Source organism: Eubalaena glacialis, chromosome 4 (genome assembly GCF_028564815.1).
Source record: "Eubalaena glacialis isolate mEubGla1 chromosome 4, mEubGla1.1.hap2.+ XY, whole genome shotgun sequence".
NCBI lineage: Eukaryota > Metazoa > Chordata > Mammalia > Artiodactyla > Balaenidae > Eubalaena > Eubalaena glacialis.
In genome coordinates this window covers 106,194,213-106,770,928 of record NC_083719.1, presented here as the reverse complement: position 1 = coordinate 106,770,928, position 576,716 = coordinate 106,194,213, and the positions used below count along the sequence as shown (strand labels likewise).

Sequence of the window (576,716 nt, the reverse complement as noted above, 5' to 3'; positions counted from 1 at the left end):
GGAATTGAGAGTTGGAAGTGTAGTGACTTTTCATTGGCTGAGTCGTGACAGTCTCTCACTGGCTGAGCTCTTGCCAAGCAGGAAGGAGTCTTGTTGGTCTCTGCTATCCTCTTAGAGCATGAGAGCTCCCCCTTCTGGCCTCCTGACTCTATTTTAATTAAGGTTTCTGTTTATTAATTTTCACAGTCTATAGCAGTGCTTTTCAACTCAGGCTGCAGGTAAGAATCACTTGCTGAGCTTTTTAAAAATAGAGATGCAGAGACTCTACCCTAGACCAATTAAATCAGAATTTCTTGGGTGAGAGGTGGTGGTGGAGAGGGGTGAAGCAGTGATTTATTTTTTAAACTCTTCAGGTGATTTTAATGTGCCTTTTCAGTGTAGAACCACTAGATTATTGTGTAAATCACTGAGATAATATTCAAGACAGAAAAATAGCAAAAATATTTATAGATAATTAATCTGTTGTCTCGTGAGTACTATAGTTACTTGTTATGAAAATTACTTTTAAAAAAAGTTCATAGGCCATCATATCCTGTGATCCCAATTAAAGATTTAAAGAAAGAGAAGAATTCAGTGTTGGTTTGCACTCCTTAAGCCAGAGGTAAATATAACACATTTATAAGCTCTTAATCAACTTGATGAAGTTAGGTTAGCTACATTAGCACATGAAAAACAGTCAACTTGTTCACATTGTTCTTTAAACCTATAGGAAATGGATTCATTAGCATCTCCTAGAGGAGAAATTGACACATGCCATTTCCTCAGCAGTATAGGTGATAAATTGTGCTCTGCAAGGAATTCTTGAAAGATACAAAAAGGTTCTATACTATCCTGTTTTCTCACGAGTTATAACTGCATTTTAGATGCTATCTCTTTCAAAAGCCAAAGCTACCCTTCCAGAAATACGAAGGATCAGACTTGTAATAATTCATTCAGGACTGTTATATGATAGCTTTATAAATTCAATTTGAAAAGGGCAGCAATCATTTCTGAGTTCTAATATCATATTGGTGGATAGAGTCTAATGTACTAATAGATGCTAATATTGTGCTAATCCAAAATGTCTTATGCTTACCCTTTGTAAATGGTATAACTGACCATTCTCTCTTTTAATGATGGAATAACTATACTTGCTGCTATAAGCAGCAGCATGGCATAATGAAAAGTAGTTTTTAGGATCAGATATACCTGGAATTAAATTCTGTCTGCTATTTATCAACTGTGTGATCTTGGGCAGGTAACTTCCTAGTGCCTTAGTATTCTCAAGAGTAAATAACAATAGGACCCATCTTGCAGTGTTGTAAAAATTAGAAATGGCAACTACTGTCCTTCTGCCATTTTGCTTCAGAATTTTAAAAAATTGCACAGTTAAAAAATGAGTAAATGTATTCTCCTTATAAGAAAGTAAAACATTACAGGTAAGGAATTTAGTCTTTGATGACCATACCCCTTCCCACCTTGCTAATGGTAACTAGTAATATCAGTTTAGTGCATAACGAGGGACTGAATATACAAATGAACAAGAGCCAGACCATGTATATCAATACAACTCTGGCACACACTCTCTCTAGCACCCAGACTGGTAAGTCAAACCACAAGTTCAGCAGCAATTGGTCCAGAAGCGTCTGAGCTTGGTCGATGACTGTCAGCTTCCAACTCAAGACCAACTAGAGAGAGCAAAGTATGTTCCCTAAACCAGTCACTTAAGATACCCCTGCTTCTAGTTAGCCAGCCTCTAGCTTTCCATGCCAACAATTTCCGATCACAGAATACCTGAAGCCTTCCCTTTTCCCACTATAATGCTTCTTTTTACCACTCCCCTGCCTGTCTTTCAGCCTCTGCCAAATATCAGTGATCGTGGCTGACTCCCTTGCTATAGCAAGCCCTGTATAAATATCCTTCTATCATTCTCATTTGTTTATTTCCACAATAGCTTTCCAGTCTTTTTATTATGCATTTACAGATGGATATTCATATGTACCCTTGGGAAATATACACTGCTTTATAGATTTTTTTTTATTGAAGTATAGCTGATTTACAATGCTGTGCCAATCTCTGCTGTACAGCAAAGTGACTCAGTTATATATATATATATATGTATATACATTGTTTTTTTAATATTCTTTTCCATTATGGTTTATCCCAGGAGACTGGATATAGTTCCCTGTGCTATACAGTAGGACCCTGTTGTTTATCCATCCTAAGTGTAATAGTTTGCATCTACCAACCCAAACTCCCAGTCAGTCCATCCCTCTCCCTTTCCCCCTCCCCATTAGGAACCACAAGTCTGATCTCTATGTCTGTGAGCCTGTTTCTGTCTTGTAGATAGGTTCATTTGTGCCATATTTTAGATTCCACATGTCAGTATATCATGTGACACTTGTCTTTCTCTTTCTGACTTACTTCACCTAGTATGATAATCTCTAGTTGCATCCATGTTGCTGCAAATGACATTATTTCATTCTTTTTTATGGCTGAGTAGTATTCCATTGTATATCTGTACCACATCTTCTTTATCCATTCATCTGTCAATGGACGTTTAGGTTATGTCCATGTTTTGGCTTTTGTGAATAGTGCTGCTGTGAACATAGGGGTGCATGTATCATTTCAAGTTAGAGTTTTCTCTGCATATATGCCCAGGAGTGGGATTGCTGGAGCATATGATTATTCTATTTTTAGTTTTCTGAGGAACCTCCATACTGTTTTCCATAGTGGCTGCACCAACTTACATTCCCACCAACAGTGTAGGAGGGTTTCCTTTTCTCCACATCCTCTCCAGCATTTGTTATTTGTAGACTCTTTAATGATGGCCATTCTGACTGGTGTGAGGTGGTACCTCATTGTAGTTTTAATTTGCATTTATCTAATAATTAGCGATTTTGAGCATCTTTTCATGTGCCAGTGGCCATCTGTATGTCTTCTTTGGATGCTTTATGGATTTTTGAAAACAAAAATAGTGTCATATTGTACATATTGTTTTGTTACTTGATTTTTTTCTTAAAAATATCCTGGAAATCTCTCCATGTTCATCCCAATTGTTTTCACTTGAGGAAGGTAGTAATATTTATTCTAGCTTCTTGTAACACAGTTAGCTCTGTGGTGCTACCTAGTCCAGTGCTTTGCAGGCTACTTGTTTTTCTGTGTCCATCACAGGAAGTTTCTTTCTGCCTTTGCACCTCTATCCTACTTCCCTTTGACCCCCATCTCCAGATTACTACTCCTTTAATCTTCATCCTCTGAGCTGCAGTTGATTCTCCGTGGCCTGGCTAGCTGCCTTCCTTTATGGCTGTTAGTAATGGATGTTCTAGGGCAGTTTCTTCACCTTTGCAAAGTTGGGGCATGTCTAGGGCTTCAGAAACATTGGTCTCTGACTGCTCTAGGTCCTGTGTATTGTCTGCTCAATTTCCTCATTGTAACATATGACCAGTGCAGTCTTACTCATGCTGGATTCTTTCACCTTGAGTCAGTTTTCCAATTGTATGTAAAGAATTTCTTCCAATGAATTAAACATACCAACCTTAGAAACCAGTTTGTGAAGGAAGTAAAATAAAGTTAAATGCTTTATTTACTTTGTTTTTACCCAAAAATTTGGGTAAACCTTGCAGTCATCCAAATAATGTCCCTCCTGGTAAATACCAATACATTCAGAATTAAGACATCAATGGTAGGGTCTTGGAAGAATTGTTTTTAAGCACTTGGGCTGGTAGAACCTTTAGACCCAATATGAATAATTAAATGAATTGATAACTAGCATATATATTCTGGAGCAATATAGCCTTGTATTTAAATCTTGATTCCTCTGGTTCAGTGAACTTGGGCAAGTTTCCTAATTTCTATGAGTCTTAAGTTTTCTCATGTTTACAATGAAGATGAAATTACTTACATTGCAGGATTTGTCAGAGGAAAACCTTTCCTCTACCCTCTTGGGTTCAATAATTGAGGATGTGTGAATTAAGCTGACAAAAAGAAAAGACAAGGGAAAAGACAGCTTTTAATCAACTATTTACATGGGAGCACAAGGAAAAATGAGACTCTCCGAACAGTTAATAGGAATGGGCAAGGGGAGAAAAGGCTTCTATGGGAGGAACAAATGGGTTTTTAGGGGAACAAATGGGAAGTAAGAAAGATTGTGATAATGTTTGTTGATGCAGGTGCTGGTGGTCTTCTCCATCTTCTTTCTGGCCAGTAAAGCTCCCCTGGAGAGGGAATTTATGACATCCTCACTCCCAGAAATTTCTGCCTTTATTTCGATAAGAGAAGCTCTGAAAAGGCTTCTTTCTGCATCTGTTAAATATCAACTGTCTTATACACTAATATGTATAAAATGGATAACTAATAAGAACCTGCTGTATACAAAAATATATAAAATAAAATTCAAAAATTAAAAAAAAGAATCTCAACTGTCTTTAGTTTAAAATTATCTTCTTGCCAACTCTGGGGGTCTGAGTAGGTCTCAACAGGACGCTGTGAGAATAACTGATGTTAATCTGGTGAAGCTCTTAGCACAGCACTCCAAACATATTTGCTGTTACTATCGATATTTGAAAATTAGTCTTTCTGCCTTGACACCAGTAGCAGATGAGAAATTATGGGAAGAGTGAACCGTTTAATAGATCTCAGCCAGTTTGCTTAATTCCTGGATCAGCATTTCTTATATAGTTATTCAATTACTGATTCATCCCTTTTTGCTCATATTCAATTAAACTCTCAACCTAACTTTTCCAAATCAATTTCTTCTTGATTGTTAAACTTGCCTTAGAATTAATTGCAGTTGTCCTAAATAATTTGGGTGACTCAAGAAAATTAACATCTGCTAAGATCTGTTCCTACCTTTTCTACCTTCTACCTGGCTTCCCATGGATGTTCTGGGATGTCACTCAAGGTGGCGTTTTTTGAGGGTTTTTTTTTTGTTTTTTACCTATATCTTCTTCATTTTATTTGCCTTTTTGGCCCTCAGAGGAGAAACAGAAAAATGTTATCTTTGTTTTTGTAATCCTCTCATGTCATCGGTTGTTTTATAAATGCTTAGCATTTATAGCACCCTATGAGTTACTGGGAAAAATACATCTTATTAATAGACGTCATCTTTTTTGCCATTTGATAATGTTATAGACTTTCATAGAAGATCTCAGGAGCTGGAGTGAGCAAAATCCTAGTAAGTTTAGGATAAGTCAGAAGATTTGGATATTAGGTTATATTACTTGCAAGAGGTATGTAACTTCTCTTCAATTTGGCTTGAACACATATATTGGCAATGTTCTCCTCTGCTGCCTAAACTCACCAGATAAATATTTGGTTTACTTTGCCTGGGAAAGCATTATCAATATAAAAATGTGTCAGGTGTTCTCTACACAAATGCAATGGAGTATAAACAAGCTTATTAACTGACTAAATTGGTAATTGCTATTTTATTTGTCAATAAAACTTTTATTTATTATTATGATATTAAACAATTGGTATAAATATATTAATAGAATTATTTACTAGTTTCTAAAAATATATACTGTATTTTGTTTATGAAAATACATTTAAAAAAACTATAGTTGGTCATTTGACATGAAAGCATTATATCATTTATATCATTTTGTATTCAGAGTTGCCAAGAGGAAAATATTTAATGCCATTCCCTGAAGGCTAGTAAGTTTACAATTTGTTGGACCACCAGGGGGAGTGAATTCTAGAGCTAAGAACCCCTCAGTGATTCTACAGTAGACTTGAATAAAATAAAGTCAAGATCCATTTACAACAGCCTGACAAAATGCATAAGAGAGAGCTAGTTTGGCAGCCTTGGGAAATTTGATTAGAAACAAACAATTTTAATATTTTCAATTAAATAAATCATTAACTTCTTTTAAAACCAGTTATGTTTGCATTTGATTATGTCTTTTTACACTAGAAAATTAGAATTTTGTTTATGAAATGTCAGCATAGACTCAACTTCAGACTCAGTCTCTGTGGTTGTGGAATTTATTCCTGGTTTACTAGCAACTATTACAAAGCAATGTCTTCTAAAAGGCCTCTTTATTAAGTTTTCTGTCTCCTAAGAAAGAAGCTGACCCCTAAAACTTCACTTAAAAGATTTCCAACTCAAATCAGAACATTATTTACAATAAAAAGGCAATAGTTCAGGTCTATAACCATAATTACTTGGGTAAATCAGGATAGGACACACTGATTTTTCTAAATTGCCAAGATAATTGAGGGCTTTTTCAGTCAATTAGCCTGAATTTTCCCCATGATTTACTATACAATTCAGATGACTTGATAACTCAAACTCCATACTTCATAATTTTAAGCCTTATTTTGAAAAAGTGGCATTTGTCACATTTTGAGATACATAACTTAAAACAGAGGTGCCTTATTGAAAACTGCTACAAATTAGTGATTGAAGCTATTTTGCATATATTTTTCCTTCTTGATGAGATCTTAAAGACATTTATTCTTAGTTTCTCATATTATGCTATTGACCATTCATCCCATAGCATATTATTTTCTCTAGCTAACAGATGGATAGTCTGAAAACCTGTCCTCTTACCTGAACAACTTGACCCTCTCAGGACTGACTGGGATAAAGCTGATTGTTCACAAGGCAGAGAGGTGAGGAAGAGGCCTGACTTCTCAATGACTGATGATCTGCCATCTTGGTACAGACGGTTTGATGAAAAAACTGTTCAACATGGATTCTAGGTAAAGCAGTTAGCTGGCCTTGGAAGACAAACCAGAAGTAACACCTGCATGGCCTGTCCCTAAATAATGGTCCTCCTTACTGACCTGCCATTCAAGGGGAGAAGTGATACCAAGCCCCAGTAAAGGAGCCTCGCACAAGCTGGACAGGATTCTTATTACTCTTGTGGTATTGGAGCAGAATGAGAACCAGGACCAAGGAAGAAATTCAGCTAAACAAACCAGTGCTAGGGACTTAGGACCAAGGTTGAATTCTGTTATCACAGGCATCAACTAGTCATACATAACTGATTCTAATGGTACCATCATCCATCCCCCCCAGGCCTCCTGTGTCAGACCTATTACATTTTTTTAAATCTCTCAACTCAAAGGATCTACGCTCTCCTTTCATAAAAAGCTTGACTGCATAGTAAAACTATAGCAAAAGTTATTGTCAAAAAAAAGCTGGTTTCATTTCCTTAAGGGAAAAAAAGAACTTGGTTTTACAAACATGGGACTCATCCCCACTCTTTGAAGAACACTGGAAATATTTGTTTTATGTCCTGAGGGTACAAAGATGGGTTCCCTTCTCCAAAGATGTATCAGAATCTTCCTTTGAATACTAGTGTAGAAGGGAAAATATTCCATATTAAAAAAGGGTAATTGTTCATATCCCTAATACGAATAACTGCTGGAAAACAAACTTTTCTGAAGGAAAGTACTATGTAATTCCCAAACAAGAGGAAAATAATGGGCTTTGTTTTCAGTCTTCTGGCACAAATATTAAAATGATAATTTTACTAATATAATCACCTTTTTTTTTAACATCTTTATTGGAGTATAATTGCTTTACCATGGTGTGTTAGTTCCTGCTGTATAACAAAGTGAATCAGCTATATGGATACATATATCCCCATGTCCATTCCCTCTTGCATCTCGCTCCCACCCTCCCTATCCCACCCCTCTAGGTGGTCACAAAGCACCGAGCTGATCTCCCTGTGCTATGCAGCTGCTTCTCACTAGCTATCTGTTTTACATTTGGTAGTGTATATATGTCAATGCTATTCTGTCACTTTGTCCCAGCTTACCCTTCCCCCTCCCTGTGTCCATAAGTCCATTCTCTATGTCTGAGTCTTTATACCTATCCTGCTCCCAGGTTCATCAGAACCACTTCTTATTTTTTCTTTCTTACATTCCATATATGTGTTAGCATATGGTATTTGTTTTTCTCTTTCTCACATACTTCACTCTGTATGACAGACTCTAGGTCCATCACCCTCACTACAAATAACTCAATTTCATTTCTTTTTCTGGCTGAGTAATATTCCATTGTATATATGTGCCACATCTTCTTTATCCTTTCATCTGTCGATGGACACTTAGGTTGCTTCCGTGTCCTGGCTATTGTAAATAATACTGCAATGAACATTGTGGTACATGACTCTTTTTGAATTATGGTTTTCTCAGGGTATATGCCCAGTAGTGGGATTGCTGGGTTGTATGGTAGTTCTAGTTTCAGTTTTTTAAGGAACCTCCATACTGTTCTCCATAGTGGCTGTATCAATTTACATTCCCACAAACAGTGCAAGAGGGTTCCCTTTTCTCCACACCCTCTCCAGAATTTACTGTTTGTAGATTTTTTGATGATGGCCATTCTGACCGGTGTGAGGTGATACCTCATTGTAGTTTTGATTTGTATTTCTCTAGTGATTAGTGATGTTGAGCATCCTTTCATGTGTTTGTTGGCAATCTGTATATCTTCTTTGGAGAAATGTCTATTTAGGTCTTCTGCCCATTTTTGGATTGGGTTGTTTGGTTTTTTTTGAAATTGAGCTGCATGAGCTGTTTGTATATTTTGGAGATTAATCCATTGTCAGTTGCTTTGTTTGCAAATATTTTCTCCCATTCTGAGGGTTGTCTTTTCGTCTTGTTTATGGTTTCCTTTGCTGTGCAAAAGCTTTTACGTTTCATTAGGTTTCATTCATTAAGTTTCATTGTTTCATCTCATTTGTTTATTTTTGTTTTTATTTCCATTTCTCTAGGAGGTGGGTCAAAAAGGATCTTGCTGTGATTTATGTCAAAGAGTGTTCTGCCTATGTTTTCCTCTAAGAGTTTTATAGTGTCTGGCCATATATTTAGGTCTTTAATCCATTTTGAGTTATTTTTGTGTATGGTGTTAGGAAGTGTTCTAATTTCATACTTTTACATGTACCTGTCCAGTTTTCCCAGCACCACTTATTGAAGAGGCTGTCTTTTCTCCATTGTATACCCTTGCCTCCTTTATCAAAGATAAGGTGACTATATTTGCGTGGGTTTATCTCTGGGCTTTCTATCCTCTTCCATTGATCTATATTTCTGTTTTTGTGCCAGTACCATACTGTCTTGATTACTGTAGCTTTGTAGTATAGTCTGAAGTCAGGGAGCTTGATTCCTCCAGCTCTGTTTTTCTTTCTCAAGAGTGCTTTGGCTATTCGTGGTCTTTTGTGCTTCCATACAAATTGTGAAATTTTTAGTTCTAGTTCTGTGAAAAATGCCATTGGTAGTTTGATAGGGATTGCATTGAATCTGTAGATTGCTTTGGGTAGTATAGTCTTTTTCACAATGTTGATTCTTCCAATCCAAGAACATGGTATATCTCTCCATCTGTTTGTATCATCTTTAATTTCTTTCATCAGTGTCTTATAGTTTTCTGCATACAGGTCTTTTGTCTCCTTAGGCAGGTTTATTCCTAGGTATTTTATTCTTTTTGTTGCAGTGGTAAGTGGGAGTGTTTCCTTAATTTCTCTTTCAGATTTTTCATCATTAGTGTATATAGAAAAGCAAGAGATTTCTGTGCATTAATTTTGTATCCTGCTACTTTACCAAATTCATTGATTAGCTCTAGTAGTTTTCTGGTTGCATCTTTAGGATTCTCTATGTATAGTATCATGTTATCTGCAAACAGTGACAGTTTTACTTCTTCTTTTCCAATTTGGATTCCTATTATTCCTTTTTCTTCTCTGATTGCTGTGGCTAAAACTTCCAAAACTGTGTTGAATAACAGTGGTGAGAGTCGGCAACCTTGCCTTGATCTTAGAGGAAATAGTTTCAGTTTTTCACCATTGAGAACTGTGTTGGCTGTGGGTTTGTCATATATGGCCTTTATTATGTTGAGGTAGTTTCCCTCTATGCCTACTTTCTGGAGAGTTTTTATCATAAATAGGTGTTGAATTTTGTCAAAAGCTTTTTCTGCAACTATTGAGATGATCATATGGTTTTTCTCCTTCAATTTGTTAATATGGTGTATCACACTGACTGATTTGCATATATTGAAGAATCCTTGCATTCCTGGGAGAAACCCCACTTGATCATGTTGTATGATTCTTTCAATGTGCTGTTGGATTCTGTTTGCTAGTATTTTGTTGAGGATTTTTGCATCTATGCTCATCAGTGGTACTGGCCTGTAGTTTTCTTTTTTTGTGACATCTTTGTCTGGTTTTGGTATCAGGGTGATGGTGGCCTTGTAGAATGAGTTTGGGAGTTTTCCTCCCTCTGCTATATTTTGGAAGAGTTTGAGAAGGATAGGCATTAACTCTTCTCTAAATATTTGACAGAATTCGACTGTGAAGCCATCTGGTCCTGGGCTTTTGTTTATTGGAAAAATTTTAATCACAGTTTCAATTTCAGTGCTTGTGAGTGGTCTGTTCATATTTTCTATTTCTTCCTGGTTCAGTCTCAGAAAGTTGTTCTTTTCTAAGAATTTGTCCGTTTCTTCCAAGTTATCCATTTTATTGGCATACAGTTGCTTGTAGTAATCGCTCATGATCCTTTGTATTTCTGCAGTGTCAGTTGTTACTTCTTTTTCATTTCTAATTTTATTGATTTGAGTCTTCTCCCTTTTTTTCCTGATGAGCCTGGCTAATGGTTTATCAATTTTGTTTATCTTCTCAAAGAACTAGCTTTTAGTTTTATTCATCTTTGCTATTGTTTCCTTAATTTCTTTTTCATTTAATTCTGACCTGATCTTTATGATTTCTTTCCTTCTGCTAACTTTGGGGTTTTTTTATTCTTCTTTCTCTAATTGCTTTAGGTGCAAGGTTAGGTTGTTTATTTGAGGTGTTTCTTGTTTCTTGAGGTAGGATTGTATTGATATAAACTTCCCTCTTAGAACTGCTTTTGCTGCATCCCATAGGTTTTGCGTCGTGTTTTCATTGTCATTTGTTTCTAGGAATTTTAAATTTTTCTCTCTGATTTCTTCAGTGATCTCTTGGTTTATTTAGTAGCATATTGTTTACCCTCCATGTGTTCCGTATTTTTTACATTTTTTTCTTGTAACTGATATCTAGTTACATAGCGTTGTGCTCAGAAAAGACACTTGATACGATTTCAATTTTCTTAAATTTACTGAGGCTTGATTTGTGCCCCAAGATATGATCTATCCTTGAGAATGTTCCATGAGCACTTGAGAAGAAAGTGTATACTGTTGTTTTGGGATGGAATGACCTATAAATATCAATTAAGCCCATCTGGTCTAAGTTGTCATTTAAAGCCTTTGTTTCCTTATTTATTTTCATTTTAGATGATTTGTCCATTGGTGAAAGTGAGTTGTTAAAGTCCCCTACTATTATTGTGTTACTGTCAATTTCCCCTTTTATGGCTGTTAGTATTTGCCTTATGTATTGAGGTGCTCCTATGTTGGGTGCATAAATATTTACAACTGTTATATCTCCTTCTTGGATTGATCCCTTGATCATTATGTAGTGTCCTTCTTTGTCTCTTGTAATAGTCTTTATTTTAAAGTCTGTTTTGTCTGTCTTATCTGTTCTTCTGCCTCAGTTATTCTGCTATTAATTCCTTCTAGAGAATTTTTAATTTCATTTATTGTGTTGTTCATCATTGTTTGTTTGCTCTTTAGGTCTTCTAGGTCCTTGTTAAACGTTTCTTGTATTTTCTCCATTCTATTTCCAAGATTTTGGATCATCTTTACTATCATTACTCTGAATTCTTTTTCAGGTAGATTGCCTATTTCCTCTTCATTTGTTTGGTGTGGTGGGTTTTTACCTTGCTCCTTTATCTGCTGTGTATTTTTCTGTCTTCTCATTTTGTTTAACCTACTGTGTTTGGGGTCTCCTTTTCACAGGCTGCAGGTTTGTAGTTCCCATTGTTTTTGGGGTCTGCCCCCAGTGGGTGAAGTAAGTTCAGTGGGTTGTGTAGGCTTCCTGGTGGAGGGGACTGGTGCCTGTGTTCTGGTGTGTGGAGCTGGATCTTGTCTTTGTGGTGGGCAGGGCCACGTCCGTTGGTGTGTTTTGGGGTATCTGTGAACTTAGTATGATTTTAGGCAGCCTCTGTGCTAATGGGTGGGGTTGTGTTCCTGTCTTGCTAGTTGTTTGGCATGGGGCATCCAGCACTGGAGCTTGTTGGCCGTTGGGTGGAGCTGGGTCATAGCATTGAGATGGAGATCTCTGGGAGAGCTCTCGCCAATTGATATTACGTGGGGCTGGGAGGACTTTGGTGGTCCAATGTCCTGAACTTGGCTCTACCACCTCAGAGGCTCAGGCCTGACACTAGGCTGGAGCATCAAGACCCTGTCAGCCACAAGGCTCAGAAAAAAGGGAGAAAAAAAGAAAGAAAAAAATAATTTATAAATAATTATTATTAAAAAAAAGAAGAGAGCAACCCAACCAATAAACAAATCCACCAATGATAACAAGCGTTAAAAACAAAACTAAGATAAACATAAAAATCAGAAAGAAATCAGTCGCAGTCAGCAAACCCCAAGTCTACAGTTGCTGCCAAAGTCCACTGCCTCAATTTGGGGATGATTCATTGTCTATTCAGGTATTCCACAGATGCAGGATACATCAGTTTGATTGTGGGGATTTAATCCGCTTCCCCTAGGCTGCACGGAGAAATTTCCCTTTCTTTGTTCGCACAGCTCCTGGGCTTCAGCTTTGGTTTTGGCCCCGCCTCTGCATTTAGGTCACCCTCAGGCATCTTTTAGGAAGTCTGAGGTCTGCCAACGTTCAGTAGGTGTTCTGTAGGAGTTATTCTACATGTAGATGTATTTTTGATGTATTTGTAGGGAGGAAGGTGATCTCCATGTCTTACTCCTCTGCCATCTTGGAGATCCCCCCAATATAGTCACCTTTTATCATATGTGAAAATGAGTCACTGATACAATAAATCAATCTTTGTCTTACTCCTCTGGTTGAAGTGATATGAAGGAGTGTTGAGAATTTGACACCATCACCATATGTGCTTCAAATGATACCACACTCCTGATTTTCAACAACCAGGTAAGTATAGATTTTTCTTGCCTGTGCCACCAAATTCCATTCCTAATAAACACCAAAACTTATCATCTTGTGGTGAACATATGGAAACTCTATTTACAGTTGGTGAATGTCGCTTTATGATCAGAAGGAGTTAATGTGACTAAACCTTCTAAATGTCTCACTTAACGGTGGACACTCTGGGGAATTGAGCTTATTAATGTATTTTGTTTTGTTTTAGTTTTTAATGAGACTCAGGAACTGCCCCCCCAAACATTTTTATTAGCCCGTAATATGTGTCAGCCCTTGGGGTAGATACCATGGAGAGTAAAACATAATCCTGATGACTGGAAAACATGGAGTCTACTGGAATAGAGATTCTTGAATTTTTTTAACTTCGATTTGTTCCCATGAAAGCATTTTCAAGAGGACTCTACCACAGAAGCACTAGACATCCATAAGAGATTAATAGTGTTTCTCTTTGAGTGGTGTGATTACAGGTGCTTTTATGTTGCTAAGTTTTTTGTTTGTTTATTTATTTTGCAGAGAGTATAGTTAATTTTTTATAAGTAGAACAATAAACACTAGGTTTTGTAGTGATTAAAACTAGGTTTTGAAGTGAGGTTGTCCCCCTTATCCATGGCAGGTATGGCCCATACGTCCCCAGTGGATGCCTGAAACCACAGGTAGTGCTGCACCCCACCTATACTACTAGGTTTTTTCCTATACATCCATACCTATGATAAAGTTTAATTTCTAAATTAGGCACAGTAAGAGAATATCTGAATTGTCAGCATTGTCTTGCTCTTTGGGGTCATTATTAAGTAAAATAAGGGTTACTAGGACACAATACTGCTACCCAGAGGGCTACTAAATGACTAATGGGTGGGATGTACAGAAAAAGGGTGGTTTCCATCCCAGGCACAACGGAGAAGGATGGCACGAGATTTCATCATGCTACTCTGAACGGCGCACAATTTAAAATGTATACATTATTTATTTCTGGAATTTTCCATTTAATATTTTTGGACCGTGGTCGCCTGCAGGTAACTGAAACTGTGAGAAGCAAAAGTGGATAAGGGGGGACTACTGTAGTGCTTTTTCACAATAACATCCTCGATGAATATTTGTTAAGTGAATGAATACATTTTTCAAATTCTTGAATTTTTCTCCCTTAAAAACGTTAAGGACATTTATTTCAGGTCAAAAGAACTCCCCAGACTTCCTCTAGGAGAGGTATTCTGCTAACTTGTCTTCAACATTTGAAAACCACTGACAAGTAAGTAAAGGGCTTGATAAATTCTATGGATGTTATATTGTACCCAGAGGATAAAAAGGTAAATTTGTTTTCTAACTTTTCATTTTTAGAACAGTTTAGAAATAAACTCTATTTGTGTAGGACATAAACATAGTTTGAGATCATTATAACAGCTAAAGTCTTCCAACCCATCTTGATGGACTAGATTAGAGAATACAAAAAATATCTGTCTAAGCTGTAGGATGTAAAAATAAGAAAATGTAATGAAAACTAACGTTAAGTTACTAGGTTAGTTACTTAAGTTACTAGGTTAGTTGGCTGGACTGTGAGGGATAATGAGTCCAGCATTACAACTTTAGACAAACCACTCCCTTTGTTTATTTCTTTAGCCAGTGGCTATGTTGCTAAATTAGCCAGACTTTCTACATAGATGTTCTATGGTCTTAAGGAAACCAGATAATAGGAGCACAGTAATATCATGAAAAAACCAATTCGAAATACAAACTTTAAAAACTGTGTGTGTGTGTGTGTGTGTGTGTGTGGCAGGGGGTGCTTTGGCATCAATACTGGTGGCAGAGCCTGGAAGTAGCAGTAGCATTTGTTGGTAAAATTCTCTACTGATCGGGTATATGCCACTGAGACATTTAGAGTCCTGTTGAAGAGACAAGAGACACACACGGCAAATTAAATAATAAGATATATCATAATGCCTTTTATAAGCCACTCATTTCCCTTTGTGCCACATCTTATAGGTGCAACTGGACAAAACTCATGTAAGCTCCTGCCACTTACCTACTACTTCCTGCCCAGAGCTTCTTGAAGGCCAGTAGAAATGCATAGTCTCATGCATGTACAATCAGGAAGTACAGGGGAGTTATTGCCAGCAGAGTCATCTTTAATCAATGGGGGACAGGATCTTATAAATAAGTATTTCCTCCTTTCATCTCCCAGGTGGATTTCCAGAGATGCATTTCATAAGACTCACTAGAAGATCCTATTGAGACCTGGCATCAGTTACTCACAGTGGTGGCCAATTAATTCAATAAGGCATCTTTGGACTGGCTCTCCCTCTTTCTCTGTCCCACTCCCTCAGCCTCTTAATCATGCTTCTTGGGATCACTGCCCACATAAACTGCCAATATGCAAGCCTATCTTAGCTTTTCTTTTGAGAGACCCAATGTCAGACAACAGGCAGGGAGAAATCAATGTGATGATAAGGCCATGGCCTAAGAAAGGTAATTGTAAACTGAAATCGAGAGATGGATTTCAGAGCTCTATGAAAGTATTGTTAGAACTCAGTAATAAAATAATGAAGAATGAGAATAGTGACCTTAGAGAGCGAGATGATGAGTTCTATTCTAGATGAGGTCATAATTTAATGGTAATACCCAGCTGGCAGTTGGGACTAGGATTTAGGAACCAAATTGAGAGTTGAAAACTTGAGAGTGAATAAGTTCTCTAAAAGAAGACTTTTGAAGAGATAACCAATGGCTATAGACTGAATTTCAGATAATGATCAGATTTCAGGAGTCAAGAGGAAAAAGAAAAAACTAATAAAAAATAGAAACATAGGAAAATAGGAGTTTAGGGCTATGTATAATGGTGGGAGGGGACATATAGTTCAATTCTACCATCAGATCAGGGATCAGACTGAAGGGGCTCAAGATGAAAATAGGTAATACACAGTGAAGAGATGGAGACAGTGATGGAGAGGGCTTACTGCACACATGATGTAGGTGGAGATAGTTCACTCCTGACACACAACAAGCTTGCTATTGTGAACTGAAGGAGAGAGGTTAGAAGCTTGTAAATCTGAGCAATATTTTTCAGAATTTAATAAATGGATAAAAGGTAGTGGAGAGAACTTACATATAAAATATATACTGAGCTTATTTTATTTCTAAATAAACTTTATTGAAATTAGTCATTAGTTACCTAAAAATTGAGATTTATCTTGCTCTCACACTTTCTTGCCTTTTTATTCTTAAGAACCCTCATTTAAAAAAAAAAAAGCATACTCATAAGCACTTTCTCTAAGATGTTGGGCTACAGAATGGCATTATTGAAAAGTACCTCTCTTCCAGAAAATATTGGAAGAATTCCACTTGCATAAATATTGCATAACTCAGTGCCTACTTTAACATACCCATATTTGTGGTAAGCTAATCCTAGTTTCCAAAAAAAGGATTTTGCACTGTTGAACAGCATTTCTGAAATACTGCCAACCGCATCTTGTGATTAAAGTTCTCTGGTATAAAACAGGTTAGAAAGGGTGAGATGCCATGCAGGTATTTAGAGAGAAAGTTTGACTTTGATGTTTTATATTTGAATGAATCATGGTTTAGTTAATCTGTTTCCGCAAAAATATTTTCAATATGCAATCTGATCATTTTCTACTTTTCCATTGAATGTTTTCTTTTCGGTGATTTTCAACCATCTGCTTTAAATATAAATGACAGTATATCACTGTGTGCTTAGATTTTAGCATACTTCATCCCTCCAGGGTATGTTTATTATCTGTTGGATTTATACTTTGAATTAAATAGTTATTGGATGAGTGAGATTACAGACAGTGGCTAGTTGCCCACAGAGAATAAGTGAGCCTTACAAACCACATATTGTTTATGCAATTAGTTGTTATAAACCTCTTGCTTATCTGTACAATATAACTATGACAATCAAACTGTAATGCACTTGCAGGAGGTTTTTTGTTTTTGTTTTTCTTGTTTCAATTGATATTAGACTACTGCTGAGCTCTCACTCTTTTTAAACTTTTACAGCTTTTAGTTTTGCTTAATTTGTGGACTGACAAACATTCCACATGTTATTTTAATTCTTCTTTTGGTGTAAAACTTTCTTTGTTCTCAATGCATAAGAAATGCAAGTTCCTTATTGATAATGAGATTTTTAAAAAGGAGGGGAAATAAAAATTTTGCAATTCTACCAGAGATAACCACTACTGACATTTTAGTTTATACAATGTCATAATTTCTTGTATGTCTATATATACAAAAATGGGATTAAATATGACATAACCTTCCCAAACTTACTTTTTTCATTAGCATGTATCATAAACACATAATCTTATCCTAATATTACCCTACAACATGATTTATATTGGGTACATTATAGAGGTACTAATCTGTTTCTGTTAAATGTTTAGTGTTTTTTTAAAAAATTTTCTTCCAGTTTTATTGGGACATAATTGACATGTAGCACTGTATAAGTTTAAGGTGCACAGCATAATGATCTGACTTACATACACCATGAAATGATTATCACAGAAAGTTCAGTGAACATCCATCATCTCATATAGATACAACATTAATGAAATAGGAAAAATTTTTTTTCCTTGTGATGAGAAGTCTTCAGATTTACTCTTTTAACAACTTTCATATGTAACATACAGCAGCATTAATTATATTTACCACGTTGTACATTACATCCCTAGTACTTATTTATTTTATAACTGGAATTTGACTACCTTCATCCAATTATCCCCCCACACCCTGCCTCTGGTAACCACAAATCTGGTCTCTTTTTCTTTTTTTTTAATTTTTATTGGAGTATAGTTGATTACAATGTTGTATTAGTTTCTGCTGTGTTTAGTGTTTTCAATGCTGTGATCAACAGCTGTGTAGTTAAATCTTTCCTGATTTCCTTAATTAATCCTTAGAATATATCACATTATTTCTGTATTAGAACTTTTATTTTCAAGTAACAGAAACCCACCTGAGTTTAACAAAAAGGAGGAATATATTAGACGAACACCAGGGATATTTTGAGGAACCTAAGGACAAGGATGGAGCTGGAAATATTCTCTCGACTCCTGTGTATACTCATCTCTGTACTTCTAATTCATTACCTCTCTCTCAGCCAACAGTCTTCCGCTGCTTCATGTTACATGGATAAAAACATGGCCACAGACAGCAGCCAAGTTTATACATCACAGATTCAGCCATCCTGAGAAAAACTAAATCGATCCCAATCCTTTCTCATCTCCCCACCCCATTCACAATTCCAGATATCCAGGATTAGCAGATGTTCACGTTGGCACAATCAACTTGGGCCAAAGGGTGTTGTTTGGTGAACTTGGTTGCCAAGAGTCACCCAATAGCCATATAAATGGTGGGGAGGAAAAGAGGGACTGGGGAGATAATCTATAAATACCGTCACTCATCACACACATTTTTATTTTGAGATATTCATTGTAATAAATTGGCATTGTTAAACCAGCAAAAGAAAGTAAATTCTTTTTTTCTTTCTTTAATAAGAATAGCTTTTTCCAAGACTGAGTTCATTTTATCTGACAGTGGACAGCAACACCTTTACATATTTTTCAGCTTATACGTCTACAAAGGAGATACCATCCTCTACACTCTAGTTTGACTCAAATGAAAAATTATCTATTGTCAAAATCATAATAAGAATAAGAAAATTCTAGTTTGGGATTAACAGATACACACTACTATATATAAAATAGATAAACATCAAGGACCTACTATATAGCACAGGGAACTATATTCAGTATCTTCTAATAACCTACATATATATATATGTGTAACTACATATATGTACATGTATAACTGAATCACTTTGCCGTATACCTGAAATTAACACAACATTGTAAATCAACTATACTTCAATTAAAAAAAAATTAGAAAAAAAAAAGAAAATTCTGTGATGGAAAAAAAATCTTAAAATTTGTCAACTCTTCTCTTTTAGACGTAAATGTAAATTAATGTTTCTTATGTAATGAATTTTATGGTTATTATAAGAAAAGTACATCTAGTATTTAAGAATAGAACATTAATATTTATAAAGAAAAACCATGACCAACTTAAAGTAAATCTAAATTTTCTACAGACTTTCATTATGCAATTAGAAAAACATTTCCACAGGAGAGTGAAATCTTCCAGTCAATCATGTTGAAATCTTTTGGAGAAGAAGGAAATAATAGGATAGAAGGCACGAGGTGAACAGAATTTCATCAGTTCTATGTTATCTAGAAAAGGCTATAATGTTATGTAAGTGTGGGATTTCTACATGTTTCTCAGTTCTCTTATTCTCTACTTTATTTACCTATTGCTGAGTAATAAATTACCCCCAAATTTAGTTTATTTAAAACAACAAGCACTTATTATCCAACACAGTTTCTGACACTCGGGAATCCAGAAGGAGCTTAGCCAGGCAGTTCTGGCTCAGGGTCCCTCGTGAAGCTGCAGTTAAGCTGTCAGCTGGCTGCAGTCATCTGAAGGCTTGCCTTAACTGGGGGATCTGCTTGTAAGCTCACTCATGTGGCCATTAGCAGGAGGCCTCATTTCCTCACTACAAGGTCCTCTCCGTAGGGCTCATGACACAGCAGCTCATTTCCTCCAGAGCAAATTACCTGAGAGGGTTGGTAGGGAGGGAGACATAGAAGCTACACTGTCTTTTATGACTTAGCCTTGGAAGTGACAAACCATCACTTCTGACATATGCTACTGGTCATGTAGAACAACTCTAACATTAAGGGGGTGGGGGGCGAGGGATTATGTGAATACCAGGAAGTGGGAATCACTGGGGATCATCTTGTAGGCTGGCTACCACATACACCATTCTCAGATCTTAAAAATTGCCCTCACAACTTGATTTATATTTACATCTCTAGATCTGATTCCCGTCTACTTTTTTCTTGGTACTCACTATAATGCTACAAATTAATTGTAATTTTACGGTTTGTATGTGGAGACTTTCTTCCAATAGTCCAAAGTTTAGGGCTTGGGTTTCTTACATTTTTACCAATGATCTAAATTCTGAATTATACATATTATACTTATTTTAAAAAATAGGTTGATTAAATGTTTCTCTCTATTTAGGCTATTATTCATTTACTAATTTATTCAGCAAATAATTATTGAGTTCAAGGCATTGTGTTTTTTTAAAGTTTTCCGATATGTCACCCTGTGTTCTAGCCTCCTCTTTTATTTATTTATTTTTATAAATTTATTTATTTTATTTATTCATTTTTGGCTTCATTGGGTCTTCGTTGCTGCGCTCGGGCCCTCTCTAGCTGTGGCGAGCGAGGGCTACTCTTCGTTGTGGGCTTCTCTGGTTGCGGCGCACAGGCTCTAGGTGTGTGGGCTTCAGTAGTTGTGGCACATGGGCCCAGTAGTTGTGGCGCACAGGCTCTAGAGCACAGGCTCAGTAGTTGTGGTGCACAGGCTTAGTTGCTCCGCAGCATGTGGGATCTTCCTGGACCAGGGATCGAACCAGTGTCCCCTGCATTGGCAGGCGGATTCTTAACCACTGTGCCACCAGGGAAGCCCTAGCCTCCTCTTGTAAAACAGCTTATTGAGATATATTTCACATATCATCCAATTCACTCATTTAAAGTATAAAGTCCCCTATTTGTTTTTGGCCGCACGGCTTGCAGGATCTTACTTCCCCAACCAGGGATTGAACCCGTGTCCCCTGCAGTGGAAGCTCAGAGTCCTAACCACTGGACCGCCAGGGAATTCCCCAAAGACCCCTACTTTTAAACTGTATTTTTCAAGACAAATGGCCTGACAATATCTAAAATTGAGCAATCAAAGATATTTGGCCACTCTATATGTACTTAAATAAGAAGGTCCATCTTTAAGACTCCATGATCTTCTACCAGAGCAAACTGGAAGAACAGATGTCTTATTTATTCTTCCTGTGACTGCTCTGCAGAATTCTGGAGACTTAGAGGGGTGTTAAATGTATAGCAAACAGGACCAAACAAGTAACCTCAGTGAGCTGAAGACCTGTTTACCAGGATAAGTCCTCCAATCACAGCTCTATTATTTCCCCTGATGAACACATAAACAGACCAAGTCCCAAGTGACTGTAAAAGACTATGTTTACCAAATTATCAGCACACACCCAAATGCTGCTGCTCCAGATAATCTGGTCTTAATGAATGGAAATTATGTCTTAACTAATGATATTTCAAAAAGTAAAAGATGTTTTCACATGCTCTTCAAAAGCTGTCACACAAGCATAAAACAAAGTAGGTGTTGATCTTAACTGAAATGTAGCATATAGTCTTTTGTTTCCCTCCTCTGGAATAATTTTTAGTTATTTAGAAAAAATTATGCAACTCGTACATGTACTCTGCTGAAAATAGAAAATACTCAAAAGCAAAAGTACAAAAAAGAATTCGTAAGCACCCTTAATCCTATTATCCAGAGATAGTCTGTGCTGTTTTGCTATATATTCTTTCAAAAAACAAATTTGGGGGAGCATATATTTACATAAATTTTAACTGGTATATTGCAAGCTTTGACAGTCTGCAATTGAAAACTGGGCTTGCATTAATATCTACTACTCACATTATTTCTAATTGTTGTGCAGTCAGTCTGCTGTGATCTCCAGGAGGTATCCACCACCATCTTTCCTCCCTGCTCTGGCTCCCCTGAGTCCATGTCCACGGACTATAACGACCCTGAAGGAGCCTCACCATCACCCTGCCTGTTTGAAGGGACCTTCCATCTCACAGTGCTTAGAAGGCTGCCAACTAGCTCATGGACCTCAAAGCAGCATTGACATGTCCATGACTCTGGAGAAAACAGCTCTTTCAGCTTCTCAGAGCTCAGCTCTAAATTTCCTGTCAGCAAGACTACAAACAGATACACATATTTATCCTTACCTGTAAGAACAAGTGACTTTTTTTAGGACAGTGAGATCTCAAACCAAATATATAAAACAAAACAGTTCTCTCAAACAGAATAATACCTGTCATACAGTTAACACTGTTTGCATGTAAGCTAAGAACACTTAGCTTCCCCATGTAGGCAGCCTCCTATGTGAACCTATACGTACTAAAACATTCAAGGTTGGGGGGCTCACCAACTCACACACCTTCTATTCGAATGAGGGATCAGCTTAATACTTACATAACTAAATGGCCTATTCAGGATTATCAGATCAAAGAAGCAATCTGCCCTAAACGTAGATTCAATACTGCAAAACAAACAAACCATAAAAAGCAGCTCACTGTGTTGACAGTTTTGTAGGGTTTTCATCTCCATCCAGGTTTCAGTTGGCCAGGTTTCAGTAAAGATATGAGTTCAAGGTCCTTGTTCCTTGATTAGTAATCTCAGCTCCTATGCCAGTTCCTCTGAGGAGGGTCTTAACTGTGGGTGTGAGTGGCAAAGGGGGTTTCATATTCACACTTTAGGCATATGTATACTTTCAAATGGTTGCAATGAGAATATATTCATATATTAGTTATATAATTTAGAAAAAATACTGCCAATATCACAACCAACAAAACAAAAGTAGAAACCTGGCCACAGATACATTGAAGCATTCACATTGGATCTCATGGTACATCTATTTCTAGCTCACTGTTGTGTAATGGTGGCAGCAGCCTGATCCAGTGGAAAGATTAGTTCAGGAGTCAGTGCGCCTTGCCCTGTAACAACTGTGCGATCCTTGAGCGTGTCATTCAGTCCCGCAGTTTCCTTATCCATCCTGTGTTAGGGAATGCTGATGTCTCTTGGAACTCCACCATTCTAGAGTGTGTATGACTCTGGCTTGAATGCTCTGGTTGTAAGAAATGTCACATTCTTTTCTTTCCCAAATAAACTTTAATCTTGATTTCTCTTTTACTGTGTTGAGGGAAAATTCAATGTCAATCTTTTTTTCAGACTTCTTTTCCCCTGCTATAGGATTCTGCCAGAGTCCCAGGGACATTGTGCAGTCCACCCATCTAGGAGCAAACCCCTGGTCTTCGACACTAAGCAGTGTGAACATGTTGCTTGTCCAGTTCTGCAAGGCCTTGAGTGGCGGTAGCTCAGCTTCTTTTACCCTTAGTTTGACCATGAGGATCCTTTAACAACCCTCCATGATAATTCTCTTAAAATGTATTGCTACCTCTCCTATACGAGTCCTTTGCCTGTTTGCTTTCCGCTCTGTTCCTGCTGTTATTCTTTGTTTTTTTAATATTCTAGAGAGCTGAAAGTCTGCAAGTTACATTTCCCAGGGTCCCTTGCCAGCAGGCTTCTGATTGGGGTTGCTAATGGGAGGCACTAACAGGGTACTGGAAGTCAGGAAGTGAGGAAAAGGGAATCATTCTGTGGCTTCCAGTTTCTGACAGTGTCTCAGGCAGCAATGATGGTAATTACTACAGTGACAGGGTTGCCAAAGTTCCAACCCCAGTTGGGGTGGCACCTCACCAACACATCCAGAACTAGCTATCAGCAGAGTGGCAGGTACAGGCTTGTGAACCACAGCCTAGGAGCACTGGCAGTTTCTAGTCTTTGGGTATCATCCTTCTTGCTTGTCATCCTCCACCTCCCTCCTTCCCTATTTTCTCTCTTTTATTACTTTTATAAGCAACTGGATTAAATTTCCTCTAACTGGAATATCTAACTTGGGTTTTGTTTTCTTGACTAGATGCTGATTAACAAACCCTGTGTCTCCCCTACCTAGTATCCTTGAGGCATCCTATCACAAGATCTGGTTACCTCTTGTGGGACCCTGGGTAAGAGTAAGATGTTGTCCCTGCTAGTCTCAGAACCCATCAAACCCTAGTTAGTTAAAATTCTTCGGGTTGTAAATGAGAGAAACTCAACTGAGGAAACAAGATAAATTGGAAAATTTATTATAAGTGTGAGCCATGGAACCTCAGTGCTGGGAAGTGTCTAGGCCTCCAAAACCACGGGTGGAAGCACTGTAGGTAACTATCAGTTAGCTAATGCTGTACAGCAAACAAAGGCTTAGTGGTGTATAATAACAATCAAAAACTTAGTGGTTTATAATAATCATCATTGATTATTTTTCATGAGTCTATGGGTTGGTTGGGTAGACTGGGCTTGCATGATCTCAGCTGGGTTTCTTCATGTCTCTTTGGTCAGCTTGTGTATCCTTCAGGGACTGGCTTCTGAAAATGACCTTGGTTAGGGCACTAAAGTTGTGCTCCATATCCTTCCAGCAAGTGAGCCAAGCATGTTCTCAGGGAGTGGATGGATCAAAGAGAAAAAGGGTAAACATGCAAGGCTTTTTGTAATCTAGGCTTGAAACTGGCACTCTCTTACTTTCACCAAGTCACAAGGCCAGCCCAGATTCAAGAGATGAGATACTAAGCTCTGCCTCTTGATGGGAAGAGCTGTAAAGTCATATTGTGAAGGGAGGGACATACAGGAAGGGGAGTGAAGAATTGGAATCGGGTTTGCAATCTACCCACTACAGTAAACCCAGGAAGTCAGCTCTGCTTTTCTGTGAAGGCTTTGCTTTATTTTTCATTCGCACACCAGTTTTTTTTCCCTTACCTGGTCCATGTGGTAGAAAATGACCGTTGCTACCAGCTTCCTCATTTATGTGTTCACTATTCAAGAAGACAACCAGGCTACAACTGGAACCTCAACCAACGCTATATATCCTGGAAAAGATCTCAGGGGCTCATCTTGAGTCAGGTGTTCACCCATGGATCAGTAAATTTTGGTCTAGAAGATAGAGTCAACTGGTGTTCCCATTATAGCCATATGGATGGAAGGAGAATAGACAGTAGTTATCAGATCAGGAAGCAACAACCCAAATGTTATCTAAATGAGCCACAAAACATAAACGGTTCCAAGACATCTTCAATTTTGTTTTTAAGAGAAATGTCTTTTTGCAAGTATGACTTATGTCATGAACAAAGGAGGAAGACGGGTTAGTGTGGAGATCAAGAGGATGGGTTCTAGAGTTAGACTGCCTGGGTAGGTATCTCCCATCTGCCACATCATAACTGTGTGACCTTGGGAAAATTCTTGACCTCTTTGTGGTCCAGTTACCTTAAAAGTTAGACTCGAAAGAAAATGATTCCTACCTTATAAATTATTAGAAGAATTTAATTAGAGAATGCATACTGTATATACAACACTGTCCATACCTAGTATATGCTTGATAAACACTAGCTATTGATACTGTTATTACCACTAAAGAAAAAGTGTTGAATGCTGAGGATAAAAATTCATTAGTATAGCACTTGTGATTTCTATAACCCTCATTGTCAGGTATATCTGCTAGGTGCTGCTAGAGTTCCCTAGTTTGAAATTAAATTAAACTCATCACAGGGCATCCTCACTGGAAATTCCAGATTTGTGTTTACCATTCTGACGATCAGTCATCTTTTCAAGGCCTTCCTTCAGGTTTCTGTGTATGTTTATTAAAGACACAAAGAGTTAAGCCAAAAGTATACAAAGTCCAGGAAGGTCAAAATGGCAGTGATGAAACTGTGAACCCATCAGAAGGATGGGGATCAGAGAGTGACTCTGCTTGAGGCTATAGTAAGTCAGAAAAGCATATAGTTTTGAAGAAAAAAAAAATTCTTTCTTATCCAGTTTTCCCCCAACTCCTACATAAAGCCCAGAAACCTAGAAGTGTTAGTGATTGTATATCCAATAGTCCTGGCCAAAAAGGAAAAAGAAAAACATTTAAATATTGAAAGATTTAATACAGATAATGTTAATAATACTATGTAGAATGCAGGTAGATAGGAATTTGGAGGACACCAAATCCAAGCCTTATTTTAGCAAAGATAGGAAGAGCTGTCTGCTTTTTTCTTTTAATTTTTATTTATTTTTCTTTTAATTTTTAATGTAATATAATCTTTTGAAGATTAGATAGCATTCAATGAACTCAGTTTAAAAGTATGTGCAAGATGTTATGAAAATGTATGAAAATAGCTTCTTCTGTTTTATATGCCACACCTACATTCTTCGTGCATATTCACATAGGAAGCAGCTAAGACTGAAAGCAGGCAATTCTTTTATAATCTTATCAAAAATAGAAGCCAATAGTTGTAATGACTCACTTGTTTCCTTCTGTTTTCAATCCTTATCTTGGGACCACAGATTGCATTACGGTTCATAAGTAATTGTACATCTTTTGTGAAGCACCTTGAAATGTTCTGGCATGACAATAACCTGGCCGTGTTTTAGAATTCCCAAACAAAGCTAAGTTTTGTGGCTGAATCCTGTCCCTTTAATGTAACGCTTAATATTATTTTGAGAACTGCAGCAAGTCACTAGAAAAAAAGATCAGAGCCAAGCCCTTAATAAATAAAATAAATCAATTTATATAAGAGATTTCCCTAGAGCGAAATCTATGTAATTATTTTCTTCACTTCTAAAATATACAATAAGCTTATCTCATTGTAAATTCTAGGTAACATGATGATTAGAGATTTTTTTCTTCTGTATTGTCCTTGATTCCAGTTTATATTTTCTCTGCAGAAGTACATTTGAGTATCTTGAAAACTATGAATAATGTTAGTTTGGTTGAAGGTCCAACCGATATTAAAGAAATTCCTATGGCAGAAACTAGGCACAACTCATTTGATTATTAATACAAAGTTAAAATGTGTGGTGCGCAGTGTGGAAGAGACCGTTAGTTGTTCCCTCAAATCTATTTTCCACTTATTCTCTATTAATAAAGCCCCTGGTATTTATCTGGGCACATGGCTGCCCCAAATCAAGGCTGCATTTCTTACCCTCCCTTGCAGCTGGTTATGGCCAGGTAATTCAGTTCTGGACAATGGGATCTAAGAGGCAGTTATGTATGACTGCCTATAGACTTTCATGTGAGAGAGAAATACACCACTATTACCCCCATCCCACCACCTACCTGCTCTCATTGGATAAAGGGATAGTGGGAGGTGACAATAAAGAGAGTTCTTTGTCATTAGGTACAAATGGCCCTGAGAAGGAACTATACCTCAGGCTGTAATCAGAATAACAGACCAGAGCCTTCGCCAGCATACAGTTTCAATAGCAACAACATATTTATAAGCCATCCTTAACAGTACAAAACATTTTTTTGTAAGCTGGTGATTACTTTTCTATTGGAGGTTATCACATATTATAGTCCCCACCAATAGTTCTACCTCTGTTGAAGGTGGAAAATGAGAATTGGGCTCAAATCATGGGAAGAGAGATTTGCACCATAAAAAAAAAATTAGGGAAGAATTTAAAGATACTAAAGATAATGAAAAGTGAAAAAACCTAAGTAGAAGATCTTAATTCTGTTTATATTTGAAATAGGATAAACAGCTGCATTTTGTTTTCTAGTTTTTCCGAATCTCTTTTTGCTATAGACTTATATGATTCCCCTAAATATTGCATCTATTTTTTTTTTTTTTTTTTTTGCCACGCAGTGTGGCATGTGGATTCTTAGTTCCCTGACCAGGGATCGAACCCATGCGCCCTACAGTGGCAGCGTGGAATCTTAACCACTGGACTGCCAGGTAAGTCCTATTGCATCTATTTAAAATTATAGAAGCCCTTTTCAGAAAAAGGTATAGTTTATCCTTTATTCTTTTTTTCTGTCTAATAGGCATTACTTGGAAAAAAACTACATTTGACTGCAGATGTGAATAATTCTTAGGGAAACTAAAACAAACAAACAAAACCCCACTAGCTTACATTTTTATTTTTGTCATGGATACCTTAGGTAGTCAGGTAAATATATATTTAATCATATCAAAGCATCCAGTTAAACTATAATTTCTAAGCCATTTTACAGGTCATAAATAGGACAAAGATATCCTCATTGCATATTGTAAGTATTTTGTTTAGAGCATCAGGTAAGATTGGCTGTAATTGTAGTTTTCTTTATCAAATTTAGAAGGCTATCAACCATAACACACATTTATTCTACCAGTCATTTTAATCAAGTCTGAAAACCACAGGGCAAACATCACTATATTAGCGGTCATATATGCCCCGGGGACAAAAATGCCTAAACAATTCTTCATTCTCTGGGACATAAGAAAAGAAACAAATGTGAGAAAATCTGTGCTTCCTTTTGGTGGTCTATGCAAATTCTTGGCCCTTGGTCACCTCTTTTCCCTAAAAGAAAAAAAGAGCAATTGATGAATTTATGCTACTTCTACTACTCCTACAATACCAGCAAAACTGATCCTAATTTTTCTCTTGTTTCCTGAAAAATCTCCCAGAACAGCCATATTTCTTTAAATACAACTTATATCTAGGCAGCTAAATCTAGAGTTTTTCCCTAAGTTTTACAAATACATTGTCAAGATATGGTATATAGTCCACATACTATACCAGTATATATTTCCTCTTTTCTATCTTCTCTTTAATTTTGATTATAGTCTGCTTATACTGAACATTGACCAGGATGAAACATAACATTATCAATTTACCATACCAAATACCATAGCATTATGGTATTTATTTATTTTTTAAAATTATTTTTTCTGGTAAAGTGTGATACAATGGAAAGGAAGGTAGACCAGGAATTAAGAGAACTAGATTCACTTTTTGCGTTGGATCTTGATGTGCAGTGTGAACTTGGGTACCCAGGGTGTTAGTGGGCATCATTACTTCACCTCTTCCATGAAGGGAATTAGACTAAAAGGTCCCTAAATTTTTTCTCTAAATTACAATATGCTGAAGTCATGATTTGAACAAAAGTTTTAAAATACCTATTTATTTACTTGGTATACTCAACTTAAGTAAATTTTCCTGGTTTTTGCTTTAACAACTATAAACCTTAGCCATAATAGCACTTATGGGGCAATTTTAGTGGGAATTTGAAGTAGATCCTTTATTGATGTTTTAAAAAATACTAACTATCCATGTTTTCTCTCTGAAATGAGTGGATTATATATGATTATTTTATACTTCATGAGCATTTAAATATAGAACCTCCAACTGCAAGTTATACTTGGAGTAAATTAAATAATGAGCAAGTCTGCAAATTTATTATTAAAATCATAGTTTATGTTTTGTTTTTCGTTTTTTCAAACTCTAAGTGTATATTTTCTAAATTAACTGATGCTTAAACTTTTGGAGAAGAAATTTGGAATTGTAGGAATCTTTATTCAGACTATCAGAAACTATAGAAATAAAAGCATTCCAAGGATGAACCAGATTTCATCATAATTCAGTTTGTGCATTAGCCATTCCCATAGCCCAGAGTGTTACTTTTCTCATCCCAAACCCATTAATTTATATTCTTAGAACCCCCTCCTCTTCTTATTCCCACTATTAAATCTCTTCTTCCCCCTCCCCTCCTCAGCCACCTACTCTGCCTCAATACTATTGATTACTGGTGCAGCTAACTTTGACCTTTCCTCCACCAGCTGTGGACCAGGCACTGAGACATCTCAAGGGAATGCAAAATCCCGGGGCTCATGGGATCAGTGCAGTCTGTCTATCTTCCACACGTTTTCTTTCTTGGTTGCTTTTAGCCACAGAGCATTCATCCTTTGTCTTTGGAAGGTGTTGATGTTTGTTTATGTTGTATAATAAATTTAGTTAGCATCTGCAGTTTTCAAATGATTACAGATTTCACCTGAATGAAAGCATCGGTTCACATGGATTCCCCCTTGACCTTCAAATAAGAGCTAACCTAAATCAGAATTATGCGTGGGAAAGCTTATAATTCACTGAATTTACCTCAGGACTTTTATTGCCACTTTAAAAAATTCTCAGCTGGTTTATATTGACTTTACAATGCTGCGGAGAAATGCCAAATAATTTGGAAGATATAGTAGTTTCATCAGCTGCTGAATGAATACAGATAAGGAAAAAAAGAACTGAAATTTAAGAAGCACCTGGTTTATATTCAAAATACAAGTGCTTCAGACTGACTACCTAACAGTTGTCTTCACTTTTCTGAGGAAAATCATTAAAATGTAGGATCAGTTTCCTGACATTACCTGACTGATAAGGACATCGGAAAGAGGTAACCTTTAGATAACCAAAGGCTGGGGAAGGTTAAAAATCAAGGGCATTCTGAGTCATGCTTAGCTTGAAATTATAAGTTGGGCAGTGATGAGTACTCTAGAATAAACTAAAAATCTTTGTAATGGTGAGAAAAGAAGACAAGAAAGGAAAGTTAGGTAAGCAGAAAAGCCAAGAAAAGCCAAAAGTGCAGACAAAACATTATTCAAAAGCATGCCCTCTGAACCAACACTGACTAGCTGTTTTTTGTTTATATAATTCCCAGATGTATTTGAAAAGTATATACTTTCCATTGGTAAATATCATATTTTGTGTGTGGCATTCATTCATAGTTAGAAACATTGTCATGTTATATTCATCTGTTTTTGGCGAGGAAGCTGGAGAGAAGTCACATATTGAGGGCTTTTCTTAAAAACGGTGCTGAATCCATCCATAAAGAAGAGAATGTAAATGTTGAAAAGATATGGTGTTAACCTGCTAATTTCTAGACTTGCTTGTAAATTACATTCTCTTTGTTAGCAAATACATCAATTTTAAGTCAGATAGATTTTTGCCATAGTGCAGCTGTGTTCTGCTAGTGAATGAAAATTATTTAATAACCTGCCACCAAATTCTTTAACCAATTCATCATCTGGGATTAAAGTGCTCGATGTTCATTCTATTGCTGAGTGGGTTTTCTCCAATTTAACTGAGAAATTTTACAGACAACAGACAAGGTTTTCCTAGCTTTAGAAGTGCATCAATGCATCCGTACTAAAATTCCTTGCTTCTATTGAATTATTCATACTACTGTCATCCAATTAAGAATTCTGTCTTCATTTTGTTAAGGCAGTTCATTTTTATGTCACATGAAAATGGGTAAAAAGGCATTTGCTTAATAAATGAATGATGTTGGATTATTTTATCTTTAAGGTCCTTTGTAACATAAATTCTATGATAAAACATTAATATTTTCTAAAAAATTAGAAATTTAAGACTTTTATTATTCACATATTAAATGACATTATTCACACCCACATAGAAATCTTTTCTTTAAAACATCCTTTAAAGTTGTGAGTTTCTGGTATATGTTTAACAGAATGCAAGTCATCCTAGGAAATAAAATTTTGAACTATTTTCTGCTTTCAGAGCTTAAATATTAGTTGGAATACCCCTCTTTTTTAAATTTTATTTTGTGACTTAAAAATAATATGTGTCACCATAGCCGCATGGGTAGATTCCAAAGCAAAAAAGTGGGGTATTTTGACAACCCCTGGGAACTCTGTAAATTAATGGAGAAGGTGTGATCATCAGTGGGAGACAGCATGCAAATCCACATCCAGATATCAAGAGAAAATTTTTTAATTTTTTCACAGAGTTCCATACACTGAGACCATCCCTGTGAAACTGCCTAATCTCGAATTCTATAAGTGTTTTAAGTGGAAAGAGTCAAGCCTTATGTGTTAGCTTTGTATTATAGCTGCCTTAACAAATTACCACAAATGTAGTAGTTTAAAACAACATAAATTTATGTTTATTTATTAAACCAGACACTGGTCTCTGGCTTACTGGTCACTGAGCTAAAATAAAGGTGTTGGCAGTGCTGAGTTTCTCTCTGGCAACTCTAAGGAAGAATCCATTTCCTTGCTATTTCTAGCTTCTCGGGACTACATGCATTCCTTGGCTCATGGCCCCTTCCACCATCTTCAAAGCCAGCAACTCTGTTGAGTCCTTCTCATGCTGCCATCTCTCTGGTTCTGTGCAGCAAGGAAAGGTTCTCTAGTTTGAAAGACTCATGTGATTAGTTTGTGTCAACCTAATAATCCAGGAAAATTTCCCCATTTCAAGATCCTTAAATTTAATCCCATCTGCAAAGTCCCTTTTGCCAAGTAAGGAAATATATTCACAGATTCTGGGGACTAGGGCATGGACATATTTGGGGGAGGGAGTTCATTATTCTGCCTACCATACCTTGGTAGACATTCATTTGCTAATGCTTTTTTTCTTCTCCTCTCCCTGTCTGTACTGATAATCATGAACATTCTGTCTTTTCTTCATGCCCTTCTTTCAGGAATTCCATTTACTCTCAAGCATTTGACACCTTACATTTAATGGGGATGACTTTTTATTACTGACACATAATGAATTCAGTATTTTGTGTTTTAATTTCAATTAATCTGAAGTCAATAATCTACTGTTACTTATTTTCATTTATATGACATGTAAATCAGTTATTAAACAGGAAAAATTTGGGAATTCCCTGGTGGTGCAGTGGTTAGGACTCCGTGCTTTCACTGCTGAGGGCCAGGGTTCAATCCCTGGTCTGGGAAACTCAGATCCCATAAGCTGCACGGCGTGGCCAAACCAAACAAAACTAAACAAAAAAAAAAAAAGAAAGGAAAGAAAAACAGGCAAAGTTTTAGCTGATTTAGTAGGTTGTAACAACTATGTATAAACTATTGCTATTTTATTAGCTAAAATATTGACGTAAATAAATGAGGAATTTTCATCTAGAATGCCTCCTCTGACTGATTAAAGGATTGATTTTCTGTTAGAGACAAGCTGCTTTTCAGAGTTACTTCTCACTTGAGTCTCTGATTGGCTGTATAAAAATATGGATTAAATTTAAACTGTATTACAGGGATGGGACTTCCCTGGTGGTCCAGTGGTTAAGAATCTGCCTTCCAATGCAGGGGACGTGGGTTCCATCCCTGGTTGGGGAACTAAGATCCCGCATGCCACAACTACTGAGCCTGCATGCCATAACTAGAGAGAAGCCTGCGGGCCAAAACAAAAATCCTGAGTGCCACAACTAAGACTGGACACAGCCAAATAAATAAATAATAAATAAATAAATAAATATTTTAAAAACCCTGTATTACAGGGATAGGAGTGAAGGGTAGAGAAGGGAAGGAGATTAGTAGTTTGGATTAGGTTATTAACTTTATTAGTGGTATTTATCAAATACTCCTGTTTCATGGCCCATTGATTTCAAGTCACTAAACCACTCACTTTAGAACTAGTGTTGCCAGGTAAAATTCAGCACACACAATTAAATTTGAATTTTAAATAAACAATGGATGACTTTTTAGTATAACTATGTCCCATGGAATGTTTGTGACATGAGACCAAAAGAACAGTTGTTTATCTGTATTTCAAATTTAACTAAGTATTTCATAGTTGTATTTGCTAAATCTGGCAACTCTATTTGGAACTAAAATTTGCACCAAAAATGTAGTTGATTTTTCTGACAAAGATCAGGTTAAATTTGTCTTTGCTTGTTCCTGATAAATTTCTAACAAATACACTCGAATTAAGGATGGGGTGATAATGCCATATAGCGATTAGAGAAACAAGTTGAGTGTCAATAGTTTTTCCTCTTCTTTTCTGCTAGGAATTCTATGGGAAATGAGAAGTTTCCTAACCTCTGCATTTTAGTTTTTCACTTTGAAACGCAGGCCACCTAATTCAGAAACATTTGCGAGTTTATAAAAGACAGGGCAGACCAATTTTGGAATATAAATTTCAATATGGATGAGATTAGTAAATGCAGCAAAAGAACAGGGATATCATTTTATCACTTTTCCATAACTTTATTTTCAACAAAACCAGTTTTAAAGTTGCCATAGATCAAATACCTACATCACCACCAGCTCTAAAGTAGCTGTACTTTCTCAGTTTTTGTTATAGTTGGGATTTTTGATGTTTCAGATATCACTTGAAATGAAGGGGTACTGACTGGTTGCTTAGATCCTTGGATTGTACAGAACGTTAGTTGACTTGGGACTTTTTGCCATGGGGTTCTCACTGCTACATTGCTGGACCTCTGGGATCAAGTTTCTTTGTTCACTTTACCTTTGCCATCAACCCTAATGCTTTTTACATCTTCATTAGTAAACCTTAGGCTCATTCTAAATCTCTCAGTCTCTGTAACCTTGTACATCTTCATCTTCACTGCATAGTTTCCACAAGTGGGCATGGCGTTACCCTAGATTTTCTGTCATGAATTTTCCAGAGACTTTGAATAGAGCCATTTCTCCTTTAGGACCACATTCTCGTAGCTCTGCATCCTCTGTAGGCAGCTATTATCATTTCTCTCAGTGAAGTCTTCCTTGGCCCCCTTGACCTTGCTCTCTGCCTGACTTCTATTCTGACTGTTCCAACACTGTAGGTTACCTTCCACCTTGAGCTTTCCATGACCTGGACCTCAATTTCATGACCTTACAGACCTTCTTCTTCTTTTTTTTTTTTTAATTGAAGTATAGTTGATTTACAATGTTTCAGGTGTACAGCAAAGTGATTCAGTTATATATATATATATATATATATATATATATATATATATTCTTTTTCAGATTCTTTTATATTATAGGTTATTACAAGATATTGAATATAGTTCCCTGTGCTATACAGTAAGCCCTTGTTATTTATCTCTTTTATACATAGTAGTGTGTATCTGTTAACTCCAAATTCCTAATTTATCCCTCCCCCACTTTCCCCTTTGGTAACTATATGTTTGTTTTCTGTGTCTATTTCTGTTTTGCAAATAAGTTCATTTGTATCATATTTAATTTTATTAATTAATTTATTTATTTTTAATATTTTTGGCCGCACCCATGAGGGATCTTAGTTCCCTGATCAGGGATTGAACCCGTGCACCCTGCAGTGGAAGCGTGGAGTCTTAACCATGGGACCTCCAGGGAAGTCCCTGTATCATATTTTAGATTCTACATATAAGTGATATCATATGATATTTGTCTTTCTCTGTCTGACTTACTTCACTTAGTATGATAATCTCTAGGTCCATCCATGTTGTTGCAAATGGCATTATTTCATTCATTTTTATGGCTGAGTAATATTCCATTGTATATGTGTGTATATATATATATATATATATATATATATATATACACACACCACATCTTCTTTATCCATTCATCCATTCTTTATCCATTCATTGTATATATATATGTGTATATATATGTACCACATCTTTATCCATTCACCTGTCAGTGGACACTTAGGTTGTTTCCATGTCTTGGCTATTGTAAATACTGCTGCTATAAACATTGGAGTGCATGTATCTTTTTGAATTAGAGTTTTCATCTTTTCAGGATATATACCCAGGAGTGGGATTGCTGGATCATACAGTAGCTCTGTTTTTAGCTTTCTAAGGAACTTCCATATTGTTTTCCATAGTGGCTACACCAATTTACATTCCCACCAACGGTGTAGGAGGGTTCCCTTTTCCCTACAACCTCTCCAGCATTTATTATTTGTAAACTTTGATGATGGCCATTCTGACCTGTGTGAGGTAATACGTCATTGTAGTTTTGACTTGCATTTCTCTAATAATTAGCAATGTTGAGCATCTTTTCATGTGCCTGTTAGCCATCTATATCAGAACTTCTTTAGCACCTCTTCCTTGGTAAGAGATCTCTGGTAAAAGACATAGGACACTGTGGGCCAGATCCTCTGCAAAGCCAGTTGTGTCATTAAAAAGATTATAGGTCATGTCTAGAGCCAGAACAAAGTATGAGAGACAGGCAAGATCCAATCAGGACTAGATGAATAGAAAAGTTTGCAGCGTCTCATGATGCAGTAAAGAGATTAATAGAATCAAATCAAAGCATGAAGGAACTTAATTGCAACCAGGATGAGGGTACAGAATTCTAGCTATCCCAGTTCGGGGATTAAAATTGACTTCATGAGTGGCATGGGCTCGTTAACACAGTTTATATAAAAAAGGTAAGTCCATTTGTGGTTTCAGCAAAATCATGGATATGTAGATCTCAAGTCTCACTTTCTAGGCTTAAATTTCTGAGCTATAAGTAACTGTATCAAAGTCCTAGAACTTTGACTTAATCACTTCATTATACCTGAGGTGATAAATCGCCATTAATTAAATGTCTTGATATTCAGGAAGGTTTTAAAGTTAAATATGAATACAATGAAATAAATCAAGCCCATGGTACTTTACCTTTATATAAGAACATTTTACACAATCATTAGGAAAATGTGTGTATTTGTTACCTAATCTGAGAGATTACACATGTGACTTCCATTTGAAATATGTATTTGGTTTAGACATGTGACTTAAGTGGAAAAATATAATAAAATTGGAATAATTTAAAACACCAGTTTTGCACTATTTAAGGACACTAGGACAATTGTGATTCATATTTTTTGTAGATATAATTTATTAGATTTATAAGAGTTACGTAGGAGCTGAGGGAGATCTTTCTTGTTAGGGCTGTAAATGTGTCCGGTCAAGCATTTGAAATGCTTACCAAAACTCAAATTTATTAAATGTATGATTTAAAATGTGAGACAAAATGTAATTAACTAAGTATTTAAACAGAACTTCTTATGTGATTTTAATCTGTTCAACATAAGTTAGTTGAACATTAAGAAAAGAATATATGAAAATGGTTTTTCTTGTTTTATATAACAATTATTAGATTTTTAAATGGAAGATTTGGATGTTGATCTCAAAGGCTTAAGAAAACATTGTTAAAAATTTTTTGAATATTACTTTGAAACCTAAATAACTGTAAATAGCCCGTTTTGAACACAAACTAAAACACCCAATGTAACATTTAACATTGTATGTTTTCCCTTCCCTAATTTGTTTTTCCGCTGCCAGAGTATGGTAAACAGCTTCCTGTTCTGCCCCAGATACTTCTTTTTCTTCCAAGCCCAGTTGAAGTTCTGCATCTTCAGAATATCTTCCTTAAAATCCAGCTATCGATGTTTATTTCTTGCTTTGAACTTTTAGTACTCTATTATCTGCTTCATTCACTTTGGGCTGAACTGTTATAATTTTTCAGCCACAACAATGTCTCTTAACCCACTGGAAGGCAACATCTTTGCACCTTTATGCCTTCTGCACTACTAGGTACTTTATGCACTACTAGGTAAACAGTTGTCTGCATCAAATCCTTGATTGAGTGATTTTATGTATTTCAATAACAATAAAATTTTTGATTTATTTCAATAATGCAACACATTTTTATTTTTAACAGCTTTGTTGGGGTATAATTTACACACCATAAATTTTTCCCATTGAAAGTATACAATTCAATGATTTTTAGTAAATTTATAGAGTTGTGTGACCCTTGCCACAATCCAGTTCTAAAACATTTCAATCACCTACCCCTCCAAAAAAAATTCCTTTGTGCTTATTTGCAGTCAACCCCTATTCCTACTTCCAGCCCCAGGTAATCACTGATCAATTTTGACTTTATAAATTTGCCTATTCTGGACATTTTATGCAAATGGAATCACACAATATAGAGTCCTTTGTGTCTGATTTCTTTCACTAAGAAAATGTTTTTGAGGTTCATCTATACTGTAACATTTATCAGTATTTTGTTCCTTTTTATTGCTGAACACTCTTCCATATATGGATATACCGTTTTGTTTTATCATTCGCCAGCTGAAGAACATTTGTGTTGTTTCCAGTTTGGGGCTATTGTGAATAACACTGCTATGACCATTTGTGTACAAATCTTTGTGTGAATATATGTTTTCGCTTTCTTGGGTAGATTCTTAGGAGTGAAAATCCTGGGTCACATGGTAAGCTTATGCTTAACTTTATAAGAAACTACCAGAACTATTTTCCAAAGTGGCTGTGCCATTTGTAATCCCATGACAACAAACATTCTGAGACCTATTTTTTTTTCTAGACTCTGCTGGTTTCTGTGGTTTCAAAGACAAGCCACAGTCCCTGCTTTCTAGGGGTTCACAGTCAAGTACAAATAAATCAATTACCTAGACTTGTTTTTTTTTTGGCCCTGTAGAAGACAGGACTGCATTTGATTGTAAGTCGCACAATACTTGTTTATCAGATTATCAATATTTCAATATTAAAGACATTTAATGATGTCAGATAATAAAAAGTCTAAAGATAAGTACCCCTACTTGGGTGCAGCAGTTCAACAATGCTATTGGTAGCCACCATTCTTTGCATCTTTCCTTTCAACCTCAATGGGTTGACTTTTCATTCTAATGCTTGTCATAGAAGGTTTCAGTATGGCTATTGTAGCTCCAGGAATTGCATCTTGAAACTATTGCATTCACAGCCAGAAGAAGATGTAGTCCTCATCATTGTTTTTCTTCTTATTACAGATAAATCTCTTCCAGAAACCATCCCCCATAGAAAATTTCCCTTATATTTGTTTGACTGATGCTGGGTTACATACCTACTTGTAACCCAGTCTCCATCAAATGAGGATGGGTTACCATGCTCACTTACCCTGGGGCTGGGTGAGAAATGCAAGTCACATTATGGTTTTTTTATATTGAAGTATAGTTAATTTACAATGTTGTGTTAGATTCGAGTGTACAGCACAGTAATTTGGTTCTATATATATATATATATATATATATATATATATATATATTCTTTTTCAGATTCTTTTCCATTATAGATTATTACGTGATATTGAGTATATTTCCCTGTTTTATAGAGTAGGTCCTTGCTGTTTACCTATTTTATATATAGTATTACAAGTCATGTTGAATCTCATTTTTACCATGATTCTTTGGACAGTCTTTAGAATCCACGTTGGGACCGTCACATTAACATTCTGAGCCCCAGTTTCCTGTTCTGTAAAACAAGGGTATTGAAGTTAGACTAGATCTCTGAAGATTCTTTTCAGCCTAAAAGACACCTTGGCATATTAGAGTTATTAAAAATTTCCCTTCTCCATTCTAATGTGAATTGTATGGGGCCCAAGTTCATTCTTACTTGATTCTAGGTACTACAACCAAGGTATAGAAGTGGAGAGGTGGGAAAGAAATTTTTATTTTCATTTGATTTCAGGCAAATCCACCTTTTTCTCCATCTGACTTTGCTTGGATCATATCTTAGAGCTTAAAATACTTTTATTAAGATAGCATTGAAAGAATTCAAATCATGATCTTCACTACTAAAACTCCCTTGTTTAAAATATGTCTTTGTGGTTGGCTTGTCTGCTATTTTAAAAGCACTATGATGCTTAACGATTCCAGCTGCTAAATAGGACAGGTGTCTAATGATCCTCAGAGCAGTTGTCTAAAAATAGAACTTGAGCCTGGACTATATTATCCGGCACAGCCGTAAGCCATCACCACTATAATTAATGTAAATGAACACCATTTTATTGATGATTTTAATGCAGTACAAAAAGATTTTCATTGTTTACAAAAATTGGGTTAACTCTTCCAGATTAGAACCTAGAGTTTTATGATTTAGGGGAAATTTTTTAGCCTACTGCAAAAAGGGTATGGCACAAAATACTGTATGCCAGAGGATGTCCATTTGGTATTTTTCCTATGAACTTCTTAATGTAAGTGGCATGATGAGATTAATTTTCTTGGACTTCATGAGGATATTCTACACATTGCTTTTTTCACTTAATACTGTACTCTGGAGATCATTTTATAACAGTATATGTAAACATACTTCACTATTATAACAGTTGGAAAGTATCAATTTATTTAACCAGTCCCTTCTTGATGGACACTTAGGTTGCATCCAGTCCTTAGTTTATTATCAACCACTGTGCGTTTTAACAAACATTGCAATTTAACAAACGCTAAATACTTACTCTGTATAAAGCCCTATTTTAAACATTATTAGATAAATTAGAAGTGTTCTTTTGCCATCAAGGAACTCACAACCTAGTAAGTGTAGTTGGCTGACAATTCATGGCCTGTACGTAAGAATCCAACCAGCATCACCCAGAAATACTTTTTCCTGTCTTGATATCGCCACTTTGTTTAAAAATTCCCAGTCTGTCTTTCTCTTTACATAGATACAGGAACCATCCCCCACCTTTTTTTTCCCTTTCTGTCTCTTGACTCTTCATCTTTGGTACTTTAGGAGAGGCAAAACTTTACCTCTACCCGTCTTAGATTTTCAGCTGGGATTCTTTAACAAAAAGATGGATTATCAAGAGAAAAACAGTTTATTGATGTGTACAGCCCACATCGTGGGAGAGAAACCTAAACCAAAAGTAACTCAAAATGGTGGCCTAGAATTCCAGCTTATATAGCATCTTCAACCAGGAACAAGAGATTTGTAGAGTAACCACAGGATAGAGGAAAGTAGTTGCAGGCTGCCAAGGACACAGACTGTGGGAAGGTAAGTATGTGGATACAGTAAGGTTTGTTTGCAGATTCCTCTGGTGCCATCTCTGGGCTGATAAAAATGTCTTCTTTCCTCCTGGTACAGGGAGGGCACCTTTATCTCCTGTTTTTAGGAAGGAAAAGGAGAGCCAGAGTATCTTTCTTACACCTGCTATTTCGTAAGTGCCTTTAATTCACAATAGTCAATATGCCAAAGTGGCATACTTTGGGGTGACATATTCTGGTTTCCTTCAGGACCAAAGAGTTTGCACACTAGTGAAAGGATTGTGGAGCATCTGTGAGCTTCACCATCCTTGGCATTATAGATCAATTAGAGAAAAAAATTGGAGGTACAAATACAATTGCAATATTCAATTAGCATATGAATTGCAGATATAGCTATGATTAAAAACACTGTGGATATAGAGCAAATGCAGGTAAATATTATAAAATATTTAATAAAATAAATACTATTTAATAATAAAATAAATAATATTTAATAAGAATAAAATACTTAACTCTTTTTTTTTTTAAATAAATTTATTTATTTATTTATTTATTTATTTTTGGCTGTGTTGGGTCTTCGTTTCTGTGCGAGGGCTTTCTCTAGTTGCGGCGAGTGGGGGCCACTCTTCATCGCGGTGCGCGGGCCTCTCACTGTCGCGGCCTCTCGTTGCGGAGCACAGGCTCCAGATGCGCAGGCTCAGTAGCTGTGGCTCACGGGCCTAGTTGCTTCATGGCATGTGGGATCTTCCCAGACCAGGGCTCGAACCCGTGTCCCCTGCATTGGCAGGCAGATTCTCAACCACTGCGCCACCAGGGACGCCCCAAAATACTTAATTCTTGATAGGCTATTAATAATATTTCAAATTTGCACAATAATTTATTTTTTAAAGTATTTTAATACATATAATCCCATTCACCCAGATTATTGGACAGATAGACTCTTGGAAATGCTTTGGAGGCAAAACTTTATCACTGTAATTTTGTTTGTTTTTGCTGCACTGCGGGTTATGCCGGGTCTTAGTTCCCCCAACCAGGGATCAAACCCGCAACCCCTGCAGTGGAACTGCAGAGTCCTAACCACTGGACCGCCAGGGAATTCCCTATCGCTGTAAGTTTGATGAACTAAAGTTAAAATGAACTTTAAGGTTTTAGAATTACAGAATTTTAGCGCTAGAAGGAGATTGACAGTTTGATCAACTGGTTCAAATAGTTCTGTGAGTCTAGGATCTCTTAATAGTCTGATAAAAGCTACATTTCTTCTCCTTAGAAAGATAAAATTCATAATATAATTTTGGTGTCCTGAAGCAAATCCATGTACCTCTAGAGCAGTGTTCTGTTTTATTTTTGAATAACTTTATTGAGATATAATTTAAATACCATAACATTCACCCATTTTCAGCATGTAATTTAATTTAATGTATTTACAGAGTTGTACAACCACCACCACAACTTAACTTTAGAACATTTCCATCACCTTAAAAAGAAGTCTTCAGTCCCTTTACAGTCACCCCCCATTCCTACCCCCAGCCCTAGGCAACCACTAATCTAATTTCTGTCTGTATCTGTAGGGCAGAGATTAAAAAAATTTTTTCACCCTTATCCACAAGAAGAAATATGTTCGACATCCAACTCATAGATGCACATGAAGACACAACAAAAGTTGCATAAACAATACGCTTATTCTGTTCATTGTACTCTGATATATTCCATTCTATCAGAAAAATGAATTTTATGACCCACTAGTAAATTCTGACCCCCAGCTTGAAAGACTCTGTCCTAGAGGGTCTACCCCAAGTAAAAATAAAACCAAACTGAACCTTGAAGCATATGGCCTCCTGATTTAACAGCTGAAGAAACAGGTCCAGAACTGTGACTTGCTCAAGGCAAAATTAGGATTAGAATTCAGTTCTCTTTTGTCCAAGGGCATTTCATTACTTGTTCTAATTCCAATTTCCGTGACCTAAGAACAAAAAGTTGCTAAATGGTCAGGAGAAAAAGTGTTATAATGTGTTATAGTTTGGTGCAGGAGAAAAGAAACTAGATTCTTCCTGGAGGATGGAGGAGCATGGAGGGTGGAACGAGTGTGAGGTTGTTCTGGACCACTAGAGGAAAGCACGCCTGTTGCAAAGTGACCAAAAGCTTGCCCTGGAGGCCACAGCCTGGGACTAACGGCCCTGCATCTTGTTCAGGTTATTAGAGTTGAAGCCAAGCAGCCTTTCCCACTGAGATGTCTCCTGTGGCTCTGTTGCCCAGGAAGTTCTAGTATGAGCAAGGGAGTTTATAATCTTTAGCAGTGACTCTGTAGCCCAAGCAGAAGGTCCTTCATTTGCTTTTTGCAGCGCCTGTGGCCTGTCACCCATCTGCGTTCAGAGCACATGCCTACAAGTGCATCGTCCTTCTTGTTTGCTTTGCTGCAAGTTGAAATGTTAGCTCTCCATAAACTTTTGAATACTCAGTGTGATGATTGTGAAACCTATTGCCTGTGATTCATATTTTGGGTAACAAGTAGCAAATTGGACGGTAATAGTAGGTGTCAATGTTAAGAATTCAGATGTTAAGCAATTAGTCACTGAACTAACTGATGATAACTGTGAAGAAAGGTACAGAGCCCCCTGAGATCTTATAACAGGGGTTACCTCGCTAGGCCTGCTGAGTGATGGACCCCAAGCTTTTATCGTTCTATTTTCAAGATGGGAGTGCTTTACATTTCCAAAGGTGCCCAAGACACCCTCTCCTGAGCTTTAAATGTGGCTGAGTAGTTGAATGAAGTACATGGGTAATTTCCAGAGCAATTATCAGCTTCTTTGGTAGGGAGATACATGATTAAACATTTTGTCAACCAAATCAGTTATGGAGAGGAGTCACAAAGAATGAGGATTCCATTTCAGATTCCAACCCTGGAACTTCTTAGAGCTCTTTAGCTCCTAGGAATGGAGCTCAGGGTAAACTAGAGAATATGTTTATATTCTTGTCAGAGGGAAGAACTAGATATACAGGAACTAAATGCAATCTAGCTTGAGCAGAGTGTGAAGGAACTTTGGGAATGAAAAAAATATTGGATGCAAAGTTTTTGGAGAGAATTGAGAAAACCAGACAACATATGATTCTAGTAAGATGGAAGAGAATTGAAACCTGAGTAAGGAGAATAAAAAGTAGAGAAATATAAGAAGAGGAAGAGGATATAAAAATCTACCTGAAGGAGAAGTAAGGATGATACATGTGAGCCTCTTCATATCAAAAAGTGTATAACAATCTGGACCATCTAGAAAAGAAGGAGTATGCATACTCCTGAGAATAATGGTGAACCAATACCTGGCTCTTGAGAAAGGAGAGCAGAAGAATGTGACTTGGATGAGAGGAAAAAAAAGAAAAGAATATGGGACAAAGAATGGCATACTAACCTGGGAAGAGTTGTGATTCATCCAGGAGAGCCTTAACTATTAGGTGAAAATCAACCTTTTGAGTGAAAAATGGACGTTGTGATTTCTTGTATGTATCAAATTTTGTATTGTATCAAATCTGCAGATTTGATGTGGCTTGTCTTTCCCCAGTACACCAGTTGGTATGGAAAGTCTAAAAAGAGTTATTGAGCCCATTTATTGGAAAAGGAATGGGTTTGGAAGCATATTTGGTCAAGAAGTTTCTAGAAAAAAAATTGATGGACTTTAGACATAGGAAAATTGTCATTCACTTTTTCCAATTAAGTTCTGTGACTTTAGATGACTGATGAGAATTTAAAAGGTAAGGACTAGTTACCAAGATGGGATCTGAGGATGGGATTTAAGTCTGTAAATCATAGCTGCAAATAATAGGAAGATAGACTTTTGGCTATGGCTGGGGCACATCTTATTAGAATAGAGAAGCAGGCATTTGCCTGGTCTAGAGTTCTTAGAACTAAATATGAAGGAGTTGGAGAGAAGATGAAGAGAAACACCCAGCCCTCTAGGGAAACGCTGGTTGACATGGAAAGAAGATTGTGGGAGCTTCTCAGGTTTTGACAAGTGACAATTGGCAGGGCACCAAAAATAACCCTTGGAGCCTTAGACATCCATCCCTTGTGTGATATGGGTATAGATAGCAAACAAGGTGAACAAAGTGAGCCTAAGACCATAATCAACAAGTTTGAATTTAGATGCCTCACTCAGTGTACTATGCCATAGCCCCCAGTGGAAAAGGGCAGTGGCAGCAGGGAAGAGGGTAGAGATGATGTGTTAAGAAGCTACATATCTGGGAGGGAATCCTTTTACCTGCTCCTGCAAGCAAACTGCAGAATAGGAGAGAGGATGGAGGAAGAGAAAAGCGTTTCCTTGCTCTACAAGTAGAGTTGAGTCCATCTGGTGAGATAGGTATAATGAACAATGCACTCCTGCTGCAGATCCTAAAATTGTCACAGAGAAAACATATGGTGGTGATGGAGGGTTTCAGCTAGCCAGTCATCTGCCTGGATGTTTCACTAGGCTAAAGGTTAACCAAGTTTTGTCTGGCCTTATTGACTATTACATTCACCAGAAAGTCATTTCTGTAAGCCATCTGTACTATTTCTCATCCAACGTGGACAAAAATCTAATGGCTTCAGCCCATTCAAACAGTATTTTCAATCCCAGAGAACCAGAAGATTAACACCAGGCTGCAGCTTTTCCAGAATCTAAATAAAATTTATGTCTGATAGTCAATTGACTAAAACAATAAAAATAATCTAAAATGTTATTTTCTCAATTTAGTACATTTTCTCCTGTTTGTCATTCAGATACCTTTTGGAGTCTGTGTCCACCTCCCCGCTACTTTTCCCTTTCAATGGAGGAGGAATTTTGATTTTCCATTCAACATTACATGAAATGCAGAGAAGAGAGTAAGGGCACTGCAAGAAGGGAAAATGTGTGTACCAGGCAGGTTGTTTCAAAATAGTGTGTTAATAAGAAGATGAAGTAAAGAGGCCAGTTTGGCTGGAGTTGGCTGGAGTATTGATTCAATGAGGGAAGTAGTGGGAAATAACCTTGGGTAGATAGTTGGCAGTCAGATTGTGAAAGCCTTGAGTGCCAACTTAAGTTGTTTGAATTTTTTTTTGGCTGCATTGGGTCTTCGTTGCTGGGCACGGGCTTTTTCTCTAGTTGCGGCGAGCAGGGGCTACTCTTTGTTGCGGTGCGCAGCCTTCTCATTGCGGTGGCTTCTCTTGTTGCAGAGCATGGGCTCTAGGCACACGGGCTTCAGTAGTTGTGGCGCACAGGCTTAGTTGCTCCGTGGCATGTGGGATCTTCCTGGACCAGGGCTCGAACCCGTGTCCCCTGCATTGGCAGGCAGATTCTTAACCACTGTGCCACCAGGGAAGTCCCTGAATTTTATATTAAAAGTATTGGAAGTCTGGAAATGTTTGAACAGGAAGTATCAAGATGAGAATGATTTTTAGTAGTATTAATTGGGTTGCCATGGCTAGGGTAAATTTGAGGGCTAAGGGGGTTGGGGAGATACTGACAGTAGGGAAACCAGATAGAATAATATAATAGGGCAAACATGAGCTGAAGAAGGCCTGAACTAGACTGATGATAGTGAAAGAGGTGGAAAAGAGAGATTATGCGGAAGAATTTTCAGGGTTTGGTAAGGGAGAAAGGGGGAAGTCAGATTATGCTGGAATTTGGAGTTCAGGTGGACGGGATAATGAAAGAGAAGATGAAAAATGAAATTATTGACATAGGACTTCCTGGTGCTGACAGGAAATCCAAGTGTGGAAGTCCAGGAAGCAATCTGAGATAAGAGAATGCAGACAGGGTCAGAAGCTGGAGTTAGAAATACAGATTTTGAATTCATTTTCACAGAGCTATTAGCTGATGCTATAGAAATATGAGCTTTAACTAAAACATTCATGCTGTTAGAATTATTTTTGCTAAATATATTTCCTCCAGAAAATATGGTTTAAGGTAGGTTTTTTCGTGCCTTTATCAGTCAGAGTTCGGTTGTAGGCAACAGAATCTAGCCTGTTTAAGCAGAAAGATATTTGGCTATTAAGAAGTCTGTGAAATCATTGTGGAGGAGGGAGCTGAAGAAACAGCTTCTAGGTTGAACTTCAGTAATGACTCCTCAAATCTCATTCCAGACCTGGGCATTGGTGTGAGACGCTTCAGTCTCCCTCCACCAGGGAGGGAGAAGTCTCTGGGTCAGGAGGCCCATCACCGCTACTAACCACAGGACAATGCTGCATCTGTCACAGACCTGCCTTTCTCTTTATGAGTGTTTCTGAATCAAAATCGGAAACCCTAAATTTAAAGGGACCAGATGTCATTTCTTAGCTTTGCAGCTTCTAGATGCTAGAAGGGAGTTGGCCTTAATGCTGAGTAAGTCAATCCACAATTATCCAACACAGTGTTTCAGCCCCATTTACAGTAAATATCTAGAGCTGAACTTTGGGTTTGCATGACTCTCTTAATCAGATGAATGAGACTGCAACCCTGATCTTTCTGTAGGCACTATGTCATGTTTTTCACGGTCTTTTGTTTTTAGCATGTTCTCCACAGAGCTACTAGTTCAGGCATGACAATAAGAGCCAAGATTCTGAGGTTGTGTCTAGGCTCAATGAGAAAGCATGCCAAGATTGATTAATAATGTCTGCCCAGGGCTGGGGAGGGGACAATGGTACCTTCTATTTGCCGTCTCCATACTAGGTCATTGCTTCATTAGTGATAAATTCCTAGTTTGTGACTGTACATTACTGTTCTTACGTGTTAGAAGAAATAGCCACTCCAGTATTTTGGGACTGGAAATGTTTTCTACTAATAGAACGCTTACTAAGTCCTACATACCCTGAGTGTACTATGTACTTGAATTATTTTTTTTTAACTCTAGGTTTATCCAGTAGTTCCTCCCTGCTTCCTCTATGATCCATCTACTGATTGGATCCATCTACCCTATCCTTTTCCCAAACTGCTGCCTTGGGAGAGTCAGGCCCTTCAGTTTGTGCTTGTGGGAGTGAGAAGAAATGGCATCAGGGCCATGCAGTGTGGTGTGAAGTTGGAAAAGGCCAACACCTTAGCAACTTCCAGCTTTTAAGAACAGGAGCATTGCAAGCCTCAGGGGTAAACTCTTCTGCTGCTACCTGGAGGGGTTTCTCACTTTCCAGGGATCTGGTGAATTCAATCTTAACTTTTCTGAATGTCTCTCCCTCCCGTGCTATACTCATACTTCAAGGTCACCTGCTCTTTGACACTTCATTGATGACATCCCCCGTCCCCACTCTAGACAGAATTAGCCACTCCTTTCTCTGTTTTCTCAAATTACTTGGTACGTACACCTTCTGTTGTAGCAAATATCAAATTACATTTTAGTTGTTTATGTACATGTCATACTTTCAGACCGAGCTACTCAAAGGCAGAGGCTGTATTTTTAAAACCACTATTTATTAAGCTTTACATATATTATCTCTTTCAGTTCTTACAATAAACCTATGAGGAAACAGAGGCTCAGAGGCGTTAAATATCGTGACCCACTATAAATACCTGGCAGAAACAGGGCTTGAAACTAGGTCATGTTTTATATGTACACCTAGCACAGTGCTTGGCATATGTGTGTGGGATGTCAATGAATGCCCATCAAATGAGTAAGTAGTTAAATAAATAAACTGTATGCCACAAACCACAAGGAAGCCTTTTTGGGCCACCAGTTAAAATTAAGTCCTTTCAGTTACTCTTACAGCTCTGAGCAGTTCTGGGGTTGCTGAGTGTATAGTTAATTAAAACCAGACCTTAATACCTAGGAGAAGGATATATCACGAAACCAGATTACCGGAAACAAAGCAGCTGATCATCTTACTTAAGGTCATCTACTGAGCCTGGCCTTCCCAATAAGGGAAGCTTCTCGTCATAATGCTTATTTATAGATTCAATCTAAAATGTTAATACCACAGTGTCAGAAACATACAAACACGAAGAAAAGATGGAAAAATAGAAGCCTTCCTTCCATTCTACAAATTGAGCTTTGTCATGCCCTGTGTTCAGCTGAGAGGTTTTCTAAATAAGACCTACCTAAGGAACATGGACAGAACAACTTACTCCACTATGTTTGTAGAGCCTTCATTGATTACTAGTTTTTGGTACCACTATCTTCCAATGTCCCAAAGGAGATCCTTGCTCTGATTTTAATAAACAGAGATATTGTCCAACTAGATTAGTTTTAGATCTAACGATTTTGTCTGCTGGCATAATTAGTAAACAGCGACCAGGTGTCTGAATTATCTTTTGGCTTTCCTCTTCTGCTGTGAAGTGAGTTTTTCCATCGCCAGGTCTTCCACTACCATCTATAGGGGTGGAGGTTGGGAGTGGCCATGTGCTTCCAGGGTGCTGCTCTGGGAATGCTGGACTCTCTGTTCCCCTGGGTTCATGAGCTCACCCTGTTTCCATGTGTCACTGCACATGTGTTGGATCCTGATGGGAAAATAGTTGGGATTGAGTGGAAATAGCAGGGAGTGGGACAGCTGCATTTCAAAGCTTTTCATTTCCTTTTCCTCTGTATCCAGCATATGGCTTTAATGGGGTTGCTGAGTGTATAGTTCTGTATAGTTTCCCCCTTCACATAGTTTTCTCTTTCACCTTTGTGCTAACACCAGCCCTAGTCTTAAAAGCAAAATAGCATTCTCACCTGTCTCTTGGGAAGATGAGTTTTACTTTGATTAAAAACAATTTAAGAAATTAAGCTCTCTTAGAAATTCTGCTCATGTAACCTAGGACTATTATTTTTTTAATGTGATCATCCACTGTAAAATTTTTTTTTTTTCTATATCTTTTTTTGGAGGGGAGTAGGGTAGAGGTTTGGGATATATCATGGTCCTGTGGTAGTAGGAATGGAGACTTGTTTTCTGGTCCTAACTTTGCCTCTAACTAAATGACTATTTCAGACATGTCATTTAAACTTTTGGGTCTGTAGAACATGAACATTGAAGGCTAACTGGATGATCTATAAAATCCCTTCCTGATTAAAAAAAAAAAAATTCTAGGATTACATCCATCTAGTTTTCAATTTTTTTTGTTTGCTTCTCTTTTGGTTTCCCAGAATTTGAGTGAAATAGAATTTGGAAGAAGTACAAAGTGTGAACAGGACTATTTTCATCCAATAAGGATTTTCTACCATAAACACATTCTTCATTGATTTGTTGTTCTGTGGATTTTCTGTGAATCAAATTTTTCAAAATTACCTGTGGTTCACATGTTTAGAAAGATTGGAATATAATTAGATCCTTTGAATGACTCTCAGAGTGACCCTTAAATCCTCTCTGGAACTTTATTAGTTTATTGAAAACAGGGCCTTAGTGTCTTCTTAAGAAGAACAGAATATGTATTTTAGGAAGAAACTTCCTGGAATGGATTAGTCCAGGAATTTGTGCTCAGGATTTTAGCTCCTAGTCCCCTCCTCCCCATCTTTATTTTTGCACTTGATTTACTACTTAACCTTCAACAATCGCTTCATCTCTCTAGGTCACAGATTGCCCAGCTAATGAACAGCTAATGTATTATTTCAGAATTATCTAGAACTTAAGGGTTACCAAGTTAATTTCTGTAATGTGTTTTGAGATATTCCGATAAAGAGTGATAAGGACAATGTCTTATTTTAGTCTCATTTTCCCCTTCATGCTATTAAAAACATTCAATATGAGAAATCCTATTTTTGCTTTCCAAGCAGAACTTTTGAAAATGTTGATGGTAATAACAATGCTGTAAAAAAAAAAAGTCAGACATTTATTAACCTTAAGCATTCACATTATTTATTAAGCTTCAAATCATCAGCATTAAGTTCTCCCTTTTTTTTTTTTCTGGGTGCTATCCAATTTCTTTGCGTATCTTGGTGATAAAAAGTATCCTATATCCACTAACAAGAGGGTGGCTTCACTTTGTGCCAGATAGAAACTCTAATTCTCCCTAGAGAGTTTAAATTGTGTAGAGTGGATTAGAAGGACGTCTTTCTGAGTTCTGTGAAGGCCACTTTTATCCAAGGACCTTTATTTCCTGGCCTAATTTAGCCACAGGCGTCCTTTAAAGTTGAATAGTACCGATGATTGATAAATATAATCTGCATGGAGATATAGCAAGTAACAATTTAGAGACTGTTCTTTATCTTTGGCAGTGGAATTTCAAATCCACATGTCTTTACAGATTAAATACTTATCTCCTGGGTTGAATAATTTAAAACATCAAAAACTTACTTGCTTTGAAATGGCTGGCATGTAGACTAACCACATTATTGTCATCTAGATCCTTTATTATTTTATTTTTTTCATGTTTTTCAAATGTTACAACAGCTGATGGTCTGCTGGGTCAGTAATATGGGCATTTTACCTGCTAATGTATGCCAGTGTGAGGGTGGATCCAGGTTTTTGGGGGGCTTATCTGAGTTTGTTTGGGCTGCTACAACAGAATACCATAGACTAGGTGGCTTATAAACAACAGAAATTTATTTCGCACAGTTCTGGAGGCTGGGAAATCCAAGGTCAAGGTGTCAGCAGAGGACTGGCTTCCTGGTTCATAGATGACTGTCTTGTCCTTGTGTCCTCACATGGTGGGAGGGGCAAGGGAGCTCTCTGAGGTCTCTTTATGAGGGGCTAATTCCATTCATGAGGGCTCCACCCTCATGACCTAATCTCCTCCCAAAGACCCAACTGCCTAATACCATCAAATTGGGGATTAGGTTTCAACATACGAATTGGGTGGGGGAGGGGTAAAACACATTCAGTCTATAGAAGGGCCTAAAGCTTACATAATTGGAGAAGTCTCTAAGAAAAAGAACACAAAGTAGGTATGATGGTGAATTTATACATAGAAAAAGAAATTACACACAAAAATAAATTTAAAAGAGCTGATAAATATCACAAATTACATATCTGAAACTAAACTGCCCTTTCCCCAATATTTTTGGGTATATGCACTTTGATTACCTCTTCATATACCAACAATTTGAAATTGTATATCATTTTCTGTAGATGAAATAGAATAAAAATCTTTTCACTAGCATGGTTGGTTGAAAAATTTTTTATTATTATTGATAGTTTATAAATGTTTCTTTTATTTCCACAACCCATTATTGGTCATGAAAATTATTGATTGTTGTCAAATTTGGGAAACCTCGGGGCTTCCCTGGTGGCGCAGTGGTTGAGAATCTGCCTGCCAATGCAGGGGACACGGGTTCGAGCCCTGGTCTGGGAGGATCCCACATGCCGCGGAGCGGCTGGGCCCGTGAGCCACAACTACTGAGCCTGCGCGTCTGGAGCCTGTGCTCCACAACGAGAGGCCGCGACAGTGAGAGGCCCGTGCACCGCGATGAAGAGTGGCCCCCGCTCGCCGCAACTAGAGAAAGCCCTCGCACAGACACGAAAACCCAACACAGCCAAAAATAAAAATAAATAAATTTATTAAAAAAAAAAAAAAAAATTTGGGAAACCTCTAAAAGTTTCACTCACATATGCACTCTATCTAGTATTCCTCCAAACACAGAAATGTAATAAATATATTTTATTTCACGCAATTGCCATCAAAAGAAAAAATATGGTGTGTTTATAATTGTATATGCTGCATTATTGAGTATATTCATGACAGAAAGAGAACTTTTACTTTGACTAGATATTTATGGGAACTGCATCCTCTATTCACAATATTACAAGTCTGATGATTGGAGGAATTTTCCAAAGAGTCACGTTTCCTTTTTCACCCATATACTTCTGTTCCTGGGGGCCATAGAGGACGTTCAAGTCACAATACTACCTCTAGCTCTGCACATTTGTGTTGTGATGTCTGGTGAGTCAGCATAGTAGGCATTAGGGATATTCCTGGAAGCCATTCCTTACACCAGGATGGTTGGCAATAACTTATTTATAATGGAGTGATTGTGAATCATAGGAATATATCTCATTCAAGCCAGAGTAAATGTATACCCTATTCAATTTCTATTTAACTGGATCTTAAACATGCCTACAGGCAGGTTACCACTAACATGAGAAGTTAAGTGACAATCAGGACATAGGAGTAGAAAGAGACCGTGGTCTTAACTGTTGTTACAAGACCTTTTCCATATTTTATAAAAATGTAATATTCTCTGAGTACATTGCTGGGGTCCCTCCCAGGGCCTTGGAAGGTGCCTATGAAAGTGAGGATTCTGAACCATAAATGCTATTAACTTCACAGAAAACCTGACTCTGACCAAGTGCTGGGATTTTTGCCTTTGGAAGTAATGTTCTTTATATCTCTGGTCCAGGGGTGAACACTCCATTGCGGCGCCAGGCATGGTGCTGATGGCAGTTCTGCTGTCAGGGAATAGCAGTGGACCTCTTTCTTTCCCTTCCCCACCTTTCCTTTTGTTTCTGGTATTCCCAGAGCCTAGCATTATTCTTGGCACATACCATGTGGAGAAGCAAGAAGATGAACCTATTCTAAAGTTCAAATCCCACTTCTGCCATTTGGCTTTTGAAAGATTTGTTTATGTTTATGAGTCTCAATTGTAAAATGGAGTTAATAATACATATCTTCAAATGTCTTTGCTAGCATCTGAGATAATACATGAAAATTAATTTTTGTGAGCCTTGGTTTACTCATCTATAAAGTGAAATTAATAGCACATATCCTAAAAGGTTGTTTTGAGCATCTGAGATAATGCATGTAAGTTAACCAGCACAGTACTTGGAATACAGATGGCATTGATCAATAAATTATCACTACTTGTAGGAAAGACTCACCAAATATTCTTGTGCTCTTCTTCCCAGCCTCCCTTGCAGTTAGGTTGGAGTCATGTGACTAGCTCTGGCCAATAACATGTGAGAGGAAAGTGGCATTTATGGGCCAAGACAGTTAAAGGCCAGTGTATTTCCTGCATCTCCTTCTACCTCTGCAGCAGCAACCTTGGTGATGGTGTAGCTACACTATGCATGGATCCTGGATCCCTGAGTCACTATCAAAGGAGAATTCACAGGAGAGCCTCTGGACTGTATTTGGACTTTGTGTGAACATGAAATAAGAGTTGATTGGGTTAATCCACTGTGATTTGGGTTTTTTTGTTACTATGGTTTAGCCTAGCATTATATTGTCATTATTATTATTGTTATTATTATTATTATTACTGAACTGAACTACTCACGAACTTTGGCATTTTAGTGATACATAAAGCTACCTAGAGCATTGGCTCCTGTGCTCAGTAATGGGGACTTAAAAATATTGCTGTTGCACATAAAACCACTAGTTCTTCCACAAACACTGGATCTAAGGAGGTCAAACTAAAATAAAATAGGAAAGAGAAAGAAATGCATTAAAATTTCCATTTGGCTCACCATCTAATCCTTTCTATTTAGGCTACCTTATTTTCATGAAACGCCGACTCTAAGAGTCATGCATATTTTTATGACATTAAAAAATAATGTCCTTTTCTATCAAAGTTTTAGAAATTATGTTTGCTTCCTTTTAAGTTTCATTGGCTCAGCAATCCTTCATTCCTTAATAAAAGTTCTAATTAGAGTGCTGTGCACTGCCTTCAGCATTAGGAATAAATTCCATAACCACAGATTCACAGATGGGCAGCTGGTAGGTTACATTCAGAGTTTAGCCAGCAACAGGCACCAGCATAGAATGAATATCTGTGTTTTTATTTTTGGAGGAATTATCACTTAAACTACATGGAAGGGACTTCCCTGGTGGTCCAGTGGTTAAGACTCTGTGCTCCCAGTGCAGGGGGCCCAGGTTCGATCCCTGGTCAGCGCACTAGATCCCGCATGCTGCAACTAAAAGATCCCACGTGCTGCAACTAAGACCTGGGACAGCCAAAAAAAAAAAAAAAAAAAACTACGTGGAAAACTTCCGTTTACCACCTTTTTTTTTTTTTTAAATAGTGAAACTCTAAAAATGGTTCCAGGTGTCCAGCTCTCTTTGGGAAGACTGGTAGAAATGGGCTGTTTCCTAGATCCTGTGCGATTGTTATCAAAAACCTCCAGAAGTAGACCAGGGCCAGTGCAAATCATGGCAAGAGGTTAGTACCTGAAGGGCTTCAGGACATGCCACCCCAAAATATGCTGTTTTGGCATATTGACTATTTTGAGCTGAAGGCACTTGAGAAGTAGCAGTTGGAGGAGGGGCTCGCCGACCTACCTTTTTCTACCTAAAAACAGGCCATAAAATGAGAAAGATGCTTTCCTGTACAAGCAAGAGAAGTCTCTGGTCCTTAATACCAGAGACTGGAAATCAGTGCTGTAATGGGTCTGTACAAACTTACTAAAATAACCTTATCTTCCTAGTTTTGCCCCTCCAGGTATCTCCTCCTCACTTCCCACCATTTGCTGCCTCTATTTCAAACCTCTTTGTCTTATTTCTTATAATTTATCATTTCTTTGTCTAAAAGGTATAAAAGCTTTCTGCTCTGGTCACTTCTTCAGGTCTTCATTCTCTTGTGAAGGTCCCCATTTACCTGTAAAATTCTAATAAAACCTGCATGTTTTTCTCCTGTTAATTTATCTTTTTTTATTATTATTATTATTTATTTATGGCTGTGTTGGGTCTTCGTTTCTGTGCGAGGGCTTTCTCTAGTTGCGGCAAGTGGGGGCCACTCTTCATCGCGGTGCGCGGGCCTCTCACTATCGCGGCCTCTCTTGTTGCGGAGCACAGGCTCCAGATGCACAAGCTCAGCAATTGTGGCTCACGGACCTAGTCGCTCCGTGGCATGTGGGATCTTCCCAGACCAGGGCTCGAACCCGTGTCCTCTGCATTGGCAGGCAGATTCTCAACCACTGCGCCACCAGGGATGCCCCCTGTTAATTTATCTTTTGTCAGTTTAATTCTTAGGCCTAGCCAGAGACCCTAAGAGACTTTTTCCTCCCCTACATACCAAAGAAGTAATACCAATATTGGTAATACCAATACCATCACACTAATCATTATTGTGATGCTCTAGAGAAGTGACCAGACCACAGGTCAGAAGGTTGGAAAGTCAGGTGGGACACAGATGGTTTGGGAAGCTGGCCTTGAACACCTAGACACCTGGGATGGGGGCAGGCAGGCAGCAAGGGTGAATAACAGGTCACAGCCTTAAGGATGTGGAATTAAGTTGGACCCTCAGGACAGTTAGAGAAAAATGAGAATGCTTTTGACACAAAGGAAACATGCTAATATTTATTAAACTTGAAGATGATATAAAAGAAATATACATAGGTTAAGGGGGTTTCATAACCTTAGTCTAATATGGACAGAGGGGTTTACTACCAGCTTTATATGGTCCTTGTGTCCAGATATTCCATGACAGAAAAAAGAGCAAAGATTAAAAAAAAAAACCCACATCTAATGAGCCTCCTTAAATCACCAACTGAACTACTATGTTGAAGAAATACTTGGATAGGGACTTCCCTGGTGATCCAGTGGGTAAGACTCTGTGCTCCCAATGCAGCGGGCCCAGCCAGGTTCGATCCCTGGTTGGGGAACTAGATCCCGCATGCATGCCGTAACTAAAAGATCCCTGCATGCTGCAATGAAGATCCCGTGTGCCATATTAAGACCAGGCGCAGCATAGCACAGGGAGATCATCTCGGTGCTTCGTGACCTAGAGGGGTGGGGTAGGGAGGGTGGGAGGGAGACGCAAGAGGGAGAAGATATGGGAATATATGCATATGTATAGCTGATTCAGTTTGTTATACAGCAGAAACTAACACACCATTGTAAAGCAGTTATACTCCAATAAAGATGTTAAAAAAAAATAAAACCACTGTACACTTTAAGATTTATTGATTGATTGCTATGTTGGGTCTTCGTTTCTGTGCGAGGGCTTTCTCTAGTTGCGGCAAGCAGGGGCCACTCTTCATCGCGGTGCGCGGGCCTCTCACTATCGCGGCCTCTCTTGTTGCGGAACACAGGCTCCAGACGCGCAGGCTCAGCAGTTGTGGCGCACGGGCTTTGTTGCTCCGCGGCATGTGGGATCTTCCCAGACCAGGGCTCGAACCCGTGTCCCCTGCATTAGCAGGCAGACTCCCAACCACTGCGCCACCAGGGAAGCCCCAAACCATTCTACACTTTAAATGGGTGAATTGTATGGTACGCGAATTAAGTCTCAATAAAGCTGTTTTGTTAAAGTGAAAAAAAAAAAAAAAGCCCAGGCACAGCCTAAATAAATAAATAAATCTTAAAAAAAAAAAAAAGAAAAGGAAATACTTGGATAGTCATAACAGATGGGCCTAACTTAAAAAGCTTCTTGGCAATGTTGGGATATGACTACACATTCTGAAATATTTGAAGAAATCTACTTAATAAATTGCAGCTACATCCCCAATAAGGAGACATGCAGAGGAAAAGGAGAGGGATCCTACAGGTATTCTGAAAGCAGGAAGAGTCCTTGTGCTGTCTCACTAGCAGACGCAGAATCATTGCTCAGATTTCTCTACAGCTTTGATTTACTACCACTAGCAACAGACAAGCTGTTCTGAGTTCACTCCGAAAATCCTCCCATGGGGGCTTCAGTGCTTTTCCTATTTTCCAGAGCAGCGGCCTCCAGCAAGAGGCTTGCCGGTGGCTCTCCCTCGGGCCAATTCAGCCTCATTAACCACCTGCAGGTGGTTAATTCCCGTTCCTCCCTGAGGTGCTGGTTCTCACACTTGGGCATCAGCATCACCTGGAGGGCGTGTTAAAACACAGATTGCTGGCCAAGCTCCCCCTGTTTCTGATGCAGTCGGTCTGCTCGGGAGCCCAGAAACTGGCCTTCCCAACAACTCCCCTGGAGATGCTGTTGCTGCTGGTCTGGCGGCCACCCTTGAAGAACTGCTGTTCAATATACACCCCAGAGGTACTTTTATAGTAAATGATTTATTAACAAAAGTGAATCCTTTTCTGTAATCCTGGAGCATGCTTACCAATCATTTTTTACTACTCGATGCTGAATGTTTATAATGTTTCTAAAGATCTTCTCTGAATCACCAAATCACTGGATCTCGGGTGTTCGACAAATCTTACGGGGCCGGATTTTCTAATTTCTTATTTTCCCCCCTTTCTTTATTGGGCTTAAGTATAATTTTACCCTTTGTGCTCCAACCCAGTATCCCTGGATTTTCTGATAAAGCCTCTGTCTTCCTCTCTAGCCAGTTGTTTATCAGTGGCAGGCTCTTTCTTCCTCCTCTTCCTTGTCACAAGTAAGGATGGTAGTCTAAGGAACGCATTGACTTTAATAAAAGTGCTGTAAATAGACAAGATATCTGTATAATCAGTACTACTTTGGGTCACCTCCCCTCTCAGAAATGGTGCTACTCAGTCTTACCCGATTTTCTGTCCTATTATTTGATTGCCTATTGCTTTTTCCTCTCTGAAAAACATGATATAATTCTTGCAGATGAGAATCCAGTTTAATTCCTTCTTTTTTTCTAGTTCTGAAAGTTCTTTTTTCTTTTCTCCAGGCTCATGATATTTTCGTATAAGTTACTTTCTGTCATCGTGTCTCCCTGCTTGCTTTTTTTGGTTGCTTGTTTGTTTTCATCATATATATATTTTTTACTGTGCTAAAATGGACACAACAAAGTCAACCCTTTTAACGAATTTAAGGTGTACAATTAAGTGGCCTTAAGTACATTTATAATATTGTGCTACCATGACCACTGTCCATTCTCAGAACTTTTTCATCATCCCAAACAAACTCTGTGCCCATTAAACAATAACTTTTCATTCTCCTCTCCTCCCAGGCCCTGGTAACATGTATCTACTTTCTGTCTTTATGAATATGCCAGTTATAGGTCCCTCGTACTGAAATCCTACAATATTTGTGTCTGGCTTATTTCACTTACTATAATGTTTTCAAGATCCATCCCTGCTGGCTCTTATAATCTGTATTTCTTCTTAGTTCTCTGCAACAAAGCTTGCACTTTTCTAGTACTCTTTTCCAAAATAAAGCTCTTCTTTTTATTTTTATGACCACCCCTGCTCCTCCCCCCTCCACTTTTCTTTTGAAAACTGACTCTCCCTATCATGAAAGTAAGGATTCTAGAATCATTTCTTTTGTTTGGCTTTTACTAGCAGGTGAATAGAGTTTTGTGTGCTGATTATTCATCCTGTGACTCATGTGTAGTGTGTCAGTGAAATCTCTGCTATCATCTTGTTCCATAACCAGCCACAGCAAGTAGAATTTTCCCAAAACCTTTTAGGTGTCTCTCAGAATTTTGCCAAGATCTCTTTCTAGATCCTTCTAGAAGTAATCTTTAAATTGAGGGAAACAGGGAAGAATGAAAGTACCTGTTGGAAGTTGTATTGCTTGGACTTTATCTGCCAGGCAACTTTAGCATCCTGTCATTCACATACTATTGTTTTTTTCTCAAATAATGAGTGAAGAAAGTAGACAGTAGGGGTTGTGAAAAAGTTTAAAGGACAGGAGAGTCTTTTAATCACATTTACCTGTATTTTGTTGCATAGGCTGGTGCTTTACATCTGACAGAGCGGCAGCACGTGAGTCACTGCCAAAGGGGGGAAAACCCCAATTATCTGATAGATATGGTTGGCACAGGGCGATATCTTGGCTTTTGATTACATATGAGTTCAGGTTGTGTATCACTTTGTTAAAGTTGTGGAGAAGGTAAGGGTGCCTTCAAGGAAAGTAAATAGTACAGCCAAAGTACTAGATCAAAAGAAATTGTTTCCACCAATAACAGTGGATTCCTTTTCCATCGTTTGAAAGTCACATTAACTTATAAACTGCTTGAACATTAGGCTTGTGCTCAACTACTGCCCAGCTATCAGTTGGCTATCAAGCATTCAATCAATCCAAAAATGATTTTGTTCATTTTTGTTCATAGTGATCTCATTAATATATATACATTATATATATACACATATACATATACATACATTTATGTATATTATATACAACTATACACATGATTTGGAAAAGCTTGGGTAACTACTAGTTCCTCCTTTTAAAAAACTGCTTATTGGTACTAATTAGTGAATGATGTTTTAATAAATAGTACTCTTTCTTTACTTTTGTATATGACAAACTCCATGTGCTCAGAAAGAATAGAGATTATGTGTTTTTACTGGACTTGCAATTCAATAAGCTAAGCTTGGTTTCATGTCCAAGTTCAAAGTTACTTAAGGAAAATGGGAAACATAAATAACATTGCATGTACCTTTTGTAGGCAGATAAAATAGAAAGTACATGTACAGAAACATTAGCCTTGCACATTCATTTTGCCTCAACCCTGATATTATATTCCCCCACCCATCATCATGCATTTAGAAAATTATGTTTTAAAAAATGGCTCACTACAGAAGCAAGGAAAGAAGAGATGATTGTAAGGATGGAACTTTAACCCCTCTATCCTGAAACTCTGTTTCTAATTAAGAACTTGAAACATTCAGTCCATGTTGTGGCTATATTTTCCAGCATGGAACTTCTTAATAGATATTGAAAAGAAAGTTTTCCCTGTATTTCTAGTTCTTTATTCAATCTCTTAGACTTTGAGTACTAAGATAATTTGATTTAATGTAGTCAAACCAATATTTGAAAGAAAATTTTTTAAGCCCTGCTTCCTATTTGATGATTAGTAAGCAAAGTTCCTTCTTGCAAAAAGTTCATCATTTGGCAAGGGTAAATGCGGCACAGGGGTGTGAAATAAGGTGAATAGACATGTATGGTTTAAGACAATGCAAAGAAAATGAAGGCTAAGGAATGGTACCAAGGCCTCTGGCTCTGAGGGTTTGAATCGGGAAAGAGATCCGTTACCCTAGAAGAGATAAGGAAAAAAACAGGTGGTAGCATTTGAGATGGATCTTGATTCTCAGAGTTGAATGTGCATCAGGATTACCTGGAAGACTTGTTAAAACACAAATTGCTGGGCCCACACTCAACATTTTTGATTCAGTAGGTCTGGGGTGGGGCGTGAAAATTTGTATTTCTAAGTTCTCCGGTGATTCCCATACTGCTTATTCAGATATAGCACTTGAAGAACCATTGCTCTAGAGAGACTGAAAAAGAACAGAGGGTGTTTAACCCGGAGAAAGAGAATGGGCAAACTTGAGAGGCAAGAAACTGAAGGGCACTTTGAATAATAATAATGATTGATACCTAGCTTTTTAAAGTTATCTCATTTTTGCCAATGAGGACGTGAAGTTTCACAGAGGTTAAAGAGCTTGCTTAAAGTCACAGACCTAATAAGCAGCAGAGTCAGGATTTGAACCCATGGAGTCAGCAACCCAGAACTTTATGTCTAACTGCTGTGATTAATAGTTAAAAGCAGTACATCTTGACTGACAAAGGCTTTTTTTTTTTTTTTTAAGGCAGTAATGAGAGTTAAGGCTTAGCATGCAGGTTGCAGTTATATTTCAGAGGGGTTAAGTACAAAATTCCTTACCCTGGCACTTAGGATGTTAATAGAGATGTATTAAAAATTTTTGATCAGGATTAATTGAGTAGTAATGTATATAATCAAGAGAGGCAAAAGGATGGAAGCCTAGTTAGAAGCTTTTATAATAGCCCAAGGAGGGAATTCCCTGGTGGTCCAGTGGTTAGGACTCCGCGCTTTCACTGCCAAGGGCATGGGTTCAATCCCTAGTCCGGGAACTAAGATCCCGCAAGCGGCGTGGTATGGCAAAAAAAAAAAAAAAAAAAAAAAAAGCCCAAGTAAACTAGGGCAATTGCAGTTGGAATGGGGTGGGGGGATGGAGATGAGAGCTCCTTTGCAGATTGGCTATACTGGTGATCCCTAGTCCTTCTACCAACTGTGATTCCATGATTTGAAAGATTTGGTTTATGACGCAAACTTAACAAAGAGAAATGTGTTCTATCTGAGATCATTATTTTTCCCACCGTGACACATCCAGATTGTAACTGAAAGTCCATAATCATCAAGGGCTCAAAATCCCAGCACTGTCCCAGTTGTGAATAAGCACCAAGCTTGAACAAGTGAGCAGACATTTAAAAATATTTTACTGCTTTCAGTTGCGGGTCTTTGTCACGGTACCCATATCCAAGGTCAATCACATAACGAACATTTAAAATTTAAGTCTGATCTACATTCATGTTTCAGAAATTCTTCTGATGCCATCAAAAGCCAGTGGAATGTTTTCATAATCCTGAGATAATAACTAACCATACTGATGTAAAATAATTCCAGCCAAAACAAAGAAATCCATGTGGTTTTATGACTAACTATGTAATGTACACTAGCTATTTGAAAAATTGAATATATCTTTCCTCTCTTTATGCTTCTAATAATACAGGATTTTGCTGCCTGATAATGTATGTGGGTGCCTATGAGTAAGAGTCAAGAAATATTCTCTAGTTTGAGGTCTGGCGTTTTGGAGGCAGCTGGAGAGTACCGACCAAGACAGAAAGTTTGGAGAAGGGCCCCATTTGGAGGAGCCGGTGCTAAGTTGATGTGGATTAGGACAGGCATGTTGGGATGTCTTTTTAACTCAGGACCCTAAGGCAGGATATCATTACCAATCAATGCTTATAAAAACAAATACTGAAACTTTGGGGAGTCCAGAAAAACCGAATTTGTCTCTCTCCAAGGTGAAATATTTTAACCTGATAAACTTTTCGAATGCCATTTTCAGATAAAATAAAACTTTTCTAATGTTGATCTAAAAGTTCCGCTTAAAGTTTGTCACTGCTCATACCCCCAAACCCCATGGAAAAAAATTTTTAAAGTTTCTTTTAGGCGTAATAGTGATAGCCCACATGTATGTGGTCAGGAAATAGTTATGCACCAGGCCTCCAGTAGCTGTAGCTGGAGAAAGCACTCAATAAGGGGATCCATTTCTGCACAGTAGAATCTAGTTTCTCCCTCACAGTAGCATCCAGCTGAAAGTCAGTCCTTCTCACACTGTCAAAAGCCAGAGCACCTGAGAGGGGAGTCATTCACGGAAGCAGGTACTCTTTTAGAGGGCCTGGGAAAGGAGTTCTAGTATCTATTCCATAGAAATTAGGAAGAGCAATAGCTAGAGCTATAAATACAATTCATTACATGTATTTGGAAATTGAATTTTGAGCAATTACCATCAAAGATACTGAATATACACCGCAAATTAGCAAGTCAAACTTGCTAAAGGAAACAGCAACTCTGACACTAAGGTAGGAAGTGAAACAGCACAAAAGCAGGGAAATATCAGCAGATAACGTCACCAAGACGATGAAACAAAAGGGGACACAAGTAAGACCATAACTGCTGTATTATCCTTAGCTACACATAGCTAAATGCAGCAGGTATATTATTTTTAGCCACACATAAATAAATGAGTCACCATTCTCTGATGAGGAAAAATTAGAAAAAATGCTAAAAGGGAGTAATTCCAAGCTATGTATCACTTACAGTGAATATATGTATGTATGCATCTATTTGCTTAAGTTAGCTGTTAAGGAAGTTCTATGTAGTTTATTCCTCAGTGGGGGGTCAGTCATCAACAATTATATTTTTCCTTTCCTTATAGAGATTCATGGGATTTGCGGGTGTCGCTAACCAAAACCCGGTGGATCCAAGGAGCAGCCAAGCCCTTGGTACTAGCGCAGAGAGATGAGGGGGCATCCCTGTGCACCCTAAGCTGCAGGACCACCCAACCAGGGTCAGTGCAGCCCTGGCAGCTGGCGGAGCACAATCGGGGACAAAAGGTAGATTTAGGAATGAACCTTTAGTTCAGGATTAACCAGAGAGACTGCAGCTGGGCAGTGCAAGCTGTTGTATCTTGTAATTAAAAGGGTTTCCTGTGTGGTTACCTGACATAGTTACTAAATGGCTTGCATGAAACAACATGCAGCATTCCGCAGATACTTCACAATTACCTTATATCATCACCATGCAGTCAAAAGACAAAGAGAAAATGCAGGGAGAAGCTTTTAACAGCAATTCGTAGCAAAGATGTTTAGAATAAGAACCCATTGCTTGTTACCACTGGTTCTTATGTTAATCACCTAATTGCAAATTGGCTTTCATTAATGCCTGGATACAACTGAAATAACCTAATGCTTTCTCTGCTCTGATATCCTGCTACTTATGTACATACAGCATGCCTGTACATAAAGATTTTTTTTCTTTCCACAAGCATTTAATGGCTCCATTTTTTCCTTTCTGTTTGGTGGCAGAGAAACAAGACTAGTGAACCATGTGGCTGTATTCTGAACCCATATCTCACAGATGGACTATAATATAAAAATGGAAGTGTTCTGAAAAGTAATATATGGATCTGTATTTACAAAACAGCCCACCATCAAGTCCAAAGTTCTGGAGAAGATATTTGCTGCCTTTGAATATTGCTCTCCTCTTACCATGGCCCGTCCTGGCATGGTGGCCCTCTCTCCTTAAAGAGAGGCAGGCTTAAAGCCACACTAACTCACTGCATTCTAAAGGTGACCATCACCTTCCGTTAATGAAAAAGGACACTAACCAACCATTGCTTGTGGCACTTGTTAGTTTACAAAACCAAGAGAACCGCCTGCATGGTCATTCCCGGCCTCTAGGTGTGTACCATTCCAGATGCTCCCATGGCACATACAGTATCAACACCTGAATACGTAGTGTTTAAGTGAACCAGTTTGGAGTAAGCCAGTTACTGCAGCATTCTACCAAAGGAAAGGTAGAATTGCCAAGTGGCAAACATAGCATTTTCCTCCTCCTCCTTTTTAAACATCCCTCTAATGCAAAACCTGTTCATTAGAAAAGATCATGTAGTGATAAAAATGTACGGAAGAAAACAAAAATTACCCTTTCCCCATGCAGAAATAATCAATGTAAGTACTTCGCAATTTTTTAATCCATTCTTTTTCAAGATTTATTATTTCTATTTTTTGATACTTCTGGATATATTTATTTCATTATCTATAATGAATGTATATGTTCATCACTCAGAAAATGTTCCAAGTCTATAAGGACTAGTTTGTTTGTTTGTTTGTTTGTTTTCCCCCGAAAGGAGGACTAGTTTTCAAGAAGCCAAATTTTAAGTCAGTATAGCATTCAGGTTACAGATGGTCCTTTGATGAGCTACTGGAAAGGAAAATGCAGAACTGTCTATTCCATTTGTGGTATATCATAGTACCATTCTATATCTCTGATTTTTCTGTTTGTTTGTTTTTTATTAGGCTAGTTGAAATACATGTTCATCTTCATTTTGAATTTATTCCCAGAATTTTCTTTTTCATAGCTCTGGGTTATACACTTTAACTAATTGTCTTAATGAACTCGTCTTATCTTCAAGAATATCTAATTCAAAAGTTACTGTTTATGAATAAGAAATTTTTCTTATAAAATATAACCTTAAGGAAATAAATAGAACACACCAAAGTAATGAATAAGCGGGATAAAAGAAAAAACTATGAATGCAGCTTAAGGTCTAAATCTTAACTCCTTGGGTAAAAAGCCTCTTTACTCTCTGAATCATAGAAAAGGACCTGTTTTTTGTTGTTTTAAAATCAAGCTAAACATAACACAAACTAGTTTCATGCCTAGAAACTAAAAAAGTCTACTTTCTCTAAACCAAAGTTTTCCTCTTTCCTCTTTATAATGGGCTGAACTTGTCATCATGTATATCAAAAGCTTAATAAAACTTAAACTACTGAAAAAAGCGATAAACCTCTTTGGTTCTGATTGGAAATTTACTGACTGAAATGAAAGCACTGAAGGCAGGAAATAATTTTTTGTGGATAAATTCAAATGGGATGAATGAATGAATTCAATTTTTGGTCTGTATAATTTTTCCAACTTGGCTTCCCAGGCTTTCTGGTGACTTTCACAAATAACTGCTGTTTTGGAAGTACACAGATTAATTTGGCTCCCAAACGAGTTTTCCTAGGATACTCTTAAATCAGGGCCCTTAAGCCAAGTTCACCCAGCATTCAGGCACGTGTGAACGTGTCTGAAAAATTTGCAAAGAGGAGGTAGAGATGTGCTTTGTTCACTAGTCGACTGAGCAAAGTTTCATTGCCAGAAAGAAAGGGTGACCTATTTAGTAGAGAAAAGGGGTGACACTGTGGCGGCCCTCTCAAATTAATCCCTAATACCCAGATTAATCCCTGGTTCCTATGTAACAGTTTTAGCAGCTTTGCCAGAAGGGGCCCTAGCGGCTTCAGGACACGGTGGCCTTGTCTCAGAGTTTGCACTCTCAGTAGGGAGCATTGTACCCTTAGTGGGCATTGGTGATGGCCGCTGCTTTTGGGGGTGAATGTCACCCTATATCTAGGACAGGAGAAGAGGAGCACCAGCCAGAGGCCACCATGAAGACTGGCTTGTGGAACCCAGAGGAAGCATTTCTTGAGAATTTTCATACTTTGTGGGAGGAACTGAGGCTGACGGGGGCAGAGTCAGAAAACACTGTTTTGTGATAATTGTTTTGACAACATATTTATTTTTCTGGCTGCAGTGACCTAGGAGATATGAATTTTCCTCTGACTCTGAGTCTGTGCTAGAATAAAGATGAGCCAAAGTGGGTGGAAAAAGCATCTGAGGCTTGGAAATATGATTAAGTATGCATTTTAGATACTATTTACTATCCAATTGTTATTTACGTGAACTGGTTGTATCCTACTAATGTGCATGGTCCAGTCCCAGTTGGATGTTAAGCAGGAAATGTCATATCAGAATGTGTAGCAGTTGATAAAATATGATTTATTAAAACTCTGTGGTATGAGGAACACTGTTTAACGCCATGGAACATACACATTAGATGGAAGCAGGGTATGTGTGGCAAATTCCTATCTCCACTGAGTGTGTCCATAACTGTGCTTTATGCTGTTGTCTTAATTATGGGCTAAATGACTACCAGTAATTGTTAAGAGCTGTTAAAGGTGTTGCCTCTTATAGAAGAAGTATGTCTTTTAGGCTTCCATTATAAAAGCTGTCTAGTGCTGGGTCCTTAAAAGCAAGAGCTTAGTGTGGAGATTCACAACCCAGGAAGCTAGCAGAAGAGGTCAAGACAGTTCTGTGGTTTGGCAAATAGAGCTTGTCAGGAGCACATGCTGATGTAAACTTCTAAGGCCAGGACCTTATTTGTTTTGTTCACTGCTGTAGGTCCAGCACCTGGAACAGTGATGCTCATTAGTATATGTTGAATGAATGAATAAATGGGCATGCAGTGAGGACATCTCATGCAACTTGGGCAGGAGGAGAACCAGTTTAAAGCAAACTAGATGAGCACGGCTCAGCTTCAACTGAAATTAGAAGTTGTCAGCCTAGAAAAGAGCCATGTAGTCTTCCCCAGGAGGCAAGGAAGATGATTTTGATCCATGGGTAGCAGAAGAGAAATGTTTAAATCAGGGCCACTGAGAAAAATTTGTAACTTAATTGGACTCTTCATCAGCTATTTATGTCCTCTGTTGTCTCCCCCATGCATGTAGTGAGAGAGTTTTGTAGAACATCTACTATGAGAAGGGGTGCAGGCTCTGTGGTTGTAGTAGTTATCTGTTGCTGAGTTACAAAGTTACCATGAAATGTAGCAACATATTTTGGAATCCAGACACAGCTTAAGAGGGTGGTTCTGACTCAGAGGCTTTCATAAGGATGCTGCCAAGCAGCTGGCTGATGCTGCAGTCATGTCAAGGCCCGACTGGGGTTAGTGAGTCTGCTTCTAAGCTCACTCACGTGGTGGCTGGTGGACCCAGTTCCTCACTGGCTGTTGGTAGATCGACAACAAGGTCATGCGAACCTCTCTTTAAGGCTGCTCAAACACAGGATACCGCTTTCCCCCAGGGTGAGTGATGAGACACACAGAGAGAGGGGAAAAGCAATAAGACAATCTTTTATAACCTAATCTCAGAAGTGACATCCTATTACTCCTGCCATATTCTGTTGTTCACACAAACCAACTTGAGAAGTGTGCGAGAGAACAGTTCCAGTATGTGAATACCAGCAGGCGGGGATCCCTGGGGGCCACCTGAGAGGCTGGCTACAGTACCAGCTATGGGCACGGTTCCATAAAGTGTGTCGCTCCATAGGGGAAAGAGTGGCCTAACCCCCAAGGAATTTATAGTCTATTCTGGGCTATAGAAATATTTGAATAATTTTTTAAAAAAACGAAAGCTATCTACAAGTTCAAAGTAAAATCCAAAGATCCTCCATAGGTTTCTGCTATAGTATTTGAAATGGAATGCTTCTAAAGCCAACTAGTTTGGGGCCCAAGAGCAGAAATTGATTCCAGTCTAGCATCTCTGGATCAGTCCTATCTGTGCAAACTGTCAGAAGGGGCGGAAAGGAGTCACCTTTCCAATTCAGCTTCTATTAGTTGGTTCTCCGGGCAGGAGTGAGGGGAAATCCTCTTAATCACTCCACACCCCCATTTTCTGGCTTGCACAACCTCCTTTTGACATGAGGATTATCTTCACAGTAAGGGGCTTTCTCAAACCTCCAGTCCAGCCTCTAAAAAAAGCTGTACTTCCGTCTAGAGAGTGTTACATCCATAACAGTCTCACAACTTACGCAATAATTAAAAAGTTGTCTGACAAGTGAGGACATGCACCTGTGTCCTGGTGCGATGGGAGAGAGAAACATCTGGGCTCACGGAGACAGGGCTTTTCTGTGGGCTGAGCTCTGCAAACTGTCCTCTGTGTGGAGTGTTCCTGTCTTCTCAGCGCTTGGTGAGGTTACTCCTGTGGCTACGTTTCCACACGGGGGAAAGGTCAGCAAAATAAGAGTCCCAGAATGTCCTGTTTGAGATCCACAGCTGACCTGGCTACACCACAAGGAGTTAAAGCTGTCCCTCTGCACCAGCAAAGCAACACAGAGCAGGGGAGGCTCTAATTGCTATTTTAGAACCGGCAGGGGGATCGGTAGATGCAGTGATCTAATAGTTTTTTCCATAGCTATTGTTCTGAGACATGAGAGCTATCGGTAGTCCTTATAATCCAAATTTTCCAAACCTGAGCAGTTGTCATGATTTGACTTTGAATTAACCTTTAAGCCATTTTATTCCTTAGATCCCTGAAGCCATTAGACAATAAAAGCGCAAGCTGCTAAACTCTGGCTGTTTTGTAAAACCACATAGTAGATAATAATTACAATGGTCTTTTCCATTTCTTAGATAAGCTCTGCTGGCAGGATTAATAAACTTGATTTCAACATTTCAATGAGGGAGTGGTTATATTAAACTACTGAGGTTGATTTTAGCAACATAATCTTTACAGTAAATATTAATAGAGGAAAATCTGATTCTTGGCGAAAGGGATAGTGAGGTTATTCATCAAAATTTTACTTTGATCTAAATTCCAATTTACTTAATACACATTCTTTAATCTTATTATAAGCACATTGTTCAAATTATAGACTCTAGTTACAGAAGTCATTCCTGCCAACTCTCTGGGTGCTAAGACAGCCATGATTTAAAGGTCTGTTTTTAGGTAGGTATCTGATGAGAGAGGAAATAGTGCCTTCGTTTAACAAATGGGAAAGAAAACAAATGAAAATTTTGGGTGACCATCTTCTTCTCTGCTCTTCTTTGTCTGCAGCAGTTTATTTCCTATGACTTTTACCCATTGGCATGAGGAATAGGACTACTTGTCAAAAGCCGGTCTGCTGAGTAGAATTCATAGTGCTGCAATAGTTTCTAAGGCAATTACGCAAAGATTGTCCTACTTTTAACAAAACTTACTTGGCCCTTGCACATAATGCTCCAGGAATTCTACGCAAAGCATGATGGAAAGGAGTGTGCTTTTAGGAGTATGGCTGCAAAATATCCCCAAGAAAGGTTGTCTTGTCCCCTGGATAGGTACCTCCAAGACCGCCTCCATGACTTTGAAAAAATGTATCACTTGGTTGTTATGAAGGCCTTCACAAAGGTCGCTTTATTCATCTGCTAACATTTAATAAGCACTTACTGAATTCTACTTTGTGCCAGGTAGAGAAGTAGGTGCACTTAACAACAGATGTGTAGCATAGTTGTTAAGAGCTTGGATTTTGAACACTAATTGCATGAGTTAGGTTCCTATTTCAGACATGCTAATTGTGTAGCTTTGGCCAAGTTACTTGACTTCTTTGTGCCTTGGTTTTTTCAGCTATAAAATGCGGATAAGAAGAGCATCTATCTCATAGAGTTGATGTGAGGATTAAATGAGTTAACGTGCGTAATGCCTTTAGAACAGTGCTTGTCATATAGTAATGCTGCATGTTTTAGTTATCGTTATCATAAATATTATTACTGAAAACAAACATAGTCTCAATCAATTATTTGCATCTAAATCTCTCACCATCCACTCTTCACATGTCATTTCTCATAGTTACTTTTTTTTTTGTTAAGTGTAAAGTAATGGACCTTCAATAATTACAGCACTTTGCAATGTGAGACCCTTATTTTGTAAATGAAAACCAGCCCTGGAAAGGCTGTTTGAATGGCCCGAAGTAAAAAACTTAGTTGGTTGCAGTGCCAGGATTAATATCCTGTTTATGCCTCTAATACCTTAACTGTGGCTTAAAGGTCAGGGTGGCATAGCTTTGGGGGCCTGAGCTCAGACCTAGGGCAGAGGACCCCTGGCTTGTTCCCCTCTTGCCACCACTACCCAGTGAACAAATAAGCATTCATCTCTTCTCCACCAAAGCCAGAGACTGTGGCTTTGAATCTCCTTTAGGAAAGTGTTCTGGCCACTTTCCCAGCCCCAAGCATTTGTATAGCTAGCATTGATACAGGAGTGAAGAAAATGTGAGTGAGTGTCTCTGCCATTGCATTGTGGACAGAAACCAATCCAAATTAGCTTACACAAAAATGGAATGTATTCATACTGAAGGAAGACATGAGAAGCCTTGAGAAGTCTTCAGAACTAGTTCACATTCCATCAGAATTCTCTGTCTCTCATCTCTGCTAGAGAAGCAGAGTGTTGGCTTCATTCTCCCAGATCAGCTTTCCCCACATATAGGGACCTGGCTACCACAGCTCCAGACTCAGAATCTTATGTGATACAACAGGCCTGGCTTGCACTGTGAGCCCATCACTGTCAGGGACAGGGGAGGTATTACGAGTGTCCCTGTTGTGGGCAGCAGAGGAGAGGGGAGGATGGATTTACCAACCATCTCTTTCTATAACAAAACTTTCTCTGACATCTGTTATTCTGGGATTTAAGAGCCCCAAACTCCTCTCTGGATGAAGGAAACAGCAACTTGCCTAATATTGAGCATTTTATAATTTTGTAAGCGCTTATATTTGGCCACACATGGAACAGTCGTTTAAAAGCCATCTTTTACAAATCAAGAAAATCAAGAATCTAGTTTGTTGTAGTCATGTATTTAGTAAGTAATCAAACATAAGTGAGAACTGGGTCATTTTGTCTCATTAAGCATTCTTTCTACCCATTTTGCTAAATCAAGGTATTTATTGTTCTTCAGTTTATAGGCAAAAAAGGCACTGAATACAGTGTGCTAGGGACCTGGTACAATGTGTGCATCAATACGTATATGGTGAATGAATGTCTTGCCCATGTCACAGAGCGAAGACTTAAAAAGGTGAGAGATAGAAATGAAGATTTGTGCACCAGTGAGGCCCCCCCAGCTTTCCTTGGCATGCATCCATCAGGGCTGGAGCTCTTCTTGAGTACTGGCTGATGGAAGTTTTTCTTGTTTTCTTTCCTGATTCAGATTGCCAGATCCTTGTGTTTGATTTTAAATATATTATGTCAGTACGTCCTGTTTACTTGGATTAGTTCACAATTACTCTTTTTGTCTTCTGTTCTATGAAACAAGGGTTACTTTTTCATACCTGACTGGATGCTTAGCATGTCTTATGGGCTTAATTTTGTTTAGTTCTGGCAAATACATTTCGCAACTGTATTTAACAACCCAATCAGTTCATAGGATTGGGGGGTGGTGATGAGTAGTGAAATTCTACAAGCTCTTTTGCCTGGCTATTAATGAAATGATTCATTTTATATTAAATGTTACTCAAAACAATTCTTAAAGGGATCCATTTCACTCACTAGATCAATCATGATGTCCTCACTGAGTTTTTGATTTCCAAAATCAGAACTGGATACAGTGAATAAGGACTTGAGAATATGGGTTTGCAAAGAACCTACTTCTGTTTCAAACCTGGGAAACTGCTGACCAAATCTCAGAGAAGTTAGAACATAAACCTTAGGCTCCATAATTATCAGTGAAACCAGTTTTTAAAAATGACACCTAACCACCAAATAGCCAACAGTAGAAGTATTTCATAATTGGCAGCAACTAACCCTTTTCAACTTTCATTGAGATGAGAGATGAGATTCAGTCTGTAGTTTTCCCTTTGAAGCCCCAAGCTCTTTGCAAAGAAATGAATTTACTTCTCATGGAAATGAAGGGCTGGCCCCATCTATAAGCAGTGGAAAATTCCCACGTGCCATCTTGTGGAGCTGTTGAATTAGTGATCAGAGAATTCAATATATATACTGACCAGATCTATGACTGCTTATATGGGTGATCAGATGTGCCACCTCACACTTCATACATCTATAAATGTAAACATTGGGCTATATAAACACTGGCTTTGTACTTGAAAGGAAAAAGGAAAATTAGCTCTACATTTAGGGTCTTACTCTTAGAGTCTCACTCGTTATTTTCTTCTAGTGTAAACACATTTCCGTTTCTTGGCCATCCTTTTGAGTAGTATTCCCCTTAAATCATAGTTTAATATCAGTAGTCTTTTCAAAGCATGTGCCATGTTTGGGGTACCTTTTAGGTTCTTCACATGTTCCTTGTCCTTCTATGTAATTTTATCTTGCATTTCTTTCTCGGTTCTTATCAATCTTCTTTACAGGTATCTTTTCCATAGATTCTCCAGTGCTCTTGGTTTTTATCCATTCTCAATACTCTGCTTCATTGACTTTAATGGTGTCTCTAAAGAGGTCTCTTTGGAATGAAAAGTGGTGAAAAAGAGAGGTACTTTTTCTCAATGGCACTGTTGGTTTTGGCTTTCAGCTTCCAGAGTCTTAGTTTTTCTGGCAGCCATTCTGATAATACCTCTGTGTAGAAAACGCTTCTCAGTTTCAGACAGTGCTGAAAACAATTCTAAGCTCTATTAACCATGTCCTGAAAATTCAAAGCTTCAATATTTTTTCATCAGCTTAGGTTTCTTTCTGGACAAAGAGAAGACTACGCTGTGGTCTTGTTATCAAGCCCAGAGTTGACATATAGTGAGCTGTTTAGAACTGGAAGATCCTAGTCTTCGCCCGACTTTGGGACCCAAGTAGATCATGAGCCCATTTGACTGCAAGCCACTCTGGGTCTTGAACAACTCCAGGTATAAACATTCTGTGTGCCTTCAAGGCATTCTTCTCAATGTTAGCTAAAATTGCTTGCTGTCCTTTTGGCCTTATTCCTTTTGTCTGTCTTGGGTGAGTTCCCCTGCAAACTTGGTGTTAAATTAAAGCCACCTTTCTTTCTTTCTTTTTGAACAATCTCTTGTCCTCCCATCTGCTTTATTTGCCTCTTTTGGGTCTCCAGGAACACTGGGGATCAGGGAGAGGTAAGAGCCTGGCTTTCCTATCCAAGCAAGGAGAGAAAATGAGTCTGATGGGCTCCCATTTCCTCTGGCTCTCACATGATGTCACTATTGGAGTTGGCTCCCAAGAGAGGTGGTGTTTGTCACACCTGTGATGACTCTGTGGTTCTAGGTCACAGGTGTCCTTAGAGGGAGTCCAGTACCACCCCTTTAACACTAAACTTGGCTCACACACAGGCACCTCTCAGGACATCAGTAGGCCTCAGGTTTGCCGAGTTGGTTTGGTCTGGTCCATTTACAGACCGAAAACTATCTCTCCCCTTTCTCAGTTGGGCTCAAAGAATTTGATTTCCCTCATTCTAAGAAAATTTGCTCAACCTCTGTTCTGACAGAGGATACCTTGGAAACTCAAAGGTGTTTTATCCTAAAGGTTTCAGAGTGATCTCAAGGCATTCACAGCTACTCCTCTTTTAGCTGGGGAGAGGATCATTGTCTGCAAGGCACAATCTCCAGTGATATAAAGGCGATTTTATGGCACTTTTCTAGATTACTATATAGTTTAACTCGTTTCCTAAACTGGGACATTTTTGAAAGGTCACTATTAATTACACCAGGACTCTGGTCATAAACAAGGGAAACTAGGATGTTTGACCACTATAAACTTCTTTCACTAGAGAAGAAAAGGAAACATAAATTTAGTCTATGGTGGGCATTCTAACACAATGGACAACAGTGTTCGAACTTTTAAACCTTGAGAGAAAAATCAAAATTTGTCTTGAAACAAAAGTGGATATTATACTAATTTCACAAAGTCCCATAGCTAAGTCTTTTATATTTATATAATCAACCTTTATTGAAGATCAACTATATGCCAGGTCATACTAGCCATGGGGATACGCATATGAATAGATGTAGTTCCTGTCTGCTTTTTTGAAGAAAAAAGCCAGCTTTCTAAATCTGCTGTTCCTTCTGTGAAATTACACTTGGTCCTTATATTAGATGATAACATTAAAATTGAAACTGTGTTTGATGCCGTGGTGAATTGCTTTTCATTATTATTTAAAATCTCCTTTTATACAAATAGCAGTTGGAAGAATGGTTTGGATTGGGGATACGCCAATATTTCATTCTCTTTAAAATTGGATAATGTGATAACTCAGAAAAATGTGCATCCTGGCTTAGCCTAAGCACCGGTCATTTGTTATCGTGGCTGAATTCTGAGTAAATCTTGCCTAACCTTGTAGCTCAGAAGACAAAGTGCTCCCTGTTATATTTGATAGGCCCTGGAAGATAGTGCTGTACCGCAGGTTACTTCTGAGTAACTTGTGGGCAGATACCCTGTTCAAGTGGCATAAGTAGATTCAACAGAGTATAAAAATGTCTGGATTTATAATAATAACTCTTGTGAACATTAATAAATGGTGGAGGCCATTTTGTTTGCATTCCACAAAGGATGATCTTTTTGTAAGCTTGCTGTGTGGGGGAGATTTGGGGGCTCTTTTCCAAGATAACTTGGCTCTCGTTTGGCTGTTCTGTGAATTGATTACCTGGAAAATACTGTAAATTACAATTACAGTGGTAAGTCACAAGTAGGGACAACTAGGAGGCAGGTTGTCTAGTATGCAAAAAAGCCCTACCTATTAAGGTAGACATTTAGGTCGATTGGTGGATTTATGGGATCATTTTAGGGTATTGTGCTCATTGGTGCTGGATACACATCATGATGCCTTGATTTTATGATGCAACCCTAGCTCAGCCAGCTCTGGAGAGGGTGAAATGAGAGGGGTATAAATTTATCATCATTCCTGGAAAAATAACTCAAAGCTCCCCAAATTCTAGAATATACCATGAGGTTGAATAGCTAATACCGTGCTGCCTTGTGTTTTCCTGAAATTGTTTCACATATGAGGGGTAGTCTTAGCTCTCCAAATAGATTGTTAGAAGGCACAACCCTGGGCAAAACTTGGAAGTATGAGGGGCTGTTGTTGGAAGAAGTCCTCCCACCTCCTCTCTCCTGGTATCCTCTCTGCCGCCGAGGTCCCCAGCATCACTATCATTCGTTGGGTCCTCTTTCCCCTAGTAGGACACTATGCTCTCAGCCTACCCAGTGTGACCTTTCCATGTAGGCACATCTGGTTAGAATTCCAGCTCAGTACTTACTCTGTGACCTGTGGTAAGTTCCTTTTCTCCTGCTTTTCCCATCTGTATAAGGCTAAGATGCAGGGTGCGAGGAGTAAACAAAATGAGGTACTGAAACACCTTACGCAATGCCTAGCACGTGTTAACAGCGCAATAAACATTACTCCCTTTGGCTTCTCCTTCCTCATATCCCTCAGTCAAATTCTACCTACACATCACACTACGCTCACTGGGGCTTTCATTTGGTTGGCTCACATCAATTATGTTTAGTAAATAAAAGTGATGTACTTGTAGAGATTAAAAAGGCTTTAAAAGTGATCTAGACTAGAGGTTTTCAAGGAATGTTCTGTAGGGCCTCAGGTGCCCCTTGGGAAGTTGGCCGTCCTGACCAAGGAGTGGAGGGGGCAGGGCTCTGGCCTTTGATGAGAGAAATGCTGCTTTTATCAATTTTAAATAGTGAGATTTTCATAAGATTTCATTTTAAGGATACAAAAGTGTTCTGTTCAAGAAAAAAGTTTTCAAAGCTGCTTCATTTTATAGGGATTACGGATCACTACCTTGCTCCTTCCATTCCACCAAGTTATTGGGCTCCTCTTGGAGCACTTCTTTTGGACTTCTTTAATGCCATTTGACCAGGCTCCATGTTGGACTGTACTGATGTGAGCCTTGTTCAGTAAAGATTTATTAAATTTAAATTCCTCCCAAAGTGTCACAACTGTTTAGCATTAAAGCCCCTTCTATGAGTGTTGACGTACTCCTTTCCAAGACATTGATGATCGCCAAGATTGTTTCACTACCCAATATATTTAGATTTCAAAAAGTGAACAAATCTTTAAAAATATTTGAAGAGAATTACTCAAGTAACACATAAACATAGGCTACTAAACATTCAAAGAATGTAAAAATGTAGGGAGTAAAAAGCAAAAGTGCTCCTTCACCCATCAGCTTTCCCCTAATCAAGACTAATTAATTCCCTACCCCGCTGTTGAACCACTGTTAAACATTAACTTGTAGCTTACCAGAGAGTATTCTATGTATTTACATACATTCACATGTAGTTTTAGTTTTCTTCATATAAATAAAACCAGACTCATATTGTTCCATGACTTCATTTTTTTCCTCCTAACACAGCATAGAGATGTTTCCAAGTAAGTACACATGTGTTGATGTCACTCTTGTAAATACCTTCAGAGTACTTCCATTACATTTCATGATGTGAGTGTCACTAAAAATGAGCAAAGAGATGGTTTCCTTTTTTTTCTGTTACAAGTATTCTCCCAATGAATTTTTTTTTTATGTGCCTTCATGTACACACTTGAAAGTGTACCTCTAGAAGAAATACCTGGAAAATTCCATAGTCAGTTGAAAAACTTGATCAATGGAGAACATACGACCCTCTAAATTTCTATATTCATTCGTATTCCCACTAATAGAGTATGAGAGTATTTATTTCCTCATCATCTCAACCAAAACATAACATTTGAACTGGTATATTTTTCTCTTTTATTATATTTCCCATTTTATATATTAATTTTTCCAATCAGACTAAAGCGATATTTTATGTGTCTTTGTTTTTTGGTGGGGTTGAATATTTTTGCATATGTTATTTCCCTTTGTAATTTTTCTATAAGTTATCTTTTATAACATTGCACATGTTTCCACTGGGTTGCTTGTCTTTTTCTTACTGATTTTTAGCTTTCTTTGTATATTTTGACTATTAATCCTTTTTTATATATGCCTTTTTTATTTTAAGATAAATATATTTTATCTTAATCCTTTGTTATGTATGTTACACATACTTTCTCTTTTAAAAACGATTTTTATTTTATACTGGAGTATAGTTGATTTATTTACAATGTTGTGTTAGTTTCAGGTGTACAGCAAGGTGATTCACTTATACATATATCCATTCTTTTTCAGATTCTTTTCCGTATGGGTTATTACAAAATATTGAATAGAGTTCCTTGTGCTATACAGTAGGTCCTTGTTGATCTATTTTACATATAGTAGTGTGTATACATTAATTCCAAGCTCCTAATTTAACCCTCCCCACTACTTTCCCCCTTTGGTAACCATAAGTTTGTTTTTGATATCTGTAAGTCTGTTTCTGTTTTGTAAATAAGTTCATTTCTACCATTATTTTTTAGATTCCACAGGTAAGTGATGCCATATGATATTTGTCTTTCTCTGTCTTACTTCACTTAGTATGGCAATCTCTAGGTCCATTCATGTTGCTGCAAATGGCATTATTTCATTCGTTTTTAGGCTGAGTAATATCCCATTGTATACATGTACCACATCTTCTTTATCCATTCCTCTGTCGATGGACATTTATGTTGCTTCCATGTCCTGGCTATTGTAAATAGTGTTGCAAGGAACATTGGGATGCATGCAACTTTTTGAATTATGGTTTTCTCCAGATATATGCCCAGGAGTGGGATTGCTGGGTCATATGGTAATTCTATATTTAGTTTTTTAAGGAACCTCTATACTGTTCTCCATAGCGCCTGTACCAATTTACATTCCCACCAACAGTATAGGAGGGTTCCCTTTTCTCCACACCCTCTCCAGCATTTACTGTTTGTAGATCTTTTGATGATGGCCATTCTGACCAGTGTGAGGTGATACCTCATTGTAGTTTTGATTTGCATTTCTCTAACAATTAGCAATGTTGAGCATCTTTTCATGTGCTTTTTGGCCCTCTGTATGTCTTCTTTAGAGAAATGTCTATTTAGATCTTCTGCCCATTTTTCGATTGGTTTTTAAAAAATTTTTATTGGAGTTGATTTACAATGCTGTGTTAGTTTCAGGTGTACAGTGAAGTGAATCAGTTATACATATACATATATCCACTCTTTTTAAGATTCTTTTCCCATATAGGCCATTACAGAGTATTCAGTAGAGTTCCTTGACTATACAATAGGTCCTTATTAGTTATCTATTTTATATATAGTAGTGTGTATATGTCAATCCCTGTCTCCCAATTTATCCCTCCCCCCCCTTACCACCTGGTAACCATGAGCTTGTTTTCTACATCTGTAACTCTATTTCTGTTTTGTAGATAAGTTCATTTGTACCCTTTTTTTTTTTAGATTCCACATATAAGCAATATCATATGATATTTATCTTTCTCTGTCTGACTTACTTCACTCAGTATGACAATCTCTAGGTCCATCCATGTTGCTGCAAATGGCATTATTTTGTTCTTTTCCATGGCTGAGTAATATTCCATTGTATATATGTACCACATCTTCTTTATCCATTCTTCTGATGATGGAAATTTAGGTTGCTTCCATGTCCTGGCTATTGTAAATAATGTGGCAATAAACATTGTGATGTATGTATCTTTTCGAATTATGGTTTTCACTGGCTATATGGCCAGGAGTGGGATTGCTGGATCATATGATAGCTCTATTTTTAGTTTTAAAAGAACCTCCATACTGTTCTCCATAGTGGCTGTACCAATTTACATTCCCACCAACAGTATAGGAGGGTTCCTTTTTCTCCACACCCTCTCCAGCATTTATTGTTTGTAGACTTTTTGATGATGGCCATTCTGACTGGTGTGAGGTGATACCTCATTGTAGTTTTAATTTGCATTTCTCTAATAATTAGCAATGTTGAGCATCTTTCCATGTGCTTTTAAGCCATCTGTATGTCTTCTTTGGAGAAATGTCTGTTTAGATTTTCTGCCCATTTTTTGATTGGGTTGTTTTTTTTTTTTTCGATATTGAGCCACATGAGCTGTTTGTATATTTTGGAGACTAATCCCTTATCAGTTGCTTCATTTGCAAATATTTTCTCCCATTCTGTGGGTTGTCTTTTTGTTTGTGGTTTCCTTTGCTGTGCAAAAGCTTTTAAGTTTAATTAGGTCCCTTTTGTTCATTTTTGTTTTTATTTTCACTACTCTAGAAGGTGGATTCAAAAAGACATTGATGTGGTTTATGTCAAAGGGTGTTCTGCCTATGTTTTCCTCTAAGAGTTTTATAGTGTCCAGTCTTATATTTAGGTCTTTAATCCATTTTAAGTTTATTTTTGTGTATGGTGTCAGCGAATGTGCTAATTTAATTCTTTTACATGTAGCTGTCCAGCTTTCCCAGCACCACTTATCGAAGAGACTGTCTTTTCTCCATTGTATATTCTTGCCTCCTTTGTCATAGATTAATTGATCATAGGTGTGCAGGTTTATTTCTGGGCTTTCTATCCTCTTCCATTGATCTATATGTCTGTTTATATGCCAGTACCATACTGTCTTGATTACTGTAGCTTTGTAGTATAGTCTGAAGTCAGGGAGCCTGATTCCTCCAGCTCTGTTTTTCTTTCTCAGGATTGCTTTGTCTACTAGGGGTCTTTTATATTTTTATACAAATTAAAAAAAATTTTTGTTCTAGTTCTGTGAAAAATGCCATTGGTAGTTTGATAGGGATTGCATTGAATCTGTAGATTGCCTTTGGTAGTATAGTCATTTTGACGATATTGATTCTTCCAGTCAAAGAACATGGACTATCTTTCCATCTGTTTGTGTCATCTTCGATTTCTTTCATCTGCATCTTATAGTTTTCAGAGTAACAAATTGAATTTTCTCTTAATTTGTTGTTTAATTTTTAATTATGTTTATGGCCCTTTTGATAAACAGGATTTATATTTCCATACAGCCATCTCCATTGATCTTTTGCAAGTTCTGTCAACTCTTCCTCCCTAATCCAAACAATTCTTTCCACCTTTCCTTCTAACATTCTTGTCTAAGACACTGCCTCCTCTTGCCAGGACCACTGCAATAGTCTTCTACCTCCTGGTTCTCCACAATTCATTCTCCACACCTCCTCCACTTGAAAATGTCTATCAGATATTACTTGTCTTTTTACAATTCTTTAATTGCCTCAAATTACATTTAGGATAAAATCCAAATCTCTTACTCTGGCTTACAAAGTTCTAAATGGTCTGGCCTACCTCTCGGATTTCATCTCTTATGGTTACAATGCTTCAGTTACCTAAACATTTAAGTCTCTCAAAAAAGCTAAGTTTAGTCTTCGTTTATGGCATTTGCACTGGTTATTGTCCCTGAATAGAAAGCACCCCTTCCAGCTCTTTGAACGACTTGCTCCTTGACATTCAAATCACAATTTACACTTAATATCTGCAGAGGATATTTCCCTCCAAAAATAGTCACTGTAATTTTGATCATCACACCCAGCTTTAATTCTCACCATAACACACATATCACTATTTGATCCTCTTTTTATTCGTTCATTGTTGGTTGAATGATCAGTCTACTTATTACCTACATAACCACTCAACTACCTATCCATCCATCCACTTACCTATCTGTTCACCTATAAATGTACCTATCCAGTCATTCATCCATCAGTCTCTCCATCTATTCATCCATCTCTTCTCTTTGACCTTGTGACCAGTACTTTAAAAATGTATTTACTGCCATTTCTGAAGTGTTTGGGGAGGAAGTAGAGATAAATACATATGATTAATTTATAGGGTGGCCATATAATTCATAATCCAAACCAGGACACTTTTGAGAGTAAAAGGAATTATAATTACACTGAGACAAGAGGTATAAACTGGGACTGTCTCAGGCATATGATTATCCAATTAACTATCAGAAGTCTTTTATTTAAATTATTGAAACTTGATACGATTTTAATATTTGGTATGCTTTTTATTCCTTTATTCTTTACTTAATAAGGTCATTGACTATTCTAATATTTAATATTATCAAATTCACATAACTCTATGTTAGACTTTTTCTTGGGATTAAGTTACATTTGTAGCAGAAATAATATTGTTGAGGAATTGATATATTGCATTTCGTCAGAAATGACATTATTAAGAAATATAATGTATCTCTCCATTTATTTCAGCTTTTAAATATATTTCAGAATATTTAATGTTTTCTTCATATGAATCCTGTATAATTTTTGGTTACCTGCTTTCTAAATTCTTTTATATTTTGTTGAGCTGATGTAAATGAGATATGGTTTTTTTCACTTTATTTCCTTACCTATTATTGTTAGTATGTAGGATAACTCAATATTTGTTTATTTCATAACCATTTAGAGCCCTATTTCAGATTTTTTTCTTCCATCTCATGTTATTTGTGTAGGAAATATATTTATGCTTACTGTGGAAGATTGTATTTTTTAAAGCTGGCTACAATAGCATCTCCCATCCCATGTGCTCTTCTGAATATGACATTGTCACTCCTCCACCAAGAGTCCCCATCCACTGAATGTAGGCTTAGTGACTTACTTAGAGCCAATAGAATGCAGCAGAAGGGTTGCTGTGTGACATCTGAGCCATTCAGTTTCTGCCTATTCTCTTGAAACACTTCCCTCTGGATGCTCCCTGTTGGGAAGCTCCTGAGTACACAGATGCCATGGTTTGAGGAGTCCAAGCCACATGGAGAAGCCATGGTGTGCCAGTATTCTGGTTTACAGCCTCAGATGAGCATTTTAATTATACTTGCCCAGGCACCAGCCATGTGAACACTTCCACATGATTCCAACCCCAGTCATCTTAGTCACCCCCAGCCATTCTTCCTAGCTAAGGTCCCAGACATTGAGGAGCAGAGACAGGCCATACCCACTGTGCCCTATCCAAATGCCTCATGCTCTGAATCTATGAGCACTAAGTTCACGGTGTTACATAGCAATAGGTAATGGAAGATTCATGAATCAGTGAATAGAATACGAAGTCATAATAACTTTGCCATTTGTTAGTCTTGAGACTTTCATCATATCAATTCAGCTTTCTTAGACTCAAGTTTCCTTATCTATAAAATGGGGACAGTGTTATCTGCCTTTCCAAAACCACAGAGAATTGGTGAGAATCAAGTGAGAAAATTATGTGAAAGCACTTTGTGAAAACTGATGCGGAAGTGTAAACAACTCTCCATAAATATGAAGAGATGCATAAACATAAATATGATGATTAAGTTTTGAGTCAATATACAGATATTTCTTTCTAACGTCAAATAGGCTTAATGATTTCCCTGGGCAAAGCTGGCTGGACCATCTCCTGGGAAAGGAGATCCTGGTCCCATGGAACCGCATGCTAGATCTGTGAAACATGAAAAGAACTCTCTGCTCTTTAACGATAAATGAATGAAATTTCTTCTGGGAGACACAAGATTTGTGTGGTTCTATTCAGGATTGAAGAAATCCAGATATCTCAAACGTGACCTGAGGTAAAAGTGAAACTGCTAGAGAGTGTCTCATCTTTGTTGAGGTTTTTCTTTACAAACTAAGGTCACCACATTAGAAACAATCGAAACCACTAGTTGGGAGAACTGCTTACTCTGTTACTCCAAGGCAAACTGAGGCATCAGCCACAATGGCTAACATCTCCAGCATGAAGTGCCAGACCATCCATGATGAAGCCAAGCTCGCCAATTTCCATGCAACCCAAGAAAATCAGAGTTCGATAAAAAAGTGTTTGTCCTTTAGAAGAGCAGTGAGAGAGGGATCTCACTCTCAGTGTTTCCACTCTGTTTTCTTGTGAATCTAAAAAAGGAAGGTGTTTATACAGAAAGTATAAAGATGTGAACTTCCTATTTTTATGCATGGGTTGTTCTCAAACCCAGTTGCTGCTCACCCTCTTTTTGACTCTTTTAATTCTGCTGTATCTAAAACAATGGAGCATCACTTTAAATTGTCTGTTTTAAGAATTTTACGGCTGTGAATAGGCAAATGAATAGGATTTAAGGCTTAAGGGTAGTGTGATCTATTGGAAGGGACATTTACTTTTTAGTAAGACCTTGATTCGAATCTTATTACACACGTATTAACAGCATTGACTTCAGCTATCTGCCTACATGCTTTGAAACTCAGAAACGGGGTTAACAGGGATAGTACTATTTACCTCCTTATGCTATTATGAGGATTAAATGTCCTCTTATGTTTGGGGAAACAAAGTCATGTTGACATTTTTACCCCAACTTCCCTGGATCAGATCTTCTGCAAACGTTACTGCTGAACATACCAACAATTTCCTTCCTCTTTGTCAATTTTCTCCAGGTATTTCTGGAACTTCCCAGGTGTTTCTACAAATGCTCATGCATGGGTCTCGGGCCTCATAAAGTTTAGAATAAAACAGTTCCTCAGCCTCTAACTCCTCACCCTGTAGACTTCAGGGTGGAGATTAGACATAAATTCCTCTCTATAATCTTATTTTCCTTCTCCCTCCTGACTTACCTTCCTGTTCAAGTTTATAACCGAACTACCTCTTACTTGAATGCAAATCAATTCATGAAATAGACTTGGGAATCACCAGACCTCCCAGTTTCTAGGCACAGCAGACGCTGAGTTCTAATTTGGGCTTACTGGGACATCTGGCACACACAGTCTCACAGACACGATCAAATTTAGCCCAGGAATGGCTAAGTGACAATCCAAGATCACACAGTCAGGACTCAAACTCAGGTCTTGGGCCACCACAGAGCCTCTTCTACATGCCACAGGATCAGCCCCTTTCCCCTGGGTGGCTTTGGAAGAGTCCACTCTGCAACAGTAGACTCAAAGCCTATTTTGTGGCTTAGCCTGGTAGCTGCCTTCCATGATATTGACCTACAAAGGTCACCCTGAAAAGCCTGTGACGCCTTCTTACTCAGTAGGAAAAAAAAAATCACATCTTCATTTTTCACCCTTGGCAAATATGTGAGTGTACTTTTCTTGAGTAAATACTCATTCTTTGTGTTTAATTTCTATTGTGTATTCACAGTTTCCGTTTATGGGCAGAGTCATGGCTTAAATTAAGCCGACCTCATAACATTTCATGTTTAATTCCTTCCCTTTCCTTTTACATGTTGTTAAAGTTCTGGGATATTTCTTGGGAGTATTAGCAGAAAAGCGAAGTAATGCAGTCACACACATACATAGAGAACAATCCAGTGATTTTTGATCCCCTGTCAAAGAAGCAGACCAGCCAGCAGCTAGATTCAGGTGCAAGTGACATGCAGTTAGTATTCATGGGAATCAGCTTAGATAGCCCATCCAGCTCCCTACCGTGAACACCCCCTGAAACTCAGAAAACTCAGAGGTGGAAAATCAATATAGCATTGGTTTCCAGTAAAAAAAACTAATACCTGAACTGATGTAGTAAAAAGAGATGCATAGTCAGTTAAAATAAGCCTTCAGAGTCCCTTTTAAGAGGGAGGTGTGCAGGCATCTCCAAGTCTCAGCCAAATATTTTCTACTTTTTTGGAGGGTCTGGACTACAGACCTCAGAAAAATATACGAAGCTCTTGGCTCTACCTTGAGACTCCTGAGGAGATAGGAAAGTCATAGTTGCATTATTTTGTATAAGGAGAAAGGGGCTTCCTGTAAATGGAAATGTCATATAACTATTATGTTGTAACCAGGACTTTTATCATTAGGAATGTTTGGAAAGAAATGTCTCCTGAATAATTCCTTTATGTCCTTCCACATTGTCCTTATTCAGATTTCACTTCATTTCAGTGTCTTTTTAGACGTTTTGGGCTGGAATTTAAACCAAATTGAAACTGGTATCAAAAACCATAACCACCAGACTGACTTTCTAACCCTGAATCAAAGACAGATCAATCAGTCAATATTTATTTAAGACAAAGGGTAAATAAAATGATTTACTTTAATTTTTTTCTTTCATTTAAAAATTCCAGTGAATAGGTTTAATATAAAACAGACATTTTTTCCTTCTTTTGATCAAGAACATCAAAATATTCTCAAAAATGAACTGAACAAAATGTCTGGATTTTTAATTCTAGGGTCTGCAATCAAAGGGAGAGGTTGAGATCACTGTTTGCGTCATTAGGAAGGTACATCTTATTACTGAGATGCTGGGAAGATTAATAAGCTCTTTGTAACCATTGGTCATTTCTTGTTGGTGTCCCCCTTGACTTTAGGAAGTTGATTATCTGAGACTTGGCTTGATTCCTATACTCTCTTGGTGCTGTGTTGGCTAGTAAGTCCTTGGAATGGCTGGGAAACTGTTAACCAATCAAATCATTGTTCTGTGCACTCCCATTAGCTCCTGAAGCTTATAGAAGATTAGGTACAGTTCCAGCTTTCTGGAAAAAAAAAAAAGGGCAAAAACCTAATTTTCAAAAGGTATTGTAGGAAAGCTCTCCCTCTTATGACTGCATTATTTAAAATAATTACCGTAACACCTGCACTTTGCTTTCTCTGAGGAAACCTCAAGTTTTTGTATTAGGTAAAAATAAACCCCAGGACCACTTTGTACACTGAAATTTGCAGAGGAACAAGACTCTCAATGCAGTCTGACATTTCCATTAGTGTTCAAATGAATGATGGCCAAGCACCTCCCACTGGAGCCCTCCAGTCTTCAACTAAATGTAACAGGAAATTACTCCTGACACTTCAGGGGACAATTGTTCTCCACCCCCCACCCCATCTCTGTATACCCAAAGTCTCACTATTGTCACTTATCTTGATTTTAGATCAATTTGTGCCAAAGATAAGAATTTCCATTTAAAAATAACAATAACTGACACTTACTGATTGCTTACTACGTACCTGTAGAAAGCACTGTATATATTGACTTAATCTTTAACACAACTGCATGAGGGACGTATTATGATTCCCATTTCACACAGGAAGAAAGTAGAGGCATAATGTACATTCCCTAACTGTGTAGGCTCTTTAAGAACCTGACTTGTTTTGCTCACTGCTGTATTCTCAGCATCTAGAAGAATGCCTGGCACATAGCAGGTGTTCAGTAAATACTTGCAGAATGAATGAATGAATACACAAACAACCCCCAAGGTCACATAGCCAACTGGGACCCAGACTCAGCTGTCTGACCAATGCCTGTGCCCTTTGCAGCCTCAGTGCATGTTTTCAGGCAGTGTGGCTGCCCTGTGATCTCGCTCAGCTCAGAAGAGGAAAATATGGCCACCTTCTCATTGTCATAGCCTTTGTGAAATCACCAGCCGAAGCAGGATCAGATTTAAGTCCTTAGGGCTGCTGTTGTTTGGGTTTGATACAAATAGTCTGATGAACTGAAGAAGTAACATGGTGTAGTGGAATCTGAAAGAACCCTTAACCTCTCAATGTTCCAGTCCCATCCTCTGTAAAATAGGAATAAGTATACTTATCTCATATAGGTATTGTGAGGGTTAAATGGAAGCAATGTAGATGAAACACCTAGCACCAATGTCTCACACAGAGCAAGCATTCATTATTAGTTTACTTTGTCTTTCTCCTGTTGAATCTGAGGCTGTGTCACGGATTTTTGGACAGGGAACAAAATTCTCTGCTCTTTTCCTTTCGAGCAAAATATGGAGGGGGAGGGCTTCCCTGGTGGCACAGTGGTTAAGAATCCACCTGCCAATGCAGGTGACACGGGTTCGAGCCCTGGTCTGGAAAGATCCCACATGCCGCGGAGCAACTAAGCCCGTGCGCCACAACTACTGAGCCTGCGCTCTGGAGCCCGTGCGCCATAACTACTGAAGCCCACGCACCGCAATGAAGAGTAGCCCCTGTCGCGCAAGTAGAGAAAGCCCGCGCACAGCAACGAGGACAACGCAGCCAAAAATCAATAAATTAATTAACTTTAAAAAACTAATAAAAAAAATATGGAGAGGGAAAGCCTGAACAAGGACATTCGCCCCTAGGGTATGAAAGACACAAATGTACTCAATTCGTGCTGACTGTTCACCTGCAGGTAAAAATGTTTCCTTGCAGATATTTCAGCGCGTGTGTAAAATACTCTGAGATAATCCTGGCATTAGCGGACATGGAAAAAATGCCAAACAGACTGAGGGGTTGTGGATGCTGCAATAGAGCCTAACTAAATAGGTTATGAAACGCTGTAGGAAATGTCTAAGGCCCTAGCTTTTTGGAGGTTAAGGAGGGAAGCCTTTTCAAGATTGTTATTGAGAGAAGGAGCGATGGTAACTAAACATTACAAAGGATTAAAATTTTGAGAAAACCCGTATTTTAAAAAATGTACATATGGAGCTAAAAAATCTGAAAATATCCCTTATAGAAAAAAAAGGAGTGGCTTCCTAAATTTAATTGAAATGCCTTTGAACTTTTTCCTTGAATATAGCGTGGGATCCTGTGTGGGACTGAGGAGGGAGGGAGAGCCTTGGGGGAAAAGAAGAGAGGTGGGGAGCTGAACTGTAGAGTGGGGTCACCTGTGTTGCTGGCCCTAGGTCTGCTGCTCATCTCAGCTGAGCCCTGCAGCAGGAGCTAGCTTTGGAAATGAGCTTTAATTTCGAAGAGGGAAAGGAAAAGGAAGGGTGGTAAGCCCTCGTGGTAGAGGCCTCCTATAGACAGGAGTCCTGGGAGCCCCTGCTCAAGAGCTGCTGGCATGTTCCCCGTGTGCTGTTCTGAGCCTGCGGGGTGTTGCAGTTTAAATTCAGAAGAAAATGCTTCATCCCAAACAGGACACTCAGCCAGAACCCACGCAAAGTCCCCCAGATGGGGAAATGAGCTCTCCCCTATTTTCTTGTTTCCTGATTTACATTTACCCAGAGGCTTAGCACTGTTGCTTGATCTCTATAAACTGTCTTGGATATTTGAACAACTGAAAGAAGGTCTTTAGTGGAATGTTTTCCCCTTGAGATGATAGGTAGTAAAGCCAGATTTAGGAACGGGAAAGATAGAGCAAATGTGAAGTCCCATTTGTCTTTTCTCTTTCTGCCTCCTGCACGGCTACTTTAAGTAGCAGTGTGATGAGGGATGTCGCTGTTTATATCTCATCTCCATGACTATTTCATGTGTCTTCCTTTTGCCTGCCATCTTCTTTTATTCTTGTCCTTATTTATCACTGCAATCCTCCCTTCCAGCTATTTAAATTTCCAGTCTCTCTCTTCTTCCTTTCTAGTACACTCACACAAGACTTTCCGAGCTTGATAGGTTTAGAGATGCCCCTTTTCACCTCTCCTAAAGAGTTAAATGCAAGAGATTTTTATTTTAGAGTTAATTTAAAGGAATATTTCTCTGAAAACTTTTTTAATAACTTGGAATGCCTTTTGAGATAATTTGATACAGGTTAGGGTGTACCCGAAGGAGGGCCGTGCATTCCAGCACTGGAGATCGTGGTAGATCCCAAGCAAAGTAAAATAAATTTGTCTTTGGTAACATGATAGCCCCAGAGGAGACTGAAATATAATTTAGAGGCGAGCTAACATGTTTTCTGTGAGGACGATAACTGACTAAATTATCAACACTGTACCTTGATAATATGATTATCAAGTTTGATAAGAACTCCAAAGATCTTATTATCTGTGTCTCACTCCTAAATGCCTAAAATCAACTTTACTTTATTCATGCATAGCTAAACCAAAGCATTTGGCATTCTCCTATTATCTAGCACTCTTCTCCTTCTGTAACATGTTTAGGAAAGTGATGATGATTCAAAATCCATAATATATTCTATGTAACTATATGTCTAATACTAGTTATTTTGTTGGCTGTATAACTCCTTTGGGGATTACACCCTTATTTCTTTCCCAGTAATGCTCTTTACTTATTTTTTCTATCCATCCTGGCTTGTTCATTTATTCCACAGCTGGTGAATTCCTACAAGCACATAATGCTGCATGCTGGGCATTAGAAACGCTGTGGTGAATGGACAGACATGGCTAGATCATCCTGGAACTTAACATCTACTGGTTTCTTTAAGTGCTTTGTTTAAAAAAATAAGAAAAAAAGCTTATTCCTTCCTTTGGATATCAGTACTTTCAAACAGCAAATACAATGTATCCTACTTAAAGGCTGAAATAATTTGACTCATAAAACTATGCCTTGACGGGGGGTGGGTGGCAGTGGTGGTGTGATGAATTGGAAGATTGGGATTGACATATATACACTAATATGTATAAACTAGATAACTAATAAGAACATGCTGTATTAAAAAAGAATTAAAAAAAAAAAAAGACTATACCTTGAAATCAATCATTTATCTGTAAAGTATCTGCAGGGTGTGAGTCATTGGATATGATAAGATATACCACAAATAAAACCCAGATGCAATCTTTGAGGAATATATAGCATATACACACATACATTTTTACCATTTTCTACTTTTGAGCTAGCTTTATTTTTTTATTTTATTTTTTAAATTATTTCTCTTTATTTTAATTTATTTATTTATTTTATTTTTGGCTGTGTTGGGTCTTCGTTTCTGTGCGAGGGCTTTCTCTAGTTGTGGCAAGCGGGGGCCACTCTTCATTGCGGTGCGCGGGCCTCTCACTATCGCGGCCTCTCTTGTTGCGGAGCACAGGCTCCAGACGCGCAGGCTCAGTAGTTGTGGCTCACGGGCCTAGTTGCTCCGCGGCATGTGGGATCTTCCCAGACCAGGGCTCGAACCCGTGTCCCCTGCATTGGCAGGCAGATTCTCAACCACTGCCCCACCAGGGAAGCCCCCTAGCTTTATTTTTTAAGTTTATTTTATAGAGGTATAATTTACATGAAATAAAATTGATAGATCTTAAGTTTTCAGTTTAATTTTGATAAATGCATATGGTTATACAATACACATCTCTAATAAGATAAAGAACATTTCCATTACCCCAGAAAGTTTCTTTCCCCCATCCAGTCAATTCCCACCTTTCCCCAGTCCCAGAGTCCACTACTGTTCCAAATTCTCTCACCATAGATTAGGTTTGTCTGTTCTTGGACTTCATATAAATGGAATCAGATAGTATGTACTTTTTGGTTTCTGGGTTGTTTTTTTTTTTCCTTCATATTATGTTTTTCAGATTCATCATATTCATGATGAATATTCATATTCATATTAATATTACTGAGTATAACAATAATTGGTTCCATTTTAATTCTCAGTAGCATTCCATTGCATAGATATATCAGAATTTGTTTATCCATTCAGTTATTGATGGACATTTGGGCTGTTTTTAGTTATTATAGTTATGCTTCTTATACAAGTCTCTACGTGAACTTTTTTTTTCCATTTCTCTTGGGTAAAGACATAGAATGGGATTTCTGAGTCATAAAATAAGTTTATGTTTAACTTTATAAGAAACTGCCAAACAATTCTTCAAAATAGTTGTACTATTTTACACGTCCATCAATGATATATGAGAAGTTTAATGCTCCACATTTTCACCAATGATTTGTATGCCAGTCTTTTATTGTTGATTTTATGATTACTTTACATATTATAGATATAGTCCTAAGTTAGAAATATTTATATGAATATTTTTTCCCAGTATGTGGATTTTTCTCATTAGTGTTCTCCCAAATGTATTGCTACATCCTATTTATTTCTGTGTTTCATCCCCAATTAAATTAGACTTTTGAAATAGAAAAGCTAAGAATTCAAATTTGAAAAAAATTATTGTAGCATCTCTTCCCTGAAGAAATAAACACAGAATGCCTTTGCTAATTAAATGCAAGAAAGGCCAGAGGGTATAAAGAAGTCAGAAGATAAAGCTAAAAATATTTTCCTATCACACAGGGTTGAAAAAAATTTTAAGGCCACACCATGCGGCACGCGGGATCTTGGTTCCCTGACCAAAGTTCGAACCCGGGCCCCCTGCATTGGGAGCACAGAGTCTTAACCACTGGACCGCCAGAGAAGTCCCTATTTTTTAAAAAATGAGAATAGAAATACGTACACACAATTGTAGGCAGAGAACAAGGAGAGAATGATGAGAAAGACCTCAAGAGACAGGTGCAAGAGAGGGGAATGTTAGGGAATTCCCTGGAGGTCCAGTGGTTAGGACTCCATGCTTTCATGCTGAGGGCCAGGGGTTCAACAACTGGTCGGGGAACTAAGATCCCACAAGCCGAGCTGCATGGCCAAAGAAAAAGAAAGAAAAGACAGGTGCAAGAAAGGGGAATGATTAATGGAGCCAGGCTGGTGAAGAGATGGGAGGAGATAAATTAAGGAGACAAGAGACGGGGTTCAGCTCAGAAAAATAGCTAGCACTTTGCCTGAGACAGAAATGGGGAAGGGAGGGATGAAAATGCAGAAATATGTTGGCAGAGAGAAGGGAATTTGTAGAATGTCCTGTCAAATGGCTTTGATCTAAATAAAGTACAGGATAAGTCACTCCAGAGACTGAGAAAGGCATAAGTTGGGCTGGGGGCTTGAAGATCATGTGTTGCAGTGAGAAGTCTGGAGGAGATGAAGGAAAGGACTGTCAGTCAGAAATTACAGGCCATGATTTATAAGGTGACCCCTTGGTTCGCTGGCCAGGCCATCTGCAACACCTTCTTTCAGAGCAGGAAGTAAAAGGGGTTAGTGTAGAGTTGGGCATTTAAAAGGTAGACAAAGTAATAGGACAAGGTGGTGTAGAATATCAGATGTTGAAAAGTCCATTACTGAACCAGTAGACAAAAGTCTGCCTCTATCATGAGGAGGGAGAAGTTCAAGGTCAGAGGAAGGCTGGTGGCGTAGAGGAATATGAAGCTCCTGAGAGCAAATGTGTTAAATGATGTTAGAGTTAGTCTGATTGCTTCCAAGTTTTGGCAATTATGACTAAAGCTGCTATAAACATCCATGTTCAGGTTATGTGTGGGCATATGTTTTCAGCTCTTTTGGATAAATACCAAGGAGTGTGATTGCTGAATTGTATGATAAGAGTAGGTTTCGTTTTTTAAGAAACCATCAAACCGCCTTCTAAAGTGGCTGTACTTTTTGCATTCCCACCAGCAATGTCTGAGAGTTCCTGTTGCTCCCCATCCTCACCAGCATTTGGAGTTGTCAGTGTTCTGGATTTTGGCCATTCTAATAGGTACGTAGTTGCACCTTGTTGTTTTGATTTGCATTTTCCTGATGGCATGTGATGTGGAGAATCTTTTCATATGTTTATTTTCCATCTGTATATCTTTTTTGCTGAGGAATCTGTTAAGGTCTCTGGCTCATTTTTAAATCAGGTTGTTTGTTTTCTTCTTGTTGAGCTTTAAGTGTTCTTTGTATATTCTGGAGAATAGTCATTTACCAGATGTATCTTTTACAAATATTTTATCCCAGTCTGTGGCTTATCTTCTAATTCTCTGATATTGTCTTTTACAAAGCAGAACTTTTTAATTTTAATGAAGTCCAGCTTATCAATTATTTCTTTCATGGATAGTGTCATTGGCACTATATCTAAAAATGTATCACCATACCCAAGGTCATCTAAGTTTTTTCCTATGTTATCTTCCAGGAGTTTTATAGTTTTGTGTTTTACACTTAGGTCTATGATCCACTTTGAGTTAATTTTGGGGAAAGGTGTAAGGTCTGTGTCTAGATTCATTTCTTTGCATGTGGATGTCCACTTATTCCAGCATCATTTGTTGAAAAGACTGTCGCCTTTGTTCCTTTGTCAAAGATCAGTTGATTATATTTATAGCAGTCTATTTCTGGGCTCTTCATTTTATTCCACAGATCTATTTGTCTAATCTTTCACCAATACCACATTGTCTTGATTACTGTAGCTTTGTAGTAAGTTTTTTTTTTTTTTTTTTAATTAATTAATTTATTTATTTTTGGCTGTGTTGGGTCTTCGTTTCTGTGCGAGGGCTTTCTCTAGTTGTGGCAAGCGGGGGCCACTCTTCATTGCGGTGCGCGGGCCTCTCACCATCGCGGCCTCTCTTGTTGCGGAGCACAGGCTCCAGACGCGCAGGCTCAGTAATTGTGGCTCACGGGCCTAGTTGCTCCACGGCATGTGGGATCTTCCCAGACCAGGGCTCGAACCCGTGTCCCCTGCATTGGCAGGCAGATTCTCAACCACTGCGCCACCAGGGAAGCCCCTGTAGTAAGTCTTGAAGTCAGGTAAGCATCAGTCCTCCAGTTTCAATATTGTGTTGGCTATTCTGGTCTTTTGCCTCTCCATATAAGCTTTAGAATCAGTTTGTTGATATATTTATCCATAGGTGAAGGGCTAAATAAACTGTGATACATCCAGACAATGGCATATTATTCAGCACTAAAAGGAAACGATCTAGCAAGCCATGAAAAGATGTGGAGGAACCTTAAGTGCTTATTACTAAGTAGAAGAAGCCAATCTGAAAGGGCTACGTACTGTGTGATTCCAACTATATGACATTTGGGAAAGAGCAAAACTATGGCGACAGTAAAAGATCATTGGTTGCTGGTGGGAGGATGGTGCAGGGAGAGATGAACAGGTGGAACACAGAAGATTTTTAGGGCAGTAAAAAAACACTCTATATGATATTATAATGGTGGATACATGTCATTATACATATGTCCGAACCCATAGAATATGCAACACCGAGAGGGAACCCTAAAGTAAACTCTGGGCTCTGGGTGATTATCATATGTCAATGTAGGTTAATCCTACATTGAAAAAGAGAATGTACCAATTTGATGAATGATGTTGATAATGGGAGAGGCTATGCATGTGTCGGGGCAGGGGTTGTATGGGACATCTCTGTACCTCCCTATTATTTTGTTGTAAATCTAAAACTGCTCTATAAATATCAAATCTTTAAAAAAATTTTGACCAAGTGCGCCTTCTTGAAAGTGATTCTTTTTTGCTGGTCACCTAGTTCCTTTCTGTTGGAAAAATTCTCTCTCACCGGTAATTCTGTTTTACATTTGGAGCTGCTGAGCTTGCATATTAAATTTACTTTTGCTTTGCCACACAGCTCTATATGTTTTGTAGAAAATGAAATACTAAAAATAGAGGGAGAAAAAGAGAGAAAAAAAGCAAGACACATGGAATCTTTATGGGGCTGTACATAAAACAACATATCTCATAATGAGCCCCTACCAGAATGTTGAGAAGCCTCATTTATAAACTTTTTGGTCTCTTTTACATTCCTCATGTCTTCCTGTCTTAACTAAAATTTGCTAATAGTCATTGAGCACATTTCATCATCTGCTTGCAGATTCTAATTTTCCCTCAATCTTGCAATAAATACACTCAAGTATTCTGCCAAAAACACAGTCTCCTGTGAAGATCCATTTAATAAGAAAAGTGAAAGGAGGCAACTGAACTTACTCTAGCTTTGGCTTGGGTTGCAGTAGAGCCTTCAATCTGATTTGCCTTTAATAATAGTCAACTATGCCAATTCATTAAAAAATTAACAATAGCTCTGAATCGGTGTTTGACATAATAACTACAACCCGATATATTCCTTGGCTAAATATTTCCAGCCCTCAGTCAATGGTTATTGTCATATAAACCCAGATTTTCCATCCTATTTTCTGTTTGGCCTAGGATAAATGGCTCGTCAGTTGTATCTAAGTTTAGAATTTTAGAATCCTTCTGAGATCTAGTCTTATTATCTATCTGTTATCTATTATTGTCTTTCTGGAGTCTATTATTGTCCCTCCAGCTTCAATTTTTCTTCCTTTAAATTGTTTCAGACCAATGGGCAAGTCTCCTAATCTCCAGGGAAGGATGTGTTCTTGTGACTTAATCCAGAACTCAGTAAATTGTGCTGTTTTAATTTAATAATAGCGAGGGGAAATGCAAGGTATAAAAGTCAGTGCCCTCAAGGATATAAGCATCTAGGTGGGGAGGCAAGACACATGCATGTGAAAAGAAAGCTGCAAGCTAGGTTATTAACTGCCTAGTTTAGGGTGTTGAACGTGCGCTGTAGGAATTCAGAAGCAGGAGAAATCACTGTGGGCTGGAGAACTCAGGAAAGATTTTGTGAAGGGATGGAGACTGAAGGATAAATAGGATGCCAAGAGGAAGACGGAAGTGGGTAGGGTTGTCCAGGTGGAAGCCATTGCAGGTGAGGCACAGAGATGGAAAGGCAAATGAGAACTATGGAAATGATGATTAGAACACAACAGAGAGCAAAGATTGAGCTCAGAAAGGGGAGATGTGATTGGAAATCCAGGCTGGAATAAACCGTGGTGGATCTTGAATGTTACCAGTTCAGGGAATTTGGAGTTTGTTGTGTGGGATGTAGGAAGCTATGTTGAAGCTGGAGAGAAACAAGATAAATTTAGACCCACTCTCTTTATGGTTCTCAGTAGACAAAAGATTGCTGTTAGCTTTTGTCTTCCATGCACTAACATTTTAATTTATCAGATGCTAATTATTAAATTATGTCCAGCTCTTCCTGGAACTAGATGCATCTCTGAATCCATCTCCCATTCTTTTAAGGGTACATCTACCACAATTCAGAGCCTTGAAAAGACACTGTAGTCTTTGTTTTGCTGCTGGAGATGTTCAGGTAAAAATATCTGACTCAACTGTCAGCAATTAAGCTGACTCAACCAGTCACTGGCTAGGAGGCATAAACCGTAGAATTCTAATGCTCAGTATTTAGCTTTCCTTTTCCTTTCTTCCCTCCTATTGAAAACTTTTTTAGATGCTGAACCCTTTGTTGGAAAGGAACAGGTCAGTTTTCTTTTGGGCTTTAAAATGCCTCCCAGAGAGGTGACACTAGTAAAACTCAGATGTCCCCACTGAGAACCTGTGTCTCAGAAGAATGAAATTGTCTGAAGGTAGTTTTTCATGGGAAGGGGCAGGGGAGAGGGGGGCAAGAAAACAACAGCATACACTTTTGGACCTGCTATCCTTCTGAGTGACTCAGTACTGAGAGTCATGGAGATAAGCAAACTCTTGGTCTCAGCTAGAGAAAACGTCCCTTCTATTTTGACCAGCCCTCTACTAATCAGGTCACCGTATCCTGTATTCACGTCTTCACAAAGCCTTGCTTTCATTCTCATTGGAGGCTGATCTCTATTCAGGACCTTTGTTGTTGATGACCACCAAATAAAAGAAAAGGGATCTGATGTTAGCCGGGCCAGGATGGACAGAGCTGTGAAGTGGAAGCTTCTTAGTCTCAAAACGGGGCACTCTCCTGGGCCAAGCACTTCCCCTTGCTTCTGCATCTCCTCATTTCTCCTAGTTTCAGATCTTTGAAAATGTTAACCCTGCTCTGTTTGTTAGGTTGTGACCCATCTATATAATCTTGTTGAATTGAATTTGGGGGATTTAAAATACTGTTTTATATGGCATAAGCAGTGTATTTGAATACGTTGGCCTCTTGGTGCAGGGAAAATTTTATCATGCAAGTTGCTACCTTTTTTGCATATAGAATTTATCTGTCTTTAGAATTTTAAAGCTAACTGAGATATAACAGGTCATGCATTCTAGTCATCCCATTTTACAAATGAGAAAATTAAGATTCAGAGATAGCAATCAGTATGGTGACCAACAAACTGCCCTGATTTGCCCTGGGCTGCAGGTTTCCTGGGCTACCTTGCTTTCAGTGCTAAAACTGGGAAAGTCCAAGTTGATCATCCCAACAACCAATTAACTAACTCAAAGTTTCATAGTAGTTATTGATACATTATAAACTAAAACCCATGCTTTCTGACTTCCAGCATAATGCAATAAAAATATTTCCTCGTTCATGAACAACATATTAAGGTTCTACAATACTGTAATGATCAGTTTGACTTTATGTTCTAGAATGTTTACAAAAGTTTTCTCCCACTTCTGATTTAGGCCATCTTATTCCTGAGAACTCAGCATTAGTACACGAATTTTAACCTAATTCAAATTTAATGAGGATAGTGGGCTATTTCTGTCTTTATAAGATTGAGGAAAAAAATCAATGAATTGTATTGAGGACAGCCAAAGAAAGCATTTGTTTTGGAAATTCATTTAGGACCAGAGTACAGGATCTAAAATACATGAAGCTTAGATAAAAGGCATAAGGCAATGGATAGGAGTTCTGTATTAATAAAAATTGGGACAATTAACCCAAGCACTATTGGTAACAATTCTTCCACTTCAAATCCTTGTGGATGTAGCTATATATAAAGCAGTGAAGTCAATTGATACATGTAGCTTTCAAACTGTCTCACTAATTTATAGGTACAACTCCTGCAACTCTTTGTGGCTCCTTGTGACAAGGGTGAAATGCTTAAAAACCCAGGCTGATAAAACATGCTGAACCTGTGTGAAGGCAGACCTTCTTTTTTATCCACTTCTTAAATATTGGTGATCCACTGGATTCATCTTAATCACTATTTTCTTTTCATGCTACGTGCTATTGGGAGGCAAACTCATCCTCACCCATGACTTCAGTTACTATTTATAACAGGGTGAGCGAATGTACTGCATGCCTGCACGTATGCCATGGCACACATCGCTGACTTGTTCTTGTACTCATTACTGCTCAACATTGATTTGGCCTCGTAGTCTTTCCAAACACATGTCTTCAATCTAACTATGGACTGATCAGATTTGGCACCAAATCTATTCATGGATGCACAATTAATTAATCAGTCTTGGATCCAGATTAAACCCAAATTTATATATCAAAGCCAGACTTCTTCCAGCCTGTATATCTGAAGGTCTGACAGTCCATCTCTACCTGAGTAACTTAAGGGTACTTCAATTTCAACATGTCCAAACATGAAATACTCATTTTTACCCCCAAACCTGTTTCTCCTCTGTCTTCTTTACACCTACCATTCAGTTAGTACCAAAGCCTGTACTTTATTCACTCTTGAATCATTCTTCACTGAAAGATAAGAAAAAGGTAAATATTTGGGGAGCATGCACTTACATCTTTACTCAAAAAAATTACCATTGAAAAAACTCTAAAAGAATTCTGAATATCACAGTGAATATGTATCTCTTAATAAATGTGGAGAAAGCAGTGTAGTTAACAGTAAGAGAATGTACATTCTTTTCAAGCTCCATGGAATACTTATAAAAATTGGCCATGTATTAGTCGACACACAAACACATATACACAAATGCTCAATAAATTTCAAAATGGAGAATTTATTTCAGCCACATTTTTCTAACTTGAGTACATAATAAATTATCAACAAAAGAAGAGCAAAAATAACCCATTCACTTGAAAATTGTTAAGCTTCTTTCTATAATAAAACCTGAGTAAAATCAAAAGAAAAAGCCAAAAGTATAAGCAAGTTAGAGCTGAATCACAAGGAGAAAATGACCTATAGAATGTGGCCAAAGCAATATGCAGGAGAAAATTCAGAGCCTTAAAAACATTTATAAGAGAATATTAAAATTGAAAAATGATCCAAACCCAGAATTCTAGGTTCAGAATGTTGATCTGATTCTGTTTCCTTACTGATAAACTCTTTGTCTCTGGGACGTGTTTTAGGATAGTTTCTTTAGTGTTTGGGTTCTGAAATTTCACCAGGGTGAGCCTAGTGTTTTGTTTTGTTTTAATTTGGAGTTTTGCATTTGAAGATCTGATAAGAACATTCTATTATTATTATCTATATTATAATGTCTACTAATTATATATATTATATCTACTAATATTATCTATTATTATTTCTTCCTCTTTCTCTTTCTTTTGCAATTTTGAATTCCTACTAAATGGATAATTATTCTCTCAGATCTCTTCCTCATGTTCCTTATGTTTTCTCTCACATTTTTCACCTCTTTCTTTATGCATTACATAGTAGGAGAAACACTTGTCTCCATCTTCCAGCTGATTATATGACTGTTTTGCTAGGTGCATTTTGCTATTTGGACCATCATATTTTGATCATATTTTTAACTTCTGAGATCTCCCTTGTTACTTTTTCATTGTAATCTATTCTTTTGTTTGAACACAATATCCCTTCCAACCAATTTGAGGAATTTAATTATGTTTATTTTGCAGTTTTATTTAATTTCCTATGTTCATATTATTTTGTAGTTTTCTTTGCTGTGATTCCATCATTTCCCCAGAGGTTCATTCTTCTACTTGTTGAGTTTAGAACTTGTTATTATTATTATTTTAAGTTATATTTGATGTCTTTTCTCTTAGTTTTCCTCAAACATTTAGACATTCTGATTCTTCCCAGCTGTAGATATGTGTCTTACCCGAAATGAAAATCACTGAAAAATCCCAGTGTTCATATAACACTGAAACAGGTTCTGATTACAGGAGCCCGGCTCCAGTAGTTTGTGTGGGGAGGTGGGGAAGTGTGTGTGGGACCAGAGCACCAGGAGTCCAGTCCCTCCAGCTGTCCATAGGACTGCTTCTCCAGCCTCAACCCTTCTGGAATTTCCTGTGCCTCAAACCCCACTTTAGAGAGCCACGTTCGTGACTTGAATCTGCAGACCAATCAAGAGTCTGTAGCTGTAAGTAACCACTCCCTTCACGACGAGAGGGATGTGGGTGGATGCTGATGTAAATGTTTTGTCATCCTTAATTAATCACCTCACCAACTGTCTTTGTCCTGCTCTTTCCCCTAGTTCCCACTGTTCCTGCTCGTTGGATTATTTTGGGGCACAGTTGGGAAAACACACACTGTCTGACCTTCTGTTTCTTCTGTATGAGATTGTGACTTCCTTAGTTCTTTTAGGTTTTACTTGGAATCTGGTCTGAACTGCTATATCTCCTCCAGAAATCCAGTTGGTGTATCTCTTTCAAATTTACTGCTCTGCTAAGATTTATTTTTTAGTATGTATATTAATGACTTTTCTGTCACTTTAATGGGATTTTTTTTTTTAGAGTAAATCTTGTGTGCAGTTAGCCAACTTGAACTGGAAGCCAACTTGTTGTTTAGGCCTTCTATATGTAACCAGGACTTTTCCATTTTATTGTTCCCTCTATTGAAGAATTTAGAACAAATGCCTCAAGGCCAGGTCAGAAGTATTCTGTTATGCCCCAAAGACTCTGCCCTGCTCACGGTCAATCAGAATTCCTTGCTGAGACATATTTCAGATGTCGTCTTCCTCAGAGTGAGAATTTAAAGACCACCTTTTCTCACCTTGTAGGGAATATAATCACAAAGGCTCAAACTTTGTACATGTGTCTCGAAATCTACTTCACATTTATCTCAGGAAGTTTCAAGAACTTTATACCGTAAGGACTCCTGGTTGTTTATCTTTTCACCCCGGAGTTTTCAAGGAGGTTATACAGATTAGGCCACTTTGAATTCAGTTATGTTTGTAGAACACTTTTAACTTTACCTAGCCTTTCATGTTGATATTTCATTTGAACCTCCTGACAAATTTTCTCAGTGGATATGTAGTATTACCCTCATTTACCACATGAGGAAGTTGATTCAGACAGGAGCTCCATCCTCAAACCCTGAAATTCCTTCTCTTGAGTACACCTCATGTGGATTTCTTTAATGACTGAGGTAAGATCAGTATCCTTAGACAAAAGCTGATTTTTAAGTCTAGGTATGTATCCTTGAGGCTAGACAGGAATTAAACTAGACTGTAGGGGTTGGACCCAATATTTACTGAGAAAAACGTGCCTGATTATGACAGGTTAGGTTTTTATATTATTTTTAAAAGTCATAGAGCCAATTACTCCTTTAAAAATCTCCCCTGAGAAAAACAATTTCAAGCATAATTATGGAAATTATTGCTTTAAGTTGCTTCATCACCTGCATTAACTCCATATTTCTGCTCAGTTTCCCTTTATCGGCCGTATCAGTTATCTACTATTGTTTTAAAAAGACCCTCCCACCAAGCTCATTGACTTAAAACAACCACCATTTATTACTGCTCCCAAGTCTACTAGTCGGCTGGGTAGTTCTGCTGATCTGTCCAGGCTCAGCTGATCTCAGCTGGGCTCAGTCAAGTGTCTGTGTTCAGCCTGAGTGTTGATTGGGAGCTGGCTACTCTACTCACATGTCTCGTGGTTGGCTGGCTGGCTGTTGTCTGGAGCAATGTCTTTCATCATCCAACAGGTGGACCCAGGCTCGTTTATGTGGTGGCATCAGAGTTCCAAGAAAGCAAGTGAAAGCTCACCAGGTCTCTTGAGCCCTATAATTAGAATTGGCATAATGTCACTTTGACTATACTTTGTTAGTCATAATAAGTCATAAAGAGAAAAATGAACCCTGGTACACTGTTAGTAGGAATGTAAATTGGTGCAGCCACTATGGAAAACAGTTTGGAGTTTCCTCAAAAAACTAAAAGTAGAACTACCCAGCAATTCCACTCCTGGGTATACAACCAAAGAAAATGAAAACAAGAATTCAAAAAGATACATGCACCCCAATGTTCACAGCAGCATTATTTACAATAGCCAAGATATAGAAGCAACCTAAGTGTCCATCAACAGATGAATGGATAAAGAAGATGTGGTACATATGTAATGGAATACTACTCAGCCATAAAAAAGAATGAAATTTTGCCATTTGCAACAACATGGATAGACCTAGAGGCTCTTAATAAAATAAATCAGAGAAAGACAAATACTGTATGTTACCGCTTATGTATGAAATCTAAAAAATAAAACAAATGGATAAATATAACAAAACTGAAACAGACTCACAGAAATAGAGAACAAACTAGTGGTTACCTATGGGGAGAGGGGAGGGAGGAGGGGGAAGATAGAGGTAGGGGATTAAGAGGTACAAACTATTATGTATAAAATAAATAAACTACAAGGATAGATTGTACCGCACAGGGAATATAGCCCATATTTTATAATAACTTTAAATGGAATATAATCTATAAAAATTTTGCATCACTATATTGTACATCTGAAACTAATATAATATTGTAAATCAACTGTATAAAAAGATATTTATTTTAAAATAAATCATAAAGCCAATCCAGATACAAAAGGTATGGGGCTACAAAGTCACATTGGAAGGGACATGGATACAGAGAGGAGAATAATTGGCCTAATTTTTGCAAACAATCGACCACACATGTTTGTACCCATGCCTCAGCTACTGTAGCTGGTAGCTGCTACAGGCTTTCCTTTCTGGAGAATTGCCCTCAGCTAAAGGGGACCTCGTTGTCCTATTGATTATGCCCTATCTTTCATGTGAGAGGGAAGGAGGTGCAGCCCACAGCAAATTACTGATGAATGTGTAAATTCCAGACCAGCCTCCTTGCCTTGAAGGGCGACAACTCTGCGTTGTGGTTTAAGTTCCAGAGCCTCCCTGCAGTTCAACGCAAGCCTAGACTTCATCTGAGACCACATCCTTGCTCTGCTTTTTCTCCTCCCCTCTCTTACTTTCCTCACCCCTTTTACGGGTTTTTCCTGAAGAGAACTTCCTCAATAATTCACAGGCATCCTTTTCCCTCCCTTAGGCCCTACATCTAGGAATCCCTACGAAGATGGATGTTTTATGATGACATGATATTAAAAGACAGCAGACACTTGTCATTAGTACATATTTATAAACACAGTTTCATATTTTTAGCTTAGTTGCAGTCTCTGTGAGATTTCAAAATGCTATTTTATACTTTGGTAAAAATAACAATGGCTTATGTTTGCTGAGTGCTTACCATGTACTAAGCTCTGTGCTCAGTAACCTATGTGACTTATGTGATCTCATCTAATCCTCGCTATAACCATTTGAAATAGCTATTATTATAAGTTTTTATACTTTTAGTGTTTTCTAACTAATTTCACATCTGGAATTTTGTTCTACTATTCTTTACTGTAACAACAAAAGATGTCTGCATCTGCATAAAAATAGCCTTTGACACAAGGTATGAGGAAACACATGATGAGTGTCACAGACAAGGTAACTTGACCTTCCTTCAACCAGGAAAATCAGGCCTGTCTGGGTTCATCATTGAACAGTGTTGATAGGGAAACCTAATGGACATGGGAACATTCCTGTTCAAAACACGGAATCTTTTCAGTGAAGTCAGTTGGTCACCGTGAGCAATTTTGGTATTGGGTGTTGCAAAGTGTTTTGTTAAATAATACATCTGTGGGTTCAGACCATGTCTGTCTTAGTTATTAAAAAGTTGTATCCTCTCAGGTTTTCATTAAGGAGCGTTAATTCATTCATACAAGAAACATTTATTAAGTTTTCATCACCACATATAAGGTACTTCTCCCTCTCTCTCTCTCCATACATATATAGTAAGTATTGTGGACGTCATAGGAAGATGAGATATCAGTCAATAGCAACTGTTCAAGTCAGCGAATCCCTAATTTCAGCAGCCGCAGAAGGAAATAGGAAATCTTATAAAGGGAGGGTCAAGGAACAGGCTTCAATTCTTTGTTAGTTGCGTGGCAGTGCTTTGTCTTTTTCAGTTTAGGGGGAAATGGCCTCTGACTCCAAGGGAAAATCCAGAAAGGAAGACCAGATAAGACTGTTTGGCATGGTGCTAAGCCAGAAACCAAGGCTTGGAGATGTAAAGAGAGCGATCCCCAAGGTTACACAGCTAGGAACTGGTGCAATCCAAATTTGAACGTGAGTGCTGTGCTGCTTGCTGAACTAGCAGGAAATGAATGAGTGAGCAACATGGTGATGGGTAGAGGCTGCTTCCTGGAGAGGAGTTCATGCAGTACAGATTTCTCCTACAGTAAAAACAAGGAAAACTCCAACAAGTAGCATTCCATGAAGCCGCCATGATTCCACTCACCTGAGCTAAACCCCTGCAAATTTATTTTTAGGGATTTTAGCTGAATTTATAAAATTAAATACATTTAGTGACACAGAAGCAGGACAGACATTTGAAGAAAAGGGGAACTTGAGAGACAAACGGAGTAATGAATGTGTTTTGAGTTTAGCTGGTTTGGGTTTGAAACCTCTGCTAAAACTGCCAAGAAACTGCCAAGAGGCTTAAACTTGGGAGCTTTTATAAAAAAAGTTTCTCCGGAAAGTGAATAATTAAGACATAAATCTTTCCCAGAAAGAAAGGGAGCCCATTTTACCAGGCGGTCCGGTCCCTTATTCTGTAAGAGATTGAAAGCTGCCAATGGGCACTCTTTGAATTCCCCTGGCTGGGGGGACGTTTACTGGCATCGAGCCCACAAGTGACCCACCTATTTGCACACCCCACAGGAAGGATCCACAGGAATAATTCAACTTCCCAAAAACCATTTATTTCATCTAGAGAAACACAATCACCCCAGAGCTCCATGAATGCCCAGCCTCGCCTCAACTTTTAGTGGATTTTTTTTGTTTGTTTTTAACATCTTTATTGGAATATAATTGCTTTACAATGGTGTGTTAGTTTCTGCTTTAAAGCCAAGTGAATCAGCTATACATATACATATATCCCCATATCTCCTCCCTCTTGCGTCTCCCTCCCACCCTCCCTATCCCACCCCTCTAGGTGGTCAGAGAGCACCGAGCTGATCTCCCTGTGCTATGCTGCTGCTTCCCACTAGCTATCTATTTTACATTTGGTAGTGTATATAAGTCCATGCCACTCTCTCATTTCGTCGCAGCTTACCCTTCCCCCTCCCTGTGTCCTCAAGTCCATTCTCTACTTCTGCGTCTTTACTCCTGTCTTGCCCCTAGGTTCTTCAGAACCATTTTTTTAAAGATTCCATATATATGTGTTAGCATGTGGTATTTGTTTTTCTCTTTCTGCCTTACTTCACTCTGTATGACAGACTCTAGGTTCATCACCCTCACTACAAATAACTCAATTTCGTTTCTTTTTATGGCTGAGCAATATTCCATTGTATATATATGCCACATCTTCTTTATCCATTCATCTGTCGATGGACACTTAGGTTGCTTCCATGTCCTGGTTATTGTAAATAATGCTGCAATGAGCATTGTGGTACATGACCCTTTTTGAATTATGGTTTTCTCAGGGTATATGCCCAGTAGTGGGATTGCTGGGTCATATGGTAGTTCTATTTTTTGTTTTTTAAGGAACCTCCATAGTGTACTCCATAGTGGCTGTATCAATTTACATTCCCACCAACAGGGCAGGAGAGTTCCCTTTTATCCACACCCTCTCCAGCGTTTATCGTTTGTAGATTTTTTGATGATGGCTATTCTGACTGGTGTGAGGTGATACCTCATGGCAGTTTTGATTTGCATTTCTCTAATGATTAGTGATGTTGAACATTCTTTCATGTGTTTGTTGGCAATCTGTATATCTCCTTTGGAGAAATGTCTATTTAGGTCTTCTGCCCATTTTTGGACTGGGTTGTTTGTGTTTTTGATATTGAGCTGCATGAGCTGCTTGTAAATTTTGGAGATTAATCCTTTGTCAGTTGCTTCATTTGCAAATATTTTCTCCCATTCTGAGGGTTGTCTTTTCGTCTTGTTTATGGTTTCCTTTGCTGTGCAAAAGCTTTTCAGTTTCATTAGGTCCCATTTGTTTATTTTTGTTTTTATTTCTATTTCTCTAGGAGGTGGGTCAAAAAAGATCTTGCTGTGATTTATGTCATAGAGTGTTCTGCCTATGTTTTTCTCTAAGAGTTTTACAGTGTCTGGCCTTACATTTAGGTCTTTAGTCCATTTTGAGTTTATTTTTGTGTATGGTGTTAGGGAGTGTTCTAATTTCATTCTTTTACATGTGGCTGTCCAGTTTTCCCAACACCACTTATTGAAGAGGCTGTCTTTTCTCCATTGTATATTCTTGCCTCCTTTATCAAAAATAAGGTGACCATGTGTGCGTGGGTTTATCTCTGGGCTTTCCATCCTGTTCCATTGATCTATATTTCTGTTTTTGTGCCAGTACCATACTGCCTTGATTACTGTAGCTTTGTAGTATATTCTGAAGTCCGGCATGCTGATTCCTCCAGCTCCGTTTTTCTTTCTCAAGATTGCATGGCTATTTGGTGTCTTTTGTGTTTCCATACAATTGTGAATTTTTTTGTTCTAGTTCTGTGAAAAATGCCATTGGTAGTTTGGTAGGGATTGCGTTGAATCTGTAGATTGCTTTGGGTGGTACAGTCACTTTCACAATGTTGATTCTTCCAATCCAAGAACATGGTATATCTCTCCATCTGTTTGTATCATCTTTAATTTCTTTCATCAGTGTCTTACAGTTTCTGCATACAGGTCTTTTGTCTCCTTAGGTAGGTTTATTCCTAGGTATTTTATTCCTTTTGTTGCGATGGTAAATGGGAGTGTTTCCTTAATTTCTCTTTCAGATTTTTCATCATTAGTGTATAGGAATACAAAAGATTTCTGTGCATTAATTTTGTGTCCTGCTACTTTACCAAATTCATTGATTAGCTCTAGTAGTTTTCTGGTAGTGTCTTTAGGATTCTCTATGTATAGTATCATGTCATCTGCAAACAATGAGAGCTTTAGTTCTTCTCTTCTGGTTTGGATTCCTTTTATTTCTTTTTCTTCTCTGATTGCTGTGGCTAAAACTTCCAAAACTCTGTTGAATTATAGTGGTGAGAGTGGGCAACCGTGTGTTGTTCCTGATCTTAGTGGAAATGGTTTCAGTTTTTCACCATTGAGAACGATGTTGACTGTGGCTTTGTCATATATGGCCTTTATCATGTTGAGGTAAGATCCCTCTGTGCCTACTTTCTGGAGGGTTTTTATCATAAATGGGTGTTGAATTTTGTCAAAAGCTTTTTCTGCTTCTATTGAGATGATCATATGGTTTTTCTCCTTCAATTTTTTAATATGATATATCACATTGATTGATTTTCGTATATTGAAGAATCCTTGCATTCCTGGGATAAATCCCACTTGATCATGTTGTATGATCCTTTTAATGTGCTGTTGGATTCTGTTTGCTAGTATTTTGTTGAGGATTTTTGCATCTATGTTCATCAGTGATATTGGCCTGTAGTTTTCTTTCTTTGTGACATCTTTGTCTGGTTTTGATATCAGAGAGATGGTGGCCTCATAGAATGAGTTTGGGAGTTTTCCTCCCTCTGCTATATCTTGAAAGAGTTTGAGAAGGATAGGTCTTAGCTCTTCTCTAAATATTTGGTAGAATTTGCCTGTGAAGCCATCTGGTCCTGGGCTTTTGTCTGCTGGAAGATTTTTAATCACAGTCTCAATTTCAGTGCTTCTGATTCGTCTGATTATATTTTCTATTTCTTCCTGGTTCAGTCTCGGAACGTTGTGCTTCTCTAAGAATTTGTCCATTTCTTCCAGGTTTTTCATTTTATTGGCATATAGTTGCTTATAGTAATCTCTCATGATCTTTTGTATTACTGCAGTGTAAGTTGTTACTTTTTCATTTCTAATTGTATTGATTTGAGTCTTCTCCCTTTTTATCTTGATGAGTCTTGCTAATGGTTTATCAATTTTGTTTATCTTCTCAAAGAACCAGCTTTTAGTTTTATTGATCTTTGCTATTGCTTCCTTCATTTCTTTTTCATTTACTTCTGATCTGATCTTTATGATTTCTTTCCTTCTGCTAACTTTGGGGTATTTTTTTTCTTCTTTCTCTAATTGCTTTAGGTGTAAGGTTAGGTTGTTCATTTGAGATGTTTCTTGTTTCTTGAGGTAGGAATGTATTGCTATAAACTTTCCTCTTACAACTGCTTTTGCTGCATCCCATAGGTTTGGGGTCATGGTGTTTTCATTGTCATTTGTTTCTAGGTATTTTTTGATTTCCTCTTTGATTTCTTCAGTGATCTCTTGGTTATTAAGTAGTGTATTGTTTAACCTCCATTTGTTTGTAGTTTTTAGATTTTATTCTGTAACTGATATGTAGTCTCATAACGTTGTGGTCAGAAAAGATACTTGATATGATTTCAATTTTCTTAAATTTACCAAAGCTTGATTTGTGATCCAAGATATGATCTATCCTGGAGAATGTTCCATGAGCACTTGAGAAGAAAGTGTATTCTGTTGTTTTTGGATGGAATGTCCTATAAATATCAATTAAGTCCATCTTGTCCAGCTTGTGTTTCCTTATTTATTTTCATTTTGGATGATCTGTCCATTGGTGAAAGTGGGGTGTTAAAGTCCCCTAGTATGATTGTGTTACTGTCGATTTCCTCTTTTATGGCTGTTAGCATCTGCCTTATGTATTGAGGTGCTCCTATGTTCGGTGCATAAATATTTACAATGGTTATATCTTCTTCTTGGATTGATCCCTTGATCATTATGTAGTGTCCTTCTTTGTCTCTTGTAATAGTCTTTATTTTAAAGTCTATTTTGTCTGATATGAGAATTGCTACTCCAGCTTTCTTGTGATTTCCATTTGCATGGAATATCTTTTTCCATCCCCTCACTTTCAGTCCGTATGTGTCCCTACGTCTGAAGTGGGTCTCATGTAGACAGCATATATATGGGTCTTGTTTTTGTATCCATTCAGCCAGTCTATGTCTTTTGGTTGGAGCATTTAATCCATTTACATTAAGGTAATTATCAATATGTATGTTCCTATTACCATTTTCTTAATTGTTTTGGGTTTGTTATTGTCGGTCTTTTCCTTCGCTTGTGTTTCCTGCCTAAAGAAGTTCCTTTATCATTTGTTGTAAAGCTTGTTTGGTGGTGCTGAATTCTCTTAGCTTTTGCTTCTCTGTAAAGGTTTTAATTTCTCCGTCAAATCTGAATGAGATCCTTGCTGGGTAGAGTAATCTTGGTTGTAGGTTTTTCCCTTTCATCACTTTAACTGTGTCCTGCCATTCCCCTTTGGCTTGCAGAGTTTCTGCTGAAAGCTCAGCTGTTAACCTTATGGGGATTCCCTTGTGTGTTATTTGTTGCTTTTCCCTTGCTGCTTTTAATATTTTTTCTTTGTATTTAATTTTTGATAGTTTGATTAATATGTGTCTTGGCGTGTTTCTCCTTGGATTTATCCTGTATGGGACTCTCTGCACTTTCTGGACTTGATTGACTATTTCCTTTCCCATGTTAGGGAAGTTTTCAACTATAATGTCTTCAAATATTTTCTCAGTCCCTTTCTTTTTGTCTTCTTCTTCTGAGACACCTGTAATTTGAATGTTGTTTCCTTTAATGTTGTCCCAGAGGTCTCTGAGACTGTCCTCAATTCTTTTCATTCTTTTTTCTTTATTCTGCTCTACAGTAGTTATGTCCACTATTTTATCTTCCAGATCACTTATCCGTTTTTCTGCCTCAGTTATTCTGCTATTGATTCCTTCTAGAGAACTTTTAATTTCATTTATTGTGTTGTTCATCATTGTTTGTTTGCTCTTTAGTTCTTCTAGGTCCTTGTTAAACGTTTTGTGTATTTTCTGTATTCTTTTTCCAATATTTTGGATCATCTTTACTATCATTACTCTGAATTCTTTTTCAGGTAGACTGCCTTTTTCCTCTTCCTTTGTTTGGTCTGGTGGGTTTTTACCTTGCTCCTTCATCTGCTGTGTGTTTCCCTGTCTTCTTATTTTGCCTAACTTACTGTGTTTGGGGTCTCCTCTTCGCAGGCTGCAGGTTCGTAGTTCCTGTTGTTTTTGGTGTCTGCCCCCAGTGGGTAAGGTTGGTTCAGTGGGTTGTGTAGGCTTCCTGGTGGAGGGGACTAGTGCCTGTGTTCTGGTGGATGAGGCTGGATCTTGTCTTTCTGGTGGGCAGGTCTGCATCAGGTGGTGTGTTTTTGGATGTCTGTGACTTTATTATGATTTTAGGTAGCCTCTGTGCTAATGGGTGGGTTTGTGTTCCTGTCTTGCTAGTTGTTTGGCATAGGGTGTGCAGAACTGTAGCTCGCTGGTCATTGAGTGGAGCTGGGTCTTACCATTGAGATGGAGATCTCTGGGAGAGCTTTCGCCATTTTATATCATGTGAAGCTGAGAGGTCTCTGGTGGACCAATGTCCTGAACTTGGCTCTCCCACCTCAGAGGCACAGGCAGGACACCCGGTCAGAGCCCCAAGACCCTGTCAGCCACATGGGTCAGAAGAAAAGGGAAAAGAAATAAAGAAAGGAAGAACAAAAGAAAATAAAATAAAGTTATTAAAATAAAAAATAATTATTAAAAATAAAAAAATTTTTAAAGTCATTAAAAAAAGAAAAGAAAAAGAAAGAGAGAAGAGAGCAACCAAAAAACAAAACAAAAAACACATCCACCAATGATAACAAGCGCTAAAAACTATACTAAAAAAAAAAAAACAGAACCCAGGACAAATGGCAAAAGCAAAGCTATACAGACAAAATCACACAAAGAAGCATTCACATACACACTCACAAAAAGAGAAAAAGGAAAAAAAAATATGTATCATTGCTCCCGAAGTCCACCGCCTCAATTTTGGGATGATTCATTGTCTATTCAGGTATTCCAGAGATGCAGGATACATCAAGTTGATTGTGGAGATTTAATCCGCTGCTCCTGAGGCTGCTGGGAGAGATTTCCCTTTCTCTTCTTTGTTCGCACAGCTCCTGGGGTTCAGCTTTGGATTTGGCCCCGCCTCTGCGTGTAGGTCACCTGAGGGCGTCTGTTCTTCGCTCAGACAGGACAGGGTTAAAGTAGCAGCTGATTAGGGGGCTCTGGCTCATGCAGGCCTGGGGGAGGGAGGGGTACGGAATGCGAGGCGAGCCTGCAGCGGCAGAGGCCGGCATGACGTTGCACCAGCCTGAGGCGCGCCATGTGTTCTCCCAGGGAAGTGTCCATGGATCACGGGATCCTGGCAGTGGCGGGCTGCACAGGCTGCCAGGAGGGGAGGTGTGGATAGTGACCTGGGCTTGCACACAGGCTTCTTGGTGGCTACAGCAGCAGCCTTAGCATCTCCTGCCCGTCTGTGCTGTCCACGCTGATAGCCGCGGCTCGCGCTTGTCTGTGGAGGTCATTTAGGCGGTGCTCTGAATCCCCTCTCCTAGTGCACCCTGAAACAATGGTCTCTTGCCTCTTAGGCAGTTCCAGACTTTTCCCCCGACTCCCTCCCTGGTAGCTGTGGTGTACTAACCCCCTTCAGGCTGTGTTCACGCAGCCAACCCCAGTCCTGTCCCTGGGATCTGACCTCCGAAGCCTAAGCCTCAGCTCTCAGTCCCCACCTGTCCCGGCGGGGGAGCAGACAAGCCTCTCGGGCTGGTGAGTGCTGGTCGGCACCACTCCTCTGTGCAGGAATCTCTCCACTTTGCCCTTTGCACCCCTGTTGCTGTGCTCTCCTCTGTGACTCTGAAGCTTCCCCCCCGCCACCCCCTGTCTCAGCCAGTGAAGGGGCTTCTAGTGGGTGGAAACTTTTCCTCCTTCACAGCTCCCTCCCCGAGGTGGAGGTCCCATCCCTATTCTTTTGTCTCTGTTTTTTCTTTTGCCCTACCCAGGTACGTGGGGAGTTTCTTGCCTTTTGCGAAGTCTGAGGTCTTCTGCCAGCGTTCAGTAGGTGTTCTGTAGGAGGTGTTCCACATGTAGATATATTTCTGATGTATTTGTGGGGAGGAAGGTGATCGCCACATCTTACTCTTCCACCATCTTGAAGGTCTCCTTTTACTGGATTTTTATGTGTCTCTGTGTCTTGAAGACAAAGCCAACAACTGATTTTTCACATTGGCCCAAGGCGATCTTCCCTGCTCTAAGCAGGCAGGCAGGGAGTGCAGGGCACTTCTATCACCTAACATTAAAGAGAAAAGAAGTGAGAGCATAAGGCAGAAGGATTGGATGAGATCAAAAACACGACAGGGGCCTGGCGAGCAATCCTTGGCAGGGGCCCCAGAGCAGCTTCAGGACAGGGACAGAGCCCAGGAGGAGCATTTCCTTCTTTAGGTTAAAAAAGAAAAGCCAGCTATCCTCTAAGAGGTGGTCTGTTCATCCTGTGCATCATTAGGTCATTTATTTGAAAATTGTAGGTAGTAATAAAAACAGTAGTCATTTTCTTAACACCTAGATGAATGGGCCTCTCCCTGCATCACCCTCTGCACCCCTGGGTCATATTAATATTAGCTTGTGTGTGGGTAGTCTCCCAGAAAGTTTCAGGCTTGGTGGAAGCTTGAACAACCCATAGCCTTTCTAAAATTTCTTATATGTTTCCCATCTACTTTTGTTCTCTCGGCCCACACTTATCTTTGATGGAAAATAAAGGGTAATCACCATATTGGCCAGGAAGCAGCATTCTTCCTCATAACCATAATTATTCTGGAATTAGCAAAACCTTTCTGTCATAGAATCCAAAAGTGGCTTCATGTTTTCCCTGCCCTTTAGAACTCAGCAGTTCTTCGCATCAACGATACTGTGCAAGTTTCCAAAGCACTCCAGGCTATCAGTCTAGCTGGCTTTCCTTGAGGAAGCTGATACGTCTAGCCTTCTCTTTTCAATCTGCCAGCCCAGGAAACCTTGGACTTGGGCAGGATTTGCCTAAGATGTCCAGGTTTGTTACTATGAACCGTTTTCTGTGTAAAATTTTCTAGACGCTTATACAACATGTAATAAGACCATGGTTCTTTGAACTCTGAGCAGGTGTATGATTTTATAGCTCAATATTTTAAGATAGAATTTGTTTTAATCTTCCAGTTAAGCCTCTTTATGCAAACAGAGCTGCCAAGAGAACAAATGCAATTCACTTGCAAGTTTTTTGTCTAGTTAACAGTAAGTACGCAAATCAGTTTCCTGTTCACACAAAGGATTCTCTTGTGTTTAAAATCTTTGACCAAGGGGACGTTGGCTTGGGTATTTATAAGGAATTCACAGTGTTTATTATCTATAGTGCTCTGTGCACCAGGATGTGAAGAGACTTAGCAAGCAGCTGGTAAGTACCAAACAAGTATACTGCCAGCACGGAGCTTTTAAAAAGGACCTTTGTATTGTGCAGCAAGAAGACATCACAAGGGTCTGCGTGGAAACAGGGCTTCAGTGCACTGAAAGGTATCAGGAAGTTGGAGGCAGCACAGAGGAAAGGAAAAGGGAAGCTTCATTGTCAAGATAAAATTAAGACAAAGGTTTGCACAAGGTCCATTTCCTTCAGGTTTTCTGTTCAAGGTTTTCCTGTACTTTTCTTTTTTTTCTGTCATGTATTTCTTCCTTTTTCTTTAAGAAACATGAAAACATTCACATTAATAAGTATTTCCAAAGAGGCTCCTGAATCTTAAGGTCATGGCAGGTTTGAATTATCTTTGGAAACAAATTGTCTGCAGTGTTCACAGCGGCAACCCAGTAGCTGAGGCCCTGCGTGCTGTGGGAGGGATGGTAACTTGGGAGCATTGCTGATGTACCCTTTGCACAACACAGTGATACTTTACTGTAGTGATGTAACCCCTCCCCCCAACGTATTTTTTGGGAGGGTGGACTCCCCTATGTATTAATTGATGTGCTTTGTCCTTTTTGTCAGGCTGTTTAAATCTCTTCTCTTCACTTAGTTACCCAAAGATTTTTCCCTTCAGCCCAAATAAGTTAGACATAAGTTGCACATTGCTTTAGGGAAGGGAAGATGTTATGAAACCTGAATAACAAAGGTGGCATATTCTTGGTTCTTAGGTTCAAAATCGCTGGTTTAGATAGAAGACAGAAAAATTTACAAGCATCCTTGAAGAACCAGTTTCTCTTGTGGTCAAGTCTGTGAGAATGTGGACATGAGGAAACCCCCTGTTAAGTGTGCAGTTTGGAAAATAGAAACGTATGACCAGGATTTGGACCATGGGTCAGCAATTCTCAGGGAAATGACCCCTCCCTCCCATGCCATTCTGATGTGGCAGGTGGCAGGTATTGATGAAAGCTGGTGGCACAATGTACCTAGGGAGGAGGGGCCACAGACAGTTTCTCAGTTTTATGCGCACTTGAAGCTACGAGCAAAGGCATTCAAAAGTCTCCCAAGAGCAGGTCACTGGCGTAAGCTGAGGAGAGCCACTGGGTAGGTCCTGTGGCAGGACTGAGGGATTACATCACGACCAGGGGACTGAGGCCACATGTTAGCAGATGGACAACAAGATGCTATGTGGGAGCCAGGTCAAGGCAGCAGCCCCTCCAAACATCATGGGAATAAGATAGGATGAGTCACACCTGGAGCAGGAAGCCAGCATGGGCCTGACACATAAATAGACACCTGCTGCCCGCTGCTGCAGGGATGCCATTTGCTTACATCCTCTCAGAGCTTATTAGCATCAACCCCAGGATAAGGATAAAGAAGAAACAATCCTAAACAGACTGAGTTTTTTTTCCTATTAAATTTTTTATTTGAGATCATTATAGATTCACATGTTGTTGTAAGAAATAATACAGAGATTCTGTATATTCTTTACCCAATCTCCCCAATGGTGATGCCTTGCAAAATTGCAGTATAATATCACAACCAGGATATTGACACTGATTCAGTCAAGGTACAGAACATTTCCATCACCACAAGGATCTTCGTGTTGCCCTATTATAACCACATGCACTTTCCTCCCTGACCCTTAACATCTGGCAATCACTAATCTGTTCTCCATCTCTATAATTTTGCTGTTCTGAGAAAGTCTTTATTTCTCCTTTAATCTTTGAAGAATTATGTCACTGATATAAAATTCTAGGTTGATGGCTTTTTTCTTTCAACACTTTAAATATTTAACTTTCTTTGTACTTGCATGGTTTCTGACAAGAAGTCCACTATAATTCTTATCCTTATTTCTTTATAGGTAAGGTGTTTTTTTCCCTCTGGCTTTATTAAAGATTTTCTCTGTATCTGCTTTTTGAAGTTCGAATATGATATGCATAAGTGTGTGTGTTTTGCATTTAAGCTGCTTGGTATATTCTGAGCTTCCTGGATCTGTGATTTGTTGTCTATCATTAACTTTGAAAGTTCTCAGTCATTATTACCTCAAATATTTCCAAATTGTTTAGCTATTCTTGTTCCTTTGCTTTTACATACAAATTTTAGAATAATCTTTTCTATATATACAAGAATATTTCTCAGATTTTATAGGAATTGTGTTAAAACTTTATATTATTTTGGGGAGAGTTGATGTCTTTACTATGTTGAGACTTCCAATCTGTGAACACAATATACCTCTCCATTTATTTAGAGCTTCGATTTCTTTTATTATCATTTTACAATATTCGGTATACAAGCCCTGTACATGTTTTATTAGATTTACACTAGCATTTTTTTTAAAATAAAGAAATAAGGTGATTGTAAATGGTAATGCATTTTTTATTGCAGTGTTTTAATTACATATTCATTGTTACTACATAGAAATACAATTAATTTTTGTATTTTTATCTTGTATCCTGAGACCTTGCTGAACTCACTTATTATTCCTATAAGTATTTTTCTAGATCCTTGGGATTTTCTACAAATCTGTAATTTGGGACAGTTTTATTTTTTTCCTTTCCAATCTGTATGCCTTTTATTTCCTTTTCTTGCCTTATTGCACTGGCTATGACTTCCAGCACTGTGTTGAGTAAGAGTGGTGAGACTGGACATCCCTGCTTTGTTCTCAATATTAAGGGGAAAATATTCAGTCTTTTGTCACTAATTGTAATGTTACCTGTAAGTTTTTTGTGCTCTTCATCAAGACAATAAGTTCATGAGGGAATAAGTTGAACAAATTTTTCTCTATCACTATTTCTCTGAGAATTTTAAAATTATGAAAGGGTATTGAATTTTGTCAAATGCTTTTTGTGTATCCATTGATGTGTTATGTGATTTTTCTTCTTTAGCTTGTTAATATGGTAGATTACATTGATTTAGTTTTGAGTATTGCACTAGTCTTGCATCTCTGGAATAAACCTCTCTAAGTCATGATGTATAATTATTTCTCATTATTGCTGAATACTATATTGCTAAGATCTTGTTAAAATTTTTTGAGTCTATATTTATGAGGGATATTGGTCTTAGTTTTCTTTATCTGGTTTTGACATCAAGGTAATACTAACTTTATAAAATGAGTTGGAAAGTATTCTCTCCTTGTGATAATTAATTTTGTGTGTCAACTTGGCTAGGCCATGGTACCCAGATGTTTGGTTAAACATTATTCTAGATATTTCTGTGAAAATATTTTTTAAATGAAATTAACATTTAAATCAGCTGACTTTGAAAGCAGATTACCCTCTATGTTATGGGTGGGTCCCACCTAAGCAGTTGAAGGCCTTAATAGAAAAAGACTGACTTCCCTTGAAGGAAGGGGAATTCTGTCAACACACTGCCTTTGAACTTAAACTACAACATTGATTCTTCTCTGGGTCTCCACCCTACTGTGCAGATTTTGGACTTACCAGTCCCTATACTCACATGTGCCAATTCCTTAAAATAAACCTCTCTCTCTCACTTGCTCTCTCTGTCTCCATGAATGCATGCACACACACACATCTATCTATCTATCTACCTATCTATCTATCTACCTACCTATCTATCTATACACACACACACACACACACACACACACACACACACACTACTGGTTCTGTTTCTCTGGAGAACCCTAATACATTTCTCTTCTATATTCTGGAAGAGATTACATAAAATTAGTATTAATACTTCTTTTAAATATTTAGAATTCACTGGTAAAATTGTTGGGCCTGGGGATTTACTTTTTGTTTTAAAATTATTAATTCAGTTTCCTTAATATTTGTAACACTATTCAAATTATCTATTTTATATAGACTGAGTTGTAGTGGTCTGAGCTTTTTTAAGGAATTGGTTCATTTCTTCTAAATCGTCAAATTTCGGTGTGCAGATTCTCTTATTATCCTTCCCAGGAACTGTTTTGTTCCTGATATAACATGCTGTGTCTCCTTTCTTTTTTCCTTGTCAGACTTGTGGAAGTTGTCAATTATATTGATCTATTCAAAAAAGCATCTCTTTGTTTTATTGATTTTTCTCTTTTGTTTTCTTGTTTTCAATTTCAATGATTTCTGCTCTTATCTTTATTATTTTATTCCTTCTGCTTGCTTCAGGTTTATTTTGCTCATTTTTTTTCTAGTTTCTTTATATGGGTGCTTAATTTTTGATTTTGGACTTTTCCTCTTTTTAAATATATGTACTTGATGTTATAGACTTCTTCCTCAGCACTGCTTTAGCAATGTCCCACAAATTTTGATATGTTTATTTTTGTTTTCATTGAGTTCAAAGTATTTTAAAATTTCTCTTTGGACTTCTTTATCCCTTGGATTATTTGGAAGTTTACTGTTTAGTTTCCAAGTTGGAGATTTTTCTCTTATCATTTTCTTATTGATTTCTAGTTTGATTTCCTAGTGGCCAGGGAACACTCTGTTTGATTTCAATCCTTTTAAATCTGTTGAGATTTGTTTTATGGCCTAGGATAGGGTCTATCTTGGTATATGTTCCATGGGCACTCAAGAAGAATGTTTATTCTTCTCTTGTTAAATGGAGTGTTCTGTGAGTGTTGATTAGATACTGTTGGTTAATGGTGTTGTTGAGTTCTTCTATATCATTGCTGATTTTCTTTCTTGTTCTATCAATTGTGGAGACAGGGGTTTTAAAATCTTCAACTACAGTTGTGAACTTGTCTGTTTCCCTTTCAGTTCTATCACATTTTGTTTCACATATTTTGCAGCTCTGTTGTATATGCCAATATATATAACATTGCTATATCTTCTTGCTGGACTCTTTTATTACAATATAATGTCCCTCTCTATCTCCGGTAATTTTCCTTGCTCCGAAGTCTACTTTATCTGATATTAATATAGCCACTACTTCTTTCCTTTGAGCAGTGTTTGTATAATATATCTTTTTACATTTTAAAGTTTTCAACCTGCCTATATTATTATATTTGAAATGGTTTTCTCAGAGGCAGCATATAGTTCAGTCATGTTCTAAATCCACTCTTCCATTCCCTGTGTTTTAATGGTATATTTATATCATTTATATTTATATGGAACTGTTACTATGTTAGGGTTTAACACTGCTATTTTATTTTTAAATTTTCTGTTTGTTTACTTATTTCTCGATTTTCTGTTTTTCTGTTTTCTTTTGGGTTATTTGGGCATGTTTTAAAAATCTATTTTGATTCATCTGTCTCTCTTTGTATAGCATTTTTAGTGGTTACTCTAGATATTACATTATACACACATTACTTATTAAAGTCTCTTATTGGCTATGGGAAAGAATTACACATTTTCAAATGCATTTGAAATGATAATTCTCTCAATCATGTGTGGATTGCTTTCAAGGTGAAAGGTATGTCAGTGCCATTTCATTATCCAACTGACTATAATTCTGTAAAATTCTTTAAAAAAATGTAACAGAATGAAGAGTCTCATAATGAGCTCTCAAACTGGGAGCAAAATTAAATTGTTTATTTTATAAAGCTGCCATAATACTCCCTTTGTTCCAACACTACTTAGATCATCAGGAAGAATGAGGAATCATCTATGAGCATCTAATATATATAAGGCATGTGCTTTACCAAGTTATCTAACTTTAGGGCAAATTCTAATCAACTTCATTTTGGGGAAAATTCCACCAAACTCATCTTAAAACAAACCTTTTAGTATCACTAGTACTAGCTGGCAATACGCAAAACATTTAACTCTCTCATTTCCTTGATCTGGGAAAGTGATGAGCAGTTCAGATTGGAAGTTCCTTGTTTAGTGTTTAATGATTATAATTAATTGTACCTACAATTAGGGGTGAGAACAGCAGATTGAGGTGCTGAGTCACCAGCAAGGTGGGATTTCCATAAGTTTCTTGGGGAGCAGAACCCAATGGAAGGTTGGCCCCAGCAAGAATTTTTGGGTGGAGGTGTGGAGTCTTTGTGATTTGCATTTTTAATGGAGACTTTAAACAGTAGGGCTCATGTGAATCTCAATCTGCAAACTCAAGTCTGCACAAATTCCTTTCTTTATTTTCTATAAATTATTTGAATATTGACTCTGGGTCCCTATCCCACGAGGGAGGCAGGAAGTTTGACTCATTTTGAGTCTTCCCTTCCCCTGGTTTCATGCCAGGATTCTTGGTTCTGAGACTCTTCTCTGTCATTTGCTGATTCTGAGTCCCCTGTCTTCCCAGTCAGCTTGGTCCCCTCAAGTCTGCTGCTTGTTCACATTGAAGACACACATGGGTATGAAACTCGTGGCAGGGCTTGAAATCCTGGTCCTCAGAATCCAGCCTGCCTGGTGTTCCATGTGGCTGATCCCTTTGAGATTCTGCTGCATCCCTAAAGCAAGGGCAGGGAGAAGGGACAGGTTCTTGCTGCTGATGGGGCACACATGCCTCTCTTGATCTCCCTCAGGGGTGGAGGGAGAATCCCTCCCTGTCTCCTCACACTCCCCTCAGAGACACTTCCTCAACCCTTCTTTCTGCAATGGACTTAAGCTTTGGAAACAAAAGCATAGAAAGAAAGTCTCTCATGGTTAGCTTCTCCGTTTGCTTTTACACAAAACTCCTGGGTTCTAGACAAGAGAGCAGAGAGCAAGCTACATTTTTAGTGTGGGAATAGAATGAGATAAATACAGGGAGAAAAATGCATTAATAATCTGAAAAAGCATTCTGTTACAGGATAATAAAAGACGTATGAGCTTATTTTTTAGCCATAACCTGGTGAGATTTGGCGATCCCTGGGTAACATATTTTCCTTGTGATGCCAATTTGAGAATGAATCTGTGTAAAAGTGTCTGTATCATAAGGAGTCAAACTGGAGTAAGAACATCACACTCAAGCCTAGTTCTGAAACTTACTAGCTGTATGACTTCAAGCAATTCATTTAATTTGCTCTAGACAAGGGGTCAGCAATTTTTTTCCATGAAGGCCTAGATATTTCGGCTTGCTGGCTATAGGTCTCTGTTACAACTATTCAACCTTGCCACCATAGCAGGAAGACAGCCCAGAGACAATACCTACACAATGAGCATGGCTGTGTTCGGATAAAACTTACCTTATAGACAGTGAAATTTGAATTTCATATAATTTTTGTGTCATGAATATGACTTTTTTTTGTTCAACCTTTTAAAAATGTAAAAACCACCCTAAGCTCACCAGCCACACAAAAACAGGTGGCAAGCCTAATTTGGCCTGTAGCTGTAGTTTGCTGACCCCTGTTCTGGACTCTACAAGTCTAGCTCTAACGTTTGGAGCTCAGTTTTCCCATCTGTAAATAGGAAACACAGGGCTGTCGGTCAAGCAGAGGCATAATTTTTTACTCTGCTTTATAAATTTAAGGCATTACTACTAAATATGCTAAATGTGCTAAGGAGACCTAATGCCTAAGTTTTCATCTAAATAGGAGAAAAAAGTAACTAGAAATAGAACGAATAATCTTTGCAAATGTCCCTTAATTGTCTTTGCTTCTCCATCTGCTTGAAATAGAACTGATGCCACTGGATGCAAAGGGGAGTTTTGTAGATGAAATAAGTAGAATGTCTGTGTGTTAGATTTCTTCCTTTAGAAAATACCAGTTCTCTTAGTCATCATTTACCTACTTACTTGAGCTTTGTGGTGTGGGTCAAATGACTTTTTTCTGTCAGAATTCCCTTCTGACACACATTAAAAAAGGAATAGAGAACAAATGTATGGATACCAAGGGGGGAAGAGGGGGGTGGGATGAATTGGGAGGTTGGGGTTGACATATATACACTGCTATGTATAAAATAGATAACTAATGAGAACCTACTGCATAGCACAGGGAACTGTACTCAATGCTCTGTGGTGACCGAAATAGGAAGGAAATCCAAAAAAGAGGGATATAGTATTCGTATAGCTGATTCACTTTGCTGTACAGCAGAAACTAACACGACATTGTAAAGCAGCTATACGCCAATAAAAATTGATTAAAAAACCCCAGAGATTTAGAAACTCTCTTGAACTGATGAGGAAGCTGCAGTGGACTCTTGGTTACTTTCTTTAGGTCTTTATTGTGCTATCTCTGTCATGCATATGGGAATATGCATTACCACTGAATGTAAAATGGAACTGAAATAAAATAATCTATTTGAAAATGTTTTAATTAACAATTGAATGTAGGATGTAATGTACCCATTTTGTCTAAAATTTAAAAAATTTTTTATCTAAAAATTTGTTATTTTGAATATATATATATATATATGACTATAAATCAAAAAGTCAAGGCATTGAAATTTATGGTAACAACATACCAAACTGGACCTGGTGTACGCACTGTATTCCAGGCAGGGATTCCAAACCATTTATCTACAGGGCAAGGCAGTTAAGATAAATGTCTTAAGCAGCCTGGTATAAGACAATAGGAAATGGTGGGACTCAGGGCAAACTGTAGAGTGCAGCCCCACTCTTCTTAAAAGCAATTACTTTAAAATAAAACACAATGAACAAACCAAAGCCAAAACACAGTTTTGACCAAACCAATTAATTTGATCAGTTGAATCTGGATAGCTTTTTGACTCCTCTTGTGGAATACACTTGAGAAAGAAGGTACCCATGGAAAATTGTTTTTCCTTTAAATAGAAATGAGGGCTGACCTGAGAAAGATGTGTAGACAATGAATGTCTTTGTTATATAACTGCATAGAAGTGGTGAGTGTTGTGAAAGTTATACTGGCCTGGGGGCCGCGGGCCCTGGTTCTGGCATTTCCTAGTTATAAGCTTGGGATTAGTTACCTAGCTAAAACCTATCTCATGAAAATTAAATAAAATAATCTATTTGAAAATGTTTATATAACTATAAATTGCTATGTAAATATTAGTTATACTCCTGTATACATAACTGTTGGCTAGCAAATGCAGGTCCCTAGCAAGATAATAGGGCATCCACTATAGCTGTTTATTGTTTCTTTCACTGTCACCATACCAACTTCATTCAAATAGGAGCTACGCAATAAGGCACACCTTGGCTTCCCTGGTAGCGCAGCGGTTGGGAGTCTGCCTGCCAATGCAGGGGACGCAGGTTTGGGCCTTGGTCTGGGAGGATCCCACATGCCGCGGAGCAACTAAGCCTGTGCACCACAACTACTGAGCCTGCACTCTAGAGCCCATAAGCCACAACTACTGAGCCCGTGTGCCACAACTACTGAAGCCCGCACGCCTAGAGCCCGTGCTCCGCAACAAGAGAAGCCACCGCCATGAGAAAGAAGCCTATGCACCGCAATGAAGAGTAGTCCCTGCTCGCCACAGCCAGTGAAAGCCCATGTGCAGCAACGAAGACTCAATGCAGCCAAAAATAAAATAAAATAAATTTATAAAAAAAAATAAGGCACACCTTTTTAGTACAGGGCCAAAGATTATATTATCAGCTTTTTTCTTTTAACTAGAACTCACTGTTTTTATTGTTCGGACCCCATATGACAAAGAGCTGGTGCTAGGCTAGCTCTTTCTCTCCCCTTCAGCTGTCATCTTTTGCCTGTGATAACATCATTCTTTGAAAAATGTGACATCAGACAATAAACTTTTGTTTAAGCTTATTTGTGACTTTTAAGAAAATGGATTCAAGAGTTATTAGACAATACATCATGTGAGTTTTTTCACCCAAGAACAAGAGATTGGGTATTATTGGATTTGAGCACTAAGGGTCATTCTTGTTAAATAAAAAGCAAACTTAAACCTTTGGGATGGAAATGGTCAGAGAATTCATTAAATGTCATCTTGCCACAGGTTCATGTTTTTGGGAATGTACTGAGTATCTAACTCAGATGCTCAATTTCTCTGGGAACCTGATAAGAACTGTTCTTAGTGTTTTTTTCATTTGTTTGTTTTACCATAAAAGACCTAATTTCATTAGGTATGGGAAATCTCACGGCCAGCCCTATCTTTTGCTGTGAACTTTGTCCCAGTGTACTAGTACTTTATTTTAAAAAGGTTATTTCCTACTTGAACTTGATTTTCCTCTATGAGCAAAAAATGTTCTCTTGTGTATGGGAAATCCTAACAAAAGATTTTGTTGTAATAGCAGGGGAGAAATTATAGTAATAATTTATCCTTTAGAAATTACTTTTTTCTTTTTTTTGTCTAATTTTTTCAAATTATGAGAGTCGAATTTTTGAATCTCAAACATTTGATTTTCCAAGTCCTTTAAATATGTTTGTTTTCTTATGTCTTTTGGAATAGTTTTGTCTCTGCAGTCCCCATACTTGATAATTGCCAAATAAATATTATTTTGACTTAGGCCTGCAACGTTCATCAGCACTTCTCTATTTATTGCATTAAAGCAAATAAATACTTCAGTGTAATACTTCTTTACTTCAGTGTAATGTAGAAGCAAATGATTGGGTTTGGGGATAAGCAGAGAGTGTAAGAGATAACTAAAACTTGACTGAATTCATTCTTTCCCAGAAATGCATTTAGGCAAAAATATTATAGTTTCTTTGCTTTTGCTGAACTTCATTGAAACCTAAGGCACCCCCTTCACATTTCCGGGTCAGTTTCTCCAGTGACTTGCTTTTCTGCTAGTCTTTAACAAGTCTATTACTATGATTTCAGCTTGTCATGCACATAATAATGAAATTGTTAAAAAATCCAACATTTATTTAAATTGATTAGCCATACCACACGTTCAACTTAACTTCCTCCCTGAAAAAAGTTAACGACTGGTGAAAAAGGAGAATTAAAACTCTGCATATATTTCTGTAAATGTTTTTAGACTATTAGAGAATGGCTTTTGTTGCTTGTTAAATAGTTTAAATTTTTAATTTCCAATTATTTTGAACCAGATATATTACCTGATGATTGCCTAAATTTTCTTTAAGAATAGGGGCATCAGCATGCTGTCTTGTGATATTTACAACAGATATTTTAAAGATCAGTAAACTGTTTCAGCAATCCAACTGGCTCTTAAGAAAATGAGACTTTGGCTTTACAGTGTGGGCTATAATCTGATTTGTAGTTCGTCTGAACCAGGTATTTGGCACAATCTGAAATTTACTACCCAGTTCTCTGGAGGAATGGCAGAAAATGGAAATGAAATTTGGGGGGCACACAATGGCATAAATGTTCAGCAGGGAATGTGAAATTTTGTACTTATAAGTGTCTCAGAGGCCAGAGGCCAGTAACAACTCTTCTCACCTCCCACCTCCTCATAAAACCTGGATATCTAAAGAATTCTTGTTGCTTAGGTGTCAGTAACAGAGATTAGTCTGTTCACCTATGGACCAAATCTCCTCCCCGATTCTGATTTGAGGATAACCTAGACCTGAGTCAAGATCAGTTTCTTGTAAAGATGGGTTTGCAGGGTAACATGACTCTCGATGCTTTAAGCACTTCTTCAGTGGCTGGTCCTTAGATATGTAGAGGTGACAGGCTCTATTAATTATTTACAGCAGCTCCAGCTCTGCCTGTTATTTTATCTCCACTGTAAGGCTAGTTTCATGCTGAGGGCTGGCCAAGGCATTAGCCAGGGAAAATTGATCTAGAAGTGAACACCCTCCTATTTGGGGTATGATGAGGTGTTTTTTTTTTTCTCCCCTCTCCCTCCCTGCTTTTCATCTTTCTCAGCCTCAGTATCCCATGGGATTAAGATAATCTTCAGTAAAATAAAGAAATGGAGACTTGATGATCAAAATAACACAACAAAATTGCAGAGAATAGTTTGTCTTGGAGATAGTCCACTCTTAACAAACTGAAAGATTTAAAGCTTTCTCACAGTAATATACAGTAAAAACATGGCAACTTTCATTCTTACCATGGTGTCAGATGCAATGGGCAGAACTTCAAGACTGGAACAGGGTACCCTCATCAGTACCAGAGAAACAGGAAAGACAAAGGGGATCATAAGGTTTGAAGAGGTGAGAAGGAGGGACCAGAGAGAAGGGATTTCTGAAGTGAGGGACTGATGTAGACTCCATGGAAAAGCTTCTTTTAGAACCGTGGAAAAGTGCTTCAAGTCACTTTCTGGGGTAGGTGTGTATTCATGATCATAGAGTTGTAAGTGGGTTTCATTTCTGATAATGGACTGCACCTGTACATACTTGCAGACATTTCAGGTGAAATTCCGAGGTTATATACAAATAAGGGAAGATTCTAGCTTTATATGAACATAGAACCTACTGGTAGAACCGTGGTTTTACTTTGTAGTGAACCTCTAGAGTCAATATTGCAAAGCTATTATGAGTCCAAATCCCAATACTTCCTTAAAAAAAAAAAAAAAAGTCAGGTTTAGAAACTTTGTTTTAAGGAGACTCTTAACTGTGTCTGTGAATTCCTGAATGATAAAAGTTGTGATTTTCATGTTTGCTATGATATTGCTAACATCTATGATTGTGCCTGGTAGATAGAACCGTTCTGATGAGTAGTTGTTGAACTGATTGAATTAAATCGAGAAGTAGCAATACAGTCAGACTCATGGGATAACTATAGCTGTTTGCCTGAGTCCTGCAGTACCGAGAGAGTAAGAATTAAGCACCAAGGTCTTAAAGTTAGTACCTAGCTGGTCTTTTTGGATGAGAAATAGTTCATTTGAAGGGGATGAGTGGGAGAAGAATATGATATGAGGTCTTCTACTCCATTAATTACAGGGCAGCTTTCCTTTGCCCATCCTCTATTTTTCCTGATGTTACTTTGTGCCATCCACAGCTCCTCAGTACAATCGTAATCGTGTATTTTGCTTTGGTCTTAATGTTGCTCGTAAGGGAAAAATCAGTGTTATGTGTTTTCCCAAGGAGATGTTGTCCCAGGACACTTCTCCCAAAGGACTGCGGCTCTGATTCATCCATTCTTTATTTCTTTTGATTGGTTTGGTTTTACTTCATTTCTACCCTTGCTAAATGTTAATAAAATATATGCCATTGAGAAATATATTCTAGAGGATACGAAAAGACAGACCTCATGGCTATTTACTCTGCTGGCAATGATTCTGCTCTCAGTACCCCAACATTCCCCAGTTTGAAGCTCGCCCTCCATGACTGCTTTCTGTTCACAGTTGAGCTGCATAATAAAATGGGATTCGTGCCAACCCTCCCTTGTAGTGTGACAAACCTCTGGTAAGAGGATGATGCTAAGTTCTTTGACCATCTCTCTAGCTTTGTGTTTTTTCCTCTCCCTCTGTTATCAGGAATGTCTGAAAACAAAGTATTCTACAGCTGTGTGGATTATGTGACAAATGTCTAAAGAGGAAACATTCAGTGTTTGCGTCTGAGGACTTCCCTTTGTTTTGTTTCCTTCCAATATGAACCTTATAGAATAGGTCAAGCCCATGAACTTGAACTTGAGTTTGCCAGTGAGTCTGCTTGGGCTCTGGACTTTACCTTGATGACACTTAATAAACTTTTATTGTTTTTTTTACTAAGAATCTTTAAATATCCTCATCATAGACCACAGGAGTGATGCTATTATTAAAGAAACTTGGGGCTTCTTGTAAACATTCTGGAGAGTCTTTGACCTCTGGGAAAGGATGGGCCTCCCGCTCGGCTTCCAGCTGCTGAATCTTCCTTTCCTTTTCTTCTAAAATTTCTTCCAGCTGAGTGATCTTCTCAGTCTGATGGGAAGCCTGGGTCAACAACTCCATAATCAGGTTGATTTTTCGGTCACCTTCTTCCACAGGCAGGAGACCACCACAGCACTCTTGCAGTGAGCTGTCTTCTAAAGCAAACAAGAAAAGGAAAGTCTGAACAGTTTTAATTGGATTTCCCAGAACTCAAAGAGAGGGAAGATGAAAAAGCTTCATTTCTCACGTTCTTAAAAGAGAACACAGATGTTGCGTCATCTGGCCAGATATACTGAGAACGGAATCTGGACCCAGTGTGGGGAAAGACTCTGGGTGCTCGTGAAAAGAAATCTTAGAAGCCTCTGGAGAGGGAGGAGAATCAGTCTTTGCCAACTCTTGTTTATACACATTTAACTTTCAATTAACCATGGGAATGAGCTGTCCTTGAAAATCCAATCCACAAACAATAGCCATCCCAGATTTCATGTTATCTTTTCTTAAGAATTCTTCACAAGAGCTACAATCAAGTAGAAATACACTTCAATGTGAATTTTAATTTGACTGGAAAAAAAAAAAGTTGCCATTGTCCCTTTTGGGAAAAGTGATAATGAGAAAAGGCTAGTTTCTTAACCCAAGTCAGCTTTAGAGTTGACAGGGGTGTAATTTGAGGTGATCAGGAAAACTCTGTAGCATGGTATAGAGATTAATTTCTTTTAGGTCTGAATACTTTTCAGCATGTCAATAAAATCACAAATGCCTCCTGAATGTAAAAACTTATCTTTATCAATTTCTATCCGCTAACCCCTCAGATAAGGATAAAGGTCTGAGTAAGGAAGGAGAGAGAGGCTCCGTCAAAGAGATTAAAGATTAGTGACTGGCAGCAGGAAATCCTTGAAAACAAATATCACGAGATGGTCAAAAAAATTTAACTACTGAAAGGAAACCTCATTCTACTAGATTTTAGCAGTACCACCCTCCGCATCACTCTCATCCTGAAATTCCGACCATTCAAATAATTTCTCTACGTTGTATAAAAGGCAGACTTCAGCTATAAAAAGTAAGGGACATCAAGGGCTTGGGTACCATGGTAGGATTAATTGAGCTAATAGCATATGAATGAACTTGACACATGGTGTAGACAGCTAATTGCTGTAATTGAAGGTCCAGCCTCTACTCAAACCGCAGTGAAAACAAACCCACAGCTGCACCTGAAAGAAACATAACGTTAAGTCCAGGGTACAAAGGCCTGCTACTGTTGTGTACCTATACACCTGTTAAAGCTGGGGCAGCTTTGTTGTGATAGCCCGCGCAGGCAGGGAATCACCCATTTCTCAGCAAATAAAAGTAATTTGTGGCCATCATTTTCTCGAGAAGTCAGGGGGTGAAAGCTTGAACACTGCATTGTACACTGGACACAATGCTTTGGCGTCACAAAAGTGATGAGAGGAGAGATCAGGCTGGTCTCTGCTTTTAGAAATTACTGTCAGCAATGTACTACGTTTCAAGAATCTATGGAGAAATCTTTGTTCTGAACATATGAGATTCTAATGACAATATTTAAGGAGATGGTAGTTTGGGTATCTTTCTTAAAAAGCAATGAAAAAAAAATCTCAAATTGCGAAGAAGCATTTAATTTGTGCCCTCTTCAAGAGGCCTGTACTTTCAAGCCCAGGAGAGGGAGTCCGTAGGATGGGGGGGGGGGCTTCCTCATTTGCTGATGTGCTGGGCCTCACCTTTCCTTTTCTCTGACTACAGCTGTGCTGCCCAATACAGTAGCCACTCACCACATGCTGCCATTAACCAACTGGTTTGAATGTGGCTGGTTTGAATTGAGATGTGCTGCAGGTATAAAATACATATTTGATTTGGAAGGCAGTTTGAAAATAACGTGAAATATCTCATTATGCTTAAAAAATTGATTATGTATTAAAATGATATATTTTAGATATACGTTGCACTAAAATATATTTTTTAACTCAATTTTACTCATTTGTTTGTTTTTACTTCTTAAAAATGTGGCTACTAGAAAATTTAAAGTATCATTTGTGGCTCTCATTATAGTTCTATTGGATAGTGCTGAGCTGGAGTTTCCTTTTGGATGAGCACTTTTTTTTTTTTTTTTTTAACATCTTTATTGGAGTATAATTGCTTTACAATGGTGTGTTAGTTTCTGCGGTATAACAAAGTGAATCAGCTATATGTATACATATATCCCCGTATCTCCTCCCTCTTGCGTCTCCCTCCCACCCTCCCTATCCCACCCCTCTAGGTGGTCACAAAGCACTGAACTGATCTCCCTGTGCTATGCGGCTGCTTCCCACTAGCTATCTATTTTACATTTGGTAGTGTATATATGTCAATGCTATTCTGTCACTTCGTCCCAGCTTACCCTTCCCCCTCCTCGTGTCCTCAAGTCCATTCTCTACGTCTGTGTCTTTATTCCTGTCCTGCCCCTAGGTTCGTCAGAACAAGTTTTGTTTTTTTTTTAGATTCCATATATATGTGTTAGCATACGGTATTTGTTTTTCTCTTTCTGACTGACTTCACTCTGTATGACAGTCTCTAGGTCCATCCACCTCACTACAAATAACTCAATTTTGTTACTTTTTATGAGTAATATTCTATTTGTATATATGTGCCAGTCTTCTTTATCCATTCATCTGTCGATGGACACTTAGGTTTGGATGAGCAGCTTTGAAACACAGGTGGATGTGTTCCCTGCAGATGGCTCTAGTTAACATGTACAGTTGTTATTCGGGAGGGAGGATTGCTGGTCCTCAACTATTAGCACAGAGATCATGTCTTCTGTTACTCTAGAAGGTAGAGGCATGGAAATCTGGGCTTGGGAGAATGGGTTCTTAGGGGTTGAAGTGAGTTTCAACAGGAGAGGAAAGAATAGAAGGGAAGTGGCAGCAAGCGGCAGTGGGAAGATGTTAAGGAAAGGAATGGCAGGCAGGATAAAGAGGGCTGGGCACCGTGAGGCTCAGGGACAGAGGGGGCATCAGAAGCATCTCTCCTTGTCTATGTCTGTCAGATTCTCCTTTCTCGTTGACCTCTCCTTCAATATTTTCTTTCCCCAGTTTTCCCTCTCTTTTTAGGAGAAGTTATTTTCTACCAATTGCACAGGAAAGAAAGGAGTTTAGCATCACTCCCAAAGGCAAACTGGTCAGAAATATATTTTTTAAATTTGTTTTAAAAAAAAATAATGCAATATAGGTAAGATACTTTGTTCACTGAATTCTAATGATAAAGGGGTAAAAATGCAGCAGAGTGGCCTTACATAGGCAATCACAGTCACCAGGTCTATATCCTCTGTCTCTGCCCTCTCAGAAGAGTGTAGTAGAGGGAGAAAGTAGAATGACAATGAGAGAGAGTCAGGGTGTCTTGGTTAGCTCAGGCTACCACAACAAAATACCATAGACTGGGTATCTTAAAGAACAGAAATTTATTGTCATAGATCTAGAGCTTGGAAGTCCTAGATCAGGATGCCAGTGTGGTTGGGTTCTGGTGAGGACTCTCAGCCTGATTTGCAGACAGCTGCCTTCTTGCTGTGTCTGCACATGGTAGAGAAAGAGATCACAGGTTCTCTGGTATATCTTCTTATGAGGGCACTAACCTCATTCAGAGGGCCCTGCCCTCATGACCTCATCTAACCTAATTACCTCCCAAAGGCACCATCTCTAAATACTAGTACATTGGGGGGTTAGGGCTTCAACATACGGATTTTTGTGGGGGACACAATTCTGCCCATAGCACAGGGAGAAGATAACTGGAAAAAGTGTAGAGAAGAAACATGAGGCTGCAAAAAGGAGAGATGGCATGAGACCTTTGATTCCTACTGTAATGTTTTCATGTATTACATGAAAATGCCGATAAGGAGACAAGCTAAACAATGGGTACACCAAAAAGGAGATTTCTCATACAAGTATATTTTACCATTAAATGACCTCTTTACACATATAAGAAAAATATTTTTGTTCCGTTTCTAAACACGTATGCATAATAAAAGTGTTTTAAACTTTTCAATAAAGTGAGGGACTCCAGGATTCACATCCTATTTGTATTGGAAATAGCCCAAGGCCACTCCAGTAAGTTTTTCAGACTCTACCACTAACCTTCGCATAATCTGGTCTGCACTGCTCTTCCCTACTCCAAACTCCCTCATCTGTAATGGGAAGGGATGTGTGTCCCTAAGGTCCTGACAGCTCTACATGCCCCCAGATCTCAAACACCTGTTGTCTTCCGTGGCCTTTTGCTACAAGCTCAGATAGTCTTGCCAAGGCCATGGCTGCCTGAGATGTGGAGGATTCTGTCTGCTGACCTGATAATCTCAGGTTTAACCTCATACCCAGAGGCAGTAGGAGACCCAGAGAAAAGAGAGAATCTTCTCTCTGTCAGACAGAGGGGGCAAACCTGATTAGCGACAGTCAGGGTATGATGTCATCACAATTGCTACTATTGTAGAGGCTTTTACAAGCATACATTATTTTTCAGGATTTCCCCTCTTTCTGCCTTACAAAGTGGGAAGCAGGAGTGAGACTGCGGGTTTAGGGTCATGGCAAAGAGGAGGCAGGAGAAGGGGTGGTGATAGTTGTGCAGGTTTAGAAAGAGGACAGACAATAGGAGCCTTCTTCCAGCTGGGCCAGGCTATGTTCAAGTTTCTACGTCACCCTTGAAGGACAAAATGCCTTTGGCCATTTCCAGCTTCCCATTCTTTATACCCTCAAAACCCTCATGCTCTTAGCAAAGTGTCACATGAGAGTCATGTCAAAAATGACTAAATTGACAACAGCAGAGGTAATTGTAGTTTGAGAAGCTTAGGGACTTAGAGTTGGAATGTGCACTTTGGGGGTGCTCTGATCTCACCTGTTCAGGAATTATTTCTGCAGCATCCCTAAATGATGATTTTCTAAGTGGCTCGCAGACATTGGTGTCCCTCAAGCTCTGCCTGGGTCAGCTGCCAATTGTAATCAAAGAATGAAATTTGCATTTTGCCACAAGTGTAACTGCCTGTTGTTATAGAGCTATCTGACAGGTGGAAGGCTGTCATGGACAGACTGGAGGAGAGCAGGGTACAACTTACAGCTAATCAGAGAAAAGAGATGTAGTGTGGAAAGGTGGACAATAAATGGCTGGAAAGCTTTTTTAAATTTTTATAAATATTTCTTTCTAAAAAGGGGTGTTCCCCTTTCGATCCCTTTACTGATGTCACCACCTAAAAATGTTCATTGAACAGAGAAATGCTGAGAACCACTGATCGAGCATCTGATTCCAATACCTCTAACAGTGGGAAACACACTTCTTCCCAGTTAGATCTCAAGCATCCTTCATGGTCATCTTTTTCATTCATTCATTCATTCATTCATTCATTCAATAATTAGTTCGATAACTGGGACCCTGCACATCAAGAATAAATCAGATGCCTGCTGGCTCCAGTCACACTTCCACGGTTGGGTAGGAGAGGCAACGCTGAATAGGCCCTAGAGGACACACAGGATTTAGCTTAAACAAGCACCTCCACTGGGTACTCACCTGTGGACATTTACTTTTCTCTCTGCCTTTCAAGCTGATGGCTGAGGCTGCCAAGTATTTACTCAATAAGAAAGACTCCCACCGGTGAGGTGATTAAATACCTCGTTCCCTCAGAGGCACCCAGGATTACTGTTTGGCCTAAAAGACTGTGTCAGCTTCCTCCTCTGCACAAATGCCCATCACTCTGACTCACCTTCATGCTGGTTTTGAAAGCTGTGTATATTTCACAGTAACCCCGAGGGAGTCCAGTTTCATCTGTTGCCATACTTGGACTTGAAAATTGGCACATCCTTGTAAATATATCCCTCTCGTTACTTGGATAAAATCCAAAATGACAAAAACCTTCCTAATTTTCTATCCTTCTCTAGACTGTTGCAGTGGACATTTGAGAATGGTAATTCTCTGCAATAAAATGATTCACTTACATTTTGCATTCTTGTAGCACAAATGTTTTACCTCTTGAAAATCAGGTTTGTCTTACATCCTGCAGACTTGTGTATCCTCCTCCATCAGTGTTTTTATTTGCACACTTAGAATACATTTGAAGTTGGCAAATTTGTTGACTTGGAAAAAAACCAAGTAGCATTATAAGAACAGATTTACCTGGCAAATAAGTTTAGTCAGTTAAAATAATTAAAAAACAGTCTGATATTTGCTAGGAAGTTTTGATATGTATCACAAAACTCCCCATATCGTAATGATGACCTGTCTTATAACAGGATTGTGTTTTAGAGGAAAAATTTGAGGTACAGTTGTAGACTGGAACATATAGACATTTTCACCCAGCAACAGCCCAACAGTCCCATACCTAAGAGCTTAAAAATATCTGTCTGTTTTAATAAGTGCTTTGGAAGGACGACATACTTAGTTGAAACCTTGATGGAAAGGCTATAGCCCTGACGACATGGGGAAGTGCTCCGGAGAGCAAGGGGACCAGAGAGCCTATAGAACACTTGATGAAAAAAAAAACCACTTAGGAAAAGCAAGGAGTGAGAGAGACTGTGTAGGAAGCACTTGTTGCTTCAAGTTCCTTGGCCTCAAGCAGATGCTGTTCCTGCACCAGTCCCCAGAGCCAGCATGTGGGGTCTGCTGATATGGATGCTTTGAGGACCTGTTTAGTGTTTGGGTACCAGGTAGAATGAAAAGCACTACTCACTAACCACTAGTGTCACTCCTGTGCTGGCAGGATGCTCTCACCGTGAGACGTGTGTGGGAGCCAAGCGGGCCGAGGGAACTGCAGATTCCCAGCCTCCTTCCTTTGTCACTCTGAAGCATAAACACACTGTGAGATCCATGCTTAGCATTTATGGAAATGGTTAATGCTCTCTCACCCAGCACATGTAGTTGAAGTTTTGCAATAGCTTCATATCTGGCCGCCCTGCTTCTGCTACTGCCAAGTATTTACTCAATAAGAAAGACTCCCACCGGTGAGGTGATTAAATACCTCGCTCCCTCAGAGGCACCCAGGATTACTGAAGTCTGCCTTCAACTCTGCCCAGAGAGGTTCCATTAAAACATAGGTTGGGTATAAACACTCTCTTGTCCAAAATTCTTCAGTAGTTTTTCATTTCATGTAGACTAAAAACCCAAGTGCTTACACCGACCCGTGTGATCTGGCCCCCCTGTGCCTCGCTGACACACCTCCTATGCCCCCTCCTCTCCTCATTCACCCTGCTACATTCCCACCAACATCTTCGCTATTCCTACCAGACCCAGCATATTCCCACCCCAGGGCCTTTCCATTTGCTCTTTCCTCTGCCTGATAATGGTACCCCTGATCTACACATGGCCAGTTCCCTCAATTCCTTCAGGTCTTTCCTCTCCAAAGTCAGCTTCATATGATGAAGCCTTCCCTGGCCATCGTGTCTGAAATTTCAACCCAACCCCCATTGCTGAACACTTCAAATCCCTGTTCCCGCTTTGTTTTTACTGACATACTACATCTGAGTACTCTATATTTTATTCTTATCTTGTCACTAGTCTCTCTTCTCCACTAGAATAAAAGCTCGGTGAGGGCAGAGTAGCTTCACTACTGTATCCTCTGTTCCTAAAACAGCCTTGGCCCATAGTAGATACTCATTTGTTAAGTGAATAAATGAATGAAAGTTAAGTGCATAAATGATACAAAATCACCATGGCAATGATCAGTCCAGAGGTTTCAATTGGTATATCACTAGGCTGGCCCCTTGGTTTTTTCACCAGGCACATTTTTTCTTCAAACAAAAAATTTCACTACTGCCATCTTTAAAGATAATAAGCTGTTATGATTGTACAACATTGCAATTAACTTTTCCGAGTTTAATTTTTTTTTAATAGAAAAGTGGAAAAGTTAGAGTAGATCTCTTCCAGATCTATGGCTTAGATTCTGTAAGCTATAAAAATGGTTTTCCGAGTTGTCCACTCATCGTTACAGAATCTGGATACCTCTTCCCAAGATGGCTTTGACCAGCACTGCAAGTGACATACTATTACAAAAAGAAACCTGGTAAGGCAAGATTATTTACAACTAGAGTCAAAAGACTATCCTCCAAGCATGGCTTGAACATGACCCTTACCCTGAAAAAGCAAACAGGAAACAAATGGCCAAGGAAATTGGCATTCCAGAATCTAAAATTCAGATTTGGTTTAAAAACCACAGAGCAAGACAGGGACGATTGGGGTTCAGCTCCTCCTTAGAAGACCAAATGCATGGACAGAACCAGCCTCAGCCTTATACTCAAGAATACTTACCAAAAGGAACCACATGAGACCAGACATCCATCCCAAGATCTCAATCAAACATTCTAGTTCAAGCCTTCAAGAGGAACCAATTCCTTGATACTGCAAACAGGAAAACACTAGCCAAACAGGCATTCCAGAATCGGGAATTCAAATGTGGTTTCAGGACCCAAGATCTCTGTATCCTGGGCAGAGCAGAAGTGAGCCTGTGAATTCCTTGGTAGATGGCCCAAATGGGAGACCTGGTCTGACAGCTCTGCAACACGAAATTGACCTGTGCACTCTCCCAGGCAGATCTCATCATTTCCCTTCCTCCAGTTCTTTCAGCAGGAACCAACCATTTCTACCTTTCTCCCATCCCACGTATCCTCTGTCCCTTGTGTGATCCAAGGACAAAGTGTCATGATGCAGCCCATGCAGGCTGTGCAGGGAGGAGAGAACTCTCCTCTACTCTAACACTTGGGAATTATGTGCCAGTACTGCTGACTATGGGAGGAGACCCAGATACTCAGTATCCTTTCTGACCCCAATACCAAAAAGAACACCAGGGTTCCCAAGAACAGACTGACATGGGACTACTGCAGTTGGAAGACTATTCTCAGCCTCAAGCTGAGCACAGAAAACGACCACCACAGGATCTGGGCCAGGTGGACATATCTTACTTTCTGCAGTGGTGGGATGAGTGCTGCCAGGCTCTGATTGCAAAGTGGGATCCACAAAAAGGGACCCACTGAGACAGACTGGTGGCCACAGCACACAGAGTCATGCCCTCAGCCAACAGCACCAGCAATATATAGAAACCTCAAGAAGCCTTTAGGTCAATTCCTGCCATCCACAGATTGTCAGTAAAAGGTACAAACTTTTTTGAATCTTGATCCCCAGGAAGAGGACCCTCCAGGATTTTCAGGCTCTTCCGAACACTCTGCAAAGCTCAGCAGGGCTTGGGCCTCAGGAGGAAGAAAATAGCATTCTGAACCTGATCCAGGCCTCCTTTTTTTTTTGATGCAGATCAGAGCAATTTAAAGAACAATGAATAAGGAAATCATCCTGTCAGGGCAAAACTAAAGCAGGGGAAAGGAGAAAACACTTGGAAACCAACATAGAGGTTGTTTTTCTTGTGGGCAGTGGTTATCTTCTGTACTCCACTAAGTGAAGGATTGTTTCCAAGCTCCACACTGCCTCTGGAAGCACCATGGGCACTAGGTGGTGGACATGTCTGCTGAATTCTTGCAGAAAAAAAGTATTTTACTGACGAATATGACCTTCTCTCTGTAATCACCATGTCCTCCACAGTCTGGAAAATCCACAAACTGTAACCTAACTCAGGCGAGAACAGATCTCTGAGGGACATATTAGAACTTCTTTCCCTCCTGGCATCGTGAGAGGGCAAACTTGAAATTAGTTCACTGTGTAGAAAAGGAAGGGATGCTGTACTTCCTGATGATGTGAGCTCTTAAAAGTGAGCTTTTCCCCAAAGCTCTGAGGGTTTAAATTGCGAACTAGATACTACCTCAGCATCCATCATTAAGGGAATGATTAAATGGATTAGGACAAATCCATAATACTGAGTAATCTTCACTTAGAAGTGTATTTTTACTTTGACTATTTAAAACATACAAAAAATTAGAAGGAAATTATAATAGCAAAACCATATCATCACTGAACATAGTCTAATGATGCTAATATTTCCACATTTTTGGTTTTTTGTATATATTTGCATATATGTATATATATATATGTCCATAAGATTTCTCCTCTTATTATAAATACATTATATATTAATCTAAAACCTGGGATAACCGTTCTCATTCTCAGTCTTCTCCCTTCTTTTGAAAAGGTAAATTCTGAAAACAGATTTTGGTATATGTGGGTTTACCTTGGCAATAAAAATGTCTTTTAAAAAAAAAATGGTTTTCCAAGTTGGCACCTGGCAAGCCCTGTCAATATGGAGAATCCAGGGCCTCACTGCTGAAATTCTGCTCAGGTGAATCTAGGAGGATGTCTGGGAATCTATATTTTTACGAAGCTCCCTGGGTAATTCTGATGATCAGCTGGTTTTCGCACTTGAATTTCTGCTGACCTTCAGTAGACATGGCGAACAAAGCTTTTGGCGAAATCCTAAGAGGCAGGCCAGGAGTCCCCTAGGCAAGCCCCTTCTTGACAAGGCTGCTGTGCACACAGCTAGAGGAGAGAGGTCACATCTGATGCGCTCTTTGTGTCGCTCCCTGTTTACCGGAAAGGGCTCTGCCTGCAAGTGTAACTAGCTGACCCAATGCATCCGTGGTCCTCACAGCCCTGCTCCTCCTCTAATTGTCTTAAATCTCATCTTGCCAGTTCTAACGTGGCTAAATTATCTCCAAAATACCCAGAGAAAATGATGAGTGTTTGGGAGTTTTTGTTTTTGCTTCTGTTTCCCAGGGCGTGGATGGATCCATTTCCTCAAAAGCTGATCTGGAGAGGAGTCTCTCTTTTCCTTCCCATGAGGAGTGAGTGGGAGGGGGAGTGAGTCAGAGGAAGGGAAGGGAGAGATCAAACCTTGGGGTGGAAGCATGGTGACCCCCAGCTTCCACAAGTGTTTAACAGCCACCATGGCCATATAGGGAGCAAGTGAATCCCCTCTGCAGATCTGAATCCAGGGTTTTCTTCTTGGAGCTTGCTGGAGTCGTGATATGTCCAAGAAAACCGATAAGAACATTGTCGCAGAGAGACATGTGAATACCTTGGCACTAGCTTGGGAGGTGGGGGAGAGCTGTTTGTATGGGAAAGCAAGTGAGGACGTCTCAAAGACGGTGCCACAAAATGAATATAGGCTGGGACATGATGGAGGGGGGAACACCCAGTGGCCAGAAATTGCTGGGTGGGCAGAATGTAGTGCTGTGTTCCACCTCCTACCTACACCAGTAGGGCAAAGCTTTTGCTAGGGTGAGGGTAGGACAGCATAAGTTAACTTACTCCATCACTCCCTTTCGGGGCATGGTTCTTTCCCACCCACTGCAGCGTCTCAGATCACAGCAGACTGTTCTACAGAGGGGTTCTTTGATAAGACACATGAACACTGGCAGTATAGCAGTGTACCTGAGTTACGCCAAGAGGAAATCAATCTCAGCAGAAGAAAGGTGTTTTGGAATCTCTCTCACCTCTTCCTATGAGCAGCCCTGAAGTCCCCTCCCATAGGTCTGGCTCCTCAGAAGAGAATAATGGGTGAACACAATGACTGACAGCCTGGCCAGAGGCTGAAAGGTAAATATGGCTCCTGGTAGGGAAACAGAAAATTCAAGGGAACGGGAGACCCAGGAGTTTGGGAGAAAGGAAGAAAAGGAAGAGACCATAGATGAAGGACAATTTTTATGCTTATCTGAAGTGGAATCCATATGGATTCTATGGAAGTGAATCCGTATGGACTCAAAGTCACTTGGAGGAATAAAATAAAGATGATTTCCGTCATTTGAACCACGTGTTGCACTAGAGCGACTAGCAGTGAGACTTTCCTGCTTTTCTTCCTGGGTGCACAGGGGTTATATGAGCCTAAGTCCTTATCAAATGAGGAATGCCAATTTACTTTGTGTTAATTTTCAAAAGATAATATAGTTTCTGGTGTTGTATGGCATTGAGAAATAAAATGATGCTGTAGTAATAATAGTATTGGCAGGGTTATTTTTTGCTAATGAAAATTAGCTGTGGAGAAAGATGGGATAAAGGAGTCATCATTTTTGTTGACCAGGACTTTGCTTGTGTAAACTATGTAGGGGAACGGGGTTTGTGGAGAGGAGGTAGAAGTCATTTTAGTGTCACTGACTTGACACTGCCATTACATGTCTGTGACAACAGGACCCTTGGGTGCAATCATGTTCCTATGCAAAATTTTGAGTGACTTGTACAGCTCTGCTTCACAACACACAGCTCTCTTTCTTCCCTCTCACCTTGCCCCTCATTTTCTTCCTTTTGATTGATTAGCCCTGGGATGACTGTGATGGCACCATTGAATTTTTCCAGTCCCCAAGATACAGTGCTAGGTCTGGACTCAGTACTTCTTGGCTGGAGTTAAGGAATCTCTGCATAAGGTGTAATAAATTGCAAAAAAAATACTACAGTGGCAAAGACTCTCTCCTTGACCAAACTTGAGTCAGGCTCCTCTGGGCCGTTTTCTTGACTAGACCTCATCCTTGAGCCTTGTCCTCAAGAGTCCAGTTGTAGCAAGACTCCTGCTAAGTTACTTTAGCAAGAATCTCCCATCGTTGGTATCTGATCACCCTCAATTTCTGATTAAATTCCTCATCCTCCTCCACCCCAGGTGATATCTGGTGAGTAATGAGAAAAATCTATCCATTATTGGAGGCCCAGAAGCTGCTTAGCCAGGGGACTTGGATTTAAACTAAGGGAAACTCAGGGTTCCCAAATGGATAGAGGTCTGGATTCCAGGCCCTCCTGTATCCTATGGACTCTTATGCCATTGTTAGTCCCTCTTCCTTGTAAATGTTAACTTTTTACTGGCTCCAAGCGATTAGCATTTAAATGTAACTCAGTTGCTACCGTCTTAGAAAGGAAATAAAATCTTTTTACTACTTGAAGCCTCTTCAGCTGTTGCTCTACCACTGTATTACCCTTCACAGATACATCTCTTGGAAACGTTGTCTATACTGTGACTCCCTTTCCGAATACCTGCCTCACGTTAACCCATTAAAAGCACTCTAGCTTTTGCTTTTAATGACATTACTAAGCTAGGATTTGCTGAAGTTACTAATGTCACTGAATCTAATGGACTTGCTTCAGTGTTCATCTTGAATGACCTCTGAGCACTTGCCACTGTTGACAGCCCCCTTTAAAACACTCTTCACTTGACTTCTATAATATGATGCTCTGTTTTCCTCCAAACTTTCTGAATACTCCTTTGGTCTCATTTTGTGGGCTCCTCCTCAGAGCAATTACTGCAGGGAGATCCTTACATTCCTGGTCTTAAACTTTCTTCTTTCTCTCTATAGATAATTTCATTTACTCCTGTGGCCATGGTTGTAATCTATTTGTGTGAATGATGCCCAAATTTACAACGCTAGGTCACACATGAGCTCTGGACCTTGGACTCCTCTCTTGAGATATCTCATAAACTTCTCAGATAAAATATGTCCCCAGCTGAACTCATTATCTAACGTACAAAACTGATCTTCTAGTATTTCCTAGCTGAGTAAAATGGCATTCCCATGCATCTACTTGCTAAGGACAGAAACCTGAGAGTTACTTTAGATTTCTTCTTTACTCCCATCCTCTTCCATCTATCTTGTCACAAAGTCCTGTAGATTCAAACCTCTAAATAATTCTTAACTCTAATTGTCTCCATACCCATAAGGTCAGGCAAGACGCTCCTGCAACATCTTTCACCTCCGTGGCCTTGTAATTCTTATTCAAAAATTATTTTTTAAATCTCTGTGAGGTACTATTTTATCAAGGACTTTTCCAAACTCCACTATTTGCCCCTCAGTTTTAGTCCTTTATGGCCAAAAGGAACTAACAAGCTGCTGGGGACAGCTTATCAGGTGATACATATGGGCTTTAGAGTGGTACACCTGAGCACTTGGACATTTATTGCTGGAATCTACAGGGTCCAATTAAGAAGAGACCAAGTGAAAAGTGCATTTTAGGGAACGAACCATAAAAGTGGTTTAAGTGCATGAGAAGCAATAGTAGAAATGAAATGAGTAAGAAAATATCAAAGGAGGGGGGCCCTTGTACACTTGAGAGGAATAACTCACAGAAACAAATACTGCTTATCAGTCTTACCTCCTATACAAGTAATTGTACCTACCTTTATTTTTATTAACTTTTTCTTTCACTTTTTTTTTGTGCAATTGGTGTTAGTTTAAATTTCACAGAAATTAGACAATAGTAAGTTATTAACAGTTAACGGTACCTGACTCAGGGATGGGTGGGGACCAGGTGTGCCTCTGTTAAATTAAACTGGTGACATAAAAATGCTCTGTTCCTGAGGACAGCCTGTGGAGCATGATTCTTTCAATTCCTCCTCCCAGTGGAATGCCATTCCAATTTTATCAGCTTGATTTTATTTTTTTGAAATTTCCAGATGTAATTTCATCTTGAAATTACAAAAGATAATTCAAAAGCGATGGAGAAATTCCCCAAGAGGGAACTCAAACAAGCTGTTCTTTATTTAGGAAATCTTCTGATATTTCGTGCAAATTCATAGATGTTTTCTCATTAGTCACCTACACTGTCGTGTAAATTATATGCCTTGAGAACATGATCAAAGCTAATGCTAAAGGAGTTATTTTCAGGTTGGGCTTAAGTCCAAGGCACTTTAGAGAAGCACAAAAAATTGTCTAGGAGACTAGTGAAACACTTAGCAAAATGCTTCCATCCTGATACTAGGAAATTTTATATATATTTTGGCTGTATTGTACATAAACTTTGGAAAAATAATATTTATAATTTTTAGAGATGTCAAAGAACTTCCATAACTATGATTTCACTTTTTTCTTTTTTCCATAGCCCCCTCCTCCATACTTGTAAGAGAAAGAAAAGAGGGGAGGGGGGGAAAAGGAAGTGGGGAAAGAATGAACATTTATAGAGCACTTACTTTATGTCATTTTACTAAGCACTTGTTTAGCAATCATAACAAAGCAGAATAAATCTTTATGTTTTGTTTCTGTTATTATGACTGATGCCACTAGAATCCTTATATAGGACCAGATCTGAAATATGCAGGCCACTTTACAATTTCATCACTCCACTCCACCTCTGCTGTCAGGTATTCATGTAAATCCATGCAAGCCTTGGCCCATTAGCATATCCTCCTGATCTGGGGTCACAGCATATCCATAGGGGTCATTTTCTGAGCACTTCTCAATTGATTATGGAATATTCCTGGCTTTACAAGAATAAAATAACAAGCCAGGTGTCTCATTCTTTTTTGTTTTCATCTATTATTAATTTCTGATCAGAAAAATGCTAAGATAACAGGAATCCTAGGAATTGGCAGCAGGATTACCATTAAGACTTGTGGGCATTTGTTCTGGCCACTTTCCAAGATGACCCTCCCAGTGTCTCTAGGTTCTAACCACCTGGATAAACAAATGCTTAGCGACACGTTCGTTTTCAGCAGGCCAAGTTCTCATTTTGTCTCTGGTTTAAGATATAGAAATTATTTAAATTTAATCTGTATTATGTATTATTTGGTAACTTCTATTCTTTAAACCACTTAAATTGAACCTTCAAATGAGAAAGTGTGCCTAAAATTGTAAAAGTTTCTGTTTTTTTAAAGATTCAGAATGGATTTAGTCAATCATGTAAGGTGATTTTTACTTGAGATTAGCTTCAAAGAATCAATATCGTCTGTGAATATATCAGTCAGGGTGATTTCAGCTTGGAATAACAGGACATGTGACTTGCAGCAACTTAGACAATGGGGAGTTTATTATTGCACGTAAGGTGAAGTCTGGGGAATTCCAAGTTAGCTCATTCTGTGGCTCACGGAAGCCAGGTTGGCTTCTCCTAGATTTTCTTGTTTCTCCCTCCTATTTGCAAGGTGGCTGTTCTTTACAGGGCATTGTCTAAAAGTTGGAAGACAAAGGGAAGTCTTGTCTTTTTAAGAGTTAGGAAATCTTCCATGATGCCCACAGCAGATTTACCTTACGTGTCTTTGTCTATGATCCTATCACATTTCTAAAGTAGCCCTTGACGCAGAAATAGAATCCCCATTATTGGTTAAGACTAATAAACATTAACATTTTAGGGTGGGTGGGGAGGACCTTTGAAACCCATTATCTGCCTAAATTACTAATAAAACTGGGATTCCGTTAAGAAGGAGGAAGAATAGTGTTTTTGTGGGGTTTTTTTGATGTGGTAGGTGACTAATAGTGTCTGCCATAGTGAATAAAATTGTTATACAAAATGCCAATAGTAGTGTGGCATTCAGTACTATTTTTGTTGCAAAAAACCTGAAAGCCCAACTCTAACTGGCTTACATAATAGAAGGAATGTATTGAGATAGGACTAGTTTCAGGCAAGACTTAAACTAGTAGTCCCAGGAATGTAACTGGAGATCTTTTGGCCTCTCTGCTTTTTCTTTATAATGTCAGCTTCTTCCTAAGCCCGGTAGTATTCTGGTAGCCAGATGATTGCCACTGTCTTCCAGGGATAAACCTCCTTCTATCTAATGTCAAAGAGAGCGTCTACCTGTATCAACACAGAAAAGTAGGAGGATTTTCTTTCCCATAAGCCTCAGCAAATATCCCTCACTGGCTCATATTTGATTACAAAAAGCTCATCTCTGAACCAGTGGGTGGGCTATACGATTGACTTTTAAGCTTATAACATTGTAATGCATTTAAAGCAACACAATTTATGACAGTGATTTTCTGACAGAAGTGAAAGGAAGTGAGGCAGACCAGCAAATGGATGAATGAATAATGAGGAAATAAAGACCTTTCCCAATTATTATGAGTTTCATATTGCAGCTATTTCCCTAGCAAGAGTTCCAATAAATTAAATAATCATTGTCTGGAAGACAGCTTAAAATAAAGCAAATCATAAAAGTCAGATTTATAGGAAACATCTAGTAATAGCCACACCAGTATTAAAATTCTAGCAGAATAAGAAACTGGTTGTTTTGGATGGAATTTATTGGTTTTGAAAAAGATGAAGAAGTTATTCACGGTGACATTTTGATATTGGGGAAATTGAGTTAATTATTTTTTGGCTGAAGAACTCATGCAGAATTAGTTTAGGTTCAAATTTGGCTTGGACAGAAATAGTCACAGATGTAGAGAACACACTTATGGTTACCAAGGTTGGGGGGGCAGTGGGATGAACTGGGAGACTGGGGTTGACATGTATACTCTACTATGTATAAACTAGAGAACTAATGAGAGGCTGCTGTACAGCACAGGGAACTCTACTCAGTGCTCTGTGGTGACCTAAATGGGAAGGCAATCTAAAAAAGAGGGGATATGTGTATACGTATAACTGATTCACTTTGCTGTACAGCAGAAGCTAACACGACATTGTAAAGCAACTGTACTCCAATAATATAAATAAATAAACAAGTAATAAATAAAAATACCCCTCCCCCCAAAAAAACCAAATTTGGCTTTGATATTTCTTTATCATTTGAAGAGACTTTAAAAATCTAAATAAATAAGAAGAAATCTTTTTAGTGGCATGTACTTTTTTAGCACACAATGATGTTTAATGCCAGGAATGTCAACATTGCTAAAATGTCTACTATATACATCACAGACTAGAAAAAATATATATTCATACATTCTAAAATATACCCTTGGATAAATTAATAGTGTGTAAGAGCCAAAAAGTGAATTTTATGATTCAGCATGGAAAGAGAGGGCAACTCCCAAAAGATGCACAGGGAGGGAGGGAGGGCTCAGGACCTACACTACTTGGGTGGCCACTGCAATAATTTCCTAAAATCTTGGACAAATCAGCCTCTCTGTGTGTCAGCCTCTTCATTTATAAAACAAAAATGTCAGTCTATATAATCAATGAAAAACTTTCCTGACTCTAGGATTCTATGATTGTATTAGGGACTTTGGACTTCTGGGCATATATTCTAAACTGTTTTGGGACTTAATGTGTTGTTAGTTTACAAGTTGGTGTTTAAGTTTCTTAAACCTGGTATAACAGCCCATTCTACATCTGTATTCCTCAGTAGTGGGTACATGGTAAGTGCCAGATCTTGTTGCATGAAATTGGAGGCGACGATGGTGATTATGACTCAATCTTCTTTGGCAGATGAATGGTAGGAGTGAATGGCTTATTTAGTATCTCCCTCCTTAATTAGTAGCCTCCCAAACTACTTGTCAATCTTTTCTTATAGAAAAACAGCCAAAGGGTGAGCAGAAATAACTTGGGTAATACTTCTTTAGTATTTTTCAGCTTCCTGGAATTTATGAACCCTATTGACGATAAACCACAAAGTTACATATTTGCATATGAATATGAGTCTCCCATATGGGGGAAATAAGAAAGTTGCCAAGGAAGAATTTCAATTAAAATTGAAAAATAAATTCTTAAAAATGATTCTATGTTAATGGCTGGTTTAATAAATGTTTGTAAAGCCAATAGGACAGCTTAAATCTTCAAATTATCATCTCTCGGCAGGGATGGTATAGGAGTGCAGGCGTGTGTATCTCTGCATGTGTACGCATATGTCTGTGTGGTCCAAGAATATCCAGAGAAGAAGTAGATAACGTGACACAGGAAGAAATAGGGTAAATGACTACTATTCAATGGGGAGTCCTTTGTCTGGACTTACCCCACCTGAAAGCTGCACTCTCTGTCAAGGTAGCCCATGTGGCCCCTGCAGTACAGAATAGATAGAAGTACAGAGGGACAAAGAGAGAGAAGGAAGGAGAGAGGGAGAGGGAGATCTAGCATGGCACCATAGCAGAGGGAAAAGCTATAAGAATGAGCAGTTATGGGTAATTTTGCAGAGGATGCTTTGGAAAAAAGTAACTCTCTAAAGTCCCAGCACTGTCCTATACAGTAGCAAAGTAGAATCTGCTACAGAACCTCAATGAAACAAACGTTGTGCTTTGAGAGAGAACTTTGAACAACTGCAGATAGACAGACTGAGAATTCTCTGTGTGAGTACAGAAGCCCTGAAAAAAGTGATTCTACCATTTAAGTCTGAAACTAGAACAGCGCAAGACATAGGAGAATCCTGTGGAGCCATGGCAATGGTGCAAAATATGTCCAGGGCCAGGAAGGAGTTGTTTTTTCATCCACAAATTCCTTAATGAATAGGATTGAAAATTAATAGGAGAAACTGAACAGTTTGCTCAAGGTAAATTTAGAAAACTGTATATAGTATGGCTTATAGGATGGTTTCTGGCACTCCCAATCCTTTCATCATGGAGACCAGGTGGAAGCACCTGACTGTAGCAATCCAGTATTTGGAGTGGTAAAACTGGATAGGCAGCACCATTTCCCAAGTGCTGCTTGTGTGAGGCCTGATGCTATCTGGATGCGTCACACATTCCATGTGCATATGTACGCTGTAAATACACATACGTATCAGCGTGGCCAGGAGTCAGTGGAGCTCAGCTAAAATAATATTTACATTCGACCAAATGCAAAGCGGTTTACCTCCCATCCATTAATGCTATACTTTTATATAAAAACCAATCAACATAAAGTTTTGATCACATTAAAAATTCTAATGAATTAACATCAATGAAGAGAAAAATGTAAATAAATGGAATAATACAAGTTATCATTTTTGAGTGGGATTCATTTGGTTTGGGGGGGTTTGGAGATTTGAACTCATTGATTCATCTAACCAAGTGCCTATTATACACAAACCTCTAAGATAGGCCTTAGGGATAAAACAGTGACTAGAAATCAGTCTCTACCTTCAAGGAAAAATGTAAATGCTCAATTCCTCTTACATTACTCACAGTAAACTTGTTTATGTCAATAATCTGTTAATTGACTCAGTTTCAAGATAAAGAATTACAAATGCCCTAATACAAAAGACATTTCATGATGAAAGCAAGCATCTTGAGAAATATTATAGTAACTTTAAATGTAAAATACACCCCTTAGTTTCCTACAGGTGAGAGGAATGTGAATAGAATGATATATAAGAACTGTCTTCTTTGTGTAGAATATAAAACTGTAGTATAAATATTCAGAGAAGGGAGCAATCTGTGTTCAAATTAGGGCCCCTCTGCTCATTTGCTCTGTGTGCTGTGCAGGGTTACTTAACTTTCTGTGCTTCAGTTTCTTCATTTGTAGCCAGGCCTATCAATACATCAACACAGTATCTCATAGAATTATAAGAGACTTATGTGGGTTAATTCATGTTGAAATCTTAGAATAATGCCTGGCACACGTGCAAGAAATGTTAACTATGTCATTATTAATGTCTACCTACTGTTTCTAATCACATTCCCCAAATCAAAGTTCACCATCTTCCTGTAAATCACTTGATGTTTCTATTTAGCAGAATGGTCAAGTAGAAGTTTTCATTTGTACAGTTTCACAATCCCATAGCTCTATTTCCAAAATCCTAAAAGCTCTGGAAAATGAAAGTTTTTCATAGCTCACCTGGTAGCAAAATCTCACCTGACCTGATCTGAATTCACCTGGCAGCAAAATCTGATCTGAACTGATAGGAAGCTATTTATAGTATTTATACATCCCATTCAGTGTAAATATTAATATATTTGAGTATGAATATTATCCCCACCCCTGTTGGAATTACCTTTCAAATTTGAAAAATTCTGCATTCTGAAATATATTTGGCCCCCAAATTTCAGATAAGAAATTATAGAGCTGTACTAGTGAGGACAGAGAGGGTAGAAGAAATTTCCATCTCTGGCTCTGTAAGGCAAGATTTATTAAGTGAGGATGTGAGTTTCTCCAATTATAAACATCTTGAACCAATCAGCTCTCCAGATCTGAAAAAATGTGAAACTCGTTTCCTCCATGATATTCATTATCACCAGATCAATCTTCCCTCCTACTTATTATATCTGCTATAATTTCCAAGGAGCAGCTATTTTGGTTTGGGAACATTTATCACGATACATAATTCTATCCCTCCTCCAATTATTTTAATTTCTTACCCCTCTTTCCCATTCTCTATCCATATTCATACAAAAACACCATCAGATAGAGGTCAAAACAAACTCAAATTTTTGGGTGTGGGTATATGTCCCCTCAGCACCTTTCCTGGTTGCCTTTTCCATTTTCCTCCACCTGAGATTAAGTCAAGCAGTCAAGAAGGATGTGTCTTGCCAAGCCTCTTAACTCCATTTTGCCCTCCAGCACATGTACTATTATGAGTGAGCCACTGGTTGGAAGAACTGTCTAGTCTTTAGGCAATTTTGTCTGGTTTTGTCCCAGAAAGTTGACAGTAGATCCCAATCTAAAAGGCCTATCCTTGTTAACAGCTCTTAAGATCTCCAGAGTTGTCCAGGAGAAAATTCTTCTAAGGCTCCTTCCTCTCTTTCTCCAGGGAGTCTGAAGTCATGTGTTTTAAAATTCTCCAAAATAGACAATCTCCACATCAGATTTAACCACAAAAACTACAGCTGGGTTTAAACATCTGCCCTCCCTCACATTACTAACAGAAAGCAGCAGTCTAGCTAGAAGTAAACCTGAAAATCTCTTTTCCAGTGCCCTCACGATGTTTTCTTTCCCTTTTGTGGTCAAGGAGGCCTCAAGATGTAGAACGACTTCGTTACTAAGGAGGCCAACAGTAAAGAGGTAAATGCAGGTTTATAACAGATATTAATCCAAACAAGTGGAACATTCATGCCCCAATGAGGCAGAGACCCAGTTTTGAAGGAAATATGGTAAAGAGGCATCTGCATTTGAATTCTCCCTGGGCCATTTACTCATTGTGTGTCCTACTTTAACTTCTTTGGGCTTCATTTTCTTGATCAGTACCATAGGCACCATAATATCTGCTTTTGCAGAACTACCCCAGGTCACAGAAGAAAATTGCTGAATGGGATTCAAGTTTTTATCTGTTTGACTCTGAAAACACTGATCTTGTCCTTGCATCATGCGGTCCTTAGAAAGTTCATGTGTAAAACAGAACATTCCCTCTGCTGCTAAACAACCATGGCTAGCTGTCAATACAGCGTGAGAGAGCGTTTGGACTGTTTAACTTTTGATGATGGAACCTGGTATCGATCAGGGCTACAAGCAGAGCACAGTGTTAGATCAGTGTTAAATCTAAAAGACAACCTTGACCTAAGTAACAGGGTGTCAACAGGTGGGGCAATCTGCAGCTGGCTGTTGTTCTTCTGTGGTAGAAGGTAAACCTGGTTACAGGGTAGCACATAGCAAACCTTAGGAAGTCCCACTGAAAGCATCTGGAGCTCACTGAGAGCTGAACAGAAAAGGAAAAACTATAGCAGAAATTTCAGTTGCTTACAAAAATCTAAACAGAGTGGAGAGTCCCTCCTCCGGAGCAATCCTGGGTGTCTCAGATATGATGGCTCCAAGGAATACTTCCTTATCACCAAAAGGAATCCATTTAAGACAAGAGACTGACTGCCCGCATCCCTTTCAAGAAGATTTTCATTACCTAGGAGCTAGTTTTCTCCCGTGGTTTCTGTAAAGGCAGAAGCCCTTGGCTTCCTGGGATACTTAAGTTTCAAAAGCTCTTTGGTATAACCTTTAACCACCACACTTAAAAAAGTTAACAACAGGGTCCTACCGTATAGCACAGGGAACTATATTCAATATCCTGTGATAAACCGTAATGGAAAAGAATTTTAAGAAGAATGTATATATATGTATAACTGAATCACTTTGCTGTACAGCAGAAATTAACACATTGTAAATCAACTATACTTCAATTAAAAAAAAGAAAACAGTAAAATATCACTTCTCTTTTTCCTAAACCCAGGAACGTGTTCACACTGGAGATAACAGGAAAACAGCTTTATAAGCCATTGTTGTATGCTGGTAATGAGGGTGTGCAATTTATGCTTTAAAAGGGGGCTCCCAGAAGAACAGCCTGAAGACACCATCTCAGGTCAGTGACATTTCACGCTGGATATTGTTTGCTGACAAAAACTTTTTTTGGTGAGAGGTTGAGGTGGTGGGTGGGTAACTAAGTGGGAATAGGTCTTTTTTTTTTTTTGGCTGCGTTGGGTCTTCGTTGTTGCGTGCGGGCTTTCTCTAGTTGTGGCGAGCGGGGGCTACTCTTCATTGCAGTGCGTGGGCTTCTCATTGCAGTTGCGGAGCACGGGCTCTAGGAGCACAAGCTTCAGTATTTGCAGCATGCAGGCTCAGTAGTTGTGGCGCACGGGCTTAGTTGCTCCGCAGCATGTGGGATCTTCCCAGACCAGGGCTTGAACCCGTGTCGCCTGCTTTGTCAGGCGGATTCTTAACCACTGTGCCACCAGGGAAGTCCCGGGGTATAGGTCTTAAAATAATGGGTGAAGGGCTTGAAATAATGTAAAAATAGGGAACTGTGGTATTCATTCCCTCCCTCTTTCTCAGTTTTACTGTATGTTGTCATCCCTTCTGTGGACCGTGAAGAAAAAAATTCTCCCTCTATATCTCTATTTCTATCAGTAAATACATATAAATTATGGGGCACACCAACTGACGGTGCTGAGAGGAATACATTATGTTCTGTTTTAGTTCCCCGTGATCAAGTTTTAGTTTTAGATCAAGAGGGTATAGTTTTAGGGTCCATTTAGATTATAAGTAAGTGGTAACACGTCCAGAATCACGAGGACCTCCCAAATTTCCACAGTAGCAGCAGGTTTTCGACAGCCATCAGCGCACTGTGGATTATTGTGAGCATTTGCCCGTCTAAATCTCTGACCCCTCCTCTGGCCTGTGAACTCCTTGGGGACCGAGACAGGGCGTCACCTGGTTTCTGATCTCCAGGGTGTGCACCATTACGTGGCCCACAGTGGTGCACCACAATGTTGGGACTCTTAGCAGTGCTGTCGGACTCAGGGTATGCCTTGTGAAATTTAAGAAAGTGATCTCTGCTCCTGGATCTGATGATTGGACTGACTGTGGAGGGGCATTGTTGGGAGCTATTTTGGGTTCTTATTGGATGATGCGCCATATACAGCTTAAAGGTCACATTTTACATAAAAATAAATATTTCAGTTGACTAATATAAGTCACTGAGAGCAAGTTTGTTTGTGTCTAATGAAATTACATAATGCAGGAAGCTACAGGAAGCTCACATTCTGCCTGTCTCCATTTTCCAGCTAAATTAGACTCCGAGAAAAGAAATAGGCTTCTCTCTCACAGCCTGCCACTTTTAAACAACCTCAAAGGTCTATTCCCTATGGGTCAAACTTTGGCAGAATACTGCTATTAGCCTGTGCATGGGGTCATGTGAAATACTGTGATCTGGACAGTCAATGGTCCACTGTTTACTACTGGATACCACCTTTCTTATGGCTCCTGCATGGGAAAAGAACCCCCCAGGTTTAATGCAAATGGGAAAACAATGGGAATGGTTGGAGGTACTGTGCTGCATACAACTATTTAAACGGCATATTTATTCAGTTCTGAACAATGACTAGCACAGCCCTGGGAGTTTATTATTGTCTGGATTTCCCTATCACACACCCAACCATTCAGAAGCACAGCTGGAAGTTTCCTTTTATATTACCTCATTCTGCATCGATCACTCTCTAATAAAGATGGATACACTAACCATCAAACCTGAGAAGTGTAGAGCACTGGTTTCATTTGAACATGAGTTCTTTGTGATTATTTAGGAAGCCTGTATAAAGTGCTGCCACCCATTCTTGCCTGTTGAACTTTTGCATTTTCTATTTAGTGAGCATGCCAAGGGCTTCTAAGGATCCACTACACAGTGACCCAGTTTAAAGGCAGTTAGAGGATTTTGTAATACATCACCTGGAAAGCCATAAAGGCACATATCATTTTGCAGATGTACAAACAAGACAGGAAGGGTCTATCTAGCCCGTCACCTCAGGCAGAAGATGCAGATCTGAGATCACTTTGAAGCTTTGGAGACTCAGGAAGATCAACTTTTCTTTGTAACACATTCTGATTATTTTCATCTTCTTATAGGCACTCCCTCTGGTTTGTCTAAGTTTGACATGTCTCTTTCACCCAGGCACTTGACTTGGCAGGCACAGAGGAAATGAGGAAACTGTGCCAAATTAAAATGAACGCATTTTGAAAATACTGAAATTGGATCCTAATATTGATGCTTTTTCATAGGAGAGACAATAAAAGACATCTTAAGAGCTGAATTGCGATTCTGGTCTTCTCTGAGAAGTAAAAAAGTATATATAAACCATTCTATCAGGTTTTGAACTTTTCTATTTCTCTATCTTGACCAGAAAACTTAAAAAAATAAAAGATGTCATTTGCCAGTTAGTTCAGTAAATTTCAGTGCATCATTGTCTTAGGTACTTTACAGCTAAAACTTAAAGCAAACAAAAACCATCTCTTTATTAGAAAGAGACCAGGTGTCAGAAAGTACGAGTGCTGCTTCTAGTTCTTTCGTTAACTAGCCAGCAACAATGGACAAATTGTTTAACATTACAGTTTTATAGCTGTTGAGATTGGGACCATCATATACTAAGGGCACAAAAGACTGCAAATTAGGTAGCAAATTTAAAAGTTGCAAATGTTAAAAATAGAAAAAAGTGTTTCCTAAATACAATCCATTTCAAAGAACATGTTTATCCAAATCTAGTGTGGCATACCTCAAAATTTAACTGATTTCTTCTTTTTATTGGTCTCCTTTTTTCTCTTGGTAGCAGGTGGGAAAGGTGAACTTGAACTTGCCCACATAGGGTGACTACGTCCTTGCAGTTTAAAACAGTAACTTCTCAATCCCAACCGGATTTAGGTTAGTCAGCTCTGGGGTCTTTTCACCCACCTTCTCCTATAATTTTCCATGATAAATTCATTAAGAAGTTCATACCATACTGCTAGGGTTTGGCAGAAAGATGCCTGGTACTTGTGTGGTCCCCTGTGGTCAGTACTGTCCCAAGGTTTGCCTGTGTTCTTTGCTGATTGGTGTCTGTTGAGTTCTGGCTGTTTTCACCTGCTTTTTAGATGTTGCTCTGGAACTGGACACGGAAGGCCCTGGTTTCTGACATAGCCCATCTTCTCTAGGTCTTCATGGCATCTCCTTGTCCCAACCCTAGACCTCTTCAGGTCTCAGCTTTTGCCCCTACCCCCTACCCTGGTCAGGACACACACTGACTTGCGTATCTCCTTGATGGTATGTATGTGTGACACCTGGGAACCAGAAGCGCTCCTACTTCTGGCCAGTCAGCATGGGCTATCTTGAAGGGCAAACTCCTCAGGCTCTATGCGGTAAAGCGGTGAATTAGCCCACAATTTAACTGGGTGTTTATACCACTACCCACTGCTTCCTCCCAGAGGTTTGACCTTGTCTCTGTCTTGACAGACCTTTTCTCTCTTTTTCTTCTTTGTCTCCTCCTCCCAGCAATATTAAGGAATTAGGTTTTGTTTTTGTTTTTGTTTTGCATCAAATTGCATGATCTCCCTTCCTTCTCTATAACGTAATCTAGGGCCACTTCTCCAAGCTTGGGTTTTTGATATATATTATAGGTTGAATAATAATAAATTTCCACTTTTGTAGGTAAAAAATGGTTAAATATTAGAAATTTCATGTGACTCAACCTATAAAACATATGATTTTGAGAGTCTGACAAAATTATTCTTCCTTATCAAAGCCTGATTTTCTTTTTTCTTTCTTTTTTTTTTTTAAAGACAACATTTTTAATCTTACAGTACAGTATACCTTGAAAAGTACAGTAGTACCAGCTACATCATCACTGCTTTTACGCTTGCCTCCAGACATCCTGGGCTTGAGATAAAGATATTGTACTCTATACAATACTGTACAGTAAAGTACACAAAAGCACAACCACTTGTAGAGGATGCATGCACGTGACCTCCCTTTAGAACTTAAAAATCTCAGTTTGAATGCCAAAGTTAAACAATTATTCTTTGTACTATATAATTGCTACTCTGCCCTATCCTGAGGAGTAACCCTCAGTCTCAGAGCCTATGCTTAATGGCAAAAGGAAATTCAAGGGAGAAATAAAAATAAAACTAAATTGCTGAGATTAGAAATTATATCGGAGGGTGTTTCAAAACATTATTTTTCTACCACTACAAAAATTCAGGTCAGAAACTGATGTGATAGTTCTAAGTTTTCATTGAGAAAGTGATATGATAGCACTAATGCACCTATATTTTATCAGGAAGAAGTGATGCTAAAATTTATTTCTGAGCTAATTTAGTTGAAGTTTGTATTGTGTTTTGGGAAAGTGAAAGATGAGACAAGAATGGTAATGTAGTTTTAAGAATACTATTCCATTATACTTCTGTAAATATTAAGATTAAGAAAACTTTTCATTATAAACTTTATTTCATTTAGTTCATGGTAAAAACCTGTAGATCTCTTCAGTTTTTAATGGAGAAACTGGTTTGGCCCAAGTTAAAGCGCTGTTAAGTTACATGGCCAGGGGAAATGACTAGGCTTAGACTGTTAGTATGTTCTGAGTATTTCCCTCCTCAAAATAATCATCCGTCCTGGGAAAGAACCATAAAGTCGTGTGTCCCAGAGCTGAATAAGCTGTGAGATATGTATAGTCAGCGTGTATATAAGATGAGGCATCCTGTGGTGTGACTCTTCTAAAGGAGAGCAAAATTATGGCATTAAACCACTCTGAGTTGTGATTCTCTTCTGAGAAAGTGCCAACCTTGAGTAGACAATAATCTCCTGCACTCCTTCACAACTATACTTCCTATTTATTACAACCCGATTACCCTGTCTGCAGAGTTTTACACCGTTCCTATTGTGTCTAGAAAGGCAGAATGCTGAGGGTTACTGAATCAAATATCAGGCTTGTCACTTTATATTAATTCAACTGATTATGAAAGGGCTAAGAATTCTTAAAAATTTTCTTGGTTGTGCAATTTAGAGAAGTGTCACCACCATACCAAAGATTCTTGGTGATTTCATTGTTCATGTTGTGTCTACTAGTTTTAGCTGCTGGCGGTATACTTAATGGAAACCTAAAACCTCTTGAAATAAAATTGAGGTAAAATTTTTAATTACTTGAAATAGTTGATTAAGATAAAGTCAGTTTAAGGTAAAAAAGTGAAATAGTTGTCAGACTTTAACATCTATCTGTATCAGTCTCTTAAGAAAGAAAATAGTTAAAATGTTTTGTCATATACCTAAAAATACTGTGATACACTGAATTATAATGGCTAAAAAATTATAATATGCAAAATATTTTTTCAATGTAAATTTCTTGGGATAAATTAATAATCTAAATCTGAGGTCTCAAGTTAGGTAAAATACTTCAATTTGTTCTAAAAGAGAAAATTTGAAAAAAAATTTGCCCTTAAATGAATTATTTTTATTTATTTTTTTGTGTTGCTTTAAAAGGATTAAAATGACTGCAAACTTGTGGGCTAGTTGGACTTTGTTCTTGGTATGATTCCTCTTGTAAGTCGTAGCTCAGACATTTCCAAATTCAAAAGGGATGGCACATTAAAATAAAAAGGCAGTGGTAGGGCTTCTCAGTAGTAAAACGATGTGATTTTTTCCAAAACTACTACATCCCTTAGGATGGCTATTATGAAATCAAAGAAGAAACACCCCTAAAATCTGAGAAACTATTACACCAAATGTTGGCAAGGGTATGGAGGGAGAAATTGGAACCTTTGCACATTGCCTAGTGAGAATGGAAGATGGTGCAGTTTCTGTGCAAAACACTAGGGCAATTCCTCAAAAAGTGAAACATTAAATTACCAAATAGCCAAAATGAGGAAACAACCCTAATGTCTATGGACAGATGAATGGCTAAACAAAATGTGGTGTATACATACAATGGAATATTACTCAGTTTTAAAAAGGAAGGAAATTGACAGCATGTTATGATATGGATGAATCTTGAAGATACAGTATTATGCTTAGTGAAATAAGCCAGGCACAAAAGAACAAATATTGTATCATTGCATTGTAGGAGGTACCTAAATTAGTCAAATTTGTAGAGACAGAAAATAGAATAGTTGTTACTGAGGGCTAGGGGAGAGGAGTTATTGTTTAGTGGGTACAGAGTTTCAGTTTGGGATGAGGGGAAAGTTCTGGAGATAGACAGTGGTGATGATGGTTGTATAACAATGTGAAAGTATGTAATGCCACCAAATTGTACATATGAAAATGGTTAAAATGGTGAATTTTGTGTTTTGTATATTTTACCACAATAAAAAAAGATGGTATTTTTGGTCATGTAAATCTAGCTCGCCCCTAGCAAAATAGCTGCTTTCTACCTACACTTATATTTGCTCTCACATATTCTCTCTCTCCCATTGGCTAGTGAAATAAATTACTTAATTTTTGTGGTCCTCAGTTTTCTCTTCCATCAAATGGAGAAGAGAAATTGGGCAATCTGTAGCTCTAGCTGTTATTATTAACAGCTCGAGCTGTTATTATCACCTTGGATGATTAGATGGAAAATATTAAGTCATTACTCTATTTAAAATAGACTATGCTTTTGGTTTACTTTTTTGCATTCCAATTCTCTTAGGAAAGCTTTACAGACTGTGAGTTTACTTTTCCTTGTCTCTTGTACCTTTTGATGGCCATAAGCAGACTGTTTTACTAAGGTTCATTAATATCTTGGCAAATGTCTTAAATGTAAAATATTGATAGAAAAGTACAATTTTCATCATAGAACTACATTTCTATCATTATAAGCTTGACATGAAAGCATAATATCTGCATTATCATTACCTGTTCATGGCAGAAAACTGAAAAATTATTTATTAATAAAATGCAAAACTTGTTTTTATTTTCTAAATTAAAATTCATCATTGTATGATATAAACAGCAGAAATGAAAGGAATAGTCATTTATATAATATTGAATCTTTCCTCAAGTGCTATATAAAATTACATATCTCTCAGTTGCATGTACAGGGAAATTGAGGCATAGAAGATATAATTTAATAGGTTAATAAGAGACGGTTAGAAAGTAGTTTCTTTGTTAAACTTGATAACTTGGATTTTTTGCCTCTTGGGATAGTCTTATTCTAAGCAAGTGCACTAGTCAGGATAGACTTGGTTAGGCTACAGAAACAATTAAACCTGGAAATTTCAGTAGTTTAAAACATAAAAATTTATCTTTCACTCATACAAAATCTGTTGTAAGTCCAGTGGTTCTGCAGGCAGCTCCTCCCCAGCAGAGTCTCAGGGATCCAGGACGTTTGCATCTTGTGACACCACCATCGCAACACGAGTCTTGCAGTTCTCCCAGGCAGAGAACAAAAGAGCTGGGGGGAAGGTGTGCAGGGGCATTTTGATGTATCTGTCTGGGACTTGACATATGTTACTTAAGCTCATAATCCATTGACAAGAGAAAATGATATTGACCCTACGTAACTGCACAGAGGCTAGGAGTGATACATCTGTATTCAGTGAGCATTAAATGTCTCTGCCAAAATGAGGTTCTTGGGTCTGACCTGTTCCAAGTGGTCTGAACTGATCATGTCCTGAGAATTGAGACCACACGATATAAGATAGTGCCAAAATAGCTGCTACATTAGTTTTCTATTGCTGCTCTAATGAATTACCACAAATGCAGCTTAAACAACATGCATTTACTCTCTTACAATTCTGTAGGTCAGAAGTCCAACATAAATCTCACCAGGCTAAAATCAAGATGATGGCAGGGCTACATTCCTTCTGGATGCTTTAGATTCATTTCTTGCCTTTTCCATTTTCCAGAGTCTGCCCACATTCCTTGGCTCCTGGTTTCCTTCCTCTGTCTCTACCTTCAAAGCAATAATGTTGCATTTCTCCCTTCACTCCTCATGATCACAGCTTCTGACCACAGCCAGGCAAGGTTCTCCACTTTTAAGGACTCCTGCGATCACATTAGGTCCACTTGGATAATCCGGGATGCTCTCCCCATCTCAGGGTCCTTAACATTAAATTCATCTGCAAAGTCTCTTTTTCTACGTAAGGTAACATATTCATAGGTTCCAGGGTTTAGGATGAGGGCATTTAGGTGGGGGTCATTATTCTACCTATAATAGCTACTGTTTATCATGATGAAATTCACTCATTTACATTTGATATTAATAACTAGCTGTCTCCTTAGAAAAAAACAGGTTTCTTTTTTGTTGACATTGTTTATTTATATTTTTTGCTCCCTTTTTTGTGAGGGTTCTGATACTCTATTTCTTAATTGAAATATAGTTGATGTACAATATTGTGTTAGTTTCAGATGTACTACATAGTGATTTGACACTTGCATGTATTATGAAATGATCTCCAGGATAAGTCTAGTAACTATGTGTCCCTATACAAAGTTATTACAATATTATTGACCATATTCCTATGCTGTATATTACATCCTCATACAAAACAGTTTTCAATAGAAGTTTCCGTTTCTTTGGATTTTATTTCTTTTAGAAACTATTGGTTTATAATTTGGTCACGTAAGACCAAACTTGAGATCAAATTTTTAGCATTTCTGTTTGTAGTGGACAGCTATTTTTTTGTCTGTTTCTGTCAGGTAGTCCTATTCTTAGCAATACTATTCCAATTTTGTTTGGGTAATCTCCCGTTTTTGCTCTCAGGCTATATGACTTGGGTGCAGCTGACCTTACTCAAGGCTCCACTGGTGCCCGTATGAACCAAGCATGCCCATCCACAACTTGACATCACCCAATCACAATGATTCATTCAAATAATTCCAAGACCGTGAACTGCAGAACTTAGGTGAGATTGCTCTAAGAGTTCTTATCCCACTGGGGTTGCAAAGAGTGTACAGTGTAAGTGTGGAACCGCTGGTGTCCTTCTCAATCTAGCAAGGGAAAGAACATGCCAAAGAATGAACTCACTGTGGAGGAAAGCAGGGCTGGAAGACAAGAGACAGAGTCCTGGCTCCCACTGACATTATTCAAGCATCTAGAACTAGTCATGCCTCAGATGTTTATTACAGAAGTCTATACATCCTCTTTTTTGTTTAAGCAAGTTTAATTTGTGTTCCTGACATTTGCAATCACATAAGTCTCAACTGATAGGGGCGATAAAGTTAAATAGAGGTAATAAGTTCACATGCTCTAGAACAACCTCAGGTAAGTAAGATTTTTGACCCACACACTGAAATCAATCACTGAAGCACTAGGCTACTTAATTGGCTTGACCTGCCCAGAATAACTGGTGTCATCATTTATAAAAATACCGCTGCTGATTGCCCAGTAGATTATTCCCTCTGTGATGTCACATAAACTCAGAGAATTGTCTATAGCTATGGCAGGCAGCAATCTGTGCTCTGCTGAAGACCGGTCCAACAATGGATACATCACTTGACTTTCACTGCCAATTATGATATATGTTTCATGAATGCGTACAGATAGGAGGTATGTGAAAACTGGGAGTAATGATATAGTAAGGAACATTTGTGAAAGTTAATTGAAGAGCATTTAATAAACTGTTTGAATGAGGACACGAAGTTTTTTTTTTAACAAGCATGCTGTGACTGTCAGGACCGAGATCCAAGAATGGAAAAAACTGTTTTATAGCTTCTGCTGTTATGTTCTCTTTAGATTATTTAGTTATTATTGTTAAAGATTTATATTCCTCAACAATTATTCTCTTATATATACAATTTATTCATCATTTTGGGATCCCCTAGTAATAAAATTTGAAAGATCTTATTAAAATAGCAGAACACAAAATATAATATTTTGATCATAAAAATATGTATGTGTATAAATATATTTATGTAGAAAGAGAGCTGATATGAAAAAACATTTTGTTGGGGCAATAAGATGGGTAATTTTTAATCTTGCTTAAAATTTTGGTTAATATTATTAATAAAATATTTGTTAGGTACTATATTTTTGGTAGAGATAACCAGCTTATGTGTAAGAATGTTTGTCAAACTATGATCTGATTATGTGGATGTATGTAGCAGTTTCATTGTGGGTCATTGACTTAAAGTAGACTATTGTTAATTTTCAAGCATTTTTCCCCTGACTTCTGTTTGCCAAGGGTCAGAATTAACATAGTCTTGGGAAACTGTCCTAGTTTTGCCTCTTAAATTCCCTAATGACTTCTAGCAGCTGCAGAAGAGGTGACATAAAGATATATTGTATTGATTCCTTTGTTCAGCCATCAAACAAGGACAAAGCTTTGGGAATCAGTTCTTGGACTGCTTGCTTACAGCTCTTTGGTGCACTTAGAGAGACAGGCCATAAACTTCCCCCAAGTTTTGAGAGACTGAAAGTAGCCACCTGCCATATTAGAATTGCTGCATTTCTAACTTGAATTTTTTTCTGAAGAAAATTAAGCAGAAGAGTTTTCCAGAAATATTTTTTAGCAAGTCTGATTTTTCAGAGGCTGCTGGTCCTCCCTCATCACAAAACCCAGAAGGCTCTCAATCAGGGGTTGAAAATACAAGTTCCTACATGGGCCAGTCAGGTAAATGTGAGTGAGTGAAGGGGGCTAGCAAAGATTGTAGTGAACTCTGGCACTCACACCCCATGGAAAGGAGGCAGCCACACAGCTGGAGCCATTTCTCACTGTGCATGAAACCAGCCCTATGCACAAAAAACCCAAAAATCTGAAAATTGCTTGGAAGCTTGTTAAACCTGTGAATTCCGGGGCCACCCCAGATATTCCAACTCATCTGATCTGGGGTAGGCTCAGGATTCTGAATTTGTGTCTCTATTCCAAAGTAATTTTGATACAGAAGATCCCAGCATCATTCTTTAAAAAAACACTCTTAAAAGATAGTGAATGAATGATCGGACAGAACTTTTCAGGCTTTAACTGGTAGCTGGTGAAAGGGATCAGAAAATGTCACCGCAAAATATGCTGCTTTGGCTTATTGATTATTTTGAGCTGAAGGGAACTGAGAAACAGCAGATGCAGGAAGGGCTCTCTACCCTTCCCCTTTCTGCCTAAAAGCAAAGCATAAATTTTCCATGAGAAAGGTGCCCTCCCTGTACCATTCTTATCACTGGAGACAGGGAGTTGATGCTGAGATGAATCTGTACCAACAACCCTTACTAAATGACGCTTATCTTCCATTAATTTCCCCCATATATTTACCTTCCATCAATTTATCAACTCTAAAAAGCCCAACCCCTTTGTTCAAATGGTATATAAGCTCTCAGGCCTAGCCAGTTCTTTGAGGTTTTCACTTCTTTCCTATAAAGCTCCTGTGTCATGTAAAAATATTAACATCAAATACATGTGTATGCTTTTTTTCCTGTTAATTTGTCCTTTGAAGGTTTAATTTGCAGGCTCCAGGAGCTAAACGAAAGAGTATAGAACAAAAGCTTTTCCTTCCCTATACTAGTATTCACCTATCTGAGGAGTAAATTATCTGCCAGCTCCCTGACCACCTTATCTAAACCATTTAAGACCATTATCTATATGTGGTGCAACACTGAGTCTCCAAATCCCTGGGCAAGATGTGTGTGAGGAGAGAGGTCGGGGAAAACGGAAGGTTTTTTGGTTTTGCTGGACTAAGGCTAGAGATGGAGCCTGGTTAGTGCTGCTTACTTGAGACTTTGGCCTTAGAGCAGGAATGTGCTCCAAGGACCTTTATAAAAAGAATACCTCGAGGGAATTTCACAGATTTTATCCTGCCCACCCTGATACTCTCATTTGCACCTCATTTCACTTGACATGCTTTCATGTTGAGAAAACAAGGATACTCATTTCTCCTTTGACTCTCTGTTGTTGACCAACTGGTCCTGAATGTAGACTAGTTAGTTGGTTTGACAAAGCTTACAAATATGACAATAAGGAAATGATAAAAAAATAGAACAAAATCAAGGGCCAAAATAGGAAGGAAGCGCATGATCTGGGCTACGGTAGGTAGGTCAGTAAGGGACTAAGTTAAAATAGGGTTGGGATGTTGCAATAGCTGCAGGGTGGTGGGGTTTGAGGTGAGCCAGTAACAATGCATGGAATGGGGACAGATAAAGGAAAAGAAGGCCTGACCGATTTGGAGCATAGAGGAAGATTCTTGGAGGTCATGTTCTTCCCCTAAGCTTTCCCTGCAGCAGAAAAACAACCTTCTTCTCTTCTCTCAGTCCTTCAGTAATTATTTAACTATTTTTGGTTTAATTTTAATTGTGTTTGCTTTTCATATCTAAATAATAACTCTTCAATTTTCTTTATTAATTTTCAGGCTGTTTATATTTGTTCACTTTTCTAATCAGTCAAGTTCATAGGGAATATAAGTTACGAGATGCCCGTTACCTCACATACATATGTTTGTCATTAGCAACAACTCTTACTAATCAGTAGTAGAAATACAAATGGGAGATATTCTTGGTAATAACCTCCTAAGCATTCCTTCTTTGGCCTAGGTTTATCCAAAATAACTGCAGAACACTGATGATTATTCATGCCATCATGATTTTTGGATTGATTGATTTTTGCCATTTGAATCAGAATTCTTTTTCATGTCATTACCTAGCAATATTATGATTTAACAAAGCAGTTTAATTTCTTGAGGAATATTTCAATGAAATAACATGGAATGAGTTTCCTTACCTAAGCTTCATGGAAGAAAGGAACACAGTTTTTTTTGTTTACTGCAAGTAGATGCTCAATTTTATTGTGGGGAATAAATACACTGATTATAATTTAAGCCATGTCTCATTGTTTAGACTATTTTACATTTCTGCTTAAAAAGTAATTTCTAAATACTTAAACATTTTTAAAACCAAATTGTGTTTTCTCTGGGGAAAACAAGATTTATTCTGAACCCAGAATTTAAAGTCTTTTTCCTCAAATCAGTCCTTTTCCAGAAGAGACTATTATTTAGTAAGACGTGAGCCACAAAGTAATATCAACTTTATATGCTTTAATTAAAAACATGATCTTAAAGAAAACCTAATTGAATATAAGAGTTTGGGCCACCCCTCTTACTTGTTAGTTAATCCTGTAGGAAGCCAGGCAATTCTGTCCATGAGGTCATGGCTCAGGAACCTTGTCAATTTATCTGAGTCATAGATGCATTTGTGAGAATGTTTTATAATATTTAATGTGTTTTTTTTCTTTTGTTTTCCTGAGTCCAAAAATCCTTTGATCTAGTCTACTGTAAGCATTTGTCTGACTCAGGAGAAACTGGAATTTGTTACAAAAAATTCGCAACAGGCTATAATCAGTGTTTGACCTTCAAGATTGGGTCATGCAAGCAAGCCACTTGTGGCTGACAGTATTTTCCTGAGATGGCCACAGCAGTAGGTCCTGTCCCACATGCTCTCTGAAATGTGAACCGGCCACACCCCATCAAGAGATGGAATCTAATTCCTCTCTCCTTGAATCTGAACTGGCCTCAGTGACTCTTACAACTAATAGAAAACACATAATTCCGTTGTGCTTATACATCTGAGTTTAGGATGTCGCATTTCTAAAAGGAAGAGACACCTTCAAGAAAAAGAAGGAAAGGAGCACTCGTGATGCAGGAGTTTTCAGATGATTTTTTTCAACAAAATCTTACAACACTATTCCAGTTTTAGAGCAATGAAGAAACCAAGGCACAGCCAAATACTAGATTAGCAGAGCTGGGAGATTTGGATCCCTGTTTTTCTGTTTCTTTCCACTCTCCACTCTTTCTCCTGAGACCTAGATCTTCAAGGCAAATGTTAAAATGTCTCTGACACATAATGGATATACCTGCATGTTATCCTAAACATCTGTGGATGCAGGTGCTTTTTGGAACTGCTGGGGAGTTTTCGCTGGCGATCCGAAGCCATTACTTAAATGTCAGTGGAAACATGAACTTGAGGGTAACCATCAAGGAGATCTGCCATCCCACACGGAGTTCAGAGCCCCTGCCCCTTTTATGCCTGTTGCCGTTCTATGGGACATCCATACATCCAGGGTGTTTGGGTAAATATTCAAAGATAAACATGCAGGTTGTTTTGAGAATTTTGTATATTTAAAAAGATACTACAAATAGGGCGTCTGGCCCTGCAAGATCAAGATCAGGCCTGAGTCTTTAACCTGAGCTCCTGCAAGCTCACAAATGAGCAGAGAGCAGATGCTCTGCTGAGTGATCGGGTTTGAAGGGACAGCAGTTGAAGGCTCCTTTTCCTCATTGATCCTTTTTCTCATTCTGTGTGTGTGTGCGTGCGTGTGCACGTGTGTTTTGTGTGAACAACTTTTACGTTTATGTCTGCCAGCTGAGAGGCTGTGTTTATGTCCTTTAAGTTCAGGAACAGGCCCTCGTCTTGTTGGCACTGCAGCTTTATGACTAAGCCAGCATCCCTGTCATCCCAGAAACTCTCTCTCCGAACATTTCCTCTCCTGCAAACATGTGTGTCCTGACGGGGCCCAGTCAGCAGCCTCAGCGCAGGGCCTGTTTTTCTGCTTCTGAAGGTGCCTTAACCTTTCCACCACTCTCCTTGCACACCTTCCTCCCCTCAGGCAAAGGTCTGTTTAGAGTGGTTCTTTGTGGTTCTCTCTTCACCTATGTATTAAACATTTCTTTTGTTTTATTGGAAAGAAGTCCCTCTATGCCCCCAAAATGCAGAACAGAGAAATAAAGACATAATTCCTAACTTTTACTCTGGAGCTTAAAATGATCATCATTCTATAACTTTTGGAAGCAAATTTCAAAACATTTCTGTGACTCATTCCTCATTTATAAACTTTGTATTTTCTTCCTAAAAAGCTAGTTGACTCTAAGGAACCTACTCTCTTTTATCACTGCCCTGGAATCCAGAACAGGCGCCACAAAGAAAGCAAAACTGAGGTCAGGGATCCCTGCTCACAGTGAAAATCTCTCCTCAGTAGATATGACCCATGTGCCCTAGAGCCACAAGGATTATTAGAAAACCATAATTCTGTCCTAAGTACTGAACTGCTACAGATTTACCCTGGAACCATTTCAGTCAGAGTGACCTCCATCTTTCTACCTTCCCTCCCCGACCCTGTCAGCAGGATGGAGAGTGCTGTGCAGAGTTGGGAATAGACTCCCCTAGAAGACCGGTCCTTCCATATCCTGGGTACTTCATAGGGTCAAACAAGCTTCTTGCTTGCTGGGCTGTGTTCAAGCCCATCTCCCGTCTCTCTATCCTACTTGCCCCTTGTTCCTCTACCTCCTCATTCCTGCAAAACAGGCTACTTATTGCTGCCTAAAGTAGGGCATGATTTCAGGGGTTTTTTTTTTTCCTTAAATTACTGCATGTATAAACAAACTGTTACATAGGGAACTCAGAATCAAGTAACTTAAGTCAGCTCTCCTCTACTAACTGATACTTGGACCATATTAGGAACTCTTTCAGGCCATTAAAATATTCTCTAACATGTTTTTAAGCTATCCAGTTCCAAAATTCCTGTGTTAATGATAAAGTTGGAAGTTAACTCTTATAACTCATTACTGTTATACTACCCAGTATGTTAAGCTTCTCCTTTGATATCAGGGAGGGTCTTTTTTTATTTTATTTTATTTTATTGGAGCATAGTTGATTTACAGTGTTGTGTTAGTTTCAGGTGTACAGCAAAGTGATTCAGTTATACATATACATATATTCATTCTTTTTCAGCTTCTTTTCTCATATAGGTTATCACAGAATATTGAGTAGAGTTCCCTATGCTATATGGTAGGTCCTTGTTGGTTATCTATCTTATATATAGTAGTGTGTGTATGTTCATCCCAAGCTCCTGATTTATCCCCCCTCCCACGTTTCCCCTTTGGTAATCATACGTTTGTTTTCAAAGTCTGTGGGTCTGTTTCTCTTTTGTGAATAGGGAGGGTCTTAATTACTAGATAGAATCCTATCAATTAATTACTTCTGCAGCACATTAACTTGTGCTGTATCGTAATAAAATTTACTTTTGAAGTAAAATACATTAAATATTTTCACATTCTCAAATGATTTTTTAAAAAAGTACTTTCATAAAGTAGAACACCCATTCTATGGTAAAATTTTGAAAGGTAAAAAGGGAATGAGAAAATTCTCCAAAGGCTAAGTCCTAGGAGAAAAACTGAAAAAAAGAAAACACTATATATGCCTTTTTTCTAAAACTGTATCATTCCATATATACAGAAGTTTTGTTTCCATAGATAATACTAAAAATCCTAAAGACCTTACCTCTTGCTATAAGAGTGGCCTAATGATATACGCCTGCTTTTACATCAAGAATTGCTCTATTGTAAGCACTCATAACCTGAGAGCCTTAACTTTCACATTCAGAACTATTCTACTGGGAATTCAGCTCAATGCTTTGATGAAGTTTTTCTTCTTCCTCTTCTTTATCTTCTGTAATATGGTGTTATTTCTGCAGTTTCCATATGGATTGATTGTGGACAGACATATTCCTTTTCTGCAATCTCTTCCCTCTAAGAAATGAATTTTTTGTTTGTGTTTTTTTTTTACTTTTTTTTGGACTTAATATAGAATTTTTCTCTTTAAAATTTGTTTAAATAAGGTAAGCTTAAATGGCTTCTGATATAATATAGCACATGAGATCCAGTTCAATTAGGTGGAAACAAATAATGGTCATATGTGAGGGAACTACTGTGTAAAAGTGTTTGTTTGATTATATTAAACATCTGCTTAAAAGGTGTAGAAGATAAAGTATAAAACCTTGAAAGAACACAAGTTTTAGGGAAGAAACACAAAAGAAGTTGACTTGAAGTTTCAAACTAAAGTTATAAAATCTTCTGGTAGACTTTGTTCATAAAGGAAAACTTTTTTCAATTTGAATTGAATCATTTTTTTCAATTCAGAGAAACCGTTCTTTGGAAAGAGGAGCAGTAGAGTGGGTAGGCGATATTGTATATTAGTAACCTAGTCACTGTGGTAAAAGCATTCAAATTGAGCAATTACATTTAGGTAGTTACATTTAGAGCCTTCATACTGCACCAGTCATGATGTCTCTTTGTTTTTTTTATTTCCCCCCATAAACCACAAAGCAGAGAACATAGAAAAAGAACGAAAAGAATCAGGGACCACAGGAAACTTCTGTTCTGTGAATGAAAGGGAACAGAGTACCATGCTTAAGATCTAGAGGTTAAGATCAGAACAGAAGAAGTGAAAGTCTAATGAGTAAATGTAATAAATCACCTGTGATATCATCAGAAATGCAAATTCCTGCATCTCAACACAGACATACTAAATCAGAACGTCTTTAGAAAGGGCCTAGGAATTTAAATTCCACTAATTCTCCAGGTGACTTTTTAGTATATTAACATTTGAAATCCAAATAAAGCCAATTTAGAGATTTTTATTAAAAAAAAAAATCATACAGAGCCAATTGCCTGATAATAATTAGGCCTTATGCTAAGAATACATTTGTAACCTAAGATCAAGCTAAGTAGCCACTGATAATCAGTAATATTTTGTCTGAGGTGGCACGGCTTTTTACCTAAATGTTTCATTTCTTATAAGTCTTGCTCTAGATTGTATTTTTGTGTTTATTCATCTTTTAAGAAGTAGTTAACAAACTAATACTCATTAAAGACTTTCTCAAATGGGAGAGCCATAGTTGACTAGGACATCTGGGTTCTGGAGCTAGCTTCAGTCTTTTGGATCTCTCTGGGCTTTGGTTTTTCTCTTCTGTCAGATATCGTTTAGACTAAATCAGGAGCTGTGAAGTTAAGGACCGTGGGTAGAGTTGGCCTGGCTAACCTGTTGGGAGAGACGGGAGATGGGGCTACTGGAAAGGGGGCTGGCACTGTTCAGCTCTAACCAAAAGTTGCCAGGAAAGATTTCAGACTCAGGATTGCCTGAGTGTCCAACTTTTCAAGAGAAGCTGGAAATCCTGCTTGTAATAGGAAATCTGATTGTTAAATGGTTGCAACTAATGCAAAATATCTAAAATATAGCATGGGCCAATACTTTAAAGAACAATTAAAACACTTTGGTTGGCTAGATTTAGCCTGTAGGCTAATTTGTGGCCTTGTTAAGATCCTTTCTAGTTCCCAAATCCTGTATATCTTCTACGTTTCACAGCTCTCCAGTTCTATATTACCATATTGTCAACTCTAGGCACCTGGAGACAACGTAAGTAGTAACTAAGAGAAGCTAGTTACAGGGTATTTCCTTATAGACTTAATTCTGCTTCAGTGTAGGACATTCATATTAGTTTCAAAGGGACAATACTAAGAAGATATTTAGCAGAGCAGATGCCTGGCTGTAGAAACTTAAATTGTCCATCCTCATTTAACATGTCATGGCTAATGACTGTGTCCATATAAGTGAGTTAAGATTAGACAGGACTAAAGGATCTGAGCAATCAGATTGCCAGTAGTTTTTAAGTCTGTCCTGTAAGTTGTAGGGCCTATGTCTCCATGTCATGTACATATACAGTAAAGATAGCTAATTAGGACAAATAAACGTTTCTGCTGTCTCACTCTTTTACAAATCATAAAGCCTGCAGGAATCTTTCTTTACCTCTCTGTATAATTCATTCGATCTTTGAAGGTTTGGATTTTTTCCAACTTAAATGTTAGATAAATCTAATGCAATTTTGTTGAATTAAAAAAAAATAGACCATTAAATCAAAACTACAATGAGGTATCACCTTATACTGGTCAGAATGGCCATCATCAAAAAGTCTACAAATAATAAATGCTGGAGAGGGCATGGAGAAAAGGGAAGCCTCCTACATTGTTGGTGGGAATGTAAACTGGTGCAGCCACTATGCAGAACAGTATGGAGATTCCTTAAAAAAATAAAAATAGAGTTACCATGTGATCCTGAAATCCCACTCCTGAGCATATAACTGGAAAAGATGAAAACTCTAGTTCAAAAAGATACATTCACCCCAATGTTCACAGCAGCGCTATTCACAATAGCCAAGACAGGGAAGCAACCTAAATAAATGTACATTATCATATGAGTGGATAAAGAAGAAGCTGTATATATATACAATGGAATATAATTTAGCCATAAAAAAATGAAATAATGCCATTTGCAGCAACATGGACAATCTAGATATTATCATACTAAGTGAAGTAAGTCAGGCAAAGAAAGACAAATATCATGTGATATCACTTATATGTGGAAACTAAAAACATAATACAAATCAACTTACTTACAAAACAGAAACAGACTCACAGACATAGAAAACAAACTTATGATTACCAAAGGGAAAAGGGAAGGGGGAGGGATAAATTAGGAGTATGGAATTAACAGATGCATACCACCATATATAAAATAGATAAACAAAAAGGGTTTACTGTATAGCACAGGGAACTATATTCAGTATCTTGTAATAATCTATAATGGAAAAGGATATGAAGCTGTACACCTGACACTAACACAATATTGTAAATCAACTATAGTTAAATTTAAAAAAATAGACCATTGTATAATTGCCAAAACCTACTTTCGCATACATATCTGCAACATTGACACCCCATTCCCACACATATTTAAGTATAAAAGCTTAAGTTCAGGGAGATTCCTTCAGTTGTATTTAGAGGTGTTATCCCAAAGTTATTAGATTTCTACCCCTTGTGTTGAACTATCCTTTGCTATGTTGAAGTCCTGGAAAATTTTAGAAGTTCCATTTAGCATTTTATACAGTACCGACTGACTCACTTGATATTTCCATATTACTAAAGGCCTGAGTATTTATAGAAGGGTTACCACGCCCTCTGTTCACTCTTTTTTTGAGAAGAGATTTACTGACTGGGGAATGTCTAAAGGTATATTGAAGACACACTTGGATTGAGATGGGCATCCTTGTTCTGCCCTGAACCCAGGATTTTGGGTAATAAGACCTGGCATTTGTTGATTCTCTCTGTGCCAGATTCTTTATGTACATTATTCATGATCTTACAACCACCCTACAAAGTAGCTATTCCCATATTACAGCTGAGGAAATTGAGGCTCAGAGATAGTAAGGGACTTGTCTGAATGACCAAACTGGGATTCGAACCTAATTCTGCATGGTTCCAATGTCCATATTTTGTCCGTTACTTCCTGTTGCCTCCCAGTATTGCAGAGTGGAGAGAGGGTTTTCTGGGCCCCAGTTTTCTCATCTGTAAAACATGGGAGTTGGATAGTATGATCACTGAAGTGTGTTTTACTTTTAACATCCTATACTGATATTTTAGGGCTTTCTGTTACAGAGAATATGACTCATTCCTAGGCAAAACCCACTTTGAATGTTTTCAGATACCTCAGATCCTGGCTGAGATTTTCAAACAGGATGTTGACAGATAACTTAATATTAATCTTGTCTCTTGTGGTATTGGGATTCCTGCCAATTCTTTGTCACTCAAAACAATGGAGAGCATTATTTTCTGTTCTATTTTCACATAAACCTACTCTAGACTCTTTCTCTTCCTTACCCTGAGCTGTGGGTTTATATTTAACCAGACTCTTGACTTTTTAAATCTTTATTTGCACATTTGTACAACTATAATACAGATTTCTAAGTCTTTTTTAAAAATCCACAGTACTCTAGGTTCTCTTTAGAACATCATGTAAAACAATACCACATAAAACTGGATAATAATAAGATGATGTCAGAGGATCACATTGCTAGTTGCCAAGTGAACTATTAGAGTTAGTGAAGATAAAATTTAAATTATCTCCATATTACCTATGTATTTGAAATCTATATACACACTTACAAGTACTTCTGTTTATTATGGAAGTACATTTTGAATTCACGTAGATTAAGGTATTTGGAAATCTAAGCTGCATCTCAGCTAATATCAGCATCTTAGATACTAAACCAATTTTTATACAAGTTGGAAATGGCTACATCTGTACTTTTCTCTACTGCTAGTTCTATCCGGGAATTAATCTTTCTAATGATTAGATTTACATAGTAACAAAACAGAACAATGACAACAACAAAAAAACAGCTCCTTAATTAACTCAGGATTGTCTAGCTTTTCTTTTGAGATAGTGAGGTTCTATGATATTTATTCTTTAACTTAGGGGCTTCCTCCATTGCTCCAAAAATGTAACGGCATCAGATAATTGTACAACTTAATTCTGAAAAAAAGAACACAAATTAAAAATCTTCAAATAATAATTATTGTAACCAACATTCTTTATAGCCTCTTGGCTATAAATCATCATCATTCCTGATGATGATTCTCTGCTGAAAACCAACATTTATTGACAGTTTTCTTTATGCAAGGCAACAATACTGGATACTGTTGGAAGACACAAATATGCTAAAGATGTAATGCATGCCCTTAAAGAGTTATGGTATAATAGGGAAGAGATGGACAAAAATTGTTAGATAAGCTAAAAGATGATAAACACCATTAAAAGAGCACAAATAAGTGCTTAAGGGGTTCTGAAGAGCTGGGCATTTCACCTTGGACTTGAAGATCAGGAAACATTTAGACATTTAGGGGAGGATGTTCCAGAAACAGAAACAAAACAAAGATCTTCATGACTTTTATCATTTGGTCCATTCTTTTTGAATTTTCTTTTGCGTCCACCCCGTCTCATGCATATCTCTCAACATGGTTAACACTCGTATTTATCATTTAAGACCCAATGGGGGTCTCATCCATCAAGAATCCTCCTCCATCCAGGAGGTTATGAATTCTAATTCAGTTTGATTGGGATAAATGAATATCCTTCTCAAGTTTTCTCCATTTTATTAAATTAATCTCCTGCCACTTCTTTTCACGAGTTAGAATCCCAGGACTCATCTTTGTTACCTTCATCTCCTTTCTTCACCCCCACATCCAGTTTATCACCATGTCTCACTAATTCTTTTACCAAAATAAAGATTAAATCAATTTTAGATTAAGAAAAGGCATATGCATATACATATGGCACACAATACAATGGAATAGTGTTCAGCTATAGAAAGAAATGAAATTTTAATATATGCTGCAGCATGGGTGGACTTCAAAAACATTGTGTTTAGTGAAATAAGCCAGAAACAGAGGGATAAATATGATTCCACTTATATGAAGTACCTATAATGGACAAATTCATAAAGACAGAAAGTAGAATAGAGATTACCAGGGGCTGGAAGGAAGGGGGAGTTATTGTTCAATGGGTACAGAGTTTTTGTTGGAGATGATGAAAAAATTTTGGATATCAGTAGTGGTGATGGTTATACAACATTGTGAATATGTTAAATACCACTGAACTGTATACCTACAAATGGTTAAAATGATAAATATTCTGTTATATGTATTGTACTACAGTAACACTTTTAAATTAAATCCATTTTCTCCAATTCTACTTCTGTGGTCCATACCACCACTTCCTCTCACCTGGACTATTGAAATACTACATTTGATCTAGTCCCTGCCCCTCTTTACACACTCATCCCCTGCACTTTCCCCTTCATTTACTTACTCCACTTCAGGGATATTAGATTTGTTACTATTGTGAACATACATCATACTGTTTCCCTGAAATAGCTTTATACTTGCTATTTCCTTTTGGAGTGTGCTTGTCCTCTTCCTCTCTATATGCTTGACTACTACTCATAATTCATGTTTCAGTTGAAATGTCATCTCCTTAAAGAGGTTTTTGCTGATCTACCTCATCAAAATGTTCTCTACCCTACTACAACTTTTATATCATAAAATTCCGTGTAGTTTCTTCACTGCACTTATCCCAATTTGTAACTTTTCTTTTTACTGATTTATTTATCTTGAGTAACAGGGTAAATGGTGGTGCCACAGCCTAAGATGGGAGAAGATAGTGTAAGACCATCTTTGAAGCATGGTTAGGTTGGAAGAGAAAATGTAAAGTTGACCTGCAAACAGATGAATCTGGAGTTAAAGGGAGACAGTTGGACTGGAGACACAAATTTAGGAATTATTAGACGATAGGTGATATTTAAGACCATGAGAATGAATGAGACAATCCAGGGAAAAACTGAAAATTGAGAGAAAGAGGGGGCTCTGGACTAGGTCTAGAAAGTCTTCAGAGGTTCTATAAAGTAGAATTCAACACATTAGAGAAGTAACCAATAAGGAAGAAGAAAAACTAGGACTCTGTGGTTTGACATAGCCAAGAGTGGAAATGTGTCAGGAACAAAGCAGTGATCATCTGTGTTGTGTGATGCTATGAATTGAAGTAAGATGAACACAGGAAAGTTTACATTGGGTCTGACATCATGAAGATAGTTGGGGACCTTGGTTAGAGTACTTTCAGTGGACTATCATCATCTAAATGGGGTGGGAAAAACAAGATTGAGGTGGATTAAACAGCAAAGGGGAGGGAAGTGAGGAAGTCAAGACAGTCTGGAGCTGTTTGCTTTAGAATAAGAGTGGGAAAATGGGACTGAGTGGTGAGGAATCAAAGAAGTTTTTGCAGGGATGTGAGATACCAACATGTTCCCATGCAGATAGGAATGAGCTAGTAAAGAGTATATGATGCAAGTGTGAGGTAGGATAAATAAGTGACGTACCTAAGAAGCTGAGAACCGTGGGGTCTGGAGCACTAGTAGGAGGATAGAACCTTGAATGAGAGGAGGGACACTTTCTCCACTGGTAACAGAAGGCAATCAGAAGAACACAGGTGACCACATGAAGCAAGAATTAAATTCCGTCAGTAGTGGAAAGGTGAGAGTCTCCATTTGATGACCCGCATATTCTCAGTAAGTTACAGGTGAGGTCATCAGCTGGGTGTAAGTGTGGAGGAGGAGCGGGAAATTTGAGAAGAGACAGGAGGGTACAGAATAGTTGTCTAGGAGAGTGAGAAAGCAACTTACTGGAAAAAAAATCACAGCTGTTCTGCTGGGAAAATTTCATGCTCATCTGAGGTCTGTAGTCATACAAACAAAGTAAAACCAATCAGGCAGGTTTTGTTATTTTGTCAGCAGATATGAAGAACAGAGATAGAGGGTTTCTATCAGATGTTTTGTCAGGCAAGTGATGGAGAGAGGGAATATGAGTAGGTAAAAGGAGGTTTTAAGAAATAAATCTACAAAGATATGTTGAGGCCAGTTCATGGAGAACTCTGAATGTCAGGCTAAAATATATGACCTTTATTTCACAGACAATGAGAAGCCATAAAAGTATTTCTCACTATGAAAGTGACATTACCAAAACTATATTCTTGCATAATTAACCTGCCTTTAATGTAAGGCACTGAGATGGTTACAGAATAAAACCAACAAGAATATTTGTGAAGGACCAGGGGTTAGATAATCAAGATCTAAATGAAAGTAAGCAACAGTTGACTTGAACCAGACCACTGAAGGTTAAATTCTTAAGAGATCTTGGTATCTTTTGGAACTAAACCAACTTGATGGGAATATCAGGTTACAGGGGAGAGAATCCTACACGCTGGACAGGGATTAGGTAGGATATTACTTAAAGCAGCTGGCAACAGCTGTACATCAGGAGACATATTGATTAATCACAGAATGAGTGAGAACTTAAGAGTCACCTTGAGTATTGGAACCAAATAAATAATCATTAAACTGTTGGTCATTGATAGGGCCAGTGGAGGTCAGGAAGAGTTCAGTAAGTGGTATGCATGATGAGCGGGGTCAGAAGGCATAGACTACAGCCAACACAAGGATGCCGGGTGCTGGCCCAAAGTGCTAAATAGGGCAGGGAGGCCAGCCAGTTTAGAGAGTAGAATAGAAAGGACTTTGGATCTAACGTTCAGTTTAGTTTTTCAGGATTGGCCAGTTTAATGATAACGCTCGGATCTGAACCCTGAGTCCTAGATTTTATGCCATCTAAATATATGTATTTACCATAGTATGAGTTGAAATGGTGAAGTGAAAAGTCATAAAATAACATAGTTGGAGATAAATCAATATCAGCTTGTTACAGTACAGTGTAGAAGAATCAGTAATACTTTAAATCAATCCTAGGATTTGATAATCTCCTTCTACCAGGGACCCAGCATCTGTGCTAGTGGTCCTACAGATATTACTGGCAATCTGAAAGTACAATCTGTTCCCTGGTAAATCTGCCACACAGGTTGGCTTTAAATTTTTAATTTTATAAGCAAACTTTCTCCAATGCCTAGGAGTTCATAACCATATTAGGCAACAGAACACTAGGACAGAATTCCATTAAATTTTATTCAATGTCCATCCATCCAACATTTCATGACCATTAAGTATCAGGCACTGTGCTAGACTGTGGATACAAAGAAAAAGTAAGATGCCATCTCTGTTTCTCTTCAAGGAAACTCTAGGTCTGTTAGTAAAGAAAGATAAAGAGATATTTATATAATAGATGTTATGACTGTGGTATGCACAAGGCTTATGGATGCATAATTCATGGAAAGGCTAGTGAGTGGGTGGGGAGATGGTAGTGGTCATGGAAGTGGTTGCAAAAGACTTTCTGAAGAAGGATCAGAAGACACGAAGGGGACAGGGTTGGGAGAGGGGTAAAGGGTTAAGGCATCTTACAAAGAGGAAATAGCTGGTGCAAAGCCTTCACGAACCGAGCAGAGTGGCACTTTGGGGGAAATTTCTAATAGTTGCACATGGCTGTAACATTTCAATTAGCCCTGGGTGGACGGTGGCGATCAGAGTCAGACCCCCAGCCGCGCTGCCCAGCTAAGCCAAGAGTTTCATGGAAGCGGCATTGAAAATCTAACTTAAAACAGCCGTGGCAAGAAGAAGTTGCTGCTCCAGGTGGCCTGGCTTTAGGAAGACCAGTTCTGGAGGCTGGGGAGTCTAAGATGAAAAGTGCTGGCTAATACAGTTCCTGTATAAACTCCATGAAGCAAGACATTTTGGACTGCTTTTTACTACTGAAATCCACGGATCTAGATTAGTTTCTGGTTCATAATTTTCAGAAGGACTGGAGAAGAGCAGAGATGAGAATGACTTTCAGAATTGCAACAGCTTGGAAATCTTGAACAGAAGCCAGTCTGACAGGTAGAAAGTTTTGCTTTTACGATTTGGTTTGGATTCCATCTGTTTATTTTTTATTTTTCCTTTTTTTTCTTCCTGTCAGCCATGACACTGACAGGGTCTTGGTGCCCACCCTGAGCCTCTGAGGTGGGAGAGCTGAGTCCAGGAATTGGACTACCAGAGACCTACCAGCTCCATGTAATATCAATCGGCGAGAGCTCTCCCAGAGATCTCTGTGTCAACACTAAGACCCAGCTCCACCCAAAGGCCAGCAAGCTCCAGTGCTGGATGCCCCATGACAAACAACTAGCAAGACAGGAACACAACCCCACACATTAGCAGAGAGGCTGCCTAAAGTTATATAAGTTCACAGACACCAAAAACACACCACCATATGTGGCCCTGCCCACCAGAAGGATAAGATCCAGCCCCACCCACCAGAACACAGGCACCAGTCCCCTCCACCAGGAAGCCTACACAAGCCACTGAACCAACCTCACTCACTAGGAGCAGGCACCAAAAACAATGGGAACTATGAACCTGCAGCCTGTGAAAAGGAGACCCCAAACACAGTAAGTTAAACAAAATGAGAAGACAGAGAAATACACAGCAGATGAAGGAGCAAGGTAAAAACCCACCAGACCAAACAAATGAAGAGGAAACAGGCAGTCTACCTGAGAAAGAATTCAGAGTAATGATAGTAAAGATGATCCAAAATCTTGAAAATAGAATGGAGAAAATACAAGAAACATTTAACAAGGACCTAGAAGAACTAAAGAGCAAACAAACAATGATGAACAACACAATAAATGAAATTAAAAATTCTCTAGAAGGAATCAATAGCAGAATAACTGAGGCAGAAGAACAGATAAGGGACCTGGAAGATAAAATAGTGGAAATAACTACCTCAGAGAAGAATAAAGAAAAAAGAATGAAAAGAATTGAGAGTCTCAGAGACCTCTGGGACAACATTAAATGCACCAATATTCGAATTATAGGGGTCCCAGAAGAAGTGAAAAAGAAACGGTCTGAGAAAATATTTGAGGAGATTATAGTTGAAAATTTCCCTAACATGGGAAAGGAAATAGTCAATCAAGTCCAGGAAATGCAGAGAGTCCCATGCAGGATAAATCCAAGGAGAAACACGCCAAGACACATATTAATCAAACTATCAAAACTTAAATACAAGGAAAATATATTAAAAGCAGCAAGGGAAAAACAACAAATAACAAACAAGGGAATCCCCATAAGGTTAACAGCTGACCTTTCAGCAGAAACTCTGCAAGCCAGAAGGGAGTGGCAGGACATATTTAAAGAGATGAAAGGGAAAAAACTACAACCAAGATTACTCTACCCAGCAAGGATCTCATTCATATTCGATGGAGAAATTAAAACCTTTCCAGAGAAGCAAAAGTTAAAGAATTCAACACCACCAAACCATCTTTACAACAAATGCTAAAGGAACTTCTCTAGGCAGGAGACACAACAAGGAAAAGACCTACAAAAACAAACCCAAAACAATTAAGAAAATGGGAATAGGAACATACATATCGATAATTACCTTAAATGTAAATGGATTAAATGCTCCCACCAAAAGACACAGACTGGCTGAATGGATACAAAAACAAGACCCATATATATGCTGTCTACAAGAGACCCACTTCAGACCTAGAGACACATACAGACTGAAAGTGAGGGGATGGAAAAAGATATTCCATGCAAATGGAAATGAAAAGAAAGCTGGAGTAGCAATTCTCATATCAGACAAAATAGACTTTAAAATAAAAACTACTATGAGAGACAAAGAAGGACACTACATAATGATCAAGGGATCAATCCAAGAAGAAGATACAACAATTGTAAATATTTATGCACGCAACATAGGAGCACCTCACTACATAATGCAAATGTTAACAGCCATAAAAGGGGAAATCAACAGTAGCACAATAATAGTGGAGGACTTTAACACCCCACTTTCACCAATGGACAGATCATCCACAATGAAAATGAATAGGGAAACACAAGCTTTAAATGACACATTAAACCAGAAGGAATTAATTGATATTTGTAGGACATTCCATAAAAAACAAGGGAATACACTTTCTTCTCAAGTGCTCATGGAACATTCTCCAGGATAGATCATATCTTCGGTCACAAATCAAGCCTTGGTAAATTTAGGAAAATTGAAATGGTATCAAGTATCTTTTCCAACCACAATGATATGACACTAGATATCAATTACAGGAAAAAAATTGTAAATAATACAAACACATGGAGGCTAAACAATATGCTACTAAGTAACCAAGAGATCACTGAAGAAATCAAAGAGGAAATCAAAAAATACCTAGAAACAAATGACAATGAAAATATGATGACCCAAAACCTATGGGATGCAGCAAAACAGCTCTAAGATGGAAGTTTATAGCAATAAAATCCTACCTCAAGAAACAAGAAAAATCTCAAATAAACAACCTAACCTTACATCTAAAGCAATTAGAGAAAGAAGAATGACCAAAAAAACCAAAGTTAGCAGAAGGAAAGAAATCATAAAGATCAGATCAGAAATAAATGAAAAAAAATGAAGGAAACAATAGCAAAGATCAATAAAATTAAAAGCTGGTTCTTTGAGAAGATAAGCAAAATCATAAACCATTAGCCAAACTCATCAAAAAAAAAAAAAGGGAGAAGACTCAGATCAACAGACTTAGAAATGAAAAAGGAGAGGTAACAACAGACACTGCAGAAATACAAAGGATCATGAGAGATTACTACAAGCAACTATATGCCAATAAAATGGACAACCTGGAAGAAAAGGACAAATTCTTAGAAAAGCACAACCTTCTGAGACTGAACCAAGATGAAACAGAAAATATAAACAGACCAATCACAAACACTGAAATTGAAACTGTGATTAAAAATCTTCCAACAAACAAAAGCCCAGGGCCAGATGGCTTCACAGGCGAATTCTATCAAACATTTAGAGAAGAGCTAACACCTATCCTTCTCAAACTCTTCCAAAATATTGCAGAGGGAGGAACACTCCCCAACTCATGCTACGAGGCCACCATCACCCTGATACCAAAACCAGGCAAAGATGTCACAAAGAAAGAAAACTACAGGCCAGTATCAATGAGGAACATAGATGCGAAAATCCTCAACAAAATACTAGCAAACAGAATCCAACAGCACATTGAAAGGATTATACACCATGATCAAGTGGGGTTTATCCCAGGAATGCAAGGATTCTTCAATATACGCAAATCAATCAATTTGATAAACCATATTAACAAACTGAAGGAGAAAAACCATATAATCATCTCAACAGATGCAGAAAAAGCTTTCGACAAAATTCAACACCCATTTATGATAAAAACCCTCCAGAAAGTAGGCATAGAGGGAATTTACCTCAACATAATAAAGGCCATATATGTCAGACACACAGCCAACATCATTCTCAGTGGTGAAAAACTGAAACCATTTCCACTAAGATCAGGAACAAGACAAGGTTGCCCACTCACACCACTATTATTCAACATAGTTTTGGAAGTTTTAGCCATGGCAATCAGAGAAGAATAAGAAATAAAAGGAATCCAAATCGGAAAAGAAGATGTAAAGTTGTCACTGTTTGCAGATGACATGATACTGTCACTGTTTGCAGATGACATGATACATATACATAGAGAATCCTAAAGATGCTACCAGAACACTACTAGAGCTAATCAATGAATTTGGTAAAGTAGCAGGATACAAAATTAATGCACAGAAGTCTCTTGTATTCCTATATACTAATGATGAAAAATCCGAAAGAGAAATTAAGGAAACTCTCCTATTTACCATCGCAACAAAAAGAAGAAAATACCTATGAATAAACCTACCTAAGGAGACAAAAGACCTGTATGCAGAAAACTATAAGACACTGATGAAAGAAATTAAAGACAAGACAAACAGATGGAGAGATATACCATGTTCTTGGATTGGAAGAATCAACATTGTGAAATAACTATACTATCCAAAGCAATCTACAGATTCAATGCAATGCCTATCAAACTACCAATGGCATCTTTCACTGAACTAGAAGAAAAAATTTTACAATTTGTATGGAAACACAAAAGACCCCGAATAGCCAAAGCAATCTTGAGAAAGAAAAACGGAGCTGGAGAAATCAGGCTCCCTGACTTCAGACTATACTACAAAGCTACAGTAATCAAGACAGTATGGTACTGGCACAAAAACAGAAATATAGATCAATGGGACAGGATAGAAAGCCCAGAGATAAAACCACGCATATATGGTCGCCTTATCTTTGATAAAGGAAGCAAAAATATACAATGGAGAAAAGACAGCCTCTTCATTAAGTGGTGCTGGGAAAACTGGAGAGCTACATGTAAAAAAATGAAATTAGAACACTCCATAACACCATACACAAAAATAAACTCAAAATGGATTAAAACCCTAAATGTTAGACTGGATATTATAAAACTCTTAGAGGAAACCATAGGCAGAACACACTTTGACATAAATCACAGCAAGATCCTTTTTGACCCACCTCCTAGAGAAATGGAAATTTAAAAAAAAATTAACAAATGGGACCTAATGAAACTTAAAAGCTTTTGCACAGCAAAGGAAACCATAAACAAGACGAAAAGGCAACCCTCAGAATGGGAGAAAATATTTGCAAACAAAGCAACTGACAAAGGATTAATCTCCAAAATTTACAAGCAGCTCATGCAGCTCAATATCAAAAAAACAAACAACCCAATCCAAAAATGGGCAGAAGACCTAAATAGACATTTCTGCAAAGAAGATATACAGATTGCCAACAAACACATGAAAGGATGCTCAACATCACTAATCATTAGAGAAATTCAAATCAAAACTACAATGAGATATCACCTCATACTGGTCAGAATGACCATCATCAAAAAATCTACAAACAATAAATGCTGGAGAGGGTGTGGAGAAAAGGGAACCCTCTTGCACTGTTGGTAGGAATGTAAATTGTTACAGCCACTATGGAGAACAGTATGGAGGTTCCTTAAAAATCTAAAATTAGAACTACCATATGACCCAGCAATCCCACTACTGTGCATATGTCCTGAGAAAACCATAATTCAGAAAGAGTCATGTACCACAATGTTCATTGCAGCACTATTTACAATAGCCCAGACATGGAAGCAACCTAAATGTCCATCAACGGATGAATGTGTAAAGCAGATGTGACACATATGGACAATGGAATATTACTCAGCCATAAAAAGAAATGAAATTGACTTATTTGTAGTGAGGTAGATGGACCTAGAGTCTGTCATAGAGTGGAGTAAGTCAGAAAGAGAAAAACAAATACCGTATGCTAACACATATATATGGATTCTAAAGAAAAAAAATAGTTCTGATGAACCTAGGGGCAGGAGAGGAATAAAGACACAGACGTAGAGAATGGTCTTGAGGAGATGGGGAGGGGGAAGGGTAAGCTGGCACGAAGTGAGAGAGTGGCATGGACTTATATACACTACCAAATGTAAAATAGATAGCTAGTGGGAAGCAACTGCATAACACAGGGAGATCAGCTCGGTGCTTTGTGACCACCTAGAGGGGTGGGATAGGGAGGGTGGGAGGGAGACGCAAGAGGGAAGGGATGTGCAGATATATGTATACATATAGCTGATTCACTTTGTTACACAGCAGATACTAAGACAAAATTGTAAAGCAATTATACTCCAATAAAGATGCTAAAAAAATTTTTCAGTTAGGTTTGGACTTCATCCGTTTCATGTGGATTTTATTTTCTAGTGTAATCTTTATGTATTATGTTTTTTACCCTCCCTCGATTTGAAATTCAATCGAGTTTTCTTTTATTCTTGCTTAACTTTCATAAGCAATGTGTTTAATACAGTAGATGCATGTAATAAATCAAGGAATAATATACATAAAATTTCACTAATGTAGAAAGACGTGTGTGAAATCAGTCATTTAGAAAGGATAAGAATATTAATTTATTGCCTTAAATTAAGCAAAAGGAAACGATGTAATTGAGGCAATAAAAGACTAGTTAGTCTTTCATTTTTCTTTGGGAATGTTTTTAAAGAAGGACCAGAGCCTTTTTATGTAATATAAATTAGAGTGTTCAGTAGCATGTGCTGATGGGGAAGGAAAAAATAAAACCGTAAACCAGTTTCTATTTTCTTAAGAATTTATTCTGAAGTGAATTTTTAGCATCTTGATACTGCTTTATTGACAAAGAAATTAAGGTACTTTATTTTGTTTGCCAATATTCCCACATATATATCTTTGTTTAGAACCCACAGTTTCTGCTAAATAAATTACTTCCCTTCGGCTTTAGATCAAAAGCAACCTCAAAAGGACATCTTTTCTCAAATTCAATTACTGACTCTTGGGACTTACATGGAAAAGTTATGGTTATAAAAAAGAAAAGATCAGCCACTTGCATCTGAAGATGTTTATAGCATTAAGATAGATGGATTATACAAGGTCTGCTTCTAATATTTTCTCTTCTGATGATACAATTTAAAAAGATAAGCACTGATTCTTACTTTCATAGTAGTCAGCTCTGTATTTCCCTCATTGTCCCCCAACGTTCTCTTGGATTTGGGGTGTTAATTATATTCCACTAACCTTCACTTCTAAGATCGCAAGGCTCTTATCTGCTCAGATCCACAAATAACATCAATTAGGTAAATGTGGCATTTCCACTCTCTCGTGCAATCCTGTTTAACTATCAGTATCATGATAATACATCTAGGATTCTGTAGCATGGTCCTGGTTTCAAATATTTTTGAGTATGGATGTAAATTTATATGTTAGAACTCAGGCAGTGGTTTGATTTTTAGTTCTAATAATATAATCACTATAAATATATGAGACATTAAAACTTTGAAATGAAAAGTGTATTTTAAAAGAGTTCTCATTTTAAAACTGCAGGTAATCTTTTAAAAACAGTTATATATGAATTAATTAACATTATATATTACTATAAATAAAAGTGAATAGTATCTGGTGGTGGCATACATTACAAAAAGTAAAAGCATATTGAAACTACCTTTTGTCAGAAATTTACTTAGCAACATGGCGTAAGATGAGAGGTCTTGGCACTCATCTTGAATTAGAAAAACCTATTCACCCTAAAAAGCTATCAAAATTGTTACTCTGGTCAGCTGGGGTAAGGGCCTGGAAGGGACGATTTGTTAAACAGTTGAGGTCAGAATCCTGTCATAGTTCAGTGTGATAAAAATTTTGCCATTCAGTTATTTTTTAAATTTAGGAGCTTTTAAGATTTAAGGTAATATTATGATTCTATAGAACTAAGTAAGTTTTATCCTACTGACCTGAGTCTTGTAATGCTTGTTCTGCCTTTGAGGACTCATAAGAATTCTTGTTTTCATCTATGCATGAAGCGTATGTGTATCTCTCCACCATCTCTCTTGCATCCTTCTATTTCCTTGACCTCAGAGATTCACCTTTTGCAGTTATAAATGATCACTTTATGAGAATACAATTTCTGTTTGTGGCTGAGGGCTCCTCTCTTCTTTGTTTGACAAGTTCTATACAAAGTTCCCTGGAATAGGAACAGGGTTCCTTCTTTATTCACTAGAAATGAGCCAGGAAAAAAGGGGCCTTCGGATGATGTCTAGACTGTCTATGTTTGCGGAGCAGATGTTCTAACAGTGTGCCCAGGTTGAAATGACAGCTTGTCATGGCAGGACTTCAGGTCTTACTGGAAAATCATAGCAACATTCTCAATGATAATTTCTGGGATTAAGGAAAGCATCTGCAGAAGAGCAATAATGTTTTCAGATCTTGCAGGCACTGATTATTATGCCAGCATGATTAACACACTTCTCCTGGATCCAATGCATATTAAGCAAATCAGGAATAATGCTGTGCCTCTTACATTAGCTCTTTATTTCTTCTTAGTTCTATGTTCTTTGTCCAGTATCAAATTGTGGCTTTATTTAATTGAAAAAATTTAAAGGCATAGTAGGGTAATCTGGTCCAAGGCAGTATATCTTTAAAAACAAATATTCTTCCAGACTACTACACTGCACATATGTATCTAATATATACATAAGAGTATAAATTGAACCCAATCCCACTGGCCAGAAAGAAATCCTGTGTCTTCAAAGAGAAGTTTTCCACCTCTCCAGGACAATCTGGTCCTAGGCATCCTTTCTAAATTTGATTTGATGAGCTCAAGCCCCCCACAAGTATCCACTCATTCCTCCAAATTTATGCATATGACCAATGTATCTAGCCTCTAACTTCAACCTCCTATCAGGAAACACTGAGTCATTAAATAAAATAACATTGTGGTTTCTGGGGAATACAGGAGAGAACATTGTTCCCTTTTTGTACTTTGGCACCAAAAGGTTGGTATCAGGAATGGCTGCACCAGTATCTACAGCTGACTGACAGTTGTTTGCAACCTCAAACTCTCCAGTTTATCTTCTGTTGACAAAGAAATCTCCATCTGCTGTGTGTGACAAAGGAGTGCTCACTATTTCTCTACACATTTCTTGGAAGGAAACATCTTCCTTCCCGCCTCTGGTCTGGGTTTTTTAGCAGTATTTCCAAATAGCACATGCTCTTCTGGTGATCACAGCAGTTTCCACGGTTAAGTAAGAAACCTTTGAAATTGATCAAGCTCCAATTCCCATGTGCCTTGTCTGACATTTAGCTGGTGCTTGCCCTTTCATCCAAACTCTCTGGATACAGAAGCCAGGAGACTTTAAAAAAACAAAACAAAACAAAACTATTCCTAAGGGATGGACAGAAGGAAGGGAGCACCATTTCCTGATAATAGTATAATTCCAAAATTAGTCTTACAAACAAAGGAGGGAGGGGACCCTGACATCATTGAATTCCCACAGCTGATATAGCTAGCAAATACTGGACCTCAACCAAAAATTTCAGAATGGATCTTCTTACCCTTTGCTAATTATAAAATAAATAGATTTCCAGACTTTTTGCAAAGAAAGGGCTTAAATGTGCACTTGAAAATGATAGGGAGAGAAAGAAGAGAAATTTTGTACTTTCCTCACAAGATAAAACTGATCTTCATCTCATGGCCGTATTCTCCAAGTTTATGAGCTTTAACTAAAATAGATTAAAGCGGACAGTGAAAAGTATTTGGGGTTTTTTTTGGCTTCTGTCCAGAAAATTTTCCCATCTTCTTTTATCTGATAGTGTCCCCTAGCCCTTGACCTCTGGCACATGACCCAGGTGTGATAAAATCCCATTGCCTTGGCCATAGCAGTTGATCCAAGGGTGATGCAAGTAGAGTCAGTCAAACGGCTTCCTTGAGATTTCTGTATAGATTCTGTGAGAAAGAAGTTCTGTTCCCTTTAGTTGGGTACAAATTAAGGTTCTTTGGTTGCAAGTATTATAAGCCAATGCAGACTACTTTAAGCAAAAAAAGAGTTTATTGTAAGGATATGAGAAAGCTCTCAGTGCTGAAGGAAAGCTTAACAACTTGACCTCGTGAAGTCAGTCTCAAGAATACGGGTATCAAAATAGACAATTTCTTCAGGGGGCACGGCCCAACCTTCGGAATGAATTAGCTCTAGCTTTTTTCTGCCCTTCCTCATTCAACTCAACTCAAGATTCAAGTTCCAGAAAAAAAAGCAAGTGTGATTGGCTCAGCTAGTCACAAGACTTTTCCTAGGTTAAGTAGGAAAGGGACACTGATTGACAGTCCCCCTGGACTGCAGAGAACAGGAGAGGCATAGTTCCCCAAAGGAAAACCATGTTTCTGTTACTAAAAGAAGGGGGAAGTAGTTCTGAGCAGGCAGAAACTGATGTTCACCAAAGATTGATAAGCCAGGGCAGCCAGGGGATCTTTCCTGATCTGTGCCTGCAATAGCTCAAATGGGGCCAACAGGCAAAGAAGAGCCAAATGAGCAGTCCAGAAACCCTGCTCAGCCTCACTGCCATTCTTACTTAGCAGCTCATACATTTCTGTTTATACCAGTTTCATTTTGGTTTCTGTCACTTGCAGCCAACAAAGTCCTGAGTGACGACTAGTTTTTATGTGAGTTATTTTTAGCCCTAGAGACCTCTAGAATGGCCTTTTGATAATTAGAACCACCCTCAATTTGTACATATTGAATAAGTAACATTTCTTGGGATCTTCTTGTAATAAGTCCCTAAGCTTTTCAGGGACTCCTGGAGGAGTTGTTTATCCTTGAGGGAAGTGCTGAAATCAGTGAGAAGACTTTGGCTTTGGGGTTCTATTCCAGGAAACAGCTCTATTTCAGGAAGACTTCAGTGGACAAAGGAAGAGGCAACCTGACAGGTAATCTCTGAATGAGACTAGGGGATTATAAAGATAAATATAAACTATTTCTATGAGGTAAATACTAAAACTCCTTAGGAACTTGTTATACTTAAAAAGCACACCTTGCAGTTATTATTCCTACATTCTCTCATTTTTCCTAAGGTTAATTTCTGGTGTTTATTGGCCTAAATGTGAAATATCCCACCGTGGAATAGTTTCTGTATCTAAGGATTCAGTAGGAGTACCTAAAAGAAAACTCTTTTCTGCAAATATAAGGATAATTATGTGGGTGGGAAAATCTCCACCTTTTGTTTCCCTGAGTTCTTGTCACTTTCCATCAAGGCAGTAACACAGTTGGCAGCAATAGGAAAGTGCAGGCTGCCTGTTTGTGCTTTGATCAAATGTCACACTGAGCTTCACGCAATCTGATGCCATGGGTGGTGAGCAGCGCTTTTGACAAAGTCCCAGCAGTTGAAACAGTGAGATCCCAGGGTCCTCCTTGTTACTTTCTTAGAAAACTCTAGGTAGACAGGTAAAAAAAAAATCTGTGTTCAATGGCAAAAGAAGGTTGTATGCAGAACTATTAGTCAAGAAATTGGTTCCTACTTTGAGGAATAGCAGCCTTTCCAAGAGCTGTGCTGAGAGACAGTAGAAGAAGAGAGGATGGCATTGTTTAAAAGACTAGATACAAATGGACGACTATTCAAGACTAGCCTTACTCCAATAAATATTAATATGACCACTCTCTAAAAGCTTGGAATTCTACCAAGGCAAGATTTTATTTAGGCCCAAAGCATTCTCATTAAAATACACTTGACAGGGTGTTACATCTTTGTGAGGATTATTTTAATCACTGTTTTGTTTGTTTTTTTCTAACTGAGATAAAATTCACATAACATAAAATTCACCATGTTAACCATTTTAAAGTGTGCAATTCAGTGGTCTTACTGTATTGACAATGTCTGTGCAAGTGTTGCCACTATCTTATTCCAGAACATTTTTATCACCCTCAAATCCCTGTTTTCTTAACATCTAGTTGCAGTAGGAGTTTTGATCCCAGGGAGGTTTGCAGGAGGAGAAATAAAAAGAGGGAGAGAAGGTTTGGGCTGAGTGCCTGGGGATGGACATCATGATAAAAAGATACTCTTTAGAATGCTAGTTAGAGTTGGCTCTGCGGTTTTGGCAAAGAGATATATCTCCTGACTTTCATAATTGTGTAGGACAGCAAGTTTGATTCTTAAAATTAATGGGATAGTGTTTAAAAATAATTTTGTGTCACTGAAAAGTCAATCCTATTACAAGCCTCCCTCAAAAGTGTGTTTGGCTCTATTCAGACCATGAGCCCTGGGTAATGCCCTGGGATATACCTGTACTACCTGGGAGAGTCTTCTTAATGAGAGTAAAACCAAGAGATGATTTAAAGTTGATACGGCTTTCAGTGGGACAATGGGAACTTGCCTGTGGGAACTAGATATATGTTATTTGGTATAGCAGCTGTGCATATTAAGAGAAAAGAATTAAAAGGAAAAAAAAAATCCAGAAGAGTGCATGCCCTTTAGTATGCTAGCTTGAAGTCTATAAACCAGGTCCCAGATGTTCTGGTCAAAGATACAAGCTTTCATCTTAGCAGGTGACTTGATGCTCATGTGCCAACAACAGGACTTAGTCACCAAGGTCCTTTACAAAGTAACTTTGTGCTCCAAAACCAAAGGGAGCAAAGATGGTTTTGAAATCTAACCTTAGGTTCCTGCCTACTAATGTTTACCAAAAGGTGGACTCAAGCTTTGAACGGGTATAATAGGCATTTCACTGAATTCTGTGAGTGAACTAAACTGTGAGCACTTCAGGTGCAGGTTGTGGAGATGAGGCAAGGAATCTGCCCTGGGCCGTGATTATCTGTACAAAGTAAAACCAACAAACAAGGATCAGGCTGTAAGTAAGTTTCCTGCTGTGCCAATTTTATAATAAAGGTGTTTTTCTTTTTGGTTGAACTTTCCATTGACTAAAATCATTTATTTCCTTGGAGGTAATTTAAGTACATAGCCAATGAAATAGTTCTTCTGTGTTTACGTGTTAAAAAAAAGTTTGGTAGCTCACTGTTTCATCAGTTTGAACATACTTAAAAGTATTCCTAGTATTCCAGGACATTCCTCTTATCAGAGGTTGAATGGCAACCTTATAAATAGTCTTACTTAGAAAATGAACCAAACAGGGAAAAATTGTGCACATTTGCATAAAAAGAAATTCTAATTTATTTGGATGCATCTCTTTAATCTGCTTGTTATAACTATAGGCACTGGTTTGTAACTATAGCAGAGAAGTAGCTTCATGTTAATCCAGATAGCATGTCACTTAGAGTCAACACTTTTTCCCCTCTTGCAATTTCAATTGTTACAGTAAGATTGGCTTTCAGAGTAGGCGACCACGATGTCCCTTGATGGAGGCTGGAAGGGGTCTCCTTTCCCAAAGTGGTTCACTCTCCATTTACTATGGGGGTCCGAAGTTATACTGCTAGACATATATTTCTTGGATCATGAAGGTCTTTTGTTCATCAAGAAGAATCTACTTAAAAAGTGCAAATACACATGGATGGGTGACTCATTAAGCATTTTATTATATTTTAACTTGATTACCAGCTGAAAGTGGATCGGACATGTTGATTTTGTGCCTCACTCTTTCTTTCCTGCAATGGGCTATCCCTTCCTTTAAGGAAGTATTCTTCTCCCAGTCCACCTCTGTGCTTCTGGGAGCCACTAGTCACAACATCCTCCTTTCCCCCCCTTATTTCCCTGTGCCCCTCCGCCCGGCGGCTGGTGCATGACCAAGCTTGTCCAACCATACTTCCCCACACCTGGCTACAAAGATTGATTCATGGCCCCGGATGAGTACCCAACCCAAGCCAGGACAGAGTATTTCCTTGCACTTTTTCTAACTGGAGCTGGTGGAAAAATGCTTTATTTCCTCTCTGGAAGAGAGACAAGGAGGGCAGCCCTTAGTTAATTGTGGCCATGTGTCCAGACCCTCCTGACATCCCACTTGAGGGAATGAAAGTCTCAATGCAGAGAGAAGCAGAGTGGAGAGACACAGGTGCCCTGATGGGATCTGAGACCCTGAATCTATGGGACTCTAAGGCTAATGGCATGCACTTTCTTAGTTTGTTTACACTTGTGCCAATAAATCACCCTTTCCCCTTAAGCTATTATAACTGGGGGCATCTGCCATTTGCAAACAGATGTCTGAAAACCAAAAACAAGCATTTTATAAAAGGACACAGGACTAACTAGGGAAGGAGTGGTGTTCTGGTCAAGGGCTGTGTGTGGGAGCTGGGTCAACCCTAATTGTCCAGTGGTTAAATGGGATTCATTGTGTGTTAAAGTTACCTACATCTTTTCAGACTTTACTTTCAAATCAATTGAGAGGTAGGGCAAGGTGACCAAAGTCTCTGAGAATGAGAGCTCATATTACTCTGGGGCCACAACGGCCTTGACAATCTCCTGGGTTATTGAATGCAGGGTGAGGCTGCATGAGACCCATGGGAGAGTAAGATTGTGCAAATATTTGGTTTAAGACCTTCCTGCTGTATGTCAGTCCACTGACTCAGGTTCTCCACCAAATAAAAGAAGCAACACATGGGTTGAAAAGGGAGTCCCTGCTTTCATCCATAATTGACCTTGGAGTACTTGACTTTATTTAAATTTATATCTGTTCATAATACATTAGGGTTTTTGTTTTGTTTTGTTTTTTCCTGTACAGGTAGTTTTTTTCCCTTCTAGAAATATAGAGAAAAAGATGGACAAAGAAGCAAAGGTGGGATTTAATGTTCTCTAACCTCTCTCCACAACCATTAGAGTCCTCGTGCCTCAGTACTATTTTAATTTTGACCCATCAAACTCTCAAAGGGACAAAATCATCATTAGATAGCAAATGATATTATTTTTGTCAAAAATGAGAGTAATGAGAAGTAGATACCTTGCAATAAAATCTTTTTTTCCACTAGATTCAAAATACAGTTGAGAAGTTGAAAGCTTCTCTCAGGCGAGCTGGAGAACTTTCTCCAATGTGCTGTACAATCATCATCAGCTTCTTCTTATGCAACCAATTTGACATATGGCCATGATGCCTTAGAATAAAGACCTCTAAATGCATAATATTCTCTATTGGATTTTATTCTTTTAGGTTTCAACGTGGTAAAAGCAAATTAAACTGTCTTTATGTTGTTCTGTTTAAAGAGCAAAGGCTGCGTTTCAAAGTGATGGTGTTACATGCCATTTCAATCTCGGGAAAGTGCTATTCAAAATTGAAAATGAAAACCAAACGCATATTAAACAGTTTCCCATGTGGTCAGGATGCTGGGAGTGTCTCACTTTCTGCAGCCACCACGTCACCTACTTTGTCCTCCTCTACTATTTCCACATTCCTCCTCTTTTTTCATAATTACTTATGAGTAATAAAGGAAGCAGGAGTAAGAACAATTGCATGTTCCTGGCTTTACAAGAGTGCTGCACATCAAAGGAAGACATTCATCCTAAGGAATCATGGTTTTACAAGAGATCCACCAGGCAGAACGAGGTTTGCTATCGCTGCCGCAGAGCAGAGAAATAGCCTCACTGCCCCAGAGCTGCGCAGGCGCCCTGGGGTGATTGCCCAGGTTGCCATACATGTCTGTCCTGGGGCAAGGTAATAATCCACATCTCTAAGCCTGGGCTTATTCTTGTGGAATCCGTAAATGTACTTGCTTCAGAGGTTATTCTGAGAATTAAATGCACATGAAACACTTAGCAAAATGCCTGCCATGTAGTGTTAAATGTGAACTCATATTATTGCTGATGATGACAGTCTGAGGGGTTTTCTCCCCCAGGTTTGTTATCATCTCTGAGAGAAAACTTTTAAAAATCCAAACCAGAGTGGCTATTAAATTTTTCTGAACCAGCCAGATTTCATTCCCAACCAGGCTTCCCTGTTTGTTTCTAGCTCGTTAGCCTATTGTTAAAACACGAATTCCTTTCCTTCCCCTTGCCCGTCTTAGTCAGTCTATCGGCCCGTCTACACTTTTAGGCAAGCCCCTCTCCTTGCCCCACTTCAGAGCCCCATCCCTGGGGGCCTCAGGTCTCCTCCTTGGGCCCTGCTCTTCCCTCACTGCCACCCAACAAGACACTTCTCAGACGTGTTTCAGTCCCCTCTTCAGTCTCAGGGACTCTTCTTTAAGGAACTGCTTATTCATCCCCTGCCTCTCACACGGTGAAATCACACCCAGCCTGGAGTTAGGCGTTTGCGTGCTGTCTCTAATCATGCAGAAGGGAGGTCGGGCCAGGCCAGCACACTGTTGGCTCAGTATGCTGCCTGGCACTGTGGCCTTGCTTTCTGCTTTGTTGCCAGAAAAGCTATATGCATCACCTAGGACCAAGGGCCAGTGTGTGACTGTCACATGGTAATACTGACCTCTAGGGGCTGGCTTTCCTTCACATAGAGTCTTCATCTTCTCATTGAGTTCCAGGATTGTGATGGCAGCCTCTTGCTTAGCTGTTGCCAAATCAGTTTGTAGCTTTTCCAGTTTCCTTTTGTGCTTTAGTTTCTTAAAAAAATAAGAGTTTCCATCACTAGAGACAGATGCATCAAAGGAATAAAAAGAACTAATGATGTCTGAACAAACAGGGCCTTTGAAGGCCGGCTTAGATGAAATGCTCCCTGTTCATCTAGACTGAGTCCTGTCTGAGGTACATGTGCTCCTGTCAGAGCACTGGAATCGCCAACAATAAAAGCCTACTCTCTGCATCATAGTATCTTTCACCCTATTAAATGGTTTTTATCTGGATCTGAGCCTTGTGTTTTGGCTGCTTATATATAGAGGCAATTAGAAAAGAACTCTAGTTGGCAGTCTGCATTTTACCATTGAAGTGCCAAAACCTAAAAACATCTGATTTTTTTTCCAATCTGTAAGTAGACTCACATGAAATAATCACAGCCTTGATTCTGTCATTTTTGCCCTAACACCATAATGGTTTGCATTCAAATAAACTCTAAAACATGTGACGCTACCATGGAATGCTGATGTTTATAAATATTTACTATGGTATCTATTTAGAGAAAGTGGTCAGTGGTAAGGGGGTTTTCAAGCAATTGAAATAGCAAGGACAGGAATTCCTTGCTATAAAATAATCTGATTTATGACATCGAGACCTTTGAAGGAACTACATCAAGAAGTTGTTACATAACCAAAGGATTCCCATTGACACTGTATGACTAGAAAGCTCCGTTTATGGTTCTCACGATGGATTTGATTTATCAAACTTGGATTTCTCTGCAACTACAGAGAAGCTGTCTGTTGTGAAAAGTGCTGCGTTTGCATTTTTGTGTTGCTGCCTTTCCACTGAAGAGCTCACCTTGCCAAGTCTTTGTGGGCTGGTAATTAGGAAGCCCAGAAAATAAATGACTAACATTTCTTATCAGACATAAATCTCGAGATAAGGAAAGGAATAGTTTTTGCTCGCCAGGGAACATGGTGTTCCCCGATCTTTAAAAAGAGTAGACTCAGGTAGCAGGGAATCACTCCCTGTTTTGAGAGTAAAGCCAATAAAATCAGTTTATCAAAGATGGGATTAGATAGTCACAGACCTCTCATTTTACAGACAGCAGGACAGGACTTCATGAAAGCTTAATTAATGGCATATGCCTGGATAAAAGAAAACACATTATTCAAAGGAGAATGGTGGTCAGGGAACTTCATTAAAGAACGTTAGAGGGGTGGAAGTGGGCAGAATTTACTCAGCCCGTCCAGGTGAGAGGCGCCCTGAGCCACAGACGTTCTGCTAGAGGGGCAGTTAGTATTCATGTGCTCATTTTATCATTGTACTAATTATGAAGCACCCCTTTGGTGTTAGACACCGTGCTGGCCAGCTGTTAAAACAGTGCTGGTAAGATCTCTGCTCCATGCCACTAAGACCTTCTTACTGTCTTTCTCTGTGTCTCTGTTCACCTAAACCCTTCACAATTTGGCCTGTCATGCAGCTTAGTTCAGGGAGAGACTGAACTGATGAAGAGATGCAGGTACCTAAGTATTTGGTAGCTGTGTTTCTCCCAGTAAATTAAATTGTCTTGCTAATCTGTACTTCTCTCTCGTAAATTGGTTTGCATTAGCTTGTTCATGCAGACCTCATCTATCCCAGGTCTATGGTGATCACACCTGTGAGGGGCCTTTCCTGATGCTGCTTCAAGACGGCTCCATGCTCAGAGTTTTCACACTTTGCTTTTACTGCTTAGAACATTGGGGATGGAAAGTGGGAGGAAGGATGTAGAAACGAAAATTGGGAAAGTGGAGGGAGTGAGGGAAAGGATGGCAAGAGGGATTCAGAACAGAGTGCTAATGAAAAGTATCAAAAAAGAACTGATAATGATATACAGCCTGAAGTGTCAGGGATTTGGTGTACTGATGAGCACGATTTACACTGAAATGTGTAGGAAGGTAAGACGGGTTGATGGATGGATAGAGAAACTGATAGATACGTGATAAACTGAAGATAGCAAAGTGTCAATTGTAGTGTCTAGCTATGAAGGATATAGGTGTTTACTATAAAATCATGTCAACTTTTCTGTATGTGGAATTTTAATGATAAAATTTTGGGAGGAGAAGGAACTAAGGATTTAGTTTCCTTACATTGTCCCTCCCTTAAATCTTAATGGGTGGTATTCATATTCTGAAATTGTGTCACATCTATTCATATGCAGGTAAATATTCTTCCAGAAACTTTTCTCAAAGTAGGCATTGATACTAAATAAAGCAAAAATAAATGCAAGTTGGTGAGAATTGATGGCTGATCCCTAGGAGCTGGCATGGTGTCACTAAGTAAAACTCTTAACGAGCTACATTTCCATCCTGACGGGATAACTTAAGGGATAGCGTACAGGAACTCAGTGGAAAGATATAGCACTCCTCAGTATCACTTAAAATTTTCAGCTTTTCAGTTAAAAAGACAACTCTTTTAAACAATTCCTGTTTCCAGACCACCTTTTTGTCTTTCTCTTATTGTTATTGTTTTTTGTCTCATTATGGTTATAATATTTGTCTATTTGCCTTATGATCTGAGAAAGAAGCTGAGGATATTTAGTTTGGAGAAGACAGTATATAGGGGAGTTATGACAGTTGACTTCAGTTATCTAAGGGGTACTCAAGAGGAGAGGAAGTTGAGTCAAACAGTATTGTTCCAGAGATAGCATGAGAAACAATGTGGAGGAAACACAAGGAGACGGATTGTGGCACAGCATGAGAAAGCACCCTCCAGCAGTTAGAGCTTGAATCCATAACAAGATAGGATGAGTCCCGGCAAAGACCTCCTGCTCTGGGCAGACTCAGGCAGAGCCTGCCTGGGTGGACATCTTCAGGCAGGCCCAGAGTAACCTCTGGGACCTGGGTCAAGAAGTAATTGGAGGTCTGGCTTACCCCCAACTCCTTCCACCCCTAGCCCTCCAGGGACACAGCACTTGCATGAATGGACACCTCAGCCCTCATAGTCTCTAAGGTGGATACAGCTGTCAGAGATACTTTAGAGAGAATTCTGGTATTTGTGAGATGTTGGATAAGAAGCCCAAGAAGGCCTGTGGGTCCTTCAGAATTCAAGAATAATGTGACTCAAAATGTATAAACTTTCTTATTCAGCTGTAAGAGAAAGGGGAGGGGAAATTTAAATTTAAATTTAAATTTAAAGTTGAATAAAGGACCTAGATTGGTTGCTTAAGATTTCTGTTTGGACTTTTTGGTTATTCAGATAAAGTTTAAAACAGTTTAACGTCATTGTCTTTTTTTTCTTTTTTAAATTTTCTCCAGACAGAACTACTGTATGCTATTAATTCATAGCTTTAACCAAGTCCTTTGGGGATTTCTAAAAATTCAATTTGCCAACATGTTTTTTATTAGTCATAGACATCAAATGATTTCAGTAACAATAATATTTTCCTTTGCTTTTCTGGCATCCTCTAGCCAGGCAACCCAAGTGCTGTACTTGAATCTAATGGAGTCTGTTATGGTCTCCCTAGTAAGCAGGAGCCCCCCTCAGGGATTACTGAAAGGATAGGAAGGCTTTATAGCTTAGAGGTAAATTCCTATTACCTTGCTCTTTTCCTACTTCTCCTACAGGGTGGACAGAGGGAGGAAATCATGTATTTGTGCAGTGTTTTGAAAAGGAAATATTTATCTGTATCACATTGCTGAATAGCTTGCATTATACCAAGTCAGTGGGAATTAGGAATAATCAGGCAACTATTTATAGAAGAGTTTCAACACAGAGTTGCCAGCACTGTTTAAAATTTCTTGGTCTTTCTACACACTTTGAATCATGGCCTCGGATTCTAAAGCTGGGCTTTGTCAATTATTGGCCATGAGAAATTAGGCCGGACCCATGACATCTTCAGGCTCTAGATCCCATTTCATAGAGTTGGTGGGGATTAAATGACATAACACATAAATGACAGTACCCAATGCTATGTTTGCAATGTAGTGGATATGTCTTTCTGGTTTTTGTCATTATTCCTTGAAACACATCAGGGAAACTCTAAACTGGCCACTAAAACACTAAAGTATCTTCTCTACAGGTGACTCTGTCACACTTTACAAAAAATAAAATTTATACTTCATTGAAAGCAAAACTTTTGTCTTTTCTTTCTTCTTTTCCTCCTCCTTTTTCTTCTTCTAAATTACGTTTTCTGCCTGATTGCATTGATCTCCTCCTTACTTTGTATGGGTAGACAAAACTTAATGTCCTGAAACAGACGTACAAATAGCCTTGATCCAATCTCCTGCCAGAGCTGGCCCAACGCCTAGGCAAAGTAGGTGGCTGCCTTCCTGGAATGATATGAGGAGTGCTCTAAAGCCCTGCCTCTTGCTTCCTGTGGAATCTCTGTCTTGGGCCTGCCAGAGCACAGCTTCTTCCCATTTTGTCTGAAATCTACCCCATCCAGCCCACCCTCATTCACTTAGAGAGCATACATAACAGGTAGGTTTTGTCTCCAGAGGACCGCTGATAAAATGCTCAGTACCAAGGACGTATAAGAGAATGGTTTGAATACAGAAGGTATAGCTAGTTTTCTCCTTTCATTTCTCTTCTAACAACCCATCATTAATAATGAAACTATTAAAAGTGAGAGTAGCATTTGGATAAAACTTGGCTTAAAACATCAGTTTCACATCTGTTGTTTTGTTTTATGTTTATACTGCCTCAGGTGAATATTTTAAAAGTCCAGGGATAATGAGTATGTGCCATGGGTGTTTCTTAGGGCTCTGTGGCAAGCCTTTGATGTGGAGATCCCTGCACACCGGGTTGCACATGTGGCTTCATCATCCTTAACCTGCACTCCCAACAGCCGCTGCTCATTGAGGAAACCTAATTGTCATCTATGTTAGCGTCTCTATTTTGCAGAGGAGAGAGCTGAGGTCCCAGGGAGCTTGAGTAGATCTAATCATGGTGTCTAGTAAGGAAGTAGCTAAATTGACTTGAATCAAGGTCTTTTGATTCCAGATGCTGATTTTTATTTTCAATGGTAACATGAGGCTTCATTAATCAATAGCACCATTACTTTGTCAGGTTCGTAAAGGTAACCTTGGATAGTTACAGAGTGAGTACAAGAATAAAGTCAGTATAACAGAGTTGGTTATAAAAGAGTAGTATTGAAGTGTGATGGCAAGGCCTTTATAGCATGGGTGGTCGTGATAGGCAGGCAGCCTTCCCTTAAAGCCCTCTTTTAACAGGAAGTACTGGACTCAGGTCATTCTATATGATACATATGAGGGTTACATTTGATAGAAATAATTTTTAGGTAATTGAGATCCTGCTAACTTCAAAAAAATAAGCTGCACCAATATCTACCGGCCAACTTGCTTTCATATAGCATCAGAATATCTGTACTCAAACAAATCCATTTCTGAGATTAACGGGTACTGCTTGTACGTTCTTTCTTTATGTGAGTGTAACCCTGCCTCGACATTCTTACCCAGTAAACATTAATCAGGCTGACAACCGAGATTTTTTTTTTTAACTTCTTTATTGGGGTATAATTGCTTTACAATGGTTGCAGCCGAGATTTTTGAGAAAGAACCTACAGTGCAATAAATAGGTTTTTATACTATTAGCTGAGCACAGCACAGAACAAAATAGAGTGTTCAATAGGTCTTGTGAAAAGAAAACGTAGCCAGTGCTTGCTAAAGCCAAATCTACTTTTTGGGCTTACCATCTCAAATCACACCCTGAGAATGCAGGGAGAAGTGCACCTAAGTCACACACCTAACAGAGCCTGCTAGGAAGCCTGTTTTTCAGTCCAACACTCTCTGGCGACAGAGAAAGCACAAAGGGCCAAAGATGTATGTGAAGCAATTTCAGCTTCTCAGCCCCACCTCTACAGGTGTTGGTGACATAGGCAAACATCCATAATGGAAGAGCACAGAAATCAGAGCACAGAATATACAGGTGGTGAAAATGAATTCCTATATCTGCCTTATGACAGTGCTGCTAATCTCCTCCTTCAAATAATGAAGAGCTTTTTCTCTGCAATGACTTTATTACTGGGCAGATACTTGTTTTGTTTTTCTGTGCTCAGCACTCCTTTTGAACTTGACTAAGGCTGCCTTCTGGGAAAAAATTTGTAGCTATTGGCCATCTGTGACTTATCTTGAATCATAAAGCACAAGCATGTGTTTGAGGACTGAAAAATTAAGATCCTGAAGCACCAAGTTGCTTAAATCACCTTGAAGGGTTTTTCTGTGTGATAAAGAACCTAATTAAGTTAACCTTCCCAAGAAATATCCCTCTCCTTCAGAAACACCACTCTTCCCTAAGAGCAGTGAAATTATAGGGGATATAGGCTTAGTGAGGACAAGAGCTGGTCTCAAAACAACTTAACAAATCATAAGGAAATCTAAGTAGAGGAGATGAAAATTATCATAAGAGGAGAAATGATTCTCATATAGCATGAAATAGCTTTGTACAGTGTTTAAGAGAAATTAGAGAAAGCAGCAAAGTAGGAAGTTCTCTGTGATGTGTATTACTTTCCCATGAAATACAGTGTTCTAAAAAACTGCTGCTTTCTTAATGCAAAATTGAAACAATTTTACAGCAGAAATTTTCAAGTTTAAGGTGAAATGGATTTGATCTCATAAAAAAATATTTACGATGTTAAAAGTAAGAGACTGAGTGTATGGGTGAATGTTTTGTAAATTGCTGAGTGGCATTGTGTTAGTTAATATTGATAGTGATATTATTATTTTAGGATCTTTATAAGTAGAACTTCTGAGATGGTGGTTCTTCGCAATTAATTATTGAGCAAAGGGCTTTACGGTGATACCTATTAGTCAAATATTCTATAGGTGCAATTAAATGAGCAGTTTGTCCATTCTTTAATTTTTCAATTCCTTTAATCTGGTATATGTCTGGAAATAAAAATAATTTCATAAGAGGCAAGAATCTCAAGTCAAGTTTCTCCCTAAGAAAATTTAAAGTTTCCAGTCAGGTTCATTGCAAGCCATGTTTGACAGTTAATTTGACTAAAGACATTTAAATGCATAGGGAGAAATCACCAGGAATTAAAGCATCCAGCTTGACTCCTAGCTCAAGATGTGGTTTGTCTCTTTAACTCTTTTACTTGAAAGGGAGGATTCACTTGAATATTAAACTAATCTGACAATATAAGTTCAAGTGAGGAGAATAAATTGCTGAAGCAGATGTTGGGAAGTGACAACAGAATCAATGATACATAGTTCACGTACGCTGAGACCAACTACTTTTATCTAAAACCTCGGACAGTGTTTAACAGTTCAGTTATTATTGCTTCCTAAACATTCTCTTTTCTTGATTTTCCTGTTCTCAGTTTCTTCTCAGCTATCCACTGCAATAAATAGGAAGTCATATTGTAAAAAAAGACTCAGAGGGGATATCAAGTGCCACTAAAACTGTGTCCTGGGCTTCAGTTAGAAAAATCGAATTCTTCAAAGATGCTATAGGAACAAAGCAAACAATTGATACTCAAATAAATTACAAATATACAGTCTTGATGACTGTAGATATAACCCAATGATCAAAACTGAACTGCTTTAGGGTTCATTTGTCCAAGTGCTGCAAGGCAAGGTCACTTTGGGGGTCTCATTGCAAAGACATTTCGTAGTCCCCTCCCCAATTCTGTTCACATTCCTGATACCTTATGAATGTGTACTGATGATGCATGTGTGATAGATGACATTTTATCTAGTATTGGTGACACTGTAGTCTGTGTCCATTTGATGACAAGAAAACCACGTTTCCAATACTGCAACAAAATTTTTCTTTGCTTTTCTAAAACCTTTCAATCTGGTGATCATTAGCTTAGTCTCTCCCATAGGGCTTTCTTGCAGTTTCTGTTCTTGACCACTGGGGCAACCTGTACCATAAACCTTTAAAGATGACCCAAGATATAGCAATGGTTTGCCACACCTGAAAACTTCCATTCTAAAAGGTGTCAGTCCTGCTCTGTGAAGGTGGCTGAACATTTGGGGAAACATTAAGCAATATTTACAACCTAAATTCAGTTTCACTCCTCATAATCCAGCTATGATTTTAGTTAAAATTTTTGGGTCTTTTGTGTGTGTGTGTGTGTTTGTGTGTGTGCGATTTAACCCAGCAGGCTTTTTTTTTTTTAACATCTTTATTGGAGTATAATTGCTTTACAATGGTGTGTTAGTTTCTGCTGTAAAACAAAGTGAATCAGCTATACGTATACATATATCCCCATATCTCCTCCCTCTTGTGTCTCCCTTCCACCCTCCCTATCCCAAGAGGGATAGTTGGCCACAAAGCACTGTTGGCCACAAAGCACTGAGCTGATCTCCCTGTGCTATGCAGCTGCTTCCCACTAGCTATCTATTTTACATTTGGTAGTGTATATATGTCCATGCCACTCTCTCACTGCATCCCAGCTTACACATTCCCCTCCCTGTGTCCTCAAGTCCATTCTCTACATCTGTGTCTTTATTCCTGTCCTGCCCCTAGGTTCCTCAGAACTATTTTTTTTTCTTTTATAGATTCCATATATATGTGTTAGCATACGGTATTTGTTTTTCTCTTTCTGCCTTACTTCACTCTGTAAGACAGTCTCTAGGTCCATCCACCTCACTACAAATAACTCAATTTCGTTTCTTTTTATGGCTGAGCAATATTCCATTGTATATATGTACCACATCTTCTTTATCCATTCATCTGTCGATGGACACTTAGGTTGCTGCCATGTCGTGGCTATTGTAAATAGAGCTGCAATGAACATTGTGCTACATGCCTCTTTTTGAATTATGGTTTTCTCAGGGTATATGCCCAGTAGTGGGATTGCTGGGTCATATGGCAGTTATATTTTTAGTTTTGTAAGGAACCTTAATACTGTACTCCATAGTGGCTGTATCAATTTACATACCCACCAGCAGTGCAAGAGGGTTCCCTTTTCTCCACACCCTCTCCAGCATTAACTGTTTGTAGATTTTTTGATGATGGCCATTCTGACTGGTGTGAGGTGATACCTCATTGCAGTTCTGATTTGTATTTCTCTACTGATTAGTGATGTTGAGCATCCTTTCATGTGTTTGTTGGCAATCCATATATCTTCTTTGGAGAAATGTCTATTTAGGTCTTATGCCCATTTTTGAATTGGGTTTTTTTTTTTTAATATTGAGCTGCATGAGCTGCTTGTAAATTTTGGAGATTAATCCTTTGTCGGTTGCTTCGTTTGCAAATATTTTCTCCCATTCTGAGGGTTGTCTTTTCATCTTGCTTATGGTTTCCTTTGCTGTGCAAAAGATTTCAAGTTTCATTAGGTGCCATTTGTTAATTTTTGGTTTTATTTCCATTTCTCTAGGAGGTGGGTCAAAAAGGATCTTGTGATTTATGTCAAAGAGTGTTCTGCTTATGTTTTCCTCTAAGGGTTTTATAGTGTCTGGCCTTACATTTAGGTCTTTAATCCATTCTGAGTTTATTTTTGTGTATGGTGTTAGGGAGTGTTCTAATTTCATTCTTTTACATGTAGCTGTCCAGTTTTCCCAGCACCACTTATTGAAGAGGCTGTCTTTTCTCCATTGAATATTCTTGCCTCCTTTTTCAAAGCTAAGGTGACCATAGTTGCATGGGTTTATCTCTGGGCTTTCTATCCTGTTCCATTGATCTATATTTCTGTTTTTGTCCAGTACCATACTGTCTTGATTACTGTAACTTTGTAGTATAGTCTGAAGTCAGGGAGCCTGATTCCTCCAGCTCCGTTTTTCTTTCTCAAGACTGCATGGCTATACGGGGTCTTTGTGTTTCCATACAAATTGTGGAATTTTTTGTTTTAGTTCTGTGAAGAATGCCATTGGTAGTTTGATAGGGATTGCATTGAATCTGTAGATTGCTTTGGTACTCTAGTCATTTTCACAATGTTGATTCTTCCAATCCAATAACATGGTATATCTCTCCATCTGTTAGTCTTGTCTTTAATTTCTTTCATCAGTATTTTATAGTTTTCTGCATACAGGTCTTCTGTCTCCTTAGGTAGGTTTATTCCTAGATATTTTATTCTTTTTGTTGCAAGGGTAAATGGGAGTGTTTCCTTAATTTCCCTTTCAGATTTTTCATTGTTAGTGTATAGGAATGTAAGAGATTTCTGTGCATTAATTTTGTGTCCTGCTACTTTACCAAATGCACTGATTAGCTCTAGTAGTTTTCTGGTAGCATCTTTAGGATTCTCTATGTATAGTATCATGTCATCTGCAAGCAGTCACACTTTTCCTTCTTCTTTTCTGATTTGGATTCTTTTATTCCTTTTTCTTCTCTGATTGCTGTGGCTAACACTTCCAAAACTATGTTGAATAATAGTGGTGACAGTGGGCAACCTTGTCTTGTTCCTCATCTCAGTGGAAGTAGTTTCTGTTTTTCACCATTGAGAACGATGTTGGCTGTGGGTTTGTCATGTATGGCCTTTATTATGTTGAGATAAGTTCCCTCCATGCCCACTTTCTGGAGGGTTTTTATCATAAATGGGTGTTGAATGTTGTCAAAAGCTTTTTCTGCATCTATTGAGATGATCATATGGTTTTTCTCCTTCAATTTGTTAATATGGTTTATCACATTGATTGATTTGTGTATATTGAAGAATCCTTGCATTCCTGGGATAAAACCCACTTGATCATGGTGTATGATCCTTTTAATGTGCTGTTGGATTCTGTTTGCTAGTATTTTGTTGAGGATTTTTGCATCTATGTTCATCAGTGATAATGGCCTGTAGTTTTCTTTCTTTGTGACATCTTTGTCTGGTTTTGGTATCAGGGTGATGGTGGCCTCGTAGAATGAGTTTGGGAGTGTTCCTCCCTCTGCTATATTTTGGAAGAGTTTGAGAAGGATAGGTGTTAGCTCTTCTCTAAATGTTTGATAGAATTCACCTGTGAAGCCATCTGGTCCTGCACTTTTGTTTGTTGGAAGATTTTTAATCACAGTTTCAATTTCAGTGTTTGTGATTGGTCTGTTTATATTTTCTCTTTCTTCTTAGTTCAGTCTCAGAAGGTTGTGTTTTTCTAAGAATTTGTCCTTTTCTTCCAGGTTGTTCATTTTATTGGCATATAGTTGCTTGTAGTAATCTCTCATGATCCTTTGTATTTCTGCAGTGTCAGTTGTTACTTCTTTTTCATTTCTAATTCTATTGATTTGAGTCTTCTCCCTTTTTTTCTTGATGAGTCTGGCTAATGGTTTAACAATTTTGTTTATCTTCTCAATGAACCAGCTTGTAGTTTTATCGATCTTTACTATTGTTTCCTTCCTTTCTTTTTCATTTATTTCTGATCTGATCTTTATGATTTCTTTCCTTCTGCTAACTTTGGGGGTTTTTTTGTTCTCTTTTCTCTAATTGCTTTCAGTGTAAAGTTAGGTTATTTATTTGAGATTTTTCTTGTTTCTTGGGGTAGGGTTGTATTGCTATAAACTTCCCTCTTAGAGCTGCTTTTGCTGCATCCCATAGGTTTTGGGTCATCATGTTTTCATTGTCATTTGTTTCTAGGTATTTTTTTATTTCCTCTTTGATTTCTTCAGTGATCACTTGGTTATTTAGTAGTGTATTGTTTAGCCTCCGTGTATTTGTATACTTTACATTTTTTTCCCTGTAATTGATATCTAGTCTCAAAGCGTTGTGTTTGGAAAAGATACTTGAGACGATTTCAGTTTTCTTAAATTTACCAAGGCTTGATTTGTGACCCAAGATATGATCTATCCTGGAGAATGTTCCATGAGCACTTGCGAAGAAAGTGTATTCTGTTGTTTTTGGATGGAATATCCTATAAACATCAATTAAATCCATCTTATTTAATGTGTCATTTAAAGCTTACGTTTCCTTATTTATTTTCATGTTGGATGATCTGTCCATTAGTGAAAGTGGGGTGTTAAAGTCCCCTATTATGATTGTGTTACTGTTGATTCCCCCTTTGATGGCTGTTAGCATTTGCCTAATGTAGTGAGGTGCTTCTATGTTCGGTGCATGAATATTTACAATTGTTATATCTTCTTCTTGGAGTGATCCCTTGATCATTATGCAGTGTACTTCTTTGTCACTTGTAATAGTCTTTAAAGTCTATTTTGTCTGATATGAGAATTGCTACTCCAGCTTTCTTTTGATTTCCATTTGCATGGAATAGCTTTTTCCATCCCATCACTTTCAGTCTGTTTGTGTCCCTAGGTCTGAAGTGGGTCTCTTGTAGACAGCATATATATGGGTCTTATTTTTGTATCCATTCAGCCAGTCTCTGTCTTTCAGTTGGAGCATTTAATCCATTTACATTTAAGGTAATTATCGATATGTATGTTCCTATTACCATTTTCTTAATTGTTTTGGGTTTGTTTTTTTATATCTTTTCCTTCTCTTGTGTTTCCTGGCTAAAGAATTTCCTTTAGCATTTGTTATAAAGCTGGTTTGGTGGTGCTGACTTTTCTTAGCTTTTGCTTGTCTGTAAAGGTTTTAATTTCTCCATCGCATCTGAATGAGATCCTTGCTGGGTAGAGTAATCTTGGTTGTAGGCTTTTCCCTTTTATCACTTTAAATAGTCCCGCCACTACCTTCTGACTTGCAGAGTTTCTGCTGAGAAATCAGCTGTTAACCTTATGGGGATTCCCTTGTTTGTTATTTGTTGTTTTCCCTTGCTGCTTTTCATATTTTTTCTTTGTATTTAATTTTTGATAGCTTGATTAATATGTGTCTTGGTGTGTTTCTCCTTGGATTTATCCTGTATGGGACTCTCTGCACTTTCTGGACTTGATTGACTATTTCCTTTCCCATATTAGGGAAGTTTTCAACTATAACCTGTTCAAATATTTTCTCAGTCCCTTTCTTTTTCTCTTCTTCTTCTGGGACCCCTATAATTCGAGTGTTGGTGCATTTAATGTTGTCCCAGAAGTCTCTGAGACTGTCCTCAATTCTTTTCATTCTTTTTTCTGTATTCTGCTATGTGGTAGTTGTTTCCACTATTTTATCTTCCAGATCACTTATCCATTCTTCTGCCTCAGTTTTTCTGCTATTGATTCCTTCTAGAGAATTTTTAATTTCATTTATTGTGTTGTTCATCATTGTTTGTTTGCTCTTTAGTTCTCTAGGTCCTTGTGAAATGTTTCTTGTAATTTCTCCATTCTATTTCCAAGATTTTGGGTCATCTTTACTGTCATTACTCTGAATTCTTTTTCAGGTAGACTGCCTGTTTCCTCTTCACTTGTTTGGTCTGTTGGGTTTTTACTTTGCTCCTTCATCTGCTACATATTTCTCTGTCTTCTCATTTTGCTTAACTTACTGTGTTTGGGTTCTCCTTTTCGCAGGCTGCAGGTTCATAGTTCCCGTTGTTTTTGGTGTCTGCCCCCAGTGGCTAAGGTTGGTTCAGTGGGTTGTGTAGGCCTCTTGGTGGAGGGGACTGGTTCCTGTGTTTTGGTGGATGAGGCTGGATCTTGTCTTTCTGGTGGGCAGGACCTCGTCCGATGGTGTGTTTTGGGGTGTCTGTGAACTTATTATGATTTTAGCCTCTTTGCTAATGGTGGGGCTGTGTTCCTGTCTTGCTAGTTGTTTGGCATGGGGTGTCCAGCACTGGAGCTTGCTGGTCGTTGAGTTGAGCTGGGTCTTAGCATTGAGATGGAGATATCTGGGAGAGCTTTCACTGTTTGATATTATGTGGGGCCATGAGGTCTCTGGTGGACAAATGTCCTGAACTCAGCTCTACCACCTAAGAGGCTCTGGCCGGAGCACCAAGACCCTGTCAGCCACATGGCTTAGAAGAAAAGGAAGAAAAAAAAAGAAAGAAGGAAAAGAATAAAATAAAATAAATAAAGTTATTAAAATTAAAAAAAATATTATTAAAAATAAAAAAGTAATTGAAAGAAAGAAAGAAAGAAGAGTGCAACCGAACCAATAAACAAATCCACCCATGGTAACAAGCACTAAAAATTATAAAAAACAAAAACAAAAACAAAACCCGACAGACAGAACCCTAGGACAAATGGTAAAAGCACATCTATACAGACAAAAGCACACAAAGAAGCATACACATACACACTCACAAAAAGAGAAAAAGGAAATATATATATATATATATATATAAAACAAAGGAAGAGAGCAACCAAATCACTAATCAAATCTACCAATGATAATAAGCTCTAAATACTAAACTATGATAAACATAAAACCAGAAAGAAATTAGATGCAGGAAGCAAACCCCAAGTCTACAGTTGCTCCCAAAGTCCACTGCCTCAATTTTGGGATGATTCATTGTCTATTCAGGTATTCCACAGATGCAGGGTACATCAAGTTGATTGTGGAGATTTAATCCGCTGCTCTTAACACTGCTGGGAGAGATTTCGCTTTCTCCTCTTTGTTTGCACAGCTCCTGGGGTCCAGCTTTGGATTTGGCCCCGCCTCTGCATGTAGGTCGCCTGAGGGCGTCTGTTCCTGCCCGGACAGGACGGAGTTAAAGTAGCAGCTGATTTGGGGGCTCTGGCTCACTCAGGCTGGGGGGAGGGAGGGGTACGGAATGTGGGGCGAGCCTGCGGCAGCAGAGGCCAATGTGACGTTGCAACAGCCTGAGGCATGCCGTGTGTTCTCCTGGGGAAGTTGTCCCTGGATCACGGGACCCTGGCAGTCACAGGCTGCACAGGCTCCTGGGAGGAGAGGTGTGGATAGTGACCTGGGCTTGCACACAGGCTTCTTGGTGGCTGCAGCAGCAGCCTTAGCATTTCATGCCCGTCTCTGGTGTCTGCACTGGTAGCCGCAGCTCGCGACTGTCTCTGGAGCTCGTTTAGGTGGTGCTCTGAATCCCCTCTCCTCACGCACCCCAAAACAATGGTCTCTTGCCTCTTAGGCAGTTCCAGGCTTTTTCCCGGACCCCCTCCCAGCTAGCTGTGGCGCACTAGCCCCCTTCAGGCTGTGTTCATGCAGCCGACCCCAGTCCTTTCCCTGGGATCTGACCTCCAAAGCCCAAGCCTCAGCTCCCACCCACCACCCGCCCCGGTGGGTGAGCAGACAAGCCTCTCAGACTGGTGAGTGCTGGTCAGCACTGATCCTCTGTGCGGGAATGTCTCCACTTTGCCCTCTGCACCCCTGTTGCTGCGCTCTCCTCCGTGGCTCTGAAGCTTCCCCGTCCCACCCAGCCCCCATCTGTGCCAGTGAAGGGGCTTCTTAGTGTGTAGAAACTTTTCCTCCATCACAGCTCACTCCTAGAGGTGCAGGTCCCATCCGTACTCTTTTGTCTCTGCTTTTTCTTTTTTCTTTTGCCCTACCCAGGAACGTGGGGAGTTTCTTGCCTTTTGGCAAGTCTGAAGTCTTCTGCCAGTGTTCAGTAGGTGTTCTGTAGGAGTTGTTCCACATGTAGATGTATTTTGGATGTATTTGTGGGGAGGAAGGTGATCTCCATGTTTCACTCCACCACCATCTTGAAGGTACCCCCCAGTTTTTATGGTCTTGTCCTCCACTATTTAGAGAAGCTGTCTTGTTTATGTCATGAAGCCACATTTCACAGGTGGTGAGATAAGGATATTTGGATTTATGTATAGTTACTTCAATAGTCCTTAAAACAAAAGTTTAATTTCAGAATCTGATGCTGCATGTGAATCGACTTTTGTGCATTCAAGATGATGTTGCAAAGGCATAACCCCACTGAAAGAGGCATTGTGAATAGTATGCAAAGAGTCAAGGGTTGTGGGGGAGGGAAGGTGTGACAATCATTGGAACTTTTGCTCTGTAGATATTTGGAAGTTTCAGATTGCATATTTCAACAAGTCTAGACAAATGTCTTTGTTTTAAGACAAGTCACCAGATATGGATTGTTCTTTGGTTTTTTGGACTCAAGAGTCTGTCTCTCTTATTTCACTCTCTTGCAAGGTGTTTTCTCTAATTCCATTAAGAAAGCTAGCAGTGAAAAGATAGCATATGAATCTAAACTTCCAAACAGGAGTCTTTAAGTAGATCTCAAAGTCCTATCTGGTAGACCTCTAAGCCTGTTCCCATCAACACACCCTTGTTTCTGAGATAGGCGAGGATAAAGCATAGGGAGGGGAACATGTGTACTGGGCTTAAAGCTACTTGCCTCATCTCTCCCTATTGACTTCTGGTGTCACACTTTCCAGAGTCTGAGACTGATTGTAAGATTTAGGGATAATCAGATGTGTTGTTCATCAGGAACAAGTTGAAGATTTCTCAAGTTAGACAGATGGTGAGTTGTCTGTTCTGGTCCTGACCCAGAAAACCCACAGGAGCAATATTTGGTCAATGCTTCTTTAGATTTGAACTTCCAGGTCATCCTTAGTAATAGTGGGAACAACACTGACTTGACAGGAGACCACCCAGATCTGGAAATGTCATGTCCCCAGAAATACATCCTTGGGACACCCTGGACTGAATCTAATCCCCTCTAGATAAGAATGAGGCTGACTCAGTGCCAGTCAAGCCTTTATGAAACTAAAGTTTAGGAGATGCACAGCAAGTAAATACTTTTTAACTATCTAAAAGAATGGATAGATGAATAATATGCTCCCTAATTTTGCTCAAATATCATGTGTTGAAGTTAAAACTGACAGCTACTTTCTCTAATTTCAGTTCTATAGTGCCTTATCTGAAGTGACAATATCAATTACTGAGTCACAAATGCGCTTGGCTTTTCAACTGAAGACAATTTTTTTTTCTTTTTAATTGTCATAAAAAGCACGTGACATAAAATTTATTATCACAATCATTTCTAAGTATACAGTCCAGTAGTGCTAAATATATGCACATTGTTGTGCAACTAATCTCCAGAACTGTTTTATTTTGCAGAACTGAGACTCTTATACCCATTATATAACAACTCATCATTTCCCCCTCCTACTTTCTGTTTCTATGAATTTGACTACTCTCATACCTCACATAAGTGGAATTATACAGTATTTGTCTTTTTCTTATTGGCTTGCTTCACTTAGCATAGTGTCCTCAAGTTTCATCCATGTTGTAGCATGTGTCAGAATTTCCTTCCTGTTAAAGGCTGAATAATATTCCATTGAACATATGTATCAGATTTTGTTTGTCCATTCAACCACTGAAGGACACATGTTGCTTGTACCTCTTGTCTTTGTGTTGAAGACATTTCTTGAAATAGCGATCATAGTAGTACGGTAATCACTTGTCTTTCCTAGATGAACTGAAACTTTTAATTACAAATTGCATTTTCATTTACTAAAAATGTTTACTTTTTGTTTTTGTTGTCAACCAGGAACATTTGTCCCAAAGTGGGAAGTCATTTAGAAGCCATCTCAGGTATTATTAAATGATTTTGGTAAGATTTCTATCACAGATTTCTAAATTAGGCATTTATTTTATATCTGACATAGGGCCTTCCTCCTTTTTAATAAAGGAAAGGCCAATGATACTGTCAATATGACTTACAACTCTTTTGTTAGGAAATGTAAAACCCCACTGACAAACAGCCCTGGGATCATCAGGCAGATATAACTCAAGAATGCAGTAGCCTAAGAAATAGGTAAATTTTAATTTTATTTATTTTTATATTTATTTTTTTATTTTTGGCTGTGTTGGGTCTTCGTTTCTGTGCAAGGGCTTTCTCTAGTTGCGGCAAGTGGGGGCCACTCTTCATCGCGGTGCGCGGGCCTCTCACTATCGCGGCCTCTCTTGTTGCGGAGCACAGGCTCCAGATGCGCAGGCTCAGTAGTTGTGGCTCATGGGCCTAGTTGCTCCGCGGCATGTGGGATCCTCCCAGACCAGGGCTCGAACCCGTGTTCCCTGCATTGGCAGTCAGATTCTCAACCACTGCGCCACCAGGGAAGCCCAGAAATAGGTAAATTTTGATAGATACTTAGTGGTTGTTAGAAAAGCAGCACGGAGGAGCAGATGATTATCAGACAAGCTAATTCAGTGATGAGCCTCTCTCTTTCAACTACCCTTTCAAAAAGGGGCTGTTAAGGCTTCCCCTCCTGCTCTATACGTTGACATCTGCGTATCAGAGCCATCTGAGGAGTTTTGAAAAAAAATACATCGGCTCAAGCTTCTCTCTACTTCTACTCAATCAGAATTGGAAAGAGTTTGGGTATGGGGTTAATAATCTGGTTTTTAAGCTTTCTGGTTGGTTCTGATATGCATATCTGTATAGGTTGACTGGAGGAGTACCTATAGATAAGAGCCAAGTGCTGGCCACAAAGGCAGTATGAGTTTCCTGTGGACATTTGTGTGCTCAGACATCCGAGGGCAGGCAGGAATGTGCGTTGGGGAATTGGGAGAGCAGCAACCACAGTAAGCTGCAGATGGGGAGGTTTGCATGGGGGCTTGGTCCACAAAACGTCTATTTTTTCTTTAGTTTACCGGTTTCAGCTGTAGAAAGAAAGGAACTAGTTGGAGCAAAAGAATCTCTGGTTTTGGAAATCATACTATCCTATGGCAGTGCACTTAAGGAATTTGTGAAGTACATCAGCTTCCATTCTTAGGGTAAATATGAAGAGATAGTAATCAAAGTACCAAAGGGCACCAAGCCATTCAGAGCTCCAGCACTCCCTCCCTCCCAGACTTGGTGAAAAACACCTCAGTCCCTCTGATTTCTGAACTCCCTTGAAACTCTTTGCAGGTCATAGCAGCTGAGGAAAATTCCCACACCTGCTTTCACACTCGTTGCATTGTTCAAAGTTATTTCATCAACTTTCATAAGCGTCAAAGAAATGTAGCAGGAAAATTTTAAGTTCTGTTCCCAAGTCTGTCAACAACACAGAAATCTGAGGCGAGTGCCTTGATATTCACTCTCTAATGACAAATGGAATTTTTGAAACCACCTGAGGGTTTACATATGGATGAATTAACTCATTCTGATTAAATGATTTGAGCCTCGAATGTTCAGGGTGAGGTGGGGAACAGACACAATGAAAAGGACACTTCAGGAAAATCTCCTTTTTTTTAGCTTTAAAATTATATATTCTTTTTCTTTTTTAAAAGTAATTCAAGATTTTTTAAAAAAGGAACCTGTGCTTCTTAAATGTTCTAAATCCCTTGATAATCCCCATGTGCACTTAACACACATTCACACACACACACACACAGTAGAAAAGAAAAAGAAACATCATTTTTGTGGCACAAAACACCTCAAAGATCTTTGCTGGCTAGCTTAATTTTTGTGCATTATAGGGGGAAAAAAACTTTATGGGACCTCAAAGTACTCCAAGGTAACGCCAAGCTATTCCAATATATGAAAAGGGGGAATCTTAAGTTGACTGAGAGGCTTAATGTGGAGTATAGTTCCTAGACAGGCTTTGATCATTTATTTCTGTTTATTTTTTTTTTCTATCTGAAACTGGAGTCACACTGTGCATAATTTTAAAGAGAGAAAAGATGGTATCTAATTGCTTCTCTCTTATTTTCCAATGGGATTGTTATTACTATCTTCTATGATAAAGTAAATGAGGGAAAATCTGTGAATTAGATAAGAAATTATACTAGAGGTGACATTTCTATCAAGCTGGGGGAGCCAAGTGAGCATATCAACAAGGGTTGAATGTTTCTACTGGACTAATCCCAATTTTCCAAGTGCATAAACTACTAGAAAACTTTTTAGTCTAAGACTTTTGAGGATATGTTTTTCTGACCAGGTTAAAATTTTCCAAAGTAGATAAAATTTTAAGAAAGAATCAAGCTCATTAGAAAGAGCTGGCTTTGTGAGATCCTCAATAATAATTTAGTTCAACAAACATTATCTACTATGTGCCAGCCTCTAAACTAGATGCTAGAAATACAAAGGTAAAGCATAATCCCTTCTCTTTGGAAGCTGTTGTCTTGTGAAATAAACAAATATATAACAAAGTTTCAATATAATGTTTTATGGCAGAGTATGTATAGGGTCCTTTGGGAGCACAGAGGAGGGACACTTAACCCTGCCTGGAGGGTCAGATAAGGTTTCCTAGAGGAGATATTGACTTAGCTGAATCTTGAAACACAAATAGGAGTGAGATAAGTGAAGTAAGGGGTATGTAGACAAGGTTATTTGAGTATGCTCAAGACTGAGGTTCATAAACATTGTCTATGTAGGAATCCTCATGAGGTCAAGCTCAAGATATCAAGATAAAAAGCAAGAGTGATAAAGGCTAGATTATGCATGATCTGTTATACAGTTCTGGGAAGTTTGGGCTTTATTTTCCAGAGAATGGAAGTATTTTAGACTTGGACAAATGCATGCTATAGATAGATCACCCTCATGGCCTGAGGTGAGTAGAATTTTAAGGGAGAAAGTCTAGATACAGGGATTTCAGTTATAAAAGCATTTCAATGGTCCAAATGAACTGAGGAGTAATAGGAAGACAAAAATATTTAGGAAGTAATATTTGATTGAATGATTGGCTCTGTGTTGGTGGGGTGGTTTGGGGAGGGGGTAGTGGTGAAATGGAAAGTATTGAATTCCATCATGCAGTGACTTTCAAACTTGATGTATGATTTCCAAACTTTAGTGTCTATAAGAAGTACCTAGTGAGTTTGTTAAAATGGCAATCCAGACTATGGATCAATATGACAGACTGGATTGATTTGAGGACTCATCCTTTCCACTCAAGTCATATGGTAACACAGAAAAATACATTACAGATCTAAAAACATATATATATATATATATATATATATATATATATATATATATATATATATATATATGGCTCCAAATCTGGAAGGTAAAATATATATCTGGGTCTTAAAAATGCAATGGAAACTCAAAGCAAGTAATCTTGAACAGGAGTGGAAATGAAGCAGCCTGCAGGGATATTGTGAGCAGACATAAACCTTTAGGGGTGGGAGTTGTCATGGTCAGTTAGGAATGGGAGTCAAGCTTTGTAGGCCTTGTGCACACAGGTAGGAACTGGAACAGGGCTGTCCTTCCCCCTGCATATTCCCTTGAGCTAGGAAGAGGCTTTTCAGTTGGGAAAAATGGCTAAAAAGATACCACCTACCAGTTCAGGGACAATGCAAGAATGGAGGAAATGTGTGGCAAAGAATCATCCTGGAGAAATATGAATCTCAAATCCATGTCATGTATGGTGTGTGATTCTGATTCATACTTGTCAGACAGAAACTGTTAGCCAAAAATACTTTTTAAAACGGTTCAGAAATAATGAAACATGAAGGGTTCTAAGAGAGGCAAACTTGGAACTGAATGTTTGGAGCCCCCATGGAAGCTATTCCCACTGAAGATAAGCTCACAGACCAAAATCACAAGGCACAAAAGTTGACTTACTGCAATGAGTGAGAGGATGTCAGTATACGCAACAAATAGAAGAACTCACACCCAGGAACTATTGACAATAGAGGAATTAAAGGGGTTTTAATGTTCAAAAATAATTTTGAGACTCTTATGACAAAAATAAGGGATTATAGAGAAAAAGAAAAAGTATGCAAAAGAGCCAAGCAAAAATTTGAAAATAAAAACTATGATCATTGCAAAATGTATGTGTTAAAAGACAAGAGACTTAGGACATTGGTAGACAATCTGGGGATTCATGAGAACCTTCAGAAATGAAGAGATGGGAAATATGGAAGAGCGTTTAAGAAACATAGGGTAGGGAGGAGAATCTCCAAGGTAAGTCTAACATGTTTTCCAGAAAGAAAGAAGAGAGAATGAAGGAGAGGCAGTATCTGAGGTAAAAATGGTGGAACATTTTCCAGAAATTAAGATAGAATTCCTTAGGCTTAAAAATTACATTGAGTTCTAGCAGGAAAAGTTTAAAATAGGCATCATGGGTCCTACTTCTAGAGATTCTAATTCACCAAATACTTATTACTATAAATATTTACAACCTTCAGAATCTCATGGCAGACCTAGAATCTGTTATTATTACACAGAGTTCTCTGGCACCCCTGTTGGTAAATTGCGTGAGATACACCAATAGCTAGACAGGCATGTGGGCTCAGGGCAAATCATTTTACATAACTGGGAGCTATGTGGTCATATCCAAATGTTAACAGGAAGGATCTAGTGAAAGGGTGAGTTTAAATATACAAGAAAGAAGTGAATAGTTGATATTCTAAGATTCCTGAGATGGTGCGAGAATGGGATCTAAAACCAGATGGGTGTTAACCCAGAAGAAGTAGGTACGCCTATATGTGTGGTGGTAGGATGGAGAAGAGTCCTGTCTGATAACCTTTCTAGGATAACTTTTAGCTCTAAAAGATAGAGAGGTACGAGAATCAAAGCACTCCCTGTGCTGACCCCTGCTGCATATGGTTCTTATTTGTAAACCACTGAGACCAATTTAAATACAAAACAAATTTACTGCCGAGAAACTTGGAGAATCAAACTGGGAAACGTGCTGGTCACAAGGGAGACTTTGCAGCAGCCAGAACAGCAAACACTCGACAGAACTAGTTCAGAGTTGCAGGCAGCGCAGCCTGCAAGTCCTTCATTACGGCCCTGAATGAGGGATGCTCCCTACAGCTCCTGCTACCCCTGCCTCTGCTGCTTTGGAAACTGAAATTTGCTCCGGCCCCTAGGAATCCTCCCTGACTTTTTCTGTGCGTCTTCAACTCCCAATTCACAGTGCAGGGAATGTGCATCTGGTTGGTCGTATTCCTTCACTCTGGCTGCAAGGGAACCTGGAAGGTAATCTGGCCTGCTTGGCCCGGTGGCTCTGCTTTTGTTGAAGACCTACATAATGGAGAATTCCCCCTCTTAGGTAAGGGGATTAGAATTCTAGGCAGCTCAAAATGTCCTCTGAGATTGCTGCTGCATCCCATGGAGCACCTTGGTAGGAATTAGTAAAAGTTGCCCCATGGAGATAGGTGCATCTTTGTGTTAGCCATGAGAGTATCTTTTGAGAGAATTTTTAAAATACCCATTCCTCTAGGGGATCCTTTACCGAGTCAAGGTGCTCAGCTAGGCGAGTAGGACGTAGCTGGATACTAGTCAACACTTGCCAGTCAGCTGGGTGGCCTTGTTCACAGAATAACCTACCCAGCTATACTCAATATTCCTGATGGCTCTACACCTGCCAAAGGTAAGGGGATTAAATGTGATCATGAAACCACATCACAGAATTGGCAGACTTAGGCGGCAGCACTGATCCCACGCTGTATAATCCTTAAAGGCATAAACTATTGCTTCACAGTCAATCGGCAAATGTTATCAGAAAAGGCAGATAAATTCCCTTTTTTACTCTTGTTGCTATTTTCTGAGTGCAGATGTCTGGCCAAGTATGATAAATTCAAGTGACCTTATTTTGACTCAAGATTCGAAGGGTCTTACTTGGCTTTTCTGAGTCCTGTCTTGAGAGATTCTTCTTCACAAGAAATTTTTCTTAGCTTAGAACATCCTGAGCTGTCGGTCTTGATTCAGGCTAGGAAACAGGACTGGCTTTAGGAAAATGTATTACTGAGAAGTTGAAGATTTGTTTCCTCTCCCTCCACCTTGTATCTCTCCCACCTCTCATGGGTCTTGCGTGTCTCTAACCCAAGTCAGGTATAAATTAATCATTTGGTGACATTTTGATTTTTACAAGCTGAAGAAACTTAAGGCCAAGAGAATGAATCTCTAATGATGGAAATTAGGTATACTAGGCAGTAGAGAAAGGTTCTCTCGGGGGTACTGAAATCACAACATCCCAGGAAAACCAGCTCTTTCTGTATTCTTGTATTCATGAGGCTGACTATCTTCCAGAAATTCTCCAAAACAGAGGTGAGCCAGGGCTATGACTACCCTAGATCAGAGTGGGCCCCTAGCAATAAGACAGATGCAGCCAGCGTCCAGCCCCTGTGGCTGTGCCGTGGGCTGTGGCTTGGCTGGGAGTGCCATGAAGGTGAAATAGTAGGTAGAAATTCCAGCTCAAGTATTAAGGCACAATAAGGCAATCTGTACTTACTAATTTCAAATAAATTCGAGGTAGGAAATAAGTATTTCTAATGTTTACACAGAAGCTTTTATCTCAGGGTAGGTGGTGAATTGCTCTATTGAATGTCCTAGCTTCCATGTGAAATTTACGTAACTAAAGTTTTTCCAGTTTCTACAATGGACCCCACCTTTCTTCCCAAAATGAACTAAGTGTCTCTGCAGTAATAATGAGAGTTGACACTTATTCAGTGTTTTCTCTATGTCAGGCACTATTCTAAGCACTTTACTTATATTAACTCACGAGAATGTCATAAGAATTCTACACGGTAGAGACTCTTATTAGCATCCTTATTTTTCAGTTGAGGAAACTGAGGCACAGAAGATTGGCCAAGGCAAGTGGCAGAGATTAGGTAAGAGGACATACATACCTACTAAGTGGCAGAGGTGGATTTTGAACCCCAAAAGTTGGCTCCAGGTCTGGGTTCTTATGCCACAATGACTCTGGAAAGGAAAGCAACCCAGGCTTTCCAGGAAGAAAGGATGAACGCTAGAGGAAGTAGGGTCAGGTATGAATAGCCAAAGGATGGGAGGAAAATGTGGATTGAGAAAGGGAAAGTACGGATATGGAAACAGACTCAGGGGACTAGGGAATTCAGATTTCACTCTCAAGTTGGACAAATGCTGAACTCCTCTGTAGTCCATCTGTTGTGAAGTTGTTTCATGACCCTCAGAATAAAAGAACTTGGGAGTCTACGACTATGTTGAGGGTTTACTACAGGACAATTTAAGGAGGATGCAGAAATGCTTCCTAGACTGCAACCATGAGAAAGAACCAGGTCCATGCTTAGGAGTAGCAAAGACAAGAAAACAGCTGTCACTCAACAGTTTGGCCACCTAATATATAGAAAAGGAAAATCAACTTAAAATGAAAAAGAATAAAAGAAATTTGTTATTTAGTGGGGTTATTAAAGGAAGACCAATTACAGGTATATGTTGTCCTCCTGAGTGAAAATACCTTTGTCCTCTTCAAGTCAGCTTAAAAATAAAACACAACCAAAAAGGCCAGACCTCCCTCACTCACTTCTTATTACTTCCTATGGTTTGATCCTCCCATGATGTTGGTAGAGATGTAAAACTCAGGTCTTAATGAGCCTCAGTAGTGGCTCCAGAATTTCTAGACAAGAGGCTTTGGGGCCAGTAATCCAGATGGCTGGGTGTGACCAGGGCACCGGTCTAAGCCTGTGCTTGCATAGAAAGTACACTGTGTTAAGTTAGCTCATAGTTTTATCTGGGGTGGCTTGGGGGATGAGGGCACTTTGCTCTCCAAGCTGCCCTGTGCTGCTGTCCCTGATAGGCATACTGCAGAAGAAATGTCTCTAGCCTTACAACCACTTCCTTCAAATCTTCTCCAATAAGGTCAGCACATATGTATGAATGCATGTTGCCTGAAGACAAATACTGCTTCACATTTCTAACCAGACATTCCAAATCCTCTGGCTGTAGACAGCTTGTTCACTTGAACCCTTCATAGGTTTTCTTTTCCAGAAACACAAGCCACATTGTCCAGAAGAAACAAATTCATGGCATACAACCAGAGGGAACAAGATTTATTCACTAAAAAAATCTCCCCATTCCTGTTCGGATCCCACTCCTGTTTGAATCTGAATTTCTAATGAGAAAATGAAAATGGGGGCAACTGAGGCGTTAGAAACAAACAGGCCCACAAAAGAAACAATCTTATCAATGCCAATTGATACCTGCATTTACAAATTTGAAAGATGTTATCACAAAAGGCGTACCAACTCACATTCTTACAAGGTATTTAAGAGTGCATATCTCCTAGCCTATCCTGTTTTTTTTTTTTCTCTCTTTTTTTTTTTATTGAAGTATAATTGCTTTACAATGGTGTGTTAGTTTCTGCTTTATAACAAAGTGAATCAGTTATACATATACATATGTTCCCATATCTCTTCCCTCTTGCATCTCCCTCCTTCCCACCCGCCCCATCCCACCCCTCTAGGTGGTCACAAAGCACGGAGCTGATCTCCCTGTGCTATGCGGCTGCTTCCCACTAGCTATCTATTGTACATTTGGTAGTGTATATATGTCCATGACACTCTCTCACCCTGTCACATCTCACCCTTCCCCCTCCCCATATCCTCAAGTCCATTCTCTAGTAGGTCTGTGTCTTTATTCCCGTCTTGCCACTAGGTTCTTCATGGCCTTTTTTTTTTTTTTCCTTAGAGTCCATATATATGTGTTAGCATACTGTATTTGTTTTTCTCTTTCTGACTTACTTCACTCTGTATGACAGACTCTAACTCCATCCACCTCATTACAAATACCTCCATTTCATTTCTTTTTATGGCTGAGTAATATTCCATTGTATATATGTGCCACATCTTCTTTATCCATTCATCCGATGATGGACACTTGGGTTGCTTCCATGTCCTGGCTATTGTAAATAGAGCTGCAATGAACATTTTGGTACATGACTCTTTTTGAACTATGGTTTTCTCAGGGTATATGCCCAGTAGTGGGATTGCTGGGTCGTATGGTAGTTCTATTTTTAGTTTTTTAAGGAACCTCCATACTGTTCTCCATAGTGGCTGTATCAATTTACATTCCCACCAACAGTGCAAGAGGGTTCCCTTTCCTAAACACCATCTCCAGCATTTATTGTTTCTAGATTTTTTGATGATGGCCAATCTGACCGGTGTGAGATGATATCTCATTGTAGTTTTGATTTGCATTTCTCTAATGATTAATGATGTTGAGCATTCTTTCATGTGTCTGTTGGCAATCTGTATATCTTCTTTGGAGAAATGTCTATTTAGGTCTTCTGCCCATTTTTGTACTGGGTTGTTCGTTTTTTTTGTTATTGAGCTGCATGAGCTGCTTGTAAATCTTGGAGATTAATCCTTTGTCAGTTGCTTCATTTGCAAATATTTTCTCCCATTCTGAGGGTTGTCTTTTGGTCTTGTTTATGGTTTCCTTTGCTGTGCAAAAGCTTTTCAGTTTCATTAGGTCCCATTTGTTTATTTGTGTTTTTATTTGCATTTCTCTAGGAGCCGGTTCAAAAAGGATCTTGCTGTGATTTATATCATAGAGTGTTCTACCTATGTTTTCCTCTAAGAGTTTGATAGTGTCTGGCCTTACACTTAGGTCTTTAATCCATTTTGAGTTTATTTTTGTGTATGGTGTCAGGGAGTGTTCTAATTTCATTCTTTTACATGTATCTGTCCAATTTTCCCAGCACCACTTATTGAAGAGGCTGTCTTTTCTCCACTATATATGCTTGCCTCCTTTATCAAAGATAAGGTGACCATATGTGCGTGGGTTTATCTCTGGGCTTTCTATCCTGTTCCATTGATCTATATTTCTGTTTTTGTGCCAGTACCAAATTGTCTTGATTACTGTAGCTTTGTAATATAGTCTGAAGTCAGGGAGTCTGATTCCTCCAGCTCCATTTTTCGTTCTCAAGATTGCTTTGGCTATTCGGGGTCTTTTGTGTTTCCATACAAATTGTGCAATTTTTTGTTCTAGTTCTGTGAAAAATGCCAGTGGTAGTTTGATAGGGATTGCATTGAATCTGTAGATTGCTTTGGGTAGTAGAGTCATTTTCACAATGTTGATTCTTCCAATCCAAGAACATGGTATATCTCTCCATCTATTCGTATCATCTTTAATTTCTTTCATCAGTGTCTTATAATTTTCTGCATACAGGTCTTTTGTCTCCTTAGGTAGGTTTATTCCTAGATATTTTATTCTTTTTGTTGCAATGGTAAACGGGAGTGTTTTCTTAATTTCACTTTCAGATTTTTCGTCATTAGTGTATAGAAATGCAAGAGATTTCTGTGCATTAATTTTGTATCCTGCTACTTTACCAAATTCATTGATTAGCTCTAGTAGTTTTCTGGTAACATCTTTAGGATTCTCTATGTATAGTATCATGTCATCTGCAAACAGTGACAGCTTTACTTCTTCTTTTCTGATTTGGATTCCTTTTATTTCTTTTTCTTCTCTGATTGCTGTGGCTAACACTTCCAAAACTATGTTGAATAATAGTGGTGAGAGTGGGCAACCTTGTCTTGTTCCTGATCTTAGTGGAAATGGTTTCAGTTTTTCAACATTGAGGACAATATTGGCTGTGGGTTTGTCATATATGGCCTTTATTATGTTGAGGAAAGTTCCCTCTATGCCTACTTTCTGCAGGGCTTTTATCATAAATGGGTGTTGAATTTTGTCGAAAGCTTTCTCTGCATCTATTGAGATGATCATATGGTTTTTCTCCTTCAATTTGTTAATATGGTGTATCACGTTGATTGATTTGTGTATATTGAAGAATCCTTGCATTTCGGATAAACCCCACTTGATCATGGTGTATGATCCTTTTAATGTGCTGTTGGATTCTGTTTGCTAGTATTTTGTTGAGGATTTTTGCATCTATATTCATCAGTGATATTGGCCTGTAGTTTTCTTTCTTTGTGACATCTTTGTCTGGTTTTGGTATCAGGGTGATGGTGGCCTCGTAGAATGAGTTGGGGAGTGTTCCTCCCTCTGCAATATTTTGGAAGAGTTTGAGAAGGATAGGTGTTAGCTCTTCTCTAAATGTTTGATAGAATTCGCCTGTGAAGCCATCTGGTCCTGGGCTTTTGTGTGTTGGAAGATTTTTTATCACAGTTTCAATTTCAGTGCTTGTGATTGGTCTGTTCATATTTTCTATTTCTTCCTGGTTCAGTCTCAGCAGGTTGTGCATTTCTAAGAATCTGTCCATTTCTTCCAGGTTGTCCATTTTATTGGCATAGAGTTGCTTGTAGTAATCTCTCATGATCGTTTGTATTTCTGCAGTGTCAGTGGTTACTTCTCCTTTTTCATTTCTAATTCTATTGATTTGAGTCTTCTCCCTTTTTCTCTTGATGAGTCTGGCTAATGGTTTATCAATTTTGTTTATCTTCTCAAAGAACCAGCTTTTAGTTTCATTGATTTTTGCTATTGTTTCCTTCATTTATTTTTCATTTATTTCGGATCTGATCTTTATGATTTCTTTCCTTCTGCTAGCTTTGGGGTTTTTTTGTTCTTCTTTCTCTAATTGCTTCAGGTGCAAGGTTAGGTTGTTTATTCGAGATGTTTCCTGTTTCTTGAGGTAGGCTTGTATTGCTATAAACCTCCCTCTTAGCACTGCTTTTGCTGCATCCCATAGGTTTTGGGTCGTCGTGTCTCCATTGTCATTTGTTTCTAGGTATTTTTTGATTTCCCCTTTGATTTCTTCAGTGATCACTTCGTTATTAAGTAGTGTATTGTGTAGCCTCCATGTGTTTGTATTTTTTACAGATCTTTTCCTGTAATTGATATCTAGTCTCATAGCGTTGTGGTCGGAAAAGATACTTGATACGATTTCAATTTTCTTAAATTTACCAAGGCTTGATTTGTGACCCAAGATATGATCTATCCTGGAGAATGTTCCATGAGCACTTGAGAAAAATGTGTATTCTGTTGTTTTTGGGTGGAATGTCCTATAAATATCAATTAAGTCCATCTTGTTTAATGTATCATTTAAAGCTTGTGTTTCCTTATTTATTTTCATTTTGGATGATCTGTCCATTGGTGAAAGTGGGGTGTTAAAGTCCCCTACTATGATTGTGTTGCTGTCGATTTCCCCTTTTATGGCTGTTAGTATTTGCCTTATGTATTGAGGTGCTCCTATGTTGGGTGCATAAATATTTACAATTGTTATACCTTCCTCTTGGATCGATCCCTTGATCATTATATAGTGTCCTTCTTTGTCTCTTGTAATTGTCTTTATTTTAAAGTCTATTTTGTCTGATATGAGAATTGCTACTCCAGCTTTCTTTTGATTTCCATTTGCATGGAATATCTTTTTCCATCCCCTCACTTTCAGTCTGTATGTGTCTCTAGGTCTGAAGTGGGTCTCTTGTAGACAGCATATATATGGGTCTTGTTTTTGTATCCATTCAGCCAGTCTATGTCTTTTGGTGGGAGCATTTAATCCATTTACATTTAAGGTAATTATCGATATGTATGTTCCTATTCCCTTTTTCTTAAATGTTTTAGGTTTGTTATTGTAGGTGTTTTCCTTCTCTTGTGTTTCTTGCCTAGAGAAGTTCCTTTAGCATTTGTTGTAAAGGTGGTTTGGTGGTGCTGAACTCTCTCAGCTTTTCCTTGTCTGTAAAGGTTTTAATTTCTCCATCAAATCTGAATGAGATCCTTGCTGGGTAGAGTAATCTTGGTTGTAGGTTTTTCTCCTTCATCACTTTAAGTATATCCTGCCACTCCCTTCTGGCTTGCAGAGTTTCTGCTGAAAGATCAGCTGTTAACCTTATGGGGATTCCCTTGTGTGTTATTTGTTGTTGTTCCCTTGCTGCTTTTAATATGTTTTCTTTATATTTAATTTTTGACAGTTTGATTAATATGTGTCTTGGCGTGTTTCTCCTTGGATTTATGCTGTATGGGACTCTCTGTGCTGCCAGGACTTGATTAACTATTTCCTTTCCCATATTAGGGAAGTTTTCAACTATAATCTCTTCAAATATTTTCTCAGTCCCTTTCTTTTTCTCTTCTTCTTCTGGGACCCCTATAATTCGAATGTTGGTGAGTTTAATGTTGTCCCAGAGGTCTCTGAGACTGTCCTCAGTTCTTTTCATTCTTTTTTCTTTATCCTGCCTGCAGTAGTTATTTCCACCATTTTATCTTCCAGGTCACTTATCCGTTCTTCTGCCTCAGTTATTCTGCTATTGATCCCATCTAGAGTATTTTTAATTTCATTTATTGTGTTTTTCATCGTTGCTTGGTTCCTCTTTAGTTCTTCTACGTCCTTGTTAAATGTTTCTTGCATTTTGTCTATTCTATTTCCAAGATTTTGGATCATCCTTACTATCATTATTCTGAATTCTTTTTCAGGTAGACTACCTATTTCCTCTTCATTTGTTAGGTCTGGTGTGTTTTGACCTTGCTCCTTCATCTGCTGTGTGTTTTTCTGTCTTCTCATTTTGCTTATCTTACTGTGTTTGGGGTCTCCTTTTCACAGGCTGCAGGTTCGTAGTTCCCGTTGTTTTTGGTATCTGCCCCCAGTGGCTAAGGTTGGTTCAGTGGGTTGTGTAGGCTTCCTGGTGGAGGGAACTAGTGCCTGTGTTCTGGTGGATGAGGCTGGATCTTGTCTTTCTGGTGGGCACGTCCGCGTCTGGTGGTGTATTTTGGGGTGTCTGTGTCCTTATTATGATTTTAGGCAGCCTCTTTGCTAATGGATGGGGCTGTGTTCCTGTTTTGCTAGTTGTTTGGCATAGGGTGTCCAGCACTGTAGCTTGCTGGTCGTTGAGTGAAGATGTTGATGTTGAGATGGAGATCTCTGAGAGATTTTCGCCATTTGGTATTACGTGGAGCTGGGAGGTCTCTTGTGGACCAGTGTCCTGAAGTTGGCTCTCCCACCTCAGAGGCACAGCCCTGATGCCTGGCTGGAGCACCAAAAGCCTTTCATCCACACGGCTCAGAGTAAAAGGGAGAAAAAATAGAAAGAAAGAAAGAAAGAGGATAAAATATAGTGAAGTAAAATAAAGCTATTATAAAGCAAAGCTATACAGACAAAATCTCACCCAGAAGCATATACATATACACTCACAAAAAAAGGAAAAGGGGAAAAATTAATATATCCTGCTCCCAAAGTCCACCTCCTGAATTTGGGATGATTCGTTGTCTATTCAGGTATTCAACAGATGCAGGCATATCAAGTTGTTTGTGGAGTTTTAATCCGCTGCTTCTGAGGCTGCTGGGAGAGATTTCCCTTTCTCTTCTTTGTTCGTACAGCTCCCGGGGTTCAACTTTGGATTTGGACCCGCCTCTGCATGTAGGTCGCCTGAGGGCGTCTATTCCCCACCCAGACAGAACGGGGTTAAAGGAGCAGCTGCTTCCGGGGCTCTGGCTCACTCAGGCCGCGGGGAGGGAGGGATACGGATGCGGGGCGAGCCTGCGGCGGCAGAGGCCGGCGTGACGTTGCACCAGCCCGAGGCGCGCCGTGCTTTTATCCTGTTTTTTAAATCAAACTTTTATATTTTGCCAACCAGAAAGGTGCAAAATGACATCTTACAGTTTTTTATAGTTATTTTGACTTAATCTAATTACAAGGGAAGTAAAAGATTTTATCTGCTTACATTTTATGTCCATTATTATATAATGTTTAAATATTAATTTAATTTTGCTATTTTCTATTAAACTCCTACACTAATATTGTTCCATATTTTTTTAAAATTGGAGGGTTTTTTTGAGAAATACTATTAGCAGCAAAGGTGTACCTAAGAAGTCACCATTTTAAATTCAAGTGAAGAAGCTTATTGGAAGATGAATTAATAATAGAGGAAAAGTGTGAAGGATAATTATAATTTTATGAGATGGGCTAGGAGGCAAGAGTTTCTAAGCAGAGGAAGCCTGAGAAAAGGCATAGAACTAAAAAGTATGGGTTGGAGAGTTGAGCCCAAGCTTTAGTCCAAGGAGAGGCAATGGGGTCTGCTCTAGCTGAGTTTGAAAGGGAAAAGTTAGTGCAGCCCATATGCTCTGTGGTAGTGGAATTTTTGGACATCTATAAGAGGAAAGAATATGTTAAAAAGAAAAAAAAGTATGGGTCCATCCTGAATGGCAGATGTGCAAAGTGGAAAGAGACAAAACCCCAAGCATAGCAAGGGACTAGACTGTGAAACTCTTAAAGACCATGCTAAGGAAATTTATTCTGAAGAAAATAATGGGTTGTATTTTTAGCCAGTGGATGGGCATTTAGAAATAACACTGGACCAATGGGGGAAAGATTTGGGTCAGCGAACCTAAATAGAGAACCAACACAATAATCTAGTTGAGAAATGACAAAGACCTGCACAGAGCAGGACTGCGGGAATGCTGAGAGGGGAAAGTATTGATCAAACTTTTCCAAGACAAAATTGACAGGATATGGGAACCAACTAGTCCGAGAAATGGGAATGAGGGAGGAATCATGGATGGTTCCCTGTTTTTTCATTTTATTGACTAGGTGGATGGAAACACCTTTAACTGAATTAGGTAATTTGAAGAAAGATCAGATTCTTTCGTGGGGGTGGGAGTGTGTGGGGTGAGAATGGGCACAAAATGAATCCAGTTTTGACTTTAAGGTGCTGTGAAGAGGTCAAGGGGAAGAGTCAGCCCTGTTTCATGTATTCATTTCTTCAACAAATGTTATTGAATACCTACTCATCCAGGTCCTATTCTAGGTTCTGGGGATACCATTGTAGGAAAGACAAAATCCTGGCTTCTACAGAGGTTATATTCTAGGGAAAGTAGCTAGAACATTAATTTTAGGACAAATTTATGATGCATAAGAATTAAATTTTATTCCCTGGGTATATTGAGCTCTATGGAAGCCTTTCGTACATATGTTAATATGCATAACGCATATATGTTCCTGTTGAGTCAGCTTAATTTTTGTATATTAAAATATTATCAAGATTTATTTTCTTTTATTACATACTGTTGTTTCTGTTTATCCATTTGAAGCCAAGGTTTTGCCCCACAATGAAGTCCTCATTTATTACAAATATCATATGGGAAACTGGGAAATACATTATAATGATTTGTTTGATGACATAGTCTTCAGAAAAATCAGTGATTAAGCATAACCTCCGTGAGCCTCAATTTCCGTATTTGTTCACTAAGGGGGACTGTAGAAATGATCTCAGATGCGACATCCCTGAGCTCAGTCAAGTCTAACCGCTGTGACTTTTTTGTCCTGTCACTTCATCTCTCTTCTCAGTATCTTGCACAGTTTTCCTCTATCATCCTTCTGTTGCCACCTTCCGCATAGGCTGCCCTTGATTCTTGTCCCTCTGGAACCAACATCGGTGCTGCTGAGTTCTGTGGGAGAAAATCTTCACAATCTTGCTCTTAATGACACTTTATCATCTTGGTTTCTAGTCTCAACTGAGTTCTCAAAAGGGCCCAGCAATTCTTCTGAGTCTCTCTTGCAGCTTCCTCTCATTCCCAACAGTGGCCTGGTCAGGTCTCCATTAATGCTCACAAATCTCCTAAACTACTTAACCTCCTCTCACTCTCAACAGTTGACCTTGCTCACCTACTGCACAGCGAAAAATAACAAAACTCACTCAGGTAAACAACTGAGACAGGAGCTCTTCAAATTCAGGCCCCGAAGGCCATAGAGTTATTGCTCTGGACTCCACCCTATCCTCCTTCCCTTGCAGTCACAGTGAAAGAGGTGCCCTCCTTCTGCATGTGGCTCATTCCTCCCCCTTTGCCCATATGTGATCTGGGTTTCATTGCCTCCTACTTTCTCAGAGACTTTTCTCTCTGATCATATCATCCCTTCTCCCACATCTTCATACTGCCCCCCTCAGGCTTATTCTTAACAGCTATAAATATGCATAAGACTTTCTTAAAAACAAATTGACAAATGAGCCACCTTATTCATCTCACATCCCCCTCCAGCTATCACCCTCTCTTTACTTTCACAATCAGACCTTTTTTTTTTCTTTTTTTTTAATTGAAGTATAGTTGATCCACAATGTTGTGCCATTTCCAGGTGTACAGCAAAGTGACTCAGATATAGATAGATAGATAGATAGATAGATAGGCTCTTTTTCAGATTCTTTTCCATTATAGGTTATTACAAGACACTGAATACAGTTCCCTGTGCTATACACTATACAGCAGGTCCCTATTGTCCATCCATTTTATATATAGTAGTGTGTATCTGTCAATCACAAGCTCCCAATCTATCCCTCCCCCGCGTCCCTACCCCCTGGCAACTGCAAGTCAGCTCTCCATGTCTGGGTCTATCTCTGTTTTGTAAATAAGTTCATTTGTGTCATTTGTTTAGATTGCACATATAAGTGATATCATGTGATATTTGTCTTTCTCTTTCTCACTTACTTCACTTGGTATGATAATCTCTAGGTTCATCCATGTTGCTGCAAATGGCATTATTTCATCCTTTTTTATGGCTGAATAATATTCCATTGTATATATGTACCACATCTTCTTTATCCATTCATGTATTGCCAAGCATTTAGGTTGCTTCTATGTCTTGCCTATTGTAAATAGTGCCGCTCCAAACATTACGGTGATGTATCTTTTTGAATTAGAGTTTTTGGCTTTTCTGGATATATGCCCAGGAGTGGGATCACTGGATGATATGGTGGCTCTATTTTTAGCTTTTTTAAGGAACCTCCAGACTGTTCTCTAAAGTGGCTGCACCTATTTACATTCCCACCAACAGTGTAGGAGGGTTCCTTTTTCTCCACACCCTCTCCAGCATTTATTGTTTGTAGACTTTTTGGTGATGGCCATTCTGACCGGTGTGAGGTGGTACCTCACTGCAGTTTTGATTTGCATTTCTCTAATAATTAGTGATGCTAAGCATCTTTTCATGTGCCTATTGGCCATCTGTATGTCTTCCTTAGAGAAATGTCTATTTAGGACTTCTGCCTATTTTTTGATTGGTTTATTATTTTTTTTTGGTATTGAGCCATCTGAGCTCTTTGTATCACAACCAGACTTCTTGCAAGAGTTGCCCACCCTCTCACTATTTTCCACTGTCATCTCCCACTCACTCCTCAGCTCTCTCCAGAATGGCCCGTCTCCACGTCTGATCCAAAGGTGTGGAGTAAATGAAAATATGTTAGACTGATTGAATGAAATTAAATATCCCAGACCACTTTCAGATTTTAAATAATTTATAAGAATGTACATTAAGAAGGTTTTCCATGTGAAGTATATAACAACATCACTCTTTCTTGGGGATAGTTTACATTGGGTAAGTCATTCTAAATACTTGATTATATTCTTTTGATCTAAAGCATTTCCTCTCTCAGAACTGATCATTTTCCTGAAATCTAGAGGCAAAAAGAAATACCCTCCTTTGATAGACCAGGTTTTGACTGAAAAATGACTCTGTTCCATAGATACAATATTTTGAAGTAAATATGGAGATGGAGTTGAACTGTGGGTGATTGAAACTGCTCTCAACCTCAAGCTATTACCTCCCCAGAAGAAGAAGTCAATGCCTGTCACAGATGTGCCTGCAGGGTACTCTTATTTTGGGCTATAGTGTTTTTCACTAATAGAACAAGGCTGAAACATGTACATAAATAGGAAGAGTTTGCTGGGCATGTATACAATGACTTAAGTCTGCTTATGGGGGCCAGATCCCAAAGGCAGTCTTTCTCACATTCTGCCTGTGAACATCATGCATCCTTGAGGAACACCACACTGGATACACCAAGACATCCTATACCTGTCACATAGTGTTTTGGATGATAGCAGCTATTTCTTAAAATGAAAACTCCACCTTTCCTGCTTTGCTTGGACGGTGGTATTCACGTGTTTTATTACAAGTGTGTCTGTTTCAAGTCAATCCAGCTCCCTCTTATTATCTTGGGGTTATTTATCTTTCACACGTGACCCTTCTTAAGAACAGAGAAAAGCAATGGAATCTTGCTGTCTTCAACGTACCACAGAGAGAAGGGTGGCACCCTTTGGTTTAAAAATAATAAACAAGTAACAAAAGCCAAATGCCCTGTGAAATGGTGGCACGAGGCCCTACGTGACCACAAACATTATTTCCTCCTGTCTTCCCAGGGCTACTGGGTATTTTAGGGGCACCTGCTGACGGTATCAGCTGCCAGAGCACTGCTGGCACCACATGGTACAAAACAACAAAGGAGCAAACACAGGGCAGTGTTGGCCCGGTGGCCCGGCTGGTTGCCACCATGAATCCACAAAGAGCAGGCACGCCATCCACATCCTGCTGCGTCCCCAAAGCATCACACTTGTCTGCCACAGATCTTTCCAATCCAGCCTTTGTCTCTGCAAGAGGGAAATCCAGTCCAGTCTAGCACTGGGTGTAAAAGGTCAGCTAACCACTTGGAGTGACCAGACAGAAGAAGAACAGACACCCTCACAGGGCAGGGTGAGCATTCCAAAGAAAAACTGCTTAAATTAAATCAAACCCTTAATCTGGCTGAGACTAGGGCTCCATTATATCCAAGACACAGGTTGTTTGTTTTTGACATTTTCCTTTATAGTCTGTCAAATCCACTCCTGTTAACACCTGTCTTATCCATCACAGTATTTTTCAATTAAGTTGTGTCTAAATCCTACTACTCCATTAAAAAGTTTAATCGACTTTAATAATGAAACTTTGAGGCACACAGGAATGAAATGATTATGCTAGCGGCTTCAGGTATAAAATTTCACTATGAGAAATGTAATCATTGCCTGCTCCAGGATCTGTCAAAGCGCATATTCAATTGCTAATAGCCCACCAGAGTTCTCTGAGGCCACAGGATGCCAAAGAACAGGGCAGAGAGAAAGACGCAGAAATGGGGGCAGAAAGAAAAAGACATTTAAACTGGGGGACTCTTGAAGAGAGATTGTGTTTTTTATTTCACATTCTTAAAAAATAGGGCTGGGTTCAACACAAAATTAAAATTCATAAAAATAGCCAGTCCTTACAATGTCCAGTAGCCCAAGAATGCATACCTTTCTAATGTACTAATGATTAAGGAGATTAAAACTCATATTAGAATATGATTATACATTTGTACATGCTATTTTTCCCCCCTCTTACATCCCATAACGTGTTACCACAGGCAGTGACTTGAAAAAAGGAGAAAAGAAAGAAATTGTCCACGTAAAAGACTGCAGCCCTTGGATGGGATCTGATAGTATAGTTCCTGCAGCTGACTAGGCCCTAGAAATGAATAGACCCCTGCCTAGGTCAAGAGCTAGTACTTGGATAATCACTGGGTAAATCATAATAAAATCAACAGTGGCTCCCAATCACTGGAGAAAATACATAAAGTTGAAAGAAACTTTCTTAGCAGATCCACCATCCACAAAATTAAAATGATGAAGCAGAAAGCACACACTGTCACAGATGCCATAAAACTCAGATGCCCTGTGCTCGGGAAGCATGTCCAGGAACAGCTGCTCCTAACAGGCCCAGGATAGCGGGTGTTATATATGACAGCCAGTGCTCCTGTTTTTATTTCTTGTGACTCTTGCCTCATCCGGAGGGTAAGGGGGTTGGCCAGGTTGCATCAGAAAGCTCACAGCTCCAAGTTCTAAGATTCCAGGATAATCACTGAGACGATCCACACGGTTAAAATCTGTTGCCTGCTGCTAGGCAAGTTAGCTTGCAAATGTGTACCATTCACTACATTTTAAAATTTGAATTCATTGACAATATTTAAAAATTGGAATATACCACAGAAAAGTATGGATGCACAGTTTCTTTTGAAAACAGGACTGGCTCCATCATTTGGGGAGTCTAGGACAAAATGAAAATGCAGCCACCCTTGTTCAAAAATAATTAAGCATTTTATGACAGTGACAGCAGAGCATGAGAGCAAGTGTGGGCCCATCTAAGTGCTGGGCTGGCGTGCCTCCACAGGTGGCATGCCCAAGAAGCCAGCATCACGTGAAAATTCAGAGGAGCTGGCACTCAGGCCCTTATTCCTCAGACAGCAATCACTGGGAGCCAAATGGCAGCTGCCCCTTTAAAATGGAGCCTGCCTGCTCACAGTCATCACAGCCTCCTTCACTCCCTTTATCTCCTACACTGAGGCCAAGTGTCAGTCAACATTCGTCATTGCACTTGCTCAATTGATTTTTTTCACCCTGACTTCACTGCACCATTTATACAACCTGCCTGGCCCCTGCGGAAATACAAGTTTGTGCCCTCTGGTGCCAAGGTTATAACTGCCCATACAAAGACATGCTTACTGTTCCCCACTGGGGGCAGTGACCCACTACGAGGCTTTTATTGCTAATTGAAAGTAGGAGTCACCCACACACAGGTTGGGCAACACTTTTTGTTCTAAGACAGTGCAGCTAAGGGAGGACGGTGAGCATATGTCAAGAAGTAGCTTGGCATGACCTCAACACGCCTCTCCTCCTCCAGAAGGATTACCTGGACCAATGCAAGACTGGAAGATGGATGAAACCCCTTCTACTCTAGGTTTCAGAAAAGTCTTTCATTTTATGAAAACCGAAAAGATTTTGTTCTAAAAACTAAAACAAAAAAATGGCAAGCACCAATGCTTCTTTAAAAAATCACCCTTTTAAAATTAACACCCATACAGAGTGTTAACTATCGATCATTCCCTTCGACCCCACCTGATGTACTTTGATGAATCGTTCTTCTGAAAAGAATAAATCATGCTCTTTGGGAACTTGGAGGATAAATCCAAAGGGCTTAGCTCTTCCTAAATGATAGTATGTTCCATAATGATGGGCTTTGTTCTCTTGAGCTTCAAAATTCATAAGCTTGAAGTTTATCACAGACCTCACAGCAGCACTGTTCTGCACTCTAAAACAGATTTGCCTGCTAAGAACACATAAAAACTAAAAGAAAAATCTTTCTGTCAACAGTTCCTTTTTCCCTTTGACCTCCATGTGATTCCTGGCATCATAGAGTATTTCATTTTTCTAGGCCCTTTCCAGGCCAGGTCCGTTTCTATACGAGATTTGTTCTATACCAAACCTGAAAAGGTTCATTGGTCAGGGTTCTGGTTGACTCATTCCACCAGATTTCCCCCACTTGGTCAACGTTCTTTACCTCATTTCCTAGCTGTAGCTTTTGCCAGCACTTTTGCATTCATCTAACTTAAGCACCCAGGTAAGTAAATATTTGGTGAGTACTTTATATATGAATAAATAAAGACATAATAGATTTATTCTTTAAGTGACCAATATGATAAAACATATTGCTTTTTAATGCTTTTAATAACTCTTTCATTATTGCTGCTCTTAAGCAAAGATAAGTATGCATACTTTATGTTCAGTCACAATAGGTCTTTTTAAAAAAAAAACGAAGAAGAGCATTAATTTCCTCGAGGCTTGCTGCAGTTCAGGAAATGTGAAATGATAAAATTTTGTTTTAGCATGTCCCATTTTTGCATTCATCTTTATTCAGTTCTACTATAATGTATACTGTTATAGGCATGTGAATTGCAAATAATGCTGCATGTATGTCTTTCTTTTGTTCACTTGTTTAGAAAGTCCTTACGAAAAGAGATTGCAAATGTGGTTTTTCCTTGTGGTTCCATCTCCACTACACCCATGTAACCGTAGGGCTCTTTGTGTCCTGTGGTTACTCAAGAGACAGAGATAAATGAGATAATTTGATGACTGTAATACTTAAGCCACTCAACCTCAAACTTTCTTCCTCTTCCTCTTTTTCTCTCCTCAACCCTCAACATTTAACTTCTTACCCAGTTACTTGAGAATTTCAAGTTTTAAGACCTAAAGTAATATTGCTTTCTAAAACAATGGCTCCGTTTTCTTATTTATTGATTCATTTATTTTTTGAAGTATAGTTGATTTATAATATTGTGTTAGTTTAGGTGTATAGCACAGTGATTCAGTATTTTGTCAGATTCTACTCCATTATAGGTTATTACAAGATAAAGGGTATAATTCCCTGTGCTATTACAGTATATATCCTTGTTGCTTGTCTATTTTATATGTAGTAGTTTGACTCTGTTAATTCCATACCCCTTATTTGTCCCCACCTTCCTTCCATCTTTCCTTTGGTAACTACAAGTTTGTTTTCTATATCTGTGAGTCTGTTTTGCATATACATTAATTTGTATTATTTTTTAGATTCCACACATAAGTGATACCATATAGTATTTGTCTTTGTCTGACTTATTTCATTAAACATAATATTATCTAGGTCCATCCACATTGCTGCAAATGGCAGTATTTCATTCTTTTATATGGCTGAGTAATAGTCCATATTGTGTATGTTTGTGTGTGTGTGTGTGTGTGTATCTCACGTTTCCTTAATCTAATTGTCTATTGATAGAAATAGTGCTACTATGAACATTAGAGTGCATATATCTTTCCAAATTAGTGTTTTCATTTTTTTCTCGATTTTTTCCCAGGAGTGATATTGCTGGATCACATGGTAATTCTATTTTTAATTTTTGAAGGAAACCCTATACCCTTTGTCATAGTGGCTGCACCAGTTTACAACCTACCAACAGTGTATGAGGGTTCCTTTGCTATACATCCTCACTAACATTTGTTTTTTGTAGGCTTTTTCTACCTGTGGCTCTCAAACTTAGTTGAGCAAGGGCAAGATGCTCTGGCCTCAGGTCTCCATGACGAGAGTCACTCTTCCTTACTGCTCAGCCACATTTGCTCTTGTTTTAAATGTCCATCTACATGCCCTTCTCAGGCCTCTCAAGCTGAGATCTCCACCTTCACCCTCAGGGTTTGTCTTAGTCATCTCAAGCGAGTCTGCCATATGACTAACATTTGTTAAGCATTTATTAAGTGTAATGGACTTTCCCAAGAACTTTACATGGATTATATTATTCAATCCTCACAAAAGCTTGTGAAAGTAGGTACAATTATTACTACAATTCATCAATTCTCTGACATGTTTATCTCACATTCCAAAATAGGAATGTGTCTTAAAATGGAGTATTAGTAGCATTTGAAGAATCTTATTGGCACATAAAATGCTGGTGTATGTATTTTACAATCCATGGAATCTTCGATTTGATGAAATATAGTATCCCCATCCAACTGACAAGGAACACAAGCTCAGAGAAGTTAACTTAAGGCCATGAGGCCGTACAGTCTTATTCCAAAGCCCAATCTCTTAACCACTACTCTGCAACTCAGGGCAGTGATCCTTGATACTTTTCTTTTCTCCATAATTTCCTTTTCATAATCAGATTTAAGTGTATCATTTTAAAAACCAATGATTATTTTCCTTTTGTGATTTAAAAGTTAACACATATTAATTGTAAAATTTAAAGGGCAAAAAATTTAAGGATGAAATAGAAATCATTTTGAATACTATAAGATAGTAGTATTGTCAAAATGTTGGTATATTTCTTCCTGGCTTTTTTTCCCCTTATGCACATTCACATACAGTTGACCTTTGAACAATCCAGGGGTTAGTGGTGCTGACCCTCCATGCAGTCAAAAATCTGCATAAAATTTATAAATGGCCCTCCGTATCCACAGTTCTCTGTATCTGCAGTTCCTCATCTGGGTTCAACCAACCATGGATCATGCAGCACTGTAGTATTTACTGTTGAAAAATATCTGTGTAGAAGTGGTCTGGCACAGTTCAAACCCATGTTGTTCAAGTGTCTGTGTATGTATAGCATTGGTAACATATCAGTGATGCAGTTTTGTATCGCTCTGTTTTAACACTGTATGGCGAGCATTTCCCCATGTTTTTACATGTTGTATAAGTGCAACACTTTGAATAGCCTTCTAACTTACCATTGTAGGGTTGTACTATAATTGAACACTTAGGTTTTGCCAAGTGTTCACTGTAAGTACATGTGATGGGCAGCCTTATTACTGTCTTAGGATTCCAAGAACTGTTTATACTTCTTTTTTAAGTTATCATGGTCTCCTCAGCTTATCAGTAGAATTAAAAGAGTATGTGCCTCCCACACAGAAGAAGACCTGTGAACGTGAAGTATCTGAAAAATCCAGAGCTCAGGTGGGAAACATTTCCCAAAGAGCACACCAGTGGCTTCCTGTGGAGCTGCTACTTGGCATTATTCAACCTCTCTGGAAGAGGATTTTATCCCCACTAGAAAAGGCCCAGGCGTCAGTGTGTTCGAGGTTGAGTTACCATAGCAACAGGACCTTTGTGCCATACAAGTTCTGGTCACGACATTGAGGTGGAGTTACAGAGTGAACACTGCTTTCACAGTGTTGGGTTCTAGAGTTTGGGGCACGAAGAAACAGTGGATACAGGAATTGGAAACTAGGAAGTTTGATCTAAACACTTCTAGGGCTCATTTTCTTAGTCTCATTTTCTTTTTACCTCTTCTCACTACTGACAAGAGAGAGGGAAAATCGGCAAGTAATCATTATAGCAGAGCTAAGCCTTAAAAATGTCACAGTGGACCATAGAAAGGGAGTTTTAAGAGAGCCCTTGGGAAGACTTCACATTCCTCACAGCTCATCCATTAATCCCCAGAAAGAAATTTTGTACATATTCCCACCTTCAGAAAATAACTACTGTCAACTCTGGATTTTATTTCCTGGGTACATTCATGTTTACTATGGTGATTAGAATGCGTCTTGAAAATTAATGTCTTTTGATGACTGAGGGATACTTTCTCAGTATCCCCAATTAAAAGTCTTCAGTAACATCTTTTAATTTTCAATTAAGCAACCTGGAACTCTCTAAGTAATCATAACTTTTTCTGAGTGAAACTAAAGTCCCCTACTATCTGTAACTGTTCTGCGCTCATCAGTATCTGCAACCTGTTGCCTATATGTGTGACGCTGTGCTAGGTGCTCTAGGGACAACCAAGTGCAAATACTGGTTTCCCTGCGGCTATAACTGCGGCAAAGTTTGAAAGTCTATTGGGTATCAGGGAAATGAAACAGAAGAGTGAATGGGGTTTCTTACCTACATGGGGGTGAGTCAGGTAGATAAAATATATTTGTATAACTAATGCTTCTAGAATTCACATTTCAGAAATTCAGTATGGATTCTGGCCTAATTCTTATTATTCAGTATTAAACAATGAGTATTTGTTTTGATAGTAATGGTGCCATTTTTCAGGGTGGCTCTTAAAACATAGCTAAAGCATAATCCCTGTGCACAAAGCATTTACCTTCTAAGAAGGGGAGAGAGATTTCTCTAGAATCACTATAACTCAGGGCGTTATCTGAGGAGGGTCATAAGAGAGAACCATCATTCAAAGGAAGGGAAAACTGTTTGGTGAAGGGCTCGTCGGGGACTTGACTAAAAGCTGGTTAGGAATTTAGCCATAGAAATTGGGCAAAAGGAACTTTATAGAAGAGATTCCAAAGGGGAAAATATCAGCGTGAATTTGGGAAAATTTGCAGATTCTAGGTTGACTGCTGAAAAATATGAAATATTTCCTGGTATGTGAGACCAATTTTCTCTTTACTATTTCAGTTTAAGCAAATGTACCACCTAATTGAGAATCCCTCTGAATTTCTTATTAAATGAGATGGGATATATGCAAACCTAATACATACCATACGACCAAATAGAAACAACTAAACATATTTTTTAAATCATGCCTGTTAGCATGATCATTATTTTTATCTCTCCTCTCAAGTTGCATATGCTTTTGAGGCAGTTGGCAGACTTTGGCTGACAAGATAGAAAAAATTTTGGAACTATGTCGTTTTTAATTTTTTATATCAAGTTTTCCAATAATTTAAACTCTGCTTTTCTCTACTTTGTGAAAGAAAAATACACACTGGCCCCTGTAGGCTACTGGAGCACTGAACAACACATTTACCCTCATTTCATTATTGTGCTGTCATATTTTCTTCACTCATTAAAAGATAATGTTTTTATCGGTTCAAGACACTCACAGCTGCATTACCTTAACTGGAGGCTTAAGCAATTAGCAGGCAATCCCTCAGAGAAGGGATTGCTTGACTCTACCCAGGAGAGCTAGTTGTTTGCACAAAACAGTTGCTCCCCTTAAAAAATTCTCCTCGTGATGATTTTGGATTGGATTGTTTTTCAATTTGAAATCTTTGCCTGCAAAGATGCTATGATTACAACATGTTATAGTATAAAACAAAATTGTATGGTTTATAAAGTTCATTTAAGCACTATAATAAAGTGATATTAAAGTTTCACTTTTTGGTATTGTGATTTTCATTTTCTTCACTCGATCTCAAATTACTTCTTTTGGATGGATGGTAAAATATGGTAATTCTATGTCCTGAGAGACAAAGAATTCAACTTAATTGTTTTTATACAGTTCATTCTAACACTATTCTGCCCAACGGCAGTGATTTGATCTTACATAGCTTGAAAATTAGCTTTTTTATTAATAGGTTTATTCTAGGAGCACAAATAATAAGTCATCTGCAAAAAAGTACTAGTTTCAAGCATTGGAAGTCTCTGGAGGTCCATAAATAGAGAGCTTTGCTTTGGTAAGGAGAAATAAATTTAAAGTATTCTTCTACCTAAACAATCATTCAAGCAATATGAACCAATTGCTATGGGTATATAAATAAGGAATAGTAAAACGTATAAGCAGAGTACACAGAAGATAATGTTCCTGCTCTCAAGAAGTTTATTATTTTGTCTTTATAATGTAGTATAAACAGAGACCAGAAGAAACAAATCAAAGTTCAAATCATTATGTATTTATTGAGCACTGAGTGTGCCCAAAATTGGATACTAGGACAGTGAATTAGAAGCTTAAATAATTTTGAAAGAGATGACCGCTTAAAATAATTTTAACAAAATACAATTTTGGTATAATAATTCAAATAATTAAACTGCTAGAATAGAGATATAAATTGTGTGCCACGAGAGGAGTAATTAGCTGATTATCTGCTATCAACTATCAGTGAAAGTGAACAAGGTGGGACTGTGAAATGAGAGAGAAAGAAGGGGCATATGAGGATGTTAACACTTGAATTGTACTCCAAGCTGTATTTTGAGTGAGAACTACATGGGGGCAACCAAAGAATAAGATTATCTCTTAAAAAGAGGGCCAACCCTTTTTAATGTGGCCATAATTAAGTTTTTCCTTCAATTTCTATCAGCCTGAAGAATCATCCCTTTCTTTGGCTAAGTTGGGAATAATTGCTTAAAAGGATGGGCTATTTTGGCTACCATTTCAACTATCAGGAGGTTCAAGCCTCTCGAGAGCCCACAGTAGCTTAGGGCTTGGACAGGACCTGCTGGCACAATTAAGATGACACATGTGCTCCCCAAGATAATTCAAGGATTCCCAGACTCTGAGGTACTCTCGTTTTGTCTGGTTGGTTTTATCTAGAAAAGAACAGAACATAAATATGTACTTTGGTTTTTGGTGATTTAGTTCAGAGGCAGTATGAGTTACCATCTTGTTGAATGTATCATTTATATACATTACTAATAAATTTGAAATTCACTTTGTTCCAATCCCCAGTTCTATTTCCCAAATTTCTTTTCCCCCTACAAGCAACTACTACTTTGATTTCTTTGGTGATTCTTTCAGATTAAATTTTTTTATTATTCTACTTTGTTCCATCGATTCTCTTAAAAGTATTTTTACTATAGACATGTTTTTATGCCTTTATTGTTTCATATATTTTTTAAAATTTCACATTAATGCTATTCTACTATCTATCATAGCATATCTATGTCTATATCTGTAATAGTTTTCAGTGATTATCCTGGTGCCATAATTTCTTCAGGGAATATACCCAGAAGTGGAATTATAGGGATACAGGACATGTGCATTTTCAACTATATTAGGTATTGCCTGGCTATACCTAATGGCTCCAGAGTGAATGCACTACTGAAAACTCCTGCCAGCATTCTGTGAGACTTTCTATTTCACACGTCCTCTCCAATATTTGATGCTTCTTTGATTTTATCCAATCAGTTGAGTGTGAAATTGTATCCTTGTATTAATTTCTCTTTTCCTGATTACTAGTGAGATTAAAGATATTTTCACATATTTATTGGCCGTTCAGTTTCACTTGTAAGTTCTACGTTTTCATACTTTTATTTTTCATACCTTGCTGATTTGGTCTTTTTCTTTTTTAGAAAGTGACATGTAGGAGTTCATATTTTTTTCTATTTATTTCACTCCTTCAATTTATTTGAATTTACTCTTTTATTCCTTATTTAGCATTTTAAAATTAGCAGTTAAATAAACTTATTTTCAGTTTTTGAGAAATAAATACAGTTAAGGTTATGATTTTCCTTCTAAGTATCACTCTAAGTTTTATTCACAAGATTTTTTAAAGTATTGATAACATTCTCATTGTAATATTTTTCTAAGTATTTCATGATGTCTGCTGTGATTTTTCTAAACTCATAGGTTAATCAGGAGTGAGTGAGCGTGTGTGCGCATGTCTATGTGTGTATGTTCAGTTTTCAAATGTATTTTTAACTATCTCTTTATTAATGAATTCAAATTTAATTCTGTTTCAATGAGAGATCATGGTGTATGTGATAACTGAATCTTTTGAGGAATAACTAGTTTTGGAAAATGTTTTATGTATCCCTGAAAATAATATATTTTTGCTAATTAATGGATGCAGGATTCTACATGTTAGAAAAAATTTGTCAGGTGCATTTTTAAAAAAAAATGTTCTATACTCTTTCTACTAATTTTTCTGATTTATCCATTGTTGCTGAAAGAAGTGTATTGAAATATCCAGCTGTAATAGTGCATTTCTCTCTTTCTTCTTGTAATTCTGTCAGCACACACAAATACTTCTTGATCACATCGAAAGAGTATTCATGTTCATTGAGTGTTAATGTCTTCTTGGTAGAAATTTGTTATCATTATGCAGAGTCTCTTTATAGCACTATTAAAACTCTTGCCTTTAGTTCTATTTTGTTTCATATTATTATGCTAGTTGTGGTTTGTGGTTTTATCTTTGTTTAGTATAAAGAAGTAAATAAATAAATAAATCTTTATTTTATTTCATTCCATGCTATTTTGCTTTAAGTGTACATCAGGTGAATTCCACAGAGCTGGATTTTTATATTTTTAATCCAGTCTGTTCATCTCTGATTTTCAGTGCTGAAGTTAATATGTATACCTTTATTGTGATTCATATTTGGACTTATTTCTGTCACCTTATTTTACATTTTTTAATATTTTGTTTATTTTCTCTTTTTTCTTGTTCCCTTTCAGGTCTTATGCTGGATTGATCAAGCTTATTTATTCCTTTTTTCTTTCTCATTTTTGTCTCTCAGAATTCTCTCATTTATTCTCATTAGTAGTTTGGCAGTTATATACTCTAGTTCCTACATTTTCATGTTAACCCTTATTATTTTTTAAAACACATTTACCTGAACTAACAAAGTCTAAAATTAATCAGTACCTTTACATCCTATTCCAAATGTTACAAGAACATTAAAAGTTTCTTTTATCAATTTTTTAATTGAAGAATAGTTGATTTACAATGTTGTGTTAATTTCTGCTGCACAGCAAAGTGATTCAGTTATACATATACATAATCTTTTTTAAAATATTATTTTCTGGTTTATTCTTTATGGTTTATCATAGGATTTTTTTAACATCTTTATTGGAGTATAATTGCTTTACAATGGTGTGTTAGTTTCTGCTGTATAACAAAGTGAGTCAGCTATACATATACATATATCCCCATATCCCCTCCCTCTTGCGTCTCCCTCCCACCCTTCCTATCCCACCCTTCTAGGTGGTCACAAAGCACCGAGCTGATCTCCCTGTGCTATGCGGCTGCTTCCCACTAGCTATCTATTTTACATTTGGTGTGTATATATGTCCATGCCACTCTCTCACTTCTTCCCAGCTTATGGATATTGAATATAGTTCCCTGTGTTAAACAGTAGGACCTTGCTGTTTATCCATTCTCTATATAAAAACTTACATCTGATAATCCCAACCTCCAACTCCATCCCTCCCCCAACCTCCTCCCCCTTGGCAACCACCAGTCTGTTCTCTATGTCTGTGAATCTGTTTCTGTTTCATAGATAGGTTCATTTGTGTCATATTTTAGATTCCATTTATAAGTGATATCATATGGTATTTGTCTTTCTCTTTCTGACTTACTTCACTTAGTATGATAATCTCTAGTTGCATCCATGTTGCTGCAAATGGCATTATTTTGTTCATTTTTATGACTGAGTAGTATTCCACCGTATATATGTAACACATCTTCTTTATCCATTCATCTATTGATGGATGTTTAGGTTGTTTCCATGTCTTGGCTGTTGTGAATAGTGCTGCTATGAACATAGGGGTGCATGTATCTTTTTGAATTATAGTTTTATCTGGATATATGCCCAGGAGTGGGATTGCTGGATCGTATGGTAATTCTATTTTTAGTTTTCTGAGGAACCTCCATACTGTTTTCCATAGTGGCTGCACCAATTTACATTCCCACCAGCAGTGTAGGAGGGTTCCCTTTTCTCCACACCATCTCCAGCATTTGTTATTTGTAGACTTTTTAATGATGGCCATTCTGACTGGTGTGAGGTGGTACCTCATTGTAGTTTTGATTTGCATTTCTTTAATCATTAGTGATGTTGAGCATCTTTTCATGTGCCTATTGGCCATCTGTATTTCTTCTTTGGAGAAATGTCTATTTAGGTCTTCTGTTCATTTTTCGATTGGGTTGTTTGTTTTTTTGTTGTTGAGTTGTATGAGCTGTTTGTATATTTTGGAGATTAAGCCCTTGTTGGTCGCATCATTTGCAAATATCTTCTCCCATTCTGTAGGTTGTCTTTTCATTTTGTTTGTGGTTTCCTTTGCTGTGCAAAAAGCTTGTAAGTTTGATTAGGTCCCATTTGTTTATTTTTCTTTTTGTTTCTATTGCCTTGGTAGACTGACCTAAGAAAACATTGGTATGATTATGTCAGAGAATGTTTTGCCTATGATCTCTTCTAGGAGTTTTATGGTGTCATGTCTTACGTTTAAGTCTTTAAGCCATTTTGAGTTTATTTTTGTGTATGGTGAGTGGGTGTGTTCTAACTTCGTTGATTTACATGAGGCTGTCCAGCTTTCCCAACACCACTTGCTGAAGAGACTGTCTTTTTCCTATTGTATATTCTTGCCTCCTTTGTCAAAGATTGGACATTAAAATTTTTAAACTCAGATCTCCCTCCAATGCCTACAACATTTCATGTTCAAGTTGTGTAAAATGGTAATTGCATCTAAGTTTACTCCATCACCAACTTTTTATTTTGACAAATGTCAAACCTACAGAAAAGTTGAAAGACCAACACAATACAATAAGCACCATATACCCTTCACTTAGATTCAGAAATTGTTAACATTTTGCAACTTTTGCTTTATCTCTCTCTCTCTCTCAAGTATGTTGCCGACATCATGGCATATTACTCCTACATACAGGCCTCATTTTATTGTGCTTTGCTTTACTGCACTTCACAGATACTGCATTTTTTATAAAATGAAGGATTTTGGCAACCCTGTGTCAAGCAAGTCTATTGGTGCCATTTTTCCAACAGCATTTGCTCATTTAGTATCTCTGTGTCACATTTTGATAATTCTCACAGTATTTCAAAGTCTTTCATTACTATTATATTTGCTATGGTGATCTATGATCAGTGATCTTTGATGTTATCCTTATAATTGTTTTGGGGTGCCACTAACCGTGCCCATGTAAGACAGCAAACTTGATAAATGTTGTGTGTGTTCTGACTGCTCCATTTACTGGCCATTCCCCCATCTCTCTCCCTGTCCTTGGGTGTCCCTATTCCATGAGACACAACAATATTGAAATTAGGCCAATGAATAACTCTACAATGACCTCTAAGTGCTCAAGTGAAAGGAAGAGTCACATATCTCTCACTTTAAATCAAAAGCTAGAAATGATTAAGCTTAGTAAGGAAGCCACGTGGAAAGCTAGTGTAGGCAGAAAGGTAGGGCTCTTGTGCCAAATATTAGCCAAGTTGTGAATGCAAAGGAAAAGTTCTTGGTGGAAATTAAGTGTGACTCCAGTGAACACACTAATGATAAGAAAGTGAAACAGCTTTGTTACTGATAGGGTGAAAGTTTTAGCGATCTGCATAGAAGATCAAACCAGCCGTAACATTCCTTTAAGCTAAAGCCTAATCCAGAGCAAGACTGTAACTCTCTTCAGTTCTATAAAGGCTCAGAGAGGTGAGGAAGATGCAGAAGAAAACTTTGAGGCTAGCAGAGCTTGGTTCATGAGGTTTAAGGAAAAGGAAAGAAGCTGTCTCCATAACATCAGAATGCATGGTGAAGCAGCCAGTGCCGATGCAGAAGCTGCAGTAAGTTATCCAGAAGATCTAGCTAAGATAATGAATGAAGGTGGTCACATTACACAACAGATTTTCAGTGTAAACAAAACAGCTTTCTATTGGAAGTAGACTTTCACAGCTAGAGAGGAGAAGTTAATTCCTGACTTCAAAGCTTCAAAGGACAAGCTGGTGACTTGAAATTGAAGCCAGTGCTCATTTACCATTCTGAAAATCCTAGACCCTTAAGAATTATGCTAAATCTACGCTACCTGTACTCTAGAAATGGAACAACAAAGCCTGGATGACTGCACATCTGTTTACATCATTGTTTACTGAATATTTTAAGCGCACTGTTGAGACCTACTGCTCAGAAAAAAAGATTTCTATCAAAATATTACTGCTCCTTGACCATGTACCTGGTCACCTAAGAGCTCTGATGGAGATGAACATGAGATTCATGTTGTTTTCATGCCTGGTAACACAACATCCATTCTGCAGCCCATGGATCAAGGAGTCATTCTGACTTTCAAGTCTTATTATTTAAGAAATAGATTTCATAAATCTATAGGTGCCATATATAGCAATTCCTCTGATGGATCTGAGCAAAGTCAATTGAAAACCTTCTGGAAAGGATTCACCACTCTAGATGCCATTAAGCACATTCATGATGCGTGGAAAGAGGTACAAGTATCAACATTAACAGGAGTTTGGAAGAAGTTAATTCCAACCCTCATCAATAACTTCGAGGGGTTCAAGACTTCAGTGGAGGAAGTCACTGCAGAGGTAGTGAAAATAGCAAGAGAACTAGCATTAGAAGTAGAGCCTGAAGATGTGACTGAATTGCTGCAATCTCAAGATAAAATTTTAACAGATGAGGAGTTGCTTCTTATGGATGAGCAAAGAAAGTGGTTTCTTGAGATGGAAACTACTGCTGGTGAAGATGCTGTGAACACTGTTGAAATGACAACAAAGGATTTAGAATATTATCTAAACTTAGTTGATAAAGCAGCAGCAAGTTTTGAGAAGACTGACTCCAATTTTGAGAGAAGTTCTACAGTGGGTAAAATGCTACCAAACAACACTGGATTCTATGGAGAAATCGTTTGTAAAAGGCAGAGTCACTTGATGTGGCAAGCTTCACTGCTGTCTTATTTTAAGAAATTGTCACATCCACTCCAACCTTCAATAGCAACCACCGTGATCAGGCAGCAGCCATCGACTTGGAGGCAAGACCCTCTACCAGTAAAAAGATTATGACTCACTGATTATACTCAGATGATGGTTAGCATTTTTAGCGCGACCTGTGGGGTCTTAGTTCCCGACCAGGGACCGAATGGCACCACCTGCATTGGAAGCATGGAGTCGTAACCCCTGGACCACCAGGGAAGTCCCTATACATTGTTTTTTAATAGACTACAGTATATAACTTTTGTCTGCACTGAGAAATGAAAAAGTACATGTGACTTGCTTTATTCTGATATTTGCTTTATTGCTGTGGTCTGGAACCAAACCCACAGTATCTCTGAGGTATGCCTGTACTTCAGCAAGCACCTCCTAAGAAAACAACATTCTTCTATATGACCACAATGCCATCATTACACCCTCAAAATTCATATTGATACAATATCCAGTCCACTTTCCAATTTCTCCAATGGCTCTGAAAAATAGCCCTTGTACATTTTTCTTTTTAAATTCAACATCATTCCAAGGATCATATGCTCATATGCTCAATGCCTTTTGTTGTCATGTTTCTTTAGTTTACTTTAATCTGGAGCATTCCTTTTATTTCTGCCTTTTATTTCTTTCATAACCTTCACATTTTTGAAGAGTTTAGCATAGTTGTCTTGTAGAATGTCTGACAGTCTGGATTCACTTGACTATTTTTTTCTTATGGTTAGGTTAAAGTTTTGGACCAGAAGACTATATAGATTATATTTTATAGCTCTTATCAGGAGGTACATAATAACATGTTGTCATATTACTCATGATGCTAGGCTGGATCACTTGGCCAGGGTGGTGTTTTCCAGATAGCACCATTGTAAATGTCACTTTTCCCCATTTCTAATTAAGAAGTAATCTGTAGCGGCGCCTGTCCTTTTGTTTTTTTGTTTGTTTTCATTTTTTGTTTTTTTGCAGCATACTACATGCAGAAACGTATACATATCATTAGTGTGTTGCTCAGTGAAGTTTCACAAATTGAATGCATCCATGTAACTAATCAGCCTCCAGCTTGAGATACAGAATATCACCAGCACTCTAGAAACTCCCCTTACACCCTTTGTCAGGCACTTCCTAGGTAACTACTATTTGAACTTCTAACATCATGAATTGATTTTGTCTGATTTTATACTATGACTAAACATAATCACACAGGATGTACCTTATTGTGCCTGGCTTATTTCCCTCAGGATTATGTTTGTGAGGCTCATGTGTATTGTTGTATGGTGGCTTAATTTTGTTTATTCTTCTTGCTGTTTAATATTCTACTATGTGAACATATAAATGATTTATCCATTCTCCTACTATGGGTTTTGGGTAGTTTACAGTGGAGATCTTATAAATAGAGATTCTGTGAACATTCTAGTACATTTCTTCTGGTTAAATTTTCATTTATGTTGGGAATGTTCCAACAGAACAGAGTAGCTGGGTCACAAAGTAGGCCCAAGTTCAGTTTTCAGAGTCATTGTGTTAATTTACCTGCCCACATAAGTGTTTAAGTGTTCCAGTTGCTCCTTATTCTTGCCAACACTTAATATTATTAATTTCTTCCATTTTAGGCATTCTAGGGAGTCTATAGTGGGTCCTACCTCACTTTTTAGGCTCTCTAAATTAATCTATTCAAAAACATTTAAAGTGGTCAACAGTAAATTATACTTGCCAAAATCTGTTACCTATTTTTTTGTTCACCATTTATTTTTGCATCCAGCTACTGTGCTTCTTGGTTCAATTTCCTGCTTGATGAAGAATATTAGAAGTTCTTTCCATGGGAAAATAGTATAATCTTTCTGACTCCGTTTATCTAATTATTTTAGTTCACTTTTATTTGAGTGATAATTTAGTTGTGTATGGAATTTGGGGGTAAATATTATTTTCTCTCAGCTCTATGAAGATTTTTTTCCTTTGTTTTCCGCCAGTCATCATTGTTGATGAGAAGTCTGCTATCAGTTTGTTTCTTTACAGGCATATATCTTTTCTCTCTGGTGGCTTTTAAGATTTTCTATTTTTTGACATTGATTTGCCAAAAGGTCACATTATTACTTTTTGATATTTTACTACAATGTATCTATATGTGAACTTACTTTCATTTATCTACTGGAAACTTTAAATTCTTCAACTTGGAGATGTGTATGTTTCTTATATGCTAAATATTCACATTCATTACTACTTTGAATATTTCTTCTCTATTCTCTCTAGGAATTCTTAGCTTTTTTCGTTCTTTTTTCCATATGTCTTAAATTCTCTTTCATGTTTTTCATTTATTTGCCCTTCTGTGCAGGATTCTGTGTGATCCAAGAGAATCTTCTCTCTTCTAATTCATTTAGTCTATGTTAGTTTAATGTTAAATTTGTTCTTTTGAGCTTTTAAAAATTATAATTACTACATTTTTCATTTCTAGAATTTCTGTTAGGTAATTTTTCTAATCTTTCTGTTCTTTTTCATACCACCTCAGCTTTGTTTTATGGTTTTCTTCCTTTCTTTTCTGAACGTTGTAAATGATTTAAAATCCTTTTAAAATTGCTTCATTATCTCCATTCCCAGTGTGCTATACAAATCCTCTGTTTGTTTGCCAACTCACTCTTACGATGGTTACTTTATTCAGAGAGGTCATCATTTTTTTTATTATAATCTCTTCTTTCTTGGGGTTCATCTCTGTGGCAGTCTTATTTGCCCTAGTCTTTGGTAGATTTTTAATGTTAATTTCTCAGCTTGGGGACGTAGGGCCTTGTGTATCACATGAAGTCAGACCTCTGTTCTTCAACAGAGCAGGCTTAGGTTTTCAGTTTCTTGTGGTTGATTATATTTCAACATACAGCTGTGAGTAGATAACAAACTTCCTCCTAGTTATTCCAGAAATTTCTTGTTTCCATTTCATTTGTGGAACAGTCTTTCCTAGCCCCTAGCTTTATGCATGAAGGTCAGTTCTAGCTCTCTGCTCCCAGGGTCCCATGGTCTAGTTTCCCTTCTGAAAGTAATCCAAGTCTCCAGCCATTAATCAATAACTTGTTCCTAGTTTCTGTTGAGCCTCTTGGCATCAGCTTCAACTCAGCATTTTCACTTTGAGTTACACTGGATGTCTGGCATCTGAGAATTTCCTCTTTTTTTTTTTTTTTTTTTTTTAGTTTCAATCTGGACTACGTATTCAAGGTTTTTTTTTAATGGGGTGGGGGGATTGTTATAACCCAACATTTCAACATCTTCACAGCAGCTTGGGAGATTTCCTGCATCTGATATGTCTTCTTTAAAGGCTCAAAGTCCTGGGTCATTGTCATTGGCAGGTTACTTCTTTGCCCAAAAGTCTGCTAAGGGATTTAATTCTAATTGGGAGGAGTAAGTTTCTAGTTATTTGATAATGCCTATTTTTACTAATTCAATATCCTTTTTTAATGAAGATAAATCTTCAGAAATATTAAAAAAGACTTGAAGTTTGACAGTGTCACTGACTAAGGAAGAATATCAAGGATATATTTTTCACCACTATGTCATAATATTTGAAATTCTACCATTAGGAATCACTTTTATGTGGTTATTATTTTCTTTCCAAGACTCTTAAAAATCAATATGTTATATTCAGTGATTAAGACCTCAAAAAATCATTTCCTTTTTGGCATTATCTTATTATCTTATTATATAGTTATTATAACTTATTATAACTTAAAACTTATATAGTTATATTATAAGATAATATCTTATTATCTTATTATATAGTTCTAATAACAACTATCTAAAAAAAACCCATGCACACAACATGCATGTTGATTTTGATGGGAATAAAGTTATGTGAGAAAGTTCAGACTACAAAACTATCTCACATGCAATGTTGTTTGCTAATTCTATAATTGGAGATGTATATGTATACATATACATATATGTGTGAATATACACACACACAGTATTTTAAATATTCTACAGCATAACTTATTTTTATATAACTACATATTTGATTTTAAATTCATTTCTTTTTTTTTTTTACTACAGTTAGTGCTAAATGCTTATGAACTTTAAAAAATATAGTATTTCTTAATTCTTGACAGCATAAGTAATTCAAAAATGTTGAGACAGAAGAAATAATTGAAATTTTAGGGGAGAAAATTTATTTTGCTCTTCAGATTTATCTTCCAAACTGTCAATTATATTTAGAAAGACTCTAGCCCTTAAAAATAAAAAACAAACAAAAAAACCATGAGCTACAGCTTGTACAGATTTAGAAGTGGCATCCCTCATAATTAACTATAAACAACTCACCAGGCCTCAGGTTTTGCCTCTGTGCCAAGCTTGCTAGGTGAGTTTACTGAAAACAGTGGATTAGCAGATACTCAGTTATGATTTCCATGGGTTGCCAAACTATGTCCTTAAACTATCATTTAACATTCTGTATTTGGATAACTTTAAATTTTTACTTTTCCATAAAGAAGAATTTTTTTAGTTCATTTGTGGACTACAAAGTCATAGGAGTAGGAGGAAACAGTGCCCATTTCCTTTTGCCTCCCAAGCCCTCTGACTGTGAATTTGAGGCAAGCATGGTGTTATGGGCTGAATTGTGTGCCCCCCGCTGCCCCCCGGAAGATCATATGTTGAAGTCTTAACCCTCAGTATGTAACTGTGTTACATTTGGAGGTAAGGTCTTTAAAGAAGTGCTTAAGCTAAAATGAGACCTTCATAGTGGCCCCTAACCCACTCTGAGTGGTGTCCTTAGAAGAAGAACAACAGGCACACATAACAAAGAAGGGCCATGTGAGGACACAGCAAGAAGGTAGCCGTCTTCAAGTCAGGAAGAAAGATCTCAGGAGAAACTAACCCTGCCAACACCTTGATCTTGGACTTTTAGCCTCCAGAACTATGAGAAAATACATTTCTGTGTTCTAAGTCACCCAATCAGTAGTATTTTGTTATGGCAGCCTTAACAAAGTAATATATAGAGTAATCACTCCTTTTTTTCAGTCTTCCACAGTAATTAATGGAAATTCCTACCAGAGTTTACTTTCTTTACTAGTCTTAGAGGCCTGGTAAGGACAAGAACATATCCATTGACAAAAAATTAACAGGACAAAACACATAAGCACACTAGAGGAAATCTCTGTTTTCTAGAGACTGCAAAGGCAGCTGTATATCTCTTGCATGTGAGCACTTGGCTATTTTTGTTTCTTTGCTATACAGAATGTATCATGATCTAACCATGTATACTGCTTTAAAAACTGAGTCTGAGAGATGAATTTGAAATGAATAAAAGGTAGGTAAGAAATAGGTATTCACATTTTATTTTTCATTCCACTTCAATTTTTTCCAGGAAAATGGATAATTTGTTGCAAAAACAGTACATGTTTTTCTTCATGACTCTGGTTAAACCACCACTATGTTATTCTCACTTGTCACCGATCCTTGTCTGTGTCTATATTGCCATCAGTATACAGTTATGGGGGTTACAGCTGGGAAAACGATACTGCAACTACATTTCAGTCTATTTAATGCCTCTGCAGAAATCAACAAAGACATGAAGCCCTGATTCTGGAAATTATTTATCTGAGAAGTAAAGTAACCTTTAAAAAAAAAAAAAGATAAAAACTCAGTAAAATATTCTATTTCTTCATGAATCTAATTTTTATTGCAAATATTTTATGAAATCGGAAAATTTTCACTGTGGGGATTTTAAAAATACATTTCATGGTGTTAGCTATTCTTCACCCAGCTCCTCCTAGAGCAATTTCTTTTGTTCCTTGCTATCTTTTCTCTTTGGTTACCAGCAATGATGTTAAAAATAAACAAATTCATTAGAAATTATAGTGCTGTCACAGATATTTGAAGAACAAAGATGGGAGGTAGTTTGTGTTTCCTTCTTTGCAGATTCCAGAAAGTGTTTATAAAGTTAATTACCATAAAACAGTTCTGAGAAAATCATGTAAAGGAGGATCTAAATTGCCCATTTGGTTTACTTGACTTGTACTTGAAACTGTTTCCAACCCTGCTCTCACTTTTCACTTCAGATCTGCAGTTTCAACTTACTTCTCACCAAGTGTACTTTTCATGTCCCATAGGCAAATCAAAGGCAGTGTGTTCAAAATCAAATTAATTCTCTTTCCCCCGCCTGCTCTTCAACAGCTTTCCCCCTTCGTGAGTGGCACTGCCTTCCACTCCCTCCCCAAGCTTTTGTGCCTGACAGCGTCCTCCCCTGTTCCCTCTGCACATCTCCAGTTCTCACTGTCTACTTTCCTTTTTCCTTCCCTGTTGTCTCTGTCCACGGGAGGCCAACACCTCCCACCCAGGTTCCTGCAGTAGGTCTCCTGGGCTCATCCTCTCCAGTTCACTTTCTACATTGTCCTCATTCTGACATTTCTAAAATACCAATCTGATTATATCTACAACTGTTCAGTGGCTACCATCTGCTCTTAGCAATACCTACCTCTTTAAACTTATTTCTGGACACATTTCTGTTCCAAAATATGCCCATGCTCATTTTTTAATAAATTTATTTATTCATTTATTTAGTTTTGGCTGCCATGGGTCTTCGTTGCTGTGCACGGGCTTTCTGCAGTTGTGGCGAGCGGGGGCTACTCTCCGTTGTGGTGCGCGGGCTTCTCATTGCGGTGGCTTGTCTTGTTGCAGAGCACGGGCTCTAGGCGCACAGGCTTCAGTAGTTGTGGCACATGGGCTCAGTAGTTGTGGCTCCTGGGCTCTAGAGCGCAGGCTCAGTAGTTGTGGCCCACGGACTTAGATGCTCCAAGGCATGTGGGATCTTCCTGGACCAGGGCTTGAACCCCAGTCCCCTGCGTTGGCAGGTGGACCCTTAACCACTGCACCACAAAGGAAATCCCCTGCCCATGCTCATTTTTGAAGAAATGAACATTATACGCCTTTGCTTGATAGTCTTTCTCACCTGTACTCTTATGCACACTTTGTGTCTCAATTTATATGTCATTTCTTCTGGGAAACCCCCTCACCTGCTCTCAGCCTCAGTTAAGGACCCTTCTCAGGTGTTGTCACAAAGATGTGTATTTACCCTGTCTTAGCACTTTTCGTACTGCATTGCAAATGCCCTTTAACTTGATTATGTCATCCACCAGTCTGAAAGTGCCAGAAGGCAGAGGCAATCTTTATGTTGTTCACTGTTCTGGGTGCACAGAGCCTGGCACATAATAGACGATGAATAAGTATTTATTAAATGAACAGATAAAAAGTAATTAGAAAACAAAAATCACACTATTTCTGACAGACCCCTTGTTTTGTCTTTTTGTTTGAATGTTTTAGAACTGTAACAGTTTACTCAAATGTGCTTGAAAAATCCAGAGGTTACCTTAAGTGAACCTTTATCTTATTCCTCATACAACTCTCAAGGACAGTGTGATGACAGGGTAGGAAAGTTAGATGGCTCTGATTCCAAATGGATCAAAACATCAACTCTTTCGTCCATTCCTGTTACTTAATAATAGAGCAAATAAATAAGTGCCATGACTCACTGCTCTTCTCAAGTGTAATGTATTCTTCCCAATGGTTTCTAATTATTCAAGAGAAGTCTAGCGTTTTTTCCAGAGTATGTGCATAGAAAGTGAAGGATAAATTTCTTTAAAAGATTGGATGGAGATTTTAAAAATGAATTGATGAATCAGAGCTGCAAATTGTTAGTAAATAAATGTGTGGGAAGTTTCTGACTTTGATCAAAGATTTTACACAGGGAGAGTCCAGGTATATGTATGCCTCTTATTTTTCTGTCCGGGAACTATTAGGACTACTCCAAAGGAGTAGGAAGTTACTATCTGACAGAAAGATCAAGTTGGAGGCAAGAGTTCCTTTATTGTTTTGACATTTATATGTTGATCTAGTGTTTCAATACAGTCCTTGTACATTGCACAGCTGTGTCTGGTGCAGGGGAGACTTGCCAGCATTAATGACAGTCAACAGCACAAAGAGTTCTTCTGCTGACCGTGCCTAGTGCTTTTACACTGATTAAATATTTAAGAACAGAAAGGTTCCTTATTTAAAGACAATAAAACATGCCAGTCTAAATCAAAAAGTTTTAAAATGTCAGACATCTCTAAGACTTTGGGCTAATCATTCACCATTAGAATGATAAAAATAAACTAATTTTCTAAACTGAAACTGAGTTTTTTCTGTGCTGCTCTCAAGAATATATGAAGTGGGAAAGACTCCAGGGCAGCATTCTCTTCTTTCAGGCTTTATTCCCAAAGGACACAGTGAATGTTATATGGGGCCCCCCAAAAGCAGATGCTAGAATAAAGCATTAGAAACTGCCTTTGAAGTTTACTACCAAGATCCAAGTTCTTGACAGACCAAATGTGTATTTGGTGCCTGCAAAAAAACCTGTATTCCTTTTACTGTTCCTAGAAGAAATGAAGGCACAACTCAACTCTTCTGAAAAAGGCTCTGCACTTTGGGAATTTTCATGGCTGACTTTGTGAAGCCTGCCCAGCCCTCCACATATCTTGCTTCTTCCACTGCCAACATCTTGGAACACAGGCCTTGGAGGGAACATAAGTGGCTTATTTCCTCCACTTCACTAATGTTTTATTCAGCATTCTGTTTCATCTTGATTTATCTTATTTTAAAAACAAATATAAATGTTTTAATAGTTGATTTCAAATTATTCATAGAAAGGTATACTGATCAAAACATGGTTCTTTTAAAAAATTACTTTATTAAAATTATCACCATGTCATCAGGACATTGGAGATAGAAAAACTTGAGAGGTGGTTTTTATTGTTGTTCTCTAGTAAAAGGGACTTATTTCTAAGTTCATTACAGAATTCAGTTCAAGATCACTATGGGTCAAAACTCAGCAAGGAGAAGAATGACCAGGTTGAAACCATAGAAGAATTGGAGACAGTTGTTTCTCGAAGACATAAATTCCAGATTTTCTTGAAGCCAAATTTTCACTAAAGTCTTGAAGTACTCTTAAAAGATAAATGGACAGCCCATTTTATCTGCGGTTCAGAAAACACACAGATTGGGCATAGGACAGCCAAAAGGAGATAAGAATTTTGTCACACGTTTATTTTCATCTATGCTAAAATGGTTTCTTTGGCAATCCAACTGTGTCCCCAGTAAAAAGTAAAAGGCTTATGTTTGTACCTCTCTGACTTTAATACATTTCAGAGTATATTGTGATTTAAAGCAGTATTTTCATCTATGTTAAAATGGTTTCTTTGGCAATCCAACTGTGTCCCCAGTAAAAAATAAAAGGCTTATGTTTGTACCTCTCTGACTTTAATACATTTCAGAGTATATTGTGATTTAAAGCAGTGGTTCTTTCACTTTTAAAAAAAAAAATCAGGGCCTGCTTCAGTGAAGGGGGATGGAGGGAAGCCAAAAGTTCTAGTCTGTCTACGTGGTTCATTCCTCCTTTTCAATTGATAAGAACTCAGTGATGACGAAGAAGAAAAATGTCAACAATTTGTAGTTTGAGCTTACACACATGTGCTATAAAACAGTGCCCTCTACACCAAAAGTGATACATTTATTTTATCACACTTACCTTGATAGTGTGTTGCAACTCACTTAATCTGCACAAATTCAATTACTACACCTACCAACAAGGGGCATGTACTTAGCCATTTGATGGAGGTGGGCTGAGGTGGTGGTATGTGGGTTGTATGCATCTTCTCTAGCATTAGTGACGTGGATGATTCCTATTTAAACCTCAATATGCACATATTCTAATAAGTAGTTATTTGAAAGATATAAGCTAAAAACATCATTAATGCAAATATTCATTCACAGATCATAACCAAATAAGCTTTAACCAAATGATCCTCAGTAACCAAAAAATCCTCAGTAAATTAAATTGAAAATTATAAAGCAAACTTGACATTACTTTACAATTACAAAGCAAAAATCAACCACAAGGTTGATGAAGTCCTGAGAACAAAGCATACTGGTTGTTTACATGCATACCAGTAGCTTTCCAGTATTGCAAGAGTTGCCTCAGACTGACTACTTATAAAATACCTTCTTCCTGAAATTCTAACAATGTGCTAAGTTTAGTTTATGAACATCAAATATTAGTAATGCATACTAACTCATCTTCTGTTTAACTAGTAAAAAAAAAAATCTTCAATTCTTTATTAAAGTGAATGTGTATGGAATTGTACATCTTTGGCAATAAATGGAAGAAAGGATTCGTATTTTTGGATTAGTTGAAGGCCCTGCCAAAAGAACCTGGGGCTGTGGGTCATTCTGTCAGAAACCTAGGTGTAACAAACCGAGGACAGCTGTAGCCTCCTGGGCTGTGAGTTGAAGGGCTGGTGAACTTCTGAGAGCCAGAAGCATGCCTAATGGGGCATATCTGGTCATCCCTCAAGGATTGGGCTGCTGCTGGGACATTTCAGCTGCTTATGGGCTTTCAACCAGATGGCCTCCAAGGCTCCTGCTGACCCTAAGAGTCACCATTTATGACTGACGAGGAGATGACTGCACATGTTTCTGCTCAGAGTTTTATAAGCTATACAGTTTATTTCAAACTGTTTTGGAGACAGATACCACAAATATGACCTGCTGGCTTCTGGGCTGTGTCTCTGAACTGTTACTCTGATGCCATTGTGGGTAACTTGTTTTTATATTCATTGTAAATTGGGAATGAGTTTTAATAGATAAAACAGAAGTAGTTCTATTAGCAATCCCTTTCCAAGTGACTGTCCATTCTTAGTCCTTCACGTGGCTCTTCAGGCCAATACTTAATGAAGATACTTTAATTTTTAGTTTTATTAGAGTACCGAAAACTGGTCAAAGAGCTGGACAGTTCTATCGTGGTATTCCTGTCAAAATATCCATATTATCTTAAAGGTCAGCTCATGCGCTTGAAAACTACCAAATTTGTCCTCTCCCATATTAAAGCCATTTAAAAACTTTCATTGTTTCTCTTAAAACAAATATGTTTGAATTCAAAGATATGGCACCAATACAACCTCGTTTATTTTAATGTAGGTGGTGAAAAAATAAGCTACTTTGTAAGGAACTGTGTGACTTCCTGAACATTTTCTTTTCCAAGAGGGAGTGACGCTGACTGGAGGACAACATCTCCCATGGGGCAGGAGGAGAGAAGGTGGGTGAGTTATGCGGTGACCCCGCATCCTATAGGACACACAAGGCTCCCATCTCCATGAATCACAACTGGTTTTTTAACACAGACTCTGATTTCATCTTGATCTATCTAAGACAATGTTGAAATTAATGCTCTCTAAAATCTGGGCAACTGTATCTTTGTCCTTGCGTCTGTGGAATTCCATGAGAAAAGTGCTCAGAAAGAACTTCATTCAGTGAAAGATTTGGGGAGTTTTGGAAACGCTCAAACAACACCTATTTAATTTATATGAGCCCCCAATGAGGAAAACGTTAAGAACAGGAGTTTTGAAAGAAAATCTTCCCACATTATTTCACAGGTCCTGCTTCCTTTTTGAATGTTGCTTGTTTGCTTTTATAAATAATATTTTCTCCGGCTGGCACATTTAAACAGGATCCATTCAAATAAATTTCATGGGACATTGAGCAATTCCAGTCCCTTTCTCAGTCAAAACTAAAGGTTATGTTATTTGCTCTATCCCTCCCTTTGAGTGGCTAGGAAAGAACTTGTTGATATTATTGTTAGTGTTTCAAAGAAAGCTAAAGCTGCTAAGTGTTTTCTTAAGTGAAGCCCAGCTTTCAGCTTTGGTCATGTCCCTGAAGATAGGCTCTTTTAGGTGTTACTACCATTTCTCAAAGAGCCAGGGGTGGTAATAGAAGTCTTAAGGCTTCCATTTGTTGGCTCTCATTTCTTTCCTGAGTATGTTCATGGTTAGGAATCTTGCTGTTGGGCTGAAGGTACATGCTGATACGAAAACCTCATTGGCCTGCTATGCTGGGTGGCATGAGGACTGAGCATTTTGGAAATGCCCATGATTTCCATCAGCAAAGAAAAAATTGGCTAGTTGGCAATTAAATGTCAAATCAATAATGATTCTTTTGTGTGGGCACAGTTGGAACAGAAAGCCTTTCACCAATTTTAATAAAAACTCTGAAACGTGATTGTAAAGGAGCGCTGGGGAAAATCCTATGACCTCCTTGGAACATATAAGAAGGACTCTCAGGGTGACCCTAGAGGTCAGAAGTGAATGGAGATTTGGGGATGGCTCCTTCCAAAGACACCATCGTGTTCTTACTGGCTGTTTTAGAAGTAAGGCAGAGACCTCAACAAGGCTTGAGAATAGAAGTTATTGGCTAGCATGGGGGAAAGTTGGCTCAGTACAGCTTTGTAGACTTTAACGCATATGTGGAGAGAGGCTAGTTCACTAGTAAAATAATCTTTAGTGTGGGGAATTGAACTGAGAAAATAAGTAGAGAGAGGAGCAGAATATATTTAATATTTAAGGACATATTAAAATGTGAATTCTAACAAGGTGGCATATGGAGACTTCTGGACTATACCAAGGGCGTATGGCTCAACCTCGCACTCAGTAATAAAAAGCAGAGGGCCCACTTTTAGGATATTGTGATTTTTAATTATACAAGAAACAACCATTCAATCAGAGACTTATAGTCAGAGATTTCTTTTCTTTTTAACATCTTTATTGGAGTATACTTGCTTTACAGTGGTGTGTTAGTTTCTGCTTTATAACAAAGTGAATCAGCTATACATATACATATATCCCCATATCTCCTCCCTCTGGCGTCTCCCTCCCACCCTCCCTATCCCACCCCTCTAGGTGGTCACAAAGCACCGAGCTGATCTCCCTGTGCTATGTGGCAACTTCCCACTAGCTATCTGTTTTACACTTGGTAGTGTATATATATCCATGCCACTCTCTCACTTCGTCCCAGCTTACCATTCCCCCTCCCCGTGTCCTCAAGTCCATTCTCTACGTCTGCTTCTTTATTTCTGTCCTACCCCTAGGTTCTTCAGAATCTTTTTTTTTTATTTTTTAGACTCCATACATACGTGTTAGCATACGGTATTTGTTTTTCTCTTTCTCACTTACTTCACTCTGTATGACAGACTCTAGGTCCATCCACCTCACTACAAATAACTCAATTTCATTTCTTTTTATGGCTGAGTAATATCCCATTGTATATATGTGCCACATCTTCTTTATCCATTCATCTGCCAATGGACACTTAGGTTGCTTCCATGTCCTGGCTAATGTAAATAGTGCTGCTGTGGTACATGACTCTTTCTGAAGTACGGTTTTCTCAGGGTATATGCCCAGTAGTGGGATTGCTGTGTCGTATGGTAGTTCTATTTTTAGTTTTTTAAGGAACCTCCATACTGTTCTCCATAGTGGCTGTATCAATTTACATTCCCACCAACAGTGCAAGAGTGTTCCCTTTTCTCCACACCCTCTCCAGCATTTATCGTTTGTAGATTTTTTGATGATGGCCATTCTGACCGGTGTGAGGTGATACCTCATCGTAGTTTTGATTTTCATTTCTCTACTGATTAGTGATGTTGAGCATCCTTTCATGTGTTTGTTGGCAATCTGTATATCTTCTTTGGAGAAATGTCTATTTAGGTCTTCTGCCCATTTTTGGGTTGGGTTGTTTGTTTTTTTGATATTGAGCTGCATGAGCTGCTTATAAATTTTGGAGATTAATCCTTTGTTAGTTGCTTCATTTGAAAATATTTTCTCCCATCTGAGGGTTGTCTTTTCATCTTGTTTATGGTTTCCTTTGCTGTGCAAAAGCTTTTAAGTTTCATAAGGTCCCATTTGTTAATTTTTGGTTTTATTTCCATTTCTCTGGGAGGTGGGTCAAAAAGGATCTTGCTGTGATTTATGTCATAGAGTGTTCTGCCTATGTTTTCCTCTAGGAGTTTTATAGTGTCTGGCCTTACATTTAAGTCTTTAATCCATTTTGAGTTTATGTTTGTGTATGGTGTTAGGGAGTGTTCTAATTTCATTCTTTTACAGGTAGCTGTCCAGTTTTCCCAGCACCACTTATTGAAGAGGCTGTCTTTTCTCCATTGTATATTCTTGCCTCCTTTATCAAAGCTAAGGTGACCATATGTGCGTGGGTTTATCTCTGGGCTTTCTATCCTGTTCCATTGATCTAGATTTCTGTTTTTGTGCCAGTACCATACTGTCTTGTTTACTGTAGCTTTGTACTATAGTCTGAAGTCCAGGAGCCTGATTCCACCAGCTCCGTTTTTCTTTCTCAAGATTGCATGGCTATTCGGGGTCTTTTGTGTTTCCATACAAATTGTGAAATTGTTTATTTTAGTTCTGTGGAAAATGCCATTGGTAGTTTGATAGGGATTGCATTGAATCTGTAGATTGCTTTGGGTAGTAGAGTCATTTTCACAATGTTGATTCTTCCAATCCAAGAACATGGTATATCTCTCTATCTGTTTGTATCATCTTTAATTTCTTTCATCAGTGTCTTATTGTTTTCTGCATACAGGTCTTTTGTCTCCTTAGGTAGGTTTATTCCTAGGTATTTTATTCTTTTTGTTGCAAGGGTAAATGGGAGTGTTTCCTTAATTTCTCTTTCAGATTTTTCATCATTAGTGTATAGGAATGCAAGAGATTTCTGTGCATCAATTTTGTATCCTGCTACTTTACCAAGTTCATTGATTAGCTCTATTAGTTTTCTGGTAGCATCTTTAGGGTTCTCTATGTATAGTATCATGTCATCTGCAAACAGTGACAGCTTTACTTCTTCTTTTCTGAGACTCAAATCAATAGAATTAGAAATGAAAAAGGAGAAGTAACAACTGAAATACAAAGGATCATGAGAGAATACTACAAGCAACTATATGCCAATAAAATGGACAACCTGGAAGAAATGGACAAATTCTTAGAAAAGCACAACCTTCCAAGACTGAACCAGGAAGAAATAGAAAATATGAACAGACCAATCACAAGCACTGAAATTGAAACTGTGATCAAAAATCTTCCAACAGACAAAAGCCCAGGACCAGATGGCTTCACAGGTGAATTCTATCAAACATTTAGAGAAGAGCTAACACCTATTCTTCTTAAACTCTTCCAAAATATAGCAGAGGGGGGAACACTCCCCAACTCATTCTACAAGGCCACCATAACCCTGATACCAAAGCCGGCCAAAGATGTCACAAAGAAAGAAAACTACAGGCCAGTAGCACTGATGAACATAGATGCAAAAATCCTCAACAAAATACTAGCAAACAGAATCCAGCAGCACATTAAAAGGATCATACACCATGACAAAGTGGGGTTTATCCCAGGAATGCAAGTATTCTTCAACATACGCAAATCAATCAATGTGATACACCATATTAACAAATTGAAGGAAAAAACCATATGATCATCTCAATAGATGCAGAAAAACTTTCGACAAAATTCAACACCCATTTATGATAAAAGCCCTGCAGAAAGTAGGCATAGAGGGAACTTACCTCAACATAATAAAGGCCATATATGACAAACCCACAGCCAACATCGTTCTCAATGGTGAAAAACTGAAAGCATTTCCTCTAAGATCAGGAACAAGACAAGGTTGTCCACTCTCGCCACTATTATTGAATATAGTTTTGGAGATTTTAGCCTCAGCAATCAGAGAAGAAAAAGGAATTAAAGAGATTTCTTTTAATTTCTTAATTCCTCACTGTAAATGGGTACTTGCCTATATTTAATAAAAGTTCTATTTCCAAAAAAAAAAAAAAAGCAGAAAAGCAGAGGGCCTTTTTCTGACCGAAGACCTGGGCAGATGGTAGAGGAAAGAGGTGTGGTTGCAAATAGCCCCAGGCTTTGTCAATATCAACTGTACCCACAGATGTGAAAAGACGGACTTTCCCCATACAAAGTGTGGGAGAAACACCTGTATGGTCAGATGACCACGTGCACCAGCGCTTTCAGAAACTACTCAGAGCACAAGTACAAAACAACAAAATGCCTTCGTAGACACTATTAGGGGAGGGGCAGATTTGCCTGCATTTCTCTCTGGCGATGCAGAGCCGATAGGCAAGGTATTTCATTGGGTTGGGGCACTTCTTGAGGAGCATTAAGGGATACTGTTTCCTTTTCTCCCTGGAAATCTTGCCTTGAGGCCTGGCTCTGAGGATGGTGTCTGGCCTGCAACACAGACATAGTCTAACCCTGAAGCTAGATATCACTCACTGTGCCTCAGGGGCCTGAGGACCTGTCGCAGTGTCTGGCCCTGCAGTAGCAGCATCTCTGCTTGAGGGCCATCTTATCTGTCATGCTTCAGAACCCTTCATCTGCAGAGATCTGTGCTCTGAAACCAAGCATGTGGGCTTTTCTTTTTCTGGAGCCTCTGGTGTAATGTCCTTCCCCAGACATTCCCAGAGATCACTCCCTCCCTTTTCTGCTTTGGTATTATCTTACCAGTGAGACCTTTCCCTGTCACTCTATATAAAATAACCCCCCTCTCCTAGGATCTACCCAATTCCCATACTGTATTTTCCTGTTAAGCCTTTTTGTACCATCTGACATTTTATACATTTACTAGTTTGTTTGCTTATTACCTGTCTTACCCCACTAGAATATAAGTTCCATGAAGGCAGGGATTTAGCCTATTTTGTTTACTGCTATTTCCTACCACAGGCATCCTTTAAATATTTGGGAAATAAATGAGTGAAGTCTTATGCAAAGCTTTTAACTCTGATCTCTCTCAGTTTCCTCAGACTGTTAGGCAGTTTGGGCATCAAGGGAATGACAGATGGAAAGGGCTTTTTTTTTTTTTTTTGCAAAGGATGTAATCTGAATGGGGCCAGGGTCCCAAGGTTAAACAATGTACCCACAGGACAAAGTGAAAACCTCTTCATTCTGAGAAGGGCAAGCAGTTTTCAGTGTTTCTTGATTAGGTGATATTAGGTGATAAGGCAGGGTCCTACCAAGCTCAGAATATTGTCCTTGGTGGAGTGGCAATGGCAAGTTTCTTGTCCTTAGGGGAAAAGAATCAGGACAGTTGATTCAAATGTGGCCTTAGAAAATGCCAGAGTCCAATAGTTATTGACTTGTTTCTAGATTTTAATTTATTTAAATCTTCCCTTTACTGTCCCTTGATTTACATTTTGGAAACCATGGTAGCAACTAGAGCTTGGGAAATATGTATAGTTATTTCAAAATTAAGTTTTATAGTATGATTCATAATTGACTGGATTTTTTGTTAGCCCATCTGTTCCATGGTTTCTGGATACCACCTTTTATGTGAAGTCTCTCGTGGCAGTTACAGTCATGCTGCCATGGAGGAAGTAGTCAGCCATTAGGAAAGGTTCTTTAAACATCAGAGGGCTTAAGACCACCTAGGAGGTACCTGACCTTCCAAGTTTCCTTCTTCTCTGTCACTCTCAATTCCACATGCCAGGGACAGTAGTTCTGAGGTGGGCTTTATGACTTCCCGCAGGATGCCTGGATAAACTCATAGCTTCAATGTTGGTAAAATGGAGATAAACCCATAGAGTCCAGGAAAACCTGGTTGCCCAATCCCACATTAAAGATCCCTAGGGAGTTTAGAAGAGGTTCACGGGATCCTTAGAAAGATGAGTTCTCTAACCTCCTGTAGAACTGGATCAAGAAAAGAGGCTGAGAAGATTTTTGGATTTCTTTAAAAAGAGGCTGGTCCTTAGATGACTCCTCTAGCCTCAGGATGCCCTACACAAGTCACAGCACCTTCTACTGTTAGCACTATGGCCTCAGTCAGTGGCATTCTGGAGCCAGCTCGTACAGGCTCAAGAGAGCAAGTTGTTAAATTTCAGGAAAGTTAGGAGCTGGATGATCTAACACTGGTATCTTAAAAAGGGCCAGAGTGAGTGGGAGTATGAATTTAAACCACTGAAATAGACAAACACTATAAATTGGGGCTCCTCCCCCTCTCCCAAGAGCTGGTAGTTGAACATTCACCAGCACACCACTAGCCCTTAGTCATCACTTAACACTACTGTGACACTTTGCCTGCTTGGACTTTGTGTGTGTGTATGTGTGTGGAGACATATGTAATATGCGTATATTATGGGGATAGGAGGATAAAAGGATGTTTGAAAAAATATTAGCCATATGGTGAACAGAGGGCCTGGGAAGTATGATCTAAAAGCTAATGAGACATTTTTATGTTAGAATATATTTAGACTAATTCTTGTTATAAATTTCACTAGTTTAAGAGTAGATCATTAAAAAGAATTATTATAAAGATGCCTATGACTTATTGATAAGGGGCCAAGGTGGTACATATAGTTGGAAACTGATACATGTGGAAGATCGTATTTTAATAAAAACAAACAAAATCATACCAACTTTAAAAATTTACATGTGTATATGTGTTTTTCTATGTTACGGAGTATAGAAATTACATGCTATTGACATAAGTAGTGAGAAGGTAGGAAGAAAAAGAAGGAAATTTTAAAATTCATATACCTCTATCTTATTGACCTCTTAGCCAAGTATTCATTGGTTACATTTTGGAGTTGCAGAGCAAGGGCCTAGCAAAATGACTTTTAAAGAGTGACTTACTTAGAAATGTCAATAATATGAATGAAATGTCATAAACGTAGATGAAAATTTTTGAGAGAAATAATCTTCATTCAATTTCACATACAACATTCTCAGCATTAGCTACTCAAAATAGGAAAAATTTAAAATAATACAAATCAGTAAGTGTATGAAGATGATTGTACATGAAATGCTAAGGTTAAATGAAAAATATTAGAGGGTGTGTGTATGTTTGTAAGTGCTTTAAAATCCTTTGTGAAAACAAAAAAGGATAAAGCTATCCTGGAAAATGGAGACCAAGGCTGCTTAAACACATACAGGCACCATGTAGACAATGGACAATTAATTTGTGCTGAGAAACTGGAGCCTAAGTGTCTTTCTGCCTGTCCCAAGTAAGACACAATGACTCTCTAACCTTGGACCAGCTCTTGAATCTCCCTGTAAATTGTGGGGATCCAAGGAGAGAGTAAGCTTCTTTATGAAAGGATCTCAGAAGCCATGATGCAGTACATACAATTTAGCAGTAGAGATATGTAAACAAACAAACAAAAACCATCAGAAGGCCTCGCTCCTATGCTCATATTCACTGTGGTGTTAAATGTTTGCTGAGATGTAAGCTTTCATTTCAGATCTTTAAAGCATATTATAGAAGTGACCACCCAGACTCAATAAAAGAGAACATATATAGTTGTATCACTGACTCCACCACATCAGATAAAGGCAATCTCCCTACCATCTCAACTATTCCTCTGGAAATAACATAGATTGTTTACTCTACCAGAGAGCTACCTGTATTTGTCTGTCTATCAGACTTTAAAGATAATGAGAGTACAGGGCCAGGAGCCTAAAGCTGGGTCTGTTGACATAATTAGGTGGTAACTCTCCAACTCCCAAAGTTCTTTTAGGGATCAGAGAGAAACTGGCACCTCTTGCTCTCTAAGGACATTTCTTTTTAGTTTGATTCCTAGTAATATTTGCCTAATTTGTGTCCTCTCTGCTGTTCAGTGGTTACTTAATTTGGGGATGACAGAGGATCTTTACCTGGGACATGGGCTTAAGCACTTCTGGAAAAGTGGCTCTGCAACTGATATGAGTAGACCTGTAACAAACACTTTACAAAACAAATAATTCCAGGATTCACTTCAACAGCTAACTTCACCAGGAAAGCCCAGCACTACTAAATTCTTTACTGCGAATCCCTGATACAGTGTACTAAGAAATTGCTGTCTTTCCTCAAATGCAATAGAAGAAGATGCCATGACCTGAAAGTCCCAGCATTGCCCACCCCAGTCAGTTTCTGAGGAAACATCTCATATCATGGCCAGGTATAAAATTATGACATGTCTGTTGGCCTTTTACTTCAATCTTCTCCTCAAGATAACATTTAGGCTTTCACCTCTTCTTGCCTCTTCGCAGTCTGCTTCCTCTGCCTGGATCTCTTTCATGCTCACCCCCATTTTCACTTGGCCAATTCCTCCTCATAATTTAATACTCAGCTCAGGTATCAACCCCATACGTGAAGGCTTTACTGAGCAATCCCCATCTCTAGCCTGGGTTAGGGATGCTTCCTGTGAGTTCCCCCATAGTAATTTTTGATTACTGCGATAACGTGCGATATGACCCGTGTATGGTCAATCTCTTTCTTATAGCAGTGGTCCTTTTTTAAAAATTTTTGATTGGATTATAGTTGATTTACAATGTTGTATTAGTTTCTGGTGTACAGCAAAGTGAATCAGTTATACATATACATACATTCACTCTTTTTTAGATTCTTTTCCCATATAGGTCATTACAGAATATTGAGTAGAGTTCCCTGTGCCATACAGTAGGTCCTTATTAGTTATCTATTTTATATATAGTAGTGTGTATATGTCAATCCCAATCTCCCAATTTATCCCTCCCCTCCTTAACCCCTGGTAACCATAAGTTTGTTTTCTACATCTGTAACTCTATTTCCATTTTGTAGATAAGTTCATTGGAACACCTTTTTTAGATTCCGCATGTAAGCAATATCATATTTGTCTTTCTCTGCCTTATAGCAGTGGTTCTAAATTTTGGTTGCACATTACAATGATCCAAGGAGATTTGTAAAGTCTTAATGCCCTGTCTGCACTCCAGACCAAAGAAATCAAGGTCTCTGGGGATAGAACCCAAGATTCAGAGTTTTTTAAAGCTCTCAAGTCGATTTCAATGTGTAGCCAAGGCTGAGAACCACTGCATTAGATGGCAAAGTCCTAGAGGGTGGGCTGGCTCTTTTGTGCATCAACCCAGTGCACAAGCCTATCTGATGACAAAATTTCGTTAAATTAATAAATTAATACAAGTTAGAATATTTTAGACTTTTACCAAGTGATATTAAGAGGTATCAAATTATTTTTTCTGGAATACAAGTGGATTAAAAGTAAAAAATACAAACATCATATTTACTAAAAATCATTAAGTCCATTGGCTTTACATCAATTATTTAGGAGAAAGCTATTGTGTTTTTTTCATATATGATATTCTGAAGACTCTTCTGATAGTATTCTATACTATTTTTATGTACATTTTCTAAGGTAAAATAATGAATTTGAAGAATTGTGAATTTGTATTAGTACTTCTACGGTGTTATAGTTTAGATTATATGTTTTTTTGCCTTCCAAGCATTTTCACTGTTTCTCAGTGTTCTTTATAGGCCAGCTGCATCCACATTAAAATATGTTTCCAGACTCCATCCCAGACCTGGATTTAGATTCTTTGGCAAAAAATGAGAAATCTACTTGCATCTTTTCTCTTTTTTATTGAAATATAATTCATATACTATAATATTAATGCTTCTAAAGTGTACAATTCAGTGGTTTTTATATATTCACAAAGTTGTGCAACTCTCACCACTATCTAATTACAGAAAATTTTAATCAACACAAAAAAAAACTTCTTCCCATTAGCACGCATTCCCCATCTACCACCTACCACTCCCTCAGGCCAATAGCAACTAGTAATCTATTTGCTATCTCGATGGATTTGCCTACTGTGTACATTTCATATCAGTGGAATTATACAATATGTGGATTTTTGTTTCTGGTTTCTTTCACTTAGCATTGTATTTTCAGGATTCATTCATCTTGTATCATGAATCAGTACTTCATGCCTTTTTATGGCTGAATAAAATTTCATTGTTTAGGTATACCACATTTTTTATGGGATAGTCATCAGTTGATGGATATTTGAAATGTTTCACTTTTGTCTATTGTCAATGATGCTGCTATGAATATTTGTTTACAAGTTTTTGTGTGAACAAGTTTTCAATTCTCTCAGACGTATACCTAGGAGTAGAATTGCTGGGTCATATGGTAACTTTTCTACCTGTATTTTAAACAACCTTTTCAGGTGATCCTAAGACTCACTGAGATTGAGAACCGCTTTCCTAGTGTCTCTATTTCCTCCAAGGCACTGCAACTGCTAGCCGGTGTGAAATTGTACCTGCTAACAGGTGGAAAAGAAGGACTATCATAGCATCCAATCGATGATGATTCATAAATAAAAAGATAACTGCTAAGCTAGTATAAATAACTAATAGTATCACACTGCTGTCTTTGTTTGACAAATTTAAATCCTGATGTAACAGACAAGATTTAAAGAAACAAATAACTAGTAGTAAGTCAATCATTAGGAACTCTAGTATCCTCCTAGGCTACAGTTAAATTTGCCTTGATTTATTTTTGTCTGAGAACCAAGAGCTTACCTGGTCGGGCGCCCCAGGAACCAGATTCTGGGTTTGGTAGGTATGGTGGAAATATGCCGTTTTTTTGCCTTCCAAGCATTTTGAGCATTTTTCCTAAACTTGGAGATTTCCCTACCTATGAGTCCTCACCTTCTCAAGGTAGAAGCCTAAAATTCACTTGCCACCTCCCTTGCATCCTCAGTGCATGCTTGAGCCCTGCTCTCCACCAGTCAAAAGCATCCATGCCAGAATTCAGATCAGAACACTTTTGGGTGCACTCCACTCACAGCAGAAACACCCTGTACACAAGCAGAGGTTCTAGAGGAAGCTTCCAGGGCCGGCATCAGAGGTACTGTTTGGGGCTACATGGTGGTGGATGGTTCCACCAGGGCAGTTCTATGTAATTTAAGCATCATTCCCAGCTTCAGTTTCCAAGTCTGGCCCTCTGGCCCTCCTAGAGAGTTTGGAAGTCACTCATGATCTTCATTTAGTCCCTATTCTGCTTCAATTGGTTGGAATGTATTTCTGTTAAACAAGAATACAATTGGTATCACAGGACTCTACCTTAGAGGCCCCACTAATGCTGAACTGTCAGTAGAAGCTTGCCCCAAATACACTGGTTAGCTTTAGGGCCCTGGCAAATCTCTTTGACAGAAAAGCCCTCCTTTTTGGGTTCAGTTTGACAAATTCTCTCTACCACTCAGAGTATAAGAAGTTTCACTGATGCAATCTGAACACTTTGTGATATTTGACACTAATTATAAAATATTTGCCTACACAACAGTATGCTGATTTCTAAGGTACTCTCTGAAAAACAATAATTTTGAATCATGATCTCTTTGCCAAGTCCATCAGTCTAATAAGTTTAGGTGGTCTTATTTCTTAATCAACCTCCCTGTCCCACTACCTTTCTGTAACACATATGTATGTACAACAACAGCTTTAAAATACAATGTCTAATAGCTTTATCTAAGCATCAAGGATAAATGGAAAGTTTTAAGGAAATATATGAATCTGTGATTTTTGAAATTTGTATATACATGTTGTATACTTAATAACACCTAATCAAGAATATATCCAGCCATTGCGTTCAACAAATTCCTTCCTATACTTTCTGATATAAAGAAACTCCTTAGACTCTAGTGGGCAATCTGAAAGGCCCATAAGAAGATGGTTTCTGTGATGTCAAAGATAAATCCCATGCAAGAACCTGTGAATGTACTGAAATGTACTGTTTATGTCAAACCTGATCCTTTCCCCAATACCCTCCATCCTCAAACAGACTACTGCACATAATGAAGAGACCAGGTTTTGAGTTTCTTAAATCACTCCGAAATGAAATCCAGAAGAGAAGTAGTACTTCAGTTGATGTTTTGACATTTCATCTTTATCTACTTTGGGTGTGGTTTGCTCTGGCATGTGGGAGTCCACAGGAAATGTCACAAATATCAATTGATACTTTCTAAAATATATTGAAGCTGATGTCTATAATAGCTCCCAAGGCACACAGTATATGCCTACACCATATAGACCTAAGAATACATCTGCGAACCTACAGTTTCAGACTGAGAAACACCAGCCTGGAGCCTTGCTACTGTGCATTTTTAAGGCAACACATAGTCATTGCAAAAAGAGAGAGACCCTGCTGTCATAATGTTTATTCATGAGGGCTGTAGAGAATTATATTTTTAGGCTAGAAAATTTTCCCAGAACATATGCTTTTGAAAATAAAAATAAAACAAATAAAAATTCATCCATGAAAACTAATCACAATTAAAGTATCCTAAGAAAACAAATTTGGTATACTTATTTTGAATACAGTTGTTTATCCTCAACAATGTTTAAGACAATGCAGATACATAAGACCTGAATGGGGGAGCAGTGGGGTCCAAGTGGCATATAATTTTACTGGTGTGAATGCCCAAAGGGTCACACTTGAAACTGACCAGCAAAAGATCCATTTGCTAGGAAGTCATCCTGAAGCCTAAAGTCTTAGCCTGAGATCCACGGCCGAAAGGCAAAGTAAACAGCCCAGGCAACATATTTTTGGAGAAGTCATGGAACTATCTTCAAAATGTTACTGAGTCTCTCCAACTAAACTTTGAACTATTCCAATATGCTAAAAAAAACTACACATTTATGAGGAATTTAACATGCTAGTTTTTCAGGCTGAAATCCACCTCAATCCTAGGTTTCCATCCAGTGTAACTTTTGTCTACAGCAATGACTAGCTAAGGGTTTTAAGGGTTACTGTGATAAAGCTCTTTAATTACTTTTCTTGCCTCATGAGCTCTATCTCCAGGGGTGGGTGTGTTTCAGGTGTGGAAGAGTGTTCCGGGGGAGACATTCCCGTGAGCTCAAACTGGACATAGCTTGTTTTTAATGCTCAATGCAAACATCTGGCAGTATTCTCATTAGCAATTCCACAAAGCAGAATAATGCCTCTTATTCTCATTTCTGCCCAGTCCCTCTTCTGAACTTCCAGTCTGACTGTTTGCATTGTTCCGGCTCCCACCCACACCCTGGTGCGCCCTGCTTTCTCCCCTCCTCGGACAGCAGCCTCCCTGTTTGATCTCCAGGGTTCTTCCTCCTGCTCCTCCTCCTAACACTTCCTCTTCACTGCTTCTTCCGTAAAGACAGACAATAACAATTCAATCAAGAAAGGCAATTCAATAACAATAACAATCAAGTCTCCCTGCACCCAATAAGCCTGAAGGATGAGAGACTGGCTTGTTAGGATCAGCACAAATAGTTGAAGAATGAACAATTAATAGCGATATCTTTTGGTTTTGCATTCCTTAGCCTCTTCCTGGAATCTTGTGACTGACTCCTTTCTGTGAGAAGCTCAAGTTCTCCTTAGTTCCTGCCACACAATTGCCATAAATTTTTAATGAAACAAAGTTTGAAAGGTGTGGAGCTATTATTTTAGGTTTTCTTCATTTTTAAGATGACTCATACCTAAACCATTTGTCAACTCTCTGCCTGGCTATCCTCCTTTGAGAAACCACACCCGTCTAAACAAGTCTGTCCAAATCATTTATATTATATGGTTGCTGATTATTGTTACAGGTTCCAAGGCTATGACAATACCTTTTCACTTATAGAGGCTCAAGAGAACTCTCCTGAACCCTTCTCTCTCCCTGCAGTCTCCCAGTGGGGTTTATGTCAGTTCTCAATAAAGGGACTTAAAACAAGAGAAAGAGATTGGGCAAAAAAGCAGGATTATTTATATTTCAAACACTACAAATGATAAACATCTGCACATAAGCAGTTATTTAAATTAACATTTAAAATGAGAAACAATTTCCCTTTTCCATTTTGCAAAAGAGGAGACTGACATCTCCAGTGATTTCTAGGAAATGATATTAAAATGTACTTGCTTAAAAAATAAATTCTTGACCATTCTGAGGTTCCTTATTCAATTCAATTGGGGGTGCTTCTATTCTAGAGGAATTCCTGACGGTATTTGAGAATGCGAAGGCTAAAGCAGGAAAAGGACAGAAGAACAAAATAGGGACGTGGAAAAGCGTGTGCCAGCTGACCCTCCTCTGCCCTCCACTGGCTCCCCTACCACAAGCACACTGATGTTTCCAGAGATGTGCATCCAAAAACGAATGGCAAAAAAAACTTTGGCTAAGTCAGCTACATTTCATTTAGTATTACACATGGGGAATATGCGTCATCAAAACTCCCAGGTGGGATGTTTGTTTATGGGGTCAAGCAAGAATCAGATAGAATCAGGTGAGATGACATTCTCCAGGGGGCCGAGTAAGTAAAGGTTACGAAGGCGAACTTAGAGGGACAGGAGTGTGGTCAGAATTGCCTCTTAGCATCAAAGATGATCTTTTCCAGTTGCAGCTCCTCAGCAGTAGTTTTCCATTCCCCATGGCACTGACAGCTGCCTAATGCAATCACTGTGTTTTTACTCAGGTGACGAGGAGCAAAAATGCCCATGTTCCTCCGCGCCTCCTCTGGCAGGTGCAGACAGTGTCCTTCAGTTCTCCCAGTGTGCAAAAGGAATAAATACTTTTCCAGGTTCAACAGGGCCATGTATTTATTGTGAAGACAGTGAAGTACTTATGAGTCAAATTCAATAAAAGGGAATCTGGTGCTGAAAAATATATGCTTTCACACTGTTAGAAAAATGTCAAAACGCTTATTGCAAATGATGATCAGAATAAAGTAGCAGCAGTAAAATTAATGTCAAGGGACTTCCCTGGTGGCACAGTGGTTAAGAATCCGCCTGCCAATGCAGGAGACACGGGTTCAAGCCCTGGTCCGGGAAGATGCCACATGCCGCGGAGCAACTAAGCCCGTGCGCTGCAACTACTGAGCCTGCGCTCTAGAGCCCGTGAGCCACAACTACTGAGCCTGCGTGCCACACCTACTGAAGCCCGGGCTCCTAGAGCCCATGCTCCACAACAAAGAGAAGCCACCGCAATAAGAAGCCCGCGCACCTCAAGGAAGAGTAGCTCCCACTCACCGCCAACTAGAGACAGCCTGTGCGCAGCAAGGAAGACCCAACGCAGCCAAAAAAAAAAAAAAAAAAGTTAAAAAAAAAATTAATGTCAAGATTAATGAGGGTTGTCTGTGTTCCAGGCACTGTATCCTTTACCTGTATCATCTCATCTGGTCCTCACGATAACCCAACTGAGGCAGGTTCTATGATTATCCCATTTCACAGATAATCATGATGCAGAATTCTCAGAGCTTTCTCTCACCACTGATGCTGTTAAGGTCAGCACTGAACAAAGCCATAGGGATGCTTGCTGGTTTTTGTTGTTATTGATTTTGTTTTGTTGCATTAGTTAGCCAACACTTATACAAGATTTACTGTGTGGCAGGTACTGTGCTAAGAACTTGGTAAGTGTTAACTCATTTAATCTTCACAACAACCCTGTGAGCTAGATACACGTATTATCATCAGTTTGAAGTTGTGGAACTTGAGCCTTAGGAATCAAGCAACCTACTCAAGGTCACCTAGCTCGTGAGCCAAGGGAACAGGGCTCTCACCCCACAGTCTGTCTGGAATGTTCAGAGGGAAAAATGTCTTATACAAGCAGTTGATGCTCAAGCGTTTCTTAAATATTTAACCAATTTTCTGAATTTGCTGGGGCAGGGATGGATGTGGTGGGTGTATGGGTATTGTGAAGGAGAGGTTGAGGAGGGGAGGTACAGGCCTTTTTCCCATCTCTTTTCTTCTTCTCAGACCTTGACAGTGACTCTTATACCTCATGATGATTGGTGTGAGAGCTCACATTTCCTCTTATGAATGTTACTGCCTAGTAAACCTAGTAGTGATGATAGACCGATCATTGGGGATTAGAAGTTCTCTAACATGTGACTGGTCAAAATCAATTTCAATGCCAACAGCTAAAGTTAACAGCTCAGAGTTTATTTTACTTAATAATTTCAGTACTTCACATTTAACAACAAAATAAAGTAAAAAATAGGCTATATTTTTTTCTCAACTATCAAAGCATACATTTCTACCTAACTCTTTAGACAATCTGTTAAATTTCGAATAAATCCAAATTGGAGACTTCACCGTCCTGAGGGGGAGTTGCCCCTGCTCCAAGACTGACACCACCCACCTAGCACTCTCCTGCAAGGAGAGGAAATTAACACTCGCTGATGGAGTGCTGAGGATCTGGAAAGCCTGTGGTTGAGAGGCCTGACCTCATTAATATAAGAACCTGCAAATATCTCAAGTAGTGGGGGCTGGAGTTCATTGTTTTGAGAAGGAAATGAAAATAAACAAACTCAAGGGGAGGAAGTTGGTTTATTCAAAATAGAGAGGATGAGGTACTGGGGGTGCTTCAGATGGCAGGGACCGTACTCCACTTCTACCCAAGTCCTTTGGTTAATATGACCTCAAATAGGCAGGTATGTTAAGGAAGGATGAATCCTGACTGCTGTACATAGACCAGAAGCTTCCACAAATCTTCTGGTAAGGCTTAGCACTGAACAAAAAGGCCACCGGTCTTTGAAGGGCCAATAGGCAGAGGGAATGGCAGCCATACTTCACTAGAAAATAGTGCCCCCCAACTTTGGGATAGTAAAATCCCTGGGGATCCTAGGCAGATCGCAAGAAGGAGAGAAGACCACTCTTCCTACCAAATGCCTGAAACCAAATTTTCTGCTAACAGTGACAAAAGGGGGCCTTGTCAGATTTGTATTTTTTTTTTTTTTAAAAAGCAATTTGATATTTTTGTCCATTGAATATCATGGAGCAAGATGTCGAGGGGTATTGTACATTCTCTTTCATCCCTTTTCATTCTCTGGAATTTACTGCATAAATTTTAATCTCAAGTTTTACCTGGTTTAATAATAATAATAATTCTTAAAACTATTTCTAACATTGCTCACTCTGAGGTCATGTTGTGGATACCTATAGATCCAAGATAAGATGAATGACTTAAACACTGGTGTAGCAGAATCTGACATCCACTCATCAAAATCCAGGCTTCCCTCTTCTTCCTGGGTGCATGGCTAAACTGCCTTTCCCAGCCTTCCTTGTAATTAATGTGGCCTCATGACTGAGTTCTATCCAATGGAACATGAGCAGAGGTGAGGTGCTCCACTTCTAGATACAGCCCATTATAAACCTCCCAAGCAAATAACTCCATGATCTCTTCTCTGGCCAATGGGAATAGAGAGGATCCCAAAGTAACCTGGGAATCTACACATCAAAGATGGCAAAGGGTCCTTCAGTCTTGAATGACACTGAATTATGATGAATGAGCAAAACCTGCCCACCAACAAGAACATTCACAATAGACTCTTACTGGAATGAGCAGGAAATAAACTTCTGTTGTGTTGTCACTGAAATTCTGGAGTCCCTTTGTTACAACAGCAAGCTGTATCCTAACTAAAAAAGTCAACAACCATAAAAACAAACTCCCCTCATGTGTAATCACACACTCATATCCTTTGTAATGAACATCTTTAAAATTATAGAATAGATGTAACAAAACAGCCTTCTAAATTAAAATCCAGTATCAAGTCCATATTTAGGCCACCTATAAATGTGTTTTGTTTGCCACACAGAGCACTCTATTTTGTTTGAATTAATTGCCAACATTTATAAATGAGGAAATTTCACAAAAAAGTTGGACTTTCATCTGAAAAACTGGATAATTCGGTCAACTGGTGCTTCATTTTCCCTTTTGTGTAAGTCATGCACTCTCTAGATTAACACAACTTGTTCTGGCCATCCCCCATCCCTGCATTAATTACTTGGCCTTTGCATGCAGTTGAATTTGCCTGCTGGATTATTATAAATAGCTGGGGATTAAAAAAATATGCAGTCCAATCAGACTACAATTGCAATGAGCAAAGATTACTTTATTTGCGTGTTATGCCCGGGGCTTCTTTTGATGGAAATTACAGAAGCAGCTATATAATACCCATTACTAAAGATCTATTAAAAAAAAAAAAAGACAAACAACAACAACAACAACAAAAACAAACCCATTACTGCATTTGCGGATCTGATATTTTTGATGGGTTTTTCCCCTTCACTGTATCTTTCAATATTCCCTATATGAAATCCAATATAAACTCTCATTTCAGAATTAACTCATTAGAAAATAAGTAGTAATATCTCCTACCCCTAATAAGATAAGAACTATTTATCTGATCATTTTCCTTGTTTTACTTTTGGCTTTTAGGAAGATCAAAGCTATATTTCTGTTTCAACTATACTGTATGGAAATTTTTGACTTAAACATGAATATTCTATTTTTTCTCCTTTTATTGCTATTTTATTTCAATATATATGTTATTAATTATGTTTATTTATATGCTTTTAAAAATTCAGCTATTTTATACATGCATTTCTTATGGGCAACCTCAAATTCTTTGTGAAGTTAGAATATAAATGAATAAGTGTGGTTAAATTAAATATTATATTTAATGTTTAATGACAGAATAAAATTATATCAAGAGAACAGATAAAGTTTAATATTCATAAAATGCCAGGCCATGTTCATTTAAGATACACATTTTTAAAAATTTTGTTTCTTCCCTTTTGAAAATAAGATAAAGTTATAAATAAATAATTTCTTGGTATTTCTGGATGGTTTGCTGTAAACTAGAGGGATATTCTTGTTTTATTTTAAAACATTAACATTAAAAAGCAGCCAGCATATACAGATAGATATGTCCTCTCATTTACTTGTCCATTCACTTGACAGGTAAACCTATTTGTGTCAAGAACTATGTATATTGCAGCTCTATTTACAATAGCCAGGACATGGAAGCAACCTAAGTGCCCATCGACAGATAAATGGATAAAGAAGATGTGGCACATATATACAATGGAATATTACTCAGCCATAAAAAGAAATGAAATTAAGTTATTTTAGTGAGCTGGATGGACCTAGAGTCTGTCATACAGAGTGAAGTAAGTCAGAAAGAGAAAAACAAATACCGTACGCTAACACATATATATGGAATCTAAAAGAGAAAAAAAAATTGGTTATGAAGAATGTAGGGGCAGGACAGGAATAATGACAGAGATGTAGAGAATGGACTTGAGCACACGGGGAGGGAGAAGGGTAAGGTGGGACGAAGTGAGAGAGTGGCATGGACTAATATATACTACCAAATGTAAAATAGGTAGCTAGTGGGAAGCAGCCGCATAGCACAGGGAAATCAGCTCCGTGCATTGTGACCACCTAGAGGGGTGGAATAGGGAGGGTGGGAGGGAGACAGGAGGGAGGATATATGGGGATATATGTATATGTATAGCTGATTCACTTTGCTTCTGAGGTGGGAGAGCTGAGTTCAGGACACTGGACCACCAGAGACCTCCCAGCCCCACGTAATATCAATTGGCGAGAGCTCTCCCAGAGATCTCAGTCTCAACACTGAGACCCAGCTCCACCCAACAGCCAACAAGCTCCAGTGCTGGATGCCATATGCCAAACAACTAGCAACACAGGAACACAAACCCACCCATTAGCAGAGAGGCTGCCTAAAGTCATACTAAGTTCAAAGACACCCCACAAAACACCACCGGATGCAGCCCTGCCCACAAGAAAGACAAAATCCAGCCCCACCCACCAGAACACAGGCACCGGTCCTCTTCACCAGGAAGCCTATACAAGTTACTGAATCAATCTTACCCACTGGAGGCAGACACCAAAAACAATGGGAACTATGAACCTGCAGCCTGCAAAAAGGAGACCCCAAACACAGTAAGTTAAGAAAAATGAGAAGACAGAGAAACACACAGCAGATGAAGGAGCAAGGTAAAAACCTACTGGACCAAACAAATGAAGAGGAAATAGGCAGTCTACCTGAAAAAGAATTCAGAGTAATGATAGTAAAGATGATCCCAAATCTTGGAACTAGAATGAAGAAAATACAAGAAACGTTTAACAAGGACCTAGAAGAACTAAAGAGCAAACAAACCATGATGAACAACACAATAAATGAAATTAAAAATTCTCTAGAAGGAATCAGTAGCACAATAACTGAAGCAGAAGAACAGAGAAGTGACCTGGAAGATAAAATAGTGGAAATAACTACCACAGAGCAGAGTAAAGAAAAAAAGAATGAAAAGAATTGAGGACAGTCTCAGAGACAACATTAAACGCACCAACATTCAAATTATAGGGGTCCCAGAAGAAGAGAAAAAGAAAGGGACTGAGAAAATATTTGAAGAAATTATACTTGAAAACTTCCCTAATATGGGAAAGGAAATAGTCAAGCAAGTCCAGGAAGAGCAGAGAGTCCCATACAGGATAAATCCAAGGAGAACATGCCAAGACATATTAATCAAACTATCAAAAACCAAATACAAAGAAAATATATTAAAAGCAGCAAGGGAAAAGCAACAAATAACATACAAGGGAATCCCCATAAGGTTAACAGCAGATCTTTCAGCAGAAACTCCACAAGCCAGAAAGGAGTGGCAGGACATATTTAAAGAGATGAAAGGGAAAAACCTACAACCAAGATTACTCTACCCAGCAAGGATCTCATTCAGATTCGACGGAGAAATTAAAACCTTTACAGACCAGCAATAGCTAAGAGAATTCAGGACCACCAAACAAGCTTTACAACGAATGCTAAAGGAACTTCTCTAGGCAGGAAACACAAGCGAAGGAAAAGACCTACAATAACAAACCCAAAGCAATTAAGAAAATGGTAATAGGAACATACATATTGATAATTACCTTAAATGTAAATGGATTAAATGCTCCAACCAAAAGACATAGACTGGCTGAATGGATACAAAAACAAGACCTGTATATATGCTGTCTACAAGAGACCCACTTCAGACCTAGGGACACATACAGACTGAAAGTGAGGGGATGGAAAAAGATATTCCATGCAAAAGCAAATCAAAAGAAAGCTGGAGTAGCAATTCTCATATCAGACAAAATAGACTTTAAAATAAAGACTGTTACAAGAGACAAAGAAGGACACTACATAATGATCAAGGGATCAGTCCAAGAAGAAGATATAACAATTGTAAATATTTATGCACCCAACATAGGAGCACCTCACTACATTAGGCAAATGCTAACAGCCATAAAAGGGGAAATCGACAGTAACACAATCATAGTAGAGGACTTTAACACCCAACTTTCACCAATGGACACATCATCCTACATGAAAATAAATAAGGAAACACAAGCTTTAAATGACACATTAAACAAGATGGACTTAATTGATATTTATAGGACATTCCATGAAAAACAACAGAATACACTTTCTTCTCAAGTGCTCATGGAACATTCTCCAGGATAGATCATATCGTGGGTCACAAATCAAGCCTTGGTAAATTTAAGAAAATTGAAATCGTATCAAGTATCTTTTCCAACCACAATGCTATGAGACTAGATATCAATTACAGGAAAAAAACTGTAAAAAATACAAACACATGGAGGCTAAACAATACGCTACTAAATAACCAAGAGATCACTGAAGAAATCAAAGAGGAAATCAAAAAATACCTAGAAACAAATGGCAATGAAAACACAATGACCCAAAACCTATGGGATGCAACAAAAGCAGCTCTAAGATGGAAGTTTATAGCAATACAATCCTACCTCAAGAAACAAGAAAAATCTCAGATAAACAAACTAACCTTACACCCTAAGCAATTAAAGAAGAAAAATACCCCAAAGTTAGCAGAAAGAAAGAAATCATAAAGATAAGACCAAGAATAAATGAAAAAGAAATGAAGTAAACAATAGCAAACATCAGTGAAACTAAAAGTTGTTCTTTGAGAAGATAAACAAAATTGATAAACCACTAGCCAGACTCATCACGAGCATAAGGGAGAAGAGTCAAATCAACCGATTTAGAAATGCAAAAGGAGAAGTAACAACTGACGCTGCAGAAATACAAAGAATCATGAGGGATTACTGCAAGCGACTGTATGCCAATAAAATGGACAACCTGGTAGAAATGGACAAATTCTTAGAAAAGCACAACCTTCCGATACTGAACCAGGAAGAAATAAAAAATATAAACAGACCAATCACAAGCACTGAAATTGAAACTGTCATTACAAATCTTCCGACAAACAAAAGCCCAGGACCAGATGGCTTCACAGGAGAATTCTTTTTTTTTTTTTAACATCTTTATTGGAGTATATTTGCTTTACAATGGTGTGTTAGTTTCTGCTTTATAACAAAGTGAATCTGCTCTACACATACATATATCCCCATAGCCTCTCCCTCTTACATCTCCCTCCCACCCTCCCTATCCCACCCCTCTAGGTGGTTAAAAGTCACCGAGCTGATCTCCCTGTGCTCTGCAGCTGCTTCCCACTAGCTATCTATTTTACATTTGGTAGTGTATATATGTCAGTGTTACTCTCTCACTTCGTTCCAGCTTACCCTTCCCCCTCCCTGTTTCCTCAAGTCCATTCTCTATGTCTGCATCTTTATTCCTGTCCTGCCCCTAGGTCCATCAGAACCACTTTTTTTTTAGATTCCATATATATGTTAGCATACAGTATTTGTTTTTCTCTTTCTGACTTACTTCACTCTATAAGACAGACTCTAGGTCCATCCACCTCACTACAAATAACTTAATTTCGTTTCTTTTTATGGCTGAGTAATATTCCATTGTATATATGTGCCACATCTTCTTTATCCATTGATCTGTCAATGGACACCTAGCTTGCTTCCATGTCCTGGCTATTGTAAATAGTGCTGCAATGAGCATTGTGGTACATGACTCTTTTTGAATTATGGTTTTCTCAGGGTATATACACAGTGGTGGCATTGCTGGGTTGTATGGTAGTTCTATTTTTAGTTTTTTAAGGAACTTCCATTAAAAAAGTCCCATCATCCACTGCTCTCGATAGTGGCTGTATCAATTTACATTCCCACCAGCAGTGCAAGAGGGTTCCCTTTTCTCCACACCCTCTCCAGCATTTATTGTTTGTAGATTTTTTGATGATGGCCATTCTGACCAGTGTGAGGTGATACCTCATTGAAGTTTTGATTTGCATTTCTCTACGGATTAGTGGTGTTGAGCATCCTTTCATGTGTTTGTTGGCAATCTGTATATCTTCTTTTGAGAAATGTCTATTTAGGTCTTCTGGCCATTTTTGAATTGGGTTGTTTGTTTTTTTTGCTATTGAGCTGCATGAGCTACTTGTATACTTTGGAGATTAATCCTTTGTCAGTTGCTTCATTTGCAAATATTTTCTCCCATTCTTAGGGTTGTCTTTTCATCTTGTTTATGGTTTCCTTTGTGTGCAAAACTTTTAAGTTTCATTAGGTCCCATTTGTTTATTTCTGTTTTTATTTCCATTTCTCTAGGAGATTTGTCAAAAAGGATCTTGCTGTGATTTATGTCAAAGAGTGTTCTTCCTGTGTTTTCCTCTAAGAGTTTTATAGTGTCTGACCTTACATTTAGGTCTTTAATCCATTTTGAGTTTATTTTTATGTATGGTGTTAGGGAGTTTTCTAATTTGATTCTTTTCCATGTAGCTGTCCCGTTTTCCCAGCACCACTTATTGAAGTGGCTCTCTTTTCTCCATTTTATATTCTTGCCTCCTTTATCAAAAATAAGGTGACCATATGTGTGTGGGTTTATCTCTGGGCTTTCTATCCTGTTCCATTGATCTATATTTCTGTTTTTGTGCCAGTACCATACTGTCTTGATCACTGTAGCTTTGTAGTGTAGTCTGACGTCAGGGAGCCTAATTCCGCCAGCTCCATTTTTCTTTCTCAAGATTGAGTTTAATGTTGTCCCAGAGGTCTCTGAGACGGTTCTCAATTCTTTTCATTCTTTTTTCTTTATTCTGCACTGTAGCAGCTATTTCCACTATTTTATCTTCCAGGTCACTTATCCGTTCTTCTGCCTCAGTTATTCTGCTATTGATTCCTTCTAGAGAATTTTTAGTTTCATTTATTGTGTTGTTCATCATTGTTTGTTTGCTCTTTAGTTCTTCTAGGTCCTTGTTAGACGTTTCTTGTATTTTCCCCATTCTATTTCCAAGATTTTGGATCATCTTTACTATCATTACTCTGAATTCTTTTTCAGGTAGACTGCCTATTTCCTCTTCATTTGTTTGGTCTGGTGGGTTTTTACCTTGCTCCTTCATCTGCTGTGTGTTTCTCTGTCTTCTCATTTTGCTTAACTTACTGTGTTTGGGGTCTCCTTTTCACCGGCTGCAGGTTTGTAGTTCCTGTTTTTTTTGGTGTCTGCCCCCAGTGGCTAAGGTTGGTTCAATGGGTTGTGTAGGCTTCCTGGTGTAGGGGACTGGTGCTTCACAGGTGACTTCTATCAAACATTTAGAGAAGAGCTAACACCTATCCTTGTCAAACTCTTCCAACATATAGCAGAGGGAGGAACACTCCCAAATTCATTCTACGAGGCCACCATTACCCTGATACCAAAACCAGACAAAGATGTCACAAAAAAAGAAAACTACAGGCCAATACCAGTGATGAACATAGATGTGAAAATCCTCAACAAAATACTAGCAAACAGAATCCAGCAACAGATTAAAAGGATCATACACCATGATCAAGTTGGGTGTATCCCCGGAATGCAAGGATTCTTCAATATACGCAAATTAATCAATGTGATACACCATATTAACAAACTGAAGGAGAAAAACTGTATGATCATCTCAGTAGATGCAGAAAAAGCTTTCAACAAAATTCAACACCCATTTATGATAAAAACCCTCCAGAAAGTAGGCATAGAGGGAACTTACCTAAACATACTAAAGGCCATATATGACAAACCCACAGCCAACATCGTTCTCAATCTTGAAAAATTGAATCCATTTCCTGTAAAATCAGGAACAATACAAGGATGCCCACTCTCACCACTCTTATTCAGTAAAGTTTTAGCCACAGCAATCAGAGAAGACAAAAAATAAAAGGAATTAAAATCAGAAAAGAAGAAGTAAAGCTGTCACTGTTTGCAGATGATATGATACTATACATACAGAATCCTAAAGATGCTACCAGAAAACTACTAGAGCTAATCAATGAATTTGGTAAAGTAGCAGGATACAAAGTTAATGCACCCAAATCTCGTTCATTCCTATACACTGCTGATGAAAAATCTGAAAGAGAAATTAAGGAAAAACTTCCATTTACCATTGCAACAAAAAGAATAAAATCCCTGGGATAAACCTACCTAAGGAGACAAAAGACCTGTATGCAGGAAACTATAAAACACTGATGAAAGAAATTAAAGATGATACAAACAGATGGAGAGATATACCATGTTCTTGGACTGGAATAATCAACATTGTGAAAATCACTGTACTACCCAAAGCAATCTACAGATTCAATGCAATCCCTCTCAAACTACCAACAGCATTTTTCACAGAACTAGACCAAAAAATTTTACAGTTTGTATGGAAACACAAAAAACCCCAAATAGCCAAAGCAGTCTTGAGAAAGAAAAATGGAGCTGGAAGAATCAGGCTCCCTGACTTCAGACTATACTACGAAGCTACCATAATCAAGACAGTATGGCACTGGCATGAAAACAGAAATATAGATCAATGGAACAGGATTGTACTAGTCAGTATCATTAGTATGACACTCTCTAGGTCCATCCATGTTGCTGCAAATGGCATTATTTCATTCTTTTTTATGGCTGAGTAATATTCCATTGTATATATGTACCACATCTTCTTTATCCACTCCTCTGTCAATGGACATTTAGGTTACTTCCATGTCTTGGCTATTGTAAATAGTGCTGCAACAAACAGTGCGGTGCATGTATCTTTTGGAAGTATGGTTTTCTCTGGATATACACCCAGGGGTGGGATTGTTGGATCCTTATGGTAGTTCTACATTTAGTTTTTTAAGGAACCTCCATACTGTTCTCCAAAATGGTTGTACCAATATACATTCCCACAAACACCGTAGGATGGTTCCCTGTTCTCCACACCCTCTGCAGCATTTACTGTTTGTAGATTTTTGATGATGACCATTCTGACTGGTGTGAGGTGATACCTCATTGTACTTTTGATTTGCATTTCTCTAATAATTAGTGATGTTGAGCATCTTTTCATGTGCTTTTTGTCCATTTGGATGTGTTCTCTGGAGAAATGTCTATTTACATCTTCTATGCATTTTTGATTGGGTTGTTTGGGGTGTTTTTCATATAAAGATGCATGAACTATTTGTATATTTTGGAGATTAATCTCTTGTCAGTCACTTCATTTGCAAAGATTTTCTCACATTCTGTGGATTGTATTTTTGTTTTGTTTATGTGTTCCTTCACTGTGCAAAAGCTTTTAGGTTTAATTAGGTTCCATTTTAAAATTTTGTTTTTATTTTCATTACTCTAGGACGTGGATCCAAAAGGATAATGCTGCGATTTATGTCAGAGAGTGTTCTGCCTATGTTTTTCTCTAAGAGTTTTATAATATCCAGCCTTACGTTTAGGTCTTTAATACATTTTGAGTGTATTTTCGGGTATGGTGTTAGAGAGTGTTCTAATTTCATTCTTTTACATGTAACTGTCCCATTTTCTCAGCACCACTTATTGAAGAGACTGCCTTTTCTCCATTGTATATTTTTGCCTCCTTTGTCATAGATTAGGTGACCATAGGTGCGTGGGTTTGTCTCTGGACTTTCTATCCTGTTCCATTGATCTATATTTCTGTTTTTGTGCCAACACCAAACTGTTTGGTGATTGAAGGTTTGTAGTATAGTCTGAAGTCAGGGAGCCTGATTCCTCCAACTCTGTTTTTCTTTCTCAAGATTGCTTTGGCTATTTGGGGGTCTTTTGTGTTTCCATACAAATTGTAACTTTTTTTGTTCTAATTCTGTGAAAAATTCCGTTGGTAGTTTGATAAGAATTGCATTGAATCTGTAGACTGCCTTGGGTAGTATAGTCATTTTGACAGTATTGAGTCTTTCAATCCAAGAACATGGCATATCTCTAGACTATGGAACCAACCCTGGAAGAACTTCCCAGGGTGCTTTTATGGAATCAGTCTTATTCTTTCTCTTATGGTTTGTTGATTTAATTTGGTACCAGTGCAGTTCAGAAAGAATTTAGGGTAGGTTGAAAAGGTAAATAAGTTGAATTAGAAGCCACTAAGATAAGAACTTGAAAGATACAGTAAAAAGGAGCTAAAGGTAAGGAAGCAGGTGAGAAGCTTGGTTCACACAGTTTGTGCCCTGACATCCTACATAATCACTTGCTTGAGGTGAGGCACAGAGGGCTTGGCTCCAGCCTTTCTGGTAGTCAAAATAACCATTAATAGAAACACAGAATCCATGGAGTAAAAGCAAGCTCTGTGCTTGGTGGAATTGACAATACTCCTGGTGCAGAAATGGCAGAAAGACATACTCTCTGGTAGAATAATAAATATCCTCAATAATAATCTGACAACAAATACATTAATTAGCTCCATCAGACAATTTTTTAATAAAATGTTCCTAAAGTAAGTCATTAGCATCATGCCATACCATCTCTCTGTCATTCAATAAAAGCAATACTAGGACAACTTGAGCAGTCTAGATGTGTGGCTTTCTGCTGATCTCACTTAATTCAGGAAGGATTTTAGGGTATCTACCTGAAAGAAAAAATGGACCATATTTCAGGTACTCCTCTGTGATATGCTTCCTTTCATTCAAGCTTTTTAAAGCTAAGTACTGAGCCCAAGATGACACTCCTGTTCAGCTCCTGTTATGCAGTTAAGCACAGAGCTGTCTGGTAGACATTGTCAGCTGGGTTGGGGCTAGAACTGATATCTTCTTTTGGAAATTGTGGAACCTGAAATGATCTTTCTTGTATTGAAAGGATGCTCACTTTCCTTTACCCATTCACTCATTGATTGACTGATTCATTCATTCATTCAACAAATGTGTATTGAGAACCTACTACTTGGCAGACACCATGAATCAGACCCAGGGTCTACTCTCAAGAAACTTACAGTCTAATCAGGGATAAAGACAGACACACAATTAAATTACGAGGAGATAGTTCTACAAAAGGCTTCAGAAGACATTCTCCAGAGGAAGAAATGAGCTGAGGAAGTACTGACAGGATACAAGATTCTCCTTGGAAATTAATCTTGAGTCTTTGATTAATCAACTTCCTAGCACTCTCTAAACAAACTGGCAGCTAAAATGAGGTACTTTATTCTAACAGGTTATTAACCACAACCCCATAAAAATTGTGGAACTGTTACTGACACAGTCCATTTTCGAATAACTGTTAATAACTTTTTTGAACCTTGGTATGTGTCAGGCACTACGCCAACTACTTCATAGGTATTATCTGACGTCACGAGTTTTTGTATCTTCCACAGCACCCTATCAGGCTAAGTAATGTTATTAGCTTCTTTCCACAGATGACAAGAGCAGAACTTTAGTAACCTTTGTTCAGTCGTGCAGGTGGGGTAGCAGGGCTAAGTTTCCAGCCCAGTGCCTAGCTCTCTGTTACTACTCTTCTGCCCAACGGGAACTCGATACCAGAACCAGTGGCCTTCTATTAGATGCTTGTAGTAATAGTATAGGGTGAGTTCTGTGTGAGCCTTAATGGCTGGCAGTTTATAAAGGTTAATGCAGCTCAGGATCAAAGGGGAAAGTGCTGTGAACAATCCTACATTAGTCCCACCTGATTTTTTTTGACAAGTAGGTAGAGATTATACCAAAAATCTATACTGAAATGCTTGGGCCTCTAAACTCTGTATGTATATTTTTTTGAGAGGATATCAGTATGAGAAGTCCCAGCTTATCAAGTAAAAAAATGAAATGTATGTTTGAAGAAATACATAGTTAGCTAATAGTTATTTACAGAAAAGGTAGAAAGGGTATACCATGTGTCTAGTTAGGTGGCTTACAAAGATCAGACATATGCAATGGTTCTAAAGTAGCTGGAGTAGCAGGAATTGTCCTTGGGTGCTTGTTCAGCTTAAACTTATTTATCATCTATAGAAAATGAACAAACAAGACTCAGATCTGGTTACAGAGGGGAAGGTGAGCCTCCTGGGTATCAGCCAGGATCCAGGCTTGCTTGATGTGACTGATCAAACTCAGTCCTCAGGTCCCTGCCCCTCAATCTGCCTTCAGTAGTGGATCCTACGGCTAAGATTAGTGGTTCTCACAGCAATGTATTGTACTTTGGCTTTTTGAGGAAAAAACAAAAAACAGAAAAAGAAAAAGGTAAGTTTAATTAAGGAAGATCCTGGTGGCACTCCAAAGTGTTATGTTGAATATCACCTCATCCATGTGCTATTAGTTATTTAACCATGCCTTGCTGGACAGGAGCCATTTAATGGCTCACAGGACAGAGGGTACTGACTTCAGAGGTCATGAGCAGCCCACTGGTGTGAAGTGAGAGCTCAGAGACCTCCTATTCCAAGCTCACCAAGAAGTTTGGCAGCAACACCCACCAATGGGATTGGAAAGCCTCTGTTATTCTTATATGATTTGCAGCCTCTCCAGATCAAGCACATGTGAGATGAGCCACGGAATAACCACATAGAGGGTTAAGATGAAGGTTCAAATAGTCACTGAGTCCAGAAAATGCAACCAAGGAAAGAGGGCAGCAGAGAGGGTTAACTATAACATAATCAACTAATGCAATAAAAATATTTCTGAGATTTATCCCACATGCAGCCATTTAGTACCAACAGGTTTTGTTCATTAATAATCATTGAGGAATTTTCCATTTAGATTAATGTGTCTGGCTCTAAAAGAATGGCCCACAGGGAAGGAATTTCCCCATTCCTCATTGAAACCAGGTAGGGCTCTATCAGATCCTGCTACCAAAGTCTCTCAGGCTGATTCACTCTGCCATTAGGTCTATAGATTATAATAAAGTTAAAAGATCATAAAAATTAATGTATTGATACAACCAGCATGTGTGTTGGCATATATATTCAGCAAAAATTCTCAATTAAAACTGAAATCAAGTTTATGAAAACAGGGTCCCTGGAGTCAGAATATCGACATTCAGGTGTTCTCTTTGCTCACAGCTGTTTGCTGTGAGCAGTCTTCTTACTGTCTTTGACTCACTTTCTTGACCTGATAAAGGTGGAGTACTACCTGCCTCACAGGACTGTTGCGAAAAACAGATGACATAATGTGGGTGGGAGCATTTAGAAAACTGTAAATTGTTGTATTACTCTAAGGTATTATTAATTACTGTCACAATACCTTAAAGTTAGTCATGACAAGCTGCAGGAATGAAGTGATACTTCTAGAGTACATAGAAGTGTGGGCTTTAGAGAGGAGCAGGAAGATCATTCTCCTCTGGCTCGTCAGTTGGACAAACATGTCCTGCATGCCACTATCCCAGCTTGTTGTACTAAGAACCAGGCCTGGAGATGCTTCCCAGAGAGCATGAGGACAACAGTGAGATGCTGGTCAGGGACGATGCTGCCTGTGAGAGCAGACGGCCTAGGCTGAAAGTGATAGGGATTGGACTGGACTGTGTGGTGATTCTCAGACATGAGCAATCATCAGAATCACCGGAGGACTTTAAAAACACATATTGCTGGATCCCACTCCCAGAGTTTCTGATTCAGAAGGTATGAGATGAGGCCTCAAAATTCGCATTTCAAGTCCTAGGTGACTCTGATGCTTCTGGCCCAGGGGCCACACTTTGAAAACTGTTTGGAGAGTATAAGAATTTCAGCTTCTCAGCTGTAAACAACCAAATCTGATTCTGATGAGCATAAAGAAAAAGGGAATTTTCTTCAAACTAATTAGGATTATTTGATGGTTCCTAAAATGGACAGGAGTCAGATCGTGTTCTGGAGCCCACACGCCACAACTTGAGAGAAGCCCGTGCACTGCAACTAACGAGCCCACGCGCTCGGGAGCTCACGTGCCATGATGAAAGATCCCACGAGCCGCAACTAAGACCTGACGCAGCCAAATAAATTAAATTAATTAAGAAATTAATTAAAAATAAAAAGAAATAGACAGGAGCTAGAGCAGTTCTGGTGCAGTAGTGTACACTCCTTAGCCATGATGCCGGGGTGTCTCTGTAGGATATATCAGTTCCAAGTGTTTGTCCTCTCTTGCTTCACATGAATTAATATTCAGAGTCCAATTGCCTTAGGGCACATGCCCAATTCCCAGATAGCAGCTGATAAGGTACTTTGAATTATAGTCCTTCCAAGACTTCGTATGATGGGAGAGATGCAGTTGGAAAGGATATCAGGGTACCGCTGAGTGCTTAGGCAGCCAAAAAGCAGCAACAACAAAAACAGCTCATGTTCTCTATCATAGTAGAAAAAGACCAATTAGCAGAGGGCCTGGAATTTTAGGGGAGAGGAGTCTGACTTGATCTAAATTGGTGACTCTTGTAGATCCTTACTTTGTAAAGTAAAATGGTAGTCAGTAGCTTCTTTAGAGAAGGAAAGGGAGAAGTTAAACCAACTCTTTGGGAAAACCTTGTCATGGTATTCATGGTGGTCCCTTTATGCCTATGCTCCTGACTCTGAGCATCAGAACTGTTGTTCCAGGTCTAAGTATGTCCTTAGAAACTGTAGGTCACGAGCTCCTGATTTCAAAGACACACGCATCTAACCTACAGCTTGAATCAGCCTGTATAATTCATTGGAAGGGTTTCTTCTGGATATTTGTAAGTGTTTAGTTTATTATGAAATATTTCAAGCATACAGGACAGTATAGAGAACAACACAACACTCAAGCACCTACCACTCAGTTGCCCAGATTTCTCTTTTGAAATAATCCTATTGAATATTATAGAACTTTTGGCTCTGGTAAACCTTGGAGGTAACTAGACCAAGAGATGAGCTGGGCCATTGGGATGGAGGTGAGGGGTAGGAGGAGGCAAACCTCTGGACTACTGCAGATAATCACATCGTCAATGACACAGCAAATGCACAGGGCTGAGTACTTATATTTCACAAATACTAAAAATAGGAAAGCAATAGATTCAACAATTTGGAAGGCATTCATTTGAAAAGGATTTTTTAAAAGATACCTAGTCCTGATTCAAATTACCCTAACATGAACAATAATCTTTAAGTTATTATAAACACTCACTTGAAATATTTGTTTAATCCCATATAGGTCTCTAAGCAGATAAAATCATGTGGGAGGGAGTGATAAAAATGCCCAGGGCACGTTAGCCTGTGGGTGGCTCGACTGGGTGTCCACGGGTGCATTGGGAGGGGCAGCCCTTTGTAATCTTTTAAAAGTATAAGCTGTGACCAGGCAAAGTCACGTTCATGGGATGAGATTTTAATCTTCAAAATGCTAGCAGCGACAACTCACTCTTAAATGTTGAGGCTTGTATCTTCTCTACATTTCATAGCTATCAATTTAATTATACAGTAATAAAATTTAACTATTGGGTTCTAGAAGAGTGAACTCTAAATAAAAAGAAGCCAAGACCTTGGCTTGTTAATTTTCATGTTAAGACCATAATTTCCTTTCGATGCTCTTCTTACTTCTTCTGAAGTTAAGGTTTCCCACAACTCTATTTTCTTTCTCTGCTATGTTGTCCTTTTATTTCCACTCTAAGGAATCATTACTTTTTGTCCCTTCCATGTCATACCTTGAAAGTATCAAATTCAGATGAAAGTAATGCCTCATGTAACTGGCATTTCTAAGGAATAAAATGTCATAAAATAACTTTCCCAGAGATTTAAAGTGGGCTCTTATAAATTCCAAAATAGCCTTATTTTTAATTTAGCCATTTTAACAATTCATTTCAATGAAATCTGTACAAGGCATTGAGCCAGACACTGTGAGAGGCGTAAAGAAAAGCAAACTTGCTCTCTATCCTCCAGGTGCTCACAGTCTTGGGGAAGAGCTGCGCCACATCAAATAATTCTATTTTGGGTCATAGTGTGACAAGTGACAGAAGACAGGTGCTGAGAAGTGCTATGAAAGTATCAAGGAAGGAGAGATCACTTCTGGTTTGATGGTCAGACAAAACTTCCTGGAAGGAACAATCTTGATAAAAAATGGGAAAAATCTGGCAAACACAGTGGTGGGGACAGAGAGTCCAGTTGCCAAAAAATTATGAGCAAACATCCCAGGGCAGGAATGCGTGGGCATCCTTGGGGGTCGCAGGTGTGTGATGGAGAGGAGACAGGAGAAGGGGTCAGGTCCTCATTTTCAGTGTGAAAAATGCCATGGTCAGGAGGTTGGACTTTATTCTGGGGAAATGGACAACGATTGCTTTCCTCTAGGCATCGGAACAGGGGAAATGACGTGATCAGAGTAAAATTCAATTCAGTTCAGCAAAATGTATTGAGTAGTGGCAGTGAGCCTACCCTGTACTGGTGTAATGGATACAGACACACATTCTTGGTGCTGCCCTCAATGACCTTCATGTCCAGTGGAGGACAGAGGTGTAAACAGATAGCATCGATAAAATGTAGTATTTTGAGCTAAAATAGATATATGTACAGGAGGCTATAGGAGCCCAGAGAAGGTAATCTGGAGCTAAGGGAGAAGTTGGTCCCTGATACGAGTCTTGTAAAAAGAGTAACGTTTATTCGGATAAAGAGGAGAGAGAAGGATAGCCTAGACCACGAGAACACAGAGAGCAAAGTCACAGAACACCAACCGACATTGGCTATGTAGAGAAAGCAGTTCCATTTTACTAGCCTGCTGGGCGTGAGGCAGAGAGTGGAGTGAATGAGAACAGGGAGATGAAGGGTAGGGACAGTCCTGTGGTTCCCTCACCAGGGCGGTGGCAGGGAGGCCAGGAGAGCCCTGCAGAGGTCGCATCCTGCAGCAAGGTTACACTTGGGAGGTACCGCCCAGACAGGAATTCCAAACTCTGCACACGACTTTTACGCACTTAAGGAGGTTTAAGTACAAACTGCCCGACAACTCCTATTAATACTGTTGGTTATTTCTTAACCTTAAGCATCCCCAGCACTCCCAGGAGACTTCTGATCTCCTATCTCCTCACAGCATCCTCAGGGCTCCACTCCCACCACCTGGGTCCCTTATCCCCCTTCTCTTCTCTGACTCTCCAGTACATATCATTCTCCCTGTGAGTGTTAATCTTTGGCTCTGTTTGGTTTTCTGCCCCCACCCCAAATCCTACACTTGGCTTTTATCCTTTCTCTCCTCTGCAAGCAGGGCTTGATGATGTGAGAGCTACACTGTGATTTGGGTGGGGTGGTGCGCAAGGGTAGTGAGGGCTCTGAACTTGAATATGTTGATAATTTGGGGCCAGTTGCAATAACTGAGATATATGATGGTCAAAAAGAGCTAGGGATTGGCAGGATAATGGCATCAAAGACACGGAAGAGAGATAACGTGTAGAAGCATACTCAGAGGCTGACAATTAACTAAATGTAGGACGGAAGCAGAGACAGGTGGGATTTTAATTCTGTTTTGTGGTTTGGATCTAGAATACGTAACAGCAGTGTGATGTTATTCGCCATGCCTGAGGGACACAAACAGAGGAACACATTGAAGAAATGAGAATAGAAGATGATCAATTTGACTTTGTGTGTGCTGAACCTAGGTTATCAGCAAGATATTCAGGTCATATTTAGCAAGCCTAGTGCTTTAATTCGATGCAGTGTGCCAGCAGTCTCCAAAGTTGTGTGCTTAAAATATCATTCAAGGACAAACACCAATGGAAAATGACATATGCGGGCCTTTTTTGGAGATTGATTGTACACTGGTAAGCCCTGCAGTAAAGAAACATTTAATTTAACTTTATTTCCAATGCCCCTCTCATTTTTTGTGCAGAATACCTATTAACATAGAATGTTTTTCTCCAGGAACAGTGTTTTAAGAAATGCTTATTATAGCACTAAGGAGATGTAATCAGAAGATGATTAAGATAGAAAGAACTTGGAGGGGGTGGAAGGGGTTGCTTATTTGCATGGAAGAGTTGAAGAATTATGAACTGGTTAATCTTTCACAGCGGATATGGGGAGAAAGGAGATTGGAGATAGAACCTTTATCAACACCGTTTGACACCTCCAGTAGCCTGTAGGGAATATAATTTGGAGAGACAGCAAGTTGTGACAGCAAAAGCATGGATTTCAGAATCGACATGTGTGACAAATGATCTAATTTCTAAGACTCAGTTTTCTTATCTGAAAAACAATGCTCACCCTTTTGAGTTGTACTGAGACAAAATAGATAACATATGAAGCACCTACCCCATAGGAGACACATAGTCCACTCTCAGTAAACACTATTACTAGTATTATTTTCATTTAAATATTCTCGGTGAGTTGAAGCAAAACTTTGATGATTATATTGCTATATTATAATCTGAACATTGAACAGTTACACAGAGGAAATCTCAGTGGTTGGTATCAAGGCCCAAGACGAGGGAACACTCCCAGTTCAGACACGCCTGGAACAGGAACAGCGTGGTACAGGAATAGAATCCACAGATGCTAGGCAGTGGAAGAAGACACCACAGGAATTTCCCAAAGGCAACCATGACCATGTTTTTTCATCAGTTTTTCATGAAGAGAGGCTGGAGGCTAATAACTGAACCTTAGCGACTATCTCTCCTTAAAAAATTCTGAGCTAAAAACTCCCCGAGCGAATGGCTGTAGGTATCCATCTGGCATGAGGTGACATCCTCTGACAAAAGTCATTATCCGGCACCCTGAAGGGTAGGGCAGTGGAGAGGCATCTGGGACAGAATGCTGGGCTAATGAGATATACTTCTCTCTGAGTCTGTCACAGTGCCACAGATGCAGGCCTTAGTCATGTTCAGTATTGGTCAATTGAGCACACGAGGCCAAAAAGATTCTAAATTTAGAGTTTAAAACTCTGCTAACTGCCACAGCAGATTAGCTTTTCTTTACCCCAGCACAAAAATGGGGCAATTACCGTGATTTTATCCAGATCAGCTCATTGCAAATCCCAAAGGGATGGTGACCAGAATTTATCATTTTTCAGTCTTTTCTGTTGGACTTTGGGGCTGCAGCCTCTCAGGTCTCAGATGGGTCTGAGTTTGTTGTTGTTCAGATTGGCCATTGAACATGACTGGCCACTGTTCTTAATCAAGAAGTCATCCCATAACACCCAGGATATGGATGGAGGAGATAACTAAAAAGATGGCAAGCAACTCTTTGAGGAAACACTTAAGGCAGCAGGGTTGTTCAGACCCTTGGGTAGGGACAGTGGCAGGGTGACGACCACTGGTTTATGCACGTGGATACACAAGGCTATTGTGACAGGAGATGCTCATTAGTTGTTCTCTGAGTGAAGACAGGCTAAAGTAAAAATGAAAATTTTCCTGGAACTTCAGAGGGTCTCTCTCTCAGGGGAGGACTTGTAGCACAAAATGGACAGTTCCATATCTAATTTGTTTATATGAGCACTTGCCTAAAAATCACAAGACTGGGGCAAAATAAATATATATAAAACAATGCTGCTCAAAATATGGTGTAAAGATGGGCAGCAACAGCATCTGAATCTAGCATCCCCTAGAAGCACATATTCTCAGGTCCTATCCTAGGCATATAGAAAATGCCAGGCAATTTGTTCTTAAAAGTTTTCCAGATACTTCTTGATATACTAAAGTTTAAGAAGTACTTCCCTAGGCCTGTATGTGAGGTATCTATAATTTCCACTTCCATTCACTCACTAAACTAGCCTGACTTGCTTGTCTTTCTACCCTTAGTTTCCAGTTCTCTTATCCTGATAGTACCTGATTAGACCATCTGATTATATATAAGAACTCAAGTTTTGTAATTTTTATCATCAACATAAACCAGAATTGAATTTATGGAAAGCAACTTTGTAGAGGCAATAAAAATACTGATTCTTAGCTTTGTGATTTGGTTTGCAGCAGAGAAACCGTAGTTATAACTTCTGTTCATTTCTGTTCATTTCCAGAATAACAATGATATAAATTAAGGGATGAATAAAGGAGAAGAACACTTACATAGGCTACAAGTTGCTCCTGGGAAGCTTTCACTTCAGCTTGTAATTTTTCAATACACTGAAAAGGAGCAAAGTTTAGAAACAAAGTACGTAACTCTTCCTTTTATACGTTCAAAGTGTTCCAGATATAAACATGTACCAGTTCTCATATCTTATGAATGGCAGCATTATCTCAGCTAGATGTTTTGAAAATCATCATTAAAGAAGTCATCGTTCCCCCCCCCCAAAAAAAAGAAAGAAAGAAATCATCGCTCCCATCCCTCTCTCTCTTCCACTCTATGGAAGAATCCAACAACAGAGTACATGAATTATTAATAATTAGCAGATGGTTGGGAAAAATAATGTTTGCTTGCTGTACTGCAGGGAATGTTAACCCACCTTATATCATATGTACATATATGTGGGAGCCAATGTGTTTGTATCTGCCTTTGGAATATATGGATATGTTTTGTGTGAATATACATCTTTACATATAGATACAGATTATCTATCTATCCCAAAGGCAGATACAAACCAATATGATAAACAAGAGATAAATTTATGTAATGACACATATATACATGTCTAGAAATTCAGAGATTGGTAATTTCTTATAAAGTAATTTATTAAAAGTCAATGAAAAATTTTCTGATCCACTTGTTTCACTACAGAGAAAGAAGCTATTCCTTGATTAAGTTCAACCTTGAAAACCAAAAACCATTTATGTAGTCAATATCATGTACAAAATAAATAGAATATTCAGCTAATATGGCTCGAAAGAATACATATCAAGCAAACTTTAAAAGTATCACCAAGAAAGTTAATTTTTGTATGTGAATATTCATCAGGGAATACAGTTACATTGAGCAAATACAAATACTGTTATTTACCATCTTGAACTTAAATATGGACTTCCAACCCAGCCAGAAATAACTATAGAATTGTCAGTTCATATAAGTTTAGGTAATCTTTAGAAATAAAGATTATTTCTCTTCTACAACATACCTGGTCTTTTGCAAGGACCATTTTTTCATATGGTTCCCCACTGTTTTCCTTTCGGTCCAGAGCCTCTAGTTTTTTCTCCAGCCAGGAAACTTGTTCAAGCAGCTTTGATTTTGTTCCTTCAGAGGCTGCAAGCTAAAGACATTTGCTTGTAAGTGTATGGAAGTACAATGATTTTTTTTAAAGCTCCTTTTAAAAGTCCGACTTATAAATGAATTGCCTTCCACCAATATCTATTAAACATGAAAATGGCTTTTGAAACATTCCTCATAGATGACAAATGACTAGTATAGAGAGTTAAGGAAATAATGTTGATTTTATTTATTTTTAATGATAAAGATCTTTGTGAGCAAGAGATGAGACCACATAGTTCAGCAGGCAGAGGGATTTGCGGTACAACAATCTCAACAGTCATCTTTATTATGTTTAAACATTGCACTTTACTTGTACAGCTGAATCTGAAATCTGTATTGTGGTTTACATAGGGTTCTTGAAACGTAACTCTTGGGGGACTACAGCTGTCTAGAAAGAGCAGGAGTTCTGACTCCCTTGGATCTTTACCATTAAGCAGTGAGGTAGAAGGAGCTGAAGGGAAATGCAGGAATTTCTAATTAAAGTCTGATCAATGGCAGATCTATGCTAAACCATAACCAAAAAATGTCTAGAGGTGACTGTTTTACTGTTTCCTCTTGAGGAGAGTGGTAGTTTGATAGTCCCTAGTCCCTTAGCTCCCTTGGAGAGACCCTGGACTAGCTTCTTCTTTCATTCAGGAAGCTTATTGTGCTTTTTCTCTATAGCTCAGCAACAATTCTGAAAGAGTTCCTGGAAAGGGACACACAACCTTGTATTCATTCCAACTCTCATGCTCTTAGGCACGGCTTATCTCTAAGCATGTCTTTCGTATTACTCCAAGTATTATTGCAAAGCATACCGTCTCATCTTGAAAAGGGCAACAAATATTTAAAGACAATTTACCAAATGGAGAAGCATTAAGAGGTTGGTCTGCCATGGAAATAAGTTGGGCACATCATATATACTGGTATCCATCCACCCATCCACCCATCCACCCATCCATCCATCCATCCATCCATCCATCTACCCATCCACACCATCAGTCACTCAACAAATATTTGTCTAGTTGGCTCTCTATGCAACCATTGTGTTATGTGCAGGGGATGATGAATGTGCATCAGGAAGGTCAGAGGGAACATATATGCTGTGAACTGTTGGCTTTGCTTTTCAGCTCTCAGTGACCTGGGAGGCCTGTGGTGCTCCACATGGGCACTAACACATCTAACTCTCAGGCACATGATGCTTTGGAAATGTAGTCTGGTTTCTCTGAGCACCCTTCCATTTTATCACAGAGTTTAGTGTAATGGCTAAAGACACGGACTGTGGAGTCAGAGCCTTTGGGTAAAAGTCCCAGTTTGCTATTTGCTATCTCTGTGATTTGGAGAAGTTGCTCAGACTCTCTGAGTTTGATTTTCCTATCTGTAAATGGGAATGGGGATAAAAAGAACAGTACTTACCTCATGCATTTGTTTTGAGGTTTATATGAGTTTATACAAGAGAAACACTTAGAACAATGCCTGGAATAAATCAAGTACTCAGTAGCTATTATTATCATTTCTTCCACCTCCTCTAGACTTCTGTAAGCATTCATATGGGTTCTACCCAAATATTTATTATTTATCAAATTGTAAAATAAAGTATCTGCAGACATCACAGCCTCTGTGAGCTGGTTACCCTAAAGTCAAACTGTATTTTGTTTGCTAACTTCCTGTAACCACTCTCGTCTTCAGGAAAAGAGGCCTCTCTAGGTCTGATATTTTCTTTAATCTCAAATATATTCTTTCTCAATCTGGCCCATTTTGTTTCCATAGCCTGACTGATCTATATAATTCATCCAGTCACCATTTTAAAATCTATTCCTATTGTTTTTTAGGCCTTTATTCATTCACTCAATAGATATTCATTTATTCACTAATTGTTAAAAAATACGTTGGGTATTTATTATATGTAAGACTTTGGAGGTAAAAACTGAAGGTGATACTGTTTATATTTTAGAAAACTCACAATTTACTCAGAAAAGCAGACAATTTAAAAACTTTTACATAATATGAAAGTGTATAGATGAAGAAGAAGAATAATATTAATAATACTTAATATTTACTGGGTGCTTACTACATACCAAATATTCTGAGAATGTTTTGTTTTCATATTTATTCATCTCAATTCAGCTTCATAACCATTTTGCAGGCAAGGAAATTTAATAAATTCAGTGAGGTTGTGTAAGTTGTCCAAGGACATAGCAAGTAAATATTGGAACCCAAGTTTTCAGTAGTGGACATTGGGTCTGATTCCCTAAGCCCAAATCTGACCCCAGAAGTGGGGCCTGATAATCATAACAATCCCATCCTCATTCTTGCTGATTGGTTTAGGAATCAAGGTCTAAACCAATCAGAGCCTGGCTTTTCTCTGGCAACAGTTAATGTATGAAGAAATGTGACCTAATTTGGACCACTCACACTGCACACAAGGAACCTTGATGATTTGGAAAAGTACTTTCTCATATCTCTACCAGATATGAATGCTACTGTAGCCATCCTATAAACATCCAGGAAACCAGTTATATAATGAAGCTACACTCTGAATGGAAGTGTGGACAACAGAAAAAACCTGGGTCTTGTTGACATTATTGAAATGTTTTATCAACTAACTTTGAAGCATCTCCTACCTTGGGACTTACACTTAGTGAGCTTATAAGTTTCCATATTATTTAAGAGTTGAGTTGAGTTTTCTCTTACTTGCTATCATAAGCTTTCTACTGATACATTGTCTGATTCCAAAATTCCATGATCTTGACCACAAGTGAGTAAAGTCTATGGAAAAACAGCAGTAACTAACATTTATTTGGTAGCTACAGCATACCACACATTTTGTTTGTATTTTTTGTTGTTACTATTTTAAAGATTGAGGGTTAGGTGCTTTTAGGGGCAGATCAGCTTGCCCACAGCTAATAAGAACAGGTTGGATTTGGATCTACATTGGTCTGCTTCCTACTCTGGGTTCTAAATTATATCCAAACCCTAACTCTGAGGCTGCCTGCAAAGATGAGGTCTATGATTCCCCCCACACACACACCCTACCCCCGTGATCATGTGGCTTTCAGCATTCTTTCTCAGTGTGTTTACTTATTTACCTGAAGGAAATTTATTTTCCTTTTTCCTAAGACTTGAGAATTCTGTGCTGCCATCTTGCTTCCTTTTTATACAAATACCAATCCCATCTCTTTCCTCTCCTCTTATAATGGGTTTCTGTCTGAATATCCCTTTGACTCAAATATGTTTAGCTCAGATTCAGTTTAACTCCAAGAAACCTTGACAAGGAACCAGCAGATCTATGTTTTAGGCCTGACCCCACAAGCCTCTGATGCTATGACCTAGGTACCCTTAATAACATTTTACTATGGTACTTTGCTATATTTTTACAGAGTAGTTCTCCAGTCATATGTATTCTAACTAGGTCATAAATTCCCCAGTAGGATGGATGGAGAATTCTGTCAGAACTTATAACAAGACTCAGTCAAATTGGCCAGAAGCAATATTTGCTAAGAACATTCCATTTATTGACTTTTTAAACTATGAGTTTTAATTCACATATGTATCATAATCTCACAAAAGCAGGATAAAGGGATCTTATTATCTCTTCCTCATGTGGCTACATTGGGGCAAGAACTAATGTTGGATTCCGTTATATAATGATGAAACTGTTTATCAGCATAGGACAATTGATATTCCCCCAGCCTTTTTGAAAATGACCTATCAAATAAGCCTGCTAATCCAAAACGAAAGAAGAGAAAAAATGAGAGACAATAAAATAAGATAAAAATTATACATTTAAGTATTTTTTTTAAAGTACTACATAAAAGAATGTACTCTAGGGACTTCCCTGGTGGCACAGTGGTTAAGAATCCGCCTTCCAATGCAGGGGATATGGGTTTGAGCCCTGGTCCAGGAAGATCCCACATGCCACGGAGCAACTAAGCCCGTGTGCCACAACTACTGAGCCTGCACTCTAGAGTCCACGTGCCACAATTACTGAAACCCGCGCACCTAGAGCCCGTCCACTGCAAGAGAAGCCACTGCAACGAGAAGCCTGTGCACCACAACGAAGAGTAACCCCTGCTCGCCTCAACTAGAGAAAGCCCGCGCGCAGCAACAAAGACCCAACACAGCCATAAATAAATTTATTTTAAAAAAAAATGTACTCTATTGCTGAGTTGCAAGATACTAGCTGCCATTTTGAATTCACTCTATTGTTTTGATGGGGGTTTTAGAACTTTTCAAAATTTAATTTTCAATTCAGGAAGCCCTTAGGAATGCTGCTTAAATTCAAATTCAGATTATGGGATAGAAAACAAGGCATCAAAGTAAGTAAGAGGACATCCAAGTTAGCAGCTGCAAGATATCACATTTGAATTTAAAAACTCGGGGACCTTGGGCATTGGATCCTTTTTATTGCTTTTTTTTCCCTTTTCTCTTTTTCTTTTTTCATAAGAACTGTTTGGTTTTACAGAGTTACTCTTTGGAAAGAGCATAAAAATAAAAGCTCAGTCCAACTTAGTATCAGGTATCTGCTTACAAAAAGAGGGTAGAAATGCATTTATTATTTAAATAATCAAATTTTCTGTATCCTAATTAGCTATCTTTGCTGGAACATATGGTTCACGAGATGCTGGGAGGCTAATATTCTTCCTTTGATTTTTGAAGAGCAGGCCCCTTCTCCTCTGCCCTTGATTCTAACTAATTTGGAGGGAAGAGATGATTTTAAAAGCATGAGCTACATTTGTCATAAGAATTATGTAAAACAAAGTGACAACTTTCATATTATACATGAAAGTTATAAATCCACTAAAATTTACAACTGGCTGTGTAAATCCACTAAAAATTCAACTTTTAATATATACCTCAGTGTTCAATAAAAGATCATCATAAAGATAATACAATACAGTTAAAAGTCAAAGAAAGATAAACTGTATTCATTGCACAGTTTATCGATGCAGTCAAGAAGGGGTACTTATATATTTTATATTGGTATTCAAGATGATAGTTAAAACAAAGTGACTTGGACTTCAAAAAGATGGCAGAGTAGGAAGCCCCAGGAATTGGTCCTCCCACTTAAATAATTTTTGAGCTGGCAAGAACTGTCAGAACAAACAATTTCCAAGCTCTGGAGAACACTTTCAGCATCCAGGGAAGCGCTTGATGAAGAAAGATGCTGGCATTCAAGGAAATCTCTGTCAGGTCACTGGCTAACTGCAGAGGTAATGGAATATGAGACTTTAGTAACCACACATGCCAAAAAATATGGTCTCTGCAAAATTAGTTTGGAAAAGTAACTAAACAAATATACAACTGTAGGGTTCAATAAGCAAAAACAGCAATTTTGGGGAGGGAGAAAGAATCTGATTTTCAGAGTTACAGTATTGTACTATTCAAAATGTCTAGTTCTCAATGAAAAATTACAAAGCTCACAAATTAAAGTATGGCTCATTTATTGAAAAAATCAAAAAGAAATTGATAAAAAACATCCATGAGGAAACCTTGACATTGGACTTTTGGACTTAGTGGATGAATAGTTTAAATTATCTTAAATATGCTCAAAGAGCTGAAAGAAACCATGGGCAAAGAAGCAAAGAAAATTAGAAGAATGATGTATGCACAGGTAGGGGATATGAATAAAGGGATAAAAGTTATCTTTAAAAAACGAAGTAGAAATTCTGGAGTTGGAAAGCAAAATCGTTGAAATGAAAAAATCACTAAAATGTTTTAATAGCATATATAAATGGGAAGATGACAGAATCAGCACACTTGAAGATAGGACAACTGAAATTACCTGGTCTGAGGAACAGAAAAAAAGAAAAATACAGAGAAATGAACAAAGCCTAAGGGATTTGTGGACACTATGGACAGCTACCAAGTATACTAACATACATATTATAGGAGCAAATAGCTAAAGAAGATACAGAAAATGAAAAGAGAATTAAAATGGTACAGTAGGAAAAAATCAAACACAAAAGAAGACAACATGGAGGAATTGAATAACAAAAAAATATAAGGTGTATAGAAAACAAGTAGCAAAGTGGCAGAATTATGTCCTTTATTATGAGTAGTACTTTAAAAGTAAAAGGATTTGACCCACCAATTAAAAGACAATGACTAGCAAAATGAATTAAAAAAGTGATCCAACTATATTGTGCTTATAAGAGACTAACTTCCAACTCAAAGAAACAAATAGTGAAAGGATAAAAAAAAGGTATTCCATGCAAATAGTAGCCAAAAGAGAGCTGGGGTGGCTGTACTAATATCAGATAACATCAAATAGATGCCAAGTCAAATTTTTACAAAATACAGGGAAGGATATATATTGATAAGAGTGTTAATTCATCTAAATTATAAATATACATGTGTCAAACAACAGACCTCCATATATGAGACAACTAATAACAGAATTTATGAGAGAAATAGATAGTAATAAATAGTCACAGAGTAGCTAGAGACTTTATTACCCTACTTTTAATAATGGATAGAACATGTAGACAAAAGATTAATAAGGAAATAGACTTGAACAGCACTACAAACCAACTAGACCTAACAGACATATACAGGACAATCCACCCAACAACAGCAGAATACACATTCTTCTCAAGTGCTCAGGGCACATTCTCCAGGATAGACCATATATTAGGCCACAAAATAAATCTCAATTAGTTTAAAAGGATTGAAATTATACGCAGTACCTCCTCCAATCACAATGGAATGAACCTAGAAATCAAGGGCAAAAGGAAAACTGAGAAATTTGAAAATAAATGGAAATAAACAAGACATTCTTAAAGAATCAATGGGTCAAAGAAGAAATCACAAGGGAAATTAAATATCTGGTGGAGACAAATGAAAAGGAAAACACAAACGTAACACACTAAAACTTAGAGGATGCAGTGAAGACAGTGCCGGAGGGAAATCTATAGCTGAAAACATGTACATTAAAAAAGGAGAAATATGTCAAATCAGCAACCTAACTTCATACCTTGAAGAACTTGAAGAAAAAAAGAGAAAACTAAACCCAAAGCCAGTAGAAGGAGGAAATAATAAAGACTAAAGCAGAAATAAACAAAACAGAGAATAGAAAAACAATAGAGAGAATCAATGAAACCAAAATTTGGTTCTTGGAAGTGATCAACAAAGTTGACAAATCTTTAATTATCTTGACTAAAAAACAAAGAAAAGAAAAAAGTAACTAAAAACAAGTGAAAGTAGGGATATTACTACCAACCTTAGAGAAATTGAAAGCATTATGAGAGAATACTATGAATAACTGGATGCAAACTGATTATATTATCTAGATGAAATGGACAAATTCCTAGAAAGACACAAATTGCAAAACTGATTCAAGAAAATTTGAAAATCTCAACAGACCTATAGCAAATAAAGAGATTGAATCATTAATCAAAAACTTTCTTCAACCAAGTCCAGCATCAGATGGCTTCACTGGTGAACTCACCAAACATTTTAAGAAAAATTAACACTAATTCCACACAAATTCATCTAAAAAACAGAAAAGGAGAGAATACTTCCCAATACATTACCCTAATACCAAAGTCACACAAAGAGACTACAAGAAAACTACAAACCAGTATCACTTAAGAATATAGATGCAAAAATCCTCAGCAAAATACTAGCAAACTGGATCCAACAGCACATTTCTAAGAGTATACACCACAACTAAGTGGAATTTATCCCAGGAATGCAAGGGCAGTTGAACATAAAAAAACCTACAATTACTATAATATGCTACATTAGTAGAATGAAGGAAAAATACAACATGATCATCTCAGTAGGTACAGAAAAAATATTTGACAAAATTCATGATATGATAGAAACACTCAGCAAACTAGGAATAGAAGAAAACTTTCTCAACATGATAAAGAGCAATTATGAAAAACCCACAGCTAACATCATATTCAATGTTGAAAGATGGAAAGCTTTTCCCTTAAGATCAGGAACAAGACAAGGATGCCTGCTTTCTCCACTGCTATTCAACTTTGTACTGAAAGTCCTACCCAGACCAATTAAGGAAGAAAAAAAAAAATCTAAACCGGAAATGAAAAAATAAAACTGTCTCTATATGAAGACAACATGATTCTATATATAAAAAATTTCAAACAATCTGCAAAAAAAAAAATAACTACTAGAGCTAATAAGTGAATTATTAGAGTTTCAGGGTAGAAGATAAACATACAAAAATCAATTTGGGTTGCTATACGCCTGTGTTTTAAAATGTAGGTTTTATTATTATTCAGGTGTAGCGAGGTCAACAGATCAGGAGATGATTGTCATTGGAAAGATAGTTTGTTACTCACAGTCCCCAAGAGGAGGGGGCATGCCACATAATGAGAGGGTCACGCTATGGCGGCTGGGGGGCACACGGGAATTACAGGATCAGTAAGGAAGTACAGGAAGCAAGGGAAAAATGTGGACAAGAGCATTTATTGTAGTTTCCATGGGAAGGAAGGGGTTAGTAAATATAAGCAGGGTTAGGATTGGCTAGTTTGAATAGCTTCAGTGGGCTCTGGAGCATCAGGGTTGTCCCTAGTTGTATTGTACCTGTACCTGGGGTGATTAGGGCAGGGGAATAGTGGCCCTGAGTATGAGAGCCTGTTAGAGGAGGTGGTGGGGTGCAGGCTTTGGATTGGTTAGTTTGCATAAGAAAGGCACACTCACAGGGAAGTCCTTTACTATCTCTAGGGATTGGCAAGCACTAGGGGAGGCAGTCTCTCCAGGGTCAGCAAGGCCTCAGATGTCAAATCATCTGAATTACAGAAAATAAAAGGCATGATTAATACAACCAGCAATGAGCAATCCAAAAAAAGAAATATAATAATTGCATTCACAATAGTATCCAAAAGAATATACTACCAAGGAATAAATTTTACCAAGGAGGTGAAAGAGCGATACACTGGAAATTACAAAACATTGCTGAAAGAAATTAAAGAAGACCTAAATAAATTAAAAAATATCTCATGTTCATGTGTTGCAAAACTTAATATGGTTAAGATGACAAAACTCCCAAAGCTAACCACAGATTCAGGCAATCCCTACTAAAATTACGATGGCTTTCTTTGCAGAAATGGAAAAGCCAAGCCTCAAATTCATATGGAATCTCAAGGACCCAGAATAGCCAAAACAATCTTGTAAGAGAAGAACAAAGTTGGAGAACTCACACTTCCCAATTTCAAAATGTACTACAAAGCTATAGTAATTAAAAGCAGTGTCATACTGGCATAAAGATAGACAAACAGACCAATGGAATAGAATTGAGAGTTCAGAAATAAACCCAAACATCTATGGTCAGTTGGTTTTCAGCAAGAGTGCCAAGACCATTCCATAGGTAAAGAAGAGTCTCTTCACAAATGGTGCTGGGACAACTGTATAGCCACATGCAAAAGAATGAAGTTCCGCCCCTATCTCACTCCATAAACAAAGTTAACTCAACATGGATCTAAATATAAGAGCAAAAACTATAAAACTTTTAGAAGAAATCAGGGAAACATCTTCAAGATCTTGAATTTGGCAATGGATTATTTGACACTAAAAGCAGGAGCAACAAAATAAAAAATAGTTAAAGTGGAGTTCATCAAAATTAAAAATTTTGTGCAGGAAAAACATTATCAAGAAAGTGAAAAGATAACCTATAGAACGAGAAAAAATATTTGCAAATCATATGTCTGATAAAGATTTAGTATCCAGAATATACGTATAAAGAACTCTTACAACCCAACAGCAAAAAGAGAGAAAACCCAATTAAAAAATGGGCAGAGGAAGGACTTCCCTGGTGGTCCAGTGGTTAAGACTCCTGGCTTCCGCTGCAGGGGCCATGGGTTCAATCTCTGGTGGGTTCCCACATGCCGTGAGGCCAAAAAAAAAAAAAAAAAAAAAAGTTGGGTAGAGGACTTGAATAGATATTTCTCCAAAGGAGGTATACAAATGGCCAACAAACACGTGAAGAGGTGTTTGAAAGCATGCCTGGTACCAGATTGCCGTTAGCATGAAGTTTGACGCCTTCCTGATCTCAGGAGGCAACAAAAATTACAAACATTACTTCAGTGTCCCCTCATGTGCACAGGAAGATCATGCCGTCCCTGCTCTCCAAGGAGCTGCAGCAGAAGTACATCTGCTCATGCCCATCCACAAGGACAACGAGGTCTGGGTGGTTTGAGGACACTACAGAGGTTAGCGAATCAGCAAGGTAGTCCAGGTGTGCAGAAAAAAATAGGCCATCTACATCAAGCAGGTGCGTTGTGAGAAGGCTAATGGCACAACTGTTCATACGGGCATTCACCAGAGCAAGGTAGCAATCAGCAGGCTAAAACTTGACAAAGACCAGAAAATTCTTACACGTGAAGCCAAATCTGGACAAGTTGGTAAAGAGAAAAATAACCACAAGGAATAACATACTGCAAAAATGCAGAAATGAAGTAACCTCTTGTGAAACCATGGTTTAACTGTAGATTTTTAGCCTAATGTGTGTTTCTTTGCAACTTTACAAGATGTCTCTAATGTTTCATTTCCTTCCCGTTTTGTTATTGATATGTGGCACTGTAAATCTATTTCTGCAATTGTGATTAATAATTGTATGAATAAAATTGGACGTTTCCTAATTTTAATAAAGTTCAACATAATTGATCATTAATTAAGAAAATGCAAATCAAAACCATAATGACATTTCACTTCACAGCCACTATGATTTTTTTAAAATTTTATATTGGAGTATAGTTAATTAACAGTGTTGTCATGTTAGTTTCAGGTGTACAGCAAAGTGATTCAGTTATACACATACATGTATCTATTCTTTTCAAGTTCTTTTCCCATTTAGGTTATTACAGAATATTGAGCAGAGTTCCCTGTGCTATATAGTAGGTCCTTGTTGGTTATCTATTTTAAATATAACAGTGTCTATAGGTCTATGATTTAAAAAATAAAAAATAGAAAGCGTTGGTGAAGATGTAGGGAAATAAGAACGCTCGTACGTTGTTAGAGGGAATGTGAGATGCTATAGCTGTTGTGGGAAACAGTTTTGTCATTCATCAAAGAGTTAAAATAGAATTACTCTATGGACCATATGGTCCAACAATTTCACTGCTAGGTATGTACCCAAGAGAAATGAAAGCATATATCCACACAGAAACTTGTAGACAAGTGCTCATAGCAGCATTATTCTTAATAGCTAAAAGGTAGAAACCAAATGTCCATTAACAGAAGAACAGATAAACAAATTGTGTTGTATACATGCAATGAAATTTTATTCAGCCATAAAAAGGAATGAAGTACTGATACTTGCTCTAACTTGAATGAACATTGAAGACATTACGCTAAGTGAAAGAAGCCAGACACAAAAGGTCACATATTGTATGATTCCTTTTGTATGAAATATCCAGAATAGGTAAACTCATAGAGACAGAAAGCAGATTATCGGTTGTCAGGGGATGGGTGGTAGGGATTATGGGGAATCATTACTTAATGGGTACAAAGTATTCTTCTGGGATGAAGAAAAAATGTTGCAACTCGAGAGAGGTGGCGGTTACACAACATTGTGAACACACTAAATGCCACTGAATTGCATCCATTAAAATGGTTAATTGTATTTATGTGAATTTCACCTCCTTTAAAATAAAATGACTTTCTAGTTAGCTCTCAGTGGGTAAGAAAATTGTCATCATTACATCCATTCACTGAATGTTATTCAAAAAATATAACAAAATTGGATGGGTTTAATTTTAAATTAATGAACTCAAATCTCAGACAGGTACTCTACCTTCCCCTGACATCAAAATATCGTATTTTACTACTAGTAAATTGGCTTTCCTCTTCTCTGAGATAACGATTTATTACTCTGTACTCTTTCCTCAAATATCATTTCATGCTTTCTTTCCCTTCAAAATTCCACCCTCAACCCTATCCCCAAATGATCACCTCATCAATAATTCACTGAAAAAATAGAAGGTGCCAGATGGCTACTCCCTCACCTTCTCATCAGCCAATATTTAAACCTTACTGCAGCAGGCCCTGCTAATCTGTTTCCCAATGGTTGTTTCCCCATTTATCCCGTGCTACCAGACACCCAATTTGGATTAGCTAGCAGCCATGTGTTTAGGGAAACTTGGTCTTGTGCAGCTCTAGGGAATGAATCACAATTGCTCAGCCAGCCTTGTTGGTCTCATTCCCATGCATAAAAAATGATTTTAGGCATGAGCCTGCAATCCAGTAGAGGGCCTTGGAGCCTGAGGAGAAGGACTTTACCAGATTTTTTAAAAAGACATACATGAGGAAGAACATTTCTTTTTCACAGGATGTTCTGACTGCATGTAATGCTTGGAATTGTTGCAGACATTATGGTAAGACACATTCAACACTGAGGATGGTAGCGCAAAGGATGGATAACACCTGTGTTCTTGCTGACATTCTTGAGCTGTAGAATTAACCAGCCCTGGAACTGCTCCATCTCTGGACTTAATCTTATGTGCGATGATAGCGGGCCTTAACATGTTACTTTAATTGGGTTTCTGGTAGTTGAAAGAAAAAGCATTCTTACTGAACAAATGGGGAAGATATTCTTCTATCAAAAGCCAAACCTTTTGCTTGGCTTTGAATCTTATCTCCTCTATCTGTCAAAAGCATTTGCTCCTGTAATTTCTACAGCCCACGCCCCCCATCCATTTCTTCATTCTCTCACCCTTTCTGGATGATTCTGCTCAGCATATAAACATGTTATAGTAATTCCCATAAACAAAAGCTGTCTGTTGAACACTCCCCCACTTCCTCCTCCAGTCATCCTCTCATTTCTATGCTGCTTTTCCCACTCAAACTTCTTAAAATGATTGCCTACCCACACTGTGGTCACTTCCTTACAATCTTCTCACTCTTTTTTTTTAAGAAAAAAATTATTGGCTTATATAACTGGGAGTCAGAAGTAGATTTTTGTTTCACTCACAACTAGATTCCACAGACTCCAAAGAAATCATAGTATTCTGTCTCTTTTTAACCTCTATATCTTGGTCCTATGTGTTGGCTTCATGATTTCCCAGTGTAGACAAGCTTTCTTCCCACATCGGGGAAGATGTTACCTATTGCCTCCCAGTAAGACAATTTGCCTCAATAGTAAGACAATTTGTCCTCCAGTAACAAGTTGAAAAAAGAATTTTTTTTTTTTGCCCCATCTATGTTCATATGGCCACTCCTGGATTGATCTTTATTGTCAGGAAAATGGGATATCATAATTGACTGGACCTCAGTCATATGCTTAAAGACCATTCCCTCTAGTCAGGAATACTGTGGTTGACAGCCCCAGGATTATTAAAAGATTGGAGCCTAAAGGAGCTATTCTCCAGAAAAGGTAACCATGAAAACAGAGGCCAATTAAAATTCCCCCTCTGGGTGTTCAGCACAATTATATCCTCATGATCATGAGGATGTGCTTTTCCCCAAATGCTCCTGTGTAATATGATGCATCTATTCTACATTAATCTGAAAATGCACTTCCCCTCTCAAAAGGAGATAACCCAAAGTCATCTCGAGTTCCTACATCTGGCTTCACATTTTGTGCGTATCTCTCTAAATCAAATCCAGATGAGACTCATCATGATGGGCACCTAAAGACAAAATCTAAATGTACCCTCCCTCATATGTCTAAAATACAGGGAAAACAGGACAATCACAGTATTGTTCCCTTCTAAAAAAAGGGAAAAAGGGAAACAACTTACAGTTGTCATAGGCCATTGCAAATGTCACATTCTATCAATATGTCAGCAATGTTAAGGCCTGTCCTGGCAGTGCAGTGAGTGGAGGTTTCTGATCTGATTGATTCTGTTTCTGACCTCTGGGAGCCTTCTTTGTCCTTTTCTTCCATGGTCACAATCAAGAAAAAGACCAGAGGGTATTCCTTTGGTAGGGGTTGTACTAAGTTTTAGTTTCGGGTATGCCACTTATTTCTCTATTTGTCAAGACGATTTCAGTTGTGTTATAGAAAGCTAATGCCAATTGCTTTAGATTAAAAAGATAATTAATTGGTTCATTTAACTGAGAAGTAGAGGCACCCCTAAATTCTGAGTCTTAAATTAGATTCTCAGAATTCTCTCCCTCTCTCCTAACCTCTCTCCTTTTTATGTTACAGAAAAAAAAAAAAGAAAATTTTCCCAGTGGCTGTGACGAGGGCTACCCTGGATTATTTTCCTCTCTTAATCTCTCTTCTATTGCCTTCTGCCCTCCACTACTCCCCCTGAGACTGATCTTCCCTAGGTTGCCTATGATTCTCATTTTTCCAAATGCAGTGGACACATTTCTGGTCATATTATTCAATCTCCTGGTAAAATATTACACATTTGAGCATGCCATGCCTTGTGAAACACTCTCTTTTTACTGCTTCCAGGACGCGAGTCTCTGGATTTCTTCCTGATTCTTTGTTTCCTTGGCTAGATTTTCCTCCTCTTCCACTCCTCTAAATATCAAAATCTGAAAGTCCTAGCTGATCTCATTAGGTGCCATGGTTGAAACACTAGTTATACACATGTTTATGATTCCCAATTTTTTTTTACATACAACCACTTGGCTTGTTGGATACATATATCCAACAACCTACTTAATATTGTCACTTGAATATTTACTAGGCAACTAAGAGTTAATATATTCATTAAAAAAAGGAATGAAACAATGCCATTTGCAGCAACATGGATGGACCTAGAGATTATCATACTAAGTGAATAAGTCAGAAAGAGAAAGACAAATACCATATGATATCACTTATATGTGGAATCTAAAGTATGACACAAGTGAACTTATCTACAAGGCAGAAACAGACTCACAGACATAGAGAACAGACTTGTGGTTGCCGAGGGGGAGAGGGGGTGAGGGAGGGATGGATTGGGAGTTTGGGATTAGCAGATGCGAACTATTATCTATAGAATGGATAAATAACAGGGTCCTACTGTATAGCACAGGGAACTATATTCAATGTCCTGGGATAAACCATAATGGAAAAGAATATGGAAAAGACTGTATATATATGTATAACTGAATCATTGTGCTGTACAGCAGAAATTAACATAACATTGTAAATCAACTCTACTTCAATAAAATAAATTTTAAAAAAGAATCAATGTATTCAGAATGGACTCCTTATATTCTATACCTTCCCCAGACTTCCCTCCCTTATGGAACCACCTGTCCACATGTTTCAGCCACAGACGTATTTAAATCCTCTCTTTCTCTCACAGTTCACCTAATCCATCACAGAGGACAATTATTAAAACCACCCCATTAAGTAATGTGAATTGTTATGTTTATCTCCTCTTATTGATGGTTCTCTTAGATCATCTCCTCCACAACCCATGCCCACAGACACAGCAATTAATACTGTAGACGAGGTTTCCAATGTCACTCAAAAAACCACTCAAAAATAAATTGAGTCTTGGCAACCCTTGTAGAGCTCACGCTACAAAGAGTAGTGACTTCGTTGAAAAACAAAGGCTTCCTTTGTGCTAAAAGTTTTGCAAGCTATGTTGGACTACAAGCTATGAAATTCCTTGGCAATAAATAACCGAGGCAAGCACTGGAAAAATTACCTATCCTACCTGTGGAATGGGCAGGAACCCCTATGTCTGAAGATACTTTTAGATCACAAAACTGGTTTGGTCTCATTTCAATTTTACAGCTAAAAGCAAACAACAAATTCCTTATGCTACCCCCATCCTAGACAAAACAGACTTTTACATTTATTAATATTTCTACTTTAACAAGTTATTTCCAGCCATTCCTAGGTTTATGCACATCTTAAAATAGACCTCCAAAGGCCTATAATTTAGAAGCATGATTACTGCCTGTTTTAGTTTGCTAGGGCTGCTGTTAAAGAGTACCACAAACTGAGTGGCTTAAAAATAAATTTATTGTCTCACTGTTCTGGAGGCTAGAAGTTCAAGGTCGAGTGTCGGTAGGGTTGGTTCCTTCTGAGGGATGTGACGAGGAATCTATTCTATGCCTCTTCTCTGGCTTTGGGCAATTTGCTGGCAATCTTTGGCATTCCTTGGCTTCTAGAAGCATGACCTTTGTCTCTGCCTTCATCCTCACCTGACTTTCTCCCTGTATGTCTGTGTCTAAATTTCCACTTTTATATGGATGCAGCCATATTGGATTAGGAGCCCATCTTATTCCAACGTGTCCTCATTTTAACTAATTACATCTCCAAAAAATAAAGTCGTGTTCTGAGGTCCTAGGAGTTAGAACTTCAACATTTGAATTTGGAAGGGACCAAATTTAACCATAACACCCCCAAATTGGGGTGGGAGGAAGCAGGGAACTCTGAGTAATGAAGAAACATTTAAGCTCTGACTGAAAATAGAAATATTCACCAAAAAGTCAATCGATAGTTGAAATATAAAGTTAGGGATCCAGACATAGAGATTTCCAAGATGGCTTTAATCTTCAAATAAGTCCTCTGGGCCATATGAATAGATAAATATACCAGAGAGAAATGGGACACAGGAAAAGGTGAGGCAATTCATTGCTGACTTGCATGTAAAGATAGTGTTTGGTTATAAAAGTCAAAAAGCAATAGTATCAGGTTCTAAGAAATTAAAGCCAACAACTGCAGAGGCCTAGGACCCATTCCTCAGGTACAGCTGGTCCCTTTAAGTTCTGGTCCATTCTTGCTACCGAATCTAAGCTCGCTCTGCTCGCCGCACGACAGGCCAGTAAATCAGAGACGAGGTGTTGAGGCAAGGAATACGACTTTATTCGGAAAGCTGGCAGACCGAGAAGACAGCAGACTAAAATCTCAGAATAACCATCTTATCGGAGTTTGGGTGCCAGTCTCTTTTATAGCACAGAGAGGGGGAGGAGATGAGGAGGTAAAGTAAAAAGGCCATAAGTTTTGCAAATATCCCCTGGAATGGCCAGCCTCCGGGAGGGTTATTTTCTTTTCTTGTATCCATCTGCAGGTGGACAGGGTCCGGATGTTTCCCTGAACAAAGGCACTTTGGTTTAATATTCAGGCAGAGGGGCAGGGTTCCCCGAGGCAGGCCATTATGTAGAGACAGTATCCTTTTAGTGAACAAGAGCAATGGGAAGCAAAGGTTAAAGTAAAATAAACACATCCAACATGTAGTCAGATTTGGCTCTTCCCTGTCACATTTTCAGAGCACTTTTGTGGAACAGGGCAAAGGCTTTCCCTGCTGGTAGGACTCACAGAACCGACTCTCCACTCTCTGGCTTGTGGTATATGCATTCTGCTATCCTTGAGTTTCTTTCACGGGTCTTTCTTTCTCCTCAAATCTCCTTAGTGTCCCGCTTAATAGAGGACAGCTGGATTCTCATACCTGCTCTGTGTTGTCTTTCATGTAGCATCTAGAAAACTTCTCTGTCTACATGTGAAAGAATGATAGTAGAAAAGGTCAATAAACTATTAGTATTATTACGTAAATAGTTTTGACTTGGATATCCCCTAAAGGGTATCAGGGACAGCCTGTCACTATACATCCATTCAATAACTGCAAGAGACGCATATTTATACAACTCTAAATTTAAGCACTAAACTGTTCCTGAAGCTAATAAATGAGATCTTCATACAAAACACATGGTCATCTAAAATTTTCTTCTTGAAGCCCCAGGCACTGAAAAACGGGAAGAAGAAAAACTATTTCTACGAAATAGGTTAAGGGTCTGATGTATCAAAGGACTGAAATATTCAGAAGACTTAAATGAAGAAATCCAAATTACAAAGCGTCGAGAAGAGTCCAGGGCATACATGGGGTACATTGAGCCTACATGGAGCCTTCCATAGGAAATGTCACATTTTTTTTTTTTTTTTTTTAAACATCTTTATTGAAGTATAATTGCTTTACAATGGTGTGCTAGCTTCTGCTTTACAACAAAGTGAATGAGTTACACATATACATATGTTGCCATATCTCTTCCCTCTTGCATCTCCCTCCCTCCCACCCTCCCTATCCCACCCCTCTAGGTGGTCACAAAGCACCGAGCTGATCTCCCTGTGCTATGCGGCTGCTTCCCACTAGTTATCTATTTTACATTTGGTAGTGTATATATGTCTATGACACTCTCTCACCCTGTCACATCTCACCCCTCCCCCTCCCCATATCCTCAAGTCCATTCTCTAGTAGGTCTGTGTCTTTATTCCCATCTTGCCACTAGGTTCTTCATGACCTCTTTTTTTTTTTTTTTCCCCTTAGATTCCATATATATGTGTTAGCATACTGTATTTGTTTTTCTCTTTCTGACTTACTTCACTCTGTATGACAGACTCTAGGTCCATCCACCTCACTACAAATAACTCAATTTCATTTCTTTTTATGGCTGAGTAATATTCCATTGTATATATGTGCCACATCTTCTTTATCCATTCATCCGATGATGGACACCTAGGTTGCTTCCATGTCCTGGCTATTGTAAACAGAGCTGCAATGAATATTTTGGTACATGACTCTTTCTGAATTATGGTTTTCTCAGGGTATATGCCCAGTAGTGGGATTATTGGGTCATATGGTAGTTCTATTTTTAGTTTTTTAAGGAACCTCCATACTGTTCTCCATAGTGGCTGTATCAATTTACATTCCCACCAACAGTGCAAGAGTGTTCCCTTTTCTCCACACCCTCTCCAGCATTTATTGTTTCTAGATTTTTTGATGATGGCCATTCTGACCGGTGTGAGATGATACCTCATTGTAGTTTTGATTTGCATTTCTCTAATGATTAATGATGTTGAGCATTCTTTCATGTGTCTGTTGGCAATCTGTATCTCTTCTTTGGAGAAATGTCTATTTAGGTCTTCTGCCCATTTTTGGATTGGGTTGTTTGTTTTTTTGTTATTGAGCTGCATGAGCTGCTTGTAAATCTTGGAGATTAATCCTTTGTCCGTTGCTTCATTTGCAAATATTTTCTCCCATTCTGAGGGTTGTCTTTTGGTCTTGTTTATGGTTTCCTTTGCTGTGCAAAAGCTTTTAAGTTTCATTAGGTCCCATTTGTTTATTTGTGTTTTTATTTCCATTTCTCTAGGACCTGGGTCAAAAAGGATCTTGCTGTGACTTATGTCATACAGTGTTCTGCCTATGTTTTCCTCTAAGAGTTTGATAGTGTCTGGCCTTACACTTAGGTCTTTAATCCATTTTGAGTTTATTTTTGTGTATGGTGTTAGGGAGTGTTCTAATTTCATACTTTTACATGTACCTGTCCAATTTTCCCAGCACCACTTATTGAAGAGGCTGTCTTTTCTCCACTGTATATGCTTGCCTCCTTTATCAAAGATAAGGTGACCATATGTGCGTGGGCTTATCTCTGGGCTTTCTATCCTGTTCCATTGATCTATATTTCTGTTTTTGTGCCAGTACCAAACTGTCTTGATTACTGTAGCTTTGTAATATAGTCTGAAGTCAGGGAGCCTGATTCCTCCAGCTCCATTTTTCGTTCTCAAGATTGCTTTGGCTATTCGGGGTCTTTTGTGTTTCCATACAAATTGTGAAATTTTTTGTTCTAGTTCTGTGAAAAATGCCAGTGGTAGTTTGATAGGGATTGCATTGAAGAAATGTCACCTTTAACATCTAATGATTCAAACATAAGATAATTGGGGTGACCACAGATCATCCGGTCACCTGAAACTTGGGATCAGTCTTTTTTTTAAAATTGAAGTATATATATATATTTATCCCTCCCCCCCTTTCCCCTTTGTTAACCATAAGTTTGTGTGCAATGTCTGAGTCTATTTCTGTTTCATAAATAAGTTAATTTGCATCATTTTTTTAAGATTCCACGTATAAGTGATATCATATGATATTTGTCTTTCTCTATCTGACTTACTTCACTTAGTTTGATAATGTCTAGGTGCATCTGTGTTGCTGCAAATGGCATTATTTCATTCAATTTTATGGCTGAGTAATATTCATATATATATATATCACATCTTATATATCATATGTATCATATATGTGTGTGGGTGTATATATCACATCTTCTTTATTTCTTTACTCATTCATCTGTCAATGGACATTTAAGTTGCTTCCATGTCTTGGCTATTGGAAATAGTGCTGCTCTGGACATGGGGGTGCATGTATCTTTTTGAACTAGAGTTTTCGTCTTTTCTGGATATATGCCCTGGAGTGAAATTGCTGGATCATATGGCAACTCTATCTTTAGTTTTTTAAGGAACCTCCATTCTATTCTCCATAATGGTTGCACCGATTTACATTCCCACCAACAGTGTAGGAGGGTTCCCTTTTCTCCACGTTCTCTCCAGCATTTATTATTTATAGACTTTCTGATGATGGCTGTTCTGATCTGTGTGAGATCAGAATTTTCATTTCTCTAATAATTAGCAGTGTTGAGCATCTCTTAACGTGCCTGTTGCCCATATGTATGTCTTCTTTGGAGGAATGTCTATTTAGGTCTTCTGTCCTTTTTTTGATTGGGTTGTTTTTTTTTGATATTGAACTGTATGAGCTGTTTGTATATTTTAGAAATTAATCTGGTCTTACATTTAGGTCTTTAATCCACTTTGAGTTTAATTTTGTATATGGTTTTAGAGAATGTTTTAATTTTGTTCTTTTACACATGTAGCTGTCCAGTTTTCCCAGCACCACTAATTGAAGAGACTGTCTTTTCTCCGTTGTATATTCTTGCCTCCTTTGTCATAGGTTAACTGACCATAAGTGCATGGGTTTATTTCTGGGCTTTCAAACCATACTGTTTTGATTGCTGTAGCTTTCTAGTACAGTCTGAAGTGAGGGAGCATGATTCCTCCAGCTCTGTTCTTCTTTCTCAAGATTGTTTTGCCTATTTGGGACTTTCTGTGTTTCCATACAAATTTAAAATTTTTTGTCCTAGTTGTGTGAAAAATGCCATTGGTAATTTGATAGGGATTGCATTGAATCTGTAGATTGCCTTGGATAATATGGTCATTTTAACAATATTGATTCTTCTAATCCATGAACACGGTATATCTTTCCATCTGTTTATGTTGTCTTGATTTTCTTCATTATAGTTTTCAGAGTACAGGTCTTTTGCCTCCTTAGGTAGGTTTATTCCTAGATATTTTATTCTTTTTGATGCGATGGTTGGGATCAGTCTTGAATACTACTTTTCCATTTAATTAATTACCAAACCATCTTGTAAATATTCTTGTCTCTTTCTTCTCTTCACTACTAATAGGCACTTATCATTTCTAAACTGGATTTGTGCAAGCACTGACATGTGATATGCCTGACTCTGGTCTCCTAATAAATCTGTTCTCAGTAGACACAGAGTTTTCTGTCTGAGGGCAAATCTGAATACATTTCAAACCCTTTAATGGCTCCCCATTGCCTATAGGATCAACTCCAGTTGTTATAATGGAAAGAGCATAGCTTTGACATCAGAGAGATGACTGGATGAATCCTAACTTGATTTGAGACCTCAGGGAAATCACTGTCTGTACTATTCCATGGAGCATATGGTGTAATGGGAGATATAGGCCATTCCAGTTAGTGGGGGTGGGGTGGGGAAGGTGGTAAAATGGGAGAAGGATTATGAAAGCACCTAGTAAGGACATCTAACTCAAACTTGAAAGAGGAAGAAAAGCATTTTGGAGTAAGTGCATCTAATTGAAGATCTGAAGGGAGAAGTTTGTTGGGTTTTGTTGGTTAATGGAAAAGGGGATGAGAGGAGGTGGTGGAAACAGAGCAGAGCAATTCTCTGCAGAAGTAGAGGGAAAGGGATGCATTAATTAAAACTTGACTGTAAGGAACAAGGCCTTTTGGTTTTTTTATAGATAAGAAAGTAAGAGAGAATACATTCCTTTCAAGAAATTGAAAGTGGTGTCATAGTAATATGCTGGGAGTGGTATAAGATAAAACTGGAGAAATAAGTAGGGGATTAGACCACAGAGGATTATAAAATCTGTTAAGAAGTATATATTTGATCCTGACAGGGGGCTAATTTAGGGGGCTAATTTAGGATTTAAGGGAGGAGAAATAGGAGGTCTGCGTTGTAGAATCTTCACTCTGGCTATAGTGTTGATGAGTCATCGAACAAGGACCATAATGAAAGTAAAGTAGGGAGAAGTTTCTGCAGTTGGTGGCCTGGACAAGGGTAATGGTGGTAGAGAGAGAGAAAAGAAGATGGACTGAAGAACCGTTTGAGAGAAATCATTCATAGTACTTAGGAATTGGATGTGTGGGGTGAGGAAGAAGAAAGAATCAAAGCAGCACAGATTTCTGATATAAGCCACAGGGGGTGCAGGTGGCACCTCTCCCTGGCCTAGAGGATTTGAGAGCAGGAACAGATTTGGGGCAGGAAGCTAATGGACAGGTAGAGTTTGAGTTGCCTCTGAGAACCTTGGTGGGCCTATTCAGTAGGCAGTTGGATATCCAGGTCTGGGGTCAGGAGGAAGATCAGGACTAATGATGAAAACTTGGTTCTTCTCGGTGGATTGTGCTCTAAAGGCAAGTCACTCAGGGAGAATGTGTAGAAAGAGCAGACAAGCAGGCTGCAATCCCACAAAAGAGCTTTCATCATTTGCAAAATGGGAATGCAAATTTCCAGGACCAGTGGGAAAAATACACGAGCTAACATACGTAGGAGTACCTTGCAGAACACTTGGCTCACAGTAAGGGCTCAATAAATATTTTATTGAATGAATAAATGAATAATTCAACAAAAGCGTACATCTAATTTACTAATTTCCTTGTAGAGGTTAAGCAAAGTGAAAGTTGGTTTGCCATCTCTGAGAAAATTTTATGAAGAAAATGCAGGTTATGCCCATGCAAAAAGATACTGGCTCTTATCAGCAGAGCCAAGACTTATAAGGGGCAAGGCATTTGCCTTTTCTTAGCCAAGAAAGTCACATTTATTAGCACTGGGTCCGCTATTTAAAACTGACCTCTGTTTGATCTTGACATTTACAAGCAAAAGGAAGTCTTTAGTTATGTAACAGGCCAGAAGTCCACGTATCCCGCCTGTAACAACAATGACAACAGAAGCCCATTTGTCATTGTGCTCGACTCTACTCAAAACAACACATCTCTTCACCAGCTTGTATTCTTTCCTTACATTCTCTGAGGTTCCCAGTTGGTGTGCAACAATCCAGTAAGAGGGTTAAAATTGACAACTGCTTAGATAGGAGGGTGTGTGAGTGTGTGTGTGTGTGTGTGTGTGTTAAGAGGGAACTCTTCCACAATAAAATAAACTAGAACCAAATTGTTTAACAAAATTCTCAATTGCTTGGTTTCATGGTGATTAGGAAATGCATTCCAAGTCAAACAAGCTGCTTGTGATTTTGTGGCATTAAAGTAGACTTCCAAACAGATTGGAAAACAAAAACTCATTCACAAAAACTCATGATTTCAGATTGGCATATCAAGCATAATTTCTGAGCGTTTGCAGAAATGAATACTCCTACCAAGGGCACATTACTTGTTTCAAATAAACTTGACATCAAGGGATCCACTGTTGCATTTAAACAATGGAAAAAGAACCATAACATTTTTGGTGGCAATCTCAATACGTATCAAATCACTTTTAGCTACTCACACACATATTCAGCATCTAAAAATTTGCTGGACATCTATATTCTTTCTATTCCTAAACTTAAAGAAAACGCAGATTGAACACTAAGACACAAATAATGGGAGTTTATTTTAGAGCCTTAGGTACAAAATGATGAATAAATTTTGGTTATTAGAGTCAAACATACTAGTCTTTTGTCTTTCTGGTTTTCTGCTTATTTTTCTCAGTCTTAAAGGTAAAAGATCAGTTAGAAGCTTCGTTCAATTGCCAGAAACTATTGCATATGTCAGAGGGGTTCATGATAGTTCTCACACTGAGAGAAAGTATTGGTAAAGGACCCAGAAGACTGACTCTAAATTCCAGCTCAAAAATTCACCTGCGATTTACAACCAGAAATAACTTCTGAAAGCCATTCCATTATAGAGCATTGGAATTGAATTGAGAGTCCATAGAGCCATGCATCTATGAATAATTGATTTTTGACAAGGCTTTCAAGACCATTCAATGGGGAAAAATCGTCTCTTCAACAAATGGTGCTAGGAAAACTGGATATTTACATGCAAAAGAACCTTGACGTTACCAGACAAAGCACTACATGCAACAGTATGGTGAAGGGGTTGGATGAGCCAAAGCAGATATTTGCTAACCTAATATCCATTCTCCCCTTCTTAGTAAAAAAAAAACAAAAACCCTTATACTCTTGGGATGACAATATGCCCAGTTAAAAATCCATATTTCCTAGCCCCCATGATATTAACCATGGTCAGGCATTTGTAAGAATTCATTAGGTGAGTTTTGGAGAAAAACTCTTCAAAGAGGCTGCTCAGCTGGCAGTTGTCCATCCCTATTTTGCACTTGCCTTTTTCATCTTCATGCTACTTGACTTCATGAATGGCCGCAGCTGCAGGTGCCTCTTGGACCCTGAGGATGGAAGCTATGTTTGTGAATGCGTGGAGACCAAGCCCAGGCCTCTCAGAGCTGCGGAGCTCCTGAGCCTATTCTGGGCTCCCTGTGTCCAGACTTACTCGATTACTTGTTTAGGCCACTCTTATTTGGGTTGTTTGTTTTATGTACCCAAGATTAATCCTCACTGATTCACTTAGTTACTGTGGAGCTGGGGGGCACAAAGCAAGAGTGATGGTTCCTCTTCACCATTTGGTTTGGGTTAGGGCTGGAAATTCACTTCAGTGTAGAGTGGGAACTTGTTAGAAATGCACATTCTTGACCTCCACCCCAGATGGACTGAATCATACACTCGGGGTGGGACCCAGCAATCTGTCTAACAAGCCTCTAGGTTCCAGTTTGGGAAGCAGGGTGAGTTCTTTTTGTTCAGTGCTGCTTGAGTAGGAAACTTCTTTAAATGGCTTTGACCTATGCCCACACGTTCTTAAGAACAGGGTCTTTGAATTTTAAAAACATTTATGTTCTAATATCAGCCTCACTGTTTATTAACTGTATGACCTTGGGAAAATGGCTTAACGTTTTTGACTCTCATTTTCCTCATGGGGATTATAATAATAGTGCCCCTAATAGGGTTCTTGTGTGGATCAAATGAAATGTCTGTCAATCGAAGCACAGTACCTGGAACACTATAGGTGCTTAATGAATGTCAGTTTCTCTACTCTGCCTGCCATTGGCAATACACTGCAGGGGGCTGGTACCAGGCCTGAATCCCTGTGGGATGTGAACTTAGCCACCACCCCACTACACCCCCTTTCATGCTTTGTCTCCATTATTGCTTCTGCTATTCTTTAAGATGGAAGAGAACCTTAGACAGGGAGATCCCAGGGGAAAAAAGAAAGGGAAAGGAATCGTCTTTGAATATAACATAATTGGTCCAGTTCAGTAAAGAGTGAGGATACAGGAAGCTGCTGTTACTAGTTTTATTTGGGGCTTTTGGAAGTGTCTCTCTCATCAGGTAAGGGGGAAACTATGCCTAACTGGTATATGAGCTATTACTAAGAAGTAAGAAAAAGACTTCCATGTGCTTTTTTCAAAAGTTGAGAAATAAAACTAGCATGTTCTTCTCCATTGAAATTTCTCTGCACTTTGTCACCAATAAATCTCTCTTTATGAAAACAAAAAGGGCAAAATTATTTTTATGCTCCAAAGACCATCAAGGGCCCCTTGCTGTGTCTTGTCTATGTCTTATTCCTACCTGTGAAAAACAGTTGGTAGAAAAAAAGATCAAGTTCCCCACCAAGCTTCCCACCTCCTAGCTCTTGCTTCAAATAATGACATCTCTTTCGCAGCTAGCGTATATGCCACACTTAATATATAACTAATGTTTTGCTAGGTATGGTATCCGAAAGACGCCTGAAGCTAATTCTGACTACATAATTGTTACTGGATTCACCTCCTTGGTGAGAAAATGACCACAGATTCCCCTCACTCCCCAGTTCCCCCCTCCCCAAACTCTGAAAAGACCAGATACCAGAGCTGAATGGGCAATTCAGCTCCCAATCTTGGCAAAATCAGAGAATGGGCAGAAACAGATAGAAGACTTAAGAGATGAAGTGGAAAGAAGGTTAAAGTACTAAAGTCCCTTTACCAAATGAGGAGCTGAGAAAGAAGAGAAGAAAAAGCTGGGTGGTAAAAAAAGCCAGCTAGGACAGGGGAACTGGGGTGGGAAGGGGACCTTTCCTGGTTGAATGACTCTGAGATTGTGAGCACTGGAGAAGAGCCACTGTATTGCGATCTGGGTGTCTTTCAAACACTTTGAGAGACATCAGTAGAAAAGGAAACTTACATACACACACACAAGCCCATGACATATGACTCAGAAAATACAGTTCTGTTATGACCACTAGCAGCGGTAGAGATAAATGAACATTCATCGAGAACCTACTAAGAACCAGGCACACTCCTCTCGTTCAATCCTCACTACAGCCCTATGAAACCAACGTGTTCACCCTCTTCTGCATAAGACCGCTGTGACTCAGAGAGACTAAGGGAACTGCCCAAGGTCATAAAGCTAGCAAGTCCTGGAGCAGAAACAAAGGCGGAGCTCTCCTGGGTCTGCTGCTGGGAGCCGGGAACCAGAGGCTGGTGATGACTGAGACACACTGGGCCGACACTGCTCCCAGAGGAAACGTCTCAGGAACTGGCCTCCCGCGTCCCTCTGCGCTGGTGGCTCTCTGGATCTGTGCTCCACTGTGACACTGTGGCTTCTCCTGACACTCTCTTAGCACAAAAGCTGTGCAATCTCTTTGCTCGCGTACGGTCATCAACTGCAACCCCCGGAGCCCCTTTCTTTGTCCCTCCCATGTGCATTGGGGATAGAAGCCAGCACACAGGCAAAAACTGCCTTGTTATGAGTTTCCCCTGAAACCTTTTCACTCTTCTTTTTTCTCCTCTTGACTCTTTTCCTTCTTTCCTGTGCCTCCTTGTCTAGTCCTTTCTCTACTACCTAATTTCCAGGCATTTCCCCCACGGGTCTTAACCCGCAGGAAATATAATCAAGTATTCTCTTTAGCAAAACTTGGCAATTTTTTTTTTTTTAATTTTATTTATTTATTTATTTATTTATGGCTGTGTTGGGTCTTTGTTTCTGTGCGAGGGCTTTCTCTAGTTGCGGCAAGCGGGGGCCACTCTTCATCGCGGTGCGCGGGCCTCTCACTATCGCGGCCTCTCTTGTTGCAGAGCACAGGCTCCAGACGCGCAGGCTCGGTAATTGTGGCTCACGGGCCTAGTTGCTCCGCGGCATGTGGGATCTTCCCAGACCAGGGCTCGAACCCTTGTCCCCTGCATTGGCAGGCAGATTCCCAACCACTGTGCCACCAGGGAAGCCCCGGCAATGTTTTGAATTATCTACAATTATTACCCAGGAAAAGAGATGGATTCTTATGTCCCTTTCTCCCTCTGGCCAGCCGACTTGCTGCAAACTTACCTCTTAGAGCTGTGAACAGCCCAGATTAAAAGTACTAATTGCAAATTATCCTGATGTCATATTTCTTTTATTTTGACACTAGTGGCATGACTGCAGAGAAATAAAGAATAATTGTTAGCTAAGGGAATCCAACAAAGAAGTCTGTGACCTCACAGAGGAAGCGCCACACTCTCCTTATTTCCTCACTAAGTTCCTTCTTTTGCATAGTAAGCCAACAGAGACCTTGCTGGAAGGGACCTAGAAACGTTCAATTTAAGTAACCTGAGGCCCACGACCAACAGGCGTTTAGTGTAGATGAACCCCGAGGCATCTATCTGGGTTAGTTCTATGTGCATCACTAAGAGGCAGAGCCAGGAGGTAAGAATTCAGCTAATGTCAAAATTTAGCCGTTTCGCAAAGGCAGGACCCACTGGTTGACAATACCATGAGCTTCCATTCCTTAGTTCCAGCACAAATCTTTGTCCTCGACATTTCCTCTCCTCTTTCCTCTTGTTTCTAGCCCACCAGGCCAGCCCATCTGACAAAATGATTTGGATTACCAGTGAAAGCCAGCTAGCATTCCCACTGTCTTTGTGACAAATCCTAAATTAATGGTATTTAAAAGAAGCCTTAACTCAGCCATAAAAAGAAACAAAATTAAGTTATTTGTAGTGAGGTGGATGGACCTAGAGTCTGTCATACAGAGTGAAGTAAGTCAGAAAGAGAAAAACAAATACCGTATGCTAACACATATATATATGGAATCTAAAAAAAAAAAAAAAATGGTCATGAAGAACCTAGGGGCAGGACGGGAATAAAGACTCAGACCTACTGGAGAATGGACTTGAGGACACGGGGAAGGGGAAGGGTAAGCTGGGACAAAGTGAGAGAGTGGCATGGACATATATACACTACCAAGTGTAAAATAGATAGCTAGTGGGAAGCAGCCACATAGCACAGGGAGATCAGCTTGGTGCTTTGTGACCACCTAGAGGGGTGGGATAGGGAAGGTGGGAGGGAGGGAGATGCAAGAGGGAAGAGATATGGGGATATGTGTATATGTATAGCTGATTCACTTTGTTATAAAGCAGAAATTAACATACCATCGTAAAGCAATTATACTCCAATAAAGAAGTTAAAAAAAAAAAAGTCTTAACATGTATACACGTAAACAGGAAAAAATACTCCTTCACACACACACACACACACACACACACACACACACACACACACACTCATCATTGTCTGGACCACTAAAGACAGTTTGTCTTTTTGCAACCACAAAGTGGCCTAGTCTGGTAAGGAAGACAGTGGCACCCAGTGGACAAATGTTTGATTGTTTGAGACACGTGTCCCATTCAGAAATATTCTCCTTTCTTAGCTTTAAGAAAGGCTATTTGCTCTCCTTACCTTTCCCTATCCTTCTGCCATCACATTTTTAAAACATCTACTGAATTTAAAAATAGGGGGGAGGGGAGTGTCGTTACAGTTTTTATCTCTTCAAGAATAAGACTAAACTGAAACACTGGAGAAAGCAAAAATTTCAGGATTAAATCCTCTGAGAACAGTGTCTATATTTGATTAACCTATTTGAACAGTAACAGTGGAGACAGCCAAATCGAATAAAATATTCAGCTTAATTAAAAATGTAACATTGAAAATTCCTGTAATGTGCTTTTCTTCACACATAATATTCTCCTTTTCCTCACACCATTGCCAACTTCCAATTAAATTGCCTTGGTTATATGCAAATTTGGCCACTCCAGGGGCAATACTTCAGGAAAATAACATACACAGATCCTGCAACTTAATACTGTGCTGCAGTCTATCTGGGAACCATACAAACACCTACTATTTTCACTCTCCAGGCCTTACAGTGATTCTTTTGGTTGTGAGCTACTTGGGTAGAAAAGCTTTGCTTATCTATCTTTCTTCCCTCAAACAGCTAACTAACATCTTACTCATGGTAGTTACAAAGAAGTTGAGTGAAATCCAGTTTCCATTTTATGTAATTAATCTGCTAAACACTGAAAAGAAGTATCTAATTGTTTGATGTTACATAAAGGGATCATCCAGTTAAGAATCTTAAATATTAGGGGCTATTTGCGTTGGATAAAAACATTTTATGAAGAACAAAAGGGATGAGGACTTTTATGAGTGAACTGAATTTTACTGATTTAAATCATTAAAATCATTAAAAGACGTTCAATTACAAAATAAGCATACATCTTCTTAGTGTAACCTAATACCAGCAAGGGTGCCCTCTTTTAGTTAGCCATTCAAAATTTCTTCCAAGTTTGCATGCTCTGAAATCCTTAGTTTTCATGCTTTGAAATGGTACCTCATCTTTATCATTATATTCTTTGTAATTCAAATTTTGCCACAGTTTGAAGCTTGCTTTTTCTGTTGTTTTAAAGAAAAGACGAGTTGGCAAGCCAGCGTTATGGCACATGGGTGAGATGGAATCTTTCCCCAGTGGGTCTGGGCCTAGGGCACCACGCTTTTGTTAATTGACGGAAGGCCCCCGTGACCCCTTGCGTCTATCACATTTAGGTAGTCAGCAATAAACACATCCCAAAGTAAGAGATGTACTTTTTTGGTAAGCTGAAAAAAAAAAATGGAGGCCATTTGTGCATGTATCCCTACAATACATGTTAAATGTACTTCTTTTTCTCATAACACAAGCACATTTTCCCCCTCATCTCTGCAAAAATTCTTATAAAATTCTGATGCACTCAACTTTTGCTATACAGACCTTTCTTATTAAAAACTCAAAATTGTTTTTCAAAAGTTTCTAAAAACTTATTTGCAAAATGTCTCAATCCATGACAAATCAATCAATGTTTATAGCATCTCAGGGTCTGTGTCCTTTTCCTCCACTGACTGCCACCAACTGTGAGCACTGGTGCCCTGTGCTGTGGGAGGACCCACAGTCCTGGCAGCTTTGCTCTCTGCCAAGCCCCCCTGCCCAGGGGCAAGGGCAACGGTAACAGTAGGATTTGTACCACGTACACCATACTGTTTGCAAAGTGTAATTGTGTTGGGAAATGGTCTAAGCTCTACTGATAGCCATACTCCGTGTCTCTGCAATCGGAGACCTGGTGTGTAGGCAGATGACCTATAAGGCAACCGGACGGCCCGTAGAGGCTACGCTCCACCTATGACTTGCTTTGCTTCTGTGAGTGTCACAGCCCAAGAGGGATGCCAGGATTTGAAAAACTCTCTTTCTTCACATAATTGGAGAAAGTTGCTCCTGTGTGGTTCCTATAGGTTTTATCTTACTTTGGGGCTTATCTGTTTATAATGCAAATATGTTTCACTTATTCAGAAATCTACTTGCTTAAAGATGGCTTTCCTAACTCATGGGCTGTGGCGAATGAAAATCAAATATAAATCTAAGAGGAGTTTTAAAGGCTGAAAAGGTCCATACAGATTAAAGTAATTATTGTTATAACTAAAATGAATGAAATGGTGTGTGTGCGTGTGTGTGTGTGTGTGTGTGTGTGTGTCATTAGGTACAGAGGTTAAAACACGTATTTAGATTTTCCTTGCTCTACTGCACACTGAGGAACATATATTTCCAGTCCCAGTGACAGGTATTACCTGTTCGGATAAGACTTTAGCCTTTTCTTCTGCTTCCTTCAGGCAAATCTCCAAGGCCTCGAGCTGTGCCAAAGTAAACGCCATCTGTCTGGTTTCCAGGGACTCTTTCTTTAAAACAATAATCAAGTATTACTTTTTGACATGGGTAGTTTCCTGAGTGCATCTCAAACAACTCTGGGGACTAAGGACGGGCTTAATAAACTCACACAAATCATCTCCTTTTCTTCTTCAACATAGCAATAAAACAATGAAATGTTACAAAAACAATAGTGCTATTTAACAGTTTAGAGCCTAAAGGCAGAGTAAAAAAAAAATACCTATTACTGAGCAATGAACAGCTTTAGAAAGGTAGAATAAAATATCCATGTTGAAATTTGGTTAGTCTGCAACTTTTATTCCTGATACAAACAGAGCTTTTCTTCAAGAGGTTAGAACCAAAATTTCACATTCCCAATAAGAGATGTCATCTAGAATGCCTACATTTTTAACATTCACCTATCTTGGGGGTCATAGTCATTTGAATTCAGAGAAGCTCTTGTTTCCTTTGATTGTCACCTTCTTATCACAAGTTTAATTAAAGCACAGATACTACATGGTTTAGAATCAGCTCATTCTTCCCCAGAACGTGGCTGATATGACTCAAATCAGCAGATGTGTAGACTTCCCCTCTCAAAATTAAGTTGCTCTTTCTCATGTACAAGCAGGAAAATGTGCAAAGTTGGTATGAGAATATCAGTTACCAGCACTACTGAGACTAGAGCACTTCCTGACTACTCTTTGGCCATTGAGACAATTAATTAATAAAGACACAGCAATATGAAAACTTCAAAGGAAAACCTCATATGTGCTAGGATTATGAAGTTCCTATAACTTCCTTGGATGTGTCCTGTCTTCTTGTGAAAGTTCAGGCTGCTGCAGCTGCTTCCAATTAACCCCACAGGAAAAAAAGAACTGTGTTCCTACATATTAAAAAAAAAAAAAAAAAAAACCCTGCTGCTTTATTTCCCCTTCGGTTTAGGAGCCCACCAATTTTATACATATGTGCATTTCCTGATGATACAATAGAGCCATCTGGTGGTAAATGGAACCAGCCATAAAAACAAAGCATTTATTCAGTTCCTATAATTGTTCATGCCATCCTTTGAACCTTAGGACCCTGGCATGGACCTCTGATATAAATAAATGTTACTCTGTTCAAAAACAGCATGGCTCCTAAGTCACACATGGCTGCATAATCTCCCCGAGGTCAGCCTTTGGGGGGTGAACATCTTGGGTTAGAACAGTGATATTGGGGATGAACAAATGACCCTCAGCCTCCCATACATGATTCTAATAATTTCAAGAGTCAGTCCAAAATATCTCAAAACAAAAGCCTCAGAACAATATTCTTGTGTATTTATACTTACAGGTAGTTTATGCTACAAAACATTTTATGCATAAAGGAGAAATTGTCAAAAGTCCAAACTTTTCCAAAAAGATTAAGGATCCCTGATCTAGATTGCTATTTCCAGGGGGAATCTTCTTGTCCAGTGTTTGACCTCGAGGAAGTTTTTAAAAGTAGACCCAACAGGATCATCTAATCTATTTCTCTAGGTCTTTTTCTCCAAACATCCCTAATTTTCCCTGCCAAGAAGGACAACCATTTCCAGTGAGACAAAAGCATTGCAAGTCAAAGCCAAATGAAACAGGCTTGACTGGAGACTGTTATTAAATACCATAGGACTTTTTGTACAGGTAGATTTAAGAAATCATCATGTGTTATAGAACAAGTCCTGAGCAAACTGTGAGGAGTGCAAAGCCTGTCTCCACCTTTACCCCAGCTGTCACTCCCCACTCCCTGACTTGCCTTTCTGTCCCCCTCTCCTTTAAGGGAAAGAGCCATGAATGTATCTACACTGGAGTAAAAATGGCCTAAACAAAGTCAAGCACTTTTTAATAGGAGACAACCTCCATTAACCAAAGGACTACAGATTAAATCAAGAATAATCTCGCAAATAAGTAAATACCTGGTGTTGGAAGTTTTGGAGGTAGGTGTGTGTTTTCAGGGACTCTAAACAGTTAGGTGTGGTCAGTCCTTGCCCCAGTTTTGCAGGATGCAGTGGTACGAGAGCAGAAAGTTAGGATTTACACCATGAAGTTCATTTTCCCTCAGGCACATGTGGACACACAGTACATAAAATGATTTATGTTTCTTATGAACATGAAACTGTCTTGGTGGTTAAAGTAATGGATGAGTGAATTATACTAATCAAAACTGAAAACATATGATATATATAGGTGTTTGGGGATTGAACCTGTGTCTGTGGATTTCCAAAGGGTAAATTCCAGCACTTCAGTGGGTATTCCAGTTTTTAACTTCTACTCTTTGTACTAAAATTTTCTACCTAAATATCCATCAGTAATCTAAGTGCATGTATCTAAGATAACCAAGATGATCAAAGTAAAAGAATATTACAGAATATTAATAATTCTATAAACTTTTTGGTTACAGTAAAGACACTAGATTACTATGCATGTGTGTTAAAGTTGACAGTCTACTAATTGACAAACCTTATGGAAAATTGTAAGAGTAGATTTTCTTTTAGCTGCAATGTTTCCTCATTTGAGAATCTGGAGGAAAATCTACTCTTCGTTCTAATTTAATTTTTCTTATATCTCTAACCCATCTCAGTACCTTTTCATTGTCCCCTTCCTTACTTTTAAGTCATTATTTCTTTGTCTTACAATGACCTTGCTCTTCCTCAGCCAGACAAATCCCTTCCGCCCTTCAGGACTGGTTCAAGGTCTCTGATTCATCCAAATCATCCAACCCCCTCTGAATCCACGTGCGGCACTTAGAAAGGCGGTCGAATGCAGAGGCTAGACGGGGCACTGCACTGAGTGTTTAGTAGGAGCTCAATAAAGAGTTGTTGATTGATTGAAGGCTCAGCAGTCAGAGACGGGGACTGCACCAGATAGAGCGGTCCTTCACGCTGAGAGGCTGTAACAGTGACTCCTTTGAGCAATACTTGCCCGGCATCTGGCTTAGAACACTGACAAGGATCAGAGCCCCAGAGAAAGTCCGCTTGCCAAGGCCAGTGGCCAGACAGCGAAGCAGAGGGCAAGGAGATGGCCGTGGGGTTGGGTGATGACGGCAGGGCTGATGTGAGGATTAAATGACGTAAATCAGGTAAATGCTTGGACAGATGAAGTGCTCAATTAATATTATTTTGAATAATTCTAGTCTCCTAATTCCTTTAAGGAGAATCATTTGATATTAAAACTTTCTAACTTATTTTTAAACCCTAGTAAAAGAAAGTTCCCATAGAGGCCCTTTTGTAACAGCAAACGATCAAACCACAGCAGTGGGAAATTCAGTCAAGTATGCAATTAGAACAAAGTTAATATGTTAAATATGTGGGTGCATTTCTTTAAAAGCAAGATTGCTAAATAATGATGTGGTTATGGCAAATTCCGCCTTTACACAAGAGCAATTTGATGTGCGTCAGTTTAAGACAATTAAATGTTTCTAGGGCTTCCCTGGTGGCGCAGTGGTTGGGAGTCTGCCTGCCAATGCGGGGGACACGGGTTCGAGCCCTGGTCTGGGAGGATCCCGCGTGCCGCGGAGCGACTGGGCCCGTGAGCCACGGCTGCTGAGCCTGCGCGTCTGGAGCCTGTGCTCCGCAGCGGGAGAGGCCGCGATAGTGAGAGGCCCGCGCACAGCAATGAAGAGTGGCCCCCACTTGCCGCAGCTGGAGAGGGCCCTCGCGCAGAGACGAAGACCCAACACAGCTAAAAATAAATAAATAAATTTATAAATGTTTCTAGCAATCTGGAGCATCTATCATGCAGGGTTCCAGCAGCAGCCCCTGCCCAGTAGTGCGGTAACTTCCTGCCAGTTAAAACACGCTTTCAACACATTTTGCAACAAACTTCCTGCTTGATGTCTCCTCTATTTATTACCGTGGTCCATTCCTCTTTCCCAGGGCTTGACAAGCGCCGAAGGCCCTAAACTCCCTACCCCTCTACGACCTGCTCACATTGCCCACGCTAGCCCCCCACCTCAGCCCCTTACCTCCGGGCAGATTTTTTCCATTCCTCCCTCAGTCTCTGGTGACCAGAATTCATTTTACAGTGGAAAGTTCTTCACTCTCATATCCTTCTGTGCTTAGCATTTGCAATAGTTTCTTAGGTTAAATTGCCAATTTCTATTTAGGCAACAATTTAACAACTCAGTTCTCCTAATTCCAGTCCATTCAAGTGAAAAGAGTATTCCTCTGTGTTTGGGGTTGTGTCATTAATCACTAAATGAGATATTTAAATGCAAAACTTGAACAAACTACAACTATTGTCAAAGCCCAGTGGAAAGGGTTTCTAAGTAGAAAGTGCCCATCAATATGACCCCGAAAGGGATGGTCAAGGGAGGATGATGGATGAGCAGTGACTAAGGGGAACTCTGCTTGGAATCAGGAAGGACACGTTCCTTACCTGACCTGAGTCTCACTGACTGTGTGTCTTGGGCTATGTGACTTTGGGGCTTCACTTCTTGGGGCCTCAGTTTTTTCATCTTTAAATGAAGAATACACTGGTCAGGTTCCAGAAGGAAACAGATGGTCATTCCAAAGGAGTGATTGAGGGCAGTTTGATGAAGGGAAGAGCATGGGTACCGTTATGGAAGTCAACAAAGGATGGTGAGACACACCCTGCGTGTAAAGATACTTTTTGCCTTACCTTGACCTGAAGAGGTAGGGGGAGAGGTAATGGGAGAGCATTATCACAAGATCTAGAAAGAGAGCTTGGGAGAGGGCCATCCTATAAACCGAGACCTTGGGCAGAGAAATACAGCCGCTGCCAACCTGTGCCCAGGCAGTAGTGGTTGATGAACCAGTGGAATAAATAGCCTGACCCTCCTCTCCTTTCACCCGCTGTACTTCTGTCTATATCTTCCTTGGGCTGAACCCAACGAGAAATCAGAGGGCAAGAGAGCTTCAACAAGAAGTACAGAGAGAGCAGCTCCTTGGAAAAGAGCAGAGTGAGGGAAGGGTGGAGGGTGGATAATGGAGGGGGCAACAAAGATATCTCAGGCCAAACGGGTTTAATGCTATTAGTGGTTCCCAAATGCCAGCCCATAGATCAGTGTTGGTTTGTGATAACATTTTCACCAGTCAGCAAGAAAATGATAAAAGCTAACTTTTGAAAAGGACATTGTGAATTTTTCATGAAGCCAAATTTATTCCATTTAGATGACTGTCCTTTATTCTGAGATTATGATCATTCTCTATATTTTGGTGTTAAGAGGATGTTTCTTTAACAAATGATGGTGATAGTACGTGGGAATTATTGTGTTTTACTGTTTTTTTCTTGAAAAAATTGAAAAATTGGCAGTCTTACAAAAACTAAGCCTAATTATTTTTTGATGGAAATTTTTACTAGTTTATGAAATCTAAAAGTGTAGAGACCCTCTATCTAAGTGATCTCTGTTAAATTATACATTAACTGTTTTGTCAGGTGGCTATTCCAGAGCTATATTCCCTGAATTCCACTGGACTAAGTCCAAGATGGACCTGAATTCAGTATCAAGTTGCTTTAGCACAGTTCCAAGATACAGTTATTCTAGGAAAAAACCCACACTTGTAAAGGTCAACCTTTTACCCTGTGAAAGATTTAACTCCTTTTCCATTTCTATAGCATCACTGATAGAACAAACAAAAAAGGTATTTGAAAGGAATTGTTAACTCAGATTTTAATTTATAAAAAGATTCTTGGCCTGGAAGTTAAAGAAAGAGAAATGGCCCTGTGACATATGATAGCTTCATAAATAACTTTAAATAATGGCTTACCTGAAACTCTTAACAGGCCAAGTCATTTTAGTTCAATTCAAAGCAATTCAGCTCATTTAAGTTCAAAAAATATTAAGGGCTCACTATTTGCCAGGTACTGTGCTAAGCAATGGAGAAATAAATAGTAACCAGACATACAGGATTAATACCCTCACCAGATTCTCAGTTTAGAATTTCTCTCCAATACAAAAATCCTAGGATTTAGTTTTATGTAAAAATCAAAGGAATGTCAAGAGTTTGGTGGTTAATTTAATATTTTTATTTTTATTCTCACTCATAAAATATTGCTCTGTGCTTTGGGGCCTTGTTCTTTTCTCTTTGAGGAGGATTCTGGTAGATGTTAGAAGGAGGTAAGAGGCAGTCCTAACCTGTTTTCAAATATTCCAGATCTATCTCAAACAATATTGATTTTTAAGTCCTTACAGACTGTGAACCAATAGTATTAGAGGAGAAAAGGACCTAGTAAATAGTTTGTATCTTCCATCATTTCAGTTAAAGTTAACAGTAAAACAGGGACTGGGTTAGAGGACACCTGAATTTGGGTTCATGTTATATTACAGAATTTGCTCTGTGACTTAAAATAGCCCTCCAGCATTTTGATTTTATGGGTGGATTTCTTAAAACTTTGGGCATCACAAACCTCTTGGACTACCTGATGATATATGTCAATTCTCTTACTAGGAAAAAAAATGCTTATGTACATGCTTTTGTACACACACACACACACACACACAATAAGCACATATGCACACTATTTTGCCTGTACTTTCAGGGTGCTTAAGTGTTTTTCTCAGTGCTATTCATGTAGCCCAAATTATGAATTCCTTGTTTAGAGGGAATAGTGTATTCCAGCACCTTTAGTTTTTATTCTAAAATAAAAGACCAACTATTAATGAATGAGAGTATTAATATGTTCTTGGTGCCTCTACTGTAAATCATGCAGATGAACAAACGAATAATCTTCTCTTCCTAGAGACATGCTCCAAACTCAAAAGAAACAAAATGGCTCTTCCTTCTGGACAGTAGAGCAAGTAGCGTACCTTCCCAGGGAAGCCTGGTTCTTGTAACTGAACTACACAGCAACTAGTGCTAACCCATCCTGCTGACGGTGAAGTAAAGATTTTAATAATGAGAATATATTTCTTTCATAATAAAAAAAGAGAAAGGACATATAGCAAGGTAATTTGCTATTAAAAAATAATTTTTATTTTTTTATTTTTTATGTATAAATCATGATTTTCTTCTTGTACCTGAGTTCATTATAAACATCCAAATAAAGATTTTATTAGCAAGGAAGAGATGACAAGAGAGGTTGGGTAGGCAGCTAACAGGGTCTGCCACAAACAGCATAAATAACTGATAACCTTTTTCAATTTATTTGCCATTGATGTGAAGCTCTTTACACCGGGGGTAAGTAAGCTTTTCACAGAGCTTTCAAGTGATTTATCCTGTACTTATAATGTTTTTCTTTCCCTTTTTTTATTGTCAGAGGAAAAAAACATTTTTTTGACATCAGAGATGACACTAGCAATTAAGCATTAGTAATGACTTCATTGATTCAGATGATCTCTTTGAAACACTAGGGCTAAAGTCAGCAGCTTTGTGTACATTGTCTTATTTTGTCTTTTTTTCTGTACAAGCAGTATGGGCCCATGAATACTGTGTTTTCTGCTTGCTGAATATCTGCGGATTGATATTCCCCAATAAATCAATTTAGACTGGGTTTGTTCTAAAATCACTGGGAGCAGGGAGAGTAACTTTGAATTAGACAGTGTTGGATGTTTCTAAAACAAAAACAAGTAGCACTTGGTATTTCCTGTGGTTCTTGGTTAATCATCAAGTTGTATGCCAAATATCTTGAGACCTGTGACTGGCCTTTGATTATTCCTCATTGATTAGCACTTACATTAGAATTATTGAGTGCATTTCAGATGTTTGCAGGTATTAAAATGTTATCTATTATGTGATTTTATGAACAATTTGTCTTAGGTTTTATCCGTGCTATAGGCATCTATCAAAACATTGGTAGTATGTTTTCAGAGACGTTAAAACAGAATTTTCCCCTCTGTGAATACGCTGACCCATTGTTCTAATTGCTTCAATGTTTGTAACATTTGCTGCTTTCTTTTTTTTAATTAATTAATTAATTAATTAATTTTTAAATTGGAGTATAGTTGATTTACAATGTTGTGTTAGTTTCAGGTATACAGAAAAGTGAATCAGTTATACATATATCCACTCTTTTTTAGGTTCTTTTCCCATATAGGTCATACAGAGTATTGGGAAGAGTTCCCTGTGCTATACAGGAGGTTCTTATTAGTTATATATTCTATATACAGTACTATGCATATGTCAATCCCAATCTCCCAATTTATCACTCCCCTCCTCCTTCCCCCATACACCAGTAACCATAAGTTTGTTTTCTACATCTTTGACTCTTTTTCTGCTTTGTAAATAAGTCCATTTGTACCATTTTTAGATTCCACATATAAGCGATATCATATGATATTTGTCTTTCTCTGTCTGATTTACTTCACTCAGTATGACAATCTCTAGGTCCATCCATGTTGCTGCAAATGACATTATTTTGTTCTTTTTATGGCTGAATAATATTCCATTGTATATATGTACCACATCTTCTTTATCCATTCCTCTGCCAATGGACATTTAGGTTGCTTCCATGTCCTGGCTATTGTAAATAGTGCTGCAATGAATATTTGGGTGCATGTATCTTTTCGAATTATGGTTTTCTGTGGATATGTGCCCAGGAGTGGGATTGCAGGATCATATAGTAGTTCTATTTTTCATTTTTTAAGGAACCTCCATACAGTTCTCCATAATGGTTGTACCAATTTACATTCCCACCAATGGTGTAGGAGGGTTCCCTTTTCTCCACACCCTCTCCAACATTTATTGTTTGTAGATTTTTTGATAATGGCCATTCTGACTAGTGTGAGGTTATACCTCATTTTAGTTTTGATTTGCATTTCTCTAATAATTAATGATATTGAGCATCTTTTCATGTGCTTTTGGCCATCTGTATGTCTTCTTTGGAGAGATGTCTATTTAGATCTTCTGCCCGTTTTTTGATTGGGTTGTTTGTTTCTTTGATATTGAGCTGTATGAGCTCTTTGTGTATTTTGGAGATTAATCCCTTGTCAGTCGCTTCTTTTGCAAATGTTTTCTCCCATTCTGTGGGTTGTCTTTTCGTTTTGTTTATGGTTTCCTTTGCTGTGCAAAAGCTTTTAAGTTTCATTAGGTCCCAGAAAAATGATTTTTATTTTTTACAAAAATAAAGGAGAAGATGAAATGGGGACTTATTATTTAATAGATAGGTGTTGAGTTTCAGCTTTGCAAAATGAAAACCTTCTGGAGATCAGTTGCACAAAAATGTGAACATGCCTTACAGTACTGAACTACAAATTAAAAATGGTTAAAATGGTCAATTTTACGTTACACATATTTTACCACAATTAAAATTTTTTAAATAACTTATAAAACAAATGTATAGAGCAGATAAATTATGGAGTGAAGGAATTAGTCAATACTAAAATTAATTCAACTACTCTACCTATGCCTCACAGGACTGCTGTGAGAAAGAATTAAAAAAAAAAGATTGCACATTATAAAAACTATGAAATTTAAGAAAAGGAAAAACCATAGTAAGGTAATCTTACTGAAGGGAAAGATTTTGATTCCTTTAATTTAAAAAAAATTCAAAAAATACTAGTTGTTTTAAATTAAATTTTGGTTTAGTGGGACATATAATAATGGAAAGACTTTCCCTGTTTATAAAGTTAATGCTTTGTATAACTGAGTTTTTTTGTGACAGGATTACTTATTTTCTCCACATCATTTATAAGTTTAGATTTTGAATACTTTGGCATGTTGACCAACAATGTTTTCATTCTCCCATTGTATCCCAGTATTTTAGTTAATGCACATGCCTGTAGGAAGAAGGATTTTCAGGTCAGCTTATGAGTAAGGTGATGGAATTTTATTGCCCAAATTGAAGTCTTTCAAACTTAGTTTTGTGAATAAATTTTTGCTATTCTGTGTGTAATAAACAAATGATTTATGATTGACATTGTTCAAAGTGAAGGTAATTTTTTGTCTGCCAGTGAATTTTAGGCTCCAAATAAGTAAACTTCTAAAAAAGTCCAAAAATTTAACTGTAATGATAAAAACTTAAAGACTCTAATGATGCTGTTCCCAAAACCTAGCAGGGAAGTCCTTAGTTGAACTTGATGTTCCATGAGAAACATTTTCCATGATCAATCTCCCCTTCCCCCAACCCAGCCTGACATTTGCTCAGACTGCCCTCTTTACCAAGATCTGAAAGAGAAATGTGTTATGCATCTTTCTGGATCAGATAAAAGTTCAGCCACAATTTCCATAGTACATTCCAATGTGATAAGGTAAGCGCAGGACAGATGAGAGAGCTCTTTTTTGCTGTAAATTTCCACTTCTTTTAAGGTCTCCCAGTCAAAATATTACTAAGAGGCATGGCCAAAGTATCAGAGAAGATGGCAGAGCTTACTCAGTGGGACTCAGTTTTCTCGCCTGTGAAATGAGAAGATCATTACTTCTAATTCATCTTGCACTCTGAGGTGGCCATTTGTCATGCTATGTCTTTCCCTGTTTGCAGTATTTCCCATCTCATGAATCCCATCTCCCTGAAGTATAAACCAGGAACTCCTTTTCCAGCCTCCTTTGCACCACGTCGTAGGCATGTGACTTAGCCTCCCCCAATCAGACACACCAACCTAAGAATTCGGTGTAAATGAGAGTGATATGAAAAAGTGCCAAATAGAATGGAATCTGGCCAAGTCGACAGGGTCGTTCTGTTTTCAGAGGATGCAGTGACAGAAGACTTAGAAGTAACCTCTCATACTCAGGGGTAGTAGCAGGGCTGTGATGCCTTCGCCCTGTGGTGGCAGTAATAGGTCCTCCACTAGGGAAGGGAAGCTGAGTATAGTCTCCAAGACTGATTCTCTGACTCTCCTAGGGATCCTCTGAAATCCATTTTCTCCTTAATACTAACTGGAATGGGTTCTTTTGGTTTCAAATGCAAATCTGACTGATTATTATTTGTTGTTCACGTGACTTTAAGCAAGTAGTTTAATTAGCCTGAGCCTCCACTTCCTCCCCTCTACAAATGGAAGAAATGCTAACTCATTGAGGGCTGCTGTGGTGATTAAATGTGGTCATGCAGAAAAATGCTGAGCATAATGCCTGACCCACAGAAGAAAGTTTGCTTGTTTTTAATCTTCTTTTTAAGCTCTAGATTTTATGTTTCTGTGGTGTAGCTTCTGGGAGCTCACAGCTTCGGAAAGAGCCTGAGCTCTTGATCGTAAGGACCAGAAACTCTTAGAATCTCTGGTGGCCTTGGCATCATGCAGCCACACCTAGCCTGGTTACACCTTGTTGGAAAAGTAAATCATTAAGCATAAGAGCAAAAATTCAAAAATGTAGTAGGAGAGGGCACAGCCTGTACCCTCTTCTGCCTGCTGAATAGGGTTTATACTTGGTCTACTCCATTTCTTCTTTTTCTTGACTTTCTTGGTAGATGTGGTTTTCAGGGCTTCTGAGATGAAAGGGGGGAGATTAAAGAAGAGCAAGAGGGATGTGGACTAGGGCTAAAGGAAAAAGTTTCCCAAAGAACTTTTGAGGAGAAAACTTCAGAAAAGCTGTCATGTGAAATAGATGCTTATGGAAAAGGAAAGAAGGACTTTTAAAAAATGGATCTCTGAAATTTTTCCTCACATACTGTTTAATGAGTGAAATTTAACCCTCAGTATACCATCAGAGTTTATCGGACCCAAATGTAGTTTTTTTTTTTTTTTTTTTTTAATTAATTTATTTATTTATTTATTTATTTTTAGCTGTGTTGGGTCTTCGTTTCTGTGCGAGGGCTTTCTCTAGTTGTGGCAAGCGGGGGCCACTCTTCATCGCGGTGCGCGGGCCTCTCACTATCCCGGCCTCTCTTGTTGCGGAGCACAGGCTCCAGACGCGCAGGCTCAGTAGTTGTGGCTCACGGGCCTAGTTGCTCCGCGGCATGTGGGATCTTCCCAGACCAGGGCTCGAACCCGTGTCCCCTGCATTAGCAGGCAGATTCTCAACCACTGCTCCACCAGGGAAGCCCCCAAATGTAGTTTTGAGTTTCTTTTTTTGAGCCATTCTCTTCATAAAAATCTATATTTCATGGCTTTTATTCTTTCTTAGAGGTCTTACAAAGTATGTGTATATATATATATATATATATATATATATATATATACACACATATATACATATACATATTTTTTTCTTTTAAATAGAATAAAACTCATTCTATCTTATAATTATCATACAGATCCATTGGAGCCTTTTATATAATCCAAGATATATTCTGGGATCTCAGTAATCTTGTTTTCCCTATATTTGAAATATATTGCTACTTAATCATCCTAGGAATTATTTTTTATCGTTATTCATTGAGTATTTCCAACTATGACTTAGTAAAATTAATAATCATCCTTCAGTTTCTTATTGTGTTGTCAAAAGCATGACGTCACCTGTCAAGGTACAAAAGGGGAGACACCATTTTTTAAATTTGCTTTATTTTAATTTTTTAAATTTTGAAACAGATAAGACACTTAGAGAGCAGTTGGAATACAGAGAACTTTTTCTTTTTCCATGTGAGTTATGTTGTGCCCTTATGCCCCATCACCCTGAACCTCTCAGTGTCTATTTCCTACACAGAGGGACTCTTTGCTACACCATCACAGCATGGCCTTCAGTCAGAAAATCCACCCGGTTGTCACCCCACCCCATCTCCTTCCCTTCCCCCTCACAACACGGGCTCCACTAGCGAAACATCATTTTTTTTTTTTTTTTTGGCGAAACATCATTTTTATAGCACATTTTTTCTTTCATTAAATGCAGTTGAGGATGCTGAATTTTTCTATTTTCATCCATAATGCCCAAAGACAAGAAAATTGGCAGAGGCATACATTTCACAATTCTTAGACAGATCAGAAGGTGAATGTGAACAGCAGCATTCTTGACCAGCATGGTCCAATGCAGTATCCGCCGGCCACATGTGGTCTTGAGTATTTGAAATGTGGTTGGTTTGAATTGAGACGTGTTGTAAGTATAAAATAGATATGAGATTTTGAAGACTTAGTACAACAATATATGAGAATATGAGAGATCTCAATATATTTTTGTACTGATTACATATTAGTGACAGTATTTTGAATATATTAGGATAGATAAGATATATTATTACAATTTACTTTTATCTGTTTATTTTAAATTTTTAATGTGGCTACTAGATAATTTTAAATTACATATATGGCTTTTAAATTACATATTTCTATTCGACAGTGCAGCTCTAAGTGGTGGAATTAATCATGTAAGTGAAATAGACTACGTATCTTCAGGTCATGACTACCGAGAGACTTAGATGAATGTCCTCAAAGTCATGAATCAGTAAGTGAAAAACATACCTCTAAGGACAAAAAAGGAAATAGGGTATTCTCATACAAGACAGGTTATATCACACAGAATTTTGTGACAAGAACTTGGACTTTCCTGTTTTGTTAAGGGGATGTGTGACAGCATTCTGCCATATTTTATAACATTTATGTGCCAAAAGTTTTACTTGGTAACAAATAGATTTGCTACGTTTAAATTCTGATCAAAATTTCTAATGAGGTTCTTTTTCTAAACCTATGTCTTTATTCTTCTGTAAATTATTTGAAAATGATTTTAAAAATAAAAAATTTAGGTGGGTTTATTTAATTCAGGTGGTCAATTATGATGACTATTTTCCTAGTATACTAAGGGTTAAGAACTTGAGTAATTTGAAAGTTACCTTATGGGTACTAGACTGCTTGTTTGTTTTTTGTTTTTACCACAAAGCAGTTCTGAGATTAGCCCATTTAGATCTCAGCATTACATGTTAAGCAGTCACAAAGAAAGGTATTATGGGAGACTTTTTGTATATTTTCAGTAATGTGATTATCAGAAAGGAATGTAAGAACACATTTGAAGGCACAAGGCCAAATGCTGCTTTATTCAGAAGGAGAAAAATTAATAGGATTCAGAATTAATCACCACCATGGACATAGATATTTCTTTTTTAAGAAAGATTCCAAGTAGAAATAGCCCCTAGGGAAAGCAGACTGTTCTAGAATTTATAGCATTTTCCTTAGGCATTTGAGGCAGGCAAAACAGGGCTTACTCCTTGCCAAAGAATGTTTCTGAACTACATTTAATTTTAAAATATTTTACAATTTAATCTTCATTTGCATTAAATATATGATTCAAGAGCATTTTCTTCCCTAACTGAAAAATGTGTCCAGCTCTTCAATAACAAACACATGAGAATCATTCACATATTGATTGAGTGCCTTTCATATGTAAGGTCCAGAGCTAAATCCTGGAGATAAAGGTGAATTCATCAAATTCCCAACCCTCCAGGGGCTCATAATGTGAAAAAGGTTGAGAAAGGGAGGAGAGATGTTCAGATAAGTGGACTTCGATATTATAAGGATGAGAGAGGAGAAGGGGAAAAAGACATGTATTGAGCATCATCACTGGGCCGTGACTTTTCAATATATTATGGCCCTCAAATTCAGACAATATAAAAGGCATAAAAATGAAAGCGAAAATCATCCAGAATCCTACCACCCAGAGATTGCCACATGTTACTATGGACTGAATGTGTGTTCCAGGTGCCCTCAAATTTATACATTGAACCTCTAACTCCCAATGTGATAGTATTAGGAGATGGAGCCTCTGGGAGGTCATTAAGTTTAGATGAAATCAGCAGGGTGGTGTCCTTATGATGAGATTAATGACCTTATAAGAAGAAACCAGAGAGCTCTCTCCTTGTGTCACCTTCTCTCCCTCCGCCTCCCTTCCTCCCTCCCTTCCTTCCTTCCTTCCTTCCTTCCTTCCTTCCTTCACCCTTTCACCCATGTGAGGATACAGCAGCAAGGCAACCATCTGCAAGCCAGGACCCAATCATGCTAGCACCTGATCTCTGACTTTCCCACCTCCAGAACTGTGAGAAAACAATGTCTGTTTTTTAAGCCACCCAGTCTGTGGTATTTTGTTATGGCAGCCTGAGCAGACTAGGACACCATATTTGGTGCATAATCTTCTAGACTTGTGTGTGTGTACCTGAAGATGCATAACATATAAAACACTGATTCATGCTATACATGGTTATATATGGTTAAATTATGATCATTTTCAGTTAACAGTATATCATAGGTAACTATATTTGAATAATAATGAATGTCATTTTCCACAAATTGTAATTTTTAAAATTACCATAATTTTCAATGGTCACAATAAATTTTACTATGTGTATATGCAGTTTTCCACACTATTGGACAACCCTGTAATAAGCATATTTATGCATCTTTGTGAACTTGTTTTTTATTAATATAAATGGAAAAAGTGGTTACTGGATTTTAAAGAATATATACTTGATACATAGTTAAGATTACATCCCCCAAATTCATCCTCCCACCACAGCACATGAGAATCAGACTTTTCTTACACCCTTGCCAATAATGATATTTTCAATACTTTTTATATCTGTCAAAATTACAGGTAAACATGATATCTAAGTTTTAAAAATTTTTATTTCTTTGCTTTCTATTTGGACATCTTATTGGATACTTGCAAGCTTGGACATCTTATTGGATATTTGCATGTCTTCTTAAAAATTGTAATTTGTGTCCTTTGCCCATTTTCGATTTAAGGGCTAATCTTTTCCTCATCGATTTATATGAGACCTTAATATATGAAGGACATTATGTTGTAATAGATGCTATAAATATGTTCTAATACTTACTTTGAATATTTATAAATTCTTCGTATATGGGTTGGAATAGTGGTACGTTTTCTTATGCGATAGAGAATTTCCAGAGACTCAATTATCTTTTCATCTTTGTGCATTAATGCATAACTTTGTTCAAGAAGAGAGTGGGGCTTCCCTGGTGGCGCAGTGGTTGAGAGTCTGCCTGCCAATGCAGGGGACACGGGTTCGAGCCCTGGTCTGGGAGGATCCCACGTGCCGCGGAGCGGCTGGGTCCGTGAGCCACAACTGCTGGGCCTGCGCGTCTGGAGCCTGTGCTCCGCAACGAGAGAGGCCGCGACAGTGAGAGGCCCGCGCACCGCAATAGGAGTGGCCCCCGCGCACCGCAATAGGAGTGGCCCCCACTCGCCACAACTGGAGAAGGCCCTCGCACAGAAACGAAGACCCAACACAGCCAAAAGTAAATAAATAAATAAATTAATTAAAAAAAAAAAAAAAAAAAAGAAGAGAGTGAAATTTTTGAAGAAGTAAACTCTAATCAAAACTTGGAGAAAGCTCCATTTCTCTGAACCTCATTAAGTACAGATAACACATCACACGTTGATTCAAATTGTTAGACATACTTTGAAACAACTGATTCACTCTGTTACCTAACCTAACATACACAGCTCAGCTATTGACATGACGACTTGGGGCTATTATTCCCAGCAGCAAATTTCAGTTTAACAAATCTATCAAAACAAATTGAGCTGATGCTTTCCAATCTGCCTGATGAGACTGAGGGCAGCCAGAAGCCACGCTTTATGCCTGAGAGCCCGCATCCTCGTGCTTCTCACTCCCAAGTCACCCCACTCTCTTCCAACTTCTCCCCAAGCATCCCAACAGAGCCTCCCAAAGGTAGACTTACTCCTTTGGGAAAGGCTAGATTGAATAACTGTCCTAGCCGTTTGGGAGGATATTCTCTCTCAAGGAATTGTGGAAGTTTGGGGAAGTATTTTTCTTCAGACCACAGCAATTGAAGTGTGCTCTCATACTCAGACTGATTGACTACATGGTCCCCAAAACACATTTTTCCCTTGCCCTGTCTTCCTCTGATCTGAACATTCAGGTTTCAGAAAATGAGCAAATTATACATGAAATTTGAGTTTATCCAGAATATTAATTCAGAGTAACCCTTGCATTCACCTAATATAATAATCTTTTATATAGTTAAATATATACATTTAAATTCTGTCTCCATTTTACATTTCAAATCTTCCTTCCTTTTGTGTATATACACAAACTTCTCAATGTTTCCAACCTCACAGAAAAAAAAAGTGTCAGCACTACACAGAACAAATTACCATGCTTTCCCCAAATAATGCCTATTGTTTGGAAATTTTTGCGATTTGAAGAAGCCAAGTAGAGAAAAAACGTGATGGGCATCTGACGAAACAAATTTGCAGACACTCAAATGCTTCAGTTTATAGAGGTCCTTTGCACCACTGATGCCTCTTGGGGAAATTCTGAAAAACAATCTATCTGTAAACAATCTGATTCGGTGCCACATGTTTTCTAAATTTCTTTGCCTGTTGACATTAAAAAAAAAATAAAGGGACACATTTGCATGTGAAAACAGGACCTTTTGTTTCTTACACATTTACTCTATCAGAAGAATTAAAAACGAAATGGGTCATCTTATTTTTACTTATTTATTTATTATTTTATTTTTTTAATCAGTCATCAATTTTATACACATCAGTGTATACATGTCAATCCCAATCGCCCAATTCAGCACACCACCATCCCCACCCCACCGCGGTTTTCCCCCCTTGGTGTCCATACGTTTGTTCTCTACATCTGTGTCTCAACTTCTGCCCTGCAAACTGGTTCATCTGTACCACAAAATGGGTCATCTTGTCTCACTGCTCATGAAGGATCGTTTTCTAAAGGACACTTTCTAGTTCTTTGGCCAGTCTCATTTTAAACAGCTAAGATCTTTTTTATGGCCTCTGTTCTCAAGTTAAATAGAACTTATTATTAAAATGAGAAATTCTGGAGGTAATCTTTTTATTTTGTATCTATCTATACCTTTTCCTTTCTTTGGTTTATTTTCTTTTTTTATACCTAATTTTATATTGCTGTAATCTTTGTCCATCAATACATTTCTGAAAATTCTCCTAGGTACATGGTACGATTTCACTTGCCCAGTCCTTTGAAGTTCTTTTTGGCCACGCGACTTCTTTGACCAATGAAATAGAAGGAAAAGTGGTGTGTGTAACTTCTGGGCTCAGCACTCTCTGTGCAGTCGGCCCCTCCTCTCACTGCTGCCTGCCCGGATTGCAGAAGTGCACTCCCAGGTGAAGCTTCCATCCAGAATAACTCATTGGTAACTGTTTACCATAGTAAATAGTTTATTAGTAACTATGACTAAGTAACTGATTACTAACATCATTAGTAACTATGATGAATAGAGTCCCTCTGCCTCCCATCTTGGATGGGTATTGTGAAGAAGAAATAAATTACTCAGAAAAACAAAATATTAAGATAAGCCATTAGCCAATTACAACGGATAACCTTCCAAAATGTTAATGAAGTTTTGATCTTTCTTGATAGTAACCAAAGGAAAAAATATATTTCTCACCAATGATTCCATCGCTACTACCTTTCTATGTACAGCTTGACCTGAACTCTCTGTTGAAGTTGTTGCTTATAGAATTTACACGATTAAACTAGGTGAACTTTGAGATGATTGTATAGGGACAACAGTGGGATGGGAGCAGGAAAGCATTATATTGGATCAGCCCCTCATTTATGGCAAGATCTCAATATGAAAGTAGTTATAGGAGAGGTTGAACAGTGTGTAGAAACTCCAACTAACATCTCAAGTCCCAACATCTGGGGAGATAACATTACCTGCCCAGATACAGTAATGTTAGATATTATCTAGATAACTAGCAGATGTCTCTAGAAGTAAAGTTTCAATTTCTATACTATTCATGTTCTTTTGTGGAAAAAAATTTTAGATTGAATAAATGAACGTTACAACTTTTTTTTTTAAATTTATTTTTGGCCGCATTGGGTCCTCGTTGCTGCTCGTGGGCCCCCTCCAGCTGCGGCAAGCGGGGGTCACTCTTCACCACGGTGCACGGGCCCCTCACTGCAGTGTCTTCTCTTGTTGCAGAGCACGGGCCCTAGGCACAGGGGCTTCAGTAGTTGTGGCACGCAGGCCCAGCAGCTGTGGCTCGCGGGCTCCAGAGCGCAGTCTCAGTAGCTGTGGCACACGGGCCTATTTGCTCCGCGGCATGTGGGATCCTCCCGGACCAGGGCTCAAACCCGTGTCCCCTGCATTGGCAGGTGGACTCCCAACCACTGCACCACCAGGGGAGTCTTTTGTCTTGCCCTCAGTGACAGCACAATGGCTGCTTTGCATTTCTTATGAATTTCCATTCCCAAAACCTCATTCACTCAGTTAGACCTATTCTGATTTTGTTATTCTATGGCGTTAGAGTCCCTGGGACACGGACTGAGAGATCTGGCTACAGAGGGCTTACTGGAGATGGTTCTTGGGGGCAACACCTATAAAGGAAGGAAAGAAGCAGGAATGCAACAGCGGCCTCAGCCGATTCCATAGGGGAGCTCTGGAGCTGGGCTGGCTCTTCAGAAATGTCCTCAAAGGAAGGGGGCTAGGTTTTGCAGCCCTGCCTCAACCAGTTATTGGATGCACGTTGATCCCATGGAGGGGGATGACTTTGGGGCAATGGAGTGCCTTCATCTGAGGGAAATGTCTGGTGATAGACTCAGCTGTTAGTCATCATCAGGCAAAATTAACTCAAAGTAAATCATAGATCTAAATGTAAAACCTAAAACTATAAAACTTCTGGAGGGGAAAAGAAAATATTTGTGATCTTGGGCAAAGATTTCTTAGATCATATAGCAAAAGCATGATCCATGACAGTACAAATTGATAAATTAGACTTCATCAGAATTAATAATTTCTGCTCTTCTAAAGACACTATTGAGCGAATGAAAAGACTAACCATAGACTGGAGAAAATACCTGCAAAACACACATGAACTCTCAAAACCCAATGATAAGAAACAAACAGTACAACTTAAAAATGGACAAAACATTTCAATAGATACTTCACCAAATGAGATATAAGGATGGCAAATAAACAGATGAAAAGGTGCTCAAACACCATTAGTCATTAAGGAAATGCAAATTGAAACCACCATGAGATACCACCACACCTATTAGAATGGCTAAATTTAAAAGGCTGACCTTGGAGAGAATGTGGATGAACTAAAACTTTCATACACTGCTGGTGGGAATGTAAAATGATACTATGACTTTGGAAAATAGTTTGACAGTTTTTAAGAAAGTTAAAAATACACCTACCATGTGATTCAGCCATTTCATTCTTAGGTATTTACCCAAGAGAAAAGAAAACATATGTCCATACAAAGATTTGTACATGAATATTTATAGCAGCTTTATTTGTAAAGAGTCAAAAACTGGAAATAACCTACATGTCAGTCAGCGCGTGGAGGCATAAACAAACTGGTACATTCAGTTCAGCAGGATACTGTTTAGCAATAAAAATGAATTATTTATGCACACTAAAACATGGGTGAATGTCAAGATAATTTTACTGTGTGATAGACGTCAGTAAAAGGGGTACATACTGTATGACTTTGTTTATATGAAGCTCAAGGAAATGCAAAATAATATATATAATGACGTGAAACAGATTGTGCTTCCTTGGAAATGAGGTGGGAAGAAGTGGGTGAGAGGGATTACAAAGGAGCGTGAGAAACTTCTGGGAGTGATGGAAAGTTTCATTATCTTGACTGTGATGTCAGTTTCACGTGTGTACACATATGTCAAAACCCATCAAGCTGTACACCTTAAATTTGTCACGTATGCTTAAGGAAAGGAGAAGAGAGGAGAAGAGAGGAGAGGAGAGGAGAGTGAAAAAGGAAGGATGGAAGGGAGGGAGAGAGGGAGAGAGGGAGGAAAGAAGAAAGGAAAAGAAACAAAATCCAAAACAAAAAGTTCTGAGATATTTCTTACCTATTAGAGTGGCAAAATAAATAACCTATTTCTTACAACAGCAACAAATCTTTATATTTAAATATACACAGAAATATAATTCTATATTGATCTCATTTTAAGATAAATAGGAACGTCTCCTTTAAATCATTTAAAATGTTCATTTAAAGCACAAGTGATATATTAACAACTGTAATTCACTAATGATTTGAAAGTTTGCTCATCAAAGGGAAGAATCTTTTGAAAGCCATTTCAGAATGCTAAAATTTAGAAATGTCAGAAATGTGACCAAATATACACTTCCTGAAAACATAATACTATATTATACCAAGTACTAGAAGAACATAAGTTATATAATTTGACACAATTTAAGGCATTGCTTGCCTTTCCCAGTTTATCAAATGTAATAGTTTTTAGCTAATTTAAGGTTGTTTTATAAAGCTGACTTCCTATATAGTGTGCTATGAGTTTGACCTTACAAATTAAAATTTTAAAGTGCTTTAATATTTTTGGCACTTAAAATAATAATTCTTTAATGAAGCTGTCACTGAATTACAACTTGAACACTAAATGGCTTATAAGGTTTTATAACAAGCCTAGTTTTGCACAATGAGTGAAATACTTCATACATATTCTAGCATTAATGAATTCATACCCACACTCTCATTTTTGGATGTGCCACTCCACATAACCAAAGATCATCTGGTGTTTTTACATCGTTCATTTCTATTTGTCACAGTTCTCAGGAATAGTTCAAGGGGAGAAATCCTGAGCCAGGTATCCAGTTCAGGTCACGCCTCCTTGCGATAGAAGTTTTATTTCCTAAACAGTTTCAAATGAGATGATTTATAAGCACTAGCTGTTCACTGTCTGAGGATGTTAAAATGGAGCAAAGGCAATGGTTCAAATAATATTCTAATCCTCCAAAGGTATAAGGTCCAGATAAACAGAGACAACCTGGCACCTGAAAAGTGGATCTAAGTAAATTCTCACTGGATTATATCCCATAAGGTTCTTACTCTGTAGTCAGCACATGACTCATTCATCACTCAACAGCTGGACTCTCCCTCAATCTCCCTGACTCTAAATTTCTTAATTTCTAAAGTGGCAATAATAGTAATAATAATATTTATGGAGGAGGAGGAGGAAGCAGAAGAGAGGGAAGGAGGGAGAGGAGGAGAAAAAAGTATCCATACAACGGTGATGATTCTTAGAAACCACCACCGTCTGCTGCTATAAGGATTCAGAGCGACAGCATCTCTCAGTCACCTAGTCCATTTGTTCTATTTCAAATGCCATTTTGGTATCAGGGACTTTGTCTCAGGGACATAGAGATGAATAAAGGCTCTAAGAATGCACAGTTTACTGGGAGAGTCGAAACGTTAAGGTATTATTCAGAGACTGGATGCCACAAAGGTGGAGCGTATTTCATTCTGCTTGGGTGGTCGATATCCTCACAGAATTGAAGAGATTTTTATCCTTCATCCCAATCTTCTCTGCCAGAACTCACCACAGCTATTTAAAAGAGGCATCTGAGATCCACCTGCAATTGGGTTCCTCATGGTACGGAGCAGAATCTGTTCTGCTGAGTGACCAGTCTTTCAGTTCCAAGACTTAAAAGGGGTCGTGGGGTGAGGAGGCAGCACTAATCATGACTATCCTATGGCCTTCAGGGCCCTAATCCGAACCTCTACCTCGAGCTAAATGCATTCTTTTAGAAATGTAAGAATTCAGTAACTAGAGCAGAACAAGTTACTTCAAGCCCCAGGGCTCCCACCTATGTTAAATGTAAATTGAAAGGAGATAGATTCTGGACTCCAGGAAGCTAATTGGGAGCCCTAGGCAGAAATCCTAAATGTAGTAATTGGCACCTTGTCCTTTTCAGTGTCTTAGGCAGCCAGGAAGAGGGTTACCTCTAGGGCGCTAATTGATTAGCATTGTTAGAGGAAAGGCAGTAAACCGAGATTGGTGAGGTGAAGTCTCCCTTTTCCAAAACTCCAATTTAACTACTAGCTCAAGGGTTCCAACTAACCAGAGAAAACATGTTTTCATATAGTGCCAGTGAGGGACACTCTTTCTTTGGCCAACAGAATTGTAAGTAGACCCACTATATAAAACAAAAACTCACTGAAAAAAAAGTAATATAATATTAAACTATCACTAGAGTTAGAAAACAAAATTTTAATTAAAATTATATTCTACTAATCTAAGTTGGTTTCCCTTTGACTTATACTTCTTCAACAAAAACCCTCCTCCTGAAAATTATTGTGGGTTTGAGATATATGTCCAGTCTGTCTGGGACCAGATTAAATGAACTCTTAGAAAAGAGATGTTAACATTGAACAAAAATAATTGTGTGGAAGTGAGATTCTGAATATGCACCTCACTAGATCAAATGTTCTTAGCTGGTGATGCAGGGGTGGGATGAGAGTAGAAAAGCAGAATGCTGAATCTAGAAAGAAATAGAGAAATCAAAAGGCGAGGTCCCATGGTCCACAGGGGAGCCTGGTTGAATTGAATCGATTCCGAGTAGCTATACACCTATACACTTGTAGATATGTTCGCAACCATTTTCACATCCCAAACATCTTATTTGAAGTAGACTATTAAAGTCTCATCCTCATTCTGTGAATGCAAAACAAGGCTCAGAGAGTTTAAATGACTTGGGTATCAGCACACAGCTTGCAGATGGCAAACTTGGGCCTAATTCCTAGTCCTACAGTCTTTCTTCTATAACACACTGCCTCTACATTAAATCTGAAAAAGTTGTTTCAGAAATGTCTATGACTGGAGACTAGGGGATACTTACTAAAACTGAATTGAGGGCATATAGATAGCTTATTTTTTTCTTTTTAAAGGGAAATTCTCAAACTTACATAAAAGTAGAGAACTAGTATAATGAGCCTCCATGAACCTATCACCCAGCTTCAACACTTCTCACCAACCTACCCCATTGTCACCTGAGGCCTCGAGAGGGACTAGAGGCTTTTGTAGAAAGGACCCAGCTGTCCCAGGATGACTTGGAAGAGAATGAGCTGAGAATGTCAGAAATAGACTGTGATTTAAACCCAAGCCTAAACAAACCAAATAAGATGAGTTACCCAATCTATATCATGTCTGAATTCCAGAATATCCTCATATACAGGCAAATACTTTGACGTAACCCAGGATGTCTGCACTAGTGTAGGGCCACAGAGAGCAGTGTGGGATCACAGGTACAAATGGGGACGGCCACCCCACACCAACTTCCCTCCTGCCCAGCAGCATCCCTTCGTTGGCGCTCCGGCCACTTTACCTCCTTCTACTTGAAAAAGAACATTCTATGTTTTATTTTTTAAATGTTTACTAGTAAAATGTGAAAGTGAAACTATATTAGGAAAATATCAACATTAATTAAAGAAGTTACAGTTTCACTAACTGTAATGCTTTTTAAAAAAAGGAATTCATGCAAACTTTGTTTCTTACCGATATTTTGTTCCTTTGCTGTGTGTTTGACTCTGAACTTCCAGATGTGGTGCTGAAATAAAGTAAGTGTTCAGAATTCCAAAATTTTATTTCAGACATGCACACACTCATACACACACATACACACCCCACATCAAATAGATCTTTATGCTGTAACATTGAAGATATATTTTCTAAAGCGTTTCCTCCCAATGTCATTTTCTAAACATTTCTAAAGGAAATCAAAACTAGGGAATGTAAACTTTACTTGAAGAAGATAAAATAGCCTTTAAAGGTCCTCTTGAGAGTAAACAGTCCAAAGAGTACAATCTGTTCTGAAAACCTGCAAAATATCTTATTTCAACTTAAAAAAAAAAAAAAAAAAAAGGAGAGAGAGGAAAGAGTATCCTATGAAACAGCAGACTTAGGGAATTCTTTATCTTCTACACTTTTTCTCAATCAATTTCTTTCTCTCTCTCCTGGATCATTTCCAATAGTTTACAAACATGCTGTTATTTATTGCATCTTGAGCCCTCTTAACCCTTTAGTTTCTGCTTGATTACTCTGACCCCCATTAAAGCAAAACTATATTCTCACTGTCTCTAATTCTTCTGCCTATTTTTTGTTAAAGCCACTCCATTCAGACTCTCACAAGTACCATTCCACAGAAACTGCACTTATTGAATTCACTAGTGAGCTCCACATTACTGTATCCAGTGGTCATGTGTCACAACTCATCTTACTTAAAACTTTTGACATGATTCAACAGTCCCTCCTTGAAATTCCTTCTTCACTTGGCTCCCAGGACATCCTAAGGTCCCAGGCTTCCTTCCCATCCCACTTGCTGCTCCTTCTCAGTCTCCTTTGATGGTTCTTTCTCCTCTTCCTGAACTCTCAACATTGGCGTGCTCCAGGGCTTCCTCTCTTCTCTACTCACATTCACTCCCTTGGTGAACTCCTCCAACTTCAGGGATTTAAATAGTATCAATGTGCTGATCACTCCCCAAAACATATTTCCAGGGCAGACTTCTGCCTTGAATTCCAGATGCATTCTTTCAGTTGCCTTCCTGACATCTCCACCAGGATGTCTAATGGACAGCTCACTTTATTTATTTATTTTTTTTAACATCTTTATTGGAGTATAATTGCTTTACAATGGTGTGTTAGTTTCTGCTTTATAACAAAGTGAATCAGTTATACATATACATATGTTCCCATATCTCTTCCCTCTTGCGTCTCCCTCCCTCCCACCCTCCCTATCCCACCCCTCTAGGTGGTCACAAAGCACGGAGCTGATCTCCCTGTGCTATGCGGCTGCTTCCCACTAGCTATCTATTTTACGTTTGGTAGTGTATATATGTCCATGCCACTCTCTCACTTTGTCACAGCTTACCCTTCCCCCTCCCCATATCCTCAAGTCCATTCTCTAGTAGGTCTGTGTCTTTATTCTCGTCTTGCCCCTAGGTTCTTCACGACCTTTTTTTTTTTTTCTTAGATTCCATATATATGTGTTAGCATACTGTATTTGTTTTTCTCTTTCTGACTTACTTCACTCTGTATGACAGACTCTAGGTCCATCCACCTCACTACAAATAACTCAATTTCATTTCTTTTTATGGCTGAGTAATATTCCATTGTATATATGTGCCGCATCTTCTTTATCCATTCATCTGTTGATGGACACTTAGGTTGCTTCCATGTCCTGGCTATTGTAAATAGAGCTGCAATGAACATTGTGGTACATGACTCTTTTTGAATTATGCTTTTCTCAGGGTATATGCCCAGTAGTGGGATTGCTGGGTCGTATGGTAGTTCTATTTTTAGTTTTTTAAGGAACCTCCATACTATTCTTCATAGTGGCTGTATCAATTTACATTCCCACCAACAGTGCAAGAGGGTTCCCTTTTCTCCACACCCTCTCCAGCATTTATTATTTCTAGATTTTTTGATGATGGCCATTCTGACCGGTGGGACATCTCACTTTCAACGTTTCTAAAACCTAACTTCTGATTCCTACTCCAAATCTGCTCTACTTGCAGTCTTCCCCATCTCGGTTGATGATGACATCATCCTTCCTGTTGCTCAGGCTAAAACCTTGACTTTCCTTTTTGTCTCAGAACCCAAATCCAATCCAACAGGAAATTCTGGGCTCTGCCATCATAATATATCCAGTACCCAGCCGATTTTCACCACCTTCATTGTTAACGAACTGGTTCAAGCCTCAAGCTACCATCCAGCTCAAATGGCTCTCTCTGGTTGCATCTTTGCCCCCTACCTTCTATTTTCAATATACATCATCCATAAGAAAAATGATGGGACTTCCCTGGTGGCGCAGTGGTTAAGAATCCTGCTGTCAATGCAGGGGACACAGGTTAAAGCCCTGGTCCAGGAAGATTCTCACATGCCGCGCAGCAACTAAGCCCGTGCACCACAGCTACTGAGCCTGCGATCTAGAGCCTGCGATCTAGAGCCTGCAAGTCACAACTACTGAAGCCCGTGTGCCTAGAGCCCGTGCCCCGCAACAAGAGAAGCCACCGCAATGAGAAGCCCGTGCACCACAATGAAGAGTAGCCCCCACTCGCTGCAACTAGAGAAAGCCCGCGCACAGCAACAAGGACCCAACACAGCCAAAAATTAATTAATTAATTAATATAAATAAATAAATAGAAAAATTATTTCACTCCTCTGCTAAAAAATCCAATAAAGGTTCCATTTCACTCAGAATAAAGGCCAAAGCCCATATAGGGACCTACAAGGTCCTACAGATTTCTCTGCCATTCAGCCTTCCCACCAACCATAGGACTCCATTCCATACCCTTCTTCCCTTCCCAACACTGGAGTCACACTGGCTTCCTCACTGTGCTTCCATCACCTCTGCCCGGAACACTTCATCCACCCTTGTCCACCTGGCTCTTTCCCACTTCCTTCTTTTCTTTGCTCAAATATCCCTTTCTCAGGCATGCCTACCACATGCACTTCATTTAAAATTGAACTCCTCACTCTTATATACTTTCAAATCACCTTGCTTGATTTTTCTCTGCAGTACTTACCACCTTCTAACATATTATATAATTTGCTTGTTTATTATATTTATTGTGTTGCCTCCCAACAGAAAATATAAATTCCTGGAAGATAAGGAATTTTTTTCTGCTGTTTTTTTGTTACCCTATCCTTAGCATCTTGAAGAGGGCTAGAATAGTCAATAAATATTTGTTGAATGAATGACTTAATAAACCTCCAATCTTAATAAGTCTCATTCTACTGTTACCAACCAATAAGCCTTACTTTACAACACTGGGGTAGTTTTATTATTTTCTATCCTACTCTCTCCCTGAGGAGTGTATTATTTTATTCCCGTATTTCTGTACATGTCTCTTACTTTAAAAAAATTGAAACCATTTAAAATGTTCACAAAGTAATCAGTGACTCTTGAACAAAATTAATTAAATTCCCACTTAGTGGAAGGACACACTGGGGTTTTGAGAGATGTAATTGCTTTTCTTGCATCATACCTAAATCAGCAAAACCTGGTACTTTGGTGCTTTCTACTTGACAGTACCTCTTTATCATGAAATGGAAAACACACTTTTGATCATTACAGTTGTTGGGCAAAACAACAAATGCTTTGAACAAGACAACAACCTTAATAAGTGAGCCCTTTTACCTTCTAACTGATTTTGTTTTCTATCAATGTATCTCACAAAACTGGTATTTTCACTAAATGTACTACCCGCTAGTTCCAGGGAATGTGTTTATCCTTTTCTTAGGTGTTTCCTCTGACTAGAATGTTCACGCTGTCATCTCTGTTTGTTAAAATCTTACCCATTCTTCACACCAGGACTCAAAGGCTGCCTCCCCTGAAGCCTCTTTGGTCCTACTAGTCAGAACTATTTCCTGCCTCTGTGTCCACAAGCAGTTTTTGGATGTCTGTCTTTTATAGTTCTTATTACATTTCATGATGTGTACAATTATTTGTCTACCTATGTTTTTGCATTTCTCAGTGACACCTCCCAGAAGACAAGGACTATACCTTGTCAAGAAATTAATATTTGGTCACTGAATGAAACCAAGCAAAAAAAAATTGAGTACAATACATGTGCATATTCAGATGTGCCACAAATAGACAAGAAAAAAGTACTGTTTGTAGCTACCTTCTTTTAATAATGCCTGAAACAAAACTACTGGTTTAAAAGTGAAGGAGCTTTGGCTGCCTGACAATAATATTTAAAGGTCATAAGTCATGGCCTCAGAGTAACCATAGTAACTCAGCATACACAGTATAAGTCATGTTGTACCATAATTAAGGGAACAAAAGCTTTAGAAAGCCTATTAGCCTTGAGAGAAAACAAATTAGAATTAACAAATGTATTTATGAAACGTTTTTATTGCAGTGTTTTCTTCAGGGTTCATAGAAAAGCTGAAACAAATCTTTAAATTTCTTTTGGCAGAGGGTAATAATATGACAAATAAGCCTTATAGCTGCTTTTTTCTTTTTTTTCAGTATTCAACGAGAACATACATATTTCCTTCCTTTAAGTGAAATATCTTTATATCTGTTCTCCCAACTTTTTACCCTGTTTTTTATATTGGAGTAGTAATCAGAAACCAGTCCATGTGAATAAATATTTTAATAAAATTGGTTTGGTTCTGTTGAGAACCCAGTTTTTCTAGGAGAGGATTTCCTGGGAAAGTGCTTTGTTTTGTTCCCTAGGTTAACTGCATCCAAGGTCTAACCCTCCCTGGCTTAGACAACATAGGCTCAAGTTCCCATCTGGTTTATATAAACTATGGAGAAGGTCTGTCTCAAGGGCATGAGAAGAGGAGTGGAGAGAAAGTAAGGCAGGCAGACAGACACTTGGGACCAGTTTGTTCCTGCTTAGAACTGAAGGAGCTGAATCGAACCTTCCTAAAGGTGAACCAAGGTATCATGGTCCTCCACTGTCTCCTTCATCAAAGCCCTGCTCTCTGCTTGCACAGAACACTCAGTTCCATATGCCAGGAGAACAGAAACACCAATGATAATTTACAGTGAGAGCAAAGTCCTGCTTTCCACTTGGCTTCCCTGCTGGTGGTACACTGTGCTATTCATTTCAAAGTTGTTAATCACAGGCCATTTTTCCTCTATTTGGTAACATTATGTTCACCAAAAAGTTCCTCCTTCGGAAAGATTGTTACTCTTTTGAGGGTCACAGGCTCCTTTGCACATGGAAACATTTCTCATGAAATTTGGAGGAATTTGTGAATTTCCCACATCATCTATGGACCATAGACACAAGGTTAAAAATAAATAAAAACAAGGTCCACAGGTTTCATGTAATGAAATTACATTTTAGATCTTAACAAAGCAGAACTACAGTTACATGTGTACATATCACAAGGACAACATTTTCTAGGATACAGCTCTTTCTATGGAAAAGAAAAGGTCATCTCTCATTCAAGGTTTAAAAGAAAATTCTAAATGGAAGGTATTTCCACATTTTAAGGGTAAAGGAATATTTTGTCAACATGCAAATTTCCTAGTGATTAACTATAGATCGATTATAAAGGTGAACTGTACTTCCATATTTGTGGCCAGAGTTGGTTTGGGTTTTTGTTTGGGGATGGTTGGAATGACCTAGCTTCTTCTTGACATTTCATTCCAGTGGTTCTGAAAAAGGGCTGGCTCAGCTCCCCCTTTCCACACCAGTATAATGGTTGGGGTGAGTATGTGATTTTGAGACGAGCAAGTGAGGGACATTTTATTCATTCAACAGATATTTATTGAACACCTACTGCATGTCAGACCCTGCCCTATGATCTGGGAAGACATCAGCGTTCAAAGAAAGGGATCATTCTCCAGGAAAGGAGAAAAAGTCTGTCTGATGTTTTCCTCAGACATGAAGGAAAGGTTTTCTTTGAAGCACAGAGTGAAGGCTACTTTATCTATAAATTCCCATGAATTCTTTTGGAACAGGAGGAGCTAGGAACTCACCTGCTTCTCTTTGGGGTTTCATACCCTGGGGCCACAGATGTCCTGCTATAACATTCTCCCATCTCAAATCAGGCCCACTGAGGTACCCTGTCCGTGGGACAGACATTGACTATCCCCATTCCTTAGAGGTTTAGAATCCCTGTTACTGCTCTGCTGTCCCCTGTTGCTAGGCAACCACAATGGCTGTGGAAAGGACGGTTAACTTCCCAGAGAAAAAAATTTCAATTACAAAGCCACAGTAACCTCTAAAAACATCTCACAAATCAGATCCAGGCAGGAGTATAGATAAAAAATCACTACATATTCATCATTTCTGGAAAATGCATTCAAAGTGGGCCAGAAGCAGTGGTTTTGTGCTCAAACCATGACACATTTACATACAGAGCCAGTGCTGAGGAAACAATCACACTGTCTGAGAGGGGTGCATTCACAGAAATGGACTGGTTTACAGGCTAGCAGTGGTTTTTGCAGCAGACCACCTCTCCTTGTGATAATCTTCCTTTTCTGGGACCCACAGACCCCAGACAGAAGACCCCACCTGGCCACATCCTAATTAAGGCTTCCTTCTTGAGCCAAGATTGCAGAAGTGATAAATTGTGCTGATTAGCTGGTGATCTGCTCACTGTCACAACGCATCTGCAGCCACTGCTCCTTCTTCCTTATTGTATTGTTTGTCCGAAAGACACCAGCCACTTTCTCCCAGCCAGTTGCTACATCTCTCCCTGGAAGCATTTGTAGACCCAGGTCAGCTTGTATTCACTCCACTTCCTGCTCTGGCAGGAAGTACATATAGGACCTTTGCAGTCTACAGATCAGAATCACTCCTGGGTTTTGATCTCTTATGTCCTGGGCTTACCGAAACCTAATCACACAGCCCATCCCAAAACAAATTAGGTTGGTAGGACAGAAATTTTTCTAATCACAGAGTTTGTTTCTAGGGATGGAGCGTATATACCAAATAACAGTAATAAGAGTGGGAATAGTTGAAACTTATCAATTAAAGAGTGTAATTAGCATTTACTTCTTCAATAGAACTTCAAGTCACCCAGATCCTTGGTAAAACAACCCTATAAGTAAAGTTATGAACTACTGAGCAGCTGGTGTCCTGGGTGGAAAAATCAGCACTAACTAGGTAGGTGTGGAAAGATAAAGATTGGGCTATTAGCCTTGCATCTAGGTAGCAGCCTGTGTGGAATTCAGAAAATCGTCTTACCTCTCTCCATGACTTCATTTTTCTTTTAATTTATAAAGGACTCACTGGAGTTGTTTCTGTCAGCCCTTCCAGCTTTAATATTCTGTTCCATTTCCTTAGCCCATCTTATTAAAAAACCCACACTGTGGCTTATACTTTAGTGCATTTTAGAGGAATGTGCAGATGTTCACTATGCAGTTGGTTCATAGCAATTTATGAAAGGAAGGTCATCTCAGTAATGGCTGGTGAAAGGCAGTGTAAGCACTAATTATTTATAATGCTTATTAATCTTATCTTACATCTCACTGATCAAAAAGAGGTGGGGAGATAGGCTGGTACAAAAACAGGCTTTCAAAAAGTCCTTGAAAACAAAGTGACTTTTCCACTATTACTTCTCCTTAAATGAATACTATAGGGAAGGATTTCAGAAGGAGATGGTGAAGAAATTAGCAGATTTATTGAAGACATATTGGTCTATAGAATTTTTGACTGAACAGGCTAAATAATGAAATAAATGATACTGTCCTTGTGTGATTAAGTTAAAGGAAAGTGCTTATTAATGAAAGTCATTGAAATGATCTTATTTTTAAAAGTTGGTTGTTCCTATAAAAGGGTTTCATCTTCAAGGAATTCATGGAAAAGACTCTGACAAGTACAGGTTTCTGGTAACTGACCATACTGCTGAACTGAATGAATAATCATTTTCAGAACTCTAATGGAAAACTGATGAGCTCATAAAAGTGCTAACAAAAGATCAAGATGAAAAAAAAATTAATTACATGGGATTGAGTGAACTGATGAGGATGATTATAATTTTTGTGACTTTCTGTTTGAATAAAAAAAAAAAAATCCCACAAGGACTCAGAGGCCAAAAATATACAAATCAATTTTCACTGCAAAGTAAAGAAGCTGTTACAATGGAGGATTACTGGACTGAATGTCAATATTATGATATAGTATGAGTGTGTTTCGTGTTTGGTAATTGCAATCATTGTTGCTTTTGTTGTGGTCATCCATTTACAATGCTTGGTGTCAGTCTATTTATCTCTTGTAAAAATAAAATACAGTGTGTGTGTGAAAAAGAAAAAGAAAAAATTGATAGGTGATAAACATTTCTGAGTCTAAATGTAATTTAATGTTAGTATGTCAGTCCACAGTGGAAAGTAAATATAGGATGTGGGTAATACTGGTGGGAATACAAATAGAATTTTTCTTTAAAAATGGATGAATCAGATAGTTAACTACAATTAATATTAGGTTAGAGTAGACATATTCTGGATTTTCTGCATGGTAGCCATTCTTATTCTAATTACTGGCTTATTTTATATCTAATCATTAAGTTCATTTTGGAGTTGTATTGTTTTATGTCTCTCAACTCCCATGACCACACTTGATTGGAAGAGGGATGTTAGCAGTTATAACATGGATTAGTGAGTTTTTGTCTAAGGTTTTAGATATTGGGCCTAAAGAAACCTGCAGTTAATCTCATTTATATGGTTAATAAAGTTTTTAAAAGTTGAAAAAAATAAAAAATAAAAAAATAGAAAAATAAAAAGAATATTTAACTCTAATTTCCAATTTTTTTCCTAAAATATTTAATGCAAACTAATACTATGTGAGTTGTCTGTTAGGGAAGAAATTAAATAAAAATCCTAACTTTCACTAAGGTATAAGCAGGACAACACAAGTGAAATACAATATGATTCCTAAATTTAATTAATTTAGCAAAGCAGGAGCTCAGAGACAGCAGAAACCATGAAAATGCTAGAGTCAGGGAATGTGAAGCACAATCTTTGAGAGGACATTGTTCTGTAGGGATGCAAAAAGACATCTTAAATATTAAGGGACAAGGAGACCCTACCTGACATCTGGTTATAAGTGCAAGACTTCTGTTTTAAAAGCATTTTCCAAGGTGTTTTAAGGAACTGAGAATCCTGAGATAAAGTTAAATATTGGATATTAGTTCGACTGTCGTTTTGCTTCCAAAGGGATGCTAAAATTTAGTTATTTTTTGGTGAAAGTATTCATCTTTTTTTTAATCCAAAATACTTTTATTTGTTCAGAATCAGATGTACTTTTAGAAACAGTGGGAAAAGCAGTAATGCTGAATATTTTAGAAAAATGTGAGTCATTAACTAAAAGTGAAAAGATACTAAAAATTTATTTCAGTGGTAAGATTGTAATCTTATTGGAGGAGAATGGTAAGATTGCAGTTAATGCTGGGAATGAGGCTCATAAGTCCAAGCCATCGAGTTTGGAAATACCAGCCTGGGACAGTGCAGTCTTGGCATATTTGAAAGTAAATTGTTCCAAACATTCAAATATTTGAAAGTCATCATGAATTTTAGTGATCTGTTCTTCCTGAAAAGAAAAATCCTACTATTGGTAGAATAAAGAAACTGGTTGGAGAATAGCCCATTGCTTAGTTATACAAGTATTATCAGTTTGTTGACTATATTTCTTAAATCTGAACTTGTTTTGCATTTAATAATTATGGTCGATATAATATTAAATGTTCTCTCAGCTAAAAAAAAAAAAAAGTTGGGCTGAATTTTTAGAAAAACTACAAATTCCCCTAGTCTAGAGGAAAAGGGGGGTGTTAAAACAAAACTTCTAGAAATATATAGAAATCATTGGCATTTCCACCATTAAAAGTATTTTAAACTAAAAAAAAACAAAAAACACTGTGAGCTCATCAGGGCTCTTAAAGACTACTATGCACAATTTGAAAACTTACCTGTGGTCTGTGAGAAGTGCATCTTTTCTTAGAATCAGAAATCATATATATGCATATAAGGAGGACTCAAGGATTATACATACTTTATGTGCTCTTATCCTAATACTTATCAGGATGCCTTATCAAACTTAGGTCAGAGCTGAAATAAGATAAGACCGGAAAGGAAGGTAGAAAAAGAAACATATAATGAGGAGAGAGCAAAACAGAACAGAGAGTAGATTTACAATGAAGTAGAATGGCTGAGGAGAGAAGACAAAGCTGCAGTGGAGGTTTTTAGAGTTTGTGCTTGGGAAATAGACCTTTGGCTTTTATCTGTCCACTCACTTTCAATTGTACATTCACTTCTTCAATAAATATTGAAGACCCATTGTGTACCAAGCATGGTGCTAAGCATAAATAAAATTGATACAGTCCCTGTTCTGAGTATCAATTCAGCTGATCAGTTGATCATTCCATCAAGGTCGTCATTCTAGTAGCCATGAATGTTCTATTGCAAAAAGAGCAAATGAAGAAAGTCTTGGATTTCCCAAAGGGTATTCTAACTTAACAGATCCCTAGCACCAAAAAGAATAAATGAATGAAAGCAAACAGAAGTACCTCATAGGTATTCCTCCTGTGGAGGTACCATCCTGTGGAGACAAATGACCACTTTTCACAAAGTTGACCTAGGGAAGTTGACTATGTTTTCATTGTAATGGACACAAGGTGACAGTGCCCATGGCTGGGAGTCAGGGTGTGTCTGAGCTATATGGGAGGACAAGAGGAGGTCATGAAGGTGAGAAAAAAACCACAGTAACGTCTTACAAACAAGTACATGAATTGCTCATTCCATGAAACTTAACAGCCCAAACATTTTTCAACTGATTGCAACGATTTTCCTTCTGTTTCTCTCAAGAATTATCCAGCTGTCTTGTCTTTTTTGTGACCTCTTCCCTGTGTTGCTGATTGCTTGGCACAGTGGGTCTCATTATCTCCAGGCTTCCAGCCTGTTTTAATGGAGAGGGATGTTTATCTGTGTGAGCAGAGAGACTTGCTTACCCCTTGGTCCTAAAGTCTTTTGTCAGGAAACAGGAATAAATTGAAAGCAATTAGCTGATGAGCAGGAATGTAAACTTTTCATTTATGGCTTTTTTATGGCAGGAAGTAAATATTCCTTTTCCCTCCTTACAATTCTGTATTACATGAGCATTTGTCATTTGGGGATCCCAAATAGCCCTATTGTCCCTGTGGGAATTGTCTCTGTCCCCTTGTACTTGGTTTTAGAGGGACAGTAAATTCATGTACTCAGCACCCACCATATAACCCAAGGAGGGACAAACCCTGTCCAGACAAAGGACTGCATAGCATCTGAACTTGGCTATTCACCAACTGGATCCTGGGACTTTGAATCTCAAACAAGTGATATAAGAATAAAAGAAGCAGTTGAAGTTCTAGTTATCCATTTGCTCATTTATTTTTTCCACAAATATTTATTGAGGCTCTGCTACATGACAGGTATTTTTCTAGGTGCTGGTGATATAGTGGTAATAAGGAAGACAAAGTTGCTGCCCTTAGCAACTTCATACTTAAGTTGGTGGAGGCAATAAAAAAAATTCAGAAGGTAATTTCAGACAGAAACAAGTGCTGTAAAGAGAATAAAACAAGGATGTACAACTAGGAGCAGGTGATAGCATAGAACTGAAACATGAAGGATGGGAAGAAACCAGCCTAGGGACCCTTGCAGGGAAGAGTGTTCTAGCCAATGGTTCAGTCCCATTGTCATAGAAACATTCTGAGTAGCAGCATGAAAACCTCTCTGACCTCATGTCTTTGTGTGCTCCCCTTCACAGAAAAATGCATCCAAAAATTTGCTTATTTTTCCACCTCTCTTCAGTCTTCTCCAGCCATTCATAGTATCCACTGGAATGGCTTTCATTCAGGCTGCCACCAACTTCCACCTTGTCACCTCCCTTCAATAGCTGCATCCTGACCTGAATTTTCCCTATTATGAATTCTGCTTCTTAGTCTCTGGAATGGCCTTGGTTTCTGCCCATTCCTAACCAACCCTAACTGCAACCTCTGCTGATTTCATGAGCCCTAATATACTGCCAATTAATTCCATTTTTCTTTTCTTTGCCAGCATTGGTTTCTGTTGCTTTGAACCAAAGTCTAATTCATGCACTTATATTTTTCATATTACTGTTGATTTTTATCCAGGAAACCCAACTGTTCGACCTACAGCACAGTCCTCATTCATTCTTTTGCTTACATTCAGTGCTCTTGTTGAGGACGTACTCGTGTTCCTTCTATGATTGACCTACTGTTCATTTATAGTTATTCACTTCTTGAGAGTAAATCATTCATTCATTTAAAAACATTTATTATTATGTATGTTCCTATCACAGTGTAAGATATTGGGGATAGACATAGTTAAAAACAGTAATGGTTCCAAGACATATTTGTTAGATTGGTACACTCACCAAAAAATTTCTCTTTTAGTTTAATGTATTTTTAAATATTCTTCATGTTTCTCCTAATGCTTTGCTACACTAGGCTCTGTAGACTCTATGTCCTTTATAACTCTAATTTTGTCTCTGTTAAAATTTCTTATAGATTTATTAGCTGTAAAATTAAATATAATTTATTTAAATATTATATTTTTAGCTCTTTAATGATTTTTTATACTTCCAATAAAGAATCTAGACTCAAACAAGTAAAACCAAACAAGGTGACAGTAGAGAATCCTAAGAAGCCATTTCTCAGAAAAATCATCTTCTCCACTAGGATTTTTTTCATGGCTCACAGCCAAATGAATGAACATGTTTTGATGAACATTTAATTGTGAAGGACACTTTCAGTTACAAGTAACAGGAAAGGCAACACACAGTAGTTAACTCATAAGGGAATTTGCTGGTTCATGTGAGTAGAAGGTCCAGAGATTAAAGGTTCTTCAAGGGTAATCAGTGATGGTATCAGCACATAGTATCTTTCTATCTTACCATTCTTCTATCAACAGTGTTGGCTTCTTCTGAAGGCTTGCTTTCCTCGTGGGCATAGAATGGCTGCCAGTAGTAAATGTGACTGCAGGTGATTTTGTTCATGGCTAGAGATAGAGAAAGAGAGTTGCCTTCCAAAACTTTAGAACAAAAGTCATATGTTTTGTTTTAATTGGGTGATCCTAAATAACTGAATCACTTTGGCTGGGGAAATGTTGATTGACTCAAATCTTAAATATATACCCACCCTCAAACCAACTACTATGGCAACAGGAAAGGATCCATGAGAACCCACCCTTAGGACTGGGGATGGGATCGATGCCATTCAAATCACATGACCACTACATAGTGAGGAAGGATGAAATATATTTGGGAGGCTTTAACACTAGCCAATGCAGGCATACGTTTGCACATAATTTGTATATAATTCGCATATGCATTTTTATTTGATTATTTTATTAGAAATAAGAATGATTATATCTTACAAATACAGGATGTTGCCATATAAGTGCTTTATTTATTTTTTCTTGTTATCTAGACTAGAAAAATATTCAGTAAGATTAATTTACTATTACAATCCTTAAAGTCATTATTTCTCTATTTTTGTGTTTTTATTCTTTCTCATTGAGGTATATACCAGCAGGGGAAACAAAAAGTTAAAGGGTAAGAACACTTCATATTTTTATCTGAAATATAATCTGAGAAGCACTGTTTTAGATAATACTATGTAGTAAATAAACAGTAACCACATAGTAGTTTATATATCATTTATTTTCAGAATATAATATTTCTATTTAAAATACATTGTACTCACTAACCCTATTACATTCGTGAAATTACCAATCATCTTGTAGCTATAGATTAGAAATTATTTTGAAATTTTTATGTCCAATGATGTTTATTTACTTTGGAAAAGACATCCATTTTAATCTCTCCTGAGAATGATGAAACTTCATCTTTACTGTCATAGAACCAGCAACAAAACAAAACATCTTGATCAGCTCAAAAATTCGCTGAAATCTTCCTTCATATTTTAATGTAGTTCATTATTATTCCTTTATTTTTTCTACTATTTATTGGCTGCGTTCACTTGATTGAACACTTAGTCTATGCCAGGCACTACTGAGCACTGAAAGTGTGTGTGTGTGTGTGTGTGTGTTGCTTGTACAATGGACAAGGATTTTGAGAGGTTTCTATACCCTTCCCGAAATACATAGAACACTGAAAGAGAGGTCAGAGGATTCAGAGTTGGGATAAGGACAGGAGAGAATGGAGATATGAGAAAAGTACACACATTTTCCTTACAAAAGAGCTTATATCAGGCCACTGAGTAGCAGGAAAGAGTTCTCAACTCCAATTACCAGAGTCTAAGTATGACTGTAAGTCACATCTTCATTATCCTTCACCAAGAAGACAACACTTTGGAACTTGACGTGAATGTGAGTTGAAAGTAAATGACAAGTAGGAAAGACAATCAGCACCACCTGTACTTATTCAATGCAGGGAACGTTTCACCATTCTAGAAGTATTCATCGTCATGAGCTATCAGCACAGTGGAGAAACGATTCCTCTTAGAATCTGCCCGTTTCAGCACAGGACAGTATTTGTGTGTTCCTAGACAACATATGAAAATTATTCAAAAATCAATTAAGCTTAAACAACTAAAAAGTATTGAGAATGTTGTATTTATTATTTTAATTTTAAGGAATAAATTTGATCTTGGTGAGGTTAATGTGTGGCTGGTAAAAAATAAGGGAAAAAGTTTAAATAGAGCAACTCAAAAAGGCAAGCAATTTTGTCAGTGTTAATTAGGAACACCCAGCCTATACCACACAGGAAAAAAATGCTCACAATCTACCAGACATACCTCAACCAGTGAATTATTTCTTGTCCTTGTAAGACTTTGATTATTATTTTATTATTCTATGAGAAAGTTTGTGAGATTCTTGCTGAATCGAAAAGCAATTCAGCAAGAGTGTGAAGTCCCAGAAACTGGTAAGATGGAGCTACCTTACCACTTTCAATATATCACACTTGTTACTCACCATTTGCAAAGGATTATTTTGGCCATTCTGATTTGCATTAGTGAAAGAAGTTACATGAACTGTAAATCCCAAAATTGGGTAGAAATTATAGGTAAAGGAAAGAAAATAACTCAAGAGAATAAAAAACATAACGAAGTGCCTTAATAAATGTCATTCTTAATTTTAACTACAATAATATACAATTATTTGCTTTTATCTAAAGGCTCTTGTAAAAACACAATAGCTTCTAAATTGGTTTCTAAATTTTAGTTACTAAATGAATTTTGGTGAACTATACTGCAAGTCTAAAACTTAAAAATAAAAAAGGTAAAGAAATAGCAATTACATTCCCATGTCTGCTTCTTCAGGAGTATATTGTTTATAAGATTAAAATGCCATATACATTATTATAAGGATTTACTAGTTGTAATTTATGAGATGACTGTGCCGAGCCTTCCAGGAGCCATCTTTCAATCTGTGCTGCTGAAAACAGACAAAAAACAAATATTTAACAATGAAATATTTATTGACAATAAGACCAATTTGTCAAGAGAAAACCATTCTCTATGTAGTGGACATCAGCTGTCCTTTTAATCAAGACACAGTCTGATAAAAGGGAGGCTTTCTGAGGCTGCTCCAAGAACAAATGTATCCTCATGATAGAATGGTTCCCAAAATAAGCTGACACGTTTGGCTTCTTCCTGTGGGTATATTGAATTTCCTGAATGATCTTCCTATCATTTCACACATGGCAGATGCAACAGATCAGCAACCAAACAAAACTCCTGCCAGTGGAGGTGGTTGCTCGGTTATCACTATGGGAACTACTTTCATTTGTCTATTAATTTACCTAATGACAATTTTTTAAAAACCCGTAAATCTCACACTGAGGTTTCATGAATTTGCTTATGAAGAAAAAAATGAAGCAAACAGTCAGACTCCCTTAGTTGAAGCTGGAAATATAAAGGAGATCAAAACCACAAATGAGATGATACTGTAGCTTATCCTAGGTTGAAAACCTCTCCTTAAAGTAAAATATTTCCGTGGTTAATTTACAACTTCAGAAATGAGAATGTAAAATTTAAGTAGTAGCTAAACTATATTTCCTCAAGATTTTTTGTATCTTTCAAACTTACCTTTAAACGTATATTCAGAAGTTGTTGTGATTTGTTTTTATTAGCAGAAATGACAGATTTTGCTGGCAAGGAAGTCTTTCAAGTCTATTGACCGTTTGTTATTTTCAAACATTGAAACACTGCATTATTACGTTAACTTTAATGTAGTATTGGCTATAGGAGCAAAGTCAAGTTATTTAGTGGAAAACTTGTCACCTTACTGATTGATTTTAAGATTCAAATGTTCAATTACTCTCATTAGATATGTTTTTTAATATTTATTCGATATGATATACTAGAAAAATAAGTACTTTACAGAAATTTCTAAGAGAGACTTACCGAAAATATAAAGTTTAAAAAAACTGTTCTGGAAAAAAAAAAGACCATTGTGTTTGCTGCTGGCTCTTTGGTACAGAAAAAGCATAAAAGAAAAGTATTAATCAGATTGTATAATTCAGTATTACCCCCAACACTAATATTAATGGTACACCAGTGACTGTTCACTGGATACAAAACTGCTAGGTACAACATAGTTAATAAGCCTGGGTTAAAAATGATTTTTTTTGGCAAACGTTATGGCACATGACTATGTTTCAGACCACATTAAACATCAATAGTCTATGTGAGGTACTTCATTAAATGTCACTATGTGAAAATTTGAATTTCTACAACAGATAAATTAAGGATTGGTTTATTTGCAATATTAATTATTTATTCACCTCATTAAAAACCTCAGTTTTTTTTTAGAGGCGGTCCATGTGCCCCCTTAACTGTACACAAAGTTTTGTGTATGTAAGGATTTGTGCATTTGGCCGAAAAAAAGGACACAGAGCTGTCCTCGGACTTCTGAAAGACTATATGTTTCAACAGAGTTTAAAAATTATGTTTCTTTAGTGTAATGCCCATCCCTCATTATCAAATGTAATTTGATTTATAAAATATAGATTTAGTTTGTTTTGCCAAGAAAGTATACCCACATAAGAGAAAAATGCTGTAAAATGACAAGTATATATGTGTATTGATTATGAGGATGAATGGACTCAGAACCTTAGGTATATCATTAAAATATATCACAACATCTTCATTTTTATACATAATTTAAGAATGCATAAACGATAACAATATAAACAGAGCTATCATTTATTGAGATCTTAGACTGTGCCAGACTTAGTTCTATTTACATTATTTCATTTTAATAGTGTGGTGACAGCCATTATGATTATTGCTGTTTCCCATATGAAGAAACCAAGACTTGGAGAAGTTAAATAATTTATCCAAGATCTCACAGCTAGTAACTAGAGGGCCTGAAATTCAAATATATGTCTTTTTGTTACTAAAATCTATACTCTTCACGACTGTGCTATAATACATTTCCTATAGCCCACCACCACTCAGAATGTTATCATGGATATTTTTAGGTTGTGAAGTAGAGTACTCAAATTCACCCACTGAATATTTAGAGTCCTGGTAATCACATTTACTTCTAGAAACTGGAGAAGTAGGTACGATTCCCCTTCCCTACATATCAGTGCCTCACATCTTTTTAAGAACAAATATTAGTTAGTATAACCTCAAACTTCACTTTTTTTTTTTTTTTGCATTCACTTTCTTTTTTTTTTTTAACATCTTTATTGGAGTATAATTGCTTTACAGTGGTGTGTTAGTTTCTGCTTTATAACAAAGTGAATCAGCTATACATATACATATATCTCCATATCTCCTCCCTCTTGCGTCTCCCTCCCAACGCCCATCCCACCCGCTAGGTGGTCACAAAACACCGAGCTGATCTCCCTGTGCTATGCAGCTGCTTCCCACTAGCTGTCTATTTTACATTTGGTAGTGTATATAAGTCCATGCCACTCTCTAACTTCGTCCCAGCTTACCCTTCCCCCTCCCTGTGTCCTCAAGTCCACTCTCTACGTCTGTGTCTTTATTCCTCTCCTGCTCCTAGGTTCTTCATGACTTTTTTTTTTTAGATTCCATATATATATGTTAGCGTACAGTATTTGTTTTTCTCTTTCTGACTTACTTCACTCTGTATGACAGTCTCTAGGTGCAACCACCTCACTACAAATAACTCAATTTCGTTTCTTTTTATGGCTGAGTAATATTCCATTGTATATATGTGCCACATCTTCTTTATCCATTCATCTGTTGATGGACACTTAGGTTGCTTCCATGTCCTGGCTACTGTAAATAGAGCTGCAATGAACATTGTGGTACATAACTCTTTTTGAATTATGGTTTTCTCAGGGTATGTGCCCAGTAGTGGGATTGCTGGGTCGTATGGTAGTTCTATTTTGTTTTTAAAGGAACCTCCATACTGTTCTCCATAGTGGCTGTATCAATTTACATTCCCACCAACAGTGCAGGAGGGTTCCCTTTTCTCCACACCCTCTCCAGCATTTATTGTTTGTAGATTTTTTGATGATGGCCATTCTGACTGGTGTGAGGTGATATCTCATTGTAGTTTTGATTTGCGTTTCTCTAATGATTAGTGATGTTGAGCATCCTTTCATGTGTTTGTTGGCAATCTGTATATCTGCTTTGGAGAAATGTCTATTTAGGTCTTCTGCCCATTTTTGGATTGGGTTGTTTGTTTTTTTGATACTGAGCTGCTTGTATATTTTGGAGATTAATCCTTTGTCAGTTGCTTCATTTGCAAACATTTTCTCCCATTCTGAGGGTTGTCTTTTTGTCTTATTTATGGTTTCCTTTGTTGTGCAAAAGCTTTTAAGTTTCATAAAGTCCCATTTGTTTATTTTTGTTTTTATTTCCATTTCTCTAGGAGCTGGGTCAAAAAGGATCTTGCTGTGATTTATTTCATAGAGTGTTCTGCCTATGTTTTCCTCTAAGAGTTTTATAGTGTCTGGCCTTACATTTAGGTCTTTAATCCATTTTGAGTTTATGTTTGTGTATGGTGTTAGGGAGTGTTCTAATTTCATTCTTTTACATGTAGCTCTCCAGTTTTCCCAGCACCACTCCATAGTATATTCTTGCCTCCTTTATCAAAAATAAGGTGACCATATGTGTGTGGGTTTATCTCTGGGCTTTCTATCCTGTTCCATTGATCTATATTTCTGTTTTTGTGCCAGTACCATACTGTCTTGATTACTGTAGCTTTGTAGTATAGTCTGAAGTCAAGGAGCCTGATTCCTCCAGCTCCGTTTTTCTTTCTCAAGATTCCTTTGGCTATTCCCGGTCTTTTGTGCTTTCATACAAATTTTGAAATTTTTTGTTCTAGTTCTGTGAAAAATGCCATTGGTAGTTTGATAGGGATTGCATTGAATCTGTAGATTGCTTTGGGTAGTATAGTCATTTTCACAATGTTGATTCTTCCAATCCAAGAACATGGTATATCTCTCCATCTGTTGGTATCATCTTTAATTTCTTTCATCAGTGTCTTATAGTTTTCTGCATATGGATCTTTTGTCTCCTTAGGTAGGTTTATTCCTAGGTATTTTATTCTTTTTGTTGTAATGGTGAATGGGAGTGTTTCCTTAATTTCTCTTTCAAATTTTTCATCATTAGTGTATAGGAATGCAAGAGATTTCTGTGCATTAATTTTGTATCCTGCTACTTTACCAAATTCATTGATTAGCTCTAGTAGTTTTCTGGTAGCATCTTTAGGATTCTCTATGTATAGTATCATGTCATCTGCAAACAGTGACAGCTGTACTTCTTTTCCGAGTTGGATTCCTTTTATTTCTTTTTCTTCTCTGATTGCTGTGGCTAAAACTTCCAAAACTATGTTGAATAATAGTGGTGAGAGTGGACAACCTTGTCTTGTTCCTGATCTTAGTGCAAATGGTTTCGGTTTTTCACCATTGAGGACGATGTTGGCTGTGGGTTTGTCCTATATGGCCTTTATTATGTTGAGGTAAATTCCCTCTATGCCTATTCTCTAGAGGGTTTTTATCATAAACTGGTGTTCAATTTTGTCAAAAGCTTTTTCTGCATCTATTGGGATGATCATATGGTTTTTCTCCTTCAGTTTGTTAATATGGTTTATCACATTGATCGATTTGTGTATATGGAAGAATCCTTGCATTCCTGGGATAAACACTACTTGATCATGGTGTATGATCCTTTTAATGTGCTGTTGGATTCTGTTTGCTAGTATTTTTTTGAGGATTTTTGCATCTATGTTCATCACTGATATTGGCCTGTAGTTTTCTTTCTTTGTGACATCTTTTTCTGGTTTTGGTATCAGGGTGATGGTGGCCTCGTAGCATGAGTTTGGGAGTGTTCCTCCCTCCAGTGCTGTAGATTTTGGTTAGTCAAATAAGGAAATAAATCTTTGGTTGCCATAGGTAATTCTTCACTCATAGTTTATTCTTCATACCCTCAACATTTTTGAGCATCTACTATGTGCCAATCCTTAAGCTAAGTGCTGGGAATGCAACAGTAAATCAGAAACATACTGTGCCTGCTCTTACAGCCTCATAAAGACAAATCAAAGAATTTCACTGCTGAAGATGTCTCAAAGGTCATAGTCCAGAATTTCCCAATGCCCATTTCATGAATCTGAGAAGCAGATTTTTCACCTTCCCTTCTTTACATATATTGTTTGATAGAAGACTCAAATACATTTCTCTCTTCCATCTTGTGATGGGCAAAATTGTAAAACAACCCCCACAATCTTTGCCCCCTGTTGTTACTCCCATGGTTGTGTTGTTTTACAACAAAAGGGATTTTGCAGATATAGTTAAGGTTACTAATCAATTGACCTTAATGTAGAGAAATTATCTGAATGGCCAAACCTAATCACATGAACTCTTTCAGAACAGAGAATTCACCTGCATACTTACTACACAACCATCAAAATCTTCATATCACATTCATCTCTCCCATCCCATTCAGTTTTTACAAAGTATCCAAATAATATCCTTTAGAGTCAGAGATCCAATTTGGAGTTAAATATTGTTTAGCTGTCACCTCTCTTTAGACTCATTCAACTTGGGACATTTTCTCATGCTTTCCTTGGCTTTAATCATCTTGAAGCTTGAAGATCACAGGCCAGTTATGTCAGAGAATGTCCCTTCGTTTGGATTGGTCCGGTTTTTCTTCATGATGGTTGTGCATATTGAAGAAATGAAACTGTTTTCTTCTCACTGATTACTTTAAAATAGCATACAATTTCTACCTTTATGATTACTAGTGTTGTTAATTTTGATAACAAGGTGGTGTCTGCCAAGATCCTCCATCGTAAAGTATTCTTCCCTTTGTAATTAAGAAATATTTTGTAGGAAGGTAATTTGAGACTATGTAAATATCTCATTCCTTACCAAACTTTAAATTAACTCGTGTATGATAATTGTATCAGTATGAGCTCATGATTTTCTGTTTTATTCATTGTTTTATAATATGCTCCTATTATTATTTTAATACTCAAATTGCCAGAAATTGGTCAAATGGAACTTCTTTTTTTTTAATTTTATTTTTTTATACAGCAAGCAGGTTCTTATTAGTTATCTATTTTATACATATTAGTGTATATATGTCAATCCCAATCTCCCAATTCATCCCACCACCATGCACCACCCCCCCACCACCACTTTCCCCCCTTGGTGTCCATACATTTGTTCTCTACATCTGCGTCTCTGTTTCTGCCTTGCGAACTAGTTCATGTATACCATTTTTCTAGATTCCACATATATGCATTAATATAGGATATTTGTTTTCTCTTTCTGACTTACTTCACTCTGTATGACAGTCTCTAGGTCCGCCCATGTCTCTACAAATTACCCAATTTCGTGCCTTTTTATGGCTGAGTAATATTCCATTGTATATATGTACCACATCTTTTTTATCCATTCATCTGTTGGTGGGCATTTAGGTTGCTTCCATGACCTGGCTTCTTTTTTTTTTTTTTAACATCTTCATTGGAGTATAATTGCTTTACAATGGTGTGTTAGTTTTTGCTTTATAGCAAAGTGAATCAGCTATACATATACATATATCCCCATATCTCCTCCCTCTTGCATCCTGGCTTCTTAAAGCTGGCTTTGCTACAGTGTTATTTTGACAAGACCCCCTCTATACTCTGAGCACTTCCTTACTTTCTGACAGCAAGATTTCTTTGCCTCATCTTGTACTTTCCCTTCCCTAGCCCTGGAATTGGCCATTTTTCCAGGGAGTCCTGGTTTTGGTTACTGATACATGATATTTAGAAACCAAGAATCAAACTCTGAGGGTTGTTGCTCCTTCCAATCACATTAGGCTTTCTTTACCTTTTCCGAAACATCATGCTCTCTCCTGCCTAAGGCTTTTGTGTATGTTATTCCCTCTACCTGGAATGCTCTTCTCTCCTCTTCACATAATGAACTCTTCTTACTCATCCTTCAGATCTCAACTTAAACCTTGCTTCCTCAAGGAGACTTTCCATTGGTGCCCAGACTAGTTGAGGTCTCCTGTCATAGCATCATGTCCCTATAAAGAACTTTAGAGTATAGTCATCATTTTGTGTCATGGTTCCTCCTTGCTCTGAAGGACAAAGGCTGGTTTTGATCAATATGGTATCACTAGTGCCTAGCACGTAGTAATTCCCAACAAGTATTTGTAGAAAGAATGAGTAAGGTGAGTGAGTAAATGAATGAATGAATAAAGAAATTAATGAATGAAGCTAGAACTAGACCCCAGTGCTTTCCCAGTTAGTCCACAGTGGACACTTAAAACCTTTAAAGGTAAAGAACTCACTGAAATAGTACGCCCTAGATTCTCAGACATAAAGGCACAATTTGATTCTTTCTAACAAAACCCTGAATTTTTCACACTGGATCAAATGATTTTCCACGTTATTGCTGAAGTTATTTCTTCTTGGAATGGATTCAGGCAAAAATGGACAATCAAGTACCCTCTGAAAAGGTCATAGAGTTTGCCACTCCTGATTAATCACTTGGTTTTATTCTCCATTGGATTTATTATATTCCGAGTAACTTTGCTAAGCTGTTAAGAAAACAAAAAGCTGCAGAAGAATATTTAATTTGATTGCATAATGCTAAATCTTTGCCACCTCCTGGCTCCCTAATTAAATCTTGTTTTTATACAGCACCTTGTCCTTGAATGTGGGCTGCTCTATGAGTCTCAGGAAGGGAATTTATGGTAGATAAAATCCAGAAACTTGCTTTGAGACATGGTGGAAGTCTAATAGACCTACAGTTGTCTCTACAGGAAGGGCAAACATACAATTGTCTTCTTGGCCTGATGCATTTATGGCTTTCCTCTGGTCTTGAATCAGACCTAGACTCAACAAAGATGCACCTATAGTTTCTGCCTTTCCCCAGCAGTAACTCCAATAACTGTCCCTGTGAATTATGTCAGACCCTTTGGCATCCTTCGGAGAATTTGATTATTGAATTCTGTTGACTGGCTAGAAGGAAAGTGGGATCAGAAGGGCAGACCTAAAATAGTTATTGTTTTTTCAATCCTGAGAGATACTTTAGGAGAGTTTTCAAGAGGCTTTTTCTCATTTTACATTTTCTGAGGTGGGCTTCTGAGACCCTTGGCAATTTCTCTTCTATTCACTTTATGTGATGTGGTGTCTATTATAAAAACAGAGAATCTCATAACAACTTACAGAATGGAAAATAATTATTCAACTATTTTTCCTTTTCCCTGACTTACACTGTGCTTTTCTTCCAATCCAAAATTTTTGGCAAAAGTGAAGACCTGGGTGAAAAAAACTACCTGTGTTTCCATTCAAATCAGATGAGAAATGCAGAATACCCCCCACCCCATGTGAATTAGGAATCTCTCCTTTGTTCTTCTGGGGCTGCAGTGAAGGAAATATTCTTGGCCATGTTGAGGCCCCTGTAACTTGATATTTTAATACTTCCCACCAGAGAACCTACCCAGTATTTATAAATTCAAGAAAAATCCCTCTACTTTTTAGCCCCCTTCCAGTGGTAAATTTTCCTTACTCAGTCATGTTTCAAGTGGTTTAGCCTTCACTCATGACCCATTTAATGTAGTTATTAAAAGGAACAGTTATTAGTATATCACATCTAAGAAGTAATTGAGATGGATGCAATTGATTGATGTGATTTAATTAACTAGAACTTTTTGCCTACACTGAGAAAATCATAATGTGAGCTTTACTAAACAAACTAAAATAACCTGAGCAGGAACCAACTGAGTATTCAAAGAATCAAAGGCAAAGAATCAAAGCAAGCTTACAAAAATCTCCTCTAATGAGAATGCTGTTTGAAAATACATTGTTCAGCTTTGAAGTAAAAAAAAAGCTGAGCAACTGGGCTCTAATATTTTCTAAATAGAGATACATTTTAATTGTTGGATTACTTTTGAATTTTAGAAGGGTGATTGGCAATTTATGTGCCATTTCTAGCAAAGGAAAAAAGAGAGGTAATGGGATTCTGTTCACCATGCCTTCAGTAGTGGCCTGGAAGATGGAACTGCAAAGGCCCATTTTTCCCTCCAGGACTGTATTTCATTTGTCAAAATGAATATGGGGTATCGAGGCATTCCTAATATTTACTAATATTCTCCCAGGTCAACAAAGCACCACAGACATTAGCAGAGTACAGCATACCAACAAAAGCAGAGATGCTGGTAATATTCTAGCCTTGTCAAATGACAGTCTCTGGCCATGAAGACTGTTGGGTAGGGCTCTGTTAAATTATCCAAAGAGTTATTAGATATCTGGTTTATTTGTCTGTATAGAGACTTTCTTTCACATCCTACTGAAAAGTATTTAAAGTAAAATAATATCCTACAAATGCCATATTCCTGGGAGGACTCTAGAATGTCTATTTGTCTACCAAGGCAGTTGAGTAGGAGTGAGGTTATGATGGTAAATGTGTACATTTCTGGCATAAATGTTTACTTGCCTCTGCTTCTCAACAGTTGAGTAGTTTCTCTGTCCTCCCACTTGAAGTCATATGATATCCAGTGAATATCACCTCTTTGGAGGCTGCTAGTGTTTATCTTCTAAGTGCTAATATTAAAATAAAGCTCTTGATTCAGGCAACTGTGAGCCTGAATTTCTGAGTATCATTTCTTCTCTTCTAGAGTCTTCCATAAGGGCAATTATCTTTGAAAAGTATAAGTCACTGTGCTGCCTCTTTCAACACAAATCACAAGTGTCTGCTTGGCCAGAAGTTAAAAAGCAAATACATATTTTAAGCCAAAATTTAAAATAGTCATATATTTAGGAAATTCTATTGCTCTTTTAACTTTTAAGCATATTCATGAAATATTTTTAAAGTTTCTAAAAATGTTTACAAAAATAGAGCTGTTTAGGGAGTTTACAAGATACCTGAAAAAATTCTTATTTTGATTATAGTCCTTGCTTTTTTTTTTTTTCTCAGAGTTTTTTAGAGTCTTATTACCATTTCTGTTAACAGATAACATCTGGGGGAAAAAAGAACAAAAGTAGTAGTCAAAGTTTACAACACTTGCTTGAGCTAAAAAGGACAAACAATAATTTGGAAGAGTTCTATCAGTGCCATACAATATTGTTTATTAAAATTAACCAAGATATAAACATACCTACATTCAATATTGATATGTCAAGCACCAAGAAAAAAAGGAGCAAAGCATGAAAAAACGTATTTTCTTTTTGTTGCTTGTTTTTTTATACTGCAGGTTCTTATTAGTCATCAATTTTATACACATCAGTGTATACATGTCAATCCCAATCTCCCAATTTATCACACCACCACCCTGCTCCGCCACTTTCCTCCCTTGGTGTCCATACGTTTGTTCTCTACATCTGTGTCTCAACTTCTGCCCTGCAAACCGGTTCATCTGTACTATTTTTCTAGGTTCCACATACATGCGTTAATATACGATATTTGTTTTTCTCTTTCTGACTTACTTCACTCTGTATGACAGTCTCTAGATCCATCCAATTATAGTCCTTTCTGACATATAAAATTGGTCAACAGAATTAGAAACTACAATTTTTAAGTTCTGTGATGGCAGAGACCATTGTAACCTCAATACCTAGCAAGTAGTAAGTATTTAATAATCATTTGTTGAATGAATGAATGAATGAACGAATAGACGGATGTAATACTGACAAAATCACATCTTATTAGTAAGACAAAAATAATAATAGAATAATAATACAATTATATAGTTCTTTTTATAATTGAACATAATTTTCATCTATTCATTGGAATGTTTAGTTATTTTTATCTACAAGAAAGACATTCTGAGAAATTATTATTATGGTTGGTATTAATAACATATCTAATTGTTCCTCTAATCTCTATACTCATGCTGTACTGGCCTTTCTTTGCTTTATTAAACATATTTTTGTACCCATGCCTTGTAAAGAGAACTTTAAAATGGCAAGGACAACTGACTCAGAAAACAGCATAACATGATGAAAAACAGTAATGGCAAATACACAGAAGCAAACTAGACTGTTTCCTTGGAAATTTTAAAAGCTTCTCATATCTATGACCATTATTTCATTGTAAATCATTAGGTAAAAATTTAAGAAATTGGCTTTATTCAGTTTTGGTTTTTCAGAAGCCTTTTATGTCTCCAGGAAACAGAAATCAAACTGTTATTGAAACTTAGAAAACAACTGACAACATTGCTTAGACTTCCATATTTCTTTTTAAACCAGTGTAGAACGATGAATCAGTGTTTAGCATCTACTATGTACCAGCACCATGATAAACAATTCACAGCATATAAATAGAGTATGTGGCATGATCACTACATTCAAGTGACATATTCTTGTAGGGGAAAAAATGTAACAATCATGAAACAAATCCTAAACAACTGAAAACAGAAGGAATTAAGTTTTAGCTAGTTAAAGAAGAGAGATGCTTAGGAAAGATGTCATGAGATAGCTGAAATTGACCTTATGTCTTACAGATAAGAACCAGGAAAATGAAGGGAAGATTGGACGTCTCCAGTCTGTGAAACAACAGGAACTGGATGACAGAGAGGGGAATGCACGTGGAATGAATGAAATCAGAATACTCCTCCAAGGAGAGCTGGTGGTGCTCTATCAGAGGAGTGTATGAGATGCTAGAATGCTTTTCAGGGTGCCCTGCAAGCTATTGGTAGCAGAGCTATGAATTATGAATGGAAGGAATTCTATTAGAAACCACATTAGACCTGAACAATATTCACTTGTCAGGGGAATCATTTGATACCAATTCATCTTTTCCTCCTGTGCCCATTCCATGATGGGTCTTGAGATATAGGGCTGCCATTCACCTAGGATCTATTCTCTGATAGGGCCGGAGAGCAAAGACTCCAAATTCTTGGCTCCTAGGTTCAAAAGCATTGATACAGGTGTAATGTATGACCAAAAAGTCTTGAAAGGAAAAGCAATCTGGTAAAGCTCATGCATGCTTCTACCCTTGCCCATGCAGGAAAAGAGAGAAAATCTGGAAGAGAAGCAAGAACCTACAGACTTTTGTCTGTTTCTGTGCCCTGCCCCTCCCCTTCCCCATCTCTCACCCCACACCTGAAGATGGAGAAAAATACAGTGAAATTTTCGTTTAAATTTTGATTTCTGATAACAAAAGGGACACATCTCTTGCATCCTGGGTGAGGCTCACTGCATAGAGAAGTTCCTGGCACCATCACGATGGAAGAGAATACCTCACAGGTCCAGTCTGAACCCTAGGAGTAGCCACCAAGCCAGTGTCCTTAATGAGAGCAGAGTTTGTAGATAATAAAGCAGAGATGGGTCAGAGGCAGTGTTAGGGATGCAGTGAGAGCCTCTGAGTATCCCTGAACCCTGAATCTCAAGATGGGGGGAGAAAAACTAGGACATGGAAAGGAAGACCAAAAGAAGCCTAGAGGTTGGGCTAAGGAAAATGTAGTGTGACAACCAGAGACCATGGCAACACCACAAACTTCTAAATAAATAAACCCTGGGCAGAGTCTAATGATCAAACTCTGACTGTAAAATTGTGCATTTTGGCAGGTGGTAAAACATGAGATAGGCCTGAAAATCAAAGCAGATTAGTAACAGCTCAAAGGGCATCTGCATAGGATCAAAACACATCAGAACTAAGAAGCAAATGGCTTCCTTCCCAACAATATTGCATGGCTTTGGAGCAAATTTCTTTATTAACCCACCCCATCCCTCCAACTTAGGCTCAAATCCAGGGAGAAGACAAGGGAGAAAAGCCAAAGAGGGAGTTCTATCCAGAGTGTGCCTGCATTATAAACTAGGATTGTCTGAGAAATTACCATATTTTCACTGAGTTTACCTAAAATAAATTATGATTCTCTTTGTGTGCATGAAGACTCAAAGTCAGAAGATATATTTTAATTGTAGAAAATAGTATTATATTTTTGAACTTCATTCCATGCTTTTGAAACACAAGCCTAATAAGTTCATATTCGGGGTCCCTTAGTTGCCAGTTACTTCATTCTTCCCACCTACCCATTCTTCAGGGGACCAGGGTTCGGAATTCTCTGACCCAAAATAACTGTAGTGCTGCTGTTGAGAAACACAGTTGTAGCTGAATTATCTTCATTTACTGAGCAATAAAATGAACATATTAGTTCCACTTCCACCTATGGGTGGAGAGACCAGAAATAGTCTTTCTGGATTCAGCCATGGATCTGTAGTGTCTGAGTGGAACCCTGAAACTTCCAAGGCTTATTTAGCTATAACTTTTGCCCTTACTCATGGAATATTGACAAATTGTCATGAAAGTTCTTTCAACTTTCATCCTTTTAGCTGCTTTGTTATCCAGTGTCTTTGTGGGACACCTCTGCACAAAACACCAGTCTGCTTAGATGTGGCTTAACATCATCATCATCATCATCATCATCATTATCATGACATAAATAAAGGCTGCCATTTATCAAATGCTTTCTCTGTGCCATGTTCTTGACATATACATTTCCTCATTTAATGTGCATAGTAACTCTATGAGGTAGGGTATACTTTGCTGAAACCAAGGATCAGAATTAATTATCATTCCAAACCTCACATCACTGGGCAGAACCAGAAACTATATGATGATAAAAACTGTGCTAATGACTATTCTATACTCCACTATCCCTGTGTACCCTTTTTTTCATTGACTATTATTCTCTGGGAGTTAACATATTCATATACCATGCTTTCCCACTTGGCTAAACTGGATAGTCTGTATTGCTCTAACCCATATGATATGGCTTCAGTTTTGAATCAGGACTGTCTAGAGATGCCTTTGGTTTTGCAGACTCACCAGATTGGAGATGAATGTCAGCACAAACTTAAACTATGCCCCAGTGTACACATTCCTTTGACAATTTAATTTGGAGAGCTCCTTTTTCTTCCTCTGTCTCCACCCACATGCTACACAAGTTTCCATCTTCAGTGCCCCTGGAATAACCAGTCCTAAGGCTAGATTTGTGGCCCTGGTTCCAGATATGGAGATTCTTTGTTTCACTTTGTCTCATTTCATATAAGACTGTCATATTAACATTCCACTAACATAACAGCATTCCAGCATTCAAACCTACAGAGATGAGACATTTTTCTGCTATGCCATCACTGCTTATTTGGATATGTAATATTATATATTTATTGGCTTGTTATTTAATAGCTATGAAGATAAATGGTCTACAAATGAGTAATCTGTCCCAAATTTTATACATATTGAATTGACATCTAAATGATGGGATGGGAAAGAGATTTCTATCTTTGTATCTTTACATTTCTATGTATAAAACATAAATAAAATGAGCAAAATCAACAGAGATATTCAATGCTCAACCTAGACCAAATTTTCATGACCACAATTAGTTCAATTTGGAGGCCTCAAAATTTGGAATAGTTGGGAATGGCTAAGTAATATGTTTTACATGTTAGCTTGTTCTTTTGACAGTTCCTCTACTACTAACTACTTCCTAGTCTACACTCTTAAAATTTACATCTTCTCTGTATAACTACTCCTTGGTAAATTATTTAAAGTTTTTTTTTAAAAAACCTGTTATCTTGAATATCATGCTTATAAAAAAGTTTCTAAAATAGTATTGTACTATGCCTGTATACCTTTCATCCAGCTTCCTTAAATGACTATACTATTAAGTAATCTACATATTTTGTTCAGATTTTGCCAGGTTTCCCCCAATGTCCATTTTTTGGAGTAGGATCCAGTAAAGGACCCCATGCTGTATTTAGTTGTCACATCATTTTTGTCTCCTTTAATCTGGGATGGCTCCTCAGGCTCTCTTCGTCTTTCATGACCTTGAATCTTTTGAAGAATATCGGGTGGTTATTTTGTAGAACGTCTCTCAGTTTGGGTTTGTCTAATGTTTCCTCATGATTAAATTCAGTTGTGCATTTTTGGCAAAAATACCAAAGACATAATATTATGCCCTTGGTCTAGAGATGAAGCTGAGGATATGACAGCAAAATCTTTTATTAGGACCTTAGTAAGATGAAAGGTAGGGCCTCAGAGAATTATTCAGTCACACAAAAGTCCCTTTGAGATTAAAGATGTACCATGCCACCTTGGGTTGAAAAGGACACAGACAATCTAAAAGTACAAAGAGGCAAACAGGTCCTCCAAGATATCAGAAAGTAGGCTGGGAAAACTACTCATCAGCAAATGTGACATCTTTCATGAAAAAGGAAGGATGACTCAGCAGGCTGAATTGAGAGCCCTGTTACGAACTGAATTATATCTCCCAAAATTCATATGTTGAAGCCATAACCCTCAGTATGCCTATATTTGGATATATGGCCTTTAAGGAGGCCATGAGGGTTAAATGAGGTCATGAAAGTAGAGTCCTAGTTGGACAGGAACAGCATCTTTCTGAGAAGAAGAGACCCCAGATCTCTCTCTCTCACTGCACATGCAGAGAGGAAAGACCATGTGAGGACATGGCAAGAAGGTAGCTGTCTGCAGACCAGGAAGAGAGGCCTCACCAGACATCAACACTGCTGGCCCCTTGATGTAGGACTTCTGGACTCCAGAATTGTGAGAAAATAAATTTCTGTTGTTTAAGCCACCAAGCCTGTGGTATTGTTATGGTAGACCAAGCTGGCCAATACAAGTCCAGAAGGCATTGTCAAAAGCCACGGAGAATGACTGCTGGGCCTAATCAAGGAATTTCCAACATTTTCCCAGTTAGATTTCAGAATTACACTGCACCAAATTCTCCTTTGTGGCTCCCATTTTTCACTTTTTCTGACTAGGAATGTTTATAATGGTTATCCTATAGGTCTGTTTCACCATTATATGTTGAGTGTGTGAGGAGCAGGTAACCTAGATCTTTAGTTTCCCAGGTCTGTATGTTGAGAAAAATTTCACACAAAAAACTGTATTTAAGAAACTACACCTGAGAAGCCTCATCCATATCTGGACCTGATTTAGATGATGAGATTCTGGACTTTGAGCTGATGATGTTAAGGAATGGGACTCTGGGGACCTTGGAGGGGGTGTATGCATGTTGAATGTGAGAAGAATGTGAATTATTGGGGCCTAAAGTGCAGAATGTAGTAGACAGCCTCCTTTATGGCCCCCAATGATCTCCACCTCCTGGTATTCTAACTTTATGTAATCCTCTCCCTTCTGGGCTGGATTATTGACATGCTTCTAACAAACAGAATATAACAGAAGCAATGGCATGTCATCTGAAATTATGTGACAAAAAGACTGTGGCTTCTATCTTAAATTTGCTCTCTTAATCACTCTCTAACAAAAACCACTGCCATGTTGTGGAGCTACCCAGTGGAGAGACACACGTGGGCAAGGAACTAATGTCTCTGGCCAACAATCAGTCAGGATCTGAGACCTGCCAAGAGCTACATAAATGAGTTTGGAAGCACATACTTACCTAGTCAAACCTTGAAATGACTTAAGTGCCAATCAACAACTTGCTTGCAGCCCTGTGAGAGACCGTGATCCATCCATGGTCAGATTCCTGACCCACAGGGCTTTGGGATAATAAGTATTTGTTGTTTTTAGCCACTAAATTTTGTTATAATTTCTTGTGCACTGAAAGATAATACATTTGTTATCACTGCATCTCTTCTTAAACTATCTCTAGTGTGCCTTTTCCAAATTTTTTTTTTTTTTATATTGGAGTACAGTTGATTTACAAGGTTGTGTTAGTTTCAGGTGTACAGCAAAGTGTTTCAGTTATACATATACATATATCTATTCTTTTTTCAGATTCTTTTCCCATATAGGTTATTACAGAGTACTGAGTAGAGTTCCCTGTGCTATACAGTAAGTCCTTGTTGATTTTCTATTTTATATATAGAAGTGTGTATATGTTAATGCCTAACTCCTAATTTATCCCCCCCCCCCACCTTTCCCCTTTGGTAACCATACATTTGTTTTCTATGTCTGTGAGTCTGTTTCTGCTTTGTAAATAATTTCATTTGTATCATTTTTTCAGATTCCACATATAAGTGTTATCATATGATATTTGTCTTTCTCTGTCTGACTTACTTCACTTAATATGATAATCTCTAGGTCCATCCACGTTGCTGCAAATAGCATTATTTCATGTTTATGGCTTAGTAATATTTTATAGTACATATGTACCACATCTTCTGTATCCAATCCTCTGTCGATGGACATTTATGTTGATTCCATGTCTTGGCTATTGTAAATAATGCTGCTATGAACCTTGGGGTGCATGTATCTTTTCAAATTATGGCTTTCTCCAGGTATATGCCCAGGAGTGGGATTGCTGGATCATATGGTAGTTCCATTTTTCATTTTATAAGAAACCTCCATACTGTTCTCCATAGTGGTGTACCAATTTACATTCCCACCAACAGTGTAGGAGGGTTCCCTTTTCTTCACACCTTCTCCAGCATTTATTGTTTGTAGACTTTTTGATGATGGTCATTCTAACCAGTGTGAGACAATGCCTCATTGTAGTTTTGATTTGCATTTCTCTAATAATTAGCAACGTTGAGCATCTTTTCATTTGCTTTTTGCCCATCTGTATGTCTTCTTTGGAGAAATGTCTATTTAGATCTTCTGCCCATTTTCTGATTGGGTTTTTTGGTTTTTTGGTATTCAACTGTATGAGCTGCTTGTATTATTTTGGAGATTAATCCCTTGTAGGTCACATCATTTGCAAATATTTTCTCCCATTCTGTGGCTTGTCTTTTCATTTTGCTTCTGGTTTCCTTTGCTGTGCAAAAGCTTCTAAGTTTAATTAGGTCCCATTTCTTTATTTTTGTTTTTATTTTCATTACTCTAGGAGGTAGAGGCAGAAAGATATGCTGCACTATATGTCAAAGAGTGTTCTGCCTATGTTTTCATAGTATCTGGTCTTACATTTAGGTCTTTAATCCATTTTGAGTTTATTTTTGTGTATGGTGTTAGAGAATGTTCTAATTTCATTCTTTTACATGTAACTGTCCAGTTTTCCCAGCACCACTTATTGAAGAGACTGTCTCTTCTCCATTGTATATTCTTGCCTCCTTTGTCATAGATTAATTGACCATAAGTGTGTGGGTTTATTTCTGGGCTTTCTATCCTCTTCCATTGATCAATATTTCTGTTTTTGTGCCAGTACCATACTGTTTTGATTACTGTAGCTTTATAGTATAGTCTGAAGTCAGGGAGCCTGATTATTCCAGGTCCGTTGTTCTTTCTCAAGGTTGCTTTGGCTATCCCAGGTCTTTTGTGTTTCCATATAAATTTAAGGGTTTTTTTTGTTCTCGTTCTGTGAAAAATGCCATTGGTAATTTGATAGGGACTGCATTGAATCTGTAGATTGCCTTGGGTAGTATAGTCATTTTGACAATATTGACTCTTCCAATCCAAGAATATGGTATATCTCTCCATCTGTTTGTGTCATCTTTGATTTCTTTCATCAGTATCTTATAGTTTTTTGAGTACAGGTCTTTTGCCTCCTTAGGAAGGTTTATTCCTAGGTATTTTACTCTTTTTGATATGATGGTAAATGGGATTGTTTCCTTAATTTCTCTTTCTGATCTTTTGTTGTTGGTGTACAGAAATACAACAGATTTCTATATATTAATTTTATATCCTGCAACTTTACTGAATTCATTGACAAGCTCTAGTAGTTTTCTGGTAACACCTTTACGATTTTCTTGTATAATATCATGTCATCTGCAAACAGTGACAGTTTTACTTCTTCTTTTCCAATTTGGATTCCTTTTATTTCTTTTTCTTCTGATTGCTGTCACTAGGACTTCCAAAGGTATATTGAATAAAAGTGGTGAGAGTGAACATCCTTGTCTCATTCCTGATCTTAGAGGAAATGCTTTCAGCTTTTCACCATTGAGAATGTTGTTAGCTGTGGGTTTGCCATATATGGCCTTTATTATGTTGAGGTATTTTTCTCTCTGTGCCCACTTTCTAGAGAGTTTTTATCATAAATTGGTGTTGAACTGTGTTGAAAGCTTTTCCTGCATCTATTGAGATGATCATATGGTTTTTATTCTTTAATTTGTTAACGTGGTGTATCACCCTGATTAATTTGTGAATATTGAAGAATCCTTGCATCCCTGGGATGAATCCCACTTGATCATGATGTTTGATCCTTTGAATGTGTTTTTGGATTCTATTTGCTAGTATTTTGTTGAGGATTTTTACATCTATGTTCATCAGTGATATTGGCCTATAATTTTCTTTTTTATGGTATCTTTGTCTGGTTTTGGTATCAGGGTGATGGTGGCCTCATAGAATGAGTTTGGGAATGTTCCTTCCTCTGTTATTTTTTGAAATAGTTTCAGAATGAGAGGTGTTAGCTCTTCTCTAAATGTTTAATAGAATTTTCCTGGGAAGCCATCTAGTCCTGGCCTTTTGTTCATTGGGAGTTTCAATTTCAGTCCTTGTGATTGGTCTGTTCATATTTTCTATTTCTTCCTGGTTCAGTCTCAGGAGATTGTACCTTTCTAAGAATTTGTCCATTTCTTCTAGGTTGTCCATTTTAGTGGCATAGAGTTGCTTGTAGTAGTCTCTATGATCCTTTGTATTTCTGTGGTGTCAGTTGTAACGTCTTTTTCATTTCTAATTTTATTGATTTGAGCCCTCTCCCTTTTTTCTTGATGAGTCTGGCTAAAGGTTTGTCAATTTTCTTCATCTTTTCAGAGCCAGCTCTTAGTTTCATTGATCTTTTCTATTGTTTTCTTCATCTCTATTTCATTTATTTCTGCTCTGATCTTTATGATTTCTTTCCTTCTACTAACTTTGGGTTTTGTTTGTTCTTCTTTCTCTAGTTGCTTTAGGTGTAAGGTTAGGTTGTTTATTTGAGATTTTTCTTCTTCCCTAAGGTAAGGTTGTATTGCTGTAAACTTCCCTATTAGAACTGCTTTTGCTGTCTCCCATAGGTTTTGGATCATTGTGTTTTCATTTTCGTTTGTCTCTAAGTATTTTTTGATTTCCTCTTTGATTTCTTCAGTGGTCCATTGGTTGTTTAGTAGCACAAACTAATATGTTTGTTATCATTGCATCTCTTCATAAAACATTTGTAGTGTGCCTTTAAGTTTGTCTTTCATCCAGTATTTGCTTTCATCATCCAATTTTTTTCTATTAATCTCTTAGACTGGTTTATACTAATTGTATGTATTATAATTATTTATAGTAGAATTATTAATAATATAGTATATATTATATTTTATATATTATAGTATATCTTAACTGATGATATATAAATTATATATTATATATTTATATATATCAGGTAGAAAAAATTTAGCTTGTTATTATAGAGTATTTTAAACATATACAAAAGTAGAGTGAAAAATATAATGGACCCCATGTATCCATCACCCAACTTCAACAGTCATGATCAATATTGACACAGCACAACAATACTGACACAATAACCTATAGTCACTGTTGTTTCATGTCTACCTCTACCTACTTCTCTCCCTCAGATTATTTTGAAACAAGCTCCAGACACATCATTTCTTCTGTAATATTTTCAGCATATATTATGCTTTAGAAAAACATTTTAAACGTATGAGTTAACCACATAAATAGTATCAAGGAGTGTTTTGATGATGAAGATTAGGTCTTCAGAGCAGAGCCTAGTGTAACCATACTTGGTAATATTCTTCTACTTGAAGATATACATAAACTATTCTAGAGAAGAAGTAAACAGGAATTTGGGTGTTAAGGATTAGCAAGCTGAAGAGAGACAGAAAGAGCTGAAGGAAGAGAGGGGAACCCAGCAACATGACAGTAGACTGCAGACAAAGTCAAATATTTAACCAGTAAAAATTAACTCAGTAGGAATGATCAAGTTTAAGAACAAACCTGTCTAACATTGAAGGTTAGAGTTGGTCAAATATGCTGCATATTTTATATAACTCTCCTTTAGCACCTGAAGTCCTTCCAGAAAATCTGCTAGGCACATAGCCTAGACTCAAAGGTATTTTGCTAGTAGAGAGATTCAGAGAGTGTAAAGCAGAGTGAAATAGTGCAGAAAGGGGCCTGACAGCAAGTGAAAGGCTGAGAAGAGATTTCACATATTGTTCACATTTGCAGCAATATGTGAAAAGAGGAGTCAATGAATTTTTTACTTAAACGTTAAAGGAAAGGTGACTCGAATTCTAGAATATGTGTGCTTACTCCAAGAAGCTAGTGTCTTGGTTACACACCTGGACACGAAGTCTCACATACAGATAGACCTCCTATTGATGGAACCAGAAATAATGCTACTGCTGATGCCTTTTATCACATCTATAAATTCATAATGGGTTTTGTAAAAGAAAAGAGGAGAGAATCAATTTTGCCCCCTCGTTATACCGTGTCAGTGAACTCACAGATATAACATTGGTCCAGTTGAGTACATCTGCAGAATACAGCTATGGCTACTCCTCCACAAACTGCTTATGGAGGTTGTTAAAGATACAATAAAACAACAAGAATATCATACTCAATTGATGTTGGAAAAGATAGTTTTTAAGTCCGAATCTGTGAACTACAGCAGTTTTGAGTTAAAGATGAAGTAATATATTTTTACCAGTTGTAAAAATCCTGTGGCAAATCCAATCCAATTTACTATGTCTCAAAATTAAAAACAAACAAAACAGAAATGTTGGTCCCTTTGTTTTACACAATCAAGGTAGCAGAAGACATTGTGAATTTTATATAAGACTTCCTTACCCTGGTCTTAGAAACCTAGCTCTTTGGTAATAGCACCCATGATTCACTACTTTACTTCAACCTATAAAACTGAATTTTCATCTCAGTCACCTAACTCATTGTACTGGAGGAATATTTTATTTTTCTTAGATTTTATTGTCAAACACAGAGGGATAATATTACAGAGCAATTTTCTCTCTATTGCCCGTAGCAATGATAAACCAAAAATGTGTACAAGTAAGACTAAAGTATGGTGTCAATCAAAAAACAATCAATTTTGCCATATAAAGAGTCCTTTTTTAATAAAAACATCTTCCTGTTGTAGGTGTTGACCTGTCCCTGATTTCTGAAAGGAGGATGGTTTTGTTGGATTTAGTCAGGGGCAGCCAATACCTCATTTCTTTCTCATGCCCTCTCATTTTATGGGTTAGCCATAAAATGCAGATTTAAAAATTATAGATTGTCATCATCCAGCAACATATCATGTTTCTGCGTTTATCAGAAACATTTTAATACTGGTGGAAGACAAGTATTATTTGAAAGTAAACCTATGTATATTTACCTACATACACACTCATAGAGCCATAAGCATGTATCTATGTATGAATGTGTGTGTGTACAGAGAGAGGGAGATAGAGGAATAAGATGAAGAAGATGAGAGAGGAATGAAGAATAAAAACTGTCACACCATGCTCATTCCCCTCCCTGAGCTCCCATTTATCTTTTTTTTTTTTAGTATGTTTCATAGATTTTATTTTTTAGAGCTGTTTTAGGTACACAGAAAAGCTGAGCAGATGCCAAAACTTGGAAACAACCAAGATGTCCTTCGGTTGGTAAATGGATATATAAACTATGGTATATCCAGACAATGGAATACTATTCAGTGCTAAAGAGCTTCCATTTATCTTCATCTTGATCTTCTTGACAGGTATATCCTTCTATCCCGTCTCCTCATCCAGCTTCTCCCTATCATTTAAGATCCTTTGTGAGTCTTTCCCAGCCCACTGGCCCTCTGCCTTCTCCCTCTTCTTCTTGCCTGTCTAGTATACGATTTTATGCAACACTTGATTTAGTATTTAACTACATGCTTTTATTGCTCTCTGAATGTTCTGTGCATCAGTTTTGTCTTCCCAACTAGATTATAGATAACTCAAGGGCAAGAACTCTGTGTTATCATTATGCATGACCACGTCTTCCATTGCTATGCTGTATCATGGATGCTAAGTAAATGAGCATTGATATAATGAAAGGACAGAATTTCCAATTAGCTTGTGATTTTGATTAAGAAATTATAACTGGTTCTTAAATTGCAGCCTAAACTTTTTAGAATGTTTCTGTGCCTTCCAGACATCCATTTCCTCTATTTGAAATGTAATATAACTTATGGGTTAAAGCCACACTGTTTTTGAATCCCACTCTCCAATTTACTTATTGTGTGATTTTCAGCAGATAGCATAAATGTCCTCTGCCTAGACTTACTCTATAAAATAAGGACAATAATAGCATCTAACTCACAGAATCTTGGGATAATTACATTAATTAATTCACGATCATCATATAGAATACCTGGTACATAGACAGTACACATGCTGACTACTTTGCTATGGTTGAATGAAAATCATAGCTCATACTTCCAAATTGGCAACTTGCACAAAAAGTTGGCTATTATTGGTTTGAAAAAACCAATGTCGTTTTAGGCTCAGTTTTTTGAAGATCGATAATCTATTTAAGAAGATATGGGGAGGCGGGATCTTGAGTTAAATCAGGAGGTTTATGCCAAACACAAGGTAAGAATGATCAAGTTTAACGGAGTTTAACAAAAGTCTAAAATGTAATGTCTTTCTCCTGTCTTGGACATTTTTTAGATCTCTGACCAAAGAGAGTTTAGACCAAATTAGTACAGCACAGTTGTTTTCAGAATCAACCCTCATATAACAACTTGGTGTTTTGGCGTCAGTGTGCCCAGTATCCTAAGAAAGTATGTTGTTAAGCTGATATAAGCAGTGTTTTTTGGGGGGGATAAAAAAATACATGTAAGTACATGAAATAAATTTATGAATCTGCTATTTTCCATGCCCCATACACATCTGTCTACCTCTTGAGAGCTTCATTAAGAAGAAAGGTGTCTAGAATAATTTGTAAATGGATCCTTTGGCCATATCATCGTCTAATAATACTCTATCACAGCATAATCCCTAAAATTTATTTCAAAGGGCTTTTGTGAAAACTAAATAAGATAATGTTTGTAAAGCTTTTAACACAGTATTTGGTGCAGGAGAGGAAGCAAGTAATATGTCTTACCTTCTATTATTTTATTATTACAATTAGAAAATGGAAATTCAGACAGTAGTTTCTCTAAAGTCAGTGAATAGCAGAATGAAACTCAAACTTAAGACATGCCTTTCTTACTACAACTTTCTTATTGTTCTTCCATTTCCCTCCAGTCCAGTGTGCCTTCTGAATCCTGGGTAAGCTCCAGTGCAATGGCCCCTCACTCTGGCTCTGCCAGACCTGGATCTCCTTCCAGGCTTCTGCTGTGACCCTTTTTCATTTACCAAATTGCCTTCCTTCTTGTACCCTCCAATTGCAGCATTTCTCAAGGCTCTTTCCTCTCACCCTGCTAGGTAACCCATTGAATATCACCATTCCATTCGTCACTCCCTTAGAACCAGTTCCCAAGTCTGTATCTCCATTCTGAGTTCTGTCTTCCAATGCTGAATTTTAACCCTGCCTTTCCAATTGCCTGCTCCATATCTCCCTATAGTTGTTTACTGGAACCCTCAAGTCAAAATGATGGACTCATTACTTGTTCGTCCTCTATATCCACTCTTTTTCCCCAACCACAAGCATCTTCTAACATTTCCAGTTTTAATAAAGGAGCCTCTCTCCTTCTTCCTTTAGACTCATGTCCTCAGATTCTCTCTCCTCTCTTCTTCCATGTTCCAATTTATTTATGATTTGTTGTCATTCTAGAGCTGCACTGAACAATATGGTAGCCATTAACCACAGGGAGCTATTGAACACTTGAAATGTGACTAGGTTGAATTGAGATGAGATGTAAGTGCAAAGTGCACACTACATTTTGAACACTTAGTACAGTAAACAAGAAAATAAACTATTTCTTTAATACTTTTTTACATTGATTACATGTTGAAATGACAATATTTTGGATATATTGTGCAAAGTAAAATATATTATTAAAATTAATGTCTCCTATTTCCTTTTGTTTTACTTTAATGTGGCCACCAGAAATTTTAAATTACATTTGTGCATTACTTTATATTTCTATTGAACTGTGTTGTTCTAGATTATTCTAGTCTTCCTTCTCAATATCTCTTGAATATCTTCCATTTCAGTCTTATTATTATCCTCTAGTTCAAGCTTCTTACAATGTATCCTAGCAGGTTTCTCTGTCTGTACCATCTCCCTCCTCTAATGTCCCTCATCCATGTTGCGTTCTTTTGCCAAATCATTCTTCCTAGTGAATGCTTCAAATCAAACAATTCCCTACTCAAAAATTTTTAAAAATTACTTCTCTCTGTTCATCAGATAAAGTCTAAACTGTTATAGCCCCCAACTTTTTTTTTTTTAAAACATCTTTATTGGAATATAATTGCTTCACAGTGGTGTGTTACTTTCCGCTTTATAACAAAGTGAATCAGTTATACATATACATATACCCCATATCTCTTCCCTCTTGCATCTCCCTCCCTCCCTCCCTCCCTCCCTCCCTATCCCACCCCTCTAGGTGGTCACAAAGCACCGAGGTGATCTCCCTGTGCTATGCAGCTGCTTCCCACTAGCTATCTATTTTACGTTTGGTAGTGTATATATGTCCATGCCACTCTCTCACTTTGTCCCAGCTTACCCTTCCCCCTCCCCGTATCCTGAAGTCCATTCTCTAGTAGGTCTGTGTCTTTATTCCTGTCTTGCCCCTGGGTTCTTCATGACCTTTTTTTTTTTTTTTTTTAGATTCCATATATATGTGTTAGTATACAGTATTTGTTTTTCTCTTTCTGACTTATTTCACTCTGTATGACAGACTCTAGGTCCATCCAGCTCAACACAATAACTCAATTTCATTTCTTTTTCTGGCTGAGTAATATTCCATTGTATATATGTGCCACATCTTCTATATCTGTTCATCGGTGGCTGGACACTTAGGTTGCTTCCATGTCCTGGCTATTGTAAATAGAGCTGCAATGAACATTTTGGTACATGACTGTTTTTGAATTATGGTTTTCTCAGGGTATATGCCCAGTAGGGGGATTCTTGGGTCGTATGGTAGTTCTATTTTTAGTTTTTTAAGGAACCTCCATACTGTTCTCCATAGTGGCTGTATCAATTTACATGCCCACCAACAGTGCAGGAGGGTTCCCTTTTCTCCACACCCTCTCCAGCATTTATTGTTTGTAGATTTTTTGATGATGGCCATTCTGACCAGTGTGAGATGATATCTCATTGTAGTTTTGATTTGCATTTCTCTAATGATTAATTATGTTGAACATTCTTTCATGTGTTTGTTGGCAATCTGTATGTCTTCTTTGGAGAAATGTCTATTTAGGTCTTCTGCCCATTTTTGGATTGGGTTGTTTGTTTTTTTGATATTGAGCTGCGTGAGCTGCTTGTAAATTTTGGAGATTAATCCTTTGTCAGTTGCTTCATTTGCAAATATTCTCTCCCATTCTGAGGGTTGTCTTCTCGTCTTGTTTATGGTTTTCTTTGCTGTGCAAAAGCTTTTAAGTTTCATTAGGTGCCATTTGTTTATTTTTGTTTTTATTTCCATTTCTCTGGGAGGTGGGTCAAAAAGGATCTTGCTGTGATTTATGTCATAGAGTGTTCTGCCTATGTTTTCCTCTAAGAGTTTGATAGTGTCTGGCCTTACATTTAGGTCTTTAATCCATTTTGAGTTTATTTTTGTGTATGGTGTTAGGGAGTGTTCTAATTTCATTCTTTTACATGTAGCTGTCCAGTTTTCCCAGCACCACTTATTGAAGACGCTCTCTTTTCTCCACTGTATATTCTTGCCTCCTTTATCAAAGATAAGGTGACCATATGTGCGTGGGTTTATCTCTGGGCTTTCTATCCTGTTCCATTGATCTATCTTTTTGTTTTTGTGCCAGTACCATACTGTCTTGATTACTGTAGCTTTGTAGTATAGTCTGAAGTCAGGGAGCCTGATTCCTCCAGCTCCGTTTTTCGTTCTCAAGATTGCTTTGGCTATTCGGGGTCTTTTGTGTTTCCATACAAATTGTGAAATTTTTTGTTCTAGTTCTGTGAAAAATGCCAGTGATAGTTTGATAGGGATTGCATTGAATCTGTAGATTGCTTTGGGTAGTATAGTCATTTTCACAATGTTGATTCTTCCAATCCAAGAACATGGTATATCTCTCCATCTATTCGTATCATCTTTAATTTCTTTCATCAGTGTCTTATAATGTTCTGCATACAGGTCTTTTGTCTCCCTAGGTAGGTTTATTCCTAGATATTTTATTCTTTTTGTTGTAATGGTAAATGGGGGTGTTTTCTTAATTTCACTTTCAGATTTTTCATCATTAGTGTATAGGAATGCAAGAGATTTCTGTGCATTAATTTTGTATCCTGCTACTTTACCAGATTCATTAATTAGCTAGAGTAGGTTTCTGGTAGCATCTTTAGGATTCTCTATGTATAGTATCATGTCATCTGCAAACAGTGACAGCTTTACTTCTTCTTTTCCAATTTGGATTCCGTTTATTTCTTTTTCTTCTCTGATTGCTGTGGCTAAAACTTCCAAAACTATGTTGAATAATAGTGGTCAGAGTGGGCAACCTTGTCTTCTTCCTGATGTTAGTGGAAACGGTTTCAGTTTGTCACCATTGAGAACGATGTTGGCTGTGGGTTTGTCATATATGGCCTTTATTATGTTGAGGAAAGTTCCCTCTATGCCTACTTTCTGGAGGGTTTTTATCATAAATGGGTGTTGAATTTTGTCAAAAGCTTTCTCTGCATCTATTGAGATGATCATATGGTATTTCTCCTTCAATTTGTTAATATGGTATATCACATTGATTGATTTGCGTATACTGAAGAATCCTTGCATTCCTGGGATAAACCCCACTTGATCATGGTGTTTGATCCTTTTAATGTGCTGTTGATTCTGTTTGCTAGTATTTTGTTGAGGATTTTTGCATCTATGTTCATCAGTGATATTGGCCTGTAGTTTTCTTTCTTTGTGACATCTTTGGTTTTGGTATCAGGGTGATGGTGGCCTCGTAAAATGAGTTCGGGAGTGTTCCTCCCTCTGCTATATTTTGGAAGAGTTTGAGAAGGATAGGTGTTAGCTCTTCTCTAAATGTTTGATAGAATTCGCCTGTGAAGCCATCTGGTCCTGGGCTTTTGTTTGTTGGAAGATTTTTTTTTTTTAATATTTTAATGAGATTTTACATTCTTTTTATGTATGTATGTATGTATGGCTGTGTTGGGTCTTCGTTTCTGTGCGAGGGCTTTCTCTAGTTGTGGCAAGCGGGGGGCACTCTTCATCGCGGTGCACGGGCCTCTCACTATCGCGGCCTCTCGTTGCAGAGCACAGGCTCCAGACGTGCAGGCTCAGTAATTGTGTCTCACGAGCCGAGTTGCTCCACGGCATGTTGGATCTTCCCAGACCAGGGCTCGAACCCGCATCCCCTGCATTGGCAGGCAGATTCTCAACCACTGCGCCACCAGCGAAGCCCCTGGAAGATTTTTAATCACAGTTTCAATTTCAGTGCTTGTGATTGGTCTGTTCATATTTTCTGTTTCTTCCAGGTTCAGCCCCAGAAGGTTGTGCATTTCTAAGAATTTGTCCATTTCTTCCAGGTTGTCCATTTTATTGGCATATAGTTGCTTGTAGTAATCTCTCATGATCCTTTGTATTTCTGCAGTGTCCGTTGTTACTTCTCCTTTTTCATTTCTAATTCTATTGATTTGAGTCTTCTCCCTTTATTTCGTGATGAGTCTGGCTAATGGTTTATCAATTTTATCTTCTCAAAGAACCAGCTTTTAGTTTTATTGATCTTTGCTATCGTTCCCTTCATTTCTTTTTCATTTATTTCTGATCTGATCTTTATGATTTCTTTCCTTCTGCTAGCTTTGGGGTTTTTTTGTTCTTCTTTCTCTAATTGCTTTAGGTGTAAGGTTAGGCTGTTTATTTGAGATGTTTCTTGTTTCTTAAGGTAGGATTGTATTGCTATAAACTTCCCTCAGAACTGCTTTTGCTGCATCCCATAGGTTTTGGGTCGTCGTGTTTTCATTATCATTTTTTTCTAGGTATTTTTTGATTTCCTGTTTGATTTCTTCAGTGATCTCTTGATTATTAAGTAGTGTATTGTTTAGCCTCCATGTGTTTGTATTTTTTACAGATATTTTCCTGTAATTGATATCTAGTCTCATAGCGTTGTGGTCAGAAAAGATACTTGATATGGTTTCAATTTTCTTAAATTTACCAAGGCTTGATTTTTGACCCAAGATATGATCTATCCTGGAGAATGTTCCATGAGCACTTGAGAAGAATGTGTATTCTGTTGTTTTTGGATGGAATGTCCTACAAATATCATTTAAGTCCATCTTGTTTAATGTATCATTTAAAGCTTGTGTTTCCTTATTTATTTTCATTTTGGATGATCTGTCCATTGGTGAAAGTGGGGTGTTAAAGTTCCCTACTATGATTGTGTTACTGTCAATTTCCCCTTTTATGGCTGTTAGTGTTTGCCTTATATATTGAGGTGCTCCTATGTTGGGTGCATAAATATTTACAATTGTTATATCTTCTTCTTGGATTGATCCCTTGATCATTATATAGTGTCCTTCTTTGTCTCTTGTAATAGTCTTTATTTTAAAGTCTATTTTGTCTGATATGAGAATTGCTACTCCAGCTTTCTTTTGATTTCCATTTGCATGGAATATCTTTTTCCATCCCCTCACTTTCAGTCTGTATGTGTCCCTAGGTGTGAGGTGGGTCTCTTGTAGACAGCATATATACGGGTCTTGTTATTGTATCCATTCAGCCAGTCTGTGTCTTTTGGTTGGAGCATTTAATCCATTTACATTTAAGGTAATTATCGATATGTATGTTCCTATTACCATTTTCTTAATTGTTTTGGGTTTGTTATTGTAGGTCTTTTCCTTCTCTTGTGTTTCCTGCCTAGAGAAGTTCCTTTAGCATTTGTTGTAAAGCTGGTTTGGTGGTGCTGAATTCTCTTAGCTTTCGCTTGTCTGTAAAGGTTTTCATTTCTGTCAAATCTGAATGAGATCCTTGCTGGGTAGAGTAATCTTGGTTGTAGGTTTTTTTCTCCTTCATCACTTTAAATATGTCCTGCCACTCCCTTCTGGCTTGCAGAGTTTCTGCTGAAAGATCAGCTGTTAACCTTATGCCCCCCAGGTTTTTGCTCCTTCACATATTAGCTGTGATGCCTTGGGATAACAAGGTATTGCATAGCAAGATGAAGCTCTGCTCAGCTGGAAAAATCTTATTCGTTTTTTGAGGAGGAGCTGGGGGAGGGCTCATGTGGCATCTCCATAGGGGCTGTTCAATTACTTTAACTTGAATAAGCTTGACTCAGAAAAAGTTATCCTTTGTAAATATTTTATAAGCTGAAATAATACATCTTTTATGAGTCCCCAAAGCCACCAATCTGTTGACAAAACCCAGCAATTTGTATAAATACAGGATAGAAGGAGGGGTTCCTGATGCCACTGAAGAGGGTTGGCTCCTCCTTTGAGATACCAACATTGTTTGTGTCTTAAAGATCCCAAATACCTAAATTTTACCCACCAGCATGACTGGTTCCTCTCTGAGAAGAGCAAAAAACAACCAAACTTTTCTGAAGCAATTATACATAACTGGAAGAACAAAGGGACGAGTAACAAAACCTAATGTAAATATCAGGTCATTCTGGATGGTTTTCTGAATGACAACCGATGGGTGGAGAAGACTCAAAAGTTTTTGTTTTTCCACACTAAAATCTAATACTGTTTAATATTAGATCTTGTCATTATTGTTAATATTGTTGAAGGTAGTCTCCTCAGTTTGATACTCAAGACCAAATCCTACTACTGTTTCTTCCAACATGAACCCCTACACACCAGCTCATCTTGATTACTGCTCATTTCAGACCATCCATACAAATTCTATGCCTTTCCATGGCCATAGGATGATAGAGCTGTAAGGGAAGGCGGAGATCACCTAACCCAGTTCTTCACTTTATGAATGAAGACCCTGATGTCCTACAGCCCATGAAATGAATTTCTGGCAGTTTCCAGAACCCAGATCTGTCACTTTCCATTCTTGTTCCTTTTATACCACATCATTCATCCTTCCTCTTTCTTCTGATTTTGCTTATTGAAATTCCATCTATTCTTCAAGACCTAAGATAAATGTCACCTCCTTCATTATGACCAACCAGCAGAAATCCATCCTTCTTTGCCCACACTCAGTCTGTAACTTGCTGTATGTTTGTGATCCTTAGCTCCCTTATTGGATTTAAACATTTCAAAGCCAATGATGCTATCTGACTCAATGTACATCCAGTAAAATGCCATCCACACAGGAAGCTCTCCAAGCATTTTTGTCAAAAAAATGATTGAACAAAGGAATATGACATAGCAAATTGAAGCCTTGGCTTTTAAATCTATAATATGAGAAAAATGGATGCATGAAAGTGCAAAAAATGTAAGCCATAATCCAATGCATTTTGGTCTCCTTGAATAAAAGCCTCCACATTCATTTCAAGGTTTGTTAGTGATATTTTTTAAAAAAAACAATAATTTCATCCCTCCTTGTTAAGCCTTTCCTTTCATTAGAACAAGCAGAAGGGAATTAGTGAATTATAGCAGAGACCAAGCTATTAGGGATTTAAAGATTAAGTTTGGAAATCCATGTGTCTCTTAAAATATGAGGAGTGCCAGTTCAGCTGAGTGCAGAAGGGCAGCCAGCCAAAAAGATCCAGTCAAGTTAAAATGAAAAAGAGTTGGTTAGTTTTTGCCAGTGGATGTTTAAATGGATGATAATCCATCATCCAATTCTTCTGTCCTGGTATGGTTTATTAAGTAAATGTTTATTATACTCAACTCCATTTCAAACTAGGGTTGTAGGGTAACTTTTCAAAAGCAGAAATTTCGTATAAGATGGGTTTAGCTTAAAAGAGACAAAATCACCAGTATATTTCTATTTTAAAATATGTTCTTTACATGGGGCTCAAAGGATGGTTAGAAAGTAAAACTTATTCCCCAAATGAGAGTTAGCCCTGAGGAAAATTCCGGCATATAAACACACAAAATTCCCTCATAGAGAACCTACTAGTAATTTTTTAAATGGGAGGGGTTGGATAGAAAGAAAGAAAAAAAGAAAAAGACATTAACAGGTCTTTCATGTTTTTGACCTTAAGAGTCAAAAGTATGGAAGTTTATCACAGGCAGTATTTAGTGGCCACAGGGATAAATAGATATTCGGGCACTTACCTCAATTAAATTCACTTCTATGCAACAAATAGTTATTAAGTATTTGTTATATCTAAATCAGTGTGCTGACTAGGAAAGATGTGGTCAATAAAGATGATTACAAATAATTCCTATCATCAGATTAAGCAGAGATTTCAGGTACTGTGGATACTATTTATCTATCAGCTGATCTGAGTATCAACCCTCTCCCCATTTACAGACTTTAGCGCTGGTTCCTTAGGGGGAGAAGAGATCTGAATTACCTGGATAAATTTCTATTCACCATTTAACTGATTTAATTTGGCTTCCTAGAACTTATGGTTCATTATTTGGCCTAAATCCAAGTGTTTTCTCTAAATCTATCTTAAAGACACTTCCAGAAATAAAACATTGGGTAGTTCTGGGCTCTCAAGACATCATTTAAGACATTTATATATTTCAATAACATTTACTCATATGTTGTATTTTACTGAATTCTATGAAATGTTTTAAAATTATACTCATTTAAAAACTAATGGAGAGTAATATTGTTTCTAGAAAGTAAATTGAAACAAATCAAACTTAAGGGGCATCTTGGGCAAAATTTTATCAGAATGTTAGCTTCTTCAAAAATTATTAAGTAATAAATAGAAGTTGAGCCATTTTCTGCTTCCCAACTAGAATGTCTACTCCTCAAGGGTAGGTACTTTTATATATCTCTGTAAACTTAATGAGGCCCTAGTACAATGCCTGATAGCCATTAGGCACTCAGTAATGTATGTTGATGAATGAATTAACTGATTAATGCGAAATGTGATCTTGTAGCATTTGGACATTTTCACTTCTTAAATTTAAATTACCCAGAAAGGTAAGCAAAGGTAGAGAATGACTCAGTAATATAGAACAATCCAAGAACACAGGCAGCTGTTTCCCAGGGCAGAAGGGAGAAGTTACATTCTGAGAAAAATTTCTAGGGGAGGATAGTAACTGACAACAGGGGCTAGTCTATGCAATCTCCCAATGACATCCTATAGGATGCACCAGTTATAGATTTCTCCCCAGAGGTGTTTACCCCATAGAAACCTCACCACCAAAAGCTGTGGCCAATAACCTGATATCCTGGAAAACTGTCCAATATACTAAGCAGACCTATCCAATTCTGAAGAGTCAACGAGATTTATTGCCAAGAATTCCTTTGCAAAACTTAGAGGACATATCCTTCTCATATTTTGCCCTCCTTGGTGAGATATTTAAATAAACACATAGTTTCATTCCTGGACTCACTAGCTGGGTATTCTTTGAAACTTCACTTACAGACCACTCAGAGGAACAGAGTGACCTCCATGAAAGCTCAGTCTTGGAACTCTGTGAGGAGGGTAATCACAAGATTAGTGTTTTCCCTATTTAAAACTAATTTAAAACTAAAAATAGCTGCAAAAGGCTCTACTTATCTTAGAGGGGGGTGGCAGGCTGGCAAGGGGCAGGGATTATACTGCTAGAGAACATCCACAAAAAATTCTCCAATATTTCAGGATTAAGTACATTACTCGGGGACTATGAAGTAGCATTTCATGTGCCATGTGTGTTGTTTTATCAATAAAATGTGTGCTTAATCTATTTCTTTTGGGGCCATAAAAGAAATTATTTTCAAATATTCACATTTTGATATTTAATATTTTGGCAAGATTTTGCACACTTAAAAGATCATTGGTTTATTTGCCAAATAGTCCCATTTATTACTTCCATTTTATGGGGAACATGAAGGAACTCAATTGACTTTACCAAGGTCACCAGCTAAGCAATGATAAGAAACCTGAGAGTGAATCCTTTCTGCTTCCAAATATTTTCAAAGTTGGTTCATGTAAAGAAAAAAATTTGTATGATGAAAGAGCACTTCTGGGAATGAAAAAGAGAAACCTTGTCTCTCAATGCCTACAGGTCTAAACTAGTTCCAAAGATAAAGCTTTTATTTTAGGTAATGAGCTCAAATTAATCATTACTTTAACTGGATATTTTCTTCATTTTATCCAGAACTTGGAAAAACAAATGAAATAATCACAAAAGCACAATTTTATAAAATATGCCCTTAATAACCTAATTTTTAATGGCAGAGTTTTGTGTTTGGTATGCATATTTACACAACTTAGTGTCTCAGTGAGGTACACATGTAAAATATTCCTCCTGCATTGAAATCGTTATCAAGTCAATATTTGTCAAAAGCTTGTTAGTCAGGTACTAGTCTCATCTTCTCATTTAGTTCTTGTAAAAACCCCTGTGGGGAAGATGTTATTAATAGCACGCCCATATTACAGATGAGAAATGAGGTATAAAAAAGTTAAGTCACTTTCCCAAGGTCACAAAGTGAATGAGGGTTGGAGGCCAAAGGTAAACAGGCTGAGTATCCAAAACAAAGCAAAACTTAGTATATTAAGTCAACCTCACAGTCCTGTGAAAGGCTCCGTTTTGGCCCATAAAATCTTTTTTCCAGGTGGTTTCTTAAAAATAATAATAACAACAACAGAAATGTCAGGAGAATGTTGATTCAATTTAGTATTTCTAGAAAACACTATTTCTATTTCTAGAGTTTGTCTTATTTATAGTTTTTGCTATTGGTTTGATTCCTGGGGCTATTCTGTAGATAGGCAAGCGTTCCATGGCAAACTGAATTCAAATTCTCACTTTGCCTCACACTGGCCATGGGACCTGAGACATATTATCTAAGTTCTTCAAGTCTCTTTCATATTTGTGTTCAGTAAATTGTTCCCAAATTTCTAGCTATAAATGCTTTTTTTAGGACTAAAAGGGTATCTGGAGATTAACTAGTCTAAACTTCTCAATTTACAAGTAAAGAAAGTGAGGCCTAGAGGAATGAATGGACTTTAAAAAGCCTCTCAGCCAGCTACTTGCAGGACAAGTAAAGAACCCAAGCTGCCAGACGTGTGCTCTTTCACTATTCCGTGCTATCTCAAGTAGATTAATATATGATCGATGATCTCTGCCACCAGGAGGAATTTTCTCCGGTGGATATTGCATGATTATTTTTATGTGTAACCAGAGTTACAGTGCTGGGCAGAGAGGTGGGTGTAGCTAAAAGTCTTTTCACTGCCTATGAGTTTTAAGCTCTAGTAAATGTAGAGTCTCTTGTTGCCATTTGTGTGACTCCCATTTGCCAATTTGGATCCATAACACTTCAGCTGCTCTCTAAAAGTTATGCAAATATCATTTTGGTGGCTTCCCTGTCTTCTGAAGCTTTGCTGCAGACTTGAATGAGTCATCATGCTTCACAGATTTCCCCTCAGTTAAACATCTCCATGGAGTATCTCCATGGAGATTACCATGGGGAGCAATTGCTTATGATTACTCCTGCCAACTGACTCCTAAAATGCATTGAGATCTCTGTGGCATGGCCCAGGGCTCTCTACTTGGCTCTGATATATTCAAAGTTTTAGCATTAACGTGGATAAAGATATAGAAGGCTTGCTGAGCCAATGTATGGATGACACAGAGATGGGGAGCACAATGAATATGATAATGAGGGAGTCAGATTATAAAAAGCCTAGAATGATGGACCAAATGGAATACAATGAAATCAAGAAAGAGAAATGTTAAATTCTTAGACTGGGGTGCAAAATTTTAAAACTGTACAAGAGCAGAATGGGAATTTACGTTTGACATAACATTTGACATAACATGGCATAGGTAAATTTCTACCTTGGTATAGATAAAAATGCCTGAGAGTTTCAGCTGACTGTGAATTTGGTATGAGTCAACAGTTATGTGGTGGCAAAAAAGATCGTTTCATCTTGGGCTGCCTTATAACATGTGCTTTTCAGAACGAAATAAATCATAATTTGGTTTTACTCATTTTAGTCAGCCACATATGGGCTATTATTTTCCTTTCTATGCAGCAGGGACATAGTTAAACTGAAGAGCATTCAGAATGTTTGGTAAGAACAAGAGATGATTCAAAACTTATGACAAGATGAAGGGTGGTTGAAGGAAGTGGAGTTTTTTATCCTCGGGGAATCTGACATGTTAGCCTGACATAGTTTCATGGATGCTGGTAGAAGTTCATTACTCACAGCAATCATAGTACCCAGAGAATCAACACTTCTCTGCATCAGTTTCTTAGCCCAGTTCCCACAGGGCAATGCAAATCAGACCAGTTAATGCTTGCACACATAGTGGGCTGCCTTATAGGAGAGGAACCCCGAGTTAGGAAATCCCAATGTTTTATAATAGGCTACAAGCAAATCTGCCTAACCATCTTATTAGGGAAAAGGAGATATGATCTCTAAACAAATATCTTTGAAAAGAACAAAATGCTGTCAGTGACTTGGCTGGAAAGACATGCAAAAAGAGGAGGGATCCATGGAGAATTTTTGTTCAACAATAGCTATATCTCGAGGGTTGTCCTGTTAAAGAATATTAGAAATCTGTCACTTCAGAAGAAAAAAACAGTGTCCAATTAGTGAAAATTGCCAAAATACAAGTTTATAGTAGGTTAAAAAATATTTTATATAAAACAGAACAAGCTCAAAATGGGATGGACTCCTTAAGAAGTTAGGCATGTTGAGGCAGAAATCAGGCAGCCGTTTGTTGTGACTATTGAAGAAATATTCATATACCAGAGAAGTACTGAATTTAATGTTGTATTAAGCTTCTTCCAGCACTCCACTTATCAGAAAACAGAGGGAAAGAAAGAAGTGAGGAAACTAGGAAAAAATGCATGACAGAAAAGGATAAAGGGTACTTTCAAACTTGAAATACTTCATTGTATAACTTCTGAAGTCCTATCTATGTCCTAAGAGGACCCAGACATCTCTTTGATAAACCAGAGACAGGGCTGTATCCAAAGCGTTTATGAACTTTATGTTGTAATCTCCCTTGGTGGGTCTCTTCAGCTAAGAAAAACAGCTCAAAAGTCTCTTTGGAAATAAAGAAACTTTGAAGGCTTATCCTAGATTGATTATCCTTTGTCTAGAGAAAGAGAATCTTTGCTAAGGAATCCTTTATAATCTACCTGGAAATACTTCTGGCTGTCCAGATGTCTAAACTGGAGCTTGGGAATATCCCAAAGGAAAATATGTTGTCCATAGGGTTGTTTTAAAGAAACACACAAGTGTCTTCCCCCCTCCAAAAAAAAAGAGATTATTTAAGAATAATTCTCATGTCAATTAGCAAAAGGACATTTTTCACTTCATAGATTTATTAACTGCTCATGCTCATTCTGTTTGAATTCATGTGCACACACACCACATATGTAAGATGACACAACTATGGGTGGAGATATGACTGTGGATATGCCATTTGACCTCTTTGCCTCTCTATTTCTTTATATGAAAAGTAAGGGGGGTTGAAATAGATGACAGCAGTGTTTCTTTCCAGCTTTGCAAACTCTAAAGAATCCAGGAAGAACTGCTTTCTTAAAAGCTGGCTAAAATTCAGAGCTCTAAGAATGTAATAGGGCATAGAAGAAAATAATGGAAATCTTAGAAGAAAAAAAGTGGAAATTCCCTTTGAAAGATGGTTTAAGGGAATCTCTCTGAGGCTAAAGCATAGACAAATCAATCAGGATACTGGAAAAGTCTATGGGACGGAATTATATAAGAATATCTTGTGGTGTTTGTTGTGACAAGACATAAGTATAGTTTATGGCAGGAAACTGGAAGTGAAAGTTCCATTCTATTATAAATTCAGCAGGGAATCCTATTCTAAAAAGTGACTTTGGTAAGGGCCCCAGACTGGCTGAAAGGTTGGGTGCTGACTCATCAGGCCAGAGCAAGCTGTAAGGATGGGGAGGACTTGCTCCTGAAGAGGTAGACACCTATCTGGAAAGAATTCATTTATTCTTTTAAGTAACAGGAGACACAAAGTTTAGACAGTCCTTATTTTGCATCTCAAAACAAGCAAATAACTAACCTCTTCTGGCGCGGGCCAGTTTGATCCACATTACATATGCACATATAGGGATTTGAGCATATTTTCTGGAGATCACAGCTCTGCACTTTGTGATGAATCAATAATTGAGACATCCCCCTTTGCATAATTTGTCTCAGAAGACATACATCTCCAATCTCACAAATCAGGTAGAATTTATTCAATGCTTTGGAGCTTAAAATATTTTTTGAAAATAATTGTGTTTCAATATGTTTACATGTCAATTCTGAAAGCTGACATCTTCAAACTACAAGGATTTTTTAGATGATTTATGGTGGACAAGTAAAATTTCTCATCAAACCAAATTTATCAATATAATATAAAAGCTTCAGTGTTTCAGTAAAACGCTATGAAAGAGACAAGCCTCTTAGATAGCCTCATCCACCAGAGGGCAGACAGCAGAAGCAAGAAAAACTACAATCCTACAGCCTGCGGAACAAAAACCACATTCACAGAATGATAGACAAGATGAAAAGGCATAGGGCTATGTACCAGATGAAGGAACAAGATAAAACCCCAGAAAAACAACCAAATGAAGTGGAGATAGGCAAGCTTCCAGAAAAAGAATTCAGAATAATGATAGTGAAGATGATTCAGGACCTCAGAAAAAGAATGGAGGCAAAGATCGAGAAGATGCAAGAAATGTTTAACAAAGACCTAGAAGAATTAAAGAACAAAGACCTAGAAGAATTAAAGAACAAACAAACAGAGATGAACAATACAATAACTGAAATGAAAAATGCACTAGAAGGAATCAATAGCAGAATAACTGAGGCAGAAGAATGGATAAGTGACCTGGAAGACAGAATGGTGGAATTCACTGCCACAGAACAGAATAAAGAAAAAAGAATTAAAAGAAAAGAAGACAGCCTAAGAGACCTCTGGGACAACATTAAATGCAACAACATTCGCATTATAGGAGTCCCAGAAGGAGAAGAGAGAGAGAAAGGACCTGAGAAAATATTTGAAGAGATTATAGTCGAAAACTTCCCTAACATGGGAAAGGAAATAGCCACCCAAGTCCAGGAAGCACAGAGAGTCCCAGGCAGGATAAACCCAAGGAGAAACATGCTGAGACACATAGTAATCAAACTGACAAAAATTAAAGACAAAGAAAAATTATTGAAAGCAGCAAGGGAAAAATGACAAATAACATACAAGGGAACTCCCATAAGGTTAACAGCTGATTTCTCAGCAGAAACTCTACAAGCCAGAAGGGAGTACCATGATATATTTAAAGTCATGAAAGGGAAGAACCTACCACCAAGATTACTCTACCCGGCAAGGATCTCATTCAGATTCGATGGAGAAATCAAAAGCTTCACAGACAAGCAAAAGCTAAGAGAATTCAGCACCACCAAACCAGCTCTACAACAAATGCTAAAGGAACTTCTCTAAGTGGGAAACACAAGAGAAGAAAAGGACCTACAAAAACAAACCCATAACAATTAAGAAAATGGTCATAGGAACATACATATCGATAATTACCTTAAACGTAAATGGATTAAATGCTCCAACCAAAAGACACAGGCTTGCTGAATGGATACAAAAACAAGACCCATATATACGGTGTCTACAAGAGACCCACTTCAGACCCAGGGACACATACAGACTGAAAGTGAGGGGATGGAAAAAGATATTGCATGCAAATGGAAATCAAAAGAAACCTGGAGTAGCAGTACTCATATCAGATAAAATAGACTTTAAAATAAAGAATGTTACAAGAGACAAGGAAGGACACTACATAGTGATCAAGCGATCAATCCAAGAAGAAGATATAACAATTATAAATATATATGCACCCAACATAGGAGCACCTCAATACATGAGGCAAGTGCTAACAGCTATAAAAGAGGAAATCGACAGTAACACAATAATAGTGGGGACTTAAACACCTCACTTACACCAATGGACAGATCATCCAAACAGCAAATTAATTAGGAAACACAAGCTTTAAATGACATAACAGACCAGATAGATTTAATGGATATTTATAGCACATTCCATCCAAAAACAGCAGATTACACTTTCTTCTCAAGTTCACATGGGACATTCTCCAGAATAGATCACATCTTGGGTCACAAATCAAGCCTCAGTAAATTTAAGAAAACTGAAATCATATCAAGCATCTTTTCTGACCACAATGCTATGAGATTAGAAATCAGTTACTGGGGAGAAAAACGTTAAAACACAAACACATGGAGGCTAAACAATACGTTACTAAATAACCAAGATATCACTGAAGAAATCAAAGAGTAAATCATAAAGTACCTAGAGACAATTTACAACGAAAGCACAATGATCCAAAACCTATGGGATGCAGCAAAAGCAGTTCTAAGAGGGAAGTTTATAGCAGTACAAGCCTACCTCAAGAAACAAGAAAAATCACAAATAAACAATCTAACCTTACACCTAAAGGAACTACAGGAAGAAGAACAAACAAAACCCAAAGGTAGTAGAAGGAAAGAAATCATAAAGGTCAGAGCAGAAATAAATGAAATAGAAACAAAGAAAACAATAGCAAAGATCAATAAAACTAAAAGCTGGTTCTTTGAGAAGATAAACAAAATTGATAAACCATTAGCCAGACTCATCAAGAAAAAGAGGGAGAAGACTCAAATCAACAGAATTAGAATTGAAAAAAGAGAAGTAACAACTGATACTGCAGAAATACAAAGCATCCTAAGAGACTACTACAAGCAACTCTATGCCAATAAAATGGACAACCTGGAAGAACTGGACAACTTCTTAGAAAGATATAACCTTCCAAGACTGAACCAGGAAGAAATAGAAAATATGAACAGACCAATCACAAATAATGAAATTGAAACTGTGATTAAAAATCTTTCAACAAACAAAAGTCCAGGGCCAGATGGCTTCACAGGTGAATTCTATCAACCATTTAGAGAAGAGCTAACACCCATCCTTCTCAAACCCTTCCAAAAAATTGCAGAGGAAGGGACACTCCCAAGTTCATCCTATGAGGCCACCATCACCCTGAGCCCCAAACCAGACAAAGATACTACAAAAAATGAAAATTACAGATCAATATCACTGATGAATATAGATGCAAAAATCCTCAACAAAATACTAGCAAACAGAATCCAACAACACATTAAAAGGATCATACACAATGAGCAAGTGGGATTTATCCCAGTGATGCAAGGATTCTTCAATATATGCAAATCAATGTGATACACCATATTAACAAATTGAAGAAGAAAAACCATATGATCATCTCAATAGATGCAGAAAAAGCTTTTGACAAAATACAACACCCATTTATGATAAAATCCCTCCAGAAAGTGGGCATAAAGGGAACCTACTTCAACATAATAAAGGCCATATATGACAAACCCACAGCAAACATCATTCTCAATGGTGAAAAACTGAAAACATTTCCTCTAAGATCAGGAACAAGACAAGGATGTTCACTCTCACCACTATTATTCAACATAGTTTTAGAAGTCCTAGCCACAGCAGTCAGAGAAGAAAAAGAAATAAAAGGAATCCAAATTGGAAAAGAAGAAGTAAAACTGTCACTGTTTGCAGATGACATGATACTATACATAGAGAATCCTAAAGATGCCACCAGAAAACTACTAGAGCTAACAATGCATTTGGTAAAGTTGCAGGATACAAAATTAATGCACAGAAATCTCTTGCATTCCTATACACTAATGATGAAAAATCTGAAAGAGAAATTAAGGAAACACTGCCATTTACCATTGCAACAAAAAGAATAAAATACCTAGGAATAAACCTACCTAGGGAGACAAAAGACCTGTATGCAGAAAACTATAAGACAGTGATGAAAGAAATTAAAGATGATAAAAACAGATGGAGAGATATACCATGTTCTTGGATTGGAAGAATCAACATTGTGAAAATGACTCTACTACCCAAAGCAATCTACAGATTCAATACAATCCCTATCAAATTACCAATGGCATTTTTTACAGAACTAGAAGAAAAATTCTTAAAAGTTGTATAGAGACACAAAAGACCCCGAATAGCCAAAGCAGTCTTGAGGGAAAAAAACAGAGCTGGAGGAATCAGACTCCCTTACTTCAGACTATACTACAAAGCTACAGTAATCAAGACAATATGGTACTGGCACAAAAACAGAAATATAGATCAATGGAACAGTATAGAAAGACCAGAGATAAACCCACGTACCTATGGTCAACTAATCTATGACAAAGGAGGTAAGGATAAACAATGGAGAAAAGACAGTCTCTTCAATAAGTGGTGCTGGGAAAACTGGACAGGTACATGTAAAAGAATGAAATTAGAACACTCCCTAACACCATACACAAAAATAAACTCAAAATGGATTCGAGACCTAAATGTAAGACCGGACACTATAAAACTCTTAGAGGAAAACATAGGAAGAATACTCTGACATAAATGACAGCAAGATCTTTTTTGATCCACCTCCTAGAGTAATGGAAATAAAAGCAAACATAAACAAATGGGACCTAATGAAACTTAAAAGCTTTTGCAAAGCAAAGGAAACAACAAACAAGACGAAAAGACAACCCTCAGAATGGGAGAAAATATTTGCAAATGAATCAATGGACAAAGGATTAATCTCCAAAATATATAAACAGCTCGTGCAGCTCAATATGAAAAATCAAACAGCCTAATCAAAAAATGGGCAGAAGACCTAAATAGACATTTCTCCTAAGAAGACATACAGATGGCCAAGAAGCACGTGAAAAGCTGCTCAACATCACTAATTATTAGAGAAATGCAAATCAGAACTACAATGAGGTATCACCTCACACCACTTAGAATAAGCATCATCAGAAAATCTACAAACAACAATGCTGGAGAGGGTGTGGAGAAAAGGGAACCCTCTTGCGCTGTTGGTGGGAATGTAAATCGATACAGCCACTGTGGAGAACAGTATGGAGGTTCCTTTAAAAGCTAAAAATAGGGCTTCCCTGGTGGCGCAGTGGTTGAGAATCTGCCTGCTAATGCAGGGGACACGGGTTTGAGCCCTGGTCTGGGAAGATCCCACATGCCGCGGAGCAACTAGGCCTGTGAGCCACAACTACTGAGCCTGTGCATCTGGAGCCTGTGCTCCGCAACAAGAGAGGCCACGATAGTGAGAGGCCCACGCACCACGATGAAGAGTGGCCCCCGCTTGCCACAACTAGAGAAAGCCCTCGCACAGAGACGAAGACCCAACGCAGCCAAATATAAATAAATAAATAAATAAATAAATAAAATTTAAAAACTAAAAATAGAACTACCATATGACCCAGCAATCCCACTACCGGGCATATACCCAGAGAAACCCATAATTCAAAAAGACACATGCACCCCACTGTTCATTGCAGCACTATTTACAATAGCCAGGTCATGGAAGCAACCCAAATACCCATTGACAGATGAATGGATAAAGAAGATGTGGTACATATATACAATGGAATATTACTCAGCCATAAAAATGAACGAAATTGGGTCATTTGTAGAGACATGGATGGATCTAGAGACTGTCATACAGAGTGAAGTAAGTCAGAAAGAGAAAAACAAATATTGTATATTAACACATATATGTGGAACCTAGAAAAATGATACAGACGAACCGGTTTGCAGGGCAGAAATAGAGACACAGATGTAGAGAACAAACGTATGCACACCAAGGGGGGAAAGTGGCGGAGTGGGGTGGTGGTGTGATAACTTGGGAGATTGGGATTGACATATATACATTAATATGTATAAAATTGATAACTATTAAGAACTTGCTATATAAAAAAATAAGTAAAATTCAAAAATTAAAAAAAAAACCACTATGAAATGAATTCAATAAAAAACAAACTTGGATACATATTTTTTTCCTGCATACATAAGGATCTGCTCTAATTTCTGCCTCTAAAAGCTGTTGCTTATTTTGTTTCAGCTTTAACCCTTAAATATAGTAAAAGAATGATCTCACTTGGAATGTTCATTAGTTTAACAGCAGGAGTCAAGTTAATCTCCTTCAAACCCCATATTAGACTTACTTTACAGTATTTAAGATGCTTTAATAAAGATGTCTCTTGGAGGGAGAAATGTTGATCTAGAACTTGGGGTCTCTTGGGAGAACAAACCAGTCAGAGGCCAGACTGAGAATGAGTGTGCCACATTTTTCTGAATCAGAAGTCAGCTCTATTCTAGAGTGACCTTGGAAAAGTAATTTTTGTCATCCTGGGATGCAGATATACATGATAGAGGGCAGCTGCACTCATTATAAATATCCTGTAAGGTAGGCAAAATGCTGTACTGTAACTCCTGTAGCCAGGAAAGAGAGGGCTTCTGTGACCTTTTGAGAATATGCTGTTCACCCCAAGGAGCCCTGAGGAATTAAAACAGAGAGTTAGCACTTCTCACAGGAGGGATCAATTTACCCTGAACAGCCCAAAGCATTTTATCACCTGTTCTGGTCTCTTGCTCTGGACGATGGAGGGTGGAGAACGGGGGACCCAGCGAGGGGGTGGTTGAAGAAGGAGCAGTAATCTGAGAAGGAAAAACAAAAATAGAGAGGAGGATAAAGGGAGGAAAGAAAGAAGAGCAGGCTTTGGGAGGCCCTGTGGCACTTACTGGCAGTCGTATTCTCAAAAGCCTCGTGGAGGGCTATTTCAGTCTGTTCCCGTTATAGAAGCAGATCCTAGCGTGGCCCCGAGGGAGGGTACTGAAACCGGCCTTGACCACCACTCCTCGTGTCACTTTCTTTCTCAAGAATCTACAGTGATTCTTGAGAAAGAAATCACTTTCATTTTGACTCTTAGGACCTTTGGATGTTCAGCTCCACCCTCATCCTGCCTCTGTGAGTTCCAGCTACCCTTCCGGCTACCTTCTCAGCCAGGCTGCCCTCCTCCCTAAAAGCCCCACAGCCACACCTCCTTCTCCTCTTCTGTGGCTTTCCCTCCTCTCTTCCGTTGCACGTATCTAAAACACGTCCATCCTCTTAGGTCAAGATAGAATTTATTTTAGAATAATAACTTACATTGCATAAAGCTTTATACCAAGCACTTAAACATGTACCATCCTCACCTGAGCCGTTGTTTCCTGGGACATTTCCTTGACTATCTGGGCCCACATCCACCTCTCCCATATTCTATCTCCTGAAGCACTTGTTCACTGACCCACCTCTACAGAATCAATCTCTAGGGAAGAGAAACTGAGGCGATAGAATGAACTAAGGAGGCAGAATGTTGACTCTTGCTATTTACTTTATATTTTTCCATATTGTTTCTACATTTTTACTGTGATCATATACACCTTTTATATTAAAATTAGTGGGGGGGGCATATATCTTTGTTAAGCTCCCAGATGATGCTGATGGTGTAGGAACCATAGTTTGCCACAGTCATTTGAACAATGATTCAGACACGTGTCTTCTTGCATTTCTCAGCTCTTCAATGAGGTAGAAAGTTACTCAAGAGCAAGAACTAGCCCTGCACTTTTCCTATCTCTCCAGTGCTAGAAATGCCAGACTCAAAGCAGGTGCTCAATAAATACCTGAATGGGTTTGAATAGACTCCCCATAAAAATAGGAAAAAAATTAAATAAGGATACACATGACATGGTACATTTGAAGAAAAAAGAAAACTTTATAATTAATGGGTTAAGGAAAGATGTAATAGTAAGACAGAAAAAATACTCAGGTGACTTAATAGAGCACAGGATGATCAGAGATCAGCATCAGTGTTTTGTTTTAGATCTAGAAGCAAAGGATCTTTGAAGGCATCAATTAACTTGTAGCATGAAGAAACTATGAGGTGGTTCTCTTTTTAACCTGGCTCATTCTTGAAGTGATGTGTTCAGTTATAAATTCTATAGCTAAAGAAGAAATCTGAGTAGTTGGGAAGAGTTAAGAATCAAAACGTATATACATTGCCAGTGGGAATGTAAAATAATGCGCTGCTTTGGGAAACAATCTCACAGTTCTTCAGAAAGTTAAACATAGAATTAACATATGGCCTAGCAAATCCACTCATAGGAATTTACTCAAGAGAATTGAAAACACATATCCATACAAAATTGTGTACAAATATGTTCATAGCAGCATTCTTCAGACTGGCCAACGGATTACCATGATAGATGATGAATAAACAAAATGTAGTATAACCAAACAACAGGACATTATTTGGCCATACAAAGAAATGAAATACTGATCATTTTACAACATGGATGAACCTGCTTTAAAAACATGCTAAGTGAAAGAAGCCAGACACAAAAGGCCATGTACTCTTTGATTCCATTAGTACGAAATGTCCAGAATTGGCAAATCCATAGATTAGAAATTACTGGATTAGAAATTATTGGGTCTGAGAGAAAGAGGGATGGGAAGTGACTGCTGGTGAGTATAGAATTCTGGAATTATATTGTGATGATGGTCACACAAAATTCTGTGAATATACTGAAAACCAATGAATTGTACATGTTAAGAGGCTAAATTTTATGGTATGTGAATTATATTTTAATAAAGCTGTTATTTTTTTTTTAATGAAAAAAAATCAAGAGGGAACATGGGGAGGGGGGAAATCTGGGCAGAAGGATGTCCAAAATATTAAAAAAAAAAAAAAAAGAGAGAGAGAGAGAGATACAGGGAGCTGGTTTACTAAGGGCTGTCTTTTTAGGCACAGTTGGTTTTTTTAACTTTTTTTAATGTAAAAAATGATGGCTAGCTGAGGAGAAAATTAGAAGACATAGACTATAAATACAACCTAAGGAGTTTAGATGCAGGTTTTTCCTATCAGTACAGAAGTTGGAATAAGAGGTTTTCATATCTCTCTTTTGGGGGGACTTAAACAGTGCTTAGAATAAGGTCTTACGTGTCAGAAAAATTTGTGGGAGCCCTTCCTGAAATGGGAGAGGGATGAATTACGTGACCTTTTGCGGTCTTTGCTCTCTTTCTCAGAACAGTTAGTCCTCAGTATTCGATGCCACTCTCTGCCTCCAGAGCACTGAAATAACAGAGGAGACGCTTCTGTTTCTTGAAAAGTTTTATTTGGTTTCTATTCAGTCATAAACACACATTCCTCTTAAGACTGTAAAAGTCTTCTCCTCTAAACAATTAACTTTTTATTTAAAAAAAAAGTTGAAGCAGTACTTGCAACCTATTATTTCAACCAATTGTGCAAAGAAAGTAAATTCAGGTTATGTATAGCTACCTCTACGCATGTTATTAATATGAATACCTAGAATGTACTTGGCCTGGTAAATAGTTTTAAAACCTCCATAAGCCTTTGAATTCAATTTTATTTGAAAAGTAAAATGACATCATCCTCACCCATATTTTCCAGGGATCAACCACCTCTTCTAAGCATTCCTATTGCCTTCCAGTGCTCTTTGCTTTAGGAGAAAACAAGTACCTGCTTTGGGTCCACTCAGCAACTTCTTCCTCATTCTCTGCCCAGGACCCAGATTCCCATGAAAATAAAACAAACTGGGAGACATGATTAGAACAAGGAAGTCTCTTTTGGCCCTGCCATCAGATTCAGATCAGATCATTTCTAGTCTTTTTCTCTGGTCAGGTCCGGTAGGGCTTCATTTTAGGCAAAGTCACTATAGATGTTCTCAGTTTCACCATCACACACATTCAACATTCATTCATTGAGTAAATATTGAAATTTAAACCTTCCTATTTTGGGTTAGGAATATAAACCTCCATTTCCAATATCCTCAAAAGTTCACTGAATAAATGGATTGTGGTTCTAGAACCAGATATGGTTATAATTTGAGTTGCTGAGAACGTTGACTAAAGAGAATCCTGCGCCAAGACATGAAGCATTTCTCTTCCTCAGGATGGATTCCTGCTCCTGTCCTGTTAAGCAAGGGCATGGTCAAACTGCCCTTTCTCCAGGCCTTCAAGTCCGTCAGCCCAGGTCGAGGTTGGCATGCTCCGATACGGGTCCAGAAGAATCCGGAAACACCTGACTATGAGGATGCCCAAGAAAATAAACAACAAAATCACAAAAACAAATGTGGTTTTCTGCTCCAGAGACATGCTAGAATCTGATGACACGTTCCCAAGGGGCACTAGGGGTGAAGGGACAGGCTGTCCTCCATCCATCGTCCAGGGAAGCTAGAGCACAGGGTCTTCCAGATTCCTTCTCTTCCATCATCAGCCTGCTGAGATCATGGTGGCTGCACCTTGAAGAAGCTGCAGAATAAAGAAAGGGAAGGAAAAAGAGTAAACACCAACGGGCAACTTTATTTCTAGGCTCACCATCATATTTTTCAGAGAAAAGAAGGAATCTCTAAACTTTCTGCAAGGGCTGGGCCAAAAGAAAGTCATGTAGTGATAGAAGAATAGATGCCTAGGCAGTGCCTACCATGTTCCCTCTTGTCTTTTCACATCCTATTGAGGACCCCTCCCTTTGATCCCTTCCATCCCCACTGGCTTACTAAAATCCCATTCTATGTCCATTTTCCCTCCAGCCCAAATGAAGCCAGAGCCTTTTTCTTTGTCTGTTCTCAACACAGCTGAAACAGGTATGCATTTTCAGGAAGTTCTTTATGAAAACACTACATAATCCAAATGGGAAATAGAAGAAAAATGAGGACCATTAACTGTGTACATTTACAACACAAAGATTGCTAAGTCTGTGAAGTTCAATGAAAACAGTGGCGAGTGGGTACAGAACCTTGTGAGCCTGTGTCAATGACTCCCTAGCCATAAGCTGGCTGACTAGTATAGCAATACCTGTTCAGTCCCTCCCTTCCCACCCCTGGTCTCCACTCAACGAGCGCCGTCGTGACACCCTGGACCAGTCTTCTCCAGCCTCGGCCTTTGTACAAGGCAAAGTATCAAGTCTTCTTCTCCTAGCTCAACATCTTATAATTCCTAGGCTTATCCCATAACTCAGGTTTTAGAACAGGTACACAATTCATTTGGGGGCTGCACTGATGGGCAACCATTCCAAGAAGATCCAGTAAATAACCTAGTCATCTCAATTCAAATTATCAGCCACATCTCCCTATAAATGAGTCTGGGGTCTCACTTCTTCACAGGGAAGCCACGACTAGAATGATTTAAAACTCAGTTTTAATTTGCAATTTTACCACCCTATGCTGATTACAAGGCAGATGCAAGGATATGGTTAACCCTCTTTGCAGCCTAATCACGTGTTTTGAGAGGCCTGCTAAAATATAAATATATACTCTTATTCTCTGATCCTTTCACCACCAACCCCTTTTAGATATACCAAATTGAGGAGAAAATAGAGATGAAAGCATTTTGAGAACTCTACAAATCTTTATAAACTGTAAGCCTCTCCCTTCCCAGCATATTGTGTGGTGCCCAAGTTCCTATTAAAATAATTTCATTTGGTCAAATCATCAAAGGTCTCTATTAAATTGCAGTATTTTACCAAGGAAAGTGACACATTAACACATTAGTAGGGATTTGTCTTTGAATGCTGTTCCTATTTGAAGGAGGGAGAAACGTGGTAGACAGAAAGGAAATTGAAGGAATATCTTGCCGGGAGTGAGGGGCTGCTAGAAAGGACATGTGGGAAGCAGACATGGGTACTAGGAGCAGATCGTCCAGCAGGAGAGTCCTGGGGAGGGATGAAGGAGACTGGGTAGAGATGAGAAGAGCAGGAGATAGTTATAAAGGGAGATGGAGATCCAGAGATCCAGAAGGAAATGCCAACTATTTCACAGTTTTGCCTGGGACTGATCGAAATCCCTAGAAAAGCCTGCTTGATTTGAAACCTGCAATCAGCTAATCAATAATTTACAAATTTGGAAAGCTCAACAGCATGTTTAAGTTAAAGGAAGCATCAGTATAATAAGATGCAGAAAGAGAAATACGTGTAATCACTTGGCCACCACAGTGCAAAAATATTCAAACACCTCTAAATTTTGTAAATGTCTGTCTTAGAGTAAAATGTCCCTTTTTGGTAGAAATGATTCTTAGGAAATGTTCACGATTGCTTTTACCTAAAAAATGAAATGTTTCTTTTAGATGAACAGCGGAATTTGGGCGAGTAAATTATTTCAAAAGATTTTGACACAACCATCATCAGTGTTAATAAAAATAAAAGGCAGTTATTTTAAGTATAAGAAGGACCTGAGTTACTCGTGACAGTATTTTAATCCTGACTGGCTTCCCCCATCACGCAGCACACCTGTCTTCCCTTTGCTGGGTCCATTTGTGTGTGCTCAGGAAATAAGGTCTAATTTTAATATGGACTAAGGAAACCTTAATTAAAAGATGCCTTTTTCAAAAGTCATATAATACATCCCTTTTCTCAAACCAAGCTCCCTGAACTCTGATGTGCACAAAGTGTTTATACCCTGAATCAATCACGAAGCCCTGTGTGAGCAGTCAATCCCAGCCACGGTCCTCTCACTATCAGCCACTCACTTTAGTTAATTTGCAAAGAAGCCCTCTCTTTCTTTCCCCATACTTCCTCTATACTGCGTCATGATTCATCATTCTAAGCTCAAGTCTTACCACTCCTCCCCTCAGAAAACCCACGTGCTCCCGTGTCCAAGACCCTAACCCACCCATTCACCCCCTTATGGACCCAATACCCTTGTATTCTGGACCACAAATTAGATCATATACTCTGACAGTGGAATTTTTCTAAGGTATTACTATATTTTCAAAATAAGTTCAAAAAGCAACAAAGATCAAATCACATTTGGTTTTGAGTAAAATGACCAGTGGACAAAAACAAACTTACACGTAATTGATCTGCAGACACCTAAGGAGAGCGTCCTGACTCTGTCTGCTCTGCAGCTCCACCTGACACCTGCTATTCCTTGAACACCTCCAGGTTTCCCACCTCTGAGCTTTGAGTCATGATGCTCTCTGCCTGATGCTCTCCTCCTCGCCCTATTCCCACCTTCGGCTTTCTCCCCCTCCCTTGGGGTCCACACCAAATCCCACCTCCTTGGTGGAGCCTCAGTCTCTCCCTTCACCCAAGGCACCAGGGCTTCCTGCTCTGTCCCCAGCAGCATTTCACCTGCATCCTGCGGCAGCACCTATTATAGGACGTGTCTCCACGGTGTTCGTCACCTTCCCCTTATTAAACAACAAGGTCCTTGAGGAATTCCTTGCTGCTCTGGGGTCACTGGCTCTCTAAATAGAGGTTGAAGCAAACCTCTGGCCCCTTAGCGTCCAGGGAACTGAATTCAAACTTGGAGGTGCTGGCTGATACAAAGAAGGGGAAAAAAAGCACGTGTCATCCAGCCTAACTGGGATGTCAGACCACTGTGTTTGAGATAGATCTTTGTTTCAAAGAATCACAAATAGTCTGGGCCACAATGACACTTTAATAGTCATAAAGCTCATGATTTAAGAAGCAGTTGTTTGGTTTTTTAAATTTTCTTTGGCCTCAGTGCTGATGGGTCCAAAATATAGAAATCAGCTGGAATTAAGCACTCTCCCTATGTTTAAGGGGTCAATCCTTTCTTACCTATATTGCTTTTTTGGTGGGGAAGGGTAGTCATTTGAAATATCCTAAATCCCATTGTCTTACATGGAAACTATCAATGTCAACACGTACCCATCTCAAGCTTGGGTCCTTCAGACTTTTCATCTCATTAGCATCTTATTTTACAATTTCACGGTAAGAAAAAATATTTTATCTGGAGAAAATCTATCTTAAAGCAATGACGTGTTTCTTTTCTTATTTTTCAAGTGGCAGCAACAGAATCAGTTCAGTGCATTTGCCCGCTTGTCCTGGGAAACCACACACAGGCATTTGATTTCACCGTCTCACTTCTGTGGTCCTCAACTCAGGCGCCCTCCCTCCCGCAATGAATTGCAATAACAGCTGCAGTATATGCAGTACATGTGCAGTCCTGCTTGGCACGTAGTAGGTGTTCAAGAAATAGGTGATGATGAGCGACTGTTTTCTCTTTAACTGATTTTTGTGCAAAATGAGATTTATTTCTAATTTTCCAGGCAGGAATGGAGATTGTAAGTAAACCACCCCAAATCATAAAATTCAAAAGAGTGGCGGCCCCCAAAAGAATGTTGGAATCAGTAGAAAGTCGTCCTCCCTCAGCTGTTAATGGCATGCAGGGTACAGTGAAACAATGCAGTCTGTATTTTAAGTACTCCGAAACCACATAATTGCTGTACCTAATTTTTAAAACTTCTAGGCCACAAACCTAGTTATACGACTTGACATATTTTCAAAAGTAGATGTAAAAAGTAGTTCGACCATTGAGCAAGAACACTCACAGGCTTGTCCAGTGTACACTCACACATGACGGACAGGATACTTTGTCCCACAAAGACATCCTGTGTACCTTGTTTATATTTATCTGGCAGCGTGGTGAGACCAATCTGTAGACTGTAACAGGAAGGGAATTGGCTAGGTAAGCAGGACTGAATTTGCAACGACTGGCAGGGACACACTTCCTCAAAGTGCTGCACTATCCTGCAACAGTTCTGAAACTGGCTGTTGAAATGTTAACCTGGCTTTTAATGATTGAAGTAATACATATCCTGAGACTGAGGCAGAATAGAATCACTGTGGACTTTTTGAGCTAAAGGAAGCCTCAGCTGCATGGCTGTTTGTATAGCTGGAGTGTCTGGAGGTACTCCCCACCCTCCATCCCTCCCAGCCACCCCAGACGTGTAAGCATCCCATCAACCCTATTATACATCTCCTCCCACAATTGTGAGCCCTCCACCAAAGTCACCTCATCTCTTTTGGAAATTCTGTGGATGAATCCAGTGAACAGCAACTTGCATTCCAGGATATATATGCAAAGATGCAAAATATTTCCTATAAATTCAAAGAATTCATGGCCCTCTTGGTGGCCAGCCAAGCCTTCAGGTAAAGATTTCCTGGCTCTTTCTAAGTACTTCCTGCATTTTAACCGCGACACCCCCACCCCCCTCCATTTTCTCAACTCACATAAATACATGGCTACTTCCATATTCCTCTTTTCCAAATACAGCACTCCTGTTCCAATACAATAGCCCTGATGCTTCCGAATTCACAGAATGGTTAAGAGTAAAATTATTTTGAACACTCAAAAAATAGACCAAGGATAGTAGAAAGTCCATAAACAATGATTTTAAAGACAAACGAATGTGGTCAGCTGCAAATGTCAACAGGCAGTTTCAGAACTGCTGCCAGCCCCCACTACTGCACCAGGAAGTCTGTTTCCTCTGCCCATCCCTGCAAAGTCAGACTGCAGACACATCTGCTTGGGTTTGGGAGTGAACCCTGTTGTACCTGGTTCACCATGCTGGTCAGCAGGAGACCTTTGTCTTCAGCCTGAGCCCTAACCTCAGTTTTACTTCTTCCCTATCTTCATCTTCCTCCTAACATCTGCTTAAAGAGTTTTAAAGGCACTGCAGGGCAAGGTTGCAGCCTCGCTGAGGGCAACAGAAAAATACCGTGCAAGTGCCCAGTCAGTAAATGGGGGTATCAAAAGGCACCACTAGCAAACCGGAACTTTTAACTTCAAACAATAAACCTTACTGTTCTACTCAGTTTTCTTTCCCTTTCCTTGTGTGTTTCCTAGTGAAAGAGAGTGCTTGCTGATACCTCAAAAGGCTAGGGCTGCACACTGCTCATCACCCAGGGACCCCAGGGACACCAGGGACGGTCAGCACTATCATTATGTTGGGTTGTGATCCTTCGTAAACAAATTAGAACATCCCTGTTACATTTTGGAAGGTTGGATGTTTTAGGTGAACAGAAAAAAATATATTGTAATGGGCAAAGAGCTTTCAAGAATAATTTACTGCAGCTTAGCAAAGAAAAAAAGCCTGTTTTACTACTCTTTGTCCAGTATCTGTAGCATTATAAACTTCAGCATGCTTTAAAAATAAAGGCATCATTACATTTCACCCGCTCGCATTAACTTTACCTAGCAACTATTTAATTAGACTTTATCTGACAGCTAGATCTAAATTCAGAACTTGGATCCAAAAGGCATCCATGCGATTATGGCTCATGCATATATTTAAAGTTAGAGAAAAGCATTTAATTAGCCCATCAGAGATACAGATTTTGGTCAAATACCTGGATCTGGCTGAACAAACACTTGATCCATTTCCTGGTGGAACAGTTACAGGTAGTTACAAGCCTCTTTAGTTTCCATTCTTCCGGACCAAGCTGTGCTAAAGCAGTAGACAGTGGTAAGCTGCAAGCAGCTGATGGCACACCCCAGAGCTAAAGCTGTTGTTTCAGGCTTAGAAACTTCCCATTAACACCCCGAGTTAAAGGAGCATCCTCTTTCTGTGTGAGGCATCATTAGCGGCCAGTACAGCTGCTTCTCTGAGGCGAGCCATGATTTCGGTTCTGCCTCAGCAAGTCTTCAGAGGATTCTGCTTCAGCGAGTAGAGGCAGTATCCTAGCAGTGTGTCTGAAATCATCTTCAGGAAAGCATTAACATTCAAAAGGAGTATGGGGGAAAACATCACAGGGCATTCCCATACCTTTTCAAAATCAAAGCCATAAATCTACCAGTGCTCTGCTCTTCTCTATTGATTGTTGACACTGTTCCTCTCTGGGGATGTTAATTAGCACCTTGCAGCAACCAGCCTCCATATTGATCATGGTTTATGACCTTCAGGCCAACTTAATTAATGGGAAGACTTCTAGGGAAGGGCATCAACTTAGCATTTGGGAGATGAAGGGAAGACTCCTTTTTCTAAAGAAAACAAAATTGCCCTTTCAGAAAAGTAGCAATTATGAGGGGCATTGAGGAAAGAACAATTAAAAAAGAACAAAATCCTATTTTTACCACCTGTTTGTAAATTGACTAGGCAGTCGGTAGCCAGATCCAGTGTGTCCTTTGGCCAGCCTGCATAACTGTGACCTTGGCAGTCGCCTCACCCCACACAGGCCATCAGAGACCACTTGATGAATAAAGATAGACCTTCCTTAAGAGAAAGTTGCACTGATTCTAAAGATTCTAGTTACACGGCACAATACTTATTTTCCTTGGATAGAGTGCCTGAATAAATTTGGAAAATATTTTAGGATAAAATTCATCTTATAAAAAAAAAAAAAAAGTGCTTCTCCGGGAAGAATTCAGCCTAATCCCTAAGATGGAACATCCTTGGTTTTTTTGGCAACTCACCACTTTCTTTGTTTAAGGGGAAGCACAGTTAGCAACAATACCCACCCACCAAATGATGGGGTGCATTGTATTTAAAGCTAACTCTGCCTGTGCCTGTCAGCTCTGCTGTCTCTTCAGCTCTTGTGAGAAGCTGGCCGTGACCCAGTAGCCCTAGCGGATTGGAATGGAGCCCATTTTCTAAGAGGAAAACCCCCATCTGCTAGCAAAGAGACAACAATCCTGGATAAGCCTCAGACCCAAGGAAATTCAAATGCTAAATGTTAGGATGTAATGTCGGAATCAAATGCTTGACATTAGAACCTAACCTCACGAGAAACATGAAGGTTCTTTCCCCAGATGTTTTCCAGATTTTTAACTGAAATTCCTTTCCAATTAGTGTAACTTACTGTATCTTCACACACACACACACACACACAACAGTGGAACAAATGAAATCCAACAGAGCACTGCCATTCAATACAAACTGGTATCCTTCATGCTTTTCAGCCGACGGTGCTGGTGGACAGAACGCCCTGTCTCAGTAATGCTAACAGAGTGTGGTTCAGGGAACATTCTGACCTCACCCTCACTTATATACTTGTCGTTCCATGTGGTAAGAAAGGACTCTAGTTAGAAACGAGCCTGGATTACTGCGGGCTCCCCTGCCCGGAGGCCCCCGCAGATATTGTTGTTGCCTCGCTGTGGGTAGAGGTGGCAGGGAACACAAGAGGGCTGTAGCTGTCTTCTAGCTACTCTGCAGGCTGAGGCCATCCCAGGGAGATGAGTGCCTGGCCTATTTTTAAAACTCTCCAGAGAAGTAGATTCCAAAACCCCCTCTGACAACCTCTGTTTAAACTAACTCCTCCGTTGCTTACTTAGTCTAAATGAGTCGGCCCATTTCTTTTTATTCTATCCCCGCTGCAGTCATTAACCACCACAAGATTCTGTTAGAATGCGCTTCCCCAAGCAAGCTGAACTAGGTAAACCAAAGAACATTTGATGAAGATCTGTTGCTACAAAGATCTTCCAGCCAAGTTTGGATATTTCTTTTATAGGATAATCATCATTGGAATGATTGGTATCAGCCCCTCTCCCATGCAGTTACATTACTCCATTTATCATGAATTCTGAAGCAATGAATAAAGATTTACAAAAAGTTTATTTCTTTGAACATTTCATAGTAGGTCCTAGTCCTTTAGCCATTAATAATCTTTATAGCTCTTCTCTGAATTCCTCCCCAAATTTCTGCTTTCTTGCCCAGCTTTAAACGGGGAGCGTAGGAGGCTACACAGAGCTGTTTCATGTTTCAGACTAACATGAAATTGTGATGAAATAGGATGATTTCATAGGTTATATATGCTATGCTTCTCTGATCCATTCTGATCCCAGGGTTATTCCTTGGTGTCAATTCAATCTTTCTTTTTACTACACAACACCATGAGTTAATATTGTTGGAAATCTGTTTTAAGAACTTTCCCTACCTTCTCTTTTCCTACCTTTTGTTTCACTTTTAATGTTCTTTAGGTTACAGTTCTTTCCTAAATATCCTATGCTGTACTTTTTCATAAAGAAAGAAACAGCGAATATGAAAAAAAAGGTTCATGAGCAGTCAAGCTTTATGCCAACACAAGGCTGTGCTATTATTACTATCATTATGTTTCTTTCTGACTCTGCCTAATTCTCAAAATAAAATTGAATTGATTCTTGGTATAATCTTCAAAACAGAAACATGATTTTCTTTTCATTTTCATCACTAGATTCTTGGTAAAAAATCTTTTCTTCCTTCTTTTGGGTACATTTTTCTTTGATGTCATTCAAGGAACATTCATTAAGTTCATTCATTAAGGGTCAGTTATGTTCTGTGTTCAGAGTTGCAAAGAATAAAAGCTATGAGTACTAGGTCCCTGCTTGACTTGGTTCAGACTGTGCGCTGCACAACTCTAGGAGGCTCCCTGGTAAGGGGCCCCAGGAGCTCACTTTCTAGCAGTGGTTGCTAAGCTTCCTGACAGATGAGCCCACCTCCACCACTATTTCCCACTTCCTTACCTCCCCTTCACTATTCACCCAGCAGGCATCTGAATTATGTCCTTACCTCTCTACAGGACCTGATTTCACAAGGTTATCTGTGGCTTCTAATTGCCTCGAGCAAAAAAACAGAAACCAAAACCAAAAAAACCTTTAGCATTAATCTTCCTTGTTCTCTGTGGCAACATTGGACGTGGCTGACCACGCTCTTCAAGGAAGGTCCAGATAAAAGAATACACAGAGCAAGATGGATGGAGTGGCAGGAACTGACATCTCAGCCCTTGGAGCCCCTCTTCTTTGGTGCCTTCTGCCTTCAGAGGCTCTCTTTTGCCTTCCGAGGTTCAAGCCAAGTGTAACTCATGTGACTACCAGAAAATGTGAAATTGAGGATGTAAAAACAGGCAGACTAGGATATACATTAATGACTCCATCACTGTCAATTCATTAAAAAAGAAGTGAAAGTCAGTTTAAGTGTGTCATTTTTATTTTTAGGTCTTCTTAGTTTAAAAAAAAATCAATACATATGTAACATGAAGTTAAAAAAAACCTCGAGATTAGCTCAATTTCTAATAGCCCTCTGATTTGCTGGGTCTAAGTATAAGTTTATCCACTTGGCTATCTTCACAGGTCAGTGAACATTCAAAGTGCAAGGGAATAGTCAGGAAGGTTTAATACTATTCACACCAAGCCTATAAATTAGGATCTATATTCAAGCATTATTAAAAGCAAGCAGGTTAAAGTCCAACTGCAAATTGGCAGCCTCCTGGTTTAATCTTTTCTTGAATGCATTTCTGTACACATCACATCTGTGGTATGGTGAATACTCAATTAGCCGATGAAGCTGGAACAGAGTAGTATTCTAAATGAAAATGGGAGACAAACAATGCACAACTCAGTGGAATTACCTTTGAAAGAAGGAAAACACTGACAGAACTTTATATTTGTCAGGATTACAGATTGCCCAAAAAATTATCATTTGTTTATTTATTCCTTTCTAACTCAAAAATAATAAAGCATATGGGAAGGAAATACATCATGCTCATGAAAAAGCTGATGGCCAACCCTAAAAAGGAACAACTTCACAAGATACATTGTATTAATTTTATTTAGAGACAATATTTGTAAAACTTAAGTTATTCTAATTACAGTTTGAAAGTGTAAGAACATCACTATGGATCATTCACTGTTCAAAGGAAATTCACACTGAGGAGTTAATAGCCTGGTGGGTAAATTTATTCTTTTAAAATGACTTGTGCAATAATAACAATTTTCTTAATGACTTCGAAATACTTAATGCCTTTAAAATGTCATATAAAGTGCCAATTAGAGTTTTATACAAACCATCCCTCTGAATCTTTATGCTGTCATTTTGGCATTGTTCTTTCCTTCTGTTCAACGGCTGCATTTTAGAAGAGAAGCTGCATGGACAATTTGAGGATTAAGCAACTTAGAACATTAAGATGATTTAAAAAATGAAATAGAAAGTACCTGAGAATTACTGACCTTTTAGCCTGACTTTTATACCTGACAAAATTCTGGAACTAAAAATCTTGCCACTGTAAAGTTAGTTTGAAAACAGAGGAGAAAAAAATCATATGAAGTAGTTTAAAAATTCTTGTTGAAAAATTATGAAAAACCAATCTCAATTTCTGATATTTATAAACTTGTAGAAATTATGAAAGGAGGCTGAGAAAGTGGTAATAAGCAGAAGTTATGGTGTGTGATTACTGACCGCAAATTTCAGCTGCCTCAGCATTTGATAGATTATGTATGTAATCAGCTCCTGCTTGAAAAAATATTTAAGTTTACAAATATTTCAATGAGATCAATCAAAAGTTCCAGTCCTATAGCATATTATGTTAAAAGGCACATAATGAAGGTACACGTTTCTCTTTCAATTCTACATTCCAAACCTTGATAAGAGGCCTACCATCTATAATTTTGCCTTTAAATAATACATATCAAATGTTTATGTATAGCAAGTACATAAATGTTATAAATCATGTTTCTGTTATTAATATTAAATTACATCAATTCACTTATAAATAAAATAAATTAGCATTAATATTAAATTACATCACAAGCTTGTTGAGCATGCAGATTTGAGGGGCCCGCGTCCAGATTATTTAATTCAGTAAGGCCAAGAATCTGTATTTTGAATAAGAAACCAATATGATTAATGATGTAGTGCGTATGAAGTCTACGCTTTGAAAGTAACATAGTTCAATGTTTTTTTTCCTCTCCTTGAATATTTGGCCTTGTTAGGCATTTTAACTCTGTGAGGAAAGAACCTTAAGCTTAAAATTTGGGGTATCACAGACCTCTTTGAAAAAACGGATTGAATGCATGGACCCATCATTAGAAAAATGCATATATCCTGCTCTGAGAACCCCTGGCTGAAATGCCCATTCAAAATACATGCATCTCCTCTTTCTTCCTTCCCTCCTTCCTCCCCTTCTTACCTCCTGTTAAAGTGGTAGTAAACACGACCATAATAAAAGCCCATAGTGGTAAAGACAACAGGGCAGAGCAAGAGGCAGAGAAAAGCCTGGTCTATTTCTGGGAGAGGAGAGTGGATGGAGGAGTGCTGGCTGGTGACGCCAAGCTTAGAAAACATGCACCGGAGGCTGCAGCTGCGTAGGAGGTGACCGTGCAGCAGGGTAGACTAAGGTCAGGAAGAGAAGAGGGGCTAAAAATAAGAAGTGGAAGGCCTGGGGACAAATGAGTGACCCCTCTGCCCTCCCAGGTTGTAGAGGTAACTAGCTAGTGGGCCAGGAATCCTGATGTAGCTATCAAGATGGGTGGTGGTGGGGACTGAGCGAAATCATCACTTAATGACGGCAGGAACAGAATAGAGGATGTCAACATTGACCAAATAGGCAAGAGTGAGGTCGATTACTTAATTTAAAAAATCAAGAGAACTAAAAAGGGCAACTGTTAAAATTTCGTTCTCCCTGGGGTTAGACCTAAGAGATGAGCAGTGCACAGAGTAGCTACTTTTCAGCATAAGCCTTTCTAAGCAATTTGACTGTTCAACCATGTGCATGTTGTTTTAACTATGTGCAATTTCTCTTTGCAAAGACGGTAAGTGTAGTATGAGCAAAACATTAAAAAAATAAATAAAAATCTTGCCTGAAACCCAATGAGTCTCTTTACAGTGTTATCCTAAGTACCAGCAGCAAATGGGGGGATAATTCTTTGAGAACAGAGGCTTCCTCACACACCCAGAATCTCCCCTCAAGGACTGTGGTCCATTCTGCGTATAAGTAAAGCTGATCCTTCTCCATCCTCCTCAAACATCTTGTGTGCACTTAAAATCTGATTTCTTGTAATCACACGCAGTGCCATGGAATCTAAACTATCGCCCTGGTTTTCCCATAACATGCAGACAGTGTCTATTTTATACGTTATCTGTTTATTCATTTATATTGCTAACTTCTATTTAATTATTTGTTCATTTATTTATGTATATATATTTATATCCCATTAAATTTCAGAAGTGTTTGAAGAAAGCTGTGAAGTAGATTATATGTCATTAGTGGTAGCAGACTTTTTTAAAAATTTTTTATTATGTATTCAATGAATTTTCTCATTGCTAGGAAAGGCTAGATATACTTGTTTTCAAGTTTTGAAGGATAAAATCATTTTAGAAGGGTTGTGTGGCTGAAGCACTAGATAGCATATTTAATCTAAAAAGAAAAAACTAGGTTTTTATAAACTTTATTTTGTAGCAATTGTACATAAACAAATGCATAGCACATATTGATACTTCAATATGTTCAGTGTAGATTACTACCACAGAGGTGAAAATGCTACATGGCAAATTAATAGGGACTGAATAGAGTTCAGTAATAATTTTCAAAGAGCTTGTGAAAAAGTCAACTCTTCATTTGAAATGCTCAAGGATAGCACCTTAAAATAACCGGAGACAGAGCAGATTATCAGCCAAGTCTCACTTCCATTTGCTTTTGTCCTCATGAGAATGCCCTTCAGTGTTAGTTTCAGAAAAGGCCCTTGTTTTTGTTCTCAACATTTTTCTTAATTCAAAAGTAGATGTGGCGTCAATTGAGAAAAATGAACATTTAGTGTTCCCAGTAACCCCATAATTGGTGTTGCATATCACGAATATGGTTAGGGGCTTGGGTCAAATACCAATACAGTATTCAGTGGACTATGGATTACTAATGTGTAAGCCAAGAAAAGCTGTGTTTGCAAATGTGAAAAGGATGAAGAAAAATCTCTCCATCATTCCCTGCACATGCTCACGTTCATAGGCCTAGTCAGGATGGCAGAATGGGACATCCATCATTAACAGAGACCCCTTCCCTGGTCCTACCTTAAGGATTAGCCTCTGTGATCTGAGAAGAGCTCTCACTGGCTCCTGGGGCTCTGTCTTGATTTCCCTCAGGGTTGGAGTCTATGCCTTGTCTGGCTACCTGATTACAGTTCCTTGCATCTTTTTTTTAAACCTCTCTCATTCTGTAGTTCCCATCACTACAAAACCACTTCCCTATTCCTAGGCCCTCTATTTATCTAAAATAATAAATTACATTTCTTCCTTCAATTATTGTCCATTCAAAGGCTACATGGCTCAGAGAACTAAATACGGCAAAGAAGAATAATGGAACTTATTTTTTCAACTCCTGTCAACAACTACTCTTTTTTTTTTTTTAAACATCTTTATTGAAGTATAATTGCTTTACAATGGTGTGTTAGCTTCTGCTTTATAACAAAGTGAATCAGTTATACATATACATATGTTCCCATATCTCTTCCCTCTTGCATCTCCCTCCCTCCCTCCCTCCCTATCCCACCCCTCTAGGTGGTCACAAAGCACCGAGCTGATCTCCCTGTGCTATGCGGCTGCTTCCCACTAGCTATCTATTTCACATTTGGTAGTGTATATATGTCCATGACACTCTCTCACCCTGTCACCTCTCACCCCTCCCCCTCCCCATATCCTCAAGTCCATTCTCTAGTAGGTCTGTGTCTTTATTCCCATCTTGCAACTAGGTTCTTCATGACCTTTTTTTAAATTTTTTTTTCCTTAGATTCCATATATATGTGTTAGCATACTGTATTTCTTTTTCTCTTTCTGACTTACTTCACTCTGTATGACAGACTCTAACTCCATCCACCTCATTACAAATACCTCCATTTCATTTCTTTTTATGGCTGAGTAATATTCCATTGTATATATGTGCCACATCTTCTTTATCCATTCATCCGATGATGGACACCTAGGTTGCTTCCATGTCCTGGCTATTGTAAACAGAGCTGCAATGAATATTTTGGTACATGACTCTTTCTGAATTATGGTTTTCTCAGGGTATATGCCCAGTAGTGGGATTGCTGGGTCGTATGGTAGTTCTATTTTTAGTTTTTTAAGGAACCTCCATACTGTTCTCCATAGTGGCTGTATCAATTTACATTCCCACCAACAGTGCAAGAGTGTTCCCTTTTCTCCACACCCTCTCCAGCATTTATTGTTTCTAGATTTTTTGATGATGGCCATTCTGACTGGTGTGAGATGATACCTCATTGTAGTTTTGATTTGCATTTCTCTAATGATTAATGATGTTGAGCATTCTTTCATGTGTCTGTTGGCAATTTTTATATCTTCTTTGGAGAAATGTCTATTTAGGTCTTCTGCCCATTTTTGGATTGGGTTGTTCGTTTTTTTGTTATTGAGCTGCATGAGCTGCTTGTAAATCTTGGAGATTAATCCTTTGTCAGTTGCTTCATTTGCAAATATTTTCTCCCATTCTGAGGGTTGTCTTTTGGTCTTGTTTATGGTTTCCTTGGCTGTGCAAAAGCTTTTAAGTTTCATTAGGTCCCATTTGTTTATTTGTGTTTTTATTTCCATTTCTCTAGGACCTGGGTCAAAAAGGATCTTGCTGTGATTTATGTCATAGAGTGTTCTGCCTATGTTTTCCTCTAAGAGTTTGATAGTGTCTGGCCTTACACTTAGGTCTTTAATCCATTTTGAGTTTATTTTTGTGTATGGTGTCAGGGAGTGTTCTAATTTCATACTTTTACATGTACCTGTCCAATTTTCCCAGCACTACTTATTGAAGAGGCTCTCTTTTCTCCACTGTATATGCTTGCCTCCTTTATCAAAGATAAGGTGACCATATGTGCATGGGCTTATCTCTGGGCTTTCTATCCTGTTCCATTGATCTATATTTCTGTTTTGGTGCCAGTACCAAACTGTCTTGATTACTGTAGCTTTGTAATATAGTCTGAAGTCAGGGAGCCTGATTCCTCCAGCTCCATTTTTCGTTCTCAAGATTGCTTTGGCTATTCGGGGTCTTTTGTGTTTCCATACAAATTGTGAAATTTTTTGTTCTAGTTCTGTGAAAAATGCCAGTGGTAGTTTGATAGGGATTGCACTGAATCTGTAGATTGCTTTGGGTAGTTTAGTCATTTTCACAATGTTGACTCTTCCAATCCAAGAACATGGTATATCTCTCCATCTATTTGTATCATCTTTAATTTCTTTCATCAGTGTCCTATAATTTTCTGCATACGGGTCTTTTGTCTCCTTAGGTAGGTTTATTCCTAGATATTTTATTCTTTTCGTTGCAATGGTAAACGGAAGTGTTTTCTTAATTTCACTTTCAGATTTTTCATCATTAGTGTACAGGAATGCAAGAGATTTCTGTGCATTAATTTTGTATCCTGCTACTTTACCAAATTCATTGATTAGCTCTAGTAGTTTTCTGGTAGCATCTTTTGGATTCTCTGTGTATAGTATCATGTCATCTGCAAACAGTGACAGCTTTACTTCTTCTTTTCTGATTTGGATTCCTTTTATTTCTTTTTCTTCTCTGATTGCTGTGGCTAACACTTCCAAAACTATGTTGAATAATAGTGGTGAGAGTGGGCAACCTTGTCTTGTTCCTGATCTTAGTGGAAATGGTTTCAGTTTTTCACCATTGAGGACAATGCTGGCTGTGGGTTTGTCATATACGGCCTTTATTATGTTGAGGAAAGTTCCCTCTATGCCTACTTTCTGCAGGACTTTTATCATAAATGGGTGTTGAACTTTGTCGAAAGCTTTCTCTGCATCTATTGAGATGATCATATGGTTTTTCTCCTTCAATTTGTTAATATGATGTATCACGTTGATTGATTTGCGTATATTGAAGAATCCTTGCATTCCTGGAATAAACCCCACTTGATCATGGTGTATAATCTTTTTAATGTGCTGTTGGATTCTGTTTGCTAGTATTTTGTTGAGGATTTTTGCATCTATGTTCATCAGTGATATTGGCCTGTAGTTTTCTCTCTTTGTGACATCTTTGTCTGGTTTTGGTATCAGGGTGATGGTGGCCTCGTAGAATGAGTTGGGGAGTGTTCCTCCCTCTGCAATATTTTGGAAGAGTTTGAGAAGGATAGGTGTTAGCTCTTCTCTAAATGTTTGATAGAATTCCCCTGTGAAGCCATCTGGTCCTGGGCTTTTGTGTGTTGGAAGATTTTTAATCACAGTTTCAATTTCAGTGCTTGTGATTGGTCTGTTCATATTTTCTATTTCTTCCTGGTTCAGTCTCGGCAGGTTGTGCATTTCTAAGAATCTGTCCATTTCTTCCAGGTTGTCCATTTTATTGGCATAGAGTTGCTTGTAGTAATCTCTCACGATCGTTTGTATTTCTGCAGTGTCAGTGGTTACTTCTCCTTTTTCATTTCTAATTCTATTAATTTGAGTCTTCTCCCTTTTTCTCTTGATGAGTCTGGCTAATGGTTTATCAATTTTGTTTATCTTCTCAAAGAACCAGCTTTTAGTTTCATTGATTTTTGCTATTGTCTCCTTCATTTCTTTTTCATTTATTTCTGATCTGATCTTTATGATTTCTTTCCTTCTGCTAGCTTTGGGGTTTTTTTGTTCTTCTTTCTCTAATTGCTTTAGGTGCAAGGTTAGGTTGTTTATTCGAGATGTTTCCTGTTTCTTGAGGTAGGCTTGTATTGCTATAAACTTCCCTCTTAGAACTGCTTTTGCTGCATCCCATAGGTTTTGGATCGTCGTGTCTCCATTGTCATTTGTTTCTAGGTATTTTTTGATTTCCCCTTTGATTTCTTCAGTGATCACTTCGTTATTAAGTAGTGTATTGTGTAGCCTCCATGTGTTTGTATTTTTTACAGATCTTTTCCTGTAATTGATATCTAGTCTCATAGTGTTGTGGTCGGAAAAGATACTTGATACAATTTCAATTTTTTAAAATTTACCAAGGCTTGATTTGTGACCCAAGATATGATCTATCCTGGAGAATGTTCCATGAGCACTTGAGAAAAATGTGTATTCTGTTGTTTTTGGGTGGAATGTCCTATAAATATCAATTAAGTCCATCTTGTTTAATGTATCATTTAAAGCTTGTGTTTCCTTATTTATTTTCATTTTGGATGATCTGTCCATTGGTGAAAGTGGGGTGTTAAAGTCCCCTACTATGATTGTGTTACTGTCGATTTCCCCTTTTATGGCTGTTAGTATTTGCCTTATGTATTGAGGTGCTCCTATGTTGGGTGCATAAATATTTACAATTGTTATACCTTCCTCTTGGATCGATCCCTTGATCATTATATAGTGTCCTTCTTTGTCTTTTGTAATAGTCTTTATTTTAAAGTCTATTTTGTCTGATATGAGAATTGCTACTCCAGCTTTCTTTTGATTTCCATTTGCATGGAATATCTTTTTCCATCCCCTCACTTTCAGTCTGTATGTGTCTCTAGGTCTGAAGTGGGTCTCTTGTAGACAGCATATATACGGGTCTTGTTTTTGTATCCATTCAGCCAGTCTGTGTCTTTTGGTGGGAGCATTTAATCCATTTACATTTAAGGTAATTATCGATATGTATGTTCCTATTCCCATTTTCTTAAATGTTTTGGGTTTGTTATTGTAGGTGTTTTCCTTCTCTTGTGTTTCTTGCCTAGAGAAGTTCCTTTAGCATTTGTTGTAAAGCTGGTTTGGTGGTGCTGAACTCTCTCAGCTTTTGCTTGTCTGTAAAGGTTTTAATTTCTCCATCAAATCTGAATGAGATCCTTGCTGGGTAGAGTAATCTTGGTTGTAGGTTTTTCTCCTTCATCACTTTAAGTATATCCTGCCACTCCCTTCTGACTTGCAGAGTTTCTGCTGAAAGATCAGCTGTTAACCTTATGGGGATGCCCTTGTGTGTTATTTGTTGTTTTTCCCTTGCTGCTTTTAATATATTTTCTTTATATTTAATTTTTGATAGTTTGATTAATATGTGTCTTGGTGTGTTTCTCCTTGGATTTATCCTGTATGGGACTCTCTGTGCTTCCAGGACTTGATTAACTATTTCCTTTCCCATATTAGGGAAGTTTTCAACTATAATCTCTTCAAATATTTTCTCAGTCCCTTTCTTTTTCTCTTCTTCTTCTGGGACCCCTATAATTCGAATGTTGGTGCGTTTAATGTTGTCCCAGAGGTCTCTGAGACTGTCCTCAGTTCTTTTCATTCTTTTTTCTTTATTCTGCTCTGCGGTAGTTATTTCCACCATTTTATCTTCCAGGTCACTTATCCGTTCTTCTGCCTCAGTTATTCTGCTATTGATCCCATCTAGAGTATTTTTAATTTCATTTATTGTGCTTTTCATCGTTGCTTGGTTCCTCTTTAGTTCTTCTACGTCCTTGTTAAATGTTTCTTGCATTTTGTCTATTCTATTTCCAAGATTTTGGATCATCCTTACTATCATTATTCTGAATTCATTTTCAGGTAGACTACCTATTTCCTCTTCATTTGTTAGGTCTGGTGTGTTTTGACCCTGCTCCTTCATCTGCTGTGTGTTTTTCTGTCTTCTCATTTTGCTTATCTTACTGTGTTTGGGGTCTCCTTTTCACAGGCTGCAGGTTCGTAGTTCCCGTTGTTTTTGGTATCTGTCCCCAGTGGCTAAGGTTGGTTCAGTGGGTTGTGTAGGTTTCCTGGTGGAGGGAACTAGTGCCTGTGTTCTGGTGGATGAGGCTGGATGTTGTCTTTCTGGTGGGCTCGTCCACGTCTGGTGGTGTGTTTTGGGGTGTCTGTGGCCTTATTATGATTTTAGGCAGCCTCTCTGTTAATGGAGGGGGCTGTGTTCCTGTCTTGCTAGTTGTTTGGCATAGGGTGTCCAGCACTGTAGCTTGCTGGTCGTTGAGTGAAGCTGGGTCTTGATGTTGAGATGGAGATCTCTGAGAGATTTTCGCCGTTTGGTATTACGTGGAGCTGGGAGGTCTCTTGTGGACCAGTGTCCTGAAGTTGGCTCTCCCACCTCAGAGGCACAGCCCTGATGCCTGGCTGGAGCACCAAGAGCCTTTCATCCACACGGCTCAGAATAAAAGGGAGAAAAAATGGAAAGAAAGAAAGAAAGAGGATAAAATAAAATAAAATAAAGCAATTATAATAAAAAATAAGAAAAAAATTATTAAGAAAAAATTTATTAAGAAAAAAAATTTTTTAACTTTTTAAAATAAAAATATGAAAAAACTTATTAAAAAATTTTTTTTAAATTTTTTAAAAATAGAAAATAAGGAAAAAATTATTAAGAAAACATTTATTAGGGAAAAAAATTTTTTTAAGTTAAAAAAAAAAAAAACAAAAAACGGACGGACCTAACCCTAGGACTAACGGTGAGAGCAATGCTATTCAGACAAAATCTCACCCAGAAGCATACACATATACACTCACAAAAAAAGGAAAAGGGGAAAAGTTAATATATCCTGCTCCCAAAGTCCACCTCCTAAATTTGGGATGATTCGTTGTCTATTCAGGTATTCAACAGATGCAGGCACATCAAGTTGTTTGTGGAGCTTTAATCCGCTGCTTCTGAGGCTGCTGGGAGAGATTTCCCTTTCTCTTCTTTGTTCGTGGTTCAGCTTTGGGTTTGGACCCGCCTCTGCATGTAGGTCGCCTGAGGGCATCTGTTCCCCGCCCAGACAGAACGGGGTTAAAGGAGCAGCTGCTTCGGGGGCTCTGGCTCAGCCAGGCCGGGGGGAGGGAGCGGTACGGAGGAGGCGGGGCAAGCCTGCGGCAGCAGAGGCCGGCGTGACGTTGCAGCAGCCCGAGGCGCGCCGTGCGCTCTCCCGGGGAAGTTGTCCCCGGATTACGGGAGCCTGGCCGTGGCGGGCTGCACAGGCTCCCGGGAGGGGCGCTGTGGAGAATGACCTGTGCTCGCCCACAGGCTTTTTGGTGGCGGCAGCAGCAGCCTCAGCGTCTCATGCCCGTCTCTGGGGTCCGCACTGATAACCGCGGCTCGCGCCCGTCTCTGGGGTCCGCGCTGATAGCCGCGGCTCGCGCCCGACTCTGGAGTTCGTTTAAGCGGCGCTCTGAATCCCCTCTCCTTGCGCGCCATGAAACAAAGAGGCAAGAAAAAGTCTCTTGCCTCTTCGGCAGCTGCAGACTTTTTCTCGGGCTCCCTCCCGGCTAGCTGTGGTGCGCTAGCCCCTTCAGGCTGTGTTCACGCAGCCAACCCCAGTCCTCTCCCTGGGATCCGACCGAAGCCCGCGCCTCAGCTCCCAGCCCCCGCCCGCCCCGGCGGCTGAGCAGACAAGCCTCTCCGGCTGGTGAGTGCTGCTCGGCGCCGATCCTCTGTGCGGGAATCTCTCCGCTTTGCCCTCCGCACCACTGTGGCTGCGCTCTCCTCCGTGGCTCTGAAGCTTTCCCCCTCTGCCACCCGCAGTCTCTGCCCGCGAAGGGGCTTCCTAGTGTGTGGAAACCTTTCCTCCTTCACGGCTCCCTCCCACTGGTGCAGGTCTCGTCCCTATTCTTTTGTCTCTGTTATTTCTTTTTTCTTTTGCCCTACCCAAGTACGTGGGGATTTTCTTGCCTTTTGGGAGGTCTGACGTCTTCTGCCAGCGTTCAGTGGGTGTTCTGTAGGAGCAGTTCCACGTGTAGATGTATTTCTACTGTATCTGTGGGAAGGAAGGTGATCTCTGCGTCTTACTCTTCCGCCATCTTGCCCCTCCCCGCCTACATTTTTTTATAAAAGAACAACTACTCTTTTTATATCTTCTTAATATGTAACACCACAACAGCAACAGTAAAATAATGATGATGATGATGATAATTAGAATAACAACACAATCACAATAATATAACTCAGCAAACTTGTACCTTTGGTCTTCTTTGACTTTGGACTCTTACAGTGGCAGGACTTGAATCCTTTTACATGTTTTTATCCAGTGAAAGTAGTGTGTGTGTGTGTGTGTGTGTGTGAAATTGTTCAGGCTTTCTGATTAGGCTGAATACTTAGATACTTGAGAATAAAGAAGGCTGGATCTCCTATTAATGTATTTTTCACTTGACTGGCTATCCTATTAGCGGAGGTAATAATTTATCCACAGACTTCACTCTTTGTTACAAATCGTCCTAAATAAACATTGTAGTTGTATTTGTTCCTAGTTGTTTTCTCTTGCAACATCATTGTCCTACTTTGCCTGTCATATTAAAATAAGTCTAACCAGGCATGACCATTAATTACTGACTTCCAACCAGTAATCTTCATTTGTATCAGTCAAGAGCAGCTAGATAACGCTATGATTTAAAAAAAATTTTTTTCAGTGGCAACAAATAACAAAAATTTTATTTCTTGCTACATGTTCATTAAGGGTCATTTGGGGACTCTGCCCTGATGTCATCATTATCCTCATCCCAAGACTCAGACAGAGGGGCCAGCCTCTACCAGATGTGGAGGTAGAGGGAAAAGAGAGCATGGCAAACATGTTCTTGTTCTTAAGACCTCTGCCAAGTGGCTTAAATTGCATCGGACAAAGCAAATCTCAAGGCCACATCTGAATTTAATAGGCTGAATAGTATAATCCTTCCCTAGGTAGGAACACAGAACACTGTCAAACAGTGGCATAGTCCACCATTACTAGAGTTGGTAGACTAAGTTAACTCATTAACTAGAATTCTGCCCTTTACAAAGCTACTCCTCATAGATTATGCCCCCACAATAACCTTTCTTTGGCATCTCAGCATCCTTGAGCTTCAACCTGCACCGAACTGTCTCCCATCCAGCTCCAGCTCCACCTCATCTAGGTCACATCTGCTGCTTAAACCTCCTTGCCTCCCCTTTGCTTCTAGTCTCCGTTTGGATTTTGATGCCTGGGTTCATTTGGTTTCTTTAGCCTCTGATCTGTTGGGTCCTCTTCTGGGTGCAGAAGACAGCATCATTAACTCAAGGATGTTGCTGAAGGATACTCTGTACACTCTACTGGCCTCCAAAGGCGTTCAAGGGATCATCAAATATGTTGGACACCTTCTGTTCAGATCTTGATTCAGGCACTGTCTGTGAAGATTGACTTTGTGGTTTGGTTGTTAGCCTGGATACCAGAGGAGAAGATATCATCCATATCATCGTCAAATATACACTTAACTTCCACTTTCTTTTTGGACTTTTCTTTTGGTTTTACAGTTAGGTCAGCAAAGATATCAATGTTATCATCAAACAACTTGGAGTCAAATGTATCATTTCCTTTCTAGCTCGGCACAATAAGACAGTCTATTGAACATGTTGCCTTTCTGATGCAATCCCAGAACCTTCGGCTCTTTCATAATGGGTTGTCACAATCTGACGTTTCCAGACCCACTCCCACACCGCGGCTCCAGCCTAATGGGTGAGGTATCATACCTGGTACCTCACAGGGACCATACCATCCTAGGATACAAAATATCATTATTACTCCAATTTTATATCTACATAGACAGAGTTTGGGGAGGTGAAGTGAGTGATTTGCTCAGGAACACAAAGATCACATTTAAAATATTTTTGCCCACCTCTCGCTTTTATGCAGGGCCTAAGATAAATAGACATGGCAGTGTCTTAAAATAACTCAGAGTTTGATAGAGGCCTTTGGAGAAACAGTGACATTCATTTCTTAGTGGGCAGGAAAGGTGGATGTGGACACTGCAGGAGACTGCATCCAACCTGAATTTTGAGCATTGCCCCTCTGGTCTGCAGGAACGTCTCGTTCCTGCAAATGGAAAGACAGAGCATGGCCTTGGTGAGTCTGAGGGGTGGACGGTTGGGAGGGAGACAGCGAGCTGGATCTCTGCAATAAGGCAGCCAACCATTTCTTGGGTTTGAGATCCTAAGGGGAAAGTTATTTAGGTGCCTCTTTTTCATCATTCTGACCTACTTGCAATGTTTCAAAAATAATTTTTTGTTAATCAGAGATTATTCGTATTTGTCTTCCTTGTTCTCCTGTGCCATCTTTTATTGTTCTACTGCTTTTTTCCAGTTGGACAGAACCTCTGAAATCCTTCTTGTAACCACCATGACCTTGGCCAACCCCTCTCCTAGATCCATATAGAATCAGAATTTTAAAAGGGTGGCACCATTTCTAATAAGGTAGAAGTGACCATTTAGACTAGACTCCTCAAGGCATAAACATCATTTAATAGATTTTGCTACTTTGCTATCCTCTGAAGAGAACATAAGCCTGAGGCCTTCCTGAGTGCAGAGGCAAAAAATCTCTTCAGAACAACAAAAAAAAAAAAAAAAAGAAAGAAAAGAAAAGAAAGAAGGGGAAGGGAGGGAACGAGGGAGGGAGGAAGGAAGGGAAAAGAAAACCCACTCTCATACCTGAAGTCCATGTTCTTAATGGGGACTGACCCATTCACCTTCTTGCATGGATTTTGAGTTTTTAGGTTAATATGGGTCTTGAAGTGACCACCATGTATGTAGCAAGACGACTAACCCAACTAGTAGGCAGCTGAGTTCTCTTGGTCCTTTGTTACCTACCTCCACCTCTTACATTTAGACAGTTAAATTTGCTCTTGAGTTAAAATATTACATTATAGGTGGCTCCAAACTGAGCATAGAACTGGGTCTGGGGTTGGTTGGGGGAATAGATTGTCTAACTTACAATTCCACGTAAATTATTACAACTTGATTTAAAGAAGAAATTTTCATCAATATTTTCTATGTTCATGTTTTATATTATAAAATCATTTCTCAAAACTGTACTCTAATTAGCTTGGAACCAAACGAGAGCTCCATGCTCCATGTCTATGATGTTTTACTGTAGGAAGTATCAATAAATAAGGCAATCAGTGTTTTGCTACTCGAAGAATATTGAGTTCCTTTATTTCAGGGAGAATGGTTTTGAGTCTCAGGCTATATATTCTAACCAGAATGCAAGCTAGCTGTAGTTTGGAGGGACTCTTATACAGTTTTGGATATGATAACTCACGAACAGTATAATCTACTACTCATTACACTCAGAACAGTATAATCTACTACTGAGAAAAGAGGAATTAAGAGTTACCTAAGACTCCTGGGCCCTTTGAGTTGTGACCTGGGGGAGACAAAGTAGTGCAAGGATATCTGCATTCTTACACTGTCTGTGAGACCAAGTCATCCTAAGCTCTGGTGTCCCATGCTCCCCAGCTGTTAAATCAAGAAGGGTATAACTAGACCTAAAATTCTATGATTCTCCATCTATCATGTGCTCACAAGAAAAAATCACCACTGTCTTCCCATGCTTGGAAGAGCTTACCAGAACACTTACCTCCATCAGGATAACTGAAGGGAGTACAAGCCCTTCAACTCCACCTCTGCAAGGCGGAATGGTTCCACCAGCGCTTCAGGAGGAAAGTTAAAAGGAAATTTCCATCTGGAGGATGAGAGAGATTTCTTGAGTTTTCTCGCATGTTTTTCAGAAAAGTATTTTGCAGTGTTGCCTTATAGACTGCTTCGCTCAAAGACAGACGGAATAGGGTAACTCTACATTACTATTTGCCTTGAGTCTTCACCTGCAGAGTCAGAAGTCAGCCATTGGAAGTTGAGGAGTGAAGGCTCTGAAGCGTGGTGAGAAGCAGGAGGCATCTCTTCCTTTTGCAGGAACTTCCATCCAGTTCTAACATGTACGCTGGCCATTCTCTGGGGGCAGAAGAGAGAAGCAGGTCTGTTATAGATGAAGCACAGTAGCAACTTCGATATACAAGCCTACCTTTAAATTTGAAAATATCAGCTATCTAAAAGTATTTTCCACAATCCATTTGAGTATCAAAATAGTTCAACATTGCCTGTAAACCAATCATAGGGAATTATACTGTTATTCTGAAATACTTGCACTTTCCTCTTACTGATAAATGATGGAAAAGAAAAATTCAGTTCCACAAGCACATTTTCATAAACACAAAGAAAACTAATTCAAATCCATCATGATTTGAGTAATTGGTTCAATTCAAACTGAGTGGCTGGTAATAGCACTGACTACGTTCCTTTCAAAGGTCACTGTTTATAATAAGAAAATAAATTCAATGAATTTCAAGCAGAAACATATTCTAAGAAGACCTAAATAAAGAGTCGTTTCAGAGAATAGTTAGAAATCATGACCCCTTTATTGGTACTTCCGATGGAAAGCTTCTTGGGATGCTTTGCTAGATGAGCTTTTGCCATTATGAGTTCCTCATAAAATGATTGACTAAGTACCTATGAAACATCTTTAACATTTTGGAATCTGGTTACATTAAACCAGAAAGTAATTTCAAAATTATTCTATTGTTAGCAATTGTCATTTGTGTTGGCTTCTCTAGTTCTCTGACCCGTCTGTTAATGATCCCCAGAAACCACCCAGCCACTGAAGTCCATTCCTCAGTCAGCTTGACCCTGTCCTCAAATGACCCTCCATGGAATACACAATCAGCAAAATCCTAATATAAATAATTTATAGATGAAACTTCACTTTAAAAATTAAACTAATTTTAAACATATAAAAGAATGAGATCTAAGGAAAGGCCAAGAGTTCATAGTTACCATCAACATAAGACAAAAAACAATTCAAATAATGGCATTGTTCTTCTCTCTCAGTTTCTCTGGGCCTGTATTCCCGTGTATGTAAAATGGGGATAATAATAGTACTTACCTATCTCCTAGCATTGTTGTAAGGATTAAGTGAATTAAATTTATATAAAAGAGCTTAGAATAGTTTCTGGGACATAGAAGTATATGCTATTATATAAGTACAAGCTATTATATAATCATAAATTTTACTTTTATCTTTTCTCTTTGATTGTACCAATGATAATGGCACATCTTCCCATGATAAAGTACATTATAATTTTTCATTTCAGCATATATCCAGCAAATTCAAGTGCAAGTATAATTTTAAAAGCTACTGCTTATACTCCAATTGGAATTGGAACCCTAAAGAAATACTGAACTCTATTCTGGATCATTAATGTATATGTTATAGTTATTTTAATTGAATTTTCACTATGTGTCAAACAACTTAAATGTGCTTTACATGTGATAGTTTATTTAATCCTCACAAATTAGGTATTGTCATCCTAACTTTGCAACTGAGACACAAACCGTTTATATGACTTGCCCAATATCACAGAGGTATAAAGTGGTAAATGAGAAATCCAAATGGAAGCAGCTGGCTTCAAGAGACCACTTGTTTAACCTGTACACTGTTTCTTTATGTGGATGGAAAATTCCTCATTGTACCTCCTGAGCTAATAGCTACTATTGTGCAATAACGGGTAAGTCAGTGTATAGCTATTACCATCTATAACTCAGAAGAGCTGCCCAAGTTCAGATTCTTTACAAGGGGCACAATTTTATTTAATGAGAACACTGTCACATAATATATGTCCTATCTCCCTAATTATACTTTAACCTCTCTGAGGAGCTCTATATCCTCCAGAAAGTCTAGTATAGATTAAGACAGCCCTGCATAAATAGGACTTCTGTGATACCTTCCCACATGATGGTAAGCATTACAGAATTCCATTTGAATGAGGTGATATTTTCCACTTCTGACTTAGGACTGGTTTCCCCTGCCAGTACTCCTTCCCTATGCCACACATCTGGTCGAGTCTGCACTGAGTTATCTGGAGGGCCCCACCTGGCAAGGCTTTGTCTTCATTCTTCTGTGAGCCATCTGCATCTATCTTGCTTTTAAAAGAAAGTTATCATTCAGGCCTTGTTGATATAAATATGGAGGTCTCGAGACAATGTTAGCTTAAGAGGTGATATTGTCAGGTATAGGGCTTCAAGACCTTCCAAGGAGCCCTGTGTTGGGTGATACAGATCATATGATGGGTTTCAGGGTGATTTTCTTGAAGAGATACAATATGCTAAGTTAATATATTTAAACTATGTCCAACAGAGACAGCTACGTCTAGACATGTAGCTTTCATTATATTCTATAACAGGGAGGTAGCTGTGATAAAGTAGAAGGAGCTCAAGATTTCTACCCAATGGTATACATTCCAATACTGCCACTTCCCAAACTCTATAAACCTGGGTAATTCACTAACCTTTTCCAGCCTCAGTTTTCTCAGATGTCAAATTAGGATAGGTGTGCTAACCCTCCCCATTTGCTATTCACGAGTAGGTTTTTGCTCTTTGATTAATTCCAGGGACCACTTTCACAGCTAAGTGTGCCTTTTAAAAGGCATACTGTGTAAGGAGATAATAAAGAATCAGGATCATCATTCTTTTTTGTTTGATTGGTTTGGTTTTTTGTTTTTATTGAAGTATGGTTGATTTACAATATTATATTAGTTTCAGGTGTACAGCATAGTGATTCAGTATTTTTATAGATTATGCTCCATTAAAAGTTATTACAAAATAATGGCTATAATTTCTTGTGCCGTTCAAGATATCTTTGTTGCTTATCTATCTTAAACATAGTAGTTTGTATCTCTTCATCCCATACCCCTTTTCTGCCCCTCCCCACTTCCCTCTCCCTACTGGTAACCACTAGCTTGTTTTCTATATCTGTGAGTCTATAAACTTTTTTTTTTGCTATATACATTCGTTTTCTTTTTCAGATTCCACATGTAAGTGATATCAAACAGTATTTGTTTTTCTCTGTCTGACTTATTTAACTAAGCATAATATTCTCTAGGCCTAACATCCATGTTGCTGCAAATGGCAGAATTTCATTCTTTTCATGGAATTTCATTCTTTATATTTTCATTCTTTTTATTCCATCATATATATATATCTCACTCTTTCTTTATCCATTCATCTGTTGAAGGACATTTGGGTTGCTTTCTTATCTTGGCTGTTGTAAATAGTGCTGCCTTGAACATTGGAGTTCATGTATCTTTTAGAATTAGTGTTTTCATTTTTTCCAAATATTTACCCAGGAGGGGAATTGCTGGATCATGTGATAGTTCTATTTTTAGTATTTTTAAGAACTTCCATACTGTTTTCCATAGTGGCTGCACCAATTTGCATTCCCACCAACAGTGCACAAGAGTTACATTTTCTCCACACCCTCTCCAACATTTGTTATTTGTAGACTTTTTGATGATGGCCATTCTGACAGGTATGAGTTGATATCTCACTGTGGTTTTGATTTGCATTTCTCTAATAATTAATGGTGTTCATGTGTCTGTTGGCCATCTGTATATCTTCTTTGGAAAAAATGTCTATTTAGGTCTTCTGCTCAATTTTTTCATTGGGTTGTTTGGTTTCTTTTTGATATTAAATTGTATGAGCTATTTATATAATTTGAATAACAACCCCTTATAATTTCATATCATTTGCAAATATTTTCTCCTATTCCATAGGTTTCTTTTTGTTTTGTTGATGGTTTCCTTTGCTGAGCAAAAGCTTTTACATTTAATTATGTCCCATTTTGTTTATTTTTGCTTTTATTTCTTTTGCCTTAGGGGACAGATCCAAAAAAAGTATTGCTACAATTTATGTCAAAGAGTGCTCTGCCTGTGTTCTCTTCTAGGAGTTTTATGGTTTCAGGTCTTACATTTAGGCCTTTAATCCATTTTGAGTTGTGTTTGTGTGTGTGTGTGTGTGTGTGTGTGTTTGATGTTAGAGAATGTTCTAATTTCTTTCTTTTACATGTAGCTGTCCAGTTTCCCCAGCACCACTTATTGAAGAGACTGTCTTATCTCCATTGTATATTCTTGCCTCTTTTGTTGCAGATTAATTGACCACAGGGGATGAGTTTATCTCTGGCCTCTCTATACTATTTCATTGATCTATGTGTCTTTTCTGTGCCAGTACCATCCTGTTTTGATTACTGTAGATTTGTAAGGATCATATTCTTGAAAGCTAGTTCTTTCTTCCCTCTTTCTCCCGCTGTTCCTCTCTTTAAGACATTAATCAGTAGACAGGATACTCAGAAATTTACAGAGGAGTGGAGTACTAAAAATGCCCATCAAAAACCATGTACCCAGCTAAATAATGATCAGGACCTGACAAATGAAAGCAGCATGCAATGGGATTAAGCATTGTAAATCTCCTTAATCTCAAAGATAAGGGATGATTGATCCCAAAATGGCTAAATAGGCAGAGAGGAAGAGACTGAGAATTTAGAAATCAGCTATGTGGAAGAATCTTGGGAAAGCATTGCCTCTCTGCTCATCATTCCTTCATACGTGAAACCCTAGGCCTAGACTCTTCTTCAGCCATAGAACAGCCAAGGCAATACTAGGGAGAATAGAAAATTCTTCTCCAATTCCCTTAGCAATGCACATTTATTTATTAATATTTAGGAGAATATGTTACATATAAAGCAATTTTTTCCTTTCCTATGGATTCAGTTTTCTCATTAAGCCTCATTCACAGTGGGAAGAGCCATTTCCTTCTGACTCACTGTGATTGTGGAGTCACCTTAGCTTGTATTAGCTGTGATGGTTAAATACTATTGATGGGAAAAAAACCTCTGCAGGTATGAGATATCTTCAAAATATTAAACAGGAAAAATTGATTGTGGAAAATGAAACTGTCCCAGGCAGTTACTCATTTCCCCCTCAGGGCAGCACTTTCTTCATGTTTGCATTTTAGAATTTCCTACTTTATATTCTAATTCCGGGGTCAGCAAACTTTCTGTAAAAGGCTGGATTGAAAGTATTTTCAGTTTTGCAGGCCAGGCAGTCTTGGTATTTGCTACTCAACTCTGTTGTAGCATGAAAGTAGCCATAGATAATGCATAAACAAATGAGCATGTCTGTGTTCCAATAAAACTTTATTTATGGACACCGCAATTTGAATTTCATATAATTTTCATGTGTCCCCAAATACTTTTTTGTTTGATTTTTTCCCCCTAACTATTTAAAAATATAAAACCATTCACAGCTCTTAGGCCATGCAAAAACAGGCGATGGGCCAAGTACGACTCACAGGCCATAGATCCCCTACCCCTGTTTTAATTCATCTATATAAAGCCTTTGAGAGCAACAACCATATTTTTCTCATCTAAATGAATGATAATCAGATAATCAGCAATGAATATAAATGCTAAGGATCACAGGAATTTTCAAACCAGTATGAGAAAAGAGAACGGAAGGAAGAACGTGGAGATAAATAACTGAAATGTCATATCTTAAGAGTGCCTGAAATTGGACTGTGCTATCTGTGAAAACATTTCTTGATAAGCTATTTGGAAACATTGCCTTTATTTTTCACTTTTAGAATTCAGGTCACAGTTGAACCTGGATTGCTCAGCAGTGCTTCAAGGGGCTGCTGGGGCTTTGCCGTGATTAGCATCAGAACTGAAAAGACGAGATATGAGCCATGATGGTTAATGGAAGCAATGGCTTTGTCCCGTTATCATTCTGCAGGGCAGACAGAGAGAAAACAAATACAAATAGAAAAAAAGAAATTTCAAACTTGTTTATGTGTTCTGATGCTAGCCTTAGGATTGAAGAGCATTTTCAGTGTAATTCAAATAAGGCTATTTCCTTCTGAGCCTAGGAAAAAACCTTGAGATGAAGAGATTTCTTCAGAGTTTCATGGGACTTCTGGGTTTCAACTGGACGTTTTTAACCACATTGAACTCTGCTGGTAACTTGTGGTGTGAGTTTATCTGGTGCCCAGGGGAGAAATGGGCTCAGTGCCCATTCAGAAAGTTTCTACTTGTTACTGTCCTGATCACCACAAACACATTCTTTCATATGAATAGCAAGATCTCTAGGAGAGCTAATGCAAAGCGTAAGACCAAATTATTTTACTTTCAGATCTATAAACTTTTTTTAAAAAAATCACACTACTGCAACTAGAAATTATTAATACAAATGAGTGCCTATCTACAAGTCTCAGAGCCTCTAAAACTTGGGCCACGTGAAAGCACTCTAGACTACTTTCTTTTTTTTTAATTTATTTTATTTTTGGCTGCGTTGTGTGTTCATTGCTGTGCACGGGCTTTTCTCTAGTTGGAGCGAGCAGGGGCTACTTTTCATTGCGGTGCATGGACTTCTCATTGCTGTGGCTTCTCTTGTTGCAGAGCACGGGCTCTGGGCGCGTGGGCTTCAGTAGTTGTGGCTCTCGGGCTCAGTAGTTGTGGCTCTCGGGCTCTAGGCTCAGTAGTTGTGATGCACAGGGTTAGTTGCTCCGTGGCATGTGGGATCTTCCTGGACCAGGGCTCGAACCCGTGTCTCCTGCATTGGCAGGCAGATTCTTAACCACTGTGCCACCAGGGAAGTTCTAGACTACTTTCATTCCAGTAGGAAAAATCTTAGAATTACCAGGTTGGAATAAACTTTGGATATCATGTAGCTCTCCTCAACATTTATCAGAACAAGGCTTAGGTCATTTCAGGTGAAAGAAAACCCCAAGCACCCTCCATGCACATTAGATCTTCTGTCCCAGTATTTATGGTCCTCCCACACCATATATTATCCTTGTGCCTAATTTACATCCTAAGAGGCAGTTCATCTGCTAGACCCATTTTTCCAGAAACTCATGGATGTTTATGCCAGTCCACAATACCAAAAACTGAGGAAAGAACTTTGAAACTTTTGATAAGTTTGTAAAAATTGCATGAGGTTTTTTCCTCCCTATGCATTGGTGATTAACTAAAGCATGCAGAAGTGTGCTATAGGAAAGGCAAGATATGACTCATAAAAAGCCAGTCAAAAAGCTTGGTCCTGGAACACTCCTCTAGCTTAGAAATTGAATTGAAGTGAAAAATAAATTTGGTATGTTTGATGTCATTCAGGAGTAATCAGTTTTGTACCTGCAGCTTTTTGTCTGGCGCTATATAAGCTCATTTCGACCATCTCGTAACGAGAGTTCTTCTTTCACCTTCCCTAAGCCAAGCACTTCTACCTCCTCTCTTCCAACAAACAGCTCCTCCAACAGCAAACATACACTGAAGCCTTGCCTGCGACCTCTGAAAAAATGTGAGGCTCTCTTCCTAAATCAGCCTGCTCTAAATCTGTATTCCCATGATTCTAATTTTTCCACTAGAGTAAGTAAATGTCTGCTAGAGTAGGTAGATTATGTCACCCCTTTAAGGATATAATATGAATACTTATTCAATCAATGGAGCTGTTAAATGCTTATTATGTCCATCTGTATACAAATATTATGTCTTGGATTGAAATTTAGGGTAGTGCAGGCACTGAGTTTAATTTCTTTTGTGTCCCAGAGTTGTCCCTAGACACTGTCTTCAGGGCTGACCCTTTGTATTGTCAGTCAGTTCACACGCTGACTTCCAGAAGACCCTTATATATTTCTCCGCCCCAAAACTGACCAACTTGTAGCCTCTTTGTCAGGAGTCTGCCCTCAACCAGCTGTCATTTTGGAAGGAGCTGTGATAAGTAAAATGATGTTAATAGATATTAATGTCTTCACATAGCACTTTTTCTGGAATACTGTACTGTAATCAAGATTATGTTGAAGAGAATTAGAATGGCAGGAACGAATCTATATCAGAGCTGGAATTGCAGGCCAAAGAGTGAGAGACTTTTTAGCCTGAGAGTTTTCTCAAGACTCTCTTATATAAGGAGATAGGCACCTCACTTGTCCCCAAAGCTAATCTAAATAGCCCAGCCCAGGGAAATACCTTAACACACAATCTTGATAGGAATGACTATACACACAATGTAAATAAAATTATTCATGGCAAATAGAACACGTGGCAAAAATTTTAAGGTTATGATTGTAAAGCGCCTCTTATAATAATTATAAATAATAGGAAATCTTTCATGCAGGGGTCCCCAACCCCCGGGCCGCGGACCACCACCAGTCCGCGGACTGTTAGGAACCCGGGCCTCCCAGCAGGAGGTGAGCAGCGAGCGAGCAAAGCTTCATCAGCTGCTCCCCATCGCTCGCATTTCGGCCTGAACCGTATCCGTCCAGCACCCCGCCCCGGCCCCAGCCCACCCTCGGTCCACAGAAAAATTGTCTTCCATGAAACCAGTCCCTAGCCCCAAAAAGTTTGGGGACCGCTGCTTTAATATATATGGAATTTACTTAAATAATACTGTAACTACCCAAACTTCATCATATTGGCCATATGCTTGAGCTATACATGAGCTTATGAGCATAATTAGTCAATTCATGAATTTCGATTTCACTTATACTTTTTTTTTAATTGAAGTATATTTGATTTACCACTTATACTTCTAATTCCAAAACTTAAAGTAAACAAATTTTTTCTTGGGTAAGTGGTTCAACCTTAATTAGGTCATTAATTGCAATGACAAAGGAAAATGTATTTTCCTTTCAAGTAGCTCATGTTTCAGACAGGCTTGGATAATATTTGCATAAGCAAATATCGCTTAAATGTGTGCCGCAGCTGAAGACAAAACAGTGGACGATGACCATGTAGAAGAAAGGAGTTAGAAAGTTCGTAAGTCAGGGTTCAATATATATTTCTGTGAATAAAAGGGCAAACGATTTTCAGTTTAAACAAAACCATTTGCCTTTACTACAGATATAAATATTTGAGAATATTAATTGAACTTGAGTCACTGCTCTTAAACTACTATGAGCACCCAAAATTTTAACGAAGACAGAATATTTTTGCGTTAGATAAACCTATGGTTAGCAATGAGGAAAGACCTGTAACTGAATCCTAAGTTATAAATGTGTGTAGTTTTTCCCCAGATGCAAGTAATAAGAATTCCTGTTTGTTTTTTTGGGGTTTTTTTTGTTCATGACATAAACATCTAAGTTTTCAGGAAGAATTTAGAAATGTCTGTAGAAAAAGAAACATCATTGCTATAACTGCTTTTCGTAAGTATGTATCCAAATATTTAAAGGGGTTGGCTCCTCACATTTTTAATTATAACCACTGACTTTTGTGATTAGAGAAACTGTTTCTGCTGGAATTCACCATTTATTGCTTACAATGTCTCACTTATTCTCACAGATTCATTTAAAAGGCAATTATTTTAGTAATCACTTTATAGTTGAAGGAACTAAAATTGGGAGAGCATATAAGTCTCTCTCTCTCTCCACGTAAGGAGGCAAAATGACTTGCAGAGCAAAGACAATTTGACCCTTCTGAATGGCAATATAATGATGAAATCTGCTAGGAAACACTGTTTTCTGCTTAATTCTTAAGATACTTGTATCCATTCAGGCTTGTTTACTGTCCGTGGATGCATGGGACATCAACAAACAGGCTCATGGAAACCTAAAAGAAAAAAGAGCACACACCTTAACAGTGTCGCTGTCATTTCTAGATCTCTTACCAGAATGTGGGAGGGCCGTAGGCCTGGTGATGGGGCCAGAGACCAGAGCTGATAATTGGCTGTGGCTCCCAGACCCCTTCAAGGTCCCTGGGATGTGAGTAACAGCAGGATAGGAGCATCCTTCATTCAGGCTTAGCTCACATCTTCCTGGAGTCAAGGGACACAGACTCCTTCACGGATATTATATCAAGTAATTCTTACACAAGCCCTGCCAGCTAGTTGGTGCTACCACTCTAAGTGTACTAACCAGGTTGACATGACTCAGTATACCATTAAACTCTAATCCACACGCATTCAGTAATTACCAAATAAACCTTTAGACTTCCGATTATAGGGAATAGAACAGGTCCCTTTTATATAGAATACTAATGATTTATATTTTCAGGCCAGGAAGGCAAAATTGACATTTTGAAAAAGATTATGTTATATCTGAAGGGCTTAGATTCCACCAGGATGGCAAAGGAAAATTCTCTGTCACTCCAAGGCCGTGAAGTCCCAGCTCTCTCCATGATTTTGATCTTTAAAAGGTCCATCAAGGCAGGGTAGTGTTAATAATGTTCCCTTTCTCCTCCCTTGGGTAAAATCTGGTGAGGAACCCTCAAGGCCTGAGGTGCTGGGGTGTGGGACAGAGTATGTCACTTCTTGACACTGGCATTCTGAGTTTAGAAGATGATGCTACACCTCCTCAGAGAATCTTCCACTGCAGCTGATTAGCTGCACACTTGCCATGTGGTTGTGTCATTCAGGGTCTCATTCTCTTTTCTACATGTCCACTGGCACACACATGAAAGTACAGAAAACCACAAGACGCACTCATGTTTGAGGCATGTCGTAGATCCTCAGAGGACTCAGAGGGCCTAAGGAGAGGTGGTACTGAAAGGGGCAGCGGAGGCCGGGGAGGGAATGTCACATTCATCACAGCTCCCATCTGAAACACTTCTGGGTGAGTGTGTGCATTTGTTCAGGTGTGATGAGAAGTGGGAATCATATAACACTTCATTTATGGATTTCACAGCACTGCAATGGGGAAGTGAAAAGATTATTCACAGGAGTCTCACAGAAGTTTTCTTTAGACTAGTTGTATTCCAAGAACGTATTTCACCTAAATATCTTGAATAATGGTGCAAATGTTAGAATGGAGAGCATTACTTGCTTCACGTGAGTGTATGATGTACACACACAAAGTCTTAAAAATTTCAAACATATACAGGGACGTTGTAAATCAACTATACTCCAATAAACATTTTTTAAAAATTAAAAAAAAAAGAGGCCAAGCCAAAAAAAAACATACAACCATATACAGGGATATGAATAAAAATACCATCAGTTCAAATAGTAGAAGTATAGTGTGAATACAATATGTAATCATATATACGTATATCTATGTAGAGATATGCATCAATATATATCTTGATTAGTCAAATCATCTTATTTTAAAATTGGTGGGGCCATCCAGCCTCCGTTTTCCTCCATGATGAACCTAGAACTTCCCAATTAAAGGGCAACCAGGAACTTGAAATCTCCTCAACCACCTTCCATACTCTGGGATTTTTAAATTAGATTCATAATTTGTATTCCAAAATATAACATTTCATAAAATCATCCTTTACAACCCAATCCAAAGTGGTACTGCTAACAACAAAGTCATACACTAAGCAGAGATACCTTGCTCCCTGAGGGTACACACAAGGACACACAGACACAGACACAGGGACACACACTCATATTAGTGAGATGCTCAAGTGCATTTCTCATTGGGAGTGAAAATACTTGCCCCTCTCAACCCCACCACTCAGCACTGCTCGACCCTGGGGGAAGACGGAGAAGAAAGAGGGGTTAGAAACCCTGGACCTGACTGAATATTTACCCAAGAGACTGAGAAAGAATCTGCAAGTAACCCAGATTACTTAGAAGTAACTAGATAGGGACTTCCTGGCCATCCGGTGGTTAAGACTTCTTCCAATGCAGCGGGTGCGGGTTCCATCCCTGGTCAGGGAGCTAAGATCCCACATGCCTCGCGGCCAAAAAACCGAAACATAAAACAGAAGCAATATTGTAACAAATTCAATAAAGACTTTAAAAATGGTCCACATCAAAAAAATCTTTTAGAAAATTAAAAAAAAAAGAAGTAACTAGGTAAAATTTTTCTATTAGGCAGAATAAGAAACAGAAACCATTCTATTCTGAGTTCAGAATTAAAAAATAAAGTTGCACTTATTTCGCATACTTCAGGGTTATAATTATAAGTTATACAACCAATTGTGTGATTTTCAATCTAATTTACAACATAAGATTCAAAGGTAATATTCAGAAGCTCTGGAAATACAAAATGGCACTCAAAATACTGAGTTGTGCATAAGGTAGGAGTTTTGCTGGGTGAATGCAAAGCAGACTGTATTAAAAACTCTTATGTCTTTAAAACCAAAGTTCAATATCTATTTTAATCTGTATGCTTGTAAAAGTTACTGTCTGATAGCATCATAGTGGTCTTGTCCTCATTGTCTATTTTCAAGCAAATAAAAAGGATTAGAGGATATGTTTTCAAGACAAATGAAAGAGACTATGCAGAATCACTCATGACAAATAATATTTTCTTGAGGATAAACCACAAAAGATATCAGCTAAGAAATACATCTTTTAAATCCGATGTTGGGATTTGGGATATAAAACATAAACACAAGAATTACTTTGTCATAGGGGAAAATGCAAGTTCTCTGAATAAGCAATTAATTCAGGTAAAATGCAACTGAATATTTCTGATCTTTCCCAATCCTGTGAAAATAAACTTAAAATGATTTTTCCTCTAATAAAACAAAACTGGACTTTGAACTTCATTAGCAACTTCTATAAATGAAAGTAAAGAAACATTTTCATTTCAATAATTCTCAGTAGTTATTATTTCATCTGTCAAATCCCAATACAAATTTAAGGAGGGAAGACTTTAATAAATTGAATAGATTAACTTTGACAGCAATGTTCAAATTTTCTGAAAGACAGCATGGATCAAAGTCAACTGAGAAGAGAATATACTCACCAATATAGGTGTGGAGGCAAGTTCTACTTGCTGGGAGTCGTTGATTCTAATGGGACTATGGCATGTCTTCCTGATGTGCTGAGGTGGAAAGAAAAAGCAATATCCCATCTATGAAATTTTGAAAGACATTTTCCAATTCTATTATCATTCTAAATGCTTACATATTGTAAGCAACTGACTATAGTTAAATTGAGTAGCATTAATTTATGCAAAATATACCAAAACAATTCAGTAACTGCATTTTTTTTTAATAAAATCACTGAAATTCTAGATCTTAAGATTAATAAATATAGGGGCATATTTTTGGAGTAAACCATGTGAGGAATGATTCAATCAGACAATCTCCAGGATTGAACTGAGAAGCACAGATTTATGTAGAAAGCCTCAGCTGCCACAGTGTAAAAACAAAGGTTCTATGTACTTCAATTTAGGTCTCCATATAAAGAACAGGGGATTCCTTAAAGGAAAACTGAGTTACAGACCTTGTCCTATAAGGACCCTGTTCTCACCCACTGCTCCATGGGGGTAGAGTTTCCCAGCCTTCCAGATTTCCTGCAGAGAGTGCCTCTGATACAGTCCCTGCTTCCATGATGCAAAACTAGTGTGACCTCTTAAAGAGTGACAACCAACGTATTACCAGAAGGATACTCAACCCTTATTGATAGAAAAATAGAATAGAGTCTAAATGATGAGATATAAAGGAGATTCAGTCGTATTCAGGGAGAATTGTGTTTTCTGCTTCATTCTTGTCTATGGGAACCACAGGCTCTTACCAAGATTTCAATTGAAAGAGAGAGAGCAATTTTTAGTGTAAGCCATAATTTTTAATTATCTCATCATTCATTCTCAGTCATCATGGATCTGGTTTTCTGGGGGAAAAAAAATGGCTCTTATGTTTGACAGTATCTTCATTCTCTCCTCTTATTTGATTGATATTTTCGCTGTGTATTAAATTCTACATAGGAAATAATACTCTTTGTGAATTTTAAAGAATTTTTCTAGCTTACAGAGTTGATATGACTTTTAACACTTTGTATATGACTTGCTTTTCCATCTGGAAGCTTTTAGGATCTACTGTGTGCCCAGTTCTGAAATTTCACAATGATGTGCCTTATGTAGGCCTGTTTTCATTTATTGTTTAAGCCTCCTATGAACCCTTTTAATCTGAAAATTCATGACCTTCAGTCCTGGGGAAATGTCTTCAATTATTTTCTTGATGATTTCCTATCTTCAATTTCCTCTGTTCTTGCTCTTTTTGAATATCTATTATTGTATATTAGATTTTCTGGACTGTTTTCTAAACTTCTTATCTCCCCTCACCTATTTTCTGTATTTTTTTAAACAAATTTATTTATTTTATTTATTTCATTTTTGGCTGTGTTGGGTCTTCGTTGCTGTGCACAGGCTTTCTCTAGTTGCGGCGAGTGGGGGCTACTCTTGGTTGCGGTGCGCAGGCTTCTCATTGCGGTGGCTTCTCTTGTTGCGGAGCATGGGCTCTAGGCGTGCAGGCTGCAGTAGGTTTGGTTCGCGGGCTCTAGAGCACAGGCTCAGTAGTTGTGGCGAAGCTTAGTTGCTCCATAGCATGTGGGATCTTCCCGGACCAGGACAGAACCCGTGTCCCCTGCATTGGCAGGCAGATTCTTAACCACTGCGCCACCAGGGAAGCCCCCTTATTTGCTGTCTTTTTGTTCTACTTTCTGATCTATGTCTCTAGCTTTATTTCCAGCTCTTCCACTGAGCTTTTAATTTTTGCCATCATCTTTTTTAATTTGCAGAAAAATCTTTTTGGTTTACTGAATGTTTTTTCCTAGCATCTTGTTTTAAATTCATGGATTCACTAACTTCTCTTAGTTCTCTGGGCTATGCAAAACAGGCTTTGGAAGATTTCTTCTTCCTCACTGGTTTCTTTTCCTTCCTTATTGTGTTTTCCCTATCTGTTCTGGTTTTTATCTTCCATTTTGGAGGTCTTCTCTAGTTGGAAGCTCTGAACAAATATGTGAGACTTGTTGACTTTGAGCTTCGTTATAATGTGATCTGGGTGGACCATTTATCAGAAAACTATGATGTCAGTGACTTTAGGTCTTTTCTCTTAGGTTTCTCAGACTCCCCAAGGGAGAACTTCCTAAGTCCTGTCTGAGTGGTGGAAGCCCAGTGGGGTGCCTAAGTAAGCACTCAGCATCCAAAATGTGTAAATTCACCTAAGCTGTTGTTTTCAGGATGGTTTTCAGGATGAGAACTGGTGGTCTAAATTCCCATCGCTGCCCCCTCCTCGGCCTTCCCATTTTTGTTGTGGAGTGCATTTGAAATTTGCCATCTTAAAATAATAAATATGAGGAGTGTATTTTCATCGCATTAACCAGATCTAGTCATTGACCCACTTATTGCTCAGATATGATGGAAGGACACATAATATGATTTCTGTATACAGATGGGAAAACTGTGTCTCAGTGACAGCACAGGGTCTTCTAAGCAATAATCTCCCCTATTTACCTGGGAACCCAGTTAATCAACTTATTTCTCAATATATAACCTTTTCTCCACTTCCAGTGCTGAGGATATAGAGCCAGCAAACTTAAGCCAGTGTTTATAAGCAGTAAGCATATAAGGCTCATGGTAAATGTTTAAGGTATCTACAGGCTCAGCTTTCACTTCCTTTTAGCGCTGTTAATCAACAATAGACTTCTCCTTCTTAAAGAAATTAGCTAAGGGAAACAAGATGAAATATAAAGGCTGGTGACAGGCATACAAAATTCTTATATAGTGCTTGCCCTTGAGTCATTTCTGCACTAATTTTTCACACCAAGCAAATTTTCACTTTAGTTATGGCTTCCCCTGTTCCCCATATTTTCATTAATTATGATTTTTCTCTTCTATTTGGTGTTTTCTGTTAGAGTTTTTTATTTCCTTTTTTTTCTGCTACTTCTCCAACTCCTTTTTAGAGAAACACCTGTTTCTCTCCCTCATTTACAGAGTAATCTCAGGATCAATGACACCGTCTAGCCAACGGATCTTCACAATAACCAATAAATCAACCAATAAATGATTTCTGAGTAGATTAAGTGTGTGTGTGTGTGTGTGTGTGTGTGTGTGTGTGAGCGATAGACGGAAGAATGGATAAACCCTGGAAATAAAGCATGAGAGGTATAAGAAGACACCTCACGAATGTTCTATGATTGTAAGATTTTTCCATGCAAACCAGCTAAGTGTGTGTAAAATGTAACATAAAATGTGGAAGATATCCCTGATTAAATTTCCTCCACCTGATGCTTCACCCGAGTTGACATTGTTAGGAATGATTAGCATTCCACAACATCCAAGTTCACAGTGTTGGTGAGTTGTCTCTGAGCTAGGTTAGATGAATAGAAAGTCATTCAGATCCGGTTAATACCGGTAACAAAAATAACATGCTGGCAAGATTTGGGTTCGAACTTCTATCCTTCATCTGCCAAATTTCCATTTTAAATGTAATCAGAACAGACATACTTTTAATATGTACAGCAGCTTGGTAATATCCGACATTTCTTGAGCATTCAGTACAAGCCAGGCAGGGTACAGAGAACATGCATTATTATATTTCATCCCTTCAGATCTCTGTTGAGAGACTTGTGATTACACTGCTTATTTTACAGGTGGAAAAACTGGGTCTTAGATTAGTGATGTGCCAAAGTCCATGTAGCCAGAAAAAAGTAGAATCTAGTTTTCATGGCTCCAGTGGCCATGTTCTTAACTATGATGCTTTATTGTCTTTAGTACTGGATAGAATATACTTTAAACAATTAATCCATTAGAAACTCAGGGTAATAGTTTTCTGTGTTTCTCCATGCTGTTTTATTAAGAAAACATGATAGAAGATAAGAAATAGAGACATCATCCAATACTGTGAATCCTGCAGCATTCTTCATACCTCAGAACTGAGTCAAGCATTAGAACCACTGCCTCCATTAAGAATACGCATTGATTATATATTGTTGCTGAATAGGAAACACTCCTGTATTTATTCTACTCTATTACAACACCTCTGACGCCAGACGGCTGGGTTATCCACACGAAGCAATTCTGACACTAATGCAAGTGTTAATGCAAGTCCCCATAGGTTAAGGGCTCAATCTCACAGGACTGCCCCCCACTTCATACACCAGTCACAAGTAGTGGGTCCCCAGGCTACTCACAATTTCTGTCTGCCTCAGCTACAAATCAGAGGTTCCCATGACCCCCTCCTTGGGCTCAGTAACTTAATAGATGGGCTCACAGAACCTAGGAAAACAGTTTATTTAGTATTGCCAATTTATTACAAAGGATATTTTAAAGGAATAAAATGAACAGTCAGATGAAGGGGTACATAGGACAGTGTCTGGAAAAGTCCTGAGCACAGGAGTTTCTGTCCCCTTCTGTGGAGCTGGGGTGCACCATCCTCCTGGCACATGGATGTGATCACCAACCCAGAAGCTCTCCAATCCCCATACTTTGGAGATTTTTATGGAGGCTTCATCATATAGTCATGATCGATTATTAACTCAGTTTTTAGCCTCTGTCTCCTCTCCAGAGAATGGGGAGTGGGGCTGAAAGTTCTGAGCTTCTAATCATGGCTTGGTCTTTCTGGTGACCAGCCCCCATCCAGGAGCCCACCAAGAGTCATCTCATTAGAACAAAAGATGCTCCTATCAATAGGAAATTACAAACATTTAGGAGCTCTGTGTCAGGAACCAGGTCAAAGACCAAATATTAGCAAGAACTAGGGCAGAGACCAATATGTATTTCTTATTACTTTACAGTTGCATAACAAATTACTACAAAACTTAGTGGCTTAAAACAATAATAATTATCCTCTCTGACATTTCTTGTGAATCAGGAATTCAGCAGTAGTTTGGGTGGTTCTGCATTTGGGTCTCTGATGAGTTGAGGTCAAATGTCAGTCAAGACTTCCGTCATCTGCTTCGAGATAGTTCACTCGCATGGTTGGCAGTGTGGGTGCTGGTGTTGGCAGGACCTCGGTTCCTCTCTACATGGGCCGCTTCACAGAGCTGCTTGAGTGTCCTGGAGACATGGCTTTCTCCAAAGTGAGTAACCCAAGAGACCAAGGTGGAATCTGCAATGACTTTTAGACCTATCTTCAGATGTCACACATGGTCACTTCTACCATATTCTCGTGGTCATACAGGCCATGATTATTTAACCATGATTCATTGTAGGTGGAGGGTACACAAGAACAGTAGATTCCAGGAAGCAAGAATCATTGGGGGCCATCCAGAGGCTCATTACCACAAAGGAAAAAACTTGTTTTGTTTAATGAATACTTGGAAAGCCACTGGGTGTTGGATGTGAGATCCCAAGGGGTTTTGGGGATAATGATAGTCAGTAGTAGAGCAGTTGCCAAGGGAAATGGATCCCTCTGTCCATAGGGCTGTTGTTTTGCTAAGTGGGGTATACCAACTGAGGATGGGAGTGGTATTACTCCAGAAAGTAGAGAGGTTTGAGGGGGGAAGGAGAAAGAAAGTAAAAATTTGAGGCAGCAGGAGAGAAATTATGGTGAAGTTCTGAAATATTTAATGTGAAATTTTATTGTTTGGATTATTTTTGTTTTGGGTTTTTTTTTTTTTTGGTGGGCAATGTCAGTTTGCTTCCCTGTATTCCTACTAAATCCTATTAACGTCTAAAATACTTGTCATGTTCTGTGGAATTGGATTTGTTCTTCGGGGTGTAAAGAAAATGCTGAATTATGTTTCAAAGTGAGTGCAGACACTTAGAGCACCAGGACCCCATCATGTCTGGATGTACATCTCTACCACCTTCCCTTATCTGAAGCTGGAGGCAAGTACCTCTCTCTGGAGAAACTATCTTATAATGTATTTTAAAAGAATGATGTATTCGTTGTTTTCACAATGTAATGAAAGAGATTTTAATGAAGGACTAAGGAAAAATATCAGGTAAATGAGATACTTGAATGGCTGATTTTGAAGCGCATATAATCTCTCTCAGTGAAACTTTTTAGCAATTAGTTTTAAAACTTTTATAAATAAGTGTTTGTGCCTCCATCTCCCACTCCCATCCTCACCTCTCTCCATTAAGCAATGACTGGAACTGCCTTTTCCCTGGCACTCTGGGAGGAGCTGGAGCAGGTCACCTTGCAGTCTCCATCAGCTTTACATTCCTACACATCCCTCGGGGATAACAAATAGAGAAATATCTAAAACAGTGTGCAGGAACATGTCATGAATACAATGAAAACTTGTCTTCCAGGGGTGACATATGCATTAAAAAATTCCCCTGTGTAGACATTGACCAAAACCGGAGTTTTTTCTTCTATTACTGTCTTGTTTCATGTTCTCCATGCTCTGTTTTCCATCACATTCAGAAACTATTTTCAAGTTTTTGATGAAGTTTTTATCCTTTGAAAATAAGAAGGTCGTCTTTCTGCAATTGTACATTTACCCACGTTCAGTTGTTTTCCTTGTGTTTGAAAACCATGGGTGAATTCTGATACCCTCATCACAGCAGTCTTGACAGTGAATTTATCTGAGATTCCCAGGTGCATTTACCTCCAACTGACCACAGACTCTTGGGAAGTTTTCCAGATTGATTTTGCATCATTTAATTAACCAACCATCCATCAGAGATTGTGATCACCAACGTGACTCTGTAGTAGTGTGGAAATTAGGAAAATTGTCTCCTGAAATGTATTTGAAAAAAGAAAAAGCTTTAAGTTGAAGTTTAATATACATGTATTGAGGCCATGTATAGCTTCAAGTTTAGCTTCAGGTTTCATGGTATAGGTAGTATAGGTGTCCCTCCTACCTCCCTGTATTCTCAACTAAGACACTTTATGAAGGAAATAGAACAATTATCGCCGGAGAAAATCATTTAAAAGGTTGTGGCACCAGTCAGAGATTTTCAGAATCAGGGATGAAATTTACGGTTACTACTCCATGCACAGAGAGCTGATGACAATTATCCAAACAAAATTTCTCCTTTTGATAAGCGCCTATTGGCTATTCTCCCATCTGTTTTTCTCTTACACGGGGCTTATAGGAAAGAAAATAAATCTAACTATCTAACAAGAAAAATCTGCTATTTTGAGAAGAATGATGAAATTGTAAATTGGGGCTAAGGAATAGGGCTGCCAGATAAAAAGCAGGATATTCAGTTAAACACAAATTTCAAGTAAATAATTTAATAGAGTTTTTAGCACAAGGATATCCCTAATGTTTTACTGAATATCTTGTATTTTTATCTGCCGAGTCTGGCAACCCTGCTAGGGGATTTTGAGGATCCTTTCTTTATTTTCCTCCCCTGGTTCTAATGGCCATGAAATGATCTAAAGAAGAGTACTCCAGCATGTTGCTTGGGAGGATGACATGTAGTTTGCAGAAAAGGTAAAATGTCTGCTTTCTAACCATTTATATGGAAAAAAACTGGCTGAATAAATAATGCGTGGGATGCTTTTGTTAGCATGTGTGCAGTCCCACCAAAGGCATGAGAATGATTTTGAAAGATTACAACTCTGACTTGGTATAAAACACTGGCCCTGCTGCCTCTTCCCTCAGTAACCTCAGGCATGAAACTTAATCCGAGTTGCAGTTTTGTTGTCTGTAAAAATGGAGATTTTCATCAAAGCACTTGGCAGATGGCTGGCACCCAATAAATCTAGGCTTGGCTTTTTCTTACACATAGGTGGCACAGGTTGAGACTCCAAGACTGAGGGAAAGGATGTTATTTGCTCCGAAACTCCTTAAATTATCTGGTCTGCTCTTAATTATAGGGATGGAAAGAAGCATCTTATCTAAAAAAAGTTATGTCTTGGGTAATCAAGGTGTATCTAAATTAAAAAAAAGTCTCTGAACTTTCAGAAAGTTTATAGACAATGCTGTATAAATTAGCAGTTCATTGTACACTGTATTCTACTATTTTCTAATGGTCTTTATGGGAGGGTGTTTTCTTCCCAAGATGTTTGTTAATACTTGAAGGAATATTCTTCAGGTTCTTTGTGTTCTCTACTGTTTATAGTAGTTTACAGTTACCATATCTTTTGCATAAAAACAGGACATATTGCCTGACAAATAAATAGGTTTTTAGAATTTGTTAATTTACATATGAAGCCAGCTAACATTGTAGAAATTTAATTTCATTATTTATACTTTTAATCGATTGCCTCTATTGAAAAGAAAAAAAAAAATCAGTGACAACTAGACTGTCCCATAAGATCACAGTGTGTGGTTATGGCACTCCCAGCCCCTGTGTAGTCCTGGGCATTTCATACCTCTTGCTTTTACCTAGAAATCACAGTGTTTTAGAATTAAGAGGGGGTTTCCAGGCTTGATAGGTACAAAATAGACTTCTAGGCCAGTGGAAATCAGAGACCATTTCATTGAATGTTTGCCATCTCAACTCAAAGAGCAATCTAATAGCAATTAGACAGCCACTTTTTTTCTTATCCCAACATTTTCGTCTAAAGATAGTACAAAGAGCACATAGTAAAAGGTACTTAGAACTGGAGAGCCTGACCTATAAAATCAATACATAATAGTAAGAGCATAAAAGGAAGAATATTGCCAAGACAAAAAGCCTAGCAAACTTGACGGTTTCCTAATGATGGATCCCAAGTATCTAAAAAGAAGTAAATAAATGGGCGATGGACCGTGTGGAAACAGAAACACCGGGAGAGGAAAGGCTCTAGGGTCGTGTTGTGGCTGTATTGACTGAGTACAGTCTCAGGAAGAGGGCTGTTGCTTCTCAGAAACAGAAGGACTTTGTCACTGAGATGTTTTCTTTTGAGGAGACTAGCAGTCCCAGTTCTGTCCAGGTTAAAAAAAAAAAAAAAATCAAGTCTAGTCACTCTCCTCTTTAATTTCCAACTATGTCCCAACTATGAATTTGCCTTCCGATACTAGGAAAGAGGCATCCAAGATAGATGTGACATCCACCAAGACATTACAGTAGTCATGAACATTTACACAATTAATCACATTGCTTTAATATGAACCAAAAGCTGTTAGATATTCAAAGGGAAAATTGACAAATCTAAAATCATACAGAGAGAATTTAACATAACTTTCTTAGATACTGTTTAAGACAGTAAAGGCGTAGAGGATTTGAGGTTTATAAGATTGACCGTATATGTTTTACCCAAGAACTAGAGAATATACATTATTTTTAAAAATCAATAAGAACTTTACAAAAACTGACATAGCTTAGACCAAAATAATCCTTAACAGTCAAAAAACAGAAATCACACAGGGCACATTCTTATACTATGATGCAATAACTGTATTAAATAGTCAAAGGGAAAAAACGTCCATGAAAATTGAAATTTAGAAAATACCTTTTTCAATGACTCAAGTTAAAGAAAAAAAACTTAAAACTGAAATGAAGAGGATAATTCCCTCAAAATAAACTGTGATGTCCTAGTAATTAAAGCAGGCAAACAGATCCAAAGAGCAAAGTCCAGAAACAAATGCAGATAGATAACAGAATTTAGTATTTGTTAAAGATGGGTTTTTGAGTCAATGCAGGAAGAATGTATGTTTCCAAATGGCTAGCTATTTGGAAAACGAAATAAAGCTGTAGTTCATTTTTTTTCTCTTCTGACATCTTTTCTTAAAATTGTTAATGAAGTATAGTTGATTTACAATATTGTGTTAGTTTCAAGTGTACAGCAAAGTGATTCAGTTTTATATATATGTGTGTATATTTATATATTCTTTTTAGATTCTTTTCCATTATAAGATTATTATAAGATACTGATTGTAGTTCCCTGTGATATACAGTACGTCTTTGTTGTTTATCTATTTTATATATAGTAGTGTGTATCTGTTAATCCCAAATTCTTAATTATCCCCCCCCCCTTTCTCCTTTGGTAACCATAAGTTTGTTTTCTATGTCTGTGAGTCTATTTCTGTTTTATAAATAAGTTCATTTGTATCATCTTTTTTAGATTCCACATATAAGCTATATCATATGATATTTTTCTTTCTCTGTGTGAGTTACTTCACTTAGTATGATAAGCTCTAGGTCCATCCATGTTGCTGCAAATGGCTTTATTTCATTATTTTTGTGGCTGAGTGATAGTCCCTTATATATATACATACCACATCTTCTTTATCCATTCCTCTGTCGATGGACACTTAGGTTGCTTCCATGTCTTGGCTATTGTAAATAGTGCTGCAATGAACATTGGGGCGCATGTATCTTTTTGGCTTATAGTTTTCTCTGGATTATAGTTCCTTTTTACACTCAATGTAAAAATAAAGTTTATCTAGATTTCAAAATTATTTTTAAACTATAATAACATTAAAAGGAAATTTAGGAGGTATATGTTGTGATATTATAAAGGAAATTACCTTCTTAGTAAACCTACAAATCCCCAAAGTCATAAAGAAAAAAATTTGATTATATAGAAAGATAAAACTCCAACATGAGGGACTTCCCTGGTGGCACAGTGGTTAAGAATCTACCTGCCAATTCAGGGGACATGGGTTCGATCCCTGGTCCAGGAAGATCCCACATGCCTCAGAGCAACTAAGCCCATGCGCCACAACTACTGAGCCTGCACTCTAGAGCCCACGAGACACAACTACTGAAGACCCACGCTCTAGAGTCCGTGCGCCCTAGAGCCCACGTGCCACAACTACTGAGCCCACGTGCTGCAACTACTGAAGCCCGAGCGCCTAGAGCCTGTGCTCTGCAACAAGAGAAGCCATGGCAATGAGAAGCCTGTGCACCACAATGAAGATAGTCCCTGCTCGACACAACTAGAGCAAGCCCGTGCACAGCAACGAAGACCTAACACAGCCAAAAAAACCAACAAAAACAAAAAACAAATAAAACCTCCAGCATGAAAATCAATGGTCTGGGGAAAACTATTGTTTGCAGTGTACAATAGACAATAGGATCTGTTTCAGGATATAGAAAGAGTCCCTATGAATAAATAATTACCTATGGTGATAGACTCAGTATACAGATTGAACAGCGAGACCATAAGTAAAAATAGAACTCTAACCCACAACCTGCAGCAACCAGCCCCTAAAGTCAATTACCCCTGTAGCAATCGGTCCAAAACAACCAAGACTTGATTATTAACTGACAGTTTCCCTAATTTGCCCCCTGTTCCCATCTTCAGACCAACTGGAGAAAGCCAAATATGCACCCCTAGCCAATCATATAGGATGCCCTGCTTCTGGTTAGTCTGCCTCTAGCTTCCTCATGCCAACAACCTCCAATCAGGGCATACCTGCAGCTTTCCCTTTTTCCACTGTAAAGCCTTCCCTTTCCTTTCCTTGACTCTGAGTATCTGCCAAATGCAAGTGATGGTGGCTAACTCCCTTGCTATAGCAAGCCCTGAATCAATAGACTTCGATCTCATTTGGGTGGTCTTCATTTATTTCTACCATGGGAACTCTATTCATTAATTTTCTATGTATGTGAATTTATAGAGAAAGCATTATAAAGGCATATTCCTGTTTGCACATTTATTGGGGATGGGGAAGGTGGTCTCAGAGATCAAGGGGTTTTCACTTTTTTCCTAAACATGTCCATGTGGTTTTGAACAAGGGCCAGGCCCTTCTGTTGTGTTCCACTCTTCCAGTTCCCCCAGTGATGCCAGTGCTGTGGTTCTGGTGCTGCTCCAGTGGATCCTATCAGGAATGTAACAAAAGTAAAGCTAACCCAAACTGTGGGTTAGGCCATATGGAAAGATCTCAGCATTTATCTCTCTCGTTGATCCAGTGGTATAATAAGTCCACTGGATAGCATTTAAATGGCTCAGCACACTCACTTCTGCTGTCATTTTACATTCTCTAAAGCAGACAATGTGCTGAGATAGCACCTGTCTTAAAAACAAGTGACTCAGGAAGGGCTGATCATAACAGAGATGGGGGGGGGGAGCTGTATTTAACCTGTTTGGATGTTTTATTTGGTTGGGTTGGGATGAGTTTGGTATGTTTTCAAAATATGTCAGATTATAATCCTCACTGGAAGGCAGCAGCCATAACCAAAGGAACAAAAAACATCTGGAGACCCAAGTCCTGCATGACTGTCCCTCAAAATAAAGTTGCAGAGGACGGGAAGCAGAGTCAGGCCCACGGGAGAGAGGGACTCAGGTCTGGGGGAGCCTTACGCCCCAAACCACTTCATTTAAGGAATGCAGTGCCTAACAGTACGAGTCCACAACCAGTGAGGCTGTTTCATTGGCCGTGTTTTTAAGTAATCGTATGTGTTAGGATTCTCAACGATCTAGAGAGGCGCAGGCTACTTTTGTTTACTGAAAAAAGAAGAAACGCCAAAATAGGGTTTCAGTGTTGTGTCAACATTTTAAGTGTTCCGTCTTGACTGTGTACCTCTGTGACCTCCTGAATAACCCACTTTGGAGGTAATGTTTGCGTAGGAGACCTGGGCCCAAGGCGGAGCACGGAGCTCTTGAAGATGAGGGTCCATCCAATTAAGATGGGGTGATACATGTGACTACACTTAGGAGTTATCTCTTTTCCATATTTTGTACTCACTAGGGTAGATTTTCTCATTTTTAAGGATGAGTTAACCTTAATTAACTGGTGTACTGGTGAAATCAACATTTACATTTTTGTGCGAATTTTGTCTGTTTCATCTCGCAGTGTCTGTGCTTTCTTCCATCCATTATCCACACATGACATAAGCTTTTCAGCTGCCCATATCCAAACACCCCGGTGTCACCTTCCTAAGGAACCTAGGCAACTGGAATGTTCTCTCTGACTCACCCTTCAATCTTATACTTTAAAAAATTCTGTTAGACTGTCATAGCTAAAATTTAAGTTGTTCAACCTTAAGTCTGACATCTTCAAGCAAATTCTATTCAGTTCATATAATTTATTCTGAGAAGTAGAAATGTTAGGTAACATATTCTAATTTCAAAAAAATTAACACAGATGTCAGTGACAAAGTAACTAGGAAATGACTATAAATTCTTAGAAGGCAAACTCAAAGTCATTTGTCTCCCATAGAATCTCAATGAATTTCAGTTAGTAATTTGTAAAGATGTTTTCCTGTACCAGGACATTGTAGTCTAGTGAATAATAACCAAGTAGCAAAAGTATTAAAAAACAGATTACAAAATAGTGCAGGAAAGCACTTTTAGGACCTTTCCAAGTAAAGGTGACTTGGAGAAGTTATGGAATCATTTCCTGAAACCCAGAGAGTTTTAGTATTCTCTTTATAATGTATTTACAAAATATACAAATATTTAGTGATTTAATTACAAAAATTTACAAGTCTTGACTCTTGATTTCCCTCTATAACTCAAGACTATACATAAAAGGAGAAATTTCCTTGAGGTTACTTCTAACTGAAAGTATAGAGTTTGGGATATTTTTTTACCTGAGAGATGTTTCTGGTTTACATTAATCCACATTTGTTAGTGGTCAAAGAATGATTTCTCTAAGATAAACATGAACATCAGTTCTAAAATATGTTCACCCAACTTCCCTCCAGCCCAGACGAGACCCAAATTTATTGCTGGAACTTCTGTGTCAGGGGCTTTTCCAGATCCCATGTTTTCCAGGGAGAACGAGGCCTTTTCCCTGGGAACAGATCTGAGGACAGTGGGCTCATATTAAATATCATTCACGTTTATATCCTCCACATAACTGTCCTCCAAAGAGAGGAGAAATATTAACTTCCGGGCATTAGAGTCATCATCATTTTCATTCCTTTACGAAACAATATGTTTTCAGACTCTACATCCCTGTTTCTTCTCAAATACATAGCAAGTTGGTGTCATGGAAAGAGGAGCATTGTGGGCTGAATTGTATGCCCCCAAAATTCATATGTTGACGGCCTGATCCCTAGTACCTTAGAATGTGACTGTATTTGGAAATAAAGTCTTTAAAGAGGTAATTAATTTAAAATGAGGTCATTAGGGTGGGCTCTAATCCAATATGACTAGAGTCCTTTTAAAGGTTAGGACACACACATGTTACAGAGGAAAGAAGATGTGAAGACACAGGGAGAAGACAGCTGTCTGCAAGCCAAGGAGAGGGCCCTCAGAAGATAGCAACCCTGCCAACACCTTGATCTTGAACTTCCAGCCTCTAGAATTAGGAGAGAATAAATTTCTGATGTTTAAGCCACCCAGTCTGTGGTGCTTGTTATGGCGGCCCTAGCAAACAAATCCAGAGGATAAGACATAGATTCATGGCCCAGCTCTGGAAAAGTGACTTAAACCCCGAAAATATCCTCAAAATGGACATAACGTTTTCATTAAAACCTCCTAGCAGTTTTATGCTTTTACATACTGTCTCTACGTGGCTGCCTCTAAATGTCTATCTCCTGCCTTTTCGCCAAATTCATGCTCATAGCCATCTGTACCCTCACATCTCTACCAGGAGGTCTAGTGGGCATCTCAGATTTGATATGGCCAAAGCAGAACGCCTGGTATTCCCCACAAAAACTGAATTCTCCTCAGTAAGTAGAAACTCTAACATTCTAGTAGCTCAGGTCAAAATCTTGGAGTTATGCCTGACTCCTCTTTTTCTGATGTCCCACATCAAATTCATCACCAAACCCTGTCAGCTCTACCTTCAAAACATATCCAGGTCCATGAATTGAGAGACAGATCAATGGAATTGAATATAAAGTGCAGAAATTGATCAGCTTTCAAACATTATGAACAAAATCAAAAGACAAATGACAAACTGTGAGACAATATTCACAACATATATCTTAGATAAAGAGCTAATATCCCTAAGAGACAATGAATTATTTTTGAGAGAATAAAAGCCTATAGAAAAAATAGGCGAGAGACCTGAACAGATGATTCACAAAAAGAATCTAAAAATGTCTCTTGAACATATAAAAAGATGTTCCATTTCATAATAAGTAGAGTGCATATTAAAAGTACACTGAGATACCATTTCTTACTCATCAGATGGACAAAAATTCAAAAGCATGACAATACAATCTCTCGGGGAGGCTGTGGAGAAACAGGCTGTCTCATATACTGCTGTTCAAAATGTAAAATGATATCATCCCTATGGAGGCAATTTGGCATCAGCTAACAAAAGTACACATGGATTTACTGTTGATCCTGCAGTCCCACTTGTAGCAATTTATCCTGAACATACACGTGGATCGATACAAAAATACATATGCATAAAGGTTGTTCATTTGCAGTATTACTTGTAAGTGTAAAACATTGGAAACTTCCTAAATATTCAAATATAGGAGATAAGTTGGATAAACTATTGTACCACACACAGTGGAATACTATACAGCTATTTAAAAAGAATAACAAAGATCTCTATGAACTGATGCAGAGTGATTTCCTGGAGATATTATTAAGTGGAAAAAAGCAAAGTACAAAAGAGCATATTTAGAATGTCAAAATTTGAATAATAAGTGAAAATTAGAAAATATGCATCTGTTTTCTTATCATTACAAAACAAACAAAACAAAACATATAAAAATGATAAACCCCGAGAGTAAGGAAGTTGGTGGCCAACAGGTAGTGGTGGTGGAGGAGATAGAGGAAGGAGTGATGCTTCTCTGAGGACATAATTTTGTACAGTTTTGATTTTTGAAAGTGTGTTAATATTCTACATATTTGAAAATAAAATTAAATCAATAAGGATGGAAAAGTAAAACTGAAACTGAATGCAAACTGAAACAAATGAATCAAACTGTATGGCAAATGGATACTACAACCACATGGAAGGAAAGGAAGGGAGGGAAGAAAGGAGGGAAGAAGGAAAAGGGTTGCCAGATAGAACAAGGAAAAAATACAGGACAGCGAGTTAAGTTTGAATTTCAGATAAGCAGCAAATAGTTTTTTAGTATAAGTATGTTCTGTGCACTACGTCCCCAGCCACCACCCCTTCCCCTACTTATCTCCATGACTCCCTCTTGCTTTACTCACTTACTCAGCAGCAGACATGTGGACCTTCCCTTAGACGTGCCAAGCAGCTCCCACTTCAGGGCTTTGCACATGCGTACAGGGCTGTTTTCCCTCATTTATTTAGGATTCCGGTTGGAGGTAATTATAATTGAGAGATCTTGCCTGCCTACCACACTCCTTTTATCTCTTACTTTGATATATTGTTGTTTCCTCTAGCACTTACTGGAAGATACATATATGCCTATATAAAATATATGTTGTGTGTGTGTGTGTGTGTGTAAGAACATGGCACATAGGAAGTGCTCCATGACTATTTGATGATCAAATAAATGGTATTGTTGGGCCAGTTGAATGAGTACAGATGCAAAGCCCCTGACACTGAGCAAATGTTATCTCCCATTTCTCAGTCATCCTTCTTTGCATATAGGGGTTTCCTTTTAAAACCTAGAACCTAAAAACTAGTCAAGAAATTCAGCAATAACAGTGCAAAGAGAGGGAAGGTATTTTGCCTCTAGCTCTTTGTGACTAATCAACTCTGCTTCAAGGACCTTGACGAGATATTTTTCTTCCAACTATGGCTCTTCCATTTAAAATGGTAATCCCAGGTCTCATTTTGTATTTTCTCCTATAAAAGGATGTGAAGGTCACCCACTTAACAAACTCTTCAGTTGATGCAAAATGCATGTAGAAGCAGCAACTAAGGCAATATAAAAGTGAAGATGAATTGAAGTTATTTACATTCAGTAAAAATGTGTTGGAGGAGTAAAGTAAGAAAAATGTGTCCATCCAGCAAGAGTGCTTTTAACATGGTTAAGAAATACCCGTGGAGGACTTCCCTGGTGGCACAGTGGTTGAGAATCCACCTGCCAGTGCAGGGGACACAGGTTTGAACCCTGGTCTGGGACGATCCCACGTGCCATGGAGCGACTAAGCCCGTGCGCCACAACTACTGAGCCTGCGCTCTAGAGCCCATGAGCCACAACGACTGAGCCCGCATGCCACAACTACTGAAGCCAGCGCACCTAGAGCCCATGCTCCGCAACAAGAGAAGCCACCGCAATGAGAAGCCTGCGCACCGCAATGAAGAGTAGCCCCCGCTCGCCGCAACTAGAGAAAAGCCCGTGCACAGCAACAGAGACCCAACACAGCCAAAAATAAATAAATAGATAAATAAATAAATAAATTTTTAAAACTTTTAAAAAAAGAAAAGAAATACCCATGGACCACCAGCCACCAACTAGGGTTACAACCTCCCTCTTCCCCGAAGTGGCCAGGCCAGGCAACAGGCAGGGTGATGAGGATGTGCCTAGGGTACTTCCAAAACAGAAGCACCACAGGGTCTGAGGAAAAACTGGAAAGAGTTATACATGTTCAAGACATAAAAGTGATGACCAAATGGAAAAATAAGAATTTGATTGGTTTATTATTCCTGCTTTACAGTTTAGTCTTGTTTCAAGTTTGAATTATGGTGTAGAGAAGCATCTTAATCTTTTCTGGGCTTTGACTTCTCAAGGTGGTCATTTGGCCCTTTTCTAGAGGACCATTCAGCTCATCTGAAAAAGTGAACTCCATCCTCCATCGGGCAAGACCTTACCTTTCCTAGTAATACCTTCTCCTCTGACCCAGTAGAGCACCTTTAGAGCATCTGGAAGCTTCTGCCAGCTGGAGATAATCTTGATATTATTCCAAAATAAAAGACACTCAACCCTTGTAACTCCATTTTTGTGGGGAAGGGGGTTACAGATGATCAAGAAAAAGGGCTAGCATTTGATGCCCTTAGATACAGGCATTTAGCTTGTGTTGACACCCTTGATGAGATTCTCTATGTGCTGAAATGTGACCACAGGTGTATAACAGGTACACAGACTGTCAATTGTATCGACAATGTAGGGCTGAACCACCTCCATAGTTTTTTGAAAAATCTTATTTTTCTTGATAGTCTGGGATACTCAATATCATTGTTCCAAAAGTCACTATATATCTAACAAAAACAAGTTTCACAAAAATGTGGACCATAATCTTCATGATTCAAGAATTTAACTTTTAAATCTTTTTATAATGGAAAATGTCAGGCAATTAATTTGGATTGACTGTGATCAAGTTTTCTCTTTTTAACTCAAAATAAAATAGGTTTTAGTATCATTTAATAACACAGTGTTTTTCATATTGCTGGGTATGAAACCAATTTAGAGGGTCATAACAAGTAATTTCTTAATGAAACAGAATAAAATAGAAGATATCAGAGTGCCACTACAAGAAGGGAAATTATTTTTCGTAAAACTATTGTTTCAAGAATATGTAAGTGTGTATCTATAGTATGTATATGTTTTAGGCTACACTATAAAATGCACTTCTTACTGTGGATCACAGTAAAAACAAAAATGTGAAAGCCATGGATTTAATATTTTCACTTTCGTAAGCAATTAACAGACACCCACAGTAACAAATAAAATCTAATTCATAGATTAACTGAAAAAGAAACACCACTACCTATGTGAACTAATTTATAGACAAACATTCAAAAATATTCATGTTTCTCTAGAAAAACAGGTACTTTAGTAAAAAGAAAATAGGTTTATGACTTCCTGAAAATCAAATCCCTAACTTGCCTTATGTGCTGAAGGGTAAAAAAAAAAAAATCTTATTCACCTTAAATAACCTTTAAACTAGGATTTATGATGACAGGGTTTTGTTGGCATTTTGATGACTAATTTGAACAATTTTTATTAAAATGAAATGCAGACAGATTTATTGGGATTTAAAAATCTTAAAAGAGGCTTTTATAGGACTTATTTCATTATGAGAAAAACTGTGGTAAACCCTCGGTGGGAGGAATGACATCTTTGGCATCTTAATGGGTGATGTCAAACATGGGCACTTGATAGATGCTGCTCTGGTCTTTACCCTTGCTCTGGAACTTTTCAGCAGCTGCCTGTGTTGTGATGCATGGAAAGTCGGGCTGTGAAGGTCCACACCAGTAGAATAAGATTCCAGTTTGGCGTCTGCTCCAGGAATGAATGAAAAACCTAGAAAGTTGCACATAAAGATTTGCCCTTGGGATATTTTGGGGCAGAGATTGCTGACGGTATTTCTTGAGACCCACTGAGATGACCCTCAGACTTCTGAAACGACCTTGTGTATTGGGAGCCGGTCTGGGATGTAGTGCACGGATTGCGACAATTCATCTCATTTTGCCCTCTGCCAACCAGTCTGTCATTAATTGCTATTTGCCAGCATTTTTGGAGCTCATTTGTCCCTATCTCACTCCAAGGTACCTTTTTATTGAATGCCCCCCTGTTTTGGAATAGAAAATCAGCACAGAACGTGGTACCTGGGTAATAACAGAACAGTTGACAGAAGTATCTGCATCTTGATTTAATGCTTTTGGACAAAGTCTTGGTGTAAAAATTAATCTAGTCCATCGATAAGAATATTTGAAACTCATTGACCAGCTTCTAGAAAACTTGACAAGTCATTTTCAAAATGGCCCAGACTATAAATGGAAAATGGAAAATGTTGTTTTTGCTGGAAAGAACTCCAAAAAAGTAAAGCACTCCTAAAATTTATTTCACAGCATCTACATATTCTTGCTCTCATTCTCTCTTGCAAACAGTGGTATAAGTTTAAAAGCTAAGTTCCTAGGCGTAAAGTTCATAAATAAATCTTTACCAGAGAGACCCCTGTGAGACAAGGTGGTATAAATATTAGAATTATAACAGTGGTTGCAGCTTAAACTTTTACACTACCCTTTCATCAGTTTCTCCTCAGATATGAGAATAGGGCCTGCTAACTCTAAGGCATCCTGGTGTTCTAATGTTTAAAAGACAGCTCGGCTAGAAAAATGTTGAGGGCTGTAGAGCATTTGTTTACTAGGGTGTACAGACTAATGGCCCCCCAAAGATGTTCTTCGCATCCTAATCTCCAGAACCTGTGAATATGTAACCTTACATAGCAAAATGGACTTTTCGTGTGTGATTAAGTTAAGGACCTTGAGATGGGAAGATTATCCTGACTAGCTGGGTAAGCCCAGATAATCACAAGGGTCCTTACAAAAGGGATGCAGAAGGTGTCAAAGCCAGAGGTAGAAGGTGTAAGGACCAAAGCAGGAGTCAGAGGAGAGAGATGTTACACAGCTGGCTCTGAAGACAGAGGAAGAGGCCATGAGCCACGGAATGCTGGCATCCTTTAAAAGCTGAAAAAGGCGAGGAAATGGATTCTCCCTTTAAATCCTCCACAGGGGAACAGCCTGGCCAACACCTTGAGCTTAGCCCAGTGGGACTGACTTCTGACTTCTGACTTCTGACCTACTAAGAGTAAGAGAATAAATCTGTGTTGTTTTCGTCACCAGGTTTGTGGTACTTCTTACAGCAGCAACAGGAAACTAATACGTTTACCAAGCTCAAAAAAAATAATAAAAGAAAATAGAGAGGGGGAGCCCCTTGTACCACATTTACTTTGGAGTAAGTGTGTTTATTCTTAGCACAGATGCAGGGTCCTCCCACACATCCCACCCAAAAACAGGCCTTAACCTGAGCACCTTTTCATCAGTCGCTGCTCATTTAACAGCAGGAAATGGAGGATGACAAATTTGCTTCCTCGCCCAAATAATCTGAAAAATTCCATGACGGAAAATGTTTTTGATGTAACCTCTCAGAAATAGTACAGTTTTAGAGAGGTAAGAATACATAACAAACTGCATAAGTAGAGATATTACACTTACTAGAACATATTTAAACTACTGCAGTTTTATACATAAATGTCTTCCATGAATGCTATATTAATTTCTAGGATTTCTCTGATTCATCTTTGCTTACCTTGGTTTATACAGAAGTTTCTAAAACAAGAAAAAGAGGAATGGCTTCATTTCCCTTCTCTTTCTTGTATCTCTATAATATTAACAGGTTATTTTCCATATTGGATGTATATTTTACTATTTACTTTGGATGGAATCAGGTGATTCTTTTGAAGTCCAAATAGACTACATTTCAACAAATAAGGTAATTTAGCTATTTTAAATCAACACTTGGTAAAATATTTTCTCCATCATTAAAACTTCAGGAATAATTCCATGCTGTCAAAGACATTTTTCTCCAAATTATTTCTTCCTTCTCGTTTTAGAAGGTATCACTAAATAAAGGATTCCTTTTTAGTATCTTATCCACTTATATAAGTGGTTCTTCAAACCAGGAAGGGTAAAATATAAATGCCACTGGTTTTGATCATCTATTAATATTGAACTTGCACGTCACACACACACGAAAAAAAACATATTAAGGAGAAAAGGGAATGTCAAATTCTCTAAGGATTGATGTTTCTGTAATAATCTCAGTGGAGCCATATTTCTTCTCAGTAAAAGTGCCTACAAAACATAAAGAGAAATCCTCCAAAGTCAAATTTGCATAAGATTTGAAATATGAAAGTCTGAATGGTAGAATTCAAGAGCTTGCAGGAAAACCTAGGAGGTTACTAGTTTATCTTATCCTGGCTATAAGTTTCTCTTTAGCAAGTAAGAGTTGGCTCCAGTGTAAAATACAGCCTGAAGTACAGAAAGTTCACACAAGAAAGAATTCACCCGAAAAACTTGCAAATAAAAAAGGGCCATGCAGCAAGCTGGCAGCGAAATGAGAAACAACCTCTCAGAGAAAGGTCAAGAGATGATGAGGAGTGAAAAAATTTCCAGGGAACTGTCACTTTCTGAAAAGGAAAATGACAAAAGTGACAAATTTCAGAGAGTCTGAGGAGAACAAAGGACAGAGGTTGAAAAACATAGAGTAGAACTGCCTGCCTTCTTTCTTTGAGAGACCATTCAAGGACATTTCCCCAGAATCCCTTAGGGGTTCTTCCTTTAAAAAATGGTGAAACCCTTGCCCCTCATCACTGCCAACCAGAGGAGGTACCTGAGAAGACAGAGATCTGGGTTCTCTGAGCTGACAGCCATGGCCCCTGCTTTATTATCCAAGCTCCTTGAGGACTTTTTCCCTTCAATATTAAAAATAAAAATGCATAGAAGTGTCATACCAACCTGCCTTATAATGATCTCCTGAGTAATAACAACCAAGCTCAAATCCACACACTCAACACACACACACACACACACACACACAGACACACAGACACACACACACACAGTGTTGAGTTCTTAAGCCATTTCCCAGTTGGTGTCCACTGGCAGGGAACCCTTTCTCTCCTCTTTCTTTCCCATCCTTTTGTTTTGTCCCTTTTCATTTTTTCTCTCCCTTCAGCTAGTTTTAAAGGTAGTAGGAGGAGCATCCAAAGCATTTCTTTTTTTTTTTTTAAGACATCTTTATTGGAGGATAATTGCTTCACAATGCTGTGCTAGTTTCTGTTGTACAACAAAGTGAATCAGCCATATGCATACATATATCCCCATATCCTCTCCCTCTTGAGCCTCCCTCCCACCCTCCCTATCCCACCCCTCTAGGTGGTCACAAAGCACCGAGCTGATCTCCCTGTGCTATGCGGCTGCTTCCCACTAGCTATCTACTTTACATCTGGTAGTGTATATGTGTCGATGCTACTCTTTGCACCTGTGATAATATTCAGCAATTTAAAATGTTCTCAAGCCTTACCCTTTATTGTGTTTTTGCATTTTGAGACACAATACACCAACTCCAGTCAGAGCTCCTGACTTGAGGCCAAACGGAGACTGAACTGAAAATAGTTCTGAAGGTCTTCAAACAAATATGCAAGCCTATCTCCCAACCAGTTCCTCTAGCCTCAAAGAGATAAAGAGTTGAAAAGCTTCTCCCTAGAGAGTAATATATGTAATATTTGTCCAACAATGAAAATTCTTTGCTTTTAATATCTCCAAATTTAGGACATAGTTTAAAACATACAGTTATCCATCCTTTAACTACTTTAAGATAACTTTATATCTTTGAGGTTTTAATCATTTCTTTTGAAAGTTATTTTTAGACATGTTCATTTTTGGTGGAAGCACCAAAACACAATGGCATTCTGCAACAGTAGTATTCCATCAAGTGCTTTTTTCTATAAGGCGTGAAAACAACATTGATTACACTGCCAAGCACTGCTAAAAAGTGCTCTGCATCATGAAAGGATTGGAACCTCATTTATTATCATCCAAATTGTACACTGTACACTTGATAGAAACATGTTGTAAACTGAACAGCCTTTCCTATACAGACCAATAGATATTATAATAAAACAATTGAGACATTTTGAAAAGCATGATTTGGTGGATTCCAAACCTAAAAAAAATCTTATTGTTCCCCCATGACAAATGCTGATTGTGTGGCTGCTTCAATAGGTTTGTCCAGCAGGGTTCGGAAATAATCCCAGCCACTTAGAATGGCACTGAGAGGTCAGATGAAATGACAGAGATGCAAAAAGTGTGTGAATCCCATCACCAAAGAGCAAAACTCTGAGGCCTGATGACAGGGTTTTGGTTTTCACATTACATCACACAGAGGTGTTTGTGTTTTCCTCCTGGGAAACATCAAATAAACGTCAGAGCAACAAACCTATTAGCATTGACCAAACGAATCCAAAAGTCTATCCTAGTTAGAACTAACATAATTTTCCTGATATCAAGGTTTATGTCAGTTTTGGAACTGAATTTGAGGTCCAAATTCCCATGGTGGGGACCGCATTTCTTTGGCCAAGTAAAAATATGGGAGCCAATAGTGTTTCTAAATATTGGTCTAAAATTGAGGTTCCACGTGTTGAAAACATGAGTGCTGATCTCATGATGTCCTAACACCACCACGAACACGGGGATTGACTATTGAGCTCTGTGCATTACAAAATGTAAAAATTTATGTTGATAATGAATGAAAACTAATGTAGAATTCATTTATTCATTTAGCTGACTTTTGTGACACAGGAATAACTTTGTTTAGCTAGTGTCTCCTGTACGCTCATATATAGTATTTAACAGAAGACAGTAACACTGGATTTGATATCTGTCTACGTCTGGTTCCTTACAACTGATGGACTATTCTGGGCTGAACTTATACACTTCAAGTGTTTTATTGCTAATGCAGATCCATAATACTTGAATAATTGAATTTATATGCATATATATAGAATTTTAGCAGTGAAACACTTGAAACAAGACCACAACTCATTCTTAAATCTTGGTCCTGGACATGTGGCGGAACTTAATTAAATATATGCTATAACTATTTAAGAAAGAAAACCTTTTACAGCAAAGCCTATGAGATTTGAAGGTGCCTAGTTCCATTTTTCCTGGAAGAAATGTTTTATTTTCTTTTTTGTTGTTTCATCTCTTCTTTTATCTACCCGTCATCTTCAAGAAGTGATTCATTATTTCACAAAGACTGTGAAAAGAAAGACTGAGTTCAGAGATCATTGCTAGAGGCTGATGGCATGCGGACAGCTCAGTGATTTAAACCGCAGGACATTTTTCTTTTTCAAACCAGAGCCGATCTTCTACTTCAGGCATTTTATAATTAATTCATGAAGACAAGCTTCAAACTTGTTTTCTCACTTGTCTATCTTGTGTTTGTAGGTTCTTCCCTATCTTTACATGAGCACAGCTCCCAGCAGGAACTACTGATTTCTCAAATTTTTCATTCTCAAATTTTTCAAAGTTCTCTTGATGCCATTATATCAGCTCTGAAGACAGTCAGAATGGACACATACATTTATTGGCTTCTCAATAATCTGTGCAGTGACATATGGAATTGTTCTGTACTGCTTTTTTTTTTTGAAGTATAGTTGATGTACAATGTTGTGCTAATTTCTGCTGTACAGCAAAGTGACTCAGTTTTACACATATATACATTCTTTTTTAATATTCTTTTCCATTATGGTTTATCCCTGGAGACTGGATATGGTTCCCTGTGCTATACAGTAGGAACTTTTTGTTTATCCATTCTAAAATGTAATAGTTGGCATCTACTAACCTCAACCTCCCACTCCATCCCTCCCCGCAACTCCCTCCCCCATGGCAACCACAAGTCTGATCTCTTATGGTTGTGAGTCTGTTTCTGTTTTGTAGATAGGTTCATTTGTGCCATATTTTAGATTCTATATATAAGTGATATCATATAGCATTTGTCTTTCTCTTTCTGACTTACTTCACTTAATCTCTAGGTCCATCCATATTGCTGCAAATGGCATTATTTTGTTCTCTTTTATGGCTGCATAGTATTCCATTGTATGTATGTACCACATCTTCTTTATCCATTCATCTGTCGATGGACATTTAGGTTACTTCCATGACCTGGCTATTGTAAATAGTGCTGCAATGAACATTGGGGTGCATGCATCTTTTTGAATTATAGTTTTGTCCAAGTATATGCCCAGGAGTGGGATTGCTGGATCATATGATAGCTCTATTTTTAGTTTTTTGAGGAACCTCCATACTGTTTTGCATAGTGACTACACCAATTTACATTCCCACCAATAGTGTAGGAGGGTTCCCTTTTCTCCACACCCTCTCCAGCATTTGTTATTTGTAGACATTTTAATGATGGCCATTCTGACTGGTGTGAGGTAGTAAGGTACCATTCTTTTTAATATTCTAACTAAGTTACTCTCATCCCTCAGTCCACCCATGGAGGAAAATATCTCTTCCATCTCTGGGGTCCTCCTTCCTAAAAGAAATTCCAAGACTCAGAGGTGTTTATTCAGTCCAATGGGTCCATTTTAATGACCAACTCTTTCAGATGAGTAAATGGAATACCCACCTTGGTCAGAGTCTTAGTCCTTTCAGGTTACTGTAACAAAAATACCATAGACTGTTGGGCTTAAACAATAAACATTTACTTCTTGTGGTTCAGGAGGCTGGGAAGTCCAATATCAAGGTTCTGGCATATTTGGTGTCTGGTGAAGGCCTGCTTCCTGGTTCATAGAGGGCCTTCTTCTCACTGTGTTCTTATATGGTGGAAGGGTTGAAGGAGCTCTCTGGAGTTTTTTTTAATACTTTTTTAAAAAATTATTTATTTTTTGGCTGCGTTGAGTCTTTGTTGCTATGCACGGGCTTTCTCTAGTTGCGGCGAGCAGGGGCTACTCTTCATTGCGGTGCACGGGCTTCTCATTGCAGTGGCTTCTCTTGTTGCGGAGCATAGTCTCTAGGCGTGCGGGCTTCAGTAGTTGCAGCATGCAGGCTCAGTAGTTGCAGCATGCAGGGCCTAGAGCGCTTGGGCTCAGTTGTTGTGGTGCGCGAGCTCTAGGGCGTGTGGGTTTCAGTAGTTGTGGTTTGCGGGCTCATAGCACAGGCTTAGTAGTTGTGATGCATGGGCTTAGTTGCTCTGCGGCATGTGGGCTCTTCCCGGACCAGGGCTCGAACCCGTGTCCCCTGCATTGGCAGGTGGATTCTTAACCACTGCACCACCAGGGAAGTCCCTGGAATCTTTTTTATAAGGGCACTAATCCCATCCTTGAGGGTTCCATCCTCATCACCTAATCACCTCCCAAAGACCCCCACCTCCAAATACCATCACATTGGGTATTAGAATTTCAACATATGAATTTGGGGGAGATACAAATATTCAGTCTATAGCAGTCCAGCAAGTAGTTGGTGATCTTCAGCTGCAGAGGTTGTTATTGCCACTGTGCCAGTGCAGTCCTTGCCTACTGAAGAGACCACAGCACATCTGCCTGTGCTAACCTCATAGGAGTTTCTCCCCATTCAGGGGAGAGAAGCATTGGTGTCTTGTTCAGCTAAGATTGCTCTCAGCCCTATAGCTCTCTAGAGACACAGGTCCCTGCCCTACACGAAAACCTAGTCACCATCCCAAGACCACTATTCCATGATGCTAAAGTAGCTGGACCGGAGGTATACAGTCATCTAACACATGTTCTGCCCAGAATTGTATCCCCCTATGCAAACACCACGTACTAACATGGCTCAATTAGTCCACTCTCCTTGGAAAATGAGTCCCCAGTGCTGCTTTACTAGAAGCATAGGGATGGGCCAGGATCCACAGACCAGTGGTGCTGCTGATACAGCCCAGCCACCTCAAAGAGAAGGGAAGGTCAGTAATTTCCTTACCAAGCATGCTTCTCAGTCAGCATCCCGACTGTCTCATCCCAGTGGCCCACCATCAACAATCAAAATATAGACCCACTATCCTAATACACATATGCTTGATTTCCCATAACACAACAACCTGGGATAGCAAGAGTCTTAAAACAGGACAATTACATAGTATTTCTCTGATTCAGCTCCACTAGGTCTGAGGGAACTCTCAGAATAGAGCTGGATCTTCTGGGAATGCTCAGAGGCAGCCTGCACACGCTCCCTGAAGTACTTCTTTCAGTGTTCACAGATCTCACTTCTCACAGTCTTCACAGCTATCATTGCTGCTCACCGGGGAGCTGTCTCTTGTCATGGCTGACTTCCAACTGCAACCCGTTGTCCGTCATTGTTGACCATGCTCACGAGAAGCACGGCACTGTGGGCAGGCACCAGAGTGCTGCCACTGCGGCTCCTACGTGGCCAGGGCACTAAGATACGGCAAGACCACTGGCAGTTGCCAGCAAAGCCACATCAAGGCAGGCGCTGTGCCCGCTAAGGGAGCTGTCTTCCATCAACGCCGACTCTGAAGGCCTGGATGGCTGGCACCTCGTCTCTAGGTCTTTAGCTTTTGCCCCATCTCACTTTAGCCCCCTCTCTTGGACACAGGTCAACACCCCTGGGGACAATTACAGTTCCACCCTGTGCTTCCCCAGAACTCACTTTGTGCAATGCCTGCAGCATGACTCACTGCTTTCGGGGCACCATCTTGCCTAGCGGGTACCCTGGTCAGGCACGGAAGCAGAGCCTGGCAGCCCATCCGCTGTTGTGCAGACATGTTCACGCACGCCTGGACCTCAAGGCGAGTGCGGCTCAGCCTCCCCCTACAGCTCCTGCCTGCAGCGTGAGGTCACAGGTACTTTCTGGATTAGAGATGACTGATGACTGTGGGCTCAGAACCTCTGGGGAGAGGTCGAGATGGGGCTGGGTGGGGGAAGGTGCTGAGGTTTCTTCAGCAGGACTAAGTCATGCGCCGAAGTTCAATGTGTTGAGCTGGGGAGTCACCAGAAAGTTGCCTGAAGAAGAGGAGGAGGAATGTTCAGGGGCCACAGCTCGGTTATAATATTTTTATTTCTCCTCGGTTTCATCACCGAATATCCCTTTGACTATCCTTTAAAACCTACGTTGTCTAGCAAGGATGACTAACCTTGTGTTTGGTGGTGAAGAGAGCCACCCTCTGAGAGGAGACATCTGTTTTGTGGTAGCTTCCTCCACAGACCCAGGGATTTAGAGCACTGCGAGTCTCTCTGAGGAAAAAAATTCAACTTTCTAAATTCCATGAAAGGGAAACTGTCAGCTCTATTCCTAAGGAGTCAATTAATTAAAGTTAAGGCCCCACAAACACTTGCCAGCTCCAGATTAAAGGATGTGGACAGGAATTAGGCCGTGACCTCCTGACGCTGGTTGAGTACCTGGCAGATTTGTGGAAAGTAGCTTGTGTGCTGAGCTAACAGAAATGAGTATTAACTCACAAGGAAGGAAGATAAAGAGTTCAAGGACAACCTCGAGCATTTAAATTTGGGGACTTTTCATCTTTTTGCACCCTCTTCTCCTCTTTGCAAAGTTTTCATCTTTTTTGTACCCACACTTGTATTTCAGCACCGTCTTCTCATGGGGTTATGTCTGAGATGAATGACTACTTTGAAGTCTGTCTGGCTTGGGGTTTGAGAAGCCACCTCTCTTGACTAACATACCTTCCTCTTGGATTAACAAAGACCAGTGTGATTCTGTTGCAAAGTTTCGAGCTTAGAGCTGGGCACAGAGGCATACAGAGCAGGTGCCAGTCAGTGGCTGTAAGAGTCAGATGCCCACGTGGGAAAAAAGGTCACAGGGGAGCCCCAGCCTGCTGGGGGGTGCCTCATGTGGTCTTTCCAACCCTCAACCTTTCCCATCAGGTTGGCACAAGTGTGAAAGTTCAGGGTCTGAGATTTCTTCTCTGTTTTCTGCCTTCCAAATTTCTCTTTTAAAAGGTAATCTCCAGTCTAAACAATGATCTTTTATTTCTACCTTAGTAGAGATTCATTTATTAGGCTACTTTCCCACATAAGTGGAGGAAACGGGGCACAGAGCAGGAAAGTCTAAGGAAGCTGGGCTTCCACAGAGGGGTTTTAAGAATTAAAAAAGAGGAACATGGCCAGGTGAACTGGGAAGAAGGAGGCAAACAAATGGAATATCCATTATGCACACAACAGCCCAGTTAAGTAGGTATTAATCCCCCCCATAGTAGGTACATGTTATTTTTGGATTTTTAAACCTGAGAAAGTTGAAGTACAGAGAAGTTAATAATTTGTCCCTTTACTGACTCTGGAGCCTAGATTCCGAGTTAGGATGACCTGATACCTCTGCCATGGTACTACCCCGGAATCCGATGCATCACTTAAATCATTTTCCCAGGGAAGCTGCAGTGGCAGAGGGCCCGCCACCCCTTGGGCTGCAGAGAGATGGGTTTAGAGCTCCCTCTACTGACGCCTGGAACTGCCCCTGCTTCTTAACCTGCTGGTTGAGATGTACTGAGAGTTTAGTTGGATATGTCTTAAATCAGATCCCTGTAATAATAATTAAAGATAACTAGCGTAATAATGCTACTGTTTATGGAGGGCTTGTGCTGTTCTAAGCACTTTACAGACACTGTCTCAGAGAGAATGCCAGTAGAGCAAATACCGTCTCTGGTCATCAGCATTTGACCTTTTCCTTGGAACCCAAAAGCCACGTAATCTCAGTGTGTGTTCAAGTCAGGAAAGCAGCTAATTAATTGATTTAGAAACCAGTTTCATTTTATATTTCTCTGCCTGGTAAACGCCCTCATCTGTTCTCTCCTGACCCTGAAATGAAATCTTAGGAATGTCTCTGGTTTCTGATGACGCTCAGATGAGAAAAGTTCTCTGGTCACCTTTAAGCATTATCCCGTCCACTCCGGTTGACAATTACAGAGTTCAGTCCGTTCTGGTAGAGTAACAAAACTCCAAACTCATTTAAACTTGTCCTCTCCCCATCACTCCATCCAGGTCTGCTCCCCGCTGGAGTTCTGCCATGAGGAAGGGGAGAAGCAAACCATTGGCCTCTAACCTCCTGTCATCTCTCCTCCCCCACCAGTTTCTGTTTCTGACCCTCCCTGTGACTAGGCCCAGGGGTGGGGTTTAGGGAGAAAAGGTACAGATTAAATGGGTGCCAGTGCCCTTTGGGCGTGGGGGATGTCTGAGGTTGGCTTTTATTTGTGTGGAGCACTTGGGCAGGTACCTCAGAGAACCCAGCTGCGGCCTCGGGCCACAGTGCCCTTGAACAGGCAATGCCTCTGCTCTGGCTGGCCACTTACACCCCCTCAGCCTCTGAGCTTCAGGAGTGTCTGCCTCTGAGGGGTCCTTTCCCCGCTCCAGACTCTCCTCGTGGGCAAGCTGGCTCTCCCATGTGAGACCCACATCAGATCCATGGAGAACAATCGCTTTCACCCTGCCATCTCGTTTGCCCCCAAGGAGGTGCACCTGCCTTTGCTCTGCTAACTCCAGGCTGACCCTGCCGTGGACTCAAGCCTGGGGATGGAGTGTGGCAGACACAAGGTCAGCTGTCTGAGTGGCCCCTTGAAGCTCTTCTCCCTTGGCCCAAGGGTGACATTCTCCCTCTCCCCATAGCCAGACTTGGGGTGAGAGAGAAAGAGAGTAGAGAATCCCACAGCACTGCAAACTGCATCCAAAGAAAACATCTGTGAACCCTTGATCAGTTTCACAGAGCTTCTGCCATCTCCTTAACATGCCTGCACATGGGGAATAACATCTTTGACACTTCATGTTTTATTCCCGGATTGGAAGCTCAATGGAAACCACAGAGAAGCCTTTGAGGTCGTATTATACTCCAGGAAGGGTGCACATTCACTTTCCCACCCTTCCATCACTCACACTTTCTGAGAAATTCTATGCTTTGTGACAATCAAATTGCCTTGTATTGTCAAGTTCTTGAGTAGCAAACAGTGCACTCTGGCTCTCGCATTGTGACTGGTCATAAGACCGCACTTCCTGGGGGAAGATTAGGCCATGTAGATTTTTCACATTTTTGAGGCTATGAAACTCTTCTAGATTCTTTATAGTCATCCCATCCCCTTCAACAATTTATGGAATGTTATTGCAATGAGACTGAAAACAATTTTATAACCATTGTAAAGATCCTTTGGAAATGTCTTAAAGAATCCCAACATCTCTGTTAAACCTGCTTTAAAAAAGAAAATTCCCTGTCTTAGACTAGCCCTCTTCTCCAAACTTTAAATAAGACTATCTAAGGCTTCTATTTTTCTCTCTTCAATTATAATGTGAAGTCCATATAGTCTGGGAGAAATTTTCTCTGAAAATAGGCATGGAGATAATATTTTCAACAAAATGTATTTTCTATTATTGGCACTAAATATATATTAATCCATCACATAGTGGCTCCTTAGGTGATCACAGGCTAAAGAATACTGATCAAGTTGAAGCTTGAATTCTTCACATTCAATCCCAATATATTTGGCTAAATTTTATTTTGGAAAAGAAAACAGGAACTTCCCTGGTGGTGCAGTGGTTAAGAATCCACCTGCCAATGCGGGGGACATGGGTTTGAGCCCTGGTCCGAGAAGATCCCACATGCCGCGGAGCAACTAAGCCCGTGTGCCACAACTACTGAGCCTGAGTGCCACAACTACTGAAGCCCGTGTGCCTAGAGCCTGTGCACCGCAACAAGAGAAGCCACCGCAATGAGAAGCCCAAGCACCGCAACGAAGAGTAGCCCCCGCTCACCGCAACTAGAGAAAGCCCACGTGCAGCAACGAAGACCCAAGGCAGCCAAAAATAAATAAATAATTAATAAATAAATTTATTTTTTAAAAAAAGAAAACAATGCTCTGCAACGTTGGCAGTTGCTCATTGAAATTTCACTGGCTCTTCTCTTTTATTTCCAATGATTAGTATCAGTCTTAGAGTCAATATTATGAATATATATGTTGACTTTTTTTATACTGTGTAAGTGCAATAATATAATTAAACACCGATATGTGTGGTAGATAAAATATAAAACCAAAGCCCTGGGTACAATGACTAAGAGCTCTTTTTAGAAGAGGACAGGATCTTGACCAGGACCTGTTTAAGTCAAATTAGCTGCCTCCCTTCCTTCTGCCTGGATAGATTTCAGAGCAATTGTCAAGGCCCAGGAGGTTGCTTTTGTAATGAGAAGCTGTTCAGCAGGCTATAAACTCCTCGAAGGCAGGGACTGGATGCTATGTAAATTAAATTTTTCAGGGCTCTAGGACTGTCGCTGTATATGGTAGTTTTTGTTACATGATGCTTATTTATAGAATATCCTTAATATGGCTTTTACTTACCTTTCTGGGAGCATTGTCAGGAGATGACAGACTCTCCATGGAACTGATGAAGGTGTTTTCTCTGGAAGCATTTGGAGTGCTGTGGCGTCCCACACGTTTAGATTTACACCACTTTATTGGACTGGTACTTCTCGCCACTGAGGCCTCAGCACCAGTGTCCTGTCTTCAGGACCTCTTTCCATCGCTCTATCGTATCCCTCCTTTGATAATGTCAGAGGAGTCATCGCAGTTTAAAATGCTCTTGTTCATTTGTTATGATCTGCCTCCCCCTCTGATGTTTAAACCCCAAGAAGGCAGCGACCTTGACCTTGTCTCTGGCTTATCTGGGACCTAGAATAACATCTGGCACATGTTAGATCCCCAACAAAAGAAGTTCTAGCCACTGGCCAGAAGAACCTTGAACAAGTTATTCCATTGCTGTAGGCCTTGGGTCTTTATCCTCAAAGTCAGGGAGCTGCCCAAGGTAATTTTTAAAGCTACTTCTGACTGTAAAAGCACACCACTCTTCAAAATACTGATATCCTTATAAAATTTGCCTTTTTCATAAATTCAAATTATTGGTAAAAGTAGGAAGGAGTCATAGCCTTACTGGTCATCATTATTGACTTTCAATTAAAATATATGTCCTCAATCTAATCTCTCTGGCATCTGGGAATAATTTTAATATGCAGTTAATCCCTTCCCATTAGTTGTTTCTTGTTCCTTAAATATGTTAGCATAAACTGCTGAAATCCTTTTTGTAGACTTCCAATGCCAGCCTTACAGCCCATCTCTTATGGCTAAAGGGAAGAGTCATACTCTGTGCTCAAGGAATTCCTGAAGAAACCACAAAGACAAGTTGGGGCAAAGCTCTATAATAGAGAAGATACCCATACATATAGCCAGGAGTATGTATAATTGTGAGACAGACAGAAGGACAAGGCAAGTGTAAAGGAAAACACATCCACAGACCCAAGGAAGAACAAGAAAGAAAGATTTCCCTACAGATGCCTGGAAACTCCAAGGAAAGCCCACAGACATTTTCAGAAGTGAGACCACACCCAACCATCCCTAACTGTCATAACACTAACACAGGACCTGACCCGGATGCCTGATATAGTAATACTTTGGGTTTGCTGATGATAGCCACTAGAGAACATGAAGCTGGCAAGTCATCATTTCAGCCCTCAAATAACACCCAGAAATTTCTGAAATGGTTTATATAAAACTACAGCCACGGGAAGCAAGGTGGCCTCGCTCAACATTCAGGGCCCCCGGCCTGGTGCGCGAGTCTTTTCATCTTATAAATCAGGGTGTCCAAACACTTGCTTCTAAGTGGCAGAAAACTTCAGCGAAGGAGCCAACTCATTTGAAGTCAGTGTTTTCTTTAGGCACCTACTAGGGTTTAGAGCCCATTTATTTGCTAGCAGTAATCAGCTTTCTACTTTCCAGAGATCATCTTTGCCTGAGTTAATCAGCAGATAATCTGGATTAAAAAGTTCCAGCCTCTTAGTGATATGGGTCACCCCCCATCTGTTTGTGAGGCAGGTACAATATTATGCAAACATAGGTTTCACCATCTTCTACTCTCCTCCACTTTCTAAGAAAGATTCTTTAGCTGAATTTCTCAACTTCCCAGCCTTTGTCTCCTGGGTGGTGTAGTGGGTAAAATGAAGAAAAGTACCTAGAGATGCTACATTTTTTAATGTAAATTTAGAAAAAAGAAAGGAAGAAAAAGCTTGAGCTCTCTGAAAAGGAAAACTTTCAGAAGCAACAGAGAAAGGAGGAAACAAGCCTAAGAATCGAAAGCAATGAAAAGAAAGCCAGAGGGTCGTGAAGACTTATAGAGATGGTGGGAAGAGATTTGGAGGAAGCCACTGCTGGGCAACGTGGGGCTTCCCGGAGCTGAACAGGCAGAGAGGTTTCAAGGCAGTTCATTTATACATTATAAGATGCAATCCCCCCTCCAAAGACTTCAGTAAGGACTCACATTATGTTTCAAGCCTGTGGAAAGCAGAAGTTTCTTTAAAATATGTTACTGACTTGGACCGGACCTTAAAGCAGGACTCGATGCCCATGATTTGGGCGGCATGAGACAGGGTCACAAAATGAGATGATGGCATTTGAGGCTCTGCCCTTGAGGATGAAAAGTCACTGAAATGGCCCAAGCCTGGCAAGAGCAATTAACCCTAACCTGCACGTGCTTACGAGCCAGACAGATGAGGCTCCACTCCTGCCCCTCTCCTGCTCTCCCCTTCAGTGGGACCCCAGGGCTCCCATCAGGCACCCTTGCAGTGACCGCTGAGCATGGCCACCACCTCACACAGGCCCCACCACATTGCATGCAGGAGGAAATGCTCCCAAAACGTACAATCGTTTCTGACGTTGTGATAAACAAATAATGTATATGGTTATACTCCCTTGACATACACGTTATTTTCAAAGACAGCATGCAAATCATCTTTCGAATTAAGACGGTGATTAAACAATGGGTCGGGTCAATTACAGTTGCTTACAGAATCAGTGCCTATGGACAAATATATGAAAAATAAAATCAATGACTTTAACTTTGGTAATTTAGAAATTCGCCCCCTTGGAAGCATGAAACTAGATTAAACAGTCCTTAACAGTCTCTTTCTCCTCTGCCATAAGGGAATGCTACTTCCTCTTTCAGCTTCCTAGCTCCCAATCCATTTTTATGCTGCAGCCCCCAAGATCTATGTCAAACAACACATACTTTGATCATGTTTGGAAACCTACAATGCTATCAGCTGAATTAAAGCCACACTCCTGTGCCAGGTTTTCAGGGTCGTCCACGCTACGGGCCGCTTTACCTCTTAGATCTCACCAACCACAGCCAACACCCTTCACCCACTCCAAGCCTCCAGCCCTGTGTCCATCCAGGCTACCTCTGTTCCTGCTGGTCTGAGCCCCACCCGAACTTCTCCCCCTGCCCTGCCCCGCCCATGTCCACTAGACCCTTTAAGCTCCAGCTCAGCCGTTCAGTCCTCCCATGCACGCTCCCCTGTTAGCAATGGTCCCTGCCATGCCAGTAGCTTCAGTCTTTAAATTCCTTTGAATTTATCGCTTGTACTATTTGCAGTTCTTTTTTCCTGTATTCTGATTTCCTACTTAGTTATCCTGCACAATTTAGCCCTTTCATATATCAGTATATTATAGCAATACTATTTATGATGGCTCCATTGTAATGGGTGAACCTAATATTGCAGGCCTTCCCATGAGCTGGTCTTACACAGCACATTTTGGCAAGGAGGCTCACCTGGTTGGCTGGGTCAGTCCATCTGGCCCCCAGAAATCCATCTGCTTCAGATTCCTATTTTAATTACCTTGGAAGGGCTCTTTTACTAAGATTATAAAAAGACAACCAAAAAAGATAACTTGAGAAGCAATGGTTTTCACATTATGGACTGTGGAATAACTCATATTATTAAGCATTTAAATGATGCATTTAAATTGTACAACAAAATGGATCAAAAGTTTGTTCTTTGGTACTGTGCCTCTACTAATCCCATACTCCCAATTTATCCCTCCCCCCCTCTTCCCCTTTGGTAGCCATAAGGTTGTTTTCTATGTCTGTGAGTCTGTTTAGTCTATATTCAATATCTTGTAACAAGCTATAAATGGAAAGGTATTGAAAAAAGAATATAGATATATATATATATATGTATAACCGAATCACTTTGCTGCACACCCTAATCTAACACAATATTGTAAATCAACTATACTTCAATTAAAAAAAAGTTTATTCTTTGGGATATTTATAGACCTCATATGTAACCGAAAGAGTGTTCGGTGGTCAGTTAAATTCAGTAAGTCCTGGGTTAAGCAAATGGCAAACAGGTTTCCTTACTCTAGCTTTTCGGAAAGTCTCCTAATGTCTGCACTGGGAATCTCCTTGAGTGGGTTAGTGGATGCTGTATTCCTACAAATGAGTTGACCCCAGCACCATTTTTCCACGGAGCAACTTCTGGGGAGCATATTCCAGGAAACTCATTCTGTCTAACACTGATGTGGTTCAGGCATTCCCTTCCAAAGCCCTCCTCATCAGGATCTTGCTTGAACCTTTAGTGAGCTTGGCTAAAGGAAAGGTTTATTTTCTGTCCCTGACTTCCTCTGTTTTGTTTCCTGGTCTGGTCATGTGAAGGGCCCTGCTCTTTTTTAACATCTCACAATTTTCATGTTGTGTGTTGAGCCACATCACAAACCACAGATAATTCTTAGCCTCTGTCTGCATTTGCTCAGTGTGAATTCCAGTTCAGAGAGGCAGCCTCGAAGACCAGTCGGCACTGTGGACTCCAGAGTCCCACAGGCTGGCTTTCAGTTATAGCCACGCCACTTACCAGCTGTGTAAACCAGGGACATTTCTTAATCTTTCGGTGCCTCATCTGCAGGCATGATTATAGGACACACGTCACAAGATTTTGTGAGAGGTTAATATAGGGAGGGTGTTGTACAGAATCTGGCCTCTAGTAGTGCTATTAGTATTAATTTACAGTACGGTCCTCAATGATTCCATTTCTCCTAACTATAGCTATTGCTGGAACCATTAGCTATTATGAGGATCCATGTAAATCCTAAAACTTCAGGAAGTCTGACTCATGACTTGAAAACTGCTTGCTGTATTTGCCTGAGAAAAATGTTCCATCTGTACTTGGTGGGAACAAGAAAAGAGAAATAGAATGAATTAACTGCTATTGGTGAGAAGAGAACAGCTTCTGGGCTGAGAGTTATCTCAAAGAGTTATTCCCTATGACTGTGCTTCAGAGGTCAGCAAACTTTTTCTGTCAAGGGCCAGATAGTAAATATTTTAGGCTTTGCGTGATAGAAGGTCTCTGTGCTAACTACGCAGCTCTGCCCTTGTAGTGTGAGAGCAGCCATGAGCAATGTATAAGTGAATGCCCGTGGCTGTGATCCAGTAAAACTTTATTTATACAATCAGGAAGCTGGCTGGATTTTGCCTGCAGGCCTTGTTTGGGGACCTCTGCTCTGCTGTCATCAACTCTGAATTTCCCAGGGATGGGATTTTTTTCAGGGTGGCTCTGTCCACCAAATGAGTAGGGAAGCTGACCCCTCTGGGTCACCAGCAGTGGTGAGAGAAGCCAGTCCAAGAAAAAGCCAACAAACTTGGAGAGTGGCATTGAAAGAACTGCAGGGAACAAAAGTACAGTCCTGGTGACATTGTAAACTTCTGGATCAACTTTGCTGAAGCCTGCCTTACCTCGGGACTTTATGGTTATATAAGCCAGTAAATTCCTATTACCGTTTAAGCCAAGCTGAGTTGGGTTTTCTTGTCATATGCCAACCAAAGTCTTCTACTGCTACACCATGATTATAGCTACGTGAAATACATCAATGAACACTTTATGGTGGATGCGCCTGGTGTTCAATTTGTGTTTTATATCTAGTTAGAACTTTTGCTGACTAACTCAGAAAAGGAAATTTAACAACCAAAGCCCATTCCAAAATGAATTTACAGCCATTCATCTAAAAGTTTCTAGGGCACTTTCATCATTTCTAAAGTGCTTGGGGACATTATCTTTCAAGTATCTATTATTCATATTTTATTTATAAAGCTCTCTTGTATTTTGGTTATATTGCTTCTGGCTCTTCAGTTATTCTACATAATAAAAACAAGCAAATTCACCCATCAATCTATAACCCCTCAAAGTTCTGACTCTAGTAGAGAAGGACTCTAAGTAAAAATAAGAGAGGCGCTCGCACTGCTTTCATAAATCAACTTCTTGTAAGATTTCTTTAATGCCTCAGAGTCAGCCCTAAACCTAAAACTGCAGGATGCTCTGATGACCGTTTTCTCTCTATAGCAGACAGGGTGGTGCCAGGCACTCAGGGAAAGTGCCTGGAAATGTTGTCCAAGTCCACCTAGAAACCTGGAATCTTGAACACAAGAAATGGTAAAGGCCTTACTCACAGCATTCACCCCAAAGATATGGATCATTCCTGTGACATCTCTGAGTGAATGGCAGGAACTCAACACAATATTACTGTCCCTCCTCACTTGCCCCCGCTCAGCACACCCTCAGACACACCCTGTGCTCCCAGAACTTGACTGACTTGCTGATCACCTCTGGAGATTGTGTGATAAAAGTCCTCATCTTGTACAGCAGTTCCCACATTGGCCAAATGTCAGCACTCGTCAGGCCCAGGATGCCGTATGGACATTAGCAATGGGTCATTGATTTCGTTCATGCTATGAGTCAGTCTCCTATGCTGCTGTAACAAATCACCAGAAACTTAGTAGCCTAAAACAACACATATTTTTAATCTTATCATTCATGTTTATTTTTTAAATTTTTTTATTGATGTATAGTTGATTTACAATATCATATTAAGTTTCAGCTGTACAGCACAGCGAATATATATATATATATATATATATATATATATATATTCTGTCTCAGATTCTTTTCCCTTACAGCTTATTACAAAATCATAAGTATAGTTCTCTGTGCTATATAGTAGGTCCTTGCTGGTTATCTATTTTATACATAATTGTGTGTATATGTTCATTCCAGCCTCCTAATTTATCCCTCTCCACACCTGTGTCTGTGAGTCTCTTTTTATTTTGGAAATAAGTCCATTTTTGTCTTTTTTTGTTGTTGTTGTTTTTTTAGATTCCACATATAAGCGATATCTTATGATACTTGTCTTTCTCTCTCTGGCTTGCTTCACTTAGTATGATAATCTCTAGGTCCATCCATGTTGCTGCAAATGGCATTATTTCACTCTTTTTTATGGCTGAGTAATGTTCCGTTGTATATATGTATCACATCTTCTGTATCCATTCCTCTGTTGATGGACATTTAAGTTGCTTCCATGTCTTGGCAATTGTAAACAGTGCTGCAATGAACATCAGGGTGCATGTATCTTTTTGAATTATGGTTTTCTCTGGATAAATGCCCAGGAGTGGGATTGCAGGATCATATGGTAGCTCTATTTTTAGTTTTTTAAGGAACCTCCATACTGTTCTCCACAGTAGCTGTACCAGTTTACATTTCCACCAATAGTGTAGGTGAGTTCCCTTTTCTCCACACCCTCTCCAGCATTTATTGTTTGTAGACTTTTGGATGATGGCCATTCTGACTGGTGTGAGGTGATACTTCATTGTAGTTGTGATTTGCTTTTCCCTAATAATTAGTGATGTTGAGCATCTTTTCATGTGCCTTTTGGCAATCTGTATGTCTTCTTTGGAGAAATTTCTGTTTAGGTCTTCTACGCGTTTTGATATTGAGCTGCATGAGCTGTTCGTATGTTTTGGAACTGAAGGCCTTGTTGGTCGTATCATTTGCAAATATTTTCTCCCATTCTATAGGTTGTCTTTGCATTTTGTTTATGGTTTCCTTTGCTGTGCAAAAGCTTTCAAGTTTAATTAGGTCCCATTTGTTTATTTTTGTTTTTATTTTCTTTACTCTAGGAGACGGATCCAAAAAGATATTGCTGCGATTTATGCCAAAGAGCGTCTTACCTATGTTTTCCTCTAAGAGTTTTATAATACTCCTCTATAGCTCTTTAAAGCAGAAATCCAACGTGGGTCCCAATGGGCTAAAAACAAAGTGTCAGCAGGGCTACAATTTTCTAAAGGCCCTAAGGAAGAGTTTTCTCATCTTTTTCAGCATCTAGAGGCTGCCCACAGTCCTTGGCTCACAGCTCCCTTCATTGTCCAAAACCAGCAATGGAGGACTGAGTCATTCTTATAGCAAATCCCTCCAATTTACATTCCGCCTCCCTCTTCCACTTGTAAAGACCCTTGTGATTATATTGGGCCATCCAGATAATCCAGGATAACCTCCCCATCTCAAGGCCAGATGATTAACCACCTTAGTTCCATCTACAACCTTAATTTCCCCTTTGCTGTGTGACAACATAGTCATAGGTTGCAGGGATTAGAACCTGGACATCTCTGGGGGCCATTATTCTGCCTACCACAAGGGAGAATAAGGAAAAATAAACAAAATATATTAAAGTGGCAGGTGATGCTAAGAGCAATGGAGAAAAGCAAAGCAGGGGAGGGTATGGGGTATGCCGGACATGTGTGTCCTTTTACACAGGCGGATCAGAGAACGTCTCACGATTAGGAGACATCCAAGTAAAGATCTCCAAGAGATTAGGGAACTAGCCATGAAGATATTTGGGGGGAAGCTTTCCCACCAAAGGGAACAATAAGCGCCAAGGCCCGGAGGTGGGAGCAGGCTGGGAGTGTCTGAGGAACAAGAGGGAAAGCCGTGCAGCTGAAGGTGCCTGAGGTGGGGAGGGAACGAGAGGAGACAAGGACAGAGAGGGGATGGCGAGCATCATGTCAGACTTTTTAGGCTATTGAAGAGGACTTTAGATTTGACTCAGTGTAAAACGGAGAGGTTTTTTTCCTTCAGTGTTTTTAGAAACCTTTTATTTTAAAATAATTTTCAATTTATAGAATAATTGCCATGATAATCCAGAAAGTTCCCAAATACTTTTCACTCAGTCTCCCTTCATGTGAACATCTTATATAACCACGGCACATTTACCAAAACTAAGTAATCGACGTTGGTTTAAAACTATACCTAAACTTCAGACTTTATTCATATTTCACGGTTTTCCCACTAATGTCCTTTTCCTGTCTCGGGACTCCATGCTGGCCTTAGTCATCATCTCTCCTTACTCTCCTCCAATCAGTGACAGCTTCTCATTCTTGTTTTTTGTGACCTTGATGCTTTTGAAGAGTACTAGTCAGGTATTTGTAAAATGTCTCTTAATTTGGATTTGTCTGATGTTTTCTCACAATGAGGGTTATGGGTTTTGGGGAGGAAGACGACAAAAATGAAGTGACCTTCTCATCGTATATCATGGGGAACACGATGTCACCATGGTTTACTACTGGGGTTGTTAACTTTGATCACTTGATCCAAGTGATGTCTGCCAGGTTTCTCTGCTGCAAATTTACTATTTTCCCCCTTTCATATTCTATTCATTAGAAATGAATCAAAAGTCCAGTCCACTCTCAGGAGGAGGAGAAATAACTTCCACATCCTGGAGTGAGGAGCATCAGAGAATTTGTGGATGTATGTTAAAACCGCCTCGGTAATTACAGGCATACCTTGTTTTATTGCGCTTCACAGATATAGTGTTTTTTACAAATCAAAGATTTGTGCAACCCTGCATTTGGCAAGTCTATGTGCACCATTTTTCCAACAACATTTGCTCACTTCGTATCTCTGTCACATTTTGGTAATTTTGACAACATGTCAATATGTTTATTATTATTATATTTATTATGGTGATCTACGATTAGCGACCTTTGATGTTACTATTGTAATTGTTTGGGGGCCCCAGGAACTGCACCCATATAAGATGGCAAAATTAATTGGTAAATGTTGTGTGACTTCTGACTGCTCCATTGACTAGCCATTCCCCATCTCTCTTCCTCTCCTTGGTCCTTCCTATTCCTTGAGACACAACAATATTGAAATTAGGCCAATTAATAACCATACAACGGCCTCTAAGTGTTCAAGTGAAAGCAAGAGTCCATCGATACAGCAAACCTCATTGTTGTCTTATTTTAAGAAATTGCTGCAGGCACCCCAGCCTTCAGCAACCAGCACCCTGATCGGTCAGTAGCCATCACTATTGAGGCAAGAGCCTCCACCAGCATAAAAGATTATGACTAGCTGAAGGCTCAGATGATGGTTAGCATTTTCTAGCAATAAAGTATTTTTTTAATTAAGGAATGTACAGTTTTTAGACATAATACTATTGCACACTTAATATACTACAGCATAGTGTACACTAAATTTCCTATGCACTGGGAAACCAAAACATTCGTGTGCCTTGCTTTATTGCAATATTTGCTGTATTTTGCAGTGGTCTGGAACCAAACCCAGACAACTTCCTGGTATTCCTGCAATGAGTATTTTGGAGGAGGTACTTTGAAGCAATGAAAACATCCTGCTACTCTCAAAGTTTTGCCCACTAATATTAGGATCTATCAGCGGATCTCGACTGTAACAAGTGGTGCTTTAATGGTGATTTTCTATTTCCTTAATTCCTTCTATGTTTAATATTTGGAGTTCTTCTGTAAGGAATTCTTCTGTGCCTTCTCCCTTATTCAGTTATTCATTTATTTATATGAGTATAAACTCACAGACAATCATTTTGTTCTTTGGACTGTAATCTGATACTATTGTTATTTATTTTGTTTCTCCGATAGTTCTGGCTTTGGACATTGGGAAGTCTTTCACGATGGCTCCTGTGTCCATTTGACATGCCCTGTTTTTTATTTTGTTTTGTTTTTAGTATATCGTCATCTCCTGATACTTACTCTAAGATGCTCCAGGCTCATCTTATATTTTTCCTGTCCCAACCCTCAAATCAACCATTTCTCTGAGGAGCCCTGGTTTCTTTTATTAGCGTATGCTTTAAGAAACAGAGATCTGGGTACAGTTTCAGTTTTGTCATTGGAGAGATTTGGGCAGCAGAAAGATACCTGTGACATGTTTTTAAAGGATCAGTCTTATGGCTGGGTTCAAAATAGCTACATGGGGGTGATTGCTGCAATAATCCAGACTCTTTGACAGTCATGTAGAGAAGTTGTAGAGTGAAGCAATCCAGTCACTATGAAGTGCCTCAGAGGCCCATTCAAGGGCTCACACATGAAGCAAAGCTATTCCTCATTCATGAAGCTTTTATTGAGCCCCACTGTGTCCCAGGCCCAGTGCTCTCTGCTGATGATACTGTTATGAAAAAGAGTTTTCCTCCTCCCTGGGGCATTCGTAGTCTGGTACAACAGGTGCAGCCCTGTGGTAATCAGGGGAGTAAAGATTTGTAGAAGGTAAGGTGTTAGCACAAAAGAGGGACTAGCTTTTTATTGGGAGAGAGTCACAGAAATCATAACACAAGGTGAAGAGTGTAGTTCTGGAGTCAGACTTACAGGGTTGGAATTGGGGTTCCCCATGTATTAGCTGATGACTCTGAATCTTTGAGCCTCAGTTTCCCTATGTGGAGGGGATGACAGCACCCACCTGTCGAAGCGACCATGATGCATCCACCATGCAGTTTTGTCTTCATCCTGCATGTCTTGGTTCCCCTGCAGCTACGAGGGACCATATGTCAGACTGGTGGCCCAGAGAAGAGGGGGGAAGTGGGGGGGTACCACTCAGAGGTCTCCCTAAAACATCCTTGCGATTCTCCACATCCTCTCTGCCTTCTACACCAAAACTCCAGGATGGCACGGAACCCAGTGCTCACAGCTTAAAAGTGAGCCCCACAGGAGGTGCTGCCAGCCAGGAATTTGTGCTCCAGACTCTGCACAAGAGCAGGAAACAAATAGTCTCGCTGCATTCTGCGGCTGCTTATTGCAAGCTTCAGCCTGTCCTGATTAGCACAGCACCTCAAAGGTGGCTGGAACACCTAAGCAAGATAAAAAGCACATGATAAGCCCTCAATAGCGGATAGCCATTACTGCATTACACGCTATAGAGTTGGGACTTGAGGGGGTCTGCTAGGTGGATGGGAGGTGATTGGAGTCAAGCGTTTTGAGCGGAGGGTAAACACTGACAAGTAAGGAAAGGAAAGGGGGATGGTGAGTGTTAGATGGGGGGAGGGGAAAAAACTGACATGGGACAAAGGGAAGCAAGAGCCATCCAAACTGCGGACAGGGCAGCTGCTGGCAGGCGCCCAGGCCCCCAGGGTCCCGCCTGCGTCATACGCACACAGGGGAGGAGCCCAGCGCCTGCGCCGGCTCTGCTGATGGCTGCTCAGAGCCTCAACGATGTTTCCCCCTCAGCTGCTCCGGACCCAGATGGAGAAGGAGGCCTGGTTTTTCATTTGTTTCAACCTAATGACAAGATCCTTCCTGGACACTCGTTTTTACTCTTTGAAATGTGTTTCTTTTATCACCTTCCGGTCACAGGAAGAGTCTTAATGGAGTTAGAATAGGAGAGGGAGGAGAAAGCTCCGCAGAGGGGAGGCCAACCAAACAAAGGACAGAGGTGCCTTTGTCTCTCTGGGTTGTCAGGGAACAAAGGACAAATGTGCAGTATGGGGCTGGAAAAGCTGCAATGGACGCTTTTCTTTAAAGTCCCCACTAAGCAATACAGACATGTCCCCAGGCTTAGGGGTTCAGCCCGTGGTCAAGTGAAAACTGTCATCTATGCAAAGCTAGCCAGCCTGGAAACTGAGGCAGCCTCGCTCGACCTTCCCAGCACCGCGGTCAAACCGGCCGAGTGGCCACCTAGCAGAGACAAGTCCTGACGCTCAAAAAGGCACTACCTAGTTTCCTCTTTGCTTAAACTTACCAAAGTTCACTTATCCAAAAAGTTATTGTTCTGGGGCCTCTGTAAATGTTGTTGAGCTTTGGGGGTGGTTAAGTTACAGCTTTCGCTTGTGACACCAAGGAACCTTGTACACAACTGGAAAATTGACACCAAGCTGACTGGACCAAATCAACCTAATTTTTATAGAAATCTTATCCAGCAAAAAACTATACGTCAGAAAAAAATATAGCAGTCGGTGTTTCCAGATAAAAGGATCACCTGTGCCTGAAAAACAGGAAATAACTAAAACAAAGAAAACCAGATCCAGAGAAATAAAATTTGGACGCATGTGAAATTTAGGAAACCTTTACAGTGAGCTGTCTGGGCTCCTGCCCACCAAATTCTTCATCCGTCTTCCCGTCCCACCTCCTTGCCTCCGTGGCTTTCCAGACTGACAGTCTACCAGTGAGCATTTGGGAGCGATGCTTCTTGCTGAAGGACCCGCTTTGACCAAGACCCAACTGCAGGACAGGCTTCTATAAGAGCACCGTCTGTATAAATTAAAGCATATTAGCCATCGTGCCCTTTTCCTGGAAAGGAAATCACATCTACTTATGTGTATCTGGAAATCAAAACCTACTTGTCTGTGGCATTCTCGTGGACACGCCAAAACAAAACCCAGGCCAGCCTGGCTTGGATGAGGGCTGAGCACACAAAGAGATCTATTCACGCCTTTGGACTTCAAGAGAATCATATGGTCCAACGAAGGTCAACAAAATGGTCACAGCCTGATTTCAAAGGTTAGTTTTTAAAGGTACAGTTCACTACGGCTGCTAAGAAAAAAACCCTTTTTTTCTTCTAGACAAACACTCAGAGATAAGAAACAAGCATAGGAGGAACTGTGCAATCTGCCCTGTGGTCATGTCTCTTTAAGATATGCAGTTGGTGTTATATAGTGAGTTGGTTGTAAAGTCTAATTTTTAAAAAGCCTCCCATACTATGGGATTTACTCACATACTGTGGAAAACTGCCTAAAATATCTACAAATATCATCACTATTTAAACGCACAAATTTCTTCCACGTCTTGGCAGGTAGAGTCTTTGGGGAAATTTTTTTCTTTCTTCAGCTTCCTTCCTTCCTTCCTTCTTTCCTCTTTCCCTATTTCTTCTCCCTCCTACCTGCCTTTGTTTTTATCATCCCTCTTTGATGAAAGAACAGGAAAGGAGAAAGATAGTAACATTTATTGAGCAGCTACTTTGATACAAGTGTTTCCATGTGCATTCAGCAACCATAAGCATGCATCCCCTGGCTTAATCTGAAAAAGCCAGTTGCGGTTCCAGTGAATTCACTTTAGTAGAGATTTATTTTTTTAAGTAACAAAGACAACTTATTAAGTGCACTGTTTTAAGATGTCAAAGTCCTTTGAATGACTTAATATGTCTAATCATACCTAAACTGCTGCCCTCCCATGTGATTGGCAGAGTATACATTTTCTGTTTTTGATATAGAAACACACAAATATACACACATATGCACAAACACATGTTCTTTCTTCTTCTGTATTGGTAACTTGCATGCTAAGTTTTCTTGGCTGTTGGTTCTCTCTGCCCCTGCGGGACTTAATTAGCCTCTGGGAAGAAGGTGTAACGTAAGCAGTCTTGAGGAAAGAAGTCTCTCTGTCCTTCCGACTAACTTTCTGACTTTCCCCAACCTTTGCTTCCTCTGCCCGCACCTTGCCTCACCCACTGTCAGCGTCCTCTGGCTCTCGGAGTCTACAAGGCCACGTGCTCCATCTTACACGGGACGGGAGCCAAGCGAGGGAGGAGGGACCTCGAATTGCTCAGTATTTTTCCAGAGAAATACCTATTATTCCTTCAGATTAGACATCAATGGAATGAGACAGTTACTCGGATGGAAACAGATTGAGTTTATTTAAAGGGTTATGTGGAAGCTTGAGAAATTAATAGACAGTGTCCCTTATGGGCATGCATTTCCACCTTGCCACCCCTGCCCTCACTTGGCCGGGCCCCTGCACACCTTCCCAGGCTGCCTCCCAGCAGATGGGGTCCGAGGTCCCTTCTCAGACTCACTCCGGCAAAGGGGAGAGAGTGGTCTGCAGCCTTTTTCGGCGATTTCGTTCACTCTTAAATGTTTTTCCATCCAGTCAGTTCCTTCCTTTACTGCCGGTTCATCAGATTTTCTCCGAAAAAGAAATGAGACGATTAACCTTGAAATATGCTTCGGACCAAATAAATGTTAAGCCATTGTTCCCACAGTGGCTTCTAAGATGCATTTGGGGAAGTTCAGTTTCTCCTGGGTTGCATCAGAGCCTCATGTTTGACAGGTGTGGTCCCTTGACTTTCTAATGATAACAACCCACACCTGTTGAGCTCTTTGCTTTCTTAATCTCCACAAAAAGTAGCAGGAAGGGACTATTTATTCCTCATCCTATGATGAGGAAACAGACACAGAAAGGTTAAATAGAGTGTGGCCTGTGACTGTCTGATCGAAAATCCCAACCTTTTTCCCAACTACCCTTTTGCTTGTGTCAAGGCGGTTCTGGTAGACCGGCCCACACCCTTGGATGAGGCCGCAGGTGTGCCCCCGGCGTGCTCCAGGGGCCTTGTCTTCAGGTGGAGATGATGGTAGCAATAATCTCCCTGCTTATAAAGAGCCCGCTCTAGGTGCTCTCATGTGTACTGGCTCATTTCACAAGGAGGAGGCTGAGTTTTGAGGTCACATAGCAGAGGCAGAGGCGCTTCGTGCAAATGAAACGAGCTGTCCTTTATCAAGAAAGTTTCTTCTGTTTTCCCAGATGTCATGTGGTAAGGTTAGGAATCTCTGAGAGGAAGATAAAAAGCATCTTCAATGTCCTAAATGTGTGTGGCCCCGGGACCCCTGGTGTGGCCAGAAGCACAGGGCCATTGTTATGTAAGACGCCTGGGAGATGCGGGTCTTGGTGACCCGATTTTAACAATTTTTCCAGGGTATGCATATAAATTCATTTATCTTTTTTTTTAATTCTAGAATGAAGCAGTTAATCTGCGGACATGGTGTGGCTGAGGATACTTGATGGGTGGCAACAGGGCCGAGAGAGTCAGGAGGAGGTGAAGGGGGTGGTGCATACAGGTAAGTGATTTAACCGCTCGTGGCCTCAGGTTTCTCATGTACAAGGTGGGTGTGATGATACCTTCCTTGAAGTGTTGTGAGGACCAGAGCAGAGAATGGCTGTTGGTACAGGGTATGTGTACGGTCAATGGGGGCTGTTATTTACTCTTCTGTTACCTCTTACAATGAGCAGTGTCATTGCGGGCAAGTTTTTAAAATAAGTGTAAGCCCCATTTCTTCCTCCATAAAACAGGGATAAATGTTCCTAAGACAGTTGAACTGATATAAAACCTAGCCTGGGGCTTCCCTGGTGGTGCAGTGGTTAAGAATCCGCCTGCCAATGCAGGGGACATGGGTTCGAGCCCTGGTCCGGGAAGATCCCACTAAGCCCGTGAGTCACAGCTACTGAGCCTGCGCTCTAGAGCCCGCGAGCCACAACTACTGAAGCCCGCGCGCTTAGAGACCGTGCCCCGCAACAAGAGAAGCCACCGCAATGAGAAGCCCGCGCACCGCAACGAAGAGTAGCCCCGCTCGCCGCAACTAGAGAAAGCCTGCGCACAGCAATGAAGACCCAGTGCAGCCCAAAAAAATAAAATAAATAGAAAAAAAGAATTGATACTACTTAAAACAAACAAAAACCTAGCCTGGAGCCAGGTATTCAGTGGCTTCTCAATATGTGATGTGAACTTGTCCTCCTGCTGGCCGTGCCCTCACACAGGGAGCTCCCCCTTCACCCTGCTTGCCTCAGTCCTGGAGAAGATGGAGATTCCAAGGGCATGAAAACTTCGCACTGCTTAATCCTTTTTCGGCCTTCTACTTAGGCTAATTCCTTTATCCTGGGTTCATTAAGCTCATCCATCAAGCCTCACAACCTGGTGAGGAGCTGGTGGTTTAATTTCCATTTTTAGAGTGCACAGCACAAAGCACTGTGATTGAAGATCCTGCCTGGCAGCACTCAGAAATGCACGGCAGCTGCTGTCACAGAGCCCCTAATGCACTCGCTTCTACAGCCCGTGTTCCGTGTCCCCTACCAGGTGCCAATTATAGCTCACCTGACACTGGGTCTGCCTGGGGTAGGCAGAGTCCCTGTCGTTCCGCTTGGTACAGAGTACTTGTCAGCACTCCACAGAACCAAATAGTTCCGTGGTGAATACTCACTGTCCTCTTTTTGTTTTTCTTGCAAAGCACAAGATTATGGATTAGGGAAAACATAGCAGATGCGAGAGAATCAGCCCAGTTTTGCTTGTATGAACTTCAGCAAGGTCTTGGCACGGGGGGTTGGGACCCTGAGGCAAAGCAGTGGAAACTGGATGGTTGGCAGTTTCTTTATGGCTTTGTTTCTGTGCAGTCCCATGCAGGGTTGCATAAACCAGCATCTGAGCAGTTTTTCTTAACTCTCAATGGGACATCACGACTAGGTCTTATGGAAACAACTATACACTACAGGGTAGAGACTTGGTGAGTTTTATCTTGCAGTTTTGCTATCCGGGGCAGACATTCTGCCCATACCAACCATTTTCATTTGTTGCAGGATCAGAAATTAAACCGTGTGCAAAGTTCATATAAGGTTTTACACATGAACCAACACGTGGTAAGAGCCAGAAAAGCGGCAGCAAAGACTATGTAGCCATGTAGTTTTGTTAAAAACATGTTCTCCATGTCTCCAACTTACTAGATCTATGAATTAAAAGAGAATTCTGGGTCGTATGGTAGTTCTATTTTTAGTTTTTTAAGGAAACTCCATACTGTTCAACATAGTGGCTGTATCAATTTACATTCCCACCAACAGTGCAAGAGTGTTCCCTTTTCTCCACAACCTCTCCAGCATTTATTGTTTGCAGATTTTCTGATGATGACCATTCTGACAGGTGTGAGGTGATACCTCAATGTAGTTTTGATTTGCATTTCTCTAATGATTAGTGATGTTGAGCATTCTTTCATGTGTCTGTTGGCAATCTGTATATCTGCTTTGGAGAAATGTCTATTTAGGTCTTCTGCCCATTTTTGGATTGGGTTGTTTGTTTTTTTGTTATTGAGCTGCATGAGCTGCTTGTAAATCTTGGAGATTAATCCTTTGTCAGTTGCTTCATTTGCAAATATTTTCTCCCATTCTGAGGGTTGTCTTTTGGTCTTGTTTATGGTTTCCTTTGCTGTGCAAAAGCAACCCAGCAATCCCACTACTGGGCATATACCCTGAGAAAACCATAATTCAAAAAGAGTCATGTACCAAAATGTTCATTGCAGCTCTATTTACAATAGCCAGGACATGGAAGCAACCTAGGTGTCCATCATCGGATGAATGGATAAAGAAGATGTGGCACATATATACAATGGAATATTACTCAGCCATAAAAAGAAATGAAGTGGAGTTATTTGTAGTGAGGTGGATGGAGTTAGAGTCTGTCATACAGAGTGAAGTAAGTCAGAAAGAGAAAAACAAATACAGTATGCTAACACATATATATGGAATCTAAGGAAAAGAAAAAAAAAAGGTCATGAAGAACTTAGTGGTAAGACGGGAATAAAGACACCGACCTACTAGAGAATGGACTTGAGGATGGGGGAGGGGGAAGGGTAAGCTGTGACAAAGTGAGAGAGTGGCATGGACATATAGACACTACCAAACGTAAAATAGATAGCTAGTGGGAAGCAACCGCATAGCACAGGGAAATCAGCTCGGTGCTTTGTGACCACCTAGAGGGGTGGGATAGGGAGGGTGGGAGGGAGGGAGATGCAAGAGGGAAGAGATATGGGAACATATGTATATGTATAACTGATTCACTTTGTTATAAAGCAGAAACTAACACACCATTGTAAAGCAATTATACTCCAATAAAGATGTTAAAAAAAAAAATCCAAATGGAACAAAACTGGCCTCTATAACTACGACATGTAATTGTAAAGGGCCTTTCCATATTTCAGCTAGAACTCTGAGATTTTCACAAAAAAAAAAAGAGAATTCTGAAAACATTAAAAAGTCAAAGTTAGCATGTTTGTTTTACTCAGTAGCAGAAATGGAGTTAATAAGGACAGGGTAGTGCGGACGCTACGTTATTGCAAACCACTTCTGTGAGATTTTGCTGTGTTTGAAGTTCATGGGCGGTCATATCTAGACATTTTACGTTCAACTGGTGCCCTCTAGCGACAGGGGAGCAGGCTCTGGCCGTGTGTTGTCTCATTTGAAAGCCAAAGAATTCCACTCTGCGTAAAGTATCCTTAGGCAAATTTACAAGGAAGGGAGAGAAGAGGAGAAGCTGGGAGGCAAGAAGGTGCTTTGGAGTACGTTTGTAACTCAGAAGGCAAATCCCAGCAGCCATCTGCAGTTTACACAATAGGGGTCTTACATGCCTGGAGAGAGCATGAGGACATTCCAGAGATGAGGACATTCTTCAGAGAGGGATCTCTGAGAGCCTCCCTAGTATGGGACCTGAGTTTTTCCAGCCTGCCTCAGATAATTCAGATACACTCCAAAAATTACACAATTCCTCTTGGCTTGAGACCCTGGAATAATGAGGCAGAACACAAATGTTCCACAATCCGTAGCCAGAACAGAACATGGACCTCTCATGAGCTGAAATCCTTTAGAGCCAGCAGAGGACCAAAGATGTATCCTACGTATGTATCCACTGTCCAAAGCCTTTCTTGCTATGGAAACAGATCCTTGGCCTGGAAGACCATCTTCACGGATGGTACCGACATTGTCTGGGGGCAGAGACAACACTTGCTCTGAGCTGGCATCATCACCTGGCTATGGGACATCTTGCTTTCATCTGTCCTGGGCACTGCTGCCATAAACCAGGCCTTGCTCGTTTCCAACTGAGACTGTTTTTATATCTTCCAAGTTGGCTTCTCTCTCCCTCGCTAATTAATGCATCTTTTACACTGCCACTAGCTGTTTCTATTTAAAAAAAAAAAAAGTATCTGGTGATCTTATGGGAAACTACAGTAACATGAAATGACCCCAACCCACTTCTTCAGCCCCTTCTCCCCTTTCCCCAGACACAGAACATGCTGTCCTTCACTCAACATACCACATGTTCATCTTCCTGCTTTGCCCTCTATGCAGAACTTCTACCCCCTCCCCACTGGCCATCCTTCCTGACCTGCAAGTGTCATCTCCTCTAGGAAGCATCCTCCACAGCCTAATGTCTCCCACCTGTGATCCCACAGCTGCTTTGACAGCAGCGTTGCTCCTGGAGTCTTGGTATCACTTGCTTATGCCTTTGTCTCCACTTTGACCTCCTCCAGAACAAAATGCAAGGCTTATTCTTTTATTTCATTTTCTAAAATATTTTATGTTCTTTTATACTATAAGATACTATACACAAATACTGCACACAAAAATTTGCTAAAACTAAAGGGATAACTGAACATGCTTGTTTATATTTTTATTGAGATATAATTGACATATAACGCGTTTCCAATGTATAACATAATGATTTGGTATTTGTATATATTGCAAAATAATCAAAATAAATCTAGCTAAACTTCTGTAAGCAACTTTCACATATACAATTATGTATATTGTTATTTAATATATGTATATTACATATACATGAGTATACAATGAAGAACTATAGCGACCTGCTGTACATTATATCCTCGTGACTTATTTATTTTATAACCGGAAGTTTGTACCTTTTGATAACCTTGACCCATTTCATCTACTTCCCCACCCGCCACCTCTGGCAGCCACCAATCTGTTCTCTGTACCTATGAATTCTTTTTTTTTTTTTTCCTTAAGATTCCGCATACAGGTGAATTTATATGGTATTTGTCTTTCTCTGACTTATTTCACTTAGCTTAATCAGGCTTATTTATTTCATATGGCCCGGAGTTGCCTGGCATCTAGCAGCACACACACGAGACAGATATAATTTTATACAATTTTGAAGGTCAGCTTCATTCTACCTATATCTCACCAGTCAAAATGGAAGGAGCATGAGATTCAGCCCTGACAGGACAGGGTTTGGGTCCTTCTGCCACCTCTTACTAGCTGTGTGTCCTTAGGCAAGTGATGAACCTCACTTATAGAATGGAGATAATAGTACCTTCCGTGCGAAGTGAAGGCTAAATTAGGTAATGCATGTGAAGTGCCTAGGAACACCTGGAACTAGGCACTCATTGAACGAAATTTAATCACTCCATCTGTTATGTAATATACATGGTATATGATTAAGTGGATTTTTTCTTCCTGTTGCAACAGCTGAAACTCAGAATATCTACTTAATTGTCTCTCTGATCTCATGCCGAATATTTCTATTCTTTCCACCATGATTCCATGCACATTTTCACTCGAACTTGAATTTGGCATAGACTGATTTTTTTTAAACTAATGGAAGCTTATTCAAGGGGCAATTATTACTTCATGGAAATATTTATCTACCATTCCTTAGTTTCACTCTAAGAAGCAAGGGGAAGGTATGTTTTTACTACTAGGCAATTTAACCTTTTTTTTTTTTCTCTCTCTCACCTCCTATATATCCACTAGGGCCAAGTCAGCTGAAAAAACAAAATCGTATAAGCAGACCTCTACTTCATCATCTTGTCTCAGAAACTCCTGCTGACAACACACATTTCATATACCCAAAGTGGGGTGTTCTGAAAGAAAGAGACTCCAGCTCCCTAATTTACTGCCCTCCTTTTATTAGCATCAGATTCCTAAAACATCGCCTGGGTGGCTGGCTATCTCACTGTCAGGAGGTTGAAGCGAGTCACAGGGGGTCCAGGAAGGAGACATTAATGCCAAGTCCCTGCTGACAAGAATACTTGACTACACCCTTTTAAAGTATTAAACATAGGCAAAGAAACAGGCGAAAAAGACCCGGCTTGCCAAAAAGCCATTACGCAAACCTTAAAAATTTGGTACTAAGTTTTTCTTTATAAGTGTTATTTCCATGACAAGCCCTGCTAATTGGTGCTTTAGCTTCAAAAGTATTTCAGTTTTTATATTACAGAAGAGACCTCAGAATCTAATTAGGTATGTTTGTTAGATACACTTGATTTTTTTTCTACCTGTTGTTCCCATGTTAAATAAAGTAGTGAAAAGAAAAATGTAGGAAGAATTTTAGGCTAATGCATTAGGTCATAATTTTTCACAAAGTGTTGGGATTTATCCTGGATACAGCAACTCTGCAAAGGCAGAAAAGAAGGAAACTCACCTTGACACTATTTGGAGGAAAGCATGGATGAAACAGCCCAGTGATAGGGAAATAAAAGAGAACAGGTAATCTAAGTGACAGACAATTGAATTTCACTCCGATCTCAATATCTATAATACACATTATGTAGCATCCCGTGCAGCTCCAGCAATAACCAGACCTTGAGCTCAGGTGATATAAACCCACACTTCGGGATCCCACCACACACAACAGTCACAGAACTCTCCCCATTTTTCTCTTTTTCTTTTCTTTTTCTTATGTTTTGGACTAAGATCTCATGTCTTTATTCCTACACCACCACTAGGGTCATCAGTACCATTTTTTTAGATTCCATATATATGCATTAGCATACGGTATTTGTTTTACTCTTTCTGACCTACTTCACTCTGTATGACAGTCTCTAGGTCCATCCACCTCACTACAAATAACTCAGTTTCGTTCCTTTTTATGGCTGAGTAATATTCCATAGTATATATGTGCCACATCTTCTTTATCCATTCATCTGTTGATGGACATTTAGATTGCTTCCATGTCCTGGCTATTGTAAATAGTGCTGCAATGAACATTGTGGTACATGTATCTTTTGAATTATGGTTTTCTCAGGGTGTATGCCCACTAGTGGGATTGCTGCATCATATGGTAGTTCTATTTTTAGTTTTTTAAGGGACCTCCATACTGTTCTCCATAGTGGCTGTATCAATTTACTTTCCCACCAACAGTGCAGGAGGGTTCCCTTTTCTCCACACCCTCTCCAGCATTTGTTGTTTCTAATTTTTTGATGATGGCCTTTCTGACTGGTGTGAGCTGATAGCTCATTGTGGTTTTGATTTATATTTCTCTAATGATTAATGATGATAAGCATCTTTTCATGTGTTTGTTGGCAATCTGTATGTCTTCTTTGGATTGGGTTGTTTATTTTTTTGATATTGAGCTGCATGAGCTGCTTGCATACTTTGGAGATTAATCCTTTGTCAGTTGCTTCGTCTGCAAATATTTTCTCCCATTCTGAGGGTTGTCTTTTTGTCTTGTTTATGGTTTCCTTTGCTGTGCAAAAGCTTTTAAGTTTCATAAGGTCCCATTTGTATATTTTTGTTATTTCCATTACTCTAGGAGGTGGGTCAAAAGGATCTTGCTGTGATTTATGTCATAGAGTGTTCTGCCTATGTTTTCCTCTAAGAGTTTTATCATGTCTGGCCTTACATTTAGGTCTTTAATCCATTTTGGGTTTATTTTTGTGTATGGTATTAGGGAGTGTTCTAATTTCATTCTTTTACATGTAGCTGTCCAGTTTTCCCAGCACCACTTATTGAAGAGGCTGTCTTTTCTCCATTGTATATTCTTGCCTCCTTTATCAAAAATAAGGTGACCATATGTGCATGGGTTTATCTCTGGGCTTTCTATCCCGTTTCATTGATCTATATTTGTGTTTTTGTGCCAGTACCATACTGTCTTGTTTACTGTAGCTTTATAGTATAGTCTGAAGTCAGAGAGCCTGATTCCTCCAGTCCGGTTTTCTTTCTCAAGATTGCTTTGGCTATTCGGGGTCTTTTGTGTTTCCACACAAATTGTAAAATTTTTTGTTCTCGTTCTGTGAAAAACGCCATTGGTAGTTTGATAGGGATTGCACTAAATCTGTAGATTGCTTTGGGTAGTATAGTCATTTTCACAATGTTGATTCTTCCAATCCAAGAACATGGTATGTCTCTCCATCTGTTTGTATCGTTTTTGATTTCTTTCATCAGTGTCTTATAGTTTTCTGAGTACAGGTCTTTCGTCTCCACAGGTAGGTTTATTCCTAGGTATTTTATTCTTTTTGTTGCAATGGTTAATGGGAGAGTTTCCTTAATTTCTCTTTCTGATTTTTCGTTGTTAGTGTATAGGAATGCAAGAGATTTCTGTGCATTAATTTTGTATCCTGCTACTTTACCAAATTCATTGATTAGCTCTAGTAGTTTTCTGGTGGCATCTTTAGGATTTTCTATGTATAGAATCATGTCATCTGAAAACAGTGACAGTTTTACTTCTTCTTTTCTGATTTCAATTCCTTTTATTTCTTTTTCTTCTCTGATTGCTGTGGCTAAAACTTCCAAAATTATGTTGAATAATAGGGGTCAGAGTGGTCACTCTTGTCTTGTTCCTGATCTTAGAGGAAATGCTTTTGGTTTTTCACCATTGAGAATGATGTTGGCTGTGGGTTTGTCGTATATGGTTTTTATTATGTTGAGGTAGGTTCCCTCTATGCCCACTTTCTGGGAAGTTTTTATCATAAGTAGGTGTTGAATTTTGTCAAAAGCCTTTTCTGCATCTACTGAGATTATTATATGGTGTTTATCCTTCAATATGTTAATATGGTGTATCACATTGATTGATTTACGTATATTGAAGAATCCTTGCATTCCTGGCATGAACTGCACTTGATCATGGTGTATGATCCTTTTAATGTGCTGCTGGATTCTGTTTGCTACTATTTTGTTGAGGATTTTTGCATCTATGTTCATCAGTGATATTGGCCTGTAGTTTTCTTTCTTTGTGACATCTTTGTCTGGTTTTGGTATCAGGGTGATGGTGGCCTCATAGAATGAGTTTGGGATTGTTCCTCCCTCTGCTATGTTTTGGAAGAGTTTGAGAAGGATAGGTGTTAGCTCTTCTCTAAATGTTTAATAGAATTCACCTGTGAAGCCATCTGGCCTGGGCTTTTATTTGTTGCAAGATTTTTAATCACAGTTTCAATTTCAGTGCTTGTGAATGATCTGTTCACATTTTCTATTTATTCCTGGTTCAGTCTTGGAAGCTTGTACTTTTCTAAGATTTGTCCATTTCTTCCAGAGTATCCATTTTATTGGCATATACTTGCTTGTAGTAGTCTCTCATGATCCTTTGTATTTCTGCTGTGTCAGTTGTTACTTCTCCTTTATCATTTCTAATTCTGTTGATTTGAGTCTTCTCCCTTTTTTTCTTGATGAGTCTGGCTAATGGTTTATCAATTTTGTTTATCTTCTCAAAGAACCAGCTTTTAGTTTTATTGATCTTTGCTATTGTTTCCTTCATTTGTTTTTCATTTATTTCTGATCTGATCTTTATGATTTCTTTCCTTCTGCTAACTTTGGGTTTTTTATTGTTGTTCTTCTTCTTCTTTCTCTAATTGCTTTAGGTGTAAGGTTAGGTTGTTTATTTGAGATTTTTCTTGTTTCTTGAGGTAGGATTTTATTGCTACAAACTTCCCTCTTAGAATTGCTTTTGCTGCATCCTATAGGTTTTGGGTCATCGTGTTTTCATTGTTTTTTGTTTCTATGTTTTTTTTGATTTCCTCTTTGATGTCTTCAGTGATCTCTTGGTTATTTAGTAGCATATTGTTTAGCCTCCATGTGTTTGTATTTTTTACAGTTTTTTTCCTGTAATTGATGTCCAGTTTCATAACGTTGTAGTTGGAAAGGCTGCTTGATACGATTTCAATTTTCTTAAATTTACTGAGGCTTGATTTGTGACCCAAGATGTGATCTATCCTGCAGAATGTTCCATGTGCGTGAGAAGAACATGTATTCTGTTGTATTTGGGTGGAATGTCCTATAAATATCAATTAAGTCCATCTGGTCTAATTTGTTATTTAAAGCTTGTGTTTCTGTATTTATTTTCTGTTTGGATGATCTGTCCATTGGTATAAGTGGAGTGTAGAATTCCCCTACTATTATTGTGTTACTATCGATTTCCCCTTTTATGGCTGTTAGCATTTGCCTTATGTATTGAGGTGCTCCTAAGTTGGATGCATAAATATTTACAATTGTTATGTCTTCTTCTTGGATTGATCCCTTGATCATTATGTAGTGTCCTTCCTTGTCTCTTATAATAGTCTTTATTTTAAAGTCTATTTTGTCTGATATGAGTATTGCTACTCCAACTTTCTTTTGATTTCCATTTGCATGTAATATCTTTTTCCATCCCCTCACTTTCAGTCTATATGTGTCCCTAGGTCTGAAGTGGGTCTCTTGTAGACAGCATATATACAGGTGTTGTTTTTGGATCCATTCAGCCAGTCTATGTCTTTTGGTTGGAGCCTTTAATCCATTTACATTTAAGGTAATTATCGATATGTATGTTCCTATTCCCATTTTCTTAAATGTTTTGGGTTTGTTATTGTAGGTGTTTTCCTTCTCTTGTGTTTCTTGCCTAGAGAAGTTCCTTTAGCATTTGTTGTAAAGCTGGTTTGGTGGTGCTGAATTCTCTTAACTTTTGCTCATCTGTAAAGCTTGTGATTTCTCTGTCAAATCTGAATGAGATCCTTGCTGGGTAGAGTAATCTTGGTTGTAGGTTTTTCCCTTTCATCACTTTAAATACATCCTGCCACTCCCTTCTGGCCTGCAGAGTTTCTGCTGAAAGGTCAGCTGTTAACTTTATGGGGATTCCCTTGTATGTTATTTGTTGTTTTTCCCTTGCTGCTTTTAATATTTTTTCTTTGTGTTTAATTTTTGTTAGTTTGATTATTATGTGTCTCGGCAAGTTTCTCCTTGGGTTTATCCTGTATGGATCGCTCTGCACTTCCTGCACTTGATTGACTATTTCCTTTCCCATGTTGAGGAAATTTTCGACTATAATCTCTTCAAATATTTTCTCAGACCCTTTCTTTTTTTTTCTTCTTCTGGGAGCCCTCCCCTCTAATTCAAATGTTGGTGAGTTTAATGTTGTCCCAGAGGTCTCTGAGACTGTCCTCAATTCTTTTCATTCTTTTTTCTTTATTCTGCTCTGTGGCAGTTATTTCCACCATTCTATCTTCCAGCTCACTTATCCGTTCTTCTACCTCAGTTATTCTTCTATTGATTCCTTCTAGGGTATTTTTAATTTCAGTTTTTTTGTTGTTCATTACTGTTTGATTGCTCTTTAGTTCTTCTAGGTCCTAGTTAAACATTTCTTTTATTTTCTCCATTCTATTTCTGAGATTTTGGATCATCTTTACTATCATTACTCTGAATTCTTTTTCAGGTAGTTTGCTTATACCCTCTTCATTTATTTGTTCTTGTGGGCTTTTATCTTGCTCCTTTTTCTGTAAGATATTGTTCTGTCTTCTCATTTTGTCTAATTTACAGTATTTGAGGTCTCCTTTCCCTAGGCTGCAGGGTGGTAATTCCTCTTGCTTCTGTTCTCTGCCCCTGGTGGTGAGGTTCATCCAGTGTCTTGTGTAGGCTTCCTGATGGGAGGGACTGGCTCCTGCGTTCTGGTGGATGGAACTGAGTCTTTTCTCTCTGATGAGCAGGGCCATGTCAGGTGGTTTGTTTTGGGGTGTCTGTGAGCTTAGTATGACTTTAGGTAGTCTGTATGCTGATGGGTGGTTTTGTGTTCCTGTCTTGTTTGTTGTTTGGTGTGAGGCATCTAGCACTGGGGGCTGCAGGCAGTTGGGTGGAGCTGGGTCTTAGATTCAGATAGAGGCCTCCATGAGAGCTCTAGGAGATTAATCTTCCCTGGGGCTGGGAATTCTCTAGTGGTCCAGTGTCCTGGCCTCAGTGCTGCCACCCCAGAGCCTCAGGCCTACTTCCAGTCAGGCAACCAAGACCCCGCAAGTTGCTTGTCCCAGCAATGAAGGGGATTAAAAAAGAAAAAAAGACTAACAAAACCCCAGACAAATGGTAAAAAGGAAAATCAAACAAACAAAAACAGAAACAAGGAAACACGCACACACACAAAAGAAACAAAAACAGAACCAAATAAAACAAAAAGCAAGAGAACAACCAGACAAACAGAAGTACCCCAAAACAAAATCAGACAATTAGAATCAAAACTAACAAAAACACAAAACCTAAAAACAAGACCAAATCATTGTGCCAACTGAAAAATAAAGCAAAGAGACAAAACAAACAAATAAAAATGATTTTTTTAAAAAGGGGAAAAAACACAGAACAACTGAAAAGCAAAGTAGAAATGGAAATATACAAAAATAAAAAATATATTAAAGAAAAAGAAGAAGAAACAAATAATGAAAAAGAACACAGAACAACAGAAAAGCATTGTAAAAATAGAAATATATAAAATAATAAAAATTTAAAGTGTTATAAAACACGAAGATCCCAAAAGACTAAATTAAAAAATTACAACAAACAACAACAAACAAACAAAAACAAAAAGCCAGAACCAACAACAGAATGAATCAAAACATAATAAAAATATTAGTAATAATTATGTTTCCCTGGGGTCTCAGCTGTAAGTGTCCTTGCACACACTGTGAGCCACAGCCCACCTCCACCTCCCCAAGAGGCCCTCCTTTGCCTCTGGGCTGGTCTTTGGACTTGCTGTGAGTCCTGTGGGGACCACTCAGACTCTGATCTTGCCCAGTTCCTGCGTGTGCTGCCCCCAAAGTCCACAGCTGCCAGAGCTAGACCATTTTCATTTGTGGGAACACTCATTGTCTACTCAGATATTCCATAGATGCAGGGTCTACCTAGCTGATTGCAGGGATTTAATCTGCAGCTTGTGGAGCTGATAGAAAGATTTTTGATCCTCTTCCTTCGTTGCCCCTTCCCTGGGGTTCAGCTTTGGTTTTATCCCCACCTCTGCATGTGGTCCACCCACAGGAGTCTGGTCCTGAGGCTGCCTTGGAGCTCTTGGGTCTGCCCCATTGAGGACAGGGCACAGAGGTGGTACGACTGCTTGGATCACAGGAGCCCTGGCAACGTCAAATGCGCAGGGAAGCCAGCGGTCACGGGCACAAGAGATATGACTCTAGTGAGGTCCTTTTCTGGTGCCTGGCATAAGGCGCGTGAGGGCCAGTACTGGCCGGGCTTTTCTAGTGCCCCGCCGCAGACGCGTGAGGGCCAGCCCTGAGAGGGCTTCTTTTATTGTCCGTCAGCAGGCGCCAGCATGTGGGGAGAGAGAGGCTACAATAGTGGCTCCTCCCCCTGTGTGTGACTAAGCAGCAGTGCCCTGCTTCCCTGCTGCAGATTTCCTCCCTCCCATCCCCTCAGTCCATCTCCCCACAGCCAATAGCAGTTCTCATCCTAGATCTGTTCTCTAATCCCCACGCTCCAGTTCCCAGCCCCCTTGCACACCTGTGAACACACTTCCCAGTCTGGGGCATTTAGGGCCATGGTACGGACTGTCTATGTTGTTCTCACTCTGTCCCGTCTGCCACAGATCAGCCACTTCACCCACTTCTGACAGCATCAAATGCTTCCCTTCTGTCCCAGTCGATTTCCCCATCAGAGAGGGGGCTTCCCCGTCAGAGAGGGGGTTTCCCCGAATTCGGGACTCTGTCCTTTGCTTCAGCTCCCCTGCCCCGGGGTGCAGGTCCTGTCTCGCTTCCTCTCCTCCTCCTTCTCCCTTCTTTTTTCAGTCCTACTCAGTTACCCAGGGATCTTTATAATCCTTTCCAATGTCCAAGGTCTTCTTCTAGTGTACAGCTGGTGTTCTGTGAGAATTGTTGCATCTGTAGATGTATTCCTGATGCATCCGTGGAGAGAGATGAACTCCACGTCCTCCTACTCCTCTGCCATCTTAACTCTGCCTCCAGGTTCTAAGAACATAAGATTTTGGAGGGGTGCAATTCAGCCCCTAAAATTTCTGAAGATAACAAAGCAAATATTAAGTTCAGTCTATTCTGCTACCATCCACATTTCTGTATCAATTAGCGTAAACAAAATTGGTAAATGGGTCCAGGTTGTCTGTGTAAAGTAGAAGTCTTATTGGTTCATGGAAATAAGCAATAGCACCTAAATGCAAAATCACAAACAGAGATGAAAAAAGGAATCTCTGGAGTGTACTACACTGGTTTCCACTTAAGCAAATGTTTTTCTCTTTGGCTTAGATGAGACCCTTGCTCTGATTTGGAAGAGCTCATTGCATTGTTCTCCCTGACCATTCTGTATTTTGTCCTTTTTCCAGAACTCAGCCTCCACAACCCTTTATTAGTCCCCTCTCTTTCCATCAAGCTACCTCCACCATTTTTAAAATTAAGATATAATTGACATATATATATTATATGTAATTGACACTATAATAAACATCATATGATTTCAGGTGTACAACATAATGATTAAAAACTTGTGTATATTTGTGAAATGATTACCACAATAAGTCTAGCTAATATCCATCGCCACAGAGCTAAATTTTCTTCTTGTGTTGAGAACAAAAGATCTATTTTCGTAGTAATTTTCACATATAAAATACAGTATTGTGAACTATAGTCATCATGCTGTATATTAGGTCCCAAGTACTTACATATTATAACTGGAAGTTTTAACTTTTTACTTCACGCATTTCACCTGCTTTCCACATCCCAACACTGGAAACCACCATTAAGTTCTCTTCATCTATGAGTTTGACTTCTTGGGGTACTTTTTTTTTCCAGATTCCACATGTAAATGAGATCATAAAGTATTTGTATTTCCCTATATTTGACTTTCACTTAGCATAATACCCTCAAGGTCCATCTGTATTGTTGCAAATGAAAATATTTCATTTTTATAACTGAATAATACTCCACTGTATATATATACATACCACTTCCTCTTCATCAATGGGCACTTAGGTTGCTTCCATGTCTTGGCGATTGTAAATAATGATGCGAAGGATGTGAGGGTGCAGACAGCATTTCACGTTAGTGTATTTGTTTCCTTTGGATAAATGCTCAGAAGTGGAACAGATGGATCCATTGAAATAGTTCTATTTTTAAATTTGGGGGGAACCTCCATACTGTTTGCCACAATGCCTACAGCAATTTGCATTCCATCTAAAGGGCACAAGGATTCCCTTCTCTACACATCCTTGCCAACACTTGTTAACTTTTTTCCAGTTTTATTGAGGTATAATTGACATACAGCACTATATACATTTAAGGTGTACACCACTACAGTGGTTTGACTTACCTATATTGTGACATGAACACCACAGTAAATTTAGTTAGCATCCCTCATCTCATTAAGAAACAGTAAAAAGAGGAAGCAAAAAAGAAAAAAAAAACTGTTTCTTTTTCCTTATTATAACTCTTTAGGATATAATTTCTGAACAAATTATATATATATATATATATATATATACAGTATATATATACAGTGTTAACTACAGTCATACTCCTGTACATCATATCCCTAGTACATATTTACCTTATAATGGAAGTTTGTCACTTTTGACCACTTAGATCCAGTTCCCTCTTCACCCAACCCCCTGTCTTTGGTAACCACAAATCACATCTCTTTATCTATGAGGAGTTTGGTGGTTACTATTGCTGTTGTGGTGGTGGTGGTGGTAGTTTTGTGGTTCCATATATAAGTGAGATCATACGGTATTTCTATTTCTCTGACTTGTATTATTTAGCCTAATATCCTCAAGGTCCATGCATGTTGCTGCAAATGGGAAGAGTTTCCTTCTATTTCAATGGAATAATTTTCCATTTGCGTATATACACCACATCTTCTTTATCCATTCATTCATCCATGGATGCTTCAGTTGTTCCATGTCTTGGCTATTATAAATAATACTTCTATGAACATGAGGGTGCTGTTGTAAACAGAATAATATTTTTCATTTCTTTTTCAGATAATCATTATTAGTGCATGGACACATTATTGAATTTTGGATGTTAATTTTGTGCCCTGCCTCTTAATTGAGGTGGATGATTAGATCTAAGAATTTTTTGAATTTTCTATATGTAAAATACTGTCACCTGCAAATAGAGACACGAGACACTTGTCCTTCCTTTCCAATTCCGAGGACTTTTATTTCTTTCTGTACCCTTTTTTCTCTGGCTAGGACTCCCAATACTATGTTAAATACAAGTGGTGAGGGAGCATCCTTTTCTTGTGCCTGGTTTTAGAGGAAAAGCTTTCAGACGTTCACCACTGAGTATGATATTACATATGGACTTGTCATATATGACCTTTATGTTGATGTGTGTTCCTTCTATATTGAATTTTCCAGAGGGTTTTTTTTTTTTTATCATGAAGAGATGTTGACTTTTGTCAGTTTTTTTAGATGATCATGTGCTTTTTTTCCCTTCCATTTTATTAATGTATTGTAGCACATTGATTGATTTTTGGGTATGCTGAACCATCCTAGCATCCCAGGGATAAATCCCAATGGATCATGGAGAATGATCCTTTTAATGTGCTGCTGAATTCAGTTTGCTAGTATTTAAGTAAGCATTTTTGTACCTATATTCATTGGGGATATTGGCCTGTACATTTCTGTTAGCATCCCTGTCTGGCTTTGGTATCAGTGTAATGCTGGCCTAAAAACATGAGTTTGGTAGTGTTCCTTCTAAGATATTTTGGAAGAGTTTGAGAAGAATTGGCATTGCGTCTTCTTTCAATGTTAGGTAACATTCGCCAGTAAAGACATCTGGTCCTGGGCTTTTCTTCATTCGGAGGTTCTCCGTTGCTGATTCAATCTACTTCCTGGTCTGTTTAGATGTTCTGTTTCTTCATGATTCTGTCTTGGTAGGTTGTATGTTTCTACGAATTCTTCTTTTCTTCCAGATGGCCAGTTTGTTGGTATACAGTGGCTCATAGTAGCCTGTTAGGTTCCTTTGTATTTTTGTGGTATCAGTTGTAATGTCCCATTTTTCATTTCTAATTTTGTTGATTTGGATCCTCTCTCTTTTTTCCTTGGTTAGTCTAGCTAATGGTTTGTCAATTTTGCTTATCTTTTCAAAGAGCGAACTCTTAGTTTTGTTTATTCTTTCTATTATTTTCTCATTCTCTATTTCACTTATTTCTGCTGTAATCTTTATTATGTCCTTCCTCATGCTAATTTTGGGCTCAGTTTGTACTACTTTTTCTACTTCCTTAAGGCAGGAGTTAGGGTGTTTTTTTGAGATCTTCTGTTCTTAAAGTAGGCACTTATTGCTATAAAATTCTCTGTTCGATCTGCTTTTGCTTTATCTCATAAATTTTGGTATGTTCTGTTTCTATTTCTATTTGTCTCTAGACATTTATTTCTCCTTTAATTTCTTCTTTGATCCATTGGTTGCTCAGAAGAGTGTTCATATCCATGCATTTGTGAATTTTCCCATTTTCTTCCAGTTATTGATCTCTAGTTTCATACCATGGTAGTCAGAGGAGGTAGCTGGTGTGATTTATTTCTTCTTAAATTTGCTAATGTGGCCTCATACATGATCTATCCCCAAAAATGTTTCATGAGCGCTTGAGAAGGATGTGTATTCTGATGCTGTTGGATAGAATGTTCTATACATGTCTCCTAGGTAACTTTGGTCTCTAGTGTTGTTCAGATGATCTCTTTGCTTATTGACTCACTGTCTGGATGACCTAAGCATTGTTGAGAATGGGGTATTAAACTCCCATGTATGATCAGGAGGTAGTTCTATTTTTAAACTTGGGGGGAACCTCGATAGTTTGCCACAGTGCCTACAGCAATTTGCATTCCCATCAACAGTGCACAAGTGTTCCTTCTCTCCACCTCCTGGCCAACACTTGTTAATTTTTTTTCCAGTTTTATTGAGGTAAAATTGACATACACCACTATGCACATTTAAGGCGTACACCATTACAATGGTTGGACTTACCTATATTGTGAAATGGACACCACAGTAAATTTAGTTAGCATCCCTCATCTCATTAAGAAACAATTAAGAAGAGGAAGCAAAACAGAAAAAAATATACTGTTTTTTTTTCTTATGATAACTCTTTAGGATATACTTTTCTTAACAGCTTTTATATATATCACCCAAATGTGTTAACTATAGTCTCCTTCCTGTACATTATATCCCTAGTACATATTTATCTTATAACCAGAAGTTCGTCCCTTTTGACCACTTTGATCAAGCTCCCCCTTCCCCTAAACCCCGTCTGTGGTTACCACAAATCTCATCTCTTTTTCTATGAGGAGTTTGGCAGTTGCCGTTGTTGTTTTGTGGTTCCATGTATAAGTGAGATCATACAGTATTTCTCTTTCTCTGACTTGTATAATTTAGCATAATGCCCATGAGGTCCATCCATGTTGTTGGAAATGGCAAGATTTTTCTTCCTTTTAAATGGAGTAAAATTCCATTGGTATATACACTACATCTTCTTTATGCATTCACCCATCCGTGGATGCTTCAGTTGTTCCCTGCCTTGGCTATTATGAATAATGCTGCTGTGAACATGGGGGTGCTGTTGTGAATGGAATCATTTTCTTCATTTCTTCTTCAGATAATCATTGTTAGTGCATGGGCACATTACTGAATTTTGTTTGTTTGTTAATTTTGTGTCCTGCCATTTAACTCAGGTAGATGATTAGATCTAAGAACTTTTTGGATTTTCTATATATAAAATACTGTCATCTACAAAGAGAGACAGTTGTCCTTCTTTCCAATTCCAAGGCCTTTTATTTCTGTCTATAGCCTTACTTCTCTGGCTAGGACTTCCAATACTGTGTTAAATACAAGTGGTGAGGGAACATCCTTTTCTTGTGCCTGATTTTCAAGAAAAGCTTTCATCCATTCACCACTGTGTATGATATTACATATGGACTTGTCATACATGGCCTTTATGTTGAGGTGTGTTCCTTCTATACTGAATTTTCCAGTTGTTTTTTTTTTTAATTTTCCAGAGTTTTTTTTTTTAATCATGAACAGTTGTTGGATTTTGTCAGCTTTTTTAGATCATGTTCCTTTTTTCCCCTTCCATTCTATTAATGTAATATAGCATATTGACTTATTTTTGTGTATGTTGAACCGTCCTTGCATCCCAGGGATAAATCCCAATGGATCATGGTGAACGATCCTTTTAACGTGCTGCTGAATTCAGTTTGCTCATATTTAAATAAGCAGTTTTCAACTGTATTCATCGGGGATGTTGGCCTGTACATTTCTAGTAGCATCCCTGTCTGGCTTTGGTATCAGTGTAATGCTGGTCTCACAATATGAGTTTGGTAGTGTTTGTTCTAGGATTTTTTGGAAGAGTTCAGTTAGAATTGGCACTGAGTCTTCTTTAAATGTTAGGTAACATTCACCAGTATAGCTGCTGACGTATAGCTATTCCTGCTGTTGTATTCTTTTTGGTTTTTTTTGGTTACCATTTACTTGAAATATCTTTTTCCATCTCTTCCCTCACAGTCTCCATGTGTCTTTAAAGCAAATATAAATCTCTTATTGGCAGCATATCATTTTACCTAGTTTTTTATCCATTCAGCTATTTAATGTCTTTTGATTGGAGAATTTAATCCATGTACGTTTAAAGTCATTATTGATTGGAAAGGACTTACTATTGCCATTTCCTTAATTTTTTATTGCTGTTGTGTAGACTCGTTGTTCCTGGTTTCTTATCCTGTTGACTTTTTTTCTGATGTCTTTTGGTATCCGTATGCTTGACCTCTTTATTATGTTCTTTTGTGCAGTTACTATAGGTTTCTCCCTTTTGGTTACAATGAGTCTTACATAAAATATCTTAAAATTATAACAGCTTATTTTAAACTGGTAACAACTTAACTTTAATAGCATTCCTAAACTTTACACTTTCTCCTCCCCTCCACACTTTGTTATTGATGTTACAGTTTACATATTTTTTATTTTCTGTTAATAATAACAAATTATTGTAGTAATTGTTATTTGAGTTATGATTATTGAGTTATGGTTATTTTCACTATTTTAACTTTTAAACTAGAGTTTAAGTGCATTAAGCACCTCCTTTTCGTTGTTACAGAATCTAACTTTGACTATATACTTACCATTTCAGTTAGTTTTACACTACCTTCTTATTTTTTTATGATGTTAATTGGCCGCCTTTTACTTCTGTTCAGGGAACTCCCTTTAGCATTTCTTGTAAGCAGGTCTAGTGGTGACAAACTCCCTCCACTTACGTTTGTTTGGGAAAGTCTTTATCTTCTTCATTTCTGAAGGACAGTTTTATCAGGTGTAGAATTCTAGGTTGATCAGGTTTTTGATTTCAGTATTTTGAACATACCATCCCATTCTCTCTAGGCCTGAAGTTTTTCTGTTGAGAAATCTGCCTGTTACCTTATGGGGATTCCCTTGTATGTAACTTCTCTCTTTCTCTTGACATTCTCAAAATTTTCTTTAACTTCTGCCAATTTAATGATAATGTGTTGTAGTGTAGCCTTATTCAGGTTCAACCTCTTTGGGGTCCTTTGTGACTCACAGATCTGGATGTCCATTTCTCTCCCCAGGTTTGGGAAGTTTTTGACCATTACTGCTTTAAATATAATTCCTGTCCCTTTCTCTTTTCCTTCTGAAATTGCCATCATGCAGATATTGTTTCTTTTGATGGTGTCCCATAATTCCTGAAGGTTTTTTTCATTCCTTCCCCCCTCCCGACTCAATAATTTCAATGTCTTGTCTTCTAGATCACTGATTATTCTGCATGGTCAAGTCTGCTTATGAACATCTCAATTTAATTGTTCAGTTATTGTATTTTCCTGCTCTAAGATTTCTGGATTTTTTTTTTAAATTTATTTATTGATGTTTGGCTGCCTTGGGTCTTCGTTGCTGCGCGCGGGCTTTCTTTAGTTGCGTTGAGTGGGGGCTACTCTTTGTTGTGGAGTGTGGGCTTCTCATTGCGGTGGCTTCTCTTGTTGTGGAGCACGGCCTCTAGGTGCACAGGCTTCAGTAGTTGTGGCTCGCAGGCTCTAGAGTGCAGGCTCAGGAGTTGTGGCGTGTGGGCTTAGTTGCTCCGCAGCATGTGGGATCTTCCCAGACCAGGGCTCAAACCCATGTCCCCTGCATTGGCAGGCGGATTCTTAACCACTGTGCCACCAGGGAAGCCCTGGATTTTTTTTAATGGTTTGCATGTCTTTGTTGAACTTCTCATTTGTTCATGCATTGTTTTCCTAACTTGGTTTAGCTGTCTGTGTTTTTGTAGTTCACTGAACTTCTTTGAGGGTTAATTTGAATTATTTGTCTGATTGTTCCTAGATCTTCATTTCTTTAGGGTTAACTTTTGGATCTGTATTAGTTTCCTTTGGTGGTGTCATGTTTACCTCCTCTTATGTGATCCTTGATTCCTTACATTGGAATCTGTGCATTTGAGTAAGTGGTCCTCTCTTCCAGACTTTACACATTCCCATTGTCAGAGAAAAGTTAATCACCGGTCAGCTCAGTCTGGGCTGCTGGACACATCTGCTGGTGATATTCTTGGGCAGGTGGTGCTTGCTATCTGGGTATATTTTTGGGCGTGGCCGCTGCCAAGCTCTGAGGTTTGGGGGTTGGGTGCCACTGGCTGAAAACAGTTGGATAAAACTGCTGGCTTGATTCTCTGCTCAAGTGAGGCTAGAGGATGGGCTCTGCAGTTACCTGGGTTCTCTGGTCAGGCTTACTAGGCAGTCAGGATTGGGTACTATACGCAGCAAAGGTGGAGCTATGAATTAGCTTCCCTGCTCCAGCAGGATAGCAGGACTGATCCCAGGGCCTGCACAGCTTGTTTTCTGGAGACCCGAATCAGGTGACTATGTACTGAATTCCCTGGTCAGGTGGGGCTGATGGTTTTATTCTGCAGATGGGAAAAATCATGGGATGTGCTCTCTGTGTCAAGCTCCACTGCAAGCATGGCTGTTGGATGGGCTCTGCAGCTTCCGTGTGCTCTAGTTAGGTTCCCTTTGGGTAGGCTGAAGGCTGGATTCAGGAACTGGTGGGGCTGCAAATGTTTCCCTGTTGGGGCACAGTGGGAGACCCAACCGCAAGGCCAGGAAGGCTCTTTGTGGTCTTGACTCAAGTCATCCTGTGCCCCAAGTTCTCTGGCTGAACAGGGCCACTGGATTGCTCTACGGACTATCAACTCTGCCTACTGATCCTCTACTTGTGTTGCTGGGCTGTGCAGCTTCCAGGCATTCATGCCAGCCTTTCTGGTTAGGCAGGGCCAGGAGCTCCACCCAACCTGCCAGCTGGCCTGTGGCTAAGCCCCCCTGCCTGGATTGGGGCAGAACAGGTTCTACAACTATTGAGGGTCTTCATTTGAGGGCCTGAATCAGATAGACATGTACCTGCCAAGTTCCTGGTCAGATTGCTCCACTGACTTGGTTCTGCAGATAAGCAAAGCTGCTCTTGGCACTTGGGCACTGCAGGTATGAACTCAGTCTCTCAAGATCTGAATGCTGGTGATTGCAAGCCTCTCCCCCTTCTCCATCACAGTCAGATTCCCAGTGGTCAAGCCCTGAGGATTCTCCTGCACCCTCCATTGGAGACCAGAATAGCAGCTCCCACAATGCTGGGTGTCACCCGGCCTCTTTTTTTCCACGATAGGCTCACAGCAAGGTGCTGCTCCAGCCTGGGGGAGGGGCCGTGCAGTCAGTGTGTATCCACTCCTCTTAACCATCTAATGTGGTCTGTCTTGGTCTCTGTGGCACTGGGAGATGCTTAAGCCTCATCCCCATGGCCTGGGATTCCCTCAGTGGTGGCTTGTCCATGAATAGTTGTTAGCTGGCCTTCTTGTGAGAGGGAGCAAAGTCAGGAACAACCTATTTGCCATCTTGGTGACATCACTCTCTCTAAAATACCTTAGTATAGGCAGACTGAGTCAGGATTTGTATTACTGCAGCGGTTTTCAAAGTGTGGTCCCTGAAGCAGCCGTAAGTATTATTATAATATTTAAAAATGTATGTGGTCAGTACCTTGCTTGAAGACTAGCTTAACAATAATGACATCTCTGGCTTTTATCCTAAAAATGATACTAGAAGGTAAACCTAGTTTATGGTTTCTCAATTTTGGGAGTTAGAATAATCAGTTATCACAAATATATTTTCATACCAGCAGCAAAGCCAAAGCAGCCCTCTCAAACTAAAATGAAAAATAAGGCATAAAATAGTTTTCCTTAAACATAATATTGTAAAATTAAAAGTATACTAGGGCAAAGTCCTCATGCCACTATTTGAATTCAGTTAAATTCAAAAAATAATTATAAGTGATTTACCCATAACTTCCTGAAGCAAATATTCAGGACGTTTTGGAAGAGAATGGTTTACCAAGTTACACATTCCATTTGACTTCTATCTCTGTAATTTGTTTGCCGGGATGATCCTGGATAAGCAGCTTAATCTGATTTGGTTATGTCATCTATAAAAATAAGTGCCTACTCTGTTGCCTAACTAACAACAGGTACTTATCACATAAATGTTAGCTTCTCTTTCCTTTCTTACTGCTTTAAAGCCTTAAAATGAGTTCACTTTATGGATAGTTCCAAAGATTTCCTTCATCCTTAAATTTTTAAATTTCCTTGATAATGACCTTTGCCAATTTTGTTTCTGTTGCCATTTTTTTCCCTCTTCCAGTTACTTCTGAAACAAAGTATAAATTTAACAGGGCTTTTCCTGGGCCCTAAACCCCGGTTTTTTTGTCTATTGAAAACAATACTTTGTCTTTTGGCAAATAAATCCCCAAATCAATATCCTACTGTCTTTTGGCATGTATCCCTTCCCCCACCAAAACAAAAGAAAAATCCCTTGTCCGGGGATCATAGGCTCAGAATAGCAAAGAGTAATGAGTAATTTTTTTTTTTTTTTACAAGAAGATACTCCTGCAGGTCAAGGGTAAATTAAACTTGGCACTAGAGAGGCTTCCTTATGAACACAGGCCTTAACTTCCTGCCTATTACTACCAATGTATCCTCTCCCCCAAACATTCTGTGTTCCTTAACCTTGAAGTTAAACTCTGGTACACAGTCGACCCTTGAACAACATGGGTTTGCACTGTGCAGGTCCACTTATACACAGATTTTTTTTTCAATAAATAAGCAGAACAGTATTACATAATCAGTGGTTGGTTGATCTCTGATGTGGAATTATGGATATGGAGGGCCAACTGTAAAGTTGTACGTGGACTTGAGACTGTACAGAGGGTCAGCTCCCCTAAACCCTCATTGTTCAAGGGTCAACTGTATTTGAATGTCACAGTTCCACTTGAAAGACGGTGTTTGAAGCTGCTATTACATAATTCTTGGCAGCCAGTAGCCAGTTGAGACAAAAAGGAATATGGGTCCTTCTAATATAATATGAATATGATTAGCGTTAAAAAAAAAATCACTTGGGATATAAGTCGAGGTATTTTTTATTTATGACATATTTACATACGTACAAAATTGGCTTTATCCAATATATCATCCTGCATAGTATCTTAAAAAACAATACCATATTCTGGGAGTAAAAATCCAAGTTTCTTAATTTATGTATAACCTAACATCTTTTAGAACACAGAATATTACCAATTTGGCTTCACAGAACAGAAATTCCTGTTTAGAATTTTTTCTAGCCAAGGAACAAAGTAAATTCAACAACATCTTAAACTAATTTAGCTGACCCTGAGTATATTACTAATTTGCATAATTTTGAATTAATGTATATAATACACTTTCATCTGTACTGTTATCTACTTATATTTACTATCATACTACCATTTTGTCTATATCCATTCATCTCAATTTTCTACCTCATTAATCCTTGAGAGAAAGAACAAAGAATGGGGAAGTAATAATAAGAGACTCAGAGGAGAAAACTAAAGGTATTGGCTCAAACTTTTCCACCCAGAAGTCTGGGGCCCAGCTCTAAGTCTAGGGTTACCTGATAAACTTAATAACAAGATGGTATTGATCTGAATAATCTGAGTACCTTCTGTCAATTGAGGCTGATGTAAAATTACTCTTCCTGAATTTCTTCCTGTTCTCTTTCACAGCACTTAATTAAAAAGTATACAAACTTATCAAATTCAGTAAGTAGTTCTGGGAGCACTTCAAAAGAAAAAAAAATAACACAAACATGACCAAAATAGTAGTGGCAAAGTACTGTGTTAAAAATAGGTTGTCCCAAGACGCTCGAGGGTAAAAAAGCAAAGTCCCCAGCTCAACTCTCCCTAAAAAATGCTAGTGCAAGAATTATAAGGAAACAAGCAAGAAAAGAACAGGGCAGCTGGATGATTGGTGAAGGGATCCGTGGCCTTAGGTTGATGACCAGCGTATCTCATGCCAAAATACCAATAGTAAAAGACCTCCTGGCTCACGCTGCCCTGGTGTGTGAGAGGTAATGAGTTACTTTTCTTGCCCCTTGTACAAGAGGGAAATCCAAGAATGAAAAAGTAAACAAGAGGCTGGGAAAGTTGACTGTGGAGTCAGTCATGTACTGATGCCTTTCAAAGATAACTCTGGGCCAAAAAAGGAATAAGGGGCCAGAACGAGATCATGTATTTATCTTTTCCATCTGCCCTTCCCTAGTCCTCACCCACTCACAAAGAACAGAGGGTGCAAATTACCAGGTGCAGGAAAATCATCTGCACCCAAACCACAGAATAACTCTGCCATTGCTGTTTGGGGATTCGAAGAAAATTGTCCTCTAATGGGATGTCACTGTTAATGATTCTATGAAAACCACCCTCAAAAACATCAACTAAGATATTTGAGACTTGGTAAAATAAAAAGAAAATTTTATCTTTAGGATCTGTAAAATTTCCCTATAATAGGAGGGAAAAAAAGCAGAAATACGAACTACGGACATATGTTCCTTCATTCCTAACAGGGATGTGTCATCAGGCCAATGCCATGATAAAGGGTAGCTTTTTAAAATAAAGGATAAGAACAAATGGTAGAGAAAGGCTTCTCTTATTCATGAAAGACAGAGAAAACATAGACGAAGTGTTCCATAAATACCAATAAAAAGGGAAAATAAGTATTCCTCTGTCCCTATTATGCTATAGCAACCGGCTACATCTCTCTTCTTTCTCTCATTACTTTTAATGACACAGAAGTCTGAATTGCACTGAATGACAACTATACAGTGCATAGAAATTAACACATAACAGATGGAAAATTAGTACTTAATCTCATCCTCAGGTAAAAAAAAATAGCAGAAATCAAACAAGTACTTGAAATGATATTAATACAAAGCAAACATTACATGTAATGATAGCACAGGATAACAGCTTCAATACCTTAAAAGATTTTATAAGATTGTGCTGATTCTTTTACATCTAAAGAATTATATAGAAGAGTAAATAAAAATTAAATTACATTTATATAAGAAACTATCTTCAAAAAGTTATTTGAACTTTCATACATAGAGTTCAAAAGTATATGACGAACTATTAATAATTTTTGATTTGTATAAATCCAAAAATGGTAAAATATATTATCTGGGGGAAAAAGAAGCTTTCATTTAATACAAACATAATGGACTAAATAAACCAGATTCACTATAAAATAGTTTCTTGGAAAACTTCCATAAAAAGTAAAGGCAGAATGGCACGAAGTTAGAAAAGCAGTGTTTAAGGCAAACTAAATAAGTAACCTTAAAGTAAGTCATATGATCCCATAAACAACAAAGTAATTTCCTCTCAAAAATTTCTCTATTAAAGTTGGAGAAATGAATTAAAGCAGAAATAATGGCTGTTGTCAGAGTTTACTTGGAAGCACTGAATACCATTATGCAAAAAAACCCAAATGCTTCTAATTTAAATAGGCTTGACTCATTTGCCACTTAGTTGTCATACAGCACTGAAAAAAATAAAATGCATTATCCCAGTGTTCATCGTACAGTATGAATGTGAAATGCTGAAACATTAAAAAAAATTTTTTTTTCAGGCTAAAAGTGTATAACATGATAACCAAAAAGAAAATGATCGATTCTGTTATTCTGGCCTATGTTAAAAATATGCATAGACAAGTGCACCATCTCCCTACAAGTAGGTGTCTTAGAGTCTCTTGTCGAGCACGTGGCTTAGTATCAGACCTGCGATCACATGGACACACGAAAAGCTTCCAAGACGGACAGGGAAGAGGTTAATCATGAATTAAAAGAAACAATGCTTTGAAACAGTGTTCGGTAAACATGTTCTTTAGTCAACTATTTCTTAAAAAACAAAATAATCAAGTACATATCATTAAGTTAAATATCTTAGCACATGAATTTGCACCTTATAAATTTGGTGTATCAAACTTTCCTATAAAAATATTTATATATTTTTTGAGAACTATGGTATGTGCAATTATATAATCAGAAAAAGGATCTGTTTCTTTTCATCTACTGGAATGACACCATGCCTTTCTAAGAAAGAAAAACTGCAGCCTACAGGAAAATGATCAAAACAGCTGGACTGACTGAAGTTGTCCAGTTTAGGAAGGGACTGGCTCTTCTCCACCAGCAGCTTAAAGTTAGCAAGTGTCAGTATCCCAGGCCAGCCTTCTCACATGGTCCTGGGGGACAGGCGCTGTTTATACATGCCTGCTACCGCTTTGGCTGCACTGTAGATCATCTGCCGACGAGACATGCCAGTGAAAGTCACATGCCAATCAGTCCGGCTGACATTGAGTAAGTTCTTCTCCAGGACTTCTCCCACTGTCACCAAAAGGCCCGACCACCTCAGACTGTAGTCCTGGGGAGTCAGACTTTGAGCCTAAGGAAAAAAGAAATTGATATTTTAATACATTAAAAAACATCACTGGAAGTAGTTATGTCATAAGTGACATTTCAAAGTCTCTCAGGTTACTTTTCATAGAGATTACGACAGACCCTGAGAAACACAGCTATGCTGCCAAATGTATGAAGTTACAAGGCTACAAAAAAAAATCAAAACAATATTGCACACATGGACTTGATTTACAATGTCCACACTAAGCTCATTTTGTTGTTTAAATACAATCTAAGTCTTAAAGCTAATGACTCTATCTAACGGAGCTCTGTGTCAGAGGGCCTAAGTGTCAGTTCTATATTCAGTGTCACTTTAGGTTAATAATAAAATTAGTGCTAAAATAGAAATATTACTTTTATCTTTTTACAGTAATAAAATTCCTACCAGAAAGAGAGATAATACTGCATATTAAGGCTTCAACCCTATCAGAAAAGAATTGTTAAATTAATTTGCAGAAGAGTATTCCTGGAAACTTCATTTATGTGTGAATAAGTTAGTACCAATATATATAAAATAACATCCAGTCCAGGAGAGAGCATCCACCACTGTTACATCACTTGTACTTGACCCAGCCTATACCTGCTCCATGGAAATCATTTATTCACCTACACAGGAATGAAAAAACAAACTCATTGCCTGATATCCAAGAATGATAGAGTTTTCTGGCTTTAGGGTGGTAAGTATAGTCCAGAGGAGTATATCCATATGTAGAAAGGACCCATGCAGTGATTCCCAAATGTGCTATATACTGCAATCACCTGAGATGCATTTTTTTTTTTTTTTTTTTAACAAAACCAGTTTTCATGCTCCACCTAAGACCAATGAATTGGAAACTCACAGAAGGTTCCAAGAGAAAGAGCACAATACTTATAAAACAGTTTCCGAGAAAATTTGCTGCAGACAGCCCAGCAGCTGGGGAGCCTGCTCTGTCTTCCCTTCCACAGGGTACACTGCACTATCAGTATTCTACTATGTTTCAAAGAGAGACAGTAGATAAACCACTATGGTCCTCAGAACTGTGTTTCTCAAATGTGATGTGCACATGAAGCATCTGGGGAGCTTCTAAAGTTGCAGATCCTAATTCCATAGCCTTAGGTTAGGGCCCAAGAGTCTACTTTTTTTTTTTTAAAGACTAAATGGGCAATGCACAAATCCTTTTTTTCCAGTTTTGAGATAAAATTGACATATATCACTATTTAAGTTTAAGATGTACACCACAATGGTTTCACTTACATTTATTGTGAAATGATTACCATGATAATCACCCCATATTTAGATACAATAAAAAGAAGCAAAAAAAGAAAAAAAACCTTTTTTCTTTATGACAAGACCTCTTAGGATCTACTCTCTTAACAACTTTCATATATATCATACAATAGTGTTAACTACAGTCACCATCCTATACATTATATCCTCAGTACTTATTTCTCCCGTAACTGGAAGTTTGTACCTTGTGACCACCTTTCTCCTACCACCCTTCCTCAAGCGTGCATTTTTAGCAAGTTCCCAGGTGATGATTATGATGCTAGGCCTAGGATCATACTTTTGAGGATCAAAATACTTGACATTATCAGCAAACATCCAGAAACTGGGTTTTTAATTGGGGGAGGAGGGATCATTTATATTTGTTTAACCAGCATAAACTGTATAAAAATTTTTCCTGATTTTCACTAATATATTGATACATGCTGATTATAATCCCCTTAAGGGCTGATTGCTAGTCTCTTAAATTCTCTTAAAAAATTTCAACTACAAGGGAACACAGAATTGAACATCTTTGCAGTGGATAAAACAAGAAACATCGTAGAACTGAAGAGCAAGGATAAGAGGAAGGAATCTCAATACCTATACTTTTGTATCTCAACTTTGTACTTTGTGAAAGAAATGAAATGACAGCAGAAATGGCAAAACAAAAAGCAAACGACACTCTTTGAATACCACTGTTCACAGTTAACCACATTAAGAGCTTGTGTGTACTTTTCCAGGTCTTTTTTCCTATTCATTTATATACATTTTAAAGTATATATGGGTATATGTGTGTGTATATATATGGATACTACATGCAGTTTATTTTCACTTAGCAATGTCATAGACAAATTTGAATATTAGTATATATAGTTTTGTTTTATTAGTAAATATACTTTTGATGCTTTGTTCCTTGAGCATAATGTCTGTTTCTTTCCAATATATATTTTTAAAAACAGAAAATTGTCCTTGCAGTGATCAGACATCTAGCAAAAGAGTCACCAACATTTTCTGAAAAGGACCACATAGTAAATATCTTAGGCTTTGTGGGCCAGTCTCTATAGCAACTACTCAATTCTCCTGCTGTAGCAAAAAAGCAGCCGTAAACAGTATGTAAACAAACGGGCCCAGGTATGTTCTTTACAAAAAAAACTTCTTTACAAAAACAGGGGTCAGGCCAGATTTGGCTGTAAGACTTTTTTTCTTTTTTTTTTTTTTGTGCTAGTCCCTGATTTCAAGCAATGTAAGAATGACAGTGATAGAAGCAGCCTTCCAATTACAGGGTTCCTAATGCTTTACCATTAGATCTGATTTTTGCTTTGACTTTCCAGTATACACATACCCTTCTAATCCTAATTAGCTAAGAGTTATTAGCATGGTTGTAATTTCTTTTTTTTTCTTTTTAATTTTTATTGGAGTGCAATTAATTTACAATGTTGTGTTAGTTTCAGGTGTACAGGGAAGTGAATCAGTTATACATATATCCACTCTTTTTTAGATTCCTTTCCATTACAGGCAATTAGAGAGTACTGAATAGAGTTCCCTGTGGTATACAGTAGGTTCTTATTAGTTATCTATTTCATATATAGTAGTGTTTATATGTCAATCCCAATCTCCCAATTTATCCCTTCTCCCCTACCCCCTTGGTAACCATAAGTTTGTTTTCTACATCTGTGACTCTGTTTCTGTTGTAAATAAGTTCATTTGTACCCTTTTTGTATATTCCACATATAAGCTATATCATATATTTTTCTTTCTCTGTCTTACTTCACTTAGTATGACAATCTCTAGGTCCATCCATGTTGCTGCAAATGGCATTATTTTGTTCTTTTTTATGGCTGCATAATATTCCATTGTATACATGTACCACATCTTCTTTATCCATTCATCTATCGATGGACATTTAGGTTGCTTCCATGTCCTGGCTATTGTAAATAGTGCTGCAATGAACATTGAGGTGCATGTATCTTTTCAAATTATGGTTTGCTTCCAGATATATGCTCAAGAGTGGATTGCTGGATCATATAGTAGCTCTATTTTTAGTTTTTTAAGGAACCTCCACACTATTCTCCATGTGGCTGTACCAATTTACATTCCCACCAACAGTGTAGGAGGGTTCTCTTTTCTCCACACCCTCTCCAGCATTTATTATTTGTAGACTTTTTGATGATGGCCATTCTGACCAGGGTGAGGTGGTACCTCACTGTAGTTTTGATTTGCATTTCTCTAATAATTAATGATGTTGAGCATCTTTTCATGTGCTTTTTAGCCATCTGTATGTCTTCTTTGTAGAAATGTCTATTTGGGTCTTCTGCCCATTTTTTTGATTGGGTTATGTGTTTTTTTAATATTGAGCTGCGTGAGCTGTCTGTATATTTTGGAGATTAATCCCTTGTCAGTTGCTTCATTTGCAAATACCTTCTCCCATTCTGAGGGCTGTCTTTTCATTTTGTTTATGGCTTCCTTTGCTGTGCAAAAGCGTTTAAGTTTAATTAGGTCCCATTTGTTTATTTTTGGTTTTATTTCCATTACTCTAGGAGGTGGATTGAAAAAGATCTTGCTGTGATTTATGTCAAAGAGTGTTCTGCCTGTTTTCCTTTAAGAGTTTTACAGTATACGGTCTTACATTTAGGTCTTTAATCCATTTTGAGTTTATTTTTGTTATGGTGTTAGAGAATGTTCTAATTTCATTCTTTTACATGTAGCTGTCCAGTTTTCCCAGCACCACTTACTGAAGAGACTGTCTTTTCTCCATTGTATATCCTTGCCTCCTTTGTCATAGATTAGTTGACCACAGGTGCATGGGTTTATCTCTGGGCTTTCTATCCTGTTCCATTGATCTATATTTCTGTTTTTGTGCCAGTATAGCATACTGTCTTGATTACTGTAGCTTCGTAGTATAGTCTGAAGTCAGAGAGCCTGATTCCTCCAGCTCCGTTTTTCTTTCTCGAGATTGCTTTGGCTATTTGGGGTCTTTTGTGTTTCCACACAAATTGTAAAATTTTTTCTTCTAATTCTGTGAAAAATGCCATTGGTAATTTGATAGGGATTGCATTAAATCTGTAGACTGCTTTGTATAGTATAGTCATTTTCACAATATTGATTCTTCCAATCCAAGAACATGGTATATCTCTCCACCTGTTCGTGTAATCTTTGATTTCTTTCATCAGTATCTTATAGCTTTCTGAGTACAGGTCTTTTACCTCATTAGGTAGGTTTATTCCTAGGTATTTTATTCATTTTGATGCGATGGTAAATGGGGTTGTTTCCTTAATTTCTCTTTCTGACCTTTCATTGTTAGTGTATAGGAATACAAGAGATTTCTGTGTATTAATTTTGTATCCTGCATCTTTACCAAATTCATTGATTAGCTCTAGTAGTTTTCTGGTAGCATCTTTAGGATTTTGTATGTATAGTATCATGTCATCTGCAAACAGTGACAGTTTTACTTCTTTTCCAATTTGGATTCCTTTTATTTCTTTTTCTTCTCTGATTGCCGTGGCTAGGACTTCCAAAACTATGTTGAATAACAGTCGTGAGAATGGACATCCTCGTCTTGTTCCTGATCTTAGAGGAAATGCTTTCAGTTTTTCACTGTTGAGAACAGTGTTTGCTGTGGGTTTGTTGTATATGGCCTTTATTATGTTGAGGTAGGTTCCCTCAATGCCCACTTTCTGGAGTTTTTATCATAAGCAGGTGTTGAATTTTGTCAAAAGCTTTTTCTGCATCTATTGAGATGATCATATGGTTTTTATTCTTCAGCTTGTTAATGTGGTGTATCACACTGATTTGTGGAAATTGAAAAAACCTTGCATCCCTGGATAAATCCCACTTGATCATGGGTATGATCCTTTTAATGTGTTGTTGGATTCTGTTTGCTAGTATTTTGTTTAGGATATTTGCGTCTATGTTCATCACTGATATTGGCCTGTAATTTTCTTTTTGGGGGATAACTTTGTCTGGTTTTGGTAGCAGGGTGATGGTGGCCCTGTAGAATGAGCTTAGGAGTGTTCTTTCCTCTGCAATTTTTTGGAAGCGTTTCAGAAGGGTAGGTGTCAACTCTTCTCTGAATGTTTCATAGAATTCGCCTGTGAAGCCATCTGGTCCTGGCCTTTTGTTTGCTGTTAGATTTTTAATCACAGTTTCAATTTCAGTACTTGTGAGTCATATTTTCTATTTCTTCATGGTTCAGTCTTGGAAGGTTATACCTTTCTTATCTGTCCATTTTTTCTAGGTTGTCCATTTTATTGGCATATAGTTGCTTGTAGTAGTCTCTTATGATCCTTTGTATTTCTGTGGCATCAGTTGTAACTTCTTTATTTCTAATTTTATTGATTTGCACCCTCCCCGTTTTTTCTTGATGAGTCTGGCTAAAGATTTATCAATTTTGTTTATCTTTTCAAAGAACCAGCTTTTAGTTTCATTGATCTTTTCTATTTTTTCTTCATCTCTGTTTTATTGGGTTGGTCAAAAAGTTCGTTCAGTTTTAAGTAAAAATAAAAGACACATTTTTTCATTTTCACCAAGAATTTTATTCAACAATGTATTTACTAACCGAATGAACTTTTTGGCCAGCCCAATATTTATTTTTGCTCTGATCTTTATGATTTATTTCCTTTTGCTAATTTAGGAGTTTTTTGTTGTTGTTCTTCTTCTTTCTCTAGTTGCCCAACAAGGTGGAAATTTTAAAAAGTTATGAAGACATAGGTGAATAAAGTAAATTTTGATTGGGATGAAACAGAGGAAACAGAGGAGATTCACAGAACTTATCCCAGCAGGGTGGAAATCTTCAGATGGCCATTAAGAAACAGGATGAATAAAACAGACATAGGTGGGATTAAAACAGAGGTTTTAACACAGCACTACCAAAGGTTGACTGGGACTCCCTGCTGGTTCCCCAACATTGAAGGGCCCCAAATAAGTCTGCTCTATTTATCCTAGTTAGGAGAAATTTTAAAAGTCTGAAGGTAAAAATGACAATGAGAAATTTAAGCAGCAATCAATTGGGGCAGTGACTAGGCAAATTAATCAAGATGAAGACTGACAAATGGGCCAAAACCCTTTGGCTCAATCCCTAGTTGGGGACCCAAAGACTTTTGTACAAGAGTGAGTAAAATGGTCGAGTGGAGAAGAGAAGTTTCCAGGACTAGAAACAGGAGTCCCTTGAGCTGTGTTACCAAAGTCCACTGGTGAAGGCCTGATGTGTGCTACAATTAGACTGAAAGAAAGTAAAAATGTAATGGTTGATAGGATTATGAAAGTTGAATGTTTAAGCAGGTATAACATAAGGAAGTGTGTCTCCTTTACCTGGATGGATATTTGGCTGGGGGACACTTCCCCTACCTAGTATTACAAAACCAAAACCCACTGATGAAGTCTCAATGGGGGCTACAGTGAGGAACATAAGTGATGATGGAATTACAGTATAAGTTTGTAGGAGACTTGGTGTTTTTGAACTGGTTTTATGTGAAGTGACTGTTTTTTTTTCCACCTGATTATATTTTGGGGATGGACACTGTATCTCACTGGAGAACGTTTCCCTTACCTAGTATTGTAAAACAGAAGGGATGGAAAGCCACCCTTCAAGCATTATTAACTGGACATGCTATATGGAACCAGTAAGATTATCTGAGCCTGCAGTGTGGAATAGAAGTTGGAGTGCTGGTAGGGACAAAATTCTCTGTGCCACAGCCCTATGTGGAACGTAGACTGAGGCTTATGGCAAAAATCTGTGAGTGCCTCCCAGCAATGACTACTTGAACTTCGAACTAGAGAATTTCCATTTGAGGGGTGTTTACTACCTAGCCACTGGACATTATTAATTGAAGCTACTCATATGACTAAAGGACATAAAATGATATTGAAATGTGAAATACCCGAAATGTCTGGGATGATGGAGAAACACCCTAATAGGGATGGCAGTGCCCGGAAGAGTTCCACCATAATGGAAACAGTTTATACAAGATCATGCTGTCTGAGGAATATAGGGAGGAGACTAACAAGCTCAATGTCTCTTTTCCTCTAGGACAGATTTTGGAGTCACCCGAGAAGCTTCCGGAACCTACTGCCATGTAGAGAGTGCCCTATGAACAGCTCTTAACTGAACAACCAAGAGCTGCTTGGTTTATGGGTAGCAGTTCCAAGGTGGATGGATAACATACTATTTGGAAGTCCACTGCTCTGACTGAGGAAGGTAAAAACAAATCAGATGGGCAAGGCTGAACTGCATGCTCTTTTCCCAGCAGTGATGAAAGAACTGAACAGTGATATAATCTCCTATCTTCTGGTTTTTACTGAGTCATGGGCAGTGGTCAATGGCCTGGCCATATGGTCAGGCAGGAGGGCAGTGGAAACCTGGCCTATTAAAAGGATGCCCATATGGGACACACAACCCTGTGGAAATCACTGTGGGAACTGGAGGGATGCATTAAAGTAGAACATGTTGATGCCCATCAGAAGAACTCCTTTCCAGGCCTGGAAGGTGAGTGGAGTCAACAAGCGGATATCCCCTTGCTCTCTCTCAAGATGGCCACCTGGGTCCATGAAGTGAGTGAATATGGGGTTAGTGCAGCAATGCAGAGATGGGCTGAATCTAGACACATTCTTCTTGTACACTCTGAGGCACAAAATGCCAATAAAAACTGTTCTGTTGACCCGCAAAAAAGACAGAGACTGCAGATGGCTATGTGGCAGATTTCCTGTTGGGAAGGCCCTGAACATAGCTAGCAAGTTAGTTGGTAGCCCTGGGGGACTACAAACAGTTCTTCACAGGTAGAGACAGTGACTCTAGGCGGGGCTTTTCTTACCCAGTGGTAGAGGCAAATGCTCAGTTACAGTTTCTGGTTCAGTACTCTATGTTTTGTTTTGTTTTTTTAACACCTTTATTGTAATTATGTTTTTAATCTTTGTTACAATTCCTAAGGGCCTATAGGGCAAGGTGTGCCTTCACTCCATCTGAAAAAATGGGGCTAACAGTGATTGCTGCTATATGGGCTGGTGGTAAAGACAGCCCACCTGTTCTGCACCTATGTAACCTTAACTTATCTGAATAGAAGTGGATGAGGGGGAGGCACCTGCTAGACTAGTATTGCTGTCTGTAATCTAGACCAGCACAGTGGCTGAACCTAATGTCCCTTCCAAAGGTGGAAAAGTTTGGGTATGAATGGAGAAAAGAAAAAAAAAAAAAAAAAGGCTCAGAGCAAGAGATGATACCATCTCTTAGCTCTATTACACCACATGCCTGAAAGGGTGAAGCCATATACTGTATCTCTGACACCACTCCTGCTGTTTCTTTAAATTGAAGTATAGTTGGTTTACAATGTTGGGTTAGTTTTAGGTATACAGCAAAATGATTCATTTATACATATGTATGTACAGATCTATTCTTTTTTGGATTCTTTTTCATTATAGACTACTACAAGATATTGAATACTGTATAGCACAGGAAACTGTAAGTCCTTGTTATCTACTTTTTATATAGTAGTGTGTATCTGTTAACCCCAAACTCCTGATTTACCTCCTTGCCCCACCCCTCCACTATCCCCTTTGGTAACCAAAAGTTTGCTTTCTATGTCTCTGAGTCTATTTCTGTTTTCTAAATAAGTTCATTTGTACCATTTTTTTTACATATAAGTGATATGTATTTGTCTTTCTCTGTCTGACTTACTTCACTTAGTATGATAATCTCTAGGTCCATCCATGCTGCTGCAAAATGACATTATTTCATTCTTTTTAATGGCTGAGTAATATTCCATTATATATATATATGTACACCACATCTTCTTTATCCAGTCATCCGTTGATGAACATTTAGGTTGATTCCATGTCTTGGCAATTGTAAATAGTGCTGCTGTGAACACAGGGGTGCATGTATCTTTTCAAATTAGAGTTTTTGTCTTTTCCAGGTATATGCCCAGGAGTTGGATTGCAGGATCATATGGTAGCTCTATTTTTAGTTTTTTTATGGATCATCCATACTGTTCTCCATAATGGCTGTACCAATTTACATTCCCACCAACAATGCAGGAGAGTTCCCTTTTCTCCACACCCTCTCCAGCATTTATTATTTGTAGACTTCTTGATGATGGCCATTCTGACTGGTGGGAGGTGATAACCTCATTGTGGTTTTGATTTGCATTTCTCTAATAATTATTGATGTTGAGCATCTTTTCATGTGCCTGTTGGTCATCTGTATGTCTTCTTTGAAGAAATGTCTCTTTGGGTCTCCTGCCCATTTTTTGATTGGGTTGTTTTTTTGTGGTAGAGTTTTATGAGCTGTTTGTATATTTTGGAGATTAATCCCTGTTGGTTGCTTCCTTTGCAAATATTTTCTCCCATTCTGCGGGTTGTCTTTTCGTTTTGTTCATGGTTTCCTTTGCTGTGCAAAAGCTTTTAAGTTTAATTAGGTCCCATTTGTTTATTTTTGGTTTTATTTCCATTACTCTGGGAGATGGATCCAAAAAAATACTGCTGTGATTTATGTCAAAGAGTCTTCTGCCTATGTGTTCCTCTAAGAGTTTTATAATATCCAGTGTTACATTTAGGTCTTTAATCCACTTTTGAGTTTATTTTTGTACATGGTGTTAGAGAATGTTCTAATTTCGTTCTTTTACATGTAGCTGTCTACTTTTTCCAGCACCACTTATTGAAGAGACTCTCTTTCTCCATTGTATATTCTTACCTCCTTTGCTGTAGATAAACCGACACACCTGTGGTCAATTAATTTCCAGACTTTCTATCCTGTTACATTAAATCTGTGTGTGTATTTTGTGCCAGTACCATACTGTTTTGATGACTAGCTTTGTGGCATAGTCTGAAGTCAGGGAGTGTGATTCCTCCAGCTTCATTCTTAAGATTGTTTTGGCTATTAGGGGTCTTTTGTGTTTCCATCCAAATTTTAAAATTATTATTTGTTCTAGTTCTGTGAAAAATGTCATTGGTAATTTGATAGGGATTGCACTGAATCTGTAGATTGCCTTAGGTAGTATGGTCATTTTAACAATATTGATTCTTCTATCCAAAACCATGGTATCTTTCCATTTGTTTGTGTCATCTTCAATTTCTTTCATCAGAGTCTTAAACAGTTTTTGGAGTACAGGTCTTTTGCCTCCTTACATAGGTTGATCCCTACGTACCTTATTCATTTTGATGTGAATGGTAAATGGGATTGTTTCATTAATGTCTTCCTTAATTTCTCTTTCTGAGAACTTAAGAAAACAATTTCCACTCCTGCTTTTGAAACCTGCAAACCCGTGTGCCCTCATGCTGGGAGACATTCTCATGATATGACAATGTACTAAATAGTTATTAATGACAAACTGGGATGCCAGTAATGTGCCAGTATCATTTAACATTTATGACTCTTTTACTATAAGGGATCCATGTTCAAAGACCAGGGAGTGGATTGTGATATTTTGATTTATAAAATATTTATCTGGTCTTCAACATCAGTTTCTGGCACAGAGCTCCTAGGAACTTGGCTGGTTGCCAAGGGAATCAACTATGTGATCAGAGGGTTGGAACTTTCAGTCCCATTTATTCCTCCCCACCAGGCCCCCTGCACCTCTGAAGAGGAGACTGGAGGTTTGAATCAATCACCAATAGCCAATGATTTAACCAATCATGCCCATCTAATGAGGCCTCCATAAAAACCTAAAAAGGATAGGGTTTAGACAGTTTCTTGGTTGGTGAAGGTGTGGAGATTTGGAGAGAGTGGAGCACTAGGAGAGGGTATGGAAGCTCCACCTCCTTTCTCCATAGCTTGCCCTATGCATCTCTTCCATCTGGCTGCTGCTGACTTATATCCTTTTCTAATAAACCTGTGATCTAGGGTGAAGCAGGTTTCCTGCATTCTGTGAGCTACTCTAGCAAATTGATCAAACCCAAAGAGCAGGTTATGAGAATCTCTGATATCCTCTGTTATACAGCCAGTCAGTCACAAGTTCAGGTAACAACCTGGACTTGTGATTGATAGGTGTCTGGAAAGGAGGGGCACAGGCAGCCTTGTAGGACTGAGCCCTTAACCTGTGCGATCTGACACTATTTCTAGGCAGAAAGGTGTCAGAATTGAGTTGAATTATAGGATATCCAGCTTGTATAGGAGAACTGCTAGGTGGCATGGGGAAAACTACCCCCACACACACTGGAATTCGTTTCAGAACTCTTTTTAATGTTCTAATACATTTCAAAATTTTATTAGTTTTACCGTTTACTTCTTAAGTGATACTGTATTATAATTTATTTTTTGGTTAGGTTACAAGCTAGTCTCACAGAATAAAATGGAAAACTTTCTACCTCTATGCATGAGAATCATGTATTCTTTGAATACCTTGTAGACCTCACAACACCATTAAAACTCAGTGATTTTTTTGGAGCTAGATGAAACTCTTGCATCAAAAGGCTTCACTAAGATAATTAGGTTAAATCATATGAAACTGCCAAAATTTGACTGGTTTTGACTTCAATGAGCAATTTTGTATAGTTCAACCTAATGGTTATAAACTGCCATTGTTGATTCAAGAATATTTTCCTAGAAAATCAACCGTTTTCTGTAATTTTTCTAAATTATTGGTATAACAGTGTACATAGTATTTGTTTACAATCTTTTAATCACCTTCACATTGGAGTGAGTTTAATACTGCCATGTATAAAAATGTTTTCTTCAACTTCTGAAGAGAAATTTTGGTAAAATTATGGTATAAGTAAGTAAGTAAAGGTTCAATAAACTTAAAAATTCCAAGCATAAATTCTTATTCCCCATCTAACCTGTAAACCCCTAGGAAGGCCACAGGTTGCTTTCAGGGGCTCTGTAAACATGTGAGCCGAATTTATATGTGCGTGCATACATCATACATGCATGCTCTTGGGGGAAAACCCAGTAGCTTTAGCAAATTCTCAAATACCTAAAGTGCCAAATAACTTTAAAGAGTTTTGAAATGACATTTAACAAGGTACATACATAAAAATTGATGTAAATTCTATTAAATGGAAGACAGGAAAAATACCATTTAAGAGTACAAAGATTCCAATGTAAACAAACTCTTACATTCTATTTCATTTAAGAAAGGATTAAAAGTACATAAAAATATAGAAGGAATGAAAACCATTTTATATTAATGCTAACATTCTTCTGGAAACTATGTGGATAGGTAAACATTTTTCAACAAACCGAAAAGACATGTGACTTTCATCCAAGGTTTGTAAACTTCTAAATGTGTTTCTACATGTTTTTAAAGATGAACAAACTAAAGAGGAAGATGAGGAAAAAGGAACTAGAGTAACAGGGGAAAATAAAATGTGAGATAAAGGAGACAGTTAATGAAAGGTGAACATAAAACCAGAATAGGTAAATTTTTTTCCAATCACAAGGTAGTGAACACAGTTATAAAAAGAGAGAAAACAATGAGAAAAAGAGCATTAACCATGTAATGGCTTACCTTGACAAAGACCGCTGGAAAACGAAAGTAGGGAGGTAGTGAAACAACATGGAAGGAATAGAAAATTGAAAAGCAAAGAGAAAAGGCTAAAAGGAAAAAGAGTGAAGCAAAATCAAGAATATACCATATTTCCAATGAAAAACCTTATTTTGAAAACAATATTTCAGGTTTCTCTGAAGCATAATGAAAAATAAAAGGATAAAACTAACCTGTTGTACAAATTCCAAGGGTACTGGTGTGGCTTGTGTAAATGCTTCTAGATGAATACCATGCACAGGGTCTTCAACTATCAGACAGCCAATGTCAAACCATCTGCAACAGAATGTATGAGTTTCATGTTGTGTATGTGCTAAATGAATTATGGTGAATAGATAAAGTACTAACAAACATTCAGATAAAACATTACCAGAATGATTGATTAGAAAAACATTTCCTTGAAATTTTCAAGAGGACAATCCATAAAACAACATATAAAATTACCCTGTTGGTGTAATTCCAAGAGAAGGAAAAAAACAAAAAATGGGGGAAAAACAACAACAAAGAAAAAATAATTAAAAATTACTCATCATGGAAAGTTCCTTTTCTTGCTAAGATCTGGAGAAAAGAATGGCAATTAGGGGTGCTCAAATATGCAACAGATAAATCTACTCATTTGAAAATGCAAATAGCTTATCATAATTAAAAAAGTCACTTGCTAAAATATGGGAAAATTTATTTTACCAACTCTATAATTAATATATAGCCAAGTTACAAAGTTACTATAAAAATAAACTCATTCAGGAAATAACAAATCCTCTCCTCATTCCTGATAAATCCTTCTAATCACACTTTCTGAATTGTTCACAACGAATCAGTCTTTGAAAACAGCCTCATGAACTCAAGAAAACTTTCTTCAATTTAAAGATACACGTAAAAAGTGATACATTTAAAAACTGACTTAGGTGAGGTCATCTGTAACATCACTACCATTTTAACTAGCCAGAATCAGGAAATCATGAGTTTAAATGACAAGATACAGAGCAAGAAAATTTTAAAATATACAGATTTAAGTGTGATGAAATACAATATGATTAGAAAACTTATTTACATATTCAAAGAAACAACAAAACAATATGTAGAATAACTTTGCTGAGTGTTAAAATGGCAGTTTATAATGTCTGTAGTATTCACATCCTAAAACTTTGCTTTAAATTAAGAACCTTAAATAGTTATTTTATTTATTATATGAATCATTATTTTAAATAATTTATTTGGTATATGATGCATCAGTATTTTGTTTTACATGATTTGTGTATTATGCAGATGGCAAAGAATAATTGTAGTGACTAAGCTTCCAGGCACGGCACGGACGTCCTGAAAAGCAGCAACCCTGAAGGTACAAGCAGTCTCCCCTACAATGCCAGTGAACACACATGAGAAGGACTCCCCTTCCTCTCCAAACTACTGTCACGCTCCCGAGCATGTCAACGTGGATATCCCATTCTTCTCAACTCAAATCTAAACTGCCGTCACTGTCACGCCCACCGAGACCTCTTCCATTTCCCTAACTAGTGCTATTGGCTGAGGAAACGTTGTCTCCTCCCTCCTTCCTCCTGTCCTTCCACCCCACTCCCACTCCCCACCCAGCAGGAGGAAGACTGGTGGTCTCCACTCTTCACACTCAAGGACAGTTGCTAAGGAATGCTCTCCTTCTCCTCACCCTCTCCATGCGGTTGGTTAAATAAGATAGACTCGCCCAATCCTATATGGAAGCTACTTGGACTCAAAAAAGGCTTAAGAAGAATAGTGGTTCCAAGACATTTAGATCTCATGTAGCAGAAAAAAATCAAAATAGCACCTGAGGAGCTGACACAGGTATGCCAATTTGTATTTTACCAAAGAAAGACCATCCACTACCACCAGTCACTTCACAAAAGGACATTTTAACCCATTTCACACATAACCCTTGGTTTTAGAACTTGATAGGTTAATCTCAGAATAAGGACAATTCATGCTTACACAGGTATTTTTCCATTTTGGTATAAAACATGCTAATTTTCCTCATGTAGCATGAACTGACGCAAAGTTTATCACAAATAGCAGATCTATACTGGCTTTACTATTAGGAGCCAAACACCACTGGTCTTTTCTTGACTCAGTTATAAGCATGTATTTCCCTGACTTTATCTTCTGTGCATTTATTTCTCATGGGAACACCACAGAGAGAAGTAGCCAAAGCAAACTATCAAGTGTTTTGGGTCATGGGTTTGCTGTTTGTTCTCATGTCCTTCCTCTAATCCCCTTCTGTATCTTAATATTACAGCCTTTTCATCCTCTCTCCTCCTTAAACCATACTGGAAACCATCCACAGACTTCCTAATACCATTTACTAATTCCATTTACTAATACCATTCCTAATCTTCCTTATTTGCTAGTCTTCTGCTCAAAAAAAGGTAGGAAAAATACCACATCTAGGTATGATGGAGCAGTTGATGGCAGACCAATGCTCCCAATGAAAAGCTGGATGAGTATACAAGTCATATCTAATGGCATCCAAGAGCTGTAGAAGCAAGGAAGACAAAATGGAGTAACATTCTGGACAGGGACAACCTTTCAAAGGTATGCTGAAGACTTTAAGCTGACCCTGAGCACAACCCAGCCTGGACTCAGGTCAGTCTATCTAAAGTGCACCAAACTACCCCTTCCACACACCTCACTACTCTGTTTATTAGAGGGAAGAGTGAACCTTCTCAAAATTACCTCAAGACTCTCGAGTTTCTTATAAACAATGCCTGGCTTTCAAAGATTATGAGGCATCCACAAAGCACCTTATCGTCACACCAAAAGGAGGCTAAAAGAGGCCCACACACTGGAATCAGTAGACAAGGATCTTAAATATGACTCATATTCAAGGAAAGAGAGGTAAAGATAGTCGAAATAGAAAATATAGGTATCCAATAGATAAATTAAATCTACTTTAAAAAAAAATCAATGTATGGGCTACACAGCAGAAGACAGGTAAACAGAAGATACTCGAACTAAAACAGAGAGAAAAATCAGAGTGAGGAAGTAGGGGAAAGAGGGAGAGGGGACTGACCAAATGAGAACTCTGAGGCACAGTCAGAAGGTGAGCAAGCATGTAATTAGAGTCCTAGAAAGAGAAGAGAGAAAATGGGCCAGAAGCCAATTCTGAAGATACAATGGCCAAGAACTTTCCAAAACTGATGAAAGACATAAATCCAATGAAAGAAAGAATCAAGCTCAGGGAATCCACAAAAATTCAATACCTAAGCAAACACACAGCCCTGTACATACCTACCATAAAACTGCAAAAATAAAATGACAGAAAAAATCCTAAATGCAGCTAAACAATACATTCTCTTCACAGAAACAAGCTGGATAGCTGATGTAACAGAAATGATGGAAGCCAGAAAACAGTACAACAGCATCTTTAAAGTACTGAAAGAAAAGATCTGCCAATCCAGACTTCTACATCCAGAAAAAAACACCCTGTGAAAATAAAGGTGCTTAAAGGCACTTTCAGACAAAAGCTGAGAGATCTCCTGGCTAAAGTCTTCCATCACAATGTATATAGTACCAAAGGATGTTCTTTAGGCAGAATGAAAATGATCCCAGACAGAAAAACCAAAAATGCAGGAAAGAATTCAGAGAATAAATATAAGTGAATAGAGTGTACAGAACTATACTAATATCTTAGGAGTTTAAAATATATACACAATTAAGATACTTAACAATACTGCAAAAGATGAAGGAGGTAAATGGTATTGAAAGTAGTTCAGTATTATCAAAATTCATAATTTTATTAAAACATAATACATGGAAAAAGGCACAATGGAATCTCTAAGGTAGCCCTTAAGTGAATATTTCATTTTTCCCCTCTGTTAATCTTTTAATATTCATCATCACTGGATGGTTGCTTGGTGCTTACATAGAAAGTTCAAACTTCCCAACCTAGCAATCAAAGCTCTTCAGTCTGTCCCCAAACTACTTTTTGATTTCCTATCCAACAGTGTTCAGCCAAGCTTATAAAATCACTGACCCCAGAATACATCTTAATCATCTTCACACTTTTCCTCCATGCAGAATGTCCTACCTATTCTTTTCTATTTAACCAAATTTTACCTATTCTTCAAAATTCAGCTCAAGTCCCAATCATTCACGAATCTTATCTGACACTATCTATCTCCACATCAAGTTATTTCCATTGAAAATGCACATAGCATTTTATGTATAGCCCATGTGCAGCAACGAAGACCCAACACAGCCAAAAATTAAAAAAATTTAAAAATCATATGTTCCTCTATTGACATGTGTTTGGTGATACCTATCAATCAATCAGTGTGAAAAGATATTAAAAAAAAAAATGATGAATTATGTTGCTGGAGGTTTTTTCCAAACTAAATAGATGAGAGGTAGTGTTCAACAGAACTCAAACCTGGTGACTGCCTCCAGGCCCTCTTGCCATACCTTCCATTACTCTGAATGACTGTGTAAATGATTGTTACTGGAGGTCAACCTCCAAGCCAATAACTAAACCACTGTATCATATGTAATTGTTTATTAACACAATCTTAGCATGCAGGCAATACAATGTCCATTTTATAATTAAAAAGGAGAAACAAGAGTAGAAATGTGAGCTAAGCTACACAGGTCACATGGCTAGTTAGATGACAGAGCTAGACCAGAACATAATTTTCTCTCTGGTTCTAAAATAGGATACATTTTTTTACTAGATATTCAGTGTAAGCAATCATATTTTGCTCCTAAGAGAAACATAATAAGCCTCTTACTGAACCATTATACACCAACAAACTGGACAACCTAGAAGAAATGCATAAATTCCTAAAAACACACAACCTACTAAGACTGAATCAAGAAGAAACAGAAAATCTAAACAAATGGATTACTTGTAAGGAGACTGACTCAGTAATCAAAAACCTCCCAACATACAAAAGTCCAGAACCAGATGGTGTCACTGGTGAATTCTACCAAAGATTTAGAGAAGAATTAATACCAATCTTTCTCAAACTCTTCCAAAAAATAGAAGATGAGACACACTTCCAAACTCATTTTACAAGGCCAGCATTACCCTGATACCAAAACCAGACAAGGACACTACACAGAATAAAATTAAAGGCCCAATATCCCTGAAAAACAGAGATGTAAAAATCCTCAATGAAATACTAGCAAACCGAATTCTACAATGCATTAAAAAGATCTATACCATAATCAAGTGGGATTTACTCCAGGGATGCAAGGATGGTTCAAAATGTGCCAATCAATGTGATACACCACATTAACAAAATGAAAGGTAAAATCATATGATCATGTCAACAGAGCTATAAAAAGCATTTGACAAAATTCGACACCCATTAATGACAAAAACTCTCAACAGAATGGATACAGAAGGAACATACCTCAACATAATCAAAGTCACATATGGCAAGGCCATAGCTAATATCATACTCAACAGTGAAAAGCTAAAAAGCTCTACCTCTAAGATCAAGAACAAGACAAGACTGCCCACTCTTCCCACTTTTATTCAGCATGGTATTGGAAGTCCTAGTCAGAGTACTTAGGCAAGAAAAAAAATGCATCCAAATCAGAAAGGAAGAAGTAAAACTCACTATTTGCACATGACATATTATATATAGAAAAACCTAAAGCTACCACCAAAAAACTGTTAAAACTAGTAAATTCAGTAAAGTTGCAGGATACAAATTCAGTACCCCCAAATTTGTTGTATTTCTATACACTAATAGCAAACTACCAGAAGAAAAAAATTTTAAATACCATTTACAATTACATCAAAAAGAATAAAATAGTTAGGAATATATTTAACCAAGCAGGTGAAAGATGTCTACTCTGAAAACTGTTAAGACATTGATGAAAGAAACTAAAGAAGACACAAATAAATGGAAATATATTCCATGCCCATGGACTAGCAGAATGAACACTGTTAAAATGTTCCTATTACCCAAAGGAAGCTACAGACTCAATGCAATCCCTATCAATCAAAATTCCAATGATATTTTCCACAGAAATAGAACAATCAATCCTAAAATTTGTATGCAACCACAAGACCCTGAATAGCCAAAGCAATCTTGAGAAAGCAGAACAAAGATGGAGGCAACATGCTCCCTGATGTCAAATTATAATACATAGCAACAGTAATCAAAACAGTATGGTACTTGCATAAAAAACAAAAATATAGATCAATGCAACAAAATAGAGCCCAGAAATAAACCCACGCATTTATGGCGAATTAATTTATGACAAAACAGCCAGGAATATGCAATGGGGAAAGGACAGTCTCTTCAATAAATGGTGTTGGGAAAACTGGACCACAATTTTACACCAGACATAAAAATTAATCAAAATGGATTAAATACTTGAGCATAGCACCTGAAACCATAAAAAACTCCTAGAAGAAAACATAGGCAGTAAGCTCCTTGATATCTGTTGTGGCAATGATGTTTTTTGGATTTGACACCGAAAGCAAACGCAACAAAATCAAAAACAAGTGGGACTACAACAAACTAAAAGTTTCTGCACAGCAAAGGAAACTATCAACAAAATGAAAAGGAAACCTACCAAATGGCAGACAATACCTGCAAATCATATATCTGATATGGGGCTAATATCCAAAATATATAAAGAACTCATACTACTCAACAGCAAAAACCAAACAATCCAATAAAAAAATGGGGAGAAGATCTGAATAGCCTCCTTTTCCAAAGAAGACATACAGATGGCCATACGTGAAAAGGTGCTCAACATCACTAATCCTCCAGGGAAATGCTAATCAAAACCACAATAAGATAACACCTCACACTGTTAGAATGGCTATTATCAAAAAACAAGAAATAACAAGTGTTGACAAAGAGATGGAGAAAAGGGAACCTTGTGCACTGTTGGTGGGACCGTAAATTGGTACAACCACTATGGAAAACAGTATGGGGGTTCCTCACAAACTGAACTACCAAATAATCCATAAAATTCACTTCTGGGTATTTATCCAAAGGAAACGAAAATACTAACTCAACAAGACATATGCATCCCCCGTTCACTACAGCATTATTTCCAACCGAAGCATGGAAGCAACTTAAATGTCTGCTGATGATAAAGAAAATGTGATTTATACACACACACTCACACATATATATGTATGTATATATACAATGAAATATTATTCCATTGAAAAGGAAGGAAAACCTCGCCATTTGCAGCAACGTGTATGGACACTGAAGTCATTAAGCTAAGCGAAGGAAGTCAAATAGAAAAAGACAAATACTGTATGATCTCACATGTGGGGGGGAAGCAAACTCACAGACAGAAAGGACAGATTGGTGGATGCAGAGGCAGGGGTGGGAGGGGGAGTAAAATGGATAAAGGGGATTAAAAGGTACAAACTTCCAGTTATAAAATAAGTAAGTCATGAGGATATAATGTACAGCATGGTTACTATAGTTAATAATACTTTTTGTACACTTGAAAGTTGCTAAGAGAATAGATCTTGTCTTGCAAGCTCACTAAAAAAATTATAACTATGTTAAAAAAAAAATACTCTTACTTGTCAGGAAGCAATTCTGCAATGAAGTTTTCTACTGACACAGCAGTCTGTTTTTCATGGATCACTCCAGTTCGACGCAAGCTATCTATCCGTTCCTGGGCACCCTGAAACAGTGTACGTTAGAAACTATTTTAAATTATTCGGTTTTAAATATACTAATTTATGATTGTATAAGTAATATGCATATACATTTATACATAAATACATATATACTCATTGTAAACATGAAAACAATACAGAAGCATAGAGAGTAAAAAGTGAAAAAGCCCCATTGTATTCCCCTCAATATTAAGAGTCTGCAGTGCATCTTCTAAATTATTCCTATATGCATTATTATTTTGGTTGCTATCATGAAATGGATAATTTTTATATTACATGTTCTAATTGGTTATTACTAATATAAGGAAACTATGTGCTTTTTAATGTTGATCTGGCAAGAGCCATCTTACCAAATAAAAATCATTTATCAATTCTAGTAGTTTTTTAGTTGATTCTCTCTTGAATTTTTCTAGGCAGGTAATCATATCAATAGCAAATATGTTTTTTCTCTTTCTTCTGATTCCTTTTATATATAGCCTTTAAAGTATGCACCAAAATGACAGTTATTTTAACTACAAATGTATGCATTACATCACAGCTTATTCAAGAAAATTAGTACCATTTATGAAACAAAATTGAGGGGCTGAGAACACTATATAGATAACTCAAAATCATGAATTAAATATATACTTACGGCAGAAAACTAAAAGCTGGATTAATGAGGACAAGGTTGTTGTTTACTACTTTTATTTGAATCACTTCATAAAAGTGATCATGAATGATATGATGAGAATGTGTTCAAAAAGCAAGATAAAATTATTTCTGAATAAAACTAGTCATGGATAATACCCCTATTTTTATCATGAACAGCAGAGCTAAGCAGTGAATGAGATTAAGGGGTCAATTCTTCTTCAAATGAAAATTAAGAAAGCTAGGATACTTCTAGAGACAACTGAATTTATTTCAGAGACAACTAAAATAAAGAAGTGGCAACTGTATGAGAACATGTAGGCCAATTTGTCATTAGCTTATAAACATGAAAGATGAAAGAAGATATGAGTTAAACTACAATAAAATCAAGCTGTATTTTTGCTTACTCTTGTATCTCTGGTACCTAGCATAGTGTCTAACCTAATAGGCAGCCAGTGAGAACTTACTACATGAACAAGTGAACAAGAGAAAAACTAAGGGCTTCTGAAGGCCTATATGGCTAATATTAGGAATCTAAAGAGTGTAAATATGGCATCACCAAATCTAATAGTGAATGAGATCACTGTTGAATCTGAAAGAAAATACAATAGCTAAGATGAACTTAATTCTTCGTACTGGATAATGTAAATCTGTTCCGAAATCTGGGAGAAGTAAAATAATTCCCTCCTCCCAAAAGGTAGTTATGTCTAATTTTTACTATAAAGAAGTTTAAATAAATGTTAATTCAGTAAAAAACTATTAGGGGATTAGTGGGATGTTTAGAGATTCATCCTCAACTCTTCAAAGGTGCTATCTCAGCTACACACTACAACAAAATATTCCTAGATTTTATGCTCCCAGGAAGCAGAAACTAAGTTGGTTCATTTTTTACTATCCTACAGCACAGGGCTTTATACTTCATAGGGTTCACAAAATATTGAACTGAAATTAATTAGCACCTATAAAAGATAGGATAATGAGTTAGGTAGACAAGTGTAATGCTTGTTTTTGTTTATGGAATCCAGAAGAGAAAATGAAGAGGGGGTAAATCAGCCTCTCTCCTCCTCTGACCACAACATTACTTAAATGTGGCATCTTTTGGTGTCACAGAGACACTTTGATATTAGTCACTACCAATGTTTTGAGAAGGGAATTTTAACTTTATTTTTCAGCAGTGTAGGGGATCAAAAATTAGGTAGTTTAGAGGCCACACTAAAGTAACTGTCTCAGAACTGAAGTAAGATGCAGAAATGCCTCTAGAGCCTATACTGTACTCTGAGAGCTTATACTAAGCAACTTGGTTCAGATAATCAAAATTCCATGCTTCTTCATAAATTCTTACAGATATTAACTACATTTTTCTTGAATATAAGCTATAAAACAATGGTCATAAATATAATTGGCTTTTCAGTAAAATTAATACTTGGCATTGGAGAAGTTTCAGAAGCTTCCTAACTTTAATTACAGCTGATTTATTTCCTTAAACAATTTCATATGTTTAAAGGAAAACTTAAGTTTAGTTCAAAAAAGACATTCACTTCAAATAAAATCTGATGGGGAGAAAAAAATCTGGGTTGAAATTTTAATATTCTACATTATTTTCTTTTTGTTAGTTCCCTCTACTGTTTCTGAAAAAAAACAAACAGCTGGGAAAATTACAAATCACTTTCCTATATATATCAGTTTCAATGAATTTTAATTTTAAGCTTGTATTAAAGATTGTGGAAAAGGAACACTTTTCTAAATTTGAAGGGCAAAAACCAATACTAAAACAAATCTGTCAAATACTAATAAAATCACAATATAAACTGAACTATTAATATTCAGAAAATAAGATTTTTCTTACAGAAAAAAATTTCCATCAGCCTTTCAAGTTCAGTACCTACCGATCTGAAGTATCTTTTATGCAATGATATTTAACATAAAATATTTAAGACTCATGTTTTAAAAACCATGAAATTCTGAGTTATGTTCCAAAAATCATGTGGTGATCTATCATCAGAAATTATGAATGACAACTCTATCAGTTTTTTTTATCAGTTTTTTTGAGAACAATTAGAAACCACAGGACTTGCAAGAAGATTTTACCGAGTCATTATGTCATTTGCATTCTTAACATCTAAAACATTAATTTGAATTGTCCCTTCATATGACACTCAGGAGGATTTTAGGTTCCGAGGCAATCAGTGGGTGAGCGGTATATCTTTATTTTCTAATGGGAGAGGTCAGAGCTTATGAAGAGGAGATGAGAAAGGAGATGGTATGTTGCCTCCATTACAAGTATGTATTCAGGCAGAAAATTTTAGGAAAGAATACATATGGAAGTTGAGGAAGGAGAAGCTGAGTTCCTGAAAACTATCTGGGTCTACTTGGACCCTGTAAAATCTTTGCATGTCACCAGAGGTACTTATACACAAGTCTGAAGACCACTGTTTGATGGTAAAGGTACTATCAAAGTATAGCAACAGGTGGGCAGCTAGAGCTCTGTTAAGGGAAAAATCTCTATTCTCGTAAGGCTGACATGTTGTTAAACCAAAATTCAAAACAGATCCCAGAGTGAAAACATCTTCTGCATTAGACTGCTTACTTGAGGAAATAAATTATTAATTTTAAAAGTTTACCCTAGCACTTTAAATTCTATTGTTTGGGGTTTTATACCAAGATATCTCAATAGGACTGCTAGATATTCATTTTAAAGAACATGAAGCACTATTCTAAGAGTTTATATCTGTAAACGAAACAAAGATCTCTGCTGTTGTAGAACTTAATTCTAGTGGGAAAAAAGCATTAAAAAATAAAAATAACAAACGTAAATTATATGGTAAATGAGAAGATGCTGGACGCTATAGGAGAAAGATCAGAGGAGGGTTAGGGAATCAGGAGAGCAGGGTAGGTAGGTGCAGACTGCAGTATTGAACAGGGCGGTCCGGACAGGCCCCACTGTGGAGGGAAGATTTTAGTGAAGACTTGAAGGAGGTCAGGGAGTCAACCAAGTAGATATCTGAGGAAAGAGTGGCTCAGAGAGAGCTGTGATAAGGCTGTGAGAAGAGAGCAGCCTGTCAGACAAGTGTGAAGACCTGCAAGGAGGCCAATGTGGCTGGCGTGGAATGAGCAAGGGGGAAGACTGGTAGGAGATGAAGCCAGAGAAAAGCAGAAGGCCGCTGGTGCAGCCACTGTGGAGAACAGCATGGAGGTTTCCTAAAAACCAAAAATAGAGCTGCCATATGATCCAGCAATCCCACTCCTGGGCACATACCTGGAAAAGATGAAAACTCTAGTTCGAAAAGATACATGCACCCACTGTTCATAGCAGCACTATTTACAATAGTCAGGTCATGGAAGCAACCTAAGTGTCCATCGACAGATGAATGGATAAAGAAGATGTGGTGTGTATATACGATGGAATATTACTCAGCCATAAAAAAGAATGAAATCATGCCATTTGCAGCAACATGGATGGACCTAAAGATTATCACACTAAGTAAAGTAAATCAGAGAAAGACAAATATTATATGATATTACTTATATGTGGAATCTAAAAAGATAGTACAAATGAACTTATTTACAAAACAGAAATAGACTCACATAGAAAACAAACTTATAGTTACCAAAGGAAAAAGGGTGGGGGGATAAATTAGGAATTTGAAATTAACAGATACACACTACTATATATAAAAGATAAACAACAAGGACCTACTGTATAGCACAAGGAACTATACCCAGTGTCTTGTAATAACCTATAATGCAAAAGAATCTGAGAAAGGATACATATATACACATATATACACATATATGTATATATATATGGTATAACTGAATCACTTTGCTATACACCTGAAACATTGAAAATCAACTATACCTCAATTTAAAAAAAAAAAAAAAATAGAAGGCCAGTTCAGCCAGGCCATGTGGGGCTGTGGAAGCCTTGGTAAGGAATTTGGATTTTACACTCAGTGAAATATAAAGTTCTGAAAAGAATAGTGAAATGGTTTGATCTTGTGTGTTGAAAGAATTACCCTGGCTACTCTGTTGAGGATAACCTATAGGGCCACAAGGGTAGAAACGGGATGACCTGTTAGGAGGTGAACCCAAGATTCCAGCAAGGCTTTGTGGTGGCTTCACCCAGGGTGGGAGCAATGGAGAGAGTGACAAGCAGTCAGATGCTGGATGTATTCTGAAGGTACAGTGAACAAGATTTCTTGATGAACTGGACATGGGTAACGAGAGAAGTCAAGGATGACTCCAAGGTTTCTCATCTGAGAAAATGGAAGGACAGAGCTGTCATCAATTGAGATGGAGAAAGCTGCAGCGGGGGACAGGCTGGAAGGAAAGAAAAGCAGTTGAGTACTAGACATGATAAGCTTGAGACATTCAAGTAAAGGTATTAAAAAGGCAACTTTTATATTAACCTAGTTTACATGAGAGGTCTCTGCTGGAGATACAAACTCGAAACTGTCAGCACACAGCTGGTATTCAAAGCCGTGGGACTGGATGAGATCACCAAAAGAGTGAACGTAGATGAAGGGAAGGAGACCATCAGGAGGTTGGGGAGAAAAGGAGGAGCCAGCAAAGGAAGCACAGAGGAATTAGTGAGGCGGGGAAGAAACCAAGCGTGGCATCCCCAAAGGCGAGCGTAAAAGACATTACAGAGGAGTCTCAAAGCCAGTGGTAGGTCAAACAAGATGCACAACATTGGCGACCTTGAAAGCATTCTCGGTGGAGGGATGAGGGTGAGAGCCTGGCTGGGGTGGGTGTAAGAGACTGAAGAGAAAAACTAGAGATAAAAGTGTTGGCAACTCTTTGCAAGTTTTGCTGCAAAACGAAGCAAAAACCTAAGGTTGGAGGTGATGGGGAAAGTAAGGTAAAAAAATGTGTTAAGGTTTTCTTTGGTTTATTTTTGTTTTTTAAGGTGGGATCAGTGTTTATATGCTGATGAACTGTTCATTTGTTTTTGCGTGTTTGTATACTGATGGTAAAAAGTGTATGAGAGGGAGAGCAGAACTCTTGGAACTTTAGCACTTAGCAAGCAAGAGGGGGCCAGGTCTACTATGGTAATGGGATTGGCTTGTGTATGTGACAAATTTTTTAATGGTAACAGTCCAGAAGACAAAGTATACGATATTCAAGTGGTGGTGTGAGCATGCAAGTGTGTGAAATTTGTTTTCAAAATAAGCCATTCTATTACCTGCCACTATTACGTAGGGATTATATAGGTATCTATAGACTTAATCACAAGGTCTTCTTCCCTCACTACCAAAAACTATGGCAGTGTCTTCCTTTGGTAAGTGCATTACTACTGGTAATATAATTTAATAGGTCTCTATATGCTGATGAGACCTTGGCACACGCTGGTTATATACAGGCTTTGTGCCTATAACATGCCAGCTAGTCGGGTCTCTAAGGCAAGGTAGTTAAAAGGACAGGGAAAGGGAAGACTCAAAGAAAGTAAGTTAAGAAAACTTTCTGGATGAGTGCTGAGTCCCCTCACCAAGTACTGGGTTGGCCAAAAAGTTCGTTCGGGTTTTTCCGTAACAGAAAATACAAGGGAAAAGGGGGACTTTGCCAGGTATATTTACAACCTGCTTACTAGAACCCCATTACTACTCTGGAAACTTCCAAATATATGAGAATCCCATAAACCATGAAGAAATACATAAAGTGTAAAGTATTATTAATAGTGATAATAATAAAAAGCTTAAGGGATTCAAGGGATATTATAATTTCAGTAATGGATTTAAAAGTTAATACTGGGTTAAGAAGATCTCTTTCAGGACTAAAACTGCTCTCTTTCTGTGCTCTTGGCATGTGGTTCCTCCCCTCCCTCGATAATCAAAACCTACTTTAGGTTTCTTTAAATTAAAACTCCACTGTATCTTCCTAACACTACAGATTGTCTAATTAAAAACCAAATCAATATTTCAGTATGTAAAAACCCAAAAGCTCCATATAGACCATAGGATTATCATCAGAAATTTTAAAAAATGAACTGCCAGCTACTATATCCTGAAAAAAATGCTCTATTACTCACTTTTAATCCAGCTGCATAGCCCACTGGTTGTGGGGCAATGCTGGACTGCCCAGCTTCCCCTATCACCACAGCTAAGCCAAAGACCTCCTGGAAGGCATCTCGGACAGCGGCAACTTTTACTTCTTTATTTGAGGTCACTACAATGTCCAGTTCACCTCCAGATTCTACAAAGACCAGAAGAAAATTTCAATTCCAAATTAAAATAATGAAATTCTCATAATTACTACCATGCAGTAACATTTTATTACATAATTACTCTTAACCTGGCAAAACAATGCAAGCTATAGATTACCTTTTTATTGGCTGAGGAAACTGAGGCTGATAAGGTCTTGCCCAAGGTAACACAGCTACTTAGCAATGATGTCAGGACTCAAATCTAGGTCTGTATCTTTTCACTACACTGCCTGATGCAAGCAGACACATTTCACCCTGTCACCTAATGGCATCTTACTCTGAGATTTCTCAAGAAAGCTGTTTGTACTGTGAAATATTTTGCCCTAGAAACAATGTTTTTCCTCAGTAAGTATCTTTTGGAACAGCTGAAAATATTTTCCAAATATTTGGGCTTTTTATCATGGATTTCTTTTTTCCTGATTGAAACAATGTTCCACAGATCCCATCTTTACTGGAATTTCTTAAATTATTAAAACCTAAAAGCAAGGGTTACCATAGGAAAGAAGAGGAAGACTATATGTTTTTCTTTTTTTTGTTCTCCATGTGGGACATATCTCTTAACCCTATCTAGCTAAGTACTGTTCCATTAGGCTTCAGCTCAAAAAGCTTTTCAGTTTTTTGTAATGACTCATGCCACTTTTAATGATTATAAAGGGAGAGCTAACCAAAAAAATGTTGCAACTGTGTTAAAGTCCATTTCTAATAGTTCTTGGGCTTTCTTGATACATTTGAAATTGTTATGGTGATTTCTAAAATATTTGTATAAAAACATGGTAAGTTTTACTCGAGTTTTGTTAGATCCAAATGGTCTCGTTTTTGCTGCCTGTCAATAGCTTTTTCACACTCAGTATTACTGCTTTTTATAGGTGATTAAGATTATATGTTATTACATCTTCTAATAATAGAAATTTCATTTTGTATCTTTTTCTCCCCGTTTTATTTTCCTTTTTCTGGATGTCATGCAGAGTACTGGCCTGAGAAAAGTCTTTGGTTTGAGTCCTGATTTTATCACTTACTAGCTTCGTTACCTTGGGGAAGTCACTGAGCTTGTTTCCTCACAGAAAAATTCCTGCTACCTCACAGGGCTTGCTCTAAGGATTAAATAAGGTAATTGATTTCACCGTCTAACACAGTACCCATTAAAACAACAAGAGCTCCAAAAATACTAATTCCTTTCTTTTCCTCACTAAAAATAAGAGCTTGTGACGAGAACATATATACTGCATTAATTATGTCAAACTTGATTATTATGAATATATGAAATCAGTATATACGGTAGGGTCCAATTTCTAAACCCTGGCAATTACAAACACAGAGAACAATTCAGCTGAGTTAATTCTTTGATTCAATTTTCCACTTAAAGGGAAGCAAAGTAGCTAAGTGTTAGCTCCACCAAGTTGTGTGACCTAGGATAATAATAAAGCTCTCTGAACACAAGTTCCTCATCTAAAACTTGAGGCAAATAACACCTAGCTTGCAGAGCTCTTATGAGAATTAGTATCTGGCAGATCAAGCATTTAATAAATGGTACTTATCATTATTAGGTGTTGCCCTTTGACATTTACTAGACAATTACCAACAGACTCAAGACTTATGAAAGCTACTGACTTTTTATTGCTACTGAAAATCTCTGTTCAAGTACCTGGTGCATAGCTTTGGCTGCTAAATTGTTATCTTCAACAGAATTACTAATAATTGGTCACAAATCCTGCTAACAGATTATGTTATTTCACTTACTGGATATGTACATAAAAAATTAATCCTCCAGTTAACCGTCTGGAGGATTCTTGGTAATGAGGGTTCAAAGGTGATTAAAATAGCTTTCCCAACAAACCTAATAATGACATATTATTAGTAAATAGATTAACAGCCTATAAAAATTTTATTCCTGAGTTACACATAAACACATTTAATTAAAATAGATAACTGGAGAAATGTCAAAACCAAATATGAACAAAGCAACACTTCAAATGTCAACACTGAACAGTAAAATTCATATAAAGCAACACTAACCATATTCATAATTAAAATCAGTAAGTATACTAATAATTCAAATCATTTTTACTCCTCCAAAGTTCATTCTGGGAAGTTTTCAAAACTTATTTAATGGTGACTAAGAAAAAGATGAATTAAAAGTACCAAAACCAAGACTGACAATCAATGTAATATAGGAGGATTTTCACTAATTACAAGACCTGTGGGATTACACTCAGTGGCTGACACGAGCACATACTTTATATGGCAGATGCTGCTCTATTTTAAGTACATACTGATATATGGAGCCATGCCAGGGTCCAGCGTTGTAATCATGCTTTCTACTGAATGTTTTGTTTTATCAAGCACAGATTTCACCATAGGGTTCCCAGCCACACCCTGCACAGAACAAATTCACATGTAAATACTCATTCTAAGCAAAGAACACCATGATTACCGGATGGTGAGGAAAAAAAAAAATTTTTTTAAGTTTCCAATGCATTGCAGACCTATACTTTTGTAAAATATAAGAAAACTAAGGTTATGGCAATGTCAAATTGCTGTGAAATTTCAAAATGCTTCCTCTCAATTTCTCTTCTCATCTCATCATAGATTGACAGCAATCTACTGACCCCACTTCGAGCAACACTGGCCTGGGAAGTATGTTTATTGTATACATATGTATGTGTGTATGTATATATGTTTATTTCATTTCTATGTATACCTATATTTTTATTTCATTTCATTACTATTTATTTATCTATATAAAAGACGAGGCAAAACTTGTCCATCAAGGTCCCAAATAAAGATTGTAATTGGATGTCTCTGAAGACTCATATTTTGTTCCCTAATATAAAAATAAAAACAGTAAAAACATTTTTTATCTTTATTTCCCAGAACAGTTACTTATTACCTTAATATATAATACTCTGTTCTATGGAAGTTTCTTTTTTCCTACTTCCTATTTGTTTTGTTCCCGAATTCTCCCTTTTAATAAAGCCAGACCTAGTCCTCTGAATTCCTAAAACCACACTATTAGACAGAAGGAACCAGATCTGAGTATTTCCTTTCATCTATGCTTCTCCCACAGTCGAAGAGACTTAGAGATGGCATCTGGCTAACAGGCCATGATTCCACCTGTCCCAACCTACCATTAAACTAAGGTGATTCAGAAAAACAGATGAGTTCATAACACTGATATTTAAGACTGTCCACCCATCTTATGCTGAATATTAGAAGAGTTATTTACAAGATCTGTAGGGTTGAACTGAGTATTACAACTGGTAACTGACATGCTGACACATGCTCTTAACGAGGAAAAGAAGTGACAGTCTGTACATAAAGAAGACCTTTAAAAAGCACAGAGTGATATAAAGAAGCAAGCTTAGAAAAATGCCATCTTTCTGATACATAAAACTCAAACGCTGTAAATCAGTTTAACCAGCTACCAATTTAAAAATACGTTTAATATGTAATTAAATTGCAGCCAAACCCTCAGAATATTGAGGGGAACTTGACAAAGCGATTCCAAAATTCATTAAGAAAAATAAATAGGAAAAGACCAGCAAAGAAAAATTTTGAAGAGAAAACAGCAAACTTACACAACCAAATGCTGATCTGCCTTTATGAATGCAGAGACTCAGAACTGACTTTTCTATCTGATTCATCTATGAATACTCTTCATCCCCACCTCAGCACAGAGTAGGCTTTCAATAAATATTAGTGTAATAAATAAACAGTTACAATAATTAAAATAGTGTGGTACTGTTGCAAGGACAGGCAGAGCAGTGAAATAAAATACAGAGCCCAGAAACTGAGGATAACACACAATTTAGTAACTAAGGTAAAGGTAACATATCAAATCACTGGGATATGATTTTGGAACAGTCGATTAAGTGGTTGGAAAACAATTAAGTTTGACTTCTACCTCATATAATATAGTAAAGTAAGTATCAGCTATATCAACTTGGTAAGTAAAAAAAATGAAACCACAAGAAAATTAGAAGAAATCATAAAAAAATAATTATCATATAATATAGTAGGTAAATGTCACTTTTAACATCTAAAAAAATTGAAAAAAAAATTGATAGAAATGACTCCCCAAAATTTAGAAGGCTTTGTGTCAATAAAGCATAATAAAGTTGAAATGTAAGATAAAAATGGAGGCTACTGCAACATGATAGTATGTAATAAAATATTCTTCTTATATTAAGAGTTCTTATCAATTCATTAAAAAAGAAAATCATCCCAATTCAAAACTGAGCAAAGAACATGAATATAGACTTCACAAAATAAAAATACAAATGGCCAAAAATCACATTAAAAAAAGTTCAAATTGAATAACAAAGAAATGCAAATTTTAAAAAGGTATTATTTTTTTGCCTATCAAATTAGAAAATACTATATTTCAATTAATAAAATCACTGCTGGCAAATGAATGATGTTATGACAGTGTATCTTGGTATAACCTTCCTGGAGAGCAATATGTATCAGTAATTTTTAAAATGTTCACACTGACATTTACCAAGAATTAACTCTGATAAAACAGAGATGCACATAAAGATTGGCATACAAGAGTGCTCATCATAATTTAATTAATAAGAATTACAATTAGAAAATGCCAATAACAGATAAGTGAAATAAAACATGGGAAATAAATGCAATGACATGTTGGGTAAAGTAGCCTGAAGAATTTTATAGCTGGGAAGATGTTCATGATACACGCTAGGTAAAGACAAACAAAAGACACAAAATTGTGTCGTGTCACTACTCCAGTTTGCTTTTCACTAAAAAAGAGATACATTTACATAGATATGCGCATCCAAAAGACAGAGGAACTATAGAAAAAGTGTAATAAGAATAAAAGGTATTTAAATTTTTCCTTACACCTCTTTCTATTTTCAAAATTCTCTCTAATGAATATCTGTTAGTTTTATAATTAAAAAATTAAATGTGATTTTTAAAGTAAACACCCCTTACCTTAATAAAACCCCAGAGTCCACCAGCAGATGCTTCATCCTGCCCTCTGCCAATTCTAGGATCTTCTTGCTCCTCTGGAAAAGTGATGGCTGATGTGGTTCCAGTTCCCTGTGCCAGAGATGTCAAACCAGCTTGCTGAGTAATGGGAGTTGGCAAAATACCTAGTTAATGGCAAAAATGTCAATATATGTAATTTATTCCATAAACTATTTCCTATAAAAAGAAGATACAACATATGAGATGAGTAGTTCAAAACAGCTTTAATAATGTAACTATATACTCAGGCATTTCAACGCTGAGATATGAGCTCAAAGAATCACCTAAACCTTTATAAAATATACAATATTCCAAAGAAGAAATTTCTTTCCCTCTTCATAAGCTTACACAAAGTGCCCTGAAAATGGACAGAAAATATACATCCAAAAGTACTTCATGTTTGCCCTATGTAGCATTTGGATACAGACAGCTATAGTTTGAATCTCTTTAAAGCATAAAAATAACTGATATGAGCACTCAAGCCCATCATACAAAAAGCATGTAAAAATTAGTAAACATATCCATATACCCTATTTTAACTCAAAAAAAAATTCACATATACATACACATGGGTGTCATACTTGTACTCTTGAAAAAATTTTATTTTTAAGGTAGACAAGCCAAGTTGGATTATAAAATCACAACAAAATTGTTTCTTTTCCTAAAATGAGAAACAATAGGCAGAATATGACAGGATGAAGTTTTGATATTGCTTTCCAATAACCATTCCAGGGAAGTCGAAAAAGTAGGTGTAACTGACCTAGAAAATAAAATAGTCCAATTCCACTTATGGCACTTATGGCACATACACTTATTTGTTTTTGAACTTTTACCTGGCTAAATAAAACTACTCCCTGGACCATTCAGTCCTGATAATTTTTTAAGTAAAGCTTTAAAAAAAACTCTCAGACTTCACCTTGATGTTTCTCTATAACTGCACAAAATGTTAGGACAAAATTTTCAAATTCTGTCTGACATTCCACATATTAATCATGTACTAAGTTTTATATCATATAAAAATCATATATTAAGTTACATCAGCTTTATTTCAATAATTTAAATGAAAATAGGAAGCTCTGGAGATCAAGGAAAAGGGAATGAAACATTCATGCACGGTAACTGGACCCCTCATACACTGCTGGTGAGAAAGTAAAATGGTGCAGCTGCTTTGGAAAACAGTCTGGTAGTTGTTCAAAAGTCAGCAATTCTGACATGCACCCCAATGTTCACAGCACAGCACTATTTACAACAGCCAAGACATGGAAGCAACCTAAATGTCCATCAACATATGAATGGATATATATATATATATATACATATACAATGGAACATTACTCAGCCATAAAAAAGAATGAAATAATGCCATTTGCAGCAACATGGATGTACCTAGAGATTATCATACTAAGTGAAGTAAATCAGACAAAGACAAGTATCCACTTATATGTGGAATCTAAAAAATGGTGCAAATGAACTTATTTACAAAACAGAAATAGACTCACAGACATACAAAAAAACCTTATGGTTATCAAAGGAGAAGGAGGGGATAAATTAGGAGTTTGGGATTAACAGATACACACTACTATATATAAAACAGATAAACAACAAGGACCTACTGTATAGCACACGGAACTCTACTCAATATCTTGTAATAACCTATAATGGAAAAGAATCTGAAAAAGAATAGATATAGATATATGTATAACTGAATAACTATGCTGCACACCTGAAACTAACACAATGTTATAAAGCAACTATACTTCAATTAAAAAAAAAAAAAACCCTCCAGGAAAAAAAAAGTCAGCAATTCTGCACCTAGGTATAAACCCAAGGGAAATGAAAACATGTTCACATAAAACTTTGCACACAAAGGTTCATAAAATCAGTATTCACAATAGGCAAAAAGTGGAAACAACCCAACAGTGTATCAACTGATGAAATGAATAAACAAAACGTGGTATATCCATACAATGGAATATTATTCAGTCTTAAAAAGGAAGTTCTGACACATGCTACAACAGGATGAATCTTGAAAATATTACACTAAGTCACAAAAGACACATATTATGAGTCCATTTATATGAACTGTTCAAAATAAGCAAATTCATAGAAACAGAAAGTAGATTAGTGGTTCTGAGGGCCATGAGGTTTGGGAGGAAGTAGGGAGTGACAGCTAATAGGTATGGGGTTTCTTTTGGGGTGATTAAAAGGTTCTAAAATTGATTTTGGTGATGGCTGCACAACTCGATAGATACAGTAACAACTATTAAACTGTACACATGAAAGGGTTGAATTGTATGTGAATTATACCTCAATAAAGCTGTTTTAAAATAAATAAATAAAACATTCACCATAACCACTTGTTTCAAAGTATCAGTGAGAGAGAGAATTACCTGTCACCGGAGGTGCAGAAAAAGACGGCATCAGGGGTGTCTGGGGAGCTCTTCCTGCATGTCCTCGTGTAATGTCATAGGCTGCGCCGACAGAGAATCCTGATGTGGGAGGACCCGAAGCGGGGGCAGATAAGAGAGTGTTTGGGGCAGAAGTGGAAGGTGGGAAGTGGGATAAAGGAGGGTTACTGAAGGCAGCAGCAGTTGGTGGAGAAACATGAGGTGGTGAAGAGGTAATGAGTGGAGGACCAGAAGGAACTGGCGAAGGAGGCACAAAGGGCAAGGGTGGCGAAGGCCTCACAGGAGGCAGGGACTGCTGAGGGGTGGAGTACGTGTGTGGCGGCAGGGGCTGCACAGAGGACACGCTTGGAGAAGAGAAAGCGCTGGCTGCAGCTAGAAAAAGGAGGGCAGGAAAAAAATGCGTCAGTGAAATGTTTTTTACTTCGTTTTCAAAGTGTCTCATTACTGTCTTCTTGGAAAATTTTACAATTTAACAGACCCTATCCCAAGAGTTATTTTTAAATGTGTGATTTGAAATATACAACTATGACTGAGTGCAAATGACTTTCAACTCCCGTCAGTAAAAGCAGCAGCTATGTAAAATTAAGTTATGGTATTGCAGACCTTTGTGTTTTTGTTTGTTTTGATGTGCTTTTAATAAAATAAAGCCGTTTTTCATCCCTGCTGATATGAGCATAAAACCTCACAATTTAAGGCTCAAACTTTGGTCAGAAGGTTAATCACCACAAAGTCACAGAACATTAGACAAAGCTAACACATAGTTTTTAGGATATCTCTGTCATAACAAAGATGATTTCTAGTCAGTATGAACATAAAGAACGAAAGTTAAGATAAAGCAAAACATATGTTTTCTGTCTTCGGGCTTAAATTAAAAAAGGCTATCTCCCTTCATCCTGGCAAAGATTACAGAATTTTTAATATACAGGCACACCTCATTTTATTTTGCTCCGCTTTACAAATTGAAGGGTTGTGGCAACCCTTGTGTCAAGCAAGTCTATCAGCACCATTTTTCCCAACAGCATTTGTTCTTCGTGTCTCTGTATGACATTTTGGTAACTCTCACAACATTTCAAACTTTTTCATTATTATTATATTTGTTACGGTGATCCGTGATCTTTGATGTTACTAATGCAAAAAGATTACAACTCACTAAAAGCTCAGATGATGATCAGCATTTTAAGCAATACTTTAGCAAAGTTTTCACTTAAGGTATGTACATTCTTTTTTTAGACATAATATATTGCACACTTAATAGACTACAGTATAGTGTAACCATAATTTTTATATGCACTGGGAAACAAAAGAATTCATGTGACTCACTTTATTGCAATATTCACTTTATTGTAGTGGTCTGGAACTGAACTCACAGTATCTCTGAGGTCTGCCTCTATGCTTTTTTTAAATGACTCTGAGAAAAGATGACAGTATCTTGACTATCCTCAAAACATACTGACGCTAGACAACGGCATGTACCTAAAGGGGCTGGGGGGGAAGACGGCTGTGCCGCTGCGGCAGCTACAGCCAGTCCCGCTGAACTTGGTGGAGGAGTCCCAGGTGGTGTTGTCTCTATTCCACTCTCTTCCATCATTTTTCTTCAATTACGGTAAAACTGCAAAAATATTAAAATGTAATAAATATTACACAGTAATAAAAAGTATATTTTTAAACCTTGTATACTTAGAGAATAGTTTTTTAAAATAATCAACAGACAGATGTCTGTCTTTACTGTTTATAATGCCACTTATCTCCAGGTGAAGGGTTTGTCAAAATTCCTAAGAAAATAGTCTGTGAGAATATTTAATGTGCAAACAATCTGAGACATTTTCATACACCTAACTCCATTACTGAGAAATAATTTTACGTTAACTAAGTAATTAATTACCCAATATATTTCAAACAGTAAATTACTAATTTAATTTCTGCCACATGAATGCATGGTAGATTTATATCTAGATTCCAGTCACTATTACTTTTAAAATAAAAATAAATTACTTAAAGTAATCTTGAAACACTTCCTCTCTCCTCATTAAGCAGTGTATGCGGGCTACTCCTGTTAACAGTAAAAAAAAAATTTTTTTACTGTGCTCGATTCCCAGGTTTTCTTAGTTTACATTCTAAAATGTGCCCCATAATGGCTAAATGATATGTTTCGGGTTTTAGAAAAGTTAACTGTAGCAAAAATGCCACTAGATAGCATTTCGACCTAACAGTCAAAAATGGGTTACAAAATGTGGGGAAATTTCCTTAAAAATTACAAATTTTCAAGCCTGCCTCAAGTATAAAATCAAAACTTCTAAACCTACCAAATAAGTTTTTGAAGTTTTTACTCATTTAACAAATATTCAGTGACGGTCAACCACTTGCCAAGCACTGTACTGGCGCCTCTGGAAATACAGTGTAAGCAAAACAAACGGGATACTTAAAGTCCAGTCCGGGAGACAGTCAAACAATAAGAGCAACATAACAATGAACCACAGCCTGAATGATGTGCTCTGAGAGCAAGAACAATTCTGCTCGCTGGGAATACGGTTTTGACTTGCGGACAGAAAAGGGTTCCCCAAGGAAGTCACATATAAGCTGAGATCTGAGGGACGATCAGAATTTAATTAGGCAAGGGAAAGGAGCTAAAGAGGGCACATGCCAGAAAAAGTGAATATAGAGAAGGTATAAAGGCCCTGGAAGGTTGAGGGACATTGACACATTCAAGAAAACGCATGCAGCAAAAAGCAGAAAGGAATAATGAGGACCGGAGACACGGACAGGAGCTCAGACTGTGCTGAGACGTATAAGCCAAATTAAAGAGTTGGGTTTTTTAAGAACAGAAAGTCACTGTGGGACATTCAAACTGGGAATGACATATTGGGTCTTTCCACTTTTTTGAAGAAATTTCAGATTCACAAGAAGATGCCAAAATAGAGCAGACTTCATGAATACCTTAAACCCAGTTCCTGCCGATGATGGCATCCTACGTAACTAGACTACGGTGATAAAACCCAGGAAATTAACATTGGTACAATGCGAGTAACTGAACTACAGACCTCATTTGGATTTCACCTGTTTTTACATTCTCATGTGTGTGTGTGTGTGTAGTTCTATGAAGTTTCATCATATGCACTGACTCATGTAGCTACCACCACAATCAGGACACAGAACTGTTCCATCACCCCAAAGAAACTCCCACATGCTGCTCCTTGGTCACACCCTCTCATCAACCATAAGCTCTGGCAACCAACTGTTCTCTACCATTTTCTCATTTCATGAATGTTACAGAAATAGAATCATACAGCACACAACTTTTTGAGATTGGTTTTTTTCACTCAACAGAATGCTCTTAAGATCCATCCAAGTTGTTGGATATATCAATGGTTGGTTCTTTATTGCTGAAGAGTATTCCATTTTATAGTTGTACCACTGTTTGCTTGTCCATTTATTTGTTGAAGGACATTTAGGCTGATTCCAGCTTTTGGCAATTCATATTTGTGTTTTGGAAAAATTCCTCTGACCACAGTATGCAGTCTGTGCCATAGGGCAGTCAGAGTAGATGCAGAGAGACAATTAAGAAGGATATAGAAGTAGTTCAAATAACATCCTAGGTTAGTGATTCTCAAATGGGGAGTGGAGGAGGGTGATTCTGCCCCTCTCCCCCCCAAGGGTCATTTGGCAATGTCTGGAGACATATTTGGTTGTCAGAACTAGGGGGTATTACTGGCATCTAGTAGGTAAAGGCTGGGGATACTGCTAAAAATCCTACAATGCACAGGATGGCCCCCACAAGAAAGAGTTATCTGGCCCCAGACTAAGGTGATGATAGTGGAGATGGAGAGAGTGGATAGACTCAAGAAATGTTTAGGTGGTTAACACTCAGTGATAGACTGGATATGGGGTCCAGGAGGGGGAGAGGCATGACTTGCACAACTGGAGAGATAGTGGTGCCATTCAGTAAGACGGGGAACACTGGAGGAGGTCAAGATGTATGTCTGACATCTTGGGAGAGGAGGGATTATGCAGTATTTAATACTGGACATGCTAAGTTCAAGCTCCTTGAAACGTCCAAGTACCGTTGACTTGGTCTGCAGCTCAGAAACCACAAAAATGTGGTCTTCATCAGTTTACTGATAGTCTCTAAAGTCATGTGCTGAAAAGAGATTATCTGAGAACACCAAGAGAAAAAAGAAGATGGCCCAACGAACCCTTGAAGAAGAGCCCAGGAGAAAAAAAAAAGCCTGCAGAGAAGAATGAAAGACCAGAAAGATAGGAAGAAAACCAGGAGGCTGCGGTGTCCAAAAGCCAGAGTGTTTCAAGGTAGGAATGGGCAACAGTATCAAATGCTACAGAAAAGACAAATAGGATGATATATGAAAAAGTCAATGGATTTACCAAACTGGAGATAAAACTTAGTGAGAGCCGTTTCCATAGAAGGAGTGGGGCTAGAAGCCAATTTCAACTGGACTGAGGTGTGAGGTGAAGCAAATATGTACAACACTTTCAAAAAGTTTTGTTTTGAATGTAGAGGAAAGATCTATGGCAGTAAGTAGAAAACAGGTATCCAGGGAAGCAAAATCCTTTCATTCAATACCTACAGACGAAGATAATCAGGGACAGAATGACCTTCTGGGGACTTTATCACTCCCTGACAAAGCTACCTCTTTTCTTCATCTCATTTTTCCACTGGTTATTCATCTTCCTCCTACAGATGCTACCAATTCTCATAGTAATTAGTAGAAGGCATATTTAAACATAAATATTAATGAATGCATTTGCAAAAGAACCTGTACAATGAATACAACCCATAAAATGGAATAATTGGTCAATTTCTTTCTGTCTTTAAAAGCCATACTATTTGAGAATTGGCTTAATGACAATATTGGGTAAATTTTGGATGCATAAACATAATACCTTCTACTAAAGAAAAGCTCTTGTGATAAAAGTAACAGCAAAGTGTCAGAGTTGGTAAAGGTTCTAGTGCTCATTCTCGACACAAAAAGTATATTAATGTATCAGCATTAAAGAAAAAGTGATGGAAATGGCTTGGAAAATTGAGTCCTCAGTCTCTGGACCGACCCTGATCTTCCAATTTGCTTGTGTCTTGGTTCTTCAGTTAAAAAGTACGTGGCTACTTATAAAGATACAAGAAATGGAATAATGAAGGTTTGATAAACGTAAAAGCTCGTTAAAAGCGATTATTATTGTTGATTACCGGTTCAAAAGATAGTCTCTATTACCCTTTAGTGAGCACTGCTGCAGGAAGGTCTGAGTTTTGTCTCTGTATTCCCACTTCTTATCCCAAAATAACTTCCATAAATGTTCACTGACAAAATAGCAGCTGTACAGGGAAAAGACTGGAATGCCAAAATGTGTCACGTTCGCAGAAATGTACATGTTGTCTCTTAAAATAACTACTTCGAATGACAAAAACTCTCTTGGATTGGACAAATTCTGCCAATCTAGAGCACGGGCTATCCGGCAAACTTGCCCGAAGCAGTTCCCAGGAACGAACAAAGAGACGGCAGAGTGCAAAAGCCCTCTGGAGCGGCGCTAGGCACCGATGGGGGAACCCACGGGAAAGGAAGCTACATCCCATTGCCCGTCCCCATTTGTTGACCTAGGAGTCTCCCAGGCGGTAGCCGCCTCCCCACAAGCTCTGCCACGTCTCCAGGCAGGGCTGGGCCGAGCTAAGGTCAATGGGCTCCTGCCTCGTTCTCTCCCCTCCGGCGAGCGCGGTGGAAGGTGGAGCCAAACAGCCCGGGGCGCCGGCGTCGGTCCCGGAACTGGAGCAAAGTGCCGGATAAGACCCCCGGGCCGCACCCACCGTGTAAGCCACGGCGGGAACGGCTTGCCTCTCGAGGCGCACCCTGAACCCTGCATGCACCCACGGCCCGCGCCCGGACTGCACGACGGCAGAGCTCCCAAACTACCCTAGCTCTCGGGGCGCCTGCCGGCCCGCCCACCTCGCACCACGGCGCCCCTGGGAGCCGGTTTGGGAGCCCGCGTCCCATCCGGCCGCCCGCATACACCCGCGTTACTGCCAGGCTGACACTCACCTGCGGGCCGGAAAGAGTGTCTGCGTGGCAGTGAAGAGTGGGAATTAGAAAGGCTGAGCTGCAGGACAACGAGAAGACGACCAAGATGCAGGAAAGAGCTAGCCGCGCGCACCCCCGCCTCCAAGATGGCCACCGTAGGTGCACGTCCCTGCGCTGCCACGTCGTCCGCGCGCCGCCCCGCCCCGCCCCTGCGCCGCCCCGCCCCGCCCCTGCGCCGCCCCGCCCCGCCCCTGCGCCGCCCCGCCCCTGCCCCGCCCCGCGCTCCGCCCCGTCTCGCTCGCCCGGAGCCCCGACCCGTGGCCGCAAATTAAACCTGCTGGAGTACTTGGGGCCAAAGATCCTCCTTTCCGTAGGGCTGGGTGCTTCCCAGCTCTAGGAGCATTCTCTAGCAGGACTGCCCAACTTTCCACGCCGCAACCTCCGTACGCGAGAATGGAACCCTTGTTACCGGGTGTAGCTCACTTACTCTGTGCCGTGTCCGCCCACGGGGATGACGGTGAACCAGCCCGGGTCGTCCAGTCCAGTCCCCGCCTCCAGGAAGGACCTCGCTCCAGAAACAGGAGACTTATCCTATGTATTTTCAAAGATTTCCAGATAATAGCGGTTGCATCAAGCAGGAGAGATATAACGGTGGCAGCTACCATACTGATTTCCCCCCCAAAGTTCGTGTATTACACATTCTTTTTTTTTTTTAATGGAAAACCAAAGATTATCCACTTTCTTAACCTTACGTGCTGCACTTAAAACAGTTCCTGAAAGTCGGTGCTCAATAATGTACACTAAATCAATGAATAGAGTGCAATGGAGGAATATAAAGAATTTGCTATCAGAAGTCCCGTTTAGGTCCAGGAGTGCCCTAATGCCACTTGAGCAGTCATGGGACCTTGTACAGGTCACTTATTCTCCCTAAGTCTCCATATTCCATCTGTAAGATAGGAATAATATTGTTTGCCATCTCTAATCAAGCAGGTAACAGAGTTAAAATAAGACATACGAAAGCACTTTTTAAACTAAGCGGTAAACACATGAAAAACTTGTTTTTATTGTTCCCAAATTCCTTCAGGAACTCATTTGTAGATTTAGCATTAATATCCCGGACTTGACAGCTGAAAGCATTTAAAAATACCAATACCTCACTGAAGTGTTAATACTATTTAACTATGCCCTAACTTCAGACAAAATGATTTGCAGCTGCAGTGGGTTGTTCCCTTTGGCAGTGACTCTTATCCCACCCACTGAGAATGTGTGTAGATGGCTGTCTAGGTTACTCTCCAGAAAGTGCTGTTTGGGTTGGTGTTGAAAATAGTTACCATCTCTATCCTCTTTGGTCTACACCCTTAATAGCTATAAGAACTGTTGCTTTCTTCATTCATTCAACAAATATTTATTAGTGGCTGCAATGTGCTGAGCGTCAGTACTGGAAATGTAGCAATGAACAAGACAGACAAGATCCTTACACTGAGGGAGAGGCAGATCTTCTCACAGGAGAGGCAGGCTATGAGCAGGAAAATAAACGAACTAAGTACTGTTTGTGATGGGCACTTTGAGGAAAGTCAATAGGGTGATTATTATTGACAGTAATTGGGGTAGGCCACTTTGGATAGGACAGATGTGCAAGGCTTCTCTGAGGAGGTGCGATTTGAGCAGAGATCATAAAGAAGCAGCCCTGTGGTTCTCTGAACAGAAGGAAGAGCATGCAAAGGCTCTGAGGGTGGGTGACTGGCACATTTGCAGAACAAGAAGGAAATCGGGACTGAGAGGGTGGTAAGAAATGAGGTCAGAGAGATAGCTGGGCCAAATCGTAGCCAGCCTTGTAGGCCATCTTACGGCCTTTGGGTTATATTCTGAGAGAAATGAGAAGCAGGTGGAAGGTTTTGAGCAGAGGAGGGACAAGACTTGACTTCAGTTTTAAATCATTCTGATTGCTGTGTGGACTGTAGGCAGGTGCAAAGACTAAAGCAGAGTGATCATAATGAGGTGATGGTGCCTTAGAGTAACTAATGGGATGAGGGCAGAGCGGGTACATGGTGTGGACATATTTTGAAGGTTAAGCTGTCATGATTTACTGATCGATTGGATGTGGCTGTATTAGTTTCCTAAGACTGCCAAAAAAAATTACCGCAACTGGTTGGCTAAAAGCAACATAAATTTATTCTCACACAGTTCTAGAGAACAGAAGTCCAAACTCAAGGGTCAGCAGGGCCTCTCTGAAGGCTCTAGGACAGCATCCTTCCTTGCCTCTTCTAGCTTCAGGGGAGCCAGATGTTCTTTGGCTTGTGCCAGCCTAACTTCAATTTCTGCCTTTAGTTCCACATGGCCTCCTCTCCTGTGTCTCTGTGTCTCAAATCTCCCTCTGCCTTTCTTTTATAAACATGCCTGTCACTGCATTTAGGGCCCACCCTAAATCCACAATAATCTCATCTCAAGATCCTTGAGGATCTAGACCCTATTTCTAAATAAGGTCCTATTCACAAGTTCCAGGTGGACGCATCTTTTTGTGAAGAACACTGTTCTACCCACTTACGTGGGTCATGAGAAACAGGAGTCAACCAAATAAGCAGGATTATAAAATAGGTTTTGAAGTTAACCTTGAATTGCATTTATAAATTGATTTACTCATCACGTCTCATTTAAATTTCAAAACAACTTTGTGTGGCAGGTATTATTATTATTCCAATGTAAGAAATAAGAAAACTAAGGCTCTGAGAATTGTGTGTAGGCCTGGAATTAGAACCCAGAATTCTTCAGCTATACCCCAGATTCTTGCCTGCTTTTGGGGTGGTGGGGTAAGAAGATATGTTCTTAGACGGAGGGCACTGAGGGGAGTCAATGGAAGATTATAGCTTAATGACAGACCTACTAAGGTTTTTTGGTTTTAGCTAGCAGAACTCATCAAATTTTTTTGTATAGGAAGTTTCTAACACATAATAGAGTTCATTTCTGAGCTACAGTGCTATAGTGGAATGTTGCTTTTATTGCTCAAAGCCAGAGGCAAACAAAACTATTTCTCACTTGAGGCTTTTTTCAGCTCAATTCGTAGTTAATAGATTATTCTTAAATAGTCTTAAAACAGTCCATAAATTCTGTACTATTCATATGAATATTGATGTGTTTATCTGCAGGTGGAGAGGAGACCAGGCTGAGGCTCTGAGCATCTCCAGCATAACCGGGACTAGAGGCAGAGCTGAATCCGATTGAGAGACCATGGGCTCTGCTGAGAGAACAGTCAGTGAGTTATACAACCAGGAAGGACACATCAGCAGATGTGTCAAGGGTACCGGCTCATGCATAGAGATCAGGGGCTCATACCCACATCCAACTCCTGCAAAGAGGAGATGTAAGTTCCTTTGGCACCTAGGAAGGAGGAGGGTGGTTGTCCCAAACACTGCATGGGACATACCTGTACTAAGAAATTATTCATTGCTTATCTGGAATTCAACTTTAGGAGGAAAGCAAGCCATGACTGAGAGTCTGAGAGGCAATGTAGTGTAGATTAGGACACAGATATTGGTACCAGGTGCCCTGGATTTGAATCCTGACTCTACACCTGCTAGGTCAACAGCTAGCCTTGGGCATGTCACTTAAACTCACTGTGTCTTGATTTTTTCACCTATAGAATGAGAATTATACTAATACTTACCTCATAGTTTTGTTGTTGTTGTTTTTTGGTTTTTGTTTTTTTTTTAATTTATTTTATTTTTGGCTGCATAGGTCTTCGTTGCTGCGTGTGGGCTTTCTCTAGTTGTGGCGCGCAGGGGCTACTCTTCGTTGTGGTGTGAGGGCTTCTTATTGTGGTGGCTTCTCTTGTTGTGGAGCAGGGACTCTAGGTGCGTGGGCTTCAGTAGCTGTGGCACGCGGGCTCCGTAGTTGTGGCGCACAGGCTTAGTTGCTCCGTGGCATGTGGGATCTTCCTGGACCAGGGCCCGAACCCGTGTCCCCTGCATTGGCAGGCGGATTCTTAACCACTGCACCACCAGGGAAGCCCCTTACCTCATAGTTTTTTTACTTGTGGATTGAATAACTTAATATGTGTGAAGTGCTTAGAACAGTGCCTAAATCACAGTATTCTCTAGATAAGTGTTAGAGGTAATAGTCTCTATATATTCTTTGACTTTTAAATTGCCTAAATATTCACCTGACAATGACTGTTTTAAACCAAAAAGATTTTTATTTAGGTGAGTCTGAGTTGTAATTTCCAAATAAAGTTTTTATATGCTTCTTTGTTTGTTTTCAACGACAGAAAATTTAGTTTAGTTTTAAACAGAGTGACTCAACCTCTTGATTTGCCCAGGACACTCCCAATTTACTGCCATATTCTCACTCTCAAAAGTGTTCCAATTTGGACAATAAATCTTGTGCTCATCCTAGTTACAGAGATATTAAGGAGTTACTCTCTTTGCACATGTGAGTTACAGTGTGGAAATGTCAGTACCTGCTCCTTGCCTGAACACACATAATCATCATTACCAGAGTCCACTGCAGTTTGCTTCAAAAAACTAACTTATCTTTCTAAAATATGCATTTATAAAAACACTCTGACTCCTCATTGCCTGCATGGTAAATTCTTAAAAACTCAACTTATCCTTATTTTCTAGACTCTTCTCCTCTTCCTACATCTTCCTCCATATTCTCCAGGCACCAGCCTCAAGGATATGCCCCCTCCTGAAACCACGTGCCTTTGTTCTGATCAGTTCCTCTGCCTGAAATGCCTTTTCTCTTTCCACCAAATGAGGAATCCTCATTTTTCAAGGACCAGCTCAAAGTTTTCTTCCATTATAAACCTTCGTGCATTGCATTTTTGTTGATTTCGTCTATAGTCACTGTTCATTTATAAGCTCCTTGATGGCAATAACTTTGTCTTTAAAATCCCAATATATTCAAATGTTTACATAGAGTGACATGTTATCTGCAGAAAGTGACATTTTTACTTCTTCTTTTCCAACGTGGATTCCTTTTATTTCTTTTTCTTCTCTGATTGCCGTGGCTAGGACTTCCAAAACTATGTTGAATAAAAGTGGCGAGAGTGAACATCCTTATCTTGTTCCTGACCTTAGAGGAAAGGCTTTCAGTTTTTCACCATTGAAAATAATGTTTGCTGTGAGTTTGTCATATATGGCCTTTATTATGTTGAGGTATGTTCCCTCTATGTCCACTTTCTGGAGAGTTTTTATCATAAATGGGTGTTAAAGTTTGTCAAAAACTTTTTCTGCATCTATTGAGATGATCATATGGTTTTTATCCTTCCGCTTGTTAATGTGGTGTATCACATTGATTGATTTCCATATGTTGAAGAATCCTGTATCCCTGGGATAAATCATGGTTTATGATCCTTTTAATGTGTTGTTGGATTTGGTTTGCTAGTATTTTGTTGAGGATTTTTGCATCTATGTTCATCAGTGATATTGGCCTGTAATTTTCTTTTTTGTGTGTGATATCTTTGTCTGGTTTTGGTTTCAGGGTGATGGTGGCCTCGTAGAGTGAGCGTGGAAGTGTTCCTTCCTCTGCAATTTTTTGGAAGAGTTTCAGAATGTTAGGTGTTAAACCCCCAACAGCCAAAGCAATCTTGAGAAAGGAAAACAGAGCTGGAGGAATCAGGCTCCCTGACTTCAGACTATACTATTTTGATGACTGTAGCTTTGTAGTATGTATGGCACTGGCACAAAAACAGAAATATAGATCAATGGAACAGGATAGAAAGTCCAGAGATAAACCCACGCACCTATGGTCACCTAATCTATGATAAAAGAGGCAAGAATATACAATGGAGAAAAGACAGTCTCTTCAATAAGTGGTGCTGGGAAAACTGGACAGCTACATGTAAAAGAATGAAATCAGAACATTCTATAACACCATACACAAAAATAAACTCAACATAGGTTAAAGACCTAAATGTAAGGCTGGATACTATAAAACTTTTAGAGGAAAACATAGGTAGAACACTTTAACATAAATTGCAGCAAGATCTTTTTCGATCCACCTCCTAGAGTAATGAAAATAAAAACAAAAATAAACAAATGGGACCTAATTAAACCTAAAAGCTTTTGCACAGAAGAGGAAACCATAAACAAAACAAAAAGACAACCCTCAGAATGGGAGAAAATATTTGCAAACAAATCAATTGACAAGGGATTAATCTCCAAAACAGAAACAGCTCATGCAGCTCAATATCAAAAAAACAAACAACCCTATCAAAAAATGGGTGGAAGATCTAAATAGACATTTCTCCAAAGAATACATACAAGTGGCTAAAAAGCACATGAAAAGATGCTCAACATCACTAATTATTAGAGAAATGAAAATCAAAACTATAATGAGGTATCACCTCATGCCAGTCAGAATGGCCATCATCAAAAAATCTACAAGCAAGAAAGACAAATATCATATGATATCGCTTATATGTGGAATCTAAAAAAAAAAATGGTACAAATGAACTTATATACAAAACAAAAATAGAGTTACAGATGTAGAAAACACACTTATGGTTACCAGGCAGTAAGGGGGGGGAGGGATAAATTGGGAGATTGGGATGGATGTATACACACTACTATATATAAAATAGATAAGTAATAAAGACATACTGTATAGCACAGAGAACTCTACTCAATACTCTGTAATGGCCTATATGGGAAAAGAATCTAAAAAAGAGTGGATATATGTATATGGATACATATAACTGATTCAGTTTGCTGTACAGCAGAAACTAACACAACATTGTAAATCAACTAGACTCCAATAAAAAATTTTTTAAAAAACCCTACAAACAGTAAATGCTGGAGAGGGTGTGGAGAAAAGGGAACCTCCTACACTGTTGGTGGGAATGTAAATTGGTACAGCCACTGTGGAGAACAGTATGGAGGTTCCTTTAAAAACTAAAAATAGAGCTACCGTATGATCCAGCAATCCCACTCCTGGGCATATATCCAGAAAAACCATAATTCGAAAAGGCACATGTACCCCAATGTTCATTGCAACACTATGTACAATAGCCAGGACATGGAAGCAACCTAAATGTCCATCTACAGATGTATGGATAAAGAAGATGTGGCACATATATACAATGGAATATTACTCAGCCGTAAATAAAGAACGAAATAATGCCATTTGCAGCAACTTGGATGGACCCCGAGATTATCATACTAAGTGAAGTAAGTCAGACAAAGGAAGACAAACATCATATGATATCGCTTATATGTGGACTCTAAAAAAATGGTACAAACGAACCTATTTACAAAACAGAAATAGAGTTACAGATGTAGAAAACAAACTTATGGTAAGAGGGGGAGGGATAAATTGGGAGATTGGGATTGACATATACACACTACTATATATAAAATAGATAACTAATAAGGACCTGCTGTATAGCACAGGGAACTCTACTCAGTACTCTTTAATGACCTATATGGGAATAGAATCTAAAAAAGAGTGGATATATGTATATGTATAACTGATTCACTTTGCTGTACAGCAGCAACTAACACAACATTGTAAATCAACTATAATCCAATAAAAATTAATTTAAAAAACAAATGTTTATATAGAGTGAGTATTCTATGAACTTTTTTGAATTGATTTGAACTTTCTATGAAGATCCATGTGTAGTACACACATTGCAAAAAGTACTTATAATCATCTTTTTTTCTCCCTTAAATATGATTTTGCTAAAAATAATCATGTAGGTGGCTGAGCAAATATGCTTCCTTTGGAAAATTTGAAATTTTACTTTGAACAAGAACCCATGCAACTGAAATGAGTTCTCTGCCAAAAACAAGAACAAAAACAAAAAACACACTGATAATATGCAGTAACATATTACAAAGGATTCTAATTTTTTTCTAGACTTTTTTTTTCTTACAAAGTTTAGTTTGCATAATTTTAACTAAGTGTTCCTGAAGCATAATAACTCCTAAATATTTATACCTGTAGTATTGATTCTCAAGTCTTTGGATTTACAGAACACTCCACTTTTCCCCTCTAGGTTTTACATCATAGTTTAGAAAAGAAAAGGAAATATAACACAGTTGTTCTTACAAGCACATTCATTTTCAAGCAATGTTTAAAACGCAGAACTTGTATTCATTCTTTTGGCAATTCAGCATTTTCTCTAAGGCTTAGAATTGAAATTTTGGGAAGACAGCCTAGGAGATTAATGACTCCAGCTCACATACCACATACCAACCCAACTGCATGTACACAACCATTTGGTGTCTTCCCACTTGCACTTCTCTTAGAACTGCTGCTGAGCAGGTCATCAGGATAAGGTGGAAAATGCACTAGCTTAGAAATCTAATACTGCCATTAATTAGCAGTGCAACTCTGGAGTTACCTTCTCTGCGCTTCAATTTCTTCCCCTGACAAGTAAAGGACAGCTAAGTGATTTCTGTACTGGATGTTAATTATGGTTGGCTTCCTAACAACACAAGAAAAGAAACTGATAAGACATTGTACTTACCAACATAGATGAAAAGTCCTAGATGAAATGTTAGAAGATGGAATTGAGGAGGATACAATGATGATGATGATGATGATGATGATATTGATATACATTGTGATTAACTAGGTTTTTTCCACCAGGAATGCAAGAGTGGTTCCATTTCAGAAGAATGTACTGATGATTTAATAAATTTTAAAAGAAAATGAATCTGATAACACCCATAGATACGGAAAAAAGCACTTGATAAAGTTCAACTCTTATTCATGATAACTCTTGGTTAACTAGAATTAGAAGGCATCTTTAACCTGATAAAGGGCATCTGCAAAATAGCACAGAAGATATCATAGTTAATGGTGAGCTATTAGAAGATTTTACTTAAAGTAAGTAATAATGGAAAAAGAGATTAAAATTTTTAACAGGGAAAGTAAAAACCAATACTGTTCTCATCTGCAGTAAAACTTCCTATTGAAATGATCCAGTACTTATTCCTTGCACCCCTTTTTCCAATTTTTAGTTACTAGTCCATGGCTTTAAACAACATCTATATTCCAGAGATTCCCCCATTTATATGTCCAACCATAAATTCTCTCCTAAACTCTAAACTATTTAATAGCTTTAACTTGGTGTCTCATCAGGAGGCTAATTAAAACTCTTGATGTTTCCAAAATAACCCCACTCCACTTACACTCTTCCTGCTCAGTGAATGGCAATTCTGCTTTTCCATTTGCTCTGGTAAAAAAAACACCTTGGATCAGAGTCAACATCAACAGTGGTAAGTCATGTTGATAGAATCTGCCCTCGATATGATGTGATGAAAATGGCACTTTGCTCTGTAGTCTTCCACCCCAAGACCCATAATCCTGACGGATGCTGAGAATAAAGATATATCCTACAACATCCCTGACCACTATTCCTCAGAACTGTCAGGCTCATCAAAAGTAAGGAAAGTCTGAGAAACTATTACAGTCAAGAGGAGTCTAAGGAGACAACGCCAACTAAATGTAATGTGGTGCGGAAACAAAGGCCACCCAAAGGAGAACAAGAAAAGGCTCTTTACTCAGAGCTTGCAAGGGAGTCAGCCATCACCACTTCTGTTTGGCAGAGACTCAAAGGCAGGCAGTGGGGTAGGAAAGCTTTTAGGGGAAAGAAGGGAAGGCTTCAGGTATGCCCTGATTAGAGGCTGTGGCATAAGGAAGCTGTAGGTGAGCTATCTAGAAGCCCAACATTCTATGTGATTGGTTAGGAGGACATATTTGGCTTTCTCTGGTTGGTCCTAAACTGGAAGCTGTCAGTTATTAATCAACTCTTGGCCATTTGGGGCTGATTGCTGCAGGGGTTACTATTTGGCTTCCTGGGCAGGTTGCTATAGGTTGCAGGTCAGAGTTCTATTTTTATATGTGGTCTGGCCGTTGTCCGTTTTTATATTCAGTCTCTCAGAAGTATCCTGGATGAGATCTTGGAACTGAAAAAGGACATTAGGTAAAAACTAAGGAAATCCAAATAAAAGCATGACTTTAGTTAGTAATATAACAGTATTGGTTCATTAATTGTGACAAAGGCACCATACTGATGTAAGATGTTTTAGTGACAGAGGAAACTGGGTGTGGGGTATAACGGAACTCTGTACTATCTTCTTAATTTTTCTGTGAATCTAAAACTGTTCTGAAAACTAAAGTTTGTTTAAAAACAACAACACCTTAGAGATATCCTTGACTCCTCCCTTCCCTCACCCTCCACATCCAATCCTTTCGCAAATTCTTAGTATTGACCCCACCCCTCTGCTGTACTGGTGTCACCTTAGCCAACTTCATCACCTCTGCCTTGGAAATCTTCACTAGTTTCCTAAGGGCCCACCTGCTTCCACTCCAGGCTATGTGATACTTTTCCACAGAGCTTTACTGTGGTCTACAAAACAACGGAAAGCTTCAACAGGTTTGGGGGCCCGATGAATATGGTTGGTGGAGGAAGGAGAGCTGTCAAATCGTATTTCTAATGACTGGATCAAATACAGTCCCTATAAAAGTCAGAAGTTGGCTCTTTTCAGGGACTGGATCCTACAAGCATAACTCTGTCTTGCCTAGTAAGTATAAATTCAGATTTTTATTTCAGATGCTAAACATTTTTTAAAAGTTTGAGTCGATATGTTTTTTTCATTAGTAATGTATACACACAGTACAAAATTCAAAGTTACAGAAAAGTGTGTAATGCCAAGTTTCTCTCATAAGTCTTATACTCCAACCTCATTGTTCTTCTCCTTAGAGACAACCACTGCTCTGAATCTCACAAGCACATGTAATGCATACTCTTTTCCTTGTGTTTTTTACACAACTGGAAAGACACCATATATACTATATTATACCTCAGTGCTCGGTGTGTGAGTGTAAATGCTGCATGCACATGAGTGTACACACACTGGGACCCTTTGCTGCAGTGCTGCAATGCTTGCACCTGGATAAACGTCGAGCAACAAAATACAAAGAAACTATAAGGGACTAAAAATAACTGTGTGCAGCTGGGGAAAATTATGGACAACAAAATACAAGAAAGACCAAAAAGCCCAACTGCCACTTCTGAAGAGCCAGGAGCCAAAGCAGGGGGTCGGGAGCAAAAGCAGGGTACTGCGCATGCCCCCTGCACACAGCACCACAAAGGGGTGGGCAAACCATCTAATCCACTGCTCTGGCCTGACCCCTGGACACACTCCTACCCTCACCCCTTATAAGGAACAAACTCACCCCCACTCAGGGAGCGAGCAAGCAAGGGAACCTGTTATTTGTTCTCGCTCCCCCCAATAAAGCCTTGCTTGAATTTGTTGTCTGGCCTCTGATCAATTTCTACTGATTTAGGAGGCCAAGAACACTGGTCAGTTAACATACTTGGTGGCAACCACGAAGGGACAATTGTCCCCTTCCCAGGAGAGACTCTGGGCACCTCCAAGACCACTGAACGCAGATTCCCTGTGGGTAGCAAGTGGCCTCCTGAACCTCTTGTTTCAGCATCACCACGTTTGGTATGTCTGCCTACCTGGGTCCTGAGGGCCTTAGTACCCTCATTCAGGCAACGCTTTCACCCTCTCCTTTGTTCTTTTTTCCCTCACCATCCCTTTCCCTCTCCTGAAAACTCTCTACTTCTCCTCTCTGTCCTCTCCTACTTCTCTCCTATCCTTCAGAGAGAGTGGATGTTGGACAGCTACAGCATCACTCCTCTCAGCTTGTGAGACCTGCTCCCTCTGGCCGGCAATGGCTCACCTTGACAGGTGACAAGCAGAGGTGGGAGAGCCTTGCTTGACACTGTGTGGATCCTGGTCCAGCAGGCTCTCCCTGACCTGAGATTTAAGAGAGTGATAGAGGTTCAAACCTCATATCGTGTAGTGGCTGGAAGTCTGATCATCCCAATATTCTCAGCTTTATTTTCCTGCCACTAAGAGAAGTCCTGGTGGGAATGGGCTGAAGCAGCAGATTTCTATATACTGGTGTATGCCTGGGTGAGAGTCCCACAGATGACGTACAACTGACTGGTTTCCGGGCTTGATCACACCAGTGGGCAGTGGACAGGGTGCTCCCTCCTTCGCTGGCCCTTTCTGGAAGCACACAGGTTGGTGCCTGAATAGACACCCACAGGGGGCGGATTGAAACAGCAATCTCTCTCTTTCTGCCTCTTTCTCTTTTTCAGTCTTTTCTGTCCCTTCTCCCTTTACCTCTTCCTTGGTCCTCACCCTTACACTCCTATCTCCTTCATCCTGAAGACTCCTTGTTTGTGTCTTTAAGTTCTGTCATTGGTATCTTTGTTTGTGATGTAGTTTTGTCTGTCCAGCTGCTCCTGCAAGTCTCTGCTGACATCGTGGGGCACAGTGGAGTACTTAAGACTTGAAATACAAACACAGCTCACATTGCCTGCGACTCCAGCCTTGGTTTACTTAGTGGGATTTTAAAGAACAAAAAGGAAATGAGAGGGGCTTGCATCTCTCTCCTCTGCCTTTGCAATGTAACTATTCTGCCTGGGCTCTCAGGAACTACCTGATTCATCTGTAATCCCCCAGACTGAGGAAAAAAAAGGGCCATTTTTAATTCAAGTGGGAAAACTATGAGATCTCTAGTTCTGTAGAAATTGGCTTTTCTGGCTTAATTTTGTGGGTTTAATTAATACAGACCTGTCTTTAGAGTCATCAACATTAAGTACAATACAGTCATTGTACCTAAGATTACTGCAAGTCAATAAGTACATATTGTTTCTGTTATCAAATCTGTCAACAAGGAAAATTGCCTGATATTAAATTTTTAAGTAAATATAACTGGGATAAGAGCTTTTTGGTTAACTCTATAGGAATAATTATGTTTTGGAAATGTCCATCTAAAATAGTCTCTCCAAATTTTGGTAACTTGAAACTAAATTAAGTTAAATGATAGGAATCCATTGCATATCCAGACCATTTCAAGTAAAACGAAATATTGGAACATTAACTGCTAAGCAGGTCTAAATTTACTACTACCACTTTTGTTTTCTTGAAAGAGGGAAGCTAAAGATGTTTGGGTTTATTTGACACGTCTTGAGCCACATTAAGGAAAGAACTTGTGCTTTGGGAAGATACATGTTTCTAGAGGTTATGGGATATTCCAATCAGGGAATGCTAATATAAAAGACAGTTCATGGTTGCTTAAGGAAAGTAGGATGTGTGTTTTCAAAAAAGAAGGTATGAGGAATGGAAATATATTTTGTTAAAAGGAAAAAGGTGATTTTTTTGTCCTGGAGCTGGTTATTTCTGAATCGAAAGAATAAGGGACAGGATAATATGGCTACAGAGAGTTGCAGAAGGTTTGCGGAAAAGGAATATTGGGAAAAGAATTTTGTATGTGGTCAGGACTTTCTAAGGTTGGATTAATTTAATTAGCAAAATGGTTTTTATTAAGAGTAGGCTGATGCAAGACTGGATTTGGTTTCTCTCTCTCATAAGAGAACAAAGTTTTCCTGGAATGCTGCTTTTTATAACAGATCTTGTGAGTTCCTCTGCCTTTAAGTGATCTGTATTTACTTTTGAAATCTTTTTTCACCTTAGCTCAAGGCATAAGTACTGTTTCACAGCTACCTATGATCCTATCTGACCGGGTGTTTTAAAACTTTCTGAACTTTTTGACAGGCTTCCCAAATATCAAATTCTAATTAAAGTTCTTTTGACTTCCAGTTAACTTTGGGATGCTTCAAGGGGCCCCTGGAGCATCACAAAGAGAGATCCTAAACTAATTGGGTTCATTTGGTATGTTAAATTATATGGGACACGTTGTGAAAACTCACTGTTGCCTGTGTCAGATGGAATCATCAGGCTCTCCCCAATTTTATGATAGCCGCCAAACAGATAGGAGATAGCCGCCAATCTCACACCTTACTCTATGTCCAAAAAAAAAAATCCCCTGGGGGAATACTCCCACCTCTAGGCCCTCAGGTCCTGACCCCCGTGGCATTTTCCATTGCACCCAACTCCATTTCCTCCAGGAGTTCCTTTTTGCACCTCTAGGACCCTCTTCACTTCAGGCCTTGGCAGCCCAGACCCTGTTACAGGTTACATATTGGGCTGGCCACTTCCAAGCAGCCAACATCCTAGGTTTTATAGATGCTCAATCTCAAGAAATACCCCCAGCATAGGGAAAGATTATAGGACAAAAGCCTCCCGGTAAATGTTTCCAGGATGCCGGACATCATTTCTAGGAGCACTCTTTCTTGGTTGCAGGTTACTCAACATGGGAGGATCCTCTTCTAAGCCAGAAGAAGCACCTCTGAAGCATATCCTTAAAAATTGGAAATTTTT

The 576,716-nt window shown here is 38.5% G+C and overlaps 3 protein-coding genes and 1 pseudogene across 3 annotated transcripts; 1 reads left to right on the top strand and 3 right to left on the bottom strand.

Annotated features, from left to right (window-relative positions):
• Positions 1–125,008: 125,008 nt before the first annotated feature.
• On the bottom strand, positions 125,009–406,410 carry CCDC192 (coiled-coil domain containing 192). The gene is made up of 8 exons (XM_061188964.1): positions 406,303–406,410; positions 405,704–405,812; positions 324,723–324,910; positions 321,772–321,879; positions 290,704–290,835; positions 289,721–289,777; positions 189,426–189,558; positions 125,009–125,295 (listed from the first exon to the last, which is right to left on the bottom strand). The coding sequence occupies exons 1-8, from the start codon at positions 406,408–406,410 to the stop codon at positions 125,009–125,011; spliced, it is 1,122 nt and encodes a 373-aa protein (XP_061044947.1).
• LOC133089912 (ribosomal protein uL24-like) lies at positions 300,808–301,212 on the top strand (annotated as a pseudogene).
• Positions 406,411–409,128: 2,718 nt separating the features above from the next.
• CTXN3 (cortexin 3) lies at positions 409,129–409,374 on the bottom strand. The gene has a single exon (XM_061188119.1). It carries the CDS (start codon positions 409,372–409,374, stop codon positions 409,129–409,131), a length of 246 nt encoding a protein of 81 aa, XP_061044102.1.
• A 111,548-nt stretch (positions 409,375–520,922) lies between these two features.
• Positions 520,923–562,610, bottom strand: PRRC1 (proline rich coiled-coil 1). Its single transcript, XM_061188118.1, has 9 exons — positions 562,486–562,610; positions 557,918–558,053; positions 556,427–556,816; positions 554,001–554,161; positions 551,318–551,420; positions 548,874–549,037; positions 542,117–542,220; positions 534,753–534,855; positions 520,923–521,848 (listed from the first exon to the last, which is right to left on the bottom strand). Exons 2-9 carry the CDS (start codon positions 558,030–558,032, stop codon positions 521,639–521,641), a joined length of 1,350 nt encoding a protein of 449 aa, XP_061044101.1. The 5' UTR covers positions 558,033–558,053; positions 562,486–562,610; the 3' UTR covers positions 520,923–521,638.
• Between the last annotated feature and the right edge of the window lie 14,106 nt (positions 562,611–576,716).

Excerpts from the sequence above, each read along its gene's own strand:
- CCDC192 (XM_061188964.1), bottom strand. The coding sequence starts at position 406,410 with ATGGGAGAGGTGGATGTGGGCCCAGATAGTCAAGGAAATGTCCCAGGA. Across the intron at positions 324,911-405,703 it reads AATGCTTTGGGCTGTTCAGG|CCCTGCCGTCATCACCCAAC; the intron begins GTAAATTGATCC and ends TCCTCACATCAG. Across the intron at positions 321,880-324,722 it reads GTGAAGGACCGCTCTATCTG|AAAGAGTCCCTGGAAACCAG; the intron begins GTGCAGTCCCCG and ends ATTGTTTTAAAG.
- CTXN3 (XM_061188119.1), bottom strand. The coding sequence starts at position 409,374 with ATGGATGGAGGACAGCCTGTCCCTTCACCCCTAGTGCCCCTTGGGAAC.
- PRRC1 (XM_061188118.1), bottom strand. The coding sequence starts at position 558,032 with ATGATGGAAGAGAGTGGAATAGAGACAACACCACCTGGGACTCCTCCA. Across the intron at positions 551,421-554,000 it reads GACTCTGGGGTTTTATTAAG|GGTGTGGCTGGGAACCCTAT; the intron begins GTAAGGGGTGTT and ends TGTTCTGTGCAG. Across the intron at positions 542,221-548,873 it reads GCTATGCAGCTGGATTAAAA|GGTGCCCAGGAACGGATAGA; the intron begins GTGAGTAATAGA and ends ACACTGTTTCAG.